This window comes from Myotis yumanensis, unplaced genomic scaffold (genome assembly GCF_028538775.1).
Source record: "Myotis yumanensis isolate MYYU_CA2020_CCGP unplaced genomic scaffold, mMyoYum1.0.hap1 SCAF_2, whole genome shotgun sequence".
Classification (NCBI taxonomy): domain Eukaryota; kingdom Metazoa; phylum Chordata; class Mammalia; order Chiroptera; family Vespertilionidae; genus Myotis; species Myotis yumanensis.
In genome coordinates this window covers 123,722,045-124,298,760 of record NW_027223753.1, presented here as the reverse complement: position 1 = coordinate 124,298,760, position 576,716 = coordinate 123,722,045, and the positions used below count along the sequence as shown (strand labels likewise).

Below are 576,716 nucleotides of genomic sequence, written 5' to 3'. Positions count from 1 at the left end.
GTACATATACAATATTATCATTATTTTAGTAACTTTTAAAAAGTAATGTATAATAAATGCCTGATATAAAGTTCAAGTAACTTGCCCAAAGTCATGCAACTTCTAGTTGGTTGAATTAGAATTTGAACTGATGTGGTCTGGATAAAGGGACAATATTGAAAACCAATGCATTACACTGACTCTCAATCCTACATCCAGTATTTTTTATGTATTCCTATTCTTCTATTTATAACCCCTTAATTTATTTGCCATGAACTTTCATATGCAATAGTTGAACTAAAGATGTTCTCTAATCTAACTGTAATAAGTTCCTTGAGAAAATAATACAGGCTATTTATTTTTGTATTCTCACAATCAATACAATACCATTATTATACTTAAGTTACTCAACAATTGTGTTTTTTAAATTTATTAATCAACTGTGCTCACCTTGGAATAAATATTCAAGGTAAAGGCTAGTGTTGGGATGGATGTACTTGATAGAAAGGATTGCATCATGGGAGCAATCAGCTCTAAAAGTTACTAGGTATTGTTCAAGATCTATCAGTAAATTTCAACTTCCAACAGGAGACTTCCAAAGAGTATTATAGATTAACTAGAGGGCCGGTGCACAAAAATTTGTGCACTCGGGGGAAAGAGGGGGTCTCTCAGCCCGGCCTGTGCCCTCTCGCAGTCTGGGACCCCTCGGGAGATAACGACCTGCTGGCTTAGGCCTGCTTCCGGGTGGCAGAGGGCAGGCCCAATCCCTAGGTGCAGCCCCTGGTCAGGCTCAGAGCAGGGCCAATTGGGGATTTGGGGCGCCACCCCGTCATGCACAGAGCAGGGCGGATCGGGAGGTGGCAATGCCACCCTCAGTTACCCTCAGGGTAGGGCCGACTGGGGAGTTGGGGCACCGCCCCCTGTAACACTCAATGCAGGGTCGATGGAGAGGTTGCGGCGCCACCCCCTGTCACGCACACAGCAGGGCAGATCAGGGGGTTGGGGCGCTGCCACCTGTCATAAACAGAGCAGGGCTGATCAGGGGGTTGGGGCGCTGCCCCCTGTCACACAGAGAGCAGGGCCCATCAGAGGTGTTGGGGCTCCGTACCCTGTCACGCACAGAGCAGGGCCGATCAGGGGGTTGAGGAGCTCCCCCCTGTCACTCACAGAGTAGGGCCGATAGGGGAGTTGGGGCACCGCCCCCTGTCACACACAGAGCAGGGAGGATCAGGGGGTTGGTGCGCTGCACCCTGTCAAACACAGAGCCGCAGGGCAATCAGGGGATTGGGGAGCTCCCCCTATCAGGCATAGAGCAGGGCAGATAGGGAGGTTGTGGCCCTGCCCCCGTCACACACAGAGCCGCAGGGCAATCCGGGGGTTTGGGCGCTGCCCCCTGTCATGCTGATCCCGGTGCCGGGAGCCTCGCTGCTCCGCTGATCCCGGTGCCGGGAGGCATATTACCCTTATACTTTATAGAATAGAGGCCTGGTGCATGGGTAGGGGCTGGCTGGTTTGCCCTGAAGGGTGTCCTGGATCAGGGTGGGGGTCCCCACTGGGGTGCCTGGCCAGTCTGGGTGAGGGGCTGAAGGCTGTTTTTCGGAAGCGAGTGACTGAAGCTTCCAACCACTCCTTGTTTTCTTTTTTTTTTTTTTATTCTGGGCCAGCTTTAGCTCTGAGGCCTCGCCGCTGAAAACATCGATACAATGTTGCTAAAGCCCGGCTGAATGAAAGCCAGTTTCTGGGGTTTTGCTTAGCTTCTTATTTGCAACATAGTACATAGTTGCTTAGAGTTGCAGCTGAGAGGCCGGCAAGTGAGGCGGGGAACGTTGGAGTCCTCCTTCACTGAAGCAAGCAAGCCTCATGTTTGCTTCCAGCTGCCTGGCTGCCGGCCGCCATCTTGGCTGACAGTTAATTTGCATATACTCACTGATTAGCCAATGAAAAGGGTAGCAGTCGTAAGCTAATTACCATGTTTCTCTTTTATTAGTATAGATAGTGGAGAGAATGTAATAATGTAAATACTTAAACCAGAAAACAACATCATCATTTTTGCCATTATAAACAAATTAGACTATTTGGGAATACAATTAAGTGTTAGATCATTAACGATAATATTTGAAAAAGGAAAATCTATCTTAAGTCTGCCTATTCTAAAATACCTATATAATAAAGAAGTAATAGTCTAATAAATATAGGTATGATAGAGGATTTGAATAAAGACTCAAAAGGCACAATTTTAATTTTATTTAAATATATATGTATATGTTTTATAGCATGTTTGTCCCAAATTTTCAACTCTGTAAACCTTTTCCCATAATTTTAGAGTTATCATTGTTATTTCTAATGGAATTTATTATTACTTAACCTTACCATATATATTTATACCAGAAATACTATCTGAAAATGCTTGACTGCTGTCATCATCTACTCGAAAAAAATTAAAGAATGGCTGTAGTACATCAAACATCTTTTACACATAGAACCTCCCAAGACTAATATGAAGATGAAATATATAAGTGCTTAAACATTAACATTGCATTAATCTACACGAGGTCTTATTCATACTAATTCTTCATTTATAAACTATACTGCTTTTAAAACTTCCAACTAAATAACATATCCTCAGCATTGACATTAGCAATTTATAAAAGATCCAGAGGAAGTAGACAGATGTCTATTTTAAGATAGACTTAAAAGTTTGTTAGAAGTATGTGCTGGTTGAACCTCCTATATGCAGAATCTTTATATACTTTATATATATATATATTCTCAAAACAGAAATAATGTGGGGGTTTTTTTATCCTTTGAAGCACAGAAATTAAACTCACAGCTTCTCTAGACACTAATAGGCTGGCATAGTCAATATAATCTTTTGATCAAAATGAAGGAAAGGCTATATTTTGGGCTCAGTCACTGGCTGTAGAATGAATTAGATGAAATACTCTCAGTTTAAGAGCTTTATTTTCTCTGACCAGAGATGCAATTATCAAGGAATGCTGAGAACCTTCGGTGAAAGGAGCAAATAGGTGTTATTATTCTTATTTTTCTGTGTTAGTGCATTTACTAGTGTAGTAAAATGGAAGAACATTGATTTGGAAATCAATAAATCTGTATCAAGTTTGTACCTGAACTTGCCCTAATAATAATTTCTCTGAGCATCAGTTTCTTAATATATGGAATAAATTTATTAGTCCCTGAACTATTTTATAATTATCACTGTTAAAATAAAATGAATTCAGTAGTTCAGATTAAATATTATTCTGGATTCTTTCTCACAATAATAATTTCATATTATATATATACATACACATAAATGTATATTTGTGTGTATATGTATATATCTGTGTTTTATTAAGAGATTTATGAACTGTAGAGTACTGCATATTTATTTTATTTACTCCACAAATATTCATCTGATGTCTATTTAAGTCTGAATCTGTGTTAGGCTTTAGCTACACAAAGAATAAAGACCAAAATGTTTCAAGGTCTATGACAGAATTATGTGTAGCCTAAAGGAAGGCACAACAGAAAGAATTAAATTCATCCTTTGAGAGGCCCATTCTGGACACCGTCCAAAACCTTTGTCAACTGTGGTTATGAGAAGGACCTTGTAATAAGACTGTCTTATCTCGACAGCAAACACACATAAAAAGATTTGAGAAAGCTAAGGCTCCAGTTTACTGTAACTCCCATATAATGACAGTCTATTCTCCCCCATTATTTCTTCATTAACCCTAAAAATTACTTTCACTTTATTTACCCATAGTATCTATTTATTTATATACTTATTTTCCCTACTGGGGAGTAAGTCCCTAGAATACAGAGACTATTTTATTTATTCTTGGTACCTAAAAGAATGTATGAGTCAGTGAATAAATGAATAAAAATTATTTATGACTAGAAAACCAAAAATGCAACAAGAGCAATTAAAACAGCAATCTTCGGTACATAATTGTCAACATAGTATTGATGGACCACGAGAAATCTCTGGTGGCTAAAATGTTCCCCAAACCTGAAAATAAAAAAAGCCTCGTGTGTGTGTGTGTGTGTGAGTGTGTGTGTGTGTGTGTGTGTGTGTTTGTGATGTTGTATATAAATGTAAATATATGTATAGTGACCAGATTAATTTAATATGGTAAAGTGGAAAGAATATGGACTTTAAAGACAAACAAACTGGGGCTGGAGTACAAATGATAGAATATTTTGGGTGGGAGCTCTAAGAACTTTTGTTTCCCTTTGGGATTTAAAAATCACAAAATTGGAAATCGAAGGCTTTTGTTATCATCTCACTAATAAGGCTTAGCTGTGACAGTGCAAGACTATTGAAATATTGCATTGTTATTGAAGTAATGTAATTTTCATTAATTTTCATAAATAGCCTATAGCACTATTTTTCAATTGCTGGCCTTTTGATTTCTCTACTACCAAAGCAAAGGTAGCAGTAAATTTCATTGAAGAATTAATATGTCTCTAATTTTAGTTATTTATAAATATAAAACTTTACATTACAAAATGTGTATGACTGTGCAATGAAAAAAAGAGAGTGTAATTCTCAAAATAATATTAATGGTATATTCACATATACATGTGCCAAGCAAACCCCTTCATTGGGGATTAAATAAGTTCAAACTGTCCCCTTACCTTAATGCACAAGTGAATGCTATTCTTTATTGTAAAATTTTGTTTAAAAATATATACTCCTGTTATGTGTGAAAAATTATATAGAAGTAGAGGACCAGTGCATGAAAATAGTGCACTGGAGGGGTGTCTCTCAGCCCAGCCTGCACCCTTTCCAACCTGGGACCCCTCAGGGGATGTCCGACTAGCAATTTAGGCCTGATCTGCGGAAGCGGGCCTAAACCGGCAGTCTGACATCCCTCTCACGATCCAGGACTGCTGGCTCCTAACAGCTCATCCACCTGCCTGCCTGATTGCCCCTAACTGCCCTCCCCTGCCAGCCTGATCACTCCCAACTGCCCTCCCCTGCCCGCCAACTTGTGGCGGCCATCTTGTGATGATGTGGGGGTGGCCATCTTGTGGTGCCATCTTGTGATGACATGAGGTGGCCATCTTGTGATGATGTGGGGGTGGCCATCTTGTGGTGCCATCTTGTGATGATGTGAGGGTGGCCATCTTGTGATGATGTGAGGGTGGCCATCTTGTGATGACATGGGGGGGGCAATCTTGTGATGATGCAATGGCGAGAGGCCACATAGGCTTTTATTAGTATATATATTATTTAATTCCACCAGATACCTAAAATTTTCCTGAAAATCCTGCCTACAGTGTTCTCATCTGTTTCAGAATTCCTCTAACACTTAATGTCTACTAGCTCTTTTATGAATGAGTCTGGGTATATAGTCTGTCTCTGTAACTAGACTGTAAATTCTTTGAGGGAAAGGGCCACAAAACATATTCCATATCTAGGATAGCTTTTTATCAACACATTTGTTTACAATGATGTTGTCACTTTGAAAAAAAATTCTTATAAATTACCCTTTCAAAATTAGTTTACTCTAATCCAAATTTTCCTTAGTATCCCAAAAATATTTTGCTATATATTTATGACAAAAAGAGATAGAATGCATATTTCTTTTTCTGATGAAACTATTATTTAGTTAGCAAGACAGAAAACTTCATATAAGAAGTAGACAAAGGTGACATATAATTGTTAAACAGGAGCTTAAAAAGAAACTTAAACCTAGAAAGGAAAACCTGTACCAAAAAGATATACTATGTGGAATTTAAGGATATAAGCTTTATTTTATTATAACTTTAGAAATTTGTACTCAAGTTATTCTAGTTTTACTGAGTCCTTAGTTGAGAAAAGTATTTTACTATCAAAATGGCAAATTCACTGAGTTTAAAACAAAACATTATAAGAAAAATTATCTTAGAGGCAATAATTCACTAAGTGTTTGATCTGGTTAATTAATCTTACTATAGGTATGGTAATTAATCTTACTTCTATAAATCTTATATGTATGTAATTTTTAATATTTTATAAAATACATAAGGTAATCAAATGTATTAAAATACTGAAATTTAGATATTTGATTGTAACTTTCTAACACTCTAAAAGTTAAAATGAGGTTAGCAAAAATGTAGATGACTATGACATTTAAATTATGAAGCTCTAAGCTCATCAGTTACTTAGCAATTTAGCTATGTCCTAGATTCATATTTTAAATTCTATTATTTCATTGAAGTTGTAAGCTCCAATAACATAACAATACTAGTTAAGATAATCCTGAAAATGCATGAGAAGATTCATGGGTACAGAACTAGTCTTAAGTATACTGTGAGATCCAAAAGTCTGTTGTTCTCCAACTTCTTCCGTACATGATCCTCCCTCCCAGAAAATTCTCCCCTCCGGTGTAATCTGTGCTACTTCACTGTCCAATGCATATATGGCCGAGGAAGAATCAAAAAATGAGTTTTACTAGGTGGTGAATACCAAATTCAGTAGTTTAAATTTATTCTATAGCCAAATGGATTTGTAAATATAGTGTGTTAATATACCATTTTATTAGTAATTTGTTAATAGTAGCAATAAATTAAAACGTAAAGTATTCTACATAAACTGATGAACAAAAACAGATCCAGAGACAGAGAAGCATCAATCAGACCATCAAACCTCAGAAGGAAGGTAGGGGAGGGTGGGGGTAAGGGGGAGAGATCAACCAAAGGATGTGTATGCAGGCATATAGGCCTAACCAATGGACACAGACACCAGGGGGGTGAGGACATGGGGGTGGGGGTAATGTGGGGATAAGGACACATATGTAATAACTTAATCAATAAATAAAATATATATAAAGTATTCTTTTTAATTAAAAAAAAAGGTTTATCCCTTTACATATCTTTCAGATTCTTGAACTTCAATATGTTTGTTTTTTTTTTTGAGAAAGTAGGAAGAAAACAACATAACAAACTGTTAATAAGACTGAAGTTACGTGTGCCCAAGCTGGATTGTTCCTCATATAAATGCCATATGTCTTATGGGTTAAGGCAGGAAAAAAAAAACTGTTGAGAAAAACTTCTTTAGAAAATGGGAGATCAATTATTTTATGCAAAGGAGAAATGTTAACAGATCTTCATTAAAAAATATATATGATCTGTAAATATAGTGGATGGTCCATGAAAGGAGAGCAACATTGAAGTAAGGGAAGTATTGGAAAAATAAGTTCATTGTCAAAATCCGGTGAAAAATGAAAGTCTGCTCTAGACAGTATAAATAGAAACCGACAGATTCAAAACTGATTCATCTGTCAGTCATTTTTGTAAGCTTGAGGTTCTCAACCTTCCTAATGCAGCGACCCTTTAATATAGTTCCTCATGTTGTGGTGACCCCCAACCATAAAATTATTTTCGTTGCTACTTCATAACTGTAATTTTGCTACTGTTATGAATCATAATGTAAATATCTGATATGCAGGATGTATTTTCATTGTTCACGACCCACAGGTTGAGAAGCACTGCCTAGATCAACCCTGAAAATAACTTCAAAAAAGAAGAAAATAATACAAGTTTCATAAATATTTGCATGACCTTATTTACTAACTGAAAATTGTTCAAAACCACTTTTTGATACTGTTCTTTATAGCTAAAACTTTATCTATCTCTACTATTATTGCAATAGTGCCCTCCTTTGTCTTTTGTCCTGGGCTTTGCTTACTGTCTAAAGCAGAGGATGGAAACTAAGTTTTCTTCAAGGGCAAGCCAGCTAATTAAATAGAAACAAGGTGCAATTTCCAAATTGATTCCAATAAATTTAATCCATTAATGTCACAAAAAAAGTTGATCATTGACAAATCATGGCAGAGAAATTTCAGTTGACTTAGAATTTACAAACAAAACAACATGTTGGAAGTAGTAAATATTTAAATTTCCATGAATAGATGTTTTCTTCTTGTTAAAGTGTGCATTAAAGACTGGGATCGCACTGACCGGTTTGGCTCAGGGGATAGAGCATCAGCCTGTGGACTGAAGGGTCCCAGGTTCAATTCTGGTCAGGGGCATGTACCTTGGTTGCAGGCACATCCCCAGCAGGGAGTGTGCGGGAGGCAGCTGATCGATGTTTCTCTCTCATGGATGTTTCTAACTCTCTATCCCTCTCCCTTCCTCTCTGTAAAAAAATCAATAAAATATATTTTTTTTAAAAAAAGACTGGGATAAACAAAAACTCCGAAAGCCTTTTTTAGTCGGCCATTTAGTCAACCTTCCACTCAATGGCTGTATACCTTCTACTTAAGCCATTACAATATGGCTTCCTAGTCTCTATTCTGATGGAAAACAGTATTCATTTTTCTAACATTGAGAAGGCTAACCCCTATTTTGTAAAACTACTGTTTGGAATTTCCTGCTATTTTTTAGACGGCCTCTTATTCTTAAAAAAAAGAAAGAAAAGGAAAAAGAAAAAAATTTTGCTTTCCAGCCTGCTTTAGCCTGCTTGAATAATAAGGAAGATAAACTTAGCTGTCTGACCTTGTAGGCCGAAGACTAGATATGCCCATACTCTCAATGCCATGCCAGATGTATTTTTTAATAGAACTGTGTTGTTTTCAAGACCACCAGCGAGATAACCACTGAGCACACATAGGCTGGCTCTTTAATAAAAACGGAAGTTCTGCTTGTAGCTCTGCTTAGAATTTGAATTCATTTTTCTCTGAGCCCACCGGTGAATAAAGTGTGACTCCAAACTCTCCAAGCATTGCTTGATTTATTCCGGTTTTCTGTAACAACATATATTCCTATTGTCTAACATACATTCCAATTTTCTCCAAACAATGTGAGTAAATCTTAAAATGTAATGATTTGTCTTTAAATTATTGGTGTGACACTAAATCATTGTTTGGGCTTCTAAGAATAATAATAAATAGGTGGGGAGAAAAAAAATGGCAACCAAATAGGCAGACCTATTGTGCACCTTATCCCAGGGCCAGATTGGAAATACAACTAAATTAGAGAACATTCACCTGGAATTACCAACTGAGGTCCAACTGAGGAGGACACATACCAAGGAAAGACAGACAACTCCTGGAGATGGTAGGAAGGGTGAGATTGCAAGAGGAGCCAAACCAGCTCCCAGGGGCAGCAAGCAGAGAGAGGCAAGAGCATTGGGCCACAGGAGGGTCTGTTCCTTCAGAAGATAGAGGCCCAGAACCCAGGCTGGGCTCCACAGCCCAGAGCACCAGAGCCGAGACCCGTGGCCCACATAACATCCAGCCGTGAAAGGCAGAAGGGATGCGGGTAACTGTGGAGCCAGGAGCCCATAGACCAGAGCCAGTCAGAGAGAAAGCCAGTTTCCTTTTTTTGTTTGTATTTTGTTTGTGTATTTGTTTTTTACCCAGAGCATAGGAGTTTTCATTTGCAGCTACTCATCTGAGGCTTTGGTGCAGGAAGGGAGATGTGGACTTGAGGTGCCCAAGGAGAGTTTGGGGTGGGAAGGTTTGCATGGAGACTTGGAAAAACAGCAGCCAGGAGCATTTGGTTGTAGGCCCCCAAACAGAAAAGGCTATTTTTCCTAAAAAGGAGGTAGCCACTCCCAGTAGCCTCAGCGCAGGAAAAAAAACCCACCCTAGGTGATACAGCCTGCCCTACCCACAGGTGTCCTGCATGCCACACCCTGCATTTTGAACTTTTCAAAGGAAACAAAACCAGAGGCCAAGTTTATGGGTTTGAACAGTCTCAAACAGCCCTCAATTACGGGATTATCATGGGAACCAGACCGATACTCTGCCCCCTCCCCCCCCCCACCCCCTCGGCACAAGAGAACTGATAAACACTCCAAGTGTCCAGCTAACCTCATTGGTCTCCATACAAGGATCCAGCTGCAGCTATCCAGCTGCAGCCAAGGGCAGCGTAATATTTTGGGCCCCTGGTGGAGGAGTAGCTCTTGGACAGGGAAACACACCCACCACATTCCCTGAAAGCTAAATAGCACCTCACCTGCCTAAAGCCTTTTCATAAACAGACTTTTGGGTGGCTAAGATGAACAGCTAAATAGCAGGCAAAGTCTGGCAGAGGCTGAGCCCAGGGAAACAGGAGAAGTTTCCTGACTGAGCCCTGGGTCAGGGCTGCTTACACACCTACTTTAGGGAGCAGATTGACCCCTCCTACTTTTAGCTAAATCCTGTAGATACAGAAAAAAACAGTGGATTGGTGGATCCTTTGTAGCTTCAAGCAAGTTGCTGAAAGCCAAAAGATAGTTCCTGACAGTGGTTAGAACCTCAGTTCCCCGCAGGAAGCCCAGAATGACAGAACAGAAAAGTGGGATCCCAAGGGAGCTCCCATGGGGCACTCAACAAGGCTGAAACGAATTCCACTTCATGTTTTTTTCTCCTTTTTTAAAATTTTTTCTTTTTCCCATCCTTTTTTCTTCTATTTTATTTTCTCTTTCTTTTTCTTTTTTCCTTTCTAAATTTATCTTCTTTATCAATCTGCTCTATAGATTTGTTATTATTCTACTCTGTGTTATGCCCAGATTTCAGGATCCCCAAGAAATCACATCAGGGAGCCAGCCAGTCCGATGCAAAAGCATAAGAGTCTTTATTCGAGCTAGCTCGGCTCCCCCACCTTGCTGACACAACGACAGGAAGCAGAGAGAGATAACTCTGTGTGGAGACGGGTTATATAGGGGGAGTTGGAGGAAGGGGAGGAGAAAGGACTGTGCTCTGCCGATTGGCCAGGCACAAGTCTGTGTCTTATTCCTGGGTGTGGCTAGCAGAGGCTTAGACTTCCGGGAAGAAGCTCCTTGCCAAGCACGTGGCCAAGGTAAGATGGAGCACTTACCCTGGGGCAAGGTGGAGGGCGTAGCCCTTACCCTGGGGCAAGGTGGAGGGCCTAGCCCTCGCCCTTTCATTCCCCCCTTTGTCTTGGAACTTCCGGCTCAATCATGAGACGGACTGCTTTTCTATTCCACCGTTGCTAGAGGCCCGTACTGGGCATATCTTAACAAATGTTCTGGTGGAAGGGGAAGAAACCATTTTAGCTTTAACAACTTCTATTGAAATAGGATTTTTCTTCTTAAAATTCCTCCATGGCTATCAAAAAGCCAAATCAAGATTAATTTATCTACTGTCCTGATGTTTGCATAAACACAACAAGAATGGTAACTGACTACCTTTGCTGGAATCTCATGGTTGAATCTTAATGTGCCCCGTAGGGTCAGGAAGCCGCGCCACCCAGCTGCCATCAGGCCCACCTGCAGTATCTGCTGAGTTAGGTGAATCCCTCACCTGTAGCAACTCCACCTGAGCCCACGCTCTAGGCTTTAAGCCCATCTCAGTAGCCCTCCTACTTGTTGCGGCCCAGAGTGTGTGCGGGTTCTGCAGGAATGCAGAGGCATCCCTACTGCTCCCCTTCTACTCTTACCAACCGCCAATAATGGTAGGGCATGGGCCTGACGCTCCAGCGCCAGCCATCTTCAGGGCTTCCAAGCAGGATACCAGGCTTTCTTCGTGGCATTTTTACTGGATTCAAGTCTTTAGAGCTCAGACAGGGCTCTTTAAAACATGATACTCCAGTCAAAGTTTTCCATTAATAAAACCACTATTAGGAACCAGTCTTATTGAATCTATGCAAAGAAATGTATTGCCATGACTTATTTAGCATTGCCAATATTTCAGAGGAATTATGTAAGGAGAAAAACATACTGATCTGCTCTAAGATTTTCTGATTTTTCCTTGCCAATTCCTTTTCATGGAGTTATAACAAAACAGTAACTGTTGGCATTAAACTTTCTTTCTATGCATAACCATGCCTTAGACCTTCTATTCCAAACAGGCCTTTCCCAGCTTTCTACAGTTGAGGTTTGTACTACCCCTGACATGGGCATGGTTACACAGGCCTGCAAGACAATATACAGGCTGCCAACCATCAACTGTCTCTCAACAGAGACCAAAACCTGATGGGCACCCTTCCCTGCCCAGTTGGGCACCTGCCCTCTTGGCAGCCAGACACCCTCTACTCTTGGGGTTCACCCCACACAGTCCCCTTCCAGGACAGCCAACATACATTCAAACCTGCAAGAGAATCAAAGGTCAATATGACATATCAATACAATGAAACATAATATTGGCATCATGGCCGCTTCAGGCAGCCAAATCCTACTAAAGTCTATTCTTGACCTTCCTATAAATTGTCCTTGTCTCTTTGGAGCCATGTCCATGAAGATGCAGGCATCATCTAAGTCTATTACACAGTATTGTGGGGGTTCCCGGCAGCAGGAGTGATCGTGAGCAATGTTACCATCATCAGGCAGGTCGAGCATGCCGTAGCTTGAGCTTGAGTGGGTGGCGTTGATCTCGATCGACGCTCCATTTGGTGACGAAGTCTTCCCGGATCACGGATGGGTCCGCTGACCGGACGTGAGTGTGATGGACCCAGGTCGCTACGCCATCTACCTTGAGAGCGGTGGGAGTTGTCAGCACCACAGTGTAGGGACCCTTCCAACGTGGTTCGAGGGTCTCCTGGCGGTGCCTTCTGTTGTAGACCCAATCTCATGGTCTGTGCTGATGAGGAGTTGGGGTTGGGCTGGTCTCGTACAGATTCTAGGGCCCGTTGCCTTCCTTTCACAGGCAGGGGGAAGGGCCCATGAAACCTCTGCCCTGAGGAACTGTGAGCCCCACCCTTAAATGTCCCAATCAGACTAGAAAATCCACAAATACCTTTTAAATCTACCCCAGAATTTCAAAATCCCAACCCAGCACAGATTATCACATAGCAAATCAAAGTTCTCAGCAAACAGACAGAGATGTTTACTAGTTAGGCGGGCCGATTCCACCTCTGACAGAGAGCAAGCGCCCTTAGAGAAAGATCCCAGCGGCCGCTCAGGGTACTTTGCTATCGGTCAGAGCACTCAGCCTCAAAGAAATCAAGCCTGTGGTTGTTTTTTTTTTTGTTTTTAGACACAAACAGAAATTTCACTAGCTAAACAATTTTCAATAAAGACAGATAACATTTCCCATTAAAAACTTTGAATCACCACAGGAGAAAACAAAAAAAAACGGGAATAAACAAAAACACTTTTACACAGGCGCATGTCACATTTACAGCACAAAATACCAACAGATAACCTAGTTTGATTAACATATTATCTAGAGCCCGTGGGTAACCTGGGTTAAACTTAGGCATGTTATCTAAATTACAGTCCTGGGTCTCCAGAACACTGAGTTGATAAGTTAACTGGAGCCCTCTGATCCTGGGACAGCTATGCTGTCCCTCCAAGGCAAAGGAAAAATGTGCCCTCTAAGCCCAGTATGAAACCAGTTTCTACCTGAAATAATACTTTAGAAATTGGATTACTGCTATCAGTCCCTTTTAAGACTTTGACATAAGCTATTTAACTTTTGTTTAGGGAGGGAACATATAACCTTTAATTGCCCTTAGTTTAAGGAAAGCAGGGTTTTATAGATTTAAGAGATTAGCTTAAAAATAGTATTAAATAAATCCGTGAGGCAAGCACACTTCCTGCCCCATAAAACTCCACCTTAAAGCTCCACCCTTGACTAAATCAGAGGGAGGGGCCTTTGCTGTTTCAAGATGGTGGCCTCCAGGGGAGCAGCAAGTCATGTGGCTGACATGGCGGCTGCCAAGTCATGCAGCCCAAAATGGTGGCTGCCTACACTTTTTTTTTGCAAATCAGGATCAATAAGCAAAGGCATTTAGTTACCAGAATTACACGGATTTTCCCGATTCAATCCGAACCTTAAACTTTTATCTGGCAAGTCAAAATATTCAGCATTTCTCAATCAGTCTAGAATCTAGCTAGCATCCCTTTTTTTTTTTTTTTTTTTGGGTAAATGATCAGTCTTGGGCTCCATCCTGCACATCTGCAAAGAGACTCTAGCTCAAAACTCTATCCAAAATCGGACAGTGCAAGCATTAGTTTTAAGCCAGCTTTTCTCTCTACACGTGCACAGAAATCCCAGACGCATTTACTTGGGGAGGGGGGTGACCTGTTTTCACAGATCCTTACTCAGATGCCCACCTGACTGAAGTTGTGTAGCCACACAAAGGAGGGGAGAGGGCAGGCCCCCTCCCTCCACACTCACACACTTTCACCAGTCATTCACTCAGAGTTTAAACAATAACAACTTTCCAACTCCTGAGGGAGCTCTACAGCCTCCCCCAATCTCCTTGAAATGATCAATCACAATACCCAAAGGAGCAGTCTGAGTCCGTCCCATAACATCCGTCAAGTAAGTCCACAGAAAACAGAAAACACAGACACAGACAAACAGAGGGCCCCAAAGAACAGCCTTCCAACTCCATGGAAGCAACTAGACGATGGCCTTACGCCAAACTGGCGGGAGTGACCCGCCTCGTCTCAGATTGAGGGGGTTCCTACAGACCTTCCGACTCCGCGGAAGCAAAACTACACCCCTCCAGATGGAGGGTCGAGGCGTCCCCCGACTCCTCCCGCCCTTGATCCTCCTGTGCGTCCACTTAGATCATTGCGGGCGATTACAGATTTCAGAAGTGAGCTCACACAGAACAGATACAGAACAAGTCCCTGAACAGAGGCAGTAGAAAACTGCCTAGGAATGCTTCTCTTCTACCTTTTTTAAAAGATAGGCCAGATTCTAACCCTTAGCCAGTCCGAGTTTTGAAGGTGAGTACCATCTAGAAGCCATTCCTCCAGATACAGGAAAAGTCCCTTAGAGATAACATATATCACATAGAACAGAATACACAACACACAGACACTTAACGCGGCCAGTCAGACTCTACGGATTGGGGGGGTCCCTCAATGGTTTTGGGGATCCCGGACGAGCCCCCAAATGTTATGCCCAGATTTCAGGATCCCCAAGAAATCACATCAGGGAGCCAGCCAGTCCGATGCAAAAGCATAAGAGTCTTTATTCGAGCTAGCTCGGCTCCCCCACCTTGCTGACACAACGACAGGAAGCAGAGAGAGATAACTCTGTGTGGAGACGGGTTATATAGGGGGAGTTGGAGGAAGGGGAGGAGAAAGGACTGTGCTCTGCTGATTGGCCAGGCACAAGTCTGTGTCTTATTCCTGGGTGTGGCTAGCAGAGGCTTAGACTTCCGGGAAGAAGCTCCTTGCCAAGCACGTGGCCAAGGTAAGATGGAGCACTTACCCTGGGGCAAGGTGGAGGGCGTAGCCCTTACCCTGGGGCAAGGTGGAGGGCCTAGCCCTCGCCCTTTCACTCTGTTGTTTTGTTCATATATCCAATTTTCCTCGTCCCTTTCCCTACTCAATTTTTTTCCACTTTCTCTTTTTTTTTTTCTTTTTCTTATTTTAGCTCTATTTGCTTTCTCTATTTTCCTTTACAAATTTTGTTTCTTAACTTTTAATTTTTTTCTCCCTTCTTTGTTTTAAACCATTTTCCTTCCACTATTTCTCTAATTTTCAATCTTATTTTCTTCACTTAAGGTCTCATATTCCACCAGCCCCATTCATCTTGGTTTGTTAGTTTGTTTGTTTGTTTTGTTTTGTTTTGTTTCCTCCTTTTATTCTTTCTTTCTTTTGTTTTTTCTATCATTTTGTTCTCTTTACTTTATCCTAATTCTCTCTTCTCTGTGATGTTTTTGTTGATGCTATAGGAATCTTGTGTATATTTTTGTTTTGTTTCTTCTGTTTCATGATGTGTGATGTTGTATTTTGTTCTGTTCAGTCAGCACCTCCACAACAGCTTGTACAACTTGATCAGGGGTGAACCACATAGTCTGCCAGCATGAGAGGAGACTCCATCCACAAATGAGACAATAATATTCAAGAACCAACTATAACAGGAGAACCCAAATAACTCAAGTAAGGGGATTTGCTAGAGCACCCAGCTCAGGAGTTCTAATAAATTTCTCCACTGGGTCCCACAAAACACTTACTCATAAGACCACCCACAAAATCTGGAAACCATAGTAGTTTTATCTAATACATAGAAACAAAAACACAGAGACAGAAAATAGGGAGATAAGAAAACAACAATGAAAGAAAAGGATGAACCAGCAGAAAAGGAAATAAAGGAAGTGGCAGTAGACAATTTGTCAGGGAAAGAATTCAGAATAATGGTAATAAGCCTGCTCAAACAATTTAGTTAGATCTACAAGCAACTTGATGAGAATTATAAGGGTCTTAATGAGAGCTACACCAACATGAAAAGAGAGCTTGAAACAATAAATAAGAATCAATTGGAAATGAGGAATAACATAGTTGAAATAAAGAACACCCTGGGTGTTCTTCAACAGTAAACTAGAAGAAGCTGAGGGCCAAATCAGTGAATTAAAAGACAAGGTAAAAAAAAAGCACCCATTCAGAGTAGCAAATGGGGGGAAAAATTTTTTTGGGGGGGATACATAGTGTTATATTGTAAATCAGAAGATGCCTTAATCAATAAGCCAAATTTATTTGGAGTCCTTTTCATTTTGATAGCACTAGAAGGCCCAGAAGAAATCTTGCTTCTCAAATTTTGGGGCCCAATATGGTGGAAGTCTTCCTTATTTATATGTTTTTCAGCTCTTTGTCTTCCAAAGAGTCTTTGGAACAAGACTTCCGGTGTTGGGGGTCCAGCCCCAGCAGATCCAGGGGTTCCCAAAGGTGTGGACAGAGTCGGCGAAGAAGGAAGGTCAAAGAGACAGCGTTCAGATCTGGGGGGAAAAATATTTAAGAAGCAGAGTCTAAGGGAGCTTTGGGAAAACATGAAATGTAACAAAATTGGGATTGTAGGGATACCAGAAAGAGCAGACTCTGAGACAGAAATAGAGAACCTGTTTGGAGAAATAATGGCAGAAAGTTTCTCTAACCTGGTGAAGGAAAAATCACTCAAATTCAGGAAGCACAGAGCCCCAGCAAGATGAACTCCAAAAGACCTACACCTAGGCACATCATAATTAAAATGGCAAACATTAAGACAAAAAAAGAATTTTAAAGGCTGCAAGAGACAGAAAGTTACATACAAGGAAGCTCTCATTAGACTGTCAGCTGACTTCTCAATAGAAATACTTCAGACCACAGGGCATGGCAAGAATTATACAAAGTAATGAAAACCAAGGGGCTGAACCCAATACTGTATGAAGCAGGCTATCATTCAAAATCAACGGTGAAATAGAGAACTTTGCAGAAGAAAAAAAAAAGGCTAAGAGAGTTTATTAACACGAATCCAGCACTGCAAGAAATGCTAAAGGGACTATTTTAAGAAGAAGAAATAGAGAGAAAGAGAACAACACAGGCATAAAGAATAAGAGTGGCAATAAATTATTACCTATCAATAATGCACTTAAATATAACTGACTTAAATGTTCCAATCAAAAGACATAGGGTAGCTAAATGGGTAAGAAAACATGACCCATATAAATGCTGTCTACAAGAGACCCATCAGAACAAAGGACTGCCACAGAATGAAAATGAAGGCATGGAAAACAATTTTACAGGCAAATGGAAATGGAAAAAAGCTGGGATAGCAATACTCATATCTGACAAAACAGACTTCAAAGTGAAGGCCATAACAAGAAATAATGAAGGCCACTTCATAATACTAAATGGATGGATAAAACAAGAGGATATAACTCCAGTAAACATGTATGCACCCAATACAGGAGCATATATATATATATACTTATGGAGGATTTTAAGGGAGAGATTAAAATCAATACAATCATAGTAGGGAACTTTAACACCCACTGACATTGCTGGATAGATCTTCTAGACAAAAAAATCAACAAAGAAACAGTGATCCTAAAGAAAACACTACATAAGAAGAAATTAATTGACATTTTCGCCCCCAAGAACATTTCACCCCAAGCTACAAAATATACATTCTTCTCAAGTGCAGATGGAACATTTTCAAAGATAGACCACATGTTAGGACACCAACTAAATCTCTACAAGTTTAAGAAGATTAAAATCATACAATGCATCTTCTCAGATCACAATGGTATGAAATTAAAAATCAACTAGAGTGAAAATACACAACAATATTCAAACCCATGGAGGCTAAATAGCATGTCACTAAACAATGAATGAGACACCAAAGAGAACAAAGAAAATATAAACAATATCCTGGAAACAAATTGAAATGAACACACAGCAACACAAAATCTATGGGACACAGTGAGAGCACTCCTGAGAAGGAAGTTCATAGCACTATAGGCCTACCACAAAAAAACAAGAAAAACTTTTAATAAGTTATATGACCCTCCAACTTAAAGAAATATAAAAAAAACAACAATAACTGCCCAAAGTAGAAGAAAGGAAATAATAAAGATCAGAGTAAAAATAAATGACAGAAACTGATATATATATATATATATATATATATATATATATATATATATATACTAGAGGCCTGGTGCACAAAAATTTGTGCACTCGGGGGGGAAGCGGGGGGTCCCTCAGCCTGGCCTGTGCCCGCTCGCAGTCTGGGACCCCTCGGGAGATAACGACCTGCTGGCTTAGACCTGCTCCCGAGTGGCAGAGGGCAGGTCCAATCCCTAGGTGCAGCCCCTGGTCAGGCTCAGAGCAGGACTGATTGGGGAGTTGAGGTGCCGCCCCCTGTCATGCACAGAGCAGGGTGGATTGGGAGGTTGCGATGCCACCCTCAGTCACGCTCAGGGTAGGGCTGATTGGGGGGTTGGGGCACCGCCCCCTATCACACTCAAGGCAGGTTCGATGGAGAGGTTGTGGTGCTACCCCCTGTGATGCACAGAGCAGGGCCAATCAGGGGGTTTGGGCGCTGCCCCTGTCACTCACAGAGCAGGGCCGATCAGGGGGTGGGGAGCTCCCCCCGTCACTCACAGAGTAGGGCCGATAGGGGAGTTGGGGCACCGCCCCCTGTCACACACAGAGCAGGGCGGATCAGGGGGTTGGGGCGCTGCACCCTGTCACACTCAGGGCAGGGACAATGGGGAGGTTATGGCTCTACCCTGTCAAACACAGAGCAAGGCCCGTGGACGGGGGTTGGGGCACCACCCTCTATCACCCACAGAGCAGGGCCGATCAGGGGGATGGGGCGCCACCGCTGTCACACTCGGGGCAGGGCCGATGGAGAGGTTATGGCTCTACCCTGTCACACACAGAGCAGGGCCCATGGGGGCGGGGGGGGGGGGGGTTGGGGCACCGCACCCTGTCACACACAGAGCAGGGCCGATCAGGGGATTGGGGAGCTCCCCACTATCAGGCACAGAGCAGGGCCCATGGGGGGGGGGGGGTTGGGGCACCGCACCCTGTCAAGCACAGAGCCCCAGGGCAATCAGGGGATTGGGGAGCTTACCCCTATCAGCACAGAGCAGGGCTGATCAGGGGGTTGGGGCCCCGCACCCTGTCACACACAGAGCCCCAGGGCGATCAGGGGTTTTGGGCACTGCCCCCTGTCACGCTGATCCCGGTGCCGGGAGCCTCACTGCTCCACTGATCCCGGTGCTGGGAGGCATATTACCCTTTTACTATATAGGATAGAGTATACTGCCAGCATGAGAGGCCTGGTGCATGGGTGGGGGCCCGCTGGTTTGCCCTGAAGGGTGTCCTGGATCAGGGTGGGGGTCCCCACTGGGGTGCCTGGCCAGTCTGGGTGAGGGGCTGAGGGCTGTTTTCCGGGTGGCGAGTGACTAAAGCTCCCAACCACTCCTTGTTTTCTTTTTTTTTTTATTCTGGGCCAGCTTTAGCTCTGCGGCCTTGCTGCTGAAAACATGGATACAATGTTTTGGTTCGGCTGGGTTTCAGTCCGGCTGATTTCTGGTGTTTTGTTTATCTTCTTATTTGCAACATAGTACATAGTTGCTTAGAGTTGTAGCTCAGAGGCCGGCAAGTGAGGCGTGGAACGTTGGAGCCCGCAGCAAGCAAGCCTCATGTTCGCTTCCAGCTGCCTGGCTGCCAGCCGCCAGGCAGCTGGAAGTTAATTTGGCTGACAGTTAATTTGCATATACTCACTGATTAGCCAATGAAAAGGGTAGCGGTCGTACGCCAATTACCATGTTTCTCTTTTATTAGTGTAGATATATATATATATATATGGATGTTCAATAAAACCAAGAGAGGGTTCTTTAAAAAAATAAACAAGATTGATGAACCTCTAACCAGACTAATCAAGAACAAAGAGAGGAACCAAATAAACAAAATCAGTAATGAAAGAAGTAAAGTAACAACTGACCCCCACAGGAATACAAAGGATCATAAAAAAAATACCATGAATGAACTATATTCCAATAAGCTGGGTGATGTAGATGAAGTGGACAAATTCATAGAAAAATACAATCTTTCAAAACTCAATTAGGAATAATCAGAAAACCTGAATAGGCCGATAATTACTGACGAAATTGAGGCAGTAATCAAAAAACTTTCAGCAAACAAAAGTCTCAGGCTAACACCTATCCTCCTCAAACTATTCCAAAAAATTCAAGAGGAAGGGATACTTCTAAGCTTTTCCTATGAGGACCATATTATCCTAATCCCAAAGCCAGATAAAGCCACCAGAAGGAAGGAATTACAGGCTAATATTCCTGATGAACATAGATACTAAAATCCTCAAAATATATTGCCAAATTGGACTCAGCAATACATTAAAAAGATAATACATCATGACAAAGTGGGATTTATTCTGAGGATGCAAGGCTGATACAATATTCACAGATCAATAAATATGATATCTCATATAAATTGATTGAAAGACAAAAATCACATGATCATATAAACAGAGGCAGAAAAGGCATTTGACAAAATCTAACACTCTTTTTTGATAAAAACTCACAGCAAAGTGGGAATAGAGGGATCATATCTCAACATAAAAAACCATAAATGACAAATGTACAGCCAACATCATACTCAATGGGCAAAAACTAAAACCATTTCCCTTAAGAACATGAACAAGACAGGGATGCCCACTTTCACCACTCTTGTTCAACATAGTACTGGGAGTCCTAGACATAGGGATCATACAAGAAGAAGAAATTAAAGGCATCCAAATTGGAAAGAAGCAAGTAAAACTGTCATTATTCACAGATATAATATTGTACATAGAAAACCCTAAAGACTCCACCAAAAATCTACTAGATTTAATAAATGAATTCAGCAATGTAGCAGGATATAAAATTAACACCCAAAAATCGAAGACATTTTTATATACCAATAATGAACTCTCAGAAAGAGAACCTAAAAAAACAATCCCGCACTGACCAGTTTGGCTCAGTGGCTAGAGCATCGGCCTGTGGACTGAAGAGTCCCAGGTTTGATTCCGATCAAGGGCATGTACCTTGGTTGCAGGCACATCCCTAGTAGGGGGTGTGCAGGAGGCAGCTGATCGATGTTTCTCTCTCATGGATGTTTCTAACTCTCTATCCCTCTCCTTTCCTCTCTCTAAAAAATCAATAAAATATATTTTTTTAAAAATCCCATTTACCATTGTAACAAAAAAATTAAGATAATTAGGTATAAATTTAACCAAGGAGGTAAAAGACTGTACTCTGAAAACTACAGCATGTTGAAAAAAGAGGTAAAGGAATATATAAAAACTGGAAGAATATGCCGTGTTCATGGATTGGTAGAATCAAAATTATTTAAATGTTCATACTACTCAAAGCAATGTATAGGTTCAATGCAATCCTTATTAAAATACCAATGGCATACTTCACAGATCTAGAGCAAACACTACAAAAATTTATATGGAACCAAAATGGACTCCAAATAATTGTAATATTCTTGAGAAAAAAGACCGAAGTTGGAGAATCACAATACCAGATATCAAGTTATACTACAAAGCAGTATACTCAAAACAGCCTGGTACTGGAAGAAGACCAGGCATATAGATCAATGGAACAGAACAGAGAACCCAGAAATCAACCCAAGACATTATGCTCAATTAATATTTGACAAAGGAGACAAGAGCACACAATGGAGTAAAGACAGTTCTTTCAATAAATGGTGTTGGAAAAATTGGACAAGTACATGCAAAAAAAAATGAAACTAGATCACCAATTTATACTATACACAAAAATAAACTCAGAATGGAAAAAAGACTTAAATTTAAGTGGTGAAACCATAAAAATCCTAGAAAAAAACATAGGCAGCAAAATCTCAGACATCTCTCATAGCAATATGTTTACTGATACATCCCCCAGGACAAAGGAGACTAAGGAGAAAATAAACAAATGGACTACATCAAAATAAAAAGTTTCTGCACAGCAAAAGAAACCATCAACAGAATGAAAAGAGAGCCCACTGGATGGGAGGATATATTTGCTAATGATACATAAAATAGATCCAGAGGCAGCCATAGCCAGTTTGGCTCAAAGGATAGAGCATTGGCCCATGGACTGACTGAAGAGGTCCAAGTTCAATTCTAGTCAATGGCACACACTTAGATTGCAGGCTGGATCTCTGACCCTGGTCGGAGTGTGTGGGGGAGGCAACCAATTGAGGTGTCTCTCTCATATGGATGTTTCTCTCTCTCTGTCTCTCCCCTTCCTTTCCACTCTCTCTATAAATCAATGGAAAAATAATGAGGTTAATTTCCAAAATATATAAGGAACTCATATAACTCAACAAAAAGAAGACAAACAATCCAATAAAAAATGGACAAAAGACCTAAATAGATACTTCTCCAAAGTGGACATACAGATGGCCAAGAGACATATGAAAAAATGCTCAAAGTCACTAAACATCCGAGAGATGCAAATTAAAATGACAATGAGGTGTCACCTCACACTTGTAAGAATGGCTATCATCAACAAATTAACAATGACAAGTGTTGGCAAGGAAATGGAGAAAAGAGAACCTTTGTACACTACTGGTGGGAATGCAGACTGGTGCAGCCACTGTGAAAAACAGTATGGAATTTGGAGTTTCCTCAAAAAATGAAATATGGAACTCTCATTTGACCCACTGATCCCACTTGTTGGAATATATCCCAAGAAATCAGAAACACCAATCAGAAAGAATGTATGCACCCCTATGTTCATAGTAGTGCAATTTACCATAGCTAAGATTTGGGAACAGCTCCAGTGCCCTTCAGCTGTAAAAAAAAGTTGTGGTACATTAACACAATGGAATACTACACAGCTGTAAAAATAAAAGAACTCTTACCATTTGCAACAGCATGGATGGACCTGGAGAGTATTATGCTAAGCGAAATAAGCCAGTCCAAGATAGACAAGTGTCACATGATCTCACTCATATATGGAATCTAATGAACAAAATAAACTGATGAATAAATAGATCCAGAGGTAGCCCTAGCCACTTTGGCTCAAAGGATAGAGTATTGGCCCAAGGACTGAAGAGGTCCAAGTTCAATTCCAGTCAATAGCACATACCTAGATTGCAAGATAGATCCCTGATCCTGGTCGGAGTGTGTGGGGGAGGCAACCAATCGATGTGTCTCATATGGATGTTCCTCTCTCTCTGTCTCTCCCTTTCTCTTCCACTCTATCTATAAATCAATGGAAAAAATATCCTTGCATGAGGATTGACAAAAAAAAAAAAAATTCATAGGCATCCAAGCATGGAACAGACTGAGGAATTTCAGAGGGAAGGTAGGGGAGGGTGAGTGGGTGGGAAGAGATCAAACAAAGAACTTGTATGCATATATGCATAACCCATGGACACAGACAATAGAATGGTGAAGGCCTGAGGCTGGCTGTGGGTTTGAGTTGGCTAGAAGAGGTCAATGGGGAACAAAAATGGACATATGTAATATTTTTAACAATAAAGACTTAAATAAAATAGTTTCCATATAGAAAAAAAAAGAACTAATAAATAAATAAATATATAGGTGAACTTTTAGCTGAATATATTTTAAGATAAGGATGAATTTTTATTTGTCTGCTCGTTTTGAGTTTTTAATTTATATTTTAACTTTAAAGAACAAGTTTGTGTCCAATGGTGATTAATTTGATTAAATAGAAAAATAGTAGGTATGTCACATTTTATTGATTTTAGAGAGAGGAAGTGAGTGGGATAGAGAGATGCAAACACTGATGAGAAAGAAACATCAATGGGCTGCCTCCTGCATGCCCCCCACAGGTGATCGAGCCCCAAACCTGGGCATATATCCTGACCAGGAATTGAACTATGACCTCCTGGTTCTTTGGCCAATGCTGAACAACTTAGCCAGGCCAGCTGGATAGATCTGTCTCATTTTTAATCAGTTGCTTTTTAGCTATAGTTTCATTAGAAAAAAAAAATGACTTTAGGCATATAGCTGCTATTTTATAAGAACAACTCATGGGCAAACTGAAAACAAAACTCCATTTTTGCCTCCCACTTTATTTTATTCTTTCTTTTCTATTGGGAGGTGTTTTTACCTGATTAACCATTTGAAGGTTTCATCATCCTTTTGCTAGTATAGGTAATTGAAGGCTCTACATTCAGTTCATGTCACAAACAATCTTACTTCAGAAATTATACTATCCAGTCCCCAATAACCAAAATTTGACTTACCATCCTTTTTTCTCCCCTCTTTGCTATGGCCTTGCTGTAGATGGACCATTTTGAAGGAGAGAGGAAATGGGTCTTTCTGTCTCACTCATCTCTTCCTATACTCATATTCCTGTAAATACCACTCCTAAATTACACAAGTGGAAGTTAAAGGGAGGCAGGGAAGAGCTTGCTTGGACAAATACTATCACAAGATGGGTTGTTGTTTTTTTAATCCTCACCTGAGGATATTTTTTCCATTGATTTTGTTGTTGTTGTTTGAGAAATTGGAGTGGAGAGAGGAGGCAGAGAGAGAGAGAGAAACATCAGTGAGAGACAGACACATCAATTGGTTGCCTCCTGTTTGTACCCAACCTGGGTCAGAAATCAAGTCTGCAACCGAGGTACCTACCCCTTAACTGGAAATCAAACTCACGACCTTTGGGTCTACAAGTTGACACTCTAACCACTGAGAAAAACCGGCCAGGGCACAAATGGCATTTTAAGTAACTTAGCCTGGCAGATGTTTAAGGGTTTTGTGGGCTTTTTGGAGGCCAGACTCCTCTGGGTATGACCCACTGTGTACCTTCTCTTCAAATGCCTGCCTCCCCCTCACTTCTAATCCCTTAGGTGACCACTTCATACATAGACTCTAGCAAGTAGAGTCCTGTTGTTTATCCTGGAAATCTTGCTGAAAAGAATTTAAAATGCCTTCAGGATGGCATTACCACTCTTGTCATCTACACCTTATCTTATATATTTTTTGCCCGTCCACTAGTGAGAATGAAGTTATTTCACAAATGAACCTTTATTTCTCTCAACTCAGCTACTTCAGAGAGTCATAACCTTGCTCTGCAGAATGTCATGGGCCCTGGCTGGTGTGGCTCTGTTGGTTGGAGCATCATCCCATACACTGAAGGTTTGTGGGTTGGATTCCTGATCAAGACACATGTCTGGGTTGTGTCAACTCCCCGTTGGGGACCAGAAGGGAGGCAACCGATCCATGTCTCTCTCACATTGATGTGTGTGGGTGTCTCTCTCTCTCTCTCAAAAAAAAAAAAAAATCAATAAAGACATATCCTGGGGTGAAGATTTTTAAAAAAGAGAATGTCAGGGTATTAGATAGCAGACCAGAGAGTCCCCAAAATGTTGGTGACATATGCCAAGCTCTCCAAAATATGCTCAATGAAGCCCATCTTCCTAGGTTTAAGGCTGAGGAGGAATGACTCCCAGGTCTCCTTTAGGATGGATGGTGGGACGTAGAGTCCAGCACCAGCTCTTGAAGGAAATCTCTGCACAAATACTTGCTTCTTATGCCTCCTACTTTCTCAATCCTTTCATTATGGGTATTGGAAACTTCTAGCCAGTTATTTTTCTCAGATGATTTCCTTTTGTTCTGGCATCTCACTTAAGAATTTTACACCTGCAGAATTATAATGCTTCTGTCAAAATTTCCAGTTTTCACATGCTATGACATTAATATTGGTCATTTTGATAATTAAAAATGACAGTTTAGTTTCTATTAAGTAACAAATGAATATAAACATCCTCCTCTTATTATACAGCCAAAACATTTCTCCCAAATTTTACGTGTATTATGTACTTTTGCAAAGAAATGAGTGCACATTTAAAATACACATGCTACAATTTTATTCAGATGGAAGAAAGATGCATCTTTTATTCTCTGATTCCTCTTCCTCCATACAAACCAGGAATCAATATGCAGATGCTAGACTTACAGACTCTCTTAGGATGACAAATCAATAAAGAACCCTATTGAAAAATGCTTGCCTGGAGGAGAATATAACTTTTTCTTTATCTCTGTAAGCTCACAGGACCAAGTTATTCTCATTCCGTGTTAATAGTACTGAATTTTCTTACTGCTTTTTCATGTCAAAGGCACTCTTCAAATATGTACTTAATTAAACCTCTTTTTAACAGAGGTGGCCCTGTACTCATCCACTCACTTCACTTTCCTATCTCTTGTGTGGAGAGTTCTCTTTGAAGTTACACCGAAGAGATGTGCAGGAGTGAAGGCGATGAGGACACAGCCAAGGGCATTTGTAATGAACTTTGATGGGAAAAAGTTTAGATTAATTTATCTATTCTAGCAACTCTCTACTTAGAATTCTTATAAGAGGAAATACTAAATTACAGAAAGATAATGAGTCAGATTTCTTGTTCACTCTGAAATTCTTGCCTTCTAAATGCATTTGTGGACATCCTGTGGATTCCTGAGGATTTAGAACTCTGCAAATATCCAGTTTTATAGGACTTATTTATTTTGTATTATGCCTGGACTCTTTATGTTTATCTTTTATGATTGCTTTAAAGCTCACAGCTGGAATTTGACTTATTAAAAGGTATCTATTTGTCTGAATACTTCTTCCTGGATTGATTCTTGAAGAAAATCCATGATTTGTAGCTATGCATATTACCCATAACTACCCTTTTGGAAATAGATGTTGATCATTTGAGAAAGTGTTTTCTAGCTGCGTACAATACAGAGGCAATTTCAATAGTAGAATTGAATCTAACTACTATATACAGTGGCTGCCAAATAATTCATTTTAATTTTTTATCTCTGGTTATCTCAGTCATTTCCAAGAAAATTATTTTTTTTGATTGCTTACTTAAAGGTTTGCAAAAAATGCAGCAAACATTTGAAACATAAATAACTTAATGATCATAAGTTTCATAATTATAATAATTTTTTTCTTCATTGTATTCCTGTTCAGGCATGCTGAATCTTCTTTAGGACATTACATTTTATAGCTTGGCTCATACTGTATTATTGCAAATATGATTTTTATTTTTTCATGCATTGCAGACAAGATATAGAAAGAAGTAAGAGTCATATTCATACTTGATTTCCAATTTACCCGAACTTATTAGAACTATTGGGAGTCATTTGTTTAAAATCTTTGAATTGTTTTCCAAGTCACAGATGCTCTACTCAGCAGTGAAATTGTCCTTATTGGTTTCTACCAGATACTGAACACATTGCTTCTGCTATTTTAATAAATTTATACTCAGAAGTGCTGAGGTTCAGATTTTTGGAGATTTTTACAGAAAAACATTTTCTGTATTTCCCATATTTTTTCAACAATTCCTAAGAGGCATTGAACAGAGGGGCTCTCAGATTTTCTTCCTTTTGCTAAGTTACTTTCTATGTTACTTAGTTATATTTATGTCTATTAAGTGATCAATCTAAACATCAGACCTCTTAACATTTTTATTATTCAACTAGGGGCCTAGTGCACAAATTCATGCACCTTGAAAGGAACTGTGGGCTGCAAGGCTGTGGTGGGCACAGGGTCAGGTCTCAGCCCATCCTCCATGCCCCCGTCCAGCCCCTCCTGCCATGGTCCCAGGTCCCCTGTCTACCGGCAGCCCCGCTCCCACTGCTGCTGCTCCCATGTGCTGATGGTGCCAGCCCTGTTCACACCTCCTAATGGGTGCAGGGTGTGAGCAGGGCCAACACTGTCAGCGGGTGTGAGCAGCAGCTGCTGCCCCGATTGCCCCTCAGGAGCAGGGGGAGGTGGAGAAACCCTCAGGGGCGATTGGGGCTGGCAGCCACCACTAGCACCCACTGACAGTGCCAAGTGTTTGGGGCCAGTGCCAGGCAGGCACCAGCAGTGGTTGCTAGTGAGACCAGCGCCAGCAGCAGGTGCAAGTGCTGGCAGCATGTGCAAGTGCCCAGTGGGACCGCGGCACGTGGGAGCAAAGAATTTTCAGTAACCACCAGAGGCTTGCCCTGATGACGACAACAACAGGCGCCCCACCTTGGTCTGGCACCCCTGCTCACCTGCTCCAATATCCTGTGTGGCCGATGCCCACCATGTTTTGCGCTCTGCCACCTGCTGCTGACACCCCGCCATGTTCTGCACGTGCACCCTGGTGGTCAGTGCATGTCATAGCGATGGGTTGTTTGGTTGTTCGGTTGTTCTGCTGTTCAGTCTATTTGCATATTAGGGTTTTATATACATAGATGATTCCAGCCATATTTGTAACTTTAGTTAAAAAGTCCTGACAATTAATGAGATTTTATTAGTTAAAGGTAATTATATCCTAATGGTACCTGCCAGACCACACAAAACTATATTTAACAACACCTAACTTTGCATTAAAATAATATAGAGAAAATAAGCTAGTGTGCTTTGAACAAGACCCTTGTTTGAATCCATGTTAGATGATAATCTTTTGATCACTTGGGATCTACTATTAAGCCAAGTAAAGCTCTAAATGTTTTAAGAATCAAAACTATCAATTCCCTTGATCTTTATCTTTATATCACTAGTATGCTATTTATTATCTATAATAATAAAAGCATACTATAGACTGGACATCCTTCCAGATGACCTTCCGGACGAAGCCAGGGCTGCGAGGAAAGCCCAGGTCCATGGTGCCTGCTGGCAGCCAGAGGGAAGCCTGGGTCCTGGGTGCCAGAGGGAAGCCGGTGCTGGCAGCCAGGGGTAGGAAGGCCTACTCTTGTACAAATTTTGTGCACTGGGCCTCTAGTCATTTAATAATTAAATAAAGTGCATATACATGGCATTCAAAAATGAATGTAAATCACCCCAAGGTCTTGGCACCTGCTGTCCTATCTGCCTAGAACACTCTCCACCCAGCTCTCCAGTGCTTGCCTGGTTCCTGCCATCCAGGTCTCAGCTTCATCTGACCTCATAGGAGTTCTGGGACCCTATCTAAAAAAAAATACTCCTCCCTACTGAGTCACTCTCTATTATATCACCTTTTTATTTCCTTTATAGTATTTATCAGCATCTAAATACTTTTATTTGTTTATTTATATATTTCCTATCTCTACAGGTTGAAAAAAAGCTCCATGAGGACAGAGGCCTTGTCATTTTTATTCATGGAGTCCTTAGGTAACAGAATAATCTCCGGATTGTGGTAAACTCTCAACAAATATATATTCATTCATTCATTCATTCATTCATTCATCTAACTCACATCTATTGAATGAATGCAAACACCTAAATTAACTCCATACCTATCTATTTAAAATCAGGAAGGAAATAATCCACACAACTTTCCTAAGCAAAATGGAGTTGATAGATAATGCCAGGATTGTGTGGCCTGGTATTCATCTAGAAGACTTTAGGTTAAATGCAATGGAGGCCAGGAAAAGTACCAAGTCTCTTTTTAGCTTTTATTTTGAAATCATTGTTAGAGAGCAGTGCTTTGTAAAATTGGAATGCTTAGTGTCCTACAAGATGGACTCTGTACATAGCACCTGATAATTGTTGAATACCTAAATATTTTCATTCTACTTGGCCTATGATTCTACCCAATAATCATACAAATGGGCATATTATTTTTATATGGCCACTGCTTAAATAAACATATCACCTCTAATATGATATTCCTATCTATACTAATAAAAGGATAATATGCTAATTAGATCGGAGAGACTGGAAGTCTTCCAGACATCCTTCTGGACAAAGCCATGGTGGTGGGGGCCAAGGCAGAGGTGGTTAGAGGCGATCAGGCAGGCAGGCAGAGTGGTTAGGGGTGATCAGGCTGGCAGGGGAGAGCAGTTAGGGGTGATCAGGCCAGCAGGGGAGCAGTTAGAGATATCAGGCAGGCAGGCATAGGCAGTTAGGGGCAATCAGGAAAGCAGGCAGATGAGTTAGGGGTGTTCAGACAGGCAGAGGTGGTTGGGGGTGATCAGGCAGGCATGCAGAGTGGTTAGGGATGATCAAGCAGGCAGGCAGGTGAGCAGTTAGGAGCCAGCAGTCCCAGATTGTGAGAGGGATGTCCGACTGCCAGTTTAGGCCCAATGCCGGCAGTCAGACATCCCCTGAGTGGTCTGGGATTAGAGAGGATACAGGCCAAGCTGAAGGGTCCCCCCTACCCCCCATGAACAAATTTCATGCACTGGGCCTCTAGTCTATACATATAAAAGCCTAATATGCTAAGTGTCCTACCAACATGCACTGACCATCAGGGGCCAGACACTCCAACTGGTAGGTTATCTTGCTGTTGGGGTCCAGCCAATCGGGACTGGGCAAGATGGGTCGGACACGCCCTGGAGCCCTCCCACGGTCCATCCCTGGATGGCCAACCTCCCGCAGTCCCTCCCTGGCTAGCCGGTGTCCATTGGTCCCAATCGGGATTGGGCGAGACGGCCCCAATCGGCCCAGAGCGCTGGCCAGGCCGAGGAACCCCACCTGTGCATGAATTCATGCACCAGGCATCTAGTCAGTAGATAAAATTAGATGTGCTAATTTTTATTTTTAAAGAAGTGCCAGCATGTAAATTAGTGAACTATAATTTGGTTTCTTTCTGGACTAGGGCAACTTAAAATTGTTGGGTCCAACTGCAGTAATGAGGACTAAGCTACTCTATAAGATGCTTCAAAATATAGAGACTTAAAAATAGAAAACTTAATTTTCTCTTTTGTAACAGATCCAAGTATGCAGGTCAGGTAAGTAGCAGCTGTGCCCAATGAGGTCATTCAGAGACTAAAGTGTTCTACATTGTGATTCCAACATCACCTTCATGTTTCTCATCTGTATGTCCATAGTTTCATGCCAGAAGTGACCAAGCTGCAGATAATGGGAAAAGGAAGGTATAAAAAATTCACGTGCCCAAATTTTTAAGGCCCATAACTGGAAATATCACTTTGATTTCTAGTCACATTCCATCAGTGAAAATGTAGCCAAAAGACCACAGTTAACTATAAAATTTAAAAATATTTTTTAAAGGATGCTTTATAAAAAAATTAACACATAAGTAATAAATGACAGAAATTCTGCTCTTGGTGAAGTCATCATCACAGCCTTTTAGGCAGAGAAAGTGAGCTTTACCTGTGTGAACATACCAACTAGAGGAAAGAGAAAGTCACCAAAAAATTTTTAAGATAACTTTATTTTTTATAATAAGCAGAGATTATAAGAAATAAACAAACCAAAAAAATCAAGAATAAATTATGAGACATAATGCATTGATGTAGCTTACATCAATATTGAAACAGAAACTTATGCAGTAGAAAACTTCTAAAAGCCTTTTTATAACTATATCAGAGAATCAAATTAAGAACCTTGCTACAATGTCATGTACAAGAGCATTTTTCTTTGTTCTATATTAAAAAAAGGAGCAAGATAAGTCATGCTAGAGCAAAAAGTCAACTCTCATATGAGAAGTGTGTTCCTTAATAAATACCATGTCATGAACTGTCATATTTTAAGACTACTTCTAAATATAATTTTCTGTTATTCTATGAATTCAATAACTTTGCTCTTTTTAAAAAAATGTAGCTGCCTAACAACTTTTTTATTTTTTGTGACCTTCTCTCTGTTCTCACAAAAGTGAAATATATATAAAAATTTAAGTGAAATAAAATTTTTAGTACATTTAATTTTTTATTTTATAACAATATTTTAAACTATTGGGAAGTACTAAATTATGGTTTATTTATTTCTTCTACAAACATCTGCTAGCCTACCATCCATAAGCATTGCTCTGAGTACAGAGGATTAAAAAGTAAATGACAGGACACCCTGGCCAGTGTGGCTCATTAGGTTGAGTGTCGTCCCATGCACCAGTCCCATGACTGGTTCAATTCCTAGTCAGGGTACACACCCAGGTTGCAGATTCAAACCTTGGTCGGGACATGTGGGAGGCAGCCCATTGATGTTTGTCTCTCATGTCAATGTTTCTCCCTCTCTCTCTCTATCCTTTTCTCTTTCTCTAAAATCAATTTTAAAATATTTTTAAAAGGATGCTTTATAAAAAAATAAATAAAAACATAAGTAATAAATGACAGGAATTCTGCTTTTGATGAAGTCATCATCACAGCCTTTTAGGTGGGGAAAGTGAGCTTTACCTGTGTTAACATGCCAACTAGAGGAAAGAGGAAGTCACCAAAAACTTTTAAGATAACTTTATTTTTTATAATTAATTAAATAATCTCTCCTTAGGAATCCCAAATATGCAGAGTAGGGCAAAACATTTGTGAGTATTCTTATATTCTTATTTATTAATTATTGCATTGTTTTTCCATACAAACAACTGTAAACTTACTTTGCCCCACCCTATATTTTTAAAAAGATTTCTTCATTTTTAATTTCTTAAAAAGCGTGTTCACAGCACACTCCAAGAATGCTACACAGAAATGGTTTGCTGCTCTTAGTCAAACAGAGTATTTAAAAAAAAAAAAAAAAAAAAAAAAAAAATTTTAAATGGTTAATGGTTTTAAAAAAAAAAAAATAGGTCTTTGAAATTTCTGTAAAGGCAATACTCACCATTCATTGAAATCTTTGTTTCATAGTAAACACTTCAGAACTGTAATAAGTATCAACCCCCAATCACACTTCTCTAAAAAGTATACAACAGAAAAAAAAAATATTTTTCTAGAAAGAACATATTTGTCATTTTAAAATAATGTTAACCCTGGACAGTTTGGCTCAGTGGATAGAGTGTCGGCCTGTGGACCAAAGGGTCCCAGGTTCAATTCTGGTCAAGGGCATGTACCTGGGTTGCAGGCTCCTCCCCAGCCTAGGCCCTGGTCAAGGCACCTGCAGGAGGCAACCAATCAATGTGTTTCTCTTACATCTATGTTTCTCTCTGTCTTCCCCTCTGTCTTCCACTCTCTCTAAAAATCAATGGAAAAATATCCTTGGGTGAGGATTAAAAATTAAAATAAATAAAATAAAATAATGTTAAAGGAGAAACTCTCAAGGGTAAATAATGATTAGATTTTTACTCTCAATGACCAGATTGGGTCTCTAGTGGTTCCAATCTGAAATCAACAATAGGAGGAATAATTACACTGTAGTTAATGAACTTCAGTCCTAACAAAGCCAATACAGTTCTTGCTTTATTTAAGAAGTGGCATCCAGCCAGTCAAAAAATTATTAAAAGTGAGGTCAGATGGTTCAAATTAGTTGGTTAATTTGGTACCAAATTTTTGTTTCAAAGTTAGTGTTCATCCCTTGACTTGCTGTATTTATCTCAAAATGAATCAATAAGTACAGAGTTTGAGAGAAATGGACACTAAACTTTGTATCACTGACTTCATTAAAATATGTCAAACAGGGTTAAATCTTACCATTCTGACCTTCCAGATATCTTACATTTTCCTTATAAATGCAGAGCAGCTGCACCATGAGTTACACTCTGTCCATTTCACCTAAATGTAGAAAGTTAATTTTATTTTATTTTTATTTTTTTAAATATATTTTATTGATTTTAGAGAGGAAGGGAGAGGGAGAGAGAGATAGAAACATCAATGATGAGAGAGAATCACTGATTGGCTGCCTCCTGCACATCCCCTACTGGAGATCGAGCTCGAAACCCAGGCATGTGCCCTTGGCTGGAATCGAACCTGGGACCCTTCAGTCCGCAGGCTGACGCTATATCCATTGAGCCAAACCAGCTAGGGCAGAAAGTTAATTTTAAGCAATTTGGATGGTTAAGTTCTTTTTTATTTTATTTTAATTAAATCTTTATTATTCAGATTATTACAGTTGTTCCTCTTTTTTTCCCCCATAGCTCCCTTCAACCCGGTTCCCAACCCACCCTCTGACCTTACCCCCCCACACACACTGTCCTCATTCATAGGTGTACGATTTTTTTTCCAGTCTCTTCCCACACCTCCACACCCCTTTCCCCCTGAGAATTGTCAGTCCACTCCCTTTCTATGCCCCTGATTCTATTATATTCACCAGTTTATTCTGTTCATCATATTTTTTATTCACTTGATCTTTAGATTCACTTGTTGATAGATATGTATTTGTTGTTCATAATTTTTATCTTTACCTTTTTCTTCTTCTTCCACTTCTTAAAGGATACCTTTCATCATTTCATATAATACTGGTTTGGTGATGATGAACTCCTTTAGCTTTTCCTTATCTGTGAAGCTCTTTATCTGACCTTCAATTCTGAATGCTAGCTTTGCTGGGTAAAGTAATCTTGGTTGTACGTTCTTATTATTCATCACTTTGAATATTTCTTGCCACTCCCTTCTGGCCTGCATAGTTTCTGTTGAGAAATCAGCTGACAGTTGTATGGGTACTCCCTTGTAGTTAACTAACTGTTTTTCTCTTGCTGCCTTTAAGATTCTCTCTTTGTCGTTTGCTCTTGGCATTTTAATTACAATGTGTCTTGGTGTGGTCCTCTTTGGATTCCTTTTGTTTGGGGTTCTCTGCACATCCTGCACTTGTAAGTCTATTTCTTTCACCAGGTAGGGGAATTTTTCTGTCATTATTTCTTCAAATAGGTTTTCAATATCTTGCTCTCTCTCTTCATCTGGCACCCCAATAATTCGGATGTTGGTACCCTTAAAGTTGTCCCAGAGGCTCCTTACACTATCTTCGTATTTTTGGATTCTTTTTGCTTTTTGCTTTTCCGGTTGGGTGTTCTTTGCTTCTTCATATTTCAAATCTTTGACTTGCTTCTTGCGATCCTCTAGTCTGCTGTTGGATCTCTGTATAATATTCTTTATTTCAGTCAGTGTAGGCTTAATTTCTAGTTGGTCCTGTTTCATAGCCTTGAGGGTCTCACTAGATTTTTCGAGGGTCTCACTAAATTTATCGGTGGTTTCTAGAAAATTCTTGAAAAACCTTATAACCGTGGTTTTGAACTCTATATCCAATAGTTTGCTTTCCTTCATTTCTATCATTTGTGACCTGCTTTTTTGTCTCCACATTTTGGCTGCTTCCCTGTGTTGATAGAGTGGCTTTCTGTGCTAGGTGTCCTATAGGGCCCAGTGGCTCAGCCTCCCCAATTACCTGAGGTAGACACTCTTGGTGCACCCCTTTGTGGGCTTTGTGCACAGTCTTGTTGTAGTTAAGCCTTGATTGTTGTAATTATCACTGGGAGGAATTGACCTCCAGGCCAATTGGCTATGAAAATCAGCTGTGTCTACAGTGGGAGAACTTCTGTGATGGAGACACCCTTCTGGGGCAAGACTTGCTTCAGTGGGGCTTTGGTGCTCACTGAGTCTGCCCCCTGAGTGTGTCCCTTATGTATCTGAGGAGTTGTAATCTGGATGGTCCCACTCTGACCACTGGGTACACTGGCTCTTGGCTCTCTAAGGAGGTGCTAAGTTAGCCTCTGCTTGAGGCTACCCAGCAGGAGCTACAGAGAGATCTGCAGATTCCTCTTCTTTGTTTGGGGTTTGGAGGTGCCCAGATGAGGCCCAGCTGTGAAGCAATGCAAGATGCTGTGGGGCCTTGGGCCTTCTTTTGGAAGTTCTTGGTCTCTCTGACCCAGCTGCAGTTTATTAGGTAATTTTAGATTGCAAAGGGGCAGGCGATTCATATGCAAAAGCCTCTGCACACAGCTTGGGTGGGGCGGGGTCTCAGGGAATCAACAGGGAGGAGCAAACAGCTGTGGCTGATCCTCAGCCCTGCCCTAAGAGGCCCTGGGGTCTCAGAGTCCCACAGTAATTGTTGCACACACCTCTGAGAGAAGGCCGCCCTCGAGTTCCACCCGATGCCAGAGTGTCCAGTTTCTCCCCATATGAGTCTGGGTCCCCAGAGACTAGCCTGGAACTGGAGTTCAGAGCAGTCGGGAGCTTGAGACTCCCTCCCGATTGAAAAAGAGAACCGCGTCCTCAGTTGCCAGCCCTTTCCACATGCTCCTCTGTACCTCTGCACTTTACTTCTGCACCTCCTCTGAGTCTCCGTGTGCTTTTCTTTTTTCTTCTGGTTGTAGAATTAGAATTTCCATTCAGCCAGCCTTCCGATGGTTCTGGATGATGTCCATTTTGTCTTTTAGTTGTATTTTTGAAGTGGTTGTGCAAAGCAGCAATTTCAGGTGTTTACCTATGCCTCCATCTTGGTTTTCCTGGATGGTTAAGTTCTTATGTCAGTATATTTATCTTTCAGAAACCTACAATTTTTTTCTTGGATATGAACTTGGTAAAGAACTCAGTTCATATTCATGATGTACCAATAAAAAGTATTTTGTTTATCTTTATTTCCATCAGCAATTCTGAAACCAGATTTCCATTTAAGACACCTACTAAAAGAAGATATTTTCCTTTAAAATCATGGTCACGATCTGGAAAAAGAGTTGAGAAGGGCTCATTTAAGTCCAATAAAATATTTGAGGAAAGATAAAACTCGAAGCAGAGAGGTGATCAGAGCAAGCAGGTGGTAATAAAGGCCTCCCTTGTAAACACTTCTGGCCTTTCCTCCCATCTCTGGAAATGTTACCTACATTTTAAAAATTATCATCAAAACATTTTATACCACGAATCCTGTAAAATCAGGTTGATTTCAACTACATAACCTGTAGCTGTTAAAGAATTATATTATCCTGTTCATAAGATGAGAGGTAGTGACATTTTATTCTCTCAATGCCGACCTAAAAATTCCACACATCTTGCATATGGGTCACCAGGGGAAAAGCACAGATGCACCACTGTACACAGCTAGTGTCGGTATCTCAATTCACCTGTAACTTCATTTGGCATTGGCAGCCGGCAATCCCCGCTGGGTCAACACTGAAAGCAGTGTGTACTGGTGCTATTCATCGTATGGGATGGAGGACCTTCATTGTCTTTCAAAAATGAAGCAGCTTTCCTTCCATTCCTCTGAACATGATCTTCATTCATTTTCTCCAAAGCGTCTATCTCAGCTAAGAAATGAGCTTCATAGTCTGCTCAGATGTGTAAACCTAACGGCACTGAAGAGCTCTCTTTCACTAAGGGCTTCCTCCACTCTGCTTTTCTGGAAAAACTGTGAGACATTCCTACAGTCACGGAACAAGAACTCCAGGCCGTCAGGATGAATCGGTCCTAGAGACTGACTGACATGGATCAACCAAACCTTCCCAGAATGCCACAGCATGTTATATTCACGGAGGTCGGCATGCACAAGCGTGCGCTCATTATAGTATAACTGCTGCGTCAAGTGAAAAGTTTGTAGGCTTTCATTTCTTCGCTACTGAGCTTTACTTCTTTCATTGTACATAGTACCTGATAACAAAAGCTCCCTTGTTTAAGAGCTGGAACTTGATCATAGCCGATAAAAGACATAACTGAAATGTGTTTCTTGTGTAGCACAACTGCTGGACAAGGAATCCCAGCTTCCTACATTCTGGTGAGGGTGTGCATTTCTTTTTCTGCTCATATTCAGATGATCATATGTGGATTTAGTTTACTGAAGCAATCTTTAAACCTGAAATCACCTTTAATATACTTGTCACAGTTCTTAAAACTCATTAAGGCAGTGGTTCTCAACCTGTGGGTCGCGACCCCTTTGGTGGTCCAACGACCCTTTCACAGGGGTCGCCTAAGACCATCCTGCATATCAGATATTTACATTATGATTCATAACAGTAGCAACATTACAGTTATGAAGTAACAATGAAAATAATTTTATGGTTGGGTCACAACATGAGGAACTGTATTTAAAGGGCCAGAGGGTGAGAACCACTGCATTAAGTGTTGTTTTAAATACCTTGATGGCACAATCTATAGGTATAAATTTACTATATTTTTTTCATCTTCCATGTTTCCTCCATAGGCATGAAAGACAACAGATCCCTTTCCTGTACTAATGCACCCAGTGGTTGACCATTTTATAAATAAGTAAGCTTGTCTTAGGGTCAACTGCTTTTTCTGCAGTAGAGTGTTCTTTTTTATCAAGGCGGCACTTCGATGTTCTTCTGAGTAGGCATGTTTTTTAAAGCATTGAAAACATGGTTTGATAGTTTTAAATCCATTCAAATTCCATCTCCTTCCTGAAACCCAGTTGCAAAATGTTCCATTCTGGCTGTATTCTTCCTCCCACAGACTACTTCATCATGTTTGGTGTTGATGTCTTTTCCTTTTACAATAAAACCCTTTTTGGGAGTAGGAACTGGTTTTGCTGGTCTATAGGGATCATCACTAGTATCCTGCCAGTCAACCTCATCTTCAGAGCTATCACTGTCTTCATAGGGATGCACTTTTTGGTAATTTTCAAAGGAAATGGAAACTTTGCTATCGTCATTGATTTTTTTTTTCTTCATGCCTAAACTGTGCATCATTCTCTGTCAAATTCCATCTGTAGAATCTGAGCCAGCATTAGGTCGGAAGTATCAGTGTTTTTCTCCAAAAAGAAATGGTCCTTCAGCAACAGCAACTTTAAGAAAACCAGCAGCTTCTTCTAATTGCAACTCTTTAGCCAACTGCTCAATCATGACACCAGCCAAAGATCAGGATATTGTCTTTTGAAGGGTAGCCCATGGACACTTGTTGGTCCCAGGCTGCTGCCAGCCCAGGTTCAGGCAATGGCATTCAGACCAGATCTATGGGGGTAAGGAGCCAGCCACAAGCACAGGAGAGATGGCACCTCTCAGCCTTCACAGGGGACCTGAGCTGGGGCTGCGGCAAGGGTGGGGGACTGAAGGGGCAGTCTGGGCAGGAGTTGTAGTGACAGATGTCAGCAGCTAGGGCTGCGTCCCTGCCCCACCCTGTATTTTATTTAAAGATTCTAAAATTGGGTTTTTGGTTATTGACCATTTCTATTTTTATTAAACAAGAATAAATTTTAAAACATATCTACATTGTTTCAGTTTCTACATGATAAGTTATAACTTTAAAACCACACATAATATGCATGCTAGCTATTATCAGTATGCCAACCAGGATGAGCCTATGTGGCAGATGGATGAGGGATAAAGCAGAGAGTCAAAGTACACTAAATGTTTATGACTTCATTGTGAAAACTTACAGTTCTTCATGTGGGAAAATATAGTCAGTCATAGCAGGGAAGTTCATTCTGAAGTTTAAAAAGTCAAACTTCTTACCTCCTTAACTTGAAAATAATTTTAGCAGCAATTAAACACTTTAAGAAATTTTGTAAAAAAGAAGAATCAGTGTGGAGGATTTCCTTACAGACTATCAGCTTTCATCTCTAGATTTTATTCAGGAGTACATCATAAACATCTATAAACATATTCTGGTGACTACTGTATTTTTTAATGTTTTTATTGATTTCAGAGAAAAAGGGAGAGGGAGACAGAGATAGAAACATCAATGATGAGAGAGAATCATTGATTGGCTGCCTCCTGAACCCCCTCTCCTGGGGATCCAGTGCAACTCAGGCATGTGCCCTTGACTGGAATCGAACCTGGGACCCTTCAGTCCACAGGCTGGTGCTCTATCCACTGAGCCAAACCAGCTAGGGCAACTGTATTTTTAAATATCTGGAGAGATATCCCCGTAAACATCTGTCCATTCAAGGTTTTCCTGACTTAAAATCTTCCATCTATACTAATAATAGAGAAATATGCAAATTGTCCAGGACACCATCACAGTAACAGTAACAATCAAACATCAGGCTGCGTGGGGTGACCAGGCTGGCAGGGGGGTTAGTGAGGGACAACCAAATGACTAAACAGCAAGCTGCCTGGGGCGACCAGGCTGGTGGGGGCGGGGGGGCAGTTGGGGGCGACCAGTCAGCAGGTGGGCAGTTGTGGGTGACCAAGTCGGTGGGGGGAGCAGTTGGGGGCAACCAGGCTGGCGGGGGTTGGGGGGACAGTTAAAGGCAACCAGGACAGCAGACAGGTGAGCAGTTAGGAGCCAGTGGTCCCAGATTGTGAGAGGCATGTCCGACTGCTGATTTAGGCCCAATCCTGGCAATCAGACATCTCCCAAGGGTTCCCAGATTAGAGAGGGTGCAAGCTTGGCTTAGGGGGGGACCCCCCCGCCTCCATGCACAAATTTCATGCACCGGGCCTCTAGTATTCCTATATTTCTCTATCTTCCCTTCAGTGTCTTGGTTTTGGATACTCCTTATAGGACAGTTCTAAGTTTAATCCCAAACTACCATACACACTATGACATCGCAGGTTAATTTAGGAACATAACTAGCATGCCTGCTAGAGTCAAAGCTGTCTCTAAAGTAAAATAAGATAGCATGACCTTGCTCCATTTTGTCCCAAAATATTTGTCATGTGCAAAAAGAAAAAGAAAGTGATTGTCAATCTAATAACATACTGAAAATGCTATTGTTAGAGAGACCAACTCTGTTGTCCCTGAGTAAACTGTGGGACCTGGGAGAATAACCTGAGATGTTTTTGTTATTAACAGGGCAGGAGTGAGGCTATAAATTTCCACTTAAACTTCCTCTAGGAGAGGTGCCCGTCTAACTACAGAGACCACATGGAAACAGACGCCTTGAAATGTGCCGACCAATTCATCCATATAAAGGTATACGGACCCTTCTGTCACTAAAACCATCAGTGTAAACAATCTGCAGTTTACAACTATATAATCTATTTTCATTTGGGGAAAAAAAGCTCTCCTGGCTATATTTAGACATCCTCTCACATAAGGTACTAAAATGTACCCCATTAAATAAGTTAACACACCTAGCAAAATGCTTTTTTATTTCTATGGAAAAAATTAAATCCCTGGAGTCTGTGACTAAAGTTTCATGTTTTATTAAGTGGCTTTATCTTTTCCTACTTCGAAGTATTTTTTCTCACTGCCACTTCCCTCAACAGTTAAGACTAAACACCTGAAGCTCTTTGTGTTCAGGACTTCATCTTAGAAGATGGTTTCTTTGCACTAAGCTGATAGTTAAAAGTTTTGGGATATTTTCTGGTTGGTGGACTGAGTGATTAGTTTATTGAAATGTTTCCACAGCCTTTTTTTATAGTTCTCTATTGCTCTGCATCTTTTTTTTTTTATGTTTGTCTGAATTGAACTATATTTACCATCTGCTGTTTCTGGCTCTCAAATGATCTGAAACCTTTGAATTTTGTTAAATCATTCCTCATTATTGCTCTTTTAGTAGTATCTATAAAGTCTATCTATTTCCCTCTTCACTGTTTCTCTAGTACATACTTGTCATGGAGATACTAAAACACCAAACAACCAGTTGCAAATGCAAATTCCTCAGCCAAACTACAGCTGAGTCTCTATCTTGAAGTATGCTTTCCCCATCACTTTGTCTCTATTCCAAGCTTTTTATTTGGTTTATTCACATCATGTGAATAAGGAAGTCCTTCAATGACATCTTGATAGTTTTAGTGTATTAGATTCTCTGAATTTGTTTTAGCTATTATCGTAGACCACTTTTCTCCCACAACATAAAAGTTTTATTTCCCATGTCTTTTTTGTTTGTTTGTTTGTTTGTTTAGCTATCCTTATCTCATTTTTTAAAATAACTTCAATATTTGGTAGAAATGAAGGTTTTTAAAAAAGTAATTAGCATAATATGCCCTGAAAAAAAAAAGATAAAAAAGGAGAAAGCTGTTTTGGTCTAAACACACACAGAAAAGAAGAACCTTTTCATAGGACCTTGGTGCCCATAGGCAATCATAGGTGTAAAGCTTCACAAAAGCTGGTAGGTGGAAGGAAAAGGTAACACAACTTTTTGATAACACACCCAGTAATCCAGGTAATACAATCTACTTGCATTTTTAGAGGCTTTTGTTCCAGCCAGTCATTTACCCCTTCATTCTTTCATTCTTTTATTTGTCTCCCAGTTATCAACTACTGCATAATAAACCACCCCAAAGTTGGTGGCAAAAAAAACAGTAATAATTTATTATTTCTCTCAATTCATTGGATTGACTGGGGTCAGCGAGGCTGTTTTTCTGCTCCCCCTGGTAGGGTCACTTATGAAGCAGCATTCTTCCTGAGGCTTTGCTGGAGATGGAAATCTCCAAGATGACTTCATGCCCATAATTGCTAGGCTGATTAGAATGGCTGGGGAGTACTGTGCTTCTCTCTCCAGCAAAGTGAAAGACATCTGCCACAGTGGTTCAGGACGCTAAGAATGTAAAGTAGAAGCTGCCAGGCACAACATCATTTCCTCCGCAGCCCATTGACTGAAGAAGATCACAGGGCCAGCCCAATTCAAGGATGCCCTCTGCTTCTTTATAAGAGAAGTAGCATGTCTAGGCTTGGAAGAATTGTTTTTGGCCAAAATTCACATTCTTCCTATGCAAAATGTACTCATCTCAAAATAAGACCCCGTTTTATTCAATCATGGCTTTAAGCTCTGACTTAAAATGCAAGATCTCATTATTTTAATTAGGCCCACATATGAATGAGATTCATCAGATGTAACTCCTTTTAACCTAAAGTCTTTGAACTCAAAAATGCAAGTTATCTGACCCTTGCATAACCAATATTCAACAGCGAGACAGGGGCAAAGCAATTACAATAAACACTTCTGCTCACAAAGGAAGGGAGTGGTAATCATAGCCATGAGTCCATAGCAAATGAGTCCATGAGCCCAAATTTCAAAACTATAATTGGGAAAACATGGAAGGAAGAAAGGAAGGGAGGGAGGGAGGGAGGGGGGAGAGGGAGAGAGGGATGGAAGGAGGGAAGGAGGGAAGGGGAGGAAGGGGAGGGGAGGAGAGATAAAGGAAAGGGAAGAGAAAGGAAAGAAAGAGAAGAGAAAAAAATACAATAAATTGGGAACATGTTTTCAGGTCCCCCAACTTCACCAGGCACAGAGAACGTTTTGTGACTAGTCTGCTTTGTGGTATGGTTTCATAATTCATTGTTCTCAGCTGGGTTCACTTTCTGAAATCTTGGCACCTCTCTTTGACACATCTTTTCTTTTCTATTTAAAAAAAAAAAAAAGTGCCTGTATTTTCATTTGAGAAACACTCTCAGCCTGCTTCCTGCTGGTAGAAATGTGGAACCCACAAACTCTTTTGCAGTTTGAACTGTCTGTCTTTTTGTGTCTGACTTCATAGTATGTTTTCTAATAAAATTATCTTTAAAACTTTGTGAGTTTTCTGTAAATATTTTTGGATTTTACTCACTACTCCCAAAGTCTCATGATTTAGGTTTGTGTTATGGTAGCATTTTCTCCCAGGGAAGAATTCCTGTATGACTCAGCTTTTAGTAAGGGAAACAGAATAATACTAGACAGGGGATAAGGGATTTCTTATAGGAATTAGACCTCACACAATTGTAGAAAGGGCTGGGGTAATAAAGACCCAAAAGAGAAAGTTGGTGGCTCAAAAGAATAACCAAGTGATTGGTCTGAAAAACCAGACACACCCAGATGCTAAAAAGAGATCATGAAAGTGTACCAAGCAGAGAAGTTTATGGGAAACTCGTGCTTTTCTGAATAGCCATCCAAGAAAGTGGTGGTGACACTGGAGTTGCTGTTAGTCAGTAAGTTCAACAGTCAGGACAAAAGAGCTAGTTTCAGCGTGGAGGAGAGAAAGGACAAGCTGGGACCTCGGAACACCCCTGTGACTATCTGTCACAACCAACCATGACAACCTGTGAGAACAATGGCTGTTCCTCCTCCTGCACCTCCCAAATTTGATACAAGTTTCTCTTTTGGCCAACTCTGCTGCTGCAGCGAAGAGTTCCTAAGAAATGGCATTCCTAACAGAAACAAGTTGATGAAAGAACCATCCAGCACAGGCAGGAAGCATAAGCATTGCTTCCAAAAATGACAGCGACTCCAGAAGGAGCTAATGGAAATTTCCATGATAAACCAATATGTGAGCAATTTTATATCCTGACATTTTTACATTTTAGAAAGATCATTGAAACTATGTTAAGTTATGACTCAGAGCTCAGATTTTAGAGTAAAATAGTCTGTATTTTCATTCTGGATGTTACTTACTAGTAATATGGCCTTGGGAAAGTTATTTAACTTTAGGTGTCTCACCTTAAACATGAGAATAATAGCAATGGTATTCATGTTGTAAAATGATGTGTCTAGAGTAATTAACACAAGACTGGAACACATTAGGTACTTGATTTTTATCAGTTGGCATTGTTATCCTTGAAACAATAAAACCTCTTCATCTTGAAGCACATTACCTTTTTAAGTGTTTAGCATCAATTCCATAATACCTAGAGGCTTGAAAGAGTACATATATTTCCAAGGTGTAAATGACTTTGCCATTTGTGATGGTTAATTTAATGTGTTAATTTGACTGGCTATGGAATGCTCAGGTTACACATTATTTCTGGGTGTGTCTGTGAGGGCATTTCCAGATAAGATTAGTATTTAAACCAGTGGATCAGTAGACCTCTTGCCCCAATGGGAGTGGGTATGATCCAAGCCATTTAGGGCCTGAATAGAACAAAAGGCAGGAGAAACTTGTCTTTTTTTCTGCCTCACTGTCTGAACTAGAACATCACATTTCATCTTCTCCTGCTCCTGCACTAAAATCATCAGCTCAGCTCCTCTGGTTCTCAGGTTTTCAGACTCATACTAAATCACACCACTGGCTTCCCTGAGTCTCCAGCTTGAAAATTGTGAAACTTGCCAGTTGTCAGTCTTCATAATCATTCAATATCTCTCTCTATCTCTCTCTCTCTCTCTCTCTCTTTCTCTCTCATTGTTTCTTATCTCTGGAGATCTCTAATATGCCATTTAACCCCTTGGCTTGATTGGTGACTCTTGCTTCATAATCAGATCAGTCCTCAACTTTGCAGCTGCCTCCCAACCAAATCATCTCCCCAAAGTCAGAAAGATCACAGTTCAACCACTGAGCAGGCAAACACAGGTTTGCATGCAAGCCTGTTAACTCTGTGAACCTTGGCTATTTACTTGATCACACTTAAAATAAATTTCCTCATCTATAAAATAGGAAAAACATAATGCCTGGCTTTCATGATTACTTTAGATGACATTTATACCATATATGGTTTGGTTCATAGGACCTCAATAAATGTTTTTCAAAATTATTAAATTTCACCACCCCATTGATAAGGTGGCAGAGGCCTGAGGTCCTAAAAGCATGAACATAAATATTTTTTCAAAAATATTTTCTGATATATTTCATGCCCAACAATGACATCTGACACCCAGCCTTTTCCAACAATTGTAGAGTCTTAAATACTGATTCCTCAGGCTCTTATCCGAGACATTAGTTGATCCTGCCTCAACACAAGACAGCTCTGAAGGAACACCCCAGCTCTAAAGCTTCCATGGCTCACTGAGGCCTTTGTTGTGACTGATTTTCAGTTCAGCGTCTCCTTCTGAACAGTCTTGCTTTATTCTCTCCCAATAGCTATCTATCTAGGGAAGATTCCCCAGTAAACTTCCTCCATAAAGTTCTGCATCTCAAAGTCAGTTCCCCAGATAAACCCACTTGGATCTGATGTTACTTTACAAAGTGTGTGTGTGGTGGGATGGGCAGGAGAGGAGGAGAGAGTGGAAGTTTGGAGTCTTCCGAGGTCAAATAAGTTAAATCGGTACCTATAGAACTTCTCAGAGTATACTCAAGACAGAAATATAGCATACAGCATTTATAAAATAGATTGCTTACAATAATGTTTAGATTAGACTGCCCAATGGTAGAAATAGATGTCAATGCATACATAGTTATTGAAGACCAAATAAGTCTTATTACTCAACTTTACCCTGACACCCTAATTTACTTCTTCATCTTGGACCAAAATTGGAACTGGCAGTGGCATGTTGAGGCAGAAATACCAACTTCAGACACAGAATGACATTGACACTGGCCCCAGAATGTACTCATCAGCATCCTCACTAGCAACAGAAAAGAAGTTTAAGAGTGTTTTTTAATGTTCAGCGAACTGTTTAAAAATAAAAGAGAGACTGATGATATAGTGACATGTGTGTCTAGCTGAGAACAAAAGCCAATGTGCTGAGCTACATTTTTCTTTATAGAAAACAAACACTATTATTCTCTGAAACATCTGCCCAGGTGTTTGATTATTAGAGGTTTTAAACAGCAACCTGCTAGCACCATTAAAAGCTTAGTCAGAATAGATTGAAGGTGATTTCATTTGAAATAGGGGGCAGTAGCCCTATGGCTATCCAATATCAAAAAAGATTAAGGATTAAAATATTTTGACTACTTTGAGAGGTATCTTTACTCCTTGCTCACTCTTTTTTTATTATTTGTAATAATAAAATATTATTGTTGTTATTGTTGTGAATCTCATAGAAATATCCTGAGAGAAACTTAGGCAGAAATACATATTTAAGCAATTTTTTTAAACTAGTATGTTTATATTTTAGAAATGACTCATCATATTCTATTGTGTAAATACATATTTAGACAAGCAAAACTGTTTAGAAAGCTATAAATTAAAGCCAGATGAATGTATTGGAGTTAATCTTTTCTGCCAGCTTTAAGCGCCATTTTGAATGAGTGGGGTGAGATTAGACATTGTGTGTGTATAATGATGAAAAATGGTGGGCTATAATAAGGAATCATTCTTTTGATTTCAGGAGCATAATGGCCTGTGAATTATGTTTAAAATTAATGAAAGAGAAGATAGAGAATGATTTGAATCTCATCAGTAACTATTTTTCTCTTGCTCCCAAGCAGCAATGAGGCATTTTCTAAGGGATTTGAACTTTTGTGAGCAAGACCCTCTAAGCTTCTAAAAGGTCTTGATTTGAAGTTAAACCTTTTTAATGATGATTTGTTTCCCTTGAAAGAACAAACAAATAAGCAGTTGGACTTCCTGAGAGGTTTTCATTGTATGAAGACAATTTCTTTGCAAATCTAAGTTAGTGTTTAACATTTGGAAGGACATGTATATTGTAGCATATCCTTTTGCCATAAAAGAGCCCTTCCTCCTTCAATTTTGCAAACAGCCATACAAAGAGAGGTTATTTTCCCACAAAAAGCAATATGGGTTTAAAAAGGGAGAAAAGGTGATTTTTGAACATTTCTTTTCCTCTAATTGCTTCCTCTAACACTAAATAAACAACATTGATTTCTTTAAATAGTTATATCAAATCTAGAACTATTGCTTTACACTGTAGATTTATTTGTGCAGTCTTCTATTGCAACATGCTTTCATTTCTTGTCAAGAAAGACTTTTCAAGAAAACAATCTTCCAATGGTGAAAAAAAATTATTAGAAAACTGACTTCATAAAATGCTAAATTTAACATCACATTTGATAGGAGACAGTTACCATCTCTCAGATGTTCTTATGCAAATATCCAATTCCAGTTTAAGCATCAGTAAGTACTCAGTTCTTGTAACTCAAAGGTAGATCCTCCATCTTCAATCCTTACAGTGCACTTCAAGGATCAGCCAATATTTCCAGTCTGCTCACAAAATACCAGTTGTCTTTTCTTCCCCCAAACTCAATTCTTTTAAGTATTTATTATATACCAGAGGCCCAGTGCATGAATTCGTGCATGGGTGGGGTCCCTCGACCTAGCTGGCAATTGGGCCCGATTGGGGCCGTCTCACCCAGTTCCAATCAGGGCTGATCAGGGCCAGCCGGCCAGGGCGAGGAACTATGGGAGGTTGACCAGCCACAGGAGGTTGGCTGTGGGAGTGCACTGACCACCAGGGGCAGTTCTTGCATTAAGCATCTGCCCCCCTGGTAGTCAGTGCGCATCATAACGACCAGTTGATCAGTCGTTCAGTTGTTTGGTCATTAGTTCATTTGGTCACTTAGGCTTTTATATATATATATATATATATATATATATATATATATATATATATATATACAGAGTGGCTTTTCCTAGTTCTATATTTCCCAAAATGGAGTGCATGAATCACTGATTGTATAAAAGTCAATTTTCAGTGATATGTAGCATTCTCCTATTTAGTAATCATAGTTTTCTATTTATTTAACACCTACCTTATATTTATGGTATTTCTATTTACAATAGTAATACATAGCTATTTAAAAATAAGTTTAAATGAAGGAATCAACTTAAAACATTAATAAAATAATGTGATATATTTATGAAGCAGTTTATGCAGAATACCGCTCAATGTTGTTTAAATAACAACAACAATGATTCTTAGGTCATATAAAAGTAACATCCAAATCAATGGTAGAATTTCTTCTTTTGGGCATTTAGAATTTTGCATTAGGTTCTGGATACTAATAGAAAGTAATGGGCATCTGGAAGAAAGCATTTGAGAGTTGCTCTTGAATTATAGAGAAATAAAGTTTGAGAGATTATAAAATGACAAAAGAAACTGCACAAAATTTTCAGGCTGGATCAGAATGAAGCAGTAATGTAGTGTAAATATTTTATAACCAGCTCTCCAGAAAAGCAGTGATAAAGCCCCAATTTTTATTATTTGTTAATTTTTATCAAGCAAATACTTCCACGATGGCCAATTTCAAGCTACCAATATGGTAGCACTATGTTCTGGGTTTAGAAGAGATATGCAACAGTACAACAATATATAGTATTTCTATTATGCAGCTCTTAGTCTAATTAATCTTAATCATAGATAATAGCAAAATAATTAGGTAGTGATTAGCTTTGATTATATTTTAAAATAATTCAATAATCCTATATAATAAAAGCCTAATATGCAAATCAATCAAACTGCAGAACGACCAGTGGAATGACTGGTCACTATGATGTGCACTGACCACCAGGGGTCAGGTGCTCAACACAGGAGCTTCCCCCAGCCCGCAGGCCCCAGGCCAGTCAAGGCAGGTGCAAGTGGGGCCCCCCCCCCGATCGCCCCATCGGTCACCCAGCAAAGGGAGGCCACCAGCGACGGCAGCAAGGGGCGGAGCTGGCTGGCGAGCGGGTGGCAGCAGGGGGATCCGGGGGGGGCGGGCGGGGCCAGCCTCTCTGATCGCCCTGCTAGTCACCCCACAGATCAGCCCTGATTGCCAGCCAGGCCTAGGAACCCTACCCATGCATGAATTTCGTGCACTGGGCCTCTAGTCGATAAATAATTTATTTAAGGTTGTATAATTTAATTTTTAATAATGGCTAGTTTAACAACCTGTTTGCAAACTTCCAAAAAACTTAAAAATTAGCTCTTGTAATCTGATACAAACCAGCTCCAGCAAGCCACTATATTAGTGGAATATATGATCCCTTCAAATATTTGAAGATACACATGGAGAAAAATAAGACTTTAGTATTTTATTCCAGACTGGTTATTTGGGGCTATACATTTTCACTTAAAGTAACTAGAGACACATTTTACTGAAAATGCCCAAAAAGAGGCTGATGACCTTACATAGATTTTGTGGAATGTATCCAGAAAGTCTGTGGTTAGACCAAAATGATGCCTTCCAACTCTAGGATTTAATGACTAATATTTTAAATCAGATATTTGCTTCTATATGTTCTTGATTCATAATTTCAAATCATGTATGCTGTAGGCGAGGGTTAGGGGGACAGTGTGAGGTGAACAAGAAGCCATATTAACAGATTTCTCTATTTTCAGAGATCTCTAAAATAGGCACCAGAAATGGGGGGAAATGTTCCGGATTTCATGGCTCGGTGTATCTAGATTTTTATAAAAAACTGAGAGGCATCCATAAATGAAAATTAACTAAAAATAAAGTTGCCACTTGCGTGATTGAATATGCATGCACTTTATATCAAACTTCTCTGTGGTTTCCGGAGTATTTTAATGCCATTTAGAGATTCAGCTTTGAAAAACTTGTGATAACTTAGAGTTGCACAATAAAAATGAAGACTTTGACTATGGGTGATAGGCTGGTAACCAAACATAGATAGCATAACCTATAAAGGTCCTAAGGACAATTTTGTGTGCTTGATGCATTTTGACATTTAACTTTCAATCAGATGTCAATGATCTAATCTGTCAAAACAAATTATATATATACTAGAGGCCAGGTGCATGGAATTCGTGCACAGGTAGGGTCCCTAGGGCTGGCTGGCGGTCAAGGCTGATCTGTGGGGTGACCAGTGGGGCAATCAGGGGCCCCTACTTGTACCCGCCTTGGCTGGCCTGGCACCACCTGCTCATCAGCCCTGCCCTCTGCTGCCACCCAGGTTGGGGGTGGAAGACAACTCCTGTGTTGAGCATCTGCCCCCTGTAGGTCAGTGCACATCATAGTGACCAGTTGTTCCACTGGTCATTCTGCTGTTTGGTCTATTTGCATATTAGGGTTTTATAGAGATTGATATTGCTTTATATGTCCCTTTTACCAAATTTTTAAAAGATTAAGTTATAATCTGCTAGTCTCAAAGCAAAGTTTTCTGAATGTCTCGATAATTTAACACTATGATGAAAAATGCATTGTTCCTGAAGCTGAGATAACTAGGATAATGAAACCAGTATTGTAGACCATATGTTTTCACCTACAGAAGAGTCCTGCAACCATTGCTACCAAAGAACAGCAGAGGAGAGTGCATGAATACCCTGGGGAGGCCCTGGAGGGACAACCCAAAGTAGTCCAATATTATTTTGAAGACTTATGTCTTATATTTTGAATCAATGCAAAAATTTGTGATTTCTAATTTATAATATCTACATACCTGTTACAATATATACACAATTTCAAAATGTTTTTGTCCAATACTTTTAGGATTATTGACAATACAGGAAGATGAACCAGGTGTATCCCACAAGCTTCAGATGTACCCTGGCATAACACTTTGTACCCCAGGAGTCATGCATGTTCCAGTTTAAGACAGACCTCCAGGGTCCAGGAGCCATCTCTTCTGCATATTCATTTGCATATGCACAACACAGTTCCATGTACATTTTGGCATTTTCACAAACATTTCACTTACTGAAAATGACTAAACTAAACTACCTACAGGTCATAAGATTGAAAGGGACCTTAGGAGGCTACTTTGCCTAGTCTCTGGCCTACAAGGATAACCACATTTAAATTAGCAAAGACTTATGAGAACACAGATTGTTCCTAAAGCTCTGCAGAGAAGGAATTCCATGAACAATCTCAGAAACTCATCCCATTTTAATATCAGGACATCCTTCTTCAATATAGGCAAAATGCATTTTATTTTATTTTAAAATATATTTTATTGATTTTTTACAGAAGGGAAGGGAGAGGGATAGAAAGTTAGAAACATCGAAGGGAGAGGGATAGAGAGTTAGAAACATTGATCAGCTGCCTCCTGCACACTCCCTAGTGGGTATGTGCCTACAACCAAGGTACATGCCCTTGACCAGAATCAAATCTGGGACCCTTCAGTCCGCAGGCCGAAGCTCTATTCACTGAGCCAAACCGGTTAGGGCGGCAAAATGCATTTTAACTCTACATGTCTTTGGAGACCAAAAAAAATAAACCCAAACAATTTAATTTGTAAAAAGACACTTGCACTAAGGGCCATAGTTATATCCTACATGATAGTAATAATTTTCTTAGAATGTCTGTAGAACACACATGCTATTGAGAATGAAATTAAAACATCAGTTTAATTTTCTGGTATATTTGAAGTCTAATATTTAACCTTAAATATTCTTCTTTTAGGTTGACAAGTTAGATTGAGATTTTTATCTCACAAAGATTAAGCAATTTTTAAAACTGAAACTAAAGATATGCTATGGTAATAGTTTAAATAAGCATGAAGGTAAAAACAGATCTACCATTTTTATGGGGGGGGCGGAAATAAAGAAAATCTGCTCTGTGTTTGCAAAAAGGAGTGTTAGCTCTGCACTGGCAAAGCTGTGTCTATATTTCTTTATCACCTACTATCTAAGAATTTCAAATATTCGACCAATGAAGGAATGATGCTTACAATGATTTTCATACACGCCAGTGGTCACTAGGCTGATGAAGCAGGCAATGAAAGTGGAAGAAAGTGTTCATTCAAGATGCAGACAATAATTTAAAATGAGAATAATCAGCATATTCAGTATTATTCCTGAAGCCATCACAAACATAAAATAAAAAGAGGCAAAAAGATAGTTTAGAATTTTAAAAGCATAACTATCAATATTTAATTCCCAGTATAACAGTGAAGTAGGCATGGGCATGCAAAAGGACACAGAGAAGAAATATGAAAGAAATAGTTAAAGAAAGGTTCCCATAGATACAGAATTAAAGCAAAGATTGATATTTTATTTTATTCTTTGCAATATAAATTGAAATTTAACTGCATGTTATTTAGAGTTGTTTTTTTTTTTAAATAAATCTCTTTCGCCCTGACTAGTTTGGCTCAGTGGATGGAGCGTCGGCCGGCGGACTGAGGGGTCCCGGGTTCGATTCTGGTCAAGGGCATGTACCTTAGTTGCGGGCACATCCCCGGTAGGGGGTGTGCAGGAGGCAGCTGATCGATGTTTCTAACTCTCTATCCCTCTCCCTTCCTCTCTGTAAAAAATCAATAAAGTATATTAAAAAATAAATAAATAAATCTCTTTCTAATGTGTAAAAACAGGGAATTTGTGGTCATATATTAATTCCCAGTCCTAAGAACATCTTCATTTAAATAGGCAAATATATGACTTCCTATTATCATCCAAAAGTAACAGTTACATGTCAGTAGCTTTCATATAATGATTTTCTTCTTTGTGCTTCACAAATATCTTAAAAGATAGATATTACTGTTAGAGTGGACAGTTAGTTAGATATTAACAAAAGAGGAGAGAGCAAATGAAACTTAATCTGATTAAGCCTAATTAGGAAAAAAACAGCTTTACATCCCTCCCAGGGAGTAACCAGTAACCGACATCGTTTTGCCAAATAGAACAAAACATCTGACTAGGCAGGAAAGATGGCTTTTCGTTTTACTAAGCTCAAGTACAATGGAAAAGAATGACAAAGTGGAACATGAGGCACCCCAGTAGGAGCCAACATGGCGACCATAAAAGGGGGAGGGCAGTAGCCTGGGGAAATCTGGGAAAAGAATTAGATTGGAGAAGGACACAAATCCCAGAAAATCCAGGAAAGATATTGGATAGGAGGAGAGCATAAGGATCTGAAAACGCAGGAGAAAGATTGGATAGTTTGAAAGAAAGCCTGTTCCTTCCCAAACCCAAGGAAATATAGGGAATTGTAACAAAGACCTCAGGGCAGCGACTACCCTCTCACCTGCCCACTCTCTGACTCTCTGAGAGTATCCTGTTGCTTTCAGTCTAATAAATCTCACCACTATCACTTAAAACACTTCCTACATGAGTGTCCCTGAAATTCTTTTCCCAAAATACCACAGAAGAACCTATTTCTTCCAGTTACATAACTATATCCACTTTATACTGTATATGAGAAAACGGAAGCTGGAGAGGTTTGTAAATTGTAGAGATCACAGAGCAATGAAGTGGCCTTTAGGATCTGAATCCAAGATTTAGCCAATACTTAAGCTGTTTCTCTAATACACGTATATATTTCAGGTGTTACTAAAAAAAAAAAAAAATGTAAAAATACCATCAAAATATTCACACAGCTTTAGTTTAAGCTGTACTAATAAAATTATAGATTAAAAATTCCATGAAGGAGGCAAATTAATATCCAGTTATATATTAAATATGAAGCTGAGAAGTATATAGCTAATGTTCTCTGAACCTGTGGACACAAATACATTTTTTGTTTTGCTTGTTTTTTAATTTTAAAACTAGAGGCCCGGAGCACAAAAATTTGTGCACGGGGTGGGGGGGGGGGGGGGTCCCTCAGCCGGGTCTGTGCCCTCTCGCAGTCTGGGACCCCTCAGGAGATAACGACCTGCTGGCTTAGACCTGCTCCCGAGTGGCAGAGGGCAGGTCCAATCCCTAGGTGCAGCCCCTGGTTGGACTCAGAGCAGGGCCGATTGGGGAGTTGGGGCGCCGCCCCCTGTCATGCACAGAGCAGGGCGGATCAGGAGGTTGTGATGCTACCCTCAGTCACGCTCAGGGTAGAGCCGATTGGGGGGTTGGGGCACCGCCCCCTGTCACACTCAAGGCAGGGTCGATGGGGAGGTTGTGGCGCCACCCCCTGTCACGCACAGAGCAGGGCCAATCAGGGGGTTGGGGTGCTGCCCCCTGTCACTCACAGAGCAGGGCCCATCAGGGGGATTGGGGCACCGCACCCTGTCATGCACAGAGCAGGGCCAATCAGGGGGGTTGGGGCTCCGTACCCTGTCACACACAGAGCAGGGCAGATCAGGGTGTTGGGGTGCTGCCCCCTGTCACTCACAGAGCTGCAGGGCAATCAGGGGGTTGGGGAGCTCCCCCCTATCAGGCACAGAGCAGGGCTGATCAGGGGGTTGGGGTGCCTTCCCCTGTCATGAACAGAGCAGGGCGGATAGGGAGGTTGTGGCCCCGCCCCCTGTCACACACAGAGACGCAGGACGATCAGGGGGTTTGGGCGCTGCCCCCTGTCAAGCTGATCCCGGTGCTGGGAGGCATATTACCCTTTTACTATATAGAATAGAGGCCTGGTGCATGGGTGGGGGCCAGCTGGTTTGCCCTGAAGGGTGTCCTGGATCAGGGTGGGGGTCCCCACTGGGGTGCCTGGCCAGTCTGGGTGAGGGGCTGAGGGCTGTTTTCAGGCTGGTGGGTGACTGAAGCTCCCAACCCCTCCTTTTTTTCTTTTTTTTTTCTTTTTATTCTGGGCCAGCTTTAGCTCTGAGGCTTGGCTCCAGCTCTGAGACCTCGGCTGCTGAAAGCAGGTATCTGGTTTGTTTGGGATCTATAATCGATACACTGTTTCAACTCCAGCTCTGAGATCCTGGCTGGCTGAAAGCAGGTTTCTGGGGTTTTGTTTAGCTTCTATATTTGTAACAATGTTTCAAACTGCAAGCTCAGAGGCCGGCAAGGCAGGCGGGGAATGTTGGAGTCCTCCATCACTGAAGCAAGCAAGCCTCATGTTCGCTTCAAGCTGCCTGACTTCACGGCCGCCATCTTGGCTGGCAGTTAATTTGCATATCTCCCTGATTAGCCAATGGGAAGGGTAGCGGTGTGACACCAATTTGCATGTTTCTCTTTTATTAGTGTAGATATCTGATGTACTAAACATCATAATGTTCAACTTATTTTAAAATGTTATTTATAATAGATTAATTTTAAGAATCAGACAGAAAAGTTCTTTAGAACACAAATTAGTAAAATACAGGTTCCGGGTTACTATCTAATGTTACATCTAAATTTTAACAGCTTACTTTTGAACAGCACATTAGAGGATAAAGTAGCATTTCCCAAAAATGTGTTTTCCAAAAATATCTTTCCAACAAGAATGCTGGCTGGGGGTCAGATAAGTTTAGGAAACACAGTGACATATGTATTCTTGGAGAATCACAAAACATATTAGCATTTTATAGATCAAGAGATCTTTAAATGAAGAAACCTATTTCCTGGTATAACTTAACACTTTTCAAATGGAAGCAACAAAGGAACCCCTGCCCCCCATAACATCTATTAACATCCACCAAAATAGTGTTGGAAAAAATTGATTATCTTTAGTCCTGAAGCAAATCCTTTGAAAGGGACAACCTCTTCCCTACTTTTCCTTCCTTTCTTTCTTTCTTTCTTTCTTTCTTTCTTTCTTTCTTTCTTTCTTCCTTCCTTCCTTCCTTCCTTTCTTTCTCTTTCCTTCCTTCCTTCCTTCCTCCCTTCCTTTCTTTCTTTCTTTCTTTCTTTCTTTCTTTCTTTCTTTCTTTCTTCCTTTCTTTCTTTTTCTTTCTTCTTTTTGACACCTATATAGAGCACTAGGCTAATAAGTAGCAGAGCAAGAACTTACACTCAGATCTTCAGACTATGTCCAGAGATCATTTTTTTTCCACTTTTCACTTGGCTACAGTTCTTTATCCCCAGCATACCTTAGTGCTCCATTTATTTTTAATCCAAGTGTCCCATGCTGAAGGAAATTGCTTGTGTTCCTACTTCATGCAGTACTTTAGGATTCTGTTCCAATTTTAAGAGAGAAGTCTTGATAACAGAATTGCTGTGTTAAATATTTGTTTAAAGCTAAAGCAGAAAACCACTCATGAGTAACACAGGCAGTTAAATGGTACCATCTGGAGCAAGAAGCATCTATAAGTATCCTTATTTAAGAACCAGTTTACAAATAATAACAGATCCCCTAGAATTAAGCAGTTAGCTCCTTTGTCATGTATAACAGCATTCAAGAGAAATAATTTGCTTCATTGCTTTTGAATCTTCAGATACAAATACCAAAATATTTTGGCTCTTTCCTTAGAAGTACCAAGATGAGGATCTCTTAAGTCAATAATATTAAAAGTAACATATAACCCAGTTATTGCTCTCCAGTTTCATAGACACAGACAAGAAATAAAGTTTCATATTTAGAAGAGGAGCAAGGAAATTAAATTGATCTAGGTTATGACTCAAGAAAGAAAGAAGCGATACATTTTGGGGGAAAAAAAAAGAATCAAAGGAGTCACCTTATAACAAATAGAAATATGGTATAAGTTAGACAAAGTTTCTAGTCATTATTTGTTGTAAATTATGTTTTCACTTTACATTTATGTCTTCATCGCTTCATCAAAATCAGATTTTAATTATTTTATATTGTGTATAGCATATCATGTGTGCTCAATAAATATTTGTAGAATAAATCCCAATATAAACAAAGATAGAGACATAAGAGTACAATAAAAGAGTCTTTATATCTTTATGGAAAGAAATGCAAAGCAATTCTCAATCCAATGGGGTTACAGCTCCTTAGGGCAATGTTTTCCTGTTGTAAAATGATAATATTTGTACTGAGCACTGCACCCTAAGGTAAATAGACAGCTGCTGCTAAGAAGGTTGTCCAGGGGCAGTTAGTGGAGACTGCTCTGACCACTGAAGTGGACTGCTAGGCCATACCCAGGCCTGGGAGGATCAAAATCTCTGCAAGCTGTGTACGAGAATCCAAAATATTTTTCTTTCATTTAGATGTATCCTTTAATTGTACAGACCTCATTGAAAGCAATTTTTTGGTGTAAATTTAGTTGTACTTCTCCCTTAAGTTAGCACTGCACAAGTGTATTAATATGAAAGACTCTAGGCTTATTTATAGAACCCCTATAACTCCTATGTCTATTATCATCACAAAATACTTTTTGTTTCTCTGTAGACAAAAACAACTTTTTAAGGCCAAATTATACCCAAAAAAACATTTGTAACATTTTTATGAACTTATATCTTTTACTATCACATTATCCTCAAGTGTAATGTAAATCTCATATTCTAAATCTCACACTCTTCTAAAAAGAGGAAGTCATCAGTGTCTCTGAGAATTGAAGGAGGTGAGGTAATGAGGAGAGCTACAATGAGAACTTTAAGACAGTAAAGAACTGTAAATACTGTATAGCAAATGAACAAACCACCCAAGAACATATATTTTCATACATGAATATGAAGAATAATATTAGAGTGCTCTTCAGTCTCCTCAGCTTCATGGGTAAATAATCAAAGTTTCTCTTCTTTTTTTTCTCTTAATAGTTAATTTGTAATACTTAATCATAAAAATATTATGGTAAACTAGTGGCCTGGTACACAAAATTTGTGCACAGGGGGGCTAGGGGGATGTCCCTCAGCCCAGCCTGCACCCTCTCCAATCTAGGACCCCTCAGGAGATGTCCGACTGCCGGTTTAAACAGACTGCTGGCTCCTAACTGCTCACCTGCCTGCTTGCCTGATTGCCCCTAACCACTCTGCCTGCCAGCCTGCTCAGCCCCAACTGCCCCCACCCACTGGCCTGCTTGCCCCCAACTGCCCCCCCCCCGCCAGCCTTCTCACCCCCAACTGCTCCCCCTGCCAGCCTGCTCACCCCCAACTGCCCCCCACCAGCCTGATCGCCTGCAACTGACCCCCCACTGATGGCCTGCTCGCCCCAACTGGCCCCCCCTGCCAGCCTGCTCACCCCCAACTGCCCCCTCCCGCTGGCTTGATCACCTCCAATGGCCCCCCTCACCGGCCTGATCACCCACAACTGCCGCCCCATCCTGGCCTGATCACCCACAACTGCCCTCCCCTCTTGGCCCCTAACTTCCTCTACCTTGGCCCTGTCACCATGGCTTTGTCCAAAAGAACATCCAGAAGGTCTCCTGGAAGGTCTCCCAGTCTAATTAGCATATTACCCTTTTATTAGTATAGATAGAGGCCTGGTGCACTGGTGGGACTGGCTGGTTTGCCCTGAAGGGTGTCCTGGATCAGAGTGGGGGTTCATTTGGGGGGCAGGGTGGCCTGGGAGAGGGGCCTGTGATGGTTTGCAGGCTGGCCATGCCCCGCTGGAGGGGCATGGCCAGCCTGGATAAGGGGCTGAGGGCCATTTTCAGGCTGGCCACACCCCCTCCAGTGTGGGGGTCCCCACTGGGGTGCCTGGCCAGCCTGGGTGAGGGGCTGAGGGTCATTTGCAAGCTGGCCACGCCCCCCAGCAGGGATGCTCACCCCAATGGTGGCATGGCCAGCCTGGGTGAGGGGCTGAGGGCCATTTGCAGGCCCCTCCCTCGGCAGCCAGCCTGGGCGACCCAAGCCTCCTGCTTGCTCCTGCCTGCTCTGTGGCCACCACCCACAGGCCCCTCCTTCGGCACCAGCCAGAGCAGGTGGGAAACTTAGCTTCCTCTGTCCCTGGGGGTGACCCAAGCCTCCTGCCTGCTCCAGCTGACTTTGTGGCCACTGCCATCTTTGTCCCACTAATTTGCATATTCACTCCTGATTGGCTGTGGGGCTTCACGGAGGTATGGTCAATTTACATATTTGTATATTATTAGTGTAGATAATTAGCCAGAAGTACATTTTGTTTTAATAACAGCTGTCTGATATTGCATCTTAAGTGTTTTCTAATAAAATTTTCTGTTTTTGCACGGTGTGGGTATATTTGGTGTGTGTATATTTGAGAAGATATTCACTGTACCAATATATCTCAAAAGAACAATGCTCTAGAATTGAGATCAATCTAAATCCATTTTCTTAGAGGAAAGAGCATTCTTTTCTTTACCACACTCAGGTCCATTTTTGTTTCTTCCCTGATCCCTTTGCCCCTTGAAAACCTCCAGTTCTTATGCATAAATAGCATAAAGGCCTTTCCAAGTCTTTTTAAAAATATATGTTTCTATTGATTCTATAGAGAGAGGAAGAGAGATAAACATTGATTCATTGATTGGCTGCCTCCTGTATGTCCCCTGCTAGAGAGTGAGCTGCAACCTTGGCATGTATCTTGACTGGGAATCAAACCAGTGATCTCCTGGTACATGGGAAGAGGCTCAACCAGCTAAGCCACACCAGGCGGGCTTCAAGTATTATTATTATTATTATTATTATTATTATTATTTTAATCCTCACCAGAGGATGTTTTATTGCTTTTAGAGAGAGAATGGGGAAAGAGAGAGAGAGAAACATCCATCGGCCACCTCCTGCATGCACCCTGACTGAGGATCATACACACAACCTGGGTATGTGCCCTGACTGGGAATCAAACCCACAACCTTTCAGTGTACAGGATGTCATTCCAACGAACTGAACCACATTGGCCAGGGCTTTCATTATTTTAATTTTCTATTTACTACAGATAATGACTAAAGACTAGATAAACAGATACAGGAACATCTTTGCTGTGTAAATTTCATCTTTTCTTCTCAGGTCCTTTCCCATCACTGGAATTTTATGCTGTGCCATATAAATGCAATTATTTAAATCTAGTTAATAGAATGAAAGGAACACAGAAGGGAGAGTTAATAGGTCAGTTGCAGTTCAAAATACAGTGACAGAATAGTCTGGAATAGCTAAGCATCTCAGCTTTACCCCATTTCCTCTTCTCTGTCTCTGAGAATCTGTCCCATCAAATCTCTTGCCCAACTTAGAGGACCTGAGGGAATCTGAAATGCCGAAAGTTACTTTGGGAGCAAGAAAAGGGTGGGATTGTGAAAAATTCCCCAAAGTCTAGTTTCATCAAACATTCTTCTTGTTCAGTAGTGGTGCTTCAGTGATTAGGTGCCCCTAGGGCCTAGGTGATTTATCCATGATACCATTACTGTACTTTTAACTTTTTGAGAGTGCTTTCACTTTTTTTTTCCATCTCATAGTTTCACATTTTTTGGGTACCCGGAGCTACTATACCATTTATTATGCTTATAGCTTACACAAAACTTTCTATTTTTGTTGCATTTAAGATGTCCTTTGTATGCTGTGACAGATTTAGGCAATTTGAGCAAAGAGAATGAAAACATTCACAAATATATTTGCAAATAGGTACAATAAGCTAGCTTTGCATAAGCTACTAGGAATCAAAAGTTTTCATGTACAGAATGAATAACTGCATAATGAAGTCTTTAAATATTGAGGGGAGAAGCTCTCTAAAAATACAAAGCAACTTGGGCACCATCTTTTTTCTTTTTTGCACAAATCCCTTAGAAGCTTTCATAAACTAATCTTTCTTCCTCAAGGTAATTGCATTTAAAGAAGCTTGCAAAAAGTTAAATAATTGATTTGTGTGGCTTACATAAAATCAACTTATACCTGTTCATCATGGTGGAAGGGAGGTTGTAAATATGAAGCATTTATTATATCTGGATGGTGTTAATGAGCAGACTTTCTAATATTCATGCAATTTTCTTTTGTACAGTAATATATACATTAAATTATTCATTTTTTTAATTGTGGAGGTTGACTGAGTTGGACTTGATATTTTTTAGGTCCAACACATTTTCAGTTACATTTTTTGTATTAACTTGTAAAATAGAGTTCTAGATTGTAACGTGAAAATTAACTTCATCAGAATAAAAGTAATGTCATGATCAGGATCTGATTCCTCTAGTAACTATATACTTTCCACAGAAATGGTGAAATATGCATATACACATACAATTCACCTGCCTTATAAGTTCTTATGTAATTGTGTGAGTAGGGAAGGAGTTAAGTCAGACCATTTAGTTTCTAAATTATGTCTGGTTTAAATTAAATTTATTTGAAAAAAACCTGAATCTTTTCAATTTATTTGAAGAAGATATACTCATATTACTTAATAGAAATCACTTATTTAACACTTAATTATATGCCAGGCTCTGCACTAAGAATTTTATATGTGAAGTTCATTTAATTACACCAAGAACTGAATGAGATATGTTCTATCATTGTGCTCATTGCACAGATGAAAAAACAAGACCCAGAGAGTTTTAGGGATCAAACCTTGTCAGGCTCAGAGACTGCACCCTGAACACACCCTATACATACTGTCTCTAGGCAAACCTTAGAGGCATGTTTTATGCCAGAGGTATTTCATGTACTTGAAATATAGAAAACATGCTTGATTAAAATATATGGTAGATGAAGGGGAGAGTAGGACCCAGGAGGGCTAAGATGATATGTCTTATTCACTCACTGTTTTTCTCTATCACCTAGTGAACTAAGTAGGCATTTAATCAATTGGGTGAATGAATAAACCTCACCAAATAATCATTGGTGCCTCTTGTTGGAGTGAAAATTCCAAGTTTCTAATTATGACCCTGTTAGTTCCACTGGTGATAAAAACAGAAATTATCAGTTCATTTTATAAATATAAATACCTGGGCGAACTAAATGAAAAAAGAACAGGAAGGACAAAGAAAAACTGCAAAGGGTAGGATTTTGCTTCAATATACTGATCAAAGCTTCCCTCTAACTCTGAAATTCTAGAATTCTATGGGGGATAAAACATGATCAGCTTTTCTCTAGATTCACTCTCTCCTCTCCCTTTTATCCTCTCTTGCCACCAGGCATGCTTTTTTGGAATAAATAACTCAGATCAACTGCTTTTTCTCTCTTTTAGTTTTTGTTGTTGTTTTCCCTAGAAGTGGAAAGCAATAGAAATTCCAACAGTGTTCCATTTATTTTGACATGCAACAAAAATATCTATTTCATCTTTTTTCAGTCCTCCTACATCCCCATCTTTAACTCATAAGCCATTTTATTGAGAAATAAATGTAATCAGACAACACCACCTCATTTTTACAGATTCACAAGTCTAACTGCCAATGTCCCCACGTATTTGGCCTCCTCCCTCTTTCCTCCTGCTAAGGAATAGCCTCGCCTTGTCATCTGAATTCATGCCTCTTGCCTATTTAAAGACAATTGTCCTGAAATTATCCTTTCGATCTCCTGCACCATTAATTTCTCCCTCACTCTAAAACCATTTCCATCAGCTTACAAACAGGCTTTAAGTGTATCCATTTTAAAGGAGGAAAAAAAAACACCTCACCTGATCCTATATCTACTCCTCTACCACAACAAAACTTCTTGATTGAGTATATCAAGAAGTCTCAACACTTTCACCTCCCATTCTTACCTAACATCACTAACATGTTTAACAAGGTTTTAAAACTCCTTTACACTTAGAAAAAAAACATTCTAATTCCTTACCATGACCTACAATATTTTAAAGAATCTGGTTCCTACATACCTTTCCACCCTTCATCCTCACACAATCCCATGCATAATACTCTGCACACTTCCTTCTGCCCCTTAAAAAGCCAAGTTCTCTCCTACTTTAGGGCCATTTCCTGCTTCTGGTTTTCATGGAGCACTTAACTCTGCATCTGTTAAATAGCTAGTTACCTTGTTCTGATCATATTAAATATCATCTCTTTAGAGAGCCTTTCGTGCCCTGACCTTACTGTATAAGAGGCTTGTGTTAGTTATTGATAGCTGTGTAACAAAACACCCCAAAAGGTAGTGGTTTAAAACAGCAATGATGTGTATCAATAATTATATGTTTCTCTTACCATTTCAATTAGAAAAGGCTGGGTTGGCTCTTCTAACTCAGGATCTTGAAGTTGCAGTTACATGTCAGCTGGGGCTACAGTCATCTGAAGGCCTGCCTGAGGCTGGTCATCCCCTCCATGGTGGCTCAAACACATGGCTACCAAATTGATGTGGGCAAGTTGGTTCCTCTCCAGTAGGATTTCTCCAAAAAATTGTTTGTGTGTCTTCACAATGTGGAGGATGGCTTTCCCCAGAGCAAGCAGTCCAAGAGATCAAGGCTGAAACGGAAATGACTGACATGGCCTCAGATATTACACCATTTTCTATTGATCTTATTGACTAGCCCTAATGAAATATGGAGAGGTGTATACAATGATGTGAGTACTGAGAGGTCACTTTGGAGCTTGCTGTGTTTTGTTGTTATCTTTTTACTTAAATTTTGTCATTCTCTCCTCCATTTTGAGCAAGGATTCTTTGATCGTCTACTAAACTCACTCATGGCAGAATAGAACAGTGTGTCTTGTTCAACACTTGTTCTGATTACTAGCATGCAGAGGCCGGGGGAACAGGAAAAAGAAGTATTTCCCAGATTCTCTTGTAGCTAAGTTTCAGAACATGATTTAGTTTTACATATTCAGGTATATTGGCATAAATTCCTATTTTGGAACCTAGTCACATGTAAAAACAGGCAGATAAGATCAATATTACTGACCCACCATATTACTGATGTGGTTTCTGCCAGATATGGCTATTGTGAAGCAAGCAGTTACAAGAGCAGCTCCTGGTTCAGCAAATTTCTAACTATAGCAGAAGCAACAGCTCTCTTGGAACTCCCTTTCTATAGTATGATTTTTGAAGTTGTCACAGCATTCACGCTGAGTCTCTTTTTTCAGCTTTCCCAGTGATTTAAAAGCTACCATTACCTTTAATAAATCACTTTTTGCTCTCATTAGCTAGAGTTCTGTTTTCTGTAATTAAAAACCCTGACCATCTTGAGTTGCATTAGCTGAATCAGCCAAAATAATACTTTGGCAATCTCAGATGTGTGTGTGTGTGGGCGCGCGCGCGCATGTCTTACATAAAAATGACCATAACACCTATCTCACCTGTAAAGATCAGTGCCTACAGGAATATTCCTCTCTTGATTCCCTTTTCTGCTCCATTCAACTAATACTTCCCATGACTCTCTTTTATGCCCAGTTTTGTTTTCCTGTTCCACTTAACTAGTAATTCCTCTTCCTCTCTCTTATGCCCAAGTTAATCCATAATAGGAAAGTTAATAGTAGCAAGGAAGACAATGATTAAAAACTGTGTTCGTTTAACACAGCCCAGTCCTTCAGTTCCAGTGCAATTTTTATCTGGAAAGCAAGGACATCCCAAGCTCAGATACTTGTCCCACTTTCCTTTCCTTGACTCCAAGCTACTTAATTCTTGTCTCTGCTGTAATAATATTTTTAGGAAGGGATCAGTAAAAATTTGTTTTGAAATATAAACTCATTTAACTTCAGTACTCAAAAGTCATCATTAGCATTCATATGCTTATAGATAGATTTAAGTATAGAAAAATATATCTAAAATTTAGGCATCTATGGGTTTTCAGGGAGAGGAGTAAATAAAAAGAATAGTGTAAATAGCAAAGCAGGACATTTTTTTACCCAATTTCCACTTCCTTCTTTCTTGTACTTATTAGCTATTAAAGGTCCTAGAAAAATCTCAGAAGTAACCATGTGCTTGTGGAACCCACATGATATTGGGACTATGTTAAGGAATTAAACAGGAACACCTGGAATGACTGTTATAATGCGCTCCATAGGAAATGTCATGGCCTCCTTGTTTCTGCCCAGTGGGGCAGCTGTTTTCAGTTGGACTTTTTCCAACAAAGAGACGTTAAAACACTGCTCCTACAGCCTCAACACACATAAAGAAAGCAAAGATTTCCAGGGATGTGATGACAGAGAACTGTAGCATCACACAACGCCAGCCAGCATTTGGCAGAGCATAATGGAGAAGAGTAAAATCGCCCATAGTACTCAAATGATAAAGACTCAGTACTTAAAGACTGCTTTGAAGGCGTGTGTAATAAAATATCAGTGTAATGGGGTGCCTGGAATGCCTGGTGAGGCAGAGCTTTCATTTGTTTTACTGAGTTGAGTACCAGCTGCTTCTCTGTTTAGGTAGAGGTAAAAAAGTCATCTTAACGCAGTTCTTCTCTACTCTGTACAGCTATACCAAGCATGTCGAACTCAAAGCTAACATGGGCCAAATAAACAAGGTTTAAGTTTATGAGGGCCACAAAGAAACAAAAGCTTCTAATTTTCATAGAACCGTAGGTTTATTTCAATAGGGACATGCTGAATACAAAGGGCTAAAATAAGTGAGTAATCGTTAACATAAAATAATAAAACATTTTAATAAAAATTAATATTTTTTTCTTGAACATTAACTTACCAGACACTGAATAACTGCACAAATTAATAAGCATAACGCAAATAAACCTATTTTTCTTGTTCTCCGAAAACAAAATATTTCCTGTTGTGCATACCAAACAAGTCAGTACAAGACTAATGATGTGGCAATCGGCTGCTAAAATATTCGCTGTTTAGCATTAGTGGAGAGAAATGGTGCACCTGTGCACAAGGTGTGTAAGGGAAATGAATGCAACATGATTATACTAGTAGTAATCAATCATTAGTGAACGTTGTAGCTCGTTATTAGAAATTATATATAACAGGATATTGTAAAAATTAAGTTACGAAATTATATTGGTTGGGCCTCAAAAATATTCATTGTGGTTCACATGCGGCCCGCAGGCCATGAGTTTGACATGCTTGAGCTGAACAGTTATGCAAATGTAAAGGCATAAAGTCATTCTTAACTGAACAGGTTTTCTGAAGATTTAGCAAAGCTACACCTAATTCTTGGTAATCAGAACCTCAGAAGCAGGTGCACTAATTTGCACAAGGAACCCTTGGTGAATGAAGGAGGCGAACACTCAACTACTTTTCTATGGGAGTGGAAATTAAGGAAAACTGTGTAGTGGAGTAAGATAGCCCTAAGTTCTGCTGACACACATGCCCCTAAGTGGAATTCACTGGAAGGGAAGAGAAAGAACATATGATTGACCCAGGCTCAATGGGATTCCTTAAGGAGGGAAGGCTAAAATTGTCCTGGTTTATGACTGTAGAAAGAGTGACAGAAAGCTATAAATCTGGGGCTCAAGTATAAAGCACAAGCATAATTTTCAAGAAGATCTGAACCATCTAATGGAACATCACTAGGGAACCAATAATATTCAATAGTAACTGTGGTATAAAGATGCAATGAACCTGGTCGGTGTGGCTCAGTGGTTGAGCATCAACCCATGAATCGAAAGGTCACTGGTTCAATTCCCAGTCAGGGCACATGCTGGGGTGTGGGTTCTATCCCCAGGTTGGAGAATGCAGGAGGCAGCTAATCCATGTCTCTCTTATCGATGCTTCTATCTCTGTGTCCTTCTCACTTCCTTTCTTTCTAAAATAAAAAAAATATATATATATATTTTAAAGGTGCAATGAACTGACTGGACCTTTCTGGTATCTCTTCTCTCCACCTTCCTTCAGAGTCAGAGCTGACTTGTGGGCCCTGAGAATACCTTTCAGGTCCAATGTCTTCCTAGCATGGCTTGTGTTTGTATACAGACTGCTTTGTATTATATTATAGAAATACTAGTGACCTGGTGCATGAAATTCGTGCACATTAAAAGGGAATTAATTAGAGGAAATATTTTAATATTGCTATTTGCCCTTTCTCTATAATAGAAGTGTCAGAGATGAAAGAAAATTAGTAAAACGTATATGAAAATCTTCCTCCTGTCAGAATCTGGGGCGTGCCATGGGAACCAGTCAAGTCCCCGTCTACCCACATGCACCTCAAAATCTTGCAAGATCCAGACCCGGCCAGCCCCACCCCCATTGGGCTAGATCCAGACCTGGCTGGACCCACCCCCACCAAGATCCACTGGGTGGGGGCGTGGCCTCAGATCGCCTGGCCCAGTGCTGGGGCGGGGGGTGGGCTTTGAGGTCCCCTGGCCCAGGCCAGGGGTCATGGCCTGAGGTCCCCCGTCAAGTCCCACCAGGCAGGGGGTGAAGCCTTAGGTCCCCTGGCCTGGGGTGGGGTGGGGGGCATGGCCTGAGGTCCCCCGTCAAGCTCCGCCAGGCAGGGGGTGCAGCCTGAGGTCCCCCATCAAGCTCCACCAGGCTGGAGACACTGCCTGAGTTCCCCCATCAAGCCTTTCCAGATGGGGGGCATGGCCTGAGGTCCCCTGTCAAGCCCCACCAGGCAGGGGCCGCAGCCTCAGGTCTCCTGCCCCGGCTCAGTGCCATGCAGCCTCAGGTCCCTGCTGATTGCTCGTTAAGGCTCTCACAATCCGGGACCGCTGGCTCCTAACTGCTTGCCTGCCTGCCTGCCTGATTGCTCCTAACTGCTTCTGCTTGCCAGCCTGACCACACTATAACCACTCCCCTGCCAGCCTGATTGCCCACAATCGCCCGCCCCTGACGCAACCTGCCTCATCTGCCGGGACCCGCCTCCTTCGCACAAGGTGGCGGAAACACCAGGACCAGCCTCTTCCACACTGTGCAGAGCTGTGGGACCCCCAGGCCTCACCATGTGGAGGGGCCACCGTTCCCACCTGTGCTGTGTGCACAGCCATCTTGTGGTGACCATCTTGTGACTACGTTGCACAAGGGCATCACACAAGGGCGTGATGCCATCTAGGCTTTTATTATATAGGATGATAGTACAGATGATGCTAATGACATAAAGAAACTAAACCCAAAACCCAGATCTAAAAATTTCTAAAGGCAGTTTTTACAGACTTAAGGCAATTACTTCAGAATTTTAGGGTATGGTTAGGGTTTAAGAAACTTGGTGTGGTGAACAGACCCTAGGATGACCCCTAATAATTTCCACCTCCTGATGTCTCCTTATGTCCACGCTTTTATGTAACCTCCCTTCCTCGAATGTGTGTATGATCTGTGACTTGCTTCTAACCAAGAGAATATGGCAATGGTTATAAGATGTCAGTCTCATGGTTATATTACACTAGAGGCCTAATGCACGAAATTAGTGCAAGAGTAGGCCTTCCTTCCCCCGGCTGCTAGCACCAGCTTCCCTCTGGCACCAAGAACCCAGGCTTCCCTCGCAGCCCTGGCTTCATCCAGAAGGTCGTCTGGAAGGATGTCTGGTCTAATTAGTATATTACGCTTTTATTATATTTGTGCACTAGAGGCCCGGTGCACAAAAATTTGTGCACTCGGGGGGGCGGGGAGAGGGAGGTCCCCCAGCCCGGCCTGTGCCCTCTCTCAGTCTGGGACCCCTCGGGAGATAACGACCTGCTGGCTTAGGCCTGCTCCCGGGTGGCAGAGGACAGGCCCAATCCCTAGGTGTAGCCCCTGGTCAGGCTCAGAGCAGGGCCGATTGGGGAGTTGGGGCGCCGCCCCGTCATGCACAGAGCAGGGCGGATCGGGAGGTTGCGATGCCACCCTCAGTCAAGCTCAGGGTAGGGCCGATTAGGGGATCGGGGCACCTCCCCCTGTCACACTCAAGGCAGGGTCAATGGGGAGGTTGCGGCGCCATCCCCTGTCACGCATAGAGCAGGGCCAATCAGGGGGTTGGGGCGCTGCCCCCTGTCACTCACAGAGCAGGGCCGATCAGGGGGTTGGGGCGCTGCCCCCTGTCACTCACAGAGCAGGGCCCATCAGGAGGGTTGGGGCTCCATACCCTGTTATACAGAGAGCAGGGCAGATCAGGGGGTTGGGGCGCTACACCCTGTCACACTCAGGGCAGGGCCAATGGGGAGGTTATGGCTCTACCCTGTCACACACAGAGCAAGGCCCATGGAGGGGGGTTGGGGCACCACCCTCTATCACCCACAGAGCAGGTCCGATCAGGGGGTTGGGGAGCTCCCCTCTGTCACACACAGAGCCACAGGGCAATCAGGGGATTGGGGAGCTCCCCCCTATCAGGCACAGAGCAGGGCTGATCAGGGGCTTGGGGCGCCTTCCCCTGTCACGAACAGAGCAGGGCAGATAGGGAGGTTGTGGCCCCCCCGCCTCCCGTCACACACAGAGCCGCAGGGCGATCAGGGGATTGGGAAGCTCCCCCCTATCAGGCACAGAGCAGGGCTGATCAGGGGGTTTGGGCGCTGCCTCCTGTCATGCTGATCTTTTACTATATACAATAGAGACCTGGTGCACGGGTAGAGGCTGGCTGGTTTGCCCTGAAGGGTGTCCTGGGTCAGGGTGGGGGTCCCCACTGGGGTGCCTGGCCAGGCTGACTGAGGGGCTGAGGGCTGTTTTCCAGAAGCAGGTGACTGAAGCTCCCAACCGCTCCTTTTTTTCTTTTTTTTTTTTATTCTGGGCCAGCTTTAGCTCTGAGGCCTCGCTGCTGAAAACATCGATACAATGTTGTGGTCCGGCTGGCTGAAGCCCTGCTGACTGAAAGCTGTTTTCTGGGGTTTTGTTTAGCTTCTTATTTGCAACATAGTTGCATAGAGTTGCAGCTGAGAGGCCGGCAAGTCAGCCGGGGAACGTTGGAGTCTGCCATCACTGGAGCAAGCAAGCCTTCCTGCTCGCTTCAGTACATGGCTGCCAGCTGCCATCTTGGCTGACAGTTAATTTGCATAAGGATATGCTGATTAGCCAATGGGAAGGGTAGCGGTTGTACGCTAATTACCATGTTTCTCTTTTATTAGTGTAGATTACACAAGACTCAGGGTTGGAGAGTGGAGACAGAGAGTCTCCTTTCTGGCTTGATGAAGCAGCCATGTTAAGGGAGTCTATGTAGCAAGGAACTGGGGGTGGCCACTAGTGACTGCACATGTCCTCTAGGACCTGAGGGTGGCCTCCAAAAGACAGCCAGCAAAGCTAGATTCTGTCATACAGCTATAAGGAAATGAATTCTGCCAAAAAGCTAAAGGAGCTTCACAGTGGATGCTTCTCCAAGTAAGAGCACAGCCTAGTGGGTGCCTCAATTGCAGCCTTGTCAAGCCCTACACAGAGGACCCATTACACCTTGCCTGGACTCCTTATGCACAGAAACTTGAAATAATATGTATTCTTATAAGGCACCAAGTTTGAAATAAATTTTTGCACAGCAATAGAAATCATTACATTTGGGAAACCTCCACTGAGGACGTCCCTGACCTGGCAGGCTTCCCCTTAGACAGGCAGATGACCCTTGCCACGATCCAAATGTTTCCTGTGAGAAAACTGGGATCCTAAAGAAGCCTCACTGGGAAACTTCCTCCAGCCTAATATTTTTTCATAAATTTTAATGAAAATATATTTCTTGGGCTTATTTCATAAAGTATCTATATATATAAAAGCCTAAGAGACTGAACGACCAGTCAACTGGTCACTATGATGTGCACTGACCACCAGTGGGCAGATGCTCAACACAGGAGCTGCCCCCTAATGGTCAGTGCACTCCCACAGCCAACCTCCTGTGATTGGCCCCTATAGGACTGGGCAAGGTGGCCCCGATTGGTCCCAATTGCAGGCCAGACCAAGGGATCCCACCCATGCACAAATTTGTGCACGGGGCCTCTAGTAAATCTATAATAGTCAGAGTGCTATATTTTATCAGTTTTCAGAACGCCAAGGAACTAATCTATGTCTCTTTCTTTGGTGGCAGAAAACACATAGCTCCTGGAGTTATAGAGTACAGAGTATTATACACTGACTATTATATATTATATGTTGTATGCCCCCAAATTCATATGTTGAAAGTGTACCCTCAAATGTGATGGTATTAAAGGTGGGGCCTTGGGATTCAGTGAGGACAGGTGGAGCCCTTATGAATGGGATAAGTGCTCTTATAAGAGTCATGAGAGACCTTCCTTTCTCTGCTCTGTTCTCCATCATGTAAGGATAAAATGAGAAGTTGGTAGCCTGCAACCCAGAAAAGGGCTCTAGCTAGAACTTGACCATGTTGGCATCCTAATCTTGGACTTCTAGCCTCCAGAACTGTAATAAACACATTTCTGTTGTTTATAAGCAACTTAGTCTATGATGTTTTTATTATAGTAGCTTTAATAAACTGAAAAACAGGTAATAGAAATAAAGCTCTAAGTAAAGGAAAAAATGCTGAAATAGCAAAGGAGGAACCTTTGCCTAAGCCCCACTTGCTCTCCTTTGTGGTTATCATCTGTTAAAAATTCCTAGCAATCCTCAAAGGAGTGGTGTGCATAAGAAATCCACATGACTGGCATGGAAACAATGCCATCTTGAAGGGAAGAGCAGCTGCAGCTAGGAGCGCAGCCTCACCACCACCCAGACTGGCCTTGGATGTCCTGCTGGACCACACAGTGAGCCACAGAGTCATGCCACCCCTGGACCCCCGCCACCCTGCTTCCTCCTCTCTCCCAGCTATAGTGAGTTGCAGAGTTGCGGGCCAGTAAGGCAGCAGGCTCTGGGACCACACAGAGAGTTGCACACCAGTGGGACTTCGCAGGTGATTCTTGTCATAGGAGCCAGGACTCCAAGCAAATCCACAACAGCTTGCACGACAAGGTCGAAGGTGAGCCACATAGTCAGACAATCATGTGAGGAGACTCCATCCACCAATGGGATAATAACATTCAAGACCCAACTACATCAGGAGAACCCAAATAACTCAAGTAAGAGGCTTACTTAGAACACCCAGCTCAGGAGATCTGAGAGACTGCACCACTGCGTCCCACAAAATATCTACTATATAGGACCACCCCCCAAAATCTGAGTGTATAGCAGTTTGATCTAAGACAAGTGTTGGTGAGGATGTGGAGAAAAGGGAACCCTCATACATTGCTGGTGGGAATGCAGACTAGTGCAGCCACTGTGGAAAACAGTATGGAGTTTCCTCAAAAAATAAAAAATTGATCTCCCATTTGACCCAGTGATCCCACTTCTAGGAACATATCCTAAGAAATCAGAACCACCAACAGAAAGAATATAAGCACCTCTATGTTCATAGCAGCATAATTTACAATGGCCAAGATTTGGAAACATCCTAAGTGACCATCAGCAGATGAGTGGATTATAAAACTGTGATACATCTATATAATGGAATACTACCCAGCTGTAAAAAAGAAAGAACTCTTACCATTTGCAACATCACGGATGGACCTGGAGAGCATTATGCTAAGTGAAATAAGCCAGTCAGAGAAAGATAAGTATCACATGATCTCACTCACAGTGGAATCTAATGAACAACATAAACTGATGAACAAAAATAGACCCAGAGACATAGAAGCATCAAACAGACTGTCCAACCTCAGAAGGAAGGCGGGGGAGAGGGAGTGGTAAGAAGAGTTCAACCAATGAACTCATATTCATAACCCATGGACACAGACAATAGGGTGTTGAAGGTTTGGGGTGGGGGATGGGGCAAGGTGGGAGAGGTCAAGGGGGAAAAAAGGGGACATATGTAACTTTCAACAATAATATTTTAAAAAAAACTATATTATATTGGATTATGCGTAAAGGAGACATTAAGTGTGATAGAATAGAAATCCTGCTCATATTCACAAGGACTCAGTGATTAATTGGAGAAATCCTCAGACATTATCAGATACATACACTTCATATGTAATTTATATGGGGTCAGTGGTATATATTTTCAATATAATCATTTCAATAATTTTTATTACCTATCACAAGAAGTCATCCCTATTCCCAACATCCCAGTATCACCCCATCAGAGATCTTGGTTCATGGTAGGAATAGGCCTCAGATTTTCATCATTCCACTAAAACCCCCCATATCCTCACTTCCTAATTTTCTGAGAAAAATTCTAGAAAGTCTTTCTCCTCTCCAGTTTCTCTGTTTTCCCCCTCCACAAGTTTAGACTTAAAGAGAAAACCCAAAGAGAGTAGAGTGGGAGCAGGAGTTGTCTTTTGGGGTCCTAACGACCTTAGCAGTTGGCACATAAATGTGGCCAAAATCTCCACAAGGCAAGGAATTGAGAACTCGGAAGACAATACCTAGCAACCTCATTGAGTTTCAGCAAGAAGTGAGCACTGTCTTCCAACGTCACTGGTGACAACACAACACAAATTAATCTAGTATCAGTGGGATGTCTCGCCCCTTCATCCCAAGTTAAATACTTCCTCCCCATAGCTATTTTTATATATAGATTCCTTAACTAGTGGTCAATGTCTCACTGTTAGCATCAAGTGTTCAGAAGGAACAAAACCAGGTAGGCAGTGACATTAACATAACACTATTGGTTCTGCCTGAATGTGGCACAAGTTTTGAATGCTTCAGGGAAAAGAGAGCAAGATAACTGTTTTAATAGAAACAGTAGGTAGTGAAATAGAAAAATAAACAGGCAGGTAAACTCTTGAAACTAGAGGGGCAGGGCATTTAATTCTGCCCCTTGCAAGCTTCTATCCTGCTTCTGGATCACTGCCTAGCCTCTGACCTCTCTCAGACGGACCCCCTGGCAACAGGTATTGCCACTGCCTTTTGGGATATGGGTCAATAACAGTTCCCACTTTCCAGTCCTTCAGGGGAGGGAAATCCTCAGTTTTATTGCTATTGGGGTGATGATTTTCTGTTTTGCCAAGCTGGATCTCTGGATTCATTTTTTTCCCTGAGTTCATTTTTGTCCCAAAGGAAACATTGATTTTCAAGGTGATTCAATTCTACTAGACTGTACAGATTTTGTGACATTATTGGATTAAATAGGCCTTATGGGTTTACCTTTGGAACCTGGACATCATTTATAACTTTTCTATGGGGAAAATGCATTTCAAGCTCTAAATTACCAGATCTACAAAAAGCTCATTAGTAAACCAGTAATGCCTTTTCTTTTCTTTGCCCGAGAGAGAAGCAACCACACCAATATGAATTGCATTCTCATAACTAAATTCTTTTATCAGTTGGAATGCTTTCTGTAAGTAATAGAAGATCCTGCTAACTGCAGCTTAAACAATAAGGACATTTATTATGACATTCAGCAAGAAGTCCATAGAGAAACAGGTCTAAGAATTGGCTCAGCAACCTAACAATGCCTTAAAGTACCTAAGCTCTTTCTAACCTTCGGCTTTGCCATGCTCTGCATGTCATCAATCTCTCTCATCCCCAGCCCCAAGGCAGCAGCAAATCTATGCATTAAATCCTCATAACAACATCCAAGGGCCTGAAAGGAAAGGGGATTGAGGTGTTTTCTCCTCATACATATTTATTTTAGCAGGGAGAAACCTTTCCCAGAAGCCTTGCAACAACAGACTTTCTTTTAGGTCCTGTTGACCAGAACTCAGTTACATCCAAACTCCCGGTGAAAGGGGAATGAGATGATGGCCTACATCCTTCATGTTTCATGCCCTGGCCTAGGAGTGGGCTTGTCTCCCTGAGCACATTCTCCCCAAAGTTCAACAAAATTACGGTTTCAGCAGGAAAGAAGAGGGGACTGGTTGTTCGTAGGTAACCAATAGCATATATCACTCCAATTTTACTCCATTTTATTTCCTCTTGCTTAAGAGGTTCACTCCAGATTAGTAACATATGGCACTGGGCTACAAAGATGAGACTTCGATGGGATACAAAGCACATTAACAAAATGTGTGCTAAATTGCAATACTATGGTTGTGCTGCATACTCGCTGCTATGAAATCATATTCCTGAATAGACAGTATACATAACACAGTGTCATTTTGGATGTTAGAGTAATTCATTGAGCTTAAAGACATACACTGTGGAAAGCTCCCTAGTGCTAATTATGCTCACTTTCACTGACCTATGTCCAATGAGCCAAAAGATAATTCCATGTGGAATTCACATATAAACAAGAATGTTAGTTAATATGTGACTTACCATACATTGAAATTGTAGTAGCTTTTCAATGATTAGTGAACCAGAAGATCTCTGTCCAGGGCCTATTTATAATGTTGTTGTTTATTCCTCAAAATAATACCCCTTGAATTAAAGTCAATATAAAACCAACAACACAATCACCAAAGACACCCTTCACCAGTAATACTCCCAGATATCCTATTTAGTAAAGATCATCATTACTCTTTTTGTAAAGATAAGATTTTATATCACAAGGGCATGTAAAAGTAAGTAAGCATATCTTAAGTCACCTTCTTTGTCTCGACGTGGCATTATAACTCCAACCATAGGCCCCAAAGAGAAGAGAGCTAGGTTCCAATATCTACTCAACACAAGTGAATAATCTAATCTAGGCTGGGTTATAGCCAGTCTCATTTACTTATGTCTAAAGCAAAGCTGTGGCACTTAAATATTTAGAACTGCACAATCAATGTTCTACTAGGAATTTTCCCACAAATACAACGTGGTCCATAGAAGAATGGATATCCCTTCCCTAAACCATATTCCAATTTGAAACTTTATGGTAAGATCAAGGTCTGAGAGAAGGTATTCCCTCTGTATCACCTCTCTCCCTTAACTTTGAAATGTCATGTATTAATGAAAAATGTGTGCTATTATGACATTCTTTGATTTACATCTCTTCTTGTGTGGGGCAAGTCAAAGAAAATCATAACACACATTTCAATAGTTCTTTCTTCCTAAACTTTAGTTGGAGAATAAAGAGAAAAACGATTGTCAAAAAAGGTCATCTTCTCATTTCATTGAATTTTAATGTGTACTTGACAGTGAAGAAAGCAGTTATTAAAGAGTAGTTAATATAACTTTTCTTTGTGCACAAAATCAAAGAAAGAGGAGAAGACAATAAAGAGAAGTACACAGAACACTTAAATGGGAAAGACATATTTTTTAACTATAATGAAAATTGTCTGACAAGTTTCAGTCAATGGCAAGTAAAGCAATCTTAAAATTGGGAATAAACAACATTGAGGTGAGGTGACCTAAAGCTGTCCATATCACCTCAGTTTGAACCCCATGTTTGTGTTGTTTGCAATAAAGTTTCTAACATTGCATTGTCTTGTCAAATTTGAATTATGGTCTTAATCAGTTTATCAGTAATTTTTAATTTGGTGTTCAGCACTAGGCTTGGCTCTGTGTTAGGGAATACAGAGGGCCTGCAAACACAAAGCCTGATTAAAATGGTTTACACCATAGTTGAGGAGATGACTATCACACTTGAAACAATACAGCACAGTGCAGATGCTATATCAATAAAATGCCAAATTTACATGTGATCTAAAATGTACACACATTTATACATTTCTAACATTGTATTTCTCATCTGCTTTCCTGTTTTGACTTTCTGTATGTATAGCTCCTCTCCATTACCTTGGCTATTGATTTTTTTTTAAATGTGGGTGAAGGCCTAATGTACTGTACATTTTGTCTAAAGCTGGTGTGTGTGACATTCTCTGCCTGCCTTTACAACGCCAAAATAAAAGTGAGCTAGAGTATTCCTAAACTTTTTATAATGTGACTAACTTTCTGCTTGCTTGAGAATTGTTTGGAATTACTTCTCAGGAAAGAACAGACGTAACTAAAGCTGACAAACTAATTGGGCTTTGCACCATTCTGTCAATACATGGGAAAGCTTCTGTCTATCCAGACACCTGCCAGAAAAGAACAAAAGGTTTTCACTCACATGCAAAGCAAGAGTTCATTTAGTTTTTTTGAATTCTATTTTCAACTCTATGTTCATTAATCTTTATCTTTTTTCCCCAATTATGTTCTTTTAGGTGCTTTACTTTTTAAAGATACGTGTAATTACAAAATTTAATAAATATTTGTGCTTAATTAGATGTGGATACAGGTAGACTCTTATGATCTTGCAAAAAAAAACCAACAAAGTAACTCGATGTTCAGATTCCAAGAATACTATATCTGCTTAATAAAGTAAAATATTTAGCTGTAATTGTTTCCTTTCCCATCCAAGAACTAACCAACTAACTAAATATAGGCTTTATTAATCAGTTCTACATCATACCTCAACTTTAATGTGGAAATCTTAGCAAACAAAAATCTTTCACTAAGAACCTATTCAAAATATTTTCTTCCTGAAACAGAAATTTGAATTAAAGATACATAATAAGAAATCTCTACTTAGTGAATCTATTATGTATTAGTAGATAAATATGTAGAAAATAGTTTAGTCTCATTGAAAATAAATGATCTTAATATTCTTTATTTCTTCCCATATTATTATGAAATCATATTTTAATTGTTCAATAATTGCTATCTTACCTATAAAAGAAAGCTGCCTTTTTAAAAAAGTAGGCCAAATAAAATAGGCCAACTTGTTTATGAAGTAAAGTACTTTCATCCACTTACTCACAGTTCTTGGCTTTTAACAAGATATCTGTGACATCTGAAATGGAAATATTCACTCTATAATTACACAACTTTAAATATATATACAGTGGGGCCTTGACTTACAAATTTAATTCGTTCCGTGATGGAGCTCATAACTCAAATTACTCGTATGTCAAATCTTAAAGTGAACGAGTGAGACACGTGATGCTAGGCTGATGTTGTGGCGTTCACTGTGACGTTCGCTGCGCCAACGAGCGGTGGGGTATCTGAAGCTGGCTCGTAACCCGAATTTTAGCTCACAACTCTAAGCACGTTAGTCGGGACACTCGTAAGTCAAGGCCCCACTGTATTTTCATATATATTCATCACTACATTTTTTAGGTGAGCTTATTTGAATAGTGTAGGCTATCCATTAAATTGAGGAATATATTCAATTGGATCTATGATTCATAAGAATATCCTCATATGACATTGGAACTTTTTCCTGGAAAATGTTTGTACATAGTTTTGAAGTTGCAATACTTTTGTGTATAGTTAACAACTTTTGGCCATTTATTCTAAGTAAGTTCCCATTTGCAGAACAAAGGTAATTCATGCCCTGATCATGGTCCTTAATAACTAAACTATAAAGAGATTACACTGTACAGGTGATAAATGACCTATATAAACAATAAATTTTTAATGCTGTGCTGTAAGGTAAGAAGGTGAAATTTATAAAATTTTAGTTTGAGAGGTAGAAAATTTCAAATGATTTACAGCTTTTCTATGAAAACTGTTTAGCCTAATCTCCTTTCAGTTTGAACTTTCTTGTGACCCTAATGAAATTAAAAATGGTTTCCAAAAAAAGATTATATTTTTAGTTAACAAAATCTTATTACCATTATGACACATATTTATATTAGGGCATTTAATTACCATTTAATTTATTACAATAAATATCATGGGTTTACCACTCTATTTCTTGCATTGTTTGGGAAACATAGCTATCAAATACAAAATAATACCTGTAATCCTAGATAATAATCAACCCCAAAATCTTAGTGATTTACAAAACAAACATGATTTTTTTTCTCACTCATCAATCTATGTATGTAAAGCAGGTCACATGGTCAAGCCCCCATTTACGTGGTGGGAAAATATACTCTACTGAAGTATCGAACAGACCGTCAAACTTCAGAGGGAAGGCAGGGGAGAGAGGTGGGGTAAGAGATCAATCAAAGGACTTGGTATGCATACATATAAGCATAACCAATAGACACAGAAACTAGGGGGGGTGAGGGCATGTATATGGGAGGGTGGTGCTGGGGAGAGGTCAATTGGGGAAAAAGGAGACATATGTAATACTATATGTAATACTTTAAACAATAAAGAATTTTTAAAAAGAAAATGCACTCTACCTACCATAGTAGGAGATAATAAAATTTATTTGGTAAAGCTTTTTAGTGTATAATTTTCTTTATTTTAATATATTTTTATTTATCTCAGAGAGGAAGGGAGAGGGAGAGAGAGATAGAAATACCAATGATGAGAATCATTGATCATGCCCCCACTGAGGATTAAGCCCACAACCTGGGCAAGTGCCCTGACCTGGAATTCAACCATGACCTCCTGGTTCATGGGTAGATGCTCAACCACTGAACCATGCTGGCTGGGCAAGTGTGTAATTTTCTAATAGGAAAGGAATGAAAACTTGGGTATAATAATATTCCATAAAATCTTCATAATATTTTATGAAGAGGCCCCATGCACGAATATATCCCAAGAAACTAGAAACACTAATCAGAAAGGATATATGCACCCCTATGTTCATAGCAGTGCAATTTACAATAGCTAAGATTTGGAAAGAGCCCAAGTGCCTATCAGCAGATGAGTGGATAAAAAAGCTGTGGTACATTAACACAATGGAATAATACACAGCTATAAAAAATAAAGAACTTGCCGAAACCAGTTTGGCTCAGTGGATAGAGCGTCGGCCTGTGGACCGAAGGGTCCCAGGTTCAATTCCAGTCAAGGGCATGTACCTGGGTTGCGGACACAACCCCAGTGGGAGATGTGCAGGAGGCAGCTGATCGATGTTTCTTTCTCATCGATGTTTCTAACTCTCTATCCCTCTCCCTTCCTCTCTGTAAGAAATCAATAAAATATATTTAAAAAATAAATAAAAAAATAAAGAACTCTTACCATTTGCAACAGCATGGATGGACCTGGAGAGTATTATGTTAAGTGAAATAATTCAGTCAGAGAATAGTAAGTATTACATGATCTCATTCATTTGTGGAATCTAATGAACAAAATAAACTGATAAATAAAATAGATCCAGAGACATAAAAGCATGAAACAGGCTGATGAATTTCAGAGGGAAAGCGGGGAGTGGGTGTGTGTGAGAGGAGCAATTAACTAGGGAATTTATATGCATATATGCATAACTGATGGGCACAGACAATAGAGTGGTGAAAGCCTGGGAGGAGTGGGTTTGTGATGAAGGGAGTCAATGGGGAAAAAAGTCACAAACAAACAAAGGGAACATCTATAATACTTTCAACAATAAAGATAAATTTAAAAAATTAAAAAGAAATGATAATAAAATATTTGATGACTCCCAAGTTAGCTAGAGAAAAAAAAATTTTTTTAACCATTTGCCCTTATAACTTCATTGTCCACTACACCACTATCCAATAGCTAAATTTGACTATTCCCTTTTTCCAAAATTTACTTTAGGCTTATCTTTCACATTTTTTTCTGGGATCATTCTCTCCTGGCTTCCATAACATTTACTCCTATTAAGAATTTAACTTTAAGGCCTCAATACAATTTTCCTGACCAACTTTTTCTATTCCTCCTAAGACATTGAATTTCCATTGCTTTTGTGTTTCTCTGATTGTAATATCATAATCTAACTTCTGCATTATTTATTAGCATTTATGGAATACCTGCTATATGTCTGCCATTCAGAAGCTCAGTCTGTTTTGCATATTTCTTGTATCTTAGCAAATTGTAGGCTGCCTGAGATCTAAGGATGTCACCTTCCTCCTCTTTGTGGGACCTAGTACATTTCCTTTACACAGAAAGTGCTTTACAAATATTCAAATGCAAAATAGTTTTGTGGGAAAAGGTCTCAATGATTCTTATTCATTTTGCCCAGGAGTTTTCACAAAATGATGTAAAATTTTACTTTAGTCTTCAGCAAAATCACCTGGATCACAGACACACAATAAACTGGTACAGGGTTGTTAGAGACAATTGGATTATTTTGAGATAGGAAAAGATTGTACCAGTTGCCTTAAGGTATTTAAAATGAAAAATAGAACCTCATTTGTCTAGAATAGTTTGGTGTAGGTGTGCATAACAGTTGTGACCCATCCAGACTATTATGTTTCTATCTTAAAGATATTTCAACATTCAAATAATAAATGATAAGCTGACAAAAATGAAGACATACATACACTAACCTGTAAACATTATTTGAATACAGACACCTACATAAATTATTAACTACTTTTACTTATATAAAACAATAAAGTGGCTAAAAGTTTATTTTTATAAAGTTTTTTTTATCCTCTTTGATGGTTTTTCTTATCTTCCTTAACCACAGTGTTCATATGCCACTAATTGCTCAAAAACATAGAATAGCCCATTATTTCTTCATGGGTACAGAATGTTAAAGCTAGAAAAGACTAGAAACCATTGAATTTTATCTGTTCATTTTATGGACTAGCAATTGAGGCACACAGAAATCATTACTGAAGTCTCATAACCTATCAGAATTTAACTGTGACAAGTCTCCTGACTCCCAATGTAGTTTTTTCTATTTTACCATCCTATACTTTTATTTTTATTTAGTCATTTTTAAAATCTTTATTGTTTAAAGTATTACATATTTCTCCCTTTTTCCTCCACTGACCCTTTCTAGGCCCCCCTGTACCCCCACCAAAGGCTTTCACCACCCCATTGTCTGTGTCCATGGGTTATGCATATATGAATACAAGTTCTTTGCTTGATCTCTTTCCACCCACCTGCCCTCCCCCAATTCCCTCTGAGATTCAACAGTCTGTTCCATGTTTCTATGTCTTTGGACCTATTTTGTTCATCAGTTCATTTTGTTCATTAGATTCCACATATGAGTGAGATCATGTGATACTTGTATTCCTAGGACTGGATTATTTCGCTTAGCATAATATTTTCCAGGTCCCTCCATGCTGTCTCAAAGGGTAAAAGATCCTTCTTTTTTACTGCTGCATAGTATTTCGTGGTGTAAATGTACCACAGCTTTTTTTTAAAATCTTTAAATTCTTTATTAGTTAAGGAATTACAAATGTGTCCTCATTCCCCCCCCCATTAACCCCATCTCCCCCCCCACACACACTCATGCTCTCATCCCCCTGTTGTCCATGTCCATTGGTTTGGCTTATATGCATGCATACAAGTCCTTTGGTTGATCTCTTCCCCTTACCCCCACCCTCCCCTACTTTCCCTCTGGGGATTAATAGTCTGATCACTGTTTCTCTGTCTTTGGATCTGTCCCTGTTCATCAGTCTATGCTGTTCTCTATATTCCACAAATGAGTGAGATCATGTGGTATTTATCTTTCTCTGACTGGCTTATTTCACTTAGCATAATGCTCTTCAGTTCCATCCAAGCTGTTGCAAAATGCAAGAGTTCCTTCTTTTTTACCATAGCATAGTATTCCATTGTGTAGATCAGCCGTGAGCAAACTACGGCCCGTGGGCAAACTACGGCCCACAGGCCGGATCCGGCCCATTTGAAATGAATAAAACTAAAAAAAAAAAAAAAAAGACCGTACCCTTTTATGTAATGATGTTTACTTTGAATTTATATTAGTTCACACAAACACTCCATCCATGCTTTTGTTCCGGCCCTCCGGTCCAGTTTAAGAACCCATTGTGGCCCTCGAGTCAAAAAGTTTGCTCACCCCTGGTAGATGTACCACAGTTTTTTAATCCACTCATCTGCTGATGGGCACTTAGGCTGTTTCCAGATCTTAGCTATGGTGAATTGTGCTGCTATGAACATAGGGGTGCATATATCCTTTCTGATTGGTGTTTCTGGCTTCTTGGGATGTATTCCTAGAAGTGGGATCACTGGGTCAAATGGGAGTTCCATTTTTAGTTTTTTGAGGAAGCTCGATACTGTTCTCCACAGTGGCTGCACCAGTCTGCATTCCCACCAGCAGTGCACGAGTGTTCCTTTTTCTCCACATCCTCTCCAACACTTGTTGTTTGTTGATTTGTTGATGATAGCCATTCTGACAGGTGTGAGGTGATACCGCATTGTCGTTTTGATTTGCATCTCTCGTATAATTAGTGACTTTGAGCATGTTTTCATATGTCTTTCGGCCCTCTGTATGTCCTCTTTCGAAAAGTGTCTATCTAGCCCATTGCCCATTTTTTGATTGGATTGTTTATCTTCCTATTATTAAGTTTCATGAGTTCCTTGTAAATGTTGGAGATTAAACCACACCTACTTGTGAAAAACAAAGTACAAATGGTCAACTAGTCTTGTAAAATCTGAACAGAATAAAAAAAAAGAACTTAGCAAAATCCCAAAGCAAATTCTCCTATCTCCTTCTTATTAAAATTATTTGCTTGATTTTTCCTCTTCATTAAGAAAAAGATAGTTTTTTTTTAATTTTAACATTTATTTAACTTAATTGTAGTCTATGGAAAAATATGCATATGAACTGGTTGTAATTTCCCTGTTGTGCCCCTTTAATGTTCATCAGGTTAAATTGTAGTGGATTGACATGTAGAAATAACTTAGTCCAAGACAGAAATGGTACCCAATGTAGGGGCCCTGGCCAGAGCATGCCAGGTGTTCAAGGCCAATCTGAATGTGGGAATCCTAATCAGAGTGTTCAAGGCTAATTTGCTATATGCAGGTGCAAAAGCAAGGACACAGCAATCTCACTGAATACACTGAGCAGGCGTGCCTTTCTATAACCCCAAAATATTGATGTCACTATTTGGCAAGAAGCCTTTTTTGTTTTTGAGCTTGTTTGAGTTTGCGTATAAGTTGCCATTGACCAGTCAGTTGTTGGCTGCATTGTTTGTAATAAAGCATGTCCCACTTGCCTGCTTGTACCACATGTTCTTCAGATTTCCCTCACCCAGGAGGGTCAAGTCCCTGGCTGAGGAGCTTGCCCCTAAACACCAGTGTAAAGTAAAGAAAAGCTACTTTGTCAACAGCCAGGTAAATTTCAGCAGCTAACTCCCTTCCAAAAACCCACAGCAAGGTAGGATGAGGTAGGAAGAGTTAAAGGATAAAAATATTTAGAGATTCACAGAGACATAGGCAGAAGTTATTGGCCAACACTTAGTCTAACAGGAGATCTAACCTTCCTCCCACAGCTTCTCCCCCACCCTAGTCAAGATTCTAGCAGATACCTTTTTGAAGAAACCTGTGACTACAATGAGACTTGCAACTTGCTCTTTATATTTATCACAACAGCTCAAGCTGGGCAGATTGGTGATGGGGAACCTGGGATCCTATTCTTTATAAGATCTGGGACCAAGGCCAAGGACTTTAAAGGACTGAATTGGGTGTTAATAGCTGGCTCTCTAGGAGGAGGCATGGAGGCCAATTCAGAAACTTATCATTTCAGCTATTTAGGAGTCTGCATCAAGGAAGACTTATATGTCTACCTGTTAATGCTATCTAAAAGCATATTATTATTTTTCAAAGAGAGAAACTGAGATTGAGAGAGGCTAAGAAAATTTCCCAACATTATGTAGAGTGAGTCAAGCCAACATTTGCATTCAGATTCCAGAGTTCACAATCTTTCCACTATATTAAGAAGTTGTAATATTCCTTAGGCAGGTTAAAGTTTTTTTTCTAAAAACAATAAACAAAAAAACATGGTTTCCAAATTAGGATTCATCTTTCAATTTCTAATTTGATTTAATATTTTAGCTTATTATTTGAGGTCTCAAAATAAATATCTGGATCTTATACTTTCACTTGAACTTAACCTCTACTTTAGTTCTTCTTGGCATTTCTGCCTAAATTTAGACAAAATATTCTGTACAATAATACAAATTTTCCCTGATTGATCCTTTCTCATAAAATCTCAACAATAGTATAATTTTTATAAATTCCAATTCTTCTTGACCAAACCTCCAAATAAAAAAAAAGAAAGAAATTAACCAATTTAGCAAAACTGTTTTAGTTTGAAGTTAATGATACTCCCCAACTAAAACACAAAACAATACAAAAATAACAAACATAGAAGAGTTCTCAGATATCAGACAAAATTGCAGAATAAAGAGATTAAAATAGCAAGTATTTTAAATATTGCTGAAGAAATGAAAAAAAAATATCTGAGAGATAATTTAAATTTGTGCAGCTTTCTTATGACCATTTCCAAATACACACCAAAATTAGGAAGGGCACAATTGGTTTAAAACAATCTGGTCACTTGTGAATATGTGGTATATTTAGAAAAACATCCTTCTGTTCATTTAGACTGAGAAGACTAAAAAGGGCTGATTCCAATGTAATCCTGATATCTGGGGGGCTAGCAATCTGAATCTGTGCCAGCAATCCCAGTGTACATTCTTGATAACCTATAATTAAGTCACTGCTTCTTTCCCAGAAACTGGCCTTGCAAAACCTATTACCTAAATACAGAGGCCATAAACTCTGAACAATGCATAGCCCCAGAGGGCAGGGGTTATTAGTGTTGGCACCAGGCCAGACCATCAGATATGGTCTCAAGACCCCCAACACCTGGGGCTTTTTTTGCAAAGCCCGCGAAGGGACCAGAAGCATAACCCATATTTGAGGGGCAAGGACCTCAGAAAGATATAAAAGAGAAGCCCCCTGCATGTTACTTTACTCAGATTTGGGAAGTTATTCTGCTGAGTCCGCAAGGGTAAATAAACAGTGTAACTTCTTTTCTCTAAAGTGTTGCTTGGTTTTTCTTTGGTCTTCTGCAACAGGACCAGCAATCATTTTTTTCCCTTTATTTTATTTTTATTGTTGATACTATTACAGATGTACCCCATTTTCCTTCACTTTGCCTACCTCCACCCAGCCCCCAACCCCCTTGCCTCTGGCCATCATCACACTATTGTCTGTGTCCATGGGCTATGCATATATGTTCTTTGGCTAATCTCTTCACCTTCTTTCATCCATCCCCCCTATCTCCCCTCTCCTCTGACATCTATCAGTCTGTTCCATGTATCCATGCCTCTGATTCTATTTGGTTCATCAGTTTATTTTGTTCATTAGATTTCACATGTAAGTGAGATCATATGGTAAACACAATGAAATAGTACTACACCGCGGTAAAAAAGAAGGAGCTCTTACCTTTTGTGACAGCATGGATAGACCTGGAGGTTATTATTCTAAGTGAAATAAGCAAGTCAGTTAGATCAGTGATTTTGAATGGTTGTGCCACAAGAATTTTTAAAACATGCAATACCTGACTATTTAGTCAGGAGCACTGACCTCTTGTCCCATAGATTGTCTAATAAAAATATGACAACAGCCGTCCAGTGTGAATGAATCAAAATTATACCTATTTTTTGTCAGATTGGTAAAAAATATAAAATATTTTTGGTGTACCTCTGAAATTTAGTAATTAGTTTGTGTATGCCATGAGATGAAAAATGTTGAAAATCACTGAATTTGACTATTAAACTATACATACACACATACCTAGAAACACATACAAAAAATTAAAGTATAAATTACCATGTTGTCTGGCCAGCATGGCTCAGTGGTTAAGTGTTGATCTGTGAACCAGGAGGTCGCAGTTCAATTCCTGGTCGGGGCACATGCCCAGGTTGTAGGCTTGATCCCCAGTGTGGGGTGTGCAGGAGGCAGCCGATCAATGATTCTCTTATGTCATTGATGTTTCTATCTCTCTCTCCCTCTCCCTTCCTCTCTGAAATCAATAAAAATATATTAAAAAATAAAAAATAAAAAATTACCATGTTAATATAAAAACAAACTCTAAATCTTCTGTGAATATGATTCAATATATTTATATGACTCAGGGACACTGTACCAGGTGTAAACAGACTTGATTCTAGGCTGAATTTTACCCCTTAAGAACAGGGTGACTGGAGAAGTTAGTAATAGCCCTGTGCCTCAGGTTTTTTAGCTGTAAAGTGAAGGACTTGGGATGGATGGTTTCTAAAGTCATTTCCAGCTATATGATTATATATGATTCTTAGACAAGAGGGTGAGAAAATCTATGTGACTGGGTTGAATTGCCTTTGTCCTTGGTCCCGAGCAGCTTCAGACTTTAAGGCTGATTCATTACAGCCAGGAAGGAACATTTCCATTTCAGTTTTTGAGGTAATCACCGCCAGGTTTAACCCTTTCAGACTAAATGTTAATTTTATTATTTTTCCCATACCTCTGTAGTTGTTAGTCCAGGACTTTCCTGTAATTAGATGTCAGTCTTTGATGAATTCTGTATTTGCTTCAGGAATTACCTACTTTTAGCACTTAGACCATTTCTAATGCATGTACTTCCTGCCCTATGTATACTTACTCTTATGTTTTATGCCCTTTTCCTTGCACCTAAGCAGCACTTTTTTTTAGCTGATAATTCTCTTTAAGAGCCCAAGCTTCCCCTTTAAGATTCAAAAGTTCTGTCTCAATACTATTCAGAATGATGCACTTCTAGCTCTTTCTATCTGTTGTAAACCAGAATCATTTTATGTTAAATGTAGAAAATTATATTGTTATTATACATTCTTGTTCCCAAACATTGCTTTAATTTTCCCTAAAATAATATTAATTAGAATTCTTATCATAAAATACATTATAAAAGTTTTAATTATTGGATAGGCAAAATAGGCATGTTCCCCTTACATAACTTAGAGATTATATTATACCTCATAACTAAAAGTTATAAAAATATAGAAAAATAACTAGTGTGCACATACTAGTTATTTAAGCAAACGGTAAATTCAATAATGAAGTAAACAAATTCAATAATGAAGTAACTAAATTCAAAGTTTCAAATGGCTTACTCAGAAGGTAATTTATTAATGTGCTTTACCACTCAAACACACAGGATATATGAATTTTTTTAAGTAGTAAAAGGGATATACAAATGAGAAAGAATACTTTATCTCTTTCTTCTTCTTTTTTCTCTTTTCTGTTCTAGAAGTTGTCTCCAGACTGAAGGGGGGAACAGAGGGGTGGAATAGTAAATCTTTATTGTATAAAAACTTAAATAGAAAATAATTTTTCTAAAATCTTTGAATTCTGCACTGTTTCATTTAAAATGATATATTTTTTAAACCCTAACTTTAATGTCCTCCATAATGTTTAAGGCAGAGTCCCAAGATACTGGCACTAGACAAGAACTCAAGTAGTGAGAAAAGGGTAAGAAACCAACTGTCAGGAATGCTTAAATAAATAAAACCACATCACAAGTACATAAACACCAATTATTGCCAGGACAGAAGAATATGGGACAGACTGTGCCGATATATTTCTGCTTTCCACACACCTTCTGAAGAAGCAGTTTTAGGTTTTTGGTGTTTTTTGTATGTTATTACCCTACAAGCTATTCTGAGGAAGTGTAGAGGTACAAAGAAAAATAAATTTAACCTTTGATGATGGTCTTAAATATCATACACCTCAACTGTTAATTCTATAAAAATTGTCCCAAATTTTAGTGATTTTGTAGAGTACAGTCAATAATTCTAAATATTACTACTTGCTATATAAGAAATTGAAGGTAAATTATAAACTTCCCTGGATAGCATTTTAATGTGATATAAACAATCAAAATCACCTCCTACTCCCAGTATTCTTTACACAAATTATTAGTTGCATAGTGTAATTTTTAAGAATTTTCTCCTAAAGACATCTTTTTTTTTAATTAATTTTAGAGAAAAGACGAGAGAGAGAGAGATCAATTGCCTCCAGTACTAGTACCTGCCACAACCAGAAATGGAACCTGCAACCTGGGTATGTGCCCTGTCAGAGCAGCCAGAGCACAGCTTGAGCACTGGTGCTTTGAGTCCATACATGCTTCTGAATTCTGCTCGACTACGCCAACTGTCAGGGCAGGTTCCTTCTCAAACTCTGACCATTGCACTAACTGTCAGGGCCAAACCCCTCTGCCAGTGGCTGGACCTTCTTGGACACGGGCTGGTAGACAGAGAAGCCATGAGAAGTTGTGGATGTATAAGAAAGCCTTTATTGTAGAAGCCAGTGGCCCTATAGCCATCAGAAAAATAAAACAGTCTTTCACAGCAAAGTGCCATTTAGGCAGCTGCACACCGGCTGATAACCAAATGTATCTTTCCTATAAAGCAGTAGTAGTTTTTGTACCCACAGCTATTATCTGAGCAGCTGCACGCTGCCCTAGACTCACTGTCTCACATACCAGTGGCACCTGAGCTTTCTGCTCTTGTGTCTCTGGCCTCTCTCCTCTCTCCAGCCTTTCCTGCACTTCTCTTGCAGCAGCAGCAGCAGCACCTGAGCTCTCCTAGGCAGCCTCAGCAGCTTCTCTAGCCTCACATAGTAGCTGCATCTTCTGTTCCCACCTTTTCCCCCCAGCACACTAGCTGGGCAGTATCATATCACTAGTATACCACTTAGACAGAAGAGGCCAGTTGCCAACAGTGGCGTCCATCATTTGGGTACAGAAGGGCACAGTGTACCATGAGATTGCTGTGGCCTTGCAGCTGTGTAGTCCTTGGACATTCTGACTAAGATTCCCACGTTCATAGTGGCCTTGGCCATCCAGTGTATTAAGAAAAAGGCGTTTCACACTCTGAATTGCCTTGACTGTCCAGCATGGTTCCCACATGCCCTGACAGAGAATGAGACCTGCCACCTTTCTGTGTACGAGACAATGCTCCAACCAAGTGAGCCTCACCAGCCAGGGTGTCTAGTGTAATTAGTTAATAGTGTGCAATATATTACATTTATATGTAGAGTTGTGATTTTTATTTTATATAAAGTTTATTGCACATTGAATAATTTTAAAATACTGTTTACAGTAAGTATATTTCTAATCATACTATGCCTTTTGTAACATAATTACAGTTGAAATTTCTACAGTTTCATGAGGACTTTGTGTAAAATTTTAATTTGCTGAATATATTTATTGAGAATCTGGTATATGTCAGGTACCTTCAATGTGCCAGTAATGTAGCTTTGGACAAATCCTGATTTGAATACTTATTGTTAGGAAATAATATCCATACTACATTTGAAATATTATTTTATTTAATACAGGATATAGAAATGTGCTGCAATAAAACACACAGACTTTTTGTAATTTAATTATGGTAAAGCAATTTTTAAAATAGACAACCACTTACTAATCCTAAACATTCTCATGACCAATTACCTTTGCATCATCCTGTCAGCTGCATTGAAAATCCAGTTTTCTCATTACTAATAATGCTTTAATTTTATTGCTCTCATTTTATGCATGATAGCAGTTAAAAATTCTTCACAAGTTGTTGATCAGTTCCACAAAACATTTTGTCTTTCCACTTTACTGTGGCTGAATAATATCCTCTCTGTACAAGATGTGCTTGCTCTTTTAGCTCATCTCTTTCTATTTTATTCTCTCTCCTCCCACTTGAGTTTGCTATTATTCTTCTCTACCCACACCCTGTAACACACTTTCCCACCAAACTGGATGCCAGGGCCCCTTTGTACAATCCTGAAAAAAGAACAGTATGTGAAGCACACTTTAATAGCATGCCTTTGCTGAGTATATAAAGGAACTCGGTAGATAGAATTATGTTGCATTTTTCTGTGGTATATTGGCATATTGTGATTGTGACATCATTTTCAGGAGATTATATTATATTTTTCAATGCCTTCACAAAAATTATTTAATAGCAAATTTTTCTATGAGCATATCAACTGAAAAAATGTTTATATTCTTGATGAACTAGAAATTTCCCTGTTATTAAACACTGAACATTGTGTGATTAATTACATTTACTGCCAAGAAACTTGGAGGAAGAAAAACAATTCAAGCTTTTCATAGGACCTTAGGTCTTTATAATTTTGGGATACCTGTTTTAGAAAAAGGAATTAAAAATGATTACTACAAATGTAGGTGGAGAACTGTGGAAGAGCCTTACCCAAGTGAGGGCTTTGAATTTTAAGCTTTATTAAGCTACCTGGAAAGTCCACTTCTGCTTGGAACTAAGTTTTATGCCAAACTGCTACTATTTCTATCCATCATCATATCTTAATGCATTAGAAAACCTCTTATCCTTCCGTAATTGGAATTAAATTGGTTGGTTAATTGATTTCTGGAAAATATGAAAATTATTTTAAAAATTACATGCACATAAACAAACATTCTTTAAACTTAAAGCATGCACATATTCATTAATTTGTCACTCTTTTGGTTGATATCCAAGGCTTTTTATTCAGGTAAAGAAATAAGTGGAAGTTAGTTAAAAGAGGTTTTTCTGTTTAATATCCCAAATCCTCACCTTTTATATTTCCATTTTGGAATAATAGTTTTACATTTCCTGTAACTTTTATTATGAGCTACCTAAAACCTGCTTCAAAATAGGTGAATTAAAGTTATCACTCATGACTATTTGTAGGAAAATTCTCTGTTTTGTAGATTATTCATAGTAATATTGTAATATATGGCTGATTATCTTGGACCTTTCTGAGTTGCTTCCTTTTGTTACATCTGGGATATGCTATGTAAATAAAATATAATTCATTCTACTCAAACCATATGATAAAGTTTTTATTTATATAATTTCAGACTATGTTGTTCCAACTTTCCAAAATTCTATATAGTTGACAATTGAATATACTTTAGGTGTTATTTCTTACACACATGGATTATTTAAGTATAGTGTACTGAAAAATAGTAGAGGTATATAGATATGGGTTATTGTTTTAATCAACAGGCAAAACTAGATATGAGTCAATGTTTTAACATAACTTTTGTGTTGTATTTAATACAAGCTTTTAAATTTATATAGGAACAAATTATAGAAATATTAACTTTGCCAATCTGTTTTGTCACACAACAATGAACAGCAAATGGTCACAGGTGTCTTCATCCAACCTTGCAGTGTGAAGTTTTAAGAAGCTGCATTAGTGCACACATGTGTACTATCCTTTGAAATCTGCATCCAATCTTCAGGACTCAGTTTCAGAATCCAGTGCTATCATTTAAAATAAAAATAGTTTGTTCTTTCATTTGTGCAGCATAACATATATATATATATCATTAAAGACTATAAATGTAACTTTCTAAAAATGCCAGCTTGCCTTTTCCAGTTTGCTATTTGAATGGCCAAAAATTTTCTTTTGTAATTCTTGTTGTGTGTATCTGTCAGGATAGGCTTGCCTATGCTGTCCTAACTAAACAACCCTAATTGTTTCAGTGACTAACACAACATAGTTTACTGTTTTGCTCACTCTGGACAACCAGTGCAGATCAGTTGGGGGTTCCACATTTCATTATCTTTCAGAGATCAAGCTAATGGATGTTTCAGCCACTGTCTGGAATGGTGCCTATCACAGAGGCAGCAGGAAAGATAATTAATTAGGGTCTCACTCTAGCAATTATGTGCTCTGGCCCGAAAGTGATCCATGCTACTTCTTTCTGTTCATGACTCCGTTAGCCATAACTAGTCACATGGATTCACCTGGGGAAGCTAAATAAATAGGAAATAAAAGAAAGGAAATCCCACTAGGTAGCCAGAGATCAGAAACAGTTAGTGAACAGCACTAATGATTTCTATACTGTACTTATTGCACCAACCTTATTGTTTTAAAGGCAAGATATGGAAACAGCCTAAGTGCCCAACAGCAAATGGATGGATAAAATAATTATCCATTGTGTGAATGTACACAATGGAATACTATGCTGCTGTAAAAAAGAAAGAACACTTACCATTTGCAACAGCATGGATGGACCTGGAGAGCATTAGGCTGAGGAAATAAGCCAGCCAGAGAAAGTTAAGTATCACATGATCTCACTCATTTGTGGAATATAATGAACCAAATAAACTGATGATCAAAAATAGACTCAAAGACATAGAAGCACGAGCAGACTGTTGAACCTCAGAGGGAGGAGAAAGGAGGGTGGGTGGGAAAAGATAAACCAATTAACTTGTATGCATATATGCATAACCCGCGGACACATACAATGGGATGGTGAGGGCCTGGGGGAGGGGATGGGAGTGGGCTAGAAGAAGTTAAGGAGGGGTGGGGGGGACGGACCTGTGTAATAATTGCAGCAATAATTTTTTTTTAAAAAAAGGCAAATATTATTCAACTATGGAATAACTAATTTAAGCGTCTTTGAAACACAATCATGACTAAAAGGTGATATTAACCAGCCACTTTTTCTGGCCTAGCAGAAAGTAAAACAATCCTTAAGAGCCAACTCCTGCTGGGATGTCTTTCTAGGGTTTCCTTGCACTTCAAACCCTTTTACTAATTGTAAGCTAAATAAAACTGCTATTTTGAGAGGTTGAGTGATGTCAATTACAAAAACACTTCAGCAAAAGTGGTCATTCTTTGCAAGTAATCTACCCCACTGGGAAACAAAGATCTAGAGAAGGGAATAACAAGTACTAAACTGAGAGTGATGTCAGCTTTAAAAGTTGTTTCATCAAGGCTTTGTTGAAAACTCAGCCATTTTAAAAACAGGTGTCCCACCAAAATGCCTTTTGACTGGCTTCTACCAGACAATGTGTAATAAATTGAGAAACAGACTAAAGACTCAAACGCAGGAGCATTTTCCCCAGTCCATTAAGAAAAGGATTTGGGTGCCTTGGCTGGGTATCTCAATTGGTTAGAGTGTTGTCCTGACATGCCAAGGTTGCAGTTTGATCTACAATCAGGGCACATACAAGAGTCAACCAATGAATATACAAATAAGTAGAACAACAAATTGTTGTTTCTCTCTCTCTCATCAATAAATTAAGAAAAAAAGATTTGGGGGATGGTTTAAAAATTAAAGCAGTGTCTAGCCCTCTGAACATTATCTTCATGGCATGAACTAACAGCACAGTTTTAACCAATGCCTTATAGTTAAGTTCTCATCTTGTATGGGATAAAAAAAAAAATTTTTTTTAAATGAAATAGTGTTTTGAGGATCTAATAGTAAAGCTTTTTAGTGGATGTTGCTTCTCAAATATCCTTATATGTGACATGCTGATTTCATAAAATAAGTCATAGATCCCAAAAATATTAAATTAAATAATACTTTGCATAAATATTTCACATTTTGCTATTTTAAATTATTGAGCAGTTAGAATGAAAAGTGAACTTTTTTATTTTAGTGCTTTTAATTATAATAGTAAGATAAGATCAAAATATAAAGAAAAGATCACTATCTTTTGGAATATAACAACCTTTAATTATTTTTACTGTTTATTTAATTTTTAAAAAATTGATTTGAGAGAAAGATAGAGCAAGAGAGAGAGAGAGAGAGAGAGAGAGATACATCAATCTATTGTTCCACTTATTTATGCATTCATTGGTTGTTTTTTATATGTGCCCTGATGGGGGAATCAAACCCACAACCTTGGCATATTGGGATGATGCTCTAAACAACTGAGCTACAGAGCCAGGATTATAATTATTTTTATCATTAAATAAAAAACACCACTGCAATCCTCTGAGGCAAGTGTTATAGGCACCTCTCACAGACACCAGGGAGGTGTTACCAGACAGCCCCTTGAGCCACTGGGAGAGAATTGTCCCCAACCTCATCCTTGTCTTCTCATATAAATGGATTTATATGCGAGACCTTGTCTGCGTTATGAAGAGCCAATTTATTAAAGTAATTAAAGCATGCATCTTTATTGAAAAAAGCAAAAAAAATCAAGCAAACCTATACATCTGGCTCATGAAGCACAGACGGGCTCTCAGCTAATTTGAAGAGCAAGTTGGGTGAGAGTCTGAGGCATTATATTCCCTCCTGTCTATAGGGCTCAAAATTCCTCTGCTGGCTATTTTGGTGCAGATTAATTCTCAAGGTCCTTTTTTTACTTTGTTGTGGCTTCCCAGAATTCATGAGAAGCACCTGGCAACTTTATCTGCCAAGCCTTGAGACTGCTGGCTTCTCTACTTAGGGAGTAAAACAGCCTTTTTTTTTTTTTCTTTCCCCTCCCCCACTACCTTTCTGCATTCTCTCATGAGGTTTTTTTTAATCATTTGCTCTGTGTGCTGGCTGGGGAAGATCAATGGCTTGTTAGTTACAAACTGGCTGCAAATTGTCCACATTGATTGGCCTTGTTTTAACTTTCCTATTCCCTATTCTTCCTGCCCTGGAATCCTGTAACGTAAGTATTATTATTACCAGTAGTTCACAAATGAAGATATTAAGACGGAGTTTGATTACAAAACCTTTCTGCTGACATTCTTCTGAGAATATGGCCTTTGGAGACAAAAATGGAGATTAGAATCTTGCTCTGCCAGTTAGTTAAAGTAGCAGCCATTTTCAACAATTTGTTGAACCCCTATAAGCATCAATTTCTTTATTTGCAAAACTCACAAACTTGATGAGAAAAAGTACAATGTAGGAATGAAAACTACTTAGCAAACTATCTTTCCCCTAGTAAGTATCCAAAAAACATTAGCTCATATTATTATTCTTACCATTTAATTATTAGATTTAAAGGGAAGCATCTAGCACAATCTCAGGAATAAATACTTAACAAATATTAGTTACCTTTATTATATATCTTTAAAAGTATTTATAGGCTGAAAAAAAATAAGACTGCCCCACATGTGAAATGGAATCCAACTGGGATGAAATCCCACAGGACTAAGAGAACACATCTCTAAGTGACCTTGAAATAAAAACCCATGGACTATTTGTAATCCCTTTTCTAAATTTAACTGGTCATAGTCTCCTATCAGTTCTTTCATTGCCAGGAAGTTTGGTATTCATTTAATATACACTGGATACATTTTTCAGAGTACTGGCTTTCAAATCCTAGCATAGAAGGAGTTTCAATGACTATTCACATTTCCTACCGCGGCATAGTGGAATTTAATAAAAGATCTGTGGATTGGAGGGAGAGTAGGGCATCAGGGTATGAAAGATTTGTGACGGCTCTGATATATTTTTTCCTCTTTTCAAAAGCAAAAATCACAAAGCACTATAAATTACTGAGAAAATTACAACTGAATGTTAGCACAATTGAAATCCAAGCATCACCACTGACTATTAAAATGAATGTAGTGCTAAAGCATATTTGAGGTTCAGTGCTCTAAGAAAAACTTCTCTGGGAACCAAAGGTAACTTCTGTACTGTCTGACTAAGGATACCTGTCTGCAAAACTAAATGATGCATCAACATTGCAAGCACAAATCAATTTAATTGATTTGTGTGTATCATTAGCCTATCTGTTATGTTTATGTTTTCAATTGTCAAAAGCTGACTTTGCCGATTAAGGGCTGTGTTTACAGATATAGTTAGAGGATGGAGAATTCAATCATTAGTCTATATCAGAAAGAGCTGGCCAAGAACATTACTCTTCAAAATGGAAAAATACCAGCTTAAGGAGTAGGTGTGTTGACACATTAGCTCAACAAATGCGGGAGACTAATGTGGAAGGGGTACTACACATAAAGGTCTAGTTTGGTAAATGTTCCAAAAGTTGATTGAAGATCAATGTGGCCTTATTATGTTAACATAGCAAGTTAAAAAGTGATGTGACAAGAATTCTATTCTAAATAAGTTTATTTCAAAAGTAAAGTTTTTGACTAATAATTACCGTTAAAAGTAATTTTTCAAAAAACCAAAATATGGTCTTGCTTATTTCTAATAAAAATAGTCACAGATTAAATAATTTTTGTTCAATATAGCATTCCTATTAAGTTTTTTGTGAGAATAAGAATATGACAATACTTAATCTCTTTATTGATGCTAGCAGATATGAAATTGAAAATTTCCATCTGTGTAGGGTTTTTAAAACTTTTTATTTGCTATTATCGTATTGATAGAGATGAGGAAAGGAAAAAATATATATCAACTTACTATGGATTAAAATAATTTTGAATTAAAAGAACACAAATAATCTTGTATTGGTTGGCAACTGCTGATTACAAAAAAATAATTTCCTAGTATTGTTAAATTTTGTTTCACTGGGTAAAATAAATCAGTGGAGGCAACAAATAAAATTAAAAACTCCATTTCCCTCTTCTACCATTTCTCACTAAAACGTTCTGGGAGAAGAGCAGTTCACTCTTCCAATGAGAAAAATTAGGTTAAAACTACATAAAAATTGAATTCTGCTAGCCTGGTCATGAAGTAGTATTCCTACAGGGTGAACCTACTCTTTTTCAAAAATTAGTTAGAAAAAAAGCAAGTAAATTGCAGGCAAGCAGCAGATCCAACGTCCAAAAATCAGAACCAACAAAGTAAAGCCATCACCAGCCACATCCACGGTGGGGCAGAAGACCACACTAGAGGGTTTCATGCACTGGAACATTAGGGATAATGGACAGTGGACACTATCACTCACTTCTTGGTGTCCTTCACCCCTAATACATTCTCTTTTTAAAGCTTATGACCAGTGCTTAATCTGATGGAGTTGGAAAGAAGAACAAGCTGTTTTCCTTGCTCTTAAATCTGCTGACTTACACTGAAGCTTTCTGCAACATGCAAGAGCACATTTTTATAATTTGCTTTTTTAAAAAATTAATCTTTATTGTTCAGATTATTACAGATGTTCCTCTTCTCCCCCCCCCCCCATAGTTCTCCTCCACCTGGTTCCCACCCCACCCCATGCCCTTACCCCCTGCCACTGACCTCATCCATAGGTGTAAGATTTTTGTTCAGTCTCTTCCCGCACCTCCCACACCTCCTTCCCCCCAAGAATTGTCAGTCCACTCCCTTTCTATGCCCCTGCTTCTATTATATTCACCAGTTTATTCTGACTTAATTTTTAGGTTCACTTGTTGATAGATATTTATTTGTTGTCACTTGTTGTTCATAATTTTTATCTTTACCTTTTCTTCTTCTTCCTTTTCTTAAAGAATATCCTCAGCATTTCATATAATACTGGTTTGGTGGTGATGAACTCCTTTAGCTTTTTCTTGTCTGTGAAACTCTTTATCTGACCTTCAATTCTACATGATAGCTTTGCTGGGTAGAGTAATCTTGGTTGTAGGTTCTTGCTATTCATCACTTTGAATATTTCTTGCCACTCCCTTCTGGCCTGCATGGTTTCTGTTGAGAAATCAGCTGACAGTCGTATGGGTACTCCCTTGTAAGTAACTAACTGTTTTTCTCTTGCTGCTTTTAAGATTCTTTGTCTTTAGCCCTTGGGATTTTAATTATGATGTGTCTTGGTGTGGTCTTCTTTGGATTCCTCTTATTTGGGGTTCTCTTCGCTTCCTGGACTTGTAAGTCTATTTCATTCACCAGGTGGGGAAGTTTTCTGTCATGATTTCTTCTAATAGACTTTCAGTATCTTGCTCTCTCTCTTCTTCTGGCACCTCTATAATTCGGATGTTGGGATATTTGAAGTTGTCCCAGAGGCTCCTTACACTATCTTCATATTTTTGGATTCTTTTTTCGTTTTGCTTTTCCGGATGGGTGTTTTTTGCTTCTTTGTATTTCAAATCTTTGGCTTGATTCTTGGGATCCTCTAGTCTGCTATTGGATCTCTGTATATTATTTTTAATTTCAGTCAGTATATGTTTAATTTCTGACTGGTTCTTTTCTATTTTTTTGGCATTCTCATTAAGATCCTTGAAGGTCTCATTAAGATCCTCGAAGTTTCGTAGAAGATTCTTGAGTAACCTTATAACTGTGGTTTTGAACTCTATGTCCTCCATTAGTTTGCTTTCCTCCATTTCTTTCATTATTGACATGTTTCTTTGTCTCCGCATTTTTGGCTGACTGCGAGGACCCGCTGTGTCTACAGTGGAAGAACTGCTGTGCTGGAGACACCCTTATGGGGTCGGACTTGCTTCAGTGGGGCTCTGGTGCTCACTGAGTCTGCTTCTTGAGTGTGTCCCTTATGGATGTGAGGAGTTGAAATCTGGTATCTGACCAGGGGTACCCTGGCTCCTGGATCTCCAAGTCAACCACTGTGTGAGTACATCCAGCAGGAGCTACAGCAATATCAGCAGATTTCTCCTCTTTGCTTGGAGTTTGGAAGTTTTGGAGCTCTCTGACCCAGCTGCAGTTTGTTAGGCTGCAAAAGTGCAGGTGATTGCTTTGCGAAGCTGCACACCGCTTGGGTGGGGATGTAAATTGAGTGGGGTGGGGTCACAGAGAATCACCAGGGTGGAGCAAACAGCAATGGCTGTCATCAGCCGTCTCTGCAGACTCCAAGTCTCTGCGTCCCTGAGTCCCGCGCCCCCACAGCAACAATGACCCCTGCAAGTAGCCCTACAAGAAAGTCACCCTCGCTTTCTGACCCGCTGCAAGACAGTCTAGTTTCTCCCCGTAGGAGTCTGGGACCCCAGAGTCTTGCCTAAATGAGTATAGTGCATTCAAGAGCTTGTATCCCCTTCCGATTGAAAGAAACCACGCACCCAGGTGCAGCCGCCTCGCGTACATCTCCATACCTCTGTTCTTGGCACCTCTGCACCTCCTACTCAGTCTCAATGTGCTTTTTTCTTTCCTTCTAGTTGTAGAACTTCCACTCGGTCAGCTTTCCCGTGGTTCTGGATGATAGCTGTTTTGTCTTATAGTTGTAGTTTTAATGTTGTTGTGGGGGGCAGCACATACAGGTTTGTACCTTATGCCGCCATCTTGGTTCTCCTGCTTTTTTTTTTTTTTTTTTAGAAAAACAAATACAAATTATCAAAAACCTGGGGGTGGGGTGGGTAAGGGCTGGGAGGAGGGGGATGGGGGAATGGGAGACAACTGTAATACTATCAACAATAACAATATATTTTTTTAAAATCAAGAGTTCACTGGGGTAAGTCATTTGTCAGTCATAACCATACCTTTCGGAAAGTGACTTCTGATCAATAGTGACCTGTAAAATAATGTATTATACCTTAAGGAGCATTGTGGGAATACAATATAAAAGTTTCTTTGTGATTAGTTCTAGTTTTTTGTGTACTAAATGATTAGTTTAAAATATATATATATATATATATATATATATATATATATATATCCCTGGCTGGTTTTGTTCAGCAGTTCAGAGGGGTCTCATTTCTATTCCTGGCCATGGTCATTTATCTTGGTTACAGGCTCTATCCCTGGCCCATGTTGAGGCATGTGTGGGAGGCAACTAATCAATGTGTCTCTCTCCCATCTATGTTTCTCTCTCTTCCCTTCTCCTCCCTTTCCTCTACACTCTCTGAACCTCCTCAGATGAGGTTTATTGATTTCAGAGAGGGAAGGGAGAGAGAAACATCAATGATGAGAGAGAATCATTGATTAGCTGCCTACTGGGGATCAAGCCTGAAACCTGGGCATGTGCCTTGACCAGAAATTGAATCATGACTTCCTGGTTCATGGGTCTATACTCAACTACTGAGCCACCAGCTGGACTAGATTCGTATTTTTATAAACATAAAGTTCTTCTTTCTTTTTCTGTAATTCTTGAGTACCAGTAAGCATATTTTAATTATTTTTGGTGCCACCAGATTGATAGTCTTCTTTCTTTAGGTGCAATTCACTGATATACACTGATAAGAAATAGAATCCACAAGAATTTCCTGAGAATACATTCATATGCAGCAGGTGTTAGATTTTTCATTTTCATTTGGCATTTTCCAATTCAATTAATTACGTTATCACTCAATGTAAACTTTAAAAAAGAAAGTTCTAAGTAAACACACACACACACATGCACGCACGCACACACACGCACACACACAAACACTTGAAGTTCTGCTCCCTAACTTCAGAGATATCCTTGTCATCATTAAATAGAAAAAATATATTGGTGCTTTTACGTACCTCACATTCTCTCTCTCTCTCTCTCTCTCTCTCTCTCTCTCTCTCCCTTGCTCTCTCTCCTCCCACCCTTCACTCTACATCTCTATGTCTTTCTAATAACTTGTTTGTCCAGAATACAGGGTCTTTACTGAGTTATTCAACAGTAATGATCACTAGAGAGTTTATTATTCTTTTCTGGGTTTTGCTATGTGTGGAGGTTTTGTCATGTTATAACTTTTTATGAAATTATTACATAAGTTTCTCTTTCTCAGTCAATGACTTACATGGAAATTCTGCCAACAAAAAATGAAGTGGTCAATTATAATGCGAATTGAAAATGTGGCAATGAACATATTCTACCAGTACATATTTACAAGCAAATACTGTATTTCATCAATCTAAGGTGACCATGATTATAAGGCACACCATTACATGCACCACTAAGAAAGAAACATATTTTTAATTAAATATGAGACATCTTCAATTGTAAGCTGCATCCCCATTTTGTAGAAGGGGCACCATAGAATTAATGAAATGTAGTAAGCTTATGTATGTTAATGTGTCTTTTTCCCTTGTACTACTTCCAGTATCAAATATCAAGCATGTTATATTTTACTTATGTGACTTCTTTAACTCTTCTTTCATCAACTCAAAATTATGTGCAAGTAATTTTGTTGACTTAGCTTTAATTTTAGAACACAGTTTAAGGCCTGTGCTTGGGTTCCCTCCAGTCTATGTCATGCAACTTGGCACCACTTACTCCTCTGGAGTTCCTTTCCTTTATTGTGCCTTTGGTTGGCCAGTGATATCAGAGAGAGCTGGCATAGGAGTCCAATTGCTAGGCACTACTCTATTGTCTGAGATTAAAATAATTATTCCAAAATACATATCAATTTTAAAGGCACTTAGACTAGTTCCACAAAATTGTGATGGAGGATAGGCTAGTCTTCAGTGTCATCCTTCTTTCTGATGTCAAAATTTCTTACTTAGTATTCCCAAACATAAATGTCAGAGGGTGCCCTATTATTTTTGGGTTAAGCTCATAGCCCCTAATAGCTGTATGTTATTTCTCTTACTAGAGGCCTGGTGCACAAAAATTTGTGCACTCGGGAGGGAGGGGGTCCCTCAGCTCGGCCTGTGCCCTCTCCCAGTCTGGGACCCCTCGGGGGATGACCACCTGCTGGCCTTGGCCTGCTCCCCGGGGGATTGGGCCTAAGCTGGCAATCAGACATCCCTCTGGCAGCCTGGGAGCCCTTGGGGGATGTCCACTTGCCAGCAGGGAGCAGGCCTAAGCTGCAGTCAGACATCCTTAGCATTGCTGAGGAGGCAGGAGCATTGCTATACTGGCAGCCATCAGCCTGGCTTGTGGCTGAGCAGAGCTCCCCCTGTGAGAGCACACTGACCACCAGGGGGCAGACGCTCAGTGCAGGAGCTGACCACCAGGGGGCAGCTCCTGCACTGAGCGTCTGCCCCCTGGTGGTCAGTGTGTGTCATAGTGACCAGTTATTCCCAGTCTTTCTGCTGTTAGGGTCAGTTTGCATATTACCCTTTTATTATATAGGATAGAGGCCTGGTGCATGGGTGGGGCTGGCTGGTTTGCCCTGAAGGGTGTCTCAGATCAGGGTGGGGGTCCCACTGGGGTGCCTGGCCAGCCTGGGTGAGGGGCTGATGGCTGTTTTCAGGCTGGCCACACCCCCTTTAGGGTGGGGGGTCCCCACTGGGGTGCCTGGCCAGTCTGGGTGAGGGGCTGAGGGCCGTTTTCAGGCTGGCCAAGCCCCCTGGCAACAGAAGCTCCCAGCCTCTCCTTTTTTTCTTTTTCTTTTTGTATTCTGGGATTTATTTACCTTCTATAATTGAAACTTTGTTGCTTTGAGTGGAGCTCAGAGCCGGCCATGGCAGGGAAGTTTGGCTTCCTGCTCGCTCCAGCTCTGTGGCCACGGCCCGCTGAAAGCAGGTATCTGGGGTTTATTTACCTTCTATAATTGAAACTTTGTTGCTTTGAGTGGAACTCAGAGCTGGCCGGGAAGCTTGGCTTCCTCCATCATTGGGGCAACCAAGCCTCCTTCTTTCTCCAGCTCTCTGGCTGCCGGCAGCCATCTTGGTTGGGTTAATTTGCATATACTCACTCTGATTGGCTGGTGGGTGTGGCTTAAGGCATAGCGAAGGTACAGTCAATTTGCATGTTTGTCTTTTATTAGTGTAGATATCTTCAGGGATAAGTTTGGCAATTAGCAAATCTAATAATCCTTCCAATGGGCCAAAGAAAGGGAAGTGGCATTCTGCCCCCAAGAAAAAAATATATGCATTTAACATAGACTTTTCAGAAATCAAGTAATATTTTTATCCTATAATTAGGGATTCCAAATGAGTTTGGGTAGAAGCAGTGCAGTTTTAGTACAAATAGCAAGGGAGAGAAGTTATGAGAGATTACCAGGTAAGATATTTGGGGACAAGTAGACCTTCTATCTATCCATAGTGAATAGTTAGCAAATTAATAATACAATTTATCATAATAATATAATACAACATAATATAGCTTATAAATAGTCACACAGTATACTCTGGAAAAAAAAGACATTTATTCATTTACTCATTCATTTAATTTTTTATTTATTTTTATTTATTTATTTATTTATTTATTTAGTATCTGTTATCAACCTGGCCTGGTCTAGGTGTTAAGGATGTATCAATAGGGGAGAACCAAGATGGCGGCGTAGGGAGCGGACCTGTGTGTGCTGCTCTCTCACAGCATCATTGAAACTATCAACTATGAAGTAAACAACCGCCACTCAGAACCATGGGGAAGTTGGCCCAGTGGGAGATCTACAACTGGAGGAAAAGAAAGAAGCGCAGTGAGACTGAGTGGGAGCTACGGAGGCACCAAAACCAGAGGTACGCAGTCACACGCCACGCGGGCTGCAAATGGATTCTCGGTTTTTTACGAACCCTCGAATCCTCTGGGCTTGCTCGGGGCGGGTCTCTGAGGCCCCAGATCCCACAGGGAGAGGCGGCCACGGCCTTGCAGTGGTCGGAGAGCGAGGGAAGCTCTGATACGCGGCTGCTCGCCGGCACCGGCACCGAGGGACAAGAAGTCCTGGTGTCCCGGGGAGGCGAGGGGCGCGGAGACGCCGCCATCGCTATTTCCTCCACGCTGGCGACTCCCTGTGACCCCGCCCTACCCTCAGGGCTGTGCCAGAGGCACAAGAGGGAATGACTGTGCTTTTACAAACTCTCAAATCCACTGAGCTGGTTCGGGCGGGTCTCTGAGGCCCCAGGCCCCAAGGCGAGAGACGGCACGGCCTTCCAGCGGTCAGGAAGCGAGGGAGGCTCTGGCGCTCGGCTGCTCGCCGGCACTGGGGGACACAAAGTCCTGGAGTCCTGGATAGGCAAGGGGCCGCTGAGTCTCCGCCCCGGCGACTCCCTGTGACCCCGCCCTACGCAATTTACATTCCCATCTGGGCTGTGCCAGACCCACAAGTAGAAGCGCCTTTTCTTCTGCAAACTTTCAAATCCACTGAGCTGGTTCAGGCGGGATCATGAAGCACCAGACCCTACGGGGAGAGGCAGCACGGCCTTGCAGCCATCAGAAAGCGAGGGAGACTCTGTTGCACAGCTGCTCGCCGGCACTGGGGGACACAAAGCCCTGGCAGAGAGTCAAGGGGCCGCGGAGACTCAGCCAGTGCTATTTGCTCCGCCATGGCGACTCCCTGAGTCTCAGCCTTAATCAATTTACATCCCCATCCAAGCTGTGCCAGGTGCACAAAAAGACCCACCTGCGCTTTTGCAGCCTATCCCAACAAATTGCAGACTTCAACTGCTCACAGCCATGAGAGACACACTCAAGAAGCAGACCCAGGAGAACCAGGATGGCGGCATAAGGAAGAGACCTGTGCGTGCTACCTCACACAACAACATCGAAACTACCAAATATCAGACAAACACCTATCATACAGAACCATGGGAAAGTTGGCCCAGTGGAAGCTCTACAACTGGAAGGAGAGAAAGAACATTGAGACTGAGTAGGATGTGACACCAAGTACAGAGCCCAACCCAACAAACTGCAGATTTCAACTCCTCGCATAGAAAGAAGCGCATAGAGACTGAGTAGGATGTGCTGAAGCACCAAGTACAGAGCCCATCCCAGCAGGCTGCAGATTTCAGCTCCTTGCATCTGGGAGGGACGCAATCGGGGGGCAGAGTCGGGTCCGGGGCCGGCCAGGGCTGGGCCTGACTCGGCCGGCACTGTGGAACTGCTGTACCAGCAAGCGCACAGACATGCCCACTGGTCCCAGTCTCTGGTGGGGCACTGCGGGACAGCAGACAGGCAGTCTGTGCACTTGGTGGAGGGCAGGAGTGCTGGATGTGCAACCACCAGGAATGCCTGGAGATTTTGTCTAGTGGGGAGCCGCCGGCAGGGGACAGAGGGCCAAACATCCTGTTTCCCCGGTAAGGCTGGGATGGCCCCGGTGAGGTTGAAACGGTCCCGGTGTGGTAGGGACGACCCCGGTCAGGTCGAAACGGCCCCGGTGTGGTAGGGACAACCCCGGCGAGGTTGAAACAGCCCCCGTGAGGTAGGGACGACCCCAGTCAGGTCGAAACAGCCCTGGTGTGGTAGGGACAACCCCGGTGAGGTTGAAACGGCCCCCGTGAGGTAGGGACGACCCCAGTCAGGTCGAAACGGCCCCGGTGTGGTAGGGACGACCCCGGTGAGGTTGAAACAGCCCCCGTGAGGTAGGGACGACCCCGGTCAGGTCGAAACGGCCCCGGTGTGGTAGGGACAACCCCGGCGAGGTTGAAACAGCCCCCGTGAGGTAGGGACGACCCCAGTCAGGTCGAAACAGCCCTGGTGTGGTAGGGACAACCCCGGTGAGGTTGAAACGGCCCCCGTGAGGTAGGGACGACCCCAGTCAGGTCGAAACGGCCCCGGTGTGGTAGGGACGACCCCGGTGAGGTTGAAACAGCCCCCGTGAGGTAGGGACGACCCCAGTCAGGTCAAAACGGCCCCGGCGTGGTAGGGACAACCCCGGTCAGGTTGAAACGGCCCCGGTGTGGTAGGGACAACCCCGGTCAGGTTGAAACAGCCCCGGTGTGGTAGGGACAACCCCGGTGAGGTTGAAACGGCCCCCGTGAGGTAGGGACGACCCCAGTCAGGTCGAAACGGCCCCGGCGTGGTAGGGACAACCCCGGTCAGGTTGTAACGGCCCCCGTGAGGTAGGGACGAACCCAGTCAGGTCGAAACGGCCCCGGTGTGGTAGGGACGACCCCGGTGAGGTTGAAACAGCCCCCGTGAGGTAGGGACGACCCCAGTCAGGTCAAAACGGCCCCGGCGTGGTAGGGACAACCCCGGTCAGGTTGAAACGGCCCCGGTGTGGTAGGGACAACCCCGGTCAGGTTGAAACAGCCCCGGTGTGGTAGGGACAACCCCGGTGAGGTTGAAACGGCCCCCGTGAGGTAGGGACGACCCCAGTCAGGTCGAAACGGCCCCGGCGTGGTAGGGACAACCCCGGTCAGGTTGTAACGGCCCCCGTGAGGTAGGGACGAACCCAGTCAGGTCGAAACGGCCCCGGTGTGGTAGGGACGACCCCAGTGAGGTTGAAACAGCCCCCGTGAGGTAGGGACGACCCCAGTCAGGTCGAAACGGCCCCGGTGTGGTAGGGACGACCCCGGTGAGGTTGAAACAGCCCCCGTGAGGTAGGGACGACCCCAGTCAGGTCGAAACGGCCCCGGCGTGGTAGGGACAACCCCGGTCAGGTTGAAACGGCCCCCGTGAGGTAGGGACGACCCCAGTCAGGTCGAAACGGCCCCGGCGTGGTAGGGACAACCCCGGTCAGGTTGAAACGGCCCCCGTGAGGTAGGGACGACCCCGGTGAGGTTGAAACAGCCCCCGTGAGGTAGGGACGACCCCAGTCAGGTCGAAACGGCCCCGGTGTGGTAGGGACGACCCCGGTGAGGTTGAAACAGCCCCCGTGAGGTAGGGACGACCCCAGTCAGGTCGAAACGGCCCCGGTGTGGTAGGGACGACCCCGGTGAGGTTGAAACAGCCCCCGTGAGGTAGGGACGACCCCAGTCAGGTCGAAACGGCCCCGGCGTGGTAGGGACAACCCCGGTCAGGTTGAAACGGCCCCCGTGAGGTAGGGACGACCCCAGTCAGGTCGAAACGGCCCCGGCGTGGTAGGGACAACCCCGGTCAGGTTGAAACGGCCCCCGTGAGGTAGGGACGACCCCGGTGAGGTTGAAACAGCCCCCGTGAGGTAGGGACGACCCCAGTCAGGTCGAAACGGCCCCGGCGTGGTAGGGACAACCCCGGTCAGGTTGAAACGGCCCCCGTGAGGTAGGGACGACCCCGGTGAGGTCGAAACGGCCCCGGCGTGGTAGGGACAACCCCGGTCAGGTTGAAACGGCCCCCGTGAGGTAGGGACGACCCCAGTCAGGTCGAAACGGCCCCGGTGTGGTAGGGACGACCCCGGTGAGGTTGAAACAGCCCCCGTGAGGTAGGGACGACCCCAGTCAGGTCGAAACGGCCCCAGCGTGGTAGGGACAACCCCGGTCAGGTTGAAACGGCCCCCGTGAGGTAGGGACGACCCCAGTCAGGTCGAAAAGGCCCCGGCGTGGTAGGGACAACCCCGGTCAGGTTGAAACGGCCCCCGTGAGGTAGGGACGACCCCGGTGAGGTTGAAACAGCCCCCGTGAGGTAGGGACGACCCCAGTCAGGTCGAAACGGCCCCGGCGTGGTAGGGACAACCCCGGTCAGGTTGAAACGGCCCCCGTGAGGTAGGGACGACCCCGGTGAGGTCGAAACGGCCCCGGCGTGGTAGGGACAACCCCGGTCAGGTTGAAACGGCCCCCGTGAGGTAGGGACGACCCCAGTCAGGTCGAAACGGCCCCGGTGTGGTAGGGACAACTCCGGTCAGGTTGAAACAGCCCCGGTGTGGTAGGGACAACCCCGGTGAGGTTGAATCGGCCCCCGTGAGGTAGGGACGACCCCAGTCAGGTCGAAACGGCCCCGGCGTGGTAGGGACAACCCCGGTCAGGTTGAAACGGCCCCCGTGAGGTAGGGACGACCCCGGTGAGGTTGAAACAGCCCCCGTGAGGTAGGGACGACCCCAGTCAGGTCGAAACGGCCCCGGCGTGGTAGGGACAACCCCGGTCAGGTTGAAACGGCCCCCGTGAGGTAGGGACGACTCGTCAGGTCGAAACGGCCCCGGCGTGGTAGGGACGACCCCGGTGAGGTTGAAACGGCCCCCGTGAGGTAGGGACGACCCCGGTGAGGTTGAAATGGCCCTGGTGAGGCTCAGACGGCCCTGGTGAGGTTGAGACTACTCCAGTGAGGTTGGGACAAATAAAGGGGACCAGTATGGACTGATGAACAGGTGTAGATACAGAAGCAGAGCAACATTGAACAGAATGTTAAACTACAATGGGGAGCCTGGGGAGGGTTGGGGGGGGGATTAAGAGACCAACTGAAGGACTTATATGCATGCATATAAGATTAACCAATGGACACAAGACACGGGGCGGGGGGGGGGCGGGGGGGTAGGGGCTGGGGGAATGTCATGGGGGGGAAAAAGGAGACATATGTAATACTCTTTGTAATACTTTAAGAAATAAAAATTATTAAAAAAAAAAAAAAAAAAAAAAGGATGTATCAATAAAATAGATATGGCTTTTGCTCTCATGGATTTTATAATATAGCAACAAATGGAGACATAAAATAAGTAATTATTTGTGTAATCTATATTATATAAAGCCCATGGCCGTAACACCATACGCCCAATGACCAGTCACCAGGAGGCTCATGGAGCACCTCTCAATCCCTCCCTCCTCCCCCAGCCCACAAGCCACTTGCAGCGGTGGGGCGGGGCTTGCGGCTCACATGGCGGGGCCCGCAGGCTTTGATCTCAGCAAGGCTGGTGGTTGGAGAGCAGGCAGGGTGTGCGTGGGTGGGCGGGACTGCACGATTTTGCACGCTGGGCTTCTAGTAAATATTATAAAACAGATTGAAATATGTTATGAGGTCCTACCTAGTGTTTGGTAAGGGTGAAAGGGATGACATCTTATTTGAGATATGAAAGATGGATGCACATTAACTTGGTAGGGAATGGGATAGGGCTCCCAGGCTTGGAGAGAGTCAGTTTATATGAGAGCCCAATGGCTAGATCACTAATAGTTCCTTTCTAAAGCCAAAAAAACTAAATGTGAATGGAATATAAAGAGGGAATCATGTAAAGAATAAAGTTAAAGGTAATAATTGGAGACCATCCACACTGTGGGAAGCCCTGAAAGCTATTTAAAAAGTCTAGACTTTATTCTAAAAGAAATGGAAAGCTATTAAAGGGTATTAAGCAAGAATTAACTCATTGAATACTTTTATTTTAAAAAATTAACACTCTAGCTGAGAGTAAAGAATTGTTTAGAGAAGGGATTGATTGGAAGCAGGAGACTGATTTGAAGGTTACTCTAGTACTCCAGGTGAGGCCATGATGCTGGGAATCAAATCAGGGTGGCAGTAGAGCTGGGGAAAAGTGGATAAACCTGAGAACAATGTGAAGAAAACTCTTTAGGATTTATTGAGGTGGTGAAGAAAAAAAAAGCCATAAAGAAGGACAGCAAGAGTCCCAATAATCTCTCTTAAGTAACTGGGTACATGGTGATACCATTTCGGGGGGAGAGGGAGTCTCCAGCCACTCCCGTATCACTCAGCCATATTGCCTGCTGGCTTTTATAACCCAGAGGAGGGGAATAATACGGGAGGAGAACATAAAACAGAAATGGGGGTGAATTCCAGAGAAACTCTGATATTTAAGGATCAGGCAGGAAAGAAAGAAGTGACAGAACAGATAGAAATGGCACAGTGATATCTGTAGAAGAAAAACGTAGAAATTTTTTTATTAAAGAAAACAAGGGAAAAGTTTCCAGTGTAAGGAGCAACAATGTCAAATACTGCTAAAAAAAATCATGCTATATAAAAACTGGAATTTTATGAACATGGAACTCACTGGCAACTGTGGTAAGGTGAGTTTTGACAGTATAGTACTAAGAAAATCTAAAAAGAGGGTAATGGGGCAAGGAACAAAGATGGTGGCATAGGTAAACACCTGTACTCACCACATCCCACAACCACTTCAAAATTACAACTAAAATACAGAACATCCATCATCCAGAACTGCCTGAGAGCTGGCTGAATGGAAGTCCTACAATGAGAGAAGTAAAGAAGAAAGCATATTGAGACTGGTAGGAGGGGCAGAGGCATGGAACATGCTGGTCTGACACCCATGTGTGCCGTTTTTTCAATTGTGAGGGATATCTTAGCTGCAGAAGCCTACCGTGAGAAGCAAGGGGTCCCAGCTCCACACCACATCTTCAGCCTAGGGTTCCAGAGCTGATAAGAGAAGTCCCTATAACTCTGGGCTGTAAAAGCCAACAGGGATTATGGCTGAGTGATACAGAGGTGGCTGGAGACCCAGGTGTTCCTTCTAAAGGGCTTAGTCCTGCTTGCTCTGAGCTCCAGCAATGGGTGGCTTTGGGGGACCCAGACACAAACAGAGAGGAACTGGATTGCCACTCATCAGGACAGGCACTTGCAGGCAGGAACTCAGGGGTGGCTTTCTCTCAGACAGAGGTGCTCACAGGGGTCATTGTTCCTGTGTTGGGACCTCCCCTACAAGCCATATCTGAGTTTCCATCAGCATGGCCCACACTGCTTGCTCCACCCTTGTGATTCCATGAGAACCTACACTATCCAATTCGCAGCCCCACCCAAGCTATTTGCAGCACATTTTCCACATGAATGGCCTGTCCTGGCTCAGGCTTCAGGCTTTGCTAATCTCTCAAACAAGCTGCAAGCTGGTGTCAGTGTACCCTAATCCTACCAATAAAAGGCCCAAGACCCAGCACTAGCACCAGGCTGCCTTGCTTTACAGCTGGACCTCACCTGGGCACCTCCAAGCCCAATACAAATAGCAGCCATCTGCAGATCCCTCTGTAGCTCCTGTTGGGTTGTGCTAGGCCAGTGGTTGGCAAACTCATTAGTCAACAGAGCCAAATATCAACAGTACAACGATTGAAATTTCTTTTGAGAGCCAAATTTTTAAAACTTAAACTATTTAGGTAGGTACATTGTTATTAACTTAATTAGGATACTCCTAAGGCTTAGGAAGAGCCACCCTCAAGGGGCCAAAGAGCCGCATGTGGCTCGAGAGCCACAGTTTGCCGACCACGGCCCTAGGCAGTGGCTGACTTTGCACCTCCCTGGAGGCCCTAGAGCCAGTGCATCCAGTGGACAGCTTCAGACCATAGCAGATTACAACTCCACATTCATAAGCAACACACTCAAGAGGCAGACCCAGTGAGTACCACAGCCCCACTGAAGCAAGTCCTGCTCCATAGGGGTGTTTCCTGCACAGCAGCTCTCCCACTATAGTCACAGCTGGTCCTCACAGTCAATTGGCCTGGAGGTCAATTCCTCCCAGTGATGCGAACAGCAATCAAGGCTCAACTACAACAATACTGTGGCGTATCTAAAATGCTCAGCTCAGGTGACTGCGGAGGCCCTTCTTGTTCATGACATATTATCCTTATCCTTTTCAAATATTGCTGAAATTATTTGCTGATTTTCTAAAAATTACTATTTTTTCAGTCTCTTAAATGAATTAGGTTTTGGATTCTTTGATTTCCTCTATTAACTTTTGTTTTTTATTTCATTGACTTCTGTTCTGATGTTTTAATTCCTGCTATTTACTTTGGTTTAAATTTTCTTTTTCTAATTTCTTAAAGTAGAACTGAAGTTACTGATTCTTCTTCTCTAATACAGGTGCTTAGTGCTATTTAATCTCTCTTCAGTACTGCTTTAGTGGCATCCCAGATATCTGTTGTATTGCATTTTTATTTTTATTTGGTACAAAATATTTTCTATTTTGATTTCTTCTTTGATCTCTGTGCTATTTAGAAATGTACTATTTATTAACAAATATTTGGGGATTTTTCCAGATATGGTTTTCTTTTTGTTTTTCATTTAATTTCATGTGGTCATAGAGCACACTCTTTTTAACTTTAATCACTTTAAAGTTGTTGAGACTTTATTCTATTGTCCATAATACAGTCTATCTTGGTAAATTTCCCTTATTCCCTAAAAGAGTGTGCATTCTACTTTTGTTGAACAGAGGTTATAGCAATTTCCATTAGGTTAAGTGTGTTGGTAATGTTGTTCAACTATTCTATACTGTTATTGATTTTCTATTTATTCTATCATATATTGAGAGAAGGGTATTGAAATATCCAACTATAATAGTGAATTTGTCTATTTCTTCTGGCAGTTCTATCACTTTTGCCTTATGTATTTTGAAAATATGTTATTGGATACACAATTTAGGATTATTATGTCTTTTTGATAACTAGATCCCTTTAAAATTATGGAATGACCTCCTTTGCCCCTGGTAATATATTTGCCTTGAAATATATTTTGTCTGATATTAGTGTGACTGTCCAGCTTCCTTTTGAATAGTGTTAGCATAGCATATCTTTGGTATACTATTATTATAGCCAGTATTGAATTGGGTCTTCTCATTTTCTACAATTTGATTATCTATTTTTAATTTGGATGTCTGGATCTATTATATTTAATACTAGAGGCCCAGTGCACAAAAATTTGTGCACTTGGGGATTGGGAAGGGGGGGCCCTCAGCCCGGCCTGTGCCCTCTTGCAGTCTGGGACCCCTCGGGAGATAACGACCTGATGGCTTAGGCCTGCTCCCAGGTGGCAGAGGGCAGGCCCAATCCCTAGGTGCAGCCCCTGGTCGGGCTCAGAGCAGGCCCGATTGGGGAGTTGGGGCGCTGCCCCCTGTCATGCACAGAGCAGGGCGGATTGGGAGGTTGCGATGCCACTCTCAGTCAAGCTCAGGGTGGGGCCGATTGGGGTGTTGGGGCACCACCCCCTGTCACACTCAAGGCAGGGTCGATGGGGAGGTTGCGGCGCCACCCCCTGTGACGCACAGAGCAGGGCCAATCAGGGGGTTGGGGCGCTGCTCCCTGTCACGCACAGAGCAGGGCCCACCAGGGAGGTTGGGGTGCCGCCACTGTCACACTCAGGGCAGGGCCAATGGGGAGGTTATGGCTCTACCCTGTCACACACAGAGCAGGGCCCGTGGGGATGGGGGTGTGGCGCCGCCCTCTATCACCCACAGAGCAGGGCCAATCAGGGTGTTGGGGCGCAGCCACTGTCACACTCAGGGCAGGGCCGATGGGGAGGTTATGGTGCTACCCTGTCACACACAGAGCAGGGCTGATCAGGGGGTTGGGGCGCCTTCCCCTGTCACACACAGAGCAGGTCCGATCAGGGAGGTTGTGGCCCCGCCCCCATCACACACAGAGCTGCAGGGCGATCGGGGGTTTGGGCGCTGCCCCCTGTCACGCTGATCCGGTGCCAGGAGGCCTCGCTGCTCCGCTGATCCCGGTGCTGGGAGGCATATTACCCTTTTACTATATAGGATAGAGGCCTGGGGGCCGGCTGGTTTGCCCTGAAGGGTATCCTGGATCAGGGTGGGGGTCCCCACTGGGGTGCCTGGCCAGTCTGGGTGAGGGGATGATGGCTGTTTGCAGCTGGTCACAAACCCTTCAGAGTGGGGGTCCCCACTGGGGTGCCTGGCCAGTCTGGGTGAGGGGCTGAGGGCTGCTTTCAGGCTGGCGGTTATTGATTGAAGCTCCCAACCGCTCCTTTTTTTTATTTTATTCTGGGCCAGCTTTAGTTCTGGCTCTAGCTCTGAGGCTGCGTATCTGGTTTGTTTCGGTTCTATAATCGAAACAATGTATAACTTCAGCTCTGAGATCCCAGCCGGCTATATTTGTTAGAATGTTTCAAACTGCCAGCTCAGAAGCTGGCAGCGGTAGGCTGGGAACATTGGAGTCTGCAATCACTGGAGCAAGAAAGCCTCCTGTTTGCTTCCAGCTGCCTGGCTGCCAGCCGCCATCTTGGCTGACAGTTAATTTGCATAAGGATACGCTGATTAGCCAATGGGAAGGGTAGCGGTTGTACGCTAATTACCATGTTTCTCTTTTATTAGTATAGGATGATTTTCAATATGGTGAGGTTTAAGTCTATCATTTCATATTTGTTTTCTTGTCCTTTCTGTTTTCCTCCACCTTCTGTCTTCTTTTCGATTGAGTAATTTTTTAGTGATTCCATTTTATCTTGTTAGATTATCAGTTATACCTCTTTTTTTATTAATTTTTAATTGTATTAAGGTTTATTGTATACATCTTTAACTGATCACATTCTGCCTTCATGTGTGTGTGCATATATATATATATATATATATAGGCAATAGTTCACTTTCAGTTCTACTTCTAATTTTTTTTACTATCTTTTCATTCATTTTAATTATACATGTTATAAACATACAAAACATTGCAATTATCTTGTTTAAACAGTCAATTATCTTCTGAAGAAATGTAAGTTACTAGAATAAAATTTTATTTTTTTAAGCATGTAGTTATCTTTCCTGATGTTTTCATTACTTTAGATGCATATTTTCATTTGATCTCATTTTTCATCTGCTTGCCAAATGTCTTGTATTTCAGGTTTCCTCAAAATGAATTCTTTTAGCTTTTTGTATGTCTAAACTAATTTTTTTTGCATTCTTTTTGAACAATATGATCACTGAGTATTAAAGTCTAGGTTGTCAATATTTTCTCTCTCTCTCTCTCTTTTTTTCAGTATCCAAAATCTTTTTTTTTTTTAATAATAAGGTAGGTAGCGGTGGCTGGCCCGAGCCTCTTGCAAGCTTGAACTTCAAGCCCTTGGATCATACGTAGGTTTGGTGTGTGGTGAGGGGTTCCTAGGGCCTTGCAAAAAATGCCTGGACATCTCTGGGCCTTTGTGAGCACCAAGACGGTGCCACAGCCTTTGGGGGAGTTCAGGGTCAGCTGGTCGAAGGTGAGGATTTTAGGATCTTGCCCCCATCTTTGAGGATGTGGCTCTGACTCCACTGCTCACACAAAGTGCACACACCTTCAGTTTGGGCACCTCCTGGACACGAGTCATTGGTTATATTCCCACAACCACAGACATTTTGTCTTCCCGGCCAGGAAGCTTCATCTTCCCGATCATCTGGGAAAGGGACAGAAGCGGCCTATTGGTGCGCTCATGAACAACCTTTTCAGCACCACTTGGTTGAGGTGGAGTTGGTTCGTCCCGCCAGAAACCTGTACAGTTTGACCAACAGCCTGAAATAGATGTCCTGGCTCTTGGGCTCCATGTGCAGAACCTTTCAATCTTTGTTGTGGGAGATGGATGTTGACTCCCAGGATGATGCCTTCTGTTCCACCAGGTCCTTCAATATTTCTGCTTAACCGGTTGTCAACATTTTCTTTCACATCTTTAACAATGTTGCTCCACTGTCTGAATTTTTCCAGTAAGAAGACTGTTATCTTCCTTATTTTTGTTTTTCTATACACAATTTGTCTTTTTTCTCTGATGCTTTTAACACATTTCTCTTTATATAGTTTTAAGCAATTTCATTATGAAGTGTGTTAGTGCAGTTTTCTTCACATTTTTTTGTGTGCTGAAAGCTCATGTAGCTTCTTGCTATGTGGGTGTTTAATCTTCAAAAAATTTGGAATTTTTTTTTTTTGCCACTGTGTCTTCAAATTTACAGGAATTGGCAGAAGTAGGTTTACAGTTGTGAATATAGGAAGTAGTTAATAAATCTATTATAATCATAAACTGCATGTCTTTTTCCATACAACCAATTGTAAAACTACTTTTGCCTCACCCCTCTATTTGTATGCCCCTTCTCCACTATTTCAGAGGTCCAATTTCATAAAAGTTTGATTGAAGTTGTTCCATAGCTCACTGGTGTTCTTTGCATTGTTAAGAAATTATTTTTTGTCTTAAATTGTAGATAGTTCCTATTACTATTTCTTCAATACCCTAAATTTTCATTTCAGATATTTTAGTTTATAGCTGTTTGATGTGGGTATTTTTCATATCTTCAATATTTCTACTTAACTTTTTAGACATATGTATTCCAGGAATAACTGTATTTATGTCCTTGGTTCTGCTAATTCTAACACATGTGTCAGTTTTAAGTCAATTTGATTGATTAATTATTCTTCTCAATATAGGTATTGTTTTCCTGCTTTGTTATTTGCATGTCTTCAAATCTTTGATTGGATGCCAGAACTTGTGGATTTTACTTGCTTAGTGGATGTTTTCCTATTCCTATAAATGCTCTTAAGGTTTGTTCTTATATGCAGTTAACTTACATTGAAACAAATTCTTTCGGATCTTGCTTTTACAATTTGTGGCTCCATAAAAGTGCCCAGCATAGAGCTAATTATCCTCCCACTGCTGAGACAAGACCTTCCTGAGTACTCAACCTAATGCTGCATTCGTGATAAGTGCTTTAAATCTGGTTGTAGGAAACAGGTACTTTTTCTGGCCCTGTGTGAATGTTAAACACTGTTCCTTTAATTCTCTTGAGTGGTTCTTTCAGTTTTTGAAACTTCCTCAAATGCAAACATAAATCAATACTCTGGAATAATTAATATGAAACTTCTGCTTGAATCTAGGTTATTTCTCTGTGCAGTTCTCTCCTTTATCATGTTGTCAAGTGAACTCTAGCCTGTTTGTTCTCTCTGGAACGCAGCTTCCCCTTCCTCTGCCTGTGTTCTGCCTGTGTTCCTCTTCCCTTAACTGTGGCTTGGAAATTCTCTCATGGCAGAAAGCTAGGACATTTACTACAGGGCTCACCTCATTTGTTTCCCATCTCTCAGGGATCACTCTTTTTGGTTGCTTGATGCCCAGCACCTTGATTTGATATTTTTATTGTTGATGTTTCTTGCAGAAGGGTAAATCCAGTTCTTGTTACTTTATTTGACCTGATGCTGAAGTGCCAGCTGATCTTAATAATGAAGATGGGGCATAAGAAGAGTAAGAAACTCTATAGGTAATGTTTCTGTAGAAAATTCAGCTTATGGTAAATTATTAAATAAAAATTTCTATATACACATATGTATGTAATTTAAACTACATTCCCTTACTCTAGAGATGTATCATATTAATGAGAAATAAATTATATTCCAAATACTGTTCACTTTTAAAAAAAGGGGGAGAGAGAGAAGAAAAAGAAAAGAAAAACAAATATGGGTACAGCAAGAGCACCTGTCATTTATACATGGTGATAATTTCACAGAAACTTGTATCTCAGATCCAGCCTCTACAAATCCTTTCATATTGGAACTATTCTTAGATCTTAAAGAATTTTCTGACCTCATCCTACTAAGGAAAAAAGTTTCAACTTTTCTCTGTCCAGCAATTTTTTAGACCAGATGTATAGTATAACTGATAGAATATGGAGTCAGGTGAAGTGATAAAACTTCTCATAAAATAATTTAATATAGTTGGTCCAGGACATGTAACCTTCCTAAATGAGAGTTAATTTAGGAGGTGTTCATGAATATGGGGCATACAAGGATATCTACAAGATTCATTATCTATGAAAAATTCTCAAAAGCAGTTTTGATATAGTTTACACATAGATTGCTAATTTTTTGTAAGGATATATATATATATTTAAATCCTTTAGTTGGCAAATAACCTAGGTTTCACTGCATTATGTATGAACACTGTGAGTCTTTTCAAGTTTAAAAGGCATTATTACAAATGCTAATAAAAAGAAAAGAGAAGAAAAGAAGATCTTGAAAAATAGGAAACTTCTAGAAAAGATGGAAACATTTGAGTAAAAATAATTGGAAGCAAATAGTGGAAGAACTAACTCAGATCAGAAAGCAACTTTAAGGTGTTCAATGGCTTAAGTGACTCAATGTTATAAAAGTTTGTATCAGTTACTAAAATGAAATGATATAGCTAGTTAGAAAGATAGGCAGAATGAGGAGTTCCTATTAAAATTGTTTTAAAATTCAAATAGTTTAGAGAAAATTTTATCAAAATGAGAAAAAGAAATTCTTTAAATCTAGGCCATTTACCTGTGATTTCCAGCAATTTTGTGCTTTAAACTTTTATCTAGACAGTCACTTTTTCACTGAAGATCAGGCTATCAGCAAAGTACAAAATGGTAATTAAAAATTTCTGGTTCAGTACCAAGCACACATTGTTCTTTTAATGAATCAGATTATCTCAACTTTGTAAGGATTAATTAGGTACTTGTAGCATTTCCTTTAAATTTCTCAGAATTCTATGCCACCAGATAACTAAGTGGCAGCCTTGTAAATTCAAAGAGTTAATAGAAGCTCAGAAAACCCATTACACTGAATTCCACTAGATGTTAGAAATGTTTACTTAACTATGATATTATTAAAATATTATCATATATTTTCATTTACATCAACTAAGGTCTGTGTAATCACTACCATGGGAGAAAAGGGGAAATTAAATATCACAATATTTTTTCTTTTAGAAAAAAATTAAAATGAAAGAAAAATCATTTTTGAAACCTGCATTTTATATCTAAAATAAAAAATATTAAGATTTTATCATAGTTCATATTGTAAATTTGAAAACAATTGTTTTGGAATAATTTTAGATTGATAGAAAAGTTGCAGAGACAGTACAAAGAGTTCCCATATACTTTGACTTAATTTCCTCTAATGCCAATATTGTATACAAGGACATTTATCAAAACTGAAAAATTAGATTAGTATAATACTATAAAACAAACTGCAGATTTTACTAATATTTTATCTTGTTATATATTCCAGAGTTCATTCTAGGACACCACTTCACTTTTAGTCATAATGTATGCTAGTCTCTTTCAATTGGTGAGTTTTCCAGTCTTTCATTGTTGTTTACAACCTTGAAAAATTTAAAAGTATTGATCTTTTGATTTGGTTTTATCTGGTATTGATTCACAATTAGGAATTCTCAATTGATTTTTGGAAAGAATATTTCAAGGCAAAGTGTGCTTCTTATCACATCATATCAAGGGACCTATCATATCAACATGTCTTGTTACTGGTGGTGTCAACTTAGATCACTTGGTTAGTGTGGAGTCTGACTGTAAACTTCTTGTTTTTCTCTTTTCATATTCTATTATTTGGAAGCAAGTAACTAAAATCCAGCCCACATTCCAGTTGAGAATTAAGCTCTAGCTCCTGGAGGAAGGAGGCTCTACATAAATTATTTAGAATTTTTATGAAGGAAGATTTTTTCTTTCTCCCCCATTTGCTTATTTGTTCAATTAATTATGTATATTAGGATGTACTCATGGATGTTTACTTTGCTCTTTGACATTATAAATACTGTTACTACTAAGAGTCCAATACTACTGCTATTTATTTTGTTGCTTGAATGATTCCTGCTTTGACCATTTGGGGCACTTTCTGGTTGGCTCCTGTGTCCTTTGGAGATACCTCCATATTCTTCTCCTTTTTCTTAAACACTACCTTACTTTATGGCACTAGACAATGTTCCAGGCTCATCTTGCATTTTCCCTATTCAGTCCTAGAATTAGCCATTCCTTTGAGGAGCCTTGGTTCTTATTATGGGAGAATGATTAGAAACAAAAATCTGGGCACTAGATATCCTATTGTCACTGCTTCTCTATCCTCCCAGCAGACAGAGCTAAGAAATATATGTATTGTACAAACCCATGTATACACATTTTTAAAATTGTGTGTGTGTGTATGTTTGTGTGTGTACCTAAGTTCATGTTGCTATCTCTGACTCTAATTCAACACCACAGGGTTTATTTTATCTACCCCACACTCATTTGTAACTTTCATCACTGATAGTGAGAAACCTGATTCCCATTATCTACAATTTATTTACTTATTTGAACAACATTCAGAGCAGCCCCAGAATTCCTAGTTCATAACTCTATAAAAATTAAATTTACAAAAAAAAGTATAGTGTATATGTACAGTTCATTTTGTTTTTAGCCTTACAGTATCCAATCAAAACAGTGTTTTTTGAAGTTAGCTTATTTTTTCCTCCAATAATGTAGTTTAAAAGAGAGTTATTTTGAGCAAAAAGCACTAATATAGACTATATGGAATTTAGAAATGTAATGTTGCAAAGGTTCATTTTGAAGATGTTTGTCATTAATTTTTATAAGAAATTATAAACCAGTATTCTAAACCATTATAATTCATCATAATTATAACTCACCCCAATATTATCAGAACTCTATGTCCTTTGAGTGAGCAATTAGAGCACTACACCAAGTCTTCCTATTGGGGTGAAGGCAGAGTTGGGGAAGGTTACCTGATGTAACTTTTATTATATTCAGCCATTATAGCACAACTCTGCTTCCTCCTACCTTAATTGAGCTGCTTTGGGCTGGTACTCTTCTTGTGGTAGTTTTGATATGATCATATTTTAATGTCACATATTCCCAATGCATGCTTTATTATATCTATATTATAGAAGCTGAAATTACAATCTTGAAAGTGACTTGCCCAAGGTCATAGGGCTTGCAAGTAACAGAGTTGAGTCTAGAATTAAGCTCTATCCAAAGTCTGAAATATGAAAAATTATTATATTCAGGTTAGAACTCAATGTCCTATAGAGGAATACAGTGTGGCTGGGTTTATGGTTAAAGTAGCTAGATTATTTTGCATTAGTCAATGAACATTTTTATAGTTTTTTTAGTCACCTTTTGCCTATTTACTTATTGTCAGTGGGCTCAACCAATGCAGTCTAAAGCTATTTAGACATAAGAGTATAAAGTAGGGTCTTATCTAGCCAAATTCCCCATACTTGACAATTTGTCTTTAACTTTGTCTTTAAATAATTTGGCATGGTCATCTCATAATGCAATTTAAATAGATAGGATCTACTTGAATATTTTGCTATAAGCTTGAACATGTAAACTATGAATTGTAATTTTATTACAAAATATTTTAAGTCACTATCCTTTTTATAAAGTAAGAATTTGAGAGTATCTAGTATGTGCTCATTGGGGCACTTGCATGAATAAAGAATTTTTTGAAAAGAGTTCTGGTTCTATCTAGTGCAAAGTTTATCAAATTATTGGTGATAATAGAAAAGCTTATTTTCTTCCCCTAAAATCTGTCATGGATTAATAACTCTATAAGGAGAAACCAAGATGGCAGCATAGGTAAACACCGGAAATTGCTGCCTCCGACAACAACTTCAAAAATACAACTAAAAGACAGAACGGTCATCATCCAGAACCACAGGAAGGCTGGCTGAGTGGAAATTCTACAACTAGAAGGAAAGAGAAGAGCACATAGACTCAGAGGAGCTACGAAAGTAAAGTGCAGAGGTACTGAGGCTCCGGCGCGTGCGGAAAGGGGCGGGCACCTGAGGATGCAGCTGTCTTTTTTAATCGGGAGGGAGTCACAAGCTCCCAACTGCTCTGAACTCCGGTTCTGGGAAATCTCTGGGGTCCCAGGGCTCATACGGGGAGAAATTGGATGGTCTGGCAGCAGGCAGAACTCGGAACTTGAGGGCGGCTTACCCTCAGAGGTGCTGGCAGCAATTACTGGGACACTGAGACGCGCGCGGCCCCTTAGGGCAGGGCTGAGAATCAGCCATAGCTGCTTGCTCTGCCCTGTTGATTCCGAGACCCCGCCCCATCCAGGCTGCTGCAAAGGCTTTTGCATATGAATGCCCGGGTCCTTTGCAACCTGAAAATTACCTAACAAATTGCAGTTGGGCCAGACAGACCCAGAACTTCCAAGAGAAGGCCCAAGGCCCCACAGCAGCTTGCATTGCTTCACAGTTGGGCCTCATCTTGGCACCCCCAAACCCCCCAAAAAATGAAGGGGAATCTGCATATCTCTTCGTAGCTCCTGCTGGGTAACCTCAGGAAGAGGCTTAATTAGCACCTCCTTAGAGATCCAAGAGCCAGTGTACCCAGTGGTCAGAGTGGGACCATCCAGATTACAACTCCTCAGATTCATAAGGAACACACTCAGGGGGCAGACTCAGTGAGCACCAAAGCCCCACTGAAGCAAGTCTTGCCCCAGAAGGGTGTCTTCAGCACAGAAGTTCTCCCACTGCAGACACAGCTGATTCTCACTGCCAATTGGCCTGGAGGTCAATTCCTCCCAGTGACACCTAAAACAATCAAGGCATAACTACAACAAGACTATGCACAAAGCCCACAAGGGGGTGCACCAAGAGTGTCCACCTCAGGTAACTGGGGAGGCTGAGCCACTGGGCCCTGTAGGACACCTAGCACACAAAACCACTCTACCAACACAGGGAAGCAGACAAAATGCGAAGACAAAGAAATAGGTCACAAATGACAGAAATGGAGGACAGCAAACGACTGGATATAGAGTTCAAAACCACGTTTCTAAGATTTTTCAAGAATTTTATGGAAACCGCCAATAAATGTAGTGAGATCCTCAAGAAATCTAGTGAGACCCTCGATGTTGTGATAAAGGACCAACTAGAAATTAAGCATACACTGACTGAAATAAAGAATATGCCAAAACCGGTTTGGCTCAGTGGATAGAGCGTCGGCCTGCGGACTGAGGGGTCCCGGGTTCGATTCCGGTCAAGGGCATGTACCTGGGTTGCAGGCACGTCCCCAGTAGGGGATGTGCAGGAGGCAGCTGATCGATGTTTCTCTCTCATCGATGTTTCTAACTCTCTATCTCTCTCCCTTCCTCTCTGTGGAAGGTCAATAAAATATATTTAAAAAAAAAAAAAAAAAAAAGAATATTATACAGACTCCCAACAGCAGATCAGAGGATTGCAAGAATCAAGTCAAAGATTTGAAATACGAAGAAGCAAAAAACACCCAACCGGAAAAGCAAAATGAAAAAAGAATCCGAAAATACAAAGATAGTGTAAGGAGCCTCTGGGACAACTTCAAGCGTACCAACATCAGAATTATAGGGGTACCAGAAGAAGAGAGAGGGCAAGATATTGAAAACCTATTTGAAGAAATAATGACAGAAAACTTCCCCTACCTGGTGAAAGAAATAGACTTCCAAGTCCAGGAAGCGCAGAGAACCCCAAACAAAAGGAATCCAAAGAGGACCACACCAAGACACATCATAATTAAAATGCCAAGCGCAAAAGACAAAGAAAGAATCTTAAAAGCAGGAAGAGAAAAAAAGTCAGTTACCTACAAGGGAGTACCCATACGACTGTCAGCTGATTTCTCAACAGAAACCATGCAGGCCAGAAGAGAGTGGTAAGAAATATTCAAAGTGATGAATAGCAAGAACCTACAACCAAGATTACTTTATCCAGCAAAGCTATCATTCAGAATTGAAGGTCAGATAAAGAGCTTCACAGATAAGAAAAAGCTAAAGGAGTTCATCATCACCAAACCAGCATTATATGAAAGGCTGAAAGGTATTCTTTAAGAAGAGGAAGAAGAAAAAGGAACTCTTACCATTTGCCACAGCATGGATGGAACTAGAAAGCATTATGCTAAGTGAAATAAGCCAGTCAGAGAAGGATAAATATCACATGATCTCACTCATTTGTGGAATATAATGAACATCATACACTGATGAACAGGGACTGATCCAGAGACGGAGAGGCATTGATTGGACTGTCGGGCCTTGGAGGGAAGGTAGGGGAGGGTGGGGGTAAGGGGGAAAGATCAACCAAAGGACTTACATACAAGCATATAGGTCTAACCAATGGACATGGGCAACGGGGGTGGGGGGGGGTGAGGGCATGAGCGGGGGGGGTAGGGGGTAATGTGGGTATAAGGACACATATGTAATATCTTAATCAATAAAAAAATATATTAAAAGAAAAAAATAAAAATAAACAAAAAAATAACTCTATAAAATAATTTTCTAGAGAAAAAAATTTTAAGAATAACAATAGAGGCTCCAGTTTTTTATTATATTTTCAAACGTAAAATTAAGCAAAGTGACATTAACGTTTCTAGACACGTTTTCTCAATTTCTCTATTTTTCTCTTTGTGGATTGGTAACAAACATTTGTTTACTAGCATTGACCTATGGAACATATTGGTACCTGAGTAGAGGATTTCTTTAGAAAACTTCAGCTCAGTGTTAGTGTCCACCAGAATCAAAGTCAGATTTCACTGGCATAATAGCACTTTTTTTTTTCTCAACATCTTAACACTTACCTACTTTTTTAGCAATCTAGATTATTGGGAAGTATTGTATATGAAACACATCACTCTTCTTTGCTATAGTATTGCCTTTGCAGAAATATAAATGCTAGTGGCATATTGAGCAATAATTATATGCTAAGTACAGTTCTAAGTACCTTATGTATAGTAATTTAATCCTCTCAATATTAAATAGGTACTATTATCATTCCCACTTTACAGAAACAAAAAATGAGGTACAAAGAGATTGACTTGCCATGATCACACAGCAAGTGAGTGGCAAAGTCGAGATTCAAACCCACCAGCCTGGCTGCAAGGTCTGTGTCCTTAACCACAACATCATACTGCTATTCATATAAAACAAAACAAACAAACAACCCCCCCCCCCAAAAAAAAAAACTATCTGGAAAGGTCTTTGTTGTTTATTTAAAATTGACTTCCAGGTGCATGTTTTAAAATGTTATTCAATATCTATCATTTATAGAGCCATTTCTAACTAGAAGGGACAATTCAAAATTTATAGAATTATACACTTGATCTTAGCCAAAAGGCCGAGAAGCGATAGAATTATAAACACTATTTTTCCTTCTTTGTTTTTGCTGCTAGATACCTGGGAACTAAGGTCTAGGCTCAAAATCATGGATTTTCTCTAGTGTATGATTTTTCTTTTCTTTTTTTTCTTTTGTTAAGTAGTGTTAACATGTTGCAGGTATTTTTATCAGCCACCTCAAATTCCTTTTGCTTGACTAAGTAAGCCAATTAATGTTCTAAGGTACTTCTGTCATGTGATTTGCAGCTTCCAATCTGCAATCATTGAGAATAATTTTTAAAAGACTGAACAGATGTATTAGTATTCTAAGGCTGCCAAAACAAATGATCATAAACTGGTTGGTCTGAAAGCAAGATATCTGCAGGGTCATGTTTCCTCTGGAGGCTCCAGAGGAGAATCCATTCTTTGCTTCTTTCAGCTTCCTGTGTTTAATGACGTTCTTTTTAAAACATATTTTTTTTATTGATTTCAGTGTGGAAAGGAGAGAGAGAGAGAGAGAGAGAGAGAGAGAGAGAGAGAGAGAGAGAAAGAGAATTATCAATGATGAGAGAATCATCGATCGGCTGCCTCCTGTATGCCTCACACTGGGGATTGAGCTGCAACTTGGGCATGTGACCTGACTGGAAATCGAATCGTGACCTCCTAGCTCATAGGTTGATGCTCAATCACTGAGTCACACCAGCCAGACTGATGACATTCTTAACTTGTGGCTATCACTGCAGTCTCTGCCTTCATGATCACATTGCCTCCTCCTCTTCTCTGTGTCTGTCACCTCTGTATGTCTCTTCTAAGGACATTGTCATTGGACTTAGGACCAAATCAGATAATCCAGGATGTTCTGATCTCAGGAGCTTTAACTTAATTACATCTGAAGGCACCCTTTTCCCAAATAAGGTAACATTAATAGGTTTTGGAATTAGGACATTGACATATCTTGTTGGGGACCACCATTCAAGCTACTGTAATAAGCAGTGGTATTTGGAGGTGTCTTTTTATAAGTACACTGCATTACATGGACTTTGTGACTTAAATGTTCTATGTAAAAAGCCTTTTATTTTTTGTCCATTTTCTGGCTCTTAGCTTTGTTCTGAATGCTTAAATTTGCCATGGACCTGGGTTTCATTCAAGTAAAGTTGATAGATGTACAGTATTTTAAAGTTTCTTTGTCTAATTTTTGTCTTAAAGTTTTATAAAGAAACTTACATTATCCTCCATATTCATCTTTCTGAGAAGCAGTATAAAATAGTTCTTGAAAGCATGGACTGTAAAAGGTTTACCTGGATTCAAATCCTTACTCACTACTATTAACTACATTACCTTAAGCAATTTTCTTCATCTCTATGTGCCCTTATCATAAGGTTAACAATCTTATTCACACACACACACACACACACACACACACACAGCTATACAAAGGTTAAAATAGTGCCTACACTGTGAGAAACAATGTGTCGTTATTATTAGATCTTACTTTGAAGAACAGCTTTAGTCTTCTTTCAGAATAACTCCATTATAAACTCAGGTATCTAACCCTTTCATAGAATTTGTGCCTAAAAAGATTTGCAAAATTTTCAAATAGGAGTGATTTCGAAGTACTGAAAATTTCAGACATAAAATAATCACTAGAGAGAATGTAAAGGCATAAAGGAAGCCTGTAATTTTGAGTAAAATAAAAATGAACATTTTGCTTGGGTAGGTTTGAGACAAAGGGAAATTATGTACATTCTAATGGGGAGGACCAGATGATTTTTCATAAATCTAGATGATTTTTCATAAAAGTTAGTCTTTTATCTTTAGGTCACTGACTCTCATCCAACTTACAACAAAAATAATTAAAAATCATTATATCTAAAAACTATTAAGTACCACCTCTGAAAAAAGTTGTTTGCTCACTCTGGTTTCCAGGTGGTGACAATCGTTATTACATTGAACACTCACCACTTGGCCACCTAAGTAGCAAGGTGAGAGGGCAAATGGGTTGAAGACAGAATGTCTGTCTCTTTCTCAAGGGTCCTCTGAGAAACTTGGCAGGTGGTAGAAGGGAAGTTTAGCTTTCTACCTCTGCTAAATGTAATCCAGAAATAAGTGAATGTCAGTTTGGATACTGGGATACCAACACTTTTCAGCCATCACATCCACCTTTTTAATAAGTTACAATTCATGTTAAGAAAAATTGTAAAACTAGCTTCATTAGGTATAATTTGCACAACATAAAATTCAGCTGTTTTAAATGTGTAAGTCAATGATTTAGGTAAATTGATAGAATTGTGAAATGATTGCCTCATCCAGTTTTAATGGAGGAGTTAAAGATGTATGTATATCCCATATAATAAAAAGCTAATATGCAAATCGGCCAAACAGCTGAACAACTACATGCTATGATGTGTACTGACCACCAGGGGGGAGACATTCAACGCAGGAGCTTCCCCCTGGTGGTCAGTGTGCTCAGCCAGAAGCTGGGCTCACAGCTGGCGAGTGCAGCGGTGGTGGCAGGAGCCTCTCCCGCCTCCTAGGCAGCACTAAGGATGTTCCACTACCAGCTTAGGCCTGCTCCCCCCGGTCCCAGTGATCCCGGATTGCAAGAGGCAGTTGGACATCCCCTGAGGGCTCCTAGACTGTGAGAGGGCGCAGGCTGGGCTGAGGGACCCCCTGAGTGCACGAATTTCGTGCACCAGGCCCCTAGTATATCTATATCTATAACTATATCATCTATATTTATATCTATCTATAATAATAAAAACATAATATGCTAATTAGACTAGACAGCTGAACGACCTTCTGGACATCCTTCTGGACAAAGCTGCAGTGGCAGGGGCAGAGGTAGTTAGGGGTGATCAGGCAGACAGGCCAGCGGTTAGAAGCCAGTGGTCCTGGATTGTGAGAGGGTGCAGGCTGGGCTGAGGGACCCCCCTGCACACAATTTCATATATATATATATATATTAGAGAGGCCCGGTGCATGAAATCGTGCAAGGGGGAGGGATCCCTCAGCCTGGCCTGTACCCTCTCCAATCTGGGATCCCTTGGTGGATGTCCAACTGCCTCTCACAATCCGCTTTCCTGCCTGCCTGCCTGATCACCCCTAACCCCTCTGCCTGCCTGCCTGATGCCCCTAACTGCTCCCCTGCTGACCTGATCACCCCTAAACGCCTCTGCCTCACCCCACACCTGGGACCCAGGCTTCCCTCCTTCTGGCCAGCTGCAGGCACCCAGGACCCAGGCTGGCTTCACCCAGGCTGGCCGCAGCTGCAGGGGACCATGGGTGGGCAGTTTCACCAGGGTTGCAGCCTCAGGTGCCCGGGACCATGGGGTAGGCGGCTTGTCCCTCTCCCGAGCCACAGCCTGGCTGGTCCCCATTCCTCTCTCCCCAGTGTTGAGTGTCTGAGCCATTACAGCATGACGGTCTGAGGGTGTGATGACCATTTGCATATTAACTCTTTATTATATAGGATATACATAAATATATGTATATTCTTATTTAAAAGAAGATAATAACTAAGGCACTGAAGGAGAGAGGTGAGAAAGAGCAGGAGAAATAGTATTTTAAAATTTGATTAGATTTAAAATATAATTTAATACATTTGTGTAGTATTTTGAGTTGTCATTGCTTAAATTTTTATTTATAAATGCTCTAATATTGTAAATATCTTAATGAATTACATCAAAGGTTTTCTTGCCATAATAATGCTTAAACATAATGCCTTATGCAAGGTAGGCACTCAAATACTTAGTTTGGAAAAGAAATAAAATTATTCATCCTTATATTTCTTCCATGTCTAAGTATTTCATATTCATGTCAAATAAGTTTAAATACTAACATGGAGAAATTTGAGTGTGTTATGGATATAGGGGCAGAAAAGCCACACCTTCCCTTTTAAAGTGCATCATTTATTAATAATAATAACTAATTACATAGTGTTTATGATTAGCACTGTCCTACGGACTTATTAAATGATTAAATATTCTTATTTAATCCTCACCACTCTTTGCAGCTGAGAAAATGAAGGTATGTGGAGGTGAAGTAACTTCTCAGGGTTACCCATGGAGGAGCTCTGATTAGAATTTAGGCAGTCTGGATCTGGAGTAATTGTTCTTATCTAACCAAAACTACTTTCTTTTTGACAATAATTTTTTTAATTGTTAAATCAATATCTTAGCCTTAAGAAAACCTAATTTCTTTATTGTTTTAACCACCCACACTAACTGAATTCCATGACTAAGCATTTGGGTGACATGCCATCAGCACAAGTTTCTGGGCCCTACTGACCTTCAACTCATTCTGTAAATCTCCAACTCTAGCTTCATTCAAATATTTATTTTTTGAGCTCAAACACTCAGCCTATTGAGCAATATCAAATACAAACTAATTGTTGTGCCATGTGGTACTGTTTCAGGTGTTTGCTATCCAACCTCAACTATGCTCTCACCATTGTTCAGGGGTCTTCTTGTCCTTAATTTCTTTTCTTTCTCATACCTCACAGTGGCTACACACCTTTATTTATTACTTCAAATTCTATTACAACCTTCTATCGTTTTCTGTTTCAATAGATGAGAAAGAAATGATTAGCAGTTCCAAATCTTCAAAGATTAGATAGGACAAGAACTAAAAACTGCCCATGAGTTTAATAACTAGGTGGTTTGTGGTATTTTGGAAAGAAGAATTTCAATATACAGTTGGTCCTTGAAAAACATGGGTTTGAATTGTGCAAGTCCACTTATATGTGGATTTTTTTAAATAAATGTTGGAAATGTATTTTATTTATGATTTTCTTAATATTTACTTTCTCTAGCTTACTTTATTGTATGAATACAGTACATAATAGATGCAAAATATGTGTTGACTGTTTATGTTATCAGTAAGGCTTTTGGTAAAGAATGGACTATTTTAATAAATTTTGGAGAAGTCAAAGCTACATGGAGATATGCAGCTAGGTGGAGGGTCAGTACCCTTAGCCCCTTTGTTTTTCAAGAGTCAACTATAGTAGGAACATAAGCCAGGTCACAGTGCATTGAACAATGAATGGGATAATTTTTCAAGAACTTGAAAGTGAAGAAAGAGGAGTGTTACATTCAAGGAAGAGAGAATTGAAGGCAAGGCTACCACTCACCTATACAAGCATACCCTGGAGATATTTTGGTTTCAGTTCCAGACCACCAAAATAAAGCAGATATTGCAATAAAGTGAGTCACATGAGTTTTTTGGTTTCTCAGTACAAAAAAAAGTTATGTTTACACTATACTATAGCCTATTAATTATGCAATTGTGTTATGTCTAAAAAATGTACATACCTTAATTTAAAAATACTTTATTGCTAAATAAAAGCTAACATTTGACCCTTCAGTTAATAATAATCTTTATGCTGGTGGAGGGTCTACCTTGATGTTGATTGCTACTCACTGACTAGGGTGGTGGTTGCTGAAGATTAGGGTGGCTGTGGCAATTTCTTAAAATAAGACAGTGAAGTTTTCCGCATTGACTCTTTATTTCACAGGTGATTTCTCTTGTGTATACATGCAATGCTATTTGATAGCATTTTATTCACAGTAGAACTTCTTTCAAAATTGGAGTTAATTCTCTCAAACCTTGCTGCCTCTTTATCAACTAAGTTTATGTAATATTCTAAATAGTTTGTTGTCATTTCAACAAGAAACCACTTTCTTTGCTCAGCCATAAGAACCAATTCCTCATTCATTAAAATTTTATTATGAGATAAGCAGAGATTGTAGAACCAAGATAGTGTCATAGGTAAACACTGGTACTCAATCCTGCCCCATCCAATTTTCAGCCCCACCCAAGCTGTTCACAGTGGCTTTTCCATATGAATGGCCTGTTCTGGCACAGGCTTCAGACATTCCTAAAATCTCTCAAACAAGAAGCAACTGGCGTCAGCATGCCCCATACCTATCAATAAGAGGCCCAAGACCTGGCACTAGCACCAATTGGTCCTCACAACCAATTACCTGGAAGTCAACTCCTCCCAGTGATGCCAACAACTATCAAGGTTCAACTACAACAAGACTGTGCACACAGCCCACACAGGGGTGCACCTAGAGTGCCCAGCTCAGGTGACAGGAGAAGCTGAGCTACTGGGCCCTACAGGACATCTTCTACACAAGGCCACTCTACCAATTACAGGAGACATAGCAGCACTACCTAATACATACAAATAAACACAGGTAAGCAGCCAAAATGCAGAGACAAAGAAACATGTTACAAATGAAAGAACAGAAGAAATCACCAAATGAAATGGAAGCAAGCAAACTACTGGATACAGAGTTCAAAACAATGGTTATAAGGTTGCTCAAGATTCTTAATGAGGGACTCAATGAGAGCTTCAAGGAACTTAATGAGACTTTCAAGGATCTTAGTGAGAATTTCAGACAAAAAGGACCAGTCAGAAATTAAGCATATACTAACTAAAAAAAGGATAATTTACAGGGATTCAACAGTAGAGTAGAGGATTATGAGAATCAAATCAATGATTTGGAATATGAGGGGGCAAAAATCACCCAATTAGAAGAGCAAAAAGAAAACATAATCCAAAAATATGAAGATAGTGTAGGGAGCCCCTGGGACAACTTCAAGCATACCAACATTGGCATTATGCCAGTGCCAGAAGGAGGAGAGAGAGAGCAAGATATTGAAAACTGATTTGAAGAAATAATGACAGAAAACTTCCCCTACCTGGTGAAAATAATACTAACATACAGGAAGCAAAGAGAATCCCAAATAACCCAAAGAGGCCCACATCAAGATATATCATAATTAAAATACCAAGGGTTAAAGACAAGGGAGAATCTTAAAAGCAGCAAGAGAAAAGCAGTTACCTACCTATGAGGGAGCACCCATATGACTGTCAGCTGATTTCTCAACAGAAACTTTGCAGAGCAGAAGGGAATGGCAAGAAACATTCAAAGTAATAAATAGCAAGAACCTACAACCAAGATTACTCTGCCTAGCAAAGCTATTATTTAGAATTGAAGGTGTTATAGTGATAAGTTTAGTTAGTATAAGTTAGCATAATCAAATTCCATTTTTTTATTAGAGTGAATTTTAAACTTTACCTAGAAGAGGAACTTAATTTGTGTGTGTGTGTGTGACCCTGATAAGTAACTTGTAACTCCCTGCGTGTTAACTCCTGACAAATAACTTGTAACTCCTGACAAATAACTTGTAACTTCCTGCGTGTGTATCCTGATAAGCCCAGAAGGCACCACCGAAGCACACTGATATGAGACACTGAAGAAGCCCAGCCATTGGGCATAAAAGAAGGTCTCTCACAGCAGCAGCTAGACGCCTGTCTGCCCTCCACAGACAAGACGCTCTCCTTTGCCCCTGGAAACTGCCGTTCCTGCTCTGCTTCTGAGCCCAGACCGTTAGAGGCCTCTCTTCGTGTCTAGAGACCGAGCACCCTGCAGCTGCATACCTGACGACCTGCGTGTGTCTCTGTCAGCAAGTGTCTCCGGGTGGCCTGCCAAGGACTGAAACCCATCAGCTCTCTGGTAAATAAACCTGTGTGATTCTTGCATTTGTTTGTCCCCTGTGTCTTCTCTCTTCTTAGTTTTGGTTTAGCTTGGCCTAATTAATTAATAGTAAGTACCCTTTGACTTCTATATTGGTATATCCAAATGAGGCGCTCTGGGTCACCTGTGCATACGTTCCCATAGAAATGGAACAGAAGGTCAGATAAAGAGCTTCACAGATAAGAAAAAGCTAAAGGAGTTCATCACCACCAAACCAGTATTACACAAAATGTTGAAGGGTCTTCTTTAAGAAGAGGAAGAAGAAGAATAAGGAGGAAGAGGGGGAGGGGAGAGGGAGGGAGAGAAAGAAGAAGAAAAAGAAGAAAAAGAAGGGAAGATGAAGAAAAAAGATAAAAAAATGAACAACAGAATGGAAATAAATACATACCTATCACCCACAATTGAATCTAAAAATCAAAATAAATGAACAAGGAATCTAACGAACAAAATAAACTGTTGAATAACAGAACCAGAGGCATTGGAACATGGAAGAGACTGAAGAATATCAGAGGGAAGTGGGGAGGGGAACAGGAAGAGATTAACCAAAGATCTTATATGTATTTATGCATTACCTATAAACACAGACAATAGGGTGGTGAAGGCCTAGGTGGGGCAGGAACTGGATGCAAGGGGCAATGGGGACAGAAACAGGGACATCTATAATACTCTCAATAATAAAGATTTTTTTAAAATAAGCAGAAAACTTGAAAAAAAATTTATCATGAGATTGTAGCAATGCAATCACATCTTCAGGCTCAACTTCTAATTCTAGTTCTCTTGCTATTTCCACCACATTTGCAGTTACTTCCTCCATGGAGGTCCTTCAACTCCTCAAAGTCATCCATGAAGGTTGAATCAACTTCTTCTAACCTCCTGTTAATGCTGATATTTTGATCCCTTCTCATGAATCAGAAATGTTCCTAATGGCATTTGGAATGATGAATCCTTTCCAAAAGTTTTTTGATTTACCTTGCCCACGTCCATCAGAAAACTCACTATCTCTGGCAGCTACAGCCTAACAAAATGTATTTTTAAAGAATAACACTTGGGTGACCAGGAACATTGAAAATGAGCAGTAATATCTTGAAAAGAATCTTTATATCTAAGTAGTTGGTCTCAAGAGTGGGCCTAAAATATTCAGTGAACCATATTATAAACAGATGTGCTATCATCAGGCTTTGTTCTTTTATTTTTAGAGCACAGAGTAGATTCAGTGTAGTTCTTTTTTTTATTTTTTATTAAATCTTTATTGTTCAGATTACATTTGTTCCTCTCCCCCCCCCCCCCAATAACTCACCTCCTCCCAGTTCCCGCCCCACCCTCCGCCCTCACTCCCCACCCACTGTCCTCATCCATAGGTGCACGATTTTTGACCAGTCTCTTCCCGCATCTCCCATTCCCCTTTTCCCCCCAAGAACAGTCAGTCCATTCCCTTTCTATGTCCCTGATTCATTATAATCACCAATTCATTCTGTACATCAGATTATTTATTCACTTGATTCTTAGATTCACTTGTTGATAGATGCATGTTTGTTGTTCACAATTTGTATCTTTACCTTTTTCTTCTTCCTCTTCTTAAAGGATACCGTTCAGCATTTCGTATAATACTGGTTTAGTGGTGATGAACTCCTTTAGCTTTTCCTTATCTGTGAAGCTCTTTATCTGACCTTCAATTCTGAATGATAGCTTTGCTGGATAAAGTAATCTTGGTTGTAGGTTCTTGGTATTCAGCACTTTGAATATTTCTTGCCATTCCCTTCTGGCCTGCAAAGTTTCTGTTGAGAAATCAGCTGACAGTCGTATGGGTATTCCCTTGTAGATAATTGAGTCTCTTTCTCTTGCTGCTTTTAAGATTCTCTCTTTGTCTTTTGCTCTTGGCATTTTAATGATGATGTGTCTTGGTGTGTTCCTCTTTGGATTCCTTTTGTTTGGGGTTCTCTGCACTTCTTGGACCTGTAAGTCCATTTCTTTCACCAGGTGGGGGAAGTTTTCTGCCATTATTTCTTCAAATAGGTTTTCAATATCTTGCTGTCTCTCATCTTCTGGCACCCCTATAATTCTGATATTTGTACGCTTGAAGCTGTCGCAGAGGCTCCTTACACTATCTTCGTATTTTCGGATTCTTTTTTCATTTTGCTTTTCCGGTTGGGTGTTTTTTGCTTCTTCGCATTTCAAATCTTTGCCTTGATTCTTACGCTCCTCTGGTCTGCTATTGGGTGTCTGTATAATATTCTTTATTTCAGTCAGTGTATGCTTAATTTCTAGTTGGTTCTTTTTCATAGCATCGAGGGTCTCATTAGTTTTCGTGAGGCTCTCATCAAGTTTATTGGCAGCTTCTAGCACATTATTGCAAGCCCTCAAAATTGCGTTTTTTAGCTCTATATCCTCCATTTCTGTCATGTTTTTTTGTCTCCGCATTTTTTATGCTTTCTTGGTGCACCCCCTTGTGGTCTTTGTGCGCAGTCTTGTTCTAGTTGAGCCTTGATTGTTGTAGTTAATACTAGAGGGATTTGACCACCAGGCCGACTAGCTGTGAGAATCAGCTGTGGGAAAACTTCTGTCCTCTGGAGAGGTGCTAATCTAGCCGTTGCCTGAGGCTCTCCGGCAAATGGCTCTGCCCAGGGCTTGGGCGGGGCGGGATCAACAGGGCGGGCGGAGGGAGCAGTTATGGCTGCTTTCAGTCCCGTTCCCAGAGGCTCTGCTTCTCAGAACCCCAGCAACTGTCTCAAACCTCGGAAAGAAAGCTGCCCTCACGTTCCAACTGATGCCAGACAATCCCGCTTCTCCCATTTGAGTCTGAGTCCCTAGAGACTCGCCTGGATCTGGAGCTCACAGTCTGAGACTCCCTCCTGATTGAAAACGACAACCGCGCCCTCAGCCACCAGCCTGCTTTGCGTGCGCACCACCGCACCTTTATATTTTCCACACTGCGCCTCCTCTGAGCCTCGGTATGCTGTTGTCTTTCCTTCTAGTTGAAGAGTCTCTCCTCAGCCAGCCTTCCTGTGGTTCTGGGTGATGTCCGTTCCGTCTTTTAGTTGTATTTTTGAAGTGGTTGTTTGCGGCAGCAATCTCAGGTGTTTACCTATGCCGCCATCTTGGTCTCCTCCAGTGTAGTTCTTAAGGGCCCAAAATTTCAGTATGATAAATGAGTATTGGATTCAATTTAAGGTTAATAGCTTCATTAGCATGTGCAAGAGATTCAGCTTGTCCTTTGAAGCTTTGAATCTAGGCATTGACTTCTCGCTAGCTATGAAAATCCTTGAAGGCATCTTCTTCCAATGTAAGCCTGTTTCACCTACATTGAAAATTGTTGTTTTTAGTGTAGCCACCTTCATTAATTAGCTAAGTCTTCCAGATAGCTTGTTGCTTCACTTTGAACATTTATGTCATGGAATCAGCATCTTTCCTTAAACCTCATTAACCAACCTGTTAGCTTCAAACTTTTCTTCTGCAGCTTCACCTCTCTCAGCCTTCATGTAATTGAAAAGTTAGGGCCTTGTTCTGCATCAGGCTTTGGATTAAGGAAATGTGGCTGGTTTCATCCTCTACATAGGTCACTAAAATATTTTCCATATCATCAATAAGGCTGTGTTGCTTTCTTATCATTCATGTGTTCAGTGGTGTAACACTTTTAATTCCCTTCAAGAACTTTTCCTTTGCATTCACTAGTTGGCTAACTGGCATAAGAGGTCCAGCTTTTGACCCATCTCACTTTCTACATGTTTTCCTCACTAAGTTTAATAATTTCTAGCTTTTGATATAGCGTGAGAAGTGAGATTTTCCTTTCACTTGAATACGTACAGGCCATTGTAGATAATTACTTGGCCTAATTTCAATATTGTTGTGTATTAGAGAATAAGGAGGCCCAATCACAGGGAGAGAGTTGGGGAATTCCCTGTCAGTGGAGACTCAGAACACACATTTAGTAAGTTAGCTGTCTTATCTGAGTGCAGTAGGTGACACCCCCAATTGTAATAGTGACATCAGAGATCACTGATCATAAATCACCATAATATAATAATGGAAGAGTTTGAAATATTGTGACATTACCAAATGTGACACATAGATATGAAGTGACTAAATGCTGTTGGAAAAAATGCTGAAAGACTTGCTTAATCCAGGGTTGACATAAACGTTTGATTTGTAAAAACAAAAAATGCAGTATCTGCAAAGCCCAATAAAGCAATGAGGTAGTGCCTATACAGTCATGTGCTGCATAAAGATATTTTCGTCAGTAATGGACCATATATATGATGGTGGTCCCATAAGAATATAAGGACCTGATTCTCACAGCCAGTTGGCCTGGAGGTCAAATCCCCCCCAGTATTACCTACAACAATCAAGGCTTAACTACAACAAGACTGCGCACAAAGACCACAAGGGGGTGCACCAAGAAAGCATAAAAAATGCGAAGACAAAGAAACAGGACACAACTGACAGAAATGGAGGATATAGAGTTCAAAACCACACTTTTAAGGTCTCTCAAGAACTGTCTAGAAGCCGCCGATAAACTTAGGCCCTCGAAAAGACTGGTGAGACTGCTGATAAATATAGTGAGATCCTCAAGAAATCTAATGAGACCCTCGATGTTGTGATAAAGAACCAACTAGAAATTAAGCATACACGGACTGAAATAAAGAATATTATACAGACACCCAATAGCAGACCAGAGGAGCGCAAGAATCAAGTCAAAGATTTGAAATGTGTAGAAGCAAAAAACACCCAACCGGAAAAGCAAAATGAAAAAAGAATCCGAAAATACGAAGATAGTGTAAGGAGTCTCTGCGACAGCTTCAAGCGTACCAACATCAGAATTATAGGGGTGCCAGAAGATGAGTGAGAGCAAGATACTGAAAACCTTTTTGAAGAAATAATGACAGAAAACTTCCCCTACCTGATGAAAGAAATGGACTTACAGGTCCAAGAAGTGCAGAGAACCCCAAACAAAAGGAATCCAAAGAGGAACACACCAAGACACATCATCATTAAAATGCCAAGAGCAAAAGACAAAGAGAGAATCTTAAAAGCAGCAAGAGAAAGAAACTCAGTTACCTACAAGGGAATACCCATACGACTGTCAGCTGATTTCTCAACAGAAACTTTGCAGGCCAGAAGGGAGTGGCAAGAAATGTTCAAAGTGATGAATACCAAGAACCTACAACCAAGATTACTTTATCCAGCAAAGCTATCATTCAGAATTGAAGGTCAGATAAAGAGCTTCACAGATAAGGAAAAGCTAAAGGAGTTCATCACCACCAAACCAGTAATAAATGAAATGCTGAAAGGTATCCTTTAAGAAGAGGAAGAAGAAGAAAAAGGTAAAGATACAAATTATGAACAACAAATATGCATCTATCAACAAGTGAATCTAAAAATCAAGTGAATAAATAATCTGATGAACAGAATGAACTGGTGATTATAACAGAATCAGGGACATAGAAAGGGAATGGACTGACTATTCTTGGGGGGGGGGGCAAGGGGTGTGGGAGATGTGGGAAGAGACTGGACAAAAATCGTGCACCTATGGATGAGGACAGTGGGTGGGGAGTGAGGGCGGAGGGTGGGGCGGGAACTGGGAGGAGGGGAGTTATGGGGGGATAAAAGAGGAACAAATGTAATAATCTGAACAATTGCCAAAACCGGTTTGGCTCAGTGGATAGAGCGTCGGCCTGGGGACTGAAGGCTCCCGGGTTTGATTCCGGTCAAGGGCATGTACCTGGGTTGCGGGCACATCTCCGGTGGGAGATTTGCAGGAGGCAGCTGGTCGATGTTTCTCTCTCATCGATGTTTCTAACTCTCTATCTCTCTCCCTTCCTCTCTGTAAAAAATCAATAAAATATATATTAAAAAAAAATAATCTGAACAATAAAGATTTAATTTTAAAAAAAGAATATAAGGAGCTGAAAAATTCCTGTTGCCAAGTGGTATGTATCTACCTTAAACTCAAAGGACAGTACATTACCCATGTGTTTGTGGTGATACTGGTGTAAACAGACCTACTTTGCTGCCAGTCATAGAAAAGTATAGCACATTCAATTACTGAAGTAAGTTATACCATCTAGGTTTGTATAAATACACTGTATGATGCTCACCTAATGACTTGTGTCTGGTCATATCTCCATTGTGAAACATCACATGACTGTATAGTGCCCTTCCTTAGATTACAAAGAAGTGTGTTCTCATGGTGGACACACTAATTAGGATTTAAAGTTTGATGAGAGGGATCTTTGTAGAAAGGGAAAAGTTCTTCTAGAGACAAATGGCCTCATTTTTCCTCTTTGTTGGGCATACCCTATGTAGTGTATAGCCTATAAAATTGCAGTTGTGTTGCGTGAGGAAGGGGTTTGTGAAACTAGTTCTTATAGTGGTTTTTTTAAAAAAATTCCTCAGCAGTCTGGATGTAGTAATGGAGAAGGCAAATTAATTGATTCTAGGTTGAAGTTTTGCCATGTAAGCACGGTAAAATCAATCACAAAGGGACAAGATAGCTAATAACACTGGCAAGTTTCATGGATAGTGGGTCTAAGATAGATAGCCAAGGATGATGTGGCAGACATGATTATCAATCCTTTTTTTTCCCATGTGAATTGAATCACCATTTTATCCAGAGGTTGGGCTGCAATGTAGTAAGAGAAGATGAACCCAATTGAAACAGTGAATCACTATGGAAAACAATCCCAGTATTCACCTTCCTCTGTGTCAGCGTAGGGTGGGCACATGACCTAGTTTTAGCCAAAGGGATAAAAAGAAAAGTTTTCTCTTAGGAAAAGATGCACAGGATAAACACTATTTTTTCTTTATTTTTATTATTTTAAAATTGATTTAGAGAGAGGGAGAGAAATATCTATAGGTTGCCTCCCATACATGCCCTGACTGGGGATCAAACCTGCAACCTGGGTTTGCAGGAACCACCTTTTGGTATGCCGTGGTCAGCTAACTGCAGTTCTCAAGCCACATGCGGCTTTTTGGCCCCTTGAGTGTGGCTCTTCCTAAGCCTTAGGAGTACCCTAATTAAGTTAATAACAACGTACCTACCTATATAGTTTAAGTTTAAAAAATTTGGCTCTCAAAAGAAATTTCAATCGTTGTACCGTTGATATTTGGCTCTGTTGACTGATATTCGGCCACTGGTATATGGGATGATGCTTCAACCAATTGAGCCACACCCACTGGCAAGGACAACACTCACTCTTCTTTCCTTTAAATGTGCTCTTGTGAGGAAGTGATGCTTACAGCTGTGGCAGCCATTTTATGACCATGATGGGGCAAACTTAAGCTTAAATATTACATGAAGAAAGGGAAGAATAAACCTTGGTTCTCAATGACATTATGAAAGATAGGTTATTATCACTCTCTTCTTTCTGAAATTTCTCCATTGTCTTCTCAGAAACCACTTTACCACTGGTGTTTACTTAAAAGTTACTTCATTTTTACTTCTGTCTCTCAAGTTTGGTTGCAGTTTATTGGTTTTACTTTTTTTTTTCTTTTTGTTAATCCTCACCCAACGATATTTTTCCCATTGATTTTTAGAGAGAAAGAGAGAAGAGAAAAAGAGAAGCATCATTGTGAGAGCATCACACATCGATTGGTTGCCTCACACACATGCCCTGACTGGGGCCAGGGACTGAACCTGCAATCCAGGTCTGTGCCCTTGATGGGGAATTGAACCTAAGACCCTTCAGTGCATGGGCTGCTGCTCTAACCACTTACCAACAGCAGCCAGGACTCATTTTTTTTTCTTTTAATGATTTTCAATAGGTGGGGATTTGTAGTTTTAGAGAAATATTTGTTACTTATACCCAAAAATCTTTTTTTTTTTTTTTGGGAGGGGGGCGTATCTAAAAAAACCCCTTTACTAAAAAAATAAAATAAAAATAAAAACCCCTTTACTGAGTTATACATACATCTATTTCAAGTGTACAATTCAATAGTCTATGAAAGGAGTTGTGCAACCACAGTATAATCAATTTTAGAAAAATTTCATTACCCTTAATAGAAACCCTGCATCCATTAGCAGTCACTCTCCATTCACTTTAGCCCTGGGAAACCAATACTCTTTCTGTCTCACAGATTTACCTATATTGTGAGCTTTTTGCCAATTAAAACTTGTATTGTTCATCACTAATCCCCAGTACCTAGGAAAATGGCTGGCACATGGAACTTCAATACTTGTTCAATAGTGAAGTAGGTAGACTAGGTCCTTGCTTTCTTGGAGTTTATATTCTAAAGAGGGAGGTTAATAAATAAAAAATAAACACCTGAATTTTGTTAACTGTTGCATAGGAGAGAATGTGCTATAATAGAGGATTTTAAGGAATTTATTTAGTGAAACCAGAGGCTTCTCAGAGATGAACTGACAATATGCTGAGACCTCAATCAATGCTGGGAAGGAACCAGCCATGAAAGACCAGGAAAGCAGATACCTAACAGATAGAAGGAAAGTGAAATTTCATAGGCTACAAGGAACTAAGTAAGTTCCAGGAAAATCAGTGTGACTAACAGTAAAACCAGAGAAGGATGAGAAAAGCAGTGGAACGTTAGTCAAGGACCAGATTATACAAACCTTGCTAGGGAATGGTGAGAAGTTTATATTTGACTCCAAGTGAACTGCCATGTAAGTTGTATGATTTATTCCTTGTGTAGAGCCTTACTATTCAAACTGTGCCCCCAACCAACATCACCTCTGACCTTTTCAAAACTGCAGAATCTGAGGCAACACCCCAGAATTGATGTAGAGTGTCTACTTTTAACAAGATCCCCAAGTAATTCATCTGCACATTGAAACTTGAGATACACTAGAGAGTGGATTAGGAGAAACAACAGAAGAGGGGAAACCAGTTGGGTACGTCAGTCCAAGTAAGAGATGAAGGCTGCCTGTATAAGGGTGCTAGCAGAAAGGATGACAAGACTGATTTAAGGGTATATTTTGGAGATAGCTGGTTTAGGTGTCTCAGGCAACTAAGTGGAGATGGATACAATCCTGGATTTCTGAGAAAAATTTAGGATTGGAGATATAGATATGTTCATCTATTGGATATCCTACCTCTGTGTTAAAGTGTTGTTTACTGTAAACAATCCTATATAATAAAAGCCCAGAGACGGAACAGCGGAATGATCAGAACGACCGGTCCGGTGGACCAGTTGCTATGACGTGCACTGTTCACCAGGGAGCAGAGGCTCAATGCAGGTGCTGCCCCCTGGTGGTCAGTGCGCTCCCACAGCGGGAGCGCCACTCAGCTGACTGGGATGAGCGGTGCTCCTAGCAGGGCGATCCCTACAGGCCATGCCCCCCACCAGTGCATGAATCCCGTGCACCCGGCCTCCAGGGTTTTATTTGACAGACATTTGCATGTTGTCATCTTTATGGAAAATCAGGCAAGCCATTCTGAAGGTTGTCCAAGTCCTCCATTCTTTCACTCAGGGGTTCTCTGTTACTAGATATCTTTCAAGACCTTGTAAACCTGTTCACACAAAAATATTTTGGATGTTTTAAAATTCAAGGCTCTTGGCTGATCAACACTGTTTCTTGTCCACAACTCCTATATTCTGTACACCCAGTTTTTAACTGGGACAGATATTCCCAAGCTGGTCCAGTTTCTAGGTACAAATCAGACTGCGAACTCCTTCGAATTGGTGAGTCCAATTCCAACCAGCTAGAAGCAAGTCAGGTAATGGGAATGAAAGAATATAAATAAGTTCAAGGTGGAAGAAATTACATAGAGTCCCTCAATCTTTAAGTCAAAAGAGAGAACAATTTCTTGTATCATCACTTCCTTAAGTGGCACAGCTGAATTCCAATTTAATGCTCTTCTTTCTACCATTTCTCGAATCAAGGCTAGTTTTTTTTTAAACTTTTCTTTTAATATATTTCTTTATTGATTTCAGAGAGAAAGGGAGGAGAAATAGAAACATCAATGATGAGAATCACTGATCCACTGCCTCCTGCAGGTCCCTACTTGGGATTGAGCCTGAAATCCACTGAGCCAAACCGGCCAGGGCTCAGGCTAGTTTTGTCAAAAGTTCAGAAATAGCCTAAGTAGAACCACTAAACATCAACCTTGGGAAAAACTTCAAGTTTTGCTTATAATTTCTAAAGGCATAGCAAAAAAGGCAGAGTCAAGCCACTCTTGCAATATACGCTAAATTAAGCTTTGTTCGTATGACGGAACTGGTTTTGTCTGATAAGGGACTTTTCAAAGCTGGTCTCCACTTGTCTTTGACTTTAAGTTTGTTACAAACCAAATACTATTTTTCTGTTTCTAGGGTGTGGGGGTAAGAAGAGCTCTTGCCCCGGTTTCCGTGCTCTGCCATTGCTCCCCGAGGACAGTGTCCCTGTCCTGCTCCCAGGATCCTCCTCTTCGGGTTAAATTCGGGAGACGGGAGTTTGTACCTACACTTGGCCGTTCCCACACTGTGGACTGACTGCGTCTGAAACGCTGCCCCGACAGAAAGAAACGCTAAGTCTTTGGGAGGAAAGTTCCCGTCCAGAAAACCGCACATCCCTCTGCAGGGGAGGCCGCCGGCGGGCGTCGTTTGAAGGAAGCGGGGGGCTTCCCGCCAGGACGGGCTGGGGTGGCGGAGGGGAGGCGGTGGGGCCGCGCGGACCCGCCTCCCCTGGGGCTCCGGCCGGCGGGGCGGAGGGCGGGTCTCCGCGGCCGCAGGCGGCGAGTCGGGAGGTGCACCGAGGGGCGGGCGAGACACCTCCTACGCGCCGGGTCCCGCTCCTCCCGCCAGCGGGGGGGCCGGGGGCAGGCCGGGGGGCAGGCGGGCGCTCTCGGGCTATAAAGGGCCCGGGCCCGCCGCGCCGGCCCCTGCGCCTCGGCTCGGCTCGGCCCCGCCCTCGCGCTGTCCTCGGGCTCCACTCGACCCGCTCGGGCCTCGGCTACTCGGGCTGCGGCGGAAGATGGCGGCTCCGGCTCCGGCCCACGGCTCCGAGGCGGCCCTGGCCGCTGCCCTGGCGGACGTGCCCGAACTAGGCAGGCTCCTGGAGATTGACCCGTACCTGAAGCCCTTCGCCCAGGACTTCCAGCGCAGGTACCGCCCGACTCCGTCCGGGGCCTGCTCCCCGCCCCCTGCCTCCGAGCGGGCGGCCGGCCTTCCGCGCGCAGGCTCAGGGCCCCGGCTCCGGCTCCCGCGGGCTCCCGGGCGCGTGGCCCCGCCCCCGGGCCCGGCCCCGCCCCTGCCCCGCGGCCCCGCCCCTCCGCTGTCGGCCCCGCCCCGGCCTCGGAGAGTAGCGCCTGCCCAGGGTGGGCGTGGGGCTGACTCTGGTCCTTGGGTTCTATGGTTTCCGGCTGCTCAGCCGACACTCGGAACCGATGCTGGAGGAGGGGGGCTGAGTGAGCTTTTCTCCTCCCCTCTGCCTCCCTCCGAGTCTGGTTCTGCGCCATCGAGTACGTGCTGGGGCTCCTGGCTCCTCCGCTGCGATGCGGAGGAGGTGGCGCCGCCGCCGGCTCCTGACCTTCCCACGCACGGAGTCATCCTGTGAATTAGCGGGCGTGTAGCACCCTGCGTGTGGCATTGCGCTCAACATTTTTCTAGTTTATTTCATAGCAAATACTGTGATTTTTATATGTAACAGGATTCTTTCTGGCAGCTTTTATTCTTTCCTGGTTACTATGCCTCACTCTCGGAGAAGACCAAGCCAGTCCCTCCCGCCCCCACGTTGAGGAGTAAACTTACAGCAGCAACATTCTTTCTGCGTTTGGCGTTGCTGCCCTGGAGAGGGAGAAAGCGGAGAGAGACAAACTTCTAGAAGCGGATTTAGGGCGCTTTCGCTTTAGCTTGTCTCTTATGCTGCAGCAAATTGGTTTACTACAGCTAAATTGCGGGAATAATCAGCTCAATTTAAAAGTATGGTTTTTGAGATTATAATAGTTGTAGTAGTCATAATAGTACAGTTATGAGGTAAGTACGTTGTCATTTAATGGTTTCTGTTCTTTTAGCCAAGCCACTTGTATGAAAACAATTTTGGTAACAGAATATACAAGAAACGGAAAATATCTAGCAGGAAGCAGCATTGGGTGTAATGAAACAGTTGATAAGGAATTTGAAAAAAAAATCTTAAGTTCATGACCTTGCATTGTCACTTGTGGCCTGTATTCAATTCAGCAACTGTTTATTAAGGAATCCCTAAGGGACACAAAGTTGAATACAACATCTCATTCCAGACTTTGTATATCCTAGTGAATGAGCCCTATTCAAAGTAGTCACCCTGAGTTGTTGCTCAGTTAATCAGATGATTAAGCCCTTATGTAAGCCATATGGGTAACAGCCTTGTGAAATTGCTTTCAGTATTTGCAGTATTGCTTTCAAAGAAACAGTTCATAATCTTCATAGCACAAGATTGGATTTGATTTAGAAATAGCCCAAAATTTCAGAGCAAAAGATGGTGGTTAGACTTTTTTGATGTGCGTGTTAATGGTGACACCGTGCTTTGTAAAATAGCAGTTAAGACATTTCTAAGAGTTGTGGAAATGTTTTGTCAATGTGTCCTATCCTTCCCCCTTTAAAAAATAATTACAAGAAGACAAACATCCCTTCTTAACTATTTCATGTAATTCACTTCAAACCCATTAGGACTGAAGCAGTTATAATCCTCTTTCATGGTTTATCAAAGCTAATGAGAGGGGCCAAGGTCAGAATAAAGAAGCGAGGGCAATTTAGAGTTCTTGGTGAGAAGGCTGGCCCAAGGGGGCCCTTGTGCCTCACTCTGACCTGGATTCTACTTCTGGCCTTGGTTCTGAGTAATTACCATTTTCCAGCACACACATTCCATTTAAGCATAGCAAATAGTCATTTGGCATCTGGCAGCAGTAACTTTTACTGTTCACATCTGAAGAATAAAACAATTCCTCCTTCATAAAGTTTGGTTTTGGGTACTTTTCCTATTTTTTGTTTATTTCTAATAATTCACCTGGGCAGTGTGCCTTTGTCCTAACACAAATATACCAGTCAAACATTTAGGTGCAAAGTATGCTTACTAAGGATTGAGGAAAATATGGAGTATAAACAACAATCTAGATATATAAAACCCTAATATGCAAATAGACCGAACGGCAGAACAATTGAACAACCAAACAACTGGTCGCTATGACATGTGTTGACCACCAGGGAATGCGCGTGGAACATGGAGGGCGTTGGCAGCAGGCAGCAGAGTGTGGAACATGGTGGGGGTCGGCTGCGGCGGGATGGTGGAGCAGGTGTGCAGGGGTGCCAGACCAGGGCGGGGTGCTGGTCGTTGTCATCAGGGCGAGCCTCTGTTGATTACTGAAAATTCTTTACTCCCGCGCACCCCTGTCCCGCGTGGCGCTTGCACCTGCTGCCAGCGCCGGCCCCACTTGCACCTGCTGCCGGCACCAGAGCCGCCACTCGCACCTGCTGCCGGCCCCGATCGCTTGGCACCATCAGTGGGTGTGAGTGGTGGCTGCTGGCCCTGATTGCCCCATCAGGGCTTTTCTACCTCCCCCTACTCCTGAGGGCCGATCTGGGCCCGCATTCGCCTCTTGCACCCGCTGCCGGCGACGGCCCCACTCGCACCTGCTGCTGGTGCCGGCCCCGCTCACAGCTGCAGCTGGTGCTGGAGCTGCCACTCACACCCGCTGCTGGTGCCCAGCGCCAGCCCTGATCGCTCGACGCAGTCAATGGGTGTGAGTGGCGGCTGCTGGCCCCGATTACCCCTGAGGGCTTCCCCACCTCCCCCTGCTCCTGAGGGGCAATCAGGGCAGCAGCCGCCGCTAGCACCCGCTGATGGCACTGGCCCTGCTTGCACCTGCTGCTGGCGCCAGCCCCAATTGCTCCTTGCCGTCAGTGTTTAGGAGCGGCGGTGAGAGCGGAGCTGCTGGCAGACGGACCCGGGGCCGCAGTGGGAGGGGCCAGGTGGGAGCGGGGAGGATGGGCCGAGACCCGCACCTGTGCCCACCGCAGCCTCATGGCCCACAGTTCCTTTCAAGGTGCACGAATTCAAGCACTGGGCTCCTAGTATTTAATAACTGTGAGGGGGAGCCAATTTCTTACTGGTGGATTGTCTCATCCATCCTCAACTAACTTACCTTCATTAGAAATTCTGTTATGTATATTTGTTGTTCTTGTTTATCTTTTCTGTAACTATAAGAATGTTGAATCAAGTGTGAGGATTAGTGAATTACTTTGTGCCATAAAATAAAAATTAGTACATTAGAATGATGAGTGATAGCCTCACTGATTACTGCCCAAGTTGGGGTTTTCCTCTGTGCTCTCTGTTTTTTTTTAACTTGTTGTATACACTGTAGTTAGTTGCTGTGATAATAATTCCAACACCTTCCTGTTTAAAACAACATTTATTTATTTATTTATTCATTTATTTTTAAATGCATTTTTATTGATTTCAGAGAGGAAGGGAGAGGGAGAGGGAGATAGAAACATCAATGATGAGAGAGAATCATTGATTGGCTGCCTCCTGCACACCCCCTACTGGGGATCAAGCCCACAACCTGGGCATGTGCCTTTGACAGGAATCGAACCCGGGACCCTTTAGTCCGCAGGCCAACACTCTATCCACTGAGCTAAACCTGCCAAACATTTAGTTGTCCCCATATAACATACCAATTTGAGTTTTAAGGGCTCTCCTCATGGCAGTCACTCAAGGATCTATGCTGATGAAGGCTTTGTTTTGAAACATGCCTTTACAGTGTCAGTGGCAAGGCACAGAGAACATGTTGTACTATGCACTGTTTCTTAACACCTTTTTCCTGAGTCACTTCTGCTGTTATATTGGCCAGTGCAAGTCAAATGTGACTTCTGAGCCATGTGAGTGAGAGAATTGACATCACTGAAAACAGTCTGAAAAACAATACAGTTGCAATAACACTTGTCTGTACACTCTGTTTAAAGTTTATATAAAGTTTATATAGTACTTTTACACACATCATTGAATTTAATCCTCATAATAAAACCACAAGGTAGGAAGAGTGGGCATTTTTGTTTTTCCTGTTTTACAGATGAGGAACCTGAGATTTGGTGACTGGCTTCAGTTAAAATGGCTAATAACTGCTGCAGCTGGGATTAATCTTTATTTACTAAAAACTGTTCTCAACAAGTTCACAAACTGATTTCTTGGTGGTAATTTATTGGCTACCTCCAGCATTGGACATTTTGGACCACTTCTTGGATCCTCAAAGCCATGATACTGCAGCTCTTGCTTTTCTTCCATCATCTCTGGTGGTTTCCTCTTAACTTTTTCTCACCATTTAATATAGGAGATTCTCAGGGCCTTCCCTAGGTACTTTTATATGTATTTCTACTTTATGTACTTTTCCTAGCATTCTCATTTATCTCATGGATTCTATCTGTGTACTGAGGCTACCCATGTCTATCTGTACCCTAAATCTTTCTCCTGGTCTTAGACATATTATAAATATCTTCATTTTGATGTCCTATAAGAACAACACTCAACATGAATAAAACTGAATTTATGTGTTTTTTTTTATAGCAACACCTGTTTGCCCTTTTATACCCTGTCTCAGTGTGTAGTATCTTCATCTTTCAACTACTCAAGTCCAAAACTTAAGAATTATCCTTAATTATTCTTTCTCCCTCCTTTTCTCTCTTTTTTAAAAATATTTTTATTGATTTTTTTACAGAGAGGAAGGGAGAGGGATAGAGAGTTAGAAACATCGATGAGAGAGAAACATCGATCAGCTGTCTCCTGCACACCCCCCACTGGGGATGTGCCCCCAACCAAGGCACATGCCCTTGACCGGAACCGAACCCGGGACCCTTCAGTCCGCAGGCCGATGCTCCATCCACTGAGCCAAACCGGTTAGGGCCCTCCTTTTCTCTTATCTCTAGTCTAGTCTAATCAGTTATAGCTTGTGTTTTTCAAGTATATGCCACTCTTTTTCTACTGTTTTCATCTTAAGTTATTAGCATCTCTAGCCTGAATTACAAAATCAGCCTCATAATAGTACCCCCTTTTCGAATTTTCTCAACAATTCCTGACTTACAAGATTCTGTATTATCTGATCCCTGTCTACATTTTTAGCCTCATCTTTGTACTCTCCCTTTCATCATGTACCAACTAATCAGAGGGAGCCTAGGGGTGGAGAGGTAGATGGGATGTCTGGGGTCCATTCTGTAAGGAACACTAAAATATCAATAGAATAAATGTGAAACATGATACTCCTTTTATAGATGTAGTTCTTTCTTAAATATAGAAAAATTTCATTTCTTATTTTGTGTAGACTCATAAGAAGTTAGGGGCGTAGCAAAATCACTGAGTAGAAGGTGAGAAAGATTAAGAAATAAAGCATTTTCTACTCTATCAAAAGATAGACTTTTTGAGTTTAGTAGAAATGACTTAATAAGTGAACCTTTTGTTTAATTTTTTTAAAAAAATTGTTTTGTTAATTTCAGAGAGGAAGGGAGAGGGAGAGAGAGCTAGAAACATCAATGATGAGAATCATTGATCGGCTGCCTCTTGCAAGCCCCACATTGGGGATCAAGCCCGCAACCCACCCAGGCATATGCCCTGATTGGGAATCAACCATGACTTCCTGATTCATAGGTCGACACTCAACCATTGAGCCACACCGGCCGGGCCCTTTGTTTAATTTTTATTCATAGAAAATAATTTTTCTCTGTCCCTTAAAATAGATCTTTAACACATATTTAAAGAATATAAGATTGAAGTGTGCCAGATTGTTATACTGTCTTAGATGCCATATGTTTGGTTCGAGCTGTAGGTGCGGCTATGCTTTTGTGCATGCTGTTTCTTTCTCTTCTATCTGATAAGTTTCTATACATGCTGCAGGACACAGCTTAGAGATTTCTCATATGCCTTCCCTAACTTCTTCCTGCTCTTAAATGTTCTTCCCATTGCTGTGTACCAACTTGAACACTCCCATCCTAAGGGTGACCATCCACTGTAATGTAGTTAGTTGTCTTTCTGCTCTTTTGTATCCTCCACTAGATGGTTTGCTTTCATAGCTGGGCCCTTCATTGTTTGCTCACTGTTGTATTCTTAGTCTGTAGAGCCTTACCTAGCTTAGAGGAAACAGTGTAATATTTGAATGGGCAAATGATTGAATGAATGTCTTCTGACCCTTTCTCTTTTCCATACTATTGAGTCTTAGGTCAACACACCTGAAGCTAAAAATGTTGGGGATGTTAGGATGGATGGAAAGAGAAGAAGCATTAATTACCAGGAGGTGATGTGTGACAATCTGGGGAAGGGGAATATATGTTCAAATAAAGAGAAAATCAAGAAAATCATTGTTAATTAGATCCTTCCATACTCCACAGAGACTAAAGGTTTAATCACTGAAGGAATACACAGTTTGAGAGAGCCTCAGGTCAAATTGAGTGCCCAAGAATGGGAGGAGAGATTTTTGTGAGCTCAAGTGTGTTAAGTATTATTAGAGTGAACATCTCTATTTTGTTAGAAATAAAAATAGCTTTTACATTGGTATCTAATCAGAACTGGAAAGTAGTTTGGCTTTTGTGTTATCAGTAACCTCACCAAAAACTAATTCCCACAACACAGACATTTTATATCAAAGCTGAAGCATGCACTATTTTCCCCCCTCAGTGCCGGCCTAAGTTGTGGGCTCTAAAGAAAGTTAAATGTCAATGACTCTAACAGGCAGGAAAGAATACGAAGATTGCAAGATGCACCTGGCCTGCTTTTTTGTTCTCGTAGGTTCATTTGCCCTTTGCAGCTGAGATCTTTGCTAACTCAGAAGCCATTCCTGAATGCTCTACAGTGATGGGCAAAGGGCTAAGACCTCTTCTCATTTTCACACTGCCTTAAAATGACTTGATGGAGCATTTTGGTTTTGTTTAGGTTCTGGCACTTGCTGCACTAACACCTGAGAAGTGACACTTAAGTCAGCGATTTTCCATTGGTGTGCCTCAAGAATTTTTGAAACATGCAATAATACCTGACTATTTAGTCAGGGGCACTGGCTCCTTTTCCCTTAGATCATCAACAACAACAACAACAAAATGACAACAGCCAACACAATAGCCATCCAATGTGAATGCCCTGTCTTGAACCATAAATATATAGGCCATCTAATAAGATTGTATATTTTTGGTTACGTTGCATAGTAAGGATGTGTCTGTGTCTGATTGGTTAATTCTTGGTACCAGAAATCCTTATGTACAAGTATAGGCACTTGTTTTTTTTTTTAAAGTCTCTTTGGAGCAAAAGGGGTAGGTAATTACTATTATTATTTTTTGTAGAACAATCAAAATTATACCTATATTTTTGTCAGATAGACAAAAACTATATTTTTGGGGTGTGCTGCAGAATTTTAGTAAATTAGTTTATGTGTGCCATGAGATGAAAAAGGTTGAAAATCACTGCTTTATGTGGTAAGTTCTTAGAGAATTCAGTTCAGCTCCCATGAAGCTGGACCTAGTTCATCAGTCCTTGGGAAATGTGCTATAGTTTTTGACTGATAAGTATACGATGCTGCTGTTAATTTAAAGCATGTATTAAGCTTTAATTATACATTTATAGATATTAAAACAAAACAAAAGTGTTTTCATTGGAGAGAATTGCTGTTACCAGGTATCTTTTACTCTAAGTTTTTTTTTTTTACTAAAGAGTAGATTCTCTTGTGGTGATGTCTGCTCATCAGTAGATGCTCACCATTGCTTTGAATCTAGGGTTCTTTTATGTTTAATATCCAAAAGCAGCCCTATCCTCTTCTGTGTTTATGGTAACAGGTATTCAGTATATTGACAAAAGGTAAAACTCTACATTGAATATGTTATTATACAATCTACCTTCAGTAATTCCATTGCAGTTTATTTGACATTGTTTAAGTTATGGTGACTTAACTTGTAAAACTTGATGTTTGAATGGTAAGAATAATTTAGATTCTAAACTGTTTCTTCACATGTAAAATGGAAAAGTATATAAAATTATTGCTGTGACCATGTTCCAAGTATGAGAACAAGATAAGGCTTGAATTTCAACTCTCCTAAATGCTAAATAGTTTTGAGTTCAAAAGAACCTGTTTCTTCCTCTGTAAACTATGGATGGGACCCACCTTGTAGGTGTGTCTGGAGGACAAGAATGCATGTAAAGATGCTCAGTAAGTAAGTAACAGTCATTTAATGCTGATGATAGTATTAGCAAACTAACTTTCTATCCTAAATGTTTACTAGAATATTAGTTTCAAAAGATTTTCTTATTGTTAGCTTCTTTAATGCGGTATCCTGAATTCAACCATCAGATAAATAATGTGACCAGAAATTTCCCTCAACTTGTTATTTTGCTGGTTAATGGCATCTTTACTTTAGGGGGTTCCTTCTTTTTCCCAGTAGAGCAATTGTGTGAATGAGGTGAGGAGTGATAATTTTAATCATAATGTAATAGAGAAGGAAAATAATATGTTTAAACTTTGATCCTTAATTTGGAGAGGCAATGATAAGGCAATTGCCCGTGTACTATAAGCTGAAGGCAAGATGAATCCAGGATATAATGAGCACAAAGCTCCTTTTCTTGAGCGAGGTAAATGCTAGCCTGCAGAAACTCTAAATCACTCTTCTCTTGATCTTCCTTTTCTGCCTTTTTCTTTTCTTTCATCTAACTGCTAAGTGGTCATATTATTGGGCATCAAACAGCTGCAGGGATTTTTTTCCTCTTGAATTCTAGATGGTTGGAGGAATGATCACGGTGAGTTTACTAATAGCAGGAATAACTTTGAAAATAAGAAGAAAAAATACATTATAGCAGCTTAAAAGTTTGAAAATGAAAGAATTATCCACTGTGGTCTGAACATATAATGTGTTAATAGGAAAATAAAATGAAAGCCTATGTCTTGCCTTATCTTTTTTTTCATTTGATGAGTTTAGTTATTTTTAATATGTTTGATTTTACAATAAGATGCATAATATAAAGTAATGGAATATTCATGTGTGTTTTCGTAGACCCATGGAACAGTAAGTTAAAATGAGACACAATATTTGGGAATATACTCTTAGTCTATAGTGTAAAATATGATAATCAGAAACCAAGTCTACAAATATACTTTTTGTGTAGGTAACTTTGAAGTTTGCAAATATTTAGCAAGTGTGAATTAAATATATTTTTTACCAATGAAATCATATGTTAATATTATCAATGTAATTCATTTTTATTTTCATAAATAAGCTACTAACCACAGGTTATATTTAATTATGAATAGTTGCATAATAGACATAGGTCCTTTTTACAGAAATATGGTAAAATCTGTTATGCATTTAGGTCTGTGTACCAGAAAACTCAATACACCCTCAATTTACAGACAATCCCACAAACTGAGTTACTGAAAATAGAGATTTGTATTTTCACAAAGAAAGTGGACTTATTTGGTTCCTAGCATGGACCCATCGTTCTTTATCTTTCAGCTTTACTATCCTTCGCTTATTGTCTTTATTTTTATGCTTAGAAGATGGGAGGGCACATCTAGGAGCATGTGCCAGCTCACTATGTTCATTTTAGCTGAGTATACATTAATTTTCCTATAAAATGCATCTAATTTTTTTATTTACAAGTAATTGATCAAAATTGTGCCATGGTCATCCACAGTTGAAAGTGAGCCTGGATAATCAAGGCGTTTAGTTGCACACACATCCACCTGAGGAATGTCCTTTTGCCTCACTCATCACAGCTTCCCTGGGCTATTTCCCTTGCTTCAAAGAAGAGACTACATCTGGCTAAAGATGAAAAGTCCTTGAGAGACCATGTTGTAGTTCCTCCACATACCGAGAGAAGTCTACAGCCATATCTCTTAATATCTCCGACCCCGGGGTCAATACTAGACCTGACAGTTTTCCTGGACTCTTTTCTTAGGGAAAATATAAGGACTTTTGGCTGCTCTTGTCCAAAATGAACTGTTCTGTTCTCCTGTCACCTGGCCCCACAACTTGGGAGCATCCCCATCTTCTTTCTTTAATTCCATAGATATTTTAATCTTCAAAAAATATGGGTGTTTTTAAAGGAAATTAATTACTTAATTGTTAATAATTTTTATGTCCTCTGGGTTCATTAGAAACAACCTGATTTATTAAGTTATTTGGAGAATATAGTGTTTAGATTAGAAAGAACAACTAAATTAAAGATGTCAGTTAATGTGCCCAATCTTTAAAACACTTTATCTTTTGTTATCTAATGACATACAAGCTTATGAGGGCTTTAGCATTATACCTTTCTGTGCTTTTGGTTTTTAAATCTTAAGATCTGTAACTATTGTCTTTCACAATATACCTACCACAGACTTTTAATATAAATATAGGACTTTGTCATAATAGGCATGTTTACTGTTTTGTTTCCCTCAATAGGACTAAAGAGCAATTTGTGGAATAATGAAATTCCTGTTTGATGTTAGAATAGAAGCTCAATTATCTGGGTTCATATTTCTTTTCTTTCCTAAGAGGTTATTGGTTTATTCCCCATGATCATTCTATACTACTAATTGGAGATCACTAGTAACTAATGTCAGATTCTGGAGGTTAAAAACTAGTTCACGTTTGTCACTTCTGTGCTTTTTCTTTCAGTTCTTTCAGCATTAAAAATCTCTGATATACTTTGGTTTGCTTATTTATTTATTTTTCATAAACGCAAGTCTTTCATCTTCTTGACCATTTCTTCTTACACTGGGCAGTGTTGTTTTGTTGTTCTAAGTTGTACTTGCTAGTGATAGGACTATAATGAAACCAACTGGTCTCTTTTTGCTTCACTTCCATAAAGAACCTTTTACTGAAAACTATATGCTATCCCTGCATATTATGTAAAGCTCTACTCACAAATACAACACATAAGCAGGAAGTACTTAGACACAAGAGTGTTATAAAAACTTAAATTTTGTTGTAGCAGGTTCAAAGTACCTTTAAAGGTAGAGGACATTTACAAATATCATGAACTTAGAGAATTGTAAATTGTGTTAGCCTGGATTTTTAAAAGACAAATGATTTTGAAATCATTATAGACTCACAGGAAGTTGCAAAAGTAGTACAGAAAAGGCTTCAGAAGGCTTCTGTATGGTTTGCCAGTCTTGCCCTAGTGGTAATATCTTTCTTAACTACATATATTACAGTGTCAAAACCAGGAAATTGACATTAGTACAGTCTACAGATCTCATTCAAATTTCACCAGTTTTTACATGATTTTATTTGTGTGTATACTTCTTTGCAGTTTTATCACTGGTAGATATTATTAACCACTACCACAATGAAGATACATAATTATCTCATAAAAAAATGAACTCCTTCATTCCTTTATATTTATACTCTCCCCTCTCCCTCTACCCCTAAACATTGGCAGTCTCTGATCTGTTTTACATTTGTACAATTTTTTTTTTCATTTTAGAATGTTATATAATTTAAATCATACAACATGTAATCTTTGGAGATTGGCTTTTTTTTTTTCCACTCAGCTTAAGGCCTTTGATAACTGTCCAGGTTGAATATATCAATCAATAGTTTGTTCCTTTTTGTTGCTACAAAAAGTATTTCATTGTATAGATATACCAGAGTTTATTTATCCACTCACCTGTTGAAGGACATTTGGATTGGTTCTAGTTTTTGTTTCTAAAAGATATTGCCATAAAGCTAAGATATGAATAATTATCGCTGAGTTTTATTTCTCTAGGAAAATGCCTAGATTAGAAGCATGATTGTTGGGTTATATGGCAAGTATATGTTTAGTTTTATAAGAAATTGCCAAACTATTTTTCATAGTGTTTTTACCTTTTGCATCCTGACCAGAAATCTATGAAGGGTCCAGTTATCTGCATTCTTGCCAGAATTTGGTTTTGTCAGTTTTTAAATGTTAGTTGTTGTAATAAGTATGTAGTGATATATCATTGTGATTTTAATTTGCCTTTTTCTAATAGCTAATTTTATTAAAAATCTTTTAAAGTGTTATTTGCTATCTATATCTCTATTTTGTGAAATGTCTTTTCGTGCTTTTTGTTCATTTTTTAACTGGATTGATTTATTTATTTTTACCTTTGAGTTTTGAGAATATATATTCTAGTATAAGTTCTTTGTCAGATACATGTTTTTTTTTTTTTAATATATATTTTTTATTGATTTCAGAGAGGAAGGGAGAGGGAGAGATTGAAACATCCACGATAAGAGAGGATCATGGATCGGCTGCCTCCTACACACCCCGTACTGGGGATCGAGCCCGAATCCTGGGCATGTGCCTGCTGGGGTCCAACCCCAGCAGGTCCAGGGGTCCCCACAGGTGTGGATGGAGTCGGCGAAGAAGGAATGACATGAAGACAGCCTTCAGTTGATCAGCAGCCTAGTCAGGACCTCTAGGCAGGATCTCCAGCCAAAGTTCTGGTTAGGAGTTCTGGTTAGGAACTCCAGCCAAGCTCTGGTTAGGATCTGATCAGGAGCTGATGAGGATCTGATGTGGATCTCCAGATACATGTTTTATAAGTATTTTCTTCTAGTCTGTAGCTTGCCCTTTCATTTTCTAAACAGGGTCTTTCACAGAACAAAAGTTTTTAATTTTGATGAAGTCCAATTTATTGATTTTGTTGTTGTATGGATCTTGCTTTTGTTGTCATGAATAACTATCATGTATAAGAGCTCTTAGTTCTAGGACCTGAAGATTTCCTCTGTTTTCTTCTAGAAGTTTTATTGTTGTACATTTTACTTTTAAGTCTATGACCCATTTTCAGTTAATTTTTGTATAAGGTTTATGGTTTAGGTTGAGGTTAATTTATTGCATATGGATAAACAAAATATATTTATTGAGAAATAATTGACATATATTACTGTATATGTTTAGGTAGTACAAAATGATGTCTTGATTTATATTATTTAGTAGGTTTAGCAAACATCTATTTTCTCATGTAGAAACAATAAAAATAAAAGAGAGAAAGAAAGAGGAAAAAAATTATCCTTTTGATGAGAACTCAGAATTTACTCTTTTAATGACTTTTCTATATGTCACATACCAGGGTTAGCCAGTCATCATGTTTTACATTGCATCCCTGGTACTTATCTGTCTTATACTGGAAGCTTAATTTCTTTTTAAGATCATGAATTGATGGACTTGTATTGGGAAGCCACCTGACTAAAAATAAATTAGTTTTTAGTCAGATCACTGAAATATATGAACAATGACAATTTTTATATATATATTAAAGATTATTAAAAGAAGTGGGAACTAATTAACCTGCCAGTTTTCTTATTTCTAAGTTCTTATTTTAACTTTCGGTTGTTATTATAAGGCACCTCCAAACCTTTAGGAAGCAGGGGAAAAATAATTTGTGAAATATAAAAAAATTCCCAAATTGTTACCTCATTGTTAGAGTGTTTTCCGTTTTTAATTTTCATATTGTTTCTTTTATGTCATAACATTGCTTTATTGATTTATATTCTAAATATAAGTAGATATTAATGTATATAGTTTGAATTTGTCATTTCAATTTGACTTTTTAGTTTTTTAGTTCATGTCTTATTCTTAGAGCTCACTCATTTATTAGTATCATATATTCTTCAGTTCTACATTATAAATAACAGTGCTTTTAAACATACATACAATGGGATACTACTATTAAACCACAAGAAAAGATAAAATACTTCCATTTGCGACAACGTGGATGGATCTTGAGAATACTATGCTAATCAAAATAATTCAGACAGAAAAAGTTAAGAACCATATGATTTCCCTCATGTGTGGGATATAGAAGTGAAAGCAACAAATGAACAAACAAGACAAATAAAAACCATAGACACAGACAACAGTATGGTGGTTACCAGAGGGAAGGAGGAGGGTGAGGGAGGCAGTAAGAGTAAAGGGAATCAATTATATGATGTCAGAAGATTTGACTTTGGGTGGTGGGCACACAATGCAAAATACAGATGATGAATCATAGAATTGTATACGTGAAACTTATATAATCTTATTAACCATTGTCACCCCAATAAATTTAATTAAAAAAAGAATTCTTATTCATTTTGTCTGTTTACTTAGCTTAAACGATAAGTAAGTCTTCAAAAATTTTTGTTTTATTCTCATTTGTAGGAATGAATTTGTTAAATCTTAACTAAGGTAATGTTAATATTTTCTAAGATTACTTTTTATCTAACTAAAATTAGCCTTTGGTTTATTTTAATTTTAATATTTACTTAGGTATTTGTCAGGATTCACTGTGCTGCTAATATATTAGTAATTAGAGCATGTCAGTTTCCAAACAGAAATTTGTTAAATGTTCAGAGATGAAAGTTATTAGTACATTTATTTGGCAAAATTTGGATATGAATTAGATAGCTAAAATTTTACCCATCTTCAAACAGAAAAGAAAAGAGGAACTTTTTATTTTATTTTATATGTTTTTATTGATTTCAGAGAGAGGAAGGGAGAGGGAGAAACATCAGTGATGAGAATTATTGATTGGCTGCCTCCTGCATACCCTCTACTGGGGATCAAGCCAGCAACCCTGGTCATGTGCCCTGACCAGGAATCAAACCCCAACCTTTTAGTTCATGGGTCAGTACTCAACCACTGAGAAACACTGGCTGGGCTAAAGAGGAACTTTTGATGTTTTGTTTATTCTATAATGACTACTCACTATGATGAGTCTGAGACACTAACATCCAAAAGACTTCTGCCAACTTACTGATAATAACTTATCATCATCACAATGATAATAATTATTACAGTTTATGCATAGGTCATTTTACATGATTGGATCTGAGATCTGCATTTCTAGGAAGCTCTCAGGTGGTACTGATATTGCTCTTTCACAGATATTTTTATTAGTAAGGCATGGCATGGTCTCAACTCAGTTCAAAACCGAGTTTAGTAATGGACCAAAATGTATTCTGTAAGTATTTGTTGTAAGTATATGCTCTGATTTTTTGAAAACAAGTAATTCACATATACTAATAGTTAACTAGAGATTATTTAGTTTTTTAATGGTCACAATGACTTTTCTACTTATTGTAGGTAAAAGGATTTTCATTTTAGTGTTATCAAATTTATATTTTCTTATATTCACACTAGAGGCCTGGTGCATGAAATTCGTACATTCGGGGGGTGGGCAGTCCCTCAACCCGGCCTGCACCCTCTCGCAGTCCGGGAGCCCTCGGGAGATGTCCCACTGATGGCTTAGGCCTAAGCCGGCAGTGGGACATCCTTAGTGCTGCCGGGGAGGTGCTCGCAAGACATGAGCCTGGCTCAGGGCTTCTGGCTGAGTGGTGCTCCCCTTGTGGGAGTGGACTGACCACCAGGGGGCAGCTCCTGCATTGAGCGTTTGTCCCCTGGTGGTCAGTGCGCATCATAGTGACCGGTTGTTCCGCTGTTTGGTCAATTTACATATTAGCCTTTTATTTTATAGGATTGTGTGTTTCATGATTGCATATAGGTCTTTAAGTTAACATACAGAAGGTGACTACATAAAGAAAAGAAAATTACCCTTCACACTGGTGGTCCAAGATATACATGGGCATCTGAGTCATATGCTGTTTCATTAATTTGCTTGTTTAACAAACCTGTATTCAATAACCTTTTTGTCCTAGGTATTGTGCTATGTGGTAGTAGAACAAGTATGAGTAAGATAGGCTTCCCACATATCGGGAACTTTAATTGGTGAGATGAAGGAGTAAACACGGGTTTTGTAAATATTGGTGCATAAAATCCAGAGTAAGACAGATGAAAGCATATCCTATTCTTTTAAGGAAGGGAAGTGTAAACCGCAAAGAAGTGTATTTGAATTGCCTTAAATTCTTAAAATCATTTCTCTTTAAATAGAGGACTAAGTCTTGAAGAATGTAGACAGTCTATGAAACCCTTTTTTGAAAGAATATGATAGGAAGACATTTATCTTCTTTAAAACTATAATAAAGTTATCATGTGACCTTTACACAGCTTTTGTTGTTCTTAAGTGAAAATTTACTTGCAGAAATGGTTCAGTTGCAAAAATGTGTTTGTGTAAGAATCACAACATTGTGTTAAGAACTGAAGCCTGGTAGTTTATAAATCATTTAATAAAATATCAGTAAGTTTCTTTATAACAGATGAAGTCATTTTGGAAGGGATTGTTGACTATTTTTAGAGGCAATGAGGCAATTCCTAAGTAAGCTAAGGACACCTATTTTTGAATAAGTCAGGGGGACATTTTGATGAGTGTCATTCAGTAGGCAGGTTCCCAGAAATGTAAATGAGTACTGAATGCCTCCTGACCCCACCCTAAGTGTCCTCCATCAGCACTATCCAGTGGGAATATAATATGAGCCACATATGTAATTTAAAATTTTCTAGTAGCTACATGCAAAAAAGTAAAAAGAAACAGATTAAATGAATTTTTAAAAATATTTTTATTAATTTTTTATAGAGAGAGGAAGAAAGAGGGAGAGAGAGAAACATCAATGTGAGAGTGTTACACTGATTGGCTGCCTCACACATGCCCCCTATTGGAGATCGAGCCTAAAACTCCAAGTATATGCCCTGACTGGGAATCGCACCAGCAACCAGCAACCTTTCGGTGCACAGGATGACTCCCAACCTACTGAGCCACACCAACCAGGGCTAGAATGAATTTTTATAACATATTATTTAACCCAGTATTTTCAAAATATCATTGTTCCAACATGTGCAGGAGGCAGCCAGTCCATAATTCTCTCTCATCATTGATGTTTCTCCGTCTCCCTTCTTCTCTCTGAAATCAATGAAAATATATAAAATAAAATAAAAAGTTCCTCTTTTCTGTTTAAAGATGGGTAAATCTTTGGACTGGGTGGTTATTTTGCACTTACAGCACATCTCATTTGGGACTACCCATATTTCAAGGGTTCAATAACCACATGTGGGTAGTGGCTACCATATTAGAGAGTGCAGGTTTAGATTATGTATCTGGAAGAGGAGCTTTTATAGAAAGGGTTGGTACGACATGTAAAGACATTGAAGGGGGAGATTAAGGAAGGAGAAAGTTTCACTCAGTTATGTGTTCATGATAACAGGGGAAAGTAGACCCATAGAAATTTTGATTTTGTCTAACAAAGGGAGTCAGCAATTATTGACCCATAACCTTTTTTTAATACTTGAAGAGAAGTAAATGGTGTCTTAAATGTAAACATGGAAATATGTCACATCATTAAATAACTGAGGCTGACAAGGTAGCCACATTTTCCCCAAATTAGTGGGTATGACTTTGTCCACATTATTCTTTTTGTTTAGTTGATTCTTATTTATGTTATATTTTCATATGTATTACATCTGTCCCATAAGGCAAAAATAAAAACAAATGCAAAACAAAACAAAAAACTAGGTCGGCCAAAGTAAATCTGATCCTTCTTGATAAAGTGACTGAGATCAGGTGGCTCGTTGGTGCTCTAATAGTCCAAGACCTTTCTGGATGTGCCAGCCTCACTTTGACTCAGGCCAAATAACAGCTGTTCCTAACTTTGTGGTCCCAAGAGTCATGCTTATGTGCAGTGACTCATTATGACTTGCATTATTACTGAGTTGGTCTCTATTTGTAAGAGAGGAGGGTTGGAAGGATTGCTTCTCAATCACTTTTCAAACTTTCAACAGTATTGTCGGTGTGTGTGCATGAACACGTGTCTTGTGTTTTATGCCCTTTATGATTTGCTTTTCCTATTTCCTCTAGATAGTAATTTCATCAGTGTTTGTTCTTTTTATTTATTTCGTACCTACTTACTTTGCATATATAATAGCTACCTTGTACTATTAATTAAAAACATTACCATTTATAAAAGTACTTGTCTTCATGAGCTGACAATTCTCTTCTTCCTGTGGAGCTGTTTTCCACACTGTAGCTGCACAGCACAGCTGACACACTGAGCTTCTCTGGGATGCTGGATGTGTGTTTGGAATTTAAGTAGAGAAGGATATATTTAGGGAACACATTATTGTCTTGTAGGTAGTTTCCATAGAGCTCAGAGTAGAGGTTTGCACTCAAGGGGTGCTTTGCAAGTTGATATTAACTGGGGGTCTGGTCCAGCATGTTCTGTAATATTAGAAATATAGAAATATTTATTACCATAGTTGTTGGAGGGTCCCTAGAAACACTTGAAAGTAATTCTATCATGTAGTGGTCTGTGGTGGGTGAAACCTCTCTCACATACAGCTTAACCTTTCTTGTGTCTAATACTACTCATGAAGAAGATTGTAATTTGTGCATTGTGCTTTCATCAGGTTGCTGTTCCCAATGCAGTTAATGTAATTTTTCATTTTGTAACAGTCCTCAGGCAATTCTATTTAACAATGCTTTCTATTTCAGAACATTCTCCTACTTAAAAAACTTCTTTTGCCTCAGGCCCAACATGTCTTTTTCAGCCAGGCCAGTAGTAATTTCTATCTTTGCTGGCTTCATTCACTTTTACTGTTATAATTCTATATGAGTTTCCTAGGAATGTCTATTTTTTTTTTTTTTTTTTTTTGTATTTAAAGCATAGCAAATGCTGGGATGCTTACACCTTTTATTTATTGATATTATTTGGTTTAAATGTCTATTAGTTTTCTAGATTGTAAACAAGACTGTTTTCTTAATGAATAGAATTTTAATTTTCTACCTGAACTTTTATTCATCCACAAAATTTATTCACACTAGAATAAGACACTATCTTACTGATAAAAAAAGTATTCAGGTTAATTAAATAGGTAGCAAATTTTGTTTTTTGCCCTAACCGGTTTGGCTCAGTGGATAGAGCGTCGGCCTGCAGACTGAAAGGTCCCAGGTTCGATTCCGGCCAAGGGCATGTACCTTGGTTGCGGGCACATCCCCAGTAGGAGGTGTACAGGAGGCAGCTGATCGATGTTTCTCTCTCATCGATATTTCTAACTCTCTATCCTTCTCCTTTCCTCTCTGTGAAAAATCAATAAAATATATTTTTAAAAAAATTATTTTTAAGGTGGTATCTTAAAAGTGAGTAAAACAAATTACTTGGATTGCCATCCCAAATGATCTTGAATTATGCTTGAGACAATATAGCATTCTAAATCTTTTTGAAGCTGCTCTTGGATCTGAATTTGGTAATAATATACTTTAGAGAGATGTTTGTTTTTAATGGGGAAAGTCTGATAATCAGAGGCATACAAGAGAAAGCCTTTGTTCTCTTTATCATTAGCCACTTCTGGCTTACACCAAGGTAGATTTTAAAACATCTTATCTAATATCAAGATTTTCATGAGATTCTAGGGAATCTATATATTTAAAAACCTAAGCAACTATTATGACAGAACGACCAGAAAGACCGGTTGCTATGACGCGCACTGACCACTAGGGAGCAGACGCTTAACGCAGGAGCTGCCTCCAGCCCGCAGGCCCCAATCACCAATGGGGCCTGACAGCCAACCTCCCGGTTTCTCCCCTGGCTGGCAGGCCCTGATTGCCCAATCCGGGCCGGGTCCCGGGCTGGGATGGGGAACCAGGGGTGGGAGGCGGTGGACACGGGTGGTGAGGGAAGGAGGACGTGGGGAGGCGTGGAAGCAGGGTACCGCGCAGTGGTGGTGCACAGGCAGGGAGGGAAGGAGGAGTCGGAGGTGGGGAACCTGATTGGCCCTGATTGCTGGCCAGGCCTAGGGACCCCACCCATGCACGAATTTCATGCACCGGGCCTCTAGTATATATAGAGAGAGAGACCTAGTGCTAATCTGAAGTTAGACCTCTAGCTATGCTATAAAAATGTATTATACATACCATATACATTATGTAGGTGTGTGCTTGTGTGTGTACAAGATGCTTTTTTGGTTTTTTTTACAAATAGCTTTTATATCATGTCTTCTTTAAGTTAGAATAAATGCTTTCCCATTCATTGTGCTGGTATCTGTGTACAAACATTGCAGAAAAATGGGGATTTTCCTTTCTTTGGGAATAGTCATCATAGTGTTAAAAAAAGAGAAAGGAAGAGTACTTTTTTTGGGTTATAGTTTGCATTTTAAATTTCATTGCTGTTCCTCTCAACTTCCATCTGTGTTGACATTTGGGAATTTTGCTGTTGCTCTTTCTCAAGTGGAGTGGAAGAGCTTAAAACAGACTTTACACTTTTAAATACAACCCAGCCTCTACTGAATCATGATTCACACCCGGTCTGACTACTATTTTTTTTTTTCATAAAAAGAAATAAAAAATTTTGTTGAACAAAATATTTCTCAACCTTATAATGCTACTGACTATTATACATTATTCACAACCACTTTTCACTATTGGAAATTCAGTCAGACTTAAAATATAATAATAAGTATTAAAATTTTAGGTACTTACTATTTTATGGTTTCAAAGAGATGTTTTCATACAAATGTATTCTTAGTTGTGGCTTTATTTTATTTTACTTTACTTTTAAATTAGGGTTTAGTTATAACCTAAAAAATAGTAAACATGTGGGTAAGTCACAAATAGCCAGATTGGGTATTATATGACTTCTGTTGGCTCTCTGCTCCATTTTATTTTATTTTTTTTAAACTTTCTAAATCACAAGCATTAGGCATTCTCTCTCTCTTTCTCTTTTTCTGTGTGTGCCTGTGTGTGTGTGATAATTAGTGGCCTGGACCTCTGTCCAGTGACTAACAGGTTTGGCAAATTGATTCCAGCTTAAACAACAGAAATTTATTTCTCACAGATCTGGAGGCTGGGAAGTCCTAGATCAAGGTGCTGACCTATCCAATGTCTGCTGGGAGCACACTTCCTGGCCTGCAGATGTCTGTCTTCTTATATCCTTACCTGGCAGACAGGGAAGAGAAAGAGAGAGGAAGCAAGCTCTCTCCATTCTCTTATCATAAGGGCACTGCTACCATTCATGAGGGTTAGGGTTAGGGTTATAACTTAATCACCTCCCAAAGGTTAGGGTTTTAACAGGAATTTGGGGGCCACACAAACATTAAGTCAAGAGCAGTTTCCTAAGACTCCAGTTTTTAGTGTTTGTGATGGCTTCTTTTAGATAAAAATTAGTTTTTAGATTTTAAACAAATTGTGTGTGTATCTGTGTGCACACATGCAAGCATTTTCCAACACTCAGGCAATACAGTAGAAACTCATTGTAGTTTCTTAGGACAGCCATCAGACTAGTGATCATTTGATAGAGTAATCACTTCTAATAATAAGGGCTACATGATTGAAATTAGGGAGTAGTAGATTTTGGGGGTCACTAAATTTTAGTACTGTGAAAGGCAAAAAAGAAATAGTACAAGTCTCCCCCAAATTGTTACCTTTAAATTGGAAAGACTGGGACCATTTAATGTTCTAAGATTCCTGGGAAGCAAATCAGAGGCCTGGTTTTAGGCAGATATAATTTGTTCAGTGGATAGTATGGAAGGGAATAAACTATTTTCTTAAGTGGAAGTAATTATAATGAAATTCTTTTGGAGAAAAATAACACTGTTGCGTGCTTTTGTAAAATCTGAGGAAAAGACATTTTAAGAGCATTTATTGCATTTTAGAATTTCTTACAAGAACTAACAATAAATACAGTGCTACCTCAGGACTGAGCAGATATAAGTGGTTTTCATACCAACAATTAAGCATTCATTGTAATAATGCTTTCAAAAGGTTCTAAGTCATTTTATTTCATCTTTCTCCCTGCTTAGTCATCAGAAATCTGCAGACATACATAACTTACAAAGAATGGAAGGATGTAAATAATTTATACCAGATTTCTTTGTGTTGTATTTTAATGTAGTACAATTAGCGAGTTAGAGATGGTAGATGTTAGTGTAGAAAAAAGTTGATATTTTTCTTTAGGATATATTTAATTTTAAGTGAATAAATTCATATAGAGTGGAGATCTTATAACATAATATCAGTGGAATGTTAATAGAAGCTAACTGGTAATTCCAGAGACAGATGTACATTCACTAGATATTAGCCACATTTTTGTGGTAACAGCCTTTTATTCTGTCTCCTTTTGTCCTGTTTGCTTTCCCCTGGTTCCATTTCTGACTATGACCTTTAATTAATTTTTCAGCTCAGTCAGCCAATTAGAAGTGATAATAGCTGATAATAACTTAATGTTTTACTCTTATATATCACACATTTTTAAATGATGGTCTTTGCAGGCTAATTCAAGATCAGCCATTTGAGAATTTGAGAGTTTCTGCTATGAATGGAAGGATTCTTTTTAAAAACTTGTGTCCACCCATATGAAATGCTGTTTTTAAAGAAAAGCCAAAACAAAACATAAAACAAACAAACAAAAATACCAATCATGGACTACTGGTCACATAATGGAGACCAGCATACTTCTAAGTCCTCTTTCCCTAGTAAATACACTAGGTCAGTGGTCGGCAAACTGTGGCCCCTTGAGTGTGGCTCTTCCACAAAATACCACGTGCGGGTGTGCACGTACACTGCGATTGAAACTTTGTGGCCACACTCAAGGGGCCAAAGAGCTGCATGTGGCTCGCGGTGACCACTGCACTAGGTAGAAGAGAACTGTGATTAAGGGAAATTACTGCAATTATTAGAGTTGAAAATGGGGAGTATGAGAGATTTTGCTCTTTCTCTCTCTAACAATGCAGATAGCCTTGAATAGTGCCTCTAGATGTCCGTTGGGTCTTGTTAAAATGTAAATGCAAGATCCAGAGACATAGAAGCATGGAACAGACTGTAGAATCTCAGAGGCAAGGCAGGGAGAAGGGATGGGTGGTGTGGGTATGGGTAGGGGGTGAGGGGTGAGGGGTGGGTGGGAAGAGATCAACCAAAGAACTGTATGCATATATGCATAACCCATGGACACAGACAGTAGGGTGGTGGAGGCTGCGGGGTGGGGGTTGGCAGGAGCAGGGAGGGCTAGAAGAGTCAGTGGGGGGGGGGGGGGAAGGGGACATATGTAATACTTTAAACAATAAAGATTGAAAAAACCTGGAAAAAATGCAGATGTAGTAAGTGGTCTGGGTGGGGCTGGTGACATTGCATTTTGAACATGTTTCCAGGTGATGCTGCTGGTCACAGTTTGAGTAGCAAGGTCAAATGGTCAAAAGTGCATGATGTGGTTGGTTTATTGATTGCCTACTTCTTCACCCCCAATATTAAACGTTTCCTTTTCTTTCCATGGGGGGTTTAGTTGCCGAAACATACTTACCTATGTTTTTAATGAAATCAGTCTTTTAATTTATTATAAGAATCCAAATTTCTTGCTTTTGTTTTTTTAATCCTCACCCAAGGATATGTTTATTGATTTGAGAGAGAGAAGAAGGGAGAGAAAGAGAAAGAGAAAGAGAGAAACATTGATGTGAGAGAGAAACAGGTATTGATTGCTTCCTGTTTGTGTCCCGACTAGCATTCGAACTTCAATCTAGGTATGTACTCTGACTGGGAATTGAACCTGCAACCGTTTTGGTGTATGGGATGACACTTCAACAGCTGAGCCAAACAGACAGGGCCACATTTTTTGTTTTTAATTTATTGTAAGAATCTTAAAAAAAATTGTTTTTGGTGCTGCTAATGCATAAAAATAAATTACTGCCAGTCAAATCCCTTCAATTTTCAGCTAAGGTCAATTTTGTGTCCTCATCTCTATTTTACAATGAAGGAGCCTGTGCTGTTACCACTTTGAGTGACTCATCTGAGATGGTGGAATTTCTAACTTTATAAGGGCTTATCTCATTCTAATGATCTTCACATTGGGCTAAAGTGTCCTATGGTAAAATAAACAGAGGTTTTGTAGTGTTCATGTGATCATTTCATTAGAAGTGCACTGCGAGCTTCAAAGCTCATTCCATATATTTCTCAGAGGCTTTTTGGCTGTGGAACAGAACTAACATGTCAGGATTTCTCTACAGTTAAGTCATGATTTAGATTTTCAATTAGAAAATAATTTATTTTGCTACCTGACTTTTCTTAAAATTATCCAGCATCTAATGTCCACAAATACAGAGAAGGAAATGATTTTCTTGTAATCTGCTGTAAAAAATTAATGCAAGAAAATAGATGTTGGCTAACTGTTCTGTAGCAGTGGTCATTACAAAAGGAGTTGTGTACATTTAAACAGGGGAGGAGGTACACATGGATTTTGGAGTGACATGAGGTTTGAATCTTGGCTGTGCCTTGGGACTTTATTTCACTAGGCAAGAGTTTCTTTGTATGTGACAATGAGTCAAAAATATTTATGTGCTAGAGTTGCTCCAAGGATTAACTTTAGCGAGAAGATGTATTTAAGGTATTTAGCATGTTGTCTGGCAGATATTAAATACTGAAATAAGCGGTATTCATTGTTAATGTTATTTAATATCACATTTTCAGGTAAGAGAAAATTCAGGTGTGAGTTAGATGAACGTGGAAAAGTATAGGTTAAATAAAAGCACTAAAATATGGTTAATTTTTATTTTTAATTGTATACTATGGGCTATGTAAATGAATTATAGAAATGTAAACAAAAACCATGCCTAATTTGTATAATGTTTGGATATGCACTTACGGTTAGAAACAAAAATAAGAAAATTAGCAGAAATATTTCCTAAAGGAGAAGACTAAGTCAGTCCTTCAAGGATGACAAGGTAAAATTGGCTTAACTTGTTTGGGAAGCATCATGGAAAAGACTCAAGTCAATAGAGGAAACACTCTCATTAAATCAATTTAGCAGGAGAATTAGTATGACCACATTACTGTGTTGTCTAAGTTGATAGACAAGAGTAAATTATTTTTCTATTAAGGAAAGTTAGATTCCTAGATCCAACTCTCCCGAAATAGGTGTTAACTCAGTATTTACCAGGCAATATGTTAGGTTCTAGGTGTGCCTCTTTTGTTCTTGGGCAGTTATTGCTTAGTTGGAGGTAATAAGAATAATACAGTGATAAATGCTAGGCTAGTATTGTAGTCCACCCTTATCTGTGGTTTTTACTTTCCATGGTTTCGGTTACCCGCAGTCAATTTAGATCTGGAAATATTAAATGGGAAAATTCCAAAAATAAACAATTCATAATTTTTGGGTTGCTTGTCTATTGAGCAGTGTGAAGAAATCTCCCACAGTCCTGCTCACAGGAGCACAGGACTTGAATCAGCCCTTTGTCCTGCCTCTGCACGCCTTACACACTCCCTGTTGTTAGTCACTTAGCAGCCATCTAGTCATGGTATCACAGTGCGTGTGTTCCAGTAATCTTATTTTACTAATAATGATTCCCAAATGCAGGAGTAGTGATGGTAGCAATTCTGATGTGCCAAAGAGAAGCCATAGTGCTTACTTTAAAGTTCTTGACTTAATAAGGAAATAAAAAAAAAGTCTGCTAAGGTTGCTAAGATCTACAGTAAGAACAGATTATCCATGAAGAAGGAAAAAGAAATTCATGCTCCTTTTATTATCGCACCTCAAGTTATAAAAGTTAAGGCCACAGTATGTGATAAGTGCCTGGTTAATATGGAAGAAAACATTAAATTTGTGGGTGGAAGACATGAACAGAAAATGCATTTTGATTGACAGCAATGTGTTGTGCCAGAAAACATTGAACCTAATGAAGACTTCGGCATGAGATCCCCTGAAACAGGTAACAGCAAGCCATTTATCACAAGTAAGGGATTGTTACAGATTCAGGAATAGTTTTGACATTTTATCATCTCACATTATTATAAGAAATAGGATGAGTACAGTACAATAAGATTTTAAGAGAGACCACATTCACATAACTTTTTCCCAGTATATTGTTATAATTATTCTATTATCCTATATAATAAAAGGGTAATATGCAAATGGTCCCTTTAACTGGGAGTTTGACCTGAGTTCGACCAGGGGGCGGGGCCAGCCCACCAACCGCCCGGGGCCCCTCCCATCGATTGGGGCCGGCTGGCCAGACCCCACCCATGCATGAATTCGTGCACCAGGCCTCTAGTGCAGCAGTTGCCAAACTTTCGGATCTCACGGACCACCAGTGGTCCTAAGACCACCGGTTGGTGACTGCTGCTCTAGTGTATGTATAAAGGGCAGAGTGATAAGGGGAATGAGATGACTGTACATGATAAATCTACTCTATCATTCCCATCTTTCTATGCCTTCCTCCTTCCTCCACAGCCTAGGAATGTTCAGCATCTCAACCTCATTAAATGCTAGTCACTGTTATGTATGTATGTATGTATAGGAAAAGCCATAGTATATGTAAGGTTTGGTACTATCTGTGGTTTCAGGCATTTCTTGAGTGTTTTGGAACATTTTCCCCATGGATAAGGGGGGGCTACTGTATATAAAAGTTACCTGATAATAAAGATATAAGCAAATTTTTAGTTCTGGAAGGCATTTATCTACCCAGAAATTTTTGATGAGCTTCACATGAAATATTTTGCTTAAAACATGTAAACTGGCTGATTTGTAGGTTGAATATATATATATATTACATTAATCAAAAGTAGAGGTTTGGGTCAGTTAACCTGTGTTCAAATCCCAGCTCCCTGACTTACTAGTTATGTGATATGGATAAGTTATTTAACTTCACTAACCCTTAATTTTAAAATCTGTAACACAGGGATAATAATGCTGGCTTTATTGAGATTTTTTCGAAGATTGAGATAATCAGTGTAAAAACTGCCAGGCCAGACGTGCTTAGTAAACATTGTTAGTATAGGAGATATGGATAATAAAGTTATTTTTGGAATTACTTTCCAAAGTATACAATTTTTATAAGCTGATGAGGGCAACGTGGACAAACCTCTAAATCCTACCCAATTCTTAAAATTAGAAATTTTCTCTAGATTTCTCTCTTCAAGTGCTTGTATCCATGATCATAGCTGTAAATCATGCTTTTCAACCTGTGGTGAAGGATAAATCTTTTTTTTTTTAATGTCTAATCTACCACAGACTGATACATGTGCACAATTTAACAGAAAAGAGTTACTAGAAAAATTAATTAAAAGAGATGCAAAATAAAAGCTCTAGTTTTAAAATTACATTTAAAAGATAAGAAATTGCTATTAAAGTTTCTAAATGTTTACTCTCAATTTCAGTACATATCTCATCATGGACCAAAGATAAAAGTTAGCAGCTCAGCACTTGTCCATGAATCACACATTTGAGTGGTACTGCTTTAAGTATCATGTGTATATTCATTTAATTCAAAATTCAGGTGTATATCCAGATCCTTTCTCTGACCTTTAGATTCATACTTGAAGATGAACATCTCTCCTTTTCAGGTAAATGGCACTATGTATATACTCGGCAGAGGTGTGCTATTATCATTGATCGTCCCTGACCCTACCACTGTTGTTTTACATCTCTGGGGCTCACACTAGTCCAAGCCACTGTCATGTCTCATTCAACTTGAACCTGCCTTTCCTGCTGCCACTCTCCATTCCCCCTCTTTCATTCTCCATATATCTATAAGTAAGTAAAAAAGTAAGTCTGTTTATAACTAAGGTCTTTAAGTTTTAATTACAGTTTCTTTGGCTGAATGGTATGTAACATGTACAAATCCAAAAGATTAGGAGCATGCAGGGTAAGTGATTATGATAGCTTGGATGGGGCTGGTGGTTGTGTAAATGAAGAAAAAATATACTGATTTAAGAGAATGCCCAATATTAAAATCAGTGTGATTTGCCAAGTACGTGTTAACATCCAAACCAGAGGCAAGGAGACCTCTTATATAGGTTCTATAGGGAAAGAAATACTATTTTCCTCATGATCTTTACCTGTGTGCCTCTCAATTCCTTCAGGCACATAAGTGAGTCAGATTCTTTCTTTTCACAAGGATGATTGGCATATCAGGTAGCAAGCTAATTTTGTCAGCAGCAACCTGGAAGTAAACTACTGGGTTAAATTCTAAGAAAAGTAGACCAATGAGACTGGGACATACTGATATGAGTACACTTAATTCAGATTGAGACAAATTTATGAGTGTTCTTATCAAGAATTTGTATGTAATCTGTTAGCTTGAGTATCTAGAAATGGCTTCACCAGTTTCCTTGATTACTTGACTGTTACTTGGGCTCAGCAGTGGCTAACATTTCAGGTTGAGACGCTGAACATTCCTAGGCTATTGAGGAAGGAGGAAGGGATAGAGTGTTGGGAATGGTGGAGTAGGTTTATCATGTACAGTCTTCTCTTCCCCCTTGTCATTCTGCCCTGGATGCCATTCCAGAGGGCACAACATTGATTAAAAGAAAAGAAATGTATGCGTGAGGGGAGGAGAACTCTGTGGGAGCTCTAGGCTGGGAAATCTTATTGGAAGGTGCTGCCATTGAACTAGACTCATTGATTTTAGTGGGGATCATGGTAGCAAAATGCTTTGGCAGTGCTTCAGCTTCACTGATAAAGGAGCTGTAATCTATAATAATAAAAGGGTAATATGCTAATTAGACCAGACATCATTCTGGATGTCATTCCGGACGAAGCTGGGGCCGAGGGAAGCCCGGGTCCCCGGTGCCTGCTGGTGGCCAGAGGGAAGCCCGGGTCCCAGGTGCCAGAGGGAAGCTGGTGCTGTCAGCCGGGGGAAGGAAGGCCTACTCTTGCACGAATTCCTTGCATCAGGCCTCTAGTTGCCATAATAATGCTTCAAGTGGAGTGACAGTTGATGTTTTGAAATGCAGGATTCCCTGGGGTGTCTAATTAATCATAGTGTCTTTAGGATATATCTTGGCCAATTAGAATAATAAAATTTTTATTTTATCTATATAACTGGCGGAATTCTAGATATGTTGAGTATAAGTTGGACTTGTGTTACTGAAATAGAGAACATCTCTTGATGAAAGGAGAGGCTGATTTCTCTTGAGAAAGGACATAAGATACTACCACAGAATATACTTCAAATATTTCAAGGCTTTTCCAAAGGGACCAGCTCTTTACCAGAAAAAAGCCCAGACTTTTGAGAATTAATAAAAATGGATTCTGGATTGATCCTGGGGATATAAATGCCATGGTGACATATTAGTCAGAGTTGAGATATATGGAGGTCACTTGATCTTCACTGAGGGCCAGTTCTTTCCAGACTAATCCTGTGGTTACTTTCCAGTTTCCTGAGTACCTAATTGCGTCTGGCTTGGGGATTAGCATATTTTTTCACACTGACTTCTTGTGGAGTAAGGACTATTTAGGAAGGACCATGTAGAAGCTTCTGGAACTGCCACTCACTATCAAAAGACAAAACCCTAAGCAGTACTGCACCCCTGGAATAATTGCAGTGAGTAGGGTCACTTTCAAAGACTTGAAAGATGCAGAATGGAGATTCCTATACATTCCCTTCTTTCTTTTTAATTTTTAGGTTATTTATTTTCCTGTCTTAAGCAGTGCTACAGTATACATTCCTTTTGATTTGCTGATTAGATGGCTGGATCTTGGAGAACAACTATGGACTAAAATAAACCTAATCAGAGTGACTACAATTCCTTTGCTTTCTAAAGTGTAATTTCAATATAGTCCCTGGCACCTGGTATGCAGCAATCGATCTGGCTCTTTTTTTCCTCTATGCTAATTAGTAAGGACAATCAGAGGCAGATGGGCCATCAACTCATAGGCAGAGCCAAATACCTTCATATTTTTAGGACAAGGCAATGATAATTTTCTTGATCTCTGTCATAATATGGTCCGTAGGAACCTTATGATGATGAATTTTTGTGTCAACTTGACTGGGCCACAGGTGCCCATATATTTGGCTAATCATTACTCTAAAAGGGTCTGTGAGGGAATTTTTGGATGAGATTAATATTTTAATTTATAGACTGAGTAAAGCATATTGCCATCCCCAATGTGGGTGGGCCTAATCTGATCCATTGAAGGCCTAAAACAAGATGACATGGGGTAAGGGAGAATTCCCTTTCTCTCTGCCTATTTTTGAGCTAGGACATCTGTCTTCTCCTGCCTTTGGCCTTGGACTGAAACTTATACCATCTGCACTCCTGGTTCTCAGGCCTTTGTACTCTGACTTGAAATTATATCATTAGCTCTCTAGATTCTCAAGACTTCAGATCCAAACTGGAACTAAACCATTGACTCTCCAGTTTGTCCACTGGAGATCTTGGGATTTTTCAGTCTGGGTGAGGGGCTGAGGGCCATTTTTCAGGCTGGCCAAGCCCCCCAGGGATGGAAGCTCCCAGCCTTTCCTTTGTTTCTTTTTTTTTTTATTCTGGGATTTATTTACTTTCTATAATTGAAACTTTGTAGCCTTGAGAGGAGCTCAGCGCCGGCCAGGGCGAGCGGGAGGGAAGCTTGGCTTCCTTCATCGCCAGGGGCAACTAAGCCTCCTGCTCACTCCAGCTCAGTGGCCATGGCCCGCTGAAAGCAGGTATCTGGGGTTTATTTACCTTCTATAATTGAAACTTTGTTGCTTTGAGTGGAGCTCAGAGCCGGGGCCATGGCAGGTGGGAAGCTTGGCTTCCTCCATCATTGGGGCAACCAAGCCTCCTGCTTGCTCCAGCTCCGTGGCTGCTGGCTGCCATCTTGGTTGGTTTAATTTGCATATAGTCACTCTGATTGGCTGTTGGGCGTGGCTTAAGGCATAGCAAAGGCACGGTCAATTTGCATGTTTGTCTTTTATTAGTGTAGATGGTGCCAGGTGGGTACTTCAGATATCAAGGGGACCACTTTGTAAAGCATATGATTATCTAATCACTATGCAGTACAGTTGAAACTAATCTCTCTCTACATAAAAGCATAATATACAAATTGACCGGATAGCAGAACGACCGGTCAACTATGATGTGCACTGACCACCAGGGGACAGATGGTCAATGCAGGAGCTGCCACCAGCCAACCTCTTGGCCCCTTCTCCCCTGGCAGACAGGCTCCAATTGCCCTATGGGGAACCAGGAACTGGGGGTGGGTGGTGGTGGACGCGAGCGGTGCCGGGGCCCTGATCACCCCGCCGGTTGCCCCAGACACAGAGGGCGACTGGTGGCGACGGCTGAGGGTGGGGCCAGTGAGTGGGCAGGAACGGCCAACCTCTTGGTCCCGCCCCCTGCCAGGCAAGCTCCGATCACCTGATGGGGAACTGGGAACTGGGTGTGGGTGGCGGCTGATGCGGGTGGCGCCGGGGCCCCAATCGCTCAAGCTCTTGAGCTGGTCACCCCCAACACAGAGGGCAACCGGTGGCTGTGGTGGTGGCAGCATTGGCGGCCGCGGGGGGCAGGGCTGGCTGCCAGCAGCTGAGGCAGATTGGCCCTGATTGCAGGCCAGGCCTAGGGACCCTACCCATGCACGAATTTCATGCACGGGTATAAAATAATATTGAATGTAAACTAATTGAAAATTTTTTTAAAGTACAAATTGATAATTATAAAATAGTCATGGGGATGTAATTTGATGCATAGGGAATATAGTCAATAATGTAAACTATGAATGATGTTAGATGGGTATAGACTTATCAGGGTGATCTTTTGGTAAGTTGTTGTACACCTGAAATGAATACAGTATTGTCTGTCAACTATAATTTAAAAAAAATTAAACAAAATGAACATGAATGTAAGCAGGAAGGCTATTGAGGTGACTAGTATCTTAGCAACAGAGGTGGTAAAAAGTAATGGGATTTTGGACCTACTTTGAAAACTTAGTCAAAATACCTCCTACTGGATTTGATATGAGAGAGAGAATAATCAATTAAGGATGTCTCCAAGGGTTTGGATATAAATAATAGGCAGAATTTAAATGCTCTGGGCAGAGATTATCATCTATAATTACAGGAAGAGTTCTAGAACTTAGGTTGCAATATTTTTAGTTTATAGATTTAAATATTCAAATCTCAGATTTGGTAGGGATAATAACCACATTTATTTGGAATTTGTTTTTATGTATCTGGGATTTTATTTTGAATGGAAATGGGCTTGCTGTATATGTTTGCCTAATATAAAGTGTGCTATATTATAATCTCAAGTCCTATTTGTGAGTGATAATTATTTTGATTAATAGTAGAATTTCCATTTCATTTTACCCATTAACCTGGATCAGTGTATTTCTCAGAGTGTTTATGTATATTCATTGATTTAATAACTGTATTTTAATGCTTACTGTATGTCAGACATTGTGTTAGGTGCTGGGCTATAGCAATAAACAAATAATTGTCTTCATGGTGCTATAATCAATATGTCTAAAGGTGTTTTGTATGTTTGTTATTATTTCCCCCCCTCCCCCCCCCCCATTAGTTTCTGTGGAATAATTGGAAACAGAAACTAGTCAAGCTCCCATAGTAATAGATGTCAATCAAAATAGTATAATCTAAAGATGGTTTATTTATAAAAACATGGTAGTAGGGGAACCTCAGTGTATAATGCAGTGACCAAGAGCTTAGCTTCTGAGTTGCTGACACCTGTAGCCTGAAGAAATAAGGGAATGAACAATTAATATAATTTGGAAGGAGAATATGATGCAGAGTCATCTATTTTTAGAAGACCCCTGGTCTTAGGTCAGGGCTCATAGTCATATCAATTGTAGGCAGGAGTCCTGGAGAGTAAGTATTCTGATCTACTCTCCTTCTCTTTCTAATTATTCCTGGACCTCCCCAATGGCCAACTCAACTGTAGACAAGAGGTTTGTTGATATAGTCCATACAGGTCATATTCCTGAGGCAGAGAATAGTGTGCAGAATGATGGAAAATGGACCTGGAGGAGTAAATGAAAGATGTCTTGCACAGTCTGCCCCTTTTGCCTCTTGGCCTACACTCTTACTTTTTCTAGGTAAAACGTTTGTAATTCCAAAGCAGGCAGGGCACAAAGTGTCATCAGCTACCCTATCGCCAGGTGATATCAAACTGGTCATACCCTCACCGACATATAAAACATTGGCTACCACTAGTATTCTTCATAGAAGATAGCATAGAGAAAAATAAAATAAATGATTAAGTAATACAAAACATAACTGCTGCAGGCTCCATTGTAATTGTAGCGCCTCTTTCTACTATACCTCACCCTCTGCCTTGGCTGGTTAGGGTTATGCAAGGTGAACCTTTATCAGGACCTTGACAAGGTTTATTTCTGTAGGATCTGAGTCCTTGGTGGTTTTGTTTTTACTGGGTTGTCCCTTACTGGGACAGGGAGGCTTCCCAGTATATTCCCCATTCTAAACATAGTCCTCTTGTCTTCCATTGTAAAACTACATCTCAGTTTCCTCCTCCTCTTCCCGTGGTTCAGTGACATGAGCACAAAATGGCTGGTGAATATAGTAAGTTTCAGTTAATTGAAAGAATTAATTTCAATTAATTGAAGAATTACCTCTTTAGGAATTGGGACGTCCAAACCAACCAAGCTTAAAGTTGGCATGGAGCAAAATTCTTCTAGTACATGATCAGATATGATAGTGAGAGGGGCTACACCCGCCTCCTACACTTGATTCCTGGGCCCATATTGTGCCTGTGGTCTGAAGCATGTACTGTACCCTACAGGACAGCCCCTCAGCTGCTTAGATTGTTGCCTACCAAACGTCATCATAACTGAGCTTTCGGCAGGCTGTTCTACTTTTTTATAAGGCCAGATATTTCTGGGTACTGAAACATTTATGGTTATCAGTGAATTACCTAAGTGTATGCTCATGATTTAGACTATATGTCCTTTGGTTAGAGGCATTGTTGTGTCATCCAACATGGCAATTGGTAAAGTACAAGGTAAGTCCATGAATGGGGATGCTGTTGGAAACATCAAAGATAAATCTACATCCAGAACATACGTTTATCCTCGTCAGGACAAAATGCTGTATCTCCTTAATGTGAGGGGTTCGATATAATCACCCTGCCATCAGGTGGTCAGTTTGATCAGCCCAGAGAATGGTAAAATTCTGGTGATTTATGAGGGAAGGCTACTCCTGGCTGACTGCATACTCAGTAAAAATGGTACCCAGATTAGCCTTGGTGAGGGGGAGACCGGGGTGTTAAATGCAGGCATTCATCCTTGCCATCCTACCAACTTTGTACATGAGCTGTATTGGCTGTGGAAAATAGCTGGCATTCACTGAACGGGTCATCTTGTTTGCCTGATTTTTAAGAGCCTATCCTTTTGTGCATGTTCTATGATGGGTATTTACGTGGGGCTTGACTGTCATCATACTCTGTAATTCCTAGAAGTCAATCAACAAAGCTTTATGTCACTGATTTTTAAATTTTTGTGTTTCCAGGTTTATGCTTTGCTGGCTAGAACCTCTAGTTACTAGCCCATAAGTCAGTGTTGAACAACTAATTTCATTCCATGTGGAAAACCAGATGAACAACTCAGTTCTGCTCACTGGGAAGGCTATACTGAGTAGAGTTGGAGTACCTTCCTAACTTACACAGGCATGCTATGCAGATGCACCCATTATCCAGGCTCATGCTTTTCCTCTTCTGTTTCCTGACCATTGGGACCTAAGGCCAAACGTGGGTTGAGGGAGAGGCAGCAACCTGATGGGAGCAAGTGCCTTGGGAGTCTGAGCCACTTGTTTGCGCCCTTGGTTTCACTTGTGCCTTCTGAGCCTGCTTGGTCTTATAATGTCCATGTTGAAGGTTTGGTGGATCAGGTAATATACTGTTCAATATGGGCAGTTCAAATCTAATAGTTACTTGATGTTAATGAGCAGATGGTTAATCTTTATTAGTACCTAGTAGTAAGCTAGAAGCTGCCTTTCAAATGGGGAACAGAGAAAGGCATGGGTTCCCTTTGATGCAGCTCACACATTTCAGCTTTTGAGGCAGAAAGCAGGGTGGCAAATGGAAGGTATTCGATATGCTTTGAACACTTTGGAGAATTTCCTCCAATTTTTAATGATAAACATTTAATCAGCTTGCTGTTACTATACATCTTTTTATAAAAGAGGACATCAGTAATTATTTGATTTGGGATTAATTTTAGAATCCTATATAATAAAAACCTAATATGCTAAGTATCCGGTCGTCCGGTGACTGGTCGACTGTTCAACCAATCAAAACGTTATATGCTAATGATATGCTAAGGCTGCTAAACTGCTCGCTATGACATGCACTGACCACCAGGGGGCAGACAGTCGACTGGTAGGTTAGCTTGCTGCTGGGTTCCGGCTGATCGGCACTGAACACGCCCTGGAGCCCTCCCGCCTACCCTCCCTGGCCCCGATTGTGCATTGGTGGGGTCACTTGGCCTGGCCTGTGCCCTCTCGCAATCTGGGACCCCACGGGGGATGTCAGAGAGCTGGTGTCATCCTGATCCCACAGGCCACTCCCCTCACGGCTGGCGAACACTGCTGTGGCTGCGCGAGCCTCTCCTGATTGGGACTGTTTGGGCGTGAGCCCACAGTAGGCGCAGTGGGGCCAGGATGAGCGAGAGTGGCAGGTAGGAGCTGCAGGAGGTGTTGGACTGCGGGTTTCGGCCCAATCCCCGCAGGCCACCCCAGGGACCCCATCTGTGCACAAATTTGTGCACCAGGCATCTAGTTAATTTTATAACAGTCATTGTCTCATTTTGTTCCCCCACCCACCTTCTTTTTTGGTCAGGGACATTCTGAACATGTATTTCTCTTTCCTTTACTTACCTTTCCTTTCCTTTCCCCCTTCTCTTTCTTTAGATGGCCAAGTAGTAGTTAGAACATATTTCTATTGTATATTTCATTGCGATATATGGCTAAACTAAAGGGTCAGTTTCAGACTAAACTGATAATTCATTTCTAGCCAGATTTACTGTTTCTAGATTCTTTTCCGCTAATACCTGCCTGTTTCTGCTCTTTAATGGAAACATTGGATGAGGTGATTTCATATTATCTGCATTACCTATGTTGAGATAGGTCTATGGCCAAGTAATTAGAAAGCAAATTAATTTAATTGGAATAAATCAGTTTCTCTTGCACTATTTTAGTTCCTTCTCACCCCTACCTATAGAGTTACTACTTCATAAATTACTATATTTTTTAAACAAAGTTTAACTTATTTTCAATACGTTCAACTAGCTTTAGGATGACAGATGCTATTGTTTCTGTAATATATATTTATATGAAGTAGATTCTTGCTTCTTGAGACATTTTAAATTCAGAAAGTTTGGATACCTTCCTTTTCCCCCTGCAGTACTGTTATAGCTCTTGAATCATTTGCAATGTTTTATAATGTTTCTGAGGTAACAACTAATCTATATACAAAATAAGTACTGTGAAGTTTTTATTGGTAATTCTGTGGTAACGGGTGGGGGGTGCTTCATTGATAATTCTACTTTATAATTAGCTAATGTGATTCTAAATCATTATATGAATATCTTTAAAAAATAATCTTTTGTCTTGACAATTCTGGCTAGGTGTCAGTTTTAGTGAAAAAAGGCTACATTTAAGAATCTGTTCCTTTGGAGGCCATCAGAACAGGCTGGAATTATGAGAAACCAAATGTCACTTCAATTTATTCAGCACGAATTTATCTTCCAAAAGAAGCTTAAAAATATACTGCCTACTTCTTTTCCTATTTTTGCTGGGAGCCTCATTTTATATTGACATTCACATTCTTTTTTGTACTTTAGCTTGAAAATTGTTGTTCAAGTTTTTCATCATATGAAGAATTGCATTACACATATCTGGCTTTATATTATGCAATGATTGATCAGTGGCATGTAATTAAAAATTACTTATCCTTAAACATTTAAGTATAGGAACTTGACATGTATGGATCGATAATTTCATAAAAAGTGTTTATTATTCTGGGAATGGCTTGGTCAAATCCTATTTATAGGCTTAAAAATTCTCTAACACTAACCACATAATTAATTTTTTTCCCCATTCTCATGGTAGATTAGCAATCTATGACATTTTTTTTTTTGTTCTCAAATGATGAGATCCATGGGTCTCTTTCAGATGATGTTACACTATTGCATCAAAGAAGGAGAATGTGCAACATTTGCAGAATTCCTCTTTGAAGGGAATTTTGTCCAGGAGTTAATCATGTTTGCATTTTCATATTTTTATTAAATAATACCAAGTGTCCTTTTCATTGAACTGTCTCAGCTTGGTAATTTGGTTTGTATATTACCACGGGCATCATTTCTACCTTAGGGAAGAGAGCAAAAGGGACCAGAAACCCCACCAATATCCCTTTTTCTCCTTTGCTACCCCTCAATGATATCATCAAGGCACAGCCACCTATCCTAGCTGGGCAACACTGCAATATTTAGTGCCCAAAGCTAATTGAGCATCATCAGCTCCTGGGAATATCCCTGGGACATCTGTTGCTACAGGGTTAAAAAACAACTGATTTAAAGCAACCTTTGTATATAACCCTTTGAGTGATCTGTGCCTCTTCATGTCCTGAATTGAACGTTTGGTTGTTCTTAAAATGAAATCAAAGGCCAACTTTAGAGAAGGGGCATTCCTCACATATTTTTTCAATGCTGATGTGTCTCGGGTTAGCCCCTAGGTTACTTTTAGTACAAAAAATATTATGAAAAGGGATGTATTATTAGAAGCTATTATCTTGAAAAAATAAATATGATCTTATAAAAATTCTTTGAATTTTACCAAAATTAGAACATCAGGTAAAATAGAGTTCTTGATATGGTCTTATTCTTTTGATAAAAAAGGCAAGAAAATGTCTTCCTGATTATCAGTTCATTAAGAAACAGTATACCTACCAGTAGACAATTAAAACAGTTTGATGTGCCCACTAGCAGGCATTTCATCAAGCATCTCAAACATTTTGACTGTGATAAGCACCCCAGCTGAGTTGGATGTAGCAGGGACAGCACTTAACAGAACACACTTAGAATTTGTAAGTTAAAATGAACCTGCTGGCTTTAGAGACTTTATGTGACTCAAGTACCTAAAGTTAGTATTAGCATTTGATTGTCGAGTGTTTCGATATAAAGGCATTTTCACTTTTTTTCAAATTTTGAATTTTTATTTGTAGAAAAAATAATTTTTCCTTCTTGAATGAGAGTTATTTCTTTCAGTGGAAGACACTACATTTCATATATACATATGAAATAATTAAGTCACCATTTTCTAACGTAGGGTTATGACTACAAAGGGGTTGTTGGAGCCTTGTAAGGCACTGTGAAAACTGTATGTAGAATTTTGGAATACTTATTTTGTATTTGGTTGATGCTTTTAGTTTTGTTTTGTTTTTCCTTGAACAAGAAAAAAGATTTTTTTTTGTCCTGAAAAATCTGTGATTTTTTCTTTTTAATTGACTAGGAAGATCTTGGAGAGGAGATTTTGGTTAAAGACTATAATTTTAAGTTACATCTTGATACCACAGAAGTGTCGGAAGTAATTAGTGCACAGTATCATAATTTGCTTATTATCATACTTGGAAACATTTTCATCTTTTAAAATTAGAATTTTAAGAAAATGCTGGAAAATACGATTTTTAATGTGGATTTGGAAACAAATCTAGTTTCATGTAGACTGAATTGTATAAAATATTTAAAATATATATTTCCTGTAGGACAAATCTTTCCTCCCATTTGGAATTCTCTCCATTATAGCCATGTTCAATCAGCCACTCCAGAAAATGAAAATGGAGTCCTGTGGAGGAAAATGTCAAGCATACTTTTTCCTCTGTAGTTGTTGAGCTGCCCAGTTGTTTACAGGGTACAATTATTGTTTAGGTGTTCATGCTAGTAGCGAATTAAAGGGAGGGAATTTGAAATCTAGTGTTTTCCAGGGATGAAAAATAAAACAAAGCAAAACAAGCAAACATGCAAGGCTCAGGCCTTGATTTTGGAGTTGATTTGTGAGACCAAATGACTAATGCCTTTCCTAGTGCTGCACAGTGTCAATAAGCAGCAGGCAGGGTAGAGACAGTAGCTGCACCCTGGAAATTACATGGCTGCTTCTGTCTTCTCCGGGAGTTTTAAAATAGAAATAATGTTACTCTTGAGGGTGCAGAGCTGGACTGTTGTGCTCTGGTGGTAACCAGTCTTAGAAGAGAATGAGTGTGTCATGCTTCAGTGACACTGCTTTTAGTATTTATTGTTTGTAAGTGTGGTTTTGAGAATGTTGCTGGAAGTAAGAAGAAAGGAGGGAAATAGGTATTGAAGCAAACAATAATAAAATAGATCTATCACCGGGACTCTCTCTGCACCAGGCAGTGAAGTAATTTCAGATGTATCGCACTGTTGTTTTTTAAAGAAAAAAATGTAAGGTGAAAATATTGAATGGTTTATTGTCCTGTAGGTGGTAGTTTTTATTTAAATATGGCACCTTTGATACTTTCAAAGGATTACTTTTATTTAATATTGAGGATATGTGTCAGTTTCTGGTGTAGGGTGGGGTTGACATTTTTAAGTAAGGGAGTACAAGGAAGATTGCAGTAGAAATGATGTTATAAGCAGGTAATACTAGGGAGCCTTCCCAAACTGGAATTTCTTGAAGACAGATACCAAATTTTATTATTATCATACTTTAGTTCAGAGGTATTTTATTCAAGAGCTCCTGCTGTTGTTAGGTACCTGATTAGGTATTGGAGATTTATTTTTAAAGAATATTTAATAATATAATACCATATTAAACTTTAATAATTTTGAAAAACTTTAATTTAAAACAAATAATATAAAACACTATTTGATAACCACCACAAATGATAAGATACTTTAGTTCTCTTATAGCTATAAAAAATATTTATAAGAAAAGTAGACATGTATTTTTAGACTGATAAATTGAGTTTTTCCCACCTAATTACCATTTTAGTATGTTGTATATTGCTAAGCCTTTCCCAAATTTGCCCATCATTTACTGTTATATAATTGTTTATTAAATTCTACAATTTTTTTAAAAAATGGCCCACATTGTCATTCATTACTTAATGTGGAGTGCTCATTCAACGGATTTATTTGTTCTTATGTTGTCCCTTTTAAAAAAAATATGATTTCAGAGAGGAAGAGAGAGGGAGAGAAAGATAGAAACATCAATGATGAGAGAGAATCATTGATCGGCTGCCTCCTGCTCGCCCCACACGGAGGATCAAGCCTGCAACCTGAGCATGTGCTCTGACCAGGAATCTAACCGTGACCTCCTGGTTTATAGGTCGATGCTCAACCACTGAGCCATGCTGGCTGGACACATGTTGTCCCTTTTGAAAAGGAAGAAAGGTAATATAATAAGCTCTGAACAAAGCTGCACTTTCTTAAGCTCCAAAAAAGTTAACTGCCCTTTGTGAATTCATTGTCTTGGTCTATTCATTTAAGTAAATTAATATCTGAGGGTATCGCTACATCAATTAGTTTTATTTCATTTTTTTATTTTTGATTATGAATAGGCCACAGTATTAGTTATCTGTACCACTATGTGGTCTGGCCAGAACATTTTGGGAACACTAAATTGGAAAACTGTGGCTTATAAGCAGTGAGTCCTAGATGAATTTAAAGTTTCCTTTTTACTGATGATGAATAGGCTACCAAATTAAGCATCAGGGTGGCATTATTAGCAAACAGATTTCGTTGTATGTGAGAAGAATTTAACCTTGGGTTTTCTTTCAGATCTGCTTATAGCATTATAGTCTTGGTTACAGTAGTTCAGTTTGGCACAGGGACTCTTGACAATGTAGTAAGTGAAATTTATTAAATGTTATTTTACATCCATACTCCATTACAAAACCTACAGAGAAACGTTGCTAAGCAACATTTAAATACTTTATCTGAATCTCAGTTTGAGTAAATTTTTCCTCAATTTGGGTAAAAATTTAAAATAATAAAATATGTCATTCAGGGGAAATAATAAACTGAGAATGCAAGCAATATTACAGACTGCTCTATTTGCCAAACTGTATTGTGCTTTCAGGTCATTGGATGTAAAAAAGAAATATTTGTGTGCTTGTGCATGTAATATATCTGTGTATATGTATTATGTAATACACATATGTATTACATTTTATATATAACATGTATATACAGCATACTTATGTATAAGCATATATGATACATGCGATATATTTAAATATACATGTCGATATACGGTACAGATACATAGATGGATATAGGTATGAAACTTGGATTTTTGTAACTTAAAAGAGATCTTGCTGATATGTTGGGAGTCACTATGAAAGCTTTTTGATCTTTTGGTTTCATAGCTGACAGAATTTTGAAACCTTTGCCTCCCTCAGTAAAGGCAAAGAACTGTCAGGTTGTTTGATAGACCTTTGCTATTTCATGGCTATTTAGTCCAAAAGATGTGCATTTTTTGTTGGATGTGTGTGTGTGTGTGTGTGTGTGTGTATGTGTATGTGTATATATACACTTGTGTTCTTTGATATATTAGTATAGTAAGTCCCATTCTATTGCCAAAGTGAAAATTGATTCATTTATAATTTCTAATATAAAAACATTCACAAGGATAAAATGTTTGGCTATCTGGCAATATTTAATACATTAAAAAAGTGTTACTGGGTTTGTTGATTTGGCAGGTGCCAATATATAAACTTTCTGATTTTTGGTTAATTTTTTTTTAGGTGAAAAAAAATTAGTGTTCATTAGTTTTTATATTACAATTGATATAATAAGCATCCAACTTAAAACTAGATTATATTAGGGATAGAAATAGTGTATTTATTTGTATATTTTGCTTCCTCAGTTAATTTAGGGTCATTGTGACAGGTACACTCACTTTCCAAATACAATTCTCTGGGCAGCCCTGGCAGGGTGGCTTAGTTGGAGTATCATTCCATACACCAAAAGGTTGCAGGTTCATTCCCAATCAGGGAACATACCTAGGTTGTGGGTTCGATCCAGGGTTGGGGTGCATGCAGGAGGCAACTGATGTTTTCTCTCACATTGATGTTTCTCTCTCTCTCTTCCTCTTTCTCTAAAATATTAATAAAAACATATTCTTGGGTGAGGATTAAAAAAAAATTCTCTGGGCAATTAGAATCAGCGCCAATGTGTTTTTTGCCTTTTGTCTTTACAAAATAAAATAGGAAAATATTGGTTTGTGGATTTGTTTAGCTAGTATAAATATGAAAAGTTTTAATTTTTTTCCAAAGAGTTTTTTGGTGATTTTATTTTTCACTATTTGTATCACTCTTACATAGAGCAAAAGGTTTTTTTCTTCAGAAGTTTAGTATTTAACAAGTACTAAGTAACAATTTAAATGTAGTATAGAAGTCTATCTAGGTCAAGTGGAAAGCTATAAACTGCAAAATGTTTTAGGTGGTATTATGCATAATAGTTAAGGCCAATACTCTGGAAGCAAAGTCTTGGATTTACATTACAACTTCACTCTCATAATAGCTGTGATTTGGGGTAAAATTGCTTAACTTCTGTTTTTTTCACCTGTACTTAAACCAAAGTTCTGTGATCAGGTCCAAGTTCATTGTCTTGCAAAACTGAAAGATGAGTTCATGAACAAAAATGGTAAGCAGAAGCAAAGTTCGAGAGATAGAGGGACTCCCTGCAGCAGGGAGCAGCACGGAGGGTGCCCAAAGCGGTTGCCAGTGAGGCTTCTTTGTCTCAGGTTCCAAAGCCCGCTGCCCCTTAAGCCAGTCCTAGAAAATGTGCAGCTGTGTTTCAGGAGAGCCCAAAGCAGGCCAGTGTCCAGAGCTCCCGTTCCATGTTGCAGCCGGTGTAGTTCAGCACCCAAGCTAAAGTCCGTTAGTTCATGTGTGGAGTCCCACATGGCCATAAGCTACTTGGGCGCAGGGGATCGTATCCCCTGCCACCGGAGATCCAGGAATCCAGTGCACCAGAGAGAGAGAAGGGAGTGTCCTTCTTTGTCTGGGGGTAGATACATGCTCCTGATTGGTCATTTCAAAGAATTCTGCCTTAGCAACATCCATCCGGGTCCAGTTGTCTTTCTGGTTTTTCTCTGAACAGGGCACCATCAGTAAGCTGCATCCTGTTATTCTTGGACTTCCCAGTTCTACTTTCCATTCCCATGATACCCTCCCAGACTACCTAGCCCTCTTCTATCTCCTCAATACCATGAGAATGATAATAATATTCTCACATTGGGTTATTGTGAGGGCTTAAATAATGATATTTAACAGTGTCTGAAACACAGTAAGCACTCCATGAAGTGTTAGTCACTATTTATGACTTGAGATATTTACCTTTTATACATTTTTTTCTGGTGAGAAACTATTTTTCTTGTATTATTTGCTACGAATTTTACATTTCATAGGTGGCTTATATGCTGCATTTCATTTTAAGAAAAAATATATGTTTAAAATTATGTTATTTATGCAAAATACACTCTTTGGTGCATGTGAGAGATGTCTAAAATAACATTTATATTGGGGTACATTTTTTCCTTTCTTGGTTGGAACAATTAGGACCCAACTTTGAATCAAAGAAGATATCTTACCCTTTTAGACAGCATGGAGGGACTTAGAGAGTATTATGCTAAGGGAATTAAGCCAATAAGAGAAAGACAAGTATCACATGATCTGACTCATATGTGCAATCTAATAAACAAAATAAACTGATGAACAAAATAGATTCAGAGACATAATCTCAGAGGGAAGGTGGGGAGGTGGGTGGGTGGGTGGGAAGAGATCAACCAAAGACTTGTATGCATATATGCATAACCAACTCAAGGACACAGACAATAGGGTGGTGAAGACCTGGGGCGGGGGTGGCTAGAAGAGATCAATGGGGAACAAAACGGGACATATATAATACTTTCAACAATACTATTGTACTGGTGGTCAGTGAGGACTGAAAGGTGGTGACCGCTGGATTAGAGTATGGATAATAGATTCTTAGACCTGGAGGGGATTTTCAATTCACCTTCTCCATTTTATAAAAGAGGAAGCTAAACCTTTGGATGGTTATCTCCCTCAAGTTAACATGACTAGTACTTTAGAGCTGGTCTAGACCTTCTAACTTTTAATTTTTTAACCTCCCTCTCTATTTTGCTGAGTATAGAATTTTTAGCAGTGTTTAATAACAGTGGCAATCATTCATATTAGAAGATAAAAAGACATAACTGCTATTGCTTTTAATGTATTTATTGATAGAGTGAATCACATTAAGAACAAGATTCTGGTGGTGATTTAAAAGATTGGATTGCTGCTCAGTGGGTTAGTTGACCATAAGTTCAGGAGCATAGCTATTGTGCAGACTGTAATCTATATCAAGGAAGACCTAAAGTCCCTCTCCAGCCCAAACCTCTGGTCTTTGCCATGTAATTTTTCCAAAAACAGAAACAGATCTGAGAACAGAGTGTTATTTGAGCCAAGAGCTGTTGAAACATTAAGTTAGATTTCTTCCTGGAAATCAGTAGACTAAGACTGTGTTAGCTCATGTTTCATATTACACAAGAGAAAATAAACTGAAAGGTCAGTTGAACAGTTACAGCATTGCCCTTTTCCAAGGTAATCAGCAGAGCATGTAGCAAAGACGTGAACAGGAGCGTGACTGAAAAGAGAGTGGCTGATAAAGAGGCCGGCTGCTTAAAGTGCTTGGGACAATACATGACACTAGCCTAACCAGATGGCCCAGCTCACAGGGCTTACCTTCAGTAATTCTCATTTATTACATGCAGATCATTTTTTTCTAGTTAGGCAGTCAGGTTTTCACATTGCCAGGAGACCCCAGAAGTTTTAATATTGACCATTAATCATACCTTGGTAAACTGCAAGGACAATATATTACTAATTTGCAACCAAGAGACAAGACACAGAGATTAATTTCCAGCTACATTTTGTTAGCATATTCTAATTAATTAATCTGTTAAGAAATGAAAATATGTTTACATTAATGGCTATATATTAGGTTCCTTAAGTTGCATCATTAAATGTCATTTTCATTGTCCTAAATGTAGAATTCTAAAAATTAACACGAAAATAAATAGGAAATTGAATAAGGCTTTCTTAGTAATACTACTACGTGGAATATTTCTAGTTTTTTATTAATTGAATAAAAACATCATGTTTTTGGTTTTATAGGATTTAGACTGGAAGGATCTCAGCAATAACCTTCCACAACCTTCTCACCTCAATGTCCCAGTACCAGAATTAGGAAAGAACATTTAATAAGTAACAACCATTATTTACTTTAAGGACACTATTTTAAATAGTAGCAACTCTAACTTTTAAAAGTTAACTTTTAATAGTTCTGAATTTATATCATTCTCTCCCTCCCCCAAAAGAAAGATTTGATAATTTCTATATAATTATAATTTCTTGACTTACGAGTGTCCCGACTAATGAGTTTTTTGAGATACCAGCTGTCTCAAGGCCGATATTTTGCATTGAGTTGATGGAGTAATTTGAGTTAACGAGCTCCTTAATGAGCTCGGTCTCGGAACGAATTAAACTCCTAAGTAAAGGCCCCGCTGTATATCTAATTAATTTGAAACTCAAAGTAGCCAAATTGCATATAACTTAAGGTCAAGTAAGAAAATAATCCAAAATACTGTTATCTAAATAGCTTTTATTTTATAACATCAGAAAATAGGAGATCAACTATTTGCTCTTAGATATGATCTAAAGATGTATTTATCAGATTGACCACAGTACATTTGGTTGTGTTTTAGGGGTAGTACAAAATGAATAACAAATTTAAAAAAGTTAACATTAGTAACACACTTAGTGTTTGCTTGTAATTGAATTAATATTTATATTTTATTATTGTTCTGTAATTAGCATGATAGAATTCCAAGTTTTTTCAAGGTTTTGTTTTCTTTTTCTTCTTTGAAATATGTTAATTTCTTGTTTAAAAAAAAGGAAAGATGAGCCATCCCATAAAAATAATTTATTTTTGGTGGATTAGTTGTATATATAAGCACAGCAGCCCTTGCATCAATGGTATTATCTTTTTCTTTTATAAATGTGGAAACTGAAACTCTGAGAGTATTAAGTGAAAAAAAACTAAGGTCAGTTTGCTAATGGGCCTAGCAATACGAGATAACCTTTATTTCTAAAATCTGTCCTTTCTGATGTGTCATCATAGTTGGCACACAGTAGGTGGTTCATAGCAATTAGTCTTAGACTAAATCCATATGTGAAAAAACTCATTTAATTAACATCTAGTCCCAAATCTCATGAACCCGTAGGCATTGGTAAGGGTTATAAACAGTGAGAAAAACTGCTTGATTAAACACCATAGACATGCCTGTGGCTATCAGTGTGAGCAGAAATGAGATATTGGGAATTAATTGTCTTTCACTCACTTTTTATCAGTTCTTCAGAGTAGACCTAAACTACAGAAGAGTTTGCATTCATCCTAAATGGCACTACTGAGACAGGTATTTTTGGGCTCCTGGCAGCAGTTGGAGTCTTGATTGGGTATTCGCATCACATCCCCTGGCTTGCTATTCACTTTTGTGCTTCCATATGTTTGATGTTGATACAGCATCCGAGTCGATGAATTAGTTTCTTATATTCGATAATATATTTTCTTACAAAGCTGGTTGTTTGGTCACACAAGACTTGCAGGAGGAAAGATAAGGAATTTATCTGAGGACTCCTTCCCATTTTCTATCTCTTAATTCATCAGAGATTGTCCTATGGGGCTTTTATTCCTCCACACATCCATATTGTGGAATCTGACCTCTTCCATAGATGGTTGCAAGCCACAACCTTCATTGGTTCAGTCAAACTAGTGCACAATGCCTAGAGGGCCAGTGGGACTAAGTGAATCAGGAGTCCAGTATAGTTACAGTGCCTTGTAACTTTCTTATATTTTAAGAAGTTACTGATTTTTCTATGTTCTCAAATCCAGCATTCATATTGAGTATACTTAATAGTGTGCTTATTCATCATTTCATGTAAAAGGTATTGTGCTATACACTTTAGGTATATTTATATCGTTTAATTATTAAAAAATACTTTTATGCAGTAGTTCTGTGATTATTGTCATTTCAGATTAGAAAATTTAGTTTTGGTTATAGCTGGTAAGAAGTAGGATTGGGATTCAAATTTAGGCATAAGATTCCTAATCTTAAACCTAAATCTAACCATTGTATCACTTTTGCTTAGCCACAATCTAGCAGGTAATAGGGGCTCACTAAATATCAGTTTGCTAAATAGTTACTGTGTGCCAGTATTTTGGGTGTTGGGGCACATCAGTGTGCGAAAAAGATATATTACTTGTCTTTGTGTAATTTTTATTCTAGCCACTCTAGTTTCTGATTATAAGCCTTACCAATGCCTTATATGTTGCTTTCCGCTCTCTGCTTTTTGCTCTATTATCTCCCACATATGACAACTAATGTTTGAAGGCATAGCCTTTGTAATGTCTATGTTCACAGCGACGGGCATACCACTGGATATACAGTAAATGCTCAGTAACACTTATGGAATAAATAGATGGAGTTCATCACTTCTTGCTCATTATCTTCACTTAAATGCTCCCAAGTATTGTTTCCTGATAGATGAAGTCAAAAGTGTATGCTAAATTGGATATAGATTGGAAATAGCACTGAGATTTTAAATAGAATTTTCAAAATGTACACATTTGTTTGCTCATTAGGGACATTTAAACTTTTAAAAATAAGTGACAGCATTCAAAAATAACAAACTACATGTACCGTGATCTTAACTTTTAAATTCTTTTCATTGATTGATTATCTTTATAACAAACAAGTCCACAAATCCTTGTGCATTTAATATTCGGTCTTTTTAATAAAGACTTTATCCTATTTCATTTGGCTCAGTGGATAGAGCATTGGCCCATGGACTGAAGGGTCCTGGGTTTGATTCTGGTCAAGGGCACATACCTTGGTTGCAGGCTCGAACTGATCCCTGGCCCTGGTCAGGGCCCATTGAGGGAGGCAACCATGTCTCTCTCACATTGGATGTTCTTTTCTCTTTGTCTCTCCTCCTCCCTTGTACTCTCTCTAAAAGTCAATGGAAAAATATCCTTGGGTGAGAATTAACAACAACAAAAAAGACTTAATCTGTGGACTCTGCCTACTAAAATTCAAAATTCATCCTTTAAATTATTCCTTTTAAAAGCTGTCTCTGATCATATCAGTCAGCACTTCTGCCTGTAAGAGTTTTTATTTTTTATTTAATTATCTAGCTGAAAATCATCTTTTCCATTCTGATTGTCCACTAGATTCCCATCTCTGCATAAACATAGCTAGTTGTCATGTCAACAAGAACCACCTAACTTTTACACATGCATTGCCCTTCTTTGTTTCCTTCAGATGTCAAAATACACTACTCATCCTTCAAATGCCAGCTACTCCTAAAGCCTTCTCTAACCTCTCCTCCCACCAGTTCCCTCTGTTGTCTTGCTTATTTTTCTAACATTTGCCTATCTCAGCCCTATCCTGTCATGAATTGAACAGTCTTTCTTTGATGAACTTAAAGGATCTTGTTTTATTTAACTGAATTATTAACACAAAAATATTTTTATCCTATATTAAGTCTGTTGTGTTTCTTGTTGTTGTACACTTATCCTTGATCGAAGGACACAAACTATTCACTTAAAGTCTGAAATGCCTAATCTTTATGTGACAGCCTTAGTATATAGGTAATTTTGTATATGCTGGATATTTTTTGCTTAAAGAAGAAAGTTTTTGCCAGTCACCTTCAAGTTGTTTTAAAGGTCGATGTAAAAAACTATTTTCTTCTCCTCCAATGTTTTTTATTCCCATCTCCTTTTATCTTATTCCCCCTTTTTTAGCTATTAAAAATCCCCATAGAGCTTTTACTTCTGAGCTTTTTCTTGCCTCAACGCCAGGTCTCCCCTTGAAAGCAGATAACAATATAAAATCTCGTAAATTAACCCCTAGAGTGCTGGGGAGCACGATCCCGCTCCTCCTGTCTTTCACCAAAAGTGCTGGGAGCGATGTCGCGCTCCTCCTGCAGTGTCACTATTAGATGGTAGTAATTCACTCTTTATTGACAGATGGCACCTAAGTGCAGATTACTTATGATGCCGCATGTCTGTAGCTCTAAAATTGACCACTGGCATTTATCTGCCTAATTTTTTACAGGTACTACGATTTTTACTCAGATTTTGTAGTCCTAAAGCTTCAAAATGGTGTCCAGTTCTAAGTCTGCTTTTATTAGTGATGATGATATTGCTAAATATGTCAATTCTTGCTGTGAGGATGACGATTTTGTGGAAGATATTGGAGAAGGGTGTCCCTCTATTTTAACATTATATGTTTCGTTCAAATTTTTTTTCTACTAGTATCTTATAATACAATCAGAAAACAATATATGTCAAAGATGAAAACAAATGTAGGTTTCCTTAAGTTTTTGAATATGTAACTTCATTTACTTGCGATTCATAATTTTTTTCCTAAACTGCTGGAAAATCAGCAAAAATGCCTTGGCAATTTTAGCATAGTTCCTAGGATATTGGTTGGCACTCAAAAGGTTAAGCTAGCAAGAAAAACATTTGGGTTCTTTGGGTTTCAGGCCCAATCAGAAGCACTGGAGAAAGAATTCTACATCCTAGACATTTCCAGATAAGGTGTGATCCATCTTCCCTGACATATCTCCTGTGTTCACAACCCTGTCTGAAATTAGAACTTCAGTTCAGATCTAGTATGAACTATTTTCCTAAGAGCAAAGATTTTAGCCTGTTTCATTTTTTCCAAACTCCTCACTTTCTAGTTCCCTAAAGTCACTTTTTTTTTTATGGTCAATCCAATTGAATTAATTTTCTTCCACACTTTCCATAATCCATATATTTAGGTCAGTATGGAGAACGTAGTATTGTTATGTATTAGTATGCCAATAGTTGTAGTTTTTCATAGCAGGAAAAAAGCTAATGGTTTTCAAACACTTTGGGAATTTGAGGGGAAAAATCTTTAATGTTTGTTAATAATTAACCTGTGTTTTAATATCTAAATAAGTGTTATGAATAAACTGATAAATTGAAAAGTATACTGCAGCATTGCCCCTCACTGAGGTGGAGAATAGTTGTAGCTGACAATTGAGCACTTGCTGGCTACTGTGGGGATGGCTCCCAGTGTGATTTCACTGAGTCCTTACAACCTGAGGTTTTCCCCACTTAACAGGGGGAGAAATTTAGGAAAAGGGAAAGTAAATGACTTTTGCAAGGTCACATCCATTATGTTACAGAGTTAGTTAGGATTTGAACACACCCTGTTTATTTCTAGAGACTGTGACTTTTAATTTGAGATTTTTGTCTTGATTTCTGTAAGTATATGTTTTGTGCTGAATGATGCTAAGTCTTTATTGCTTGTTACATTCTTGACCTTGGACAACTTACATATTTATCTGTGCCTCTATTTCTTTCTCTATAAAAAGAGGATTAAGAACATCAATATAGAGATAAAATTTGATAATATTTACACCATTTTATATCTATACAGAATGCTAGTTGCTATGCTAACTTCATTTTATGTTCTTGGTTACCAAGAATTTGACCTAGTTTTTAAATATCCTATAAATTCATAGCAGAATATTAACAGAGACGACTATAGTTGCAGAGGACACAGGCATGATGAGCTGCTGTGTCCTCAGGCATTTTCTTTTTTTGAGGCACTGTGATTTCAAAGTGGAATGTGTATTTCTGTGTCAGAAGCTACAGGGCTGACCTTGAGGGAAGTCAAGATATTTAGTTAAAGTAATATAATGCTATAATCCTGTTTCTGTTGGATTGTAAATGGGACATTTGTACATATCTTTAGAAACTTCTTTAAAATGAGTATTTTAAAAATTTAAACCTTAAATAAACCTAAAAATGTATTTTAAGATATTAAACCCACATTGACAATAAAATTATTACCACATTTATTTTACCTCCCAAAGTTTATATCTTTTTAATTAATAATTTTCCTTGTGTTATGATGACATATATATGTATATGTATTTTTTACCTTACGTCCAAAATAATTTTCTTGATTGTTTCTTACTGTTTGATCATTTTTGAATGTTATTACTTATGTGCTTCAATACAGATTAGAGATCCCATATACCAAGAGTTATAGCTGAATATCTGTAGGAGGTAAAAAAAAAAACAACCTCAAACCCAACATTCTATGTAATAAAAGCCTAATATGCAAATTGTCCCCTCGGGTGGTCATTCGACCAGGAGTTTGACCCTAGTTATGATGTGTGCTGACCACCAGGGGGCAGCACAGAACATGACAGGCATTGGCAACGTGGTGCTGGTAGCGGGTGGCAGTGGAAGTGCTGCCGGCCCCGATGGGCCCCAACAAGAGCGGGACCACGGCGGAATGGTGGAGCAGGTGAGCTGGCAGCGCCAGGCCAAGGTGGGTGTGAGCAGAGGCTCGATTGTCCCACCGATCACCCCACAGATGGTGACCAGTGGCGGTGGAAGGGGTGGGCCGCTGCCTGGCTCCTAGGCACTGAGGGAGCCAGGCAGGGGGCCCGGCCCCAATCGATTGCCCTGCTGGTGGGATGGTAGAGCAAGTGAGGGGCAGCGCCAGGCCAAGGTGGGGTGCCAGGCGGGGCTGCAGGGCTGTGAGGCTGGGGGTGTGAGCTGGAGCACAATCCCCACAGGCCACCCTGAGGGACCCTACCTGTGCATGAATTCATGTACTGGGCCTCTAGTTTACTTACAGGACTTAACACATTGCCGACCAGTAGTTTTTTTGTGTATTTTCCTTATTGATTAAGGTATTACATATGTGTCCATATCCCCTCTTTGCCCCCCCCCCCCACTTATGCCCTCACCCCCCTGGTGTTTGTATCCATTGGTTAGGCTTATATGCATGCATACAAGTCCTTTGGTTGATCTCTCCCCCTTACCCCCACCCTCCCCTGCCTTCCCTCTGAGGTTTGATGGTCTGATTGATGCTTCTCTCTCTGGATCTGTTTTTGTTCATCAGTTTATGTTGTTCATTATATTCTGCAAATGAGTGAGATCATGTGATATTTATCTTTCTCTGACTGGCTTATTTCGTTTAGCATAATGCTCTCCAGTTCCATCCATGCTGTTTCATGGTAAGAATTCCTTCTTTTTTTACCACAGCATAGTATTCCATTGTGTAGATGTACCACTGTCTTTTAATCCACTCATCTGCTGATGGGCACTTAGGCTGTTTCCAAATCTTATCTATGGTAAATTGTGCTGCTATGAACAGAGGGGTACATATATCCTTTCTGATTGGTGTTTCTAGTTTCTTGGGATATATTCCTAGAAGTGGGATCACTGGGTCAAATGGGAGTTCCATTTTTAGGTTTTGAGGAAGCTCCATATTGTTCTCCATAGTGGCTACACCACTCTGCATTCCCACCAGCAGTGAGTGCACGAGGGTTCCTTTTTCTCCGCATCCTCGCCAGCATTTGTCATTTGTTGATATGTTGATGATAGCCATTCTGACAGGTGTGAGATGTACCACAGTTTTTTAATCCACTCATCTATTGATGGGCACTTAGGCTGTTTCCAAATCTTATCTATGGTGAATTGTGCTGCTATGAACGTAGGGGTGCATATATCCTTTCTAATTGGCATTTCTAGTTTCTTGGGATATATTCCTAGAAGTGAAATCACTGGGTCAAATGGGAGTTCCATTTTTAGTTTTTTGAGGAAACTCCATACTGTTCTCCACAGTGGCTACACCAGTCTGCATTCCCACCAGCAGTGCAAGAGGGTTCCTTTTTCTCCACATCCTCACCAGCACTTGTCCTTTGTTGATTTGTTGATGATAGCCATTCTGACAGGTGTGAGATGATACCACATTGTTGTTTTGATTTGCATCTCTCGGATGATTAGTGACTCTGAACATGTTTTCATATGTCTCTTGGCCTTCCTTATGTCCTCTTTCAAAAAGTATCTATTTAGGTCCATTGCCCATTTTTTGATTGGGTTGTTTATCTTTCTTTTGTTAAGTTGATTGGAGATTAAACCCTTATCAGTGATAATATTGGCAAATATGTTCTCCTATGCATTGTTGTTTTGTTGATGGTTTCTTTTGCTGTACAGAAGCTTTTTATTTTGATGTAGTCCCATTTGTTTATTTTCTCTTTAGTTTCCATTGCCCTAGGAGCTGTATCAGTGAAGATATTGCTTTGGCATATGTCTGAGATTTTGCTGCCTGTGGATTCCTCTAATATTTTTATGGTTTCCCATCTTACGTTTAAGTCCTTTATCCATTTTGACTTTATTTTTGTGTATGGTGTAAGTTGGTGGTCTCAGACCAGTACGTAGTTTTATTGCTAGCTTTACCTAGTGGCCAAATAAGTTTTTATTGAGCAAGTACAAAAAACGTTTTACATAAATGTTAAAGGCTCACCATTGCATTTTGAAGTTATTTATTACATGTTCTTACAAGCTAATATCTTTTTAAAGTATGATACTCTGTAAAACACTGTATAATATGAAAGCACGAGAATTCTTGTGATCTGTCCGCAATGTATTAAGAGAATATGAGAGTGTTTGCCTATTAGTATTTCATTAGATAGGTACATCAAGTTTTTTGGTCCAATTCAGTATCTTAAGTCTTTTGAAAGAGTTGCCAATACTTAAATTAAGGGGGCTCATAGAAAAGTCTGAAATTTTTTTTGGTTCTTGAATAATTAAGTTATTTGGCCCTGCATGCTTGGTAACAATGGGCTGCAGGTGTTAAATAGAGGCCTTTGCTTCTCCATGGGTTCCTTTTTGCATTATTTTCCATACTATTAGGCCAAGCCCATTGAGCATGTATTTTTGTTATCAGGCTCTCAGTTTTGTGTTTCTTATGTGGGGCCAGCTCTTCATATTTTTGATACCTGCCTGGCTTCTGTGGGCAATTCGGTTTGTGTCCCATGGAAAATAGACTGTTAATGAGACTCAAATTATGTCATTTCATTAAAATTTAATTTGTTTCAGGTAGCAGATTGAATATAATTTAAATTTTTTTAAAAAACATGGGTGTGTGTGTGTGTGTGTTCGCACGCGCGCTTAGGTGTGTTTGTTACATATACATACAAAAAGGGGTCATATATGAAATACTCCACCCACACCTACCATTCCCATAAGCCTTTCACTCTACTGATCAGATTTGGTGGCTTACAAAACAGTTCCCTGATGATACAGCAAGCTCATTATGCAAATATGTGAGTGTGGTGGTTCTAGGGATGCTTAAGGCCCCTGCCTGCCCCAGGCCTTTGAAATTTCCAGGTGCTCAGCATGAAGCCCTATGAAAATGGATTTAATGCCAACCATAATTATATCTATATTTTCTTTATACAAATATATGCTCTGCAACTTCTTTTTCTACATCTTCCCCTATCAACACATATCTCTCTACCTTGTTCTTTTTAATGGCTATTGTCTAATTTGTTGTTTGGGTGGTCCACAGTTCAACCAGTCTCCCAGTGTTGAATAGGTTGATTATTTTCCATGGTTTGGCATTATAAGTAATGCCATAATGATTGTACACATAGATGTCTTTGCTTCCTTATGCAATATATCCAAAGGGTAAATGTCTAAAAATGGAATTACTTAGTTGAAGAGTGTGATTTTGAAATTTTCATAACTGATACCATATTATTCTCTAATTTATATTTCATTAAAGAGTATTGAGAATGTCTTTTTCCTTGCAGTGAACTGTATCCACATAGACAATCATATGCTTATTGGTCTTTTAGGTGGAAAGTGAAATTTTGAAGTTTAGGCTTGCACTTTCCTTAGTTATGTATGAATTTGAACACTTTTTAAAATGTTTATTGGACATTTGTATTGATTTCTTGGGAACGTGTGGTTTTATTTATTTTTAATTTAATTTGTATAACTTTGATCTCTTGAAGTTATTTTGATTTTTAGAGATCTATATTTTTATTATTAACTTACAGGTTTCAGTATTAAATTAGATAAGCCATCCATTCATTATTGATACAAAATGCCCATTTGTTATATTTTTTAATTTCTGTATATGCTTGAGATTATTTCAGGAATTCTTTTTTATTCCATGTATCTATTTCAATTCTCCAAATTTTACAAACATAGTTTTATATACCCAGCTGGCCACACCCCCTTCAGGGTGGGGGTCCCCACTGGGGTGCCTGGCCAGTCTGGGTGAGGGGCTGATGGCTGTTTTCAGGCTGGTCAAGCCCCCCAGTGGGGACCCTCACCCCATGGGGGTGTGGCCAGCCTGGGTGAGGGGCTGAGGGCCATTTTCAGGCTGCCCACAGCCCCTTCAGGGAGGGGGTCCCTGCTGAGGTGCCTGGCCAGCCTGGGTGAGGGGCTGATGGCTGTTTTCAGGCTGGACATGGCCGCGGGCTGGAAGCAGGTATCTGGGATGTATTTATCTTCTATAATTGAAACTTTGTAGCCTTGAGTGGAGCTCAGGGCCGGCCAGGGCAGGCAGGAAGCTTGGCTTCTTCCATCACCGGGGGCAACCCAAGCCTCCTGCTCGGTCCAGCTCCGTGGCTGCCGCCATCTTAGTTGGGTTAATTTGCATATTCACTCCTGATTGGCTGGTGGGCGTGGCTGGTGGGTGTAGCAGAGGTATGGTCAATTTGCATGTGTCTCTTTTATTAGATTAGATTACCCAAACCATAAAGTTCCTTTTCAACTTAATTAGAATTTTTAACTCTTAGAAGTCTTAATTTCTAGCAACAACTAAAAAGTAAACCATTGGCATTGTTTAAATTAGCAAATACATTTTACAACTTCTAGAATCATACTCTTCCATTGACAAACATATTCATACTTTTAAGAGACACATTTTTCATAAAATATAAGGCATTCATTGACAGCTCCAAATCTATTTTCCAGTTCCTCTGTAATAAAAAGCCAAAAGTCAGTAAACTTAAGATCTGTTTAGCCATCAATATTTTAGTATTTCATGTTACTTCATAATATTTAGATATTCAATAATATTTTAATCAAATCTTAACTAATTTAGAAAGGAACAATTTACCTCCCCGAAATTTGCATTTTAAAAGCTGGCCCAGATAAAATGTCTTAAAGAAGACCAGGTATTTATATTTCACAGGTACATGTAAAGAAATGCAAGCTTCTCCTGGAATTGGTTTCATAAAGCCAGTTACCTATAAGTTTTTTGAGATGAATAGGAGAGGTAAAAGGATTTGGTGGGCTTTGAATTGTTTCTGGAGCCACACATCTGATCCTGTAAAGAATTCATTTGTAAAAAAAAATAACAGTCTTTTTGAATACCTAAAGAATTGGGTTGTCACCCAAATATTGACAAAGGACTGACAAATCTATTCACATAATGTTGGAATTTTTTTTTCCATCTGGGTACATTTTTCCTAGTTTATAGATAGTACATAGCTTAGGTCTTCTCCGAGAGCCATAAAGGCTTGGATATGTTGTAGGCCAGCGGTTCTCAACCTGTGGGGTCGAGACCCCTTTGGGGGTCGAATGACCCTTTCACAGGGGTCACCTAAGACCATCCTGCATATCAGATATTTACATTACAATTCATAACAGTAGCAACATTACAGTTATGAAGTAGCAACGAAAATAATTTTATGGTTGGGGGTCACAACATGAGGAACTGTTTTAAAGGGCCAGAAGGTTGAGAACCACTGTTGTAGGCAGTGGGAATGACACCAGGTGTCTAATTGGTGGGGTAAGACAAAACCTGTGTTCAGCAACCTTGGTACTTGGGTTCTGGCTAGGAAAGAATTCAGAGCAGGACCCAAACTGTAAGAGAACATTTATTTGGTAAATTACAGAGGTAGAAGAAGTAATTCCTAGAAGAAATGGGCTTAGGAATGTTATGAAGGTAAAGGAAGAGCCCTTGGAGCTTGGGAGTGCAGAAGCTAATGGTAATCTGCCTGGGGCTGGGAGGGGGAGTGGGAAGGGAAAGGGAAAGGCACAGGTTGTGTTCCCAGTGGAGAGAGAGCACTGGGTCCTCCATCCTAAGGGTTTTAAGGCTGGAGATTTTAGGGGAGGTCCCAAGGAAATATCCTTATAGAACATTCAGCAGTTTTCCAGGTGTGTCCATTCAGGGTTGTAGTCTCCATTGATTGATTGGCCAGCACTAGGGAAGGGGTCATTATTCAATGCAGCTGGTCCTGATGTCAGCTAGGCTGATTTTATATTGTTTATCTATGCCTGGAACTGAAATACAACTGAGGCATAGATGTTATCTCTAGGCAGGAAAGATCAGGGAGTCCAGACCAGCATATGCTAAGGGGGCAGAAAATGACCCTGGAGGCTAGGTCCCACCCTACAATTGATTGTCCATTGTTAGGCACCTGGGGCTTTCCACCCTTATGATCTTCTATACCTGGTCCATTGTCCTTGCTCTGCTCATCTGTCTAACTGCCTACAGCATATATGGAACTTCTGTCCATTTCCCTTTGACGAAACAAAATAAGTCTAACTGTAAGATAGTATTAAAATTAATGGTGCCATTAAATGACCAAGCCTCTCCATTGACCACTTCATATTGGGGCCAGGCTGGGTTGCAAAACAAACTTGAGGGACTCAGGGTTAAATTTTTCCCAGTTGGTGAGAATATACCTGCAAAAGGGGTCTCTTAAGCCACTGTGGATTGGTTCCCCATCTACAGAGAGACAGATATGTAACAAGCTGAGAGTTAGAGGCGTTCCTACAAGTCCCTGGACTGTCTTGGGCTGTCCTATGGTATAGTAGGGCAGGTACCCTGCTGCCTGGGAACTACCTGGAGGTTGAGTGCTACCCCGTGCTCTGAGGGCAGACTTACCAATGGTCACAGTGATGGCATGGCACTGTGGTGATGGACTTATTCTGCTCAGATAGATGGATTCTACTCAACATGAAGCCAGTTTCCTTAAGCGAGACATGCTATTTGATGGCCTCTGGCCTTAGCTAGCCCTACCAGAGGTTCCCCATCATTTCTGTCCATACAAGGGGCTCTCACCTCCTGAGTCATCTGAACTCTCTTGGATGTCTTGGTTTTTCTCCCCAGCTGTACAATACAACCGTGAGGACTTGGAATACTAAGTCACCAATGTTTGTGTGTACATCCCAAGACGAATCAATTATTTAATTAGAGTTGTGTTGGAATTCCCTATGGAATCACTGCATATTATGAGGAACAACCTTGGGCACCTCCACAGAGATTCTTTGTCACCTAACAGACCTGAAATTCAAGCAGGAGGGAGGAAATGCTCCTTATGATTTCAGGCTCTCATTTATCCAGCAAAGGGTTTTGTCCAGAAAGCAATTTCAATTAAAAAGCCAAAGTTAAAAAAACAAAACAAAACAAAACAAAACAAAAAGACAGCCACGTTTTTTTCTTCCTCTCCTCCTAAGTTATCTTGACCCTTAATCTTCAGCTCCACCTTCAGGATTTTAAAAAAACAGCTCAAATAAAGTTATGGCTTCTTACCTTAAAACAGGAAGGTCTGGAATTCCAAGAAAAATACACCCAAGATCACCAGATGCAATGTGGGGAGGCAGTGGGGCACAAGGGCCCCTGGTGGTACCTAGCATGGTCTGGGTCTATAGGGTGGTCCTGGGTGTGCTCCTCTGGGATCCTGCCGTACTATGCCATGATAAGACAATCCAAGTCACAGCACCAAAATGAAAGAAATTGCTGAAATTCCTATATAACATTTCTGAAGTAATATTCAGAAATGTTATTTCCTAAATTGCCCATCTAAAATTAATAGATTAAAAAGTATACTGATGACAGCCTTAAATTTTAGTCACTGTTCAGTGACGGTTATAAAATAAGGGTCTGACATTCTTGTACTTTATCCCATCTCCCTTTCACTCATCTGTTTTTTTATTTTCTAATAATAAAACTTTTACTTTGTTCATTTCTTTTTGTTATTGTATATTCACTTGTGAATATAGCCATGGTTCTATATTTAAAGATTCAGGGCTCAGTCACACTGCTGCAATGACTGTTCATTTCTTTCTGTGAGTTTGCATTTTTAGTCTTTTAATTGCCATAGACTTAGAATTATTTTAAATTTGACAATATTTTAATAATTCCTTATGCTTGAATAGGAATTTATATAATATCTTTATTTAGATTACTGCGTTTACTTCTCAGAATTATGTGGGTTTTTGATCTTGAAGGTAATTTTCCTTTGCAAAAAAACCCCTCTCCTCACTTTTTTGTACCAGGTTGTCTATGGAATTATTTTTTTATTCTTTGAATTTCAGTAGCTTAAACTGGGAGATTTGCATGTGCATGTTTGTGTGTTTGTTTTTTATTTTTCATTTTGCAACACAGTACTCTCTTTTTAATACGCAGGTTTAATTCTTAAGGGAAAAATTTCTAGTTTTACATCTTCTATATCCGTTTTATTTAGTTTTGTTAAGATTCACCAGCTATCCTTATTTGGATTTTTTGGAGTCAATTTTTTGCATTTCTCTTAGCTTCCCTTTAATAAATTCAATTTCTTTGTCTTTTTATTCTTCATTTAATTACACCAATTTTCAATTTATTCACTTAACTAATAACTTGCTATTTTTGCTATATGTGCATTTTGTTCTTTGTTAATTCTAATTCATTTATGATTTCCCAATGATGTATTTTGTTCCTCCTTTTGTTTCCTTAGGTCTGTAGTCCAATTTCACTTATTCTGTTGTTTTGTCATATAATCTCTCAACTCTTATTTTTAGTGAATTTATTTAAAATAAGTTGAAGTATAATGTGAAAGATATGTGGAAAGGTTCTTTTACTGAACAGCTCAGTTGGGGTGTTCTGTATTAGCTTCTTAAATTTTATATGTTCCCTGTATATGCCCTAATGCAGTGATGGCGAACCTATGACACGCGAACTCATTTTTTTGGTTGATTTTTCTTTGTTAAATGGAATTTAAATATATAAAATAAATATCAAAAATATAAATCTTTGTTTTACTATGGTTGCAAATATCAAAACATTTCTATATGTGACACGGCACCAGAGTTAAGTTAGGGTTTTTCAAAATGCTGACACGCCGAGCCAAAAGGTTCGCCATCACTGCCCTAATGCCATCTTTCTGGTACTTTTATTGCTCACCCATCAGGGTATGGGGAAGTGCAGGAGAGGCTTATTGGCATTGCTTAATCAGTGGTTCTCAACCTGTGGGTCGCGACCCTTTTGGCGGTTGAATGACCCTTTCACAGGGGTTGCCTAAGACCATCCTGCATATCAGATATTTACATTACGATTCATAACAGTAGCAAAATTACAGTTATGAAGTAGCAACGAAAATAATTTTATGGTTGGGGTTCACAACATGAGGAACTGTTTTAAAGGGCCAGAAGGTTGAGAACCACTGGCTTAACTCATTGTGTAGTCCTGAAACCTTCACTTCTGATAGAGAGCACCTGCCACATAATTTTACAAGTTTTGTTGTAGTTTGCTTCTTCCCAGATTTGGGGGGTATTAGTGAAAACAGCAGTAGTTTTTTTGTTTGTTTGTTTGTTTGTTTTTTTTACCAGTTTTGAATATGGACATGCCTCTAGCATTTGTAGTTTGTTGTGATCTATGTTCTTTCCATGCTTTTGCTAAGGTAGGGTTAGGAAAATTTGGCCTTGCAACCTGATTTTGTAAAGTTATTGGGCCACAGCCACACCCATTCATTTACATATTGCCTTTGGCCACTTGCTTCAGAGACACAGCTGAGTTAGAACAGAGGCTGGGAAAGCCAGAAATATTTACTATTTGCCCCTTAACAGGAAAAATGTGCCAAAACCTGCTGTTGGGGAATTTTATCTTTCTGGCTGGTTTTTGACTATTTTTCTGTCATTTTATTAGGGTTTAGAGGAGAAAGATATAGAATGATCCTTCATTATACTATCTTGACATAGAAATTGCGATAATGCTGATTTTAAAATTTCATGGAACAAAATAATTATCCTATTTCCTCTCATGGCAAAGTGATTGAAATGCTAAAAAATGTTAGTGGAATTACTTACTATTTATTTGAGATAAGAATGGTTTTACCTACCAGGTAACATCTACCAATAAATGAAATTATTCACATCTTCTTTAATGATATCTCCCCCCCCCCCCTTTTCTGAATAAAACAGCTACTTAATTACAGTAGCAAAAGAATTTAATTTTGTAACTTTCTTCTTTTGCACTTTTCACAGGTATAAGCGGTTTAACCAGACTTTGGAGAACATTGGAGAGAGTGAAGGTGGCATTGATAAGTTCTCCAGAGGCTATGAATCCTTTGGGGTCCACAGATGTGCAGATGGCGGCTTATACTGCAAGGAATGGGCCCCTGGAGCAGAAGGGGTTTTTCTTACTGGAGATTTCAGTAAGTATTTTGAAAGCATTAATGACGGTATTAGTATCTTATTAATCTATTTGAAACATAGACTTATTATATTTCATGTAAATGATGAGATGAAAATAAGTGATTAGAAAAATTTGATTTTTCAGATAGAGCCACAGACTTTATTAATCTTTACCTTCATGTAGTATAAATGTTTTGCTATCATGTGATATATGTGTTCCTGAAAAACATTATATTCTGTAAAACCATGTACCAGAAATAAGAGTTTATGAGAATAATAGTGTTAGGCAGACGACTCCAAATTTACTCAACTTTGTTAGCAAGCTCTAAAAAAAACCAATAGCAATCTGGGTGAAAATATTGGTGTAAATAAAATCTCCACTGGCATTTGCATCTGGTTAGCCTGCATTGTAGTTCTTGGATCCTCTATAGTCTGGTAACTTTTTTGAAATCTCAGTAAAAGTAGATATCTAATCGAGAGGGTAAACTTCTTTATCACTTAATTTACTTTTCCTTCACCTTTTTTATAACACAAAGGGAAACACTTCTCAGTTTTGTTTTCTGTTCTGTTAATTTCACTGTGGACAGTTAACCCTATGGAAAGCATAGTAGTTTTGAAGGTTAGGCTTTTTTTTTTTTAATTGTTTAAAGCATTACATATGTCTATTTTTTCCCCAATTGAGCCCCTCCCCACTCCCACCCTCCCCACCCCCACCACCTCTGCACCCCAGGACAAGCCCGCACCACCCATTTCAGTGTCCATTGGTTATGCTAATATGCATGCATACAAGTCCTTTGGTTGATCACTTATCCCCCCACCCCCTCCCCTGCCTTCTTTCTGAGTTTGGATGGTTTGTTCAGTGTTTCTTTGTCTCTGGATCTATTTTTGTTCATGAGTTTATGTTGTTCATTATATCCTACATATGAGTGAGATCATTGATATTTATCTTTTTCTGACTGGCTTATTTTGCTTTGCATAATGCTCTCCAGTTCCATCCATGCTGTTGCAAATGGTAAAAGTTTCTTCTTTTTTTATAGCAGCATAGTATTCCATTGTGTAGATGTACCACAGTTTTCTAATCCACTCATCTGCTGATGGGCACTTAGGTTGTTTCTAAATCTTAGCTATTATAAATTGTGCTGCTATGAACATAGGGGTGTATATGTCCTTTCTGATTGGTGTTTCTGGTTTTTTGGGATATATTCCCAGAAGTGAAATTACTGGGTCAAATGGGAATTCCATTTTTAATTTTTGAGGAATCTCCATACTGTTTTCCATGTGGCTGCACCAGTCTGCATTCCCACCAGGTATGCATGAGGGTTCCTTTTTGTCTACATCCTCGCCAGCACTTGTCCTTGGTTGATTTGTTGATGATAGCCATTCTGACAGGTGTGAGATGGCACCTCATTGTTGTTTTGATTTGCATCTTTGGGATGATTTATTTATTTATTTTCTCCTTAGTTTCCATTGCCCTATGAGTTGTATTGGTAATGATATTGCTATGACATATGTCTGATATTTTGCTGCCTATGGAGCCTTCTAAGATTTTTATGGTTTCCTATCTTACATTTAAGTCATTTAACCATTTTTAAAAATATATATATTTTATTGATTTTTTTACAGAGAGGAAGGAAGAGGGATAGAGAGTTAGAAACATCAATGAGAGAGAAATATCGATTAGCTGCCTCCTGCACACCCCCTCTTGGGGATGTGGCCAGTAGGTACAGGCAACCAAGGTACATGCCCTTGATCGGAATCGAACCTGGGACCCTTCAGTCCTCAGGCCGACACTCTATCCATTGAGGCAAACCGGTTAGGGCCATTTAACCATTTTGAGTTTATTTTGATGTATGGTGTAAGTTGGTTGTCTATTTCATTTTTTAGCATGTACCTGACTAATTTTCCCAGCACCATTTATTGAAGAGACTGTCTTGACTCCATTGTATGCTCTCTCCTCCTTTGTCAAATATTAATTCAGCATAATGGCCTGGGTCGATTTCTGGGTTCTCTGTTCTGTTCCATTCGTCTATATGTCTGTTCTTGTGCCAGTACCAGGCAGTTTTGAGAACAGTGGCTTTGTAATATAGCATGATATCTGGTATTATGATCCCTCCAACTTTGTTCTTTTTTCTCAGGATTGCTGTGGCTTTTTTTTTTTTTTTTAATTCCGTATGAATTTCTGGAGAGTTTATTCTAGGTCTGTAAAATATGCAATTGGTATTTTAATGGGGATTGCATTGAATCTGTAGATTGCTTTGGGTAGCATGGACATTTTAATGATGTTGATTCTGCCAATCCATGAACACAGTATATTCTTCCATTTGTTTATATCTTCCTCTATCTCTTTTTTCAATGTCCTGTAGTTTTCTGAGTACAGGTCTTTTACCTCCTTAGTTAAGTTTATTCCTAGGTATCTTAATTTTTTTGTTACAATGGTAATTGGGATTGTTTTTTTTGTTTCTCTTTCTGTGAGTTCATTATTGGTGTATAAAAAGGCCATAGATTCTGGGTGTTAATTTTTTATCCTGCTACATTGCCAAATTCATTTAAGTCTAGTAGTTTTTTGATGGAATCTTTAGGGTTTTTTTTTATGTACAATATCATGTCAGTTGTGAATAAAGACAGTTTTATTTCTTCTTTTCCAATTTGGATGCCTTTTATTTCTTCTTGTCAGATCGCTATGGCTAGAACTTCCAGTACTGTGTGGAACCGGAGTGGTAAGAGTGGGCATCCCTGTCTTATTCCTGTTCTTAGGTGAATGGTTTCAATTTTTGCCCATTGAGTATGATGTTGACTGTAGGTTTGTCATGTAAGGCTTTTATTATGTTGCGGTATGACCCCTCTATTCCCACTTTGCTGAGGCTTTTTATCAAGGAAGTGTGTTGGATTTTGTCAAATGCCTTTTCTGCATCTATTGATATGACTATGTGATTTTTGTCTCTCAGTTTGTTTATGTGATGTATCACATTTGTTGATTTGCAGATATTGTACTATACTTGCATCACAGGAAAAAAATCCCACTTGGTCATGTGGTATGATCTTTCTAATGTGATGCTGGATCCGATTTGCTAGAATTTTGTTGAGGATTTTAGCACCTATGTCCATCAGGGTATTGGCCTGTAGTTCTCTTTCTTTGTGTTGTCTTTATCTGGTTTTGGAATTAGGATAATGCTGGCTTCATAGAAAGAGCTTGGAAGTGTGCTTTGCTCTTGAATTTTTTGGAATAGTCCGGAGGAGCTTTTAGTTCTTCTTTGAATGTTTGGTAGAACTCCCCTTTAAAGCCGTCCGGACCAGGGCTTTTATTTGCTGAATGATTGTTGATTACTACTTCACTTTCATTGGTAGTTACCTGCCTATTCAGGTTTTTTGATTCTTCCTGATTGAGTTTTGGAAGCTTGTATTTTTCTAAGAATATGTCCATTTTGTCTAGGTTGTCCAGTTTGTTGGAGTAAAGTTGCTTGTAGTATTTTTTACAAACCTTTTTATTTCTGTGGGGTTTGTTGACTTTTGGCTTACAATCTATTTGGAGGAAGGACCTGTATATAAATAACTATAATGCAATCTGCTTAGTTTTATTCTAGAAGTATAAATACATTACTATAATAGTGACAAGGAAGAAAATTCAGTATTAAAAGTAGAATAACTGAAAAAAATAGGCCTTGGCAAAATGTTTATAATACAAGGAAAGGAAATATCAGAGTAGTAAAAATCCTTTCGTACCATAGAATGAAGTAGTATTTAAAATTTGTTTGTATCAGACTCAAAAGTCTACATGCTATATTATTCCATTATATGACATTATGTAAAGGCAAAACTATAGGGACAGAAAACAGTTGTCACAGTTTGCAGGTAGGAGGCGTGAATTGATTATAGAGGAGCATAAGGGAGTCTTCGGGGTGATGAAAATGTATTATGTCCTTCCCTGACCAGTGTGCTCAGTTGGTTGAGCATTATTCCATGCACCAAAAGGTTGCGGGTTTGATCTCTGGTTAGGGTGTGTGTAGGAGACAAGTAATCAGATGTTTTCTCTCTCACATCGATGTTTCTCTCTCTCTCCCTCCCCCTTTCTCTCTCTTTAAAGTCAATAATACATTAAAAAAATGTATTATGTCCTGATTGTGGTGGTTACATGACTATATATCTGTCAACTTTTATAGAAAGATACATGTAAAAGAGTCCTACTGCATATAAATTATACCCTAAGGAACCTAATTTTAAAAAAGTTTTGATTTTATAATATACTAGTGGTCTGGTGCATGAATTTGTGCATGGTGGGGTCTGTTCGGTCCGCCCCGATCAGGCCGGGCCAGCTGTGGGGAGGGGACACAGGAGGTTGGCTGGTTGGCCCCGTCCCCTGGTTGAACTCCCGGTCAAACTCCCAGTTGAGGGTCCAATTTGCATATCAGCCATTTATTATATAAGATGTATTGTCCAAGGCAGCACGGCTCAATTAAAATACAATGTAAGCCACTTATGTAATTCAGAAATTTTGGTAACAGTGTTAAAAAAGTAAAAGGAGAATCGTTGAATGAATTTTAATAAGTATACATTTTATTTGACCCAGTATATAAAAATCTTTTAAAATGTAATCAATATAAAATTTGTTAGAAATATTTTCACTCTGTTGTACTATCTATATATAAAAGCCTAAGCAACCATTCAACCAGTCAACTGTTCAACTGGTAGCTATGATATGCACTGATCACCAGGGGACAGATGCTTACTGCATAGGCATGGAAACATGGAACAGACTGATGAATCTCAGAGGGAAGGGGAGAAGGGGGGGTCGGAAGAGATTAACCAAAGATCTTATATGCATACTAGAGGTCCATTGCACGGATTTGTGCACTGGTGGGGTCCCTTTGCCTGGCCTGTGGGGATCAGGCCGTAACCGGTAGTTCGACATCCCCCAAGGGGTCCTGGATTGCGAGAGGGCACAGGCCAGGCTGAAGGATCCCACTAGTGCATGAATCCATGCACTGGGCCTCTAGTATCTTATAAATCTGTTATTTTTTCATTGAAAATTCTTGATTTAATGAGAATTTAGCTTTAATAAGATTTTCAGTTTAAAAGTGCATACCTAAGTTTTTGCAAATATAATGAAAAGTTTTAGTCACTATCTTGAGTAATAGTTTTGTAACTGGACAATCAGTGGGTCTGTGCTGTCTGTCACTACTTGAGCCAAGTAAGCAGAGACAGAGTTGAATCAAATATGAGCGTTTATTCCAATACTGCCAGCTGTATGGGAGAGCAGCAGATCATCCACGGAAATATGCTCTGCAGCTCCCCATAAGCCAGCTGCTTATAAAGGGTCAGACAAAGATTAAATGGGGAAGTAGGGATCACAGGCATGGGGAAGTAGGTGGGTGGAGTGGGACTCTATTGTTTGGGCAACAAGGTTGTTAATCTTTCCTTGAGAATGGACCAAACTCCAAGGTTGACTCCCAGGTCCCAAGGTTGACTCCCAGGTCCTGGGGGCATATAACTCCCAGCCAGGTCAGAATGTCCTTTCTTTAACCAACACAAGGCAATCATGGTTAACAGAGCATGATTAATATTTTCCATAACCATAGCTAGTCCCCAATATTCTATTCTTGCCCCTAACAGTTTTAAAAATTGAGATTTAATAAAGTAATTAAATAAAATAAAAAATTTAGTGTTTCAGTTGAACTAACCTCTTTTCAAGTGCTCATTAACCACCAGTGTCTAGTCATTAGACTCTATGGGCTCCCTTATGGGAAAGCACAGGATACTGATACCTGCAAAATTTAATTAACCAATGTCACACCAATAAATTGAGTTAAAAAAAAATAGAATAGCAGTAATCTGCAGCCAAACCAAATTGTACATAGGGTTTAATGCTTAAATAGTAAAAGAATAATAATTTAAAAGATCTCTTGTAAAGAGAAAACTAAAATTACCCAGTCCACATTTAATATAGAAACCTCCTCTGTTAACTTTTTTTTTTTCAATTTAAAAACCCCACCCTTTGTGAAGGTATATCACATAATTTAAAATCTCTTTATATCCTGGAGGTAGCAGAATAGCAGTCAGTCAGTTATTTTCAGTCAACCATGGTTTAATCAATGGTTTTTTATTTTTACTGGAGAGATTGGAAAGACTAAGATAAATGAAATTGTGATAGAAAATAGTTAAGAAGCTGCCATATGCTGGGAAATTTTAAATGTCTAATGTCTAATCTATTTTCAAATCTGGATGAAAGGATATCTTCTTTTCTGTCCAAAGTTACAGGGACTCAGGATCTCTTTATACATGGGATCTCAACTTCTTCTCACTAAAAGCATTGACATTTTGAATAAAAGCTTAAAAATTGAGAGTACAACCAAAATTTTTAGTTCCTAATGCATTTAAAAGAATATTTCTTTTTAGAAAATAGATAACTGGGAGAATCAAAGATGGTGGATGCAATAAAAAAAAATGGGCAAAGGACATAAATAGACACTTTTCCAAAGCAGACATACAGATGGCCAAGTGACATGAAAAAATGCTCAAAGTCACTAATCATCAGAGAGATGCAAATTAAAACTATAATGAGGTATTACCTTACACCTGCCAGAATGGGTATCCTCAAAAAATCAATAAACAATAAGTGCTTGTGAGGATGTGAAGAAAAGGGAACCCTACCCTAGTACGCTGCTGGTGGGAATGCAGACTAGTGCAACTATTATGAAAAACAATATGGTTTCCTCAAAAAATTAAATATGGAACTCCTATTTGACCCAGTGACCTCACTTCTAGGAATATATCTTAAGAAACCAGAACACCAGTTAGAAAGAATATATGCACCCCCATGTTCATATCAGCACAGTTTTCAATAGCTAAGATCTGGAAACAGCCCAAGTGCTCATCAGTGGAAGAGTGAATAAAAAACCAGTGGTATATTTACACCATGGAATACATTGCAGCTATAATTAAGAAGGATCTCTTACCCTTTGAGATAGCATGGAGGGACCTGGAGAGTATCATGCCAAGTAAAATAAGTCAGTCAGAGAAAGACAAGTATCACATAATCTCACTTTTATGTGGAATCTAATGAAAAAAATAAACTGATGAACAAAATAGTTCCAGAGACATTGAAACATGCAGCATACTTATGAATTTTAGAGAGAAGGGCAAGGGTTGGGAAGAGATAATCAAAGAATGTATATGCATATATGCATAATATATGGACATATAATGGTATGATGAAGGCCTGGGTAGGGGGCAGACTGAGGTGGAGGGGGTCAATGGAGGAAAAATATGGGTATGGTTACATGACTTTGTAAACATTACAAACGTTGAATTTATACTTTAAGCAGGTAGACTTTATGTCTATAAATTATATTTCAATAAAACTATTAAAATAGTAAAAAAGATGCATATATTCCTGAATATTAATTTAATGACCTTGTAGAACATAGAACTTGGGTGATGATGACAACATGGCTGAAAATATACCCTTATATAAGTGAACCAACCATGCCTTTGTCTTTTGAATTCTCATCTGAGGATATGTTTTCTGTTTGTTTGTTTGTTTTTTATTTTTTAATTGATTTTTTGGAGAAAGAGGCAGAGAGAGAGAGAAACATTGATCTGTGGGAAACATCAATCAGTTGCCTCCAGTATGTGCCCTGACTGGGGATTGAATCCCCAACCTATGTATGTGCCCTGACCAGGAATCAAACCCACAACCTTTGGAGTATGGGAAGACACCCTAACAACTGAGCTACCTGGCCAGGGCACCATGGTGGTTTTATTTTATTTTATTTTTTTATTAATCATGATGAAGGGATTCTGTATTTTGTTTTCCCTTTATTTATATGAAAAAAAATTTATATTTTTTTCTAAGAAGAGTTGAGCAATAATAATCATTTTTCTTTGCTGAGATTTTTGTCATGATCAGAAATGTTAGATAATTTTATTGTTAAGTCTTATAATGTATAAACTTGTGATAAACAAAGGAAAAGAGAATGCATGTTAATTGACTTGCAAGTTACAGTATATTTTAAAGAAAATGCAAATAAGGATTAAGATGTTTTTCTTAGAGCTTTTGCAAATGAGATAAAATGTTTTAAAAAGTGTTTAACTATATTTATATACCCTTCTTTATCACCTGATATATGTAACAGCAATAAATTGAAAAGATTCTATATAACACTGATATTTTTAAGAATTCTGTTTCTTACTGTGTCATTTAATGTAACAGTAAGCTTAACATATGTGTATGTACTTGAACTATCACCTGAAAAAACTCTTGCTTCTTTACTTGCTGGCAGAGATTTAAAAAGTAACATAATTTTATTTATATTTGTTATCATCACAGTGTGTATATAACTTAAAACATTGCTTTTGTACCTACCTCTTACTCAACCCCCCATAATAATATAAAACATATCTTCCAGCACTAGCACCAAAAACTTATTTCTGCTAATAGATAAGTTGTTGTTTCACATTTATCTGAAAATTCTTAATTTAGTTTTTATCAAAATCATTACCTACTTATTTGTGATAATTTTTCAGAAGAAATTAAAATTAAAGCATGTCTAGACTTTAATTTTGTATTATGGAAAGTTGTTCCTATAATAAAAATACTTTAGTATTGTATTGTGATGTCTTTCTCCTCTTCTAATCATTTTAGAAATTGACTTCACTATATTCTTGGGGCTTACTTATATTGCTGGTGGATGTTTTTTGTTTTGGTGTGTTTTTGTTGTTGTTTTTTTGTCATCTGACCTTAAGATATTTTAGGTGCAACTACTTAGAGTAGTCAAATATATATGATCTTCAAGAATGAAATTGTGTGAACTGGTATGTAAAAAAATATAAATAGGATGGGCTTTAGAGTTTTTAACTGTAGTTGAGTTCTCTAAACTCAGTTCTTCATGTGGCTCAGTGGGGAAAAATCTAATCTTACCTGCCTAACTGGGTTGCTTTATAAACTAACTAGATTATGAATGTGGAAATTCACTACCACAGAAATTTTAATTGACAAAATTGAAAGAAACACAGAGTTATATTTGCAAAAGTATTTTTATTTCTATTTAAAAATTACTATTACTTTTAAAAGTCAGTTTAGCTTTGCAAAAGTCCAATGATTTTGTCTCTGAAAAGCCCAAACCAACTGAGGTAGATCTGGTTTTTGCCATTCACATTGTTAAAACTTAGAAAGTAACTTTACTTTAAATATATTACTCAGGTTTTTCTTCATTTGAGAGAATATGAAGCAAATATTTCATTTGTTTTTAGTCAATTATAAAAACCACAACTAGCTTCTTAAGCAGCTACCTGTCGCTGTGGCAATTCAGGACAGTATATGCACATAGTGGCATTCATCAAGATTGAATCATACCACCAAAATGTATTTCTGGGCAAGTCAGGAAGTGCATTAAAGATTTAAGATGAATTTCTAAAACTTCGTAATACAGCAAAGAATCATCTTTAGAAAATTAAATGTGATTTAAAATATACTTGGAGTTTTAGAACTAAATCATGTTTACTGCAGGTTGCTAAATAATTGCTAAAAACGAGCTATTTTTCAGTAGCTAGGTGATAATAAATAGAGAGAAAGGCAGTAAACTACATATGTCAATATAAAATAATTGGGTTCCTATTTCACTATAACTAAAAACATTTCATTTAAAATTACCAAGTCTGGGAGCTAGGCACATTGCAAATAATCTAAATGTCTATTATTGATAGACTAAAAAAAAAGTGGGGGTAGGAACGCCCTGAATTTTAAACCTTATAGAGGAAAGTAACCACAGATATTTTTTGTAGAGTAGGAAAGATTGATATTTAGCTAAGAATTTTAGCTTTGTTCTGATCAAATTTGTCCATAATTTAGTTACCAGTTATGCAACTGGAAGAAGTCTACAGCATCATAAAAGCCTTTATATTTCTTAATTCCACATGCTTTGAAACAAAATGAACTCAACTGTGCTCTGTGGAGCAATGTGCTTCTGTGCACTGTAACCAGTTTGCAATGATATCTTGTCAGAAATTGGGAGTAGGGATTTGAAAATTTTAATAAAAGTTTGACAGTAATTTTATTTTATTGAATGTTAATGTAAAAATTGAAGCTTAACATTTAAAAGTCTTATTTTGATTTGTTTAAGTAATTACTTTTATTATATTTTATATAAGTGTTGGTTTATAATAGGTTGGAAAATTAATGATTATTATTTATTGGTTTTGAAGTCCTTTTTGGTTTGAAGTGGGATAGTTCCCATAGTAACCTCCTTTACATTCTCTTCCTTCAGCTAAATCTATGGTGGTTTGTGTTAGTCAGCTTTCACTGTTGTTTGCATGATATAGAAAACTCCCACAGTTCATTGGCTTGAAACGATCAAGCTTATATATCTTGTTCATGTTGGTTACATTATCAGCTGTGTCTCTATCCCCAGTGTCAGATTCTTTCCAGGTTCAAGGGTGGTGGAAGAGCCCCAATGTGTGCCAAGCAGATCTGATGGAGAGAAATAGCAATGGCAGGTTTGTATGGCTCTAAAAGCTTCAGCTCAGAAGTGGCAAATGTGCTCAACCAGCATGGCTCAGTGTCGATCCACTGACCTCTGGATATAAGTGGAACTGGGAGTATTTTGTCAGGTGGGCATTTTCAGCACCCTGTGGGATATCTGAGTGCATTTTCCTTGTGTGATTTCCCATCAGTTTGGCTTATTGGTGATTGGGATGTTTCTAGAAAGCAAATTTCTGGGGTAGTTGGTGATTCTTTTTTTTTTTTTTTTTATCATGTTTTCCATTTTTTATTCTGTTTTGTTAATTTTTATTCTTTATTGATTAAGGTATTACATCTGTCTCCTTTTCCCCCATCCTCGCTCTTCCTCCCCACCCCCCAAACATGCCCTCGGCCCCCTAGTGTCTGTGTCCATTGGTTATGCTTATATGCACGCATACAAGTCCTTTGGTTGATCTCTCTCCCCTCCCCACATCCTCCCCTGCCTTCCCTCTGAGGTTTGATGGTCTGTTTGATGCTTCTCTGTCTCTGGATCTATTTTTGTTCATCAGTTTATGTTGTTCATTATATTCCACAAATGAGTGAGGTCAGGTGATATTTATCTTTCTCCAACTGGCTTATTTCGCTTAGCATGCTACTCTCCAGGTCCATTCATGCTGTTGCAAATGGTAAAAGTTTCTTCTTTTTTATAGCAGCATAGTATTCCATTGTGTATATGTACCACAGTTTTCTAATCCACTCATCTGCTGATGGGCACTTAGGCTGTTTCCAAATATTAGCTATTATAAATTGTGCTGCTATGAACATAGGGGTGCATATGTCCTTTCTGATTGGTGATTCTGATTTCTTGGGATATATTCCTAGAAGTGGGATTATTGGGTCAAATAGAAGCTCCATTTTTAATTTTTTGAGGAAACTCAATTCTGTTTTCCACAGTGGCTGTGCCATTCTGCATTCCCACCAGCAGTGCACGAGTGTTCCTTTTTCTGCACATCCTCTCCAGCACTGGTCGTTTGTTAATTTGTTAATGATGGCCATTCTGACAGGTGTGAGATGGTACCTCATTGTTGTTTTGATTTGCATCTCTGGGATGATTAGTGACTCTGAGCATGTTTTCATATGTCTCGTGGCCTTCTGTATGTCCTCTTTCGAAAAGTGTCTATTTAGGTCCATTGTGCATTTTTTGATTGGATTGTTTATCTTCATTTTATTAAGTTGTATGAGTTCCCTGTAAATGTTGGAGATTAAACCCTTATTGGAGATGGCATTGTCTGATATTTTGCTGCCTTTGGATTCCTCTAAGATTTTTATGATTTCCTGTCTAATGTTTAAGTACTTTAGCCATTTTGAGTTTATTTTTTTGTATGGTGTAAGTTGGTGGTCTAGTTTCATCTTTTTGCATGTATCTGTCCAATTTTTCCAACAACATTTATTGAAGAGACTGTCTTGACTCCATTGTATGCTCTTGCCTCCTTTTTCAAATATTAATTGAGCATAGTACCTTGTGTAGATTTCTGGGTTCTCCGTTCTGTTCCATTGGGCTATATGTCTTTTATTGTGCCAGTACCAGGCAGTTTTGAGAACAGTGGCTTTGTAATATAGCTTGATATCTGGTATTGAGATCCCTCCTACTTTGTTCTTTCTCAGGATTGATACAGCTATTCAGAGTCTTTTTTTATTCCATATGAATTTTTGAAGTGTTTGTTCTAGGCTTGTGAAATATGCCGTTGGTATTTTAATGGGGAGTGCATTCAATATATAGATTGTTTGGGGTAGTATGGACATTTTAATGATTCTAGCAATCCATGAACACAGTATATTCTTCCATTCGTTTATGTCTTCCTCTATGTCTTTTTCAACATCCTGTAGTTTTCCGAGTATAGATCTTTTACTTCCTTAGTTAAGTTTATTCCTAGGCATCTTAATTTTTTTGTTGCAATGATAAATGGAATTGTTTTTTAAATCTCTTTTTCTGTATGTTCACTATTGGTGTATGAAAAAGCCATAGATTTCTGGGTGTTAATTTTGTATCCTGCTACATTGCCGAATTCATTTATTAAGTCTAGTAGTTTTTTGATGGCGTCTTTAGGGTTTTTTATGTACAATATCATGTCATCTGCAAATAAAGACAGTTTTATTTCTTCTTTTCCAGTTTGGATGCCTTTTATTTCTTCTTCTTGTCTGATCGCTATGGCTAGCACTTCCAGTACTGAGTGTAACAGGAGTGGTAAGAGTAGGCATCCCTGTATTGTTCCTGTTCTTAGGTGAAATGGTTTTAGTTTTTGCCCATTGAGTATGATGTTGGCTGTAGGTTTGTCATATAAGGCTTTTATTTTGTTGAGGTATGATCCCTATATTCCTACTTTGCTGAGGCTTTTTATCAAGAAAGTGTGTTGGATTTTGTCAAATGCCTTTTCTGCATCTATTGATATGATTATGTGATTTTTGTGTCTCAATTTGTTTATGTGATGTATCACATTTATTGATTTGTGGATGTTGTACCATCCTTGCATCCCCAGAACAAATCCCACTTGGTCTTGGTGTATGATCTTTCTAATGTAATGCTGGATCCAATTTTCTAGAGTTTTGTTGAAGATTTTAGCATCTGTATTCATCAGGGATATTGGCCTGTAATTCTCTTTCTTTGTGGTGTCTTTATCTGGTTTTGGAATTAGGATAATGCTGGCTTCATAGGAAGGGCTTGGAAATGTGCCTTCCTCTTGAATATTTTGGAATAGTCTGAGGAGGATAAGTTTTAGTTCTTCTTTGAATGTTTGGTAAAACTTACCCATTAAGCCTTTTGGCCCTGAGGTTTTATTTGATGGAAGTTTCTTGATTACTGCTTAGATTTCCTCCATAGTATCAGCCTATTTTACGTTTTTTTATTCTTTCTGATTGAGTTTTGGAAAGTCGTATTTTCCTAGGAATATGTCCATTTCCTCTAGGTTTTCTAGTTGGAATAGAGGTGTTCATAGTATTTTTTAAAAAATCTCTTGTATTTCAGTCGGGTCTGTTGTTACTTCACCTCTTTCATTTCTGATTTTGTTTATTTGGATCCTCTCTCTTTGTTTCTTGGTGAGTCTGGATAGAGGTACATAATCTTGTTTATCCTTTCAAAGAACCAGCTCTTAGTTTATTGATCTTTTGTATTGTTTTTTTTTGGTCTCTATGTCATTTATGTCTGCTCTGATGTTTATTATCTCCTTCCTTCTGCTCACTCTGGGCTTTTCTTATTGCTCCCTTTCTAATTCTTTAAGTTGTAGAGTTTGATAATTTCTTACCAGTTTTTCTTGTTTTTTTGAGATAGGCCTGTAATGCTATGAACTTCCCTCTCAGGACTGCTTTCACTGTGTCCCATAGATTTGGGATTGTTGTGTTTTCATTGTCATTCATTTCCAGGATTTTTTTTTTTAATTCAAAGTAGGAACATTCTTTTTTTAAAAAAATATATTTTATTGATTTTTTTACAGAGAGGAATGAGGGGGATAGTGAGTTAGAAACATCGATGAGAGAGAAACATCGATCAGCTGCCTCCTGCACATCTCCTACTGGGGATGTGCCTGCAACCAAGGTACATGCCCTTGACCCGAATCAAACCTGGGACTCTTCAGTCCGCAGGCCAATGCTCTATCCACTGAGCCAAACCGATTAGGGCACCAGGATGTTTTTAATTACATCTTGATCTCTTTGATAACCCAATCATTGTTTAATGGCATGCTATTTAGCCACCAAATGTTTCAATTTTTTTGATTGTTTTTATTGTAATTGATTTCTAATATTATGCCATTGTAGTCTGAGATAATGCTTGATATGATTTCAGTCTTCTTGAATTTGGAGAGACTTTGCTTGTGACTCAATATGTGGTCTATCTTTGAAAATGTCCCATGTGCACTTGAGAAGAATGTATATTCTGTAGCTTTGGGGTGAAATGTTCTGATGATGTCAGTTATGTCCATCTGATCTAGTGAGTCATTTAGGATTGCTGTCTCTTTGCTGACATTTTTGTCTATAGGATTTATCCAGTGATGTCAGTGGGGTATTAAACTCCCCTACTATGATTGTATTGTTGTCAATCTCTCCCTTGATATCTTCCATAAGGTTTTTTTTGTTGTTGTTTTCGATGTATTTGGGTGCTCCTGCATTGGGTGCATATATGTTTACCAGAGTTATATCCTCTTGTTGTATTGATCCCTTTATAATTATGAAGTGGCCTTCTTTATCTCTTGTTATGGCCTTCACTGAGGTGTATTTTGTCAGATATAAGTATTGCTATCCCACCTTTTTTAAAATTTCCATTTGCCTAAAAGATATTTTTCTATCCCTTCACTTTCAGTCTCTGTGAGTCCCTTGTACTGAGGTGGGTCTCTTATAGACAGCATATATATGTTTCATGTTGTCTTGGCCATTCAACCACTTGATGTCTTTTGATTGGATCATTTATTCCATTTACGTTTGTAGCTATTATTGATAGGTACTTATTTGTAGCCATTTTTATTTTTTGTGTCTGTGTTCCTTCTTCCCTTTTTAACTCTTCTTACAACAGTCCCTTTATCATTTCTTGCCTTGCTAATTTGTTAGTAATAAACTTCCTTAGCCTTTTTTTGTCTGTGAAGCTCCAGATTTCCCCTTCAGTTTTGAATGCTGGCCTTGCTGTTTACAGTATTCTTGGATTCAGTCCCTTACTTTTCTTTGCTTTGTATACTTCCTTCCATTCCTTTCTGGCCTGATGTGTTTCCATTGAGAAATCACTTGATAATCTAATGGGAAATCCCTTGTAGTTAACTCTCTGTCTCTCTCTTTCAGCCTTTAAGATTCTCTCTTTGTCATTAATGCTTGCCATTGTAATTACAATGTCACTTGGTGTGGGTCTTTTGGGGTTCCTCTTGTTTGGGACTCTGTGCTTGTGGGCCTTTTTTCTTCCCCAAATCAGGGAACTTTTCTGACATTTCTTCAAATAAGTTTTCTAACCCTTGCTCCTCTTTTTGTCATTCTGGCACCCCTATTATATGTATATTGCTTCGTTTTACATTTTTCTAAAGCTCTCTTAGGCTCTCCTCTTGCCTTTTAATTTTTTTCTTCAATTGCAGTTCAGGGTGTGTTTTGCTGCCATGTCTTCTAATTCGCTAATTTTTTCCACTACTTCTTATAGTCTACTGTTGACATAGTGGTTTTTTTTTGTAGCTATATCACTCTTTATTTCCTCTTGATTCTTACATAAGTTGTTGATTTTCTCATCCATCTGGTTTATGAATTGAATGACCATTATTCTGAATTCTTTTTATGACATATTGCATGCCTCCATTTCATTTAGTTCCCTTTCTGGAGATTCCTTCTTTTCTTTCCTTTGGGGAAGAATTCATTTCTCTCCCCATTTTTGCTATCACTGAAAGCTGTAAGTGTCAAGTCGCATGGGGCTGTGGCTGCAGTGGGCTTGCTGGCGGGCATGCAGTCCTTGCTCCCGGGGTCGATGTGTCAGAATTGGCAGCAGCTCACGCAGTCGCAGCTCCCAGGGCTACTGTGTTGGGCCAGTGGGAGGGGAACATGCTCTGAAACTCACAGGAGTCCATGGCTGGGGAGTCTAGAGTCCCAGAGTCCGTGGATCTGCAGCCAAGGCAGCAGGTCCCAGGCAGCTGTAGTGTCCCAGGTGGTGTCTGAGGGCACCCTGGGTTGAAGTGAGGCTGGGCTGTCAGTCACTGCAGCTCTTCCCTTCATGATGTTGTGGCCTCTGCAGCAGAGTTGGCTGCCCCAGGAGTGATTACAGCAGTAGCTGGTGATTCTTGTTATTGTTTATTTTGTCAAAGCGGTGCAATCTACAAGGTAGATGTAGTAGGCTTTAGGATTGTTACCCGAATCAATCCCAATGCTGAGAAATGGACTCTGATGTATGTCAACTTAAGGTAACTAATCAGCCAGTAGTTGTTTTATGGAAAGTTGTTAGGACTTTCTCTAGTTTTTTAACCTGGTGTTGGTTCTCTCACCCCTTTTATCTGCTTTTATTGATGGATTTTCCATTTTTCAGTGGACTAGATATACAGTGGAGGTTTTCTTAACCAACTTCTTATTAGACTTACTGAATTTACTTCTGTGTTATAGGCTCACTGCAAAGGATACTGACAGCTTCTCACAGGAGAAGGAGCACACATGCCATTTTGAGCATGCATTATGTATACACTAGAGGCCCGGTGCACAAAAATTTGTGCACTCGGGTGGCAGGGGGAGGGGGGTCCCCCAGCCCAGCCTGTGCCCTCTCGCAGTCTGGGACCCCTTGGGAGATAACGACCTGCTGACTTAGGCCTGCTCCCGGGTGGCAGAGGGCAGGCCCAATCCCTAAATGCAGCCCCTGGTCAGGCTCAGAGCAGGGCCAATTGGGGAGTTGGGGTGCCATCCCGTCATGCACAGAGCAGGGCGGATAGGGAGGTTGCGATGCCACCTCAGTCACACTCAGGCTAGGGTCAATGGGGGGGTTGGGGCACTACCCCCTGTCACACTCAAGGCAGGGTTGATGGGGAGGTTGCAGCGCCACCCCGTCACTCACAGAGCAGGGCCGATCAGGGGGTTGGGGCGCTGCCCCCTGTCACTCACAGAGCAGGGCCCACCAGGGGGGTTGGGGCTCCATACCCTGTCACACACAGAGCAGGGTCAATCAGGGGCTTGGGGAGCTCCCCCCTGTCACGCACAGAGTAGGGCCGATCAGGGGGTTGAGGAGCTCCCCCCTGTCACTCACAGAGTAGGGCCAATAAGGGAGCTGGGGCACTGCCCCCTGTCACACACAGAGCAGGGCGGATCAGGGGGTTGGGGCGCTGCACCCTATCACACACAGGGCAGGGCCAATAGGAAGGTTATGGCTCTACCCTGTCACACACAGAGCAGGGCTGATCAGGGGGTTGGTGTGCGGCACCCTGTCAAACACAGAGCCGCAGGGCAATCAGGGGATTGGGGAGCTCCCCCCTATCAGGCACAGAGCAGGGCTGATCAGGGGGTTGGGTTGCCTTCCCCTGTCACGAACAGAGCAGGGCGGATAGGGAGGTTGTGGCCCCGCCCCCTGTCACACACAGAGCCGCAGGGTGATCACGGGGTTTGGGCGCTGCCCCCTGTCACGCTGATCCCGGTGCCAGGAGTCTCGCTGCTCAGCTGATCCCGGTGCCAGGAGGCATATTATCCTTTTACTATATAGGATAGAGGCCTGGTGCACGGTTGGGGGCTGGCTGGTTTGCCCTGAAGGGTGTCCTGGATTTGGGTGGGGGTCCCCACTGGGGTGCCTGGCCAGTCTGGGTGAGGGGCTGAGGGCTGTTTTCTGGAAGCGAGTGACTGAAGCTTCCAACCGCTTCTTGTTTTCTTTCTTTTTTTTTTATTCTGGGCCAGCTTTAGCTCTGAGGCCTCGGCTGCTGAAAACATGGATACAAAGTTGCTAAAGCCTGGCTGAATGAAAGCCGGTTTCTGGTGTTTTGTTTATCTTCTTATTTGCAACATAGTACATAGTTTCTTAGAGTTGTAGCTCAGAGGCTGGCTAGTGAGGCGGGGAACGTTGGACTCTGCAGCAAGCAAGCCTCATGTTCACTTCCAGCTGCCTGGCTGCCGGCCGCCATCTTGGCTGACAGTTAATTTGCATATACTCACTGATTAGCCAATGAAAAGGGTAGCGGTCGTACGCTAATTACCATGTTTCTCTTTTATTAGTGTAGATATGCAATACTGACTGCTTCTGCTTGTTACATCATGTGTTTATAGTGAGCTAGTTTTTCCTCCTACCATCCTGTGCATACCATTTCTTCTTATTATTTTGTAAAACGATATTATGTAAAGTGATAAACTATGAGTGGGGCAGCAAAGTAAATTATTAACTAGTTAATTGCCATGATATTTTGAATTTAATTAAAAAGGTCCACTGTTTTGTCTATAGATGATTATGGCATTTAACTGGTTAAATATTGAGTGAATTTCAGTATGGACAAGTTGAAAAAATTATTTTGAATTAAACAATTTCACTTGCAGGTTATTTTGCATGTAGCTTTTAGCTTTAATTCTATTTTAATTAAAAGGAATTTATAAATGTTTTGTAGGTATAGCTTCATACAGAAAGATGATAAAAAATCTTCATCAGAGGAACTAAACACAAGCAGTGCTTTTAATCTTAAATGACAGGTGAATATTTATATTGTCTTTTAAGTTAAAACAGGAATTTACTGTTTTTTGTGTGTGTATATATATATATATATATATATGAATCCTTCTCTGTTTTACTCAGTATTTTCAATATTTGTATCAACTTCTGGCCTCCATTGTGCTGGATCAGAGAGCTTTGTTATAAGCCTAATGGGATTATCTTTCTAGGGAAGCATTCTTACTGCCTGGGATTTTAGGAGATTGCTGTTAGAAACCTTAATGCTAGAAAGTAGAATTTTGAACTGTGTGACATAAATAATAATTTTCTAGCCTTATGTTACTATTTCATAAATATCTTGTTAAAAATTTATGCTGTTTGGATAATACCTTTAGTTAGGTTTTAGTTTTGGTGTTTCATTTGTAGTTAATGTCTGTAAAGTTATTTTGTTTATGGTTGTTCTTCGGCAGTTTTCATTTGAAATTTTTATAATTTTATTCATTAAAGTGACTTTATTAAGCTCATCATTTACTTATACAAAGATGGTACATTCTTCATATTATTCTCTTATCAAGTTAGCGTTTTCTTGGAGAAGTGTTATATTTTATGATAGTCACATCTAGACCCAAGTGTGACTGATTATAACATATGTCAACATTCTCTGTATCTTGATCACAACTGAACAATTCATTTTAACTTCAAACTGTATTATTCTAAGAAGCTGTCACTTATGATTGACATTTAAAACAACTCTAATTGAATTTGATGATATTTTCTTTCTTATGCCACACATAACATAATTGAATATCATTTTGCATTGTGAAGGCTACAAAAATATAGTACATTCTTCAAGGGTGTATAAGGCTGTTTCGCTTCTCCAGACAGTGCTTCAAACAGAGAAGCGGGGACGCATTGATTAGTCCTGAAGCTTTGTTTGGTTTGTGGTCAGGCTTTAAATCTGTAGTTCTCTTCTCACATCCTTTCCCTTTTTCCTCATTACCAGTCTGTATTCTTTACATTTTCAATCCCTGTCCAGCTCTTTTGTTATTAGAAAATTTTGAGATATGTTTAAGCTTGAATAGATAATTGAAAAAAAAAAAAAGAAAAATTTTGCTTTGTTCTTGCTTGGCAATTCCTTATGTGAAAACGTGAAAAAGCATTACTTTTAATTTTGACTGCCCGACACCCATCTCTTATGATGGGTTCCTGGAAAAATGAATTAGCCATCTTAGTTGCTTGTAAATCAGTGGCAGAAGTATCTCAAATGTATTTAAATAGGACCCTGAAAGTAATACCACATTTTATGAGCAAATATTAGTGACACCAATGTACAGTGTCCCTGCCTAGGAACCATGGATGCTAAATGACTTTTGACTTGAGTCTTTTTTTAAAAAAAATTAAATCTTTATTGTTCAGATTATTACAGTTGTTCCTCTTTTTTCCCCCCATAGCTCCCCTCCACCTGGTTCCCACCTCCCCTCTCCACCCTCACCCCCCCCTCATTGTCCTCATCCATAGCTGCACGATTTTTGTCCAGTCTCTTCCCGCATCCCCCACATCCCTTTTCCCCTCAAGAATAGTCAGTCCACTTCCTTTCTATGCCCCTGATTCTATTATATTCACCGGTTTATTCTGTTCATCAGATTATTTATTCACTTGATTTTTAGATTCACTGGTTGATAGATGTGTATTTGTTGTTCATAATTTGTATCTTTACCTTTTTCTTCTTCTTCCTCTTCTTAAAGGATACCTTTCAGCATTTCATATAATACTGGTTTGGTGGTGATGAACTCCTTTAGCTTTTTCTTATCTGTGAAGCTCTTTATCTGACCTTCAATTCTGAATGATAGCTTTGCTGGATAAAGTAATCTTGGTGGTAGGTTCTTGGTATTCATCACTTTGAATATTTCTTGCCACTCCCTTCTGGCCTGCAAAGTTTCTGTTGAGAAATCAGCTGACAGTCATATGGGTACTCCCTTGTAGGTAACTGATTGTTTTTCTCTTGCTGCTTTTAAGATTCTCTCTTTGTCTTTTGCTCTTGGCATTTTAATTATGATGTGTCTTGGTGTGGTCCTCTTTGGATTCCTTTTGTTTGGGGTTCTCTGCGCTTCCTGGACTTGTAAGTCTATTTCTTTCACCAGGTAGGGGAAGTTTTCTGTCATAATTTCTTCAAATAGGTTTTCAATATCTTGCTCTCTCTCTTCTTCTGGCACCCCCATAATTCGGATGTTGGTACCCTTAAAGTTGTCCCAGAGGCTCCTTACACTATCTTCATATTTTTGGATTCTTTATTCTTTTTGTTTTTCCAGTTGGGTGTTTTTTGCTTCTTCGTATTTCAAGTCTTTGACTTGATTCTTGCGATCCTCTAGTCTGCTGTTGGAACTCTGCATAATATCCTTTATTTCAGTCAGTGCATGTTTAATTTCTAGTTGGTCCTTTTTCATAACCTTGAGGGTCTCACTAGATTTCTTGAGGGTCTCACTAAATTTATCGGTGGTTTCTAGAAAATTTTTGAAAAACCTTAAAAGTGTGGTTTTGAACTCTATATCCAGTAGTTTGCTTTCCTCCATTTCTGTCATTTGTGACCTGTTTCTTTGTCACTGCATTTTTTATGCTTCCCTGTGTTGATAGAGTGGCTTTCTGTGTTAGGTGTCCTATAGGGCCCAGTGGCTCAGCCTCCCCAATGACCTGAGGTGGACACTCTTGGTGAACCCCTTTGTGGGCTTTGTGCACAGTCTTGTTGTAGTTAAGCCTTGATTGTTGTAGGTATCACTGGGAGGAATTGACCTCCAGGCCAATTGACAGTGGGAATCAGCTGTGTCTGCAGTGGGAGAACTTTTGAGCTGGAGACACCCTTCTGGGGCAAGACTTGCTTCAGTGGGGCTTTGGTGCTCACTGAGTCTGCCCTCTGAGTGTGTCCCTTATGGATCTGAGGAGTTGTAACCTGGATGGTCCCACTCTGCCCACTGGTTAACTGGCTCCTGGATCTCTAAGGAGGTGCTAATTTAGCCTCTGCCTAAGGCTACCCAGCAGGTGCTATGGAGAGATTCCTCTTCTTTGTTTGGGGTTTGGAGGTGCCCAGATGAGGCCCAGCTATGAAGCAATGCAAGCTGCTGTGGGGCCTTGGACCCTCTTTTGGAAGTTCTGGGTCTCTCTGATTTAGCTGCAGTTTGTTAGGTAATTTTCAGGTTGCAAACTTCCAGGCCTTTCATATGCAAAAGCCTCTGTGCACAGCTTGGGTGGAGCTGGGCCTCAAGGGATCAACAGGGCGGAGCCAGCAGCTATGGCCGCTCCCCAGTCCTACCCTAAGAGGCTCCGCGTCTCAGTGTACTGGTAATCGCTGCAAGCACCTCTGAGAGAAATCTGCCCTCAAGTTCTGCCCAATGCCAGACAGTCCAGTTTCTCCCCGTATGAGTCTGGGTCCCCAGAGACTCACCCAGAACTGGAGTTCAGAGCAGTCGGGAGCTTGTGACGCCCTCCTGATTGAAAAAGACACCTGTGTCATCAGTTTCCAGCCCTCTCCACGTGCGCCGTGTCCTCAGCTGCCAGCCCTCTCCATGTGCGCCGTGTCCTCAGTTGCCAGCCCTTTCCATGTGCGCCTCCGTACCTCTGCACTTTACTTCCGCACCTCCTCTGAGTCTCAGTGTGCTTTTCTCTTTCCTTCTAGTTGTAGAATTTCCACTCAGCCAGCCTTCCTGTGGTTATGGATGATGTCCTTTTTGTCTTTTAGTTGTATTTTTGAAGTGATTGTGCGAGGCAGCCATTTCCGGTGTTTACCTATGCCGTCATCTTGGTTTCTCTTAACTTGAGTCTTGAAGGCTTATTATATACTCCCACTTCTTAGTTATTTATTTCCTTTATTTTAAAAAAATATACACTGAGTGGCCAGATTATTATGACCAGCCAGATTATCATGACCACCCCATCAGTACTTCGTTGGGCCACCTTTTGCCTTCAATACTGCGGCGATTCTTCTTGGCATTGACTCCATGAGATTTTGAAAGGTGATGCGAGGAATCTGACACCATGCCTGATGAATAGCACTGTCCAGTTCTGTGAGATTTGATGGCTGTGGAACCAGCTGCCTGATGGCTCTTTTAACTTCGTCCTACAAATGCTCAATTGGCTTGGTATCTGGTGATTGTGGGGACCACCTAAGCAAGGTAAAGTCTCCCTCATGTTCTTGAAACCACCCCTGCACAATATGAGCACTGTGGCATGGCGCATTGTCTTGTTGGAAGAAGCCATCTTCATTGGGATACACCATCAACATGATAGGATGAACTTGATCAGCAGCGACACTTAGGTATGTTGTGCTATTCAGACGTTGTTCCACATGAATTATAGGGCCCAAATCATGCCAGGAAAACATGCCCCAAACCATAACACTGCCCCCACCAGCTTGAAGGGTTGCACTCATGCATGTGGGGTGCATGCTTTCATGCTGTTTTTGCCAAATTCTCACTCTGCCATCTGCATGATGGAACTGGAAACGTGATTCATTGGAGCACATGACTTTTTTCCAATGCTTGACTGTCCAATCCTTATGTTCTTGTGCGAATTGGAGACATTTTATCTTGGTAACTGCAGATTGAACAGGCCTTCGACTTCCATATCCCATATGATGCAGTGTACGGCTAATTTGCCTACAAACGTCAGGTGGTCATAATAATCTGGCCACTCCATGTAGTTTTATTGATTTTAGAGAGGAAGGGAGAAGGAGATAGATAGAAACATCAATTATGAGATACCCCCCACCAGAGATGGGGCCCGCAACACAGGTATTTGCCCTGACCAGGAATTGAACACTGACCTCCTGGTTCATAGATTGATGCTCAACCACTGAGCCACCCTGGCCAGGCTCCTTTAATTTTTAGCATTTTCTATAAAATTAATAAGGAAAGATTTTGGGAGATATTTTTAAAAGTTGTCATTTTGTAATCATGACCATGTAATTAAGTATTACTCATTAAAATGCAGGTGAATTATGTCTTACGGTGATGAATGTATCTGATTTACTTGCCGCTTGATGAAACAGATATACTGGGCAGATGTGATCTAGACATTGCTTTATAGATGGTAATATGTGTCTGTTCAAACATATTTATTCCAATAACTGGGATATAGATGACAGAAGATTTCCATTAGGACCAAGGAGAATGAACCATGTGTGTGCAGAGTCACAACTCTGGGCACTTTATAGGAATTTACTTGTTTTTACCCTGGGCTGCTTTATTCTTGCTTTCTTAGCTCACCAATAAGTGTGCTTGGCTCCAGTGAATGAGGGTGTCATCTTAGGTGGTAGTAATTTACAGTCTTACTTCTGTTGAAGAGTTTTTCTTGAGAGTCACAGGATTTTAGCCTTTTTGTTAGGGAGCAGCAGGACACAGCTGGCGGGCTCAGGGGTTCCCCTGGAGGGAGTGAAATGAAGTGCTCTTACAGAAGGCTGGGAAAGGTTAAGGGAACAATCAGAATTGGAACCTGTGGCTCCTTTGAGTATAGATACAAAAATGGAGGAAATGGTTGGTTCTGGGAGAGTACTTACTTAGTGCTGGAGGCCTGAAAGAGGGTCTAGTTACAGGCTCTGTGGTTAAGAGAAAAAGGCAGCCACTGCTAGAAGGAAGCAGGGATCGAAGTGGGTGCTAAATATCTTAATTCACTTGAAGCAAGCATTTAACTTTGCAGCAATTTATCAGTAGGTTCTAAAATACCATTAAACAATGCATATATGATTACTAATACATCTAAACTCTGGGCAAGGAAAATCACAGTTTTTCTAGCCTTATCCCACCCCCGCAGTTACAGAATACAGTCTTAAAATAAGGGCTTCACTCTGTTAATGTTGTAATATCCCACATGTTTTAATTCACTAAATATACCATTGTGTATGGGTCTATGGTGATTTTTTTTTTTTCCTCAAAAAGTAGGTTTGTTTCAAAGCTCTGTTAGGGCCCTTTAAGTTAGGAGAGCATGTGAAAGAGCTGCAGCTTAAATTCAGCGTCTTCTCCTTCATTTCTCCCCACTTTCCTTCCCTTAGGTAGCGGTGTTTATTGAGCACCTTTTATGTGCTATACACTGTGCCAGAGGAGCAGCGATGGGGGGTGGGGACAGGGTTGCTGTCAGTTTCTGCAGCTCCAGTCTGTGATCAGGCCTGTGGCTCCTGTCAGTCAAGTTGTTGCTGATCCCTGCCACTACCTGTCCTTCGTTCCCCCACCCCCCACCTTTTTTTTTTTTGAAGGGTTACTATGTCAGAAGAGGAGTTTTATCTTTTACTAGCTTACTTTCTCCTAAGACTTACTCAGGTGAGTAGTAATATTAACTTAGGTGATTTTTAGCTTTATCTATCTTGGGATGCATGAAATTGTGGAAATTCAGAGATGCAAAAGGGAATAATACCCTTCTCATCTGGCAGGGGAAATGGGTGATCTCTAAGCTCATATAAGTTTAGGTGATCTGCCTAAGCTTATCTAGTAATAAGGTTAAATAGAAATTTTGATGCTATTTGAAGTATTTATGGCCATTTTTGTGTACTTTTTTGATAAAAAAATAAATTATTAAAGTTAATATTTCATAATGATATATTGGGAAATAAAGAATTATATGATGATATTTGCCCAAGGATTTTTTAAAATCAACTCTTAGAATTCAAATTAGTAATGATTACATAAACAATATAATATTTTTTATACTTTTTGAGGATTTTTTTATTGCTTATTAATTTGGTTATATTTTATGTGTTTCTTTTAAAGCCAAATGTGTTAAAATGAAAGTTTTGAGGTATATTTCCAGAGAATCTGTAATTGATTTGAATGATACATGAGACATTTTTTGTCAAACTGAGCTAGAAAACTATCTTAGAATAGCTGTATTTAGATTTTAATGAAACTAGGCAGAAAGGAGACTAAAGTGAGTTTCCTTTTTAGTCTTTTAAATGAAAAAGTGCATCATTTGTCCTATATATCTTACTCATCATCAGTCATAGCAAAGCATTCATTCCCATGAGACAGATAATGGATTCAGAATGCTGAGAGGAATGGAAGACTGTCATTCAATGCAGATGAGTTTTAGTAATATTCTTATCATGAGAAATTGGGTTGTGGAACCTTCACATTTGAAATTAAGTTGCTATAGATATATTTAATTAAAAGTAGATTGCTTTAACCTTTCTTTAAGTTAGAAATTGGTTTAAAATCTTAAATTTATAGTTTGTATTTAACTTGTGTTCAGGACTTACCTTTAATAGGGATTCTTTATAAAGTTTAGCCCTAAAATGCTACATTTTAATTGAACTATTACAGTGAACATATAAAGTTTCTGAAAGGATTTTGTAACTTAGTATATTGGATCAAATGGAGAAAGTAACCAAACTTATCAAGCCAAACTAAAAACTGAGAACAAAAGGTCTGGGAGAGGGTATGTCTTCTCAACTCTCCTAACACCTCATCAACACAATTCCTTAATCATTATAAATTACATTTCTTAGTGTTTTAGTGTTATCTGATGGCTTGGATTTTCATTTATAAGTGTCCATGGATAGAACTTTTCTAAAAGTTAAATTATGTAAATAATTAAGTGATTAAAGTAGAATAGCAAACATAAATGAGAATATATTTTGTGTGCATGTGTTGGCAAAACTTGCAAACTCTATTATTAACCAGTTTTTAGAGGAAAGCAGAGTGCTCTAAACTCTTTTGTTTTACCTAATTGTGTACTCTTAGCTCAAGGCTTTAAAAAAAGTTAAGTTGAATACAGAAGGATGTGTGGTTAACTAATAATCTTGACCATTCCCCCCCCCCCCCCCCCCCGCTGTGGAACTGCATTTCTAGTTGGAGGACATGGGGACCCCTTGTTCTGAGTAGATGCTGATCTTTGGGCTGTGTTTGTGGCCTTGCCAGTTCCCCTGTTTGAGAAAAGCCAGAGGAAGTGAGATGGTTGACAGGATTGATACCAGTTTCCGAAGCTCCAATCTATGATCACGATGCCTATGGCTTCTATCAACCAAATTGTCACTGATTCTTTTTTCAAAGGGTTACTAGGTCAGAAAAGGGATTCTATTTTTTACTGGCTTATTTTCTCCTAAGACCTGCTCAGATGAGTAGTGAGACTACCATAGTACTTTATAGCTTTATCTATCGTGGTAATTAAAACTTTTTTTTTAAATATCTAGGTTAATACTGACTAGTACAAAAGTATCTCACATTAATGGTACATATTAAACCAAATTAAATTGTCAAAAGTCTGTTTATAATAACCTTCATTTTCTTTTTAAGTGAAAAGCTCCTATAGAAAATGGTCCAATTTGTTCTCCCTTTTCCTCCTCTCACAGGGTAAATTAATCACATACTAACATCTCCTATAAATATACCATCCTTACCCAGAAATGAGTTGCAACATTATAGAGTTGTTCAGCTTTTCTCAATGTAGATCAAGATTCATACACTTGCAGAGGATTAGCATGGTCACGTTAGGCATGCAGAAAATGGGAATTTGTTGTTGTTAAAAACAGATAAATTATCTTCATCTGACTCTATTTTGTTTCACACCTTCATCATCAGCCATGTAGGAAGAGCCTGCTATCTACAGTACTATGTAGCAAGTAACATCAAGTGAAGTTGTGCATATGTGAGCTCTTATTAGTGCCTGACATTTAGTATATTAATGATAAATGTTTCTTTACAAGCTCAGTTTTTGCTTTTGTCCAGCATTTTTCCCAAGTTTAAATGAAGAATATGACCGTTATTGTTTAGTTTATCCAAATATGCTCTTTCTGGGTTACCCTTCAAATTTTGGACTCTTGGACTCTCTTGCTAGGATCACTGGTGGTATTCTCCCAAATTGAAAGCATTACATAATCTTTCTATGGAAAAACTGGGGTGTACCTGGTGAATCCTACTGTTAAGTTTCTCCAGGATAAAATATTCCTTTCTTATGAATTTGGTTTTATCTCTTTACCAAATGTTCCAGTATTTTATTTCCAAACCACTGGAACAATATTAGTACAAAGTTGAAGATAAAACCATGAAAAGCTCACCCTTTGCGATATAAGATGAGAAATAAGTGGTGAAAGCTTCAGAGAAGAAATAGCATTAGAAAATGAGAAGAGTGTCCTATTGTTTGGGTGGGGAGCTCTCCCTGTTCCCATCTGTTGCTGGGGGATGTGGGTTTCTTGTGTTATCTTGAAAAAGGGATTTTTTGAGACTCGCACAAGAGGATAAAAAATTGTAGAAAGCTTTAATTCTGTGGAATTAAACCTCTGAGTTTCTAAGGTCCCTTGGAAAAGTGCAGTTGTGCCTTTAATAGGGCTAGAATTAAAGCTGTTGCCTAGAGTTTCTGTTCCATGTCGAAGCAGTGTCCAATCCAGTATAAAGCTAGCTTAGTTTGTGCTCCCAGTTGCAATCCTTCAGTCCATTGTGTTGCTGTTTGCAGGGTCACTGGCTATAGAGGAAACATGGACGACCAAGAGAAGAACTAGAGAGTCAAATTCCAAGAGAACCAAGAGTGCTAAGAGCCAAGAGAGTGTATTCCCTTATCTTGGAATTATGTATTCCCCAAATTTTCATGGGCTTGCAGTAGCCCTGCCCCCTCTAGCCAATGATCTCTGTTCCCAGGTTTGACTGACAGGCAACTTCCCTATGCTGCTCCAACTTCACTGTGCATGCTCCCATCCTCCCCTTTTGTTCAGTCCCTTCCCCCAATGATCTGCTGGAAATGGACCGGTGGTTCCCTGGGGAGTGAAATTGCAGCTTCCTGATGAAGCCGCCCAAATGACATGCCTATAATGTCTGGCCTTCCTTTTGCTCCTTTCCTATTATTAATAACTAGCTAATTACAGAAATTTCACTATCATGATACAGAAAAAGGAGAAGGGATTAATATGTATTTTACAATATTATCTATAATAATAAAAGGGTAATATGCTAATTAGACCGGATGTCCTTTCGGGCACCATTCCAGATGTCCTTCCTGACGAAGCCGGGGCCGGAGCAAAGCAGCCTGGGTCCCGGGTGCCTGCCAGCGGCCAGAAGAAAATAGCCCGGGTCCTGAGTGCCCAAGGGAAGGAAGGCTTACTCTTGCACGAATTTTCGTGCATTGGACCTCTAGTTTATATATATAAAAGCCTAAGTGACCATTATGGCGGAATTACCAGAATGACTGGTCGCTATGATGTGCACTGACCACCAGGGGCCAGACGCTCAAAGCCGGGCTCATTGCTGGTGAGTGCAGTGGTGGTGGCAGGAGCCTTTCCCGCTTCTGTGGCAGCACTAAGGAGCAGTGAGCTGAGCAGTAAGGAGCAGCGAGCAGGCGGGTGGTAAGGAGCGAGGGGTCCCGGACTGTGAGAGGGATGTCTGACTGCTGTCTTAGGCCCACTCCTGCGGGGATTGGGCCTACGCCAGCAGGCGGACATCCCCTGAGGGGTCCTGGACTGCAAGAGGGTGCAAGCCGGGCTGAGGGACCCTCCTCCCCCAGTGCATGAATTTTGTGCACCGAGCCTCTAGTTCAGTAATGGCGAACCTATGACGCGTGTCAGAGGTGACATGTAAACTCATTTTTTTGGTTGATTTTTCTTTGTTAAATGGCATTTAAATATATAAAATAAATATCAAAAATATGTCTTTGTTTTACTATGGTTGCAAATATCAAAACATTTCTATATGTGACATGGCACCAGAGTTAAGTTAGGGTTTTTCAAAATGCTGACACACTGAGCTCAAAAGGTTCGCCATCACTGCTCTAGTTGTATATAATATCTATAATCTAGTGAACATTTTTAATTGTGCAATAATAGTTAGCTACGGACTATTTCACTAAATCTTTCCAGTGACCCAGGAGCAAATTGAAACTTGGACTTCAGAATTCATACTTGCTAACCTGTGCCAGAGCTAGGATTGCATTTAAGGCATTTGGTTCTGTCCTGTAACCACTGAGATGGAGAAGGGTGGAACCATGAACTTTAAGGAGAGTGAGTTCCAGTTGCAGCTTTTCCTGGCAGTGCTAGAAAATGTTGTTTATTAACAGAGAGTTGTTTCTATATTTTACAGACATGGAAATTTAGATTCAAGAAGTTATGTTACCTACTAAAAGTCACATATATAGTAGTTAATAATTGAAAGGTTTAGCTACAACTATTCTATACATATTTATTTCATGAAGGCTCTGCTTACCAATCACATCCCAATTTCATATCCTTGAGTTACATGCAACTCCTGTTATGTGCATCTGGCACTCATGTTTATGTCTCTGGAAGCTGACTGTAATTTTGGGATGATTTTATATCTAAACTATAAGATATCAGTTTTGAGTGTGCATGGATGTATGTGTGTGTGTGTGTGTGTGTGTGTGTGTGTGTGTGTGTGTTAACACTATCTATGTATAATACATTGGATATGTAAGTAATTAAATGGTTTGCATTATTTACCTTTGAGTTGTGAGACAGGACAATTAAAGGAAGTAGAACTGACTTGAAAGAGAACATATATATGATTTTTGTTGCTTTTATGTTTGTAGTATTTCAAGAATCAAACGTCATATCGTTAATATCACATTTGTTTTAACCTTGGCTACCACTTTTCAAATCCAATCTTATTTGTCTATATCTGTTGCTTACAAGTTTCACTGTATTGTGTGTAGCATGAATTTTACCTTTCAAGGTGATTCTGAAACTAATCTTGAAGGCAAGAATTTGTTGGATGACATGACGTGATGATAAATTGTGTGGGTGAGGGAAAGTTAGTAATCAAGTTGCAGAGCATAATGTTTAATGTGACATTATTTATTTTAAGACAGATGTACACAACATATACAACTTTTTATTTCTAGAAATAAAGATAAATATATGTATAAATATAAATGTGTGTGTGAATTTACTGAAGTAGGCATGGAAAGAGAACCTCCTGACTTTTTAGTGTACTGTTTTAGGGAAAGAGTGGGAGTTTTAGGGTAGGTGATCAATTGAGTTATTTTAGTAGGACTTAATCATGTTTATGAACAATTGTAATGTCTTGTATAGGAAAGCAAGACAGTAAAGAGATCATAGCTGGTTTAATTTTTTTTTTTTTTAAACAGGGTTGCCATCATTTAAAATTGTGATTCATGATTATGATACTCTTATGGAATGCTTTGGAGATACTTATTTTGTTAGTATAAGTAATAATGAAATCAGAGACGATGAATTATTAGCAAATCTTTAGTACATACATTAAGATAAATCACTGTTGTCAGTTTTAAAACACATGTGTAACTATACAGTAGTGAGTAGTTCTGTTAGATATTTGTTTAATGCACGCTATTGCTGTACCCGATCCATACTGGAGCTGGAGGGATATCTAACTTATTACTTTTGGTTGTTATTTCAGTACCCAGCTGTTATCATCTTATGTGATTCATAGTGCTACATCTCAAATTTAGTTCATTCATTTAGGAGCCTTGTCCATTGTGAATCAGTTGTTTGGGCATCATCCCCCCGCACCAAAAGGATGTGGGTTGGACTCCTGGTCAGTACACACGTCCATGTTTTGGGCTCGATTCCCTGTAGGGGGCATGCAGGAGGCAGCTGATCAATGTTTCACTCTCACATAGATGTTTCTCTCTCCCTTTCCCTTCCTGTCTCTAAAAATCAATTTTAAAAATCTTAAAAAGGAATTTAGAGAGAAAGTAAACACATAGAGTTAGGGCAGAAGTGATGTACATAGGACCTTGGATGATACAAGTGTCTACCTGATATCAAAGGGCTTAAATCCACATAATCTCAGATAGGACAGCCGTCATTATAATTGTGGAGATCTCCTCTCTGTGCATAGTAGAGACCTGGGGCAGGCACATAGGAAGCAGATACTGCCTCCAGAGTCTCATATTCAAAGGGTTCATGCAGTTGACAGATGGCTAATGATCAAGAGAGGATAGAGGGAGCTTAGTCTGTTCAAAAAATGGTACCGAGGCCTCGCCTCCAGTGTGGTGAGATGAAAAGGAAGAGCCTTGCAGGCTCTGTGGTTAAAAATAACACTGGGGGAAACAGTATGGAGTTTCTTAAAAAAATTAAAAATGGAGCTCCTTTTGTCCCACCAATCCCACTTCTGGGAACATATTTGAAGAAACAGGAAGCACTAATTAGGAAGGATATATGCACCCGTGTGTTCATCGCAACATTATTTATGATAGCCAAGATCTGGAAACAGCCCAAGTGCCCATCAGTAGATGAGAGGATAAAAAAACCAGTGGTACATTTACACAACGGAATACTACTTGGCTGTAAAAAAATAAGGAAATCTAACCTTTTTGGACAGCATGGATGTATCTTGAGATTATTAATGTAAGTGAAATAAGCCAGTCAGAGAAGGACAAATACCATATGATCTCACTTATATGTAGAATCTAGTGGATAAAATAAACTGACAAATAAAATAGAAACAGAGGCAGGGATACATGGAATAGACTGACAGCTGTCAGATGGGAGGGGCATTGAGGGCTGGATGAAAGAAGGTGAAAGGATTTAGCAAAAGCACACACACACATACACACTCCCACATATCACATAGACACTGATAACAGTGTGGTGATAGTCAGAGGGAAACGGGGGTGGAATTGGTGGAGGTGGACCAATGGAAGATAAATGATGATAGAAAAATACTTTGCTTGGGGCAATGGACACAAGATGCAGTGTGTGGATGTTTTATTGAGTTGTACACTTGAAACATGTATGGTTTTGTGAACCAATGTCACCCTACTACATTCAATTTAAGAAAAGTGACAGCAACATATTAATGATTTTCTTTACATTTTACAGTTTTGCATTTGATTAGTACAATCGTTAAGAAAAACATGATTATGCACTTTGACTTTATTAATTTAGAAGCCAGAAAATCTGATAATAGTAAATGGTTTAAATGTTCTTTATTTTAATGTAATTGCCTTAATGGCAGTGAGATTTATTCTTGAACATGTTAAATCTTTATGCAACTTGCCAGTATTTTCCTGAAATTGGGTCTCTGATTTCAGAAATGGGAGTGGGGAAAGATGTGAAAATACATGGCCTCAAGCTTTCTAAAATCCAAATTGAAACTTGTACTATAAAGAGAGAAGTTTAACTTGAGAGTTTATGCCTACATCAGCATGACATAAAGTAGCAATTGAAGTTTTCTTACAACCCATGGGTCTAATAAACATATTGGTTCATTTAAAAAGGATTCAGTTTTCTTGGATTTTGGATTTCAGAAAAGAAGGATAGCCTAATGAATTATGTTCTGTGTGTTAGAAATGTAGAAATCACATACAGAGGTCTGTTTTAGATGCTATTTGTTTAAATATGGATAACTAGGCATTTTGTGAATTTTTAGATTAATAGTCTTTTGAGCTATTAATAATAGATTGTCTTTTTTTGAGTGGTGTTATTTAATTATATATAAAATAGATTAATTATATATAATTTATATATATATATAGTTTTTAACTTATAATTTTGTAACCTTTTTCACTTTATATATTATTAATCTAATATGTAACTAAATAATCACCATTCAAAAAAGGTGATCTAAAATATATTTATATATTATATAAAATATATATAATAGTATTGGAGTTTAGAACAAAAGGAGAAAATAAAAATCTATCTTAAAATACAAGCAAAGCCCTAGCTGGTTTGGCTCAGTGGATAGAGCATCGGTCTGGGAACTGAAAGGTCCCAGGTTCGATTCCGGTCAAGGGCACATGCCCAGATTGCGGGCTCGATCCCCACTGGGGGGCTTGCAGGAGGCAACCGATCAATGATTCTCTCTCATCATTGATGTTTCTATCTCTCTCTCCCTCTTCCTTTATCTCTGAAATCAATAAAAATATATTTAAAAAATACAAGTAAATACATTCATGTTTCTTTTAATTACTGTAATTTTGATTTTAAACTGTCTACATATCATAGTTACTGATGCATATTAATTGGAAAGATTAATAAGAAGGAATTACCTAGATTTTTGTGCTTTAATAATTTATATTATTTGATAGATATAGAGATAATTATTTATAATTTCAGTAGATAATGAAGTCTTATTAAAAGAATACTATTTTGTACACCTGCAAAACTAAAATGAAATGATTTTTGGCTAATTCTGTTCTTTACTAAATGTCCAATTGCCAAGTTACCTTATGATCTCGATTTTGCATAAGTAGTTAGATATTTATTCTTTCAGTGAAAACTTGTGGGATACTTATGTGGGAGGTTCTATACTAGGTGTTGGGCACAAACATGAATAAAACTTGACCCCTGTCTTCAGATAGCTCTAATAAAAACAACAACTCAATATAGATACATGTAAAATAAGTACTATAATAGATACAGGTTTAGGCTACTTGTTGGAAGTTCAGAGGGGTAGGTAATGCTTTCTCTTTCTTGGTGCACAAGTCAGCTATAGCCACAGTAATGCTGTGAAACACATCCCAAGCTCAGGGTGTAACAACAGGAAGCATTTATTTCTCTCTCACATAGTTATGGATCTGCTATGGTGGCTCTGTGTTTTAGAGGTCTTGATATGCCTAAGGAAAGTGATGGGATAGCAATTATGATTTGATTTTGGCGGGGAATGAGACTGCTGATGAGGGATGGGGGAATTGCTACACAGTATTACGAACATTTATTGTGTAAAAGGTACCAACATTTTTATATTAGCATGTTATTGTTTTAAACTCCATGATGCGAGTTATTCCAAACTGAATGAGACCTCTAGATCCAGGGGGAATTCTGACATGACTATGTCTCCTTGATGTGTACTCTAGAACCTTTGCTCTAAGCCCTCCTGTAAGTTTCATCTCTTTTGAACCTTGCCCTGCTACCATACTTGCCCTATAAATTTGTTGTGTTGGTCACATCAAATTGTCTTTGATCCTGCACAGCTTCTAGGCACCATGAGGAACATCATACAGCCATATGAATTGCTGCTTCTACAGGTGCCTGGCCATTAACACTCCACAGAAATGCTAGTAATTTGCACATTTCTTGTTAGGTCTTTCTTACATCCTCCACATTAGCTATTTTAGTTTCACCACTGCCTTCAGAATCCCCCCCCCCCCCGCCCCCCACCTTTTTAAAAAATTTTCTCCTCACTCTCCATTAGCATAACAGTTGCCCTAATTTATCAGAGAAAGTAGAAGCCAAAATAAATAAAATAAAATAAAATAAAGAAAAAGGAAAATTTCAACTTCCTAACCGTTTCCCTAAATATATTTCTGTATCCGTAGTCATCCTTCCACGTGCTTTTGAAAGTTAGTACAAATTGATCATAATATGGTAAATCTGTTTACCTCTTCTTTCTCTTGTCAGCCTCTCCCTCTGCTGCTTCCTTTTTCTCTGCATACAAAGTTACATATTTTCTTCCTTAAGTATATTGGAAAACTAAAGAAAATCTCTCCTTAAATTCACTGTCAGATTTTAGTAATTAGTTTATGTGTGCCAGGACATGAAAAAGATTGAAAATCACTGGCGTGCTGCAAGAATTTTTAAGACATGCAAAAAACATGAGGTCTGTTCCTTTAGATTTTGTCAAATGACAACAGCCAACACAACAATAACCGTCTGCCTTGAATGAAAAAGGTTGAAAATCGCTGATAAAGATCAATGGTTACCAAACCTTTGTGTGCATAACAAAAATGTAGGGGCCTTTATAAAAGTACTGATGTACACCTGGATCTGAGTCAAGGATCTGGAATCAATCAATAAATTGGGCTGTCAATGGCAGGAGAACCTGAGGGTGACTTGTATCAAAAGTTTTCTTCATTGTTACTGATGTTATTTCATAATTAACAAATATATCAATGCAATATTTGAATGCTGAGAGTAGAGAGCCTGAAGAGAGAGAATGTTTGAAAACCTCAGAATATGAGAAAGTAATTGAAAACAGACAAAAGGATAGGATGGAATCAAGGAATTAGCCTTGAACAAAAGGAAAAACAACCCTCTTTCACACAGACTGAAAGGTAGGAGGTAAAAATGGCTGTTGGTATCAGTTTGTAGGTGTGAAAGCAGAAAGCTGAGGGAGTTCTTGCCTAATGGCTCTAGTTTTCTCTGAATTACAAGACAACATTTTTCACTGCAAGGAAGGGAGTATGTGTGTTTACCTCTCTGTGGACATCCTGGAAGCTACTCAGTAGTAATCATTTTTATTATTCATCTCCCCTCCCTCCCTCCCTCCCTCCCTCCCTGTCTCTTTTTCTCTGTATCTGTCTATTTTACTTTTGTGGTTATCTTCCATATGGATAACTATCTTCCAAGGTTAATGCTGGACATACTGTGAACAGTAACAAAACACTTTTTGGCAATTAAGGTTGAGTGTCCCAGGACAGTCTGAAATTCATGCTCTGTCTCTTGCTTGGCTAGGACAGGTGACTTACCTGGGTATTGTGGTCCAGGGTACCCTACCTTTGACAGAGTTATGTAGCTCATTCTCTGATGTAACTGAAACAGACCTGCCTAACAGTTTCAAGGCTTAGAGACACATATTGTTGAGTTTTTCTATTAAGAAAAAAAATCCACATGCAAAATTTATTTACTAAAGCATAAGATTCCAAAAGAAGAGCATAAGATTTTTGATAGTGCAAAAGTAAGTTTAGTTAAGAGCCCAATATGTGCTATGCACCTTTCTAATGTAGATGGATGCTGGACTGTGTCTGCATTATTTATGTTCTGTAGGGTAAGAGCACACACAGACAGAAGCAGGGGTCAGGCTAACATGGGTTCAAATCCTGGCTCTGTCACTGAATAGCTATGGGACTTGGGCTTTATGGCTTTCTCTCTTTGAATTGGTTTCCTCATTCATCAAATGAAATTTGTACTACTTACTGTATAGGACTTTTGAGATATTGAATTAGATATTGAACTTCAAGCTCTAAGGACAATCCATAACTGCTGTTGCTGCCATCAATGTCACCAAGTCATCCTATTTTTGTTATTGTAATGACTTTTATTACTTTTATCACAATAAAACTTCTCATTCCTGTATCATTAGTTTTGAGACAGCCTCTGCTCAAACCATATTTTTTCTTAAGGGAGTGTATTGTATGATAGTTTTTACATTTTTTTTCCTTATAGGACTCTTGCAGAGTCCAAGATATATTCAAACATTATCAGCAGCAGCTTGGCATGCTTATGTTGGATATCACCCATAAACTTAGTACTAATCTGGGCTCTAGAAGAAGATAGCATTTTTCTTTATTTAAGTCTATTTTTCCCCAGGTTCTGATATATTCAATTTGTTTTACCTTTGCAAAGCCTTAAAATATTTAATGATTTTATCCTCAGAGAAATCTTCAGCCATCCAACTTTACCCTTTATTCTACTTCTTGACCAAGCTATCTTGTCAGCATTAAATTTTAATATATGTCTCCCCATGTGGTCTTTCCTTTACAATATCTCTGCTAGAACCTGACCTTAGTCTAGGCCAGTGATTTTCAACTGGTGTGCCACGGCACACTGGTATACTATAATAATTTTTAAAACAAGCAGTACCTGACTATTTAGGCAGGGGCACTGATTTCTTTTTCCTTAGAATGTGAAATAAAAAAATGACGATAGCCAATACAACAATAGCCATCCAGTGTGAATGAATCGAAGTTATACCTATTTCTTTTGTCAGATTGGCAAAACATATTTTTTTGGTGTACTGCAGAATTTTGGTAATTAGTGTATGGGTGTCATGAGATGAAAAAGGTTGAAAATCGCTGGTCTAGGTAAAAGCTCAATAGAAACGAACAGGTAGAAGCTACCTGACCTTGAAAATGTGTTTTTTAAAAATAGAGAGGAAGGAGGAGGGACAAAGCTATAGAAACATCAATGAGAGAGAATCATTGATTGGCTGCATCCTGCATGAGCCCCTACTGGGGTCTGAGCCTGGAACCTGGGCATGTGCCCTCACTGGGAACCTCTTGGTGCATAAGACATTGTTCAACCCACTAAGCCCTGATGGCTGGGCAAAAATTGTTATTTTCTAACAGTTTTATTGAGATATAATTTGTTATTTTTTAATAGCTTTATTGAAATACTAGAGGCTGACTTGAAGAAATTCATGCAAGAGTAGGCCTACCTTTCCCTGGCTACCTGCAACAGTTCCCTCTGGCACCCGCGACCCGGGCTTCCCTCGCAGCTCCACTTCCTCTGGAAGGACATCCAGTCTAATTAGCATATTATGCTTTTATTATTATAGATAATTTACATACTATACAACTTATCCATTTGATAGTGTTCTTTGACACATAACATTTTTTAATTTTGAAAACATTTAATGTATCTTTTTCTTTTGTTACTTGTATTTGTGGTGCCATATTTAAGAACTGAGGATATAGTGGTTTACCCTGTGTAATTTTCTAAGAATTTTATAGTTTGAATTCTTACAATTAAGTCTTTATTCCATTTTGAGTTAGATTTTTACAGATGGTATTCAACTTATGATGGTTCAACAGATTTTTCAATTTTGTGATGGTGTGAAAGCAATATGCATTCAGTAGAGATTGAATTTTGATCTTTTACCAGGCTAGCGATATGTGGTAAGATACTCTCTTATGATGCTGGACATGGGCAGTAGTGAGCTGCAGCTGCCAGGCAGCCAGTGATCACTAGGGTTAACGATCCCTGCTCTAAATGTACTGTGTTGCCAGTGATTTCTGGATATTGTGTTTCGTGTTTCACTACAGTATTCAATAAATTACATAAGCTAGTCAATACTTTATTATAAAATGGCTTTGTGTTAGCACTTGGATTGCGGGAAACGAGTTAAGTCGGCTCGCGTGAATTGCGCGTACTCCGCGGGAGCCGTCTTAACTCCGTTCATATAGATTTGCGGTGGAGTGCGGGAAACGTGTAAACTCGGGCCGATTGTAACTGCGTATTACCAAATATTTGTTTGTTTGCCGTTCACAAAGATACCTACCTGCGTATGCGAACCGCCATCTTATATTTTGGCGGGAAATTCACCCGACACCGTAGTGTTAGATGGCTTTACCCAACATTGGGCTCATATAAGTGTTCTCAGCATGTTTAAGGTAGGCTAGGCTAAGCTATAATGATCAGTAAGTTAGGAGTATTAAATGCATTTTCGACTTGGGATATTTTCAACTTACAATGAGCTTATTAGGATGTAACCCCATTGTAAGTTGAGGAGAATCTGTATATGTTTTGAGGTAAGGGTCCAAATTTATCTTTTTATATGTAGAGATCCAGTTGTCTTAGCACTATTTGTTAAAAAGATTATTTTTTCCCATTGAGTGATCTTGGTCACCCTTGTTGAAAATCAATTGGCCAGGGACACATGGGTTTATTTCTATTGCATTGGTAATCATGTTAGAAAATATTATTGTACTTCCATAAGTGGCTATAAGTTAGAAGGGAGAGCATGTAATTGCTTTCCTGATTACTGTAGGTATCTCTCATGTTCCCACACCAGGAACTGGTTTAGGTGGAACATCTGAAAATTAAAGATTATGTTTTAGGGTATAAAGAAGATTAAAGATTATGTTTTAGGGTAGTGGGGGTATGAACTTGAACTGCCTATCTTGAAACTAGTTTGTTAACCTTCCAAGGAAGTCATAAATGGGTGAAATTGCCGTCAATAGTAATATATATATATATATACACATATATATATATATATATATATGAAAGCCTAAGAAACCATTATGACTGGTTGACTGAACGACCAGTCGACCGGTCGCTATGATGCACACTGACCACCAGGGGCAGATGCTCAATGCAGGAGCTGCCCCATGGTGGTCAGTGTGCTCCTACAGCCAACCTCCCGCGGCAGGCCAACCTCCTGCGATCCCTTCCCCTGGCCGGCCCCTATTGGCCCCCATCAGGGCTGGGCGAGATGGCCCTGATCAGCCCTGATCACCGGCCAGGGTGAGGGACCCCACCCATGCACAAATTCGTGCATCGGACCTCTAGTAGACTATAACAGTGAACTTGAGAGTTTGTACTCTAAGAGAGCCCTCTACTTAACTGCATGTGTTTGCTGACATGGAGGGATATAGTTCAGTGTATTAGCCAGTTAAAACATAATTGAGGGCCATTTTTGGCCCATGGGATACCATTGCTTCTTCTGATTATTGACCATATTGTATTAGTACCTTTCTCCTATTCTTCTCCCTTCCTAATATGTCATATTCTATTTTTTTTCAATGTATACAATTTATGTCTTCTCAGATATAACCATTAATTTCCCTCTGCTTTCTAATTACTGAAAGATTATAAAAAGATGTTTAAATCCTGACCAACAACAAACTCAGGTAAAATTGCACAGAGATCAATAATATAAGTCACAGCAAAGATAAATGCCATTACTCACTCCTTGGTCTCAAATAATGTTTCTTTTGGTCCAAGTGTAGATGGCAAGAATTATTAGAAATTGGATAAATTTCTGGACCCAATTGTTGTTATAGAATTTTGTATACTCTTGACTTTTAATGGATCAAGTAAAGTAAAAATAAGTGAAGAATTTGAAACAAATGAAATTACATATTTTCAAGGATCTTTGGACCATCGACAAAGATAGGTCATATATTGCAGCACATTATAAATCTGAGTTTTGAGTGGTGGACTCTGACATGGAAGGGAAGTGGTGAGGAGGAGCCTAGTTAGGTAGGGGCAACTCAGGCAGAGCAGCTCTGTTTTTTCATGTTTGATATTATTTCTATGCTGGAGTTTTCCATAAAACTTTTTTGGAAGTAAGTGAAACGTTTATGTTGTAAAAATTAAATAGGTTGTTAAATAATGGGATTGATTGTCCCACTGTATATACAGGCCATAAAGTATCCACATCATCAACTGCATTCAATAAAACTAGAAATAAATGAAAAACTTAGAAGCAAATGTAATACCCACCACCAGATTTCTCCCAAATAACAATGGATTAAAGAGAATAAAGAAGAGCTATAATTATAACCTGTTTTGAAAAGAAATGAACACACTGTGTATCAAAAGCTATCTGTTTCAGCCAGGACAATAATGACAGGCAACTTTCCTCAGGCCTGTTCTGCATCTGATCTTCAGAACACAGAAAGGGATTTGAATGCCTGTTTCTTAATTCTCCCAAGTAAGGTACATAAGGAATGCTATGCTGGATGCATTGAACAGAAGTTAATTTGTGGATCCTTAAGTTATGAGGGCTCAGTTCTCTTAGTGGACCCTGGTTGAGCAAGGCCAGCATGCCTTGTAATTACTATGATAATCTCCAGTGCTGATGAGGATATGGGTCATTGAGCATTCTCATATGCTGCTGGTGGAGGTATGAACTTGAACTGCCCATCCTGAAATTAGTTTGTTACCCTTTCTATAGAACCATGATTAAATTAAAATCTTATACCCTTTACCTCATGAGATCACTTTTTAAAAATTGATAACAAGGACAGAGATTTAGGAAAGTGTGCACAAAGACTTCATAACAGTTTTAAAATTTTTTCTTGTGGACATTTCTTAGTATATGGACCAATAGAGAAAAGCTTAGTTTTTGTCTGTTTGGGGGGTTATAACAGATTTATAGATTGGGTAGCTTGTAAACAACAGAAATACAGTATATTTCTCACAGTTCTGGAGGCTGGAAAGTCTAAGATTAAGGTGTCAGCAGATTTGGTGTCAGATGAGGACTCTCTTCCTGGTTCCCAGATGGCAGTCTTTTCTCTGTGTCCTCACATAGTGGAAGGGAACAGGAATTTTTTGGGGGTCTCTTTTTATCAGGGCACTAGTCCCATTCATCAGGGCTCTATTCTCATGCCCCTATTATCCCCCCTCCCCCCCAAATCCCTGCCTCCAAACACCACCACATAGGTTCATTTATTTCAGTTTGTTTTCATTTTGAGGGATTTTTTTTTCTCCTTATTCCCCACCCCCCTTTTTGGCTTATTACATTTTTTTTTTTAATTTTATGAATTGTTTACCTGGTTCTATGGTCAAATATACCAAAGTCCAATCCTAGAGAGCTATTATCTGAGTTCTTTCTCTCCATATACATAATCATTTATTTTCTTACTTTTTTTGGGTTATATTTTCATGCTTTTTGAAATCACAAGCAACTACATATCTTAATTTATTACTTCCTTTTTTCATAAAAAGCACTGTAATAAAAATACTATTCCGATGATCAATGTGGTTAATTATATTTAAAGTCACATTTGCCACACTGTTTTGATCACAGAACCCTTTTCTTCTATGAATGTCTTTAAGAACAGGTTAGTGACACTCTAGATTATTTGATTTGTTCCCTAATTTCCAGAAAGCTGCACACCATAGGATTGAGCATTGTTGTTCTTTAACATAATGAGACATTAGTATCCCATTGGTTATGAACTTAGTGGCACTCTGACATACTCTATATTGTTCTTGAAAAACACAGCCAACCTAAATTAATGTATGTTGAAAGCAGTTTCCCTAAGAAATAACGCTCTGGGTTTTATGATCATTTCCAGGCTAACAACTGTCATTAGAAGTTAAGTAATGGTGATTCTCAAGTTCTCCACTGAGGGAAAGAATTACCTGGAGGGAAAACAGCACAGGGTTGTGTGTCTGAAGGACGATTCTCCTCTAGCTTCAAAGGCTGTGTGGTTTTCCCTACTCCTCCCGGGTAAAGGCAATGCCTCAGGAAGTCCTAGTCCTGGACCTCACCACTTCTAGGGAACTGAATGGATGCTTTCTTTAGATGGGAAAAGTCCCCAAACTTCCATCTTGACAAGCCAACTTTGCATTGTAAATCTGTATAAACTCTGCCTGATGTGAAGCTTGAAATAATTAAATGACATTGTATGATAAGGAGGTGATATTCCAAATATTTAACAATGCATGACACAAGGAACATCCAATCAGATGAATAGTGACTGGAATTCGCCATATAGGCCAGTATTGGCCTTATTAGGCCTGCCTTCTGCATACACCAGAGATCTTACTTCACTGCTTGGTGAGGCCTGCCTGAGGCAGAGGTTGGCCCGCGTGTAGACCATGGGCTTCAGCACATTGATATATGCATCAAAGAAGTAAGGCTCCGCGTAGTAAGTTGTAACCATTTCAGTCATGCATTCGGAAAATGTGTATTAAACGCAAAAAATCTACAGGAATGAGATTGCTAAGTGCTGGTGAAGAAACAGTTTACTGTGAGTTAGAGTTTGGGAATATTTGAAGAAAGCTGACATTTAATAATTTTTTGGTGAGGATTATTACAGTAGAAAAAGACAGGCTGTTGGATTTCAGATAAATATAGAATTTGTGTGCCTGATGCAGTGACCTTAGTTAATGCTTGACCGCCTGTACCAAATGTATGTTTGCAGTTCATATTGCACTGTGCATCTCATATTGTTTATTTTCCATATCTCGATTTGAATTTTGCCTGCTGGTTTGAGTCTATTGATAAATGTCATCTTTTGTATTATCAAATATGATGATGAAATTCAAACCATTCTTAATAAAATGCCTATTAAATTTTTGCTTTTGAAATGTGTCATGTTATATTAACTTGATAAGCATCAAATGTTTTAGGAAATTTTATAATAATTTTTGCAAGCAAGAAATATGCTTTTAAAACTCTACCAAAACTAGAATAATAAACATACATTGTGTTGGGGGTACCTAACTCTTGAACTTAGAAATGTTTGCAATATATGAAATGAGGCATAAATAGGAAGATGAAATAATATATTAACATTTGAAAAACTTTAATATTACTTTTCTAGGTAATATCCATCATATTTTTATTCATTTTGTGATCAATGGCCCATATATTTTAACCAAGCAATGTCCTTGTGAGAATATTCTAGAAAATATTGTCTATCGACCTTAATAACAGATACTGAGTAATGGTCTTGGTGCATCATTGTATATGTTTATTGGCCATTCATGTGTCCTCCCCTGAATATCTTTGCTCATTTTTCTATTGTTTTATTTTCTTTTTCTCATTGACTTATAGATATTCTTTATATGTTTATCAATTCTCACTATTTCTTGGTATATTCATTACAAATGTATTCCCAGTTGGTAGCTTATTTTGCCATTCTTCTGTTCATCCATCACTATGAACATAAGTTATAATTATAGGGGTAAAATTCATGAGTTTTTCCTTAGTGTTTTCTGGATTTTTAAATATTTTGTTTTAAAAAACACTTTTTAAAACTCAGGATTACAAACACATTTCTCTATATTTTTCTAAGTATTTTACAGTTTTGCCTGTCATATTTATTTATTCATTTTTAAAATTTATCTTTATTATTGAAAATATTACAGATGTCCATTGTTTTCCCCCCATTGACCCTGTCCCCACCTCACCCACTCCTCCCAAGTCTCCACCAAACTATTGTCTGTGTCCATGGACTATGCATATATGCATATTAGGTTCTCCAATTAATCTCTACACACACACACACACACACACACACACACACACACATCCGCCTTCTGTCTGAAATTTTTTAACGTTCCAAGGTTCCATGTCTCTAGATCTACTTTGTTCATCAGTGTATTTTGTTCATTAGAATCCACACATGAGTGAGATCATGTGATAATTACCTTTCTTTGACTGGCTTATTTTGCTTAGCATAATACTCTCCAGGTCCATACATATTATTGCAAATGGTAAGAGTTCTTTCTTTTTTACTGCTACATAGTATTCCATTGTGTAGATGTACCACAGCTATTTTATCCACTCATCTGCTGATGGGCACTTGGACTCTTTCCAAATCTTAGCTATTGTAAATTGGGCTGCTATGTACATAGGGGTGCATATGTCCTTTCTGATTGGTGTTTCGGGTTTCTTAGGATATATTCTTAGAAGTGGGGGTCACAGGGTCAAATGGGAGTTCCATTTTTAATTTTTTGAGGAAACTCCATACTGTTTTCCACAGTGGCTACACCAGTCTGCATTCCCACCAGCAGTGTACTAGGGTTCTCTTTTCTCAACATCCTTGCCAACATTTGTCTTTTGTTGATTTGTTGATGATAGCCATTCTGATGAATGTGAGGTGATACCTCATTGTCATTTTAATTTACATCTCTCTAATGATTAGTGACTTTGAGCATTTTTTCATATGTCTCTTGGCCTTCAGTATGTCCACTTTGGAAAAGTGTCTATTTAGGGCCTTTGCCTATTTTTTAATTGGATTGTTTGTCTTCCTTTCGTTAAGTTGTATGAGTTCCTTATACATTTGGAAATCAATCCCTTATCGGATGTTTCATTGGCAAATATGTGCTCCCAAGCAGTGGGCTCTCTTTTCAGATTCTTGATTGTTTCTATTGCTGTGCAGAAACTTTTTATTTTGTTGTAGTCCCATTTGTTCATTTTCTTCTTAGTTTCCTTTGCCCTAGGAGATGTATCAGTAAACATATTGCTAAGGGACATGTCTGAGATTTTGTTGCCTATGGTTTCTTCTAAGATTTTTAAAGTTACAGGACTTACATTTAAGTCTTTTATCTGTTTTTATTTTATTCTTATGTGTGGTGTAAATTGGTAGTCCAGTTTCATTTTTTGCTTGTACCTGTCCAATTTTCCCAACACCATTTATTGAAGAGACTGTCTTGACTCCATTGTATGCTCTTGCCTCCTTTGTCAAATATTAATTAAGCATGATGGCTTGGGTCTATTTCTGGGTTCTCTGTTCAGTTCCATTGGTCTATATGTCTGTTCTTATGCCAGTACCAGGCAGTTTTGAAAACAGTGGCTTTGTAATATAGCTTGTTATTTGATATTGTGATCCTTCCAACTTCGTTCTTCTTTCTCAGAATTGCTGCGGCTATTCGAGGTCTTTTTTATTCCATATGAATTCTTGGAGAGTTTGCTCTAGGTCTGTGAAATATGCCCTTGGTATTTTAATGGGGATTGCATTGAATCTATAGTTTGCTTTTAATAGTATGGAAATTTTAATGATGTTGATTCTGCCTATCCATGATCATGGTATATTCTTCCAGTTTTTTTATATCTTCCTCTATCTCTTTTTTCAATGTCCTGTAGTTCTCTGAGTACAGGTCTTTTACCTCCTTGGTTAATTTTATTATTAAGTGTCTCAATTTTTTTGTTGCAATGGTATATGGGATTTTTTTTTTTTTTAGTTTCTCTGTCTGAGAATTCATTGTTTGTGTAGAAAAATGTCATAGATTTTTGGATGTTAATTTTATATTTTGCTACATTTCTGAAATCATTTATTAAATCTAGTAGTTTTTTGATGGAGTCTTTAGCGTTTTCTATGTACAATATCATGTCATCTGTGAATAATGACAAATTTCCTTCCTTTTTTTCTAATTTGAATGCCTTCTAATTTTCTTCTTGTTTGATTGCTCTGGCTAGGACTTCTAGTACTGTGTTCAACAAGAGTGGTGAAAATAGACATCCCTGTCTTATTCCTGTTCTTTTGACCATTGAGTGTGATTTTTGCCGTATGTTGGTCATATATGGCCTTTATTATGTTGATGTAATCCCTCTGTTCCCACTTGGCTGAGAGTTTTCATCAAAAAAGGCTGTTGAATTTTGCTGAATGCTTTTTCTGCATCATTTGATATGATCATGTAATTTTTGTCTTCCAATTTGTTTATGTAGTGTATCACATTTGTTGATTTGTGAATATTGTACCAGCCTTGCATCCCTGGTATAAATTTCACTTGGTCATGGAGTATGTTCTTTTTAATGTATTTCTGGATTCAACTTGCTAATATTTTGTTGAGGTTTTTAGCATCTATGTTGATCAGGGATATTGGCTGTAATTCTCTTTTTTTGTGGTTCTTTATCTGGTTTTGGGATTAGAATAATGGTGTCTTTATCTGGTTTTGGGATTGGAATAATGCTGGCCAGGTTGTCCAGCTTGCTGGAATATAGTTGTTCATAGTATTTTTTTTTTTTTTAATGAACTTTTGTGTTTTCTGGGGCAGTTGTTACATTGCCAACACTTTTGTTTCTGATTTTGTTTATTTGGATCCTGTCTCTTTGCTTCTTGGTGAGCCTGGCTAGAGGTTCATCAATCTTGTTTATCTTTTCAAAGAACCAGCTTTTGTTTTTATTGATCTTTTATATTATTTTTTTAGTCTCTATATAATTTATTTCTGCTCTGATCTTTATTATTTTCTTCTACTTTGGGCTTTTTTTGTTTTGTTTCTAATTCTTTACATTGTAGGGTTAGGTAGTTTATTAGAAGTTTTTCTTTGTTTTTTTGGTTGTGTTTTTTTTAAGTAGGTTTGTAGTGCTGTGAATTTCCCTCTCAGGACTGCTTTCAGTGAACCATAGATTTTATGTTGTTGTTTCCAGGATGTTTTTTTATTTCTTTTTTGATCTGTTTGGTAACCCATTTATTGTTTAATCGCATGTTATTCGGTTTCCATGTTCTTGAATGTCTTAGAATGTTTTTATTGCAGTTGATTTCTAATTTCATACCATTGTGATCTTAGAAGATGCTTGATATAATTTCAATCTTTTTGAACTTCTAGATACTTAATTTGTGTCCTCACATGTGGTCTATCTCTTAAAATGTTCCATGTGCACTGGAGAGGAATGCATATTCTGTAGTTTTGTGGTAAATTGTTCTGGAAATATAAATTAATTCCATCTGATCTGGTGTGTCATTTAGGATTACTGTTTTCTTGTTGATTTTTTGTCTACAAGATCTATTTAGTGATGTCAGGGGCGTGGGGCATTAATGTTCCATATATATTTGGATGCTTCTGTATTGGGTGCATGTAAGTTTACTAGGCTTATATCCTCTTGTTGAATCAATCCCTTTATTATTATTTTTTTAAATATATTTTTATTGATGTCAGAGAGGAAGAGATAGAAACATCAATGGATGAGAATCATTGATTTGCTGCCTCCTGCACGCCCCCTACTGGGGATCGAGCCCACAACCCGGCATGTGCCCTTGACTGGAATCGAACCTGGGACCCTTCAGTCCTCAGGCCGATGCTCTATCACCTGAGCCAAACCAGCTAGGGCTATTAGTATTTATAAAGTGTCCTTTATTACTTCTTATTATGGCTTTCACTTTGAAGTCAATTTTGTCAGATATGAATATTGCTGTCCCAGCTTTTTTTTTTCTTTCTTCATTTGCTTGTAAAATGTTTGTCTATCCCTTCACTTTCATTCTGTGTGAATCCTTTGTTTTGAGGTGGGTCTCTTGTAGACAGCACATATGTGAGTCATATTTTCTTATCCATTCAGCTACCCTATGTCTTTTGATTGGAGCATTTACACCATTTACATTTAAGGATATTATTGATAGGTATTTATTGTCATTCTTATTCTTTACGCCTGTGTTCTCTTTCTGTCTATTTCTTTTTCTAACAACAATCCCTTTAGCATTTCTGGCAGTGCTGGTTTCATGTTAATAAACTCTCTTAGCCTTTTTTTTTTCTACAAGGGTCTTTATTTCACCTTTGATTTTTTGAATGATAGCCTTGCTGGATAGAGTATTCTTGGGTTCAGTCCCTTGGTTTTCATTAATTTTTATAGTTCGTGCCATTACCTTTCTGGCCTGCAGTGTTTCTATTGAGAAGTCAGCTGACAGTCTAATGGGAGCTCCCTTGTAGGTAATTTTCTCTCTTTCTTTCAGCCTTTAAGATTATTTCTTTTTTAAAAAAAAAATATATTTTATTGCTTTTTTACAGAGAGGAAAGGAAAGGGATAGAGAGTTAGAAACATCGATGAGAGAGAAGCATCGATCAGCTGCCTCCCGCACACCCCCTACTGGGGATGTGCCTGCAACCAAGGTACATGCCCTTGACTGGAATCGAACCTGGGACCCTTCAGTCCCCAGGCTGACGCTCTATCCAGTGAGCCAAACCGGCTAGGGCAAGATTATTTCTTAATCTTTCATGTTTGCCATTTTAATTAATATGTGGGTCTTTTGGAATTCATCTGGATTGGGACTCTATGTTTCCTGAACTTGAGTGACTTTTTCCTTTTCCAGGTTAGGGAAAATTTTTGCAATTATTGCTTCAGACAGATTCTCTATTACTTTCTTAGAATCTGTGCCTTCTGGTACTTCTATAATTCAATGACATTAAGTTTCATATTGTTTGAAAGCTTCCTTAGCCTTTGCTCCTGTTTTTTAATTTTTGTTTTCGATTTGCTCCTGTGAGTGGTTGTTTATTTTTCTACTTTGTCTTTGAATTTGCTGATTTGGTCCTCAGCTTCCTCTAATCTACCTTTGAATCCTTCCTGGGTTTTCTTAATTTCATATATGTCATTCCTCATTTCCTATTGATTCTTATTTAATGTTTCAGGCTCTCTTTTCATGTTGGTGTTGCTCTCATGTAGACCCTTCTAATTCTCACAAAGTTGCTTATAGTTCTCACTGAATTGTTTGAGCACCCTTATTACCATTCCTCTGAATTCTTTATCTGACAAATTATTTACTACCATTTCATTTAGTTCTTTTTCTGGTAATTTGCTGGGGTCCAATCCCAGCGGGTCCAGGGGTCCCCAAAGGTGTGGACGGAGTCGGCGAAGAAGGAATGACACGAAGACAGCCTTCAGTTGATCAGCAGCCTAGTCAGGACCTCTAGCCAGGATCTCCAGCCAAAGTTCTGGTTAGGAGCTGATAGGATCTGATGTTTATTGTCTTGTTACATCCGTATTTATACCAGCCGATTTTAATCCTGTCAATTTCTATTACAAAGGTTAGGGCGTTTCTTATCTCCATTCCAGGGAGTAGAGATTATATAGCTTAACTACCCGCCTGGCACTTAATTAAGGGGTTGTATTCCCTCCCTAACCTCAGGGAAAAATCCCCACCTGGGGAAACAACCTTTCTCAGAGAGGTGACCTTGGTTAAAACACATGACACTTATTGATGTCAGAGAGGAAGAGATAGAAACATCAATGGATGAAAATTAAGTTTCATATTGTTTGAAAGCTTCCTTAGCCTTTGCTCCTGTTTGAGCACAATTGTTTGAGCACCCTTATTACCATTCCTCTGAATGTTTACTACCATTCTTTTTCTGGTAATTTGCTGGGGTCCAATCCCAGCGGGGCCAGGTCCCTTGAAACATATGCTGTGCAGATGTTTCTTTCCCGCAGCGACTGTGTCAAGCAGCAAGGATGGACCGGCTTCTGGCAGTAATTTCTCCTTTTCTTTCATTTGGGAGTTGTTTCTTTGTCTCCCCATTTTTGCTGTTCCCTTTTTTTTTTTCTTTTTTGGTTTTTATGTATTAGATCAAACTGCTATGCCTCCCAGATTTTGTGGAATGGTCTTATGTAATAGGTGTTTTGTGGGACCCAATGGTGCAGTCTCTTAGATCTCATGAACTGGGTTCTCTAGGAAAGCCCCTTACTTTTTTGGGGGGTTCTCCTGTTGTATGTGGGTCTTGAATTTTACTGTCCCGTTCGTGGACTGAGCCTGCTCTTCGGTTGGCTAACTATGTGGCTCATCCCCAACCAAGTCATTCAAGCTTTTGTGGAGTTGCTGACTGAACAGAACAAAATACAACACAACAAACTACAAAACAGAAGGAAGAAAACAGAAACATTCATTAGACGTCTACAGCACCAACAAAAGCAACCATCAGAGAAGATAGAATTAATAAAGAGAAAAGAGAGCAAGAATGATTGGAAAAAAAGAAAGAAAAAATATGAGAAAACAAGGCAATCAAACAAACAAACAAAAGCACAAATAAAAAACAGCCAAAAAATCAGGGTGGGGGGGTGGCATATGTAGATGTAATGCTGAAATAAAGAAAGTAATAATAATAAATAATTAGGGGAATAGAGGAAGTAAAAGTGTTTAAAATAAAGGAAGGTTTAAGAAAAGAAAATGAAAATAATTTGAAAAGAAAAATAGAGGAGAAAGCAGATAGACATAAAATCAGAAAAAGAAAAAAGATGAGAAAGCAGGAGAAAAAGAAAAGAGGGGAAGCAAAGATAGAAGAAAATTGAATAATGAAAAAAAGAAAAAATTGGGTAGGAAAAGGGAAGAGGAAAATTAGATTCATGAACATAACAGAGACTAGAACAGGGGTGGCAATCCCTGGCACGCGTGCCAAACATGGCACGCCAGTAACTTTTGCTGGCACGCGGTACCCTCTCTTATAATCTTCCATTTACAATTTTTTTTCTTAATATCGACTTTTTTATTTTTCAGATAAATTCAGTGTAGGTGCATCTTAGATAAATAAATAATTTTACATAACAAGTTATCTTAAAGACCATAGACATGGATTGACGAGAGAGGGGAAGAGCAATTTCTATGCCTCTGCCTTAACTCTCCCTGCCTTCCTAGATCCGATCAGTGTTTTGGTTTCATCCACATATGCTTGTGAATATTTTTTCTCAGTGATGAATTTTGTTAAGTCTCGTAATAGGAGTAGCCTGACGGATGAAAGTAGTAGCTTGTGCATATCTCTGAAGGTCACGAAATATAAACCTGATGTAAAATCTCTGTCATCAGTGATGCAACAGCAAAAGTCCCACTGAAAATATCAAATGGAGTCATAAAGTTTTCTGTCGGACTATCAGTGTACATGTATACATTAAAAAATAAATGTATTTTTCATCATCATATACTATGTTTTTGTCGCTCGAATGAATTTTATTATTTCTTAAAGGTTCTTTACATACGTACACCTTAAGAGATATCAAGTAGGCGTACATGTTCTCAAAAAATTAGGGTTGGCATGCAGAAGAATTTTGAGTCAGAGATTTTGCTGGTTTTGGCACACACTCACAAAAAGGTTGCCCACCCCTGGACTAGAATATTTACAAATCAATAAAGCATATAGATAAGGAAGATAACTTTGAAAAGGGAAAACAATAAATGAAAGAGAAAAAATAAAAAAGAAAGTAGAAAAATGGAGGAAAAAAGTGAAAAGAAAAAAGGAAAAAAAAAGTGAAGTAGAGTTTGTTTCAGTTGAGTTTAGTGCCCCAGGGGGACTTGCTTTCATTCCCACTCTTTTGTCTGCCAATTCTGTGCTTCCTATGGGATACTTAGGTGCTAAACTCTGACAGGAACTGTCCTCTGGATTTCAGCAACCTGCTTGAAGTTCCAAGAGATCCCCACATCCTCATCCACAGTTGTATCTGTCTCTTCAGGACTTGGCTGCCAGCAGGAGGGATCAATCTGCCATGTTAAATGGGCTTGTTAGCTGCATGGGGCCTAGAAACATTCCCCTGTTCCCAGGGCTTCACCTCTGCCCACGTTTTCCTGCTAGTCAGCTGTTAATCTTAATCACTCAAAAGTCTGTTTCTTAAAGGGCTTTAGCTGGGGGAGGTGCTGTTTAGGACTCAGGGATTGTGGTGGGTGTGCTTCCCTGTCCCAGAAGAGTCCTCTGCTAGTGGCCTCAAATATTACTCTGCCCTCTGCTGGCAGAGATCCTTGTGTGGAGACCAGTGGGGTTGCTGGAAACCTGGAATATTTATCAGTTCTCTTGTTGGGGGAAAGTACTAGTCTGGTTCCCAGGACAGTGGGTCCGAAGACTCCTCCCCTAATCCACTCGCTGAGGCTCCAGAGACTGTTCAAACTGGTAGGCTTGGCCTCTGCTTTTGTTTCCTCTGAAAAGCTGAAAATGCAGAGTGTGGCAAGCAGGGCTCCTGAGGGTGGGGCAGGCTGTATTACCTAGGATGGATTTATTTCTTTTCCTGTCCTGTGGCTACTGGAGACGGGGGAAAGGGAGAATGGCCATTTTGGCTGCTTTTCCATGTCTCCCTGCAAGGTCTCCCACCCCAGTCTCTCCTCAGGCACTGTGGCTTTCTCTCCCACTAGCTCTGGTCTACTGGCTCCAGACTCCGCTGCGGCCAGCAGCCCCGCTGCCTTTCACAGCTGGATATTTCATGGGCCAAAGGTCTTGGCTCTGGTACTCCGGGCTGTGGAGCCCACCTGGTTTCCAGGCCTGTATCTTCTGAGGGAAAAGACCTTCCCATAGCCCTGTGCTCCCTCCCCTCGCGGCCTGCAGGCTTCCACCCCGGGGGCTAGGTCAGCTCCTCTCATGACCATTCCTTTCTACAGAAGGTATTTTCTGTCCTTCCTTGTTATGTCTCCTCAGCTGGACCTCAGTTGGTAATTCCAGGTGAATGTTCTCCAATTTAGTTGGCCCTGGGACGAGGTGCACAACAGTCTGCCTATTCGTCTGCCATTTTTATCAGGGGCAAGTTGCAACTTAATGGAGATTCTTTTGATGGAAAACTGTAAGGAATTGAAATAGGAATTTTAGGGGAATATAGGCAGGTTTAGGGAAATTTTAGAATTGGGGCCCATGGAAAAAACACAGGGCTACAGCCTGGGAGAAGGTACATTTCCATAAGAAAAGGGAACTGGGAGTAGCCAAGAGGTCTATATTTACAAAATAAAGAAGGAGGAAGAAAGCCCAGAAGGAATAGGAGGACAATGAGGGAGGAGGGCCTCAGGAGTTACTATAGTAACCAATTCGAAAGGGAATATTGTCCAATTAGAGGGGATATCAGAACACTGGAACTACAGCCTTTATAAACCATGGAAACAGGAAGTCCGTGGGACCCTTTCCCCCTCCCCACGTGGGAGTCCATTCTGTGGGACTCTTTCTCTCTCTCCACGTGGGAATCTGTACTTGTTCTTCAATAAATCTCCACCTTTGCTATACCACCTTCTGTCCATGGATTCATTCTTTGACTCTGGCAGACAAAGAATCCAGGATCCAGTCCAAAAATTCTGTATCAGAATATGAGACCGTCGCCATATATGAATGCAGTGCAGAGCAGGAGAAATTGAGAGCTACCCTAGCAAATGCTCCAAGTCCCAGCCTGGGAGGAATCTGAATTTTCCCTGACACTTGCCGACTAGGCTGAGATCCCCAGCTGCTTCTGCTCAGGAGCTGAGGGGGCACCGTCTTGCCTGTCATATCTAAACGTTAATCTATGTTACAGCGATTCTTTGGCATATTGTTAGGTGGAGACTCATTTATTTATCCCCATGAGGATAGCCAGCCTCACTTGATAAGGGTGTGTCCTTTACTCAGCGATTTTTATGGCACGTCTATTATATAAGTTTCTGTGTGTGCATGAGTCTTGTTGCTCAATTTGACTTCCAGGATCTTCAACCTGCCTTTCCTTTGCCCTCTATAGTTTATTACCTCTGCCTTTCTTGCTTCAGGCATTTCTTTAGATTTTAACTCAGTTCTGTCACATGCTTGTGACTTTGGGTAAATGTAATAGGATTTTGAGGTTTTTTTTTTTCATCATTTTTTTCTTACCATGACATGTATCTAGAATGTATTTCTGTTTTTTTCATATTATCTCTCTTTGTTGATGGTGTTTTTTAAATAAGTACCCACCATTTTCTTTTACATTCCATTCCATTTATTAATAGAAGTATTAGAGTTGAAAGTATAATGGAAAATGTTATAATCTTTAATATTAAGATGCAAAAGGCAAAGTTTTAAATACATCTTTTAAAAATAAATTAAGACTAACTTACTTTTTCTAAATTGCTCGTAAAACTTTTTGATTAACACCTTGTAATACTTAATAATTTTTAGGCAGTTTGATTTGGTACAAGTAGGAATGCTTTACTTGAAGTTCATTAAATATCAGTTTGATCATGCTATTGTTAACCTTTCTTCTTTAATTTTTTAGATGACTGGAATCCATTTTCATACCCATATAAAAAACTGGAGTATGGGAAATGGGAGCTGTATATACCACCAAAGCAGGATAAATCTGTAATACCTCATGGATCCAAATTAAAGGTACTTTTCCTCCCTCTTGTTTTTATTTGAATATATTTTTAATCCAGTGTGCAAAGTTTGATTTAAAATATGATAATGTAAACAGACGCATGATATTTGTGGGAGAAACAATTTAAATGTTCCAATAGAGGAAATTTAAGAGAGGGGTATCCACAAATTTGAATGTGTTAGATTATAACTGTTTGGTTGGAAAGGCACCAAAATTAGTCGTATTATCAACTTTGGAAACTATATAAAGAGTGATTGAGTCATTGTAAAAATTTAGCTTAGAAAGCAGAAACGTTAATAGAAAAGTGAAAGCTGTTTTCAAATCAGCAAATGCAGAGAGAATTTTTACCTGTAAGGAAATTTTTGATAGAATTGATTTTATGAGCCACATGAATGCAGAATGCGATCTGGTGTTGGAGACATGTGCATTTTGGGACATGCTTTTTCTGGTTTTCCGCTTTCTAGTCTTTGACATGGGGATTCTTGTTTCTCTTGTTCTGTGGTAGGGCCACCTGAGCTTCCTGTGTACTCCTTTGACTTTAGCTGACCATGGGGTCCCCTTCACAGTCTGCAGAGCCCACAAGGCCTCTCTGGTCTCCTCAAAGGGGGCTCGAGGGATGATGGGTTCCAAAGTCTGGATTACACATTGAAGCATTTGGTTATATAACAAGTTATCTAAATCCTTGAACATTTACTTGATTTTGCTCATATAATCATATAATATTTCTATGTCCCTTGTTTCTCTTTCCCTTCCATAGACAGTCAGTAGCATTCATAGCATTTATTATGATAAATCCTGTGACTGAATCATTATTTTTATGGGTATTTGTTATTTAACAACATTAATTCAATGTTAATTAAAGTATATTTAAAATCAGTATTTTTTTTTACAAATAATGAAATTATAAGTGTATCTGAAAATTACTAAAATATTGCCACACATAATATAGTTATCTGAAGAGCATATTGTCTAGAATAAAGAGACATTTTGATACGGGATGGCAGCCAAGGTTCTTTTTAATCTGTAGTGAAAAGGAGAAAAAGTAACTGCAGTATACAATAATAGGGATTTAAATTTAATATAAATAATCCCTTTCCAAGTCAGTATAAGCTCCACAAGAGCAGGGGCCTTTGCTATTTTGTTTGCTGATACTACCATACATCCTCCATCCCTGGAGCTGTGTCTGGCACAGAGTAGGCACACAGAAATATTTATTGAATGTTGAAGCATTTTTAGGTCCAATCTTTTCAGGAATAAACCAAGTAGCTTGATATTTCTATGGTTTGTAAAGCCCGATTTTATGGAACTAGTGAGGCAAGGCAACTGTTACAGTACCACTGGTCTCATTGTCACTTTAGGTCTTATGGCCATTTTTGTTTATTTGTGTTTTTAAGAACTAAACTTACTAATTTTTTAAAGTGCCGAGAATGTTTTTCTGCCTTCTTTAAATTACAAAATTTTATGAGCTCTGACACCATTACTGCTTTTTGCATTAAATAGTGAATGAATTAATTTCGGTATGTTGTTTTTACATATGGGGAATGATAATTACTAGGAATGAATTATTATTGATATATACTGGGAATAATGGTAGGCATTTGCCTCTCCCATAGACCTCAAATCTTTTACACTTTCTGCTATGGTCTGAATCTTGTGTTTCCCCAAGCCCCCGTGCCCATTTTTTTATGTTAAAATCCTAGTGCCTGATATGATGGTACTAGTAGCTGAGGCTTTGGGAGGTGAATAGGCCCTGATAATGAAGCCCTCATGAATGGGTTTCTAGTGCTTTTCAAAAAAGGATTCAGAAAGATCCTCCGCCCTTTCCGCCATGTGAAGATACACTAAGAAGTCTGTGACCCAGAAGAGGGCCCTTACCCAACCATGCTGGCACCCCAGTCTCAGATTTCCATCCCCTAGAATTGTGAGAAATCAATTTCTGTGTTCATGAGCACCCCGTTTGTGGTATTTTGTTATGGCAGCCCCAAAAGACTATTATGATTTCTATACTATGCTTTATACTAAATTTTTTTCAAGAATTTATTTTACTATGTGAAATAAAATAATCAGATAAGAAATAATGTGGAGGTCGGAAAAAATGGCGGAGGCTTAGACGGACGTGTTGGTGCTTTATCCCGGAGCAGATAGGGGCGAGCAGCTGAAACGGGAAACAATCAGCCCGATCAAGCTGGGGAGGTTCAGCTGAGAGACAGTCTGCAGCCAGGAAAGACAGAGAACTCCTAAAAAATGCGGATGGTTAGAGATTGAGGCTGAAACCTCCCCCTGGGCGCCAGCGCAGCGGCGAGACCGCGCCATCTTAGGTAGCTGGTACCGGCATCCAGAGATCGGCTACTAACCCCGCGGCTACTAACCCGGAGGCAACGACTCGCAAGCAATGCGACTGTAAGAGCCTAGAGGAGACCGGCATCCCTCCACGGAAAGGTTAGACTTACCCCAAAGGTGCGGTTTGCAGTTCAGGTTGGAGCGAGGAACGCGCGGGCGCAGGGGGAAATCTACCCCCTCCAGAATCCGCGCCCATAGAGGCCAGCGTGACCCGCAAGTGGGGAGGGCTCCCGCAGGGCTGCTGCCAGAAGGTAACACTATAAATGAGCCCATAGTTGGACTGGATGTAAAAGGGCGGCCTCAGGGTTTCCCTGATAGCCGGCTACTTGTCACCAGGGGCTTGAGCGCGCGCAGACACTCCGCGCAGACACCCCGCGCAGTTCTGGAGGGTGGAACCCTGTGAGTTCGAGCAGCTTCCCAGGCTCTTGTTTGCACACTTCCTCTTACTTCTGTGAGTTTGATTGTTGGCCCAGTGCATGTGATTGCCCAGTTGGTGTCACTAGCAGAGCTTGTAGGGGAAGATTGTTTTTGGGGAGCCTGGGAAACAGAGCTGGGAGTGGCGCCTGGGGAACCAACTCTGGGCGGAGCTGGTTCAGGTACAATAGAGAGCTTCTGGACAGAGAGAACTTTTAGCCTCGGAGGTCAATCCAGACACACTGCCACCCAGAGGCAGAGCCACGAACTGACTCTTCTGTAAATACAGATAAGGCAATAAGGGGATTTTAAAATCAGGACTGTGGCTTACACCACGGAGGAACAGTGTAACAGAGGAAAATTCAACATTCTCCTGAATTCCGGGCGTGCCAATAAGAAGAGTAGAAGATCTGAAGCACCTGCATTACTGCACATTTTTATTTTTATTTTTTTAAATTACTTTTTCTCCTTTTAACTAAGAAAACATTTTTTTTTCTTTTTTTCTTTTTTCTTTTTCTCCATCACCTGATTTTGCCCTTTCAGCTACTACATTTTTTTTTTTTTATTTTTCGCTTAAAGTATTACAAAGGGTATTACATAAGTGTCCTTTTTTCAGCTACTACATTTTCATTTTTAACTAGTATTATTACCGCTACCATTTTACCACTCTTTAAAGTGTCATTTTATTTTGTCTTTATTTTATTTTGGGACTAATGTTCTCCATTCTATTTTCATCGTTCTTTTAGCAACATTTTTCTCTACCTCAATTTGCCTCTGTGCTAAACAATCTCCCCCACTTTTTCCCTTTTGCTGTCCTGTTTCTCTTACCCTACTCCAGCTTTTGATTTTCCTTACTCTTTTTACCCCCTGTCAAAATTTAACCCTGCTTATATATCCTACGTCCAATCCCCTGTTCTAAATCCTTATACACCTTTCCCTTATCTTCCTTCACTATCCAATTTTTTTTTCTTTTTTTCTCTTCTTCTTCTTCTTTTCTCTCTCCATTGTTTTATTGTTGTTTGCTTGATTGACGAGTATATTGGGGTTTTTTTTTGTTTTGTTTTGTTTTGTTTTGTTTTTAGGATTGTTTGTGAGGTTAGACTGCTTATTATTTTTATTTTCCTGCCCCTCCCTCTCCCCCCGCCCCGGTTATTTCTGTGCTTCTGTTTCCCCTTGCGTCGCTTGATATTATTGGTTGTTTGTAGTTTGTATTCATCTCCAGGAATCTGTTGCTGTAATTTGTTGGTATTAGTGGCGGACCTATAGGAGTTTTCTCCTCATATAAATAGTCTCTTCCCCTTTTATACTTCATTCTCTTTTCTCTCTTACTTTTTTTTTTCCTCCTCTTTTTCCCCTCCCTTTTTCCAGTTTCATTTTTGCACTCCTTTTTTTCTTTCTTTCTTTTTTCTCTTCTACCTTTTCCTCTTCTTTCCCCCTTATCTCCCAACTCTCTTAGCTCGGGTGGCCACCTTTATTTGGGGTTAGTAATATCGTAAATACAATAGTGCTCAGTGCCTGGTACGTTGTGCCTTGTTGTGTTGTATTTTGTGCCTTTAAATCAACGCAGCAGATTCAAGCAACAGCGGCCTCCTGATCACCACACGCTCTGCCTGGGGAACAGTTGCTGTGTGTGAAGCCTCCCTCCACCAGCCAGAAGAGCCACCACAGCTGTGAACAGCACCCACCAGAGGCCCTGCTATCAACAGAGGAGCCGCTGCTACCACAACCGCCCAAGGAGCAACCACAGCCCGAGGAGCCACTGCCACCCAGGGAGCAGCCACTGCCACCCAGGGTCCAGCCACTGAACGACTCAACAACTAGTCATGTCAGTGAGATCAAACATGGGTAGACAAAGAAACCCCCAAAGGAAAGAAAAGGAGGACTCGCCAGAAAAGCAGCTAAGTGAGACAGAGATATGCAACATGACGGAAAAAGAATTCAGAATAAGGTTCCTAGAGTACATGCACCAGATGTTCAAGAAGCAAGAAGAAACAGATGAAAAACTCAACTACTTATGCAAGAAGCTAGAAGAAACAGATGAAAAAATCAACAACTTAAGTAAGTCCCAAGAAGAAATGAAGAGCGACATAGCTGCAATAAAAAACACCATTGAAAGTATCAACAGTAGACTGGGAAAAGCGGAGAACCGAATTAGTGAATTAGAAGACAAGGAAGCAAAACACACTCAAACTGTACTGCAAATGGAGAAAAAAATTAAAAGACAGGAGGAGAGCCTAAGGGAGCTTTGGGACAACATGAAACGAAACAACATACGAATAATAGGGGTGCCAGAACAACAGAAAGATGAACATGGATTAGAAAACCTATTCGAAGAAATAATATCAGAAAACTTCCCTGAGGTGGGGAAGAAAAAAGTCACACAAGCCCAGAGAGTCTCAAACAAGGTGAACCCGAAAAGACCCACACCAAGACACATCATAATTACCATGGCAAATGTTCAGGATAAAGAGAGAATCTTACAGGCTGCAAGAGAGAGACGGAAAGTAACATACAAGGGATCTCCCATTAGATTATCAAATGATTTCTCAACAGAAACACATCAGGCCAGAAAAGAATGGATGGAAATCTACAAAGTGATGCAAAGCAAAGGACTGAATCCAAGAATACTCTATCCAGCAAGGCTATCATTCAAAATTGAAGGGGAAATAAGAAGCTTCACAGACAAAAAAGGGCTAAGGGAGTTTATCACCACCAAGCCAGCCATGCAAGAAATGCTAAAGGGACTGGTGTAAAAAGAAGAAATATCAAGCTCAGAAAGAAAACAGCCACACACACACACAAAAAGAAATGGCTACAAACGAGTACCTTTCAATAATAACTTTAAATGTAAATGGACTAAATGCTCCAACCAAAAGACATCGAGTGGCTGAATGGATAAAAAAACATGACCCATACATCTGCTGTCTACAAGAGACCCACCTCATTAGAAGGGACTCACACAGACTGAAAGTGAAGGGATGGAAAAATATCTTTCACGCAAATGGAAAGGAAAAGAAAGCTGGGGTAGCAATACTTATATCTGACAAAATACATCTCAAAGTGAAGGCCATAACCAGAGATAAGGAAGGCCACTTCATAATACTAAAGGGATCAATACAACAAGAAGATATAACCCTGGTAAACATATATGCACCCAATGCAGGAGCACCCACATACATAAGAAAACTTCTGGAAGATATCAGGGGAGAGATCGACAACAATACAATCATAGTAGGGGACTTTAATACACCACTGACATCACTGGATAAATCCGCTAGACAAAAACTCAGCAAAGAAACAGCAATCCTAAATGACTCACTAGATCAGATGGACTTAATTGACATCTTCAGAACACTTCACCCCACAGCTGCGGAATATACATTCCTCTCAGGTGCTCATGGGACATATTCAAAAATAGACCACATATTGGGTCACAAGCAAAGTCTCCACAAATTCAAGAAGATTGAAATCATAAAAAGCATCTTCTCAGACCACGATGGCATAATGTTAGAAATAAACTACAATAAAAACAACCCAAAATACTCAAACACTTGGAAGCTGAATAGCATGTTATTAAATATTGATTGGGTTACCGATGACATCAAAGAAGAAATTAAAAACATCCTGGACACTAATGACAATGAAAACACAACAATCCAAAACCTCTGGGACACATTGAAAGCAGTCCTGAGAGGAAAGTTTATAGCTCTACAGGCCTATCTCAAAAAACAAGAAAAAATGGTAGTCAATCATCTAACTCTACAACTCAAAGAATTAGAAAGAGAGCAACAAGAAAACCCCAGAGTGAGCAGAAGGAAGGAGATAATAAAGATTAGAGCAGAAATCAATGAAATAGAGACCAAAAAAACAATACAGAAAATCAATGAAACCAAGAGCTGGTTCTTTGAAAGGATAAACAAGATTGACAAACCCCTAGCCAGGCTCACCAAGAAGCAAAGAGAGAGGTCCCAAATAAACCAAATCAGAAATGATAGAGGCGAAATAACAACAGACCCCACAGAAATACAAATGATTGTTAAACAATACTACGGGCAACTCTACTCCAACAAACTAGACAACCTGGAGGAAATGGACAAATTCCTAGAAAAATACAACATTCCAAAACTCAATCAGGAAGAATCTAAAAACCTCAATAGGCCAATAACTATGGAAGAAATTGAAGCAGTCATCAGAAATCTTCCAGCAAACAAAAGCCCAGGGCCAGACGGCTTCACAGGGGAGTTTTACCAAACATTCAAGGAAGAACTAAAACCTACCCTCCTCAGACTACTACAAAAAATTGAAGAGGAAGGAACACTTCCAAGCTCATTCTATGAAGCCAGCATCACCCTAATACCAAAACCAGGTAAAGACAACACAATGAAAGAGAATTACAGGCCAATATCCCTCATGAACATAGATGCCAAAATCCTCAACAAAATCTTAGCAAATCGGATCCAGCAGTACATCAGAAGGATCATACACCATGACCAAGTAGGATTTATCCCAGAGATGCAAGGATGGTACAACATCCGTAAATCAATAAATGTGATACATCACATAAACAAATTGAAAGAAAAAAACCACATGGTCATATCAATTGATGCTGAAAAAGCATTTGACAAAATCCAACACCCATTTTTGATAAAAACTCTCAGAAAGGTGGGAATAGAAGGATCATACCTCAACATAATAAAAGCCATATATGACAGGCCCACAGCCAACATCATACTCAATGGACAAAAACTAACACCATTTCCCCTAAGAACAGGAACAAGACAGGGATGCCCACTCTCACCACTCCTGTTCAACATAGTCCTGGAAGTATTAGCCATTGCAATTAGACAAGAAGAAGAAAGAAAAGGCATCCAAATTGGAAAAGAGGAAGTAAAACTGTCCTTATTTGCAGATGACATGATATTATACATACAAAACCCTAGAGACTCCACCAAAAAGCTACTAGACTTAATACATGAATTTGGCAATGTAGCAGGATACAAAATTAACCCCAAGAAATCTGAGGCATTTCTATGCACCAATAGTGAACTTTCAGAAAGAGAGATTAGAAAAACAATCCCATTTACCATCGCACCAAAAAAATTAAGATACCTAGGAATAAACTTAACTAAAGAGGTTAAAGACCTCTACTCAGAAAACTACAGGAAGTTGAAAAAAGAGATAGAGGAAGACATAAACAGATGGAAGAACATACCATGTTCTTGGATTGGTAGAATCAACATCATTAAAATGTCCATACTACCCAAAGCAATCTATAAATTCAACGCACTTCCCATTAAAATACCAATGGCCTTCTTCAAAGATCTAGAACGAACTCTCCAAAAATTCATCTGGAATAAAAAAAGACCCCGAATAGCTGCAACGATCCTGAGAAAGAACAAAGTAGGTGGGATCTCAATGCCAGATATCAAGCTGTATTACAAAGCCACTGTTCTCAAAACTGCCTGGTACTAGCACAAGAACAGACATATAGATCAGTGGAATAGAATAGAGAGTCCAGAAATTAGCCCGAACCAATATGCTCAATTAATTTTCGACAAAGGAGGCATGAACATACAATGGAGCCAAGATAGTCTCTTCAATAAATGGTGTTGGGAAAATTGGACAGATATATGCAAGAAAATGAAACTAGACCACCAACTTACACCATACACAAGAATAAACTCAAAATGGATAAAGGACTTAAATGTACGACAGGAAACCATAAAAATTCTAGAAGAATACAAAGGCAACAAAATCTCAGACATATGCCAAAACAATTTCTTCACTGATACAGCTCCTAGGGCAGTTGAAACTAAAGAGAAAATGAACAAATGGGACTACATCAAAATAAAAAGCTTCTGCACAGCAAAAGAAACCATCAACAAAACAACAAGAAAACCCACCTCATGGGAAAACATATTTGCCAACGTCATATCTGATAAGGGCTTAATCTCCAAAATTTATAGGGAACTCATACAACTTAACAAAAAGAAGATAAACAATCCAATCAAAAAATGGGTAAATGATCTAAATAGACACCTTTCAAAAGAGGACATTCAGAAAGCCAAGAGACATATGAAAACATGCTCAAAGTCACTAATCATCCGAGAGATGCAAATCAAAACAACAATGAGGTACCATCTCACACCTGTCAGAATGGCCATCATCAACAAATCAACAAACGACAAGTGCTGGAGAGGATGTGGAGAAAAAGGAACACTCGTGCACTGCTGGTGGGAATGCAGACTGGTGCAGCCACTATGGAAGGCAGTATGGAGGCTCCTCAAAAAATTGGAAATGGAACTCCCATTTGACCCTGTGATCCCACTTCTAGGAATATATCCCAAGAAACCAGAAACACCAATCAGAAAGTATATATGCACCCAGATGTTCATAGCAGCACAATTCACCATAGCTAAGATCTGGAAACAGCCTAAATGCCCATCAGTAGATGAATGGATTAGAAAACTGTGGTACATCTACACGATGGAATACTATGCTGCTGTTAAAAAGAAGGAACTCTTACCATTTGCAACAGCATGGATGGAACTGGAGAGCATTATGCTAAGTGAAACAAGCCAGTCAATGAAGGAAAAATACCACATGATCTCACTCTTTCATGGATAATTAAGACCATTACAAACTTTTGAACAATAATAAATACAGTGGCAGAGCTGCCTCAAACCGATTGTCGGACTGCAGTGGGAAGGCCAGGGAGGGTTGGGGGACAGGAGGGAGGGGAGTAAGAGATCAACTGAAGGACTTGTATGCATCCATATAACCATAACTAATGGACATAAGACAATGGGGGGTAAGGGAGGGCAGGGGCTTGTCAAGGGTGGGGGGGAAAAAAGGACACTTATGTAATACCCTTTGTAATACTTTTAGCGAAAAAAAAAAAAGAAATAAATGTGGCTTTTAAATTTTCTCTTGGCTTTAAAAATCTGTTTAATGGCAAACAAATGTTAAACAAGTATGAAATGGACTGTTGTGTAATCTGTCTTCATTATTTTATGCTCTAAAATTTTCGGTGAAGATAATTAACAGGAAATTTAGGGACAAAATATTATTTGTAGTGTTTAGATGTTTCAAATGTCGATGAAACATTTAGATGCTATTATAATGTAAATATGGTGGTATTTTTCACTTATGGGGAAGATACATCATGTTTTCTTTGGGGTGGGGGTTAAATTCTCTATACAAATCCACAAACTGGAGGTTTTTGGCCTTTTAATCTGAAGTTGTCTCTAGGTAGATTATCATGGTAATTAAAAATCTTGTTTTAAATTGAATTTAACAATTTATTTCAGTCCACAAGGGATTGACCTTTATAATTCACTTGAGGCTGTTTCTCTTATGAATTATCTGGTAACCATTAACAAAAAAGAACCGTTAAGATCATTGAAATAATAGCTTTGTTTTCTCTGTAAAATATCTGGTCTTTTCCATTGAACAATTTGAAAGTTGATACCTTACTGCTTATATAATCATCTAAATGTCTCTTTTTTATGTTTGTTTTATTTTTCTCAACCCTCACCCAAGGATATGTTTTTATTTATTAGAGAGAGAGAGAGAGAGAGAGAGAGAGAGAGAGAAACATTTATGTGAGAGAGAAATATCAAAATATCATTCGGTCACCTCCCATACCTTGCCCCAATCAGGGACTGAACCCATAACTTATATATGTGCTCTGATTGGAAATCAAACCCGAGGCCCTTCCGTGCACAGGACAATGCTCCAACCAACTGAACCACACTAGCCAGGGCTCTTTGCATGTTTTTTTAGTGAGTTTACCAAACAGAAAAATAAAATAATATTATAAGGTAAATTAAACATTCCAGGCTTTAAAGATATAAGGAAAGAAAGGACTATGTTTCTGAAGGATAATCAGGCATATATTACTCATGTATTTAACACCTTTTCTTCTAGATGCGTAGACAAACTAATTTATGGAAAAGTATTTCTTGTTCACGGTTTAAAAATATACACCTTAAATAACGTATATAAAAAAAACCCCACCTCAGTTGCTTCATCAAAATTTGACATAATTATTGAGTGTGTGTTATATGTCAGGTGCTATCCTTTATGTATGATGCTTGTACTAAATTGTAAATATTTGTAAGGGGTGAACTTGTTTTAAAAATAAAGAGTAAAACATGAGACAGCAGTTTATTCATTCTGTGATGGCAATGGGAAGTAACGGAGGCACAGCGACATTTAAGAACACTTGGTAACATGTTTAGAAGTGAACCAGAGAGGTGGAGGGAAGAAGGAGATTTTAACTTGATGGTGCTGCATGAATAAAAGTGTTTGTATTGTTTCAGGTCCCAACAGGAAGCTAGGAAAGTTTGAATAGGTTTGTTTTTGTTTTGTTTTTCCAAAAGACTTTTCAAAGTTGAACTCAGGGATCCACAAGAAAATTCAAAGGAGGATAGAACAGGGGGGCTTAGTAGCACCCACATTATTACCACGCCCAGGCCACAGGAAAAAGGGATCAATTGCTAAAACCCAGAGGGGGAGCCAGCCATCTAAAGAGGAGCTTTGAGCTTTGGTGAGGGACACAGTTAATTCATGGTAACCAGAGGAATAAAAGAAACAAATATTCTGATCTCTAGCACTCTGCCCACTGCTCTCGAAATTGTTTAATCTCAGTGAGCAGTCAGAGTTCTGGGGAATATGGTCCGCATAGCTCAGCTTTCTGGGGCAGGAGCTGGTTGAGAAGTGGGTCTGTCCTAACTAGTAAAATATTGCTCAGGAGGATGGGGGAGACCTCAGGTCAGGAAGAGTAAGGTCAGGGGAAGTAACCAGAAGGGGAGGTTAGAGGCAAACTCTAGAATTCATTTTCTTTTGTTCTGACTCCCAATTTCTCTTCTTTCATCATTCCAATACTAAGTTAAAAAATGATTAAAGAAGACAATTTAAGTTATAAACACAAATTGTATTTAACACTTAATGAACTGGACAGTCGTCATTTGGAAAACTGTAAAATGAGGCAGAAGGCAGAAGCTTTTGTAGGATAAAGAATAAAGCACAAGGGAGAGAAATGGAAAATACCTGATTTACGGGGCCACATAGTCAACTTTGTTTGGGGTGAGAAGGCCCAGAGTTGTCTTGGTTGACTGGATGTACTGTGTTTCTGGACAAGTGGAGCATTTATAGGGCCAGGGGCATTGCCCAGGTTTTGATTTGCTGATGTGACACCCTGGGTAGGAACAACTCCATCCTGGGCTTAGAAAGTTATTTCAACAATACTCATGTGACTCCCAATGGCAATTAGAATGGTCTTCTTTTGAATGTTCAGGATGTTTGTGTACTTTAACTTTGCTGTGCCAATCAGTAACAAAATGGAGTAGAACGGAGGTTTATTGATACCAGATGGAACTCGGAAATTAAACCGGAACACATTGTTTTCCTCTGGGCAGGATGCAAAGGTGATTTCCCAGGTTCTTGTCCAGGTGGATTCAAAGAATGAAGCCACGGACAAAAGGTGGTATAGGAAAAGGTGGAAATTTATTGGGAAACAAGCACAGACTCCCACATGAGGAGGGGTGAGGAGAGAGACCCACTAAGTCCCTTTTTTCTAAGGTTTATAAAGGCTGCAGTTCTTTGTGTCCTGATATCCCTCTGATTGGTCACTATAGCAGCTTCAGAGCTCAAACCCCATGTGGAGCTCCCCTCTGCTTCTCCCTTTAGCTTTTCTGTTCCCTGCAGCCTTCCTCTCTATTCTGTGAATGTGTGGCTTCCTCTCCCTTTATTCTGTGAATGTGTGTCTTTCTGCAGCTCCCAGCCCCCTTATTTTGTGAATGTGTGCCTTCTGGCAGCTCCCAGCTTTGCAGCCCTGCGATTCTCCACTATGGACCCCCTAATTCCTAAAACTTCCTAAACATGCCTTTTTTTACCCCTAAAAACTCCTTTCACAGACATTTAACATTTTCAAAGAATTATGTATTAGCTTGTTCTGCCGTAACAAAATGTCATACACTGGGTGGCTTAAACAAGAGAAATTTATTTTTTCTCAGTTCTGGAGGATGGAAATCTGAGATCAGCCAGCATGGTTGGGTTCTGGCAAGAACTTTTTTCCTGGCTTGTGGAAGGCTGCCTTCTTCTCTGTCCTCACATGGCACTAATCTCATGATCAAGGCCCTACCCTCATGACCTCATTTAAACCTAATTATCTCTTGAAGGTTCCCTCTCCAAATACCATCACATTATGAGTTAGGGCTTCAGTATATGAATTTGGGAAGTGGGGGCATAATTAATTTCAGAGCAGATCAGATTGCTTTTCTACTTATAGTTAGAGGCTACACAATTGATTGGCAGAAAAGGGGCAAGAAAACCTAATACCTGGTATTTGCAATTCTTAGATAAGACATGAAAAAATTGGAGATGACTTTATATTTATTTAAGTTAATCCTTGTGGTAACACTATGAGAGAAGGTATTGTTAGAGAGGTTAGGTAGATGGTAGAACCTGGGCTTGAATTCAGACTTGTCTGACAACAAAGTCCATGCTCTTAACCATGATGCTACATGCTGCTCAGGCTAAGGGTTCACAGAAGAAAGAAGGGGGAAAATGATTCAGAGGGAGTAAACTTGAGCTTTATTCACATTGTACAAATCATCTTATACTATATATGCTTTTGGTTTTTGTATGGACACCATCATTCCCATTTTTTAAGGTGCTTCAAAACAAAGTATTGAAGTGACGTTCCGTGAGAATAGGAAGAAGATAAGTAATTTGTGGAAAGAGTGAGTTTTAGAAGGTAACGGTCAGATTGGTTAAGTAAAGACAAACTATTTATTGAGTGCTGGAAGGAGATTGCTAGGCAGAAAGATGCCATAGAGAGAGTTTTGGGCAGGGATGTGGCATGTTATAAAATTAGTATCTAAATATTTTCTTAAGAAAACTAATCTTATAAGCACTCTAATCTTCATTTCTGGAATATTTCTTGTGTCATTATTATTATTTTTGCTTGTTTTCTTTTTTCCACATCATTGTTCACTGTTTCAGGAATTTCTAGTATTTGGATAATGGATCGCCTAGATTTTCTTATCTTTTTTTTTTTTCCTCAAGTTGCCCATCATTTTCCTTTCCTTTGCACTTTGAAAAGTTACTTTATCTTCCAGCTGCTTTTATTTTAGTAATAATATTTTTAAAAGTTCTAATAATTCTTTTTGTTCTCTCCCTTTTTCATAGATTCTGTCCTTGTTAAATGACCAAGATAACTTTTATCTTTTTGAGAATATTAATTATAGATGTTTGTGTGTTTTTTTTCTTACTTCCCTACCTCCTACTCTGTTTTATTCAAATTTTATTTTCCTGTGTTTCTTTTAGTCTCTGTCTTTCATGATGCAGGCTTTCTTCAAATGCCTGGTAATCCATGGTTATGCAGCCATCTTTTAGAATGACGTGGAAAAGACAATTGAAGATTCTGTGCATGTGGACAGGGCTTTGTTCCTGGTCAGCTTCAGTGTTAGGTAGTCAGAAAGTGAGCGAGCCTTTAGATTGACAGCAGTAAGTGTAGGATTTTCTCTGCGATCATTTATTTTTTCCAGAGATGGATCTTTCCGTTTCCTACAAGGCTTGGGAGGAAGGGTGTGGAGTGAAGGGCTTTGTATTTGGCTAATGGCATCCATGGATAAAGGCAGGGAAAGTGGATGAGGGTCTCACAATATAACTCATCTCTGCCATCTACTGTGCCCATTGTCTCTGGGTTTGGAGCCTTAGTTCAGTGGTTTTCAGAGAATGAATCTATGAGCTCCTTTTTGAGGGGTGGGAGCAGTGTTTTGGGGGGATACATGTTTGTCTGGACAGGGGAGGGAAAGGCTCTGTTTCAGAGCCTGCAGTCACCTACTGGGACTCTGCATCTTAGTCTTTGTACCAGCAGCCTCTGGCTGCTGAGTCTCCTAGGCATTCTGGGAGGAAAACTGACCAGCTCCCTTCAGGTTCTGCCTTCGCTGTAGCTTGTCTATGTAGTTCCTTCCCCCACCAACCACTTCTTAGCTTGCAAAATTTATTGAAATTTCTGGTTTCTTGTCTCCTTTTCTGTTCTTCTCTGTTAATACCTTTTTTCTTCTTTTTTTGACTTTTATTTATTTCAACAGAGGTTTGGTAGGTTTGTCATTTTTAAATTTATTCTTCTAAACATCCTTCTTTAAATGGAAGAAGTAAAAGAGTACATGTACTGGATAGAAGAATATTTTATAATTCTAGGGCCCCATGTGGACCATTACATTCTCATTGTAATCCACGATTATAAGATTTTGGTCCAACTGATTATTTCTTGCTTGTCATGTCTTTACGTATTATTATATGTGATAAAGATTTTCTTCTCCATGACCCACAGAAAATTATTTACTCACTTCATCTGATACCTGGTTCAACTTAATCAGCCTCTAAGACCCTGAAACATCTAATTTGTGGGCGAATGCATAGTTAGAATTAGATGCACTTTTTCTTACCACAGAGATTATAATTCTTTATGTTTGCAAAATATAATATGAATGTTAATGAACCTAAATAACATAGTAGGAAGTGGTCTTCCTTTGCAGATAAGAATAAAGGCTTGCTAATTGATTCATTTTCTTTTCTTCTGAAGCTCTCTAGAATGTTGATAGGAAACACAACATAAATGTGTAAATTTCCAAAGCAGACTACTTGCCAGTGTGTAGAGTAACTAACTCTGTTTGCTAGAGGAAGGTTGAGATAGAAAGTGGGAGAGTTGCGTTATATTTTGAACTTGCTCTACATTTCTTTCTTTATCAAATTTTGCGCCTTTTCTTAATATCTTAGTTGACACATATTTAAATTTATGTTTCTTGTACTTGAAGCATTGCACTATCCTTCCTGGATTTATGTGAAGAGATGAAGATAAAATAATAAAATTCCTGCACTTTAAATTTATTGTCCACTTGGAGAAACATCCCCTAAGCAAAGGAGTTGCTGTAGCATTCTGTGGCTGGGAAGGTAGTAGAGGAAGAAGCTTATATTTTTTGAGAAGTTTATGACAAAGCAGGAATAAGCATGTGGGATATGTATTTGTTTCTTTTATGTTTGTTTATTTGTTAGTGGTTTCGTTATCTTTAGTTTTGGCTAAATATTTATGGGATTATGAAGGAACCCAAGGGAGAAGATGACAGAGAGAGGACAAGGATTAGAGATAGATTATTGGGGAAGTGTATGGGGAAGAATAAAGGTCACAGTTTAAATAGTTAGGGAATGATTATGGGAGGAGAAGCATTTTAAGCTTGGTCTTGAAGGAATTAATGGATGTAGATTAATGAATAGGTTGTCAGGGTTCAATTAGAAAATAAAAGAATATAAAGCAAAGCAAGATTTCACAAATATCAGTCAATTCTGTGTGAGAATTAGTGGTGTGGGGGCTAAAAAAACACACAAAACTTTTTCTCCCACCTTTTAAGTTGTAGCTGGGCTAATAGTCAAATTAACAGAGACGGTTTAGCAGGAGAAAAATGTGCAAAGTTTATTACTGATATACATGCCAGGGGTGTCATAAGATAGGAGACCTGAAACACATTGGGCAGGTGGGTTTATATGCCATTATGGAGGAAGGAGAAAGGAAATAGGCAATTTATAGGTAGCTGTGGAAGAGGGGAACACGCAGGGTAATCACATTCTTGCTAAGCAACCCAGAACAATGGGACACTGAGGGATCTAGCTCCCTGGCCCCTGCCTGGGGTCTTCTTATCTAAGGTAAGGTGAGTAAGGGTTCCCTTCCTGGAACAGGCCTTTCCATCTGAATCTCTTATGCAAGAAAGGGGAAGGGTCAAAGGTCCTTTCTGAGTCTTTTGTTTCTTAAAAGAAAAAAAATAGCTTAAAATCAATATCCCCAAAGGCATAGTTTTGGGGTAGCAAAACTTTTGGTCCCCTTCACTGGTCAGTTTGACTTACATTGATTGATTTATGAAGATGTCAGATGTATGAGGAAATTAAACAAAATTGTGAATTTATTTCAGGAAATTTTAGTCTGAACACATTGTAGGGCAACACAATTGCTAAGTTTGACATATTCATTTTTGCTTTTTCATAAATCCTGCATTATTTATTACCTACAAAAACCTCAATAATTTTTAATAATGGCCAATGTATTCTTTAACCTGTGCTTTTTTCAGGACTTTGACCCTCAATGATATCATTTTCTTCAAATACTCATACTCTCTCTTGTAGAGAGCATTTATGTGGTATTGTGATTTATAATAAATGTATATTTGGTCTTTCACCCCATTCCTGGCATGGAGCTCCTAAAAACCCTGGAATTTCCTAAGTGGTGAGAGGACAAAGGTATCTTTTTTTTAAAATATATATTTTATGGATTTTTTACAGAGAGGAAGGGAGAGGGATAGAGAGTTAGAAACATCGATGAGAGAAAAGCATCGATCAGCTGCCTCCTGCACACCCCCTACTGGGGATGTGCCTGCAACCAAGGTACATGCCCTTGACTGGAATCGAACCTGGGACCCTTCAGTTCCCAGGCTGACGCTCTATCCAGTGAGCCAAACCGGCTAGGGGCAAAGGTGACTTTTTTATGTTAATGAGATGGCCTTTGAAAATCACCTAAGTTTGGGTGCTAGGGAGAACCAGTCATATGATCAGTTAAGTTAGAACTTTTGTCCCCACCCCTTGACTTCAGGGCCAGAAGATTGATCCAATTTCCAAAGGCCAGTGATTTATTCATGCATGCCTGTGTAAGGAAGCTTTCATAAAAACCAGAAGGACTGAGTTTGAAGAGCTGCTGGGTGGTGAGCAGGGAGATGGGAGAGTGGAATGCTCAGAGAGGTTATGGAAGCTCCCTGCCCTTTCCATGTACTTTGCTCTACTCATCTTTTCCATCTGGCTGTTCCTGAGTTATTTCTGCTTATAATAAACTAGTGACCTAGTCAGTAAAATGTTTCTCTGAGTTCTGTGAGCCACTCTAGCAAATTGATGGAGCCCAAGGACAGAGAGTTGTTGGATCCACCGATCTCTGGCCTTCTATCAGAAGCACAGGTAGATAGTGTCACTATTGAGTTGAATTGTAGGGCATCTAGTTGGAATTGGGTGTCAAGAGCTTTTTGATATAAAAGTGTGAAGTCTTCTATTTTTAATTAACAAAAATTACCCACTGTTAATGGACCCCAAAGTTGCACTTTTTTTCTTATTTGGTAAAGATTCATAGAAAGAAGAACTTACTGTCAGATACATTTTTTTCCTTCCATATCCTCACTTCCCATTCATTGGTTCCATGCTGCCGTGCTCTGATTTCAAAAAATAAAGTAGTACAAATTACTGGATGATGGTGATTTTGTTACAGAGAACCGGAATAAATCAAGCAATGCTTGGAGAGTTTGGAGTCACACTTTACTCACTGCGGTGGGCTCAGAGAAAATGAATTCAAATTCTAAGCAGAGCTACAAGCAGAACTTCCCTTTTTATTAAAGAGCCAGCCCTATGTGTGCTCAGTGGTTATCTTGCTGGTGGCCTTGAAAATTACACAGTTCTATCCAATTAAAAAATATACCTGGCATGGCATTGAGAGTATGGGCATATCTAGTCTCTGGCCTACAAGGTCAGACAGCTAAGTTTATCTTCCTTATTATTCAAGCAGGCTAAAGCAGGCTGGAAAGCAAAGTTATTATTTTTTTAGAATAAGAGGCCGTCTAAAAAATAGCAGAGAATTCCAAACAGTAGTTTTACAAAATAGGGGTTAGCCTTCTCAATTTAATTCAAGAACTATGAATGAAGCAATAAGTCTCATTTACCATTATGAATTATCTGCACCACATATTCTTACCAGTATTTCACATAAACACCTAAGTGAGTTCCACAGTGCCATGGCCTGTGATAGGATTTCAGTATTCTGCAGTTCCTGAGTGGTCATTCTAGTTATGCAATGGGTAAAAATAACAACATTTTGCTATGTACCACCTGCCAAATCAAACTTGTCAGAAATCACTGTTTTCTGCAGCTTACTTGTTAGCACTTTGTTTTCCTATGGCACATCCTATAGAAGTTCTTTTAGCAATTGCTTGAGACCTTACTTAGTTCACACTTTGTCTAGGATTTAATTTTATTATAGGTAACTAGATTCAAAGTTGTTGCATGTTGAAGACATCACAACAGTTTTGTCTTATATCCAGTGTTGCTGATAAAAATCCTGATTATTTGATTCTTACTCCTTTGCACATAATTGGCCTTTTCTCTTGGTAGTCACTTGTATTTTCTCTTTATCCTGATGTTCTAAAAATTTTACTACCATCTGCCCTATTATAGGGTTTTATTTCTTACTAGTTTCCTAAAGTGGTCTTATTCTAACTGGCTCTCATTTTTCCCTAGTCCATTGTCATATTATAGCTCTAGTCATCATTTTAAGATCTCAAACCTGCTCATATTATTCTTCTGCTTTAAATCCTTTGTGATGAGCTCTCCCCCCCTGGTTTGATTATAGCCAGGGTTTTTAAACTGTGTATTAAGAAGCTGACCTGGCCAGTTTTCAGATTCTCCTGTACTCTCTTGAAATAGGAAATCCTTTTTCTGTTCTATAATTGGGCTCCTGTGTATGATTATGTCTAAATAACAATTTCTCCATTTTAAAAGAATTGAACAACATTGGCCTCTACGCTGAAATCCATGCATCTTAGCTCTTCATACAAAGCCGCCCATGCCCTGGCTTCTGGGCTCCTTTCTAGCTTTGCATTTTTTAATCCTGTCTCACTCAGTCTGTGCTGCCATAATGAAGCACCATAGGCTAGGTGGTTAATAAACAGCAGACATATATTCTCATAGTGCTGAAGGCTGGAGTCTGAGATTGGGGGGCGGGGGAGCGTGGTGGAGGTCTAGTGAGGACCCTTAGCTGATTACAAACTGCCAACTTCTCATTGTATTCTCGCATGGCTGAGAGCAGAGAGAGGAAGCCAGCTCTCTCCTGACAGAGGGCTCCACGTCATGACCTCATCTAATCCTAATTATTTCCCGTAGGCCTCACCTCCTAATACCTTTTCAATGGGGGGTCAACATATTAATTTGGGGGGACACAAACATTCAGTCCATAACAACTCAGTATATTATTCACACTGAATTACTTGCAGTTTCTCAAATACTATCTGGTCATTTCTCAGCAAATGAAAAGACAACACTCATTTTACGTGGAGCGGCTTTCCCTGGTTTTTGTAGACAGGCAGACTCCCAGACTTTGATATAGAGCTTATGTTTTATTTATTTCTGGTGAAGTTTTACATAATTTCAAACTCGACTTTTTACTTACCAACAACTCTTTCTGCTAAAAATGTCTCTAGAGTCTGTTCCCTCCTTACTTACTGTGATGATATGTGCTTTAGACTAAACTTTTTGAGGATAGGAACAGTGTCTCAGTAATCTTTGTGTCCTTGGGACCTAGTAATTTTAATTAATAGAATCTAGTCAATAAGTGTTTATGTACTGCATTGATGAAACTGATGGGACCATCAGATAAGTGCATTTGCCACTGTGCATATTATACAGAAGGTGAAATAAATTTATAAAGCTGTATGTTCATAATTTTAAATTATATTCTTTGAGTTTAGGCATTTGAGACCAATAGAATTGCTATTTATAGGGGGAATACTGTTGATGTCAGGGTAAAAATAAATAAATATTGGTTTGGAAATTGCACTCACTTTAATGAGTCTTAAGCATTGGGTGTTACTTTTAATATAAAGATCCTTATGAGTTACTGTTTAGAAAACTTAATAGTAGAGAAAGTTTGCCTTTCTCATGAAGATTTGAAATGCTTATTTTTATCTCATGGTTTCCGCTTTTCTCTTGTCTGTCAGAAAACCTAAAATTAAGCTCCTTGTAAGTTTGCTGTAACCACCCTACTCCTGGGTTCTGTGCCATTATCTTGCCTCCTTGCCCTCCAGCCCTTCTCTCCTTCTGACCATTTTCACTGTAACTAGTTTTTCTTTCTCATTTTATTTATGAATAATTACATTATATTTTAAAAATCATAAGCTGTCATTTTTTGGAAGAAGAATATAAATTAAATGTACATAAAACTTCAAATAAGGGCTTGTAATTATTTCAATCAAGATTGAAATTTCTTTTATAATTTCTTTACATCATATATATAGATGGACAGTGCTTAATTCTTTTTCCTTATAGTTTGGAACCAGTTAGTTAGGAGACTATAAAGTGGATTTACTGTGGGGTGTGCCAGAGGTTAGAATATTTAGTCATTTAGGTGAGTACCATGGAGAGAGAATAGTCCGGTTTTGGGGTGATGTCACTCTTATCCCAAATTAATAATTAGGTGTTATTTTTCTTCGAGTGCAGAACATATCATCTCTGTTCAGACATTTTCTTATTGAAAACTTTAACTTTGAAAAATATTCACTTTTGACACAAGGAAGTAGAAATCTGGGATGTACTGTTACAATATCTGTATCTATTTTATTCAAGGTAAAATAAATTATGGTGAAAAAGAAGTAGTTCAGTTGCCTCCTTTAAATATACCAGCTTGTGAATATTAAGCCTGATTTCTGTGCATTGGCAATATTCATGGCAGGGCTCAGGGTGAGGAAAGGCTTGCTTTGTGAAGTTTTGTTTTCCCTTTTTATTTTCAGCTAAAGTTCTGCAGAAAGTAGGTTGTTGGTGAGATACCAATGGCAGTATAGGAATTGCTTTCTGAAGTTATTATCAATTAACGGTTAATGGGTAGCTTTCTTTGATAGCTCATTTATAATTGCATGTGGATAAATGGAATTCAAACACAAAGGGAATTCAATATTATCATTAATTTTGACTCTGTTTAACGGATGATTTCTGAGCACCACAGCAGCCTTCCTAATTTGCCTGTGTGTGATGAAGAAACTAATCATACACAGCTCAGAGAACAATAACGTACGTTTTCCCAAAAAGGTCACCTTCAGAGATAAACAATAAGCACAAGAAAAAAAATCCCAGAAACCTGTTGTACCATTTATTTCTCGTGTTTCTCTTTATTTTCTTTACTTTAAAAATGCAGGTTGCAAAATAATTATTTTATAATTTAAAATGTGCATTGAATGACTTTGCAGAGTTTTTAGCATAAACTATGCTGTAAGTATCAGATTTGTTTCTTGTAAATGTTTCCTTATATTACTTATTTTATAGCCCTTCTCTGTGCTATGTACTGGTTTAAACACTTTATGAATAATAAACTAATTTGGTCCTCATAACACACTATCAGGCAGGTCCTATTATTACCATCCCATTTTTCAGATGAGGAAATAGAGGCATAATGATTATATAACTTGTTTACTAGCTGATAGTTGGTAGAGCTGGGATTCAAAACCAGGACATCTGACTATAGAGATTGTGTTCTTAACCATTATGCTATGCTGCTGTAATTTTTAATTTACTTTACATTCCTGTGACTTCTTAATAACACTGCCAAATATGGCCCTTGGCTAAAATGATAAACTTTTGCAAATCCTAATATGATTTTAGAATACTTGTTTTCTATGAGCAACTGGCAATGACAGTAATAAACTTGGGGAAAACAGAAAATAATCTGATATCTTTTAATTGTTAGGGATAGTCAATAAAACATATGAAAAAAGTATATATATTTATATGCGTATGTGTAAATACACACAAATGCATATGTATATATAAAACATATACCTATATAATATTTCAAGTTTGGTATTTCATAGGATCTCAATTATTAGTAGATGACATTATTCATCATGACATCAAAGTGAGGACAGTTTACAGTAAGGATCCTCAAAGGAGACTGTGCACACATATTGATACCATTTGATCTCATGATATTGCTAATCACACACACATATATAGTTAACTTATAGCTATGTAAACCAGAACATTACAAGGCAAGGTAGATTTTACATTTTAAATGTAGACTAATCCCTATGCTAGTGTGAAAATACTTTCACATCCTTTTTTTTTTTTTACTGCTGCATAGTATTCCATGGTATAAATGTACAGCAACTTTTTTATCCACTCATCTACTGATGGGCACTTGGGCTGTTTCCAGATTTTAGCTATTGAAAATTGTGCTGCTATGAACACAGGGGTGCATACATTTTTTTCTGATTGGTGTTTTTGGGTTTCTTAGGTTATATTTCTAGAAGTGGAATCACTGGATCAAATGGCAGTTCCGTATTTAATTTTTTTGAGGAAACTCCATACTGTTTTCCATAATGGTTGCACAGTCTGCAGTCTTCATTCCCACCAGCAGTGTACTAGGGTTCCCTTTTCTCCACCTCTTCACCAGCATTTGTCATTTGTTGAGTTGTTGATGGTAGCCATTCTGACAAATGTGAGGTAAAACCTCATTGTTATTTTAATTTGCATCTCTCTGATGATCAGTGACTTTGAGCATTTTTCCATGTGTCTCTTGGCCTTCTGTATGTCCACCAACTTACACTATACACAAGAATAAACTAAAAATGGATAAAAACTTTAAATGTAAGTGGTGAAACCATAAAAATCCTAGAAGAAACCACAGGCAGCAAAATCTCAGACATGTCTCGTAGCAATGTGTTTACCTGTACATCTCCTAGGACAGAGGAAACTAAGGGGAAAATAAACACATGGGAGTACATCAAAATAAAAAGCTTCTGCACAGCAAAAGAAACCATTAACAAAATGAAAAGGGAGCTCACTTCATGGGAGAACATATTTGCCAATGATAACTCTGAGAAGGGGTTAATTTCCAAAATAGATAAGGAACTCATACAGCTTAAAAGGAAGACAATCTAATTAAGAAATGGGCAAAGGACCTAAATAGACACTTCTCCAAAGAAGACATACAGAAGGCAAAGATACAAAATAAATATTTTAAACAAACAGATGGTTTGTTTCTCTGTGAAGTAAAAGGTTGGGTTAGTAGGGGCACTATGGATTGGCTATGTCTGCTCTATGTATATGTTCAGAACAGTTTCTTTACAACCTATTGTTCTTATCATCAAGGGTTTATCCACAAAATAAACAGTGCTCACCATCTCTCTACTAGGTGTACCAGTTAATAATGTGGATTTTTTTCAATAGATGGAGTTACACATATGTTGATATATATGCGATTTAATATGTATGCTGTTTTGTTGTATTGACAGCAAGCTTCAAGACTTCATATGTCAAATTTTCTGAAGGTGTTAACATCATAGATATTTTTACACTTAAAAATGTCAAATTTCATGCCAAAAAAAAAAGAGCATTTGCAGGAAGTTTTAATTCATTGCTTTATTTTGAAGAAAAGTGCTGCTGAAAGTTATCATATACTTCGGGAAGCTTATGGTGAACATGCTCCATCTCAAGATACTTGTGAACGCTGGTTTAAACGCTTTAAAAGTGATGATTTCGATGTGAAAGACAAAGAATATCCAGGTCAACTGAAAAAGTTTGAAGACCAACAATTACAAGCAGTATTGGTTGAAGATGCGTGTCCAACTAAAAAACAACTTGCAGAAAGATTAAACATTGCTCAGCAAACACTTTCCGATCGTTTACAAGCAATGGGAAAGATTTTAAAGGAAGGAAAATGGGTGCCACATCAACTGAATGAAAGACAAATGGAAAACCGAAATGTCATCAGTAAAATGTTGCTTCAACGGCACCAAAGAAAGTCTTTTTTGCATCGAACTGTGACTGGCGATGAAAAGTAGATTTATTTTGAGAATCCCAAATGCACAAAATCAACCATCAACACCGACTGCAAGGCCAAATTGCTTCGGAAAGAAGACAATGCTCTGCGTTTGGTGGGATCAGGAAGGTGTGGTGTATGATGAGCTTCTAAAACCAGGTGAAACCATTAATACTGATCGCTACTGACAACAAATAATCAATTTGAACCATGTGTTGATCGTGAAACGACCAGAATGGGCCAGAGGACACAGCAAAGTAATTTTGCTTCATGTTAACGCACCGTCACACACTTCAAAACCAGTTAAAGACATGTTAAAAGATCTTGCCTGGGAAGTATTAACCCACCCACCCTATTCGTCAGACCTTGCTCCTTCAGATTACCACTTGTTCCAGTGGATGGCACACACACTTTCTGAGCAGCACTTCAAAACATATGGAGAAGTGGAAAATTGGGTCTCTGAATGGTTTGCCTCAAAACAAGAAAAGTTCAATTGGGACAGTATCCATAAATTACCTGAAAGATGGGGGAAATGTGTAGCTAGCGATGGACATTACTTTGAATAAAGCACTTTTGATGTTTCTCTTGAAATTATCGTGTTTTCTTTGATTACAAAATCTGCATTATTAACCGGTACACTTAGTATGTATTCTGCAGAAAGAGAAGATGAAAATGACATCAAGTCATTCCCTTTTAAGGACATGAACACATCCCTTTGGCCAGATCTTAGTCACATTTGCCATCCTACTCGTTGGGAATTGTGGTTTTTAGCTTAGGGTCATTTTTCCTCCTAAAAATTCAACAGGTTCTGTATTATTTAAAGAAAAAAAAGGGGGGGGTTGATTTTGCAATACAACAAGCACTTATTTTCATAGACATTTAGAAGGAAATTTTAAAGGAAATATTAGAATTAACCTTGTACTAGAAACTTATTTTATATACTTCTGAGACTCGAAGCACATTGTTTTAAAAGTCTCATGCATTAATTCATTCATTGTAACTTAGAAAAAGTTAAGTGTTCTTAATCAAAAAGGAAATTGAAGGATACAGCTGATAATATACACTCAAGGATACAGCTACTATAAATAATGTATAATCATAATGGCATACTTTATACCATTGTAAACTCCAACATTAAACAAATAAAATAACAGTAAAATCCTAAAGAAATCTGGAGTTAATTAGCTATTATTGTATGAGGCTTAACATTTTGCCACTCTTTGAAGGATGTCCAAGTTACCATGAAATGCCTTTCACTTTTAATACTATTTTTACTTTGACAACAATGTCTGCATAAAATAAGAGTAGAATGTGAGTGAAAACACTGCATGGACTAGTAAATATAGTATCATGGATGTAAAAGCACATTGAGCAGAATCCGCAACTGACAGCAACCAGGCTCTAACCTGGTTTTCTTAAATATCAAAATTGGGCAAGTGAACGGCCAACACTGTATCAGGAAATGGCTGGATGGCTACAGTTGAGATACCTGAAATTTAAATTAGGGTTTAAGACAAGTGATTTCCTTCCCTTCTTTATAAAGCTAAATAGGTATTGGCTCTAATCATTTAATTTTTGTATGATGGTGAGTATTTTGTAATAAACATATAATTCTTTATACTTTTGATAAATTCTGTAGGCACATCAGATAAAAAGGAAAGGGCGTCAGCCAGCATTTATCTGTAGATTCATAATAATAATTAATGAAAGGAATTTTAAAAAATATTTTACACAATATTAAGAGGACTTTAGAAAAAGGACTTTTAAAATTAGTAAGTTGGTTAAGCATTTTTAAGCCAACCATTAGTAAACTGTATGTTATTAAAATAAGAATGATAGTCTCAGAATTTATCTCTCCTAAAAATTATTTTAGGGTAAAATAATAAAATATGGGGAGAACAGAAGCACCTTTTAAAGGGTTTCAATTTTATCCTTGAGAGAATGTTTTAAGCAAAACAGTTTTGGTGATTTCAGTATCCTCACAGGAGATCCTTCACCATGGCGACCTCCCAGTCCCTGGATCTCCTCTTCTTCAGTGACCTTACCCTCCTCCCACCACAGTTCGGCTAAGGTATATGACCTCAGCCGCCCTCCATGGTGATCATACCCTAGGCATTGTCTTTATTCATAAACGCTCTCCATTCCCCACATCCACACCATCCACAAAACCTGTGTAACAGTGCCCTGAAACATTGGTTCTCAAACTTGACTGTGTATCAGAATCAACTAGCCGGCTTGTTAAAGACACACTCCAGGGTGTCTGATTCCAAGGTCTGGGTGGGCCTGAGAATTTGCATTTTCATAGGTACCCAGATGATATCAGTGCTGCTGGCACAGGGACCATACTTGAGAATTGCTCAAAATCCCATTCTTTGTCACATGCCATTAAGTAATGATGCTTTAACAAACAGAATTATGTCCTCAAATCTTGTTTATTTTTCTCCTCTTTTTTTAAATATGTAGATTTTGATTAGTTGTATATAACTACTTTAAATCTAATATGGTTTGGGTACAATAAAGGGGTGCTTGAATAAGATTTTATATTGTATTTTATTTTTAACAGAGAGACCAACTTAGACCTGAAAATAGTTTTTATTGAATGCCTTTTTTTTCTCACTACCAAAAGTATGCTGTTTTTCCCCAAATCAGATAACCCTAATCAGTGCAACTTACATAGTCACAGTTACAGAGCTCCTTAATGTCACAGAGACCTTCCCCATCCCCTCTCATGCAAAACAAGATTAGATTATATAAATCCTTGTAGTCACTTATATTAAGCCAGTGCTAGGAGTCCTGCTATAGCATTGTTTTTTTCTTTGTAATCCCTCCCTGAGGAACCCACAACCTGGGTATGTGTCCTGACTGGAAACCGAACCCTGGACATTTTGGTGTATGGGGAGACTCTCCAACAACCAGCTGAGCCACACCAGTCAGGGCTAGTTTTTATTTTGTTTGTTTTGTTATTTGGCAAAGCATTAGAGAATATTTTTAATTGGAATATCCTAAATTTAGTGTTTACTCATTTGGGGTCCATCTACCATCTTGTTAGCTGCGTGTTGTGACAAATTATTTTGCTTAGTGACTTGGATAAAAAAGACTTTGGAATATGTGAGTTCATTATTTGCCATTTATAAGTTGTATAGCTTTGAACAAGTTATATATCTGAGCCTTTTGGCTAGTCCCCAGTTTGCAGTTTAAAAAATGTAATGAATATGTCTCCAAAACTTTTCAAAGAAATAGTATTCAAGCAGATCTCAATTTTTTAAAATTTATCTTTATTGTTGAAAGTATAACATACCTTTCCCTTTTTTTCCTCCCCATTGACTCCTCCACTCCACACCTGCCCCTTCTAGGCCTTCACCACACTATTGTCTGTATCCATGAGTTATGCATATATGCATCCCCACCCCAACCCAAAACCCTGAACCTGCCTTCCCTCTGAGATTCGTCAGTCTGTTCGATGCTTCTGTGTCTCTGGATCTATTTTGTTCATCAGTTTATTTTGTTCATTAGATTCTACATATGAGTGAGATCATATGATACTTGTCTTTCTCTGATTGGCTTATTTTGCTTAGCATAATACTCTCCAGGTCCCTCCATGCTGTCTCAAAGAATAAGAGATCTTTCTTTTTAACAGCTGCATAGTATTCCATGGTGTAAATGTAACACAGCTTTTTCATCCACACATCTGCTGATGTGCACTTGGGCTGTTTCCAGATATTAGCTATTGTAAATTGTGCTGCTATGAACATAGGGGTGCATACATTCTTTCTGATTGGTGTTTCAAGTTTCATAGGATATATTCCTAAACGTGGGATCATTGGATCAAATGGCAGTTCCATACTTAATTTTTGAGGAAACTCCATACTGTTTTCCATATTGGCTTCACCAGTCTGCATTCCCATCAGCAGTGTAGTAGGATTCCCTTTTCCCCACATTTTCACTAGCACTTGTCATTTACTAGTATTGATTTGTTGATGTAGCTATTCTGACATGTGTGAGATGAAACCTCATTGTTATTTTAATTTACATCTCTCTGATGATCAGTGACTTTGAGCATTTTTCCATGTGTCTCTTGGCCTTCTGTATGTCCACCAACTTACACTATACACAAGAATAAACTAAAAATGGATAAAAACTTTAAATGTAAGTGGTGAAACCATAAAAATCCTAGAAGAAACCCTGGGCAGCAAAATCTCAGACATGTCTCGTAGCAGTGTGTTTACCTGTACATCTCCTAGGACAGTGATGGTGAACCTTTTGAGCTCGGCATGTCAGCATTTTGAAAACCCCTAACTTAACTCTGGTGCCGTGTCACATATAGAAATTTTTTGATATTTGCAACCATAGTAAAACAAAGATTTATATTTTTGATATTTATTTTATATATTTAAATGCCATTTAACAAAGAAAAATCAACCAAAAAAATGAGTTCGCGTGTCACCTTTGACACGTGTGTCATAGGTTTGCCATCACTGTCCTAGGGCAGGGGAAAATAAACAAATGGAGTACATCAAAATAAAAAGCTTCTGCACAGCAAAAGAAACCATTAACAAAATAAAAAGAGAGCCCATTGCATGGAGAACATGTTTGCAATGATAACTCTGAGAAGGGGTTAATTTCCAAAATATATAAGGAACTCATACAACTTAACAAAAGGAAGACAAACAGTCTAATTTAGGGCAAAGGGCCTAAATAGACACTTCTCCAAAGTAGAAGTGTCTACAGAAGACCAAGATTTCAATGTTGTAATATTTCATACTCATAATAAATAAGAACTATAGCAATTGTTTCTTTTTTCTTTCAAGGTAAACAAATTAGAAATTATGTCCTCTCATAATTCATCTGTAGAATAAATTGTCTTTGGATTGACCTCCCAGTAAGATTATTCACTGCAGTGCCATGTCGCACCAGGATATCTAATATATACTTGATACCATGTGACATTTTTCCTGTGCACTCTGCTTTGACTTTATGTCAGTGCCAATCCTACCTATATTTGAGAGGACACTAGTCTTCATGTCTTCTCTTAAAATATATATATATATATATATATATATATATATATATTTATTTTAGAGAGGAAGGGAGAGGAGAGAGAGAGAGAGAGAAACATCAATGATGAGAGAGAATCATTGATTGGCTGCCTCTTGCACATCCCACACTGGGGATTGGGATCCCGTCCTAAATCTGGGCATATACCCTGACCAGGAACTGAACTGTGACCTCCTGGTTCATAGGTCGATGCTCAACCACGGAGCCATGCAGCCAGGCTTCATGTTTCTTTGAATAGCAGGTAACAGCACAAGGGATACAGTGTGGACTGCAGTGAGATTACTTGTGTCCTCCCATTTCCAGGACCTGCTAATTGTGTGACCTTTGGCAAATCAGTTGCTTTTCTCAGTTGCTTTCTGTAAAGTGGAAATAATAATAGAACTTACCCCATAGAACTGATAAAAGCATAAAAGCATTTAATGCAATGCATGGTACTTATTTAATGCTCTATCATCTCAACTATTTTTTTCCTCCAGGCATGTGCTCAGAGCCCAAGTGTATTATGCCTTCAAAGGTCACATGTTTTTAGACTTTGTAAGCACCTGCCAAATATTTTATAAATTTGTTTAATGAGGCAGTATGTGATGATTTTCTAATCAGCATTATCTCACTCTACAAAATGCTCTGTTTCCTGAGATTCAGTTGGTGTGTTTGTGGGATCAATCCTACCAATGATTGAAAATTCACTAGAGTGTCTATAGAAATGGTAGGCATTGTCCAGCACTTATTCATGTAAAGAATTTTATGTGTTTTTGAACATTCATTTTCTTAACTTAATGTTTACATTTAAAGAATCTTCAAGCTATTTCTAAAATCTCTGTACAACTTTAAAAGAAATCTTAATGAGATGTTATGGGAGAGATCAAGGAGACTATGAGAATGAAACTACCATAGTGAAAATGGATAGATAACCTTTAATGAGGAAAGGAACTTTTGGAAATGAGAAACGTTGGTTGTTTTGAAACCAATATAAGGATGTGAATAATCAATAAGATATAATCAATGAGAAAAATGAATAAAATTGTAAGCACAGAAATTAACCTGATACTGTTCTTATATTGCACTCATTTTTATCCGTTTGGTAACCAAGCGAGTCTCTCATATTTTACTAGAGGCCCGGTGCACGAAATTTGTGCATTGGGTGGGGGTTCCTCAGCCCGGCCTGCGTCCTCTCACACTCCGGACCCCTTGGGGGATGTCGGGCCTAAACTGGCAGTTGGACATCCCTATTGCAATCTGGGATGCTGCATGCACCAGTGAACATACTTTTCATACAGGTGAAAGGCATCTTGCTGTTGTATGGGCTGCTACATTTTTTTTGCCCTGATTATAAAAAGTAGTACATAACATGATCCTTCTGTGGCAGTAGTACCATTTTCCCCATCTTATGGGTGGAAAAACTGAAGCAGAGAGAAGTTAACTAATTGGCTTTGTCACACAGTTATAAGTGTCAGGATCAGGGCTGACCACAAAATGTGCGAGCCAGAGTCCACTTATGTCATCGCTGCATCATCCTGTTTTTTCAGTGTTAGAGTAGCCTTTCCAGGTTTTAATTTTTAAATCTAAGGGACTGTTCCCAATATATAGGGTAGGGTTTCTAGGCCTGGCTGGCAATCAGGGCCAATCTGTGGGTGACCAGCGGACGGGGTGATCGGGAGACCACCGCTGGCACCCGCCTAGGCTGGAAGCTTGGCGCTGCCCACTGGCTTGCTGCTGGGGCAGCTCCTGTGTTGAGCGTCTGCCCCCGGTGGTCAGTGTGCGTCATAGCAGGCAGTTGTTCCACTGGTTGTTCAGTCATTCAATCGATTTGCATATTAGGGTTTTATTATATAGGATGAAGAGAATTCCCATAGTGTTTTCAGTGACCTCTAAGAAGTCATAAGAACAAATTTGGCTGTTTCTGCTTATAACTCCTGAAGCCTGTCAACTATATATTGACATACCATTTAGTACAGTTATTTTGTGTTTTATGTAATTGTTTCAACATACAAGTGAAATTGCCTGAAATATAAAGGATATTTTAATTTATCATGATTATAAGGAATATATAGATAAAACCAATTTCCTAGGGAATGGGAATATATTCTAAAAGAGCGATGCCATTGCAAAAGAATCCATAATTCACACATAAAAATTATATACTACCAAGCAAATATTTGTTTTACGTAAACTAAGTGCTTTGTATTATTTATAAATGATCCTTACTTGTTTATGAAGAGAGGCTTCTACTAGATATACTTGAGAGATAATTTAAATTAGACTAAACTTCAAAAGTAACAAATTTGAAAAGACTTTTATAATTTAGACTTATTAGGCAGTTTTGTTTTGCTGTTCTAATTATCTTAAAATAAGCTATTTTTCTAGAAGAGTGATGAAATCAATATAGCTTAACTTTTTAGCTCTGGGTTCAATAGTGCATATATTCTTGTGGGATTTTGGAAGAGGACAGAAGTCAAATCTATACATAAACACAAAATATATTCATGAAAATACACTAATATACTGTTTTATTTTATTTTTTTTAATTAAAAAAACATTTTTTTATTAAATCTTTATTGTTCAGATTACATTTGTTCCTCTTCCCCCCCCCCCCCATAACTCCCCTCCTCCCAGTTCCCGCCCCACCCTCCGCCCTCACTCCCCACCCACTGTCCTCATCCATAGGTGCACGATTTTTGTCCACTCTCTTCCCGCATCTCCCATTCCCCTTTTCCCCCCAAGAATAGTCAGTCCATTCCCTTTCTATGTCCATGATTCATTATAATCACCAGTTCATTCTGTACATCAGATTATTTATTCACTTGATTCTTAGATTCACTTGTTGATAGATGCATGTTTGTTGTTCAAAATTTGTATCTTTACCTTTTTCTTCTTCCTCTTCTTAAAGGATACCGTTCAGCATTTTGTATAATACTGGTTTAGTGGTGATGAACTCCTTTAGCTTTTCCTTATCTGTGAAGCTCTTTATCTGACCTTCAATTCTGAATGATAGCTTTGCTGGATAAAGCAATCTTGGTTGTAGGTTCTTGGTATTCATCACTTTGAATATTTCTTGCCATTTCCTTCTGGCCTGCAAAGTTTCTGTTGAGAAATCAGCTGACAGTCGTATGGGTATTCCCTTGTAGTTAATTGAGTCTCTTTCTCTTGCTGCTTTTAAGATTCTCTCTTTGTCTTTTGCTCTTGGCATTTTAATGATGATGTGTCTTGGTGTGGTCCTCTTTGGATTCCTTTTGTTTGGGCTTCTCTGTGCTTCCTGGACCTGTAAGTCCATTTCTTTCACCAGGTAGGGGAAGTTTTCTGTCATTATTTCTTGAAATAGGTTTTCAATATCTTGCTGTCTCTCATCTTCTGGCACCCCTATAATTCTGATATTAGTGCGCTTGAAGCTGTCCCAGAGGCTCCTTACACTATCTTTGAATTTTTGGATTCTTTTTTCATTTTGCTTTTCCGGTTGGGTGTATTTTGCTTCTTCGCATTTCAAATCTTTGACTTGATTCTTGCGCTCCTCTGGTCTGCTATTGGGTGTCTGTATAATATTCTTTATTTCAGTCCGTGTATGCTTAATTTCTAGTTGGTTCTTTATCATAGCATCGAGGGTCTCATTAGTTTTCGTGAGGCTCTCATCAAGTTTATTGGCAGCTTCTAGCACATTATTGCAAGCCCTCAAAATTGCGTTTTTTAGCTCTATATCCTCCATTTCTGTCATGTTTTTTTGTCTCCGCATTTTTTTATGCTTTCTTGGTGCACCCCCTTGTGGTCTTTGTGCGCAGTCTTGTTCTAGTTAAGCCTTGATTGTTGTAGTTAATACTAGAGGGATTTGACCACCAGGCCGACTGGCTGTGAAAATCAGCTGTGTCTGCCGGGAAAAATTCTGTCCTCGGGAGAGGTGCTAATCTAGCCTTTGCCTGAGGCAATCCGGCTTGGGCGGGGCGGGATCAACAGGGTGGGTGGAGGGAGCAGTTATGGCTGCTCTGAGTCCCGTTCCCAGAGGCTCTGCTTCTTAGAACCCCAGCAACTGCCTCAAACCTCGGAGAGAAAGCTGCCCTCATGTTCCAACTGATGCCAGACAATCCTGCTTCTCCCGTTTGAGTCTGAGTCCCTAGAGACTCGCCCGGATCTGGAGCTCAGAGTCTGAGACTCCCTCCGGATTGAAAACGACAACCACGCCCTCAGCCACCAGCCTGCTTTGCGTGCGCACCACCGCACCTTTATATTTTCCACAATGCGCCTCCTCTGAGCCTCGGTATGCTGTTGTCTTTCCTTCTAGTTGAAGAGTCTCTCCTCAGCTAGCCTTCCTGTGGTTCTGGGTGATGTCCGTTCCGTCTTTTAGTTGTATTTTTGAAGTGGTTGTTTGGGCAGCAGTCTCCGGTGTTTACCTATGCCGCCATCTTGGTCTCTCCTCTATACTGTTTTAAATTTGCTTAATATTAACAGTAAAATACTCTCTGGATATACTGCGAAAAAAGTACATTTGTCTTACAGTTATATATGTATGAATCAAAACTTTCTAAGTGAGGTAAATTTGATGACTTTGAAGTATACAATTGACATTTAATATGAGGAGATAAGCTCATTTTTTTACTTGTAAACTTATCACTCTCAAAAGGTCTGCCTTATTCTTGATTTTGCAAGATATAACCTTTTAGTTTTGTGAGTTTTCTTTTTTAATTTTTGTCTTTGTATTACTGTCATATTTAGTCAAGTATAGCTGATTCTAACTCTGTAGAATTTCTTGAATATTGTTCTTTTCATTTGTAGCTTGGGCCTTTAATTTCCTTTTGTCTGAATTACTCCAGTAGATTCCCCTTTGGACCACAGGAGGCAGTAGTTTTCAAAGATAGCTTGTTACCACCATCAAAGAGGAAGAAATCTCTGTATTTTTAAATAGCACCTAATGATTTTGGTGGGTGGCAATTTTGGAATTACTGGCCTTATAGAAATAACTAGAGGCCCGGTGCACAAAAATTTGTGCACTTGGGGGGGGGGGGGAGTGGGGTTCCCTCAGCCTGTCCTGTGCCCTCTCGCAGTCTGGGACCCCTCAGGAGATAATGACCTGCTGGCTCCCGGGTGGCAGAGGGCAGGCCCAATCCCTAGGTGCAGCCCCTGGTCGGGCTTAGAACAGGGCCTATTGGGGAGTTGGGGCGCTGCCCCCTGTCATGCACAGAGCAGGGCGGATCAGGGGGTTAGAAGCTCCCCCCTGTCACGCACAGAGCAGGGCCCATCAGGGGGTTGAGGAGCTCCCCCCTGTCACGCACAGAGCAGGGCCAATAGGGGAGTTGGGGCACCACCCCCTGTCACACACAGAGCAGGGCCCATCAGGGGGGTTGGGGCTCCGTACCCTGTCACACAGAGCAGGGCCGATCAGGGGGTTGAGGAGCTCCCCCTGTCACGCACAGAGCAGGGCCCATCAGGGGGTTGAGGAGCTCCCCCCTGTCACAGAGTAGGGCTGATACGGGAGTTGGGGCACTGCCCACTGTCACACACAGAGCAGGGCGGATCAGGGGGTTGTGGCGCTGCCACTGTCACACTCAGGGCAGGGCCGATGGGGAGGTTATGGCTCTACCCGGTCACACACAGAGCAGGGCCCGTGGTGGGGGATTGGAGCACTGGCCTCTATCACCCACAGAGCAGGGCCAATCAGGGGTTGGGGTGCCGCACCCTGTCACACACAGAGCCGCAGGGCGATCAGGGGGTTTGGGCGCTGCCCCCTGTCATGCTGATCCCGTTGCCGGGAGGCCTCGCTGCTCCGCTGATCCCAGTGCTGGGAGGCATATTACCCTTTTACTATATAGGATAGAGGCCTGGTGCACGGTTGGGGGCTGGCTGGTTTGCCCTGAAGGGTGTCCTGGATCAGGGTGGGGGTCCCCACTGGGGTGCCTGGCCAGCCTGGATGAGGGGATGATGGCTGTTTGCAGCTGGTCATACCCCCTTCAGGGTGGGGGTCCCCACTTGGGTGCCTGGCCAGTCTGGGTGAGGGGCTGAGGGCTGTTTTCAGGCTGGTGGGTGACTGAAGCTTTAGCTCTGAATCCTCGGCTGCTCAAAGCAGGTTTCTGGCCTTTGTTTACCTTCTGTATTTGAAACAATGTTGCGGTCCTGCTGGCTGAAGCCTGGCTGACTAAAGCAGGTTTTTGGGGTTTGGTTTAGCTTCTATATTTGTTACAATGTTTCTTAGAGTTGCAGCTCAGAGGCCGGCAAGGCAGGCGGGGAAGCTTGGCTTCCTTCGTCACTGAAGCAAGCAAGCCTCCCTGTTCGCGTCAGCTGCCTGGCTGCCGGCCGCCATCTTGGCTGGCAGTTAATTTGCATATCTCCCTGATTAGCCAATGGGAAGGGCAGCGGAGGTACGGCTAATTACCATGTTTCTCTTTTATTAGATAGGAAGGAGGAGGATGTCAGGCAAGTGGCCACGCTCTTTGTGTTATTGTTTGCTCATTAATAATTTCCTGTTTGATTTTATATGTTGGTTCCTCAGTTTATTAGCTGAATATCCTTATACTTTATGTGTCCCACCCAATGACTTTGGAAAATACTTTTCAAAGGTGAAAATGATCTAGTAATATAAGTCATTATTATTTTATCTTGTACTGTTCATTGTTTAAAGACTTGGCATTTTTTTAGTTGCTATTTATTCCTAGTCTCTGTGTGGTATTTTCATTTTCCTCATTAATTGATTGTTTTAATCTTTCTTAAGTCCAATTTGCCAATTTTAAAAAATGTAATTTAATTTATTGGGGTGGCATTGATTAATAGGATTATGTAGGTTTCAAGTACATAGTTCTATAATACATCTTCTGTACACAGGGTGGGGCAAAAATAGATTTACAGTTGTGAGTACTCAAAACATAGTTTATTCTTGTATTTTTACTTATTAACTAGAGGCCTGGTGCACAGAGGCCTGGTGCACGAAATTCATGCATGGGGGGCGGAGGGTGTCCCTTAGCCCGGCCTGCACCCTCTCCAATCTGGGACCTCTTGGGGTATGTCTAACAGCCGGTTTACGCCCAATCCTGCAGGCCTAAACCAGCAGTCAGACATCCCTCTCACAATCCAGGACCGCTGGCTCCTAACTGCTCTCCTGCCTGCCTGATTGCCCCTAACTGCTTCTGTCTGCCAGCCTGTTCGCCCCCTAACTGCTCCCTTTCCAGCCTGATTGACGCCTAACTGCTCCCCTGACGGCCTGATCGCCTCCAACTGCCCTCCCCTGCTGGCCTGATTGCCCATAACTGCCCTCCCCTGCCAGCCTGATCTCCCACAACTGCCCTCCCCTGCCGGCCTGATCGCCCACCCTGTAATATAGGAAAGAACCATATCACCCCCAACTGTCCTCCCCTGCTGGCCTGATCACCCACAACTGCCCTCCCCTGCTGGCCTGATCGCCCCCAACTGCCCTCCCCTGCTGCGACCCACCTCCTCCGCTGGGACCCCGCCTCCCCCATGCAAGGTGGCAGAGATGACAGGACCGGCCTCCTCCATGCCGCGCAGAGCCATGGGACCCCCAGGCCTCACTGCATGGAGCAGCCGCCGGGCCCCACCTCCGCTGTGCATGCGGCCATCTTGTGATGGCCATCTTGTGATAGCATGAGGGCGTGATGCCACCTAGGCTATTATTAGTATAGATTATTGTGTTATTTACCATATAAATAACTGTAAACCTACTTTTGCCCCACCCTGTAATATAGGAAAGAACCATATAAAGCAAATAAAATAGAATGCTTTTTCAAAGCCTTTTTGCATATATTGTCTTATTTCATTATTATAATATCCTCTTTAGGGTAAAGGAGATACTAATGTTTTTATTGTAGACACAGAGATTATGTATTTCATTGTGTATTTACCACCCAAAGTCAAGTCTCCTTTCCTCTTCATATTTTGATTCCCTTTATCCTCTTCTACCTCCTCCTACCCCAACTCCTTTCCTCTGGTAGCCACCATACTGTTGTTTGTGTCTATGAGTTTTTGTTTGTTTGTTTGTTTGTTAATTGTTTATCTTCAACTCTTTTCTGAAAAAATGTTGAAGTTGAGAGAGCCATAGTAATCAACTACCTGAAACCTTATTGTAAATGTGTGGAAACTTGTTGATCTGGCCACATACTGATTAGGAGAAACAACCAACATGTATTTTTAACTGTAATTATATAGAAAGTGGATAAAATAAATAAATATAAATAGCATTCTAAATAAATAGGTACCCTGTTTTCAACTGTTTTTGCTTATATTTTATCTATATATATAAAAGCGTAATATGCAAAGTGTCCCCTCAGGAGTTCGACCGACCAGGAGTTTGATCGCTCACTATGACGTACCCTGACCACTAGGGGGTGGCGCGGAACGAAGGAAGGCCCTAGCCAGCAACAGGCAACTGGCAGCTGGGGAAGGGAGGCCCCACCTGGCAGCCAGCAGCCCCTAGGAACCCTACCTGTGCATGGATTTTATGCACTGGGCCTCTAGTATTTAATGTGTGTGTTTTGTGTGTGTGTGTGCGCATGTTTAACCAAGTACAGTTTCACGTTGTTTTAGAATATACTTTCCAAAGCAAGTTGAATTAATATTTGGAATTTGATGCTGATATTCCTTGTTTACATCATTGGTATGTATAATTTAATCATAATATAGCACAAATATTTCTTTGCTTTGAGCTTTTTAATTCATTCATTAATTTTCTTTTTCTTGATTTAGAAACTGGATTATATTCTTTTATTCACCCCAAAGATGCAGTATATTTTGAAAGGTTTGATTTAAGTGACTAAGTAAGTTTGTGAACATTCTCAGTAGGAATCTCTCAGGTACAGCATTTAATATTTGTAGTTTTAATAATCACTGCAGGAAGTAGATAACATTCTGTCTCTAGTTCTTCTGGACAATACTAAATCTTATTTTCAAATAATAATAAGAACTGATAAATTTTAGTTACCATAATATCTGTGGTCTCTGAATCAGTATTTTTATTCTAAAGTCTAAACATTATAAGACTCTGTCATATTTTTTTCTTCAATTGAGAGCTCCATGAAAGAATTAGAGTGTCTTTCATTTTATGGTTGTGGATCATGATATATTTTTTTTAGATTTAACTGTGATCTTGAGGCAATTAAAATCATAAGGCTAAAATAAACACATTATTTAAATATTTTTTCTTAAAATGATTTTAGTTCAGTAACTCAGTAAGTTCTATTTGAATATGTCATTTATGTATCAAATTGATACATTTATGGCAGTGGAGTTATATCTCCCTCTTTTGGAAAGCCAAGGCATGGCATTTTGATCAAAATTAAATTATTTTTCACAGATTTCCAGTTTACATAATTTCCTGAGCATACAGATGTAAAAATAATGTTTTTCTTTGGATTGGTTTTTCTTTGGAATTTTTAACATCCATAAAACAGTTACATTTTTGTATGTGGTAGCTTACACTTGAGAACTATAGGCTATTTCACGTTTCAACAAAAATTGTATCTTGGTATTTGATATTTGAAATGCTTTTCTTTTTATTTAAAGATAGTTAGTTTTCCCTGGCCGGTTTGGCTCAGTGGTTTAGCGTCGGCCTGCAGCCTGAAGGGTCCCAGGTTCGATTCCAGTCAAGGGAACATGCCAGGGTTGTGGGCTCGATCCCCAGTAGGGGGCATGCAGGAGGCAGTAGATCCATTATTCTCTCTCATCATTGATGTTTCTGTCTCTCTCTCTCCCTCTCCCTTCCTGTTTGAAATCAATAAAAATATATTTTAAAAAAATAGAGAGTCAGTTTTGTATTTTTGTAATTATTAAACACTAGAGGCCTGGTGCATGAATTAATGCACCACAGGGGGCCCTCGGCCTGGCCTGTGGGATCAGGCTGAAACCAGCTCTCTGATATCCCCTGAGGGGTCCTGGATTGCAAGAGGGCGTAGGCCAGGATGAGGGACCCCACCGTTGGATAATTGGGGCCGGGGAGGGATGTTGGAGATTGACCAGCTGGGGAAGGACCTTGGGAGGGCTCCAGAGCATGTCCAGCCCTTCTCACTCAATCACGATTGGCCTTACCCCAGCAGCAAGCTAACCTACTGGTAGGAGCATCTGCCCCTTGGTGGTCAGTGCACGTCATACCTACTGGTCGATTGGTCAACTGTCTGTCCTCTGGTGGTCAGTGTACGACATAGTGAGCGGTTGAGCCGCCTTAGCATATCATTAGCATATTACACTTTGATTGGTTGAACAAATGACGAGACGACTGGACACTTAGCATATTAGGCTTTTATTACATAGGATGATTTATAATATGTGTTAAGCAGAACTTATAACAATTAAAAAATATAGAAAGAAAATAGCAAAGTAACTTTTCTCATGATTATCAACAGCTTACCCTCCCTCCTATCATTCACTGTTTTAGTTTTTGTGGGTATTCTTCCTCATTTGTTTCTAGGCATTTATCATGTCTTTCTCCTTGTCTCTCTACCTCTTGTGTTTATATGTTTTTTATTATCATAAATATATGATGACTCTATTTCTATTGGTTTCCAATGTCCTTTTTACCTCCACTCGGTATGTCATACAAATTTCAAAAGGTATATTAGTAACTTATTTGAATCAACTCCTTACTCATATTAATGGAGTGATACTTACAAGCTAGAAACTAATATTTATCCCTGCAAAATACTCTACCTTTGCATAACTATTATAAAAAGAAGTAAAAGGTTATTAATATACATCACATAAATCTGTTTTCTTTACTAGCTAAAGTAATTTTATAACACTTTTGTGTTCTTGAGGTATTGAAATCAGGGCCCCACATTTATTACCATTTCTTAAAGAACATTTTCTTTTTCTGTGCCCTTGCTGCCTACATTAGGGCTGTAGAAGTTTTCTGAATTTACTTGTAAATTGTTCAACAATATTGAGTGCCTTGTGGTAATTTATAGTGTGCTCTTTTGTAACTTAGTCAACAGAATATGAAGTACTTAAGAATTAAAGATTTTTCAGTTAAACATTACCAAATTGCACAAAGACTGCTTAAATGTAATATAAAAAGAAAATGTGTGCAAGAGTCAATTGGTTCTTTTACTTTATAAAGTCTTTTTTCAAACTTTGACTCTGCAGTGTCGCATATTCCCAATTTCATGTGTTCTTTTCAAACCATGTCCTTCCTGATATCAGAATATCTTCAAATAGTACAGACTATTCCTTTCCCCTGTCTTCTCTCTGTTCCCTGAGGACACCTGTGTATTGCCAACATTCTTTTTCTTTTTACGTGATAATCATATCAACTCTGCATATAAAGTTTAAATTTTGAAATTTCTATTTTGAAACCAAATTCAGGGAGAATAGAATTTTCACCATGCAAAACACTTTTTTTTTCCTGTGATTATTTCTTATGAAAAGGCTGATTCTGAATGTATTTGTAATTGTGTATAGGGAGGTATAAATGGAAATTATGAGTGTGTGAGCTAAATAATTGTGACATGTCAGTTGTTATCTTTGAGTTTTGCATTGGTCAGGCCTTTGGAGATAATGACATTTTATTTGATTAAGTATCATTCCAGGTTTTTAGGCAAAAAGATTGATCTCCATATGATTTACTGCATGTACTAGTTTCTTCCTTCGATGTCTTATATGGGTGCATCTACTAGGAGCAGAAACCTAGCTGCAAGGGAGTGTGATCAAATTTTATTTTAAGCTTTGTGTTCTCTCTGTTATAGGAAGGCATGCCAGGAAGTGGATTGACTGATGAGCCAGTATCTGCTACATTTTAAAATTAAAATTATAAGTGCAATTCCTAAGAACATAGTATTGAAAAGAAAATCATCCAGGTTTAGTAATGGCATTTTTAAAGTAGCAATGATACTGTTTTACAAAATGATTTATAATATAGAAATTGTGAAATATTTTAACTGATGGTTAAGAACTGCAGGATAAGATCAGAAAGTTGAATAGATTCACCATACCCTTTTAGGAAGGCATTTCTAACCACAGTGGCAAACTTTCCATAAGTCAATTTTGTGAGAACATTCATGGGTATACTCAGGACCACTAATGAATAAATTTTGAGCCAAGATGTACGTCTTTCGTGATTGAATTGAGATTAAGTTTACTAAGTGATTGAGAATAATAAATAGGTAGGGGGATTAAGCTCTGAAGAAATAAAAATAACTGTAAATTATTACTGAATAAGAAATAAGTTAAAAATTCAAAGTGGATATTAAACAAATTCATCATTTGCAAAGGTATTTATTATTATCAAAATGTAGAAAATATGTTTTCTATAACTCTGGTGTTAGTTTTCTGTCCTCCATGATACTTCTTAAATAATAAAAATCTGTCCTTTTATCATCGGTACACTGGTCCCTGTAGTTACTTTGTCTTTCACTTTCTTGGGTCTAGCTTTTATCTCCTAAGGCACTAGAGTGCAGACCACAGAATCAGAAACAAGGACAATAGGCAGGCTTGTGGTAGTGGATAAAAATAGGACTCAAGGAATCTTTATTTTAAAACGTTCATCATCTAGTTCTCATTGCACATTCAGGGTTGAAAACAGTTGCCAAAGACACACATGTATAAAAATCTGTTCTCTTTACCGAATTCAGGAGGAAAATGTTCATATTCCAAACATGTCATAGTTCAGCATATACAAATTAATTTTAAGTGTTTAATTCCTTCTGTTAAGGCCATGAGGACAGTATAATACATTTTAGAATGATAACTATAAATATATTCTTTTCCTCTTTTTATTTTAGTGCTTACAGAAGTGAATCATATGTATCTAAAAAATAGACTGTCCATAAATATCTGTTTCCTGACTGCTCTCTTTATTTGAACATTGATTCTAGAAATACTTGAGATTTATTCACAGATTTTCTTTTTCTTATATCCATGTACTGTGAAATATATTGCACTTATTATTTTTTTGTCCTTCAAAGTGGGCCTAGTAGATTTTAAATATGATTATAAAATCTGGAGAATTGAATGAACACTTTCATTTTTATTTACCAGTATTTTTTAAATAAAATTGTTTAATGCCTTTTTCTTATAAATTATGTAGGCATCAGTTTTTCTTAAAGGCAGATTTTATTTAGTATTTGATCTTTCAATGCTGTTCAAGAAAATTACACTTTATAACTGTTTAGGTGGGTATTATTTTTGGTTATGTTTAATAGAAGTATTTGCACTTTGACCAAGTGTGCCTTCAAATAATAATGAATAAAGGTACCCTTATAGGACATAACCTTTTTCTCATGATAAAGTGCATACTCTGTAATCTTTTTATGATTTAAATATTTACATTTAATCTGAGTTCTTTTATTGAGTAGCACTGTTAAATGTATATAAAATGCCAATAATATTCATGTTTAACCCTGTTCAATTTAAACATGTGTTTGTTTGTTTTCTTACTCTTCAGTCTGTTCATTGTTACTGTCCTAATATGCCAATAGCTATAAATTTCCCCAAGTGACTCAGTTAGCCTTTGGTCAGTGTGTCTCACCACATGGATATTCTCTGAGCCTCAAGTCTCACACAGAAGTCAGGTGGGTAATTCTTTGACTTGTGCTTTATTTAACTACATTGTTTAAATTTCCTTGCTTCTCCTCAGAGCTAGTCAAACTTGGTGATCAAATCTCATTGGCTGTCCTATTCCTATGCTGTCTACGTAAAATGGGAATATCTATGTTTAATAATTTAAATTAATCTGAACTAGGAAGGCTTAAGGTAAACAGCTCTATTGTGAAGACTCCTATTGTACACCACCACTTCTTCCTATCATCAGTGTCTCTTCTTCCAGGGCCTGAGTCCATTATCAAAAGGATCACTTTAGCCCTGGCAGGTTTGGCTTAGTGAATAGTGTCGCACATAGACTGAAGGGTCTTTGGTTTGATTCCTATCAAGGGCATGTACCTCAATTGCAGTCTGGATCCCCAACCCATGTTGGGGTACATGTGGGAGGCAAACAATCGATGTTTGTTTCTCACATCAATGTTTCTCTCTGTCTGTATCCCTCTCTTCCACTTTCTCTAAAAAAAAAGAATCAATGGGAAAATATCCTTGGGTGAGGATATGAGGATTAACAACAAAAGAAAGATCACTTTAATACTTGACTATCTTTTATGACCAATAAGAATGCTGTAAAAATCAGTTAACAAGAAATTATAGTTGACAAGAAATTATCCAAATACATATCTTGAGTTACATCTTACATGTAGTCATTATCTATTTCCTTTTACATTGTCTGTTTCATTGTGTTCTCATTTCTTGATGGTTGTACTTATTCCCTATCAACATTTTATACACCTATTTGTGCTTTCCTTCCCCTAATGCCATCTATATCTGGCAAAATACACATCTTTTAGAATAAAAGAGAGAAAAGAGTTATAGTGTTGCAAACTATATTATGAAGCCTTAATTTATAAAGAATATTTAAATATTAGGAAGAATTCTTTTCAACATTAGCTGTTTTCTTTAATGATTTTTTGTTATATTCTTAGAGATATCAGTCTAAATGTGTGTTAAATATGTAATTATACTTTTTGCAAAAGATTTTATGATTTTTAGAATTATGTATTCTATATCTAGTTTCTGGAATTTCTGTAGACTTATTCTAAGAACTGAATTATCCCCCCTCCATTTTATAACTTACTACATTGCAATAACACTTAGAGTGACTGCTGGGGAATTATATTCTTTTCTTCAAATGATTACATTTATCACCATATTGACTTTTGTAATTATACTTAATAAAATATAGAATATAAAAGAGAGCTTTAACTCATCTTACCATATATAGTAACACCCCAACCTAGCACTTTTGAAAATACTTCTAACTTTTTTCTATTGACATTATACCAGATTGTCACTCTGTGTATTTAATAGAATTCTAGCCTTCACTGCACATGGATGAATCTCTTTGAAGCACACTTTTGCAGTAATGAAAACTCACTGGTTCCCCCCCTCCCCCTTTTCATAGCTTTTTTCTCTTTTATTACTATATTGATCTTTCAGTATTTTGGAAGTTTAAATTTTATACTTTTCTATCATGTGTAATTCATTTGTTTTCTTGTCTAAGACACCTAATCAATCTTTACCCAATTACAACATTTCATCATTCTTCCTATTTTTTTTCACTTTGGAGTAGTTGTTCTCACTTACTCAGGGATATTGTTTTCAATGCCTGATTGCTAAACCTCATATAATCTCTTTGTGTTGTTTTTTTTTTTTTTGTGTGTGTGTGTGTGTGTGTTTAGTGACCTTACTTTGTAAGATTTTTGTTTCAGTCAAAGACAGTAACAGAAAAAAAGATAGTTATATTACTTAGACTAGATGATTGGGGAAGTAGGGTGGAAACTTTTGGGAGTAAAATTTATTTTTATAGGTACAGGAAAATCTGTCTCTAAATTATTCCAAATATAAACCTATCCTATATAATAAAAGGCTAATATGCAAATTGACTGAACGGCAAAAAGACCATTCACTATGATGCACACTGACCATCAGGGGGCAGGTGCTCAACACAGGAGCTGCCCCCTGGCGGCCATTGCGTTTCCACAGGGGGAGCGCTGCTCAGCCAGAAGCCGGGATGACTGCTGCGAGCACAGCCATGGTGGCAGGAGCCTCTCCCCCCTCCGCGGCAGCGCTAAGGATGTCTGTCTGCTGGCTTAGGCCCGCTCCCAGCAGGCAGTCTAACATAACCCCAGGGCTCCTGCAGTGCTAGAGGGCGCAGGCCTGGCTAAGGGACTCCCCCTCTGGGTGATTTTCATTTGTTTCTTTTTGACAATATTCTGCTGTTTCTTCTATCTGTATTACAGAAAAGGATCTTTCTATCTCTGTAATTATATAATTGATGTTAAATCAGGAGCAAAGTAACTATGAGTATTATAACTCAAAAATTATCTCTTTTGTCCTGTATATTGGTGTCCTTTATGCTAAAGTTTGTATAATTTGATCTGATTCTCATTTTTGTCACATTACAGATTTATTTTTCATAACAAATATGCTTAATCTTTTCTTTCAAGGAAAGATTTAAAAAATATCAGTGGCTTCATTTCTGTTAGAGAAATCTTTAACTATTCCTACTCAAGTTGTTATTAAATTCAATGCTGGAACAATTTTTGTTTCCATTAAAAAAAAAAAAACTGAATTGTGGTAGCATGTTTTAAAATAAGTCCCATACAAAACTAAAATAATGGGAACTAATGAAAATTTATTAATAGTATAAGGGTTTAATCTCCAAATTTTACAGAGAACTCATGCAACTTAACAAAAGGAAGATAAACAATCCAATCAAAAAATGGGCAAAGGACCTAAATAGACACTTTTTGAAAGAGGACATTCAGAAAGCCAAGAGACATGAAAACATGCTCAAAGTCACTAATCATCCCAGAGATGCAAATCAAAACAACAATGAGGTACCATCTCACACCTGTCAGGGTGGGTATCATCAAGAAATCAACAAATGACAAGTGGTAGAGAGGATGTGGAGAAAAAGGAACCCTCTTGCACTGCTGGTGGGAATGCAGACTGATGGAGCCATTGTGGAGAACAGTATATTGTTTCCTCAAAAAATTAAAAATGGAACTCCCATTTGACCCAGTGATCCCACTTCTAGGAATGTATCCCAAGAAATCAGAAACATGAATCAGAAAGGACATATGCACCCCTATGTTCATAGCAGCACAACTTACAATAGCTAAGATTTGGAAACAGCCTAAGTGCCCATCAGCAGATGAGTGGATTAGAAAACCGTGGTACATTTATGCAGTGGAATTCTATGCTGCTGTAAAAAAGGAGGAATTCTTACCATTTGCAACAGCATGGATGGAACTAGAGAGCATTATGCTAAGTGAAATAAGCCAGTCAGAAAAAGGTAAATATCACCTGACCTCACTCATTTGTGGAATATAATGAACAACATAAACTGATGAACAAAAATAGAACCAGAGACATAGAAGCATCGAACAGACTGTACAACCTATGAGGGAAGGCGGGGATTGAGGGGGTAAGAGATCAACCAAAGGACGTGTATGGCTGCATATGAGCAAAACCAATGGACACAGACAGTAGTGGGGTGAGGGCTTGTGCTTGGGGGAGAGGGTGGCAGGGGAGAGGTCAATGGGGGGAAAAAGGGAGACTCATGCAATACTTTAAACAAAGAATTTTAAAAAATAGTATATTGCTTTTGAAGTTCAACTGATTTCTCTCTTTTTCTTAGTTAAGCTGCTAGCAAGGATATCACGTTCTCTTTTCTTTGGCACAGTGTCCAGTACTATGTAACATACGAGCTCAAGGGACTTAATTTGATCATTTAATCTTTTTTCTACCTCCCCCAACCCCTGAACATTGTAGATTGTATCATAAGGACATGCTGATTTTCAATGGTGATTCTATATGCACATGGCTTGTGTAAGGTTATTTGATTAATTGAAAATTATGAAACAAAGATGGAGATCTTGAAAATATATGTATGTATGGACTTTGGTATCCAGATAAATCTTACAGAAAAATTTAAAACATTAAAATACCAGAATTTTATACTTATATAAACCATGGGAAAATCACTTATAGCTCATATATAACCCTAATTTATATAATTTTACTTATCTATTATATATCGTTCTGTCAAAGTTTATCCATAAAAATGGTCATTTATACATAAGGGCTTTATTATTATGAGCAAACAGGCTTGATACTTTTATTGGTATCTTGATTTCCTTCCCTCACTACTTTAAAAATTAACTCAAAGTTCACAATGAAATACCTTTTAATATCAGATAGTGTTCCTGATACTGCTAATTACAAAATGTGAAATGAAATTTCTTCAATAAGCATAATTATAATTTTTGCCAACTGATTTTCTAGTTATTTAAATAGTGTCATCTCTGTAAAATAAATCAAATATGCCAGGTATTGGATAGAAAAAAAATAATCCTGTAGCTTTTTCCTTATGATAAATGTAGAGTTTTTATTTCCATCCTATAAAGAGTGATTCTTTTTGTTCGATCTCTGAAAATAATTTCATAGAAGTAGGCTAGCAATAAAAACTGCCTATTACAAATTCACCTTTTTGAAGGGTCTCCTATCAATTCTGAAGTTCAGCAATATTTATTCTGAAGGAGTTTGCTTTTCTTGGGAATCGTCAATGAGATTTATCTTGTTTAGTGAAGGTCACTGAAAGGCATTGGTATATGCTTGTCTACTTTTTGGGAGTAGGAAGTTAATAAGAGATGAAATGTGTTATTTAGGCTACTCATTAAGATGACTTTATCTTTTCACTGTTTCTGGCACTGGCAGAGAAGAACTAAATTTAAGTACATTCCATTTTATTCTTCCAAAGTGATTGCCTTCAATATTTTCCTTTATGGCTGTATTAGTTTCCAGTGGCTGGTGAACAGATTCAGTGGCGTTAAAAACAATAGAAGTTTGTTCTCTCACAGTTTTGGAGACCAGAAGTTAAAAATCAGTATAACTGGGTTGAAATTTAGGTGTTGGCAGGGACATTCCTTCTCCATAGGCTCTAGCAGAGGATCTGTTACTTACCTCTCCAGCTTCCGGTGGCTGCGGCCTTGGTCACATTGCTTTTTTCCTCTATGTATAAATATCCCTCTGCTTCCCCACTTATAAGGATATATGTGATTGCCCTCCTAGAAAATCTGGATAATTTCTCATTTTAATATCCTTTTATCACATCTGCAAAGATCCCATTTTTTTGCCATAGAAAGTATCATTCACAGATTCTAGGGAGTAGGATATAGACATCTGAGGAGCCATTTTTCGGTCTCCCCAAATGCAGAGATTCTTCCTACATAACCCTACCTAATGCTCAGATCGGTTCAAGCAGGAATAACAAACAAACAAAGCTATGAAAAGCTGTATACATATATGTCCTTTGTTTTTACAAACAATAGTAGTAGTATTTTTAGTTTAATTAAAATGATATTTAAGATCTTTAAAAATAATATTAAGCTATTTTAAAGTTTTTATGATATCTGTTCATTTAAAAATACTTATGCTGTATTATTTATAAATATTAAAACACATATATTTCTTAAAGATTCTGGTCATTGGCAAAATCATCAGATTCTCTTCTGGAATATCAATTTCCTTACTTTTTAAAAAAATATATATATTTTTTTTTATTTCAGAGAGGAAGGGAAAGGGAGAGAGATAGAAACATCAGTGATGAGAGAGAATCATTGATTGGCTGCCTCCTGCATGCCCCCTACTAGGGATTGAGCCAGCAACCCAGGCATGTGCCCTGACTGGGACTGGAACCATGAACTCCTATTTCATAGGATGATGCTCAACCACTGAGCCATGCCGGCCAGGCTCTTACTTAATTATGAACTTTTGATTACTTTTTCTAACACTTTGCTTTTGTTCCACAAACTTCTAAATATTACTTAAGAAAAAATTTCAATATGTTCTGTATGTATGTGTGTACATTTTTTTCTCTCTACAAATATCTTTATGCAGATGTAGATATATTTCAGTCCACATTTTATAAATACAGAAAGAATACTGATATTCACCTTGCAGATTGGTATGGCTATACCCATTGTTTTATATCCTATATAATAAAAGCCTAGTTGGTGTCATGCCCTCGTGTCACAAGATGGCTGCCACAAGATGGCTGGCAAAGGAGAGCAATTATGGGTGATAAGGCCGGCAAGGGAGGGCAGTTGGGGGCAAACAGGCCAGCAGGGGAGGGCAGTTGCGGGTAATCAGGCCAGCAGGGGAGGGCAGTTGCGGGTAATCAGGCCAGCAGGGGAGGGCAGTTGGGGACAATCGGGCTGGCAGGGGAGGGCAGTTGGGGGCAACCAGACCTGCAGGGGAGGGCAGTTGGGGGAGATCAGGCCGGCAGGGGAGGGCAGTTGGGGGAGATCAGCCGGCAGGGGAGGGCAGTTGGTGGCGATTGGGCCAGCAGGGGAGCACTTAGGCGTCAATCAGGCTGGCAAGGGAGCAGTTAGGAGATGATCAGGCTGGCAGGCAGAAGCAGTTAGGGGCAATCAGGCAGGCAAGTGGTTAGGAGCCAGAAGTCCCAGATTGTAAGAGGGATGTCTGACTGCCAATTTACGGGATCAAGCCTAAACGGTAGTCGGACATCCCCTGAGGGGTCCCATATTGGAGAGTGCAGGCTGGGCTCAGGGACCCGCCCCATGCATGAATTTTGTGCACCGGGCCTTTTGTATTATATATAGTTATATTGTACTAGTGGCCTGTTGCACGAAATTCGTGCACGGGGGAGGGTGTGTACCTCAGCCTGTCCTGCACCCTCTTCAATTTGGGACCCCTTGAAGGATGTCCTACTGCCAGTTTACAGGGATCGGGCCTAAACCAGCAGTCGGACATCCCTCTCACAATCCGAGACTGCTGGCTCCTAACCGCTCACCTGCCTGCCTGCCTGCCTGATTGCCTCTAACCACTCTGCCTGCTGGCCTGCTTGCCCCCAAATGCCCCCCCCCCCCGCCAGCCTGATCACCCCTAACTGCCCCCCCCCCCCCCCCCGCTGGCCTGCTCACCCCTACCTTCCCTCCCCACTGGCCTGCTCATCCCCAACTGTCCCCCTGCTGGCCTGCTCACTCCAAACTGCCCCCCCTGCTGTCCTGGTCACCTCCACTGACCTCCACTGATGGCCTGCTTGCCCCCAACTGGCCCCCCTGCTGGTCTGTTTACCCCCAATGGCCCCGCCCCCCACCAGCCTGATCACCCACAACTGCCCTCCCCTCTTGGCCTCTAACCGCCTCTACCTTGGCCCGCCACCATGGCTTTGTCTGGAAGAACATCTGGAAGGTCTCCTGGAAGGTCTCCCAGTCTAATTAGCAATTACTCTTTTATTAGTATAGATATATTTGTCTGTAAATATGATTATGATTGCAGATATGAGTAGGACCAGGTAAAATTTTATAGAATGGGCGTTTTATTACAGATGGTTTGCCATGTATGCCTTTTTTCTAAAGAAGTAAAAATTACTTTTAAAATGTTTCAGGAAGACTTTGAGAAATTTACAGTATCTGCTTTTCTTCAAAGGAAGTTGTCACTTTTATGCCAGAGTGAGAATTATTTGTATGCTTTGTATGTCAGCATTGGGCCACTGTGACTGGGGGGCACTTAGCTTGACTTGAGAGTAATTATCTTGCTCACTGGCTGGGAGGGAGGGTGTGTGGCAGAGGAGATAAATACTGGGTTCTGGATTATTCATAGATTGCTGAATTTCTGGATTGATTGTGCAAGCCCCTCCTTTTATTGATGTCCACCTTTTATTGACAGACATCTACCCTGGTAGAGAAATGAGATGAAACTCTCTTTCTTTTCATTGTAAAAAACATTTGAATTCCTAAGGTGTGATAAGGCCACCCAGCCATCTACAGTCAAGGTACACATTTTCATGGAGGATGTTCCCACTCTTGAATAAATTAAAACAATTTTTTTCTTTTAATTTAAACTTTCTTCTATAACTGTTTTCTTGTTACTTAAAAGCTAGTTTTTTTGAAACTGCTTCCAAAGCTTTTCAAGCTGTATATGTCCTTGGAATGAATTTATAAATAAGAATTGAGCCTGGCCGGTGTGACTCAGTGGTTTAGCATCGACCTATGAACCAGGAAGTCACAGTTTGATTCTAAGTCAGGCCACATGCCTGGGTTGTGGGCTTGATCCCCAGTACAGGGCGTGTAGGAGGCAGCCGATCAATGATTCTCTCTCATCATTGATGTTTCTATCTCTCTCCCTCTCCCTTCCTCTCTGAATCAGTAAGAATATATTTTAAAGAGAGAGAGAGAGAGAGAGAGAGAGAGAAAAGAGTATATATGTTTGTAAATAAGACAACATGTATTTGATGCTCTTAGAAAGTCTTATTTTCTTTCATTAAAACTTGTGCAGTATAGGGAACTCCATAGATTCTCTTAATTTGAAGAAAGTTAGAGGGAAAGGTACTAATTCAGAGTTCCTTGGGAAAATGTATCACTTATATATTTTATTATGTTTATTTTTTTTAAACCAAAACCTGAAATATTTTCTATTTAGAAAATATATTTGGATCTAAATATCTTCTATAATTTTAACCCTAAAATATCAATTTAAATATTTTAAAAATGGTTGGGATGTTTGTTTTTTTAAATAAGTTAGGTTACTGGAGTTCTACATGTTACTGGATCACCTGGGGTAATTTTCGGATTGGAAAATTAAGAATTATAGTCAGAGGGGAGGACATGAGAATTTTTAAAGAACATATTCAATTTACTTTAGAAGCCGAACCTCTCTTATCATGTGACTTGTTTTGTATGTTTGTTAAACTATGTTATCACATAAGCACTGCTGCTATTGGGACAAACAGTGACAGTTGATTCAGGTCATTTGAATGTCCACTGTCTGTTTTAATTTGTGTGTTCGTTTTGACTTTGTCATATGCTCAAACTTCAGTGGAAGTAATGAGAACCTATTATTTTTCCTGCTCCCTCCTTTACGTTGGAAATATTCTTTTTTACTCAGAGGGACCTTAACTTTGATGTAAGGGATTGTTTCCGTTGCCAACTGTTTTCTTCCTTGCCAAGCAAGAGATTGTTGTGAACTCTTCAGTGATGCCTTCCCCAGGATATTTGCAGATGTGGTTGGGAAAAGTCATTTCATCCCCGACCTTTGCATGTCAGGTGCTGGGGTGCCGGGGTGCAGCCTCGCCTGCACCTGGCTCTCCGATCGCTATGCGGCTCTCTCTCCCTCCGATTGCCATGGCAACCATGGGGCCACAGGCCAGGTGGCACCCCTGGTCCCCCGGGGGTGCCACCTGGCCTGCGCCCCGGCTCTCTCTCCCTCCGATCGCCATGGCGACCATGGGGCCACAGGCCAGACAGCACCCCCAGGCCCCTGGAGTTTCCGCCTTGCCTGCAGCCTGGCTTTCCAATGGCGATCACCGGCTGGGGGGCGGGGGGCCCTGCCTTCCGGCTCTTGCCTGCTGCCTGGGTTTTCCATCACTGTTCTTCTGTCCTTCCCCTTTTGCCTCCCATCATTGTGCCTATGTATGCAAATTAACTGCCATCTTTGTTGGCGGTTAACCACCATCTTTCTTGGCAGTTAATTTGCATATCACACTGATTAGCCAATGGGAAGCATAGCGAAGGTATGGTCAATTACCCTTTTTGTCTTTTATTAGATAGGATATTTTACATACTAATGTATTTGTATTTATATTTTATATAATACCAATTCAATTACATATGATATAAATTCATGGTAATTTAAGAGAAGAAGAGATTATGTTGATTTATAAATTAGAAATGAATTTGCTTGGCTATTGACTTTGACCTGTATCTTATTAAGTAGTTATCTTCATTAATATATTTTTTCAAGCCCTCTTTAAGTAATTTATTTTGAGTAAAGGTATATACTCAAAGCATAGTGTTGTGCTTTGGGTAGTGAAATGTGGGAAAATTGAATTATGACATTGAATATCTGTGTCTTCTATATGTTCACTCATGAAACCCAGGGTTACATTCAATAGCATTTTCCACAATATGCTAACACATTTTACCAGCTGAACATATCCACTATGTTTATATAAAATTGTTGGCTACCTGGCAAGCATCTTATCTCAGTAATTTTCTAGTCCATAGGAGCAATATTTTCTGCAAGAAGCCTTTCAAAATATGTTCCCAGAATGAGTGAACACACACACACACACACACTTTTTTTTCTGTCTTCACTATTTTATCCAAGCATTTCTTATAGTGTATATTTGAATTCTAAATGACATTTCTAAATAAAATTTGACTTCATACAGTTCACTCAGTTAATTTGGCTTTTGCACAGGTAGAGGTTTCTTTTAATTTAATAATGTCTTTTGATAGTAACCTCCCATAAGTCAAAGAGATAATTTGGCTCATTAAAAAAGAACCTAATAACATTTTTATAATTAACATCCAAAATGTTACAGTTTTACAGAGTATCTATTTGCCCTATAAAAAGTTCATCATGATATTATTTTCATTAGTATATTCCTTTAAATTGATTTGATAGACTTTTAAAGTTCTATTTTTAACATTATCACTATATTTAAGGCACACAATATATCTGACTTGGTTATTATTAGCACACCTCTACAAATGTGTTTGCAATTATATAATTCATCTATTTGCAAGCCTTACTAAAATACTTATTTTTTCCTAATTTTACAGAAGCTCTACAAGTGAAACGAAGTGATAATAATATAGGAGCATGCAACTAGAAAGTAAAAGCTACTAAAATCTATCCAGAGCCAACCAGCTTAATTTTTTTTTCTGTGTTTTGAAATACTTTAGTCTCTGAGTTTGTGTGTATTTACATTATGAAGATGCAGCACATTATTTTTTTAACTTGAAAAAATTTTCACCCCGCCAGTGTGGCTCACTGGTTGAGTGTCAATCTTTATGAATCAGGAGGTCATGGTTTGATTCCTGGTAATGGCATATGCCTGGGTTGCCTGGGTTGCAGTCTTTATCCTAGTAGGGGGCATGTGGGAGGCAGCCAATCAATAATTCTGTCATCATTGATGTTTCTATCTCTTTCTCCCCCTCCCTTCCCCAGTGAAATAAATAAAAATATATAAAATTTTTTTCTTGCATCCTTCAGTACATATAATTCAATAGTACAAGTTTAACAACTATACATTATTCAGTCATTTACTTCTTCCTAATAAAAGTAACACTAAGATTAATAGAAAAATATATAATTTTTTTGCACCATTCTGATTATTTTCACCGGGCATATTTCTATAACTCAAATTGCTGAGTCATTGAGAATATTTTAAATATTTGATGCATATTGCCAAGCTGCTATTCAGAATTGTTATACTATTTTATACTCCAATTTCATCATGGATCTTCCCCCTCCATCATAAATTGTGATTTGAAGTCTATTAAGAATAAGACAGTGAGTTAGGAAGTTCAGTGTTCAGTGTTTGCCTCTCCCACTCAGTGACTTTGGGATTTTTGGCAACTCACAAAATTTCAATATTTGTGTTATAAAGATTCTATTGAATCAAGTGAAATATGATTATAAAGGTCCTTTCTAAATTGTAAAACATTATACAAATATTTAATTACCAATTAATTTTGCAAACTTGAGCTTTTCTCTATTAAAGGAAACTGAAGACTATGTCCTCTCTCAATGCTGAGAATACTGTGTAGCTTCTGATCTAAGAACTTTAAAAAAAGGTCTAATTTTAGTCACTTGGACACTTAGTTCATGTAGCTTACTTTTTAATCTAATCATGCTAATAAATTCAGTCCTCTATTTCATACTAAGTCTAAAATGGTGGATAAAGTAAAAATTGTGTTTGTATTTTATTCTTATTTTTTATTATTGACTAGAGGCCCGGTGCACAAATTCGTGCATGGGTGAGGTCTGGCCAGCCTGCAGGCAGTTGGCCAGCCAGCCCTGCCCTCAATTGGTTTGGGGGGCCCGATTGGGGGTGAGGCTGGCTGGGGGGAGGGGATGAGGGCTGTTGGCTGGCCAGCCCCGCCCCCTGTTTGAACTCCCAGTTGAACTCCTGGTTGAATTCCTGGTCAAGGGGATGATTTGCATATTAGCCTTCCTATATATATAAAAGGCTAATATGCAAAGTGTCCCCATGGGAGTTTGACTGGGAGACCAGTAGTTCTATCGCTCGCTATGATGTGCACTGATCACCAGAGGGTGGTGCAGAATGAAGGAAGCCCCCGGCTGGCAGCTGGAAAGCCCCGATCAGCCCTGATCGCTGGCCAGGCCTGGAGACCCTACCCGTGCATGAATTTTGTGTACCGGGCCTCTAGTTATTATATAGGATAATAATATTGATACTATTGGCAAATATAGGGGTGGGTGGCTAAAAGGTAAAATGTTTGGTTTTATGTGGTAAAGCATACTTGAAATAGAGTATAGAAGAGGTTGAAAAGGCGTAGAAAATATTTGCAGGGTAGTCTGTGTATGTGTGTGTATGATATAGGCATTAATAAAACATTTTTTCTTCTTTAGCTTCTTGAAAATGTTATAATTAATTGCTTTGGAAAGGAAAAGAAATAGGTGGTGATATAACTCACTTGTCACATTTTTATAATAAAGTAGGATTATTTCATCCTGATATTTGATTTATTGACTGCAGTTCCCAATAATATTCATGTATTTTTATTATGTACTGTATGCTGACTTTAATTAACCACTCTAATGGTTGGTTTGCAATCATGGAAATTGCCAGAGAATCATAAATTACTCTCACTGGCAGTAACTTTAAGGGTCATATACTATCGCAGATGAGAAAAGCAAGGTCCATAGAATTTAAACATCTTTAAGGTCACACATCTGGATGGTAGTTTTGATTCTTACAATCATTCTTCCTTTTCCGTCTTATAGCATTGCTCATAAACTATTATGCATTATCTTAGTTTTGAAGTATTTTAAAGCAATTACATTTTTTCTCTTTTTAGGTAGTTATTAGGAGTAAAAGTGGAGAGATTTTGTATCGTATTTCACCATGGGCGAAGTATGTGGCTCGTGAAGGTGATAATGTGAATTATGATTGGATACACTGGGATCCTGAACACACATATAAAGTAAGAAAAACACATCTTTAAATAAATGCTTATCCCAACATTTTTAGGAAAATTAAATTTTATTTTTATAACTTTTATAGTAATGTTCAACTTTTCAATGCTGGTTTAATATTTTATGTCATACTGTATCAGTCTGCTATACATATATCGGATTCATCATCTGTTGCCAATAAAGTATGAAAGTGAGTTTTTTTTTAATCATGTATTTCTGAAGTTGAAGGGGGAAAGAAAACTAAATCTCTACATAATGCCCTATAAACAATAGTAATTATTCTTAAAAATCTTAATCACAATTTCTGATTCACCAAAGATTCTTCAATGATGTAATATTTCTCCTTGTCATGGGTTTGAAGCACTATCAGTATCCTTAAGAATAAGGAATAGTGAGGACATTTCATGACTGTATTGGTGAATGTAATTATTAAGGCTGTCTTATTCAAGAGTTATAGGCATCTTTGAACTCACTTTTCTGTCATCTAAGTTATTAGAGCTTGTTGATAAGTGCTTGGCATTTAATAATTATATATGTACTTCACAGCTGTTATGTTTTCTCTGAGGCTTAGGCTCAAAAATATTTCTTCACTCAATGATGAGACAGAAGCTGATACATGATTTCTCTTTTGAAAATAGGTTCATTAACATGATTCTGAAAAGTATTTTTTCCTAAAAGAAAATTTAATGGATGTAGCCATTCTTATTTTACATGTGAAAACATTTCCAGAGTATTTGACTGAGTTGATCCACTATTTTATTTAACATGTTTAATCGGCTAGTGTTGTACCTGCATTTATGTTCTAATTGTGTATCTAACTTTATATTCTGTAGTTTAAGCATTCCAGACCAAAGAAGCCAAGAGGTCCAAGAATTTATGAGTCTCATGTGGGAATTTCTTCCCATGAAGGAAAAGTAGCTTCTTATAAACATTTTACATGTAATATACTACCAAGAATCAAAGACCTTGGTAAGTAATAACTGTGATTTTTATTCAGATAAAATTTTAATGAATCTGTTCTCTTATAAGAAAAGCTAATTACAAGTGTCTCTTTTTTGTGTTAAGAGATTAAATATGTAATAGAAATGCATTTTATTTTAGGCTTCTCAAATTGCCCTGTAATAGTGATAGCATAGAAAAGAGAAATGGGATAATAAGAATTCAAGATATTATTCCAATTTCAATTTTAAGTAATATGAACTAATAGCTTGCAAAATTGTAGATAAATATGTAAGCATAATTACTTTTTACAGGAGAGAGCTTTTATCACATTAAGTGGTCATTGAGTAAAGTCTGTTCATTTTAGTTTGTTAAGGAAAAAATTGTACATTTTTTTAAGATGACTGGAACTTATTTTATATCAGAGCCATTGTATATACAGCTCTTGTCTGGATGACATATTTGACAAATATCAGTGGTGCATCTTCTGTGTGAAACACATTGTTGTAGATGTTTGTGTTTGGGATTGTAATGATACAGCTCTGTCTTCATGGGAATAAACAGGAGAGTGAATAGTGTACTGCTGAATCATCAATTCAGTATACTTTAAATCTGTTTTTTTATAGGTATGCTTTTAAAAAAATAATTTCACAGCATATTAGCACCTGCTCCAGTGGCTAAGCAGGAATATAAAAGTACAGTTAATTATTCTGCTTTTGCTAGGCAGTCCAAATTTTGGCTACAGGAAAGTTTTACAATTCATGGTTAAAGTTTTCCCTTATTTATGGATCTTAATTATCTGTCATAATGAGGTCAGGTTCTAGAAACCAAAGTTAAATAACTGCTTAAAGAATATAATATTGATTATATTTAAAATATATCATATTAGAGCTGTTGCATTTGAGGTGTTCTGTCATTTTATGATGTAACATAACATTTAAAAGTACTTATTAATGTATTTTTATTATAAGCAAATAATCAGAGAAAAAAATTATTATTTTTTATAAAAGCAGTGCCTATTATTTTTTTTGAACAGTGTAATAGTTACGTATATATTTTTATGGTTACCTTGTTTTTATGGTGATACTGGTTTTCCATTTAAAGGACTGATACTAATCTTTCCTTTTCAAATAAACTTAAGTGGAAATGGTGAGTCAGTTAAAGCAGTGGTTCTCAACCTTGGCTGCACATTAGAATCACCTGGGAATCTTTAAAATCCTGATTTCTGGGCCTTATCCTCCAGAAATTCTGTTTCTTTGTTATGGGGTGGGGCCACAACATTAGTAACAAACAAACAATTTCTGGAGGATGAAGCCCAGAAATCAGGATTTTAAAAAGATTCCCAGGTAATTCTAATGTGCAGCCAAGGTTGAGAACCACTGAGTTAAAGGGAAAACATGTAAGTAATCACACAGGTGATATAGATATGCCAAAAAATCATGGAGCTGGTACAAGGATTGCTGAAGACAGAAAACACTGCAGTAGCTAAAGGCCTCTGTGGACCAGCGTTCCCCCCACTCTGGCCGTGACTGTGTGCTGATGTTCTGTCTGTCCACTGCTGCTCTCACATCAGCAACCAAGAAGTCGGAGAAACTCAGCACAGTCATACAACACCACTCTAGGCTGAACCCGGGCTTGACAACATCAATGCAATTATACTAAATGCTTGAGTGGAGTAATAAATCCCTCAAAGCATAGGACACATCTGCAGAGCCAGCATTTTTAAATTTAGTTGCTTAAAAATAAATCTTTAAAAAAAATCTCACTTAATAGGCCTTACATTTTAGGAAGGATAGCGACAACTGACCAGTTCAGCATTACACACAGGCATGACCTAAACCTGCAGGTGCACAAGAGAGGGGGCAGCACATGGCCAGGGGACTTACTTAGAACAGACATCCTGGCCTAAGGACCTGTGCCTGGATGCCCCGAGGCTCTCCTAAAACTGTGCTGCTCTGGAGTAGGTCCAGAGGGTGTGACAACTCATCTTCTCTTTTGAAATCAGAATCCATGTTGGCTACTTTAAGCTTGTCTTGGAATTGTGGTCAGGAGGAGGGGTCCACTCTGGGTCATCTGGCATTTAGGTACTGTTTTTTGTTTGAATTTCAGAAATGAAGGAGGGTACATGATGAAGACACTCATAAAGGGAAAGGACCAGAAATCTCCAATTTCTGAAAAAGGGAGAGGCTCCTTAGGAGGGGATGGCATGTCAGAGGAAGACTAGACCGCAGGTGTTTAGATGAAGCCGGGTGGGCTGTTGGAGACCTGTTTTTGTCCTTGATTTTGCTTCTCAAAAAGGCACTCTTTTTTGCACTGAGTTGCTTTTCCCATGGGCCCATTGTGGGTGTCTCGTGAGGGGCTCTGCCTGCAATTTAAGAGGCTGAGAAATAGTGGGCAGGCCTGGGTCTGAGGACTCCTGTGGCCAGGGAGGGCTGTCTGTGATTGACTTCAGTAGTTCTCTGGAAATCTCTTTCTTTGGTTTGATGAATTTGACTAAGGTTTTGGCTCCAATCTAGTGGTTTTTCTTTTTTGAGCAGGATCATAGAACTTGTACTGATCCATGGTTTTTTCTTCCAGTTTTTCCTTATGTCTCCATAAGACATTTAATTTGTCTTCATACTGCTTCTCCTCATGGTACTGCTCCTTACTCTCCATGTTCTCTAGAAGCATCTGGTTCTGCTGGTTCAACAGCTGGATCTGGCTCATGAGGTGATTTTCTTCCTCCAAGTTCCCCTTGAGATGGGAGAGCAGCTTGCAGTGGTTGCAGCTTGGTCAGCGAGATGTCTATGCACTGGTGCTGTTCCTTCAGCTCGCCCATGTGGGCCTGTCAGCAGTTCAGCTCCAGCTGAAAGTTGTTCAAGTGAGGTTTTCAGCTCCTGGGTGTGGGCATGCAACTCCTCATATTCCCCCTTCACTGCTGGTGTGGGAACTTGACCTTGTCTAGCTCTCCCGAGTGCTTTGTGCTTCAGCTCCAGGTTCTGATGAAGTGTCTTCAGGCAGCTGTCCTGGTGCTTCCTGCAGCTTCTCATGCTTGCTCTCTTTGGTCGCCTGCTGGTTCTGCAGCAGTATACTGCCTGGAGAGTGAGGTGCTCTGGGAGCTCAGAGTGGAATTTTCCACCTGCAGCTTGGCGGTCTGGGTCTGCAGCGTGGAGTTGTGCTTCTGCAGGAAAGCACACTGCTTCTGCAGTGTCAGGCTGTGACTGCTGAAGGCCATGTTCTGGGTCTGCAAGTGCTGCAGCTGATCCTTGACCAGCTGTGTCTCAGCCTGCAGAGCTGCGTTGTTCTGTTTCAGTTCAATGGCCCATCCTGCACTAGGAGCAGCTCCATGGTGGCTTTCTTGTGGCTCCGCCCCCAGCTCTCCTTTCCCTGGTGAGCAGCGACCAATGTCCCATAGGGTGTTTCAGAGAGTTCTTCAGGTGCTTCCCTCCTGATTCTGCCTGAGGAGTTCACACATCTTCTTCAGCACCTGCAGCATCTTCTGTATATAGCTGGTGGTTAAGGCTGGCTTTCTCTTCCATCTGCGCTTCTAAGAACACAATCTTTTCTTCTTTCATGGCTAGTGTTGATTTTAATGCTGATTCATTCCTGCCTCCAAAATCTTGTATTTTGTGTTGCTGTTGCTGATATCATCCTGCAGCAGCAGCTGCTTGTGGAGGCTGACCTTCTCCAGCTGCTGGCTCTTCAGCTTCTCCAGCACCAGGTCCTCTCTCAGGGGTTTCAGCGTCCTTGGGTGCATGGTGCCCTTGGTGAGGTCCCAGTTGTCCTTCTTGAGCTCCTTCAGCTTGGTGGCTGCATCCTTGCAGTGGGCCAGCTCCTTGTCCAGAACACGGCTCTTTTGGGAGGCAGGCAGATTAGTGGTGCTGTCATCTAAGATGGCATCCTTAAGTTCCACCTGCTCCCATAGTCGCTTCACCTCCTTCTCCAGCAGCTTATCTTTCTCCAGCTAGGCCACCTCCTGCTCCAGTGCCTTCTTGGACCTCTCCAGCTGCTCACTGGAGAGCTGCTGGGCCTCCAGGTCTGGCTGCAGGGCCTGGTTTTTCACCTCTAGCTTTCCAAAGCCAAGCTACAGCCTGTGACTTCTGGCTGATGCTTTCCAGGGTCTGCTGCAGCTATAGGTTTTCGGTACTCATGCTCTGGTAGCTGAGCTCCAGGTGCTTCTACTTTTTGCTCAGGGCCTTCAACAGCTTCACCTATTCCCTCAGCTCCTCCTTCTCCCGCTCAAGCTCCTGGTTCTCCCTCTTGATTTGAGCCATCTTGTCACCCGTAAAGCTCATGGTCACCACTATCCTGCACAGCTTCATGTTTTCCTTGTCCAGCCGCTTGTTGTTCTGCTCCAGCCCCTCAGGCTGCACCGACACATTCTGCAGGATGTCCGGAGACTTCTGCAGCCTCTGGATCTCCAGTGTCAGGCCCTGGCTCTCACGCTGTACAGCAAGCATGTCAAACTCAAAGGCTAACGTGGGCCAAATAAACAAGGTTTAAGTTTATGTGGGCCTCAAAAGCCAAAAGCTTCAATTTTCATAGAAACGTACGTTTATTTTGATAGAGACATACTGAATACAAAGTGCTGAAATAAATGAGTAATCCTTAACATAAAATAATAGAACATTTTAATAAAAATTAATATTTTTTAACTTACCAGACACTGAATAACTGCACCAATTAATAAGCGTAGCACAAATAAACCTATTTTTCTTGTTCTCTGAAAGCTAAATATTTCCTGTTGTGCACACCAAACAAGTCAGTACAAGACTAATGACGTGTCAATTGGCTGCTAAAATATTCACTGCTAGTATTAGTGGAGAGGAATGGTGTGCCTGCGCATAGGGCATGGAAGGGAGATGGATGCAACACGATTATAGTAATCACTCATTAGCGAACATTGTAGTTTGTTATTAGTAATTATGTATAACAGGATATTGTAAAAATTAAGTTACAAAATTTTTATTAAAATGTTTCTTACATACCGTTATATTGGCTAGGCTGCAAAAATATTCATTGTGGGCTCCATGCAGCCTGTGGGCTGCGAGTTTGACATGCTTGCCGTAGGGCTCGACCTTCTTGGTGGCTGTTGGCAGGGAGGTGACCTTCTTGTTCAGATTCTTGTTCTTCTTCTCTAGCTGGTGCAGCTCCTTATCCAGCTCCTTCACCTGCTCCACCTTCTTCTTCACCTGCTCCAGGTCCTGCTGTGGCTGCTGTCCTTTAAACTCCAGCTTGCTGAGTTTGCTGATGGTCTCCATCACTGTCTGATGGAGGACTTTGTTCTACTTCTCGATGTCTTTCATGTGGGCCTCACTACTGACCTGTGACTTCTCCCGCAGTGACCACACCGCTTGGTTGAGATGATCTTTTTATTGTTTAAGACCCTTGATCTACTTGGCTTCGTCAGCCTTTGGGGTCTTCATGTCACTCTGCAGCTGTTCTTTCTCTTCGATCAGCTTCCTGGAGGTGTCTAACAGGGTCTGCATTATTAGACAGCTGCTCCAGCTCCCAGCCCAGGTGGATGGACTCATTCATGTTCTGCTTCTGTATAATCTCAAGGATCAAGTTCTCTTCCAGCAGCTGCTCAGTATGTTTCTTTTCTGTGTCCTAGTCTAATTCCAAGCTGTGAAGCTTAGCTTTCATCTGCAGATTCTCTTTCTCCAGCTCTTAAACTTTATCATGAGCACCAGTCAGCTGTTCCTTATGCATGGACTTGATTTCCATTAAAATTATATTATCTTCTCTCAGCTCCTCTATGCGGTCCTTATAGAATTCCAGGTCATGCAGCTTTACCCTGCAGCACTGCAGCTCCATCTCTAGCCTCTCCATATCATTTGCCTTTTCCCTCAGGGAGTCCAGCTCATCACAGTAGGCACAAGCAGATCGGGCATCAGCTGCCATCTTGATGTTCTCCTGCTTGACTTTCTGAAGCTCCAGTACCAGCTGATCTACCTCATTCCTGGTATCCATAAGCTGCTCTGTCTTCTCCTGCCTGACATGGTGCAGCCTGGCCTTGTCCGCCAGCCCCATGGCCAAGTGCTGCTTGTCCTTGCCAGAGAGGCTGATGGTTGGGCTGGGTGTGGACATGGAGCTGGAAGACTTGAGGGCACTGGGTGGCTGCTGCACCTTGAGGTATTCCCACTACTAGGTGAGGTCCGTGATCAGCTCCACGTGTTCATTTTGTTCATCTATGAGCTTCCTGAGCTGAAACACCATGTTTCTTGAGAGGGCCTCCAGCCCCTCCAGGGCCATGTCTGGGACCTCCAACCACTGCAGGTTAAACATGTTCTCCTGGTTGTGGGTAACCTCTTGGATATAGACCACAGTTCCAGGTTGGGCCTCAATATACAGCTGTTTGATTCTTTCAGTACACTCCTCTTTCCTTCACCTGGACAGCATAGTACAGCACCAGCAGTAGCACCTTCTTAATTTCTTCCAAGTTCTTCCCAGACAGGGTGTCTTTGCCAGTCATAAAAACATTGGGCAAGTTCATTACCATTAGTTGCTGGAGAACTTCCTGATAGTAGGGCTTAATGTTTCTCATCAAGATGATCAAGTTCTGAATACGAAGATTCACATCATTATTGACTTGCTTGGTGATGCATTGATTTGTAGGCCTGTTCTATTTATAACATGATTTGGTTAAAAAAGATGCCATTCACCTAATCCAGTGGTCGGCAAACTCATTAGTCAACAGAGCCAAATATCAACAGTACAACGATTGAAATTTCTTTTGAGAGCCACATTTTTTAAACTTAAACTATATAGGTAGGTACATTGTTATTAACTTAATTAGGGTACTCCTAAGCTGGACTTTGCTAAAAACGTCCTCAGTTTGATTGAGGTACGTTCACTGAGGTAGACCCCTTCCAACTCTCCCATCCACACTCGTCTTGTATACTTGTTTCAGATAGACCAGTGTGGATGGGAGAGTTGGAAGGGGTCGACCTCAGTGAACGTACCTCAAAACAATGTACCTCCCCCCGCGCTGCGTATCCGCAGACCACCTGTGCCGCGTCTCCCTTCGCCTAACCTACCGACACCCCCCACTTCTTCTAAGACCACTTCTTTAAAATAGACTCGCCCAGGCCGAAAACCAACTTCTGCGCATGGGCCACGAAGTTTCAATTGCGCTGTACGTGCGCGCCCGCACGTGGTATTTTGTGGAAGAGCCACACTCAAGGGGCCAAAGAGCCGCATGTGGCTCGCGAGCCGTGGTTTGCCGACCACTGACCTAATTCATGTACATAGGTTGTCCCGGTTGCAACTTCTGAATGGGCCCAGAGTTTGCATCCAAGTCACTAGTGGGCTCTGCAGAAACAACTCTATAAACTCTGAGCAGTAACATCCAAGACAATAATGTCCATGGGGCTGCTTTGGACTCTGCACCCTGTGTCCCCTGCAGCTCTTCACAAAGGGGCTCTGTGTCTCCCACCCCAGAGGCAAAGGTGGGGCATGAGCCCATGTTCCAAGGTTCCTTGAATCACTTCATTTAGTGCACATAGCATTTTTAGAGAAAGGAAGGTTGTGTGTGTGCATGCAATCGTGTGTGTGCACATGTGTGCAACAAGCAACTTCAGAGTAATTTTATAGGTACATAAAATAGTGCAAAGTAGAATTAATGCTGACTGTAAAAACTACCTTGTGGAAAAATGGATTTGCTCCTATATCTTATGCTGCATGGTAGAATAACTGAAATATAAAGAAAAAGGTACAATAAAAAGTATATGGCATGCAATTGGTTACTTTTATTTAGCATTCATAATCTTTAGTATGAATATTACAAGTGCAGCTGAAGTTTAGCATATGCTGATTGCCATCTTTAATATTCTAAATCCAAATTAAGAGCATATTTGCATATAATTTGTTACTTGTTAAAATGAAGACATTTGAAATAGCTGGTTAGAGTATGTATAACTTTCAAGAACTAACTGTTCAATTTGTGTTAGAAGGTCAGAAAAGCAAAATATATTAAAGTAGTAGAACTTTTCAAAATGATTAGGTCATTTATGGGAACTCTTGGCCTGGCTTGCACCCTCTGCAATCTGGGACCCCTCGGGGGATATTAGACTGCCAGTTTCCTGCAGGCCAGGCTGAGGGACCCGTGGAGCAGATCACGGACCTCACCAGGATTAGTGCACCTGGCCTCCAGTATGCATATAAGATCTTTGTCTAATGTCTTCCCACCCACCCCTTCCCACCTTCCCTCTAAGATTCATCAGTCTGTTCCATGTTTCCATGCCTGTGTGTTGAGCGTCTGCCCCCTGGTAGTCAGTGCGTGTCATAGCTACTGGTTGAATGGTCGAATGGTCGAGCAGTTGCTTAGGCTTATATATATATATAGATGATCATATGTAAAACTTAATGCCTTTAGACAAGAATTCTGTATGTGTATATGTATATATATATATATATGTCTTCTTACTGTTTTTTAATGTGGCTTTTAATCTCTATCTGATCTTTCTTATATAGGATACAACTGCATTCAATTGATGGCGATCATGGAGCATGCTTATTATGCCAGTTTTGGTTACCAAATCACAAGCTTCTTTGCAGCTTCAAGGTAAAATGAAAGACCCATTATATCCATTCTTTTCTAAGCAAAAATAAAATAAAATGAATTTTTACAGTTTATATGTCATTTTGTAAACTATTTTAGGGTCAACAGAGTCAACAGAACCTTAGCGTTTTTTACTAATATCATAGACACTCGTTTCAGCTAGCCTTAGAGGTTGGCCTTGATTTAATGTTGTTTTTCATGAATGATTCTAATAAAGAATATCCAGTTACCTGTTGAAATTTTCATCTATTTTGGAGCCCAAGCTTTAGTCAGAAAATCATGTCTTATGGAAGCCATTATAGCCAGAGCTCACATCCTTTTATGGAAAAAGATTGACTCATGTATACTATGTACAAAAGGACTGTCCTTCTTCCCAGGCTGAAATCTAGGGAATGTGGCTCTGGGCAGAAAGACATAACGGGTCCTAAGCCATTGAAGAGGTGCTGACCTGAATGACCACAAGTTGAACAAGTCTAACATTGTCTCTGCCTCCTGGAGATTATACTGTGGTGGCCTATAGACAGAATCCAATAATCCTACATATTAGGATTTCTACCTGTAATAGAAGCAAATAAGAAAATGACAGGGTACTATAATAGTATAGAATCAGAGGTCTGATCATGTTATATTAGATATGAACTGATGTTAGAACTGAGATCTAAAGCATGATTAAAAGTTGACTTGGGGAAGAGTGAAGTGGGAATAGGTAGATAGTATTTAAGACATAGAAGACACCCCATCTATATTCAACTTGGTTCTTTTTCATTAGAGCAATTCTCCTTGAATAAGTAACCTTTACTTACTCTCTGTAATCCCACCACTTCTCTTTTTGCTTAAACTCATTCCAAGAAGCCTCTTCACCTCCTCACTGAAATTTCTCTTGTCAAGGGTACTAATGGCCTCCATACTGTCATGTCTAAAGATAAGTCCTTACTTACTTGTACTGTCAACAGCATTTGGCACAATTGGTTGCTCCCACTTTCTTGGAACTTTTTTCTTTCCTTGGTTTTCAGTATATTTTACCCCCTATTGTTTTCCCCACCTTTCTTGTAGTTTCTTTCTTATTTCCTTTGCTCTTTCTGACCAGTAAAGACTGGATCTCCCAGTGCTCAGCTCTTCTCTATGTATATGAAGCACCTTGGGGTCTCACTATGTCCCATCCATTTTTATGGCTTAAGTATACTTTATATGCCAACTCCCAAATTTAACTCTCTAGCCGTGACCTCTGTTGTGAACTTCAAACAGTGTCTATTTGACATTGGGATATCTAATACATATCTAATACTTAACATATCCCAAATTAAGTTCCTGATTTTCCAACCTCCTCCTCCTTCCATCTTCCCTAGTTCAATAAAATGATATCACCATCTTCTAGTTGTTCAAGCCAAAAACTTTTGCAATGTACTTGACTTCTTTTTTGTTCCTCTGGCTGTCATAAAACCTAGCCACCTGTAACTCCAAATGTATCCCACATCTGGCTTCTTCAGCTGCTATCACTCTGGTCCAAGTTGCTTTTCTCTCTTACCTGTATTATTTCAATAGGTCTTTAACTGGTCACTCTATTTTTTCTTATCCTCCTACATCTCCATAGACTTCCCTCCCTCCTTACACATGAACTACTTTCTGCACAGTGGCCAGAGTGACCATTAAAAATAAAAGTTAGATCATGTCATTCTTTTGCACAGAACCCACTAATGATTCCCTTTCGGAATAAAAGCCAAATGTCTTATATTGGTGCATAAGACCCCATGTGATTTGAGTCTTGGCCATCCCTTTTTTTTTTTTTAAATTCTTTATTATTTAAAGTATTACGTATAGTAGTACATATATCTCCTTTTCCTCCCATTGACCTCTCCCTGGCCACTCCCACCCCCAGCACATGCCCTCACCCCTCTAGTGTCTGTGTCCATTGGTTATGCTTATATTCATGCATACAAGTCCTTTGGTGGATTGATCTCATCTTTTTCTTGATCATTCCACGTCAGCTACACTCGCCAATTTTCTGTTCTTCAAATGCCTCTCGCTCATGTCTGTTCCCACTGCTCTTCCTCTCTGAGCATTCTTCTTGTTAATTATTCATATGCCTTGCTCCCTACTTCTTTACCGCCTTTGTTCAATAACAAATATTAAGCAACTTTGACTTGTATCAAAGTATTATACTGCATCTGCACATCTAAAGTATGTAGTACAATGCTGGTAAAACAATTGATTCATAGTAAATGATTGGCTGTTTGCTTTAAATATGATGTAATCTTGTTTTTGCTGTGTTCTTTATCTTTAGCCGTTATGGAACTCCTGAAGACCTAAAAGAACTGGTTGACACAGCTCACTCGATGGGTATTATAGTCCTCTTAGATATGGTACACAGCCATGCTTCAAAAAATTCAGAAGATGGATTGAATATGTTTGATGGGACAGATTCCTGTTATTTTCATTCTGGACCTAGAGGGAATCATGATCTTTGGGATAGTCGATTGTTTGCCTACTCCAGGTAGGTACTTGTAACACTGAAATGTTTTCTTTGTTTAAAATTGATTTTATGGGATTTCATTAAATTCACTGTACCCTCACTAATATTTAATTTCTTAAAATGAGTTTTTATAATTTTATGAATAATATTTAAGGTACTTATAGAATTGGACTTGTTTTGTATAACACATATATTCATGGTAAGTTGCATTAAATTTTAGTTTTACAAATATTTTGCCATTTAAAATATATTGATTATATTCCCATTTAAAAGGATTAATGTGAAGTATTTTTTTAATATCAAAAAGACCACTTTATTAGGTTGAATTAACCATAGCAAGTCTCCTTTTAATAAATAAATACACATTGTTTTAAGTAGGTTATTTTTTAAAATCTTACTTTATGTTTTGCTATCTTAATAATATTACCATTTGACTACAGCTAAATAATTATAAGAACTAACATTTATTAGTATGCAATATACTATGTCACACATGGTGTCAAATGTTTTAGCTATATGGCCACACATTTTATTTATTCTGAATAGCAACTCTACTTATGCATGGTAAGTATTATTCTCATAGTCATCTTAAAGATAGTAAGTTAAGATATAGTGTTGAAACAGTTTGTTAAAATTAAATGCATCTCTGATTTCTTTTACCATCTAAATAGGTATTTTAAGTGATTAAATCTAACTAGCATGATATTGCAAAAAGTTTTTAAAAAGCCAAAATACTCTCAACTTGTTCCACAATTTATCATATGGAAAAATATAATGAAAATTATTATCAGACATAATAAAAGTAATAAGGTACAACTAAATTTTTTAATAAGTGTTTTGGAAAGAATTTAATGAATTTTTGGATGTTTTATATTACACAAACATTCATATACTAGAAAATGAGTAGTGTAGAAAAATGCTTCAGCAATAAATTTGATGAAATGAAGAATTCTCGTTTTTCAGTACAAATTAGATGACTTTTATATGGACGAAATTGTTTCGCTACACTCTTTTCTTAATATCCTATATGATTGTGTGTTTCATAGCCATATAGGAATCACTCATGCCAGCTGAAGCAGAATAATGTATGAGAAAAGACACAGGAGGCAAAAGCAGGTGGCAGGGTTCCAGGCCTAGCTTCACTCTCCTACAAATCAATTAATCATCCTGGCTCTCAGTTTTTTTCATTTTAAGAAGGCGGTAGAATAATACAATTCCCCCTGTAAAGGTATTTGGTATTGTGATCATTTTTTTGAGTGTTGCCTTTTATAGTATGGATTTATAGCAAATGAAAAGGACTAAACCTGTTCTAAGTTTGTGATACAACTCCACTAATTACATGACTGAATAAATCTTATAAATGTTGATTATGGACAGGAAGTATAATTAATTCAATTCTCTGTCTTATATTTGGGTGAATAATAGTTAACTCTATCCTGTAGAACTGTGCCTTATGAAAGAAATACACTAAATGGTTAAATTTGATCCTAAAGCAATTATTTTTCTGTGGAACTGTGTTTTCAAAAGAAATACATTAAGTGGGTATATTTTATGTTGTAAAATTATTCTTTATTTTATTAAAATATTTATTATAACATATTTTTCTGCACCATAAACTCTAAGTCCATTTCAAGTTATCAACTTTCTAAAGGAAAGGGATTACACATAATTGTTTTAAGAATTTCGACTACAGCAATCAAGACTTTGTTAACATTTTTTTTATTTAATCCATGTTTTCTTTTGTTATTGAAGTAACTTTTAATCTTTCTCAAGTGCTTACTTTTGGTAATAATGTTTATTACAGTTTTAGCTTATTATTATTTATTTTTACTATTTTTAAACTTTATTTTGTCATATAGGCTTAGTTCCTCTTAACAATGAATTTGTATTATTCTGGATATTGTTCTATTTTACAACAAAAATTTCCAAATTTTAAAGTAGTATTTCCTATGTAGGTTTATACTATTGGTTATTCCATCATTAAACACATAGGTAAAATCCTACAAAGCCAATATATATCACCAAAGTTAAACAGATTTCTTGCATACTTAGATTCTTCAATATATAAAATAGTTCCTCATACTATTGGAATTATTTTCTCAACATTATGTGCAATGTATTAAAAACTTTATTGACAAAATGTATATTAGCCTGATGACATTTATCAGGCTTTTTATATTTTTTCCCTTCTATTCTGATTGGTTATAGCATATGTAATGTAGCATTGCTTTCCTGTAATATGAAAGCCATTTTATAATGACCATTCATGATTCAAATCATACTCTGCTCTTTGGTTTTATTTTGCTGCTTAACAAACTAGACCAAAATTTAGTGACTTGAGACAATAGCAGTTGTTCATTTTGTTTCTGTATCGACAATCTGGCCATAATTCAGCTGGACAGCTCTCTTTTCCGTGTTATGTCTGATGGAGTGACTTCATTCCGGGGTGTAGCCTTCACTTTAAAGATGCTTCACTCACATGACTGACATTTGGCACTGGCTTTCAGCAGGGAGCTCAGCCATGGCTGTGGGTTAAAAGGGCCTCAGTTCCTCCCGTTTTAGCCCACTCCACTGGCTACCTGGTTATCTCACAAGAGTGAGAGTTTCAAAAGACAGACATGTAGGCAGCCATTTCTTAAGATCTGGATCTGGAAATTGACACATTATTTCTGCTGTAAACTATTGGTCAAACAGTTACAGATTCAAGGGGTAGGGGACACAGACCCCTCCTTTCGATGGAAGGAACATGAAGTAATTTTAGGGCTGTTTGAAAATTCCCATATCTAACAAGTTGGCCTCACACACTGAATATGCCACTTTACAAATTCTAAAGAGATGTATTGTAATACCTGTCTATGTGGGAATACGATTTTTCTTGCCTGTATTTCTGTGGTAGAGAGTTATGGCTGAAATAGGCAATTTAAAAAAATACATTTTTCTTTTAAAAATAATGCTATTGTCAATAATTAGAAAATATAAAAAAAGCACACAAAATCCAACATAAAGTTATTATTCTTTATAAATGTAAATAACATAAATTGTATGTAACTGCCTTTAATGAACATCCCCTATATGAATATACACAAGGAAACCCAGGCCTTCACTATGACCCTTCCCATAGAATAGCTACTTTCCCTTTAATTTTAGGTTTGTTCTTTATTCAGATGAATTTAGAAACTACAATTAATATTTCATATTTTAAAATGAGTTATTTTCCTACCTTTACCTTAGATATGTTGATTAATATTACACTCCATCGAAGAGTATATATGAAAATGGTACATGGTTTACCTAAGGCCTAAGCCTCTTTTTTTGAAAACTTGTAATAATTTTTGAAATTATTATATTCCCTGTTTGTAAAAACATTGATCTTATATAGAATCAGCTTCTGTAGAGATATGTTGCTGATGCTCATTTCATCCTATCTGTATGTCACAACCTGTCACCATTTATAATCTCTGATTCAAGAACCATCATCAAAGTTTTCAGAATTAAATCTCTCACTCTGAGGAATGCCAGGGATCCTGACTGTGCTATATCATTACCTGCTATGAATAAATTTCCAATCAGGAGCTGCCCATGTTTTAATTTTCTGTCTACTCGTCTGAACTGCCTTCTAGCTCTGCTAAATTACTAATGACAGTTCATAACTGAGATGGGTTGTCCTTGCTTTAGTTGGCAAAGAGAACTTTCTGACATATCTGTCACCCGTAAGTTCCAGAAGTTTTTAGAGTAAGAAATGATGAATATAATTTAGAAGTCTCAGTTTTAAATTCATTTTTGCATATGCATCTGTCACTATTAAATGCACTTGATAAAATAACAAGACAACTTCAGATTCATTGAGCTTAAACAATTATTTTGCCTTAATCATTACTACAGCTTCAAATGAATACCACTTCTTTGTTGAGTATTTCTTTTAAAGATAAGATATTGAATCTTAAAGACATAGTAATGGTAATATTTATTTTTCCCTTGACCTTTACATCTGGTTACAAAAGTAGTATAATCATATGTCATAGGTTTATAATGTGGTTTAGGCAGGAAGATATCCTACTCTTATCTTGAGTTATTAGAGTTCCTTTCAGAAACAAAAGTGAATCCAGTTGTTATGGTGTTATAACCACATCGAATAAAATACAACTAGTACAGACACTGTAATATTTGGGGCTTCATAATCATGCTGTTTATTCCACAAGTTAGAATGTAGAAGGAAATTCCTGAGGGCTTTCCCTTCTTGGAGTAACTATTTGGATCTGAAATATTCTTATTTTATGGTGTTTCTTTTTAAGTTTATTAATACAGTGAATTCTTTTATTGGTTTTGGATGTTAAGCCAATATTGCATTCCTGGGATAAACCATCATGAATATAGGTGCTAATATTCTAAAAAAAAATAGCATATTATATATGATACTAAAGGCCCGGTGCATGAAATTCATGCATGGGAAGTGGAGGTGTGGGGATGGGGATGTCCCTCAGCCTGGCCTGCACCCTCTCCATTCTGGGACCCCTTGGTGGATGTCTGATGGGATTGGGCCTAAACCAGCAGTCGGACATCCCCCTCACAATCTGGGACCACAGGCTCCTAACCGCTCGCCTGCCTGCTTGCCTAATTGCCCCTAACCGCTTCTGCCAATCAGCCTGATCGCCCCCTAACCACTCCCTTGCCAGCCTGATTGACACCTAACTGCTCCCCTGCTGGCCTGATCGCCTCCAACTGCCCTCCCCTGCTGGCCTGATGGCCCCCAAATGTCCTCCCCTACTGGTCACAACTGCCCTCCCCTGCCGTGACCTGCCTCCTCCGCGGGGACCAGCCTCCTCCATGACGTGCAGAGCCGTGGGACCCCCAGGCCTCACCGCATAGACGGCTGCTGGGCTCCGCCTCCACTGTGCACACGGCCATCTTGTGGCGGCTATCTTGTGATGATGTCGCGTGCAAGGATCACCTAGGCCAGTGGTCGGCAAACTCAGTCAACAGAGCCAAATATCAACAGTACAATGATTGAAATTTCATTTGAGAACCAAATTTTTTAAACTTAAACTATATAGGTAGGTACATTGTTATTAACTTAATTAGGGTACTCCTAAGGCTTAGGAAGAGCCACACCCAAGGGGCCAAAGAGTCGCATGTGGCTCGTGAGCTGCAGTTTGCTGACCACGGGCCTAGGCTTTAATTAGTATCGATTACATTATGGCTGAATCAGTTCTTAATGATGAATTTTAACATAAGTTTTATTGTGCATTGATGTATCAGCTAATGAGTGTATGACACCCTCATGGCCAGAAAGATACTTAAACACTAAGCAGAACATGATTATAAACCTCTAAAATTATTATATTAAAAAGAACTTTAAAGTCATATGCTATTCTGTGCTTTCTTAAAATAAAAACATATGCCATTGGGTGAAATAATTTCTCTTTTGGCTATAGTTAAAATGACCACAGTAACATAGAGAAAACAGCATAGAAAAGGTAAATATGTACAACTACCTTTGAAAGCAATTTGGTATTATCTGGAAGACTTGTAGATTCATATATCCTATGAAAATTAATAGGTGCATTTGCTTGGGAACCTTTTGAGATATACTTATCAGAAGTTTTGGGGGAAATTTTCAAAAAATTACTCTCTCAGGGCAAAGGTGACATTTTAACAATTAATTTGAATTAACTGCTTTCAAAGAAAGTTCAGATTGGAGAAAGCATTTGAGGGAGAATATCAAGAAAATGTTCCCATCATTTTGATTTAATTGCCACAACTGATTTCAGTCATAAAAATTATTTTATTTGCATACACATGAATATTGCAGCAGTTTTGCCAAACTTTAAAAAAATTGTTCCAACTATAGTTTATCCTAAGCCCATTGGTTATAAATATAAATGAATCATCTTGTGGTTACTTAGCAAAAGTCACCTAGCTTCAGGGAAAATAAAAATATGCATGAAATATGATAGGTTATGAAATTTCATGAAATATGATAGGTTATGGAGGGAGTTGAAAAAAAGTGTTTTATAATGTTATAGTCACAGCCATTGATCCTCTCCTTTCATTTATATCTATTACAGACAGGACAAGCATTAAAATCACATATCAAAATAATTTTAACTTTAACCAGACCTTGATTATTGTATCTTTATTTTAAAATTGGTTTCTTTGTATGTATGAGTTTACAGTATACTTACTATATTACTAAAGATAAGTATATAAAACTTATAAAAATGTATATGTAGAGGACTGTGCTAAAAAGTTTTACTGATAGGGCAAACAATCAAAAATGCTTACAGATCATTGAATTAGAGTGTTGCATAGTTAAATTAAGGTTATCAAAGGTGTTTTTTAAAGCAGAAAAAGCTTTTCAGATCAATTCATTTATAAATGTATTTATTTATTTATTTTAATATAGATATTGAGCATTTACTATACGTCATGTCTTTAGGGAGGTTATATTTTCAATATATTTAAATGTAACTCAAAACCCTAAAAATATATATTTTTAAATTTATTTGGATGGATTTCAGAACATTAAATATTTTTTAATTGAAGTAATACAGAGTCATTTAAAACAACTATCTGTCCTATTTGCTATATAAAAAGCAAATGAAGCTTTTTAGATATATTTTTTATTGATTTCAGAGAAGAAAGGAGAGGGAGAGATAGAAACACCAATGATGAGAGAAAATCATTGATCAGCTGCCTCCTGCACAGCCCCTGCTTGGGGGAGATCAAGCCTGCAATCCTGGGCGGTATGTGCCCTGATCTGGAATCGAACCATGACCTCCTGGTTCATAGGTCGAAGCTCAACCACTGAGCAACACCAGCTGGGCGGTGCTTTTTTAAATCATTTGCTTTAAAAACAAATGATGGCTGATTAAAAGACAATTTTCACCACAGTTTTAGTAAACAGCTAACTATTCCAAAGGTAGTCAGATAAGTAAAAACAAAGACTAACTTATAGACAGTAAGATTGTTAATAAATGCTGGATGTCCCATAAAAAGTCTCATTGTTTTCTTCTTTATAGTATTTTTTTTTTCCTTTAGAATTTCTTTCTTGTTTAAACCAAAACCTAATTTTAGCTTGACTAAGGAAAATGGTTAAATCTACTATTTCAAAGAAAGTAGAGTTAGATTCAAAATTCAGGCAGGTTAATTCTCTTTTGAAAAAGAGATTAAGAAAGTTGCTATATCAACCTAATCAGTCTGGATTTGAGTTTGAATAGTAGAAATATAGCTTCTCTCACAGGGTTTATGAGATTATTGAGCCTAGCAGAAAGGTTTCTATTGAAGCAGAGCGCAGCACAGGGGTAAGGATTACAGTCTTGTATGAACTTTGTTCCTGGTATTATCTGCTCGTTTATTCCCCACAAGTCTAAAATTAAGGTGCACAGGGTCACAATAATATCTTGAGTATTTAGGTCTTACTCACCTATAGCATTCACCTTCTCAAATCCAAACTCACTAAAAAGAGAACAGTTCTACTTGGTAATTTACCTTACATTTAAAAATATTATGCTTTGCTGTAAAGGCAGCCTCTTTAGCTTAAGACAATGGTAAATGCTTGTGAAAATGGCCTAAAAGTTCCTATTCAATGATTATTCATTTAAGTCTGGGAATTTTGTAGAGTCTATAAGCACACCTGGGTTTACACATGAAAAAATATGAATTTTTCTGTTTGTTTTTTTTAAATCTGTGTAACAAAACAGCTTGTTTAAGCATGTCGGTATGCTTGGATATGGACTAGCAGTTTTGAAGTTATGAAGACATATTTCATGGTTTCCGAGCTGAATGATTTCTTAGCGTTATGTAGCAAATAACCCATGTTATATTGAGACAATTATTTTTAGAAAATGTACATATCTCATGATTTTGGAAGGATACATATTTATAAGTAATAAAAAATTTACTCATTTTTGAGTGTTACTTTCCCCAGTCATTAGATTAGTGACAGACATATTTTTCTCTAACTTCTGAATTTTCCATTCACATTTTGTGATGGTGAGATAGTTCTATTTGGTTTTACCTCAGGTCTTCAGTCTTTTATTTTCTTCCTCTGTTTTTGAGAGAAGCCATCAGCCTCAGGACTTACTTTATTTTCTCCTTTCAGGTTAAAGTGTCTCCAAGATTCGACCTTTGCCCATGTAGCCTTTAAAAATTCTGTGTGCTGAAAAACATCAGTAAAACTTGGGGTCCGTTATATTTAACATTGTCTCCCAATGCTTTCAGAAACAAAGCAGCATGATAACCAACTTTTTCAAGACTGAATCTCTGTTCCTGGTCCTGCGTGAGGATAACACATGAGGCTGACTGACTGGCAGTCTGTCCAGTTGTGTTCACCTGGTCCCTGTGCAGTGATGATAATCATGACGAGTGTAGTGATAACCTGTTATAAAAAGGCCATTCGGTTTGAAGGCATTAGGTCCATACATACATTATCACACATATTTCTCTGACCACCAATATAAAAGAACTCTAATTTCCTATAATTCCCTACCTACTGTCCTTGCCTGATATTTCTCCATTATACTTATCACTATGTAACTTTCCAAAGTGTGCATATAAATGGCCAAGAGACATTTGAAAAAATGCTCAGTCACTGATCATCAGAGAAATGCAAATTAAAACCACAATGAGGTATCACCTCACAGCTTTCAGAATGGCTGTCAACAAATCAACCAATGACAAGTGCTGGCGAGGATGTGGAGAAAAGGGAACCCTAGTACACTGCTAGTGGGAATGCAGGCTGGTGAAGTCATTATGGAAAACAGTATAGAGTTTCCTCAAAAAATTAAATATGGAACTGCCATTTGACCCAGTGATCCCACTTCTAGGAATATATCCTAAGAAACCTGAAACACCAATCAGAAAGAATGTATGCACCCCTATGTTCATAGCAACACAAATTACAATAGCTAAGATTTGGAAACAGCCCACATGCCCATCAGCAGATGAGTGGATAAAAAAGCTGTGGTACATCTACACCATGGAATCCTATGCAGCAGAAGGATGTCTTATCCTTTGAGACAGCATGGAGGGACCTGGAGAGCATTTTGCTAAGTGAAATAAGCCAGTCATAGAAAGACAAGTATGACATGATCTCACTGCTATGTGGAATCTAATGAACAAAATAAATGTTTGGACAAAATAGATCCAGAGACATAGAAGCATGAAACAGGCTGTAGAATCTCAGAGGGCAGGTGGGGGAGAGAGGGTGAGTGAGAGGGAGGGAAGGGAACAGCCAAAGACCTTGTATGCATATATGCATAACCCCTTGTTACTGACAGTAGGGGGGTGAAGGCCTGCAGCAGGGGTGGGGTGAGCTAGCAGAGGGGAAAAAAGAGGACATATGTAATACTTTCAACAATAAAGATTTAAGAAAAAAAATAAATTCTCTATTTAAAATAAAAAAATACTGATTTAGTTTTCAATTTTAGTAAAATATTTGCTTAGTGATATATTTGTTGTTTATATATATAATATGAAAGTGAAATTAATTATTGTTACTTATATAAAATATTTTATTTAAAGCAGTCTTTGTCTTTTTCTGTCTCATAAATTTTTAACATCAAATTTGCTTGCTAGGAAAATGGCATTGCAAAGTATTGATTTGGTGGAGTTACCTGTTCTTTAGAACTGAGTTCAATGAAGAAAGCTACAAAAGATACTTCTAGCTAAAAGGATACCAATCTTTTCCTTCTTTAAGAGAAGGCAGGAATTTACAATTTATATGAAATCTCCTCATTTTTAAATGTCTTCAATTAATTAAATTTTTTGAAGTCACTGTGCAGACCAAAGGAACACCCATGTGGGATAAATGTAGTCCCCAAGCCTTCAGGGCTATCTCTGAACTCGGAGATGCGCCCTGGGGTGTGAATGTGAGATTCTACTGAACTTCCAAAATTAAGTAGTAAATTAAGCAATGAATTAAATATGATAAGGACAATGATACTTTTATAACTTAAACACAACATAGTGTAATTCAATTTTGGGGAATTGGCAATGGGAATTTTATAAACTTAAAGTGATAGTATGATAGTATCAGTCAGCAGATTTTTGTTAACATCTTGATTTTTAAGTAGCAGATAAATCAAAATGAGGCCTTTTAAGAGCAAGCTCAATAAAGCAAAATATACATATATTAAAGAAGTTGACATAGTTAAAATTCAGCAACCATTTCTTTTAAAACCTGTGTCTAAGTTGTAAGTAATTTCTTTTAGAAGCTTAAATGTAGTTCCTGACCTTCAGAGGTAATGTAAAGAATGAGTAGGAGCTTAGCTCTCGTTATCAGCCTGGGCTCAAACACTAGTTTGAGGACTTTTCATGTAACCATACCTACGTCAGTCAATCTTTGTAAGTTTAATTCCCCTCTCTGTAAAATAAGATTCTAATTGTGCCTCCCTCCTATGATTGTGAAGATGCTATGACACACTTATCCCAGTCACTTGTCATGATCATTACCATCTCATGGTCACAATTATCTGTGGGCAGATTAACCAGCTGGCCTAGTCCTCTGCAACTAGAGACAAGAAGACAAGTAATAGCATTTTTTTTTTTTCATGAGCCAACATACATGCCACAGTGGCTGTGGATCTTTCCTCCTTGTGGTCTCACACTATTTTCAAAAACACATTTAAGTTCTTTTCTTGGTGGAAGTACAAAATTAGGAGCAGTTGTGTAAATGACAGATCATATTCAGCACCTTTAGCAGTATTGAGAAGTCACAGCCTGGAGCAGTGGTGGAGAGAAAACCCATCAAGGTCAGAAACCAGAAGTGAAAGCACTGCCATGCAAGGCTGCTGAGGTGCAGCAGCAAACAGCTCCACACACTGCGATTGTCCCTCTGGGCATCATTAGGCTGCAGTATTGGATAATAATTGATCATAATGAATGCCAGTCATTAGGAAAACTTGGTTACCTGCAAAAATTTCTTTTTTAAAATTCTAGGAAAATATGCAATATAATTTCAAAGCATTTCCATTAAAAATGTTAAATTTTTAAATGTTGTTTTAAGGACTAAAAGTTACCTGTCAACTTTTTAAATGAGGATTACTAGGAAGATTTTATTTCTGTGAATTCCTTTTCCCCCCCTCTAATATGGAATAAATGGAGCATCCTCCCATTTATTATTTTTTGAATCTTCATGTTTGAACAGGATTTTATTAAATAGTTATTGAATAAATTATTCTGCTCATTTTAAATTTTCAGTCAGGGGCCATCTGATATATTTCTTCTTTTTAAAAAATATATTTTTATTGCTTTCAGAGAGAGAGAGAGATAAAAACATCAATGATGAGAGAGAATCATTGACTGGCTGCCTCCTGATGCCCCAAACTGGGGATCTAGTCTACAACACAGGCATGTGCCCTGACTGGGAATTGAACCATGACTTCTTGGTTCATAGGTCGATGCTCAACCACTAAGCCATGCCAGCTGGGCTGATATATTTTTAAAAACAATGTTTTATGATGTTCTCTCCTGAGGGGGAAACATTTTTATCTCAGAATGTTTACTCTAAATCAAATTGTACAGTCTTTCCCAATAATGAAGTCAGGTGGCAATTTTTTTAATATAAGGCTAAGGTGTTTTTTATAATAGTACTTGGATTAACTACAGCAGGAAAGGCTATTTAGTTCTTACAGTCTTCTTTTCTGTGTAGCCATTGACGTCAATGGTTATGAATATGGAGATCATACTTTTCTGCTTGTTGGCATAGCATTTGCCCCTGATTTTAGTTTATTTATTTATTTTTTTGGGGAAAAAGTGTTGCTAATGATTGCCATATAAAAAGCTAGCATGGGTTTGCTTGACTAGAAGTTTGTCCTTCTAGCTTCTGCCATTGTTACTGGGCTGCTTCTGTGAGGGGGGCTGGCCCTGCTGGCGCACAATCCAGAACCTTTCGAGCGTCAACCTCCAGGAAAAATTTCAAGGATGAATCAGAGTGAGAACAAAACAGGTTTTATTCAGGAAGTGAAAAAGAAAGAAGCCAGGGCACAGGCTCCTCTGTGAAAGAAGCAAAAATGAAGTGTCCGAGTGGACACAGGCCAGCTCAGGAGTGAGTTGCCCATGAGGTCGGTTAGTTTTCCGGATTTTATGTGTCTCCAAGCTTGTGGCACCAAATTCCGACTCTGCCTTCTGGTTGGGAGGGGAATGTCTTGTTTCTCATAAAGTTTCTTTTGGAAGTGTCAAGGCCTTCGTCCCTCTGGGCCCCCCCTTCTCCTTGTCCTGTCAGTTTTCATTGCAATGATGGTGTAATGAGATGTGGGGTCCTTCTCTGGTCAGTTTTCCCTCACATTGGATTAGTCTGGATCTAACTGGTTTTTGTTATCTACCTCCCTGACTCTCATGGTTTAAATCATCTGCTCTGAGGGAGCAGAGGGTCTTGTGACTTATTACCTGGCTGTTAGTTGCTCAACTGTTCTGGCCATTTGTTTAACCATTTGTCTCGGTTTCCTCATTCCACTTTACCAGGCAATTTTCCTAGTTTCTCACTAACCTGTCTCACCATGGGCTCATCTACTAGCTTATGTGGTTACATCTGAAAAGCTATCAGACATAGCCCAACTCACTACCTTCCCCAGTCCTTTTCAAAGTAAGGTATCTGACCTCTCCTGTTCCAGGAGAGAATTCAGGAAGCTTAGTGATGAAATGAAGTGGATGAACACAGCAGACACTCAGGTCCTATGGTGCTGAGAGAGGTACAGTGCTTGCTGTCCTTCCTGGCCACTTGGTACAGCACACTGCCATGTTGCCATGCTGGAAGTTGGCAGGGTGACTGGGAAAATGGGAAATTATAAGTGAAGACATGAAATAAGCATGCAAAGTAGAGACCCAGCAGTACTGCTGAGGAACATATAGAATGACATTGTGCAAAAGAAAAATAATGCCAGCCACTTAAGTAATTTTAAATATTCGAGTACCCACATTCATCTCTAAAATGGTGATTAAAAAGGAGCTTGCCTAATGGAGCTATTGTGAGATTTAACATGTAAAAAATACATGAAGTTCTTAGAACAGTTTCTGGCACATAATAAGAATTAGTTATTGTTTCTTATAACTTCCATGGTTTGCTACGTTTCCACACTTCTTTGTACAGCTCAAATGTCTGCATTATGAAAACTCTGAACATAACAGTAATTCCCCCTGATCTGTGGTTTCACTTTCTGTGGTTTCAGTTACCCACAGTCAGCTGTGGTCCGAAAATATTAAATGGAAATACCAGAAGTAATTCATCAGTTTTAAATGGTGGGTCATTCGAGGTAGTGTGATGACATTTGCACCAACCACTCTGTCCTGCTGGCATGTGAATTGTTCCTTTGTCAGAGTATCCACACCATGTACACTCCCGCCTGTTAGTCACTTAGCAGTGGGCTTGATTTCCAGATTGACTTGTGGTATCACAGTGCTTGCGTTCAAGTCACCCTTAAATTCAGACATGCTAAAGAGAAGCCATAAAGTGCTTCCTTTAAATGCAAAGGTATTTTTACAGGGTGGGGCAAAAGTAGGTTTAAAGTTGTTCATATGGAAAATAATTCAATAATTAATAATAAACTTTCGCATACTCACAACTGTAAACCTACTTTTGTCCCACCGTGTGTGTGTGTGTGTGTGTATGTGTATGTGTATGTGTGTGTGTAACTATATATATACTAGTAGCCCTGCGCACAAATCCATGCGCCAGTAGCTTGCTGCCACCCTCCTGTAGCTCTCCACCTGCTTCCCCGCCCTCCTGTAGCTCCCCCCGCCCCCCTCATAGTTTGCTGCCCTGCCCCCTCCTGTAGCTCTCTGCTGCTGCTTGTAGCTCGCTGCCCCACCCTCCTGCTGATCCGTAATCCAGTTGTTACACGGTCAGTTGTTATGTAACAGCCATTTGCATATTACCTTTTTATTATATAGGATATATATCACACACACACACACACACATATATATATATATATATACATGGTTCAGTATCATCTACAGTTTCAGGCATCTACTGGGAGTCTTGGAACAAATCCCTGAGGATAAGGGGGATCACTGTTGAATCAGTTCATCACCAAATATATTCTTCATAGTATTGCTGGAGTAAGTAAGCTTTCTCAAATGCAAATTAGTGTGTGACTCACCAATGTAAATCATTCAGTAGTAAACTGTAGCCTATTGCAGTTGTTTTTTTTGTTTGTTTGTTTTTTTAAATAAAGGAATGTTAATGGCTCTGGTGAAAATGGAGAGCTAATGCCCTTTGTAGAGTCTCTCACACTTGAGGCTGCCTCTTCCCTATAGACTATACCAGAGCTTGATACTTTCTTGATCATATGAGATAGCAATATGGGACCCAAGGACTTAGAAACAGGATATCACGTGCCAGTTATGAGTTATGCCATATCAAATATAGGTCCCAAATAGTTCTCAGATATTATCCTGTTTGCAGTTCACTGACTGAAGGTGGGATTCCTCTGTATCCTGAAGGGCTTTGAGTACAAAAATGCCTAGGTGGTTAGGATTACACTTAGCAGTAGGCCATGCAAGGTTATTTTCCAATTTGCAGCTGTCTCTGGTTGAATGTGTGTGTGCATTTTCTAATGTATCAACTGATTTAGGAAGTCCAGTTCTTCCTAGGTTTGGTGATATTTTGTTTATAAATTTGTGTATGTCTTAATGGTAATGACATTTTGATACTATGCTGATTTACCTATGAAGAAAAGGTCTTACTCTAGGGGACCTACTAAAAGAAAGTAAAAAAGAAAAAACTTTATTTTAAATAAAATATATTTTGTTTCCTCACATTAAAGTGCATTTAAAAATGTCAAAATAAACATGCAAAACCAAAATTAAATGTGTTGATCGTATTTTTAAGAAGTGATGACTTTCTCTATTTTAATTAAGTCCCTAAAGAATTTTTAAATGTGAATGCCTCTAACCTAGCAGATAATTTTCAAACAATTATGTATATAATTGCTTTACAGTTTTTCTCCATTCCACATAAAGTCATAATTTTATGAAGTACTTATCTTGCTCACCCCCCCATGAAATGTGTTAAGTGCTAAATAATTTATGTTCCAATCTGCCATCTCATTATCTGTCACATATCTATTATAGAATATAATTAACTGTCATGGTCGTTTAGATTTATAAACAATTTTACCTTGATATAAAACTATAGCTATATGCACTTAAATACAAAAATAAGCACTCTAATTTCAATTTAATTAATATAAAGCCTTTAATTATACATTTAATGTATGTCAGATATAGATTTCTCTTTATTCTGATTTCAACATGGTTAGATAGAGCAGAAGACCATAAGACCATTATGTTTATTCTAAATTTAAGTTGAATTAATACAGATTTTAATATATATATATATATATATATATATATATATATATACACACATTTGCAAGATAAATTTGAGTTCATCTAGATAAATAAAAGCCTAAGAAACCAGCCAACTGGCTGACTAGATGGTAGTTATGATGCGCACTGACCACCTGGGGGCAGATGCTCAATGCAGGTGTGGAAACCATAGGCATGGAAACATGGAACAGACTGATAAATCTCAGAGGGAAGAAAGGAGAGGGGGAGGATGGGAAGAGATTAACCAAAGATCTTATATGCATAGTAGAGGCCTGGTGCATGGATTCGTGCACCAGTGGGGTCCCTCAGCCTGGCCTGCGGGGATCGGGCTGAAACCGGCTCTCCAACATCCCCGAGGGGTCCTGGATTGTGGATAATGTAAAGGATGCATTTCCTATAGAATGAATATTACAGGTAGAGATGGGTCATGGTGCAAAATGTGCATTCTTGTTTTTATTTTGTCAACTGGACTAAGCTAAGGGATGTCCAGATAGCTGGAAAAACATTAATTCTGGGTTGTCTTGAGGGTGTTTCTGGAAGTAATTACCATTTATTGCAATAGACTAATAATGAGAACCACCCTTACCAATGGCCTGAGTGTCATCCAGTCCATTGAAGACTCTAATGCAACAAAAAAGTGAAGGAGGGGTGAATTCTCTCTTTTCTCTACATGAGCTGGGAAGTCCATCTTTTCCTACTCTTGCACATCGGAGCTCTTGGTTCTTGGACCTTTGGATTCCTTGACTTACACCCAGTGGTTCTCAGGCCTTAGGCTTCAGATTGAGTTACATCACTGGATCCCTTTGGATTTAATTATTCCACTGGTTTTTGTGGTTCTCCAGCTTGCAGAAGGCAGATTGTGAGGCTTCTCTGCCTCTATAACCAGACAAACCAATTCCTGTGTGTGTGTGTGTGTGTGTGTGTGTGTGTCTCCTATTGGTTCTGTTTTTCGGAGAATCCTAATACAGTCATGTCTAAAAATTAGCTTAGAATGATGGAGTGTGGAGTTGGAAAGTTCTTGTGAAGTCAACTAATTCATTCTCTGTCTAGGAGTATGAATCACTTATATTCACTGTTTTTTATGTTATGTACTTTTCTTCAATCCTTTTAGAAAACAAGCTATAAGCCTGCTATATATTATGAAAATACTTTGTACATAGAGATATTTATTACAAGATTATCGACCAGAAATTAGAGAAAATATCCTTCAGGAATGAAGGGCAAATTAAGATAATTGCAGATGAAAAGAAAACACACAAAAAACTAAGAGAGTTTGTGGCCAGCAAATCTATATTAAAAGAATAGCTAAGAGGAATTCTCTAAACAGAAAGGAGGAATATGAGACTATCAGCGAGAAAGAGAAAATGGAAAGAGTAAAAATATGGGTAAATTCAGTAAAGTTTTCTTATTCTCTTTAGTTGTTATGTTACTCTGTAGACACCAAAATGATAATAAGGGAATATTAGCAACAGCATTACCTTCATAAATTTACAACTTAAATGACATGGATCTTTCCTAAAAAACTTTTATGACAACTGGCCCCATATAAAATAGATAATTTGAATACTGTGTAACTGGAGAAATTTGATTTATAACTTTCAAAATAAATGTACTGGCACAGATGTTTTCTGTGGATAATTCTATGAAACTTCAAGAATTCACACTAATTTTACACACCTTTTCCAGAAAATAGAAAAAGAAGGAAGACTTCTCAATTCATTGTATGAAGTCAATATTGTCCTGATACCAGAACCAGATACACAGTAATAAAAGGGAAACGATAGATCAATATTCTCATAAATATGGACAGAAAAATTCTTAGCAGAATATTAGCAAATACAGTACAGCAAGGCATAAAAAGTGTTATTCACCATAACCAAATGGGGTTTATTACAGCGTTGTGAAGCTTGTTCAATATTTAAAATCAATTAATATCATCCATCATATTAACAGCCTAAAGAAGAGAAAAAGCATATTAGTTGATGGAAAAAACACCTTACAAAAATCAATACCTACTTATAATAAAATAGCTCAGAATGATAGAAGTAGAGGAGGACTTCCTAAACTTGATTAAGAGCAAGTACTAAAATTCTACATCTAATTGTATACTTAATGCCTAAAGCTTAAATGCTTTCCACCTTTGTATGGGAACAAGGCAAATCTGTCTGCTCTCACCATTCTTATTTAATATAGTGCTGGAAGTTCTAGCCCATGAAGTAACCACAAAAAAATACATGCATTGGGATTGAATAATTAAATTTTTCTATTTGTGGGTAATATGATTGTGTGAAAATTCCAAAAAATCCAAACAATTCAAAACTTCCAAAATCTAGGAAGTTTAGCAAGGTTGCAAAGATGCAAGGAACATTTGCCAAAAATAAATCTGTTGTATGTCTATATATGAGCAGTAATCATATGATTGTTAAAATAAAAAAATATAATGCCATTTATAATTGCTTCCCCCTTTTCCCTTACTCCCATCTTTTCTTCTTCCCTTTCTCCTTCTTTCTTCCTCCCTCCATCTCTTCTCTCACAGAAGAAATATTTAAGTAAAAATCTAATAAATATATACAGGATGGTATGCTGAAAACTATAAAACACTAATAAAAATAAAGATATAAAAATGAAGGTTCATACTGTTCTCATAGATTAAAAGACTCAAAATAGTGAAAATGTCATTTCTACACAAATAAAAAGCAGTTTAAGACAATTGCTAAAAAATATCTCTAAGGTTTTTTAAATAGAGACATAGGGAAGATTAATCTTAAATTATATAAAAGGGCAACACATTTGTTTTAGAATAGCTAAAAAAGTCTTGTAAAAGAGAAACAAAGTGGTAGGAATCAGCCGCTCTGATTTTAAAACTTAAGCTACAGACAGGAAAGGATATTTACAAACCAAATATTCAACAAAGGTCTCAAATCTAGAATATAGTAACATGTCTCAAAATGCCACATTAAACACACATATACACACAAAACCCAGTTAGAAAATGGTCAGAAGACCTGAACTATGTGTGTGTGTGTGTGTGTGTGTATTCAACTTAATTAGTCACTAGGGAAATTAAATCTAAAGTGAAGTATTGCCAAATACCTATCAGATTGGCTAAAATTAAAATAGTGACTATATCAAATACTGGGATGCAGGAACACTGGATCATTACTGGTGGAAATGTAAAATGTTACAAACACACTGTGAAACAGTGTGGTTGTTGTAAAACTAAATATACAACTACCATACAACCCAGCAATCACATTCCTATGTATTTATCCCAAAGAAATTAAAACTTTTTTGCCATACAAAAATATCTATATGAATGTTCTCAACAGCTTTATTAATTACTAGAAGCCTGATGCACAACATTTGTGCACTGCGGGGGTGGGGGGACCCTCAGCTCAGCCTGCACCCTCTTGCAGTTTGGAACCCCTCAGAGGATGTCCACCTGCCAGCTTAGGCCTACTTCCCCAGGACATCCCCAGAGGGGTCCTTAGCACTGCCGTGGAGGTGAGAGAGGCTCCTGCCACCGCCACTGCGTTCGCCAGCAGTGAGCCCGGCTTCTGGCTGAGCGGCGCTCCCCCTGTGGGAGCGCAGTGACCACCAGAGGGCAGCTCTTGCATTGAGCATCTGCTCCCTGGTGGTCAATGCACCTCATAGGGACTGTTAGTTCTGCCGTTTGGTCGATTTGCATATTAGCCTGTTATTATATAGGATAGCCAGTTACAGCCTGGATGTGTTTCAAAGGATGAATGGTTAAACAATTTGTGGTACACTTGTACCATGGAATACTATTAGCAATAAAAAGGAACAATAGTGATGCACAGAACAACTGGATTAATTTCCAGAGGATTATGCTGAGTAGAAGAAAGCTTATACCAAAAGGGGATATACATACTGTATGATTTCATTTACATAGCCTTCTTGTAGTGACAATATAATAAAGAAACAACACATTATTGATCACCAGGGGTTGGATAGTGGTGGGAAAGTCAGTGTGATTATAAAAGAGCATCAGGATGATTACTTCTGGTGATGTAATTGTGTATCTTGACTCTATCAATGCCAATACATTGGCTGTGATATTGTACCATAGCTTTCCAAAAAGTAAAGTGTCCACACGATCTCTCTGTACTGTTTCTTATAACTGCTTGGTAATTACATTATCTCAAAGTCAAAAGTTGAATTAGTTTTGTAAAGCCTCTTTGTATAAAACAACAAGTTGACTGCAAAAAAAATACAGGGTTTCCTGTACACTTTGAATGATTATAAAGTCAGTGTTTATTAACATACAGTTCATTTTCAAATTTTAAAATAATCTGCATAGGTAATAATTTTTTTTTGTCAATGCCTGTTTTCAAACTAATGACCGTCCTGGTCCAGGCACAGCTGATAACTCGAAACAATGGAATTGCAAACATCGAGAATCATTTCATCTGGTATTTGTGTGCCCCTAATTCGTCAACTGTTGCTGGTTTTGTACTGTAAATTTTATCTCTTATGTACTCCATTAAAAAAAAAATCTAATGGCATGTTAGAGTACATTTTGTTTGTTCTAAGCTTAGTCTGGCTTCACCCATTATTTCAAATCAGTTAAACCTGAAAAGGACTTAAAATTAATTGAGTTATCAGCTGTTAAAGTGTGCAAACATTTTTTGGGGACACCCTATATAAAAATGTTAATAGATATTGAAATATTACCTCTCATAGGCATTTGACACTAGTCTTTATTTTTAAAAACATATTGACATAGGTAATAATATCTTAAATAGATTTTTTAAGAGTAACTTTTATTTAAATTTAGTCAAATCAGGACGTGGGCTGTTGATGCAGTCTTAGATCATCAATGCCAATTAAAATAATTGCGGTTCAGAGCTGATCCTCAACTTTAGAATTCAGATTTTTTCTCCTATATTAATATTAGTTATAAAGTGTTGCAGTCACAACTAAATTCATAACAGAAAGATATAAATAATGCTGATCTAAAAATATTGGATGGAGCAGATGCCTTAAAAGTTATTGGTATCTTTGTATTCAGTAAGCAAGTTACCTTTGGGTTGTTCTAAAGGTTTTTTAAATCAAAATCAGGAGATATGCAAATCTGGGTAAAGTAAATGTCTTATGGACTATTCCTGCATAACAAGGGCTACCTAACAAGTGCTACTGCTTATATAATAACTGGAAAGTTCGGGTTCATCAACTAGGGTCTCCTTCCCATCACTGCTGGGTTTATATTGACTAATGCATGTTATTAAGACCAATAATAATGTTTGCTTTTACTAGGCATAATGCAGATCATTCATTGATTTTTTTCCCCGAAACATTATTTTTATTAGGATTTTTCTCAGATTTCCTCAGTACATCCTGGTTTTGACAATTCAAACTCGTCACCATTATTGTACTTGAGTGTTCCCTGGCTCTTCATCAACAAAAGCAATTATAAGCTATGTCTTATTTATATTTATTTCTGCCACTAGCTAACTTGCTCATCATATGCTGGCATTTATTGTACTCTGAGATATTCTCTTTATCAATCTGGGGGGGGTAGGGGGGCGGTATCTCTCTCTCTAGAAAATCCAGCTGCAATCACAGGTATTATCAGTGAGCCTTGCAGCTTCAGAGAGCTATTGCATTCTTCTGCAGCCAGACTTTGAAGAGTCCCCAATATCAGAGTTTAATTTTTCTTCAGCATCTCTTTTCTGCATGTCCTTAGATGTCTTCAGTAGAGTGAAACTCATGAGATAGGCCATTCCATATTTGGACAGGTCTTTCTATTAGAAAATTCTTTTTAAATTGAGTTAAAACCCCGTCTACCTATGTAACCCATGGAAACTCACAAAACAGATCCAGTTACTTTTCCACATAGTGTGTCTTTGAGCATTATGCCCTGGGACAATTTATTTTTTAGAATGTGTATTTCCATTTCCCCCTAATTGTTTTTCTTATTGCATTACATGGTTATGAAATCTTATTTTTTAGCAAACTTGAATTTGCCTATATCTCAATTAAATGTGGAATTCTAAACTGAATGTAATATACCAGATGGGCTTTTATTATATCATATTATATTTTAGTCAGAAATTTCTTAGCTCTTGCCCAGTACAGGAATCTATTATATCCTTTTGTTTGATATTTTATACCTTAAAAGTGAACTTGTGTCAAATACTTCTGTCTGTTAAGATTTTTTTCTGTTTCCGTCTTCTAGACTCCTAAATAATTTTTACAAGTAACAAAAAAAATCACTCTTTCAGTGACAGTGTGTTTTTATTTTATTTTGTTTTATTTACTCCCTCAAGTGTATTTTAAGGATTACTTTTTAAAAATTTCAATATATGTTTAGTCAAAGTGTTAAAATCAGTTATTTAAATTGGATTTCAAAACACGATCAGTAGGTAAACTCTCATGCTCTACTTAGTGAGTGAAAGGGTATGTGAGTGGAGGGAAAGCAGACCACTCTTAAGTTTTTAACAGGCTACATTGGGAACTTGTCAGTGTTCAAAATTCAGTTCTTCAGAATTATAAAATCAAACTTGAAAACACCGTGGTCCCCTCTGACCCACTGTGGAACAGTGGTCCCCACCAAAGAGGAAAGTCTGTGTTTCTTTTAGAAGAGCCACTTGCAATCACAGGTGTTATCAGTGAGCCTTGCGGCTTCAGAGAGCTATTGTATTTTTCTGCTGCCAGCCATTGTGATGACAGCACTTCAGAGGTTGTGGGGCCACTTTCAAGCTTTTGTCTCTTAAAAGCCACAGTGGAAATATATAGGCCATTTCAATTTATCCAAATCATTTTTTTCTGTCCTATTTTAATGGGATTGTAAACCTTCAAAGAGGTCTTAGGAAGTGCTTATGAGAAACAAATTAGGTCTTTTATCTATAGACACAACAAATACTTTTATCTATAGACACAACAAATACTTTATTCACAAGCATGCATTTGTCTTCAACTACATATTTTTCTCTTTCATCATTAAAAGAGATACACTTTTAATAAACTATTGCTAAAGACTAACAAGTGTTTTTAAAACAAAGGATCTTTGAAATTATTCTTTTATTCACTTGCTACCAGTATATCAAAGGTCAAGGATTTGTATCTTGGATGGTGATGAATATGTGTGGAGACATCACATGGGCTAGGACTGCTGCTGCTGTAGCAAAAGAGGAGACACATTTTGAACCAATGGACCAGACATGTAACAGCATAATATTTATGGGACATCATAATATTTTGAAAAAATCAAGAACATTCAGATAAGAAGCATCTATACTTCAGAATAATACTAATTTTTATGTATAGCTATTATTTTCTTGACCTTTCCACTTGTTTATGTACTTATTTCATTCTCTGCTCACATCTAAATCTTTATTTACTTTTTATATCCTTTTTCTCTTTTGTTTTCCTCATTTATCCCTCATGTAACTGGCTGTGAATGGATTTGAATCACATTTTTATGTTAGTGACAAGTCCAGGTGCCAAATTTGAGCTATTTGAAGATGTTTGGAACAACTTATATGTTTGTAATCTCTTATACCTGCAATAAAATATTCTAAAGCACTATTGTTCATCAGCAATGAACAGTATAAAAATGAACTACATTATAATGGTAATTAATAAATTTAAAAAATGCATTTGTGAGCAAGGGGCCTCTAGAAAAAGCAAGTTTACAAGGCTGGTAAAGTGGCACATTGCTACAAGTTCCATGAGCTCTGAGAGGCAGGGGAACATGTGTGGACTATAATCATTGGTGCATTTGCTGTGTCTGGGAATATAATCTGACTTTAAAGCTTTGGCCTTGAGCAAGGTTTTGGAATGGGGAAGAGTCAGAGGGATCTGTACCACTGTCCCAACCCCTCACTTATCTGCCTAGGTCAGTGGTCGGCAAACTTGCGGCTCGGCAAACCGCAGCTCGCGAGCCACATGTGGCTCTTTGGCCCTTGAGTGTGGCGGTATTTTGTGGAAGACCCACACTCAAGGGACCAAAGAGCTGCATGTGGCTCGCGAGCCGCAGTTTGCCGATCACGGGCCTAGGTGATTATGAAAAATCATTTAACATCTCTTGTTTCAGTTTCCTCATCTGTAATTAGAGGATGGTAACCCCTACCATAGTGTAATGAGAAAATTAAACATGATTTATATGGATAAAGCATTTGACCAATTATAGATTCTCAGTAAAGGTTAGTTTTCTGTTCTTTGTCTCCCCAGCATGCAAACTTCCAGCAGCCAAAGGGGAGAGAAATCATCTCCAGACTTAACAGATATATTGTGATGCTGGCTGCTATGTTGCTCATTGTTTGGAGGTCATTGAGTAATTAAGTTGGAACTGTTCACAATGACAGTTCTACGTGACAATGAAAAAGCAAATATTACAAACAGTGCAGTTGGAAAGAGGTATGGAAAATGTAGTTTGGGGGGCTTTTCAGAAAGTGAGAAAAATTAGCCCAAAGAAACCATTTTCTTAAATGCTTGACTTAATCAAAGAAGAAAATTCAGACTTTATATTTCTTAAATAAAATTTCTATCAAGAATAATTTTCAGTGGAAGAAACACAGCAGATTTAACTAGATAGTGCATCCTCTTCCTTTCCCTTTATGTTATATAAAGGTAGTACGTGCTTTAGGCCATTACCACTGATTATAAAGGAGGAGACCATAGGGTTTAGGTTACAGGTTCTCTCTGAGTGAAAATAAATTGTTTACTATGGGAAATTTGACCATTGATCCTAAAAACTACTGATGGTTGGTTATATCAGGAGTGATATATAGATGATATTCAAGAAGTATACCATCCTATCTAATAAAAGAATAATATGCAAATTAACTGTCACCCCATGACAAAAGATGGTGGCACCCATAGCGACTGGGCAGGATGCTGGTGGCGTCATCCTGGCAACGTGAGCCCAGCAGGCAAGCCGGGCCCAGGCAGCACCCAGCAGGGCCTGCTGGGCAGTCGCCATGGTGACCGGGGAGCAGGCAAGGGGGGCCTGCAGGCAGCACCCAGCAGGGCCTGCTGGGTGGTTGCCGCGGTGACTGGGGAGCAGGCAATCAGGGCCCGCAGGCAGCACCCAGCTGGGCCTGATGGGCAGTGGCGGTGGCGACCCGCAGGCAGGCAAGCAGGGCCTGCAGGCAGCACCCAGCAGGGCCTGCTTGCCCATCCCCGTGGTGTGGAGCAGGCAGGCCCCGCAGAGAGCAGAGAACCACGGGGAGTGGGCCCAAGCCGTCAGTAGCACATCCCCTGAGGGCTCCCGAATTGGAGAGGGTGCAGGTCGGGCTGGGGGACTCCCCCCCCCACCCCCCTGCCCCGTGCACGAATTTTGTGCACTGGGCCTCTAGTATAGTAATATTTAGCAACAAAAATTAATTTTGTTAAAAGTAGCAGATTTAGTTCAAAGGGACTTGAGGGGCCAATACAAAACTTAGATGAACAATATTATAAACCCCTTGTTTAAGATATAGTTATTTCTTATATATGGTCCCCATTTGTCCACACTCTCTTTGCTGTCCTACAATAAGCTAAAAATGGTAACAAATACAAAAAGGTATTGAAAATGAATATTAAGAAATGAATAGTTATTAATAAGAAATGAGAACAAAGTGTAACATAAAAAAATGAATGAATTGAAACAAAGCTGATGTTTTGAGAAATTTAATTAAAAAGGGTTAAGAGAAAATAAATAGTTATAAATTACATAATTGATGATATTTTCTTGACTAAGGGTAATTCAGAAGATATACAGGTTGGTGAAAAAGTAGGTTTACAGTTGTATGTGAAACAGATTTTATTCTTGTATTATTTATTATTTTATTTTTCATATGAACAACTATAAACTTACTTTTGTCCCACCCTGTACAATGATTTTTAAATTGGACTAACACTTTGACAACTAAAAGTACATAAACAAGGTAATGTACAAAAAATTAAAGATAAAAATACATAAAGATTACATAATTAAAATAAAATTCTTCTAGAACCCAGTCTAGCAAAATTAGAGAAGGGCCTTAAGGATTTATTTCTATTTAGAGAAAAAGCCTACATTTTCAGGCTCAACAGTTGAATCTACTATGGGTAACAAAAAGTATCTACTATCTCAACCCTCTAAAGATTATTACAGTGTTGGGATTGTCATTTATGCTTTCTGTGGGGTAGTTGGATAAAATTGGACAGCTAAATTTTTCGGTCCCATGTGCCTCCTAATTAAAATAACAAGTTTGTAAAGTGACTTGCAGACACAAAGTAGCAACTAGCCTGCATGTTGTTGGGTTTTTGTAAACAGGTGAAATTTTCCAACCAGACACATGCCATTCAGTTTTCCGGTGTTGATCACACAGTTGTATAAAGAAGCAAAACTGAAGGGGGGTGATTGTTGTATACACTTGAGTTGCTTTACACGGTCTCATTGAGGTAATTGGTATAAGAATCTTGACTTTTTTTATATTTGGAAACATCAAATAAAAATGGAAATAAAAAAATAAATAAAATGATAATTAAGACAAAATGAATAAAGCATCAGTACACATTGCCATTTATTTAAAATTTTAAATCATATTTTACTTTTCAATTATAGTTGACATATAATATTATATTAGTTTCAGGAGAACACCCCAGTGATTAGACATTATAAAACTTACTAAGTGATCATGTGAATAAATTTACTACCCATCTGACAACATGCATAGTTATTAGAATATTATTGACTATATTCCCTATGTGGTACTTTATATCTGCATGACAATTCTATAACAACAAATTTGTACTTCTTAATTCCTTCACCTTTTACACCCACCCTCCAAGACCCCTCCCATCTCACAACCGTTAAAACATTCTCTATGGCTCTGTTTCTTTTCTGCTTCTTCATTTGTTTTGTGTGTTTTTTTAAAGATTCATTTGTTAATAGATATGTATTTATTGGCATTTTATTGTTTATATTTTTGATCTTTTTTTTATCTTCTTAAAGAAGACACTTTAACATTTCATGTAATATTGGTTTGGTGGTGATAAACTCCTATAGCTTTTCCTTGTTTAAGAAGCTCTTTATATGTCTTTTGATTAAATGATAGCTTTGCTAGGTAGAATATCCTTGGTTGTAGGTCCTTGCTTTTTATCACTTTGAATATTTTTTACTGATCCTTTCTAGTGTGCAGTTTCTGTTGAGAAATCAGCTGACTATCTTATGGGAGTTTGTAGGTAACTAACTGCTTTTCTCTTGATGCTTTAAAAAATTATTACAGAGGAAGGGTGAGAGAGAGAGAGAAAGAAAGAGAGAGAGAAATATCAATGTGAGAGAAAAATATCGATTGGTTGCCTCCTGTACATGCCCCAACCATGGATGAAACCTGCAACCTGGGTATGTGCCCTGACCAGGAATCCGACCTGCCAGCCATCTGAACCACACCTTCCTGGGCTCTTGCTGCTTTTAAGATTATCTGTTTGTCTTTAACCTTTTGCATTTTAATTATTATCTGTCTTGGTATGGGCCTCTTTGAATACACCTTGTTTGAGACTCTTTGTACTTCCAAGACTTTTATGTTTATTTCCTTCACTAGGTTAGGGAAGTTTTTTTGTTTCTTTTTTCTCATTATTTTTTCAAATAAGTTTTCAATTTCTTGCTCTCTCTCTTCTCCTTCCAGCATACTCATGATACAAATGTTGGTATGTTTGAAGTTGTCCCAGAGATTCTTTACACTATCTTCATTTTTTGGATTCTTTTTTTCATTTTGCTGTTCTGATTGGGTGTGTTTTGCTTCCTCATATTCCAATTGTTGATTTGATTCTCAGCTTCATCTACTGAACTATTGATTTTCTGTAAATTGTTCTTCATTTTAGTTAGTGTATCCTTCACTTCTGACTGTTTCTTTTTTATGGTTTACATATCCTTTTTTGTGGTTTGCATGTTCTTTTTTTTTTTTTTTTAAATATATTTTATTGATTTTTTACAGAGAGGAAGGGAGAGAGAGAGAGAGTTAGAAACATCGATGAGAGAGAAACATCAATCAGCTGCCTCCTGCACATCTCCCACTGGGGATGCGCCCACAACCCAGGTACATGCCCTTGACCGGAATCGAACCTGGGACCCCTCAGTCCGCAGGTCGACGCTCTATCCACTGAGCCAAACCGGTTTCGGCTGCATGTTCTTTTTTATGCTATTGAATTTCTCTTTCAACTACTCTTCTCCTAAGTTTATTGAGCATCCTTATAACCAGTGTTTTGAGCTTGCATCTAGTAGATTGCTTGTCTCCATTTTTTTTAGTTCTTTTTCTGGAATTTTGTTCTGTTCTTTAACTTGGGACATGTTTCTTTGTCTACTCATTTTGGCAGCCTCCCTTTGTTTGTTTCTATTTGTTAAGCAGAGCTGCTACATCTCCCAGGCTTGGTAGAGTGGCCTAGTAGAGTTCCATGGATGTCCTATAGAGTCCCATGGTACAGCTTCCCCGATCACCCAAGCTGGGTACTGTAGTTGCACTCCTACCCCAACCCCATGTATGCTGTGTACACTCTCCTGTTATAGTTGAGCCTTGATTGCTTTTGGCATGTCAGTGGGAGAGATTTCTCCCAGGCCTCTCCACTGCAGAGACGGGATGTGACCACCGACATTCGTGGAGGATCAGCTGTGCAGGAGCCCACCCACAAAGCAGGACTCACTTTAGTGCAGCTCTCATGCCTGCTGAGTCCACCCCTTCAGTGTTTGGCTGTGAAGATGGTTGGGTGGTGATTTGACATGGTCTGAAGCTGTCCACAGGGTGCCCTGGTTCTGAAGCCTCCAGAGAGATGCAGGCCAACATCAGCTGCCTCTTGTGTTATGCCCAGGACCACCTAACTTGCGCTACAAAGCAATCTGCAGGTAGCTGCTACTTGTGCTGACCTTGGAGTTGCCCAGGGAAGGTCAATCTGTGAACTAAAGTTGGCTACTGCTAATGCCAGGCCTGAGGCCACTTAGGGAGAGGTACAGAGTACAGCAAAGCCAGATGGTGCTGAGAGATTTTAGGAAAGTCTGAAGTGAGAGACAAGACAGGCCATCTGGAAAAGGCACTGGGAACAGCTTGGATGGGCCCACAGTTTTGTGGGTCGGAGTGTCAGGGAATCACCAGGGCAGAGTGAACAGTGATAGCCAGGTTGATGGAGACTCAGATATTGCACCCACATGCCAGCTCCTTGGGAGGAGGGCTCATCAAAGGAACAATGGCCTCTGCCAGCACTTCTGTCTTAGAGAAGTCTGTCCTTCAGCTGTAGCCCTGATGCTAGACAATTCACTTCCTTCCTTTCAAGCTGCTACCCCAGCTCTGGAGCTCAGAAAGAGTGCTTTGAGAGGAACTACCTGGGACTCTAGCAGCCCTTCATCTCTCTCAGCCTCAATTCTAGCTGGTTTTTACAGCCAGAAATCATGGGGACTTCTCTTCCTGGCACTGGAACACCGGGCTCGGGGACTTGGTGTAGGGCTGTGACCCCTTGGTCCTCAGGGGGTACCTCTGCAGCCAGGATATCCCTCCCATTTTTATCCACCTGTTCTGTGTCTCTGCACCTCCTACTAATCTTTCTGTGGCTTCTTTAAATCCCTAGTTGTGGGACTTCCATTTATCTAGAATTCAGGTGGTTCTGAATGATGGTTGTTCTAAAATTTAGTTGTAATTTTGATATGGTTTTGGGGGAATTCAAATACTGTGTTTATCTCTACCTTTTACGTAAAGGCAAACAACATTTTTTTTCTCACTTTAGGTAGCAGCAGCTATCCAGGGAGTCTTTACTTTTCTTCTTCTCTTTTGAATAAACTTATAAGACTCTGTGCATTTTATTTTTATTTTTTTAATATATTTTATTGATTTTTTACAGAGAGGAAGGGAGAGGGATAGAGAGTTAGAAACATCGATGAGAGAGAAACATCGATCAGCTGCCCCCTGCACACTCCCCACTGGGGATGTGCCCACAACCAAGGTATATGCCCTTGACCGTAATCGAACCCGGGACCCTTGAGTCTGCAGGCCGACGCTCTATCCACTGAGCCAAACCAGTCAGGGCAACTCTGTGCATTTTAAATGCCTTTTTAATTTCTATGAGTCCTGCAGACTTTTCCCCCTCTTTTTTGTGTGCATGATTCTCCAAAGTAAATTAAATAACAAGGGGTCACTTGATGCAATGCCCACAGAACAATTGACCGAGAGCTCTGATTTTTGTCTGGGCTTCTTTTCACCTGTCTCATTTATTCTTTCATTTTCATGGGTTTACTATGTGGCTTCTAAGGGCCAGGTATTGGGCTGGGGCTTTGGGGATACAGCAACAACAAAACAAACATGATGCCTATCCCTCAGAAGCATAGATTTATTATGTTGGAAAATATGAATACTAAACGAATAAAAAGCTGCTACATTTTTACATATGTAAAAACTGTGTTATGTTACATATATAATAGCTATGTAGATAGTAAAGGAGAAAAAAACCTAAACTAATAATAAGCCATAAAAATAATCAAAGCATTACATAAGTGATAACGAACATATAAATGATGTGGTTGGTTGAGTAACAGGGTGTCCAGAGAAGGCTTCTCAGATGTCATATTTGAGTGACATTTGAGCTGGGGGCAGAGGTGTGAGTCCCTATGGCTGAAATGAGCTTGATTGTGCTTGAAGAACAGAAGACCGCTGCTTTATGGAGAGGAGAAAGTCATAATATCCAACTGGTGGTAGATTGTATCAGACTTTGTAACCAGGGTTGTAGACTGGATGTTATTCCATGTGAGATAGGAGGTTATTTAACAGGGCAGGGTCACTCTGGGAAGAATTTGGGGCTGAGTGTAGCTCATTATTTTCAAGCTGGCTGCACACTGTCCATTTTCAAAGTGCTTGGGCATTGTCAATCTATATAAATGAAATTCCAGTAAGTGATTTTAGCAATTTATCCCATGTCATTATATATGAAAAGAATCCTAAAACATATTATGATACTTGAAAGTGATTTTGTGTCTTTCTGGAACATTTATTTTGTAAGCATAGGCTAAATTCTCCTCAAACTTTTCCTCAGGTATCCTGATATTCTGAGGAGCATATGTTTATATCTGTATACATTGCAAATGAAATTTTTTAAAAATCTATTATTTTATCTTTTACAAACTTGTCAATTTGCCTTTTATTCTAGAACAGGGGTGGGCAAACTTTTTGACTCGAGGGCCACAATGGGTTCTTAAACTGGACCGGAGGGCCGGAACAAAAGCATGGATGGAGTGTTTGTGTGAACTAATATAAATTCAAAGTAAACATCATTACATAAAAGGGTACGGTCTTTTTTTTTTTTTAGTTTTATTCATTTCAAACAGGCCAGATCCGGCCCGCGGGCCATAGTTTGCCCACGGCTGTTCTAGAATATATTTCTGTTTGTTTTACTCTTAAATAGCCCTTGCAAATTGCTGACAAGAGGCAGATATGCATAGTAGTCTGCTGCTTTGATTCTGCAATAACAGACCTGATTTCAAATTCTGACTTCATTACGGGTCAGCTGTGTGGCCATGGGAAAGTTACATTACTAACACTGGTAACATGCGAATTTTAATTGCAAGGGTTGGCAGACTATGGCCAAATTTATCCATATCTGCTACTTATTTTGGTCAATAAAGTTTTATTGAAATTCAGCCACACCCATTCCCTTACATATTTCCTGTGATTTCTTTTACCCCAAAATAGCAGAATTGAGTCATTTTTTGATAGGATGAGACCATATGTGGCCCACAAGGCCTGGAATGTTTATGTGTATCTTTGGGGATAAAGCACCCAAAGTTGAGAAGTCTCTTTACAAATAGTCATATTTTGGTGACACTTGCCTATTTTTGCATTAATAAGTGCTCCTGGATGTTAGAAGTTTTATTTTGCCTACTAATCTGTCCCTGATATGGGTATTATAAATTATATATGGAACAGTTCTTGGCTATATTACAGCAATATGGATGGATTGTTAAATTAATCATTGCAGAGCCCTTTGAAAAATCTAGGCAGCAATGTACAAATGCAAAATTTATAACTGGAGCAAACAAAAAGAAGCTGATGATTCCTTAAGGATACTGATGTTTTTGTGGTTTCTTTCTTTTGTTGTCATCACCAGAGAATTATATAACGTTTGGGGAAATTTTCAATATTTAATCATAAGCATTTTTATTCCAATGTAAGCTATACATACCGGCCAATCTGAACTTATCTAACTAGAGACTGGACATATAACTTTTTTTTTCCCATTGGGGGTATATGTTTGCATGAATGCCCATGTGTGTTATAACTTGTAGTAAGCAATTTCATGTATTTATAAGGACATATGTTTAGTGAAGAGTGTAATGATTTTGTTTTTCATAGTGATAAATATGTTACAAGTTCCTAAACAGGGACTATAAACTGTGGGGTGAAAGGCAGAACATAATATTTGTTTTGAGTGTTGTAACTAAACAATTTCTCACTTGGTTTACTTCAAGGAAAAAATCTTTATAAAAGCCTATATCACACTAATTACAGAGCCTCTTTTCTAGGTGTCCAAAACATCATAATCATTAAGTTGCATTTATTCCAGTGAAGTAAAGAGTCTTGCTTTTTTAAATTTCTATTTCCTTTTTCAGAGACTCTGAAAATGGAATTTCTTAAGTAATATATGTAATTAGTTTAATTTGTTTTTTAAAACTGCTTCAGAGTTAATGTCGGACTTAAAAAATAAATGTTCTTTTATTATTATTTGAGTTTTTTAGCTTGTTTTGTACCATATTCATTCAGTTCAAGTCACTTTGTTGAAAATTAATTTTAAAAAGGTATAAGACATGATTCCTACCACATAGACATCTATGGTTAATTTGGGAAGACCATACTTATTTGCATAAACAAGTTTATCTTCTGTTATAATTCACGTAGTGCTCCTATAAGGATTGCCAGAAGATTTTGTGAAATGTCTGTTGGGTTTTGAATAATGGCTAGAGTTTGGATAGGAGAGGAATGACAAGTAATTTATATATAGGGAGCAGGCTGATGGTTTTAGTTTAATTTTTGAGCATGGATTTTTATTTTTCTAGGCTATCTATAATTCTCTTTTGCCTAAAACACAGTATTTAAAGTGACAAACCTTAGGACTGGATTCTGTTTGTGTATAGCGAAACGATTCAAATTATTGAGTCTGTGTCCTGAAACTCAGAAATTTTTTTTATCCTGAATTGATCTTTCACTTTAATAAAAATATTATGAATTACATGGAATGAATTTTACTCTTTCAAAAAATAATCATGCTAAGGTTCAGAAAGATTTTGTGCTTATACTGAGTTTTGGAAAATAGTCTAGAATACAGTTTCTTGATGTCCTTGCAGATGTGGATTGGCAGCTTTTCTGAACTACTTCTAAAGAGATTTTCCATAAATTTGAATGGGTGATACAGTGTCCTCTTTATTCTATAGACCTCAACCTTCAATATCACTTTCTGAGAAGCCTAGCTTCACCTCCCTAGACTAGATAACAGGTCCTCTCTCAGTACAGTGTTATCCATATTTTTCTTTGTATTATTAATCACTATTGTAATTAGATGTACTTATGTTATTATTTTAAGATGTTGGTCCCTTCCATTAGACACCAAACTCAATGAAAATGGGTGTTGCGTGTTTCTTATTCATCACTATATCCAGCATCATGCTTGGCACAAAGCAGATAGTCAATATATGTTTAGTGCACCAATACGTAAATACCATAGTACTCCAGAAAATGCAAATGCAGAGTTTTTTAAAGACTTGTTTTATTTTGATGTTAGCCAAACCTGCTTATCTTTATGAAGCTTTATTTTTAACATGAAAAGTTTATTAAAAGAGAGTGGTTTATTCCAATTTATATTTAATTTATGTTTACAAGTATATCTTAATTCTTTTTATTATCTAATAGAAGTCAATGGGAGCTTCTCTTAATTTATCCATTACTTTATTAAATACTACCAACCACATTACACACATTATGCCATTTAATCTCCTTTTAGGACGGTGTTGAAATTGTCTTATTGTCTTTCCTTTACAGTGAACACAACTGAGGCATAGAGAAGTTGATTCCTTGCCCAAGTTCATACAACTAATATGACTACATATACCTATAGATCTGTAGGACTTAATGTGGTTTTAAAATACTGGTATACCAAGGAAACTGCAAAAAAAAAAAAAAAGTAATTTATACATGGTCATGCTGAATGTGGAAGTATAAAATTATACTTAAGAATTTAGGTTTCACAATCAAAAGGATGAATACCACCTGTACCTATTACCTGTGTGTTGTTGAGCATTTTGTTAAAATTTTCTAAATCTCAGTTTCCCAAACCATAAAACACACTGGATGTTACAGGTTTGTTAACTGAGGCTATGTACCATGTAATCTAGTGGCCAGTAAACACCCAATGAATTTGAATTCCTCATTTCCTTGTATATAACATCACACTTCTTCCTTCCTTCTCTTATACTCCAGCCAGCCCACTAAGTGCTGGCTCCCTTTGTCTGTGGGATTGTATACAAATATACATTAGAGAGCTGTACATTATTTAGCAAATTTAGTGCAAATTCCAAAAGTGCTGAAGAAGTGATGGTTGAAATTTCAATATGATTAATAGCAGCCCTCATATTAATTCCCTCAATATCCCACTCCAGAATACACACAGGTGAGCACCTGCATGCACGCCCCCCAAAACACACACCATTTCATGAGGATTTTTTTTTCAACCTGCTCTACCTGTATCCTTATGCTAAGTAAAATAAGTCAGTCAGAAAAAGCTAAGAAGTATATGATTTCACTCATATGTTGTTGTAAAATATTCATTATTTGTGAGTGAGAGTCAAGGAACATCCTCCTGTTGTCAATAGTTTATAAAGTCATAATTATTTTGGAGTGGAAAATAAAATTAATTCTCAGATGCTTTATGGTCATATATCTTTAAGATCTTTATTATTCTTTACCTGTATTTCCTCATTTATTTTTTCCTTATTTATATTTAATACTCTGTATATGTATTAATCTGTAAGTTGCCTCAAGTTATCTTTTGAAATAAGCTGGCTAAATACAAGTAAATAAATATTATATACCTAATTATAAATTTTAATAAGATGATGGGGAAATTATCAAGTTCAGGAATTTATTTTATTTAATAGAAGTATTATAATAATAGTTTATGTTGATATAATAGTTAATCTATTACAAGTTAATCAGAAGGGAAAACATGAAAAAATAAAAGTATATCAATGGTTAATGTTTTCAGACTTTTGCCATTTAAAAGCTGATTATCATTTGTGGTTTAATATTTGTCAATGATGTATATCTTTATATGTTTGAGTCACTGTGAGTTGTTTGGAGCTAGAGCAATAATTAGCTTCATTCTATACGTAAGGGAGGGTTTTTAACATTGTTTGACAAACAGAAATGTGTATGTATCTATATACCTATGTCTATATGAGTGTATTTTGTAACTGGCTAACCTATAGTGATTTATTCTGGAAAAGAACAATGCCTTGTTCTGATGAGATAAGTAATGATTTCATTTGATATCTTACCTATGTTTTATTATAAGGGATGACTTAGCTTGATTCCTTGGGCTATGAAGCTTTTTGGGTTACCTATGTTGAAAAAGATATATATTTTATAAGCATTAATGCTTTGAAAAATCACCTTTGGTAATAATCTTTGTGAGATAGCAGAGAAATATGAACCAATTTAAAAACAAACAACATGAAAATGATTAATTTATTAATCACTCTGGTAATCTTTATCAGATTGGTTGGTTTATATGATGTTTTATTTTATTTAAAATATTCATTTAATGGATTGGGGTGACATTGGTCAACATGAACATATAGGTTTCAGGTGTGGGTTACTGTGTTACAAGATCTGTATATTGTACCTTGTGCCCATCACCCAAACTTAAATCTTCTCCTGTCACCTTTTATTAGCAACCACTTTTTCCTTCACCCCCTTCCCTCTGGCAATCACCACACTGCTGTTTGTGTCCACAAATTTCAGTTTTATATCACACATATGAGTGAAATCATATAGTTCTTAGCTTTTTCTGACTGACTTATTTCACTTAGCATAATGTTTTCAAGTTCCATCCATGTTGTTGTAAATGGCACTATTGCATACGTTCTTATGGCTGAGTAATATTCCAATGTGTATATGTACCACATCATCTTTATCCAGTCCTCTATCACAGGACACTTTGGTGGTTTCCATGTCTTGGCAACTGTGAATAATGCTGCAATGAGCATAGGGGTGCATTTATCTCTGTGAATACATGTTTTCTCGTGTTTCAGGTATATATCCAGGAGAGGGTATATACCTGGGTCATCTCAGACTACTTTACATAGTGGCTGTACCAGTGTACATTCCCACTGGCAGTGAATGAAGGTTCTCTTTTTTCCACAACCTCTCCAACACTTATGTGGGAATAAGTCCTTCCTTGACCCTGCTCAGCTATGCCAACTGTTGGTTCTGAGTTGCTCTGCCAGGGACTGGACCTCCTTGGACACCAGGCATTAGAAGACAGAGAAGACATGAGAAGTCCTGGGTACATAAGAGAGTCTTTATTGCAGTCCAAGTAGCCATTGCTAACTAGGAGTCATAAGATAAAGCAGTCCCGTCCTACATAAAAGCAGCCTGGGCTGACACAGTAGCAAACCCAGCAACCATCCTAGCAAAAATAGGTAGCACCAGCTGGTCAGTGATACATCTTCCCCACAATGCAGCCCCTAACATAGGAGCTATACAGGAGCCAGCTACAGGCTGGTCAGTGGCAACTTATATATAAGCTCAAACAAGCTCAAACAAAAGAGGCTTGATGCCAAATAGTAACAACAGTAATTTGGCTACAGAAAGGCACCCCTACACAGTGTATAGATTGCTGCGTCTTTGCTTTTGCACCTGTATATAACAAATTAGCCTTGAACACCTTGATTAGGATTCCCACACTTAGAGTGGCCTTGAACATCCCATGTACTATAGACAGGGCCCCCAGAACTTGTTATTGCTTGTCCTGTTGATAATGGCCACTCTACCAGGTGTAAGGTGGTATAACATTGTAGTTTTGATTTGCATTTCCCTAATTGCTAGTAAGGTTGAACATCTTTTTATATATCTACTAGAGGACTGGTGCACAAAAATTTGTGCACTCGGGGTGGTCCCTCAGACCGGCCTGTGCCCTCTGGCAGTCTGGGACCCCTCGGGGGATGACCACCTTCTGGCTTAGGCCCGCTCCCCGGGGGATTGGGCCTAAGCTGGCAGTCAGACATCCCTCTGGCAGCCCAGGAGCCCTCGGGGGATGTCCACTTGCTAGCGGGGAGCAGGCCTAAGCTGCAGTCGGACATCTTTAGTGCAGCTGAGGAGGTGGGAGAGGCTCCCACCACCACCACTGTACTGGCAGCCATCAGCCTGGCTTGTGGCTGAGCAGAGCTCCCCCTGTGGGAGCGCACTGACCACCAGGGGGCAGCTCCTGTATTGAGCATCTTCCCCCTGGTGGTCAGTGTGTGTCATAGTGACCAGTCATTCACAGTCATTCTGCTGTTAGGGTCAATTTGTATATCACCCTTTTATTATATAGGATAGAGGCCTGGTGCATGGGTGGGGGCCAGCTGGTTTGTGCTGAAGGGTGTCCCGGATCAGAGTGGGGGTCCCGCTGGGGTGCCTGGCCAGCCTGGGTGAGGAGCTGAGGGCCGTTTTCAGACTGGCCACACCCCCTACAGGGAGGTAGCTCCTGCTGGGGTGCCTGGCCAGCCTGGGTGAGTGGCTGATGGGTGTTTGAAGGCTGGCCACAGCCCCTCAGCTTAGGCGTCCCCACTTGGGTGCCTGGCCAGCCTGGGTGAGCGGCTGATGGCTGTTTGCAGGCTGGCCACAGCCCCTTCAGTGTGGAGGTCCTCACTGGGGTGCCTAGCCAGCCTGAGTGAGGGGCTGATGGCTGTTTGCAGGTTCGCCACACCCCTTCAGGGTTGGGGGGTCCTGGTGGGGGGCCTGGCCAGTCTGGGTGAGTGGCTGATGGCTGTTTGCAGGCTGGCCAAGCCCCCCAGCAGGGACCCTCACCCCATGAGGGTGTGGCTAGCCTGGGTGAGGGGCTGATGGCTGTTTGCAGGCTGTCCACAGCCCCTTCAGGGTGGGGGTCCCCACTGGGGTGCCTGGCCATCCTGGGTGAGGGGCTGATGGCTGTTTGCAGGCTGGCCATGGCCCCTAGCCACCCAGGCTCCCAATGGAGGCTGGCTGGAAGCAGGTATCTGGGATTTATTTATCTTCTATAATTGGAACTTTGTTGCCTTGAGCGGAGGCCACAGCTGGCCAGGGCAGGTGGGAAGCTTGGGTTCCTCCATCGCCAGGGCAACCAAGCCTCCTGCTTGCTCCAGCTCCATGGCTGCCGGCCGCCATCTTGGCTGGGTTAATTTGCATATAGTTGCTCTGATTGGCTGGTGGGCTTGGCTTGGGGCGCAGTGGAGGTGCGGTCAATTTGCATGTTTCTCTTTTATTAGATTAGATTAGAGTCCCAATGCATGAAATTTGTGCAAGTGTAGGCCTTCCTTTCCCAGGCTGCCAGCACCGGCTTCCCTCCGGCACCCGGGGCCCAGGCTTCCCTCAGAGCCCTGGCTTCATCCGGAAGGTCGTCTGGTCTAATTAGCATATTATGCTTTTATTATTATAGATTGGCTGCTCATATGTCTTCTTGGGAGAGGTGTATTTTCAGGTCCTCTGCCTATATGTTGTTTTCTATTTGTCTCTTTTATATCAGACTGAAAACTCTCACTTTTGCTCTTTACTGTTGGTCCCTTTCTACTTCACACACACACACACACACACACACACACATGCGCGCGTGCGCACGAGGCCGTACACACATATACCTGCATTGTCCTTCAAGTTTGCCTTATCTTGATCTACTTGAGCAGGTAACCAAGCTCATCAAGAATATAGATTAGATTAGTGGACAAAGAGACTTGAAAATGTTGGTAGTTGAATACTGTAAGTCCTTACTTTACAGCATTAATAGTTTCTTGGAAACTGCATCTTTAAGTGAAACAACATATAACAGAACAATTTTACCACAAGGTAATTGATATAAACAAGAATTATGTTCCTATAGCATATTTCTGGTTACAAAAAACATCACCAAGCTTCTAAATGAAGACCAAAACACTTCTAATATTGAATATTAAAATAAATGTGAGTTACTTATGCATTTAAGAGAGATTAATAAAAACAAGTCAGATTATTATTTTCTAACCCACTTATTTCAGTTCATGGTGATGGGTGGCAGGAACTTATCCCTGTAGCTCTGGAGGGAAGGTGGGAACTCACCTGGACAGGACACCCTTCCATCATGGGCACTCACACCCACACTCACTCAGATGGGACAAAGTAGACACACCAGTTCACCTCATGTGCACAGCTTTGGGGTGTGGGAGGAAAACTGAAATCCCTGGGAAAAAATCCACACAGGCATGAGGAGAACGTGCAAACTCCACACAGATGGTGACCCGGCCAAGAATAATTTTTTTTTTCATTAATGTAAACAACTGATCTTGAAAGAAACAATGTTATTTGAGAACTTGCTGTGTTGTTTAAGTGAAAGTATAATTGGAAGCATTTAGCACATAAAGATACAATATGCTATCTTTTCCTGCTTATTTCCTGGAGAATACCTGAATAGACTTAGATAATACAAATAGAGGTAATTTTAACATAGCATTTAATAAGCTAAGTACAATTTAGGCCTTAAGGGAAAGAAAATGATTTATTGTAACAATGAATATAGATAATCAGGATTTAGTGTATATAATATGATTAAACTACAAATTAATTTATATTAAACAAAGTTTTGCAGGTGGAAATCCAAAAAGTCATATATTATTGAAAATAAAACTTCAAAATAATCTATATATGTATATATATCTATATCTATATATATCTATATCTCAGATGCTCAAAGCAGGAGCTGCCATGATGCCATGATGCACACTGGCCATTAAAAAAGAAATGGCACCACGGACCTGGCACTGACAAACCAACACTCGGTTTCTCCCAAGTGGGACACAGGCCCTGCCACCACCCTGGAGCAACACCCCACCAAATCGCAGCCAACGCTGCCAAGACCCCATGGCACAAAATGCGGCCCACAGCCAAGCCCAGCCCTGTAATGGTTGCTGTGGGCATTGGGTAATGACATCATGTAGCAACGCCCTTCTTCCTCTCCCTAGCCACTAGCCTCCTTGGAGTTTCTTCAGCCCAGGAACATGACTTGCTTTATAGCCAGGTGCAAACATTTTACACTTTAACCAAATGTCTGTGAAGCGTTTTCCTGTGCCTCATCTCATTTGATCCTCACAGAAGTCCTGGAGTGGGTAGATAGGAGACTTGGTAGAATCCTATTTTCTTTTCATTAGCTGGAAAACAGAGATTTAGAAAGTTTAGAAACTTGATTCGACTGGAAAGAAATAAGAAAAGGTGGAGCTTGAAAATGACTTCAGGTTTTCTCACTGTGCAGAATATAGTCAAACACTGCTACAGTTAAATATTTTACCCTTTGTTCTCCCTGCATGATCTACAATAAAAATCTTCTTTGTGTTGATATTTACTGCTGTGTTGCTAACAATTACCTGAAAGAGAAGTGGGGTGCTTCACTGGGCTGGAAAAAGTTTAGCTAAATCAGAAAGCAGGTCTAATTAAGCAAGTTCATCCTATATAATAAAGAGCTAATATGCTAATGGTCGTGACGCCCTCACGCCATAATGACCGTGGTGTGTGCAGCGTGGTGGAACCGCTGTATTGTTCTGGAGATGGGGCGGAAGCGGGAAGGTACCCGGAGGAGGTGGGACCAGCCCGAGGCGACTCACAGGACCGAGGGCGGGGATTGAAGCGGCCAGAGAAGGCCGGAGGGGTCGGGGACGGGGCCAGGTGCGCTCAAACTCTGGGTGGAGAGATTAGGTGTCAAGGTGGGGCGGCAGACATGTGGGCGGGGTGCGCGGATGGGTAGGGCCACGTGATTTCACGCGCCAGATCACTAGTCTTTACTAATAAAAGAAACATGCAAATAGACCATCCCTCCGCTACGTCCACCAGCCAATCAGAGCGAGTATGCAAATTAACCCAACAAAGATGGTGGTTAATTTGCATACGCAGGCGCAGAGCGAAGACTGAAGGCTCCGGCCAGAGTGAAGACTGAAGACTGAAGAGGCTTGGCTTCTCCACTTCGGCGACAGCGGAGAAGCCAAGCCTCCCTGCGGCAGGAGGGGAGAAGCCAAGCCTCTGCGGCCTGACCAAAGGCCTGGGTCCTGGGTGCCAGAGGAAAACCGGTGCCAACAGCCAGGGGATGGAAGGCCTATTGCTCAAATCTTTGTGCAATGGGCTTCTAGTCCTATCTAATAATAGACAAACATGGTAATTAACCTTACCTCCGACACGCTTCCCATTGGCTAATCAGGGCGATATGCAAATTAACTTCAAACCAAGATGGCGGCCGGCAGCCAGGCAGCTGAAGCGAACAGGAGGCTTGCTTGCTCCAGTGATGGAGGAAGCCAAGGTTCCCCACCTGCCACTTCTGGCATCTGAGCTGCACTCTAAGAAACAATGTTGCAATTATAGAAGCTAAACAAACCCCAGAAACCTGCTTTCAGCCAGCCGGGCCTCAGAGCTGGAGTTGCAACAGTGTTTCAATTATAGAAGCCAAACAAACCAGATACCTCCTTTCAGTAGCCGAGGTCTCAGAGCTGGAGCCGAGCCTTAGAGCTAAAGCCGGCTCTCAGTTCCAGTGACAGCCATAGAAGGTAAATAAATCCCAGAATAAAAAAAAAAAGAAAAAAAGGAGAGGTTGGGAGCTTCAGTCACCCGCCAGCCTGAAAACGGCCCTCAGCCCCTCACCCAGACTGGCCAGGCACCCCAGTGGGGAACCCCACCCCGAAGGGGGTGTGACCAGCTGCAAACAGCCATCAGCCCCTCATCCAGGCTGGCCAGGCACCCCAGCGGGACCCCCACCCTGATCCGGGACACCCTTCAGGGCAAACCAGCCAGCCCCCACCCATGCACCAGGCCTCTATCCCATATAGTAAAAGGGTAATGTGCAAACTGACCCTAACAGAATAACGACTGGGAATGACTGGTCAATATGACACACACTGACCACCAGGGGGCAGATGCTCAATGCAGGAGCTGCCTTCTGCTCAGCCACCAGCCAGGCTGATGGCTGCCAGTACAGTGGTGGTGGTGGGAGCCTATCCTGCCTCCTCAGCAGCGCTAAGGATGTCCGACTGCAGTTTAGGCCTGCTCCCCACTGGCAAGTGGACATCCCCCGAGGGCTGCCGTGCTGCCTGAGGGATGTCTGATTGCCATCTTAGGTCCAATCCCCTGGGGAGCGGGCCTAAGCCAGCAGGTGGTCATCCCCTGAGGGGTCCCAGACTGCGAGAGGGCACAGGCCAGGCTGAGGAACCCCCCTCCCCCCAAGTGCACAAATTTTTGTGCACCGGGCCTCTAGTATATATATAAAAGGCTAAGTTGACTCGTGCATGCACGATACATATAAAGCTCTTGTTGGCACTAATTGCACATGTGTGTTTCAATCTGTTATTGTCAATCATGAATTTGGTTGACACTTGTATTATAGAGAAAGGGCGAATAGCAATATTAACATATTTCTTCTAATTAATTTCCTTTCAATGTGCAGGAATCCGTTCACTAGGCCACTAGTTTTATAATAGCTATCTATGTTCCGAAGTTTGTATAATTACAGATTGGTGCTTGAATCAACAATTTGTCTGACTAGTATTTATGCTGCTTGCTGCCTAAATTTATTTGAAATTAATATATGTATACTAGCTTCACCATAGTCTAAAATTTAAGATCAGTTTATTATTAATGACACTGCTATCTATTATTAAATATTAATAGACACTTTTTGACCATTTAAGGTTTTTCTCTTAATCAGTTTCTATTAACAAAGTATGCTATCTATTGAGAAAGTATAAGCAAACATTTTTTCTTTATTGGTTAATCTAATTAAATTAAATTGATAGATGACTTTTTTAAATTTTAAAGATAGAGTAGATAGTTAGATATTACCTGCTTTTCAATAGTGACATTTCAGAGTAGCTTCTTTTTGAGGAGGGATCAATAAAAAGGAAGGGGGACATCTGTAATACTTTCAATAATAAAGATACATTTTAAAATATTATTGCAATTTAGGATTCAATTGTTTTATTTGACATGTCATACCTTTTTCATAAAAGAAAATATATTTGCTTAAGTTCAATCAGTTGAAATGCCCAGATCAAAACATCTGGGTTTTGCTTCATGTTTTTATGATGTACTATTTAATAGCCATTCATCTTCACAGACTGTCCTATAGCTAAGAGGAATGTGTAATTTTTCTTCATATTTGTTATATTTAGCCACTGTTTAACAATGTCACCTATTTATTAGTATACAATATTAGTAGATGCAGTGGACTAAGTTGCTTATGTTGAAAAGCCCAGGAGTTACTAAGTGCCACAAATATATTTCAACTATAAAATATAACTTCATCTAATAGATGTTGTTATATCTGATTATATTTGCTTGCCAAAAAAAATTTACTGTGTTTTATTTTGTTATAAAGTTCAGTGGTAGAATGTGAGACAATCAACAGTCTTTGGTTTTAGAGATAGTATCCTAAAAACCTTACTATTGGAATTATGTGTTACAAAATTTCCTTAATAAAGCCTCATTACTTGATTATAGGTTGCCTATTTCAGACATCTAAACCAATTAGAGTACTGATTATTTTGATTGCCATAAAAGCTTAAGTGTATATATTACTCATCACTGTATTCAGTTTCTATATCAGACACCTGTGATTTAAACATTTTCCGTAGTGTCTGATTCACAGGAAAGTCAGCTGCATCTCATTATTTTTTCCGGATTTTAGGGATTTGCTCTTGCTGCATAAAAACATGAATAAGCTCATCAATTTACTATAGACAGTATAGATGTCATGATATTCATTTCTTATCTGTCAATTGGTTTAAGATATAACACTAATGACTTAAATAGATTACTTCTCAGACACATTCATGCTGGCCACTAAGGTATATATATTTTCAGTATCACCTTCTAAAAGTCAACATTTAACTCTAATTGTTTGGAAACTAGGCTGCCCTGTGGACTCTAAGAATAGGCTTTAAAAGCCTTTTGTGATATTCTAATTGATTAATTTACTTTTTAATTACTGTTAACATTCAATATTATATTAGTTTCAGGTATACAACATAGTGGTTAGACATTTATATAACTTATGGAGTGATTCCCCCATAAGTCTATACCACCCTGATCTCATACCTAGTTATTACAATATTAATGACTATATTCCAGATTATGTACTTTACATCCCTGTGACTATTTTGTAACTTCGAATTTCTACTTCTTAATCCCTTCAACTTTTTTACCCAGTCCCCCAAACCCTTTTTATCTGTCAACCATCAATTTGTCCTTTGTGTCAATGAATCTTTCACTTTTATTTGTTCATTTACTTTGTTTTATAGATTCCACATATAAGTGAAATGATATGGTATTTGTCTCTCTCTGTCAATGGAGTAATCTTAAAATCAAAGTCCTGCCTTGTCTGCTAGCACAACAAAGTAAAACTATGCTCTTAAATTCTACTTGATCTTTTTTATGGGACTCTAATCAACTAGATATATCAACTCTGTCATGGATGGTTCAATGACATTTTAAGGTAGAAAAGGTAAATTGCCTTTTTATTATACCTACCTTTGCCAGACAATTTCATACTTTGACTCAAGACAGATCATTCAGTTGAGATGATTCAGGTCATTCATTACTACAGAGGGTAGTGAATAATTATAATTAAATAATAATTTATGATACATCGTAACTCTTCTGTTTTTCACCCCCCCACCAAAAAAAAGGAAAAGTGGCACTTATGAAAATCATGATAGTAGAAATAGTAATAGAAATCTTTTGAAATTTATGTTTTCACTGCTACATATTCCTTAAGCTTGTTCTAGTGTTCTATTTAAAAGAAAAATCCTAGATTTAGTGAATTATTTCATTGTTGTACAAGTTTCAGTATGTTATTGTCCACGTGACTGCTGGAATGTGGAGTGCAGGACAGCAGAGTGCATTAACCAGAGGCCCTTATGTATTTAGGTTTTTAATGTATATTTAAAATTCCTCCACTTGGTTTTGAGGTCTGAGTACCTCTGAGATATTGTAAAGAAGATTTTTACTCCACTGACCTATAGTATTTTATAATTATATAACAAGTGTTTATTAAATGGTTCTGTTTTTATGTAGAAAAGAGTTAATAGAACACAAATAAGATTGCTATCCTTAGAAATGCCTGCATGGAAGATGGGTCCTTGGCTAGCATTTGAGAACTTTGATTCAGGAGGGTGCTCGCAATTCCCAGAATGAGAACAGTGGCTGACTGTGCCTAAATTCTTTGTAGAAATAATGTGTCTTATGCTGAATTTCCACATTCCTTCTGGGAGTCTAGATTTTGACATATTCACTAGAAATGGAGTCTTTCATGAGTTTCCCTGGTGACCAACATTTCCCAAGTGTTGAGATAATTCTTTGCTGGAGGAATTAAGAGTGACTCCATCAGGAGACAACTGTTGGAAGTTTTGCCTAGACTCTTCCTGACTTTGCCCCGTGCACCTTTCCTGGTGCTGATTTTGCTTATCATCCTTTTGCTGTAATAAATCATAGCATGAGCACAACTATCTGCCACGTCCTGTGGATCTTCCTGGCGAATCACTGAACCTGAGGTGATCTGGAGGACCCCTGGCACAGTTTGCCTATGATCTGGAATAAATATCTATAATAATAAAAGCATAATATGCTAATTAGACCAGACATCCGAACGACCTTCCAGACAACCTTCAAGATGAAGCCGGGGCTGTGAAGGCCAAGCCCCTTGCATGAATTTCGTTCATCAGGTCACTAGTCTATAATAATTAAGTATACTGTCATTAAGATGGTTGTTAACATAGTGTAAGGAAAAGAAAAAAGAAAGCTACATCTTTATTCCAAAGAGACTCTACATGCATTATGACCTGCTATTTTTCTACTTTAAGTTCTGGAATGTGTTCATGCAAGTGCTTGTATGTATGCTCTGGTTATTTTATAATCTCAGACCTTAGTCTTTCAGGTCCTCTAAACCCCTGATTTTATGACCTAAGAAGAAGCAATCTGTTTTAAAATTAGTTTCATCTGGCCACTGAGTTTACTAAGAGTGTTAGTCTGTCTAGATTTATCACGGTATGAAATAGTGGGAACATATTTCTGAGTCTGTCTTTCCCCTTTTCCGGCACTGATAGTTCATAATTTTTCTTAAACAAAGGCAATTATTTATAAGTTGTTACAGTGTTACCCTCATAAGACTAGTTTTTTTAAACTAACTCCTCTTATTAATCTACTCTTAGAAAACGTATATGACCAGATAATTAATATTTTTAACTTTTGCTTTCCATTTGCTGCTATTAACTTTAAAATGTTAGCTCTTATTTTTCTTTTCCCTGAATGTATTTCTTGAAGTTTCGTTAAATAATAAAACCTTCTAGATTTAGTTTCTTTATTATTTTTGTTGTAGATAGTTTGCTCCTCTATAACATTTTGTGTATCTCTTTTCTGTCTCTATAGATGACATATCTATTTTACATTTCATTAGTGATTCATTAAGTATATTATTTTGAAACCACAGCAAGTTTGATTTGTCTCTTTCAGTTTAATCTTGTGATTTTTTTAAAGGATTGCTTATGTTGGTTAGACATTTTTTTCAGGTTAAGAGGATTAAAGAGGTGTAAAGAATATAATTTAATATTTCTTAACCCATTAGAACTTTTTAATTAGATGTTCCATTGTTGTTGTTTCTTTTCTGATTATCACAGGAAATTCTTTTTCTATTTATCAATGCCAATAATCTGTCTACTCACATAGTAATAAATAATAGCTAAATATGTAATTATCTTTTAATATATTAAATGCAGTTGTATTACTCCTTTAGGTCAAGAAGAGATAGATTAAATATTGCAGTAACAGGAATTAGAAGAACATTTAGTAACTCTACCCTTAATCAACTCTGATACCGGGGAATGTTTTCTTTTCAGTTACTGAATTCGTATCATCTCCCTTTTCTGGTTTTCATTGAATTACAAATCATTGGCTCTTTTTTCCCCTGTTATTTTGTCTTTGTAGATATTAGGATACAGTTTTTACATTTGAACCTATGTCTACCTGGAAAAAATTCACTCCATGATATTTTATATTAGAAATTGACATCTAATGTCCACAAGCCCAAGGTGGTGATGTAAATGAGTAAATGGGGTTGGTATAAGAAAATGTGGAGTGACAGGGATGGGGAAGAGCTAGAAAATAAGTTTTATCTGTAGAAATTCAGTTGGAAAATTTCAAAGTATTCTGTAAACTAAAAACATCCTTTTAGAATGAGTTTCATCAAAAAAATTAGATAAATGTTAGTAATTGTCTGGCTTTTATAGGATACTAGAGGCCTAGTGCATGAAATTTGTGCATGGGTAGGGGCGGGTCTTGGCCCAGCCTGCACCCTCTCGTAATCTGGGACCCCTCGAGGTATGTCTGACTGCTGGTTTAGGCCTGATCCCGCAGAGATCTGGCAGTCGGAAATCCCTCGCACAATCCAGGACCACTGGCTCCTAACTGCCTCTGCCTGCCTGCCTGATGCCCCTAACTTCTCACCTGCCTGCCTGATCGCCCCTAACCACTCTCCGGCCTGCCTGATCACCCCTAACCACTCGCCTGCCTGCCTGCCTGATGGCCCCTTACCCATCTGCCTGCCTGCCTGATCGCTCCTAACTGCTTGCCTCCCTGCCTGATCACCCCTAACCACTCTGCCTGCCTACCTGACTGCCCTTAACTGCCTCTGCCTCGGCCCCCGTAGCTGAGGCTTTGTCCAGAAGGATGTCTGGTAGCTCATTCAGCTGTCCGGTCTAATTAGCATATTACACTTTTATTATTATAGATAGATAATTCTTAAGGTAGAGAGTTATAATTTTAATTAATACTCTTAGCAAACAATGTATAACAATTAAGTAAAACACTATATACCACTGTGGTTAAATATATATTTCTCTAATATTTTAGCTGGGAAGTTTTAAGATTCCTTCTGTCAAATATAAGATGGTGGTTGGAAGAATATGGCTTTGATGGTTTTCGTTTTGATGGTATTACATCCATGCTCTATCATCACCATGGAATGGGTATGTAATCTGATCTATTACAGACGTAACTAAAGATTTGATGTTACTTATTCCCACCCACATATGTAATAACTTAACCAATAAAAAAATTAAAAAAAAATAACAATTTAAAAATTAATAATAATGGAAAAAAAACATTTGATGTTATTGTTTTACTGGCACATTACAATCAGGTTTGGGGTTTAGTTATAGAAGCTGTCATGACTGTTATTGTTGGCTTGATTTTCATTATGGGCATTTTCTCTAGTCATGTCTGATCCCTTTTTGGTAAGAGGTTGTGTATAAACATTTTATAAGTAAATAAAAGATAATTATTTTCTTTTTTTAATGTATATTTTTTTATTGTTACAGATATCTTCCCCAATCCCCTGCCCTCCCCCAAGGTCTTTGCCACCCTATTGCCTGTATCCATGGGCTATGCATATAAGAATATAACTTCTTTGTGTTATCTTAATTTATTTAATAATATGCTAATCTTAATACATATTTTTTCCTAAAAATGTTTTTTAAGGAAACCATTTATTGTAGCAGACTCGGGCTGTGAATATGACAGCATTTACAATGTAAAATAATAAATGAGAACATTTGTGAATGTGGGGGTTCCTGCATATGAAACATTGAAGAAAATATGTATATTTTAAATATATATATGTACTCAGTTTAAACTAAATTATAACTTAATTTGTAATAAAAAATATTGATCAGAGTTCTTAGATTTAAAAGTTGTACAAAGAAGCAGGGTCACAGAATCTAATTCTTCAATAGATAACATCTCAAACAATTATATTTTAACTAGTAGCCTGGTGCACAAAATTTGTGCACTCAAGGGGGGGTTCCCTCAGTTATTAAACATTTTACAGCACAACACTGACCACATTGGTGGAGGTGGTGGTCTTGTCAGAATGTGTTATATTATGCAGATGAAAATCTATTTAAACAGATTTGATGTAGATATTTTCAAAGATGGAAGAATTGTCCCTGTCAACTATTTTAGTTGATTCATATCTTCAGTAATTGTCATCATTGCAAAGTTTTCAGTCCCCATATGGATTGCTGGATATAATAGGTCATGCACTGTCCTTGTCCTTTGTAGCCTTTGTTACCTTAAGGACTCTAGTTTTCCATTTATATGTTTAAGTACCAACCTTACCGGTTTAAAAATGTAAGCTTTTAACACTGCTCTCTCTGTTCTGTATCCTTCCGATAAAAAGTGGAGTTGGGTTGCAGCACAGGAGAGAAATTCAGAAGGGGAATATTGAAGTAATGACTGCAGTAGGAGAAGAGGGAACCTATTTCCCTGGCCACAGGCACTGGTGCCCTGGACCACAGGGCTGGTAGCTTCTCCAGGTGGCTACAGCCTGGGACCTCTGGCCAGTAGCTTGTCCATCTCCTGGGCTGCAGCCAGCCCCAGGTGCTGGCGCCAGGACCAAAGGTGGGCGGCTTCTTCTTCTGGGGGCTTCTTCTTCTTCTGTGCTTCCAGGGAGGGTAGTCAGTTAAGTGTAATGCAGAAATAGGCATCACCAATTGCAGAAGCTGAGTGCGGGGCTGGGAAGCCGCTGCCGGGGATGCTGGCGGCGGATGCTTCCCTGACCCGCACCCAGCTTCTGTGGTCATGGATCCCAGAAGCTGGGTGCAGGGCTGGGAAGCCACGGCTGGGGACGCTGGCACAGGATGCTTCCCTGACCCGCACCCAGCTTCTGTGGTCATGGATCCCAGAAGCTGAGTGCGGGGCTGGGAAGCCGCGGCCGGGGACGCTGGCGGAGGACTCTTCCCTGACCCGCACCCAGCTTCTGTGGTCATGGATCCCAGAAGCTGGGTGCGGGGCTGGGAAGCTCCCGGGACTGCCAGCTTCGCCCGTGCCCAGCTCCCATTGCTGGCTCCACCCCTACTTCCCAGGGCAGCAAAGGCGCCAGATTCTCTGATCAGGGCAAAGGCGGCCCTGCCCCCCGGCTCTTAGCTCCCCCCTGGGTTTCCCATCACTGTCAGTGGCAGGGGGCTTCTTCCTGCTTTCCCTTTCGCCTCCCTGGATTGTGCCTACATATGCAGATTAACCGCCATCTTTGTTGGCAGTTAACCGCCATCTTAGTTGGCAGTTAATTTGCATATCGCCCTGATTAGCCACTGAAAAGGGTAGCGGTCGTACACTAATTACCATGTTTCTCTTTTATTAGTGTAGATGGTCAAATATTTATTAGCTACAACCAATCAAAAAAAGGCATTTAGACTCTAGATGTTGAAAAGTGGCTGCCAAGGACAGAAGCTGTATTCTAAGTGTGCTGCTGTCTGCAGACTATGCAGCACAGGCATGGAAATGGTCCTGTGAAATGTTCTATGCACGAAGTTGAACCTATAAAACATGGCAGGCTTCATTAACTTCCTCCAGTTTGGAGAGTAGCTTATTTAGGGGATGAAAAAGGCAACCCTGGCAAAATTCAAGAAAGATCTGCCATATTAAAACATCTACATGCCCCTGCCAGAACCTTCCTCTGATGAGGGCTAGGAATTTTCCAAGGAATTTTGGATTTGGGCAAATGAACTGAAATCTACAGATATGGGATATGCTTTTTATGGGTAGAAATGGTAAAGAAAAACATGTTTAATTACTTAACATGTTCCCCCTCTGAATGATGAGGGAGGGAAAAAAAAACACACCGAAATTGCACTGAAAAAGAATACATATCAGAAAAACAATTGAGATTAAACTATTAAATCACAGAATATTTCATTCATAAAATTCAATGCTAAGGAGAAAGTCATTAGCTATCAAGTAGGAAGAAAAATCAATTTACCTTCATGGATGAAAAGAAAAAGTCTGGGTTCTACTACACTGTTGGCAATAGCAATGTCTATAAAATCCTTAGGGAAACAAAGTCTGACTCAAGACTTTGATAGTAGAATTGCCATCGAGGTGTAAATTTGAATTATACTTGAAAATATCCTTCAGTGATGAAATCCTCTAAAAAGATGAGTCAAAATAAACTTAGATATAGGGAAGCAGAGGGAAAAAGTGAATCAAAATAAAGAACTTAGATATAGGGAAACAGGTGGAAAAAAAGTAGGTATTAGGTACTAATTTGACTTTATTAACATAAGGGTAAACAACTGGAGGAATGGAAAGTAAATTGTATTATCTCAATAACTGAAATATGCAATAAGGAACCGAAATAAGGAGTTTGGGAAGAGGAGGTAAAAGATGTTAGAGGATGTTAAAATCTTTCTGTCATCATAGAAAATTCATATTGCATAAATTGAAGGACATATTTAAAATACCATAAACTTTATGTCTCAATTTTTTAAAATATATTTTATTGATTTTTTTACAGAGAGGAAGGGAGAGGGATAGAGAGTTAGAAACATCGATGAGAGAGAATCATGGATCAGTTGCCTCCTGTGCACCCCCTACTGGGGATGTACCTGCAACCAAAGTACATGCCCTTGCCCGGAATCAAACCTGGGACCCTTCAGTCTGCAGGCCGATGCTCTATCCACTGAGCCAAACCGGTTAGGGCTTTGTCTCAATTTTATGATAGTTTCCATTCTTGCTTTTCTTTACTTCAGAGGGATCTAATAGAAGCTAGTTAACATTAACATCTGATGCGACAAAAAATATACCCAAAAGTTGAAATTTAGAATTCCTTTAGTTATCATTTTATTTTATTTCTCTGCTATAAATTTTAATTAAAATGTTAAATCAAAGTGTTTAGTTTGTTTGCTTCTCTAAAAAAAAATTTGGATGGTAGGATTATTGATATGGACTACTTCTCTAAGTGAGATCATATATTTGCTGATGATAACGTTATGGGGTATCCAGGCTCATTACACTTTGCTATGATCACAAAACAGGTATCAACAAACTAATTGGTGGGGGCATTTGTACAGAGTTAAGACTTGCATGTTAACATAATGCATTTATATTGATTTTCTATTCTCTAGGTCAAGGTTTTTCAGGTGATTATCATGAATATTTTGGACTACAAGTAGATGAAGATGCCTTGATTTATCTCATGCTGGCAAATCATTTGGTTCACATGTTGTATCCAGATTCTATTACAATAGCTGAGGTAAAGCCATGGTGATCTCTACCCTCTGACCTCCTTTAATATAGAGAACATTTTGTCAGCATACAGTATTTGAATAATTAATTTCATGGTGTCAATAATTGCATAACTGAAGTTGTACCCTGACTTCAGCTACCTTGTATGGCTGGCACATTATTTAGAATTCAGTTTTCCTTCTTGGAGATAGGGTACACTAATTACTTGTTATCATTCCATTGTTAAAAGAGAAAATGCCAATGGTTAGGAAGTAAAATATCCTACTCAGTGGACAGATCCTTCTGCCATGAGACATTCAGCAGAGAAAATAAGTGAATATTCATGGGCTTCTGTCTATTTATTTATGTTTTCTTTCCTGGTGTAATCATTAGAGATGGCATGGATCGCTGCCTACCAGCTCCTCCAAAGCCTCTCTTGTTCTGATGCGATTACCTTTCTTGTTTACGTTACTGTCTCCGATTGCTAAATGTTCACTAGTTATTCATGATTACTGAAGGTTCATGATTAACTGTCCCAAAGCTGCACTGTAATGATATAATTCGGTATATGCATAATTGACAATTCCCTCTTGGTGATAAATGTGATAAATTAAGTTTGTTAAATGCTTATGCTAATTTAGATTTAGTACTAAACTCCCTCTGGTTTCCTGAGTCCTCTGACTTGGATTTATTATTAAAATTAAATTCAGTATATAAAAATATTCTATACAAAGTGCAGTGGTTGGTATATAAAAATAATAAGACTATTGTTAAAAGAATCAGAGTTGTCTCTTCACATTGTTGGCCTTTAGTTCATTGGAATGAAATGTAGTAGTTAGTGACTATCTCCTTTCTGTAGTATTTATTGTTTGTATTGCTTTTATTCATTATATTATTTTTTATCATTTTATTCATTATTTCTCAAAATCCCATCTCCAACTAGATGGTATGACTTTCTGGGTAGGAAACAGTCACTCTCCTTAGGCCTTTCCCTTCTAAATATCTTCTAGAAATAAAGCTATGGATCCTAAATGCCTGGAATAAATTCTTATATGGGATATTTAAAAACCCAAAGATTGTAATACCATTTTGGTGTCCAGTATTATTTCACACTCTACCTACCTACAATTGGTCATAGCTTATAAACCTTGCTATTTGTGCTAATACTTTATGCTGACTATCTTTGAACATCAATCACACTGTGTCTTAAACTTTATTTTGTTTTGTATATCTTTTAATTTTGTCTTTTAATCAAAAATTAATTTATCAATTTTATTTATGTCAATTCAAATAAAAGATTTGACAAATTATTATAAATAATGACAGCACAAATCAAAAGTGGGTACTGAAAAAAGAGAAACATTTATTTAATACATGAAACTTAAAATTGTTACATTGATCTTTTTGTTCATTTCAAGTAAAATAGTTTCCTCATTCAGGGAGCCCTTGTCTGGTTATCAGTGTTTCTACCAATGAAACTTTGAGACTTTAGCCTACTTTTTATTACTTGGTTTTACATTTTTTTGAACAAGTTGTGTCTTCAATTCATTCTACTTAAATTGAAAACTACTTCAATTTCAATGCATCACTTTTCTGGTAGAAGTCTCTTCAAAATGTGGAATTGATCTTCATGAACTTTTTTTAAAGAAAGGAATGTGATATCATGAATAAGTAATGAAGTTTATATAAAGTGCTATAGTATATATTTGAATGTTTTTATAATGATATTTATTAAAATTGTAACTTTTTTCTGAAATATATCTACCAATCCACACAGTTATATTTGCCATATATTAATTTAAAATATTTTAAAGTTTCCTCCCCTCTGGAATAGTTGTAAATGCCCTTTAGATATTAAAGAATGAAAACTATTTTAACTCTGTTGAAACCCATGATTATTTAAATATGCTATGTTGATTGGTATCAATCTTTTTTATTTAAAAAATACTTATTTTAGTGATTTTTATGTTTACCTGTCTTTTCTTTTAATATTTTTAAATGATTGTCATTAATTCTCCACTTTCAAAAGACATCAACAAATATCCATATGCATTAATGGAGACACTTTCTAGGGTTCAGATTTAGGAATCAAGACCAATTGGTGTCCAAATAGTTTTTTTTTTTTTTAGCAAATTCTATTTCCTATCAAACTATTTCCTAAAGCTACCTTTAGACCAAATATAGAATGCACTTAATGTTTTCCTGAGTAAAATTGTCTTGATCTTTAATATCTGCCTATGACCAGCCTTCTGCAAACTCCTGGTCTCATGGAACCTCTTCTCAGAAGGCCTCGTGTCTCTAATCCCAGTGCATGACATGGGTGCCTGATATTTAATACATTTTCAGTCAATGCTTATGAAGAACTGAACATGATAACTATCATATCTGTGAAAATGTAGCATATTTTGATAAATATAATTTTTAAAATGTTTTTTCTGTTAACCATCTTTTTACACTTATTTTTAGTCATCTTTTTTTCACTTTATATGCTGCAAAGCACTGTGTAGAAATAAGATAAACTTGACAAATATTTTATTTCTTATGGATGTACTACATTTACCTATACCTCTCATCCGTAAGAAAACCAATTAATAAACTATTTTGGGAGTCCAAAGAGATCATATATTTCTTTTTTCCAGCTTTTCTGTGGGAACAGTTTGGGGATGGTGTTATGGAAGAAGAACTTAAGTCTCAGAGAGTTCATAATTCATATTCTTTTATAAGAAGAGTTTTGGCAATGACATGAGTAGAAAAGCTTGTAACATGCACAGGGAAAAGTAAATATTTCAAAGTGGATGAAGTATTTAGTACTTGAGGTGAAATAGTATAAAATAATGGTAGAAAGATATAGGTGTCTCCATTGCACTTCCTGTGTACTTAAGATAACAATGAGGACAACTGTATCACATTGTCACTTCCTGATAATAAGTGTGTGTAGATGTATTTAGGTTGACGTTTATGAATCGCTGAAGGTCAGACAGTGTGTCTTACATGTCTTTAAATGCTGACAGTACTTTCCATTCATTCACTCAGAAGTATTTATTGAATACCTGCTTCATGCCAGGTACTATTCTGTTCTTCTAGATTCTTGGCATATATCAGTAAATAGCAACAACAACAAAAAACTTCTGCCCCACGAATCTTACATTCTAACAGCAAGATAGGAAAAAGATAATCAAATAGTAAATTACGTCATCAATGCTTAATGTACGCTGAATTTGAGTTTTCGATTGTTGGCTATTAAACTATTGATAGGCAGTAATAGGATCTGATTCATAAGATGTTAATTTGCCAGCAGTTAGTGAAGAGAAACTGGAGATGGTGAATTCCATTTGCACACATCATGGTCCACGCAAGCAGTTATGAAGATAAGATAGTGGCTGTACAAGTGGAGTAAAGGGAAAAGATTTATTTGAAAGATATTATGGCTAGTACTTGGCTCATATTCTGCCACTGTTGCTACAATGAAATATTTTGTTATATCTGGGTCTTTATACCATTTTTTTTTTTTTACTTATCTGTTTGTTTGATTGAATATATATTTGTTTGATTTTCAGTAGTCTAGTGATGGCATGACAAAGTAGAAAGTTAGTCTTTACAGGCCTGACATCTGAGTTTTGGCCCCACCATTGAGAAGCATATCTCTTTAGAGATCTCTTCACTTCAGTAAGCCTCAATTTCTGTATGTTCTGAATGAGGAGGATCCACTAGATAACCTCAGAGAACCTTTCCAAGTATAACCAACTACACTGAAAGCCATCTTATTGCTTCACTACTAATGCACTAACTCTACTTTCCAGTTCATCAGAAATGAGCTAAGTGCTCACAAAATATACTGCATGCCAAATAGCAAGCATAGCAGATATATGCTACGTGCATTTTTGTGTTTCATGAAAGCAGTAACTAATAAAAATGTTCACAGAGTAGCTCAAAAATCAGTCTAAGAAAGCATGTTTAGCAATAATAGTTGTACTATTTTGTGTTCTCTATGTGATAACAAAGAAAAGAAAAATTTAGCTTCATGGGATTAAAGTTGCCCTGCAATGATCAACATGCAAGTTTTTTGGGGGAAATGAGATAGGCTATCACAGTTTTATCTATTTTTACAATTGTGCTATCAAAACACTACAAAAATCAAAGTCTGTGCCCCTGTTTGTTGTTTTTATTTATTGGCCTTACCATTAATGTCAAAGAAATATTTAATAAAAATGTGAGCAGTATGAACAGATAATGCTGATGTCCTTTGTTTTAGGATGTATCAGGAATGCCAGCTCTATGTTGTCCAATTTCCCAGGGAGGTTGTGGCTTTGACTATCGATTAGCCATGGCAATTCCAGATAAATGGATTAAGGTAAGATCTTCTGTAAATATTTTTTGAGTGTGGATAGCATGTATTATGTTGGTTTATTTATTATTTCTTTGCATTTATTTATTAGTTGTAATTATTAGTTACAGATATTATAATTTAAATACTAAATTCTCCCATAAATGTGTTAAGTCTTGTGCTTCTCAAATTTCTAGAAGTTCTAGTTGAAAGTATTCAGATTTGCACTATTCAGGCAAAGGGGAAAATATGATTAATATAATGTTAGCTGTGTAAAGGGAATTTTGCATTATCAATGCAATTGTACAAAACTTCAGTGCTCTATATTTAAAACATGTTAAACTTCATCAAAGCATCCATTTCTGAACTGTGTCCAACACGGCCAGGGGTGAACTTGAGGAGGGGCGGTGAAGGATTAAAGAAGACAGACAAGAGAATACAGTTGGGACCGGGTGGGACACTGTTCTCAGATGGAGAGAAAGTGCCACAGCCTGTAAGCTGAGTCTTTATTTTATAGTCAGATTCCACAAGGCAAAGCAAGGGCGTGGTCAAGATGTTTACAATGTTCTTCCGAGTTTCGAATCTACTTAATCACATGCACCTGAGAACTCTATCAAGCTTTGTTTTGGCAGCACTTGCTGCACCTCCCACAGCCTACATCATTCAACCACCTGGGACCACAGGTTTGGACCATAAGGTCAAGTTTACAACCATAGCCTTTGGCTTTAATTGTGCTGGGAGGGCTTTGCCCTCCAAGCTGGGACCTGCACGTGGCTTTGCCATGAGTGGACCGTGCCCTCTCATTAGTCCCAGGCTTGAACCTGTCCAAATGCTGTAGCCGCTCTCCACACATTTCTGCTGGCAAATTATCAATAAATGTAGAAGATACTCCTTAATTCCAAGTATTTGCTTCATAATATGGTCTTTCCTCAACATATTTTATTCAACATTTAAAAGTCCTTAGCATGTGTAAGTAACTAAGAATGAATAATTGTACATCATTACATCTTACACATCATTTCTAATACAGTTGTATTAAAATTAATGACAGGTCAAGTAGTTTGTATTGTATTTTGTTTCATTTAATGTATGCCTACCGGACTAAAGTTGTTATATACACTTAGATTTGATAGAACATTTTTGAGTGGCCGACTCCATAATCGTAGGCTGAATATGTGTAAGGAGTCCGATATACTATACAATAAAGAGGTAATATGCAAATTGACCCTCACGCCCTCACATCACAAGCTGGCCACTCCCAAGTTGTCACAAGATGGCCGGCAGAGGAGGGCATTTGGGGGTGACCAGGCCTGCAGGGTAGGGCAGTTGGGGGTGATCAGGCCGGCAGGGGAGCAGTTAGGTGTCAATCAGGCCGGCAGGGGAGCGGTTAGGGGGTGATCAGGCTGGCAGGCAGAAGCAGTTAGGGGCAATCAGGCAGGCAGGCAGGTGAGTGATTAGGAGCCAGCAGTCCCATATTGTGAGAGGGTGCAGGCTGGGCTGAGGGACACCCGCACCCCCCCCCCCCCCCCCCGCCGTGCCTCTAGTGTATTAAATAATCATAGCTTTCTGATGAGCCCTTTAGTGCAGACATGAGTTGGTGCAAGAGATCACAGTGTTAGAAATACTTGACTTTCCATAGAAAAACCATAGAGCCTATTCTGAAGGAAGTGGTTATTGTACTCATCTTTTCACTCTTTCCTGAGCTCCAGGCAGTTTGTACAATGCACAGCTGTGGCATTAAAACTCTACCAACATGACTTCTGCTTCTCCATTTATAATGACTCTTCAAACATTGCCAACTCAAAAAACAAGTGTTTTATTGAGAGGACTGATCTTAGAAATCAAACAAACAAATGAGCATCTAGTTTTCATAAGTGGGAATGTTACTTTCTATTTGTCATTTTAAAAACTGCTGTGGTCTTCAAGTTTTTCACCTTGGTTTAAGGTTCTTTATCTACTCACCATCACTTACAATTTCTAATTTTTTACACATTTTCCCTAGCAAGTGCCAAATGTTACTTTGTTAACTTCCCATTGAGAAGCCTTCACCATTGGCCAATATTCTTGCAGATTCAAGAATATTTCAAGGTGTACATCAGCCTAGAATTTTTTCCAAACAATATTAGCTCACAGTGTAATCATTTTCCTTTTTTGAATGATGGCAATATTCTTTTTAACTTACTAAACATTGTAGTACCCTGTATGCCGAAGGCATCGTACAAGACAGCACATCATACAAATGGAAAAAATGTATTGTCCTCTGTCTAAGATATGACCATGCTGTCTGTTTAGACTGTAAATGCTCTGAGGCAGATGCCATATTCTGTTTTATGTAGTTATTTAAAAATATTTTTGCATCACAAAAACAGGGCTCTTAGTTTAATAAGACTAGGGAGAGTTAAAGTAATATTTTTAAAGTTCAGAAATGTTCCCTGACTTTTATAAGTTGTACATTTAATAAAATATTTGCATAACTGACTATCATTTCCTCAACTGTCAATGAAACATGCAAGAGTATTAATCCAAAGAACTTTACCCAGAATATCTGTGGCATTCATTGTCATTTACCTTTAGGGTATGATTTAGATTAGAATGTTGCTTCATAATATGGTCTTTCCATTTATGTTTTTGTTGTTCAGAAGCAAATTACCTACTATACTTGTATGATTTCAAAATCAGTAGTTTGTAATATGATATTAGTGTAATTATTTACTGAACAAATATTTGCCAATCCAAAATATGCCAAATTTGCTATCTCTCATTTAATATTATTTGATCATTTTTATTATCTAACTAGAGGATAGGGGCAGATGGGCTGGGCCAGCCGGGGTGGGCCATGGGCTGTTGGCCAACCCTGCCCCGCCCCCTGGTCAAACTCCCTGTTGAACTCCCTGTCAAACTCCTGGTCGAGGGGACAGTTTGCATATTAGCCTTTTATTATATAGGATAACTGTTTAAGTAATGGTGATATGAGTACTTAATTGTACTCATTCATTGACTCATTAATTCCACTAAATATTTACTGTGCACATAGTATTTTTTAGTACATATAGGTTTTAATTACTCTTTTTGTATTGAGAAAATTATAGATTTACATGCAGCTGTAAGAAATAATACCATGGTATCTGATATTCTCTTAGCAAGTATCCCTCCCAATGGTAACATCTTGCAAAGCTACAGTACAGCATCACAACCAGGATACTGACATTGATACAGTCACGATTCAGAACCCTTCCTTCACCTCAGGTTGCCTTTATAGCCACACCTACATCCCTCTTGCCCCCAATCACTTCCTAAGCTGTTAAAACCACTAATCTAATCTTCATTTCTATAATTTTGTCATTTCAAGGATGTTATATACATAGAATCATATAGTATATAACCTTTCTGGATTATCATATTTTCTCAGCAAAGTTCTCTGGAGATTCATCCAGGTTGTTGCATGTGTCAGCAGTATATTGCTTTTTACTGCTGAATAGTATTCCATGGTATGGATATACCACAGTTTGTTTAATCATTTGCCCATTAAAAGACATCTGGATTGTTTCTAGGTTTTGGCTGTTATAAAGAAAAGCTGCTATAAACATTTGTTTGCAGGTTTTTCTATGACCATAAATCATACGCTGGCATTGATGCCCATTTCTTTTAATTACTTTAGGATAAATTCTCTACATTATTGGATCATGTAGTTGGACATTTAATTTTTTAAGAAACTGCCACACTATTTCCAGAGTAGCTGCACCTTTTTGTATTCTCACCACCATTGTTGGAGGGATGAAGTTTCTGTACATCCTCCAGCAATGGCACCTGGTGATGTCTTTTTTTATTTTAGTTATTTTATAGATCTGTAGTGATACTTCACTGTGGTTATTTTGCATTTCTTTGATGGCCTATAATGGCGAACATCTTTTCATTTGTATGTTTTTTTTCTTCTTCTTTGTATTCTCTGGTAAAATGTTTGTTCCTGTCATTTGACTGTTTTCTAATTGGATCTTTTGTTTACTGTGAAATTATGAGTTTTCTGTATATTCTAGATTCAACTCCTTAGATATGTGGTTCACAAATATTTTCTCCCAGCCTGATTGTTTGCTTTTTCATCATGTAGGCTTTCATGGAGCAAAAGTTCTTTGTTTATTTTAAATTTGATTGCTGCCAATTTATCTTTTTTATTTCATTTTATTATTTTAATGTGATTTTAATTTTTAATTTTTTAAATTTCATTGTTGACGGTATTACAGATGAATCCCATTTTAGAGGTCCCTCTTTTGGTGTCCAGTCCAAGAATTCTTTGACTATGTTTTTTGTTAAGCATTTTATATTTTTACTATTACATTTAAGTTTGTGATCCATTTTGAGTTAATTTTTATGCAATACGTAAGACTTAATCAATGTTTTCTTTTTTCCTATGAGTGTCCAACTCTTCAGCCTGGTTTGTTAAAAAAAAAAAATAGGGTTGGGCCAAAGTAGGCTAACAGTTGCATTGTGACATTCCTTTGAGTTAATAAAGCTATTTAATAACCATAACCTACATGCCTTTTTTCATACAAACAACTGTAAACTTGCTTTTGCCCACCCCTGTATGTCTACCTTCCATTGAATTATTTCAATACATTTGTCAAAAATTAGTTATGCATATTGTGTAGGTCTGTAACAGTTTCAAAGTGTTGCTTTATCTTGATTTAAACCAACACAAATTTACAATCATGTAGTTCTTATATCTCGGTAGATCACAAATCTGAAATGGGTCTTCACAGTCTAAAATCAAGGCTCTGGCAAGGCTACGTTCCAGCTCTGGTTTCCTTGAGTTTTCTTGGTTCTAAAAGCCACCTATATTCCTTGGCTCATGGCCCCTTCTTTCATCTTCAAATCCAGCAGGGTAGCATCTTCAAGTCACCCCTTACTCTCACAAGTCATGCCTCCTTTTTAGGGAGATCCCTGTAATTCATGGTATTCAGATTCTGGACAGTAGGATGTGAGCAACTATGGGTGACCATTATCCTGCCTAAGGCAGCCTGCCCTCTGGTGCCCAGTAATTCACAGAGCAGTTACAAGGAATGGCTAAGCACATCTGAATTCCACAGGGAAAAAATAGTCAGCAAAGGAAGATACAAGCAGGCCTGAACCCAACTTCTGCTCCCAACATCTGCATTAGTTTTCTCTTGCTGCAGAACAAATTACTACACACTTAGCAACTTAAAACATTATTCAGTTATATCATGGTTTCTTCAGAGGGCACTCATTATATTCAAGGTCCCACCCAGACTCTATGTAAAGGGTCGCACAAAGGTGTGACTATGAGGGAGCAGGAATCATGGGGCCACCCTAGAATTCTGCCTGTCACGGAGTGCAATTGACACTTTGAACAGAGAAATGAGCCCATGCAGAAAGAGAGTAAAGGAAAAGGCTATTTTAAGGACATGGCTTTGAGGAGCACCAGCTTTTCTAGGGCAGACAGAGAAAGAGACTGCAGAATGCCCAGAGTGGTGGGAACACCAAGCAATCAGAAGTTTTCAGTGTAGATTAGGAAGGAAAGCATTTGGTGGTGAAGGAAGGAGTTAGTCTTGTCAACATGTACAGCAAGTATTTGCCTAAGAAAGAGCAATTACTGACCTGAGATCTTGGCAAGGGCATTTGCAATTGAAGTGGTGTTAGAGAGACAGAGGCAGATTGAAGACTGAGTGCAAATGAGTGGAGGCAAAAATGTGTGGTCTGTTAAGATGATACTTATGTTATAATAATTAGCCTTTAAACTTTTAAATAATAGTTGTTTTTAAATTATTATTTTTAAAGAATGGAACAAAACACTGTTCCTGCTAGTTTTTGTTGTTGTTTTTTTAACCTAACCTAAAAATGTAGCAAGTATACCTCTGCCTTGTGGAAGTTACAGAAAGAGATATATTGCACAACAACACTTTTCTGTAGTTATTAATCAAGAGGTAGCAATTGTTACAGGGGAAAAATGGTTGCAAAAATTCTAAAGTGCAATGATTAAACCATCTGCACAAAAGTAAAAATATACCTGTGCACACACAGACACACACACATTACACCAATGTCATTTTGGACAGTCTGCTTAAAAGCTGTGATTTCAGAAAAAGTTTCAATAAAGATATCTTTGCTATATGGGTGGGCTTATATCTCTGTGTCAAATAATATGGGTTGTTATGATGCATACCCTAAGTTTGGGATTTAATGTAGGAACTATAATGGTTTATGCTAATTATATTCTCTCTTACATCTAGCTACTTAAAGAGTTTAAAGATGAAGATTGGAATATGGGCGACATAGTGCACACACTCACAAATAGACGCTACCTTGAAAAGTGCATTGCTTATGCAGAGAGCCATGATCAGGTAAATGAGTATTTGTGTAAATTTCTCTCTCTGTATGTGAAAATTATTTATGCTTGGAAAACATTTTAAAGTTACTTTGTAAATCTATAACTTCCAGCTTCAAAATGCAGATCCATTTTTATACTGCCAAACTCTAATTAAAAAATTGTAAATGACAGTTGCAAGTGTTATCTTGCCTGTTTTTCTTTGTTGTAATGAGAGGAATATTGGTGCCGATCCAGGTTAATTTTAATTTCCATTTTAGCTTTCCTTCTAGAAGTTTTCTTTTATGCTTTTTGACAGGCTTTCCTCATTTTCCCCTCAGTCACTAAAATCTCCTGCTAACTGATCACTGTCCCCTCAGCTTCAGTCCATCTTCTCTAATGCAGCCTGAGATATTTTCCAAAGAGCAAGCTCATTTTGTCAATCTAGACCTCCTGAGTAAAGCTTGTCCTTCAAGGTCATGCGTAATCTGGTATGAGCCAGTGTTTCTACCTTCATTCTCTGCTCAACTCGCTAGTCATTCTGTTTGTCACTGCTGCACATTTCCCCCCATTCCTGAATAGGTTACCCTGATTCCAGTCCTGTGCTTTTGCCCACACAGCTACAAGTGCCAGCTTCACCTGGAAGCGGCTATAAAATACCCAACAGCCCGGCTCAGATACCACATTCTCTCTGAAGCCTCCCTCTAGTCATCTAGGGCAAGAATAGTTGCTCCATCATCTATGTTCTCATCATGTTTTAGGCAGAAAATGTGTTTTTACACCTTTGTGATTCCAGCCTTAGTACTGTGACTGTGCCTAGTTAGTCACTCAGTAAACATAAATAAATAGGGGAAAATGGCCATTTAGTTACTTAAAACTATATTAATCCACACATAAACAACATAAAACTTATTCTTTAAACATTAAAAATGAGAAAGTAAAATTTAAAAAATTATTTGTCATATACGTAGTAAGAAAATTAAAGTTTGAACAATAAGCTTCTCTTTTATTTCAGCAGAAATTTACAGATGGTTTTTCAGGTGTCTTCTCTAATTATTAAGAAAGTGTAAGTAGATCAGAGAGGTCAGCTACTAAGACCCATGGGCCAATTTCTGCATGCCTCCTATTTTTGGTAAAGCTAATTGGAACACAGCCATTCGCATTCATTCTCATTATGTGTGTGGCTGCTTTCAAATAGCTGAGACAGAGAAAGTGGCCCATAATGCCTAAAATATGTACTATTTGGCCTTTATAGAAAGTGTGCTGACTCATGAACTAGACATATGCTAAATTTTGCATCTTTCAAATTGGAGCACTGCTATCTTTTCAACTTAAATTGGCTGCAAAGCAGATAAAATAAATATGAAAAAACAGAACCAAAATAGTGCAGAATAATAAATGAATAATAGTAATTTAAGGATGGTGAAAACCAGTCACCAGAAATATAACAATATGAAAATTAGAATACATACATAAATCATATCTTTCTATTACAAACTCCTAGCAGTTGTAGCACATTTTGAGTTTCCAATATGTACTTATTTTATAGGAATGAATGAAATAATAAATAAATGAAGGGGATAAACTGAAGATGAAACTGGTAGATCACTTTCATAATTATCATCCAAAATGTATAGAAACATTATAGAGTTATCTAGAATTATTTCAGACTTTAAAGAATCAGGTAATTCTGCCTTGTATTATAGATGGTCAGGAATGTATAAAAAGATTCAAGTTGCCTAGTTCTTTCGAAAAGCAAATGTCGAATACATCTAATAAAAATTATGAATATACAGGGTAGGTCAAAAGTAGATTTACAGTTGTGAGTAGGGGTAAAACAGTTTATTCCTGTATTATTATTTATTAATTACTGTATTATTTCCCATAAGAACAATTACAAACCTACTTTTGCCCCATCCTGTATATTTATAAAATGAATAATATAGAAATGTATACATCATAGTAAAAATATAACAGAATTTATCAAAATGATTTCATAACAGAATCAGAGATTACAGAAATAAGCAGTTATCCATAAAAATATAAACAATTCAAAACAAGTGGAAAGGAGAAATTGTTTAAGAAATAATGCTGTCTAATCACAATTTAACAAATATATTTATATCTTATATACATTGTTTTCAAACTTTTTTTTAGCAGTAGAGCCTATTTTCAAACTATACTCATATGGAACTCTGTTATATGTCAGATTGAAGCTATATTTTATTAGTATGTGTATTAGTTTGCTAGGGCTGCCACAACAAAATACCACAGACAGGGTGGCTTAAACAACAAATCTATTTCTCATAGTGCTGGAGGCTGGAAGTACAAAATCAAGGTGTCAGCAGCTTTAGTTTCTCCTGAGACCTCTCTCCTTGGTTTGCAGATGGCATTTTCTCTCTGTGTCCTCAAGTGGTCTTTTTCTGTGCACATTTATCCCTGGCGTTTTTTCCCTCTTCATATAAGGACACCACTCACTGGATTAGGACCCCACCCTATGACTCACTTAGTCCTGATTACCGCTTTACCCTGTCTCCAAATATAATCACATTGGCGACTGGGACTTCACCTTGAATTTTTTGGGAAGCAGGGGGTGTAGGCTCAATTTAGTACATAACAGTTCACATTATTTGTATGTTTAGATTTAAAATATTTACCTAGAAGTCAGAGAACAAAGAGGTTGCAAAATAATTTGAACTCACATAACACAAATGACAGTTACCATCTAATCAAACCTTGAGAATTCTTGTGGCAAGAACCATATTCTGAACCAATTCGTTCTTGGCCCACAGCATAAGGACAAGACCAATGGAATGAGTAGTACTCTTGGAACAGTATATTTTAAAGACAAGTCATTTTAATTCAAAATAGATTACAGAGTATAAGAGGTTTGTAAGTCAAAAAATTTTTTAAAACTGAAAATAATTGTAATAGGGTAATGAGGTAATGGTTTAATCTCTATTATATGTTCCACCATACACATATTATTTTTTGTCATTAAAAATTTTGCATTAGTTAGCTGTTTTTAACCATGAATAATTCATGTTGTTATGAGGCCTCTCTTCTACTCAGGGTGTTTCTGAGTAACCTGCCCTATTTATCAATTATTTTATTTTCATGTAAAACAAAAAAAATTTAGATTAAATGACAAATACAGTGTGGAAGCAAACTTTACATTTTAAGAAAAAATTGTCAAACCTCTGCTGAAGGGGAGGAGAGTCCATTGTACTATGTTTATATACATATTATATATAAGTAATATACATATATAAATACATATACTTGCATATATATACAAACAAATTAATAGTTTTAGAAGCTTACATTCTTTCAAAATAAATAAATTCATGGTATGCAAGCTATTTTAAATTTTCAACATTATAATAAATATTCCAATGTCAGAAAATTTGAAGCATCTGCTCAGTTATAATAGGCAGCGGATGATGAATTTTTCACCAAACTGTTTTTAAAAAATCAAATCAGTCCTGAAAACATGTGTTGATTTCTAACAAGTTTTACCGGCTCATCTTTAGCATTGAAAGTAATTATTGGCATATGCGTTACATTAATACTAATTCACATACCTCTCCTACATTGCTGTTCATCCTGTGCTATTCTGCTGTAAATCATAGCTGCTTCCTTCCTATTCCTTGCATTCACCTCAGTGACTTTTACTTCTGCAGGCACTTGTTGGGGATAAGACACTGGCATTTTGGTTGATGGATGCTGAAATGTATACCAACATGAGTGTTCTGACCCCTTTTACTCCAGTTATTGATCGTGGAATACAGCTTCATAAAATGATTCGACTCATTACTCATGCCCTTGGCGGAGAAGGCTATCTCAACTTTATGGGTAAGTATGAATTGAACACATAATACAATCTGTACTTTAAATGATACCTAATCCTACATGTCCATAAGTCATGCAGAATATATTGCTTTGGCTGTTTAGGTTTAAAGTAGAAAATTATAACTTTATATCTTTAATATTCTGTCATGTGTAAACTGCAAACATTAAATTGCTGTAAGACTGTTATAACTAGTACATGATGTAAAAGTAGTGTAATAGCTGGTATTTTATTTAATACTAGAGGCCCAGTGCATGAAAATCATGCCCGGGTAGGGTCTCAAGTGGCTGCCGGCTGCTAGCCGGGGCCTCTCTTCCACCGACAGCCTGCCACTGCCCCCAGCAGGGGCCTCCTTTCAAACCCTCCTTGGCCTGGCACCGCCCACTCACTTGCTCCACCATCCCACTGCAGTCCCGTTCTTGTTGGGGCCCATCGGGGCTGGCAGCACCTCCACTGCCGCCCGCTGCCAGCGCCACATCACCGACACCCACCATGTTCTGTGCCAGCCCCTAGTGGTCAGTGTAGGTCTAACTCCTGGTCAGTTGAACTCCTGCCCGTGGGGACAATTTGCATATTAGCCTTTTATTATATAAGGTTATTGACAAGTGGAGTGAATTATTTTTAAAGTAGATATATTTGTCATGTCATAACATATTATACTAATACTAGAGGCCCAGTGCATGGATTCATGCACCGGGGGGGTACCTTGGCCTGGCCTGTGGGGATCGGGCCAAACTGGCTCTATAACATCCCTCAAGGGGTCCCGGATTGCAAGAGGTCACAGGCCAGGCCGAGGGATCCCACTGGTGCACAATCGGGGCTGAGGAGGGGCTGCCGAAGGGCTCCAGGGTGTGTCTGGCCCATCTTGCCCAGTGCAGATTGGCCAACCCCCAGCAGCAAACTAACCGACCAGTCAGAGTGCCTGCCCCCTGGTGTTCAGTGCACATCATAGCAACTGGTCGAATGGTCGAATGGTCGAACACTTAGCATATTTGGCTTTTATTATATAGGACTCAAGGCCCAGTGCACGAAATTCATGTATGGAGGGGAGGTCCCTCAGTCTGGCCTGCACCCTCTCGCAGTCCGGGACCCCTCGGGGGATGTCCCCCTGCCAGCTTAGGTCCAATCTCCCTGGGCATCAGGCCTAAGCTAGCAGTCAGACATCCCTCTGACAGTCCGGGACTCCTCACTGCTTACCGCCCACCTGCAGCGGAGGCAGGATAGGCTCCTGCCACCACTGCTGTGCTCGCCATCCATGAGCACAGCTTCTGGCTGAGCAGCGCTCCCCCTGTGGGAGCGAGCGAACTGACCACCAGGGGGCAGCTCCTGCGTTGAGTGTCTGCCTCCTCGTGGTCAGAGCGTGTCATAGCGACCAGTTGTTCTGTTCCTAGGTTTGGTCGATTTGCACATTAGGGTTTTATATGGGTTTCTTTCAGGTAATTGTATATCAGTGTATTTTATTATAAATGTGAAAGCCATGGCCCAGGATATTATGATGGGCAAAAAAACATTTTTTAAAAATATGAGTATTCAAAGTTCGTTATTGTCTGAAGGTTCTTGATTGATAAAATATGTAAATCAACTAACATAGTTTTCTCTTCTATTTGGTTAAGAATGTCCATTTGAACGTTTGAATTTTAGGAGATTTTGCCAGCTTTTCAGCTAGAGAGATACAGACAGATTGGTAAATGCATATATGAGGCTGACTTACTTTTCTACAGCAAAAGCCCAGGTGCTTCGAATTAACTAATTTCTTCCTGGAAGATTTTATAAAGAATCTCAGATTGGATTTTTAGAAGTTTCTATTTTGATGAGGCTACGCTCATAAAAAATGCTGGAGAATGAATGTTAGTGTTTTTATAAGACTGATTCCTAGAGGGAACTTAAGAGAAGTGAAACTGACATTTATCAAATATCTGTCATGTGGTAGGCCTGACCTTCAAGTCTACCACCCCCACTCCTACATTCTTCTTTCAGCCTCTGGGTAAGAAAATAAAATTCATTTTGGTCTTAGAAAAAAACAAAGATTGATGCTTCCTCCCCTTTCTTATTTTCCTATCTCATTCAATTACTAAATCCCGAGGCCCTGAACACAAATGACCATGTTTTTAACCAGTCATGTGTTTAGGCAAGCACAAAAATTCCTTCTCTTCTCCACCAGAGAGGAATCTCAGAGTATGCCCTGTTTTTAATCATACATGCAATTGCACTCAACAGTTCATGTACATTTAAGTAGCCTTCTAGCTATCCCTTATTACATTGTTCTGTTTAATTCTTGCATGTAATTAGATGTTCATATTAGCTTATGCATTTGTTGTCTCACTCTTCCACTAAGCTCATAAACCAGGGGCTTTAACTGTTTAATTCATCATTGTATGCCCAGAACCTGCACCCTGTCCAGAGAATGCTTTCAATAAAGATGTGTTTAATCGGGAGAAAATAAAAATAAAACACTTCTATTTTTTGTTAGCTTTTGGTTAGAAAGCGAAGCCCTATAAACTATACACTAAATTTTACCTGCATGACTATACCTTTGGGTACATTCCTCTTCTCTCAGGATCATCAGAACTTGTTAACACTTGGAGTGGGGGAAACGAGTTAAGTCGGCTCGCGTGAATTGCGCGTACTCCGCGGGAGCCGTCTTAACTCGGTTCATAGATTTGCGGTGGAGTGCGGGAAACGTGTAAACTCGGGCCGATTGTAACTGCGTATTACCAAATATTTGTTTGTTTGCCGTTCACAAAGATACCTACCTGCGTATGCGAACCGTTTCATACCCATTGGGGTAATAGGTATCATAAAAATCCCTGATTTTGCGCGGGAAACCTAAATAATTGCCCGCGCCAGCTTATATTTTGGCGGGAAATTCACCCCACACCGGAGTGTTAATATCCCTAACCTGCCAGGAGGTATCCTTTCCGACCTGTGAGACTGCACTGTGCCAGCCAAGCACCTGACCACATTTCCTGAGGGAATTAGCAGGCATTGTATCCAGAAGTAAAATCAGCTTCAGTTCCTTAAAAGTAACTGTTTCTTCCTGACACAATGAGCATCACTCATAAATATGGCCTTTTCAGCAAGGCCTTAGTTACACAATTGTTTTATTCAATTATATTCTGATAAAAATAACCTATGCAAATAACGATGTCTTCATGTAAAGCAAGGAGAACTGGGGGTTAATGAGACATTTTTAATGTTATATTTCATTTACAAAAGCAGAGTCTGTAAAGTTGTTACAGTCAGTAGATAATGTAAGATAATAATGAAAAGGGCTATGGGGTTTACTTAGAAACTGCAACAGTTTTCCAAATAAAACCAAACTAAAACAACACCTCTGAGTTACTGCAGTCAGTCCTATATTAAGCTCACTGCTTCTGGAAATTCTAGAAATCCTGGCTCAGTCTATTGCTTTTCTCTGGAAGTTGTGAAAAACTATTATATATGTGACTACCTTGATCAATTTAAAACTCAGAAGCCTGTACCTTAGAGTGGAGAGTGTCAATAGTTTGAAGTAGCTAGCAGGTTCTTTTCCTGAGACTGTCCTCCTTTGTTGTAGTTCTACCTGTAGCATGTCATAGGCCTCCCAGCAGGCAAGTACCAGATTAAAGCAGAACTGTTTGCCGATGACAGACTGAGTGGGCCTAGTGAATTAATATTGACAACTTTCACGTAAGAAAGGTCTGATGAAAGTTCACAATGAGAACTAGAACTACTTCCTGAGTCTTGGTCAGTATTTTCCCTGAGGGTCCAGGAACTTCATAAATTATGTGCAATGTTTATATTAATATCACATTAACTGTATATATTCAACTTAGGGTAGGTCAAACATCTGTTCTCTTTTGGAAACTTCTCATGGAACTTTCAATAGTAACACAATCAATAAACACATTTCTAGCATCTCTTTCTAAAATGTCTGGAAATTAACCATATTTGTGATATCAAATATAATGTTGAGGCTATTCTTTGATATAGGACTCAGCAATCCTTTGAAGATTTATTCTTTTGTCCTCCAAATAAATGGCTTCTAATATTTAACTCCAATATATCACCTTTTTTAATTCCGTCTATCTCAATATCTTATGTAAGTCTTGTATATCTCTAACTTTAAAATCTGTAATTTCCATTTTTTTCATAGAAATGTAGGTTTATTTCAACAGAGACATGCTGAATACAAAGGGGTGAAATAAATGAGTAATCATTAACATAAAAAATAGAACATTGTAATAAATATTAATATTTTTTCTTTTTTTTTTCTTTTTTTAAAATATATTTTATTGATTTTCCACAGAGAGGAAGGGAGAGAGATAGAGAGTTAGAAACATCGATGAGAGAGAGAAACATCGATCAGCTGCCTCCTGCACACCCCCCACTGGGGATGTGCCCGCAACCCAGGCACATGCCCCCGACCAGAATCGAACCCGGGACCCTTCAGTCCGCAGGCTGACGCTCCATCCACTGAGCCGAACCGGTTTCGGCAATATTTTTTCTTGAACATTCACTTACCAGACACTGAATAACTCCACAAGTTAATAAGCATAATGCAAATAAACCTATTTTTCTTGTTCTCTGAAAGTGAAATATTTCCTGTTATGCACAGATGCCTTTAATTCTGATTATTGATGTGTTTTATAAAATTTTATATTTCCCCATGAGCTATTATGACTTTAAATATGTATCTTTTTTTTCCTTTCCTTTTTCTGATCATGTCTCTGTTCAGCTTACTGACTTCAATGATTACAGTGCCTTCCAGCTGACCTATAAGGCTCACATGAATAGTCCCCTGTCGGTTTCCACATTGATGGCTTGGCTGGAGCCAAGGAAGCCTTCTTTCAGTTATTGAATGTACCAACCTCTGAACTCTGTACATGTTACTGTTCTTGCTCTTGGAGTCATCCCACTCAAACACTCCCTTCCTTACCTGACCACATCCTTTATTTGCAACTCTCACGTCCTTCCGCAGGCCTTTCCTAAAGCCTCAAACCATGCTAGCTTTCCTACTATACATTTTTATAGCACTGTATATTACCTTTCATGACACTTAGCAAAATTACATTTGAAAAACTATTCCGTGTATGATTCCCTTGATAAAATTAAAACTCAGTGAAAATAGAGGTCATCAGTGTCTTATTCACCACAATATCTTCAAGAAGTAGTAGCAACTAGCACAATAATTAGCACATCACAAGGCTTGCACATTTTTATATGCAATATATATATATAATATATATATATATATATATATATAGCCTGTGTGTAATATTTTTAGCAGCAGTTCATTAGCTGCAATCACCAGTTGTAGTTTCAAGCAAAGTAATTTTTTCAAGTGGTATATAAGAAATTAATATTTTAAAAAATCAAATTAAGAAATTCTTCAAGACTGAGGAGCAACCTGATAGTTTACTCATGTTTTAGACATTTTTAAACTTGTTAACTATCTGGAATTTTAATTTCATTTCCCACTAATAAAGAAATGGTGAGTTAAAGGGAGTAAAATGGCAACACATTTTCGTATTTTTTTAATTAAACCATGTTTACAAAAATTTGGCAGGCATTTAAATATGTGTTCTTTTATCAAAAATCATTAAGGTAAATAATGGATTTTCTCAGAATGATACCAGTTTGGCTGTTTTGTTTTGTTTGTTTTTGTCTTATGTACTGCTAATTTTGAGCTTTAAAAAAACATTTTACTCTAGCTAAAGCAGATGAACATTTGCTATGAACTTTTTGATTTGCTAAGTTATGCTAATTGGTAATGAATAAATGCATTTATATTTCCTGTTCTTCTGTCATGCAGTCAAATAAAAGAATTGAATATAGAAGAGGGAAGCAGGAATAGCTAAATTATTTTTATATTTTCATATCACTGATTATAAGAATTTATATTGGCATAGTATTGTGTTCTTTCTAAAACATTTTCATGTGCATCATCTTACTTAATCTTTATTGTCTTTCTTTTTTATACTATGCCTTAGTTCAAAAGAAGCCTGAGATGAAAGTTAGAAGAGTGCTAAGGTATGCTAGGTAGATGCTACAATTCCCAATTTGCTAAAACTACAACCAGGAGAGGCAAAGGGGAATACTAACTGTACACTAGGAATGACAGCAGCTGGTTGGTTGTCTTTTGCTTCTGATTTCCAATTTGAGAAAATTCATTCTTCAATCAATATGTAGATGAGCCATGGATATTAATGAATATTAATAATATTAATAACTAATGAATATGTTTTAGGGAAAAGATACAGCATAGTGGTTAAGAAAACTATCTGAATGGGAATCCAAACTTTTGAGCTGTGTCCTGGATAATATGTGTAATCACTTGTATCTTCATGTGCTCGGTGGTAATGGAGTGGTGCCTGCCTCCAAGGAGTGTTGGGAAGGTGATTTGATTTAATACTAATACAAGATTCAGAGTATTGCCAGGCACAGCGATCATACTTAACTTTTATTTAGGTTTAATTTTAAATTGAACTTACTATTACTGTTTTTAATATCATTAGTTGCCCCATTAAATATGAGTCCTGAATGCTGATGTTCCAATTCCCTCTAAAAGGGTTTCTTTAGAATCTTGTCTGATGGTACCTTGTTTAACCTAAATGTTGTTTTTTTAAATGTTTAATTTATTTCTCTTTAAAATATCAGAAAGGTAATACTGGTTCATTAAAAGTCAAATATCATTTTGCAGTTTATATGTGTAAACTAAGTCATTTCTGCAGTCTCACTAAGAGTAAATATTACTGTTTTTGTGTTTCATTCTTAGTGATATTTACTGAAAGTTGCTGTGAAAACACCTTACTTGGTTAGCTTTCATGTATGAAGGATCTGAGAGTTGCCTTGATTTCTTTTTATTTCTAAGGTGAACCAATATCATATTGATCAGTTAGTATTTGTGATGTATCATATTACATGGTGGATATACAGGAATCTCTGGAAGCATTGGATGAAACTTAACATGTTTCTCTGGCATACCTGTGCACAGAGTTGAGAGGTAGGGAGAGAGAATGCAGATGGACTTAGGCAAGTTCAGTTTTAAAAATTAGTGAGCTATGTTTCAATTTAAACTATAAATTTAATATATTAATAACACATTCTAGAATATGGTTTAACAATTTATAAAATTCTCTCATGCTTCCGACATTTATATGTATCTACTAGGTACCAGATATTGCTAAGTGGTGGATATTCCAAAGTGGAAATAGTTTTGCCCTCAAGGTTTCAAAATTCGAAAGGAAATACAGACAAGTAAGCAGACAAGTACCTTTATTCTAGTATGTGCACTAGATACAGTGAAGGAGATCAGCAGAGAATGTCATGTCAATATGTAGAAACTAGGTTAGGAGCTTGTTGGTGAAATTTAGGAGTTGCTTCAGTCAGCCACACTTAGAATAGCATAAGAAAGCCATGCAATGAAATCGGTAAAAGTTTAAGTCATAGAAGAACTGAAGAAATGGTGTGAGATTAAAGTCAGTTGGGAATCTTAAACTTCAAATAAAGATAAAAAACTGAGACCTAAGGGAATTATTTTAGAGATCACTGATTGATTGGCAAGTTTAATGAAAAATGTGTTTTTTTCAGCCACTTTAAAATATCATGAACTCTTTAGTAAGAAAGACTTGATATTAATGGTTAAATGGCTATGGTTTATTAGGATACAGATGAGAAAAAATATGATGTACAATGGTTAATAATCTATATGGATATGCCTTTGCTACTTCTTATAAGCATTGGTTGTTTAAGAATGTTTAACCAATAGTTAAAAGTAAATATAAAATGAAAAATATCTGCTGTACACATAGGGTGACCTCAGTGAATATATGTTAATTGTGTGCAGATAGACTACTGAAGCTATTCAAAGAAGAAAGTGAGGGATAGGGATATATTTTGCCCAGTTTTCTGGTGGTTATCTGCGATCATGGAAGTGTTAAGCTTTCCTAATCCAGTCAGTTGAGGCAGTGGGAGTGGTCACATGGCCTCATAATGTGACTCCACAGAATTGCTATAAGAAGTGTGGGCAGGCAGGCAAATGGATCGCTGTGCCCAGTGATCACAGTTACTAGGGGGCAAAACGCTAATAGTGATATTGCAGTAAACATTCCATATAATACCAAAATAGTGGCATTGACAATAGTTTCTATTAAAGACTGCTTAGAATTGTGGAAAAAGAGAAGAAACTAAATATTTAATTCATTTAAAATATTCACATACAAACATAAACTGAAATCTAAGTATTGAGCACTTGCTGATTTAAAATATTGGCAAAGTAGAACATAATCAGCTATTTAAACAAAAGGATAAAAATTTAGTCACAAATTTGAAAAGGAAATAATGTTAATAATTTTAAATGTGAATTTCAAAAATAAACTACATTAAAATGTCACCATTGATTTGCAAGTCTCTTTTTGGGAAAAATTTTCTGGCTTTTCAGAAATCTCCTTGTAACCCTATCCTAGTCTGGGCAATGATGGTAAGGAGAAAGTTACACTGGACAGATGACTCCAAATATTTTCTTTATTTTCATGTAATCAGATAGGTGTCTTATCGAGTAATTTTAAGAGAACTTTTTAAAGCAACTTTTGTGGTTGTTTTTTGGAAGGACTACAATCTTCTTATTGAGAGCTTGCTGCAAGTTTTGTTTTAAAGGAAGTTTTTTGTTTTCCCCCTTGATTTGACTTTATCTTCTTTAGTTTCATTACATATAAGAAGAGATTCAAATTCAGAGTGACCTGAGTCACTTTAAATGCTGTCATGTTTATATTCCACTTGTTCAGAAAGCCTTTGAACTAAAGTAAGAAGTATACTTGCAATAGAAGTTTTGCTTTCTCTGTTGTCATTTTTCTTCTTCCTCTTGGGGTATTATGAAGTTATAGAAGAACATTTTCTAAATGAGTATACCTTTATTCAATTTGAAATTTTAATGCTGCCTATAACTCTCTGGGTATATCTCAAAACATAAATGATTTAATTTCTCATTGAAAATATACTGAACTAGCAGTGTTAAATCAACAAAACTAGCACTGTGTCACTACTATAATGTAGCATGATAGTCCAGAAAACTGAAAACTTGTGTTGTAATCATAAAACACATATATTTTCCTTATGACATCAGATGTTAATGCATAAACTGAAATGTCAGAAATAATTTGGAATCAATGGAACTCATTGATTTGTATGCTCACTTATTTATTTATTTATTTATTTATTTAGGTTAAACTCAATGTTTCCATGTCAGTTTCTGAATACAGGTACAGGTTGGTTGTAAGTGGATTGTGTGAAGGCAAAGAAGTTCATGCTCAATGGCTTTTATATCCTAAACTAGTGGCCTGGTGCATGGATTCCTGCACATTGAAAGGAAATTAGTTAGAATTCCTGGGGCAGCACCACAGCTCTAAGGGCATCTGCAGATTGAGTGGGCAAAAAAAAAAAAGGAAAAGAATGAAAACTCACACTCGAGTCTTCTGGCTGGCTCCAGTGCAGGGACTAATGCAGGTGGTCCCAGGTGGTGGCCTATGGGGCAGGACTGGGCTAGACTGACTGGACACGCCCTAGTGCCAACCTCCTGTAGTCCCTCCCCAGCTGGCCCCATGTGGGGCGGTGCCGTGGCTCCAAGGGCATCTGTGGAATGAGCAGGGTCATGCTGGCAGGTGGGGTCCCTCTGCCCGGCCTGCGGGGATTGGGCCGAAACCGGCTCTTTGACATCCCCGTGGGGTCCCAGAGTGTGAGAGGGCACTCTGCACAGCTGCTGTCGTACAGGGTGTGGAACACAAATGCAGGTGTGCAGTAAACCAGATTCGGGGCCAACAGTGCCCCAGCAACATAAACCACAGCCGAAGGTGGGATCGGATGGTCCCGCGAGGAATCTGGCTCCCTCCTCTCTGGTTTTGGGGTGCGTCACCCGAGAACCGCCACTGCCAAGTCACCGCAGCTCGGCAGCTCCTGCGTTGAGCATCTGCCCCCTGGTGGTCAGTGTGCATTATAGGTACCGGACGGTCGTATGGTCACTTAACCTTTCATATATATAGATGAGGGCTTCTTTGAGAGTGGGAGGAGTAAGAGGCTTTGAGAAAAAAATGGAAGCATGAAATAGACATTTCCATGTGTGAAAATACTAGAGAACCATAGTAGGATAACTAGGTAATATTGAATGTTCCTTTGACATTTGTTATCAATACTATAAGTTGAAACAGCCTTTTGGTTATGTGACATTTTTTCTAAAAGGCCACGGTTGATCAAGGGTCGGAGTTTTGCCAGGAATTTGCTCTAAAGAAAAAAACAATTTTGAAAGTCTGAGGAAATAACTGATGAAGAACCGATAAAGCATTGGTTCTCAAAATCACACAGTGGAATGACCTGAGGAGGTATAAAAAATACTAGAAATTGTGATTGGTCTTGGAATTTAAAAAAAATATTTCCAGGTAATTCTTAATGGTAGGAGGTAAAGCGAGAATTCCAAGAGGGTGTAAAAAATACAGCACATGCCCTAGCTGGTTTGGTTCAATGGATAGAGCATTGGCCTGTGGACTGAAAGGTCCCAGGTTCAATTCCAGTCACAGTCACATGTCCAGGTTGCAGGCTTGATCCCCAGTAGGGGGCGTGCAGGAGGCAGCCAATCAGTGATTCTCAGTCATGATTGATGTTTCTATCTTTCCCTCTCCCTTCCTCTCTGAAATCAAGAAAAATATATTTTAAAAAAAGATACAGCACACTTTTTTGGGGTATCTATATATATATCTACATGAATAAAAGAGAAACATGGTAATTAGTGTACGACCACTACCCTTCCCATTGGCTAATCATCGTATCCTTATGCAAATTAACTGTCAGCCAAGATGGCGGCCGGCAGCCATGCACTGAAGCGAGCAGGGAGGCTTGCTTGCTACAGTGACTGCGGACTCCAACGTTCCCCACCTGACTTGCCGGCCTCTCAGCTGAAACTCTAAGCAACTATTACTATGTTGCAAATAAGAAGCTAAACAAAACCCCAGAAACCGGCTTTCAGTCAGCCCCGGACCGCAACATTGTATTGATGTTTTCAGCAGTGAGGCCTCAGAGCTAAAGCTGGCCCAGAATAAAAAAAAAAAAAAACACACAAAAAAAACAAGGAGCGGTTGGGAGCTTTTAGTCACCTGCCAGCCAGAAAACAGCCCTCAGGCCCTCAGCCAGCCTGGCCAGGCACCCCAGTGGGGACCCCCACCCTGATCCAGGACACCCTTCAGGGCAAACCAGCCAGCCCCCACCCGTGCACCAGGCCTCTATTCTATATAATAAAAGGGTAATATGCCTCCCGGCACTGGGATCAGCGGAGCAGCTAGGCTCCCGGCACCGGGATCAGCGTGACAGGGGGCAGCGCCCAAACCCCCTGATCGCTCTGCAGCTCTGTGTGTGACAGGGGGCGGGGCCACAACCTCCCTATCCGCCCTGCTCTGTTCCTGACAGGGGAAGGCGCCCCAACCCCCTGATCAGCCCTGCTCTGTGCCTGATAGGGGGGAGCTCCCCAATCCCCTGATTGCCCTGTGGCTCTGTGTGTGACAGGGTGCGGCGCCCCAACCCCCACCCCCCCCCCCCACGGGCCCTGCTCTGTGTGTGACAGGGTAGAGCCATAACCTCTCCATCGGCCCTGCCCTGAGTGTGACAGTGGCAGGGCCCCAACCCCCTGATCGGCCCTGCTCTGTGGGTAATAGAGGGTGGCATCCCAACCCCCCTCCACGGGCCTTGCTCTGTGTGTGATAGGGTAGAGCCATAACCTCCCCATTGGCCCTGCCCTGAGTTGACAGGGTGCAGCGCCCCAACCCCTTGATCCACCCTGCTCTGTGTGTGACAGGGGGCGGTGCCCCAACTCCCCTATCGGCCCTACTCTGTGAGTGACGGGGGAGCTCCTCAACCCCCTAATCGGCCCTACTCTGTGCGTGACAGGGTACGGAGCCCTAACCCCCCTGATGGGCCCTGCTCTGTGCATGACAGGGGGGAGCTCCTCAACCCCCTAATGGGCCCTGCTCTGTGTGTGACAGGGGGGAGCTCCCCAACCCCCTGATTGACCCTGCTCTGTGTATGACAGGGTACGGAGCCTCAACCCCCCTGATGGGCCTTGCTCTGTGAGTGACAGGGGGCAGCGCCCCAACCCCCTGATCGGCCCTGCTCTGTGCATTACAGGGGGTGGCGCCACAACCTCCCCATCGACCCTGCCTTGAGTGTGACAGGGGGCGGTGCCCCAACCCCCCAATCGGCCCTACCCTGAGCGTGACTGAGGGTGGCATCGAAACCTCCCGATCCGCCCTGCTCTGTGCATGACAGGGGGCGGCATCCCAACTCCCCAATCGGCCCTGCTCTGAGCCTGACCAGGAGCTGCACTTAGGGATTGGGCCTGCCCTCTGCCACCCAGGAGCAGGCCTAGGCCAGCAGGTCGTTATCTCCTGAGGGGTCCCAGACTGCGAGAGGGCACAGGCCGGGCTGGGGGACCCCTCCCCCTCCAGAGTGCACAAATTTTTGTGCACCGGGCCTCTAGTATATATATATAAAAGGCTAAGCAACCAGTCTACCGGCCAGTAGGTATGATGTGCACTGACCACCAGGGGGGCAGACACTCAACGAAGGAGCTGCTGAGCTACCGTGACTTGGCAGCGGCAGTTCTCAGGTGATGCACCCCGGAACCAGCGAGGAGGAAGCCTGAATCCTCTCGGGGCCACGCGATTCCACCTTTGGCTGTGGGTTATGTTGCTGGGGCACTGTCGGCCCTGAATCTGGTTTACTGCCACGCTGCGGTGACTGCAGACGCCCTTTGAGCTTCAGTGCTGCCCCAGGTGCAGCCGGCCAGAGAGGGACCTCAGGAGGTTGGAGGGACCTCAGGAGGTTGGCTCCAGTGTGTGTCTGGCCCGTCTTGCCCAGTCCCACCCAGCCGGCCACCTTCTAATTAATTTCCTTTCAATGTGCACGAATCCGTGCACCGGGCCACTAGTAGGACATAATTGAAGAGGGCACAGGAAGAGGGTGTAGGAGAAAGAGAAGGGCAGTTGGGATAGGACAGCATGTGGTAAGTCCAACTGTCGGTGAATGAGGAGCCTGGGGTTAGACTTCCCATAGCAAATAAGGCCAATAGGAATGGGGCTTCTCCTGCAGTTTTCCTGATTGGTATTGAGAAGCATTTTCAAGTATATTTTTATTAATAAATAAAAATTAAATCAGCAGCCTTTTCTTATATTGTTTACTCTACTTATAAACAAACTAAAAGCATGACAATAGAGAGAAAACTATTTTTTTATTCACAGTGTGGGTCATCAATATGTGTACATATGTTTCACTGCTCTCTTGTTTAGGAACCTCATTATCATGATGTTATTCTAGTTTCTGTAATGAGTGATACCTGTGGAGAATGAGGCATAATTATAAACTGGCAATTTTCTCTCTCAGCAGTACCATGAAATTTCCATTACTAATTTTGAAGGATTTTCTCAATATGATTATATTGTGTTTTTGACATTTGAATTTCTGTGGAACATTTTTTAATGAATCGCTGCAGTCCTCCCAAAGTTACAGGGAAGGTTGGGGAAATTTTGTCCCAAGTGTCAGTCTGCATTTAGTGACAGCTACAGTGTCCATTGTAAATGTGTGATCTTACTTTAGTCTTCCATCTGTAGTTGTTTAGTGTCAAACCTGCAAATTTTCCTCTTTTTTTTTTTTGATAGATAGACATACAATAAAACTTTAAATGTCTTCCTGCTAAGTGCTGGAATTGAAGAAGTTATAGGAAGACAAAATACATTCTCCAGAGCAGCTGGAGTGCTAATTTTTGGCATTTTTCTCTTATCTTGTTGAGGCAAGTTTACTGAATGTAGCATGACTAGGAGAAGTCTATAAAATCGAGCTGTGAAAAACTGCAGAATTCTCAATAGGAGAAGTTGTAAATGGCTTGAAGCCCTGTGAAAATGCTCAGAGACACAACTGATACCTATTTTAAATGGTGTAGATTTAAAAGTAATGGCCCTGATTTGATATACAACACACTGATAACCAATTTTAACTGGCATTTAATGAGAACATACCATGAGCATGACATTGTGCTAAGAGTTAAGGAAGCGCTGCAATTACTTGGAGAGCTTTAAAATACTGAAGCCTGAGTCCTACACCAGCCATTGTAGCTGGAGCTGTTGAGCCTGAGGATCCGGCACTAGAAGTTTTAAAAAGTCCCACCAAGTGATTTCTTTTAATTTAAATTCTTTATTGTTTAAAGTATTACATATGTCTTTTTTTCCCCCATTGACCTCTCCCCAGCCACTCCCATCCCCCAGCACATGTCCTCACCCTTCTGCTCTCTGTGTCCGTTGGTTATACTTATATATATGCGTACAAGTTCTTTGGTTGATCTCTTACCCCCACCCCCTCCCACCCTTCTCTGCCTTCCCTCTAAGATTCGACAGTCTGTTCGATGCTTCTGTGTCCCTGGATCTATTTTTGTTGATCATTTAATGTTATTCATTATATCTCACAGATGAGTGAGATCATGTGATATTTATCTTTCTCCTACTGACTTATTCCGCTTAGCATAATGCTCTCCAGGTCCATCCATGCTGTTGCAAATAGTAAGTGTTCTTTTTTTTTATACAGCAGGGCAGTATTTCATTGTGTAGATATACCACAGTTTGTTGATCCACTCATCTGCTGATGGGCACTTAGGCTTTTACCAAATCTTAGCTACTGTACTAGTAAATTGTGCTGCTATGAACATAAGGGTGCATATATTCTTTCTGATAGGTATTTCTGAGTTCTTGTGATATATTTCTAGAAGTGGGAACACTAAGTCAAATGGGAGTTCCATTTTTAATTTTTTGAGAAAACTCCATATTATTTTCCACAGTGGCTGCATCAGTCTACATTCCCACCAGCAGTGCACGAGGGTTCCTTTTGCTATACATCCTTGCCAGCACTTGTCATTTGTTGATTTGGTAATGATAGCCATTTTGACAGGTGTGAGATGGTACCTCATTGTTGTTTTGATTTGCATCTCTCGGATGATTAGTGACTTTGAGCAAGATTTTATATGTCTCTTGGCCTTCTATATGTCTAATTTCAAAAGGGGTTTATTTAGGCCCTTTGCCCATTTTTTATTGGATTTTTTATCTTCCTTTTGTTCAGTTGTATGAGTTCCCTGTAAATTTTGGAGATTAAATGCTTATCGAATGTAACATTGGCAAACATGTTCTCCCATGCAGTGGGCTCTCTTGTTGTTTTGTTGATGGTTTCTTTGTTGTGCACAAGCTTTTTATTTTGATGTAGTACCATTTGTTTATTTTCTCCTTAGTTTCCTTTGTCCTAAGAGCTGTATCTGTAAAGATATTGCTATGACATATGTCTGATATTTTGCTGCCAATGGCTTCTTCTAAGATTTTTATGGTTTCCCATCTTACGTTTAAGTCCTTTATCCATTTTCAGTTTATTTTTGTGTATGTTGTAAGTTGGTGGTCTAGTTTCATTGTTTTGCATGTATCTGTCCAATTTTCCCAACATCATTTATTGAAGAGACTGTCTTGACTCAATTGTATGCTCTTGCCTCCTTTGTCAAATATTAATTGAGCATAATGGCTTAGGTCAAATTCTGGGTTCTCTGTTCTGTTCCATTGGTCTATATGTCTGTTCTTGTGCCAGTATCAGGCAGCTTTGAGAATAGTGGCTTTGTAATATAGCTTAATATCTGGTATTGTGATCCCTCTTACTTTGTTCTTCTTTCTCAGGATTGCTGTGGCTATTCGGGGTCTTTTTTATTCCATATGAGATTTTGGAGAGTTTGTTCTAGGTCTATGAAATATGCCATTGGTATTTTAATGGGGATTGCATTGAACTTTATATTGCTTTGGGTAATATGAACATTTTAATGATGTTGATTCTACCAAACCATGAACATGGCATATTCTTCCATCTGTTTATGTCTTCCTCTATCGCTTTTTTTTTCAACATCCTGTAGTTTTCTGAGTAGAGGTCTTTTACCTCTTTAGTTAAGTTTATTCCTAGGTATCTTAATTTTTTTGTTTCAATGATAAATGGGATTTTTTTTTTTTTTTTAGTTTCTCTTTCTGTGAGTTCATTATTGTGTATAAAAAGGCCACAGATTTCTGGCTGTTAATTTTGTGTCCTACTACATTGTTGAATTCATTTATTAAGTCTAGTAGTTTTTTTTTGTTGTTGTTGTTTTTTTAAATATATTTTATTGATTTTTTACAGAGAGGAAGGGAGAGAGATAGAGAGCTAGGAACATCGATGAGAGAGAAGCATCGATCAGCTGCCTCCCACACACCCCCTACTGGGGATGTGCCCGCAACCCAGGTACATGCCCTTGACCAGAATCGAACCTGGGACCTTTCAGTCTGCAGGCCGACACTCTATCCACTGAGCCAAACCGGTTTCGGCAAGTCTAGTAGTTTTTTAATGGAGTCTTTAACAATATGTCATGCAAATAATGATAGTTTTACTTCTTCTTTTCCAACTTGGATGCCTTTTATTTATTTTTCTTGTCTGATCGCTATGGCTAGTTCTTCCAGTACTATGTCGAACAGGAGTGGTGAAAGTGGGCATCCCTGTCTTATTCCTGTTCTTAGGGGAAATCATTTTAGTTTTTGCCTGTTGAGTATGGTTTTGGCTGTAGGTTTGTCATATAAGGTTTTTATTATGTTGAGGTATGATTCCCTCTAGTCCCACTTTGCTAAGAGTTTTTATCAAGAAAGGGTGTTGGATTTAAATCAACTACAATAAAAACAAAAACAAAAATCAAACACTTGGAGGCTTAATAGCATGCTATTACACAATGATTGGGTTACCAAAGAGATCAAAGAAGAAATAAAAATCAACCTGGAAACAAATGCCAATGAAAACACAACAATTCAAAATAAATGACATAGAAACAAACAAAAAACAATACATAAGATCAATGAAACCAAGAGCTGGTTCTTTGAAAACATAAACAAGATTGATGAACCGCTATCCAGGCTCACCAAGAAACAAAGAGAGAGGACCCAAATAAACAAAATCAGAAATGAAAGAGGTGAAGTAAGAACCGAGCACACAGACATACAAATGATTGTAAGAAAAAACTACGAACAACTCTACTCCAACAAACTGGACAATCTAGACAAAATGAACATATTCCTAGAAAAATACGATCTTCTAAAACTCAATCAGGAAGAATAAAAAAACCTGAATAGGCCAATAACTACTGATGAAATTGAAGCAGTAATCAAAAACTTCCAGCAAACAAAAGCCCTGGTCCGGATGTTTTTACAGGGGAATTCTACCAAACATTCAAAGAAGAACTAAAAGCTATCCTCCTCATACTACTCAAAAAAAAAAAAAAAAAAAAAAAAATTTAAGAGGAAAGCACATTTCCAAGCGCTTTCTATGAAGCCAGCATTACCCTAATACCAAAACCAGATAGACACCACAAAGAAAGAGAATTACAGGCCAATATCCCTCATGAACATAGATGTCAAAATCCTCAATAAAATTCTAGCAAATCGGATCCAGCATTACATTAGAAAGATCATACACCATGACCAAATGGGATTTATTCCACGGATGCAAGGCTGGTACAATATCCGCAAATCAATAAATGTTATACATCACATAAACACATTGAGAGACAAAAATCACATAATCATATCAACTGATGCAAGAAAAGCATTTGACAAAATCCATCAAGTGATTTTAATTCATGAAGTTACAACATAGAGATCCATGGATGGAGGGAACTGGTGAAATGAAGCTCTGGGCCAGAAACAGATCCCAACTGTGCTGAAAGCACTAAGAGCAAGCTGCTGGAACCTCCTGTGCCTCTCCCCTCGTGCTTTAAATACTCTTCTCAGAACTGGAAATGTCCTCTCTGCCAGGTTAATTTTCACAAAAGGGCCTCCAAATCCTTGCTGATGATTATAACCTGCAAGAAGTGTCACATTAGAGAAACTTCAGCTTAACCTATTGGAGAATGTTTCTGATGTAACCCATCTACATTTTTCTCTCACATTGTTCAAATTGAATATTATCAGACCCTTTCCAAATAGGAAAGTGCTTTACTAATAATGTGGATGTTGAGAAGCAAAGAGAAGCAACTGAACCTCTCTGTCCTTAATACTTTAAGCCTTAGTCTCAGGGTAAGGTACTTGTATCGCCCCTGCTTTCTTCTTTGGGATATGTGTGGTTGTCAATGGAGGTGGAGGCAATGATTCCTGAACTGCTCTTTACCTGGCTGACCTCCTACTGAATTTCCAAAGAAAGATTTGAAGCAGTAGCATGAGACCCAGTGCAGCTTCCCAGTCAGCATCCATCTGAGCAAGGTCTGCTGCTCTCTGGTCCTTTGTCTCAAAGCCTTTACACCAGAAAAATGAACTGTTCTCTCTTTGATTTATTTCTATAAAACCCTGTCAGAAAAGTGGAGATATTAATTCAATCGCCTGATTCAATCGCTTGTTTTCATTAGAGAGACTTGCGGGGAAAATAAAATTGTCTTTCTGTGTAGGGCATGCTAACCAGTTCAGTGTTAGCCCTCATGTGTTATGTGTGGATTTTAAACTAAAACCTATCATCTAGGTCACTAATCTTCCTCCTGAAGAAGGTGTATCATCATAAAGAAATAAAATTTTCATGCACAGGAAACCACCTGATTTTCTTTTCACCTCTATCTCTTCAAGGTGAGATAATCAGAAATAGACATTCTAACTTAGAGGCTTTGTAACAAATTTCCTAATATAACAAACCCCCGAAGAAGACCTGGGTCTTAGAATAAGTCTCAGTGAAAAGAGCACAGTTGCTTCTAAAATTAATAAGCAAATTTTTTTCTCTTCTACTACTACTACTACTACTACACACACACACACACACACACACACACACACACACACACACACACACTATCTACATAGCCCTGGATTAGAAGGAGATATATATATATATATATATATATATATATATATATATATATATATATATCTAAGCAACCGAATGACCGGAACAACCGGTTGCTATGATGCGCACTGACCACCAGGGCGCAGATGCTCAATGCAGGAACTGCCCCCTGGTGGTCATTCCCCTTTACAGAGGGAGCACCGCTCACCTGAGACCTGTCCCAGCGGCCCACCAGCCCAGCAGCAGACACTCACTCCTTCAGTCCAGTCTCTGGAGAACGGGCCAGGCACCAACGGACCAGTGCCGCTTGCACGATCCTGACAGCCCTAGCGGCCTCCTGAAAGTCGGCCTCAGGCATCACTGCCGCTTCCCTTCCCTAGATGCTCTGCAAGGAAGAAACAACATAAAGTGCCGCCAGTTGGCTCCCAACAACCAGCGAGAAAGTCAGTGGGACAGATCTGGATCCTGGGATGCAAGGGCATCCCACCACCCGCCCAGAGGGTCAATCACATCCCCCCCAACCCCCTGGGGACCCCAACCACGCACGAGTTCGTGCACCAGGCCTCTAGTTGTATATAAACCATTTTAGCTCCAGTGTTGAGTTGTACATGGTTCAGTTTGCAGAATGGAGGTAATGTGTACTCTAACATTACTTAGAGATATAGAAATTTTATCAAACCCTGTTTATTACCTAGCATTTTGGAAGAACCCCAAAGCCTCACTTTCTAACTATGTTGTTCAGTGTCCCACAAAAGATTCTCCTAAACTTGGAGAGTCAACAGTTCCAGGATCCTTTATCAAATTGTTCATCTCCTTAAGGAAGGGGGAAAAAAATGGGATGCTGCCCTAGGAGGTGTGAATAAAGATCAGTTAATATACGATGAACATTATCCCTAGCTCTGAATTCCCAATGTAATGTTACACCTTCATTTAAGCCTCGATTCAATCCCGGAGAACCACCTGAGTCATAACCATGTCTTATTGGTGGAAACTGCCTCAGTGAGATGCCAGTAAATGCAGCATCTCCTCTCCCCCACCTGTCCCATAGCAGTTTTCTCTATACTTCAATATATTTCTGCTGTGGTGTTAGGCTCCTGAATCTTTTCTCACCTTCACTAATTTTCTCCTCTCCAGTTTTACTATGTAGTAAGGCTTGTTATTTGACTTACACCCCATAGAATTTTCAATAGGTTTCCAGAGGTTACCGAGAAAACCTCAGATCTTTCTTCCACAAAGAATTGATTAGTTTACTTTGTCTCAAAGGCTGAATGGCTGTCTCTTCCAATGTTATTCGAGCATGCTATAAAGATTCTTATAACTGTAGGACGCAAATGTGATTCATTATGTTTTGCCATAGCTGGTGAGCTATATGGCTGTCATCTCTTGAAATGTAGCAGTGAGTTCTCTAAACTCAAATACTCTGCTCTGACAATCTTTCTCCTAAGCAACTTGCCAACAGGAGACAACAAATTTAGAAGATGAATTTCTCTGCTTTAAACTTTCGATCATTACCTGAGTCGTTACCTCTTCATTCCCACCTTGCAACCCCTCTCCCAAACAAAGCAGGAAGGTGAACTATACATACTAATCTCAATTAATAGCAGAGAGATATTTTCCAAATTCCTTGGAAAATATAGTGTGTTTTTGTTTTTGTTTTTCACTAGAGAGACATAGGTTTTGATTTGGGAAATAGATTTCTTTGAGGAGAAATACTGATTATTTGTGTGACTTGTCTTACTTTAAAAATCTTTGATCACAATATCCTAACAATAGCTACACTGTCTTGAACCTCTACCCTGAGCAAGGTAGCACACTAAGTACTTTACATATAATATCTCATTTAAACCTGAGTTGCAACCTTGAGAAGTAGGAATGACCACCTTTATTTTACACATGAGGAAAATGAAAGTTTAAGTGGCTTGTTTAGATTAATACATGAGCCAGATTTGAATCCAGCTTTGTCTGCCTCCAAAATGCACTACCTCATATAAGTCAATATTATTATTTTACCTGAAATAAATGCTAAGATTGGCAGTGGTATTGTCAAATCTCTAACTATAAACGTCCCTCTAGAGATGAATCAAAGAGGAAAACAAATTATATTTCATATTGTCTGATAATTTATGAAACAGATTAAGGGGGGAGTAACATTTCAAATTTTTGAGTTTGTCTTACAAATTGCTTGTTAGTCCCCTTTGCTTACTTCATTTTATAGTAATTCAGCACCTACTGCTGAGTCAGGCACCAGCCGCTGAGCTGGGTAATGAGAGAGAAGATGGAGCTATTAACTCAAGGAGCCCAATGCCCAACAAAGAGACAGACATGCCAGGTAGATGTGTATTAGGTGGTAAAGGTCACTGTGAGATCTGCATAGCGCACTGTGAGGACCTGAAGGAAGAACACTGAACTCTGATACCCAGTACGGGAAATGGTGGGCATCAGGGAAGGCTTTCTGAGGAAGGAGTGGTCAAGTGTGTAGTGTCCCTGTCCTGTGTACCCTGATCCTGTGCTCATCCCTCCCTGGAGTGATGGCCAAGCAAAGCTAAGGTGAAACAAAATGAGGGGCACATGCACTTAGAACATAAATGAAGCTAAACGCAGAGGCCTGGTCATAGAACGCTATTGAAGGTTTAACAGGAGATTGAAATAGTCAGATGCACTTGTCTAAAAATGTGAAAGATAGATTTGAGGGGACAGTCACCTCAAACTAAACATGGCACTGCAAGATCTTCTGCCATCAGAATTCTTTAAAATTGTAGGTCTAAATTCATTCCACACTGTTCACATCAATCAAGAAATGGGATGAATCCCCTTTGTATGGGTTCTAAGTCATTAACTCCATTGTTTAAAGCTTTTTCTGAAGATTATGAGGAAAAGATCCTGCCACTTTGCAGGGACATGAACACTAGTATCCCTTTTATTACTAACTCAAATTAAAAAAAGAGATATTTAACAGTTAATGCTGCCTAAGTTATGTAGTACAATGTATATTATTTAAGTAAGTGATTTTTACTGCATTTTCATATCCTAAGTAATCAAATACTTAAATAGTGGTTTTTTTTTCCCTATGTGGATCATATAAGAAATGTGTTTCTTTGAATGTGCAAGTTTGAATGAATCTCTCTACATTTTATTTCGTAACCAAAAAATGATCTAGGTACTTAATTTAAGCAGTTTTAAAAATATAAGGTAGGCCCTAACTGGCTTGGCTCAGTGGATAGAGCATCAGCCTGCGGACTGATGGGTCCCAGGTTCGATTCTGGTCAAGGGCACATGTCTGGGTTGCAGGCTTAATCCCCAGGAGGGGATGTGCAGGAGGCAGCCAATCAATGATCCTCTGTCATCATTGATCTTTCTATCTCTCTTTCCCTCTCCCTTTCTCTCTGAAATCAATAAAGATATATTTAAAATATATATATATATATATATATATATATATATATATATATATATATATGGTAGTACAGGTATGGGATTCCCCCACTATCTCAAAGTAGAGTGTTCCTATAAAACTTTTCATAAACTGAAATAGCATAAAGCAGAGAATCAGTTACCACTAATATGTTTGGAAACATTGTTGAGCATTCCCAGACACAATAAATAACCTGTGATTTATACCAAATATGCTCAGATAGGTCCAGTATTAAGCTAAGCCTTACACCCTAATGGTCTCTCTTAGATGTTTTTCTGATACCTGAGGACACATCTTCCTAATGGATGCACAAAAGAAATCAATTTTAAGCACAAATGCTCACAGACAGTTCAAAGCTTTGGCAGCTTGATGCTGAGATGCTGAGTGTAGTTCCAGGCCAAGGAGCTTGATGGTGCCACTCTTGCTGCTCAGGGTGCATGCTGCCTGTTGTAACAGCTCCCAGCAAAACAAATGTTGAATGCTATTTTTACATTTGCCTCTTTTTTTTTTTAAAGAAAATCCTCTTCTGCCCTAGCCAGTTTGGCTCAGTGGATAGAGCGTCGGCCTGTGGACTGAAGGATCCCAGGCTCGATTCCAGCCAAGGGCATATGCCCAGGTTGCAGGCTTGATCCCCAGTAGGGGGTGTGCAGGAGGCAGCCAATCAATGATTCTTTCTCATCATTGATGTTTCTATCTCTCTCTCCCTTTCCTTTCCTCTCTAAAATTAATAAAGATATATATTAAAAAAGAAAATCCTCTTCTGATTCAGTTTGAAGAAATAGGCACAAATGTAGGTCTTTCGTAAAAGTGAAGTGGCATAACTAGAGATTTTGAAAAGTGGAGAATACCTGTATCAACTGACATTATTTAGTAACTATCACTTGGAGAGAACCAACATGGTGGTGTTGGTAAACATGGGTACTCACCACCTTCCACAACCACATCAAAATTACAACTAAAATACAGCCCTAACCGGTTTGGCTCACTGGATAGAGCATTGGCCTGAGGACTCAAGGGTCCCAAGTTCGATTCTGGTCAAGGGCATGTACCTTGGTTGCGGGCACATCCCCAGTGGGGAGTGTGCAGGAGGCAGCTGATCGATGTTTCTCTCTCATCGATGTTTCTAACTCTCTATCCCTCTCCCTTCCTCTCTGTAAAAAATCAATAAAAAAAATATATTTTTAAAAATAAAAATAAAATACAGAACAGCCATCATTCAGAACTACCTGAAAACTGGCTAAAGGGAAGTCCTACAACTAGAGAAGTAAATAAGAAAGCACATTGAGACTGGTTGGAGGATGGAGATGCCAAACCAGGTGGTCTGACACCCACTTGTGGCATGTTTTTAATTGGGAGGGAGATCGTCTCTGTAGAGGCTGCCCATGAGAAGCAAGGGGTCCCAGCCCCACACCAGACCCCCAGCCCAGGGTTCCAGTGCTGGGAAGAGAAGTCCCCGTAACTTTGGGCTATAAAAACCAGTGGGGATTGTGGCTGAGGATCATGGAGGCTGCTGGAGTCCCAGGCAGTCCCTCTTATTTTTTTTTTTTTTAATTTTTATTTTTTTTTTATTTTTCGCTTAAAGTATTACAAAGGGTATTACATAAGTGTCCTTTTTTCCCCCCCGCCCTTGACAAACCCCTACCCTCCCTTACCCCCCAGTGTCTTATGTCCATTAGTTATGCTTATATGCATGCATACAAGTCCTTCGGTTGAACTCTTACTCCCCTCCCTCCTGCCCCCCAACTCTCTCTGGCCTTCCCACTGCAGTTTGACAATCAGTTTGAGGCAGCTCTGCCTCTGTATCTATTATTGTTCAAAAGTTTGTAATGGTCTTTATTATCCATGAATGAGTGAGATCATGTGGTATTTTTCCTTCATTGACTGGCTTGTTTCACTTAGCATAATGCTCTCCAGTTCCATCCATGATGTTGCAAATGGTAGGAGTTCCTTCTTTTTAACAGCAGCATAGTATTCCATCGTGTAGATGTACCACAGTTTTCTAATCCATTCATCTACTGATGGGCACTTAGGCTGTTTCCAGATCTTAGCTATGGTGAATTGTGCTGCTATGAACATCTGGTTACATATATCCTTTCTGATTGGTGTTTCTGGTTTCTTGGGATATATTCCTAGTAGTGGGATCACAGGGTCAAATGGGAGTTCCATTTCCAATTTTTTGAGGAACCTCCATACTGCCTTCCATAGTGGCTGCACCAGTCTGTATTCCCACCAGCAGTGCACAAGTGTTCCTTTTTCTCCACATCCTCTCCAGCACTTGTCGTTTGTTGATTTGTTGATGGTGGCCATTCTGACAGGTGTGAGATGGTACCTCATTGTTGTTTTGATTTGCATCTCTCGGATGATTAGTGACTTTGAGCATGTTTTCATATGTCTCTTGGCTTTCCCAGGCAGTCCCTCTTAAAGGGCCAGCACACAAACTTACTTGGACTTGTTCCCTCTGAGCTCTAGTGCTGGGGCAATGGCTAGGGGGAAGCCAGGAACATAAGGGAAGGAAATGGATTATCTGGCATCTGAGCAAGAATGCAAGAGTGGCTTTTTCCAAGACAGGGGTGTTCGTAGTGGCATTATTCCTGTGCTGCAACCTCCCCTGTCACAGAGCCGACTGGCAGCCATATCTGAGTTTCCATCAGCCTGGCTTACACTGTTCACCAAGCCCTGGTAATTCTCTGAGAACCCACCCCATCTAATTTGCAGGCCCACCCAAGCTGTTTGCAGTGGCTTTTTCATAAGAATGGCCTCTCATGGCTTAGGCTTCAGACTTTCCTAAAATCTCTCAAGCAAGCAGTAGCTGGTGTTAGCATGTCCAATACCTATCAATAAGAGGCCCAAGACAGCTTGGCCTTGCTTTGACAATTATGGGCCTAACACAGGTGGTGGCCATCTGCAGGTTGCTCTGTAGCTCCTGCCGGGTGACTCCAGGCCGTGGCTGACTTTGCACCTCCCAGGAGGCCCCAGGGCTAGTGCACCTAATGGACAGATTCAGACCATACCAGATTACAACTCTACACACGCACAAAATGACACACTCAAGGAGCAGACTCAGTACCAAAGCCCCAACTGGAGAAACTCCTGCTGCATAGAGTTGTCTCCTGCACAGCAGCTCTTCCACTGTAGTCACAGCTGGTCCTCACAGCCAGTTGGCCTGGAGATCAACTCCTCCCTGTGAGGCTAACAGCAATCAAAGCCTAACTACAAGACAGTACACATAGCCCACACAGGGGGCTTCTAGAGTGCCCAGCTCAGGTGACTGGGGAGGCTGAGCCACTGGACCCTACAGGACACCTACTATGCAAGGCCACTCTACCATTTCAAAGAGACATAGTAACTCTACCTAATAATATATAGAAACAAACACAGGGAGGCAGCAAAAATGTGGAGACAAAGAAACATGTCACAAATGGAAGAACAGAGGAAATCTCCAGAAAGATTTTTATCTCAAATGGAAGAAAGCAAACTATTAGATACAACGTTCAAAACAATGGTCATAAGGTTGCTCAAGGGACTTAGTGAGACTTTCAAGGATCTTAGTAAATTTCAAAGACATGAAAAAGGACCAGTCAGAAATTAAGCATACACTAACTGAAATAAGGAATAATTTACAGGGTAGAGGATTATGAGAATCAAATCAACAATTTGGAATACGAGGGAGCAAAATTCATCCAATTAGAAGTGCAAAAAGAAAAAATAATCTAAAAATATGAAGATAATGTAAGGAGTCTCTGGGAAAACTTCAAGCATACCAACATTTACATTATGGGAGTGTCAGAAGGAGAAGAGAGAGCAAGATATTGAAAATCTATTTGAAGAAATAATGACAAAAGAATTCTTCTACCTGGTGAAAGAAATAGACTTGTAAGTCCAAGAAGCACAGAGAGTCTCAAACTAGAGGAACCCAAAGAGACCCACACCAAGACACATCATAATCAAAATGCCAAAGGGCAAAGACAGAGAGCATCTTGAAAGCATCAAGAGAAATAAGTAAAAAGAAGAGGAAAAAGAAAAAAAAAGATAATGGAAACAATAAAATGGCAATAAGTACATATCAACAACTGAATCTAAAAATCAAAATAAACAAACAAGGAATCTAATGATCAAAATAAACTGATGAATAAAAAACCAGAGGCATGGAGACATAGAACAGACTGAAGAATCTCAGAAGGAAGGGGGAGGAGGTTGGGTGGAGATTAATAAATGCATTACCTATTGACACAGACAATAAGATGGTGAAGGCCTGGGGCAGGTGGAAACTGTGGAGGGGATCAATGGAAGGAAACGTGGGTACATCTGTAATACTCTCAACAATAAAGATTTAAAAAAACTATCGCTTGTAAAACTCTTTAATTTAGAATTGATAAAATGAATAACTTGGTGCAATTGAAAAAATGTGCTATTTTAAAGACTTCTGTTATATAGAAAGAATTACCACCTGCTTTGTCTTTCATAAAATTAAGTTATTTAAAGTAAGTTGTACCCATAGAAACATATATTACAAATATGAAAGAATAGTGGTATAACTTTTGAAGCACCAACAGTTCATAAATATATTATAGAAATGCCTATAGCGCAATGCTTATCTCCTGTTAAAATACATTTAGAAAATCTATTGACAGTTAATTTAAAAGCTTACACTACCTGGTGAAAGAAAAATTATAAAATATAAGTCAACTTTCAGTTTTGATTCAGGAATTTTATAGCTTGGGAGAAATAACCCAAAACTAGCTTTGCAACTTGTTTGCACACCATCTTCTAATAGAACCTTATGGATTACTTTTTGTTTATTTGTTTTGTTTTTTAATTTATTGATTTCAGAGAGGAAGGGAGAAGGGGAGAGAGATAGAAACATCAATGATGAGAGAGAGTCATTGATCAACTTTGTCCTGCATGTCCCCCGCTGGGGATCAAGCCCACAACCTTTCATGTGCCCTGACCAGGAATCCAACAGTGTCCTCTTTCCTGTTCATAGGTCGACGCTCAACCACTGAGCCATGTCGACTGGGCCATTATGGATTACTTTTAATAAAAACAAATGATAGGTGTTTGAGAGTCACCAACACACACAAAACCGCCGTCATTCAGAGTTTTCATTGTGCCATGTGCTGAAATGACCATTTGGAGATGAAAAGATGAAATGACAAAAATAAAAGTTTAAAAACTGAGATGAGCCACCTTTTTCAATAGTTTAATCATATGTACCTTATGCTTCATTATATATGAGTCATGAGATAAAATTTCATGTTGTACTTGGTAACAAATAGATCAGGTGGATAGTAAATGTATTATGAAGTTTTTTTACTGAGTTATTTTTACAGTCTCTCCTTTCTACCACTGTAGTGAGCCTTAATAATACTTTTCCACAGACAAGAAAACATTCTTATATTTTGGATCATTTTAATATTTTTCTATAGTTTAATAAAAAATATTCATTATGTGGTTAGCAATTCATTTCACATTCTATGTTTTCTTTCATTTTTCTTTATTATAATGTAAAAATGCTGTGCACTTAAAATATTTTTTAAGATCAGCTTATTTTATGCCTATTATGGCTTTAAAATAATAGTATGACACAAGAACTTATTATTACATGTTGAACAAATAAACATTTACAACCCTCGAATGTTTTTAAAAATCCATTTATTGACTTTTTAAAAGGCATTTTATTTATTAAAGCAAGAATCTTCTGAATGCTATATGAACTAAAGGAAAGCCCTATCTTTTTTCTCTTTCTCTCGTTTAATTAGGAGATTTTTAAATTCTGTTTGCATATGGGGTCTCCTATAAATGAGGCCAAATAAGTATTAGCAAAATAAATAAAAATAGTCAAATATGTTCTTTTGCTTGCAAAGTTGGAAAGAAGTTATTGTTAGGATATTTATTAGTAAATCCCAATATTTCTGGAGTCAGACTTCTCTGATAGCTCCTAAAGAGAGCATGATGGGAAATAAATCCAGGGCACAGGGCAGTGATGGAGCAGGTAGGCTCCCTTTATATACTCTTTGAAGATGTGCAGTCAAACCATTACTTGACGAACACTATGCAGACAGCATGTGCCTTCTATACATAGAGCAAAATGTGTGCACCAGCAGTGTGCATACTTCATGGTTTCTAATGTTGCCTTATTCATTCATTATCAATGGGGGTGATATCACCACCAGTTGGAGTGAAAATAGATTGTTAAGGGAGAGCAAAAAACAAACAAAGATTTAACCTACTTGTTGCTCTGCAGAGCATGACAGCATATAAACTCCTATATAGCAGGGCCTTAGCATTTAAATTTCATGGAATGGAAGCAATTAAGAAAAATAGTCTAAAAAAGGCTCCAGATGTGTGTGGAGTAGGTGGCAGGGTGGGTGCGGGGGGCGGGGGGGGGGGGTGGGAGGGAGGGAGCATAATGACAAAAAGATTGAGAAAAACACTGTGTCATTCATTGTCACTTCTGGATCTTATACTCAGGTGTTGCACTCTAGATTCTATCTCAAAATAGTACCTCAGGGATTATTATTTCAGTTTCTGGTTTGATGTGTAGGTTCTACTTTGAGGATAAACAGATAAGATTTTCATCCTGGCTCAACCATTTCCGTGTAACTAAATAACTGTTCTATTCTGTAAAATAAAGCAAATTCTCTGGCCTCATATTCTTCCTAACAGTGGCATTGATGAGAGTTCTTCTCTTGGAAAAGATTTCTCAAGTAGCTAAAAATGAATAGACTTAACTTTTAAATGTTTTGAAAATGAAAAACAGTCTTCTGAGACTGCCAGCCTACTTCCAACTTAGTTCTTTCATACTTCTTCGCTTTATTTCTCCTTCCCTTGCCAATATATGCTGCCCCCGCGTAAATGAGGGCAAGAGTTGCCTGAGCAAATATAACATCAGAGGCTGGACCGCTTAAGATTAAGAGCTGAAACTTTTACATTCTCATTTTCTTCCTATGGACACCCTTCATTTTTCCAGTAAAAGGCAAGGATATTCATTCATTTTTAATCCGTTGACTTTAAGGCCACATGTTTAAATTGGAAAAAGTTCCAATATTTCTATATTATGGTATTCATATTATGAAAATTATTTTATTGAATTAAAAATGTAATCATTATTCACATTAGCATTTAATTTATTGAAATTCATTTGTATAAAGAGTTTTGTTTCCTGAAATCATAGCTTTTATCTTTGTAACCTTGGATACTCAAAATCCTTGTTTCCTTATGAGTCAGGAATATTTTCATAAGTGGTATCTTGTTTTTTCTTGCAAAGATTGTTTGGAAGAAGCAGATATAATTATTAGCAAAAAAATTGCTGTTTTCTGACCCTTAGCATAAAATACTTTATACCAAACAGTATTTCTTCTACAAACTGCTGATATATGTTAGTGATATCTAAGCTGTTTTGTTTTGAAATTGTTGTTAAATAAAACATAAATGTCTCCTTTTATTGTGTGGCTAAATATGCAATATCAACAGTAATCATTGGACTGGAGATAGTTCTTTTTCACCAAGATTTTGTTACACCTATGCTTTAATTATTTTGATAATTATAATAAAGTTACTAGGAAATGAATCTGAAAAAATATTTAACAATTTTAAAACATTGCCAGAAATGCACATTGCACACATCGCTCAACAGTTTATTAACCTGTGAAGCCAATTACTGTATTTTGCTAAACTTTATTGTGCAATTATGTGCTAAACTTGCTTTCTCATACTCTAGTCACCGCTCAAACCCTAGGAGGTTCCTGCTGCCCTCTCTGCAGTCGGAAAGCTCTGGTTTCCAAAGGCCAGCATTGACCGGCAGGCCTCTGCACCCACTCCGGGCCTCTCTGATCACCTGGTTCGGTTGGACCCTCCTCCTGTGTTCCTTCCCTCCCTTCTTTGTTCTAGCAATCCTGATTCTCCTGACTCCTTCACAGGCTCCCTTTCCTCCCTCCCTTCCCTCCTGTTTCTCCTGCAGTGTACATGTTTCCTCAGGGCTGTCCCGGGCTCCTCTCTTCCTTCCCTACTCTTTCTTTCTCAGAAAGCTAGTCTACTTGTAGACTTTGGCCATCTCTCTAATGTAGATAATTCTCAAATTGACACCTCACAATCCAACCTTTTGCTCTAAATAACAAACATAAACTTTGAAGTTGCTTGCCTGAGATCTCCGTGGAATCTTGCTGACTCCTCAGAGTCACTGAATCCAAAATGGAAATCATTCTCCCTGCAAATCGTGATGCTCTTTAGAAAGTATTGTTTTTGTCATCTCTGTTCCAGTTACCAAAGTCTGACTTTGAGTCATTTCAATGGCTCCCTCCTTTTCATTTCTCTTAACATTTAGCCAATAGCCACGTCATAGCATCCTTATTTTTCATTTCCTTTTTCCATTTACCTTCCCACATTTTTTTCTGTGTATTTAATTTGTTGAGGCTTTTAAAATTTACAATAAAGCATTTCTGCCTGCGTAATTTCTCTTACTGCAACCAGTGTACAAAGTTAGCATCCTTATTATAATTTTCATTTTGAGACAGTGTAACACGGTGGGTAAGAGTTCAGTTTTTCAGACTGTCTGCCTAGGTTTTGATCCTGGTAGCTTTACTTCCTAATTGTATCATCTTTGGCACATTACTTAATCTTTCTGTGCCTCTCCTTCATCATCTGAGAAATGGAAATTACGATACATGTTTTACTGGTCACGTGTAAGAATTAAAATATTTAGTGACATTATGAGTTTGGAATGGTGAATTCATGTATCAAGTATTAGATAAATGTAAGTTCTTACTATATTACAAATATATAGCTTGCGGTTACATATTGTAAGTGACAAACTGAGTCCTAAAATTCATGTATTTTGTATCTCCATTCCATTCTTCCTCCACTCTATGACACATAATTTTGCCTATTTTTAAAATTTCTATAAAATAAATTATATGTCAGTTAGTAGAGTTACTTCCTTAATATGTTTCCATTCTGTGCTCCCACTATGCCTAGAAAGTGTTTTCTCTTGTTTAATGGATCCCAGAAATATGTTAAAGTAAATATGTATGTATTCTTGGATGCTGGTTTAGAATGTCTGCCAAGTTAGGAATATTTAGATATATATGAGTCTTGACATCTGTCACTTGGAATGTTAAAAGTTTCTTTTTTCCCCCACAAATAGCTGACACATTTAATGATTCTTTGTAAAGTTTCAATTAGTTTGGGGACAACTTTGACAAATCTGTTTTATACATTCATGTACCAGTTTGTGAGGGAACCAGGTAACTATTGTGCCATAATTCTGAATGGTTATTTTAATCTTGTTTTTAGTGTAATTAGAGTCTCTTAACTATTTATTTACTCTTTAGGCAAGCTATAGCATTTCTGAATAACTTTCTTTATACTATTTAAAACTTAATACATCATGTTCACTTTAGATTAACTAAGAGATTTGTTCTATGATAGTACCACATTTCATACTATTTCTCTCTGTTCTATGCATATATGTTCTAATCTGAAGAATGGAAGTTTACATAGAAATTTATCCTACCCTTACTTTTTATGCAATTAGATTAAATTTACTTAATTGAGTATTTACATGTATAAAATATTTCACTCTATAAAGTAAAAGGGACAATACTGAAATGTTGCCCTTACGACATAGTCAGGATCAAAGTGCCAACCCTCTCTGCACAGGAGGAAGGAGGAGGAACACAAGGTGCATATCTTCCTTTTGAGTCAGCTCTTTTGAAAGAAACTTCCCATAATTCTGCTAGCATTTCACTGAACAAAGCTTACATGCAGAGTCAAAAAGGGAGGTATGTGTCCCTCTTTTTAAGGCAATGCATCTAGCTGAAAATGTAAGTTTCTCAGACTAAAAGAAAGATATGTCTGACATAGGAGATAATATTTAAGCTGGTTGTTGAAGAATGGACAAGATTTCTGGAGACAAAAATAGGCTTTACAAGTCAAGGACTACCTGGAGAGATGATATAGAAGCAGGAAAGTTGGGCCATGATCATATTACTATGTGACTTCTGGTTTGATTGAAGCAAGGTCTATGTATTTCCCAATATAAAGCTCGAAGGAGAGCAAAGAAACTGTACTTATCCAGGGATAAATAATAGTGATGAGCATTTCCAAATGGCATATTTTAAAGAAGTGGTTGTATATGACAAAAGTTAAACATAAAATTGATAAAATTTCAAATTGTATCACTTCATTTTTGTGATCTTTTCTTTACCAAATTGTTTCTCTCATTTAGAATTTTAACTCTTATGGAAGTACAGAGAGTGATCTAACCTGAGGAGGATTTAGGGTGTACCTACATGGAGGAGGGTGGTGGTGGTTTGTTACATCAAACCTCTGGAGGAGATTTTGTATGACACTTGAAATGCATTATTTTAAAGACATTAAGTGTTTATGTGATTTTTGAATCCTCTTTTTTAATTGCCGTCAAAGTCAGTTGATAGGCTAATTCATACTAGTAACCTCGTCATACACTGTTTTAAAATTCAAAATCAGTATTGCCCAGAGCAGGCAAGTACAAACACTTGAGAACCTCTTTTGTTGGGAAAAAGGTTCATAGTGTTTCCTACAAGCCATCATGCTGCTCTGCAAGTTTTTTCTCATTTCTTTGGCACCAGTGGCCTGAGAGGAGGCAGGAGCTGGCAGCAGGGAGGCAGACACAGCTAACTCGCTGTTGCAGGGAACTTGGAAGGATGGAAGCATCATCCAAGGGCACACTGAAGCTGGTTCTTTGATCAAGTTGTAATCAGATAAAGTCTCTATGGGGGACTTAGAGTTGCTGACTATAGAAGAAAGGCCGTGAGAGATAGAAACCTAGAAAAGCTGTAGCAGACTGTGCCTTGAAAGAGCCTGGGATTCTTACAGAAGCACTCATGTAGCCTGGGAATCATACCAGGACTGGGTTAACTGATGGCAGTGATGGAACGCAGAGGATGAAAGTGAAAGTTTTCTTTCCAATCTTATTTCCTGTAGTTACATGCTTCCCTTGTAAATATCTGTGCTGAACACTCAAGAATAACTTATTAAGGAAGATTGTTAATCCTTTTTTCTTCAATCCTTACCCAAGAAAATGTTTTTTTATTGATTTTGAGAGAGAGAGAGAGAGAGAGAGAGAGAGAGAGAGAGAGAGAAACATTGATGTGAGAGAGAAATGGATTGGATACCTCCGATACACACCTAGACCAGGGATCAAACCCACAAGCTAAGTATGTGCCCTGACTGGGAATAGAACCCACAATCTTTTGGTGTATGGGATGATGCTCCAACTTACTGAGCCATCCCGCAAGGGCAATAATTGTTAATCTTTATTATAATACTAGAGGCCCGGTGCACAGATTCGTGCACCAGTGGAGTCTCTCGGTCTGTCCTGTGGGGATCAGGCTGAAATCGGCTCTCTGATATCCCCCGAGGGGTCCTGGATTGCGAGAGGGCACTTCTCAGGTGATGCACCCTGGAATCGGGTTCCCTCCTCTCTGCATCACCCGAGAAGCGCAGCCGCCAAGTCACTGCAGCTCGGCAGCTTCTGCATTGAGCATCTGCCCCTTGGTGGTCATTGCGTGTCATAGCTACTGGTCAGATTGTCACTTAGGCTTTTATATATATAGATTTGATGTGAATATCAATGGTGAATAGCACCAGATGTCACCAGTGAAGGTAGACCTCAGTCCTTGAGTTTGGTTAAAAAAGAATTCAGAGACAAAGAATTCTAATTATAAGAGAAATTCTATTTAGAAAGTAACAGAGGTAGAATAAGTGAGCCAGCTGGGCTGTGTGGACTCAGGAAGAAGTTACAGAGGCAAAGAAGGGTCCTTGGAGCTTAGAAGAAAAGAAGCAAAGGTACATGCCTTGAGGGAAGAAAGGGAAAAGGAAAGGCTCAGGCATGCTCTCGAGAGAGAACATGAACTGAGTGCTTCATCTTAAAGAGTTTTATTTGTTTTCCAAAGGCAGGGATTTTAGGGGAGGTCTCAGTGGAGGGATCTCAATAGAATATTTACTAGCTTTCCAGGTGTGTCTTTTCAGGGTCTTAGTCTCTAGTTATTGGTTGGAGCCAGGGTAGGGTGTCATTGGTCATTGCATCTGGTCCTGATGTCGGTCTTGTTTGGCTGCTTTTCTGGGCCTGGAGCTGAAATACAACTGAGGTCTAGATGTTATCCCTACTTTGACTATAACTCTGGTTTTGTTTCTACGATTATATGATGCAGGTCAGAACCTCATTGTCCTGAGGGTTTAATGCTTAAGGGAGTGATCCTGCCAGAGCACAGTCATTGCTTCAGAGCACAGACAGACACAGAACCCCTCACTGTTATTGTTATCATATTAATTGTTACCATTAACTGTCCTACACCGAACAATATAGAACAATGTAAAAGAAGTATGTGTCTATTTTACTTTTTATCCAATCCCAGAGATTCCCCCACTTTACTTTCTCCCACCTTCCTGTTCTATCACTGATGGAGTTCATGTAATCCCATTGTCTTCTCCTTTGATTTTGATGTATAAAATAAGTGGTAAAACTAACATTTTCCAGAGCATTTCCTCAATCAGTTGAGATTTTGCTTCCTGGCAATTGTCAGTTTGCTTAAATAAACATAAAATATCTCTAATAGATTGGGACATTTCTTGCATCAACATTTACTTGAAGGAATTTACTCTGACATTCCAAAGGTATGTCATCATAGAGGCAAAAAGACAATAGACAGGCTCAGCTAAGGTAAAGATTGACCTTTGTCAGGGAAGATATGGGCCTAGGGCCATGGTCGGCAAACTGCGGCTCGAGAGCCACATGCGGCTCTTCGGCCCTTGAGTGTGGCTCTTCCTAAGCCTTAGGAGTAGCCTAATTAAGTTAATAACAATGTACCTACCTATATAGTTTAAGTTTAAAAAATGTGGCTGTCAAAAGAAATTTCAATCGTTGTACTGTTGATATTTGGCTCTGTTGACTAATGAGTTTGCAGATCACTAGCCTAGGGCATGACTACTGGCCGTGGCTCACCTTCAGTTAAAAAATTTTAATTTCAGACCATCCTGTGTGGTTACTTTAGGTCTATGAGTTTGTAAAGCCACCATGCAGGCCTCCTCTGGACTTGTCAGGTTTAGTATGTGGCCCTTTTCTTGTCCACAATATCTAGTTCTTTATAAAATGTGTTTGCATAAAAATAATACCCATTTTCAACTCTGTCTTATTTGTTTTGTTCATTGTTTTACCCTTGGTTTTATTATACTTTTATTACTTATTTTAAATAAAAACTGTGCCAAAAATGGCCTGGAGGTCAAAGAACACATAGGGACAGGAACTGTTTGAAATTCTGCCTCCTATTGGCATGACATTTAGGATAGGAAAACACCCAAGGAGGCATCCAGGACTCTGTTGTAGAGAAACCTCAAGCGCGTTATCTACTCTTCTGATTGGCATCTTCTCCCTGGTGTTGGGCGTGTACTTCTTTTTATCCATTCCCTTTCTACCCTTGGCACTTTTGTCTGTTTTTCGTATGGCCTTCAGACAACCAATTTTTCAATCAGAAAGGAAACATTTAGACACTTTATCTTAGTCCCTATGCTTCGAACTGGATATACAAAAAACAAGGTAGAACTTTCCATGAGCACCATGTAGCCTACTAAGGATACAAGACATAATTTTCTTCTTTCTTCATTTTTTTCTTCCAATGTTTATTTAGTAAATTATTGAGCATGTAGTATATGCCTGCTATTCCATTGGGAAGTAGGGATAATAGATGAAAATATAGGGTGTCTATCCCCAGACTAATAAAGAGACAGGCAAAAAGAAAAGAAACACATATAAACTGGACTATTTAATTGTTTTAATAAGAGAAAAAATATGTATCTAAGTGCAAGTGGAAGTACAAGCTGCAGGAGGTTAAAAAGGCCTCATGGAGTCTGAGCAGCTATAATATGAAGAATGACAGTAACATTAGCAGAACATGCAAGACACAAAGAGAACACGGGTCAGTAATAAATATACTTCATTTGTACACTTGACAGTGGAATTGGAAACACACCCTTATAGGTCTTTTTATAGCTCTTTTATTATCTTCCCTAATGCTTGTGCATTCATAATATACTTCCAACTAATGTTGTTCAAATTCAGTACCTAGTGCCAGGTACAATGGAAAGAACACAGACAGATCCAAGTTGAATAACCTTGATATTTTATACCTACATGACCTTAGAAAGTTGTATTACCTTTCTGGTCTATTATCTGAAAGTGGGAATAATTTCCCCTCCTATATTGAAGGGTTTTTGTTATTATTATTTGAAATAAATGCTAAAATTCCAACACAAAAATCCATGTATATTGTGTGCTCTTGAGAAATTACTATTGCTTTTATTATTTTAATATAGTTTTATGATTACTTTCCATGTCCTTTATTTAAAACTAGAGGCCCGGTACACGAAATTCATTCACTGGGGGGTAAGTGGGGGATCCCTCAGTCCAGCCTGTGCCCTCTCATTCTTGCGGTCTAGGAACCCTTGGGGGATGTCCCTCTACTGGCTTAGGCCCGATCCCCAGCAGTCAGACATTCCTCTCGCAGTCCCGGATTCTCACAGTCCGGGACCCCTCACTCCTTACTACCCACCTACAGAAGAGGCGGGAGAGGCTCCTGCCACCGCTGCTGCATTCGCCAGCCATTAGCCTGGCTTCTGGCTGAGCAGCGCTCCCTCTGTGGGAGCACACTGATCACCAGGGGGCAGCTCCTGCATTGAGCATCTACCTCAGCCGTGGGCAAACTACGGCCCTCGGACCGGATCCGGCCCGTTTGAAATGAATAAAACTAAAAAAAAAAAAAGACTGTACCCTTTTATGTAATGATGTTTACTTTGAATTTATATCAGTTCACACAAACACTCCATCCATGCTTTTGTTCCGGCCCTCCGGTCCAGTTTAAGAACCCATTGTGGCCCTCGAGTCAAAAAGTTTGCCCACCCCTGATCAACCTCCTGGTGGTCAGTGCACATCATAGCATCCAGTAGTTCCACCAGTTGTTCCACTGTTTGGTCAATTTGCATATTAGGGTTTTATTATATAAGATGCTTTTTAATTTTCTTGATTCAAATAAGAGATACATAATTTTTCTTAAATATAATAATGCTAATTCTTTAGTAATTCTTTTTTTATTAAAAATAATTTTTTATTGAGTTGAGCAAGAGAGAGAAAGAGAGAGACATTGATTTGTTGTTCCATTTGTTTATGCATTCATTGGTTGATTCTTTTATGTGCCCTGACCAGAGATCAAACCCCCCAACCATGGCATGTGGGGACAACATGCTCTAACCAACTGGGCTACCTGGCCAGGGCCCTAATTCTTTAGTGTGTCTACATTTATGCTACCAAATCTATATATAATATCAAGTTAATTTGATTTTGTATTTATGGGCATTGTTAGTTAAAAGTGTATTTTGTTTGTTTATTTGTTTGTTTGTTTGGACAACCTTGACCTAAGCATTTCCTTCATCCATGATCCTGTGCCTGGCCAATGGAAACTTACCGCCTGAAGCAATTCTAGTCATGGAGATAAGTAAAGGGATTGAGGCGTTTACCAAGGTATAAGCAGAGTTCAAGTGGAAAATTGTTTTCCAGGCTGCCCAGAGCTCATTTGGCTATTGCCTTAAGGCTTTTTGTGCATAATTTATCAAGGGGAAGATTGAGGGGAACAGGGCAGAATGAGGGTGTCGACCAACCTTGCTACTACAGCTCTAACCTTCAGCACCATTTCTGGTTCCTTTCAGCTATCAAGAGGCATGGGAATTGGTCATTTAGGCATTTATCACACTACTGTTATCAGTTCTTTGTCTTTACCTTGAGACATCGCTGCTGTTGCTCTCTTTCTATTCATCAGTGTCTTCTCTGGTGACTGAATTTCTCATGGTACCTCAGGTTTTAGTTCAACATGCTGCACTGCTGCCATTGGCACTGTGTCCTCCAGAAAGCACTCCTCCCCTGGGCCAGTCTCCCATCCCCACCCACCACCGTGTCCTCCTCTCTCTCTGGCCCTTCCTCCTCAGGCTTCTTTCTAGACTCCTCTTCCTCTACCCCACCTGGACCTACAAGTGTTCCTCAGGCTTTGTTCTGTTACAGTCTTATTTCTGCTTCTCTTACCTCCATGCTCTCCCCTGGCAATTTCAACCACCCCCAGGGCATCAACTACCCTATATGTTTCTAAAAGCCATATGCATGCCCAATATGTAGAGATATGTTTTGTTTCTTAACACCAAAGGCAATTTTCAAAATTCCAGGATGGAGTTCCCAAGACCCTTTCCCTCTCCCTGTGCATTAACATAGTTTCAGGTGTGTCTGCACCCACTTACTGTGCTGCCATCTTAGAGTTTTTGAATTTACTCTATTTTTGGAGGTGGGTGGGGAGATATGCTGGTATTTTTCCTTTCCTCCCCTGCTGTTTTTTGTTGTTTTAAATCTTACTGATTCTTTAAGCCCCCTTTTTTGAGCTCTCTCCTCCATGCCACCCTCATTAAGAACATATATCTTTTATAGCTATTTAATTTTGTTTTTCCGAGGACAGGGATCATGCTGATGTACATTAAGCATTTTATCTGATACACAGAATACACTTTAGTAGTTTTAAACTTTATAGCCTTGTGGTATGGTTGAGCATATGAAATCAATCATGGAACTCAGAATATAATCTTTGACTTATACCCTTCATAGGAGAAGTATGTATGAGAGAGGCTCCATGGGAGAACCTAGAGTTGAAAGCATTTTATTGTAAAATAATTTTCAGTTTAGAGGAATGGGCATTGAGGCTTTATGTTTTTTCTTTTTCAATATTCACAGTAGGACTGTCTCATATATATATATATATATATATATATATACACACACACACACACACACACACATATTTATACATGCATATGTGTGTATATAAGTGCATACATAGATGCACTTAATATCAGCAAATAGTTACCTGAAGCCCATAGCATGGAGGCTGTAATAGACTGTATTCATCTTATTTTATTTATTTTATTTTTCAATTACAGTTGACATACAATATTAAATTATTTTCAGGTGTACAACCCAGTGATTAGACATTATATAATGTGATCACTCCAATAAATCTAATACCCACATGATACTAATGACATATACATAGGTATTACAATATTATTGATTATATTTGCTATGCCATATTTTACATCCTTGTTACTATTTTGTAACTGCCAATTTGTACTTCTTAATCCATTCACCTTTTCACCCCAGCTCCCTAATACTTCTACCATCTGACAACCCTTAGTTTGTTCTCTATATCTATGAGTCTGTTTATTTTTGTTTGTTCATTTATTTTATTATTGAGATTCCATATATAAGTGAAATCATCTGTTATTTGTCTTTCTATAATTTATTTCACTTTGCATAATACCTTCTAGGTCCATCCATGTTTTCACAAATGGTAACATTTCATTCATTTTTATGACCGAGTAATATTCCATTGTATATATGTACCACAAATTCTTTATCCACTCATTTATTGATGGGCACTCGGGTTGCTTCCATATCTTGGCTATTGGAAATACACACACACACACACACACACACACATATATATAAGCCTACGTGACCATTACAACTAAATGACCAGAACGACTAGTTGGTTGCTATGATGTGCACTGACCACCACGGGCAGACACTCAATGCAGGAGCTACCCCTGGTGGTCAATGCGCTCCCACAGCCAACCCCCTGTGGCCCCTCACCCTGGCCGGCCGGCCCCCATTGCCCCCTGATGCTAAACCATTCATAGACGACCTGTTTCTGGGTTGGGTTTAATACATAGCAGAGCAGCTCCCTCACTGTGGTCTATTGAAAGTCAGCTCTCAACACAAGGGTTTGTTTCACTCCCGTCCTCTCTTTCCCTGGGGGCCGCCCGCCTGCTCCGGTGGTGGCGCAGCACTGAGGCAAGAAGGAGGGGGGAGGCGGGGAACCATGTGGTGGTGGGGCACTGATGGTGGCATCAGTGTCCATTGTCTGTTCCTTCTGTGCCTGGCCCGGCGACCGTCGCCTCCTCTCCCAACCCCGCTGGGGCCTTCAGGCCCAGGCTGGGATGGGAAACTGGGGGTGGATGGTGGCGGACACGGCCCCTTTCCCAGGGGGACAAGGGCTGGCTCCCTCCTTGGGCCAGTGACCAACCACCCTCAGTCCCTTCCCCTACCCACCCCCCCCCACCCCCCCGTGCACGAACTCGTGCAATGTGCCTCTAGTTGTAAATAATGCTACAGTGAACCTAGGGGTGCATATGTTTTTCTAATTAGTATTTAGATATCTTCAAATATATACCCAGAAGTGACATTGCTGGGTCATAAGGTAATTTGATTTTTAATTTTTTGAGAAACTTCCATACTGTTTGCATGTGGCTTCACCAATTTGCAGTATCACCAAAAGTGCAAGATGGTTCCCTTTTTTCCACATCTTTGCCAACAGTTGTTGTTTGTTGATTTATTGATGATAGTCATTCTGGCAGGTATAAGGTGGTATCTCCTTGTGGTTTTAATTTAAATTTCTCTGGTGGTTAGTGACATTGAGCATTTTTTCATGTCCTCTTTGTAGAAGAGTCTATTCATATCCTCTGTCCAGTTTTTAATTGGATTTTGATGTGTTGTGTTGTTTTTTGTTTGTTTGTTTGTGTGTGTGTGTGTGTGTGTGTGTGTGTGTGTTGAGTTACATAGTTCTTTATAAATGTTGAATATTAACCCATTATCATTGGCAAATATGTTCTTCCATTCAGTGGGTTGTGGTCTCTTTTTGTTGATTGTTTCATTTGCTATGCAAAAACTTTTCAGTTTGATGTAATCCAATTTGGTTTTTTGTTTGTTTTTTCCCCTTGGGTTTCCCTTTTTCAAGGAGGATATATAAGGAAAAAAAATAGTACTAAAAGCAATGTCCAAGAGTTTACTGCCTATGTTTTCTTCTAGGAGTTTTAGACTTTAACGATAAATCCCGGGTGGCACTGCTGAACTTTGTTCTGCCTGCCTCAGCGAGTGTGCCACCCTTTCTCTCATCTTACGGATCTGATCAATCTCTTTTACTTCTGTGCCTCAAAAGAGATGACATTAGACCTTTAACAGTTGTACAGGGAAACATCCAACCGTAACAAATACTTAAGGAGTCCCTGTTTTGGCATAGTACACTGGAGTGTGCTGTGGAGAATGAAAAAGAAACATTAAGTGTGGCCCCTGCCAAGAGCCATATTGATCAGCATCAAAAGTAGGATGGGGGGGGGTAAGTTGCAAGTTTATTTTCTAAATAGGGAAATTGTGGGCCCTGAATTAAAAATATTGTATGGTATGTTCCCACCCTTTGATGACTGAGTATTCACTAATAGACCTGAGGAAGACTGAAGCATTTTTAATTTTGAAATAAGGACTTTTTAAAGGTTAGTCTTCAGTATACTAAAGAAGAGATGGAGCTAATTTTTTTTTCCTCATCAGGATTGCACCTTATTCTCAGATATACATAAATTTGGTGTCAACAAATAGTTACATAACATCCATAGCATGGAAGCTGTGATAGACTTTAATTAATTCCTAGGTAAAATTAGTATGCGTTACAGTTTAGAGGAACAAAATACACAAACCCACTAATCAAAATGTTCAGCTTAACAGAGCTAGGGCTTTATCCATTAGTTGTATTGTCTCCAATTTCATCACTGTACCAGCTGGCTTCTTGTCAATTTATAGTTTGGACTTTAACATCAAACAGCAAAAAATTAATTACAGGAAAAGAAATCCCAATAGGAATTTTGTGCTCAGAGGTTTTTCACAATTAACCAGACATGAATGGCTGCTATTTACAGAGAAAATGGAAAGGGAGAGAAGAACTTGGTCGAATTTCCTAGAATCATTAATTAACTATAGCAATGTTCGTAACTTTCCTCCCTGTTTCAAAGTTGTTTAGCCAAATTTTTGAGCCTTTGCATTTCTGGAAGCACCCACTTCTGTTACTGTATTGAATGCAGTGAATCATGGCATGAACTGTGAATTTTTGTACAAAATGTCCCAAGTGACAGCTCAGAAGATTAGTCTCCTCCCTTCATTTTGAAATGGGTAGCATTCTGTGCATCACATTAGTGATCATAGTCATAATTTAATGATCAGAGAGACCCTGCTTGCTGGTCAGTGCCAGGGTACATGTAATACATATTTTGTACTTGAAAGTGTTGTCAAATGACAGTCTTTGCCTCTATGTACTCAAGTCAGTTTAAACTCAACCTTTCTAAAACCTTTATCTGTTGAATAAACAAGCCAAAGGTCTTAAAAATTATTTCCTCAATTTAGGCTTCTACTTTTTTTTTCTTCGTTATATAGCTTAGAAATTCTTATTTGCAATCCATTATTAAGTTCCTAACACTCTAATACAGTGAGTGGTTCTTACCCTTTTTAAGACTTAGGATGCTTGGAGACTCTGAAGAAATCCTTTCTCCTCAGAATGCACAGATTAACATACATACAACATTTTGCATAAAATGTCAGGGAATCACTAGGAATTCATGAACCGCAGGTTGTATTCATTGAGGAATATACACATATATTGTGTATGTGTGATACATGATATATATTTATATACTAGAGGCCCAGTGCATTAAATTCATGCATGAGTAAGGTCCCTAGGCCTAGCCAGAAATCAGGGCCAATCGGGGCCTTCCAGCTGCTGTCTGGGGCCTTCCTGCACTCCACACCACCTCCTGGTGGTTAGAGGACCTCATAGCGAGCAATTGAACTCCTGGTCTCTCAGTCGAACTCCCGAGGGGACACTTTGCATATTAGACATATATATATATATATATATATATATATATATATATATATATATATATATATCTACACTAATAAAAGAGAAAAATGGTAATTGGCGTACGACCGCTACCCTTCCGATTGGCTAATCAGCGTATCCTTATGCAAATTAACTGTCAGCCAAGATGGCGGCTGGCAGCCAGGCAGCTGGAAGCGAACGTGAGGTTTGCTTGCTCCAGTGACTGCAGATTCCAACGTTCCCCGCCTGACTTGCTGGACTCTGAGCTGGCAGTTTGAAACATTCTAACAAATATAGCCGGCTGGGATCTCAGAGCTGAAGTTATACATTGTTTCGATTATAGAACGGCAAACAAACCAGCAGCGGAAGCCTCAGAGCTAGAGCCAGAGCTAAAGCTGGCCCAGAAGAAAAAAAAAAAAGAAAAAAAGGAGTGGTTGGGAGCTTCAGTCAAAACCCCTAGCCTGAAAGCAGTCCTCAGCCCCTCACCCAGACTGGCCAGGCACCCCAGTGGGGACCCCCACCCTGATCCAGGACACCCTCCAGGGCAAACCAGCCAGCCCCCAGGCCTCTATCCTATATAGTAAAAGGGTAATATGCCTCTCAGCACAGGGATCAGCGGAGCCACGAGGCCTCCTGGCACCAGATCAGCATGACAGGGGGCAGCGCCCAAACCCCCTGATCGCCCTGCGGCTCTGTGTGTGACAGGGTGCGGCGTCCCAACCCCCTGATCGGCCCTGCTCTGTGTGTGACAGGGGGTGGTGCCCCAACCCCCCCCCCCCCCCACGGGCCCTGCTCTGTGTGTGACGGGGTAGAGACATAACCTCCCCATTGGCCCTGCCCTGAGTGTGACAGTGGGGGCGCCCCAACCCCCTGATTGGCCCTGCTCTGTGGGTGACAGGGGGCGGTGCCCTAACTCTCCTATCGGCCCTACTCTGTGCGTGACAGGGGGGAGCTCCCCAACCCCCTGATGGGCCCTGCTCTGTGCGTGACAGGGGGGAGCTCCCCAACCCCCTGATGGGCCCTGCTCTGTGCATGATGAGGGGGGGGGCAGTGCCCCAACCCCCTGATTGGCCCTGCTCTGTGAGTGACAGGGGACAGTGCCCCAACCCCCTGATGGGCCCTGCTCTGTGAGTGACAGGGGGCAGCGCCCCAACCCCCTGATTGGCCCTGCTCTGTGCATCACAGGGGGTGGCGCTGCAACCTCCCCATTGAACCTGCCTTGAGTGTGACAGGGGGCGGTGCCCCAACCCCCCAATCAGCCCTACCCTGAGCGTGACTGAGGGTGGCATCGCAACCTCCCAATCTGCCATGCTCTGTGCATGACAGGGGGCGGTGCCCCAACTCCCCAATCAGCCCTGCTCTGAGCCCGACCAGGGGCTGCACCTAGGGATTGGGCTTGCCCTCTGCCACTCAGGAGCAGGCCTAAGCCAGCAGGTCATTATCTCCCGAGGGGTCCCAGACTGCGAGAGGGCACAGGCCGGGCTGAGGGACCCCCTCTTCCCCCCCGAGTATATATATATATACTAGTGTATATATATATATATATATATATATATATATATATATATGTAATTTAGAATATATATATATTCTAGTATATATATATATATATATATATATATATATGTAATTTAGAAATATGTACACACACATATATATATGTATAGTTTTACTAGTATATGGTTAAATTAAATACTGATTCAGATCATGTGTCTACTATTCCATCAAGTTGTCTGTACTAAACATATCAATTACTTTTGTTGCCATCACCTGCATACATTTACACTTCTTATTCATCTTTATTAGAGCAGCCCTTAGTTACAAGCTTATTTGGGTGGCCATATTTCACTGCACTGTCTCACGTGTGGCCACATTCCCTAAGTAATTTGTAGGCCATAAATGAGAAGAACATTCTTAACTTGTTTTAATGATAGTATTTTTCTTTGTTAGGTTTGTGAGCTGGGAGCTAAATGTAAGATAACTAACAGGCATTTTTCACTTTTCACTGTTCAGCCTGAGAATGGTTCACCATTATTCCAAGGTCACTTTGAAAGTCTTTCTGTGATTTGTTTCCATTTATTTCATGCTTGTGTTTACAGTTTTGCACCACATACGAAATTTAATGTTGCGTTCGTCTACATTAAAGTTAATTTGCCCCTTGTCAGTTCATTTACAACAGAGATAGCATTCGAAAGCCACTCTGTAGAGTGTTCTGTCTGTAGTCACTAATGTAATTTTCCTATCTCTTTCTTTGTTGTATGCAACTTTGTGCATCTTTCAGTTTAAAAAGAAGCCTCCAGAAGAAGGATTTCAGAAAATCTAAATTAGTCTTTAATAGAGATTAAGTAATGATTCTCTATAATAGAATAAGGTCCTCATCATATCTTGAAAATATTTTAATAGCTCTTTATTCTAACTTAGAAATTCAATTTTATATTCCATATTATATAAGTATGCTTATTGAAATATTCTTTAAAGTAGTGTCTTTATACTTGCAAAGGATAAATGAAGTAAAACTTAAAATACTTGCAAAATCCTAAATTGGATTATGATACCAAACATTTTCCCTGCTTCCATCTTTTTCTTATATTTTCCAATTACTTAATTTGACCTAATACAATTTTTTTTCATAATAGTTAATTTCTAGATATGTTATTGAAAAGATGCATGATTAAAATTGACTTACCTTAGATGGCACTAAAATGAAATCTTAAATAAAAATGATGAAAAATGCTTTTAAAGTAGTATCTTAAACATATACGTATATTAAGGAATATAATTTGTGTTTTTAAACAGTATTTTCAGTAACAGTTTGCTAACTTGTGCCTGTCTCTTCAAATAATTAGGAATGTTCAGTTCTTGGGTAAAGTTTTCTCATAGAATCATATCTATTATTTACCTTTCTTTAAAACTTGTTCAATTAGTTTACATTCAGTATTATTTGTATTAGTTTCAGTAGAGTGGTTAGACAGTCCTGTACTTTATAAAGTGTTGCCCCTGTTATTTTCAGTACCCAGCTGGCACCATACATAGTTATTACGGTATTATTGACTATATTTCCTATGCTGTACTTTACATCCCCATGACTATTTTGTAACATCCACTCTACTTCTTAATCCCCTCATCTTTTCAACCCAGTCCAGAGCCCTCCTCCTCTATGGCAATCATCAGTCTGTTCTCTGTATCTTTGTTTGTTTCAATTTTGTTTGTTGATTTTGTTCTTTAGATTCCACATATACGTGAAATCATATGGCATTTGTCTTTCTCTAACTCACTTATTTCACCTATCATAATACCCTCTAGGTCCATCCATGTTGTCGCAAATGGTAAAATTGCATTATTTGTTGTGGCTGAGTAATATTCCATTGTATATATGTACCATGCTGTTTACCTTTTGCTCAGCTATCTTAGTTATTCAGTTTACCTTAAGGAAATATCAGACAAATGTACATAGATACATTTATAAGACTGGTCACTTTTTATAATACTAAAATATTAGAAAAAAGCCAAAATGACTATCATGACAAGAACGATTAAATAAAATTGCATTATATGCACATAATGAAATACCACCATGGGGATGTATACTTAATGACATGGGAAATACATAAAAATTCAATATAATATATAATATAAGTCTATTTTTGTTCAAAATATGTTGTAGGTAGATAAATAGATAGGTAAATTGGTAGACTAGATAAGTAGGTAGATAGATAGACAGATAGATGATAGATAGATAGATAGATAGATAGATAGATAGATAGATGTAGGTATATAGCTATTAGTATAGATATAAGTGAGATAACTATACTTACCAAAAAAGAAACAGTAGTGTCTTAGTCCACTTGGGCATCTATAATGAAATTATCATGGATCAGGTAACTTTTAAACAACACAAATTTATTTCTCACAGTTTGGAGGCTGGAAGTCTGAGTTCAAGTGCCAGCATGGCTGAGTGAGGCCCCTCTTCTGAGTTACAGACTTCTAGATTGCATCCTCATGTTGTGGAAGAGGCCAAGGAGCTCTGTTGGAGCCTCTTCTGTAAAAGAGCACTAATCCCATTCCTAAAGGCTCCATCCTCATGACCTGAGCACCCCCTCAAAGGTCCCACTGCCTAATACCATCACATTGAAGATTAGGATTTCAACATAGGTATCATGGGGGACACTAACATTCAGACCATAGCAACTGGTCATTTGGTAATACTTCAGATACTTTATGGGTATATTTTATTGTGATTTCTAAAAATAATATATCAGTATATTGTGTGCATAATAAAAAATAAAAGAAAATATAATATTATAATAGTTAATATTAGCATAGATATTGAGCAGCATATTGTATCTTAAACTCTTCTAAATTATTTTTAAATAATGTATCTATCAGTATATTACTTGTACAATAAAAATAATGGATAAAAGAAAAATATGACACTATAATATTTGCCCCTATTTTAGTCACATATTGTGTCTTGTGCTCTTCTACTGATTTGCATGCCTTATCTCATGTAATTGTAATTTGCTACTTGTCAATCTTTATTTATGCTATAGATTATATGGACATGAATTTTCATGCCAGAATGATAATGTAATTTCACATTGGATCAGTTTTTGGATGGCGTCTATGAATAGTTGAGACTGTATCCAGTGTGTGTGTGTGTGTGTGTGTGTGTGTGTGTGTGTGTGTGTGTGTTTCTGGGTAACAGGTACTTACCTTTTAATCAGATTATGAGATGAATTACTATTGCCCACAATAATTTTGCTGAAACTCACCATTCAGTTCTGTACTGATGAAAAAAAACACAAGCAAACAAATAAAAAACTCTGTGCTTTCAAGAGGGATACTGAGGTAGAAGCTAAAGTCTACACTGGAGAAGAATTTATATTTTCACCTCATTAGTCTGAGCAGTTGGAAAAGATGACAGGTATCAAGAGTTGTGACCTGGGTTGCATTTTTAAGAAGGCTGGGAAGAATTAGGAGATAAGGAATCCTGTAGTACCAGCAATGTGTTCTACCCAGCACAGAGCTCTGCTTTTATTAATTTATGTTTTAAATACATTTTTATTGACTTCAGAGAGGGGGAGAGTGGGAGAGAGAGATAGAAACAACAATGATGAAAGAGAATCATTGATCAGCTGCCTCCTACAATTCCCACACTGGGGATGAAGCCTGCAACCTGGGCATGTGCCCTGACCAGGAATTGAAACATGACCTTCTAGTTAATAGGTTGATGCTCAACTACTGAGCCATGCTCGCTGGGCAGAGCTTTGCTTTTAGAAGGTGTCTGTGCTGTTTAAGTGGAATGTAATCAAATGTATACTGTACAATATATACCATATGTAGCATATATATTATCATATATAATAAAGAGCTAATATGCTAATCAGACCAGATGGCAGAATGACCTTCCAGAATGACCAGTGGGTGGGGGGTGGGGCCGTGAGGCAGCTGGGGCTGCGAGGGCCGAGGCACCCTTACATGAATTTTGTGCATCGGGCCTCTAGTGTGTACTATAATAGTATATATAAACTCTGAGAGCTTGTTCACAGGTTTTGCAGGATGAACATATAGGGATAATGAGGGAAGAAAGTGGAGAAGGGATCCTAATGTAGCAACCTGGTTAATCCTATCAATCTGGGTATCTTCTAGCAAAATTATTTTCACTTTCCATTCTGCCTTTTAAGATCTGAAATAGTAGATAATTCAAAGGGCATTAATACTTGGCTTAGGAAAATTTGTATTATTAAATACATGAATAAATGCATCATTATAGAATTTTTGCACTTTAAAGAATGGAATCATGTTTCCTGAAACCTAAGTGAAGAGGAGCAAATTGCTGCCTTTCAAATTTATCCTGGTTACTTGTGTGTCTGCTGGTCAGTTTCCTCCTCAGAATGATGGGAGCCAGGAATGTTAGCTTTAGTATAACTCTTCCTATTGCCCCTTATGTCCTTTGTTCCGGAACCACATCAGTAATAAGTGGAAGTGTGTAGCATCAAAGCTGCCATACCTTGCAAGCTTATAGATGCCAGACCCTGTTCTAAGTGCCTCTAGAACAGCTTAAAAGAGCTTTTACGAAACTTATTATCTGATTTTACAGAAGGGGAAACTGAGTACTGGGGAGATTACATTGCCTAAATTCACTAAAATCACTTAAGTGGCCTTGCTGGAACTAAAGCCGCAGTCTCTGACTTAGAAGCCTGTGTTCACAGGCATCACGCTGTCTCACTGTCCTCACTGAGATATACACCTCTATGCTGTTGTTCTTCCGGGTGTGGCCTCAGCCCTCCTGCTTTCAGAATATTACAGGGCGGCTGATGAAAATACAAATTGCTGCCAAGGACTCGCCTCAAAGGTAGTGGATCAGAATCAGTGAGCATGAATATTTTTAATAAGCTCTCTAGGAATCTGTATGTTTCCTCTGGAGCATACTAATTGATTGGAAAGCACAGCTCTACACTATCTTATTACTACTCCCAAGGCGTGATGATATCACAAGTTCTTTTTTTTTTTTTTTTTTTTTTTTTTTTTTTTTTTTTTTTTTTACTTTTGGGAAATATTTATTATTTATTGCTCATTTTCCCTTTAAAATCACATAGTTCAGTTCTTACAAAGTTGACGCAAATTGATTTGTAGTTAGCACCTGTTGTTTCTAACTTAGATATTTGAAAGTTGGTTTAGGTCTCAATGGTACAATTTATTTCAAGAACATTAATATGCAGAGGGTTTTGTGTTTCTTCAGTGTTGTGGTTCTCAAGCAAGGATACTGTAGAAATTTATGAGGATATTAACCAGGATTTGTGGGCTATATCTGGGGTAGGGATGAAAATGCATAGTTTGACAGGGTATATTCTTTTTTTTTTTTTTTTTTTTTTTTTAATTAAATCTTTATTGTTCAGATTATTACATTTGTTCCTCTTTTTTCCCCCCATAACTCCCCTCCTTCCAGCTCCCACCCCACCCTCCACCCTCACTCCCCACCCACTGTGTTCATCCATAGGTGCATGATTTTTGTCCAGTCACTTCCCGCATCTCCCACACCCCTTTTTCCCCCAAGAATAGTCAGTCCATTCCCTTTCTATGTCCCTGATTCTATTATAATCACCAGTTCATTCTGTACATCAGGTTATTTATTCACTTGATTCTTAGATTCATTTGTTGATAGATGCATGTTTGTTGTTCATAATTTGTATCTTTACCTTTTTCTTCTTCTTCCTCTTCTTAAAGGATACCTTTCAGCATTTCATATAATACTGGTTTGGCGGTGATGAACTCCTTTAGCTTTTCCTTATCTGTGAAGCTCTTTATCTGACCTTCAATTCTGAATGATAGCTTTGCTGGATAAAGTAATCTTGGTTGTAGGTTCTTGGTATTCAGCACTTTGAAAATTTCTTGCCATTCCCTTCTGGCCTGCAAAGTTTCTGTTGAGAAATCAGCTGACAGTCGTATGGGTATTCCCTTGTAGGTAATTGAGCCTCTTTCTCTTGCTGCTTTTAAGATTTTCTCTTTGTCTTTTGCTCTTGGCATTTTAATGATGATGTGTCTTGGTGTGGTCCTCTTTGGATTCCTTTTGTTTGGGGTTCTCTGCGCTTCTTGGACCTGTAAGTCCATTTCTTTCACCAGGTGGGGGAAGTTTTCTGCCATTATTTCTTGAAATAGGTTTTCAATATCTTGCTGTCTCTCATCTTCTGGCACTCCAATGACTCTGATATTAGTCCGCTTAAAGCTGTCCCAGAGGCTCCTTACACTATCTTCACACTTTCGGATTCTTTTTTCATTTTGCTTTTCCAATTGGGTGTTTTTTGTCGAATCTTTGGTTTGATTATTGTACTCCTCTGGTCTGCTATTGGGTATAATATTCTTTATTTCAGTCCGTGTATGCTTACTTTCTAATTTCTTTATCGTAGCATCGAGGGTCTCATTAGTTTTCGTGAGGTTCTGCACAAATTTATGGCAAGCCCTCAAAATTGCGATTCTTAGCTCCATATCCTCCATTTCTGTCATGTTTTTTTGTCTCCGCATCTTTTATGCTTTCTTGGTGCACCCCCTTGTGGTCTCTGTGCGCAGTCTTGTTCTAGCCAAGCCTTAATTGTTGTAGTTAACACTAGGGGGATTTGACCCTCAGGCCGGCTGGCTATAGTAATCAGCTGTGCGGAAAACTCTGTCTTCTGGGGAGGCGCTAATCCAGCCTTTGCCTGAGGCGATCAGCAAATGGCTGTGCGCAGGCTTTGGGCGGGGCGGGATCAACAGGGCGGGCGGAGGGAGCAGTTATGGCCACGCTCAGTCCCGTTCCCAGAGGCTCTGCTTCTCAGAACCCCGGCAGCCGCTGCAAACCTCGGAGAGAAAGCTGCCCTCAGGTTCCAACTGATGCCGGGTAATCCCGCTTCTCCCGTTTGAGTCTGGGTCCCTAGAGACTCGCCCGGATCTGGAGCCCAGAGTCTGAGACTCAGTCCCGACAGAAAACGACAACCGCGCCCTCAGCCACCAGCCCGCTTTCGCGCGCACCTCGGTACCTTTGTATTTTCCACACTGCGCCGCCTCTGAGCCTCGATTTGCTGTTCTCTTTCCTTCTAGTTGTAGAGTCTCTCTTCAGCCAGCCTTCCTGTGGTTCTGGGTGATGTCCGTTCAGTCTTTTAGTTGTATTTTTGAAATGGTTGTTTGCGGCAGCGGTCTCCGGTGTTTACCTACGCCGCCATCTTGGTCGACCCCCACAAGTTCTTTTTTTGTTTTGTTTTTGTTTTGGTAGCATTTGACTCTGACCACCCTCCTTGAATCTCTTCTTAGCCTTCTGTATTTCTTATGTTCTGCTTCCTCTGCTAACCTTTGTTCCTCTGTCTTCTCTAATCTGTCTCCTTTCTGCCTGCAGTTCCATTAGCTGCTGCCCATGGCCCTTTTCCTCCTGTGGCTGTAACTTCTGTTGTTTATTGAGGCCTTACAACATACTCTTGCTCCCCATCCCCAGATCTTACCTGAATTTCAGTACCTTATTTCTAGCAACGTTACTCTAAATCCATGGGTGCCTGTATATTCTTCAGGTCTTAAATTCAGTATGCCAAAAAGTGACCGCATTACCTTCTCCCCACACACTCCCGCTGTCATCATCTTCCCCTAGAACAGCCAGTGCTGTCACAGCTCAGTCTTCTGAGCCTGAAACTTCAAATGGTATTCATACCTCCCTTTTCCTTAACCTCCATTCAGCAGCCAGTCATCCAATCCAGTTGTTTCCACCTCAGAAATGCTACCTGAATCAGTCATTCTATTCTCCATTCTCATTGCAAGCTGTCATCTCTTACCTTATACTTTGGTAGGTTTTTTTAAAAAAATCTTTATTGTTGAAAGTATTATATATGCTCCCTTTTTTTTCCCCATTGCCCCTTCTGGCCCACACCCACCCCCACCACCACCCCAGACTTTCACCACCCTATTGTCTGTGTCCATGGGTTATGCATGTATGCATGCAATTTCTTTGGTTGATCTCTTCCCACCCACCCACCCCTGCCTTCCCTCTGAGAGTCAACAGTCTGCTCCATGCTTCTATGTCTCTGGACCTCTTGTTCATCTGTTTATTTTGTTCATTAGATTCCACATGTGAGTGAGATCATGTGTTACTCGTCTTTCTCTGACTGGCTTATTTCACTTAGTGTAAAACTCTCTTACCATATACTTTGGATTCCATATTAGACTTCTTACCATTCAACTATCCCCCACACCCAGTGTCTTTTCCATATTGCACCAGAGGTATTTTAGTAATAAACACAGCTGAACTTCTCATTCCCCACTTAATAGGGCTTTTGGTTCCATATTGCCTGTAACATAAGATCCAAATTTCATGAGGCTTATCTTAATCTGACCTCATCCTGTCTGTACCACCTCTTCTCCTCACCACAAACATTATTTTAGGGCTAAACCAAACTCCTTCACCAAGTCATGGTGTAAAACCAGCCTATCTGGGTTCATAGTCCTACTACTTAACAGCCTCAGTTTTCTTATCTGTAAACTTGCAACAATAAGAGTACCTACCAGTACTTGAAGTTTGTTGAAAATGGGAAGAGCACTGCATGTGCACATGATAAGCAGACATTAAGTATGTGCAGCTGCCTCTACTGTGACCACTGTGATAGCAGTGATGTAACATTCTCCCCCAGAAAACACTAAAGGAATTGGTTATTACCATTGGAGCTACCTCAGGGATCTGTAGCCATAGCAAAATAAAAAGTATTTTGCCTATAGAAAGCCTGGATCCAGCTTGTATGTGACTAAACTTTACCTACCTTGTGGCATTTCTAGGCTCTAACATTCTCCACTAGTGGAAATCCCACTAGTACTGGGACATACGATATTCCCTAGACTGGCAGTGCCTTCGTTATCAGTGAGGAATATGCTCCACTACAGTTCTGGAGCTATATCAGTTTGCCACTTGTATGGGTGATGGAGCGAGCTATGCAGTGGCTACACCTTGAGCTGGTTGAATCAGGTGCCAGACCTAGGCAGGAATCCTAAGTGTAGCAGAGGGAAGTTCCTTGTGTCACTTTAGGGCATCCTAAAGTAAATAGGGGCCCATAGAGTCAGAAATCTGGGTCCCTCCTGTGTCACATAGTGGGAACATCATAAGAAATATTTAGACTGAAATATTAAAATTTAGCCATATGTTTGTAGACACTTTAATTTTTATGAAACTACCACCAACATATTTGTTTGGATGTTGTTTTTAATTTGATGACTATGGTCCTGAAAAGTGAAATGTAAATTGTAGTGTTTCCTAGCAGAGGTTGCCATAAAGCAATTCTGCAATAAATTATTTCAGATTAAATCCTACCTTATAAGTTTTTATTAATTAGAATATTAATATACTAGTTGCTTTAAAGTAGAACACACTTGTATTGGCTATGGTACTTTCTAAGTGAAATGAGAAATTTGTCTTAGAAAATTGTAGTGTTAATTGGGTAAATGAAAATAAATTTTAGAAAATAGTGATTAATTTTTAAGGGGAAAAGGGAGAAAGAAGCCATAAACTAAACATCCAACTTGGGAAAAACAGTATGGGCAATCTATTAGAAGACTAACATCTAAATTTGATAATTATAATGATAAATATATATATCATCTACACTAATAAAAGACAAAGATGCTAATTGACCGTACCTTTGCTACACCCAAGCCACGCCCACCAGCCAATCAGAGCGACTATATGCAAATTAACCCAACCAAGATGGCGGCCGGCAGCCATGGAGCTGGAGCAAGCAGGAGGCTTGGTTGCCCCGGCGATGAAGGAAGCCAAGCTTCCTGCCTGCCCTGGCTGGCTGTGGCCTCCACAAAAGGCAACAAAATTTCAATTATAGAAGCTAAATAAATCCCAGATACCTGCTTCCAGCCAGCCTCCACTGGGACCTTGGGTGGCTGGGGGCCGTGACCAGCCTGCAAACAGCCATCAGCCCCTCACCCAGGCTGGCCAGGCACCCCAGGGGGGACCACCACCCTGAAGGAGCTGTGGCCAGCCTGTAAACAGCCATCAGCCCCTCACCCAGGCTGGCCAGGCACCCAAGCGGGACCCCCACCCTGATCCTGGACACCCTTCAGGGCAAACCAGCCAGCCCCCACCCGTGCACCAAGCCTCTATCCTATATAATAAAAGGGTAATATGCAAATTGACCCTAACAGCAGAACAACTGGGAATGACTGGTCACTATGACACACACTGACCACCAAGGGGCAGACGCTCAATGCAGGAGCTGCCCCCTGGTGGTCAGTGCGCTCCCACATGGGGGAGCTCTGCTCAGCCACAAGCCAGGCTGATGGCTGCCAGTACAGTGGTGGTGGTGGGAGCCTCTCCCGTCTCCTCAGCAGCACTAGGGATGTCCGACTGCAGCTTGGACCTGCTCCCTGCTGGCACATGGGCATCCCCCGAGGGCTCCCAGGCTGCCAGAGGGATGTCTGACTGCCAGCTTAGGCCCAATCCCCCTGGGAGTGGGCCTAAGCCAGCAGGTGGTTATCCCCCGAGTGGTCCCAGACTGCAAGAGGGCACAGGCCGGGCTGAGGGATGCCCCCTGAGTGCACAAATTTTTGTGCACCGGGCCTGTTGTTTTATATCATTTTTCTATTGTTTTAGATTTCTGGTTTTTATCATTATAGTAAGAGATAATATAGAAACGGATTTCTAAACAAGAGTTCCAGTTACACATACGCGCACACACACACATATTTGAAATTAAAGGTACATGTCTAATGGTAACACATACATCTGAGCAAAAAATGAGCGATGACATGTGTTTCTGTAGCACCTGAAGTTTACGGCATTCTTGCCTATTGGGATGAGGTAGAAAGAACTGTGGATTTAAATCAGAAGAACTGAATTTCAGTGGTTCCTTTTCTACCTATTATCTGTGTGAGGTTGAACAAATCCCTTAACTGCCCAGAGCTTTGGATTTCTTCTCTGTGGATTGGATATAATAGAGAGTGTCTTTGAAAATCAAAAAAATAATGTACATCCAAAGCCATCTGAAATTATAACCCATTCTACAGATTGAAGAGATTAGAGAGATAGAGATTTTAAAAATTACTCAGCGATGATTTCAAAGATGAGATAAGTATGACAGAGATGCTTGCTTTCAGAAGTGGGAATACGTGCCTGGCTGAGACCTCACCCTGGGCTTCTGAGCCCAGAGCAGCCGGTCCTCTTGGTGCGGGACTCTGCTTTTCAGAGCCAGGGTCTGCGTCATTCCCAGGACAGCGCCGCTAAGTCACAACCCAGGCTTCTTGTAAGGACTTTACACTGTTTAGTTATTGAGTTATCTTAGTAAGAAATGCTAACATTACTAAGCAAAGTCTAAATTTGTTTTTTAATGCAGGTAACGAATTTGGGCATCCTGAATGGTTAGACTTCCCAAGAAAAGGAAATAATGAGAGTTATCATTATGCCAGAAGGCAGTTTCATTTAACTGATGATGACCTTCTTCGTTATAAGTTTTTAAATAACTTTGACAGGGAGATGAATCAATTGGAAGAAAGATGTGGTTGGCTCTCGGCGCCACAGGTAAGCTCTTTACTCTAAATGTTATGTTTTAATCACTGATGTTGTACATGCTCAGAAAGGCAATTGATTTAAATCTATACGCAGGTCTTTTAAACAGCACTTTATTATTCAGTGTGTAGTGCCCTGTAACAAACTTCAGGTTGTCAAAACATGTTATTGTAGTCTCTCCAATAGATATTGAAAATCTTAAACGTGATACCCTGCTTACTTTATTGTTTAGTTTGTTGTTGTTTAATTTTAGTTATTTTTATTTCAACTGGTTGAAATAAATGACAAAAGCTCTACATGAAATATATTTTGGAAATTGCGGGGGAAACATCTTAATTATTTTGACTTTTTCTTCATATAAATAATGATCCTTTCATAAAAAATTACTTTGACAACATGTAGATTTCTTTATTTCTTTTTTCCTCCTTCTTTTACTGGTTTCTAAGCTGTCATTTCAATAGATGCTATTATACCTGCACACTCTTTTGTATTTTTCATGAGCTTGACTCTCTGCTGGAATTAAAGTCTCAGTTTTCAATAAGTTTTCAAGAATGTAATTAACAGGTGCAAATATTTTGGAGGCTTTTTTTTTCCCCTTGCAAAAATTAACATATAGTATGTGTTACTTATAATCCATTTACTTTTTACGGGTGCTGTTTGAAATTACTGATGATGTGTTTTTACTTTGGTGTCTATGTGGGGTTTTTTTTTTAAATGGCTGAAAAAGGTACTTGTATATTCAGTAAGATTGGCTGCATGACATGAATGCCCAAATCACATTTATTAGTAATGCTGTTTCCAGAAGAGAGAGCAAAATGATGCTCCTTTTCAATAGGAATAATGTTGAATACCAAAAGGCATGCTGCTTGCTCTGGAGCCTTAGTTCCCATTTCTAAATTACCAAGAGTGGTGCTACTGATATGCATGGAAATAAGTCCTTGCAAATCAGAGAGTGGAAGAAAGTGGTGTCGAAAAAGCAAAGGTTCCTCGCTGCCTGCTGTAAAACATGGTATAAAATAAGGAAGTGTGTAAATGTTGTAATTTCTTTTCAGACCTTCTCTTTTATTAGGCAAATATGTATGGTAAAGGACTTTATGCTGTTGTTGAATCTGAAAAAGTTAGACAATAATACAAAGTTTTTAAGATAACTGCAACTGTAGATACCTCAATATAATAACAATGTTACATTATATTTTGTAAAGTAATTTTATATATTTTACCTGATTAATCTGGAACTAAAAAGTCTTAAAGAAAATCCACTTACAAATAGATCCAGTATATATATGTGTGTATATATATATATATATATATATATATATACACACATATATATATGTATGTGTGTGTATATATACACAAACACTTTATATATACCACAGGTGCCATGTTATTAATTGAAACCTGAGCCACAGCACTAATCCTCTGTGCTTTGTTTGACGTTGGCAATGGCTGGTGACTTTTTTATACTCTTCAAACAGTTTTGAGACTGTTATTGGCTTAGAGTTTAATATGGAAAAATTACAACATGTTCAAAAAAATAATATGCTGCCATTTTCATTTTTGGCTTCATAACTAACAAAGCTATTCATAAAAACAAAAACAGCTTTTTTGTAAATAATTGACTTGTGGCAGTGCCTAGGTTTTATCTAAATGTTGTATATGTGTTCATTCTTGCAGGCCTATGTGAGTGAAAAGCATGAAGCCAATAAGGTCATCGCATTTGAGAGAGCAGATCTTCTTTTTATTTTCAACTTCCACCCAACCAAGAGCTACACTGATTACCGAGTTGGAACGAAATCTCTGGGAAAATATCCTTTTTGTTGTCAGTGAATATAACTATCTGCATTCAATTTTTTTTTACATCATAGAGAATAAGAAAGACTAATGCTGCTCTTGATGTCAGTGGATCTCAGTTTCCTTGTCTGAAAAGTTGAAATAGTCGACTGATAAATCTTTCCTCAGCTCAGTAATACTGAATTAATCCTAAGTTTCATTCTGGCTGTAAAAAGTGTGATTCTGGATGTTTAAAAAGTATTTTGATCCAGTGTGCAAATACAAGAGACAGTGTAGTTTTTCCTTTAGAAAATCTTGTAAGTTGCCTCAGATTGTCTTCTTTTCCCTCCACGTAGCGAGAGAGCAGGTCATATTGTAAAGGTAGCGCCTTCCCTTTTCTCTTTCTTGTATCATTTAGTGCAGGACAGCTCACCTTTGTAAGTCTGAACTGGTAAAGATTCAGGGCATGGGAATGTAAGCAAAGGAAGCAGCAGGGAGACTGTTTTTGATACCCTCTGTTCATTCATTCATTCATTCATTTCACACATACTTGCTGAGCAGCTGTGTGCCATCTGTGTGCTAGATGCTATAAATACAGGAATTTTCCTGGCACATACAGTTACTACCCTCAAGGAGCTTTTAAATTAGTGAAGAAGAAAAACTTAGTAATTGTAAATTGACAACTGTTATAAAATTACTAGTAGCCTCGTGCACAAAATTTGTGCACATTGAAAGGGAATTAATTAGAGGAACATAATTTGAACTCACTATCTAATATCAATAATATGTGAGCGTGAGGCAGTCCGCATTTCTGAAATTCAATGACATGAATTTTAGCTATTACTTTGCCAAATAAATGGAATTTACAGATATCATTTAAAAGAGCATTCAGGTTAATATTAAAAACTCTGGTTACCAAATCAGGTCTGTTTTCAACTTTTTGCCAGCGTTGTAAATTGTTTGCAATATTTGCCCATTTGGGGTTGCATGTCATGGTTATGAATAAATTGGGCTTGCCATACTTCGTCACAATAGCCATAGCATCCTGATATCGCTGCTGCATATTTCTGGGACTACCCTCAGAAGATGATGGAAGTATTATCATCTTACCAATCGGTACATTGTCATTTTCAGATCTAGATTTGAGATAATCCATCAAACCACTACATTTTTTAACTCTCAACTTAGATTGGTTTGCTTTGATGAAATTTATCCAATTGGCTTCCATTTTTGAATATGAATCCATGATAAACTGTTGAGTTAATTTTCCTGCATTTAAAATAGGATTAAGCGTGTCCCTCACAGAGAAATGAAATCCATAATACTACATTTGTGTGACTCGTGTCCTTACATTTTGTCTAGTATTATTGTCGATTACACTGTTGTCTCTGAGTCTTAATGCAATATCTGTTCCCCAGCCTTTTTCACCATGTGTAAAAAGAATAGGATATGTCTTGCATCTAATGTAGGAAACAGGATATTGATTTGTTTCATTTTAGTGAAATTTGGATTTTTGGGATCTGGTTTACAATGAATGAGCAAGTCCCTTTCAAAAGGAGGTTCTCCATCTTCATTTCTGAATATGACAGCAACCTCGGTTACACGGGGAGAATTATATCTACCTGGGTCACTGTTACAATCATATTTAATTGCCATTGTTACTTCTGTGGGAGCAATACCTTTTGCTGCTACTTCAGATTGGGCTTCCTTTTCTACCTCATGTAGCACCTTGTACGATTTTGTTAATTCATTGATTTCATGCATGAGGTTGTTGATGTTGATCATGAGTCTTTCTGAGCAGCCCTGGTTTTCTGGCATTGCTAATCTTTTACTTGTAGCTTCGGCTGTATCCAAAATATAGAGTTGAGCAAACTTCCGAGAAACACCATCCGAAGGATGTAAAGTTCCAGTATGGTGATAAACTTGTTCGTGTATTCTAAAACAGTATGACCCATATCCTGATGGCGATGCAATATTTGCACCCATGGAAGCAAAAGCAAAAGAACTATTTATGGAACGAATATTTTCTATGAAATTTTTACTGTCAAAATCTTCGTTTGTCATTAATCTTTTTAAATATGCCGGGTAATCTGGAAAATGTATATCACTTGGACAGACTTTCCCTTTGCTACAACATCGAGTAAATTTCCCATCGGATGGTTTTTCATCCGAGAAATTTAGTGATAGGCAAAATTCACATCAGACAGTCATTCCACCACAACTATGTTCGAGGATTGCATCCTCATGTACTCCATTTTCACTGAGAAGGCAGTTCCTACGGGTATTGGTAGTACTTGTTGATGACTGTTCTCTAGACATATTCTGTCATCGCCACCGTCTTCTTTCAACTTCAAAGGCACGTAGGTCTTCAGACATTTTCTGTAGATAACATCGGTGTTTTTCAGCATCAGAGCAACATTTTTCCAGTAGCTGGTGTTCAGATACATTCTGTCGCAGGCACCACCTTCTTTCAAGATCAGACACACGCTGCTCTGTAGACATTTTCTGTCGATAATGCTGGCATCTTTTGGCTGCAGAGCTATGTTGTATCAACAGTTGTTCTTTAGACATAGTCCCACCTCTCTACTGTCACGGTCTGATATGTAGGTAAATGAGAGTCCTGGCTGTCAGGTCACTGAGAGCTGTCTGACCAAAGGCTGATTCTGGCTGATTCTTTGGGGGTGGGACTTCCTCCTCCCTGCTGTCAGTTTCCACAGCTGTGATGAGGAAGCTGGGGTGACAGAGGGAGCCGTGCCCTCCAAGCCGCCCTCTCTCTAGCTCTGCTCTATGTCCAGTGGTCTCTTGCTCTGCCAAGTCCTCCAAACCTCCCGCTCTCTGTCCACTCCTCTCCCGCTCTGCTCTCCGCTGGCCAGGTCCTGGGAGCCCACGGGCATGGCTTGGCGCAGCAGGCCTCGCCTCCTGGGCCGGCAATGGTCTCAGGAGCCTACGACCCGGGGCCGCTGTTGCCTCCTGGGGCACTTGACATCTGCGTATACAAATTAACCACCATCTTTGTCAGGTTAATTTGCATAGTCACTCTGATTGGCTGGTGGGCATGTCTTGTGGGCATGGCTTGAGTGTGGTAGAAGGATGGCTAATTTGCATGTTTCTCTTTTATTATATAGGATAATACAGTGTATTTTAACAGATTATAACTCAACCAGATTCATGGGCAGGGGGAGAAGGCAAATTTAGGGCCTAGTCACAAAGCAGCACAAATTTCTAAGTAGGCAGCAGAAATAATATTCTTCTCCCCTGGAGCCCTAATCATGATTAATGTCTGCCACCCAAGCAAGATGTCTGATGCCAATGAGAAGTCCTAGGTGTCAGGGTCTCTGTAGCTACAGGAAGATACCCTCCCCGGCTCCAGGTGGCTGGAACAGTAAGAGAACTGTGTTTTCCACATTATAAAAGCCCTGAGGTAGTGTGACCCCAGCACTGTGACAATATCATTAAGTTCCCTGATTCATTGTCTTTCTGCTTTCAACTTTCATGGTGTCAGCAGTGTCCAAGCCTTGCACCTATTGCAGTTGCAAGGCAAGGGCCCTGTTTCAACTGTCACCTTCAGACACAACAAAAGGCAAATAGGTATTATTTTTGGTTTCTTTTTCAAGAATGAAGTTGCTCTTGCAAAATTCCTTCTGTGTTGTGTATGCACAAGGAGACAGATAAAGCATATCAATGTGATAACATTATCTGCACTAAAAAAGAGCTGTACTGTCCCAGGAAGCAAATGTTCTCACCTCACCATTTCCATGAAGAATGCCAGACCTGTCACAGTTCCTACGTGACCCTTTTCAGCTCCAAACTGCTAACATAATGCCCCCAGGTTAAATCCTTCTATATCTAATAATATAATGTAATAAAATACATTTTATTATGATCAAATTGAAATATAATCAAACCAAAATACATTTACAGAACACTTGGAATCGAATGCAATCTTTTTATAGCACTGTCCTTGACCCGCAAGTCAGGGACAAGAGATGTATAAAAGTAAACTATCATGTAAGGCATACTGCAACAAATGGGAAGGGAACAGGAATCTTCCAATGGAGAACATATAACCAGGAAAAACAAATAAATAAATGAGATTGATTGATTGATTGATTGATTTAAACCTGATTAGGGGAGGGAATGAGAGAGAGAGAGAGAGAGAGAGAGAGAGAGAGAGAGATTGCTTGATTTATTAAGGGAAATATTTTAATCCTGGACCTTGAGAAATGGATAAAATTATAGTAGAAAATTTTGAGGAAGGCCATTTCTGCTGTAGGAAAGCATGTAGATTCTTAGATAATGGACAGCACAATGGATTAACTGGAGAATGATGATCATAAAAATACTAAGGGCTAAGCTGAAAAGATAGATCAAGATCACATAATAGAAGATTTCAGTGTCATATTAATTAGTTTAGGCTTTTATGATAGTTGATGGTTAGTCACTGAAGGTTTTGAGCTAGGGAGCTACTTGCCTCTGGCTGAGAATCGAACCCACAACCTATGTATGTTCCCCTTACCTGAGAATTGAACCCGAGGCCTGTGTATGGGACGATGCTTCAACCAACTGAGCCATACTAGCCAGGGCTCAAGTTTCACTTTAAACAGTGGGAAGAATGGTATGTTATTATTACTAAGCTAGCAAAGCAAGAAAGAGTATAACTAGTCAGGGTAATAGAAAATATGACAAAGGAATTTGAATAATGATGGAATTTGATAAGAATGTATGCTTTGGGAAAAGTCTCATGTACCCAGTGTGTAGGAGACTTTCTTGAGGAGAGAGATTGGAAGTACAAATATTAATTATGAGAAGTTGTAGTGCACATAAAAGATAATTAGTGCATAAACTAAAGTAATGGCAATAGAATAGAAAGAGGCATGTGAAACCCTTTCTTATAGTGAAAGAACTCAGCAATTATTTGGACATTGGGTATAGAAGAGAAAATATAAACTTTCGCTTTTTAAAAAATTGGTTTAGAGAGGCAGAAAAAGAGAGTGAGAGAGAAAAAACATCCATGTGAGAGAGATATGAGAGAGATACATCAATGGGCTGCCTCCGGCTGGGAACCGAACCCACAATCTACATACGTGCCCCTTACCTGGGAATCAAACCCAACACCTGTGTAAGGGATGATCCTTAAACCAACTGAGCCATACTAGCCAGGGCTAAAGTTTCACTTTAAACAATGGGAAGAATGGTATGTTATTATTACTGAGCTAGCAAAGCAAGGAGGAGGATAACTAGTATAACAAAGAAATTTGAATAATGATCGTTAGAAGAAAAATTTTGACCCAAGCTACATTGATCTCCTATCTGAAGTCTATGTAACTTTAATAAATATTAACAAGTGAAAACATACAATTACATAGTAGAACCCACCCAAAAGTTAATTTTATTTAGTGATACAAAGTTACACTGTACATGAAAGTTTAGTTTGGTTTTGAAGAAAAGACATAAATCAAATCTGAAATTTAGTGATTTGTCTAAATGTCTATAAGCACCTTTTATGCAGAAAATCTTTTCATTAATAAACACTGAATGCTTCACATTTTTACCCCTTTCAGACACTGTACTCATTAAAAGTTGTAATGATATAGACACCTTGGAAAATTGGGCCATGTCTTCCTACATGCAGTAGTTGAAGCCTCAGTCATTTATTGGATTTCTAGGACAACCTCTAAGAAACATTGTTGGTTCTTTTCCTACAAGGACTTTGTTTTCTTGGGATTTCTGCCCACTTAATTCTGTAGCCTTTCTCATTCATGTCTTTTTTGTCAACAAGCTATAGCTAATCTCCATATGTTGCTGCTTCCTGTGGGGACATTTGCATTTCATAACAGTCTATTTGAACACTCAAGAAGTATGCAAGACTTAATGGACTAAGGTATCTAATGGACTATTTTTTTCTTTTATAATGAGGATTTTTATTTGAGGGGAGGGAAGTAGGAGAGTATTTCCAGGGTATTTTAAACCACGCCTTCTAAATAACTATGTGTTCACCATTTCAGCCTAAACTTTTAGATAGAAATCATCAAATCTCCTGGGTTTTGTGATGTTTTTTACTCCAGTGACCCAGTTCAGTGCAGACATTTCATCTATAAATTCCTCCACAAATAATAACTAACCATTATCAGAACATTTTCTAGTTCTAAGAATTTCACTATTTCACAAGGTAAGCAATTTAAGTTTTTTAATTAAAAAAAATGTCTTAAATGCAAATGCCTAAGTTCTGTATTCTGGGCCTAGTGTCTATTCTGCATGCCAGCTTTGCAAGTCAGAAAGGCATTTGACATGCTCCTCACAGTACCACCTCTAGTCATTCTTCCAGACCAAATACCTCTAGTTTCTTTACTAGATTTTCATGCTACTTTCTAGACCTCTTACCATCAGGTCTTCCTTATCACAATACACCCCTCATTGTTCACAGTCCCCTTACTTACATTGTGTCTCCAGATGGGAAAACACAGGATTGTAGGTGTGGTCTGGCAGGTGTGACATGGAGTGCCATGTTACCTTCCTCTACCTCGATCTGCTCTCTTTTTAGAGCTAAGGTTACATTAGCTTTACTGGCAATCATCACATCTTCTGCTCATATTGTATTTTCATTCAGATACAGATCTTTAGTTTTTCTTTGTATATATGTATCTCCCTTATTCTTTATTCAGATAATAATTTTAATCTAAAACTCAAAACTTAACATGAAACATGAAAAAAATATATTGTTTTTTGCTTCTAACCTGTTCATAAGAAGATAAAAGAGTACTAGAGTAAAACAGTTCCCTGTTATTAATCTGTTATGGTTGTACCATGAGCAGCTGATACATCTATTCTTTCAGCTTCTGGCTGTTCTAAGCTTAGCTTTAAGAGTCCTTTTATTATCTTAGCATTTTTCAAATCTCATTTTGCTTTGGCCTTTCATCTTCCTGACTTTATTCTTATACCTTTAAACAACATTGTAGGTCAGCATTATAGAATCATTTTAGATACAGAAATTACGGAAAAATTAGGCTTTCTTTGCTGTATTTTCCTACTTTAACAAAGTGTTCTATTCCCTTGGTATTTCCAACTGCTGAGCCAGTGAATTGAATACAGATTTTCCCTGTAAAGAATCCACAGTGGCAAGATTGGATGTATTAATCAAGTCAAGAAATTCATCACAATTTTAATTCCCTGGAAAGCAGGATTTGGTGCCAGAACAAATTTAAAGTTTCTAAAGAAGTCATTTGAACTTCTGTCACTGTGAAATGTAAACCTGCAGTGGTAACCTTTCAGAATTCTTGAGCAGTTCAATTTTTTTAGCCTGTATATCAAATAGCAAGACATCAGCTTTCACTCAAGTCTATGAAGAATAGATGATGACTGTTCCCAAGAAACTGTTGTAAGGAGAGCTATTTGAGGGGTAATGCCAGGCAAGGTAGAGGAAACACTTTATGGATGCTTTTAACTATCACTTCAAAATAGGTTGATACGTTTGGAAAACTAAGAGAGAAGTCTGATTTGTATCACTAAGTTCTTGGAAGTGGTCTTCATGGTGATGGCTAAAGGTCATAGTATTGTTTCTGCAAAATGAATCTGCAGCCATATACTACAACAGCAAAATTCTTTGCCTATACACTGCCTCATGTTGGTCTTTTTAGTTGCTAATCTTCAGTGTTCTTTCATACAGAGGACAATAATGGGGGTATTGCAGAACTGACATCTAAATAGAATGGGTAAGTAGGCAAGTGATCAGTTTCATGCATAGTAAGATAATATACTTTTTTCTGATGTGTTATATTTGCTTATGGCTTCACATTGCTTAGCTGTAGGGAAAAAGAGAGACAATATGCCCTTGATATAATCAGAAACATTGTATTTCTTCCATCATATTTCTTTACTTAGAGCATTATCAAACCAGCATTGAATCAAAAGGAAAACTGCTAAGCCCTGAAGGACAAACTGCCCTTCCTTATCTACTCTAAACAATACAAATGATGCTGCCACATTTCGAGTGATGGGGGGTTAGAGTGTGGATGTCAGGGGACGTCTTTTTGAGGTCCTTCTGTTTATTAGCCATGTTCATGAAGTATCTAGTTTAATATTCCTGGCCTCTCTCTGCGCTAGGTTGTATGACCTCATGTGACAGATCAGTAAACTGAGGTCTTTAAGTAACTACCAACTCTCCTCCAGCACAGGACTGGTGAAGGTGGAGCAGTGTACTGCAAAGTCTATGCTCTTCTACTGTACCATAGAGCCTCAGTTCATGGCTACAGAGGTGGTGGGTGGTGGTAGCTGTAGAAGTATTACTGATGAAGATTGATTTCTGTAATGTTCAAAATGATTTAGTTCTGGGGAAATAGGTAGCAAGAGAAAATTATACACAAAAAATTCATATAAGCTTCTCTCTCATCAGCTAACTTCCCTCAGTAACCCACCAGCACCCCTCACAGATTCTTCCCACCAGCACCCTTGTCACCATCCTACACAGGAAAGAAATGTAAAACTCAGGTCACTTTTTGTGTTTACTGTATTCTAAAGTAGAATATAAATGTGTGGTGGTCTGTGTTCAAACTTAAACTCCTCTGATGCATCACATCAATTTAAATTGACTGTATAATATTAAAATACACTTTAAGTCCTTACAGTTTACTTAGAAGGTGTGTGTCTTTGGTATATACAGATTCATATAGTACTGAGAGCTTAAACTCTAAAATTAAATGCTTTTAAATTATTTGTCAGCATGCTGATGAGGCGGGGGTGGAAATACTAGCAGCCCATTTTCAAACTTACAATATTGAGATGTTAAGTGGAGTGATCATAAAGTGCAGCTTGTGAAGAATATATAAATCCAGGCTGAAAATATTTAAGACTCCCGGAACAGATGAGTAAATATTTGGAATTGACCTGAGATCTTTGAAATATTTTCATTAAACTGCTGCACGATGTAATTTTTAAAATGTAAATTTAGACTCTGACATTTGCAACCTGTACACAGAGTTTTTAATGAGCAAATAAGCTCACATGGATGATTCACTGGAGTGCGATCGCCGAAGGCGGAGATGTTGCTGTGAGTTGTTTAGTTTAGAGAAGCTTTGAAGCTCAGTTATGTAACACTGTGCTTATTAGAATCTGCACTTTATGCAGCAAATGAAAACAAAGAACTTAATTTAGGATTAGCTAAATGACACATTCTTTCAAGATTTTATATATGAAGGTTAATTTCTTGACTAAAAAAGTAGAGCATTTCAACTTAATGTTTCTGTTTTCCACATTATAGATGTTTTGGTAAAAAAAAAAAAAATTAAAAATTACAGGGTTTTCTGAAAAGACCTACAACAGTGACTTTGAATAGATGCAAGAATATTTTTCTGTGTTTATGTATGTTTATATGTGTGTTTGTGTGTATATGCTTTTACTCTATGCTGCAATTTAATGATAATGGTTTTTATGTGAACAGAGACAGTTAATCCTCATAACAATTTTGTATTTATTTTAGGTTCTCCTTTTGTTTCTTTAGCTTCAAAGTGATGTACACTCATTGCCTAGGTTAGACGTTTTTAGTTTCCAGAGGATAGAAATACTTGTAAACATTATCTAGTGGTCGTTCTGATCATTTTTCATTGTTAAACTCTGTTCAACAATCCCTGTGACTTAATGATAATGACAGATGCATATCCCCACCTCTGCTATCAATGAATTGCCTATGAATTAGGGTCATTTTTTCTACCCATGAATTTGAGATGAATCACAAAGAAAAACATTTTGCATGATTAAAATATTTCAACTGCTGTAACACTTTTAGGTTGGCTTAATATGTATTCATAAAACTATAGGCAGTAATGAATAATGAGCAAGCCCTTACTACACACAAATGGTTTTAGGTTTTCTTGTGGTGGGTTTATTTGTTTTGTTTTGTTTTGTTTGAAAAGCTGAGTGCTGTTCAGTGTTCAGCCCTCTGAGATGTTCATTTCTGTTTTTATGGTTCATAGCTCAGATGCACAGTGATGGTCTCCTTTGGTTACAGAAATGCATCTAATAGTAGCTCAATCAATATTCCTGTCCTTTACTGCTTGTTCTTATGTGGGAAAAATAATCAGAAACATTATTATATCTTTGAAAATAGTACATGATCACTTTATAATTGTATCACTAATGGGGGAAAACATTTGTGCTTAGGATGATCATTTTTACTAATTTGTAAAAAAAGGTACTGAATATTTGATGGGTGGATGAATTAATGGATGAATGGATAATTGAGTAGAAGGATGAGCAGACAGGTGGATGGATGGATGGATGATGGACAGGCGGATAAATGGACAGATAGATGCATGGAAGGATAGATGGATGATACAAGGACCTAATGGTGAAAGAACCCCTGAAGCTGTTTGAAACTAAATAATTAAATCACAAAGAATTACTATAATCTATTGATTTTTCCTTAGAGAACATATTTAATTAAATGGTAGAAAAGTAAAATTGGTAAAATATTGTAAAAATATCTCAAACTTTTGTAGAATTTTAAATTAGTACACTAGAATCTTTTGTTTGAGTACTTGCTGAACAGACTTTCCTAATAAGATCTACATCTATTACAAACAGTATATGCCTTGTACTCTACTCTGTAGGTACTTTACACTCATTATCTCATTTAGCAAATCTTTTCCTTCCCTAGGGAATAGCTTTGCAAATAGGAAAGAATGAAATCACTGGCCTGAAAAATGTTCGTGTCTAACCTTTCTTTTAAAATAGTCCTTTATATAATCAGTCCAAAACAGTTGGTTCTCTTCCATCTTAAAAAATAAATTTAGTTGCTTCCTTTATATCTGATGCCAGTGTTTTTTAACTACAGAACTCTATGTCTAAAATAAAGTTGTAATGATAAATGACAAATTACTTTTTTTCCTTCTGGGTCTCAATAGAAATTAGCTCCCCCTCCCAATGAATATCTCCTGCCTGCCAGAAAGCTTCTTAGATCTTTTATAGGTGAGATGTTTTCATTTTCATCACTTTCTATTAAGCTGTTCTAACTCAGAATCCCACAGGGTCAAACTGAGTAGTCAGTGCCTCATTTATCTGTGAGAAGGGTACCTGAATACCTCCAGAAGATTTCTTAAAATTAAGCCATGATGTAATTACTGGTTCACTATAATAATTTAAGGGCTTCCAAGTATATGGTTTGGTTTGGATGCTGCAGCCAGAAGAAGTTTGTTTCTCCAAAGGAAAGTAGAAAAAGTAGAGCCATGAACAATGTGTTTTTGAAAACAGTGGCTTCAGTATAACCATTTGTAAGAATCATCCCTTATTGTACTAATGTAGTTTCTGCTGGCCTAATGATAAAAAATGTATAATTAATTCTTATTATATTTGTGAAATGTATCTGTGTAATTAATGTGATGATTTGTGGTAGTTATGTGGTATTATTACTGGATAAAAGTGTGGATGGTCTTTCTCCATTGCTAGTGGGAGTGGTGTTCTTGGGGTACTGCTGGAATAAGCATTTCCGGAGGCCCCCACTGGAGGATGAGATGTGGTAGAAAGCTTTATTTTCTTGGAATTACATCTCTGTCTCCAAAGTCCAATTTACCTTAATCCAGTTCTGGAGGATGTGCAGCTGGGATTCAGTAGAGCTCAGAGCAAAGCCAGTGTTCACAGTTCTAGGAAGATGGTCCCTAATCACCCCTCCTACCTTGATCTTTGCCCTAGTAATCAAATATAATTTTGTGATGTTTAATGACTGTTAGGAAATACTGGGGAGCATGCAAAAATAGTTTTTTGAGATGTAGATCTCTAGCATGGCCTGTTTCAGCCCATGTATATTCTATAGAATTGGTTACGCTAGGAGGTATATCTTAGGAGATGGTTTCCACATTAGTTCCAGAAGTTAAATTTGTGTAACACTTACTGTGTATGGATGCTTTTATTTACATATACTAATTCTATCCTCACATCATTTTAGCAATGTGGGTCAGGCAAGTATTCTGAATCCTCAACCTAAACATGAATATCAGAAAGATTTAGCCCTAGCCAGTTTGGCTCAGCATATAGAGCATCAGCCTGCGGACTGAAGGGTCCTAGGTTCGATTCCTGCCAAAGGCACATGCCCAGGTTGCGGGCTTGATCCCTAGTAGGGGGCAAGCAGAAGACAGCCGATCAATGATTCTCTCTCATCATTGATGTTTCTCTCTCTCTCTCTCTCTCTCTCATTCTCTCTCCTTCTCCCTTACTCTCTGAAATCAATAAAAAATATTAAAAAAAAAAGATTTGTAACTTTCACAAGATCATATTCCTAATGAGTGAATAAATGTGATTTAAATCTAGTTCTCCTAAGTTCTCCACAGTTTTTCACTTGGGCACCAGATAATTCATCTTTTTGTTGCCCTGTAGAAATGCCATTAAAATAGGTAAAATGTATATCACTAATTACTTAAAATTTTATTTTTTTTCTTACCTTTTCTTTATAAAAGTCATTGGTACCTCTGAATAAATGTCATTTTTCTGCAGTGTTATACCATCATGGTTGCTGACACTCAAAAACACAGATTAATTTAAATGCAATATTTTTTAAACAAACATACTTATTCTAAAAGGATAAAATAACTTTTTAAGGAAAATGATGACTGCTCACATTTTTAAAAATTAAACCAGCATATAAACCTAAATATAGTTCAGCTTCATGAGATAAATGGTGAAGTGTCATGAAAGGTGCTGAAGGATATTAGAGGATAAAAGGCAAAATGCACTACACATCCCTTAGAACAGAGAAAAGAATACTTTACAAAGAGGGGAAAGATAATTTTGCTTACTGTTCATGTACTTACTTGAGCATAGCAGCTATTGTATCCACAGTAGACCCATATTACTGGCATAGGTTTTATAGTATGGGAGTTCAGATTTGGTCTAGCTGCTCACAAAAGATACAGCCTTGGGTGGGTTTAGGGAGCCGAACTCCCCTGCAGTTTTATATCTGGAGCTTTTAATTATGTAATTTCCTTTTCTCACTATGTAATTCTTTATATCCTATTACAGGAGTTCTGCTCAGCTAGTCTTCAGGTGGTCTTCACGAGTGGTGGTTCTATAATTTAGTTGTAATTTTGATGTGTCATGGGAGGAGGTGAGCACAGTGTTTACCTACTCTGCCATCTTAAGGGGAGGAAAAATGTGCTAGAATGTTTGCTCATTTTAATTATGTAAATCATCTTTGTGTTTGACCATCATAGCCAGCACAGTTGTTGACTTATTTTTGAATTGTACAACATGCACTTTGCACAAATAATTTTGCAGCTTTATTCTTTCCTTCTATTATTGTTTTCTATGTCTTCCTAGTAAGATGAAACTAATGTGATTGTTCTAAAGATGATTGCAAGGTACTGTATTAGATTTGTTTTACCTCTGAAAAATAGATTTATTAGCAATCATGTGTATGTGTGTGTGTATGGTTAAAGCCCTCCTACTACTGTTTGTTTGTGCCTCCGAGAAATGTTTACTTTGAATCTTCTCCCTCACAATCATCAATCTAGGTATAGCTATGATAGTTATGGGCTATATGCCCAGAAGTGCTTAGGAATGATTGGGAGTGATGATGCATGTATGTGTGTGTGTATGTGCGTGTATGTGCACCTGTGTATGCACACAAACACACACATATACATACCTGCAAATTTTGCTTTACACTTGCTTACAGAATACAAGCTCAGCCCCTTCTCATTCAGCTTTCTGAAGCACAGAGTGAGCCCTATAGTGTTAGGATTTTCTATTTGATCTTAAAAGAAACAGAAATATACGTTAACTTTTTTATATTCTTATTAACTATGATTTAAAATGAAGACTAAGGATGTTTCTACTCTTAAGAATAAAAAAGTAAGATTGCAGAGTTTAAGTATTTTAATGTTCATATACTTTGTAGTCTTTATCTGGCAGATGGTGGTAAAGTGTTAGAAAATATATCCACGTGCATATATACATGTATGATTTTGACGTGTCATTTTGGTATCCTGTGCTTAAGTTCAACCTTCTGTTTAGAGAAAGCTAACCAGCCAAATTGATAATGCAAAGTGTTATGTATATGATTTTAGTAAACACGCCAATTAAAAATTATATGAAATGTCTATCTCCAGTGCTCACCAGAGTTATTCACCTGAGAACTTATTGCTCCAAACTGACATACATTTGTTTAATGATTGAGACTTCTCCTAAAAGAAGGAATAATATTTTTAAATGTTCAGGTAAACCTTTATAGATAATGAAATGGGATTGTGTTAGAATTTATATTGTACAGATCTAAAATTTTAACCCCATCAAAAGAGGGAAGAAAATCAAAGTTGTATTTTTATGGCCGAAGCTGTATCAAATTATTTCTTAAAATTTAGCAAAAGCATGCATAGATCATAACCCAAGGAGGATATGACAATAGGAAAACAATGAAAGGAAGATCTACTCAACAAATATGGCAAATACTAATCTAGGTCCTGTGTAGAGGGGAGGAGGGCATGGGGAAATACAGAAACACTTTATAGATTGTATTTTAATATTGGAAGATAGAAAACCATAATAATTAAATTTACAGCATGTTAAAAGTTGACAATACTATGGTGAAAAATCAGGACAAGGATAAGAGGGTGTGGGAGGTGTTTGCTTTTCAGTTAGTGTGTTTATACTACTTTCTTAATCTTTTCAGAAGCTTGAGCAGCAATAGCTTAAAATTTAAAAAGGTGTCCAGTCCTCAAAGAGTCTAAGCTCAAATATTAAACATTTTATATAACAGGGAAAATGTTCAGATTCTAGGGAGAAGGGAATGCAAATAAAGCTCCTCTAGGAAGAAGAGGCCAAGTTGGGTGTAAAAAGTAAGCTAGTGAATAAATGAATTCACTTTACATTTTTCATCACTTAAGACATCAGTTTAAATGGTCCAGGGTCTATAATGATAATAATATAAACAGAAGCTAATAAACAGAGGGTATTTTTAATGCTAGACATTGTGTTAAGCACTTGATGTACATTGCTTCAGTTAATCCTCCCCGCCTTCTGAGACAGAACCTCAGTTTTACTAACAAGAAACTGAGCCTGTAGGAAGTTCACTATCTTGTTTGGAGACACATACTTGATAATTGGCAGAACTAGGATTACAATGTAATTGTTGGACCTCAAAACCCATTAATGCTACCACTGTATTTTACATTTTAGGATGCTTCTTCTGTCTGTCTGTATGAAATGACTGAGATGATGCTTGCGTACTGCTTATAATTATCGTTATTTTTCAGGGACTTTGAAGTTTCCAATTATATTTTCCATATATATATATATATATATATATATATATATATATATTGCATTGGACTCCACTGAAGTCTGTATTATAGTAAGTTTAAGGAAAGGTATTTATAGCTTAAGTCAAAATTATTTTTAATTGAAAAGCATAGTGTTTGTAAAAAAAGTTGAATCTGTGTGTTTGAAACTCCTTTTGATGACAAAGTTTGTTATTAAAAGGTGAATAAAAATCTGTCATTTTTTTTCTTTTGCAGTTTGCTAGGGCTTCATCAAATAATTGAATTTACAAGTTTTTTGGGTGATCTTTAATGACAGAGAACAACTATTTTCGAGGCAGATGAGGCTAGAAATACGGTCATATTTTTTCATTATTATTCTTTCTTGAGTTAGTGACAAACAATGACATTTTTAAATTCAAGTTACAAAATCTTCTAGGACAAAGAAAAGGTCCTAATTACATTAGTCAAAGTATTCTGTAAAGTACTTAGAATATATTTTCTATTTGCATAAAGAAACATGTAGCACTAAAAATTTAGTATTATCATTCCATTTGCTATTTACTGATGTGTGTTATTATTACACATGCCTAAGAATAAACTAATAGTTTGCATGAAAATGCCTTGCAAAAGGCATAACAATCCATTAATATTTGATCCCTTCATTCTTTGAGCTTGTTGTATTGCTTTTGTGTGTTGTATATTTTCTAGAAATGTACAGCTAAGGAAGTAAGCTTGCAGGAATTGGAGTTAATTTTTTCGTGTCAAATCAAAAACCTATTTTAGATGAAACTGTCACATCCTAGCTTATACTAGATGTGTAGTTATGTTTTACACTTAATTAAAATGTGTGGTTGTCATTTAAGTTTTTAATGAAGATAGTCTTCACAAACATGAACATACTAATATATGTAGCTCATGCATGAAGCTATTGCTTTTACCATGGACACCAAATTTTTAACACGAACTAAGACTAAACAAGAACACATTGCCCCCTTATAGAGGTTTTATTTGGCATCCATTTTATTTTAAAATGTAGTTTTACTACATTTTATAGTAAATTATGTATATATTTTTACATTACTATCTGTTTTGATTTTATTTTTAAATTATTATAGTATTGGGATATTTTTTTAAACAAAAATCAAGGGGAGAAAATAAGCTAAATGGATATTTTCCCTTGAAAGTAAGTAATAAATGCCACATTGCCATAAAATAGTTTTGAAATAATAATTAAAATATCAGAACTTAGTGATGAATATTTATTATCATATATTCTAGGTCACAGAAAGATGGAAATGCCTAAATCTTACACACACACACAGACACACACACACACACACACTCACAACCTCACACTACCAGAGATACAGATTTGTAAAATATACAGCAACACATCATAATTCTTTGGTACTCCTATATTTGGAAACAAACCAGAGAAAGGAACTAAATGATATAATGTATGGCCCTTTCTGTGGTTCAGGACAATCAACTAGGCATAATTTAGCTATATCAAATAAAGGGATAAATCTATTTGAAATGCTATACAGCCATAACCTAAGTTTTTGTGGATTGTAGCTGGCACTAAATAAAATTCAATTTATGAAACTTAAAAAGGGAAGGGTTACTTTAGAACATGTGGCAAGTCCTGTGCTGGGTAATTATTTTTAGACTGCCACAAACATAAAATTCCCCTTGCTTTTCAGTATCTGCTCTTACTCTACCAGATGTTTTTTTTACAGTTCCTCAGAATTTCGTATTTAATGTTTTCTGCTTTTTATATAGATTCTCCTGTAGTTTACTCAGCTCCCAGAAATTACTGCAATCATAATAATACTAGTGACCTGGTGCATGAAATGTGTGCACATTAAAAGGGAATTAATTAGAGGAAATATTTTAATATTGCTATTTGCCCTTTCTCTATCATAGAAGTGTCAGAGATGAAAGAAAATTAGTAAAATGTACATGAAAATCTTTCTCCTGTCAGAGTCTGGGGCACGCCACAGGAACCAGAGTCAAGTTCCCGCCTACCTATGTGCACCTTGAAATTGCGCGAGACCCAGACCCGGCCGACCCTCCCCCCGCCATTGGGCTAGATCAAGACCTGGCCAGCCCCAACCACGTCAAGCCCCGCTGGGTGGGGGGCGTGGTCTCAGGTCACCTGGCCTGGCGCCAAGGCAGGGGGTGTGCCTTGAGGTCCCCCAGTCCAGAGCAGGGTGTACGGCCTGAGGTCCCCTGGGCTATGGCAGGGGGCACTCCTTAAGGTCCTTGTCAAGCCCCGCCGGGCAGTGGGGTGCAGCCTGAGGTCCCCCAGCCTGGTGCTGGGGCAGGGGGTGCGGCCTGCGGTTCCCTGTCAAGCCCTGTCAGACAGGGGGCATGGCCTGATGTCCCCGTCAAGCTCTGCTGGGCGGGGGATGCAGCCTCAGGTCCCCTGTCAAGCCCTGCCAGGCAGGTGGCACAGCCTGAGGTCCCCCAGTCTGGCACCGGGGCGGGGAGCGCAGCCTCAGGTCCTCTGCCCTGGCCTAGCGCCACGCAGCCTCAGGTCCCTGCTGATTGCTTGTTAAGGTTCATTACAGGAACTCGGCCTCTGCTGTGGGCACAGCCATCTTGTGTTATGGAATCCCTGCCTCCTCTGTGGGTGCAGCCATCTTGACCATTACAGCATGACAGTCAATTTGCATACTCCCTCTTTGTTAGATAAGATAGGTGGAGTGATGAAAGATTCAGATCTGAAAACTATATGCTAGTTTCATGTCCATAACATTTTGATCTTCTTCACTCATTCAACGCAACCCCCACTCCTACCTCTGTCAACCACCAATTTGTTCTCTGTATCCATGACCTTGGTTTTTTTGTTTGTTTCTAAATATTTAAATAGTTTTAAATGATATCCCAATCAACTCCTTTTAAAAAAAATCTCCATAACAAAATTCCCTCATTTCCCCCCCCCGACTATATTTTCCCAAATTGAGCAAGGAAAATATTTTGGATCAATATTTTGTATTCACCTATTTTGTATTTATCAATTCCCAGATGTACATGTTTAATCACATTTTATCACATTTTTAATATATGTTTTTTATTGATTTCAGAGAGGAGGAGAGAGGGAGAGAGAGATAGAAACATCAGTGATGAGAGAGAATCATTGATTGGCTACCTCCTGCACACCCCACACTGGGGATAGAACTGAAACCCAGGCATATGAAATTGAACCATGACCTCTGGGTTCATAGGTCAACACTCAACCACTGAGCCACACCAGCCAGGATTAACATGTCTTTAATTGAGATTTATCTTACAACTGTAGACCTGATGCATGAAATTCATGCAAGAGTAGACCTTCCTTCCCCTGGCTTTCCTCTGGCACCCAGGACCTGGGTTACCCTCTGGCCACCAGCAGCACCTGGCACTCAGGCTTTTCTCACAGCCCCAGCTTCATCCGGAAGGTTGTCCAGAAGGACATCTGGAAGGATGTCCGGTCTAATTAGCATATTACACTTTTATTATCATAGATGATTGCCATGGTAATGATTTTTTCTTTTTATTGAATATATATATATATATATATATATATATATATATATATACACACACAGACACACACACACACACACTTCATCTTAAAATGATGTCTTACATCTCAAAATACATGGTAACTTACCAGCTTTGCCATCTTCATGGTCATCTTAGACACTGGAGAACCCCTTTCATTGTCACTCAGTTTGAAGGCTCAGGGATTACCTTATAATATATTTTCTTAGCTTCATCAGCAGGAGTGAAGTGCAGAATGATATAAATGATAGTACTTCTTACATCAAAATCCTTGTACTTTGAACAGACACTTTATCAAGTGGCTGAACAAATACAGCAGCTTTTGAAGTGTTTGAAGAGCCATTGAATTGAAGAGTCTTCATGCCTTCCCTGGTCTTTACTTTTCTTATTAGTACAAGTCTTCAGAGCATGCCTCTTCCTTGGTTCAGAATTAAGGACATAGATTATAAAATAATGCTTAAAACTTCTTACCTATTTTAACCTGTTGATAGATATATCAAATACTTAGGAAACTCTTAAATCTGAAATAAGAAATCATAATATTTTGAACTAGAGGCCTGGTGCACGAATTCTTGCACCAGTGGGGTGCCTTGGCCTGGCCAAAACTGGCTCTCTGACATCCTTCACCGGGTCCCGGATTGTAAGAGGGCACAGGCCAGGTCGAGAGACCCCACCAGTGCATGATTGGGGCCAGGGAGAGAAGTGGGAGGTTGGCCAGCCAGGGAGGGACCACGGGTGGGCTCCAGGGCATGTCCGGTCCATCTCGCTCAGTCCGAATTGGCCAGAACCCAGCAGCAAGCTAACCTACTGGTCAGAGCATCTGCCCCTTGGTAGTCAGTGCACGTCATAGCGAGCACTTGAGCAGCCTTAGCATATTATTAGCATATTAAGCTTTGATTGGTTGAATGGACGACCGGACACTTAACATATTAGGCTTCTATTATATAAGATGGCATATTACGTAGGGACCTATTTGATCTCCTTTAAAAAATCGCAGTAATAATTCTATCATTCTATTATACTTTTCCTATTGTATTTTCCCAAATTGAGCAAGGTAAACTTTGGTTCAATATTTTATATTCACCAATAAAATGACCAAATGAAACAAAGGAATAAGAAATGGATCTGGAGCTAATGTAGTAAACTTCATAGACATTCAGACTCTACCAGTATATGGAATGTGGAGAATTCTGTCTTTTAATGCCAATCTTTTAAATTTCTTTAGATTAATCATTTAGATGTATATTGTTTTATCTACTTTTCTTATTTTTATTCTCTGCCATATTCATTATGGCCTCTTTATTCTTAGATTTCAACTCTAGCATTAAACAAGAAACTTCATATGAAAACATTTTGCCTGGTTCTCAGCATTAAACAGGTGCCTTCTTGTGGAGAGTAGGGTAATTAGATCTACATTTGAATTACATGTGTGTTCCATCTCAGCCACTGAACTAATTGTGGGTCTTTGGGCACAGAAATTCCCTTCTTCCACTTTTCTTTCCCCAAATTGAGCATCAGTTTCCTTACTATCTGAGTATAGTCAGATGTACATTGAAAATCTCATTGAAGTACCTATGTCTGTCCATTTGCACTATCTGAGTTTATCCAAGTTCCTATCCACTGACTGTTTTTAGATTCCTGACTGATTTCTCTGACTTGGAATTTCCCTTGTCTATTTAATTCTACCCCTGATGTCCAGGTTAATTTTCTTTATTGTCATAACCTTTCTCACAAACCTTTTTTTAATTATTATCGTGCATTTATTAGGGTTTTTTTTTCAATTAAATCTTTATTGTTGAAAGTATTACATATGCCCCTCCCCCCCTCCATTGACCCCTTATAGCTTATCCTGTCCCATGCCCCAGGCCTTCACCACCCTATTGTCTGTGTTCATGGGTTATGCATATATGCAGACAAGTTCTTTGGTTGATCTTTTCCCACCCACCCACCTCCACCTTCCCTCTGAAATTCCACAGTCTTTTCCGTGCTTCTATCTCTGGATCTATTTTGTTCAACAGTTTATTTCATTCATTAGATTCCTCATATGAGTGAGATCATGTGATACTTGTCTTTCTCTGACTGGCTTATTTTGCTTAGCATAGCACTCTCCAGGTCCCTCCATGCGGTCTTATAGGGTAAGAGATCCTTCCATGATGTAAATGTACCACAGCTTTTTTATCCTCTCATCTACTAATGGGCACTTGGGGTGTTTCCACATATTAGCTATTGTAAATTCTGCTTCTATGAACATAGGGGTGCATACATTCTTCCTGATTGGTGTTTCAGTTTTCTTAGAATATATTACGAGAAGTGGGATCACTGGGTCAAATGGCAGTTCCATATTTAATTTTTTGAAAAAACTCCATACGGTTTTCCATAATAGCTGCATCAGTCCACATTCCCACCAGCAGCGTACTAGGGTTCCCTTTTCTCCACATCCTCACCAGCACTTGTCATTTCTTGATTTGTTGATGGTAGCCATTCTTTTTTTTTTTTTCTTTTATCTTTTTTTTATTATTATTTGTTTTTTTTGTTTTTTGTGTTTTTTGTGTTTTTTTTTTGCTTAAAGCATTACAAAGGGTATTACATATGTGTCCTTTTTTTTTCCCCGCCCTTGACAATACCCCGGCTTCCCCTACCCCCCAGTGTCTTATGTCCATTGGTTATGCTCATATGCATGCATACAAGTCCTTCAGTTGACATTCTGACAGGTGTTAGGTGATACCTAATTGTTGTTTTAATTTGCATCTCTCTGATGATTAATTACTTTGAGCGATTTTTCTTATGTTTCTTGGCCTTCTGTATGTCTACTTTGGAAAAGTTTCTTTTTAGGTCCTTGGCCCATTTTAAAATTAGATTGTCTTCCTTTCGTTAAATTATATCAGTTCCCTGTATATTTTGTAAATTAACCCCATATTGTATGTATCATTGGCAACTATATTCTCCCATGTAGAAGGCTCTCTTTTCTTTTTGTTGATGGTTTCTTTTGCTGTGCAGAAGCTTTTTATTTTGATGTAGACCCATTTGTTTATTTTCTCCTTAGTTTCCCTTGCCCTAGGAGATGTCTGAGATTTTGCTGCCTTTGGTTTCTTCTAGGATTTTTATGGTTTTACAACTTATATTTAAGTTTTTTCTCCATTTTTGAGTTTATTCTTATGTATGGTGTAAGTTAGTGGTCTAGTTTCATTTTTTTGCATGTATCTGTTCAATTTTCCCAACATCATTTATTGAAGAGGCTTAATTTACTCCATTGTTTGTTCTTGCCTCCTGTGTCAAATATTAATTGAGCAAAATGGTTTGGGTTGATTTCTGGAGTCTCTTTTCTGTTCCATTGATCTACATGCCTGTTATTATGCTAGCACCAGGCTGTTTTGAGTACAGTGGCTTTGTAACTTATTATCTGGTAATATAATCCCTCCAATTAGTTCTTCTTTCTCAAGATAGCTGCAGTTATTCAGGGTGTTTTTTTGGTTCCATATAAATTTTTGGAGTATTTGTTCTAGATCTATGAAATATGCTGTTGATATTTTAATAGGGATAGCATTGAATCTGTGGATTTCTTTGGCTAGTATGGACATTTTAATGATGTTGATTCTACCAATCCATGAACATGGTATATTATTCCACTTGTTAATATCTTCCTCTATCTCTTTGTTCAATATTCTGTAGTTTTCCAAGTAATAGTCTTTTATCTCCTCAGTTAAGTTTATTTCTAAGTATATTAATTTTTTTATTGCAGTGGTAAATGGGATTGTTTGTTTAGTTTCTCTTTCTGAGAATTAATTATTGGTGTATAAAAATGCCATTGATTTCTGGGTGTTAACTTTGTATCCTGCTACATTGCCAAATTCCTTTATTAAATCTAGTAGGATTTTGGTGGAGTCTTGTGGGTTTTCTATGTACAGTATCCTGTCATCTGTGAATAATGAGAGTTTTTACATCCTCCTTTCCAATTTGGATGCCTTTATTTTCTTCTTCTTCTTGTCTGATTGATGTGGCTATGACTTCTGATACTATCTATAATAATAAAAATATAATATGCAAATTATACCGGGAGACCTTCTGGACTAAGCTGAGGTACCATGGGGGCCGAGGCAGAGGCAGCCGCCACAGCGGCAGGGGCCAAGGCAGAGTCAGCCGCCACGATTGCGGGGGCCCGAGCCCCATGCACAAATTTCGTGCACCGGGCCTCTAGTTTTAATATATTGCTGGATCTGATTTGCCAAAATTTTGATGATTTTAGCATCTGTGTTCATCAGGCATATTGGCCTATAATTCTCTTTCTGTGTTGTGTCTTTATCTGGATTTGGAATTAGAATAATGCTGACCTCATAAAAACAGCTTGAAAGTGTTCCTTCCTCTTGGATTTTTTGAAATAGTTGGAGGAGGAGAGGCGTTAGTTGTTCTTTGAAGATTTGGAAATACTGCCCTGTGAAGCCATTTGGACCAAGGTTTTTGTTTTCTGGGTTTTTATTATTATTATTATTATTATTATTATTACTTCTCTATTTCTTCAATTGTTATTGGCCTATTCAGGTATTCTAATTCAGTTTTGGAAGAGTATATTTTTTAGGGATTTGTCCATTTCAGCTATGTTATCCAGTTTCTTGGCATATAGTTGTTCATAGTATTTTCTTAAAATTCTTTGTATTTCTGAGATGTCAGTTGTTACTTCACCACCTTTGTTTCTGATTTTATTTATTTGGGTCCTCTCTCTTTGTTTCTTGATGAGTCTGACTAAAGGTTCATCAATCTTATTTATCTTTTCAAAGAACCAGCTCTCCTTTCATTGATGTTTTATATTGTTTTTTAGCCTATCTAATTTCTGCTCTAATATTTATTATTTCCTTCCTTCTACTTACTCTGGGCTTTTCTTGTTGTTCTCTTTCTAATTCTTTACGTTGTAGGGTTAAATAGTTTGTTATTAATGTTTCTCTCTCTCTCTCTCTCTCTCTCTCTCTTTTTAAGTAGACCTGTAGTACTATGATTTTCCCTCTCAGAATAAGAGTTTGTCTTGCTCCCATCCTCTCCCTTCCCCGGGGGCCACCTGCCTGCTGTGGTGGTGGTGCGGTGGCGAGGGAAGGAGGAGGTGGGGAGGCCAGGAACCACGTGGTAGCAGGTCACCAATGGCAGCATCAGCATCTCTTCCTTCTGCACCTGGCCTGGCGACCATTGCTTTCACTGTGCCCCATAGATTTGGTATTGTTGTGTGTTCACTTTCATTTGTTTCCAGGAAGTTTTTGATTTCATGCTTGACCTCATTTGTAACCCTTTCATTGTTTAATAACATGCTGTTTTGCCTCTATGAGTTTGAATATTTTTGAGTGTTTTTACTGTAGTTGGTTTCTAATTTCATTCCATTGTGATCCGAGAAGATGCTTGATATAATTTCAATCTTATTGAACTTGTAGAGACTTATTTTGTGTCCTTTCAAGTGGTCTATCTTGGAGAATGACCCATGTGCACTTGAGAATAATGTATATTCTGCAGCTTTTAGGTGAAATGTTCTATAAACGTCAATTAAATCCATCTGATCCAGTGTGTCATTTAGAGTCTGTTTCCTTATTAATATTTTGCCTGGGAGATCTTTCCAGTAAAGTCAGAGGTGTATTAAAGTCCTCTACTATGTCTGTATTGCTGTCAATCTCACCTTTAAAGTCCTCTAGAAGGTTTTTTTTTTAAATATATATTTAGGTTTCTCCTATGTTAGGTGCATATATGTTTACTGGGGTTATATCCTCTTATTGGATCAAACCCCTTAGTATTATGTAATGACCTTTATTAACTCTTGTGATGTCCTTCATTTTAAAGTCTATTTTTTCAGATATGAGTATTGTGACCCCAGATTTTTTTTTCATTTCCATTTGCATGAAAATTTTTTCCAATCCCTTCACTCTCATCCTGTGTGAGTCTTTTGTTCTGAGGTGGATCTCTTGTAGACAGCATATAATCGGTTCATGTTTTTGTATCTATTTAGCTACCCTATGCCTTTTGATTGGAGCATTTAACTCATCTACATTTAAGATTATTATTGACTAGAGGTCCGGTGCATGAATTTGTGCACGGGGGGATGGGGGAGGACTGCAGGAGGTTGGCTGGCTAGGGAGGGACCATGGCGGGAGGTTAGCCGGCCAGGGGAGAGGGACCACGGGAGGCAATGGTCGCTGGGCCAGGTGCAAAAGGAACAGATGCCGATGCCGCCATTGGTGACCCGCTACCACATGGTTCCCCAACTCCCCCCCTCCTTCCCTCACCACCGTGCCACCACCGCGGCAGGCAGGTGGCCCCCGGGGAAGGGAGAGGATGGAAGCAAGACAAACCCTTGTGTCAAGAGCTGGCTTTCAATAGATCACAGCAAGGGAGCTGCTCTGCTACGTACAAAACCCCGACCCAGAAGCAGGTCTTTACGAATGGTTTAGCACAAGGGGCTGATGTGGGCAGGCCAGCCAGGGGTAGGGGCTGTGGGATGTTGGCTGTGGGAGCACAGTGACCACCAGGGGGAAGCTCCTGCATTGAGCATCTTCCCCCTGGTGGTCAGTGCACATCATAGCTACTGGTCGACTGGTCATTCCAGTTGTTCGGTTGTAATGGTCGCTTAGGCTTATATATAAAGATAGGTACTTATTTTTTTAATATATTTTATTGATTTTTTACAGAGAGAAAGAGAGAGGGATAGAGAGTTAGAAACATCGATGAGAGAGAAACATCAATCAGCTGCCTCCTGCACACCTCCTACTGGGGATGTGCCCACAACCAAGGTACATGCCCTTGGCCGAAATCGAACCTGGGACCTTTCAGTCTGCAGGCTGACGCTCTATCCACTGAGCAAAACTGGTTAGGGCAAGATATGTACTTATTTATTGCCATTTTAATTCTGTATGCCTAGGTTTCTCTCTCTATTTCTTTTTCTCATCACAACAGTCCCTTTAGCATTTCCTGCAGTGCTGGTTTGGTGGAAATAAACCCCTTTAACCTTTTTGTGTGTCTGGGAAACTCTTTATTTCACCATGAATGATAGCTTTGATGGATATAGTAATCTTGGTTTCAGATCCTTGTTTTTCATTACCTTGAATACTTCATGTCATTTCCTTCTGGCATATAGAGTTTTTGATGAGAAATCAGGTGTCAGCCTTATGGGAGCTCCTTTGTAGGTAACAGTTTCCTTTTATCTTGCTGCCTTTAAGATTCTCTCTTTGTCTTTCATTTTTGGCATTTTAAATATGTGTCTGGGTGTGGGCCTGTTCAGATTCTTCTTGCTTGGGACACTCTGTATATCCTGAACTTGTGTGATTTTTTTCCTTCACCAGGTTAGGGAAGTTTTCTGACATTATTTCTTCAAACATGTTCTCTATCCCTTGCTTACTTTCTTATCCTTCTGGCACACCTATTATGAAAATATTGTTACATTTCATGTGTCCCACTGCTCCCTTAAGCTGCCTTCCTGTTTTATTTATTGTTTTTTTTTTCTTTTTGATTCTCTAATTTAGTGATTTTTTCTACCCTGTCTTCTAATTCACTGATCAGATCCTTGGCTGTCCCTAGTCTGATGTGTATTCCCTCCAATGTGTTCTTTATTAGTGCTATGTCATTCTTCATAGTTACTATATCTTTTCTCACTTTGTTGAGCATCTTTGCCATCATTATACTGAACTCTATGTCTGATAAATTTCTTATCTCCATTTCATTTAGCTCTTCTTCTGGAGAATTCTCTTGTTCTTTCATTTGGGGCCTTTTTTTTTTTTTTTTTGTCTCCCTATTTTGGCTACGTGTTTGGGTTTGTGTCTGTGTATTAGGTAGATCTGCTATGTCTCCCAATCTCTAGCACAGGACAATATTAAACACTGTTTGTGACTGACCCTGAGTACCCTGTTTGGAGCTGTCAGCAATCTACAGCTTCTGGCTCCCTCTGCTGGGGCTGGGTATCTTTGGAAAGGACCAAGATGTGCACCAGGATTTGATTTTCCTAGCTAGGTATTAAATCAGGCAAAGACTCAAGGCCTTCAGAGACCTGCCTCTGTCTACAGTCCCATTTCCACTCAGACTTGATTAGCCTCAGGCTATTGACCACAGGGGATAGTGAAGTACTGCCTGAATGAGAGAATAGGGAAAAAAATATCCAGTTCCTCAAATAACCTATTTAAAAATTTTTGTTTTAAGCAATGTTCTGGAAAGATGGCATTTTCCTGATACCTGAATGATATGTGGTAGTAATTTATAATGATTAAGCTCTTTCATAATCATTACTTTGAATAAGTGTTTTAAATCATTGGACTTTCTGGAATTAAGGGTTGCATTTTCTAAAGGAAGTTATTGTGTTCCCTAGGTAATACCATACACAGAGGTCTGGGTAATTCCAAAAATGGCTACAGCAACATTTTTCTTCAAATTATAGATCAGAGAAATAGGTCTAAACTGATGTTTTGAAACTTTCATTATGGGTTTTGAAAGCTTTTCCTTTATGGCTACAAATTACATATATTAAGTCAGTAGATTCTAACCATTTTTAGTATGATGATCCCTTTCAATGTCAAAAAGCAATGGATCCTTCTATAACAGTTTTCTAAAAGAACAATTTCTCCTTGATTGAGAGATTATATAGGCAAAAACAGTATAAATTCTGTCTTTTTAATGAATCTATATCTTATTAATCAAAAAATGTACATTATTTGAAATATAGTATCAAATGTGTATAATAACATAACTTAGTCTTCAGACAATGCCTAATGCTCCTGTAGATTTCCACTCCCTTGTAATAACATAATCCCTCATTTGGTGAGGCCCTTATAATAACCCAACAAACAGTGACGATCATCCCGCAGATTGGGATCCGCTGCTTTTAATGTTAAACTTGCTTTCTTCTGATATTGCTACCAATAATCAATGTTGTTAACCAGCAATGGTTATGTTTTTGCTTTTTTTAAAAATATATTTTATTGATTTTTTACAGAGAAGAAGGGAGAGGGATAGAGAGCTAGAAATATTAATGAGAAAGAAACATCGATCAGCTGCCTCCTGCACACTCCCTACTGGGGATGTGCCCACAACCAAGGTACATGCCCTTGACTGGAATCGAACCTGGGACCTTTCAGTCCGCAGGCCGACGTTCTATCCACTGAGCCTAACCGGTTATGGCTTTTTTTGCTTTTTGAAGATTTGTATAAGTATTTCATTAACTAGGATGAAGAACAAAAGCTAAACTTGTTTTAGTAGTTCCTTTTCATTCCACAATGCTTCATTTATTTACTGTATCTCCAATTACTTATTTTCACTACTCATATTTTACCACTAAATAAATTGGTGTGTTCAATTTATTTCTAGCTATGTTTAGTGACTTTAGAATGTGCCTGTGCCTAGTAGTCATCTTTTGAATCTCAATCTCTCTCTATTTCTGTGTGTATGTGTGTGTTTCTTCTTTAAACACACTAATGTGTTGATTATCCATTTGAATTTGAATCAGAGCAGGCTGACCTGGATTGACTGAAATGGAGCCACCAGTCCCAGCAAAGTTCCTATAAGCAAGTCCATCTGAATCTCCTACCTAAACAGGGTTCCCTAGGCATGACAGTGATGTTCATTGTTTGCTACCTACATGTACTCTTAAAGTGATAATTTTGCTATAATAAAAATATCCAAACGTTTCTGAAATTACAGATTTATATACCAGAAAAAAACATATAAAATACTTAAACCTATTTATATCCCTCCTTAGGCTAAAGAAATTTAAGATTTCTCAGTATGAGTGGACCTGGAGATTATTAGTATTATGCTGAGTGAAATAAGCCAGTCAGAGAAAGACAAGAACCGTATGATTTCACTTATATGTGGAATATAGTGAACAAAGTAAACCAAGAAGTAAAATAAAAATAAGCTCATAGATACAGAGAACAGTCTGACAGCTGTCTGAGGGGAGAGAAAGGTGAAGAGATTAAGCAAAACATAACAAACAAACAAACAAACAAACTCATAGACACAGATAACAGGTGGGAGGAAGTAGGAAAGGGTATGGGGGGGGATAAATGGTGATGGAAGGAGACTTGATTTTGAGTATTGAACACATAATACAATATACAGATGATATATTACAGAATTGTACATCTGAAACATATAATTTTATTAACCAATGTCACCCCAATAAATTCAATTTTAAAAAATAAATTTAAGTACCTATTACATTTTCTTGTGGAATTTTGTATCAAAGTGTCAAGTCTAGATATTCTGAGCATAATAAATTTGAACATAACCATAGTTTGTTTTGTTGTAAATAGGGTAATTCTAACATGCCTAATAAACTCAATGAAGAACCAAATGTTAAATTCTAGCAAGATCATGTGATTGCATCATGAATCCTCCTGTGGCGTGATAGAGAGTATCTTTACATGATCTTTTGTGTTATTAGCAATGTGCTGCCTGTGACCACCAGGAGGAGTTAGCTCACTTGGTTGAACTCTTCAGACCACACATGGACACTTGGTTCACTTCTGTGTTCCTCACCTTAACCAGGGTCTGGAAAACTGGAATTAATTTAGAGGTGGGAAGAACTAAAAAGCCTTACCAAATGAGGGCTGATCAAAGGTTCTGAGATTATATTTAATATGTAGTTACATATATATATATATATATATATATATATATATATATATATATATAAACACGTGGAGATAACATAACTATTATTAAATATTTGAATGGTTACTATATTTTGAACTTATTCCTTATGGATTTTCTGGGTAGAAGTAATACCAAGCAGTAAAATTGCTGTTCTTAGTGGAGAATTTCTAACAAATGGAATGGATTGCATTAAGAGAGATATAGATTCCCCATGAATAGTACATTCAGGCCCAGGCTAGATGAGCAGGAGATGAACTGTGGTAAGAGGATTACAAGGATCCCATCAGGGTGTGGACTAGGTATCTATAAAGCCCTTTCAAACAGGAGAATCTCCAAAATCTAATAGGAATGCGTATTTAGCACAAATTAAGATTTCACAGAGTTCAGAGCACACATTTTTAAATTGCTGTTTGATAACATATTTTACCATGTCTCATTCTACTCCTGAAACCGGTCTGATTCCTTAAGAACCATACATTCAAAATTGTGCTCGATTCAGATGAGGCAGAATACGGAGGACACCAGAGATTGGACCACAGTACAGATTTCTTTTCTGAAGCTTTCCAACATAATGGGCTTCCCCATTCTCTCTTGGTAAGTAAGGTTTTTAAGATATTTTCATTGCATTCAAATTTAATCCTTTATTTTAAAAGTGATGTTTATGTCCAAAGAGATAAATTTTCAACAAGTAACCAACATGCAAAAATTTGGTGCTGGGGTGAGTGGGAAAGGATAACTGTGCTCAAAAACCAAATGCAATGTGTGGTCCTCGACTGGATTGGGTTTTGGAAAACATGGGAAGGGACATTTGGTGGACAATTGGGAAAGCTTGAATTTGATAGGATTGAAAATTATTTCTCAAAAAATAAGAGAAAAGCATTTTAAAATGTTTTCTTTTTTTAAAATGTATTTTATTGATTTTTTACAGAGAGGAAGGGAGAGGGATAGAGAGTTAGAAACATCCATGAGAGAGAAACATCGATCAGCTGCCTCCTGCACACTCCCCACTGGGTATGTGCCCACAACCAAGGCACATGCCCTTGACCGGAATCAAACCTAGGACACTTGAGTTCGCAGGCTCACGATCTCTCCACTGAGCCAAACCGGTTAGGGCGAAAAATGTTTTCTATTATGAACATTTCTATTTTTAATGCCACAGTTTACTTTCTGTCTGTTCTTGCTTTCTCTATAATATTAACCAGATTTCTACATTATTGACTGTCTAATGACGTTTAATTTAAAACAGCTTAAAAGAATCAAAGAAAAATATATATTTTTTTAATTTCATGCAGTCAGTCAGAGACTGAATTCATTCCATTTATAAAATTATCTGGTTTCTTCATATTAAGGAGGAAAGCATTCAATTATGTAACTAATTTTCACTTTGTGTTATTAACATAAATAAAAGAATATTGCTTCAAACTACTAGGTTTGAGTTCTTTCTAAAATGTATAATTTAGAAACTTTCCAGATCTGAAAGAATTCTACATTATTGCCAGATAATAAGCTCAACTCCACATGCACCTGGTCTATATTTTTTCTTTTCCTGATGAGTCATATTCCTGCTTCTCTCTCTCACCATCCTCCTCCCCCCTCTTCCATTTCTTTGTCTCAGATCTGCATTGTTTTCACCATAGGAGGTCTTGGATGAAGATTTGTTTTATTTTCACGAGGCCAGGATATATCTAAAATGTATAGATAGCTTTATTATATCTGTTAAATTCTTTCATCTTTCAAAGTTTAAGTCAAGCAGGAGAATCTGTGTGGGACCCTAGCTTCCTCATTTTGCTACTATATTCCCTCCTCTTTTTTAATATACATTTTTATTGATTTCAAAGAGGAAGGGAGAGGGAGAGAGAGATAGAAACATCAATGATGAGAGAATCATCAATTGGCTGCTTCCTGCACACTCCCGCCTGGGGATCGAGCCTGCAACCTGGGCATGTGCCCTGACTGGGAATCCAACTGTGACCTTCTGGGTTCATAGGTCAATGCTCAACCACTGAGCAACACCAACTGGACTAGTTCCACCTCTTAAAGTGGTGCTAGCACCTCACTTTGTAAACCACCACATTATATACAAAATTGATGTTCCAAAGACAGTGGCATAAAATAAATGAAAAGGGCAAAATGAAGTCATTGAGTGAAAGCTCTGAAGAAAGTGCAATGGCCACAGGAGATGTAGGTGTTGCCTTAAGTATATGTGTGTGCATATGGGTGGTGGTGGTGATACTGATATGTCTTTAGATATAAATATAGGTACCTATGCATTTTTCAGGGGGAGGGCTGTAGTTTGTCAGAACGTTCAATTTTGCTATGTAAACCAAGAGTGACAAAAACAGTTTCTGAAATGAGTAAGAAAACTATCTTTAAGCTCTGAAATAACCCAAGAGTTAGAGACCCCTGAGGGGTTGGGGAAGGTAATTCATCTTGTACACAGGAGTCACACAGAAACAGCAACTGTTTGTGAACTTGAACCAGGTAAACTAGACAGAAAGGAGAAAGATTCAGACAGCAACATTTTATGTAATGAAATTCTTTACTGAAAACACCAGAGAATGTCAAGGTGGAGAACCTAGGATCAAGCCCCCAATCTGCCATTTATTGGCTATGAGAACTTGAATATTTTAACCTTCTTGTGCCTCAGTTTCCCTCATCTGTATAATGAGGATTAGTAAGAGTGTCCTCCCTACAGCAAAAGATTCTTAGGAGGCATAAATTCATTAGCACTGCCAAGCTTTTTGGACACTGCAAAATGCTATTGCACATGCATTTTAAAGTTGTTATTATCATGGCTATTCAGTCATTTTTAGGTATTTTAAGTATGTCAAGATAACTAGGTGCCTTGAAGACATGCAATTAAGAAGACCTCAGCTTTGTGGAAATTATTATCTTTAAGTGAGGGCTCACAGCCTTTGGGGGTGGGCACAGACTATCTTGGCATCCTTTCATTTTTGTAAGAGCAGAGATATGCTGTCATAATTAAAACAAGCCAACTAACTACTGGCAGGAACAGCCAGGAGATTCCTTTTCAAGCACTAATTGCATTGATCTTGCAAGTATGAAATGTGCAGTTCTAAATTGGCAGGTGGGATGGAGAATACACATGTCTCAATAACAGGTGGAGAGATACAGCATGGCAAGCACCTGAGAAACAGAATGGAGAGAATTTAGCCACTGCAGGTAATAGGATTGTGATCCATCCCACGGGTCTGAAAGGTGAAGATGAGCTGTGTCTTCCCTGCGGAAGTGGTGCCTTATTCTCAGAGATGGCAGGTGCTTCAGGAAATTACTCATTTAAATGTCTTTAGGCTCCAGAGGAAGTGATCACTAGTTTCAATGTGAGAATACAGGACCACAAATAGACCAGAACATCCAATAAAACAGGTTTCTTCTCGCCAGACTTTTCCTTCGAAGAGCCAGAGCAAAGAACGGCATTAAAAACCAACCCTCTTATAAGAATGCCTCCTTATAATGGAACTGATTCGTGTGTGCTGGGATCAAGTCAAGTTTCTTTCTTTTTTTTTTTAATATATTTTATTGATTTTTTACAGAGAGGAAGGGAGAGAGATAGAGAGTTAGAAACATCGATGAGCAAGAAACATCAATCAGCTGCCTCTTGCACATCACCTACTGGGGTTGTGCCCGCAACCCAGGTACATGCCCTTGACCGGAATCGAACCTGGGACCTTTCAGTCCGCAGGCCGACGCTCTATCCACTGAGCCAAACCGGTTTCGGCTCAAGTCAAGTTTCTTGACCACGACCAGAGTGCTATAGGTTTCATTTCATCACAAGGTCACTTCTGCCTCCCATGTACCTAGAATAAGGGAAAGAGGGACAAAAGTATAACATCCCTTCATGAAGGTTCTTTCCATCATAACTAGTACACAGTATTGGCTAAAGCTCAATTAATAAGCTGAATAATCCAAGGGATCTGCTGAATAAGTATCAAATCTGTTTTCAAAGATAGCAACCAAAGGGCAGGAAGGAATCTTAAAATCGCCAGACCCGCTGCGGCAGCGCGTGGCAGCCAGCTCCCTCTGCGCATGCTCCCTCAGTGGACACAGAGCAGAGGAGTGGTGTGTGCTGCTGCTGAAACGCGTTTGCTAAGTCAGAGAATCTCACAAATGCCAAGAGGCAATAGGGCAGAACTTCTCCATTCTGCTTTACTGGCCATTATGGGAAAGTCCATTTTAGCATAATCATTTCTTTATATTTTGATTCCTGATACAGGAACTGATACATCAGTGCACTGGAGCCAGGGGCCAGGGGTGGGGGTAAGGAGGGGAGGATGCTTTCTTTCTCTTCTCTGGTGCATAAATTCAAATTTCGTGACACAAATGGAAGAACAGATATTATTGAACCTGAAGTGAAAAGAATTAGATCCCTTTACAGTAACTCAAACAGCATCAATGGTGAAAAGTGAATAAAGCAACAGTTTTAGCATTTATTACTTTCCCAGGTAGGCTCCTTATCGTTAAGAAGCAGATCTGTGTACAATAGTCCTCTCTTAATCACAGGCATGCATTCCAAGACCCCAGTGAATGCCTGAAGCCACAGATAGTACCAAACACTCTATGCTATGTTTTCTCCTACACGTACATATTTATGATAAACTAAAACTAAGAGAGTAACAATAATATATACTAGAGGCCTGTTGCAATAGGCCTTCCCTTCCCTTGGCTGCTGGCACTAGTTTGCCTCTGGCACCCGGGACCCAGGCCTTCACTCTGGCCAGGCTCCGGCCAGAGCTGGCCCTGGGGCTGTCAGGCTTTGCTCCTCCGCTTGGAGCCTAAGTATGCAAATTAACCACCATCTTAGTTGGGCTTAATTTGCATACTGTCCTGATTGGAACCTGCAGGCTCCAGGCCAGCCAAGGCAGGTGCCAGCAGGGTCCCCCAATTGCCCCGCTGGTCACCCCACAGAGGGAGGCGACCAGCAGCAGCGGTGGGGGTGGGGTGGCGGCGGGGGCAGCTGGGGGTGGGGCTGACAAGTGGGCAATGCCAGGCCGGCCAAGGCGGGTGCCAGTGGGGCCCCAATTGCCCTGCCAGTCACCACACAGATCAGCCCTGATTATTGGCCAGGCCTAAGGACCCTACCCATGCATGAATTTCATGCATCGGGCCTCTAGTACTGTAATAAAAGTTACGTGAATGTGGACTCTCTCAAAATATCTTCTTGTACTGTACTCATCTTTTTGTTTAAAGGAAGCACTTCACTGCTTCTCACTGGCCTCTCCTAATTGCCAACATCGCTACTCTTGCACTTAGGGGCATTATTAAGTAAAATAAAGGGTACTCGAACACTAGCACTGTGATACTGCCACAGTCATGTGATAACTAAGACAACTAAGTGACTAATGGGCAGAAAGTATATACCGCATACAGACTGCAGATGCTGACAAAGGGATGATTCACATCCGAGGGAGATGGAGAACGATGGTGGGAGATTTCATCGCGCTACTCAGAATGGTGTGTAATTTAAAATTTTTGATTGTTTATTTCTGGAATTTTTCATTTAATACTCTTGGACCACGGTTGACTGCTGGTAATTGAAATTGCAGAAAGCAAAGCCATGGATAAGGGAGACTACTGTATTCCTATTCTAAATTTGAGGGTTCAGAAGTAGACTTTTGGTTTAAATATGGGGGTTGGCATAGATACATCTTTTTTGTTGTCCCTCAGCTGTAAGAATTGAAACTACAACTTAGCAGTTGGGCAATGTCTTTTACTCTGTCCAAAATTATGAAAATGTTTAGTTTTTTCAAACAAAAAAAAAAAACAAACTTCTTAGAGTTTACTCTGTTTAATATTTCTAACCTAGAAAAGATACTATATATTTCTATATAGAAATAGTTATTATAGGACTTTTCTGATAATCCTAGTACAAAATATGAATTAGAATATTTTTCTTAGAGCATATGTTATGAACTAAAGCGTGCTCATGAAAATTAAAATTATTTTTTGTTACTCATATTGTTCAAAATATTTTGAAATATTTTGTATATAACAAATATACATGGATCTAATGAACTTTTCATTGAATGATGTTCTCACCCTTCTATTATGTGCTATTGGTAAATTTAACAATTTCTAAGAAAATTTTTAAATTAGCCTTTAAATTATTTTTTACTTAAAATTATTTTTAAATATTCTGTTTTCAAAAATTCACACCTTTTTATGTAATTAACTAGAGTCCTGGTGCATGAAATTTGTGTACTCAGGGAGGGGGTCCCTCAGCCTGGATTGTGAGAGGTTGGCCAGCCAGAGAGGAACTGCGGGAGGGCTCCAGGGCGTGTCCAGTCCATCTCACTCAGTCCCGATCGGCCGGACACCAGCAGCAAGCTAACCTACCAGTTGGAGCGTCTACCCCCTGGTGGTTAGTGCACGTCATAGCGACTGGTCGACCGGTTGACTGTCTGCCCCCTGGTGGTCAGTGCATGTCATAGCAAGCGGTTGAGCAGCCTTAGCATATCATTAGCATATTACGCTTTGATTGGTTGAGTGGACGACTGGGTGATTTTACACTTAGCATATTAGGCTTTTATTGATAGAATTTTTGCAATTTAATTATGATTCTAGATGAAGATACTACTTTCCCTGGATGCCATAGTACAGTAGATTATTATGTTATCAGTTGTTGTTTTTTAACATATTTTTTATTGATTTCAGAGAGGATGGAAGAGGGAGAGAGAAACATCAACGATGAGAGAAAATCATTGACTGACTGCCTCCTGCACACCGCACACTGAGTATCAAGCCCACAATCCGGGCATATGCCCTGACTGGAATCAAACCATGACCTCCTTGTTCATAGGTCCATGCTCAACCACTGAGCTAAGCCGGCCCGACAATCAGTTATTTTTTTAGCCATATTAATAGTTGGCATAGTGATTAAGTCAGTAAGGTAGTCAAAAATCACTGGGTAGATTAGTATGCACTGTGACTCTAATTAACGAATTGGATTATACTGTGGCATTCTGGTTTCTTGTGAAGAGTGGATTATATATAAATATAGCTGGAAAAAAATGAAATTCATGGCCATTCATAATATGATCCTAGCTACAAAGTGTTTAGGGCTTCATGGCTAATAAATGGGCATAGTAAATTTGTTTATTAGCATATATCTTCTGTTACATGCATACTAGATGGTTTTTATATACATGTCTTAAATATAAATAGTTCATATTTAAATATACTTAAACATTTATGTTAAATATTAAAGTGTGTTCATATTTTTTCTATTGCTGTATGAATCAAAACCATTTTGGAATTAAAATTATAAAATGAAAGCTATAGTGCCAGTACTTAGCACTAAATTATAGAGCCCCCAAATTGTGCATGTCTGTAGTTGTCTCATCATAAGGATTAGCTCTGATTACCTTAAATCCTTTGGTGTAATTGGTAGTCATTTCCTAACCACTAAGAAAGCTGATTTATATACTTGGAACCCTAATAAAGAAACCTCAGCCCTGGCTGGTTTGGCTCAGTGGATAGAGTGTTAGCCTGCGGACTGAGAGGTCCCAGGTTCGATTTCGGTCAAGGGCATGTACCTTGGTTGCGGGCACATCCTCGGGATGGGGTGTGCAGGAGGCAGCTGATCGATGTTTCTCTATCATCGATGTTTCTGACTCTCTGTCCTTCTCCCTCTCTGAAAAAAATCAATAAAATATATTTTTTTAAAAAAGAAACCTCAAAATTTCATATTTAGTCTGAGTTAAGAAAAATCACTCGCTTAGGGGAATTTTTTCCTGTTGCCTATCTTTAATGCTTGCAGTGGTTCTCAACCTTCCTAATGCCGTGACCCTTTAATACAGTTCCTCATGTTGTGATGACCCCCAACCATAAAATTATTTTCGTTGCTACTTCATAACTGTAATTTTGCTACTGTTATGAATCGTAATGTAAATATCTGATAAGCAGGATGTGTTTTCATTGTTCACAACCCACAGGTTGAGAACCACTGCTAGAGCAAAATAAACACATTCTGGTAATTAACCCTACAGTGAAAAAATGCCATAATTACACAATATTTCAGTTAATATTATACAATTATTAACTGAGGTTTTGGAGCAGATAGTTTTAAGAGGTCCCTCATGTGACTGGAATGGGCATCATAAAGCTTCTTCCATAAAATGAGCGGCATCATTTAGTGAGAGTTCTTGGAGCATTATCAGAAAAACTCAATGCTCATATTGCAAACATTGAACTTTTTATGTCATCCCTTTGTTTTACTTTTAAATTTGGGCCAGCTAAATACCAAAAGATCACAGGCTAAGATTGTTTCTAAATGATCAGTTTATAGTTATCATTTAATATTATTAAAGAAATCAATATGAGGTTGTGACTCAAACAGATACTAAAACTGAATAGGATCCACATAGGAGGTTGATGTAACCTGTCAGTGATCTGCCTTCATACGTTGCTTGACCACACACTGAGTAGGGACCTGTCAATATTGGTCCTGGGCCTGACTTGGGTGTTTCACTGCATCTTTCTCAGGAGACTTGCACTTATCAGAATCTTTTGTCTGCATGTGGGACCATATAATATCAGTGAAATGTTTCTAATGTTAAGGGAACTGAAATTCTGATACTATTGAGAAATTTAGATTGGTCTTCAGTTTTAGAATACTCCTAACAAAGCAATTCAGAACCATGCTGATTATAACCTGCTACCCCACTAATTAGTTATATCTAATACTCTGATTCCCCAAACTAAACATAGAATAGAGTAAGGACATGGTAACCTCCTTTGAAAGGGCAGGACACTATCTTTTGATTGAGGCCTGTTTTGATAAGACTTAAGAGGGAATTGGTTGAATTTGACTATTGTTTTCTTTTATTTCTCCTCAGTTGCTTTATTCTGTGTTGCTTTAATCTATAGCTTGATTATGGACATATGCCATTCTTTGGACTGGATCTGTCTGGATCATTGGTAGTAGTCTTCCTTTGCTTATGGGTACCTCCAGCTTCCTTTTGTCACAAAGAGAAAATAGTGAATGGGAGGGATTGCATCAGTAATTACATTGTGATGAGGTTTAAAATCTATATGACCTTAAAAATAATGTGTAAATTTTAGGTAAACAAATTGTGGCTTTGAAATACATGGTTTCTCCTCAATTAATGACTGCAGGGCTATAATATTTATCTTAGAAGCGCTGGATTGCAAATCAGACTGTGAGACATTGAGTTACCCAATGACTGTATTTATGATGTTTTTCTCAGATGATGATGATCATTTCCTAAATCATGTTATTTTTCATTGAATATGAGAAAAACTATTCCCTAGTTCAGTGATGACGAACCTTTTGAGCTCGGCGTGTCAGCATTTTGAAAAACCCTAACTTAACTCTGGTGCCGTGTCACATATAGAAATTTTTTGATATTTGCAACCATAATAAAACAAAGACTTGTATTTTTGATATTTATTTTATATATTTAAATGCCATTTAACAAAGAAAAATCAACCAAAAAAATGAGTTTGCATGTCACCTCTGACACGCGTGTCATAGGTTCGCCATCACTGCCCTAGTTACTAAATTCACATTTTAAGTTTCTCAAAATGCCATCATTTTAAAGTTGCTTTCATCAAAACTAAACAACTATATTGGTTTATTTGATTTTTTAAAAGAGTCGTAAGAGCCCTGGCCGGTTTGGCTCAGTGGATAGAGCGTCAGCCTACGGACTCAGAGGTCCCAAGTTCGATTCCGGTCAAGGGCATGTACCTTGGTTGCAGGCACATCCCCAGTGGGGAGTGTGCAGGAGGCAGCTGATCGATGTTTCTCTCTCATCGATGTTTCTAAATCTCTATCCCTCTCCCTTCCTCTCTGTAAAAAATCAATAAAATATATATATAAAAAAAAAAGAGTTGTAAGAGTTCTTTATCATGGAAACCGTAAGGGAAAACATTGTGTTCGTTTGCAGAATTGAGATGCATAAGACTACAGTTCCCATATTGATTTCACAATCATTTATCCTTTTATTCATTATTTCTTCTTTCATCCAATAATTTTTGGCAACTACTAAGAGAAGTATGAAGACATATGGTCTCTGCCCTCATAAAGCTCAGAGTCTTGTGGGGGAGAATTGATCATAAACTTGAAAAAAATTACAAATTGTGTTAAGAAATAAAAAATGGTGCTGCGATGGAAAATGAAATGGAAAAACTGTCATATCTGGTGTTATCAAGAAACACCTCTCGGGGAGCTGGGATATTTCAAGATCCTGGAGATAAGGAAGTGGCAAGGTACCGGGTGTTGTGAGCACAGGGCACAGCATGGCAGAGGCCCAGAGGAAGGACAGGGTGGGGTGTTTCAGGAACTGAGAGGCCCTGTGGTTGGAGGTGGTGAGTCAGGAAGGGGAGAGAGACAAGTGGTGCTGAGCCGTGATGAGGGGTGTGCTCATACAAAAAGGAGCTGTGTCCGGACTCTGCAGGCATGGAGAGGATGGGTATTCTTTTTTCAGTGCAGTAGCAAGCTTTTTGATTGTCTTAAATTGGTGAGGGCCTAAAATACCCTTAGGATCCCTTATATTACTTTTAAGTTTTTGTTCTCAAAATGATAGGAGAAAATAAAAACAAGATGATAAGCAGTGTGTTGTATATTACTTTTATTCACCTGAATAGACCTGTAGGGTAGCCTTCCTTTACCACCTCAAGGTACTGGAACAGCAATGAGTGCCATTTATATCGCTGTCTGGGGAATATTGGGTTTTGTACAGCGTATGGAGCCCTCTAGTGGCGATTGCTTTAAATCTACAGAACTGTTGGAAAGGTGGCATTGAGGCTCCTCAAGAGGCTGCAACATTGTACGGGTAACTCTAACTTTAAGCATCTGTGAGAGAGCATCATACCCCTTAACTTAATGACATAACATTCAGTATTTCTTTCAATTGCACTGACATGCTTGTGTTGACCTAGGTGTACATTCCAAGCCGAGTGGCCCTCATCCTTCAGAATGTGGATCTGCCCAACTGAAGAGCCCGGATTTCAGCTCCGCCAGGGAAAGATGTGTGTTTTGTTTTCCTGTTCTCGTTGTCACATAGTTTATAATGTAGAAGCTCTTCAAAATGTAGTGCCTAGCCAAAACGCCAGATGTCAGAAATTAAAAATTGGTTTATGCAAATGAATGTCAAACTTTTCTTGAAGAAGTAGAGGGGAAATTTCAGGCATTTTAGACTATATTTTCTAGATATCTAAGCAGCTAGAATTCTTAAATGAAGTATTATATATAATATCTTAAAACAACATTACTTTCCTGGTCAGTTATTTGATGTTTTTAAATTCTGATTTGAATCATGTGTCATGTATGATTATTTCTGGTGGATGATCCAGTATTTTCTTAAGATGGATATTAGGAGGCTTTACTTGTTCTGTTATCTCTTGGTCTAATTTAAGAGGTACCGAGATTGTCACTATGTTTTTTTCAAACTACCTTTAGAAATAATGTAATAAATATGTAGCCATACTATAAAGTTAAGATGTATTATAGGTAATATAAAAGTCATTATCTATGAACTAATCCATGCTTCATTTTCATAAGTGCTTTCAGTTTTGTGATCTCTTGTTCACATAGTATCTTCGTAGGTGCTGATATTCAGTCTTTCTGAAGGTTGTAACATTTCAGAAAATGTCTTTTACTTTCAACAAATAAAAATAATTGCCTGATTGCCTTTTTTAATGTTTACTTTTGCTGTACTAGTGTGGGGTTAATTTAGAACAAATATTAAAATGCCTATCTCACTTCTGATACCTTTCCCACGAATATGCACGTGAATGATAGACTAGGCCTAGGGTTAATAATATTGTTTCATTAGGTACTATTTTGTAACTTGAATCATATTAACCAACTGAGATATCTAGCTATCTCCAGCTGTAAACCTGTGCACTGAATTAACTATTTTGGCTCAGTGGGATATTCAGTCATGAAATTACCCCTCAGTATGAAGCAGTAGGCCACAGATTCAAAATTATTGATGGGTAATTCATTCATATCTAAGAAAGTATAGTGTACTTATCAGACATAAAGTGTCTATTACTTTTTTAAAGATCTAATTTTTTTCCTTTTCCATTAGTGCTGACTGCTTCTCTTTTTGTTTTTAGTCTGATATTTGTGGCTAGTAAGCAGCACTTAGCAGTTTTTCTATTAAAAACTGGGTCAGTAATAGAAGAGACTGGCAAAAGGAGCTCAGAGCTAAGCCTATATGTTAACCATCTTCCTGGTAACTTTTTTCAATAAAGCCTTGAATATGGGTCTGAAATGTGTTATTTGCTTCAATGTGAAAGTAGAGTAATCATTTGATTTCCTGAAAGAATCGGCAGTGCAAGCTGATGCTGCTACGTGCTAGGACTTCACTAATGTCGCAGCACTGCCATGCTGGGCACTGTACCTGCTATTGATAACGCAACCAGGATTATTTGTGTTCTAGTTTATAATTTCTCATGTATTAAGAGAGATGCTAATTCTCTATTATGGCTCTTTAAAAGTGACAAGATACTACTTCATGCCTAAACCTGTTTTCTTCCCCTGGTGACTTCTGTGGTGAAGTCAAAAGGACCAGAATAATTATGTGCTGTATTTCCATGCTATCTATTGACCTTACTAATATGTTCTTCAAATCTCACAGTCTATGGTTCCAAGTTACCAATGTATGAACATTAGTTGCCTTTGTCAAGTGCCCTCCTCCAGCAACCCCTCTCCCGAAGAATAATCAATGGATGTTGCTAGGTAGGAATTATAAAAATACATGCAAACAAATAAAATATTAAGAATCCAAAATGGAATGAAGTTGTGTGTGTTTTCTTATCTATCATAGCAGACAGCTTTTACAGAACGTGTCAATGTTATAGTATATTTCACTTTAGGTCTTCCTTCTTTAATCAGTAACATTCTCATCATCATATGTGAGAAGTTCTTTCTTTTTATGGGTTAAACATTTTCAATAATTGCAATAGAGAAATGCAAAATTTTATAATAATGTTTCTTTCCTCTGATGTACTTATTATCATAAAAAATGAGAGTGATCTATCTTTGGTGAGTCTTTCAAAATAAGTATTTTTAATTATTTATGTTCTAGAAAACACAGATGACTACAGACTTCTTTTCATCATGTTCTAATATTATCAAGCGAGTGCTAGTAAATATTATCCAAAATAGAGGCTACTGAGGCTTAGTGTTTTAGTTTGATAGTAGTTTACTCAGAAAATACCATGATTTTTAATAGTCAAATAGCAAATTGTAAACATTTTTTCTAGAATCCTTTCCACTTTATAACACTTGAACTCTGAGGGTCGATTCCTTTCATATTTTCTTTGCTGTACATTTGATGCCTCTCACTTTGCCCTGTTCCTGGCTGCCATATTCATCTCTTACATAAAGTGAGGGAATTAGCCACCATGTTTCTCAAGTTCAAAAAGTAACCAGTGACAATAAATTGATGTTTCTGATGGCAACTAAAAGAATCCGGGTATTTTCTCCTCTGTCTGGAGCCCTCCCCTTAGCAATACCAAGTGAACATTTGTCACCCATCAGGGCTCTATACAGGAGGTTGTCTGAATAAGGAACCTATTCTTCAAATAATACAGCGGAGTGAACAGACAGACCTAGTGAAAGCAATAAAGAGTATTTTGTTGTGTTCCACTTGTAGCTTCAGGGCAAGTATCTTTTCACTGTCTGGGGTCCTGTAGCCATTGAACTTGGTGATGAAAGCAACGTAAATCGGTTTCCTGTTGCCCTTCTTGTTTAGAAGGAGCCAGAGTAGATAAGCCCAATAGAAAACAGAGCAGTGAAGTGGCTTTTGGGCGGGACTTGCAGGTCTCAGGCTCTTTGTTTTTGCCTTTTTTGCATCATATCCTAAACGGGGATTCTTTAGAATCATGGGTTTCATTAATCTCTATATTTCTTGTATGGAGATATGCGCTGAGCTATGAACTCTGCTAGGTAGAATATTTTGATGAAAGAAAATAGAAATCTAAGGCATAGCAATTTCATGTCCTTTATTCAGTAGAGTTCATTTATCATTCACAATGTGTTAGAATGGAAATGTAGATAAATGTTCCCACTAAAGCCGGCCTTCAGGGGGAAGAAATCAAATGAACTCCCTACTTATTTTTCTGCTCTATTATCTTATTAATGGTGATTTGTAAAGAGTTGCAGAGAAACATTTAAACTTTAGGGCAGAATTTCTTAATTGGTAGTGTGCGAAAAAGTGTTTTTGTCTCTAATTTAAAACATTACATCTGGATTTTAACTCTTGGCAAAAAGTATGCAAAGAATGTAATGTTTACTTACATGAAAAAAATGTAGTTTGTGGTAGGTGTGTTTATGCAAAAAGGCATGCCATTCGGAGGTGATCTGGCCCGTGTGTGCTGTGTAGACCACTTCCCCTCGAAGCCTGCACTGTGTTCCAATAGAACAGTGTAATGTAAGGGGCAGAAAACCTCATTAAAGTTACAGCTCTTTATTCCCGGTGCCTCAATTTAGAAAGCACCCAGTTGACTTTTAGTTCTCATCCAGGGTTATAAGACAGCTAAAGGAAAAGGAAAAAGGAAAAAGTCATTGTTGTAGGTTTGATAAAGGCTATTATTCGATCAACATCTACATGGATGGTGAGTCACTGTGTGGAGAGAGCTCCCAAATCTGTTGTCAGGAACCCAGGGCCCGACCGCCTGTCTGGCTTTCAATGCTCCGCACTGAGTTACCTGCCCTTTCCCAGGCAGGGGTGTGTGGGCTGCTGTCCAGCGGAGGGGGCTCTGCATTTCCTCCAGCACTCCAGATGACTACATCATCAGTGCTCTCTTTTGCTCATTTTGGCTTTTTCTCTGAGTTCACTGGGATGTCACAGTGAATTCCATTCCCCTGCAATCAGTGTCAGCTACCCTCAGACTTGCACTATAACTCAGGTTTGTGGATGGATGTTAATGACCTCTTGGTGTAACTAATAGGGTAATATAAACCAAATATGAAGTGAAATGGCCACAGACACCCTCCTGTGAGGTGCACCATCCAGGCGTTGAGGGTCTGTTTCTTACCCTTTCCCCTTCCACTCTCAGCCCAGTATGCACTGCAGCAGAAGGAATAAATGGCAGAGGAAACGAGAATTCAAAGCACAGCTCAGGGGTTAGAAACAGTTTGGCCCATTTTTTGTTTTGGGGGGGATTAAAAGTCTATAATCAGAAAAACACATTTTCATTAAGTAATGTTTGCATAGCTAAATATTAATTTCTTAAAGAAGGGAGAGAGGTCAACCATTGGCATGCAATCTCCACAGTTGTCTAGTGCAGTTGTCCTCTATACTCTCGGATCCCACATGCACACATGCAGAGCTCCCACTAAGGGACCGGAGCATCCTGGTTTTGCTATGCACAGGGGGCTCTGGAACCAATCCCACAGTGATACCCAGGGATGACAGTACCCACACTAAGACGTCCATCATGCTAAATTACTTTGCTACATGAGGATATAAATTAAATGAGGTGTGTTCCTATTGTGCACACTTATGTAAGGTAATAGAGGAAAGATAAATCTGTGGCTGAATGATTAAGTCCATTCAACAGGCATGTATTTATAGCATACATAGGGGTATGTGAACACACACACACATCCTATATAATAAAAGGCTAATATGCAAATTGTCCCCTCAGGAGTTCAGTGGGGAGACCAGGAGTTCGATCACTCGCTATGACATACGCTGACCATCAGGGGGTGGCACAGAACACGGCAGGTGACCAGCCCGTGGCAGTGGTGGGGTGCTGAGGGAGCAAGGGAAGGAGAAGGCATGGAGGCCGGGAGCGGGGAACCTGATCACTGACCCGACCTAGGGACCCTACCTATGCAAGAATTTCATGCAACGGATCTCTAGTACATATATAATTTGTGAGTAAAATGAAAACCCACAAAGCTCACTGATTCCAACATTTATCTTGAACTAGTGAATCACTTGATCTCTGTTTGATACCCATACTCTATTTAGATATTTTTCTGACTGTATTATGAGCACCCAAATCTAAATAAGCAATCTAAATACTTGTATTTAACTGAGTTTTACAAATTTTGGAAGAAATGCAGTATATGTTTCAATTCCTTTAGAACATTTCTCACCTCAAATTATTTGGCTGTTAGTGTTTTATATTTTAACTTTAGAAAATGAAGAGGAAGGAAATGAAATACCTTTATTACTTCTTTATTTATGTTCACGAGGGATTTTTTAACTGAGTTTGTAGTGTCACTTTCTATTCACTCCAGTAATATAAATGATGAAAAACACTGCATGTAATTTCATTTCACAAATGCCTCTAGCCGTGTTGTCAACTATTGATTAAAACCAATCATGATATAGAGGTCCCCCCGCCCCCACATACACACAGAGTCACTGTCTCCTTTATTCTTATGATAAGTGGGCATCACTCACTATATAGAAACAGCAGTAGAATGCCTAACTTTTAACTTAGCAGACGTGTGTGTGTGTGTGTGTGTGTGTGTGTGTGTGTGTGTGCAGGCGTTAGGGATATACATGGGGAGCCTGCACGAATAGTGCCTGAAAGAATAGGAGCATGCCAGAGGGACACACAAGCCAACCCGAGGCACCCATTGGCTAACACTGAATCTGAGTAACAAAATAAGTATTACTTGGGTGTATTGTATAACATATACAGTAGCCATGAGTTCATTCTGACATAAATAAATGATTGGGTATAAAATCAATGGGGAGAAGAGGCAAGTCTGCACAGGAGAATGCTAAATGATTTTTGTAGGCATTCCCTTCAAGGAGGCAGTTTTATTCTCCCTACTCCCAACTTCCTCCCTTATGTGTGGAATGTATGTTCTGAGTATCTTCTAAAGAGCAGAGTAAGGAAGGAGGAAAATAAACTGCAGTGGAAAACCACTTCAGCCTGGTGATCCCAGTCAGCATCAGCAGTAAGTCATGCTGATAGCATGTCCTCTGGATAATATGTAATGAGAATGGCCAAAATGCAATTCCCAACCACAAGAAAAACATCATAGAAACCCACAGATTTAGGGAATATAATAGAGATTACTCTATATAATAAAAACATAATATGCAAATCAACCGATCGGCCAAACAGCAGAACGACCATCCAAATGACCATCCAGACAACCATCCGGGACCATGCTATGACACCCACTGGCACCAGGCCAACCAAGGTTGGTGCGATGCAATTAGTTGGGGGCCCAGCCATTGTTCCATGTTCGCCCCACAGAGGGAAGCCCAGGCCACCAACAGGTGGGCTGCGGCATGTGGGCAGGGCCTCCCTCTGTGAGGGAAGCCCATGTCCGGGCGCTGGAGGAAAGGCAGTGCCAGCAGCCAGGGGAAGGAAAGCCTTCTCTTGCATGATTTTCATGCATCGGCCCTCTAATATAACATAGCAGCAAATTATACATGTAAGATGTTGTATGTGTTTGTAGGTATGTATAAGCTTTTTTGTGTGTATATCTATTGATATAATAATATACAAGGCATATATAAATAGATTTATTTTGAGGCATTGGCTTTCATAATTATGGGGACTGGCAAGCCCAAAATCTGTAGAGCAGTCTAGCAAAATTGACACTCTGGCAAGAGTTGATACTGCAGTCTTGAGGTAGAATTTCTTTGTCCCAGGAAAGTCTCAGTTATGGTGGTATGTTAACCACCATATCTACAAACTACCTTCACAGCAACACCTAGATTCGTGTGGGGCTAAAAGACTGGTGAAGAAAGCCAGACAGGACAAGTCATAGACCAGAGTTGGCTAAAGAGGCCTGATGACTAAAATGTAGTACAGTATCCAAGATGGATTCTGGAACAGAAAACAAAAACATGAGGGAAGAACTAGTGAAATCCAAACAAGATGTAGAGTTTAGCTATATTTTAATTGTGTAAAAGAAGTCTTATGCTGGAACAGACAGTTCCCTTTTACAGAGAAAATGTTGTTACAGCAAATCCCATCCGTGTTTCAGGAAGACAAACCAAAACTGAAGGAGACTGAGCTGAGGAGCCTAAGAGCCGGGTGGCAGTTTTCTCAAGTGACAGAAATAGTCATGACCAGTCATCCTTCACCATTCTCTTCCCTGGCCAATGAAGCAAAGGCCTAAAATCATGACCACATGGAAGTAAATGTCTCAGGCTCATGTCTTATTGGTCTGCATTGAGTTACTGTCTCCAAAATGATATACTTATTATTGGAGTGGTGGCCTTCACGTAAGCAACTAAAACATTCTAAAGCCAAGACTCAGGATTTTGGGTAAAACTTCTACATTTAACTTACTAATAATCCTATAGACAAAATATTTCATTCAGATACCTTGGCATATATTTTCCAACCATTTACCTTGGAGCAGCATCTCATGTTAAGAAATAAGATGCTTGTGAATGTTCTCTAAAAAGTAGGAGCTTGATTGCAATCAGGCTAGAAGAAGTTAGGCTGAAATTACAAGTAATCCCTAAAATCTTAGTAACTGGGCAAAACAAAAGTGTATTTTTCATTCACTTCACATTTCAGTGCAGAACAGGTGTCCCTTCTCCATCTCACAGCTACAGTGTCTGGAATAGGTGACCTCAAAGTCACCATGGAAGAAGAGAAACCTGGAGAATTGTTAGAATAGTCCAGGCATAGAAGTGCTTTGGATTCCTTCTGCCCCACCTTACTAATCAGAATCCACTCACATTGTCCTGACCTAATTGTGAGGGACTATGGATATTTTTGTGTCCAGGAAGAGGAAACACTGCAATAAAAACATAATGTAACATCTGTCATAATTGTCAACTAAGTGTAGGAAATCCTGCACACCTAATTCCCCCCTTACAAACTCACAATTCAAATTAAATATTAGAGACCCCGAGAATTCCTATAATAAGGGAACTTGTCTAATATTGTTTAACTCTATGTTTCCACAAGGAATATTGCCAAACATCTTGGGAAAAAACATTATATTTACTTAATCATATTTTACATAGGGAAACTTGAAGCTACATAACTTTCCTTCTTTTATACTTCCATGACTGATAAATTCCCTTACAAATTGTGTGTGTGTGTGTGTGTGTAGTTTACTTTCTTTCAAGGCCATCTTAATGAAATTATTTTTATTTCCATTAAAGTAATTTCTTGATCTCATAATTTTACCATCAGTGGGCAATCTTATTTCCCTAGATTCAGAATTCTCCTGATAGATTTATAACTGGCTCCCCAAACACTGATCTCAATGAGTTTCCCAAGTTATGAGAAATCTGAGAACCAAATCAATGACCAACTTCTAGAAAGAAAGTTATAAGAATTCATGGTGTGCATTCCATTTAATTATCTTATTCCTAGATTGAACTAATATTCTGCTCCCCTAATTTTCTTTTGCTCTAATTATTGTTATTCATACATTTAAATTTTATTTTATATTGCTTACTACAGTATATATCTGCAAGCCATCTAAATATTATTTTGGAGTAAGGCAGTAGATAGATGATAGATAGTTAGGTCATAGATTAGATAAATAGATAGGTAGATGATAGGGAGATAGGTGTAATTTTGTTTTAACTATGCCACTGTTGCAATGGCATATTCTGTAGATATGCATTTCTGTATTTTGTTACTAGTTGCTGAGGAACCACTTAGAGCTAATGAGAAGCACAGGAGCTTCCCTTGATATTTCATTAGTCTAAAACTTGGCTTTTCTAGATTCATACATACTTCTGCCCAATCTTATGACAGTAGGAAGTTAAAACTCAGTATAAGATGTGAAACATTTAAAAATAGATGTAAAAAAATTGATGAATTTTCCTTGTCTGACAAAAACAATAAATTCTTACATGTGCTTTATCAAACCTGTATATATATATATATATATATATATATATATATATATATATACATGTCAGTAAAATTTATGTCAGAAATCTGAACATAATATAAAAAGTTAAGATAAACTCAACATTGGACAAAACTAAAAATTAAGATTGGGTAAAAGAATATATGTTTATTACAAGGTGTAACAGAAATGAAGGTGAGCTTCAGTTTTTTTCTTCCGAAGGATCATTCCCAAATACAGGTAATTCCTGGGCCCTTGGGCAGTTATTTCTAGTACTTCTCATAGTCCTAGTACAAGAGTGATGTGATCCCCTTCTTGACATTCTGGCTGTCTAGCCAAAAACCAGTTTCCAAAAAGATAAGGTTGTTTATTCATTCATTATTACTCATCCATATATTCATATACCATGCCAGGTGCTAGGGATGTAAAGAGAAGTAGTAGAATTTCACAACTTAATATGCTGACTGTAGTCTCAAATGAACAAATAGATTTATTGTGTGACAGTCTGCAAGTTTCCTATTCAATGTCCATCCTTCTGTCTTCTATAGTAATGGAACCATTATTCAGGTTCCAAAAGACATCATTTTCCATCCATATGACTGAATTCCAAGCAAAGGAAGAAATTGGATAGAACTTCCAGGAAGACTTCTTAAAACGGAAAATTAAAAACTGGGGCATTTCCAGGCCAGCATGGCTCAGTGGTTGAGCATTGACCTATGAACCAGGAGGTCTTGGTCCAATTCCTGGTCAGGGTACATGCCTGGGTTGCAGACTTGATCTTAAGCTGGGGCTTTCAAAAGGCAGCTGATCAATAATTCTCTCTCCCTTTCTCTCTGAACTCAATAAAAATATATTTAAAAAACAAAAATGGGAGCATTTACACCTTGGCTGGTATTTCAGTAGTTAAAGCACCAGCCTGCATAAGGTCATGAATTTGATTCCCAGTCAAGGGCACATACCTGGGTTGCAGGTTTGATCCCCAGGCCAGGTTAGGACGTGTTATGGGAGGCAACCAATAGATGTGTCTCTCTCACATCTCTCTCCCCCTCCCTTTTCCCTTCCACTCTCTCTAAAAATCAATGAAAAAAATATCTTTGGGTAAGGATTAACAAAAACAAAACAAAACAAAACTGGGGCATCCTATATAATAAAAGGCTAATATGCAAATCTACCAAACAGCAGCACCACCAGTCACTATAAAACGCACTGACCACCAAGGGGCAGATGCTCAATGCAGGAGCTGCCCCCTGGTGGTCAGTGCACTCCCACAGGGAGAACGCTGCTCAGCCAGAAGCTGGGGTCATGGCTGGTGAGCACAGTGGTGGCGGTGGAAGCCTCTCCCGCCTCCGCAGCAGTGCTAAGGATATCTGACTGATGGCAGTCAGACATCCCCTGAGGGCTCCTGGGCCAAGGGATACCTCCCTTGTGCATGAATTTCATGCACCGGGCCTCTAGTTTACTAATAAGAACCTTTCTCTTCTCCTCGGCTGCTTGGTAGGAGGATAAAATAGTTGGAGATCTGCATCCCTTTTAGATCATGAGACAACTTTACATGCCAAAGGCAGATGGAAATTTAAAGAATGCTAGACTCCTGATTTTTCTAGACCAATCATTCAACATGGACTTCCTTTTCTTTGGATTTATTTTATGTAAAAGAAAAATAAGTCCTTATGTTCTTACTAATATATTTAGGACTTTCTATTATATGCAGACAATCCAGTCCTAAATGACTCACTTATCAATGAAGCTAAATTATTTAACTGATGAAAAAATCAAGAACAAGGTCTTGCATGGATAAGATTCAAATAAGTAGGTGAATTAGATCATAGATACACAGAAAGAAGGTGTATTAGTATATTAAAATTAGGAAATTACATTGAATGCTCTCTGAACCCATATTAATTTGTTCAGCATGAGTCAGGATAGTAGTTCAGAGCCAATGCAGGAAAAAAATATATTGGTAGAATGATAAGTTAGAACTAATTTATATCAATGTTTCAGCTAAGAAGATTGGATTCTGTTTTACTGATTATCCATTAAGAATTATTTACAAAGTATAAAAAATATTATTTAGTGCTACATGGTCTTTAAAATCTAAATGTGCTATTGGGTGGGGGGTTCCCCATACAAACTACTTGGTGGGCACAGGCCTGAGGCAAAGACTTTGGGGCTGCTGACTAGATACGCTTCCACAGCACCCAGATACCTCATCCAGAGCAGCACTTTTCAGCTTAAAATTCCACATAGCACTTCTTTGAACAAAATATTGCAAGAGTAACAAAATGTAATAGGCTTCATTGTATTTATTAAAAATTGTTTACTCAAAGTAGACTTTTGCCCATGATCCCACTACAAGTTAGGATGCAGGTCTACAGAACAGTAGCCAATTCCGCCTGTTGTGTTATGGTGCACATAAGAGCGGTGCCTCAGGAAGATAATCTAAAATGTTCTTTATAACAACGTTGGCACCTGGGAAATCAGTTGTAAAGCTGAGTGCAATTGATTCTCTGGAGATGGGAAGGCCTGGAGTTGGGGGGGGGGGGGGGGCGTTCAGGAAAACTGCACAGGTGGGGACATGAATCAGCCACCAGAAATGCGTTCTAAACCTCTTCCGTCAATAGCATAACCGAATTCCTGCTCGTAATTCCGTGTTTTAAATTCTGAGAACTGTTTATTTCTTTCTGGTTTTCTCTTGGCTTATACACAGATCAGTGCCCTATTTTTTACTGAGGAGAACTGGTGAAGTTGGGAATTTAACTTGCATTATATTTTTGCAACCTGTAGCCTTAAATTTTGGGTCTGATGTTTGAATATATCAGTCCTGAGGCTATAAGAGATAAAAGAATTTTTTAGGCTAGTTTTCTGATCATGCCTTGAGCTGAGAATTTAAAAACTTGAGACTTTTCTTCCTTTAATCTCAGTGTGCCCACAGTTCTTGCTCATTTCTATCTTGGCATTCTTTCCCAGAGTCACTCGAACGGCCCATATTTGCTTTCCTTAGGCTCTGTGATCCAGGTAATATAGACGACTATTTAAGTGATGGTTTTCCACTGTACCTTATGGACAACCATCTTATTTTCCACTAACGGTGAAGTCACTCTGCCTCCGAATCTCAGTAGGTAAGATAACCAAGACCAAGACTCATCTTTAGGTGACTATCTAGGAAATACTTCTGGCCAAATATTGTATCACTCAGGGGCATTCAGGAAAACGGACATCACTACAGGTATTGCAGATACAAAGTGGCTTATTATAGGGACAGAGAAGGGCTGGTAAAGTGAAGGTAAGGAAATTTACTTCCAGCTTTCAGAACTTCCAGAAATATGAGCCTTACAGAAAAGCCACTGCTAATCACCGTGGCTATCTGCAACACAAAGCCAGTTATTCTCAAAGGGATGCCCAGATACTGCCGGAGCTGCTGTGGATAATCACAGCTACTCATAGTACTGAAGTGGGTGATTCTCAGGAGAACGCCTAGAAGCCCTTAAACTCCCTCCTGCCTTCTGCAGATGCCCTTACTCTAAGAAGGATAAGGAAGTTTCTGAGCAAAACACCCAATATAGAGCACAGGACACATGCAAGACCGCTGAAACTAACCAATAGTGCAGCCAGTCCTTGCTTTGCATAGTAATAGGGTCATAAAAATAACTGTGAACCTATACAAAAGGATCTTTACAATCAAAAAGAAAAATGTAATTGTTTTTACAACCTTTAAAAATTATTGTCAAAGCATTAAAATCTCTTATTGTAGGTTACAAATGTAAGGGGGAAAAGTGATGAAACTAATAGTTATTTAGCATACTAGAGGCCCGGTGCACAAAAATTTATGCACTCAGGGGGGAAGGGGGGGGTCCCTCAGCCCGGCCTGTGCCCTCTCACATTCTGGGACCCCTCGGGAGATAACGACCTGCTGGCTTAGGCCTGCTCCTGGGTGGCAGAGGGCAGGCCCAATCCCTAGGTGCAGCCCCTGGTCGGGCTCAGAGCAGGGCTGATTGGGGGAGTTGGGGCGCTGCCCCCTGTCATGCACAGAGCAGGGCGGATTGGGAGGTTGCGATGCCACCCTCAGTCACACTCAGGGTAGAGCTGATTGGGAGGTTGGGGCACCGCCCCCTGTCACACTCAAGGCAGGGTCGATGAGGAGTTAATTTTTAGAACAAAAGTAACAGCAACAATTACAAAAGATAGGCAATGGTAAGACATGTTGCTGACAAGTAAGACCAGTTCTAGTTTTAGTAAAAAGCCACTATTAGATCTCCCATTTAGAATGTCAATGCTGATTCTTTTTTTTTTTTTTAAAATATATTTTATTGATTTTTTACAGAGAGGAAGGGAGAGAGATAGAGAGTCAGAAACATCGATGAGAGAGAAACATCGATCAGCTGCCTCCTGCACATCTCCTACTGGGGATGTGCCCGCAACCCAGGTACATGCCCTTGACCGGAATCGAACCTGGGACCTTTCGGTCCGCAGGCCGACGCTCTATCCACTGAGCCAAACCGGTTTCGGCTCAATGCTGATTCTTAAAGAGAAAACGCAGTAAAATGCTGGGAGATAGGAGGAGGAGACTGGAAAATTTTGAGGAGTGGGCAGTGGGCAATTAATGATTAGCTAATATGAATTATATTTTTGAGATGTTTGTTAGAAAAAGAAAAGAGAGCTTGATAAAAACACTTGGAGGAAAAGCATGGTTTCTCTTCTTAGGAAAGGCAGTAGTATATATTGCACTTCAGAGAAGGAGCCAGAGAGAGAAAAACTGCAGAGGTAAGTTCAGAAGAAGTGGAGAAAGCTGTAATTGAGAGAACAGATTCAGTGTGACTTGGACATGAGTAAGGACAATCTTTTTTTTCTTTCAGGTTTATTTTCTATTGGTTTCATATGTACAGCTAAGTAGTTAGACAATTATATTCTTTGTATAGTGTCTCCCTTGATATGTCTAGTACCCTAATTGACACCATACATCGTTATCACAATATTATCGACTACTAGGGTCGCAGCCCGTGAAATCGCACGAGACCCAGGACCCCACCAGCATCGTGCGGGACTCCCTGGAGTCCCGGAGTCCGGCCCCGCTGGGCCGGTGCCACGCAGAAGAACTTCCCTGAGTTCCGCCCTGTGGCCAGTGCCACAGGACTCCCCGATGCACCTCCTGGTCAAGTCCCCGCCAGCACCGCGGGAGGCGGGACCCAGAAACAGTCCGCAGCTGCCTCCACTGCCACTGTGGGAGGTGAGACCCAGAAACCTGCCTGCTGCACCAGTGGGACCCAGAAGCCCAACCAAGCCTCCAATCAAGTCCTCCAGAGTCAAGTTCCCGCCCACCTGGCATGCGCACGCAGCCCCACCCACCTGCATGCACCTGGTGCACACGCAGCCTCCTGCTGATGGGTGGTTATAGTGTGAGGGCGTCACGACCACAGGCCTTTTATACATATAGATGTTCCCTATCCTTTATTTACTTCACCGTGACTATTTTGCATCTACAATTTGTGCCTAAGAGTCAGAAAAGAGGGAGGAGGTATCAAGTAAGATTTTTAGGTGAAAAAGATGGAAAGTGGTGAGCTCCTTAACACGTTTCTTCACCTTAAAGAATAAAAATGCAGCGTCAAGTTGAGACCTTGTGAAGAACTGAGAATGGTTATAGTATTCATTATAGGAGTTGGTAAAATATGTATAAAAGAATTACTTAGTAGTTGTTTAACCTCATCTGGAGGTTCAGATCACATGAATCTTGACCTATGGTTAAGCTGAATTTTAATTATTTTTCTTTCCATTTCAGTTCTTAGCTACCTGCAAGTTGGATTGGGAAAAAAAGGAATCATAATATTTCTAGAGGGATAGTGATAGAACAGAAAGTTAGGAAAAAAAAAAAAAAAAAAAAAGGTGATCTTTTAGTGTTAGGAAAAATTGTTAGAAAGGATGTCTGAGTGACAAGTAAAACCAGGTTGGGAGAACTTGAGAATATATAGTGACTACAGGTTAAGGTGATAGCAAAGATCAAGCTTATTAAGGAGTGGCAAGCAATTCTTTATTTTGAAAAAATAATTTGTCTTTACAGATTTTCAGTGAATGTTCACCAATGTCAAATACTTTATCTTCAAATTGAAATGCACAATTATATTTATACAACTCTGGGGTGCCTCTTCAAGCCCTGCGTGAGTTTATCTCTTTTTCACAGAGTCATATCAGACAGTTAGATCTTCTGATTTTTTTCTATGAAATTAATTTCTGACATTATTATGTAAGATTTTCCCAGAGTTTAAAAAATAAAAACAAAAACTTATCATTGCCTAAACAAGGAGGTTTTTTTTGGGGGGGGGGGTGTTGAAGGGGGTTCTTTTTTAAAGAAATAAAACCTAATAGCTTTGTATTTTGGTGAATGAGCTAGAAGAAACAAGTTACAGTACAAGTATCTTTCCTTTCTCATAATCATTTCTATTTTGGTATGGTGTATGGCGTATAACTGCTGAAGTTGTTGTAACAGCAACTTTGGGGACTTACTTACCCTGTTCTCAGAATATGATCTTTGGCCTATGAATGAAGAAATTAGTTCATAGCACACTGAGAGGGAAGTTGAAGAAGAAAAAAAAAACATATATATGCATATGTATGCATAGGCACCCAAGATTCATGGCATAAATAAGATGATTAACAAATAAATCTACATGTGAATAAGTACCCACAATATATTTATTTAAGTGCAGGCACTAAACCTATCCTGACTTTACCACTGGAATACACAGCAGTTCACAACTAGTCAAAGTTTTGGTTGAAAAGTGCCTTTGATGTGGTAGTTGCTAGTGATGTGCTGAGTCAAGCCCAAAGGAAAGGACACTCACTCTATGACACTCTTGAACAAGGTCTTTAAACAGCAAAGCTGATGAGCTGGTGCAGGTCTCAGGAGGACGATCATCGGGCTGCACTGAAGAGGTGAGAGTATTTAAATTCTGTGTGCACCCCAAGATTGACTTTCACACCCCCGATTTCCAGACTTCTCTTTGCTCCTGCTAACCTGCCTGTGCTTCTGCCATCCCATCCCAGACTTCTGCTTTGCATTCTTCCTTTTGTGACTCAAATCTTCCTGCCCTAAACCCACTTTGATTTCTTTAAAGGAGACAATGTAAGAGAAGCATCCAGCACATGGGTGTATATTGGTTTTCAGTACAAGAGCTGAAATAAATTTGATTTCTTGACCCACCGATGTCCCCATCCTGAGAACTCATAGCACTTAACATTTCCTAGTGACTTACCTTTTTTTTAAGTGTTGCATTTCATTGCTGTGAACACTTCACATATGTGTGTTCCATCTCCCTAACCATATTACTATACAACCTCAAAGAGCAATGCCTTCTGTACTATGGCCTTCTTTTTCTCAACTCAAAATTCAGTGCATAGCACAGTGACACAGAGAATATGCTCAATTAACTTTTGTGCGAACAAAATTTTTCCCACAGAAGAGAGAGTTTTCACCTAAACATATCATTTATCCCCTTGATATTTTGCCTACAAATGGCTCATGCAATGAAGTTTACCGGCTTTAATATGCTGAAATGATAATTTAATTTTTGTTACGCAATGGCTCACACTAGGAGGGCTGATCAGATTTAGCTATTTCATCTTGCAGGTGAGAAAACAAGAATGCTTACTCAGATGACTTTAACTTCCCGAGGACAATGGAAAAAACCAGTAACAACAACTAGGACAAAAGCCACATAATGTTTATGCAGGGTTGTCATCTATCCTGAATTACCTGGTTGTCTGCTTTCCGTCCTGACTCGAGAAATTTACTCTGAATTTCTGCAATATAGACTGGAGGCAGAGCAATAATTTCATTACTGATTTGAACCTAAGTCACTTTCACACTTAATTCTTCATAAAAATATTTTTCAGGGTATGAAAAGAATTAGAATTTCTTATGTTTGGACTGTCTTACAGTAAAGAGGTGGAAAATAGAATTAACTGCAACGAAATGGTGTGTTACACATCACTTTAAATTATTGATTTTTTTATTTCTTTCATTGAGCTTGGGTTTTTCCTCATTATTGACCTTCAGATGCTTCTGGATATCTTTTCACAACAGAACTGAGTGGACTAGCATCTGGCCTTCCTAGGTTAGGAAGTATGACTTGAATTGGCTCTCTTGGGACTCACAGCTGAGGTCACTGGTGTGCCTTTTAAAGGAGACTGAAAAATTGAATAGTCAAAGCCTGCTCTTTGAAAGTTAGCACCCACCTATAATCAGTCCGTTTGTTCTTTGGCCTTGATAATTTTAGTGATAACTTTATTATAAACTGATTTTAGTAGCACTTTTAGCAAATTCTAATATGGAAAAGATATGAGCAACATAAAAAATATCATACCAAATAGTCAATGTTTCATGAAATCCTATAAAAACTGGCAAGGCAATCATTCAAGAAATGTACTGTGTTTCTAATGGCACACTATGAGCACAGTAACAGCTATGTATGATTCACTATAGATCACCAATATTATCTTCCTGAACACGATGGTAGCGGACAAGTATAAAATGACACTTTCCCTCAAAGAGCTTAAAAGCTATATGGACAGACAAAGGATGAGAATGGTTACATGTATAAAATGGAGAGAAGGGAGAAGTCATGCTAGGCTGAAATACGTTTTAAATATTTCAATATTTGGAGATGGAATTATAATTTGGCCACAATGCAAGGCAGAATTTGGACTCAGTGAAGGAAAAAGCAGTCAGCTAAAGCAGGTGAAATAGCGTTAGCAAAGACACAGATGGGCATGAGCACTGCATGTCAGCAGACAGAGAGCATCAGCCAGATTGGGGGCGGGGTGCATCCTGGGGAACAAGGTTGGAGACACAGATTTAGGAAGGACTTAATACAACTAAATAGTGGAGAATCAATACTGTGTGTGTTCTTGAGCAGGGGAATTAGATAATGACATCATTCCTCTGCAACGATTAATCAAATTGATGCATTAAAATGATTGAAAGGAGAGAGAGGTGAGAGTTGGAGGGAAAAAAATCATTAATATTTCCAATTCTGAACTGCTGCTGAGAAAAAGGGAATGGATTGGAATGTATAAATGTAAGAGACATTTTAAGGAGGAAACCATTGCATGTTATGACTTATCGGAAGAAAATGGAAGTGAAAATACAGACAGCAATATGCCAACCTTAGAAATGACCAAATATCTCTAATAAGTAATAAAATGTTCCCCGTGTTTACTTAGCTCTGCCACCTTGATTGTTCAGTGAATTTATTCATTAAGAGGTAAGGTATCAATGTCAAGCCAGCATGCAGGAGGCTAGCAAACAACAGGACGTGGTCTCGCCTAACACTGCGCTGAGCCCAGAGAATGCATACCCCTTCTATTTTATAGCATACCCTCATGATTGCTCAACAGAGACCACATCCTTCTCGTGAAATACAGCGCTGCAGTTTCCCAACATTTGTTCTCCTACTTGCGTGCAAAACCCTCCTTTCTTTGTGTTTCATGCCACACTCTATCCCTCCTCGTAGCTGTCATTCTCCAAACACCTATATCCTCAAAAATGTTTGAAGCATGAATACCTTCATCATCACTTCTTCATATTCTGAGATCTGACATGAGGAGGAGCAGCTGACATTTTGAAATCCAGCATGCCTGTGTATGACCACAATCTCATTCTTTTAAGTTCTCTCATCCCTCCGCTCCTGATGCTGATACTATCTCAATGACCACCTGCTGCTTTTACTGTCACAAAAAATACTTAATAACATACTTATATCCTGAACTCCCTTGCAAACCTCACATGATACCACAAAGCACAGCTCCAGTCCTGAGTTATGCCATAATTTACTGCCTCCCCCTACCTCTTTGAGATACAGTGTGAGAATATCCATGACCTTTAACCTCAGTAGATCATTTATATCCAAGGATGCAGCTAACCCTGGCCGGGTGGCTCCATTGGTTGGAGCATCACCTGGTACAGCAAAAGGTTTCAGGTACCATTCTTGGTCAGGACACATACCAGGTTGGGGGTTCAATCCTGGTTAAGGCGTATAGGAGGCAGCCGATTGATGTTTCACTCTCACATCGATGTTTCTCTCTCTATCCCCCTTCTTCTCTCTCTGAAATTAATAAAAAATATCCTTGAGAGAGGATTAAAAAAATGCATCGAGAGAAGAAAATAAAGACAAATGTTTTCTACTTTGAGTATATCTGCCCATTCTCTGAAAACAAAAACAAAAACACAGCAAACTGTCAATGACTATTTCTCTAATTATACTGAGCTCCGTTTGTGCATGTTCATGTGTAGACTTATGTGTGGGCTCCTTTCCAGGCAAGAATTTGAATTAAGTGAAAGAAGAATCAAATTACTATAAACCAGCCCACACACTCTGCCGCTCTCCAATGTTCTCTAATACCTAATACTTCTCAAATTTCTTCCCTAGGCATCTCTAGCTTTATGCAGTATCTTATCTTTTTTTTTTCTCCTATAAATAAAATGTCTAGAAGTTTTCCAGATTATGTGTTGCAGTACAGGCATTAGGGATTTAGGACTTGAAAAAACTTTTCTCCCCTGTTAAAATTTTAGATAAATAGAAAAATAAAGGTGTTAGGTTGTATGTGTATATATAATTGTAGGTTATACATATTTATACCCAACCCAAATATAAAAATAAGAAAGAAGCTTTAAATTAAATGTACTATCATATTTACACATATCTCTACCATTCTAAGTATGTATTACAATATTCTTTTACTTAAAACAAACAAACAAACAAAATCCCAACATGGTTCTTTGATTCTCTCATCAGAAGAGATTACTATTCAAGTTTTCAATAACCTTTAGCTGAAAAATGCATGTAAGGAAATGAAAAACAGCTGTATTTCTACTTTTATCCATTTTTTTCTGATCTCTTCTGATGTAAAAATATTTCAGCTTTCGAAAAACTATTGTTTCATATCTGCATATGTTAAGGAAAGCTTTAAATAATTAGGTGCTTTCCTGAAGTAAGCATCCATATAATTTTAAAATGTAAGGCTAAGCAATAAAATATTCTCTTTGAATTAAAGCAAACTCGCTGAAATGATTCATTAAATCCTTAAAAATAATGATGCAAACTTCAAGAATATATACTCATGAATTTCCTATCTAGCTTGCAAATTAAGTTGGAAAAATCTACAAAGGAATAGCTATTGATACAGTAATGCTGATAAGTCATACAAATTTAATGATTTTTACCATAAAAGATCATTAAGACATGAAATTTGCATGGTTTTCTCTTATGAGTAAATATAACTGGGAACTTCACATAGCCAGTGATTTCACACAGGCAGATTTTCTACCTTTCTAAGTGTGCTTTTAAATCCCCAAAGATATAAATTTATTGCAACAGTATTATCAAAGGAAGCAGAGAATATAAAGACTTGGGACAAGTTTCTCAGAAATACCCAAGCCTCATGCAGTTTTGTTACCTTGGACTTGGTTTAATAACACCAGCCAAATAGAGTCAGTCTCATGAATGGTTCAAAGAGCAATTGAATAGTATCAAGAAGTTAGAAATTCCATGGAGACTGCTACTATTTATTTATTGTCTAAGTAATAATTTTTAAAAGAAGGCCTCTTATTTTTGCAAAGATATAAATTATTCATATTAATTTGGTTAAGATATAACAATATTAAACCAATGATAAAAATTATAGATTTTTAAATTTCTTAGTTAACAATTAAGATAATTATATACAAAGATGTGAGTAATGTGAGTTCCTTGAGTTAAGCAACTGTGGTTAAATTAATAAGAGATCTTTACTTTCCATGAATAAAGGAAAATATATGTATTAAATGCTGGGCTCTTAGCTAGATGCTGGCTAGACATTAATACATCTATAAATATTTTAAAGTGACTGAAGCTCTGATAACTGTCCAAAAATTATATTGGACTACAAAGTAGGAGGAGCAGATTATGGAATTCAGGTTGGCATGACCCTGAATATTATATTCTTTCCACTATACCAGATTTTCTCTTCTTCTGCTACTTTTCTCAGATTTTATATGCATTTTATTTTATGATCTTTTAAATAACAAATACTGATTTCTGGTGAATATGCTATGAATGAAACATTTGAGAAAAGCATATTGGCAATAAGTAGCAGTTATCTATAAAAGTAAATGGGGATGATCTTTCTGGAAACTGCCTACCCCAATAAACACAAAGGGCCAGAATGTTACTGGAATTGGCGCTTGGATGTTGTTGAAGAAAAAAAGTATCCAGTGACACTTGTAAAAGATGGTAAGCAACCCCTGGCTGGTGTGGCTCAGTTGGTTGAAGCTTCATCCCATATACCAAAAGGTTGTGGGTTTGATTCCCAAACAGGGCACATAATTAGATTGTGGGTTTGACCCCTAATTGGGGCACATAGGGAAGGCAACCAATCAATGTTCTCTCTCACATCAATGTCTCTCTCTCTCTCTCCCTCTCCCTCTCTCTAAAATCAATAAACATATCTTAGGGTGAGGATTAAAAGAAAAAAAAAAAAGATGGTATTTAAGGGATGTCACTGCATTAGAAACAGGGTTTTGTAGTGAGAAAGAGAGAGTGGGCTCAACTCCAAATCCAGCATGAGCTAGAGGGAATTTATAACTAAGGAGTAGGATTTGGGTCAGTGATGGAAAATTACTAAAGAAACATCAGGGTAAGGGGAGATTTTGGCTAAAGCATCCTAACAGGAGTCTTGTGGAAGGCAGACCAGGGTGCTCAGACATCATTTGGAGAATGGTGGAGGATGAGGAACCCAATGAGATGTTGATGGTGATCTGATCTAGTGGGGTCGGGGTTGTGTGTGTCGGCGGGGAGGTCTAGCTAAACCAGCTTAGCAGCAATCTTGCTAAAGTTGGACAATGCAGAGATGAACATGGAAGTCTAAAAATGAAACCCTAATTGAAAGAGTTCTGGGGCATCTGGTTAGACTTTAGCCCAGGAGGAAATCTTTGTCAATGCTCTCAGGACTCTTTTGTTCCACCTTTCTTTCTGCTCTTGTTTGTGTTCTGGCTTCACTGAAACTTGCTTTCTCTGCAAGGCTAAAACAGTGGTCACCAGCAGCTCTGAGCATTCAGTTTTTTAAGATGAAACAAAACTAGCTTTCAAATACCCTTCCCCCACTCCCACAATTTCTACTTATAAAACTCTTTGGCACATAGCCTAATCTGGCTTACACCGTGTGTCCCTGGACGAAACACAATCTAGCTAGGGCTGTAGGGAATAATGATAGGCTGAGGTTGGATCAGATGCTTATCTTTCAACCAGTCACTGTTGCTGGGGAAGAAGAGGTATGTAAGCAACAATTAAGCCTGCTCCATTCAAAACACTTTCCCTAGGAAGGGGGGAGGGTACTGTCCTGGAAAACAAGACGATAAATGTATCTTACATATTCCAGAATGTTTCCTCATTTGCTTAAACAAATTCAAACTTTAAATTATTATATAAAAATATTTTTATTATGTATGACAAACTATTCTAAAGAAGGACTTCAAAGGAAAGAAAACTTTCTATATCTACAATGCCCTTTTCAATGTAATAGTCAATGTTACCACCTAGCATTGCATTTTCCCCTCATCCTCATAATAATCCAATTTCCATATAGGTGTTGACTCCTCCACAGTCAAGGTGATCCACCACAGCCTCCAGGGTTGAACTTGATGGTCCCAGCGGCACCCCACAGTGATTAGTTCGATGACCCAGACCTAAGTCAATCAGCGAATGCCCTTCTGCTGGCCATGGGGCTCAGGTGCCAGGATGAACATAATTCATGAGGGTGAAATTGAAGGGAATTTTCCTGGGAACAACAGAAAAGACATCTTCTGAGTCTTTATGAGAGAGAAGTCAAGGGGAAACAGTTCTCTGTTCTGCCACACATTTAGATGTGTGGACATATGAAGTCTGAGACTGCTGGAGGCATTTTGCAACCAGGAAGAAAACTGGTCCTGAGAGGAAGCCACGCTCCTGGAAGGGCACAGCCGAGGACTCACAGAGGGAAACCTTCGCCTTTGTGTTAACAGAACTGAAGTTTGTTCTACCTCAGAGTAGCCAGCTAATTAAACAAATACGTAGCCTTCAGACTTAACTCATCATCTTTTTTCCTGTTACTTATGTAACAAGACATCCTGAGCCATGTAACTTTAATTATGATATCATTACCAGCAACACAAATGATCAACCAAAAAGGAATGATATGCCCTCACCGGTTTGGCTCACTGGATAGAGCGTCAGCCTGGGGACTGAAGAGTCCCGGGATCGATTCCAGTCAAGGGCATGTACCTTGGTTGCAGGCACATCCCCAGTAGGGGGTGTGCAGGAGGCAGCTGATCGATGCTTCTCTCTCATCGATGCTTCTAACTATTCCTCTCCCTTCCTCTCTGTAAAAAATCAATAAAATATATTTTTTTAAAAAAAGGAATGACAAATAAACTTTGAAATAGTCACTCAAATAATATTTTGGAGACTTTAAACATTATAATCATAAAGGCTGCATAGCAGTAGGATACTATTTTTAAAAATATGTTTTTATTGACTTCAGAGAAAGGAAGGAGTGGGAGTGATAGATAGTAACATCAATGATGAGAAAGAATCATTGATCGGCTGGGGATTGAGTCTGAAACCGGGGCATGTGCCCTGACCGGAGTTGAACCATGACCTCCTTGTTCATGGGTTGATGCTCAACAATTGAGCTACACCGGCTAGGCAGTAGGATATTTTTAAGGTTATACATTAGTTATTTGTTTTACCTTTTATAACATGAGCTGCCAACCATTCAGCACCTGGCAATCATATTAAGTGTATTCTGGTGTTAATATAATTAGGCCTCAGAGTCCTGACATCACTGGGAATGAGGTGTTCCACAAAAGAATCTACCCAGAATACTCCTGCTTTCTTTTTCTTTTTATGTTTTTTTTTAATGAGCTAACTATCATTGGAATATTTTTATGATGTGCTAAATACTTCTTACCTTACTGGGGCAGGGTGCATAATTTAATGTTTTCGTGATGACACCGGGTCATCATTGTGCATATCAATTGTATAGGATATAGGAGAGTAATTATTTGAGGAGACATTTGCCTCAAGATACTATGCCTTTTAAATTCCTAGGTCAGAGAGTTGTATTTGCTTTTTAAAATCTTTATTGTTGAGGGTATTACAGATGTTCCCCTTGTCCCCCATTGCCTCCCTCCACCTGGTTCCTGTCCCACCCCAAGCTTTCACCACTCTGTTGTCCGTGTCCATAGGTAATGTATATGTGCATACTGTCTAAGTTCTTACTTTTTATAATTATTTGGTGTATTTATGATTCCTCTGACTTGCCTCTCAGTCAGGCTGTCAGCTGTCATTTCTGGCTGCTCTTTGATGACCTGCCAATATGGTCATGCCCCTTCTAATATTCTGATTTTAACCTGTTCTAGATGAGAAAGTCCAAAAGGCACAATTTTTAGAACTGTGCCCCCCAAAAAGAGTCAGGAGTTTTTAGTGAGGGAATTGTCTAATATAACATGTTCTGGAACAAGGACACTGGTTTGTCTAAATACTTCAGAAGAGATACAGTCAGGAAAAATGATGTTTTGATTTGTTAATACAAAATAGATCATTTATGTGTAAAAGAAATTTTTCTGTTAAATCTCTTAAAATTAAAGGGGTTATTTTGAGCAATATTCAGATTGAATTCATTTTGATTTTGCCCCAAAGTAGGCTTGTTGCCAATTGACATGTAAATTTTAGATCTGTGATGAGTCTCAAGTTAGAAAGTACTTTAGTCAAGATGTCATATTTCAATATGCTGAGCACACACCAAGTTTCAGTGTGTTCCTTTGTTGTTCCCAGCCACGGACAGAGCTGGTCTGTTACCAGTACAAGGTTTTCATAGTGTGCAGAGCTCCCAAATGAAAACATCTAAGTAAATGTGCTCCTTTTTTTTCACTAAAATTACACATTTTCTGCTGAATAGAGGTTTTTGAAACAAAATCTACTGACTAAATATCCTTTAAATCTTCAGTATCTTGAATTGATATTTTTTTTATTGAGTTTAAATCTCAGTGGATAGTATTTAATATGACATCAATTTGAAACACCAAGAAATCATATGGAAATGATGCCTAAAATGTTTACTGGCAGCTTTCTATACAATTATTTTTATAGTTATTCTTAATGTACCTCCTTTGTTTAATATCAGCCTTTAGTCATTGTTCTTCCACCAGCTAAGGCATAATGTTCTGTCTGATGTAACAAAGTGTCATTAGAAGTAAAAGCTGTAATGTTTGATTTGCTAACTTTGGTTTTGCAGTTTTCAGTCTGAAATGCAGATGTGTAAATTGGCTCATAAAGAAAATATTCCACTAGGTCACAGTGGTTCTCAACCTTCTGGCCCTTTAAATACAGTTCCTTATGTTGTGACCCAACCATAAAATTATTTTCGTTGCTACTTCATAACTGTAATGTTGCTACTGTTATGAATCGTAATGTAAATATCTGATATGCAGGATGGTCTTAGGTGACCCCTGTGAAAGGGTCATTTGACCGCCAAAGGGGTCGCGACCCACCAGTTGAACCGCTGCACTAAGAGAAATTTTGCCAGAAGCTTTTAAAACAAATATTTTTTCTTTTTTTGAGAAGGATGAAACTTTGTTTTTTGCTAAATCCTGTGGAGTTTGAGCCTCTAAATAAAAATAAATAAATAAATAAATAAATAAATAAATAAGGGGAGGATTCTAGAACTCTGGTTTATAAGGCAGGTGTTTGCTTCATGGGGAATTTCCCTCAGACTCAGTCCATACAAGTCCCCTTTAAAATGTTTTCAAGAGTTGTGCCTTTCAGCCTTCAGTTGAAATGAGCCTAACCCTTGAATGCTGCTGAATTTATAGCTCTAGTAAAACAAACTCTTCTGGCATTTCTTACACACAATTGGGTTTCTTAGCTGCTCGGAAGATTTGAGCTAAAGTAGTTTGCTTCATTATTAAAGACATATGATGCCTATTGTACAGATTTTCCCTTGGGCAACGGAGCTGATAAAAGAATAAAGAATTTTAAAAATCTGTATCTTGAAAATAAGTCTCAAGGTATCTTTCTTTTATTTTTGAAGTTGTAGGGAAGCTTGTAAAATAATTTCCATTTTTATTTAGCTTTGTACTTATTGTGAACCTGTGTGAGAACATAGCATTTACTAGTTAAAATTATTTGCCATATGAAAAAACAAAAAAACAAAACACGTGTTATTTTACCATTTTTGCCCTCAGTTGGTGATGTTAATGAGACCTTCCTGAAAATGGGAATTTGAAGTCAGTCCTAATCAGAATCCTGATTGCAGGTGTAGTATAATTCCAAGGGGAGCCAGTGTGGTTTACTCCTGGATGTTTCTGACTCAACATGAACACTCTTTATCCCAGGTATATGTTTTTGCGAGGTCAGTGGATAAGTATTTTAATGGTGGTACCTTACATCTGCTTAATGCCTTAAAGTCAGTCCTGTGGTTTAATGATCAGAATGTCATTTATTCAATCTATCAACACTTCCAGGCCCTTTGCCAGCAACGTTGGAGCAGAATGTGCAAGCTGCAGTGGGCACTGTGCTTGTATGGCAGGGGACAGAGGCAATCCTAATGCAGAGTCCACCCATCTACTGGGCTGTGTAGCTTTCCACGGCGCATAAGCAACTCCTTTGTTAGTGCAGAGGACAATGCTGAAGTAAAGAGGGGAATTCAAATGGGGAGAACAGCTGGTAGAATCAACTTAGAAACGCAAGCTGGCATTGCTCCAAAGTGTTTTTGTTTTTTGTTTTTAGGCTTCTGCAGAGTTGCCATTGACAGATGGACTTGGATCTCAAGGTTACCAGGAGAAAAAAACATTCTAGAATTTAGCATTTAGGTCCTTTGGCTGTCTAGGTTGAGTAAGTTAGAGCTATACAAAAATAGTGCTATCGCCATGCAGAAAAGGTGCTGTAGCTATAGCCTTAAAATACATTTATCACAAGTATAAAATCTTATTTGCAATATAGTCCCCAAATTTGCGGAAATCCCATTGTCTTCCAGCCCTGAGCCCAACACCCAAAGCCTTGTACATAGTAAATGTTCAGTGGGTAACTGTAAAATGTAACAATTCCAAACTGTTGCTTGATTAGCTATGGGGGAAAATGCATTTCCTTAACATATTCCTTGCCTCTAAATTTCCTCTTTTTTTAAGTTTGACAAATCTTCTCTGCTTGGGAAGCTATTAAAGAAGAAAATAATGAGAGTTTAAGGCTAAAGTAGACTCTAAAGAGAAAGTGTATATCAGAACTTTAAATTTATAGATGAGAAAATTGTGGCTTGTAGAGATAGAACATTTTGGTAAAAGTCACTAAGTTAGCTGTGTGCAGAAGCCAGGATTAAAAACTAGGTCTTTTAAACCTCAATATTGTGCTCTCCACCTTTTAAATAATTAGAATGTGTCCATAGTCTTACTATGCTGTGCAATGAGAGAAATGTTTTGTATATATTATTCTGAAAATAATAAACAATATTTATTGATCACTTATTTGACAGGCACTATTCTTTATATAATTTCAGTAAGTTCTTCCAACAATCCTTTGTAGTAATCAAGTAGCTTAATTTTACATGAGCCATATTACATGTATAAGGATATTTATATGTTTATCACTATCTATACATGTAACTATCTATTTATTTATCTATATATCTATCTTCCATCCATCTGTATTTGTGGCTACAAAATATAGGTAGATGCAGAACTGGTTAATCACAGGTATAGTTTTCCTTTTGTTGAATTGTAGAAGTTTAGATTTAAGTCCTCTATTAGATACATGTATTACAAATACTGTTCTAGCTTTTTAATTTTCTTGTGTTGTCTTTTGATGAGCAGTTTTAAATTTAGATAAAGTTCAATGTTTTACATTTTTTCTTTTTTTAATGTGGTTTCTGCGTTATCTCAGAAACCTTAATTTATCCAAGGTTCCCAGAAATGTTTGTCTATGTTTAATTCTTAAAAAAAAAATTATTTTGATTTAATGTTATAACTCTACAAACATCTCAAATTAATGTTTTACTATTTTGAGATAGTGGTTATAAAGTTAATTTTTTTCATACTTTTATCCCACTTTTCCAGATCATTCATTGATAATACTTTCCATTCCCCATTGAATTGTTTGGATGTGCCTTGTAAAAAATCAGAGTCTATTTTTGTATTTTTTCTCCTCTATTAATCTATTTGTCTATCATTCTACCAATACTGTCCTGTATTGATTACTGCAGCTTCATAGCAACAAACAAATATATAAATAAAAAATAAAAGAATAGTATTTTTTTTCTCATTCCTGCTTTTAGGTGTGCCACATTTGGCACATGCTTTATCTTTTTCTTAAGATGTAGGATAAAATATTTAGCTATCTTTCTGAGATTTTTATACCTGGTAACCTAAAATTCCAAGTACAGTGGGATAATTTCCAGAGTCCTGAAATATAGGAAGATGATTTAATCAATTACTTAGCTGATGCATAATAGGTGATGTCAATGACCTCCTCGAAGTAAACATACCCTGGCTTTCCCGTATTTCACTTTGACTCAGTTAATTTGAAAGTTTACACTTAACCTCACCTGCAAAATCAATTTCTTTAAATTTGAATCTTCAAACTTTAAGTGTCAGGATCCCAATGATAAACTTGCTTAAAATAATAATAATAAATACAAAAAGGATTATTACTATTATTATTAGTTTATACAACAGAAAAATCCAGAAATAGCAAAGCCAGTTTTATTTTATTATTTTTTAATTTAAAAAAATATATATATCCTTTTATTGATTTCAGAAAGAGGAAGGGAGAGGGAGAGCGATAGAAACATTCATGATGAAAGAGAATCATTGATCAGCTCCCTCCTTCAGGCCCCCTCTGGGGATCAAGCCTGCAACCTGACATCTGCCCTGACCTGGAATTGAACTGTGACCTCCTGGTTCATAGGTTGATGCTTAATCACTGAGCCATGCTGGCCCGGCACAAGGCCAGCTTTAGAAAGAGCCATATTCAAAGATTATCCTTAGCACTTCATCAATCCTTCCCTATACTCCACCCTCTTTCCAGCTACTTCTCTCCATCTCTTAGCTCCTTTATTCTCTGTGCTGGCTTTCTTCTCTGGCAGGCTTTCACCATACAGAGGCCCTGGGCAGCTCTTGGCTTATCAATTTAGCTTCTCCTTCAGTGATTTCTTTTTTTTTTTTTTTTTTTTTTTTTTTAAATATATTTTATTGATTTTTTTACAGAGAAGAAGGGAGAGGGATAGAGAGTTAGAAACATCGATGAGAGAGATCAATCAGCTGCCTCCTGCACGCCCCCCACTGGGGATGTGCCCGCAACCAGGGTACATGCCCTTGACCGGAATCGAACCCAGGACCCTTGAGTCCGCAGGCCGACGCTCTATCCACTGAGCCAAACCGGTTCGGCTCCTTCAGTGATTTCTAAGTCTTGGGCTTAACTCCCTGGCTGGAACAGGGTCACATGCCTGTCCTTGAGCTTCTCAATGTGAATCTGTTTGACTGGGTATACACTACTTGCCCTCCCTCAGAGCAGGATGGATAGCGGCCAGATTTACCGGAATCACTTTGCAAGGAAAAATAGAGCTGTAATTGCCAGGAAAAGGGAAAAATGCATGCTGAGCACACAAAAATAAGAGAGTATTACTTCAGTGTGAGGACTTCAAAGGGTTGAATTTGATAACCATGCCGAAGTACTTATTTTTAAAAGAAGTCTTATGCTATAATGTTTCCTCTACTTTTTGTGTTTTGTCCCAGAGCAAGAAGACATCAATTTCTTCTTGCAACATAATTCAAGGGGTCTGTGATGTGAAATGAATCCTCAGAGCTTATCTGAAAACAATGAAGACACACCAGTTTGTCTTGTCAAAACTCCTGACACATTTGGTAAGATATCAAACAATGTATCTTTTTACTTTTCAATAACATTTTTTGGCCAGTAACATAGTGGCATGAATGCATTACTGGGCTGTAATCAGTTCTAAGCCATGTTTTGAGAGTTTATAATGTAATTTCTCTGAAAGAAATTTTCAATAAAATAATTGGCATTCTGATCTCTGCAAGGATGCTTCATTTTTATAATGATTAAAAAGTCTGTTTAGCTGATTTGTTGGCCTTGTAAAATTTCCTGTTAGAAACCCATTGGAGTTCATTGGAGAAGAGCCATTTTACATGGGTTAAAGGGAAGGAGAGTTTAAATCTTTTTGAAGTTACTTTTTAGTCTCTGATGCTAATCACCCAAAGTCTACATATAAATTAACTCCAGCATTACCTTGAGGTAAGCAAGCTTGTTTTAACATCACCTTTTGATCACTGGACAAAATGGTTTAGCATTTCCTTGGATCAGTGAGGCTACAACACTGTGTCACTGGCCTCAGGACACGTTAAGGGTTATTTTCAAATACCATTGCTTAGTAAAAATGTGTTAGAAAATGAATTGTTATGCCCTTAATAACACCATCTTTGCTTAATTTTAGAACTCACCTTCCTTGTTCCACAGTTAGGGCCTGAGAGTCCCTGGGATAAATCGCACACCACTCCAGACCGTGCATTGAGCAATCCATTCTACTTGGCCAGCATTTAGCTCAGAGACCAGCAAATTCAATTATCCTTTCCTTACTTGTAGTTATTTCACCTTGGCCCTTTCTAGCTTCAGAACACACTGTGATATAACAGAACTCTCTGGAAAATTCATTTCTCTTATAGCCATTAGCATCTGTTTTTTCATCTTCCCCTTGCTTGCCCCTTTCATAGCATTCATTATATATTTGCCTTCAATTTGTTGTTGAAAAGATCATATTCTACTCTCCATCTCTTCTTTTCTTATTCTTTACTATATTTCTAAAGGTTAAAAACATGTGGAAGATATTTTTAATGAAATCTTATCAAGAAAAATAGCATTATGAAAGTTCTCTCTCTCTCTCTCTCTCTCTCTCTCTCTCTCTCTCTCTGTTTCTTGCTCACTCTCCTCTATCCTCTCTCCTTTTTCCCAGTAACCTCTGCACTAGCCTTCTTAGGTTGTGATCTTATATGTAGGGAATATGGAACATTCCACATTGACAATGTGCTTTAACCCAAAATCTGTTCACCTGTCAGAGAAAAATAAAAGGGCCTTCAATGCCCTTCCTGGTTTGGTTCCATGGATAGAACACTGGCCCCTGGACTGAAGTGTACTCGGTTCCATTCCGGTCAAGGGCATGTTCTTTGCTTGCAGGTTTGATCCCCAGCCCCAGGTTCTCTCTCTGTCTCTCCCCATCCTTTCCACTCTCTCTAAAGTGAGCATCAATAAAAATAAAAAGGGCCTTCAATAGCATACTGGCTGAGACCCTTGTACTCCCAGGGGAGCATCCAGGCGAAGGGGAAGGGGAGTCAGAGATTCTTGGTCACTTCGTGGACCTCTATGGACTGTGGATCTACTGATTTCTGGGGTCCCTGCTCCTCAGTGGCTGCTTTTGAGGATTCTTTAGGCTTCTAACACAAAGATTCCTGAGTTGTCCCTCTGATGATTGTTTCTTTGACATGTGGGCTCCCCAGGCCCTACTATTGACAGAGTGGCCTTGTCCTGTTCCTCTTCTAACCAGTGTTGCTTCCTAGTGCCTGAAGCTCTTTGTCAGCACATTAGACCAGCTATCAAAAATGCACAACGTATTTTTGCTTGTTTATAAATATTTTCTTATTGCTTACAGGTAGGGATTCCATTATTTTACTACTAAACTTAATAATTTCTCTGTTATGTCTTATACCTACATAAGAAGCAATATAAAATAATGGGTGGAAATCATAGATCTTGGTGACACACTGCCTACATTCAGGCTGCAACTCCACCCATCACCAGCTGTATGACCTTAGAAAAACTACTTAACTGCCCCATGCTTCAGTTTCTCAACCACAAAACAAATATAATAATGATACCAAATCTAATGTTATTGAAAGAACTTAGTGTCTATGACCCCTGTCTAAAACTCTTTAGACTAACTATATCCTAAAATTAAGAAAATTTTAAAGAAATATTTTCATATAATAGATTACTCAATATATTACACAATACCCAACGACAGAGATTGGTCAGCATAGTCAAACAATTCTACAGAAAACTATATTAATATTTACCCTTGGTCAAATAAAAAAAAGAGTAGAAATAGCTACCTAGCAGTTCACATCAAATTTTGCCATCAGATGGGTTCAAGTTGAATCAGGTGTTGCTGCCAAATAAGTTAGGAAAAACAGTGTGTTTCAGGCCCTGGCTGGTGTGACTCAGTGTGTAGAGCATTGGCCAGAACACAAAAGGTCTCGGGTTTGATTCCTGGTCAAGGGCATGTACCTGGGCTGCAGATTCCATCCCCAGTCCTAGTGTGGGGGCAATCAATAGATGTGTGGAGACACATTGATGTTTCTCTCTCCCTCTTTCTCTTCCTCCACCTCCCTCTGATCCACTCTCTCTAAAAATATCTTCTGGTGAAGAAGAAAGAAGAAAGGAAGGAAAGAAGGAAAGAAGGAAGGAAAGAAGGAAGGAAGGAAGGAAGGAAGGAAGGAAGGAAGGAAGGAAGGAAGGAAGGAAGGAAATAAGGAGATAGGACCATGTGAATGTAGTGCTTAACACATAGTAAGTTCTCCAAAGACATTGTGTATCATTATTAATATTATTTTTCAATAAAAACATTTATTGAGTGCCTACTACATGCTGTTTATTTTGACATTTTTTGGAACCTCTTGATTGAGGTCAGGGAACCCTTCTTCTTGTTATAGGCTCTGATTTATTCTTTGTGTGTTTATTTTATTTTATTTTATTTATTATTTTATTGTTTTTAAAGTATTACATGACTCCTTTTTTCCCCCCCGATTAACCCGCCACTCCCACCCCAAGGGAAAGCCCCCACCACCCCAGTGTCTGTGTCCATTGGTCATGCTAATATGCATGCATACAAGTCCTTTGGTTGATCTCTAAGCCCCCCTCCCCTGCCTTCTCCTTGAGGTTGGACGGTCTGCTCAGTGCCACCTTGTCTCTAGATCCATTTTGGTCATCAGTTTATGTTAATCATTACATCCTACATATGAGTGAGATCATGTGATATTTATCTTTCTCTGACTGGCTGATTTCACTTAGCATAATGCTCTCCAGGTCCATCCATGCTGTTGCAAATGGTAAAAGTTCCTTCTTTTTTATAGCAGTGTAGTATTCCACTGTGTAAATGTACCAAAGTTTTCTGATCCACTCATCTGCTGATGGGCACTTAGGCTGTTTCCAAATCTTAGCTATTATAAATTGTACTATGAACATAGGGGTGCATACTAGTATATCCTTTCTGATTGGTGTTTCTGGTTTCTTGGATTTGGTCCTAGGAGTGGGATTACTGGGTCAAATGGGAGTTCCATTTTTAATTTTTTGAAGAAACTCCATACTGTTTTGCACAGTGGCTGCACCAGTCTTCATTCCCACCAGCAGTGTACAAAGGTTCCTTTTTCACCACATCCTCACCAGCACTTGTCTCTGTTGATTTGTTGATGATAGCCAGTCTGACAGGTGTGAGATGGTACCTCATTGTGGTTTTGATTTGCATCTCTTGGATGATTAGTGACATTGCACATGTTTTCATATGTCTCTTGGCCTTCTGTATGTCCTCTTTCAAAAAGTGTCTACTTGGGTCTTTTGCCCATTTTTTGATTGGATTGTTTATCTTCCTTTTGTTCAGTTGTATGAGTTTAACTCTCAATAACTTTAATATTCCAATATAGTCTACATTGGTTTCTTTTTAAAATTATTTTTATTAAAGTATAATTGACAAGTGACATTATAAGATATTTAAATGTACAATGTGATGATTGATATATGTATCAGTGTAAACGATTCCTCCATATCCAGTTAATTAACACATTCATCACTTCACATATTTGCTTTTTGTGTGTGTGAGAACATTTAAGTTCTACTCTTTTAGTAAATTTTAATCATACAATTGTCCCCCTTATTTCTGGGGGCTTTGTTTCAGACCCCCAGTGGATGCCTGAAACTGTGAAGAGTGCTGAACCCTATATATATTGTTTTTTCCATACATATGTAAAGTTTAATTTATAAACTAGGCACAGTAAGAAATTAATAACAATAAGAAACAATAAAATAGAACAATTATAATAACATACTATAGTAAAAGTTGTGTGAATGTAGTTTCTCTCTCCTTGATAACTTCTGATAATGGAACAGCTGCTAAGTGATTAGTTGGTGGGTAGCTTATACTGTGTGTATATGCAGGACAAAGGGATAGTCTATGTGATGAGCAGTACTAAATGGGAACCCGGGATTCACCATCATGCTACTCAGAAGGGCACACAATTAAACGAAAACATAGAAATTGTTTATTTCTGGAATTTTGGACTGTGGTTGGCCATGAGTAACTGAAACCACGAAAATCTAAACCATTAAATGCATTAGGGTTTAAAATATGTGAGGGGGTGGCAGCTCTTGTCATCTCTTATATTCAGCATGTAATTCATTAGGTTCTCAGCCTGTGGAGAAGGCTCCAAGGAGAACTGGAAATGGCTGCGTCTCATCCCAAGCCCTCACCCAAGGCCAGGCCTCCTCAAGACAGAATGCTTCACCCCTCCCTCACGTTCCCCCAAGGCCTCTGGGGTCTGCTTCTGAGAGGATCCACCTTACTCTTCTGTTTTTGCGATGACAGGCAGTGTAGATATCCCATTACAGTAAACCCTTGATTTTCCAGATCTGGATTTAAAGGACAAAATTTCCGGTCCATATACGTCAGATGTGAAAATTAACACCCTATTAATTAAAAATGCTTTTAACCAAGATTTGCTTATAATTAAATTTACAGGTTATTTTTTGTTATTAATTCATTGTTATTTTTAACAAATTTTAGTGAATAATCCATATGTTGGAAAAAACAACATAATACATTTTGCCAACATAAATACATATTACATATCTACAAATACAGTATAGTCTACATATTTAAATCCGAGAGTCACAGCTCCCAAACAATGTTCAGGGAAGGGTGGTCACACGAGCACACTGCGTTGTGCTGGGACCGGTTGTTGAGTGGCCGGGCTTCCTGCCGCAGTTTTAAAGACAGCTGGCCCATGTTCCCGTCTCCAACACGTGGTGCCCGCCCTGTGCATTCCTTTACTCCCAGCGGCTGGGGAGTGCGCACATTTACTAGACCTATGCAGCATAAATTTAAAGTTATTGTAATGCATATAGAAAACTTTCCTGTGAAATTAAACTTTTCATAATACTTAATTTTAATCACACAAATGTGCCTGTATAAGTAAAAACAGGTAAACTAACTAATTGGTCAATTTCTCAACATATGCACTCAGGAAACTCACTTTATTATATAACGTACTTTCAGCTTTAACTGACACTCCCTCACCCAAATTAGTCCCTTATGTGGAGGTTTCACTGTACAACATTTTGTTTCCTATTTGAGCCGCTGAGAAGTGGGCATCCCATATCTTCTCCTAGATATTACATGGTAGGGAGTACATGAAAAATGTTATGACAGGTTACAAGATACACAAACTACAGAACACCCATGTTCTTTTTCCCTTCCCTGCTTAACTTACATAAATTATGCCTGGGACTGCAGCAAAGGAAGGCGAGCTACCATTCACTCTAACCACAGTTTATTAAATCTATATGTTCACAGATGAAAGAAGCCTGTTCCAAGCTAACTGGACAAGACCCTGACCTTCAGGCCAGAACTCACATATTTTAAACCCCAATGCATTTAATAAACTGCTTATATGATAAAGGCCATCAGAATGTTTTTCAGAAAAATTTCTATACCTAGCATGGTCCCCAGTTTTCATTTTTTAATTTTTTTTCTGTTTTATAATTATAGACCAAGGAAAAGAAATAGCCTACAATTTTTTGTGTAAGTAGGTTGGTCACTCCTTTATTTATTTTTTTACTGTTAAATAACCACAGATTGAATATAAAATATTATTCATGTATATATACACCCATATGGTATTATTGGATATATAGATATCAAAATATCTATGTAGCCATAGATAAATTCATAGATAGCTATAAACCAACAGAAATACAGATATCTCCTTTAAAAAGGCCATCTAAACTATTTCCCCAAAAAACCTTTTTCGGGACCCATCTCCTCTATCCACTCACTGAAATGTGAAGTTCACTCAGGAGGCCACTTTATTTCAGCCTGAAATTCCTAATTTCTGAACATTTAACTATTGTGCCCTTCAGGATTACTGCTAGTGGAACCTAAATTCTGTGGCCATTACCCTGGAAAGTATTTCAGGCTGTGAAACAAGCTCTTAAAGGAAAGTAGTTTTTCAAGCCTACATTATGGTGCTTTTAAAGGGAATAAAAGCCTTAATGAGAAAATGAGTCTCTTGAGACTTCTGGCTCAAGGTCAGCTGTGCACACTTGCCTCCTGGTTGGCAGGGAATATGTTAAGGGACATTTCAGGGAGCCCATTCTGTAAAAGGTCCAGGATGAAATAGGATCACAGCCAGTTCTCTGGAGCCTCTGTTGGGCAACTTTATAATTCTCTGACAGATTTACTCTGAAGCCATTCCCACGCAATAATACAGAGTAACCCAATCCCTCCCCTGCCACATACCATCCAAGGAGGGGGCACGGGGTTGCTAAGGAACCTGCTACAGTAGCACCTGATGGAACTAACACTTGTCAGCTAATAACAGTTTAGTGTGAACAAATTTATCAGACCCTTCCCAAGTGGATTAATACACTGTCAGCTTCGGGAGGGCTTGGGCCCTATGTATATTTATCTTTGTATCTAGTCACAGCTAATGCAGTGCCACATAAATATTTTTGGAGAGTCAGCTACAGTCAGTCTACTCTACAGTGTTGCCCTCAACTGGCTCCACCAGGATGAGAGGGAGGAGGAGAAAGAGAGCCTGTCCTTAGGCACCAGGCACCGTTACCTGTTGCTGGAGTCTATCCTGCAGGAGTACAAAGATGTGGTAGCTTTCAGAGGAGACCTGGAGGCTGACAGAACTTACCTGCACCTTGCAGTGAGTGATTAGGGGAGAAAATGATGCTTCAGATTCAGAGTAATGCGCCCAAAACTAAAATGAGTATTGTGAATATTGCTGAATAAAGGATAATGGAAAATGTCTACAAAAGGCTGTGCATAAGTCTCGCTAGGTGGTCTCCATTAGTTGGCGGTGTAGTTTAGGTGCGACTGCCCCTCTTCTGGGAGAGTGGTTAAAAGCAGCTTTGATAACAGGATACAGAACACAGGACTGGCATCATTTTATTCATTTCAGCTTCCCAGGCACCCACATTTAAGACTCCTTGGTAAGCTACAATGCACACTTCAACAGTATGAGAAACGGAGATGACATTAAAGTGTAATTACATTTAATATACGGAATGCAGAATAATAGCAACCTGTAAACTAGGACAAGTAAGAGAAAGGGAAAACCTAATCTGAGCCTCTTTGCTCTCCACCTCTTCAGCATTAACCAAGGCTCACTGGAACATGTTTTAAAAGGAGATGAATTCACTGGGGTGGTTCTTTGTTATTTTACCTTCACCCAGAAATGTAATTAAGAAGCGAATCATATTACCTTGATGATAGAGACAAAGTATGTCAGAAATGGCATTACGACTGCAGAATTACACAAAAACACACACTCCGTTCCCACTTCTAATTTATCACAATAGTGATAAAAGTTCTAAATGCTGCCAAGCAATGCCATTGAGTGAGAATTATTGAAATGAGAATTATCAGTATTTTGTTACGTATGGGCAGAACTAATCTTTTTTCACCCTTACCGAGTTAATTATATAATTTATGAAGCATTTTGCTGCTTTTGATAGTTGTGTATATTTAACAGTAACACTCCTTGGTATTCTACTTGGAAGAACTTTTTTCTCAAGTTCTTGTTTGCCTATGAGCTCACACATGAACTTCCAAGTCTTCAAAGTGGTAAGTGAGTTACTGATAAGAAAATGAGACACAAGTTGTTTAGGTTTATGAACTTTATTCAGTTCAAGTTGAAGCAGCATGTCCTTCCTTCCCTGGAGGGGTGAGGACAACACCACTCACTTAACTGCACCGGCCTCCTCACCCCGAGCCTCGGGACGTGGTGGGAGCATCTGCACCCGCCTGCTCACCCGGATGAGACCTGCTGTCAGATGTGACCGTTTTGTTCTCCCTGCTCAGACCAGCGCAGTCACCAACATGTGCCTGAAGAGGCTTCAAACATGTATGTAACTCCTCGGGTGTGGCCTTCTCTCCTGCCAGCCCGTCCAGGCCCTGCATCTAATGCTCCTCTGCTGGGAGCTCTGGAAATAAATTGCACCATGTACCAGTGACCCTCTGAGCAGCCGTGGGGCTTTATGATGTGACATGCCTCACATTTGAGGAACCATGATCATTCTAGGAGGCTATTCTCAGTGTAGATATTTTCCTCTCAGGGAGTCTCTTTCCTCTTTAAAGGAAAGTCATTCTTCCTTCCTGACCCCTGGCACTTTGGTACAGTGAGCTGGTTCTTCCAGAATCTTTGTTAGAAGAGAATACGGGTAAGGGTTCCTTTTTTAGGGCAAGAGCAAAAAGAAAGGCTCAGAGCTGGGAGTGACATCAAGACAGACAGTGGTGAGTTGGCCTCAGCCCTGGGATCCTGGAGCACAGTGAGGGTTGAAGAATACCTCCCACCCTTTGTGCTCCAGGAACAGCATAGACAGAGGTGCACAAGATGCCCCTGATCACCTAGGACAAGGCCAGACATAGTCTCCAAATGTCCATTCTTTGCCTCATAAATAATTAGCTGAACCACGTGTCCCATTGATCAACCAGAACATAATGCAGGTTAACTGAATTTAAGTTTCTTTCTTTGCCCAAGGTTTTTGAACTTTGACCCACCCTCAGTAGACAACCCCTCTTTAAGAGCCCTGTCCTAAACAGGCTGGCCTCACAGGAAAACATTCTCTGATCTGTCCACCCAGGCCACGCTTCCACTTCCCTGCCCCTGGTTCTTTCTACCCTTGTTTACTCCTCCTTAGGTGGTCAGACTATTCTTCCTATTGCAATAGTCCACCTCCCCTATTGTAATAGTCGCTTTCCCAAAATTTTACCACTCATCTGTTCCCAGGTCATACTAAATGTGTAGACAATCCTTCATTTAACAAGTCTCTCTCTCTCTCTCTCTCTCTCTCTCTCTCTCTCGCACACACACACTCTTCTTCATAAAGACTCTAATGTGGCTATTAATGTTTCTCTAATAAAAGAATAGGTGTGATGATTGGACAAGTTACAAGTAGTAAATAGTAATTTAAAAAAAATTACTAAATAGTAATATTTTCTGTATCTCTGAATTTCTATCTACCTTTAAGAGTGCTTGTCAGTCTCAAACCTTGTATTAGGATCTCTGTTTTGTATAGGTGTGTCTTTCAAAACCATTGGTAAAACCAATCAGTTTAACTCGGAAGATAAACAAGTGCAAAAAACAAGCAACTTTTAATTGTTTCTTTTTCTCTCAGTAAACAGCATGATTTGCCATAAAAACATTAAACTGCCATATTTGACTGAAAAATTCTGAGGATTTTAGATAGAATAAGTAATGCTTATTCTAACATGGTATTGTTTTGACATTTTTTCTTGTGGGAGAGGATTCATTCATGTGTTTTAAGTTAAAAATAATATTTGTTTTTCTTAGCATTCATTACTAAGCAAGGCCTATGCAGACTTTCATGATTTAAGCCTTTACAAATTAAATTTGAAGGACCACTATTCTTTTCTATCAGAGTAAAACACATTCTAAATCCCAATAAATCTATTTCTTTAATATGTCACTTGATGTATAATAGTGCAAACAAAAACACATAATAGATTCCTCTTGAGAAAGGAATATGTATTCACTCCTGATGAAAGATCTTTTGATAATTCACTCTTGGCTTCACTGCTTGATTTATATCTTCTTCAAACATTAATTTGTTTTTAATTTTTCCTGCCTTCTAAGGTTTTCTCATTTCAGTGACATATACGTGACAGATGAGGTTGATGAACTACAGAAGTAAAGATTCTAACTCAGAGGAAAAGCTTAAATTATTTTGCAATCCCATAGAGTCCATGAAAGAAACTGGGAAATCCGCATTTCCAAGGGCTTGATCATAGCATTTTAGAAACAAGTGATGAAATCTACAACAACAACAAAACATTAAAAGCGAGTGTATTTCTTTAGTCAATACCGAATGGCTCCCTTGAGTGTATTTTTTCCAAGTCTTTAGTCCATTCAGTTGTATAATCTAGAAGTGATAGCAAAGCCATAGGAGCTCTATACAATCCACTGTTTTTATTATAGGTCTTAATTTTAAAAATTCATACCTCCTCTGAACTTTATTTTAATTTAGGAAACAGTAAGTAACTTATTTAACTATCTTCAATTAAGGAAGGAAGCAGTATAGATGACAATGCCTCAAGGTGAAACTCATTGTTTTAAAAATATAATGCACCATCCCTTTACAAGTTCAGCCTGTGTACTTTCAGTCCTATTACTTCCCACCAGCCCAGTCAGAAGCTGTTTACTAGAGCATTTTTCTTTATTCTGTCTCAGTAATGGAAAATATGTTTTGGTGATCTATTTTCTCTATGATTATATTGCACGAATGTATTTTATCTATCACTTCAATTGTCCTTTAATTTCCACCATGGGCTTTGCAAAGATGACAGATTTGAGGCTATGACACCAGCTAGAATACTGGAATCCCAGCACTGCTTCCTGTGATAAGTAAGGGTCATTGTGTATGTTTCCTCATATGTAAAATGGAATTCTGGTGGAGGAAAAAAAAAGATTATATATTTGAAGAATTGAATGCTGGGAATTGATTGGTTGGTTGATTGATTGATGTTTCTAAACTTAGTACTTCATTGAGGACATCTGTATAGCATTCAGCAAATGGCCTATATCACCAACTTTATTCAGTTCAAGTTCAAGCAGCATGTCCTTCCTTCCCTGGAGGGGTGAGGACAACACCACTCACTTAACTGCACCGGCCTCCTCACCCCGAGATGCAGGGCCTGGACGGGCTGGCAGGAGAGAAGGCCACACCCGAGGAGTTACATACATGTTTGAAGCCTCTTCAGGCACATGTTGGTGACTGCACTGGTCTGAGCAGGGAGAACAAAACGGTCACATCTGACAGCAGGTCTCATCCCGGTGAGCAGGCGGGTGCAGATGCCAATGCCAACAAATGGCCTATATCACCATTAAATGATATGTTCCATTTATTTAAATTATTCATTTCCCCCAAAGTACCTATGAATGTTGCACTTGTACCATTAATCTGAATTGTCTTAGAAACATCTAACCTAACTGACTGTGTACCCACTAGATGCTAAAAATGTCCTGGTTCTGTTTTTGGAGTAAGTTTGGCTCCTAAAAACAGGCAACCAGCGCAATTTATTTATTTTTCTTAAAAATACATTTTCTTGCCTGGCCAGTGTTGCTCAGTGGTTTAGCATCCAGCCATGAACCAGGAGGTCATGGTTGCATTCCTGGTCAAGTCATGTGTCCAGGTTCCAGGCTCAGTCCCCAGTATGGGGTCTGAAGGAGGCAGTCTATTGATGTTTCTCTCTCTTCCTCTTCCTTCCTCTCTCTGAAATCAATTTAAAAAATATAAACATATATAATACTAGGGGCCTGGTTCATGAATTTGTGCACCCTGAAAGGAACTGTGGGCCATGAGGCTGCGGTGGGCAAAGGGGTGGGTCTTGGCCCATCCTCCGTGCCCCAGTCTGGCCCCACCCATTGTGGCCCCTGGTTCCCTGTCTGCTGGCAGCCCCTCTCCCGCTGCCACCACTCCCACACACTGACAGCACCAGCCCCACTCACACCAGCTGATGGCTTGCGAGTGGTGCCAGCGCTGTCAGCAGGTGCGAGCAGCAACTGCTGCCCGATTGCCCCTCAGGAGTAGGGGGAGGTAGAGGAGCCCTCAGGGGCAATCAGAGCTGGCAGCCTCCATTCGCACCTGCTGATGGTGCTGAATGATCAGGACCAGCGCCAGGCATCAGCAGCAGGTGCGAGCGGTGGCTCCAGCACTGGCTGTGGGTGTGAGCACTGGGCAGGACCACAGCACGTGGGAGCAAAGAATTTTCAGTAACCACCAGAGGCTCACCCCGATGACAGTGACCGGAACCCTGCCTTGGTCTGGTGCCCCCGCTCACCTGTTCCACTATCCCACCTCGGCCGACACTTGCCATGATCTGCGCTCTGCCACCTGCTGCCAATGCTTGCCATGTTCCATGTGTGCCCCCTGCTGGTCAGCACACATCATAGCAACTGGTTGTTCGCTTGTTCAGTTGTTCCACCATTCGGTCTTTTTGCATATTAGCCTTTTATTATATAGGATGTTTTCTTATTTCACATGCATATACTCCAACTTCATTCTATTACAATACTTTTGGGAAGTAGATTCTTCAGGAATAAGAAAGAATAATTTCAGATAGTAAAATCCTTAGGAATAAATCAGTTTGGCTAATTTGTTACTTAATATCCCTGAGCAATCCCCTTGTTAAGAGCCCTGGACTAGATTTTGGCTTATTTGTTTAAATTTAGGGATCTTTAAACTGCAACTAAGGCAAGGTAGGAAAAGGATTATCCTGTTAAATGGTGATCATTCCCTCGGCTCCATCATGGGCATCTCTGTGAAGCAGAGCAGCTGGTTATTTCAGCTTACACGTGGGAGATTCTGTGCAATGTGACAGCATGCAATATCTTCAAAATATGTGCTTGAGGATGGATTTGATCATTTAATTCTCACAGTTTAATTTCCACATGGCCACGTGTTTTCAAAGCTATAACATAAGTATTTAAGCTACAGAATTCCCTAGCAACCCACCCACACGACAGACTTATTTAGATGTGTTCCATGAAATTGTATATGAGGAGATTTCTTGAAAATCCCCCTTTCTTTTTGTGTTTTTTTTTTTTCATCAAGAACTGATACATTCATCACTGACAAATGGCCTAATAATTAACAACTATCAGTGTGAATTTTGGAAGAACCTATTTATAAACACTGTTTTAGTTTTCTACATTCATGCTGTAATAGAATATTTTAATAAAGGCATCCCCATGTTTTATTAGATAGTTTTTTTCTTAAAATCTGGTCCTAATATTCTTATAATTTATTGCCTGATCATTTATGGTTTTGAAATTAAGTATCTATTTATGTATCTTGATTACAAGAATTATTTTTTCAAGTAAGTATGATAATATAAAAAACTGACTAAGATGAAATGCTATAGCCATCATATTAATGCTAGGTGCTAGTCATATGTTTTCATTACTCCCCATGACAATTTTGCCAGCATATTTATTTTACTATATGATACAAAAAAAAAAAATGTGGCTTAGACAATATAACTTGCTCAAGTCATAGAGCCAGGGACTAGCAGCACTGGGATTCTGACCCAGTCATCCTTATCTAGTTCTGATACAGAGTTTTCCCCCAAAATTATTTGTTGAGCAATGAGTGAATAGTAAATATTTGATGAATCAATATAGATATACATATATTAAGTCTCCATATTGTATTTTACACTTTCATAAAAACAAGGATAAATAGACATCTCACATGCCTGCCCTACTGGGGAAGCGTTTATCCTATATAATAAGAGAGAAACATGGAAATTGACCATCCCTCTGCTATGCTCAAGCCATGCCAACAAGCCACGCCCACCAGCCAATCAGGAGCGAGTATGCAAATTAACCAAACTAAGATGGCAGCAGCCACGAAGCTGGAGCAAGCAGGAGGCTTGGGTTGCCGCTGGAGATGGAGGAAGCCAAGCTTTCCACCTGCCCTGGCCGGCCCTGGGCTCCGTTCAAGGCTACAAAGTTCCAATTATAGAAGATAAATAAATCCCAGATACCTGCTTCCAGCCGGCCATGGCATCCGCTCAAGAAGGGACTAAAGAAAAAAGAAAAAAGAAAAAAAAGAGAGGCTGGAAGCTTGGGTCACTGGTGGGTGTGGCCAGCCTGAAAACGGCCATTAGCCCCTCATCCAGGCTGGCCAGGCACCCCAGTGGGGACCTCCATCCTGAAGGGGGTGTGGCCAGCCTGAAAACAGCCCTCAGCCCCTCACCCAGGCTGGCCACACCCCCATGAGGTGAGGGTCTCTGCTGGGGGGCTTGGATAGCCTGCAAACAGCCTGCAGCCCCTCACCCAGGCTGGCCAGGCACCCCAGTGGGGACCCCCATCCTCAAGGGGGTGTGGCCAGCCTGAAAACAGCCCTCAGCCCCTCACCCAGACTGGCCAGGCACCCCAGCGGGACCCCTACCCTGATCCGGGACACCCTTCAGGGCAAACCAGCCGGCCACTACCCGTGCACCAGACCTCTATCTTATATAATAAAAGGGTAATATGCAAATTGACCCTAACAGCAGAATGACTAGGAATGACTGGTCACTATGACACACACTGACCACCAGGGGGCAGATGCTCAATGCAGGAGCCCCCCCCTGGTGGTCAATGCATTCCCACAGGGGGAGCTCTGCTCAGTCACAAGCCAAGCTGATGGCTGCCAGCACAGCGGTGGTGGCAGAAGCCTCTCCCGCCTCCTCAGCAGCGCTAAGGATGTCCAACTGCAGCTTAGGCCTGCTCCCCACTGGCAAATGGATATCCCCCGAGGGCTCCCGGACTGCCAGAGGGATGTCTGACTGCCAGCTTAGGCCTGATCCTCTGGGAAGCGGTCCTAAGCCAGCAGGTGGACATCCCCCGAGGGGTCCCAGGTTGGGCTGAGGGACCATCCCCCTGCCCGAGTGCACAAATTTTTGTGCACTGGGTTTCTAGTTTAGAATATTTACAGAACAACAGAAGTGCAGATGTTGGGTTTGCCCATTGCACTCTGGCTAAAATAAATATCAGACTTGGGGAGAGACCTCAGCTTTTAAGCTGTGGGGTTTTTAAACTGTATAGTCATCCCTCCCTGTCATGATTAGAGGCCCAATCCTTGCGGTCGCAACTCTTTGGTGTATTGCCCAATGACATGACCTGTCACCCGAGCTTTCTTGGTTCAAGAAGTACCAGCTCCTCCCTTGACTTACTTATGAGATGGAATCTGTCTCTACTGCTTCTGGGAATATGATGTTCCCCCACAACCTGGACACCCTACCAGCATTATTTGCCTTAAGCACTTGTATTGCAAATTTCCAAGGAACTTTGCAATAGAGATCAACATGCAGGAAATCAGTTTGAATAACTTTTCTCTTACCCTGTATGTATGATATTGTTGCTGTAATTATTTTATTTCATATATTTTCACAAAAATCGCCATTGGTACCACGTCTCCTTGATATCATCTGTTTGATCTCTCATTGAGTTTATTTTCTTTTTTGTTTTCTTTTTCTCTTATGGGGTGAATACATACACTTATAAGAAAAGATGATTTATGAATGAAAATAGCAATGGTAATGGTTACAATGATAAGATATAATTAGTTTGAGAATTAGTTTGCTTAATACTCTTTTTTTTTTTTCCTTTGCTAAACAAGGCCTGATTTGTTAAGAAATGAAATAGAGTGAACAGTTACCTACCTTGTGTGATAAGTGTCATTAGGGAAACTTCCTTGTTTCTCAAATACTCCCTTTTTCTTTTCTTTGACTAAGCTTTGAAAATTCCTGCAGTAAAAGATTGTTCTGTTTAATTAAAGGCTTAAAATGACAGTTCTCCTGGGATGGCTTATACTGAGTAACTAAACTATCAATCCCTTCTGTGTGAATAAATTTCTGAAGAGTTAATATGAAAAGGAATTTAGAAGGACCCATAGCAAGGAGAGCCTCTGTAATCTTACTAAATAGACTAGGAAGACAAGGGTAGCCACTCAATAAGAAAATATAGTTGCTGTCATTAAGGCCACATTTGTCTCTTCAAAGATTTTTGTGCCTAATGCTGCCCTAACCTAGGACTTATCAAGTGACAGTTGCTTATTCTATTTCTAATGTTCACGCTACATATGTCCAACATCTGGATAATTGAAAAGTTTCATTTAGACTCTCAATATATTCGGATATTTAGACATAAATGGCTAATCAACTACTCTTAGATGTTTTCCCAGACAATAAATCATAATCCCAGATTCCAGGATCACCTTGAACATTTTAGTTTAATCTACTTAACAAAAGAATACACATGAAAATGATAAAATACATAATTTTTTTTTCTCTAAATTGAGTATTATAAGTAAATCTATGGGTCTATCTCATTCAGCTAAGATTATGTACATGTGAATTTAGCTTGTGTATGCCTGGGGACTATAAAGACAACATTCACTTTACTTATATTCTATTGCTTTTCATTCAATAGAATCACTAAGTAAAAGTGCAAAGGATGTTGTACGTAATATGCTTTAAGCAATCTGTTGCCTTTTCTAACTTGGTCTTAGGCTACCTTCTATATATTTTTTGAAAGGCACGAGTGTATAAATCATTTGCTTGCATATGACAAAATATTCTCATACTTACCTAGGCAGAACCTGGACAATCTTGGTATATTTCAGGAAATCCAATGACAGGAAGTATAGCCAGGCTCCGCAAGGGACTGAAATTAACAGCCCCCAAACCAAGGCAATGAAGACAACTCTGAAACCAAGGTAGCCGACTATTGTCATCTCTCCCTTCTTCTCCCTGGGTTCACATGGCCTTTCCTTCTTCCCTCTGCACTTCCAGTGAGACCTCCACTGTTTGCCCAACAAAGCTGGTAGGCAAACATGATTGTCTCAGTCCTAATTTTACATGTTTTGCAGAATCTTACACTCAAAATTGGAATCTGTTCCAATTTAACATTCTTGAGAAAGTGAATTTGGGTCACCATATCATACATTTATAATCTCATTCATCAATATCACTTGAGCCATTTTTGAATCATCAAGGAGTTTCCCAGGTTCCTTCATCTTGCCCTGTCTAAATATTTTGAAGTACAAAATGTTAGACTTGGTACACAATATCTTTGCTTGATATTTGATTCCATCCACAAGTAGTCATTTTGATAATAGAATCCTTGGTATTTGTTCATATTTATAGGCGTGTGTTACAATCTCCTCAAAATAAATAACTACTGCATGGATTTTAAAAGTTATCCTTAAATCTCTTATTTATCATAACACCAACCTATAAAATCATGAGATAAATCCTCAAAATTAAACACACAATTTTTTTTGTCACCAATTTACTCCATTCTTAAATATTTACGAGATTCAGTCAGATCTCTTCAGTATGAAAAATGAATACTTTTTAACAAACATAACACAACATTCCTCCCCATAATGTAAGATTTTGCCCAATTATCACATCTTAATGAAGACACCCTTCTCAATTTCCCCTACAAAGCCCAGTTTGCACCCTCCTTCCTGCTCCCATCACACATGAAACATGCCACATTGGCAATATTAATGTTTTGCAATTGTTAAATTTTCTCATTGTTGGATTAGGCAATCAGGTTTGACAGGGCAGTAGTTCTGACCTGTTTAATTTATATGTGCAGTGCCTACTACCACAGTGATAAGTATGCAATAAGCTTACAGTAAAAGCCAACGATCGCTAGAAATGGCTAAGTGTAGCACAGATGACAATAGTATTATGGTGCTCTGTAGTCAAATGAAGTTCATTCAATTCTTAGTTACAAATGTATCCAGAAATGATTCACTATTTGTCTTGCATTTAACCTTTGTTATACATTTACCTTTTCATGTATTTTGGAGGACTCCCAAGAAAAGTTTTTGTATATCACAGTAGAAAGAACACCAGTTTCATAAATGATAAGTGTGTGAAAATTTGTGTGACACCTGTAATATTGACATGTAGCAAAGAACAATCCATTAGCATCTTTGGAGCACAGTGAAGTGAGGAGTTAACTACTGGGTTCCAAAAATATTAGCATGCAATGACATTGTTTCTGACTCAAGCTTTTTATGATAACCTATGTTATATTTTTAGAAATCACCTAATGATTTTCTTAAGTTATAAATGACAAGTAGGAACATTTTAATGGAGAGTAAGCATGAGAGAAAAGTGAAGGGTAGTAGTGTCACATTTTAAGTCACAAGCTTAGCAAATATATCGCAGTTTATTCCAGTTAACAATTTGTTTCTGTCTTTCTCAATATCTCTGTGGTACATATTCAGACTTACAGGCTTTGTCTCCACCCCCACCCTCCCCTCTCTTTACTCCTCTCTCTGGGTGACATTTGGACACATTGAGAGCATACATCATGTTGTGTTCTCCTTATCTGCTGGCTTCCAGGTATCTCCAGTTGAGGCGTCCATCATCTTGCCTCATTTCAGTCCCTGATTTCTATCCTTGCTGTATCTCCTGTGAAGTGTTTTAATGTCACTTCTCTCTGCACAAGAAAATTCGTGGGATGCTGGCCATCTCCTTCTGTTACCCAAGACATACAGCTGAATTATTCCTAGCAAGGAGTCTGACACTGTGATGGTAAAGTTGTGACGTTGGGCTGTCCACCACGCACCCACCAAGATGTCACAGGAGCATCTGGATTTCTTTCGCATTTCCCCCAGGCTTGGGAGAATGGGGAGGTCAGGACCTGTTCTCTGTTCTCACCTTCATTTATACTCTGTGGTTGCTGCCTTATGTTGTCAGGTTGCTTCTCCAAGGGGCTTTGTATTTTATGAGGTATAACCTAAAATCAAGGAATAAGCCCTCTTCTATTTATATGGATATTTCTAATTCCAAGGGAGATAGTACTTCTTTGTCACACAACTGCCTTTCACTTCCAGTTTATTCATGTCTTTTTTTCTACCAGGACTGCAAGACCCTTTCTCTTTTTTTGAAAATGTATCTTTATTGTTGAAAGTATTACAGATTTCTCCCTTTTTTCCCACTGACCCCTTCTAGCCTGCTCCTGGCCCACACCACAGGCCTCATCTCACTATTGTCTGTGTATATTGGTTATGCATATATGTATACAAGTTCTTTGGACCCTTTATATGGTTTTACATTATGCTATGGACTGAATTGTGTTCTCCCTCCTCACCTCCCTCCCCAAATTTATATGTTGAAGCCTTACCTCCAATCTGGATGGTATTTGAAGAAAGGGCCTTGGAGAGGTAATCATGTTTAGGTGAGGGCATGAGGGTGGGACCCTCATGATGGGATTAATATTCTCGTAAGAGGAAATGTCAGGGAGTTTCCCTTCCCTGTCTCTACTGCAAAGGACACAGCCAGAAAGTGGCTGTCTGAATGCCAGCAAAAAGTTCTCACCAGAACCTGACCATGCAGACACCCTGACCTTGGGCTTCCAGCCTCCAGAATTATGAGAAAATAAATTCCTGTTGGTTAATCCACTCAAGGCAATTGTATTTTGAGCTAAGACACATTTTATCCTTCTTCCTACTACATGGCTTAATCACAATAAGACGTATTGTTGGGGTACCAAATGCGATTTACAAGAAGGCAAGCTGTACTAGAAATATAAAGTACATTGCTGTTATGGATAAAGTAACACAACGCAAACCACAAGTTCAGACTACATAATAAGAAATCAAGCATATGTTATTTTTCAAACTGTGGGCTACAACCCATTAATGGGCAATGAAGACAATTAAGCAGGTTGTGTTTAACCCTTTTTGCAATGATATAGAATAGAACAAGATGAAGTAGAAAACATCAGCGCATTTTGTGAATATTTTTATTATTTAGTTATGTGCACATGAGCATGTTGGCTTCATGTGTTTGTATACCAGTTAATAATATAAAACACACTTCTTCCTGAGATGTTAACTTCGAGCTACATTCAGCAGGCCCACATAAATCCTCCCTGTCATGTTTTCACCCCTTCAACAGAACCATGGGCAACAATACCTCCCAAAAGGGACTATGACTTGTTCGGAGATCAGTGTGAGATTCTGTCCTCCCGTCTGTCTCCACAACCTCACTACCAGTGGGTTGTCTGTATTAGATTTAAAAATTGATAATGATGCCTTCCTAATCACTTTTGTTTCTTTCCTTTTTAAAAAAATACTTCATTTTATAGACTCCCTTCAACTTTTCCACCCTCCTCCCAATCTACTTCTGTCACCTTTAATAGCCACTGGACATGATTTAACTTAACTGAACATAGTTTTCCTTATTTTTATTTTTTTAAATATATTTTATTGATTTTTTACAGAGAGGAAGAGAGAGGGATAGAGAATTAGAAACATCGATGAGAGAGAAACATCAATCAGCTGCCTCCTGCACGCCTCCTCCTGGGGATGTGCCCACAACCAATGTACATGCCCTTGACCGAAATCAAACCTGGGACCCTTCAGTCCGCAGGCCGAGGCTCTATCTACTGAGCCAAACCAGTTAGGGTTAGTTTTCCTTATTTGGAAAATAAGAGATTTGGCCTTGCTTTTATTTTATGGTTATTATTTATGTTAGATAGGTGTTTTGAGTAGATCTGAATTTATTATAAAATTCTATAATTCTTTTGCTATTACTTTAGACAATTGCAGCTATGGCAATGTTTCTTGACCTGGAATTTTATGACGAGCCTATCTGAGGATGTATTCTCAAGGATTTCACAGCTTTAAAATTTATTGCCATATTTTTTTTGTTTGTTTTCTTAGCCTTGGGAACTCAGACACATTTTTTTTCTGGATGAGTGACGTATGCAAGGGCTCGAGAACTTCACGTAGTTTAGCATAACAGAGGCATATTGTGCTGTATGTGGGAATACAGGCTGAAGTAAGAGATATAAGCAGGGCTTGGACCATGAACAGCCTTTTGCACTTTATCCTTTTGAACTTTATCCTGAGGTCGGTATGTGAATATGTGGAGTGGGGGTGGGTCACGGGGACATTTGTAGTAGATGAGTTTAGAAAAAGCATATTCAAAGAGAGAGGAAAAATCAGTTTTTAATGTTTAGAAACACTGCCAACATAGAGAACAGGTTGGAGCTGACAAAAGCCTAGGTCTAGTCAGAAAGGCTTTACTGTGAGAGGAAGAAATAATATCTGCCTGCACCATTGGCATCAATGGTCAGTCGGAAGGAGAGAGGTAGAAAAATTTGAGGTATATTTTATAAACTAATTAATCATAACTTGATATTAGACTAGATTTGGGGAATAAGGGAAAAGGAGGTGGAGGATGACTTTGGCATCTGGTTTGTGCTGTGAGGTAAGGGGATGAAAAGGTCACCTTCTGAGAATATATGAGGAAATGGTGGAGTGGAGTGGGGGGTAGGGAGAAAATGGGGAAAAAGTAGTTAACATGAAAAATGGGAGAGAAAGCTACCTAGACACATTGGAGTACCATCTGGCAGTGGGAGGATTCATTGGGAGCAGGGCATTATGAATTTGTACTTTTTCTCCAGCAGCATTCAACAGCCAGTAGAAACTATGTAGTTTTATTGATCCAGAATTGGGGAGGATGCAGACCATAGATAAGAATGTGGAGGGTATTCTGGACATATCAGAGCCCCATAAAATGATGTTAGATAGATGTTTTACATAGATCAGTTTGGATCTTGCAATACACATAGGATTAGCAGCCACAGGAGAATGGACATAGGATTGGGCAGAGGGAATATTGAAGCACAATGCAATGCTAAGTGCCTCACCCAATTCCACCAGGAGATCTGGAGCTGGGATGACCCTTTAAATTTATCTCTGGGGAAATGGGCTTGGTTTTATGCTCCTGATGGACCTGGGATGCTATGTGGAGGGAGGTGTGACCTGGGGTGTGGCGGCTCTCTACAGCTTAGGCAGTGATTCTCAAAGTGTGCTTTCCAGAACGGCATCATCAGCATCACCGTGGTACTTGTTAAAAAGGTAGACTATTGGGTCCCACCCCCTGAATTACTAAATGAGAAATCTGGGGACATGGCCATTCGCATTTTGAGTTCTTCAATGATTTTCATACATGTTAAAGTTTGAGAACCACTGGCTTTGGGACATTTTGCAAATTTTGCGCCGTTGAAAATTGCCAGCAGTCTGGACTCTCAGCAGCTGGGTAGTTAGTGCCTCACTCTTGTGTGGGAGAAATGAGGGCACACACTACATCACTAACAGGTAAGGTCAGAAATACCAGGCAGGAGGCAGTGGCTTCTATGGATTAGGAATAGTGAGGGCAGGTTTAGTAGGAAGGACATAGGGGACAAATTAAAGAATGTGAACATTAATTATAAAATGTATCGTAGAACATCCTCTTCATTTATTATTTTTATTACCAGTATTCATCTAATATACAAAATTAAGTATTCTTTAATATCAACAACTCTTCTGAAGTCAACTATGATTATAACAAATACGTATGATAAGGAGTTTTATGTTGTGATTAAGCAATAGAATATCTTCCTACTTCAAATAATTAACTGTAATTTACAATATGTTATTTTTTCCTTTTGTATGTACAAGCGGGTAATAGTTAAAGGGGGGGCACTTGAAAGTAAATTAAACTCTATTATAAAGAAGTATTCATCTAAAGCAAATACATTGCTCCTGAGCTGATTAGCATAAAAGTCAGGTTTTTATTAAATAAAATACCTAATAATTTATTAAAGCATTTGTGAGCTCATGTAAAACTTGATTTTAAACCCAAATTGAATCGCTTTTCCCCCCCAAGGCTGTTGGTTATTATACACTATATTTCTGAACTTCTTCATCTTAAATCCTTATAACACCAACCTTGACTATGGAAATATTTATTGCCAATGCATAATTTATTTAATGTAAAGAACAGTTTGATGGTTTAGTTCATTGGAGTCTAGATGCTATGAAGTGGACATTTTGAAATTTCCCCACCTCTCAGGGTTGGAGTCACCTGGAAAATGACAATCCATCTTAAAAGGGGATATGGAGAAAAACTGTCAAGTCACTTAACATTTTTTTTTAGATTTCATGCAAAAGAATTACATTAAGGTTTCTGTGCCACTTGAAATAGAATAAATGCTTTCTAGTAAATATAAGCAAATGAAGACATAACAATTTTACATAGCCCTGAAGAGGAAAATTCTGACTTTTGGTTTAGTCACTACCCAAGGATAATTAGTATCTCTTTAGGAAAAAACAAAACAAAAAACTAAGGTGTAAATTTCTCAATGGAAGTAATTTAAAACAAGGTAAAATATGGAGCGAAGACCAAACAGAGTATTATAATGCAGAAATAGATGTCTCAATTTGCATGTGGTAGATGCTTTCTAGCTTTTAAATGACAGAATCTCCTAACAGGCTGGAGTTGTGTGAGTTATTTGTTCCTTGTCAGTGACTAGTTAGTGTTCCTCCTGCCTTTTTATTATTCATCATTGTACTGGTGTGGAGAAGATAATAAGCAAAACTGGACAGTGGATTCATGGCTGCTTAGAAGATAAAAGGGGAAGTTGAACTTGGTAGCTTGCAACAGCTTTTGATTAGCAGTGCTACTTTGGAATCGTAAAGGCAAATGGAAATGGTTGTGGAACTCCGCTATGGGGGGTGAAGGTAGATATCAATTATCCCTATCTCGTTAGGTAAAGTATTCTCATTATTCCCATTAATCCTTTTTATAGGTGAATTATTTTCAAGGAAAACTCGATTGAAATTATATTCTTTGTGTATTCTATTCACATTGCCCAAATACATTACTGCAAAGAGGAATAGCTTTTAGTGTGTGTTTTTAACATTAAAGCCAGAGTGTTATATCATTTACTTGACTTTTAAATGTACTCCCTCTCTTGGTACACTACCCTGATTTTACTCAACATCAATTCCCTGCTCCCATAAAGATCATGTGATGTAGAAAGCTGACTTGATTACCAGGTACAGAGGGGCACATTGCTCCCTGGCCATGGTGAGTTGTTCAGAGGTGGGCCTCTGGGTTAGCTGGTCTGATCAAAATGAATCTTAAGTCATTTATTCTGATTTTGTGGCAGAAATGCTCTTCTCTGCTGGATAGAAAGTATGATTTCTTGGGAGCCACAGTCATCCATCTCGGACAATGAAGAAGGAAGCTTCTTCTGGCTGAAGGAAACACCTAGAAAGAGGAGTGGAGACATGCAAAAAGAATAAACAAGGTCTGGCAATCCTTTGGAGCTGTGGGTCAAGTACTACTTAAAAGACTTTGCAACCACAAAACAATAAATTATTAATTAAGCCTGTTTGAGTTGTGTTTTCTACTACTTGGAAACAAAAGCATTCTGATAAATGTGGTAATCCTCTTTTCTCCGATCAGTAAATCATATTAAAAGAAAAAAGAATAGAAGAAACAGAAACAGATTAACATAAGCAGCAATATTTCTATAACAGTTTAACCTTCTCTGACTTTCCTGAATGATCTGTATACCAGAGATGCACACAATACCTTCTTTTAATTGCTTATCTTGTAGCAACATAGTTGAAGCCATAAAATACCCAATATCAGTGACAAATTTAAAGATTGCTTACTTTATTTCCTTTTTCTTCATTCATTGCAATGTGATCAAAGTATTATTTAGGAGTCAGGAAGGTTTCTCAACACTATAAACAAAAATTCTGCTCATGGTAATAAAGAACATAGAAAAAGAAAATGGGAAATCAGAGAACAAACAAATTGTTTCTTCTCCTATTTCAAAGGTTACCTGGAGGTATCTATTGCCCTTTGCTATATAATTAGAAAGATGCATTACTTGAAGTTAATATTTCCAGTGAATAAAAAACATGTTTTCATGAATATATTGATTTAAATAACTTAGAAAAACTCATATGCTTTTAATGCAGGTCAAAAACTCACTGGTGGAGATCCATCATTAAATAATAAAAAATGTCTGCTTTTTAAACTTGAATGCTTAGGTATGTTTATATAACAGTTGTTGACTGCACATTCTAGTGTTTTGTGTGTGTGTGTTTTTTTTGTATGAAGGGACTACAATTAAGAGCCCACTAGGAATGTTAACAATGAAGGAAATAATTGGCTCTCTGGGAGATAAATGATAAATCAATATTAGATAACAGACCAGCAGACATATGACAGACCAGATGTCTCTGGTTGAAACATTAATATATTTAAAGAAAAAAAGGTGCCACACAGAAGAGGCATCAGTTGACCATGAAGATGCAAGAAGAGAAGCCATAACCTGAGCAAATGATAACAATTATGGATTTAAAAGGGGACCCTAGTCTTTGGACTTCAAGTTACTTATGTCCCACTGGCAAGTCTGACCCTTAGGTTTGGAGCCAGGGAGCCCTCAAGTCTTTCTGATCTGAATGGAAAGTCCAACTCTATTGTGAAATTGAACAATAGGTATTCTCACCTATTGCTATTAAACATTCCATTCATCTAAGTCCCTTGTTTTGATTTCATGCTCACCAAGAAATTTGTTTCCTTTCTGTTTTTGGTCCTTGTCACTGTAATATTTGACAATAAATCAATAAAACAAACTTTGAGTGGCCACACAGTTTGGTCACTGGGAGTCATGTGCCAACCCTGTTAACTCAAATCTTCACAGTTTGTGTGAAACTTGTATTTCTTAGTACATATAAATAAATTGATCCTTTGGATATGTACTTATGGTTGTTTATCAACAACTGAGAACCAGTCTTTCAGGGCCTGATTCCACTCTGGGACACGAATAAGAGAGTATATTTGGGAACTTCGCAATGTAGGAGCATTACAGAAAGCTTTTTTCTGTGTGATACTACTTACTTACCCATACAGTAATTACTAAAGTATCCATCAGAAAATTGCCAGGCATTGTTTATACCATGTATACCAAGCTTGATAATTTGCTTAAATTTTTTCATAGCTTCCTATTGCCTTCAGGATACAGTTTGGGCTGTTTAAGGTGACATGCAAATCCCTTCATGATCTGACTTCTTTAACTTCATATCCTGACACCCTGCAGCCTATAATAGATGCTTTATTTTTGGTCTCTTATCTGAACTACTTACACTTCAAGATTCAGCCCAAAGAATTTCTTAGGGGAGTCACTATTCCTGTTTCTTCTTTCCCCGGCCTTAATACAGCCCTTTTTGGGAGCTTTAGACTTTGATCTTATAACACTCTTGGCAATACTATGGTGTATTGTAATTATTGACTTATCTATCTCACCCATGAGATTACACACCTTTTTAAAGATGCAACTCTGAATTTTATCTTGATATGTCTAGGGTCTAAGAGCAGTTGCTTATATATGAAAACCAAGAGAGTTTACTGAAGAGATGAATACATTAATAACTAAATAGATTAGAACTTGATTCCCAACCCAATTCACCTTCCTTGTTATTAATTACATTAGACTGACTTGATGACTCAATTCTTTACTTCTTCCTGTGTTCATATCCATTGTCATATACCTTTGGTAGGGCCTTCACACTGACTCTTGAACTCGACTAAGTGCCTTCATTGAGCCAATAAAATGTAGGTTAAAAAAGATGCAGAGACTGGTGGAGAGGCATATGAAGTGGAACCACTTTGCAGAAGAATGAATTAACCCAGGTAAGCTCACACCACGCCATGCCAGCCTAAATCAGCTGAATCCCAGTGGTGCATGATAATAATATAAATACTCACCGGTACAGGCCACTGAATTTCTGAGTGGTTTATTATGCAGCATTGTCACAATACATAACAGATACACCCATGATCATTGATGATCTTAAGTAAGAAATATCCCTAGTAAAAGCAAAGCAATAATTAGTGTTGACCAGAGGCAGTATGGAGTAATAGTTAAAGTTGCATGATCTAATGCCAAACTGCTTGGCTTTTAACCTCATCTTTGCCACTTACCAACAGTTTGACATTGATCAAATTACTGATTCATTCCATGCTTCAGTTTTCTCATCTATAAAATGTGGAAGAATAGCATATACCTCATACATTTTGTTATAAGCAGTAAGTATGTGAATACATATAAAATACTTAGAGTTGTGTCTGGCATGGAATAAGTGCTCAGAAAATGTTATTGTTCTTATGTGTAAATAGAACCTTGTTTAATGAATGACCTCATTGCTCTATCCCTTGATGCATTCTGCTATGCTCATCTTAGCCATGATGTATGATTCTATTTGTCTGTGAGGAATTATAAAATATTAATGTTTCATCATTTCATTCAACAGCATAGCTCTTTTCAACTCAGAAGTTGCATTCCCACTTATGCAACTATAAAAATGGGAATGACAGATTTCTGAGATAGGCACATGACATATCCTAATAAAAGATGAAAAATTAGGAGCTGAGAAAGTAAAGCCTATTCATGACAAAGCTAATATCCAGCTTCCAAAATCTTGATACTTCTTATCCAAGTTCACTTCCTTTCCAAGCTATCCAGAGAACAACTCACTGGCGGATCAGCTCAAAAGAGCTTGGACTGACCTTCAAACTTACTGCATTTTTTTCATTCTGGCTTTTTGCCAATGTTCATACACCTCTTAGGGGGTCCCCATTAGTTGGTACTGTGGGTTATCTTGTAGATCAAGTGATGAAAAGGGTGTGGATTCCACCCTTTCACTGTGAGAGCCTTTAGAGAAATATTTTTTCAGTCTCCTTAATGACGCTATCATTGTGCATAAGGCTCTCAGTTACACAGAAAACTCAAGAAGCTGCTCAAGATAATATTCAGCTTTGCCAGAAGTTGACAGGGCAGGCAGATGAAAAACAAGGAAGCCCTTGGACTTAGCCAGATCTTTGCCAAGGTTTTCTAGACAAGAAGGAACTTCTTGGACATATCCAAGGATTCTTCCCTGGCAATGTCTCTCAGGATGCAATGAGCTTGTCATCACCATCTGTAAAGAAGAGAGTGAAATGCTGACTGCAGCAATTGTCGCGACTTGCCGTCTCTCTCCCACAGGGGCACATCCCTGCATGATCTGCTTTCAGTCCGTTACTGAGCAGTGTAGTGTTCCAGCGTCACTGGTAGTTTCTGCTTCCAGGAAGTGCAGTATTCTCTTGATAGGAGAGAAATACAGGGAGTTATATGAACAGCCTGGATACATGTCTCAGCACTTTGTGTGAACATATTTTCAATGATTAATAGGCCAGAATTGTGGTACAACACATGTGGATGTGAATAGAATTAATTATGATCCAAAGCTAGTACAAGAGGACATGGCCTTGTGGGTGACAACCGAGGGGCTATGTTAGAGCCATTGCTCATCACCAATGGTGTAGAAGTGTGAATAGCTTGTAGACCTGGCCTCAGGGTTACCTTTTCCAGCCTGCTTAGGGAGATGAGAAATGAGGATTATGATATTAGAATATCAATTTAGCCTTGGGAGAAGCACTTCCAGCTTTAAAAACTATGGGCATCTTTAAAACACTCAGAAACCATTCCACACGCACAATAACTCACAGGAAGTATGGAGCTGGCCACACAATGCAGCCATACACAGGAGAGTGTCTTCATTCAGAAGAAGACAAATAACAGCAGTGCCTTATGCTGCGATGACCACTTGCAATGCTAAGGGTAGGCCTTGGAAATGAAGGCTGCCAGGACATTCTGCTGGCTTGTAAGCTTTCTGACAAATGTGGTTAATAGCAGTAAGTAAAAAAAAAAAGGGGGGGGCCCGGCCTGTGCTTGGGGGTGCTGAACTAGCTTGAAGATCCAGGGGGGTTTACTAAGCATTACCCCCTTTCCAAGACCTCCTTTCAATGTGGTGAAAAATGCGGCACTAGAGCAGGTCCTGGATGCCAACTTTTCACTCTGGGACACGTGGGGAAGACAGCCAGGGTGGGACTAATTCATTAATCTCCTTCAAGCTTTCTACCATTACTCACAAGGCGTTACATGAAATGCTCTGTTTCATTTTTTCTGGAAACAGTGGAGCTCTATTTACATCAGAAGAGACATCAAGTACCACAACAGTCACTAAAAATGAAACCCTGCAGCTCAGCCTGCCATGCAGCATGGAAAGTGTGCAGCTGTAAATGTACTTCACAAGGCGAGTCATGCGCCAGGAAGGGAAGACAGCCAGATGCCAAAATAGCTTACGGAGAGCACAAGAGAGGGGCAGCCCAAGAACGGCAGGCAAGAAAACCTGTAAGACTCACAAAAGAGAAATCGTTGGCTTAGCTCTCCGGAAACAGACAGACAGAAAGCAGGATAAGAGAGAGCAAGTTGGGTCTGCAAGGGCAATGTCAAGCCCAGAGATAAGACCTGCCCAGAGAGCCGGCGGCTGCAAAGGCCAAGTCATAGCCATTTGAACCCAGGGTTTAGAAGGACCCTGAGTTATATATCAAACTTGACAGCTGTATTTGATACTCTCACTGTCTTCTGAGTCATTGTTAAATATAAAGGGCAGGAAACTAAAGAGTTGCAGAAACATCTTAAATATTAAAGCTATACAAACGACACTCTTAACAAGAGATCACAGCCATAAACATTTCAGAAAAGGTTGTCTAAATGCTCTATGTATCTGTTCTTTTTATATACTCTGACACCTCCATGTAGGCCACAAAAATGGGAACATATATTTCAACTTAGGTTAGCCATTTTCCTTTCTCTGTTATTCTATTAGCTTGTTGGCCTCTGTTTCCACATATCTGAGAGACACAACACTTAGAAACAGTGCAAGTGTGACCGATAAAATAGTTTCTTATAGTCTGCATCCACATGTATCCTTGTTTTCTAAAATCTGAGCCCATTCAAATCTTGTGGGAATTCTCCTTGCTTCTCAAAAGATCTTACAGTACTTAATCTCTATTCATGTGAAACAAGAAACAATGTCCTTCTCATTTTATTCTAAAGCCATCTTTAATGCCAAAGATGAGTGTGGATATGAGGGAAGTTGACATTTACTCAGAATTATTATTCAATCAAAGTTCTATTTCTTCCTTATGATGATTTCATTTGTCAGAGTAGTTTTAATGCAAAGCTTGTGATCTCCACACCGCCCCCCCCCCCCCAGCCCTTAAGCAATTGATGCTACCATCTGTGTCACCTGAGGCTTCTTTTTGTAGACTATTTTTACATTGTAGCCTCTTGCAGTGTGACACAATGAAAACATAAATAATTTGAGCATTGTTTTTGCTGGGAGAGACTGCTCCAGACATTAGTATGTTGCCAGAGTACTGATTCCAGAGGAGGTAAGGCAAAATAATAGTCTTCCCACAAAAACAGGCCACTTTTTTTCATCCTCTTTAAAATTCTTTGTTTAGTTTGATTACAGATCCACATCAGAGGCTTCTTTCAGGTCATGGGATCTGCCTGCCTGGGAACTTCCCACTGTGCTGATGAAGCACCATTCACCCCCTCTGAGCCTCTGGAGTCAGAACAACCCCAGGGCATTTTTGTTTTCTGTTTTATATCTCTTTTGTTCTTTCCCTTTGTTCTCTTCTTATTCAGAGGTAGGTGAGTGCTAATGCCAAGTTGTTAGAAGTGTATCCAGCAAGGGGAGGATATGAGCTGTTTGGATTCTTTAAAATAGTTCTTGCTTATTTTGCCCAGTGCTTCAGATAACAATTAGAGGGTAGTCTTCCCATTGATACAAGGGGCTTACTCCTCCTATATCTTAGGTTAGAAATTGTGTTGCTCAGTAAAAGCCTATAGACTTTGATGGTTTGCCTGAGCTCTCTCATAGTTAACTCTTAGCCTCCTCCCTCCATGCCCAGTAGAAATGCTTTTTGGCTACATTCTTTCTATAACAGAGCTGTCTTCCAAAAATTAGATACATTGGAGATTGACTCTGAAAAGTTATGCTTAGAGAATGCTGAATTCCAGCATGAATTGTATTTGCTGCTATCTTTCCACAGCAGGCATTCCCTGGCCTGGCCTCTTGGAATAGCATGAAAATAAAAGAACATGCTGAACTGAGTTAATAATCTGGTAGTATTTTTTAAATTTAATTTTCAGAATATATCATCAGTTGGGGTGTAATAATAAATTAACATCTTTGTAAATAATTTTAAGAGCTAGAGTTTTGAATCAAAGCTCATGTCAGGTTATTGACCCATGCAGCCTCCAGGTTAGTTGCTTCTGATTGATTCTTTTTATTTTTGCATGTTTGTGCTCTCTCTAGCACACGCACATAGTCTTCAGAAATACTGGTAAGCATTTATTGGCCACAGAAAGTAGATTCCTCTAATACCCTCTTATGCCAGAAAAACCATAAGGAACCATCCATTTTCTTCCTGCACATATTTTCCCCTTCACAGCCAAAAGAGAGCCAGATTTCAAGCAGCAGAACTTAGAACCAATAGGTGCTAGAGATCTTGACTTTCTACATAATTCTTACACAGAAAGGTTGATTAAGTATGTTTTACTCAATTAACCACAAATGCACCCTGTGTACCACCAGTTTGTAATTGCCCTAATTGATTCTGAGGAGAGATCTTTGGTCAGAGACAAGCCAGATATAGGCTGTGTTAGTGATTTTGATGGAAATAACCCCAGGAAGCTTCATTTTTACAGCTTTCATATAAAAATGTCCAAGAAGCCTGCCCAGGCTTCTCTGCTTACTTAATTATATTTTTGATAATTTATTTTACCATTGACTTCTAGTCAGGCCAGGTTATGTTTGATCTTGATGAGGTTGCAGGAGAGAAGGAAATGTCCTAGCTCATTATCTTTTAATCTTGCTTTATCAGACCTGTATTCTGGAAATTGTATGCAAATTCTGGTTCTCATATTTTCTTTAAAAAAACCTGTTTCTTCCTTTCTCTCCTAATTTCTGAATCATTTCATTACCATAGGATGAATTGTCTGTTTCCTGTCTTCTAATCACTGATGTTAAAGATCTTCACCATTAGCCACTTATTTTGCTACTAGAAGCCCAGTGCAAGAAATTCATGCATGGGTAGGGTCCCTAGCAGCTGCCTGCCACTGGCCAGGGCCTCCCTTCCCCCAGCTGCTGGCTGGGGCCTCCCTTTGCACCCACCTTGGCCCAGTACTACCCGCTCACCTGCTCCACCATCCCACTGTGGTCCCACTCTCGTCGGGGCCCATTGGGGCCAGCGGTGCTGGCCAGTCGCCGATGCCCTCTATGTTCCGGGCTGCCCCCCTGGTGGTCAGCGCATGTCTAACTACTGGTTGGTTGAATGCCTGCCCATAGGGACAATTTGCATATTAGCCTTTTATTATATAGGATCTTAGAAGCACTGTCTTCCCAAGCCTATTCAAATAACAATATAGTCTTGGTAAAGTGAGGCTTTAAATAGAAGATTGGGTTAAGATAAAGTTCTATTAGGTACTACAATCAGATCAACTCAGAATTCTCAATTAATTCTTAGAATTTAATAATAAAATAGTGTAGATATTAAGATTTTAAGAGATTAAAATTCTAATGTATATAATTGAAGCTATTTGAAACAATAAAAGGGGACAACAATACACAAGAATGTGCTTTGGCTAAGAAAAGATGTGAGGAGTAAATATGCATTTTTCTTAAGGGAAATGAGTGCACTTTAAAAAAAATCTTCTCCTAAGGATATTTTTCCCCGCATTGCTTCCCAGAGAGAGTGGAAAGGAGGGAGGAGGGAGAGGAAGAGAAAAACATCAGTATGAGAAAGACACATTGATTGGTTTCCCCTAGGGCCAGGAATTGAACTTGCAACCCTTTAGTTTGCAGGCTGATGCTCAAACCATTGAGCAAACCAGCCAGGGCAAGAGTACTTTTGTCTAAACTAGAACTTCTGCTTATTAAAGGCAATCTAAATGTATACAGAAAAGTAGATGAGAAGAGAAAAAGAGAGAGAGAGAGAGGAAAAGAAAGAAAGACTTTTACCTTGTGTAATGAAGCTGGCTAAAAATTGAAGTATTATTATAAAGTTTCTAAAAAGCAAGTGTTAATATCAACGGTGTTCTTATTGAAAGCTAAAACAATTTTTTCATCTACTAAAAGTATTAAGTATTCTTGGATTGTTGGTCTACTCCTGATAAAAGATTGTAACAGGTTTTCCTTTTCAAGTAATCTGCCAAAAAATCAAAGATTCTTTGTTTTATGAAAATAACTAGAGGCCTGGTGCACAAAAATTAGTGCACTCAGGAGGGTCCCTCAGTCTGGCCTGTGCCCTCTCGCAGTCTGGGACCACTCGGGGAATGATCACCTGCTGGCTTAGGCCCGCTGCCCAGGGGATTGGGCCTAAGCTGGCAGTCAGACATCCCTCTGGCAGCCCGGGAGCCCTTGGGGGATGTCCACCTGCCAGTGGGGAGCAGGCCGAAGCTGCAGTCGGACACCCTTAGTGCTGCTGAGGAGGTGGGAGAGGCTCCCACCACCACCACTGTACTGGCAGCTGTCAGCCTGGCTTGTGGCTGAGCAGAGCTCCCCCATGTGGGAGCACACTGACCACTAGGGGGCAGCTCCTGCATTGAGCATTTTCCCCCTGGTGGTCAGTGTGTGTCATAGTGACCAGTGATTCCCAGTCGCTCTGCTGTTAGGGTCAATTTGCATATTACTCTTTTATTATATAGGATAGAGGCCTGGTGCATGGGAGGGGGCCTGCTGGTTTGCCCTGAAGGGTGTCCTGGATCAGGGTGGGGGTCCCACTGGGGTACCTGGCCAGCCTGGGTGAGTGGCTGATGGTTGTTTGCAGGCTGGCCACAGCCCTTTCAGGGTGGGGGTCCCTACTGGGGTGCCTGACCAGCCTGGGTGAAGGGCTGATGGCTGTTTGCAGGCTGGCCTAGCCCCCAGCAGATACACTTACCCCATGAGGGTGTGGCCAGCCTGGGTGAGGGACTGATGGCTGTTTTCAGGTTGGCTACAGCCCCTTTGGGAGGGGGTCACCCCTGGGGTGCCTGGCCAGCCTGGTTGAGGGACTGGTGGCTGTTTTCAGGCTGGCCACAGCCCCCAGCCACCCAAGCTCCCAGTGGAGGCTGGCTGGAAGCAGGTATCTTGGATTTATTTATCTTCTATAATTGAAACTTTGTAGCCTTGAGCAGAGCCCAGGGCCGTCCAGAGCAGGCGGGAAGCTTGGCTTCCTCCATCGCCGGGGCAACCAAGCCTCCTGCTTGCTCCAGCTCCATGGCTGCCGGCCGCCATCTTGGTTAGGTTATAGTCACTCTGATTGGCTGGTGGGTGTGGTGGGCGTGGCATGGTTGGATATAGTCGCTCTGATTGGCTGGTGGGCCTGGCTTGGGCATAGCGAAGTTACAGTCAATTAGCATATTTGTCTTTTATTAGTGTAGATTTCCTATGTTTTATGTTGTTTTAAACAGGTCTTTGTCTTTAATTACTTAAGAAATTGCATCTTCTCAGTAGTAAAAGCTAGTCTTCTGTACATGTCCTTGAAATCTTTTATTGTCACTTTGATCAAATAGATAATTAAGTATTATTTCATAATAATCTGTGATTTATTTAGTTCAGTGTTTTAAAACCTTTTGATACTTTTGCCTAACTTTTCAAGTATCAAATTCTAAATGATGGTTTTTGACCACACACTGTCTTTAAAGTTTTTAAGTCAGTCCCTTAAACATTTCAAAAGATTTGTTCTCTCCCCTTGTACAAAGGGAGATATTAAACTAATTAGACTTATTTGGTATTTTAAATTATATAGGAAGCATGTATATATATAAAAGCCCAGCGACTATTATGGAGAAATGGACTGGTTGACCAGTCGCTATAATGCGCACTGACCACTAGGGGACAGACGGTCAATACAGGAGCTGCCCTCTGGTGGTCAGTGCACTCCCACAGGGAGAGCGCTACTCAGCCAGAAGTCGGGCTCATGGCTGGTGATCTGCGGCAGCACCACCAAGCGGTGGCAGCAGGCACAGTGGCCGGGATGAGCATGAGCTACGTGGTGCCTGGCCCTGGTTCAGGCTCCTCCCTGGCTGCCTGCCACTTGGCACACTGCTACATCCCCAAGGGGTCCCAGATTGCAAGAGGGCGCAGGCCAGGCTGATGCTCAACACAGGAGGAAGGGGAGGGGGGCACAGCGAGGCCTGAAGGTACATGCTATGGCCCAGGGATCCCAGGAACCACAAGCCCAGAGTTTGCTTTCCAATAAAAAAAAGTGAAAAATAAAGCAGCCAGACGCCACTGCCCTGGGAAGAGCGGCTTTAGGAGGGAAAAGCCTCCCCAGGCTCCTCCTGGTGCTCTGTGAAGGACACGCACTGACCATGGCGGCGCCCCCTACCCTGCTGCTCCTTGGTCCAATGGCTAGTGGCGACGTGCAGGAGGTGCAGCCCCTCTGACTCCAAAGCCAGTCACTGCTGACATCTGCTCCCGGCCCACTCCCTGGCAGACACAGCACTGCAGCGCTGTGCTGCCTCAGCTCTGGCTTCTGGCTTCTGGCTTCCTGCCCTCCCCTTTGTATACTATGTGCGCTTGAGGGTGTGGCTTTGGCCTCCCCAGCCAATAGCACTGCAATACAGCCAGAGAGAGGCAGGACACAGCCACCAGAGCTGGCTGTGCATTGATTTGGCCACGTGACTGGTGTCCATATCTATTTATACTGTGTGTTTATATTTGTAGGGAAGCAGGGCAGCCTGCTCCTTCCCTGCCCCCCACATCACCTTCTAGGCCAGTGGTTCTTAACCTTCCTAATGCCGCGACCCTTTAATACAGTCCCTCATGTTGTGGTGACCCCAAACTTCATTGTTACAAATTGAACATAATTAAAGCATAATGATTAATCACAAAAAACAATATGTAATTATATATGTGTTTTCTGATGGTCTTAGGCGACCACTGTGAAAGGGTCGTTCGATCCCCAAAGGGGTCACGACCCACAGGTTGAGAACCGCTGTTCTAGGCTAAGAAAGGCCCGCTGATCTCCATGCTTCTCCTCCCATCTGAAATCAAAACCTCTTGAGGGTGAATGATCCCAGCGATGGCCCCAACACACGCTCAGTGTCACTGTCACAGACATTCCCAGTCATTACAGCCCATTCCTCAGCCCTCAGTGCCCTGCTCCACCCACTGCCACTCCTCACCTGTCACTCCCTAAGGACCACCTTATGTTATCCTATCTGAAATGTGAGCAAGACCTCAAATGCCCCCCTGTCCTTTTTTTTTTTCCAATAGTTCCCTTGCCCTACCTTCCTTCCTCTAAAAACTTTGTATTTTAAAAATATATATTTGATTGGTTTCAGAGAGGGAAATAGAGATAGAAACATCAATGATGATAAAGGATCATTGATTGGCTGTTTCCTGCATGTTCCATACTGGGAACCTGTATCGAAACCTCCTATGGCCCCTCCCCCTGGCTGGCAGGCCCTGATTGACTGCTAGGAAAGGAGGGGGAGCGGGGAGATGGGGAGGTGGGAAACCTGATCAGCCCTGATCGCTGGCCAGGCCTAGGGACCCTACCCATGCATGAATTTTGTGTACCAGGCCTCTAGTTTTAAATAAAATATGATAAGTCTTCTTAGGTTATGTTGCATGGGTTGTTCTAGAAACTGTATAAAATTTCTAAAAATCTGATATGTCCTGGTATAATAGTTATTTTAGAATAACTGGAATTCTAGTTATTTTAGAATATTGTATGTCACAGAAATAATCAAATTTCCTTGTGAATTCTATTGTAGTTGCTTCTCATTAGATCTTTAACAATGGTCAAACCTTCTTACTGTTATTCTCTTACCTTCTAAAATTGCTGTCATCAAAATTAAGGCTCACACTAAAAGGACTAAACTTGAGTATCAGGGAAATGTGCTAGCTGACTTTCATGCACAGGTAGCAGAAACAAAATCTGTGAAGGCTGTGGCACACGTGGGTGAAGTCCATTCTGCTTCTGCAAAAACGACCCATTATTGGCCAAATTTTGCCATCCTGATATTCTTGTAAAATGGGAACAGTCGGCTCATAAATCAGAGAAATTAAAATGGGTAAACAATGTCTGTAAGTTAAACAAATAGTCAAGTACATGGGAAACCCAAGACGGATACCTGGTTCTTCATATATCCATAGAAAACCCCATTTTTTGTGGTTTATGCATTTCTTCCTCTATCATAGTACATCTAAGAAAAACTATTTTGTCCCCAGAGGCCTCAGACCTCCTCTCCTGAACCCTTTGAGCACGGAGATGGACTTCAACTGCCATTTAGTATCGATTATTAATATGTTCTTGTTGTTGTAGATATGTTTTACAAGGCTGATGCCCTTATAGTGGCAAATAAGCTTTTAGAAAATATGTTTCCATTATACAGGAGATAGTCACTAGTAGACCAGTGTCTATTGGTATAAATCCCTTGTTGTCTCATGCTTGTATGACCAGCTACCATAGTATTTTATGTCTTATGCTCAAGCCTATTATTAACAGAGCAAGAAATCTTTCCTGGACCCCAATTCAAGGGATCACGTTGGCTATAGTAGAGCCTGGTTGCTGGGTATGGAAGCCTCATCAGAGGAGAATAGCCATCAAATCCCATTGAAGGGTCCTCACCAAGTACTCCTGATCATTGACACTCCTGAAAATCTAGAAGGCATTGAGCTTTGGATAGATATCTCAGCTAAAGAAGGTTCCACTAATGAGGAATGAATACACTATACTTATATAAAGCTATCCATATTAATCTTAGTAAATGTTAAACCCAACTTGTTACTCTAACCTGATTTTTCTCTCAAAACTAGAATTTACATGTTAAAAGTTTTTGTTTGTTTGTTTGTTTAGTATGCTTCACAATCCAGCACTTTCAGTTCCTGTGTGAATCTAAGGATCAGCCTGACTTTCAAGACCCTGGCTAATGCTGACTGCCCAGACATAGGAATTCAACCAGATGGCCAACTCAAGGATGCTGATCATGAGAATCCATATCAAGTCCAGAAAAGAGATTGCCCGTTCTGTTTTTTCTTCTCCATCCTTATAAAAACCTCAATCTGCATTGAAATTTTAAGATGGGTTTTTTAGGACTGGGGTAAGTCCCCATCTTCTTGATATGCTGGTACTCAAATAAACCTCTTTCTTTTTTTCACCAGCAATCGCCTAACAAGTTTGGCTTTCATAGCGACAGGCAGCTAAATCTGGGTTCAGTTACCCCATCTGACATCTGACCCTGCTCAAATGCTAGAGATCTTCAAATCAAATTGACTGGGGAGAGAAGTAGCTGACATTGATGTGGAATGCTTCTAACCAAGATGCCAGATCAAGACTTCCTACTTAAGCTAAGCAGGAAACACTTTCTTTGTTTCTTTCTTTTCTTAACTCTAGCATTGGCCTGGGAAGGTAAGGACATCATCCATAGCTAAGGGGGTGAGGGGAGCAGTGAGGGAAGTTTAACCTCTGGAATTTAGAACATTTTATTTCAGACTAGGAAAAAATCTAAGTGACCACTGGTTTGAATGGACAGTTATGCCTCAATAGGATTTCTCTTTGTCTTTGGTGATTATCATTCTCCTTTGGTCTATAAATGCCTACATTGCTTTTGCGCTAATGGGAATGCCACTTAGATTACCTGACTATACTCCTAACTGTTCTAGGAAGGACTTATCCAGAAGCATTCATGCTTTAGGAATAACTTCCATTGGCAAGGTCATATTTTTCTGGCTGGAAATAGATACGAATAGAAATATGATTAAAAACCTTTAAGTATCTCTTGGAGACATTGCAGATTTCATTGCTAAGACATTAGCTGCCCAGAAAATATCCCTAGACTCTCTGGCCAAAACTGTTCTTATTAATAGAATAGCACTTGATTATCTTTAGCTGAAAAAGGAGGTATCTGTGCTGTGGCCAACACCACTCACTGTACCTGGATAAACACTTCTGGGGAAGTTGAAACTCAATTAAGGTCATTGAGCAAGCTATTTGGCTTAAAAGGGTGACACCTTCTATGGGGGTCTTTCTTTGATTGGTGTGGATCTTGGGACTATGGCTCCAAAGTGCACTCTAAAAATTGGAAATTATCTTGTTTATAGCTATCATAATTTTCTTCCTGGTGCGTTACATCCTCTCAAAAGTTTTAAATGCATGGTTTATAGCTACTGACTGCTAGGCAAATAATATCCCTGAGAATGGAATGTCAAAAACAAACAAAAAAACAACAGTAAAAAACAAAGGGAAAGACTGACTGACCAACTTAAAGATTGTGAACCTGCAACTGTGACCTATGAGTATCACGTGCTTATGCAAAAACATTGTAATTTGTAAATATCAAACAAAGGTTCAGTAAAAGCTGCAAAAATTGCAGAGCAATAGCTGAGAGTGATGCTAATGCCTTAATTTTTTAAATCACATTTCTTAGTTAAACTAAGAATCTGATCAAAAGGGAAGAATTTTTAAAGAGAAAACCACAGGCCCCAAATGGTATCACTTGTGCTAAAGCCCATGATAACCAAACCTACATTTAATATCTAACCTAATTGCAGTTTCAACCACTTCAGGAAATGTCATCTTAATCAACTGGTTTGGACTTCTGGTCAACACCAATGACAATCTGACAAGTGTCCCTCTCCATTCCCATAGAAAGAAGAGGCAATCTACATGACAAAACCCATGCCCACCCTCCTCCCTCTCCCAGCTCCATCATAAAAAAATTTTATTGTCTAGAAAGATCCCTTTCTTTTCTTTTGCTAAAACTCCCTGCTACACCCTTTTGCTTATAAAAACGTATACTGTACAACCCCCTTGGAGTGCCCTTCTGGCTGCTAGATGGGATACTGTCCTATTCATGAACCACTTAATAAAGCCAATTAGATGTTCAAACTTACTTGGTTGGATTTTTTAAAATATATTTTATTGATTTTTTTACAGAGAGGAAGGGAGAGAGATAGAGAGTTAGAAACATCGATGAGAGAGAAACATCGGTCAGCTGCCTCCTGCACATCTCCTACGGGGGATGTGCCTGCAACCCAGGTACATGCCCTTGACCGGAATCGAACCTGGGACCTTTCAGTCCGCAGCCGATGCTCTATCCACTGAGCCAAACCGGTTTCGGTTTGAATTTTTTTTAACAATATAAAATACATGTCTGTGTGAATATATATATGCACACACTAGTGGCCCAGTGCACAAAATTGGTGCACATTAAAAGGGAATTAATTAGAGGAAATATTTTAATATTGCTATTTGCCCTTTCTCTATAATAGAAGTGTCAAAGATGAAAAAAATTAGTAAAATGTATATGAAAATCTTCCTCCTGTCAGAGTCTGGGGTGCGCCTCAGGACCCAGAGTCAAGTCCCCCCCCACCCATGTGCACCTCAAAATTGCATGAGACCCAGACCCAGCTGGCCCCACCCTCATTGGGCAAGATCCAGACCTGGCTGGCCCACCCCCATCAAGCCCCACTGGGTGGGGAGTGCAGCTTCAGGTCCCCGGCCTGGGGTGGGGACATGGCCTGAGGTCCCCCAGCCTGGCACCAGGGTGGGGGGCGTGGCCTGAGGTTCCCTGTCAAGCCCCGCAGGGCATGGGGCACAACCTCAGTCCCCCATCCCGGCCTGGGGCCACGCAGCCTCAGGTCCCTACTGATCGCTCGTTATGGCTCGTTATGGGAACCCTGCCTCTGCTGTGGGCACAGCCATCTTGTGACGGTGTGATGGCATGAGGGTTAATTTGCATATTACCTCTTTATTATATAGAATATGTGTGTGTGTGTGTGTATGTGTGTGTGTGTATTAAACAAAAGTGATGGATAACTTGATCAGATAGCTTTTTATTTTAAAAATAGAGCTGAAGGAATATTGTTGTAGACTACAAGGGGTACAGCTTTTGTAATGGAATCATGGAGTGTTGTGGGGGGCTGTTTCTCTCTTTTCCATGTCCCGCATGGAAAAGGAAACAGTCCATTTGCTGAGTGAAGGAGCTGGGGTTTAAGAAATTAAAGAAAGACCAAGATGCAGAAATAGATTTTAAGCTGGGGCCAGGTGGGCGCCATCCTCTCTGATGGAGAGGCAGCAAAAGCCGGGGTGAGCCACACAGCAGGTTTATTTTAAAGGCCTAGATTTACATATCTAGTTCCACCCCTGCCTGATTAACATGTCCAGCCTTATTGGGGAAGCATGTTCCCAGGGCGTGGCTCTGCCTATGCTCTGAGTTCAGCTGACAATTATAAGAAAATGCCTAGGTGCCTCCCTGGCGGCCCTCTACAGAGTGTCACAGAATTTTAGAATTATACACTGAAAACTAGACCAAAACTCCTGTTTTTAAAACATCCTTTATTATATTGAGTTTTAAATTTCACCAAACCATTTTCCCTGGTGCTGCCATTTAAAATTACTTCTAATAAGAAATTCTTTTTATACATGGTAATTCTTTAGACATTTGAGATTAATTGTAGATAATAATAATGCAATACTGATACCATTGTAATTAGTTAGTTATTTAAAGTAGAAAAGGAGCAAAAGGGAGACCAGACATTATAAGCATGGACATTTGGGCAGCTTCACCAGAAAGCTGCAATTTCACACTCCCCAGAGAACCACAGGCCCATTCCCTGTAGAATTACTATGGGAAGAGGTCCAACAAAGGGAAGATAGATGCATGTGCAGTGAAGTTGGGGTGATGAGGGATGGTGCTTGTCAGTCATACCAGGGAACAGAGATCGTTGGCCAGATTGGGTGTGACTGCTACAAGCCTTTGATAATTTGGGAATAAATAATTCCCTAAAGGAGTCTGCTCTCTTGTTCTTGGCTTGCTCTTGGCTCCCTGATTCCTTTGGTTTTGCTCTTGCTTCCTTGCATTTGCCTATGTTCCCTCCATAGCCACATGGCCCTGTGGACCCACAAGCAATGGACTAATGGACCATAGCAGGGAAATACAAACTAACCTAGCCTGATACTGAATTGAATTATGCTCTAACAAGGAACAGAAACTCTGGAGATGAGCTGCACTTCTTCTATGACTGGACTAAGGGAATGGAACCTTGGAAATTCAGGAATGTAATTCCACAGAAATAAAGCTTCTTATAATATTACATCCCCCTATGCATTAATCTCAAAAAATTCATTTTCTCAAGATATGGCAAGATTTCCATTCCCATAAGCAATTGGTGTGGGTCAGAACCTCTCCTGGTAACAATACTCTCTTATATTTGGGTAGTGCTTTCAAGTTTTCAAATATCTCTTATTTTATTTCCAAAAATATATATGAAATTAGAAAAGTTACTCTTAGAAAAGATAATCAGATTAGGAATTTTCTTGGCAGTAAGTGATTAGGTGGTAGATTCAAATTTCAAACATGAAATAACAAAAGGAAGAATGTTGATTCCAATGAAAAGTTGAACAACCAGGCAACCAATGCTACAAGATAGAGCTGACCTCAGAATGACTCACCCAGCCTAACAACAGGACTTCCTCTCTATTTAACTATCTTGTTTATCTCTCTGTTTATCAGCTTCTTTTTTACTGTGGGTTGCTTTCCTTTCTTTGCTTTAACATCATCAGTAGTAACTTCTTGGCTGTTATCTCCAGGCTTTGGCTGTTAAAGATCATCTGATCTCCCTCTGGTTCACAAATGCCATGCAGGGCCTCATGGACTCATCAGGATCATCTTCCTACACCTGCCACAACAGTGTAGTTAGACACAGTGTAGCAGGTCCCATGGGAATGGTGGATAGTTTCTAGGAAAGGCTGTTGTGGAGATAGTCACACAATTGCCTATTATATCAATCAAAATCATAGATTAGAAAACTGAGACTTAGAGGTGACAAGCAATTTATACAAGAGAATACATTTTCTCTTACAATTGACAGGTCAAAAAATTCAGGTCTTCTGACACCTTGCATTTCTTTGATTTTTAGCAGTTACCTTTTTACTAATTTGCATTACTCTCATTTTAAGCTAACTATCCTTATATAGTCATTCAATTACACTTTTCTGCAAATGTTCAATTCATGAATATTTTATTTAGAATTTAGTAAAATTAATTTACAGAGAGAGGAAAAACAATCTAAATATTTCCCCTAGTGTTGTTATTCAGTTAAATTAATTAGTTATTTTGGACATCTCTGCAATATTCTAAAACTCCTCTACATTTCTCACTTGAATAGATCTGTTGGTGGGACTTAATATTATGCTAAAAATATAAATCTCTTTGATACTTTATGTTCTAAGTTTTAACACAGTTTTTCTTTTGGTTTCTCAAAATTTCTGAACTCCTTATTCTGTCATTTACTATATGTCAGTTATATTTTTCTAAATACAAACATCTGGATATATGATCTTATGGATCTTTGTGCTGCTTCATGGTATGGAATTCCATGTAGCCACACACATATTAAAGTTTCCTGTATAAAACTAGAATACAGACAATCAGTTTTCTTATCCTCTAGCTCTAACTCTGCCCTTTGGAGCTAAGAAAAATAAGATATTCTACTGAAAAACCTGAATCAGAAAAATTAGGGTTTGACTCTATTTTTCAAGATTCCTTTGGTTCCTAATGAAACCATATTGTCAAGCCAGTTTGTAAAAATGAAAAATTATTAGCTCATGTAAATGTGAAGTGAAAGGGCAGAACTGACTCAGGCATGACTGGATCTATGCACTCAAGTGACAGTCTCATGGCACTGCCTCTCTAGTCATTTGATCTACTTCTTTGACTTAATTCTTAGGAAGGTATTCCCATCCTGCAGGGCTTTAGGAGCCCCTAGTGGACATCATCTGCATTTTTCACCATCTAAAACTAAGAGAAAATCCAGGGGCATCTAAAAAGCATTTACAGAGAAAATCTCAAGGTTTTGTGTTGAGAAAGACAAAGTCCATTTCTTAAAAAGAATGTGACATTCAGCTACAAGAATGCTTTGAAAGGGCACCCAGCTTGTGCATAGGAGAGCAGAAGTCAAGCCTTCACATGTATACCTCATTTCAGTTTAACGTGCATAACCCCCATCAAAGATTTTACAAGAAAAATTTATAATCTTTGTATTTTTTGGAGGATACATATATGTTTGTAAAAAATAAATTATATATACATATAATGGTAAATAAAAAAATCTTATCAATTTTAGTCATTTGGATTTTGTTTAAATTTCTATGTATTGACCACAAATAATAATTAATATACTTGAATTTTATTAGAAGATATATCTTGCTTCTGTAATATTTTAAAATATCTATTCACACTCAGTTAATATTTGCAAAAATAAGAATTAAAAACCTAGGTATTTAATTTAGCTCTGTAATAGTTTACCTTCAAAATACAACTATAATAGAACAAAGAGTATCAGTTAAGATTCTGCTGAAATGTTAAAAATAGAACTAGAACAAGCTTAAATAAAATAGGAACTTAAAGAATGGCTTCTATCTAAGCTGTCTCCCAGATTGGGAAGATAAAAAAAAAACCAAAAAACAGCTTTGCCTCACAATTAACTGTAATCAGGAACCTATCTACCCATCTACCTATCTATCCATTACTCCCTCCCTCCCTCCCTCCCTTATTTCTTTGATCTCTCTCTCTCTCTCTCTCTCTCTCTCTCTCTCTCTCTAGGTCTCTCTCTCCCTCCCTCCCTCCCTCCCTCCCCTCACTCCTCTCATTCCCCAGTTCAGCCTTCTGCACCTCTACATTCTAAACCAAACATAATTACCGATAACTCCATAAACTTTATAGCTTCAGTTGTAGACAGAGATTGGTCCTCTTTTCCACTTTTATAATCTTTAGGAAAATACTTTTGGATCAACTTGGATCGAAGACCCATCTTGGTGACCAGAGTTGGAATGTTTAAAGAACTTTGTCCCAGCTTTTGTTAGATGCTTATGCCAATTGGGTTAGATGCATGGTTTAGTCAGTAGCTGGTACTATGTCACGCTAAAATGTTGTTCCCACAGTTACTATGTGTATGGGGAACAGGCTCTCTTTCAGAAATGAGTTTATATAATAAGCAATATGTTAATTGATTTTCTTTATCAATTTTAGGATATCAGTTCAACTCCTCATTGAAAAGGTAACATATGTATCCTAGCTATAACTGGATTTTATACTTCAGCATTCTTGCTAAAGATGTCATATACAAAGTGGACTTGTCCTTTTAAATGTCATTTGCATATACTTTTAATGATCAATTATCTTACTAATTTTCTTTCTGTTAGTCCCATAAAAACCCTTAAATGTTAAAGGCATTGAAAATGAATATTGTTTTAAAATATATTTTATTGATTTTTTACAGAGAGGAAGGAAGAGAGATAGAAAGCCAGAAACATCGATGAGAGAGAAACATCGATCAGCCGCCTCCTGCACATCTCCCACTGGGGATGTGCCCACAACCCAGGTACATGCCCCTGACTGGAATCGAACCTGGGACCTTTCAGTCCGCAGGCTGATGCTCTATCCACTGAGCCAAACCGGTTTCAGCGAAAATGAATATTTTAACCTGACTAAAGGTATAACAGTAATCATAGAATTAAACACATATGCATGATATATCACAAAAAGACACATATTTTGGAAATTATTCCTGTTAAATATTTGCTCTGTGAAGGGCACGCTTGAGATTTTAATGACAGACTTGTACACATGTTTTGTGCTTTATATTTCTCAAATGACTGTTTTATTATTCTATGAGATTTCTGAAATTTCTATAATAAAAACTGTAACTAATCTTTATAATATAAAGACATAGTTGATTTTAGAAACCAGTTGAAATCATTTCTCAGATTACACTTTTCCAGAACATTCAGTATACCAAAGAGACACTACTAGAAGACAGTGGGACACCATCTTGATATAAGTAGGTTATCTCAAAGAAAAAGGTTGAATTTTAGAAAAAATACAAGTCATTTTTTCATGCATTGTTTCATAAAAGCACAAATATATCTCAGTAGCTTATTAAACAGAAAATCATTTCAATATGTGGATTAGACAGAATTGGTAAGAAACTGTGAATTCAGGCCAGTCACAAAAATTTACTAAAGTTTGCCATCTAGAGGTCTACAAGGGTATATTTTGGAAAGTATTTTCAGATGCATTTTCTATAATCTAAAGTCCTAATATTTGATATGTTTAATGTATTAGATAAAATAAATACTAAGGTAATGGGAGAACACTTTATTGATTACTGTATCTATACAGAATACTAGTATTTTAAATTTGGACTTTTAATCTTAAATGAAAGCAAATATGCATCTATTTTTACTTATACAATCATTTTGATAGTTACATTATAAGAAACCTTTTTGGCAAGCCCACTTACCAATTGCTTCACACTACATGAGATAAAGAAAAAGAATATATTACACATTGGTAAATGTATCATGGTGCATATGATAATTAACATTTTCTTGATTAGCAAGACTGCCTATTTTAGGATTATTTGTATTCCTGGTGAGTACTGCTGTTTGATGGATAAAAAAAGGAAGTTGTTCATGTCAAATAACTATAGTAATGTGGAAAGCAAAATTCCTGATAATATAAGAAAAGGGCATCACTTTAAAACTTTGTTCTGAGGCCTGATACTACATCCTTAAGTGTGTGCACACACGCGTAATCAATGTGAATTTGTGAATTATGGTACTTTAAGAAGTAATTGTAATGCATAGATCATTGCTGAAATAGATTACCCACTGGAGGCATTTATCAAGACTGCAATTGTGTTTTCATGAATGTTTTACAGTTGTCAGCTTATCAATGCTATAACAGAGAATAATGAGCTTTAAAATGTAGGTTATAGGGACACAATAGAACCTACTTCTAATGAAAACTTTACAATCAACTGAATTGAAGGTTAGGAACTTTGAATTCTCACAATGTCACAGGGTGCTGGTTTTGGTGGTAAGAGATGTTACTGTTGCTGCCACTATTAATGCTTTACTTTGTCAGGAGAAAGTAGTGAGCATTCCATGTGATCCAGATAAACATGTTCAATTTTTAACAGCCATGGGGAGAATACTGAAAGGGCTCTGTTTAACATTTTTTAAAAAAAATTTTATTGATTTTTTTTTAGAGATAAAGGAAGGGAGTGGGAGAGGGAGATGGAGAAGGATAGGCAGAGGGGGAGAGAGAGAAGAGAAACATGGCTGAAACATCAATTGACTGCCTCCTGTATGTCCCTGCTGGGGATTGAGCCCACAACTGGGGCATGTGCCCTGACTAAGAATCTAACTGGCAACCTTTTGGTGCACGAGATGATGCCCAGCCAACTGAGCCACACTGGCCAGGGCCTATCATTAAATTTTAAAAAATTATTTCTATACCATACCAATAGTAGATCATTTTATTTTATTTTCTATTTTAAGAGACCATCTAGTTTAAGATGTATCTTGGAATTAAAATCAACATTTAGGGGAAGAGTATCACCTCACTAACTTTCACATTTACATTTGATTTCAGGATGTTAAGATGCAGTGTGATGTCAGACTTCCTATATGGAGACAAAAGTGTTTCTTAGAAATGAGAAATTGCTGTAATAAAAATGGCTTTATCCAGTATAAGTAATATGCACCTTTTTAATTAGGTATCTCATGTTATGGTGTAATTACTCCATGTCCTTACATTGACCTCCAGGAAAAAAGTGTCTAAATATTACATTACTAGTGGCCTGGTGCATGAAATTCATGCACAGAGGGGGGGTTCCCTCAGCCCAGCCTGCACCCTCTCCAATTGGGGACCCCCTGTGGGGTCAGGCCTAAACAGGCAGTCAGACATCCCTCTTGCAATTTGGGACCACTGGCTCCTAACTGCTCACCTGCCTGCCTGCCTGATCACCCCCAACTGCTCTCTCCTGCTGGCCTGATCTTGCCCCCAACTGCCCTCCCCTGCCAGCCTGGTTGCCCCCAACTGCCCTCCCCTGCCGGCCTGATCTCGCCCCCAAAGGCCATCCCCTACCAGTCTGATCTTAGCCCCAACTGCCCTCCACTGCCAGCCTGGTTGCCCCCAACTGCTCTCCCCTGCTGGCCTGATCTCGCCCCCAACTTCCCTCCCCTGCCAGCCTGATCTAGCCTCCAACTGCCCTTCCCTGCCAGCCTAATCACCCCTAACTGGATAAAATAGATTATCCAGAGGCCTGGTGCACATATCCCTCCTCTGCTGGATAATTTGTTTCTGATTGGTTGGTTTCTATGCCAGTCAGGGTCAAAAGCTCTGCTTCCTAGGCAGCCATTGGCTCCTCACAATTCACCCAGATTTGGTTCTGATTGGTCGGTTTCTATGCCAGTCAGCATATTTGGGCCTATCAATGGGGCCTGATCATAAAGGCAGGGCTGATCAGCAGCCCTGGTGGAGGCCTGGAGAGAAATGGAGGTGCAGCTGCTGGCCCCGCAGGGAGAGAAAGAGAGTTGCAAATGCTGATCAACAGCTGCCACACAGGCTATGGATCAGACCCTGCTTCTCTCTTCAGGCCTCTCTCTGGGACTTATTTGCAGCCCCCTCAGCAGTTAGTGCTGGGCCACCAGGCCTGCAGCAGCAGTCAGTGATAGGTCACCACTGCAATCCAGCGCTTACTGCAGGACTGACTTCCAGTTGGTCGAGTCTCCGGTTATGACTGACCCAGGGTTTTTATTAGGATACTTTTAGCATTTGTCTTTTTAATAGTCTAGGTCCTGTGAAATGCAGTGAATTGTGTTGATAAAATATCTAAGACAATTTCCTGAAAAAAGGTTATGCCAGTAGCAGTGATTTGCTTTTGCCTCATTTGAGGACTTTTATATCTTGAAATTGACTTAAAAACAGTAGTAAGGTTAAACAGATAGCTCAGTCTCTGTGCTCATCAGTGTATGGACACCATGTGAACTGTGGCTGTGTTCACAGCCCACTAAAGACAGCAAACATTTTATGTTAACAGAACCAAGTCTGATGATGAGAAATGCTGTTTGGAGTATTTCCTGAACCTAAAGCAACCCTTCTTACTATGGTCAGAGTATGCTGTTTATCATAGCAGGAATTCCTATCTACTGGTAAGCTGATAAGCTTAATGCCATATGGGATTTTCCTGACCCCAAGAGCCATCTTCTCACTGTGACTGTAATTGTGTGTGTGTGTATTTGTCAGTGAGGATACTGTGCTGCTTTATCTTCAAAATAGCTTTGTATATATTTCAGTAGTCATTGTCTTCAAATTGTTGCCTTATCAAGGGAAGGTATTTCATTTTCTTTTAAAAATGGAATCCACTAATATAAGTCTCATACATTTAGGATCTTATAAGTCTCATACATTTAACTTCTTTAAAGATGTTAACTTGGCATTATGGTTAATCTTATGACTGTGTAATTAGACCACTTATGTTTATATATCCCAGTTTCTGCCTAGCTCTGTAACCTTGGAAAAATTACTTAAAATTTTTCTGTGGCACAATTATCTATGATTCAAATAGGGAAAATAACTGTACATACCCTTATTGTGAGGAAATAGTAACTGAAACAAAAGAGGTAAGTATTCACTATTAGTATGATATTTAATCACCAGTCAATAGCCTTGAGAGCTGCTTGCTTATCTAGTTTATTTCTCCATGTCAACACAATCTCGATTACTCTTTCTGACAAGAGACTCTCAGGTAAAAATCAACACCTGGATTTTACAAGAAGGTTTTGAGGTTATTAAGTGTAAGAGGCAAACGTAGTTTCAATTTGACAGAATTCTGCAATAATTTTAAAGATACACGATTTTTTAAAGAACTAAATATAGCACACTCTACAATATAGCACATAATATTGAAGAATAATGGAAGGCAGTGTTGTTATTAGAATGAGCGTTGGTATCACACCTGAGTTACAATTACAGGTCTGTCACTTGGTCAACATCTTTAGGTCTTATATTCCTCATCTATAATTTAGAATAATAATGCTTTAGGGTTGTTGTGAGGCTTAACCAAGATAATACAATTAAATCATAAGTAAGAGCTGATAAGTAGTAATTTTCTGTTTTGTGTTTGTTTTAATAAGGAGAAAAGGCAACAGAGCTGGAGCTGGGGAGATGTGCATATATCGCCCTTACTTTCCCTTAGCAATTCTGATTGTCTTTCTCTGTATGTATGAACTATACCCTGTGGCCCTCCTTACTTACCACTTTTACTAAATTATTCTTTTGCTTCATGTTTGTTTCCTCTTCATTTCCCCTTTTCTCTTACTGTTATTTTCTACTAAGTCCAAAGTAGCATTTTGATGAAAATACTTTTCTAAGTTTGCTAAAAATGATTCATGTTGAAAATTGTCTACGATGTAGACTATAACATGGCTAGCATGCATGGTTTTGAATAAAGAAAATATAAACATTAAATATATACATATATATGTTTATCACCAATTGATATTCTTTAAGCCAGAGATTGGCAAAAATTTCTGCCAAGGGTCAGATAGTAAATATTTTATACTTTGTGGACCATATGGTCTTTGTTGTTATTATTTAACTCTGTCATCATAGTGGAGAATCTGCCTTAGACAATATAGAAAATAAAAATGAGCATGGTTGTGTTCCCATAAAACTTTATTAACAAACACTGAAATTTAAATTTCATATAAATTTTATAAATCATGAAAAATAATTAAATAAACATTTCAACTCTTTAAAAATGTAGAATTACCATTAGGTCATAGGCATATACATACAGATGATAAGCCACATTTGGTCCATGGGTCATAGATGGAAGTCCCCTGCTTTAAGCTATGAGATTTATGCTGATATTAAGGAATTGTACATTCAAAGCCCCAGTTAATTAAAAACACATTAGGAGAAAGTATATTAGATTGAGTGAGAACAAATTATAGAAGACATGGAATAACAAGAGGCATTGAGATAAATGATGTTTTCAATAGGTTGCTTTATTTACTCTAAGCAGGAGAATTAAGTGGTTCAAACAATGTTTTAGGAAGATTCATCTGGAAGTGCTGTGTAGTGTGGACAGCAAAAACAACAACACCTCAAGAATTAAAGTGAATTCTAAGCACACTTTTGTCCTAGTCAGGTGTCAGCTTGAGCTAGCCTTCACATGCGTAGTGGCTCTGAGAATTGTAAAGGAGCCAAAAGAGAATCAACAAAACTTGATGAACAGTAGGGATTATAGCTTTTCTGAAGAGATTCACAAGAGAAAGCCCTCTAAGGTTTCTTTGTTTCCATCTTTGTTTCTTCTTAGTTTAAAATGTTGTTATTTTATTTTTTATGTTGTAGTCAGGTAAGTCAGTATGTTTGCTATGAGTAGGGACTAAAAGGGACAAGTTAGTGGCCTAGGTGTGAGTAAAATAAGAAAAGGTTCACATACAAATCCTACAGCTAACAACTGAAGTCATGGTAGTCAATAAAGCATGGAGTATGTAAACACACTTGTTTTTCTTTGTTCTATTAGTAGATAATGAGAGAAAAATGGCTTTGTTCAGAACCCATTTTCTGGACCTTTTTATAACACTCCATTCAAGGATGTTCATTCTAAGTAAAAACATTTATGTTACCTGAATCACTGAGGATTAAATAACTCAAGATTTTCTCTCGAAAATTCAATTTTTAAACTATCATGTCTCATTTCTTTCCAAGGAAATACTACCCTACTCATGGCTGTCCTAAGTGAACTTTTTATCCATTGTAATTACGTAGTTTGACTCTTGGAAAAATCTGGTGCATTTAAGAATTAAGTATAGAATAGGACCCTAGAGCTATATAGTTCTAATTTATTTTATCAAAAAAACCCCCAAAAACATACCACCACTGTTCTTTTGAATAAAATATTCCCCTAAGCACAGACTGAGTTCAAATAACACATTTGGTAATTTCCCTGAAATTGGGTGGTGCTATGTGACAAGTGAAATGTACTAATTTTTATAGGGTAGTTGACAAATGTCCATGTGTGAAGTTACTTTGGTCCTTGTAGTTTGTCTTTTTGTACTTTGAATGACAACCTCCCACTTCCTTTTGTAAACTGAGAACAAAAGCATCTTTCTCTATTTTGAGTAGCAAAATGATATCCTATCTAATAATAGAGAAACATGGTAATTAGCCGTACCTCCGCTACCCTTCCCATTGGCTAATCAGGGTGATATGCAAATTAACTGCCAACTAAGATGGCGGTTAACCGCCAACAAAGATGGCGGTTAATTTGCATATGTAGGCACAATGCTGGGAGGCTAAAGGGAAAGGACGGAAGAAGCCCCCTGCCACATCTTGAAAATGCCTAAAGAATGTTGTCATTTTTTCATGGTGATAGGACACCCAGCAGGGAGCTAAGAGCCGGGGGGCAGGGAAAAGGCGGCCCTGGGGGCCGCCTTTTCCCTGCCCCCCAGCCATGATCGGAGAATCGGGCACCTTTGCCGAACTGGCCAGTGATAGCGGGAAGTAGGGGTGGAGCCAGCGATGGGAGTTGGACAGGGGTGGCTACAGCTGCGAGTCCCTGTTGCTCGGGCCTAATGCCTCAGACAGAGGCATTAGGCCCAGGCAGGGGCGGAGCCCAAGATCGCGGGGGGGCTGCAGCTGGGGGGGTCCCCTGCCCAGGCCTGACGCCTATGCCAGAGGCATCAGGCCTAGGTGGGGGGCAGAGCCAGTGATTGGGGGGATATGAGGGTCCCCTGCCCAGGCCTGAAGCCTGGGTCAGAGGCGTCAGGCCTGGGCGGGGGGTGGAGCAGGTGATCAGAGGGAGATGGGGGTCCCCTGCCCAGGCCTTACACCTCTGGCGGAGGCATCAGGCCTGGGCAAGGGGCCAATCTGGCTATCAGAGGGTGATGGGGGTCAACGCCTCTGGCCAAGGCATCAGGCCTGGGTGAGGGTCGAGCCTGTGATCAGGGGAGATGGGTTTTCCCTGCCCAGGCCTGAAGCCTGGGCCAGAGGTCTCAAGCCTGGGGTGGGGGTGGGTGGGGTGCCAAGCCTCCGATTGGTGTGAACTACAGAGGAAGCACCTTTTCTGACCGTTCATTGGTTAAGCTCCCTGTATGCCACTGGTAATATTCTTAGTAACTTGGATAATAAGAATCCAAAACGGTGATCTAGGGTTTTTCACCACATTCCTGGTGAAAAAAATGAAGGTCCGCTGCTGGAGGGCTAAGAAATGTCATATCCTGCCCTAGCCACTTTGGCTCAGTGGATAATGCCTTGGCCTGCCGATGGCAGGGTCTGGGTTCAATTCTGGTCAAGGGCATGTACCTAGGTTGCAGGCTCCTCCCTGGCCGGGGACCAGGTCAGGGCTCATGCAGGCGGCAACCAATCAAAGTGTTCCTCTCATTTTGATGTTTCTCTCTGTCTTTCCCTTTCTCTTTCACATTCTCTAAAAATCAATGGAAACATATCCTCAGGTGAGGAAAAAAAAATAATAAAGAAATTATTATTATATGAAAGACACATCTTGAAAATGCCTAAAGAATGTTGTCATTTTTTCATGGTGACAGGACTGGAGTCCTTGTTGATGAAAAAACCTTGCTGGCTGTGGTGACTGGCAGTGGCTGCAGCAGCAGGGTGATGGGGCTGGTGCCTTCCCCTGATCAGCCCAGTCACCTCCTACAAAGGGAGGCCAGACTGCGGCTTAGGCCCGCTCCCCAAGGGGAGCAGGGAGCGGGCCTAAGCTGTCAATAGGACATCCCCTGAGGGCTCCCAGTATGTGAGAGGGGGAAGGCTGGGCTGAGGGACACTCCCCACCCCCCAGTGCACGAATTTCGTGCACCTGGCCCCTAGTCCATATATAAAAGCATGCTGTATCTATATGTCTTTGGGACTGTAGTTTGTGGCTGGCAAAACAAAAAGCTTTCTATCACAAACAAATAGGTTGATTAATTTAAAAAATTGATTTCATGCAGAATCACAAAATAATCTATTATATGCATACTTTAAAGATTTCCACTAATCTAAATTCTATAAATATATGCTCATTTTTTAATGTAAGATCAAAGTCATTTTTTGCTCATTTGTTTTTTAAAAATGAGCCCAGTTCATTGTCTTTCTGGCATAAATTATACATATAATATATCTTGTATGAAACCCTGTTGTTTTATTTTTTTTCAAGTGAAGCAAGAACTTAAAGACCATTCTGAAGTTAACTAACCCAGGTATAGAAGCCTTTATGTTTAATATTTCCCCTTACATTGTTTAAAGTTGTGTCTCCTGAAGCTAGTTCAGCCGTATTGTCAATTTAACATTTATTGAGACTTAACAAAGTATTCAATTTAGGTCCCACAGAAATAACAGAATCAAAGAAAAACATTTACAATCATATTTTATCAGTTTAAGCAAAATATACAGTCAAACTACATAATTGCAATGATAATCATAACTTATACAATCAAACTGCACTTGGTAACAACAAAAGCATAAAAATTAAGTAGTGAAAGGAAAAGGATAAGAACATATATGACAGAGCCTATTTTTGAGCATTCAGCATGCTATAGATATCAGATATGATGTCATAGAGCAAACTAAGAATGTTGGTTAATATGACGAGGTATTTAAGTGAAAGTTATATGGAAAATATATTGGATTTTAAAGTCACTCTATTTAAATTTTTTGACAACTTTTGAGATGTCTAGAAAGTATTAATAACTTTTCAGCTCTTGAGAGCAAGGGGTGAATCTTTATGACCAGAGCCTACTACAGTGCCTGAATTATTATGTGAATTATTAACTTAATGAATGGTTTAATAAATATCTAATCTAAAGGGAATAAAGGATAATATTCTGTCTTTTACATGGTTTCACAGGACATGCCTCTAGATTGCTAAATTAATTCCACCACAAAAATGTATTCACCTTTATATTACTACTAGAGGCCTGGTGCATGAAATTCATGCACTGGAGTGGGGGGGTGTCCCTCAGCCCAGCCTGCACCCTCTCCAATCTGGGACCCTGTGGGGATGTCCAACTGCCCATTTAGGCCTGCAGTCGGACATCCCTCTCACAATCCGGGACTGCTGGCTCCCAACCGCTTGCCTGCCTGCCTGATTGCCCCTAACCACTCCCCTTCCAGCCTAATCGACACCTAACTGCTCCCCTTAGCCCATTTGCCCCCAACTGCCCTCCTTGCCAGCCTGATCACCCCAAACTGCCCTCCCCTGCCAGCCCAGTCACCCCCAACTACACCCCCTGCTGGCCTGGTCCCCCCCAACTGCCCTCCCCTGCTGACCTGGTCCCTAACTGCCCTCGCCCGCCAGCCCAATCACCCCTAAATGCCCTCCCCTGGCGGCCATCTTGTGACCAATGGGGGCGGCCATCTTGTGCAAGGGCGTGATGGTCAATTTGCATATTGCCTCTTTATTATATAGGATGGGAGATGTTTTCTTTGTTCATTATTTAATAACTAGTAGCCCTGTGCATGAATCCGTGCACCAGTAGCTCTCTGCGAGGCTTGGCTGCTCTCTGCCTGCCGCCCAGAGGCCCATCCCCCACTGGGCGAGGAATGCTTGCCTCATCACTGCAGCGATGAAGCAAGCATTCTGCCAGGCCATTTACGCTGCCTGCTCTCAGCGGCTGCCCCCATGGGACTGGGGGACTCTGGCAAGGCTGAGAGGACTGGGCTCCACCATCTTGTGGCTATGGGCGCTGCCATCTTTGTGAAGGAGTGATAGTTAATTTGTATATTACCCTCTTATTAGATAAGATACTAGTGGCCCACTGCATGAATTCGTACACATTGAAAGGAAATTAGTTAGAAGAAATATCTTAATATCACTATTTGCCCTTTTTCTATAATAGAAGTGTCAACCAAATCACAATCGACAATGACAGATGGAAACAAACACATGAGTACGATTAGCACCAGTGAGAGCTTTATATGTATCGCGCATGAGCAAGTCAACTTAGCCTTTTATAGATATAGAATAAACTTGCTTAATTAGACCTGCTTTCTGATGTAGCTAAACTTTTTCCATCCCAGTGAAGCACCCCAACTTCTCTTTCAGGAAATTGTCAGCAACACAGCAGTAAATATCAACATGAAGTAGATTTTTATTGTAGATCATGCAGGGAGAACAAAGGGTGAAATATTTAACTGCAGCAGTGTTTGACTATATTCTGCAATGAGAAAACCTGAAGTCATTTTCAAGGTCCACCATTTCTTACTTCTTTTCAGTTGGGTCAAGTTTCTAAACTTTCTAAATCTCCATTTTCTGGCTAATGAAAAGAAAATAGGATTCTACCGCATCTCCTATCTACCTACTCCAAGATTTCTGTGAGGATCAAATGAGATGAGGCACATGAAAATGCTTCACAAACATTTGGTTAAAGTGTAAAATATTTGCAGCTGGCTATAAAGCAAGTCAGGTTCCTGGAATGAAGAAACTCCAAAGAGGCTAGTCACTAGGGAGAGGAAGCCTGGTGGTGGAGCCTTTGCTCCACTTGAGGGAAGCTGAGTGTTGCTTTGTGGGCACCAGGTCCATACTGCCCCTTATTGTTAAATGGTCTGTCACTAGGGAAAGGAAACCAGGTGTTGCTATGTGATGTCATTATCTGGAGCCCACAGTAACTGTTTCCGGGCTGGGCTGGGCTGGGCTGTGGGCCACATTTTGCACCATGGGGTCTTGGCAGCCTTAGCTGTGATTTTGTGGGCTGTTGCTCTGGGGTGGTGGCGGGGCCTGTGTCCCACTTGGGGGAAGCCAAGTGTTGCTTTGTCAGCACCAGGTCCACAATGCTGTTTCTTTGTAAATGGCCGGTCCGCATCATGGCAGCTCCTGTGTTGAGCTTCTGCCCCCTGGTGGTCAGTGTGTGTCATCTCTACCGGTTGGACAGTTAGCATATTAGCCTTTTATATATATAGACTAGAGGCCTGGTGCACAAAAATTTGTGCACTCGGGGGGCTCCCTCAGACTTGTCTGTGCCCTCTCGCAGTCTGGGACCCCTCAGGGGATGTCCATCTGCTGACTTAGGCCCACTCCCCAGGGTATCAGGCCTAAGCTGGCAGTCAGACATCCCTCTGGCAGTCCAGGAGCCCTTGGAGGATGTCCATTTGCCAGCGGGGAGCAGGCCTAAGCTGCAGTCAGACACCCTTAGCGCTGCTGAGGAGGTGGGAGAGGCTCCCGCCACCACCTCTGTGCTGGCAGCCGTCAGCCTGGCTTGTGGCTGAGCAGAGCTCCCCCTGTGAGAGTGCACTGACCACCAGGGGGCAGCTCCTGCATTGAGCATCTGCCCCCTGGTGGTCAGTGTATGTCATAGTGACCAGTTATTCATAGTCGTTCTGCTATTAGGGTCAATTTGCATATTACCCTTTTATTATATAAGATAGAGGCCTGGTGCACAGGTGGGGGCTGGCTGGTTTGCCCTAAAGGGTGTCCTGGATTAGGGTGGGGGCCCCGCTGGGGTGCCTGGCCAGCCTGGTTTAGGGGTTGAGGGCCGTTTTCAGGCTGGCCACACCCCCTTCAGGGTTGAGGTTCCCACTGGGGTGCCTGGCCAGCCTGGGTGAGGGGCTGATGGCTGTTTGCAGGCTGGCCACAGCCCCTTCAGGGTGGGGTTTGGGTCCCGCTGGGGTGCCTGGTCAGCCTGGGTGAGGGGCTGATGGCTATTTTCAGGCTGGCCATGCCCCCCAGAGACCCAAGCTCTCAGCCTCTCCTTTTATTTATTTATTTTTTTGGCAGGCTGGAAGCAGGTATCTGGAATTTATTTATCTTCTATAATTGAAACTTTGTAGCCTTGAGCGGAGCCAAGGGCTGTCCAGGGCAGGCGCTAAGCTTGGCTTCCTCCATCGCTGGGGGCAACCCAAGCTTCCTGCTGGCTCCAGCTCCATGGCGCCATCTTAGTTGGGTTAATTTACATACTTGCTCCTGATTGGCTGGTGGGCATGGCTTGTGGGTGTAGTGGAGTGGCAGAGTTTTGGAGTGATGGTTAATTTGCATCTTTATCTTTTATCAGTGTAGATAGGTAGAAAATCCATACTCAGTATAAATTTATTCTGTCTTCAATTAGCTCAGGTAACCAGGTCCTACAATGTCTCATTTGATTTCCACTCTAAACAGAATTGAAATAATTCAAAGATTAAGAGTGATAGTGATCTAAATACCTAATTATATAGTTTTTGAAATTTATTTATTTATTTATTTTTAAAAAATATATTTTATTGATTTTTTACAGAGAGGAAGGGAAAGAGATAGAGAGTTAGAAACATTGATGAGAGAGAAACATTGATCAGCTGCCTCCTGCACATCTCCTATTGAGGATGTGTCCACAACCCAGGTACATGCCCTTGGCCGGAATCGAATCTGGGACCTTTCAGTCTGCAGGCCGATGCTCTATCCTCTGAGCCAAACCGGTTTCGGCAGTTTTTGCAATTTAAATCAAGCAGATTCTCTGGATGCTGTTCATCTATTTTCACTTCTTATTTCTTACACTCCTATCCTTGCAACCTATATACAATTTCC

The 576,716-nt window shown here is 39.1% G+C and overlaps 1 protein-coding gene and 2 pseudogenes across 1 annotated transcript; 1 reads left to right on the top strand and 2 right to left on the bottom strand.

Moving 5' to 3' along the window:
- Window positions 1-36,818: 36,818 nt before the first annotated feature.
- Window positions 36,819-39,049, bottom strand: LOC139004423 (serine/threonine-protein kinase RIO3 pseudogene; annotated as a pseudogene).
- Window positions 39,050-141,565: 102,516 nt separating this feature from the next.
- GBE1 (1,4-alpha-glucan branching enzyme 1) lies at window positions 141,566-490,733 on the top strand. The gene is made up of 16 exons (XM_070406022.1): window positions 141,566-141,830; window positions 202,422-202,591; window positions 256,666-256,778; window positions 312,574-312,699; window positions 313,525-313,660; window positions 322,085-322,175; window positions 324,454-324,663; window positions 372,072-372,187; window positions 376,121-376,248; window positions 380,473-380,571; window positions 386,787-386,897; window positions 390,544-390,715; window positions 446,609-446,793; window positions 448,459-448,591; window positions 478,429-478,544; window positions 488,871-490,733. Exons 1-16 carry the CDS (start codon window positions 141,700-141,702, stop codon window positions 488,925-488,927), a joined length of 2,094 nt encoding a protein of 697 aa, XP_070262123.1. The 5' UTR covers window positions 141,566-141,699; the 3' UTR covers window positions 488,928-490,733.
- LOC139004422 (protein Daple-like) lies at window positions 315,921-321,077 on the bottom strand (annotated as a pseudogene).
- Window positions 490,734-576,716: the final 85,983 nt, after the last annotated feature.

Excerpts from the sequence above, each read along its gene's own strand:
- GBE1 (XM_070406022.1), top strand. The coding sequence starts at position 141,700 with ATGGCGGCTCCGGCTCCGGCCCACGGCTCCGAGGCGGCCCTGGCCGCT. Across the intron at positions 386,898-390,543 it reads ATGCAGAGAGCCATGATCAG|GCACTTGTTGGGGATAAGAC; the intron begins GTAAATGAGTAT and ends TTACTTCTGCAG. Across the intron at positions 446,794-448,458 it reads GTTGGCTCTCGGCGCCACAG|GCCTATGTGAGTGAAAAGCA; the intron begins GTAAGCTCTTTA and ends TCATTCTTGCAG.